The sequence below is a fragment of the Nyctibius grandis genome, chromosome 6, assembly GCF_013368605.1.
Source record: "Nyctibius grandis isolate bNycGra1 chromosome 6, bNycGra1.pri, whole genome shotgun sequence".
Taxonomy (NCBI): Eukaryota; Metazoa; Chordata; class Aves; order Nyctibiiformes; family Nyctibiidae; genus Nyctibius; species Nyctibius grandis.
In genome coordinates, this window is record NC_090663.1 from 70,670,096 (window position 1) to 71,246,811 (window position 576,716).

The 576,716-nt window shown below is 39.7% G+C and overlaps 5 protein-coding genes across 13 annotated transcripts; 2 read left to right on the forward strand and 3 right to left on the reverse strand.

Moving 5' to 3' along the window:
• The first annotated feature begins 39,830 nt into the window (after nt 1-39,830).
• On the forward strand, nt 39,831-258,432 carry NR3C2 (nuclear receptor subfamily 3 group C member 2). 3 transcript variants are annotated; one of them, XM_068402663.1, is made up of 9 exons: nt 39,831-40,013; nt 45,069-46,830; nt 160,380-160,519; nt 197,904-198,020; nt 217,793-218,131; nt 218,552-218,696; nt 238,714-238,844; nt 243,565-243,722; nt 254,694-258,432. In XM_068402663.1, exons 2-9 carry the CDS (start codon nt 45,071-45,073, stop codon nt 254,847-254,849), a joined length of 2,946 nt encoding a protein of 981 aa, XP_068258764.1. In that variant the 5' UTR covers nt 39,831-40,013; nt 45,069-45,070; the 3' UTR covers nt 254,850-258,432. The 3 variants fall into 3 exon arrangements, with proteins under 3 accessions (XP_068258764.1, XP_068258763.1, XP_068258762.1); XM_068402662.1 differs by lacking the exon at nt 39,831-40,013 and adding an exon at nt 41,624-41,712; XM_068402661.1 differs by lacking the exon at nt 39,831-40,013 and having other exon boundaries at nt 45,056-46,830.
• Nucleotides 258,433-263,230: 4,798 nt separating this feature from the next.
• Nucleotides 263,231-416,287, reverse strand: ARHGAP10 (Rho GTPase activating protein 10). 2 transcript variants are annotated; one of them, XM_068402751.1, is made up of 23 exons: nt 415,955-416,287; nt 370,991-371,086; nt 370,844-370,905; nt 357,247-357,318; nt 353,846-353,947; nt 350,537-350,647; nt 348,319-348,423; nt 344,251-344,380; nt 342,455-342,561; nt 340,702-340,796; nt 336,752-336,833; nt 335,589-335,631; nt 334,273-334,338; nt 327,676-327,750; nt 323,367-323,454; nt 321,956-322,014; nt 319,255-319,360; nt 318,473-318,632; nt 303,075-303,225; nt 287,162-287,324; nt 274,321-274,452; nt 272,784-272,875; nt 263,231-263,510 (listed from the first exon to the last, which is right to left on the reverse strand). In XM_068402751.1, exons 1-23 carry the CDS (start codon nt 416,106-416,108, stop codon nt 263,422-263,424), a joined length of 2,340 nt encoding a protein of 779 aa, XP_068258852.1. In that variant the 5' UTR covers nt 416,109-416,287; the 3' UTR covers nt 263,231-263,421. The 2 variants fall into 2 exon arrangements, with proteins under 2 accessions (XP_068258852.1, XP_068258853.1); XM_068402752.1 differs by lacking the exon at nt 287,162-287,324 and having other exon boundaries at nt 303,068-303,225.
• Nucleotides 416,288-416,435: 148 nt separating this feature from the next.
• PRMT9 (protein arginine methyltransferase 9) lies at nt 416,436-444,534 on the forward strand. Of its 5 annotated transcripts, none has more exons than XM_068404031.1 (16): nt 416,436-416,595; nt 419,395-419,478; nt 420,920-421,173; nt 422,799-422,850; nt 423,414-423,626; nt 424,158-424,306; nt 425,618-425,854; nt 426,434-426,601; nt 431,799-431,901; nt 433,074-433,180; nt 434,924-435,116; nt 438,827-439,010; nt 441,076-441,787; nt 443,179-443,332; nt 443,901-444,023; nt 444,205-444,534. In XM_068404031.1, exons 5-16 carry the CDS (start codon nt 423,441-423,443, stop codon nt 444,418-444,420), a joined length of 2,532 nt encoding a protein of 843 aa, XP_068260132.1. In that variant the 5' UTR covers nt 416,436-416,595; nt 419,395-419,478; nt 420,920-421,173; nt 422,799-422,850; nt 423,414-423,440; the 3' UTR covers nt 444,421-444,534. The 5 variants fall into 5 exon arrangements, with proteins under 5 accessions (XP_068260132.1, XP_068260131.1, XP_068260133.1 ...); XM_068404030.1 differs by having other exon boundaries at nt 421,096-421,173; XM_068404032.1 differs by having other exon boundaries at nt 421,101-421,173.
• A 2,340-nt stretch (nt 444,535-446,874) lies between these two features.
• Nucleotides 446,875-458,295, reverse strand: TMEM184C (transmembrane protein 184C). 2 transcript variants are annotated; one of them, XM_068404145.1, is made up of 10 exons: nt 457,957-458,295; nt 456,330-456,460; nt 456,196-456,232; nt 454,039-454,244; nt 453,161-453,235; nt 452,177-452,270; nt 450,634-450,746; nt 449,817-449,916; nt 449,140-449,311; nt 446,875-448,680 (listed from the first exon to the last, which is right to left on the reverse strand). In XM_068404145.1, exons 1-10 carry the CDS (start codon nt 458,071-458,073, stop codon nt 448,388-448,390), a joined length of 1,338 nt encoding a protein of 445 aa, XP_068260246.1. In that variant the 5' UTR covers nt 458,074-458,295; the 3' UTR covers nt 446,875-448,387. The 2 variants fall into 2 exon arrangements, with proteins under 2 accessions (XP_068260246.1, XP_068260247.1); XM_068404146.1 differs by lacking the exon at nt 457,957-458,295 and adding an exon at nt 457,066-457,155.
• Nucleotides 458,296-482,341: 24,046 nt separating this feature from the next.
• On the reverse strand, nt 482,342-518,063 carry EDNRA (endothelin receptor type A). Its single transcript, XM_068402902.1, has 8 exons — nt 517,974-518,063; nt 514,559-515,037; nt 500,438-500,565; nt 492,580-492,778; nt 488,558-488,710; nt 486,259-486,392; nt 485,751-485,859; nt 482,342-484,655 (listed from the first exon to the last, which is right to left on the reverse strand). Exons 2-8 carry the CDS (start codon nt 514,958-514,960, stop codon nt 484,515-484,517), a joined length of 1,266 nt encoding a protein of 421 aa, XP_068259003.1. The 5' UTR covers nt 514,961-515,037; nt 517,974-518,063; the 3' UTR covers nt 482,342-484,514.
• Between the last annotated feature and the right edge of the window lie 58,653 nt (nt 518,064-576,716).

Consider the following 576,716-nt stretch of genomic DNA (forward strand, 5'->3'; position numbering starts at 1 on the left):
AGCTGCCATTCAAGCTTCTCTCTTTTTTGGTCCCCCAAAAATACTTTTGACACCTACAGATTAGTCCATTTTAATTGCATACAATGCTGTATCTGCTGTGATTATTACTGTGATTCATGAAAAACTGTCTCTTATCAGGCTAGGCATATCTTTTGCATAAGAGCATACCTGCTGCAGGAGTGTTATACAGCACCTCTTGTGACCAGTGGAGGAGTCTGACCACTCACTTCCTTACACTGTGAATTAAGTCCTAAGTTGCTCATGTAAGCTCTTTTATATCCTACGGGGTTTTTTTTTAAGGAATCATTCTTATCACGTTACTCAGCTCTTCTTTATCCAGCCACAGTTTCAGCCACTTTTTTACTCCTGGATGTTATGTTCCTACGCCAAGACTTGCCTTGACGCCTTCTGCCATACGCCTCTTCTGTTGCAAAGTTCCCAAAGGGCAGCTGTCATAACCTGACTACTCTAAGGAGTTATGCGTCGGTAAAGGTTCAGGCTGCCGAGGCTGAGTTATCCGCAAGGCTGGATTATCTTCCCATGAAGCAGTTACAACCTCAGTGCAACACCCAGATTCAGCTGCCCTACTTCCGCCAAACTTTTTAAACACCAAACCAATGTCCACAGAATAATGTTTGTAAATAGGAGATAAAAGAAAACTATCCAGAGGGCTCCAGTAGGAAAAGAAGTAAACCAATCAAACATCAGGATTATAAAGGAAAATATATTTTATTCAGTGTCTATATATTCACTAATAGGTGCTACGTTAGATCTAACTTTATTCAAATATTCATTGATAAAGGTGTAGATAGCAACAAGAACAATAAAAACACAGATAAAACTCACGATTGCAATTAAGGCAACTGACAGTGACATACGGTCAAACATCCCTGGCCAGGAGGATATCACCATGCGAGTTATATCAAGTAGCTCTGCCCTAAGATCAGCTTTTGTAGAGAACGGTTGCTTTATCTATGCGCAATTGCTTGTAGCTGTGATACAAAATCAAACCACAGGCTGACTGCTTTGTCAAAATTAAGCACTTCGGCAGCAGATCTGTGCACATCCTGTTAAGAGAAGGAAGGGAGGGGGGTCGGTCAACATAGCAGCCTGAGACACCTTTGGGTAAGACTCACAAAGTGACATTAGTTGCAGCCATCCTCAATGAATTCAGGTGTTGTTCGAGGCTGTTGCAGCTGCGAAGTCTCCTCCACACATGTAAAGTGTTTGCTGAGCATTTGGGGACCCCAAGAGTCCAGACAGATGGATGTGTCACACCCTAACTGCACCCCTCAGTAGCCCCCTTTTCTCTGAAAGGCAGCAAGAACCTGGGGCTCATCCTTCTGCTTTCAAGAGTGGTAGGAAAGGGGACACCAAAAGTTTTGGGGAGCTGAGAAGGGACAAGGCCTGTGAATTACAGGTTAATTATTTCAGGTCCTGCTGCTTAATGCCCTGCTTGTTGTGCTAGCTTTCCATAAACAAACTTTGGGAATCCTTGTTCTAATAGTATCTTTCCATCTTCTTAATGGTTACGTTTTTTCACTCCATATGGCCACTTCATCTGCATTAAGCCTCCTCACTTATAACAAAAAATCCTTCTGTCGTTTCTGTGTTTAGCCAGGTCTGTTGCTCAGATGGTGCAGCCACTGAATGGTTAAACTGAGTCTGTGTAAAATGTTGTTTCTCTAGCTATAGGGAAGGGCAGAAATAAATATCTTTGGTGCCGTATCTATTTAACTGAAAATCTAACTAGACCTCCAAATCTGTGCGCTTTGTCGCATATGTTAGAGACAGATCCTCTATGAATTGATTTGTAATAGCCATTCCTACCACCACCTCCTCCTCCCCAGAAGCCTGACTGCTCTTGATTATGTTCCAATTGTGTCCAAGGAAAATTGTCTGGATTGAGTGAGGCTGAGAGAGAAATTTAATGTTGTTTCAACACCATAACATTTTGGCTGTGCTGGACCAAAGGTCCCATGTTTCCAATACTAGCTGACAAGGGATATAAGGAAAACAGATAAGAGCAGAGGAGCACAGTGAACCTACAATGTTATTTTCCCATGCAATCTCCTCTGCTCCAGGTATCTCTGCCTGTTCTAAGCCATATATAATGTTCTTGCATGATAGGTCTTTTCTTCCAAGAATTTGTCAAATCACTTTTTGAGCACGTTGAAACCTTTAGCATCAGTAGCATCCTATGACAAGTATATTTCAGCTGTATTTTTCATGACAAAGTACTCCCTCTTGTTTCTTTTGTACTTGCTGGATGACAATCTTATATGGCCTACCTTAATTCTTATCATATGACGAACAAGGACCAGTTGTTCCTGATTCACTTTGTCCATTGCCACTGTTAATTTCACAGATCTCTACGGTATTTTTCTTTAGGTCTTACTCTACTGAGTTATTTCTTACAGGACTTATCCCATGCTTTCTTTTGATCAGTGTTGTTCTCTGTTTCTCTTCTAGTTCTGCTTTATCTTTTTTGAGAGGAGGATCAGAACTGTGCATGGTAGCAAGATCACGAATTTAGACAGTGACAGAAAGACATTTCTCTTCTCTTCTCTTCTCTTCTCTTCTCTTCTCTTCTCTTCTCTTCTCTTCCTTTTCTCTTCCACTTCAATTCACTTCAATTCACTTAACTTCTCTGTTCCTTTACTGTTGACTCTAAGGTAACTGTGCTCATTAAAGACCTTATCCAAATCATGTTTTGCTCAAGAAAAAGATTTCCATTAACTTTGAATTTATTCAGGCGTTGGCTTTCCTACTGCCCGAAGATGCAACAACAGGAGTGCCAAAACACGTTCTTGTGGCGATCCAGTTGATCAAGCGTAGTATCACACTTACTCTATTCTGTGTAAAGCTCATTATTAACACCAGATAAAGCCCAATCCATAAATCTAACAAACACCCAAATCTGGATTTTATGATGTTAACAAGAATCATGCCATTGATTTCAGTATGGACAGGCTCTCTCTCCAGGTCTTTGTTTCTCTGTAAGAGCCAGTAGAGTCATCTGGTGCTGCAAAAGCACAATGCTGTACCCAAGACAGCACCCTCGTTGCCTCAGTCCCCAGGTGACTGAACATGTTCTCCATCCCTGTAAAGAAAAACAGAATATTACAAATTCAGGGACAGATTAGTTGCGACCAGACCTGTCATTTTGTTGTGACACTCGAAGACTTTTGCTAGAGGGGATGAGAGGATTTTTTTTTTTTTTTGAGGCGATCATGACAGATTGTCTCTACTGTATAATCTTCCTCTTGGTCTTTTACAATATTGTCTTACATCTTTGTTCCATCCAGCCTTCTTTTTGCCTAAAGTCATGCTTACTCTAGACACCTATGTCTAGAGTGACCTATGGGACCTTCATTAGAAAAGGAAGCTGATTTAATTGGGGACTGAGAAGCTGTGTCAGTAGCTTGGCTGCTTCATGCTCAGAATTACTCTTTCAGTTTCTGGTGATGCATTATTTCTCAATTTCTCCTTGCATGCTTTCTCTTAACAATTCCATTTCCAACATTAACTCACACCTTTATTACCTCAGAGCCGTAAATACGTCTCCAGCAGCCCCTGCGGCAAGGTGCTGCTGTAAGGCACAATGCCTTTTTCACTTTATCACTAGGTGTGTCTTGAAAGTTCACCTTTCCTTTCTACCCTTGCCTCCCCTCCTGTCACAAAACCAGATTTTTCAATCAGAGTATCTGGGCAGCTGGTTCAAAGGTAGGCTAATTCTTCAGTAGCACTATAAATAAGCGTGTGTGTGTCTGCTCCTCTTGTTCAGCAGCTCAGGTCTCCTGGTACCATAAAAGTCTCTGTCATTGGAACCTTTGCTCTGTGACTGCACATTTTTGGACAATAGGGCATGTAACACACTTTTGAGTCTTCATATGCCAAGATGCAGAAAATCAATTTTAATGTCCCTACAAAAAAGAACTAGTGAAGCGAAAGGCTATCAGTACTGCCAGACACCCTCCTGCACTGGAGGAACGAAGAGAAATGCTACAAAAATAAAAAGAGGTCCAGTGCTTTTTTCAGCCAGTTACTGTTGTGACAGTAATTAGCTGTATAACACAGTGCAGGGGAATGGAAATGAAAAAAGTGAGTGTCATCTTCATAATTTTCTTAAGAAATGTTTGTTTCAATAAAATAAAAAATTGAAAGGTTATGCTTTCTTTGCCTGCCTGTTAGTAGATCTTACCCTATTCTTGTCAGCACCAGATCAGAGATCAAATGAAAAAATCAAAAAAGCAGCATCTAGAAACCTACAATACCTGAAGAAAAAGCGTTGGGAAAAATTTCCCAAGATAGATGTAATTAAATAGTAATGGTACTATACAGATCTCCTTGTAGTTTTAATTAAAATCTCTAGTTTGTATCACTCAGCAATAATTGGCTTTATCATGTCTTGCTGCATTTGAGGCACAAAACCACCCATATCTTGATTTTTTAAGCCCTCATACTAGCGTCAAAATTTATAACGGTTGAACTCCACAGATGAGAAAATAGAAAGTGAAAAGAGGAGAGAGAACAAATCAAAACAACCCATTTAAACCAAACTGTTTTTAAAAAGCTGAACATTAAATGTCTTCAGAATGTTTTGTTTCAGGGTTTTGACAGAGGCAAATTCTAAAATCTTGGAATACATGGTAGAAAAGAAGTCAACAGCTTTTGTCAGCAAGTAACACATAAATGGGAATGATTTCAATCATATGAGAATCTTAACCTTTGCAACTGTGCCTTTCTAGGGATATTTTGGGTTGTGCATGAACTGACACTCTTTTGTGTGCACATAACAGGCATGTTCTTGTGCTTCCAGTTTTCTTCGCCGTGTCTGCTGCTGCTAACCTCTTCCATTCCGACTGCATCCTGAAACAGCTTCTCAGTGCACTCTAAGCGTTGCACATGGCTATCTCTTGGTTTTATTTAGCCATAGGGAAGAGTTGTGGTGTGCCAGACTTCTCTGTTAATGTACAAATACTGATACTCACACACAAAATATCAGCACAGCATTTGGCACAGTGAAAATCTTTTCAGGTTGGCTATATGTCAAAAATAAATGAATGTTCAACAGGTGGATTTAGCTGGTGTTTTATTTTCCTTTAAATATCCTCTCAATAACAGCATCACTTAAGCAACTTCAGAAAGAAATAATGCTCAGTGCAAAGAGCCAAATATAATAAAACTGTAAGAAACGTGTTTGTACAGTACATTTAAATGTGTACTGGATTACAAACTAGGTGATTCCCTAGAAGCACCTACAACAACAAAAGTTTGGTGTGAATAGCTCTTTCTATGACGAACCAGATGTTTGCAGAATTATGTAAGCATCACTGTGCGGCCCATTTAAAAAAAGAAGAACATAGATTGAGAAAGATTACAAAAGAACAAGTTTGAGGGATTATATCAGAAAAAAAATACTCAAGCACAAAAAATTAATGTAAGTATGCCAGACAGGGACCTACAGGCACTTAAAACACAGTATCCTGTAGTGTAACAAACATACAGACATGGTATCAGAAAAATAAGTTAGGTGTTTTGGGTGCTGCATATGGTCAAAAATATATAAAGTTGAACATAGATATTCAATATACAATGCAAAAAATTTCTGAATTATTAAATCCATGCTGTTTTTCTCTGAGCAATGCTTGCTCGTAACAGCTACTTCAATGAAGCTTTCTGAAAACACTGAAATAGTCACAGCTTTTACTAGATTATTTTATACTGAAAGAATCATAGCTTAGTGTGTTGTTGTGGCATGTGAAATAATTTTAATATTTGTACCACTGAAAGACATGGTCAGTGTTCTGCTACTACAGATGGTTATATTTTGTTAGAAATTCACTGGTGATAGGATGATTGGTGGGCTGTGAATGCGTAAATAATGAACTCAGAGTGCACAGGGCTGTCAATTTCTGGAAATAAATAGATCATATTCTGAGCTATTTTACTAAATGAAAGTGTGTACATTACTTCTACATATAAAGTAATATTATATTTCTATCTGACATAGAGAAGATTGGCACAATAATGATTTTTTTTTTATATTGTGACATATGCCAATAGCCGTGAAACACATGGAATACACACTCTGAGAAATTTGGGGTAGTTTGGCAAAGATATTTTTCCCAACAGTAGGAAAAATACGTATTCTGAAGATGACGTTTTTAAAAAGAAGATCCTAGGGGGAAAAAAAATTCTGGGAAAATCAGATAGTTTTGGAAGTGAGATAGAGTAGCCATCAACTCTGCCTCCAGAGCGAGAAACACGCAGAGCCTCACTGGCAGCCAGGTGTGCCACTGGTCCCTTGGGCTGGCAGGGCTCCCCCGGAGCAGATCCTGCTGGCCAGGCATCAGGTGTGTGCCAGGACCCCCAGTCCTGCAGGAGGACGGGGGTGCCCAGGAGTGTCCCCAGCACCTGTCTTCAGCAGCACGGCCATCCCTTGGTGGGACCCAGCATCGTGGGGCCGTCACAATGTGCATCCATCCGCTGGAGCTCAGCCTAGGGTCCAGCAAGTGTTTAACCTCTCTGCTTCCCAGATCATCTCCATTTTGACAAACACACATTATTTCCAGAGGAAAGCTATTTTCTTCTAAAATTCCCAGCTGGCTGTAATCAGCAGTTACAGCTATTTCCTTCCAGAGGTTGTTTTCTACAACAAAGCAATACAAGTTGCAAGGCTTGTGACAAATATGTCTTTAAAGTCAATGGCATGACAGGTAACTGCTTTTTACCTGTGTGTGCCAAGCTGCGCAGGACCAGGTGTTCATTCTTCTTCTGCCACATTTTAAAAGCAAGCATGTGAGCTATTACTGCTAAACACACCCCTGTCACAAAATAATATAGCAACAATAAAAAAGTGTCACTGCATTTCGCACAGTGTACTCTGTCATCATTAGGTTTTGCTCATTGATGGAGCCAAACTAGCTTCTGATATGTATTCACAGACTTCCATGGCAGTTTTTTTTTCACATTAGGAAACAATTAATTTCATGGTGTTTATGAACTGTTAAAAATAACTATACCTATTTTTTTCTTTTTTACAGTTTCAATTTTCTGCAGCAGATACCACATGAAAATACAGAGATATAAATCTAGATGAACCTGCAGACACATTTATTCATGATGCATTTTAAAGCTTAAAGCTTTAAAGCACATTGGGCACATTTGAGCTTAAAGCCCAAATGCAATGCAGCTCACTAGCTTTCCTTTCGATGGTCCTGAGGCATATAGCAACAGCCTATTACCCTGATGTACAATACAGTTCACTTTTTGCCAGTTCGCAAAGATCAAGCAAGCCTACATAACCAAAATTTAAATAATTATAACTTTTTGATTAATTTCTCTTTATCTTTCTACATGCAATACATATGTACTGCAACATAGTTGTTCTACTTGCTTGGTATTTATCATCACTGTGAACAGTTCTTATCCAGTTTGTGTATTTGGGTGACTGGCGTAAGCTGTACCTAGTATGTTTTCAGGTGTTCAGTTCAGTTAGAAATTCATCCTGTAGAAATGCCTACCATCACTAATCTCTCAGGGCATGTATGTATGACTATGGGTGTAGGTAGGATTAAGGTTAGCTATTTTTTGACTCAGTGGCATCAGGCAGCTCATTTCTTGCAACTCCAAATACGCCTGCAAGACTAGTTAACATGTTACAAGAACCAGTATCAGTGTGAGATTTTTGTTAGCCTCTATCTTAGCATGTTAGATGTTTCCAGAAGCTTAACCAAAGTTGGAACAAGCTGACTACTTTCATTTAACAAAAAAAAGAATGTTGTGTGTCCTTTATTTTCTGTTTACTCCTCTCTGCTAGATCAAATATTATAATACACCATGAGTGAGAAATAGTTCCCATAATATTGGCCTAAACAAGCAAGGGAAGGATTGGAAGAAGAGACAAGGAGGAAATTTGGAGAGTGCAGAAGACACCAGAGCTCCATCACCACTGGTGCAGTCTCTGCAGGTGTATGAGGAAGGGAATGGATGGAAAATTATTTCAGTCCCAGCTCCCTTTCCTCCCCACTGGCTTTCTTTTCAGTTTAAGAATCAAGAAAGACGTCATGGTGCTTTATTCAAAGCTCTTCAAGTCATCGAGCAGCTGTTTATCCATCAGGAGCCTCAATGCTGTGACAGAGGAGATCAGTGAAAACAGACAACGTCTTTCTATTTCCTTCACAACCTGCGTTTGAGAGCATTCCTGATCAGAGGGGAAAAAAATCCTTCCTAAGTATTCTGAGTCACAAGCCTCCATTCAAATGGCTCCCTCCAAAGGTGTAGCATCTTTTTACACAGCAAAAGACTTTTTTCATTTGGAAGAAACTACTTCGGCTCCAGAAAGTGCTACAGAATACTCATCCCATACTGCTTTCTGAGTGGGAGCATTTCAGCCCCACGGCTGCCACTGAGCCTGCGGGACCTGGGGTTCTGCAGGATGACTGCTGAAGGATGGTAAAAATCAGTCCAGTGCAGGACAGTTACAGCACCCCTCCCTCCCATCCAGCATGGATACCTGTGCATCCTGTCCTGTGGCTTATAATACTAGAAAATAAAAAATGTCTCTAGATAAGCTGTTATTTAGAGAGAGCTTCCCTCCCTGGGTCTCTCTCCAGGTTTCTGCCTCATCCCCTTTCCAGCCACTCCTCCTCCCTGCCCGGACACATCCCTTCCTATCCCCTCCCACACCCCAAGCCAAGGGCTTGAAGCAGGTGAGGCCTGCTGCCTGGATGCCAGCTAGAAGAGCGCCTCGGGCCCCAGCATGGGTCCCAGGATGGCCCTGGTGTCCCGAGAGCCTCCACAGGAGCCTTGGAGCTTCTTGCATGAACAAATGGCTATAATATTCTCAAAAGTGGTGGCTCCCATACACTGAAAACATTTTTCTTTATCCCGGGGAAAATATTATTATTCTGATAAGCCTTCTTTAATGCTTTTAGTGCTCTGTTTCCCACCTTACAAACAACAAATGGAATTAAACTCTCAGACAACTCTTGATGTGGGAGAGGAAGAGCAAACACTGACTTGTACATACACACTTCTTAAGGATCTGCCTCTTATTTTACAAAAAAACCTTCTGTTATTCAACCTTACTAAGTCCTGATGATTTAAATTAAAGTTTTTGAGTGATGCATTGCTCCTTCTTCCCTAGGGGGCACGTGAGGAGAGCAGATGCCTTCCATGCAGCCCCAGACCCCCAGTTAAGGTTTTGTTCATCCTCTCTGACTCAAGAACACAGGGGCAAAGCCTCAAAACTTATTACCAGAACACAGACTTTTCTCGACATTTCCCACAGGGTCCACTAGGTGCGAGAGACTTAGCACCAGAGGGTGACTGCAAAGCAGCACACGGAGGTACCCAGAACCTCGAGGAGACACCACCCTGCAGACACAGGACAGCAAAGAGCCACTCACAAAGGACACAGCCCAGTCACTGCAAAGGCATAAGTTGTCCCCAGACATTCTCGTGCCACCGCCACAGCTGGTATGGTGCAGGAGGACTGCAAGTGTTTCCCTGGGAGAGCCTTCCCCAACCAGGGCAGCTGCCCCAGCAGCACCATGCTAGGTGTCTCCTCTTCCCACAGGTCCTTGCTTCGGAGGGCTGTCCATGGGTGTTGGGTTTTACTTCTGAAGTTGAAACGTTTCCTGAAATGTTGTCAAAACTTGTCATCACTAAATAGGTCAGACTGGCTGGTGCACTGTGTAGGCTCCTCCTGAAACCTTGCCAATGTGTCTTAACCAGTGTCATTTCATTCCTGGTCTTTTTTTGCCATGTCCAAACCGAAGCCATACCAACAAATAAAAGTTAACTCTGAAACTCACTCTAACTTTTGTCGTAATGCAACTTTGAGCCAAAAGCAAAGAGTTAGTGCTTTAATCCACTTCACCATCTATCCCTCTGGGGGTTCATAACTCAGCCATGAATGTTTGTTTAGAGCTGAAACTTGCAGTGCAGGTTCTCCGCCAAAGAGCCGTGGCGGGGCGGCGGGCAGCCGCTCTCCGGCAGGCACCACGGCCGCCGCAGAGCATGTAGTGGGGAAGCAGTGGGGGATGTGGGGGTGAGGAAGGGCAGAGCCACCCTGCAGGGAAAGAGATGGGAGACATGGCAAGGTGCAGTCTGGAAAGGGAGGGAGAGAGGGAGGGAGGGAAAAATTACAAGACATATATACAATAACACCTTCGTATTCAGCTTGCATAATTTTACTCTGTTATGGTTTCGCTGTCTTGATTTTTCACTCTATGAGCTCTTTGCTCACAGACTGGGGCTTTCTCCTGGTCCTGATGAGGCAGTGTTGGTGTCAGTATAATGCTCTGAAACATCATAATCACAATTATAATAGCGTCTGTGTGACTGGTTCTTATTTCTAAAACTGACAATTTTTGTATTTGTGAGCATATATTTTTACATCTTTGCAAGTTTTATGCAGATTTTTATAATGCAGAATAAGATTCAAGCAAATAATGCACTTTATCTGAGGTCCTATCACTGGGTCGCCTGCATGTCTCAGGCTTTAGGGTGCGGGTTTTTTCTTTAGAATGCTCTCGTGAAGAGTGGAAATGCTATCTCCAGCTTACAGAAGAGGAACTGAGGTACAGAGAAACTAAGTGACTTCCCTGAAGCCAGGTAGGATGTCTCAAGCAAAGCAAAGAATGGAAATGTTTCACAGAATCCAGATCGCTGAAGTTCTGTCGTGGATTTCCAAGCATGGGGTCACTGAGATGTGAACTGTGACCTTTACGGGCTGAAAAATAAAATTAGACATCTTCTTATCAGAACACAAAGTACTTTATATATGCCATGTTTACCGACAGTTTTCCTTGGTTTTGATTTCTAGAGTTACATCTTTAATCTCTTTAATGCAAAGCTTGGTGAAATTATATCAATAATGGACCTAATGAAAGATTTTCCATTTCTAAAACCCTTTTTCTGTTCTGACATGCACCTTCAAAACACATCTTATTGAACTGCTCTCTTGTTTTGCTTATGTAGCTACTCCTTTCTTTAGAAATCTTTCCATGGGTAACAGTTAGTTAATCTGAATTTTGAAACTCTAGAAGGAAAACAATCTTTGTAACCTACTATCATCTATATATGGGTATACATACCACTATGCCTGATCAAAGGTACACCATCAAAGATTGTTGCAGCTGTAAGCATGTTAAATAACATTTTCTCTAACATGCTTATATTTAACATGCTTGACATTTATTTAACAGGAGCACAGTCACCCAAGCTGCAAATTTCCTGACAATTTTTTGATTGATCCAAGATGTTTGATTTGCAGCAGGGACCAAGTTTCAGTACAAAAGTGCATGGAAAAAACATATCCTTTATCAATTACTGTCGAGTGAGTATGAGGATAAGCATGATTAAGCAAGTGCATGAACATGAATAGATGAAAAGTTGAGGTGTTCTTGGAAATGCAGCTCTCAGTGCACAATGCTGCACAAAGATCTGCCCACTTAATTCTGTCTGAGAGAGCATTAAATGATCAATCAACAGCTCACCCACACAGTCATTTACCTTCAACAGAAAAAGGGACAGAGCTTGCATGGGAAGAAGAGCCGCTTATTCAGGCAGGCAGTTGCAGAAGCTGGAAAGCTGAAGGATGAACAGTTCTGATGAGAAAAATACATCCCAGTTTCCCATGGTACCTCAGTGTCATCTGCAGTAAGCTTTATCAAACAGGATGACTGGCACAGCCTACGTAATTCTGTGCTTCGTAAAGGAAAATGGCCACAAAAAAGGTGTCAAATAAACACAACAGCCATAATCGACCACCCGCACAGACTCTTGCAACAAAATATAATCACCAGGTTTGCAGTCCTCTTTATTGTAGGTCCGCATCACGCTCCCATCAGTATGCAAATAACAACACTTCATATGTGGTCACACTGATGAGGTATGTCTCTGGGCCATCCAACTGCATCTCTGACTGCCTGACATCACCAAGCCCACTTTAGCCAAATACATTGCACAAGAATGGCTTTTGTCAGATGCCATTTAGCAGATCAAAAACACAAGTGGTCACTCCCACTTCTTGAGTTGCTGAGTCATTAACAGGAAAAATAGACAATGATTCACCATATATGCATGAGATGGGTGCATTGCAGTGGCTGTGGTGTGCTTAGTAACCAGCTGTCATGCCACAAAGAAAAATCTTTGCATACTTTTCAAACAGTATTTCTCTATATGTCAATGACATGAAAAGCTAGAAAGCTTATTGAGATACCACCATTGATAGCTACAGATGACCCACAAGTCTGAGACTTATGGATCCTTATATATAGGTACTTTGCACTGTAGGCACATACACTACTATACCATTGATAAATGTAGGTGTGTAAAGAAGAGATGTAGGAGGATCATCTTAGGAAAATTATATTTCTAGAAAGAAAATCTTACATTTCAAGCACATCTGATACCTGTAAATACAAAATTGATTTCTCTTGTACATCTTACTCTGTCCCATTCATGACATCACAAAAAGTGGCTCAGCTTTGCTCTCTAATGTATGACGCTTCACAACCACCAGTTCAAGTGAGGAACAGATACTGCTGGCGGGCAGAATAAGACATTACTGAAGATTCCCTCTGAGACAGAAAAATGAACAATCATTAAACCTAGTATTAATGTAGGACATCAAAAGATGCTTCAGCAGAGGTCATGCATCTTATCAGTCTTCTCATTTGCAAAGCCAAATTAGCACAAACATTCTTTGAAGTACCAGTGTTTACCCAGGAGTTGTTAAATCATCGCTGGGTCCTGGTAAAGATCTAATGACTAAAGGAAAGCATTTTGCACCTCATTTCAACTGTGCACACTGCTTTGAACAGGTGCTCTAGTCATGGAGCATGCTCTAGTCTGCTAGCACCCAACTGCAGAAAAGGGCTTGTGGCCCACCAAAGAAAAGCCTGTTCTGGGAATGCCTTCAGGCCACAGGATCGCTTGCTGGCAGTCACCACCTGCCTGTCAGCACAGGTAAGGTGTCACCTACCCCCTCTGTCAACTGTGTTTATCTGGTGGTTGATCTGCTTTTCATTAAATGGCACGGGACAAACACCAGTTGACCTCTTTGCACCCAGTTCCTGGAGTCCTCTGTCTAGTCCTTCTCCACACCCATGTTCTCACAAAAGAAGCAGAAAAAAACCCAACCAAACAAACACAAATACTTGAGAGACAGAGACAAGGAGACAGCTACTGGTGAAACATCCTAGCTCTCTGACTCCCGGGAACCTCCCTCTCTGAATGCAGCAGCACTGGCCGACATACAACGGGACTTTGCGCTCTGGCTTTTTTGGTGTTTTTCTCTTTCCTTTGGGTGATTTTTAAACGTGTTTGTTTTTCCGATATTTGTCTCTTCAGTCTAGAAATAGCACAGAAATAATATTTCAGTTGAATGAGAACACACTGACTTCTGATGTTTTCCACAATAGATGGGTTGATGTGAATATGAAAGATGATGTACTTGATTTGCTTCATTTTTGCCAACCTCTAGAGAGTTTAATCTATCCAGAAAAGAAGTGTCTGTCTGCTTTTTTTTCCTGTGTGACTGTCAGTTCATCATCTTGTAAGACAGAGTTATTCTAAAAACAAAATAGTAGAATTCAGAAGGCAACTTGATGAGTTTTACTCATCCTATATGTAGTCAACTTCCTCTATGAGATTATATTGAGATATGTTTAATTGGCCAGCTACCATCAAAAAGGTGACATCTGGATTCAGTGCCCAAACACTGAAAGAAAGGGGTTTTCTGTCTGCTTATCAATATTTACTGAATTGAATCTGTCAGATTCAGCTTCATAAAACTGGCCTAAAGCAGCACATATTTACTTCATGTTTGCTTACAAATGTAAGCTTATTTTGCATACTTCATAATACTTATTTTCACTCATTTTATTTCCCAAGGGAAAGAAGAAAAAAACTCTTCAAACATCACATGACAACAAATAGATTTCTCAGGCCATGCTTTCTTATTTTTAAAAAGGTTTTTTTAAATCCTCACAGTAGGAAAGTTATACACTGAATATTATTAACAAGGATGGTCCTGATTCACTGATCTGTGAGGGCAAGTCTGACCACCACAGAATAAGCTGTAAAACGGTGCAGAACAAGGGGTCTCTTGCTCGATGATCACCAGCAGCCAGACCCCAGAGAACCACGGCACCTCCTTACGCATGAGACCCTGTCCTTTACCTGAGGAAGAACCAGCTGCAACCATTCAGCTTTGAGGTTTTCTGTCGGCCAAAAAAGCTGAAGGAAAATTTAGTTCCCGGTACCTCTAGCTCAAATTCTGGTAAATACGGCCTTTCCCTGCTTTTATCAGACACACAAAGGCCTGAGTGACAGAAAAATTATGTAAGGGCATAAAACAAATGGATGTTGAGCAAGAGCTTCTGCTTTTCTTCCCTAGTCATATGAGGATAAGGTGACATTCAATTACATTAAAAATTGGCAGCTTTGACTAAAGGAGGTCCTTTTTCACATAATTAATGGATGGAAGTCCTGGCCCCAGGATGTCATTGAAAAGAAGTGCTACTCTTTGACTCCGATGAATCTGCAGGGATCTGCATACACTCCAAACCTGGCCCTGGAAATGCAGTCGTCTCCATGGGACTTCACAGAATCACAGAATCACGGAATGGTTAAGGGTTGGAAGGGACCTCCAGAGATCATCTAGTCCAACCCCCTGCCAAAGCAGGTTCACCTAGAGCATCTTGCGCAGGGTTGCATCCAGGCAGGTTTTGAATGTCTCCAGAGAAGGAGACTTCACAAACTCCCTGAGCAGCCTGCTCCAGTGCTCTGCCACCCTCAAAGTAAAGAAGTTCCTCCTCATATTCAGATGGAACTTCCCGTGTTTCTGCTTGTGCCCATTGCCCTTTGTCCTGTCACTGGGCACCACTGAGAAGAGTCTGGTCCCCTCCTCTTGACACCCACCCATAAGGTACTTGTAAGTGTTGATAAGATCCCTTCTCAGTCTTCTCTTCTCCAAGCTGAACAGACCCAGCTCTCTCAGTCTTTCCTCATAAGAGAGGTGCTCCAGTCCTTTGATCATCTTTGTAGCCCTTCACTGTACTCTCTCCAGTAATTCCTTATCTTTCTTGAACTGGGGGACCCAGAACTGGACACAGTACTCCAGATGTGGCCTCACCAGGGCCGTGTAGAGGGGCAGGATAACCTCCCTTGACCTGTTGGCCACACTCTTCCTAATGCATCCCAGGATACCATTGGCCTTCCTGGCCACAAGGGCACATTGCTGGCTCATGGTGAACTTGTCCACCAGAACACCCACGTCCTTCTCTGCAGAGCTGCTCTCCAGTAGATCAGCCACCAACCTGTACCGCTGCATGAGGTTATTCCTCCCAAGGTGCAGGACTTTACACTTGCCTTTGTTGAACTTCATGACGTTCCTCTCCGCCCAGCTCTCCAGCCTGTCTAGGTCTCACTGAATGGCAGCACAGCCTTCTGGTGTATCGGCCACCCCTCCCAGTTTTGTGTCATCCCAGGATCAGGACTTTCCGGGACTTCCCAGGATCAACAGTCTGCAAGATCCAGGGATGACCCTTTGAAGGGATTTTAAAGGAAAAGAACCAGAAAAAAATGCCTTCTTTGATGTGTCATTAAATGTTTGTTACATATGACATCTGTACAGCAATTGTGAAGAATTAATTCACCAGCAAAAACTAATGACGTGCATTTTTTCACAACCAGTAGAGTACTGACAACTCTGCTAGAGCTAGGGCTTCATTGCTAATGATTTAAGAATTTAAGATGATTCATACTTTTAGACAACCTTTATCAGCTACAAAATCTTAAGAAGTTCTACATTTTCATTTCCATCACGGCTTCCATTTTTCCGTTGACTTTGGTGTTTATTTTGATGACTGCATATCAGACCTGACACCCAGTCTGAATAGCACATTGGCAAAATTAATAATAAAATAAACAAACATCTCCTGTCAGGTGGATATTTTTTGAAGAAATACTGAGTATAACTTGTGACTAGGGACAATGGGTAGGTAGTCCTGGTTCCTTAGCAACCGGAAACTTTTTTGCCATGTTTTCTAACAAACTTATTCAGCCACATCTAGTTGCATGATAAAGTAACATCTTCAACAGGTTGGAAGTCACCCATGAAGCTGTCCAATTTGGCTCCTCAAGATCTGGAGTAATTTAAATTGAATATGTTCTACAGTTACACAATAGTCCAGAGAGGTCGTGGAGTCTCCTTCTCTGGAGACATTCAAAACCCGCCTGGACGCGTTCCTGTGTGATATGGTCTAGGTAATCCTGCTCCGGCAGGGGGATTGGACTAGATGATCTTTCGAGGTCCCTTCCAATCCCTAACATTCTGTGATTCTGTGATTTCAAGTTTTATTTATAACAGAAGGAGGTGCGTCAAAGACTGCTTGCACCACCACTCTCCTCACATGAACAGCTCTCCGGGTAATTTTGGGCAGGAGAGAAAACTGCATCCACCAGCGGAGAGGTGCAAGGCACTGCTACCCGCAATGCCAGTGGCGGGCACAGTCACACAAAGCCACTGGGCAGCCCAAAACAAAAGTGGTCTCATGAGCGTCGGCAAGTTGAACACATTTGTCCAAATGGTCAGTGTACTCCACATACCAACTTCTGCAAGAGCCTTCAATCTTTATAAAAATCTTATGCTTGTAATACGGGATGGATTATTTAAGCAGAGAAGCTTTTTATTATTTTAACTGATATTTGCCCTTCATAATGATCCAGCCCAGTGCCTGAAGTGCTAAAATACCAAAACAAAATGCACATGGTGGGCCAAATACACCCGGTCAAGATAAGCACCTGAAAGTTAGGATTTCCATATGAATTAAAGTACTTTATCTTTTGAGGTTAGCATCTCACTATTTATAGCACAGCTAGGTGGGGCCTGGTCTTGCAGGACGTGAATAGTCCCATTCACTACCACTACTCAGGAGAACAAGGACCATAACAGCATCTTTCACTGTCTCACCATTATCAACCACTAGCACCGAGGCTACTGAGCAGATGCCATTATAACCCGCAGCCCGATCCTGATCTCAGCTTACGGTGGCAAATCACGGGTAAATCCACAGCAGTCGCTGGCGTTTCAGTGGGAGTAAAACAGCTGTCAACTAAGTGGGATCAGGATCAGATCATCTGCTTACAGCCTCATATGTTTCCAAAACATTCTCTGATGGGGCTGAAATTTTCCATGATTGATCTCTGGCCCAAGGCAACCCTTCTTTATTTTTTTTTTTTAAGTGCTCCATTTTTTTAAGTACTCTACATTTTCGAGAGGAGACAAGGTGTTGCAAAGAGGGTGGAGCAGCCCTGTGAGGAACAATTCTATATCCCACAGCCTTTTTCTTCGAGGTCTTTGCATCCCCATATTTCAAAATGCGATTTATTACCATAAGACAGCTAATTTGCAAAAAAGGCCAGAAAAGTGCTATTGGACAAAAATACTGGTTTTGTCCCACTTCTTATCCAAACACAACTCCTGCATATATTTTTCCTGTAATTGTATGCATTGTGCAACAGTGGAAATCAGAAAGTAACCACTATACAGATGTTTACAGAATGGGAACAAATAACCCTGACTATAAAACAAGTAAATCTTTCTGTAGTTTCAACAGCATAAAAGCATCCCTCTACTTTGCAGAGTCTGTACAGGGGCCTAACCCACAGGTCCCACATCCAGGAGAAAGAGCAAGCTCAAAGCTACTCATCAGGACAGAACTAAAGAGAGGGCCAGCTCATTTGCACATGAACAGTTTACATAAACACACCAAAAAGCACAGACCTATTTAAAAAATTTGTATGACTGTTAAAAATAATTTTTAAAAAGCTATGAACGTGTCTTCTAGTGTTTGACGCAGACTTTTGGATAAACTACCTCTTTACTAACTCAGAGCAGAAGATGGAGAGAGAGCCTGCTTTAGTTTCTCCAGGTTTTTGTTTTCAGCTCAGTGGTTTCTGCCTGAGCACAGCCCAGATTCCCCGCGAGGTCAGCAGCCATTCAAAATTGCTCCCGCTCCCGAGGACCAGCCAAGCCTCATTATATTTCTGTGCAAACATCCTCCTGAAATCACGGCTCCACTGACAAACTGTTTTGCACAGCAGAAAGCAACAGGGTAAATCACACCAAGGTACAAGTTGACACTTTAGAGTTTCCAGCGAATCTCTAAAAAGCATGTAACAGCGTAAAGGCACAAAATCTTTAAACATAACAAAAGCAAGCAGTGCCAGTCAGGCCTGCGTGTTGGTCTAAGGAGGTGTTCAGGATCCATACAAGGGTCAATTTGTTAAGATGGTCCCACATTTAATGATTTCCAAAGGCACATGGTGAGGGCCCAGCCCTGGCTCAACAGCAGCATGACCTGTTCAGCAAAAACATTGGTCTACAATGGGAAGACCTTCCCCTTCTAACACAGAAGGGGAAAAATAACACCTTACTCCATAATAGGAAGGTATAGAGCTGCTTGAAGGGGAGGTCTCGTTTCATAGAGATAATGGTACACACCACTTCTGCCCCATGCTTCTCATGCCTCCAGCTCTCTCTGCAGGTGCGTCTGGTCCCCAGTCCCCTTCTCACACTGGGAGAAGGATTAATGGATTTTGTTGGATTTTCATTATTTAGCCTGTGTATATCCAAAGGTAGAAATTACATTATGTTCACAGCAAATGTAAGCAGTGCATGGCTGATACCATGACACAAATATTATCATCTGGGAGGTACCAGTGAAGTAGCCTCAAACCTGGAAAGCTACCTTATCAGTCACAGGCTGCCTGTGAAATCCCACAGGCACTCACCTGCCCCACAGGAACAAGGAGCAGGACTGTCTCAGATGCCTGTATCCCAAAATCCCTGCCTCACTCTTTAGGTATTGCTGATGTGTCACTCCTAAACCTCGCACAAGATTTTCCTCAGCTCCCCTGACAGCACAATTAGATAAACTTCACATTTAAAAAGTTATCTGAGAAGAGAGATAAAGCGAAATGAGGATTTCCTTCCCACCCAGGGATGCCATAAACACCAGGCTTCAGAGCCAACCTCACTGATGTTGGCTCTGCAACCAAAGCTTCTGCAACCTTTTCCCAGGGCCTGCTGTAGCTCTGCAGTTGGCAGGCCGGCCTGCCAGTCAAGGCTGAAGATCCTGGCCTCATAAAGCATGGCATGCTCTGAGCCCAAGCCTTCCTCATCAAGGAGGAGGGATACCCAAAGAGACTGGCTTTCTTCCCCTGCTGAAAGGAAAGAGATGACCTCCAAGTGAGGAGCAGGAGTTGGGACTTCTGCCTGCATGGCTCTGAGTGGCAAAGGCTGACGGGGAGCAGGGGGTGGCTGCTTGGCCAACGTGGCTGGTGGCAGAGGTGTGTTGCAAGACAAGCAAGGGTGGCTGCTGCCAGCAGTGAGCGGTGGGGACAGCCAGAGTGAGTGGGGGAAGCGGTGGCTGCTGAGTCTAGGGACGTGGGGGAGATCGGGTGCTGCTCCTGTGGTGTGAGTTGCTGTCAGAGTCCCAAAATCATGCCCAGCCCTTGCCGCAGCAGTGATGCTGGGCAGTCCTGACTCATTTGACTAATGCCAAGAGAGGGCTTTGGTTTATGATTCTGGATTTCATCAAGAGCCCTCCCTCAAGTCCAAATTTAAGCCTCTGCCTTCTGTCAGCAAGCTGGGGAGAGCTGCCTCCTCTGCCGCAGGGACTGTGCGCGTAGAGCGGGTTAAGGCAGAGAGGCACAAAAATAGTGTGGCAATGGCTGACCACAGAAGCAGCATAGTTAGACATGGTTTGTTTAGTGCCAGAAGTATGCAAGTCACTTTGCCAGACAAGAATCTTCCTCCCAGAGAGGCTTCCAAAGAGCCTATCATCAGTTTTTTAAAGTGTTTGCAGTTTGCTGGCTGAAGCTTTCCACTGGAGTTGGTCTTGCCTAGGGGCTGTACACTTGCAGGGTTGGAAAACATAGTACTGATGTATTCTTGCCAAATTCAGCTTGTTCCTTGGATTGTTTCCTTTCTCTAATCACTGTTTATCTTTACATGGGCCAGATTGGCCCATTTCTTCCACTCTTTTGCTAGTTTCTACAACAGATATATGATCTCTGAAATTCATCCTTGGCTGACCATGGTTCTTTCATCGGGGAATAAATTTATCCCTTTATTGGGCAATTAGCAAGCACTCAATGAATTTCCAAAGGCATTTCTAAGATCTCGGCCACCTTGGGTTTCCAGGTGTCACATGAGCAGTACCCTGTGTGTGCCGAGGCTTCTTCTCTTTTAGCAAAGCATCTCCCACCAACAGCCTGCAAAAAGAGCTGTACCTCCAGCTCTTGGAGAGGAGTGAGCTTCGGCAGGCAAGGAAAAAAAAAGCCACCCAAAATCTCCCCTCAGCTGTGTTTCTAAGCAGGGATTTTCACTGAGCCAACTGTGTTTGTGATTTCTACTTTCTTTCACATTATATGTGCTTTGATTCTGTCTATCTGCCTCTGTCGCCTCTTTACTCCCAGACCCATTTGCTTAATGTTCTGTTATTGTTGCTTACATTTCAGTATATATTCTACTCTGAATAGGTAAGACAGATGAATAAAAGATTACCATCCCTTTTTACAGATAGACAAGTGGGAGAGTGGAAAAATTAGGTTATTCCTTCACAGTCTGCAGCACAGTCAGAAGCAGAGCCTGACTGTCTCTCAATTTTGGTACCCCGATCGCAATCCCGTAATTTTCCACCTGAACCCGTTCCAGCTCTTACTGATTGTGAAGGCCTGGATGAATGTGCTTTAGCAGTACCTCTAGCTGCCTCAGATACCAAAAGCGATACTTTTACACTGAAGAGAGGGGAAGTAAGTGGCCACTAAAACACCAGGAGGCAGATTCAGCCCTTATATAAGTGAAAGCAACTCTGTTTTGCCAAGTCTGAATTTGCCTCTGTAGCCACAGCATTGCATTTTTTAAGTTCTTCTGGCCAGAATGAAAAGGGTTTTGGTAACCCAAAGAAACCATAAAGCCCAGCTCCGAACTGGCTATAACACAGCCGGCTGCCATCTATGACAGCTGGAGATCGTTGGGCTGCAGACACAGTGCCAGCATGCAGATCCATCACCCATTGCCCCCTGCGGGGATGCAAGGACCATCGCCAGACTATTCCCATCTTGCAGCCAGAACCGTGGGGCTGAAGCAGCTCTGCTGCCGTTCTCATGCTGTGCTGCTTCTGGCCTGCCTCCGTCGAGAGCCTGCTCTCCACTGGTGGGAGCGGAAGCCGGGGCTGAGCGTGGTGGAGATGCACAGGGCCCCGTGTGCTTCGCCGTGGGAATTTTCACACATTAGCCTCTGCAGAACTCCCACTAGAAATAAAAATCGCAAGTTTTGGGCAAAAAGTATTTGCCAAGGCCCCTTAACTGGATGAGTTTGTATTCTATTTCCCAGTGGCTGTGCAGTATATTTATACATAATTCCTAACTTTTTTTCCTCTCAAGCACATGTTTAACATTTGGGTGTGCAGATCTTTACAGAAGAAAAGTGCTATGATTTTATAAAAGTCTTGTAAATATTGCCTGTGTAAGACACTGCACAGGGTGATGATGTCTAGGCAGCTGGCATTAATGGGTAGATTAACGTCATGGCCAAAGTAATCTCTGTCAGCAGTGAGTTATACTTCATTCAAAATGGTGACATCAGCTCGCAGGCAGTGAAGACAATGAAGTTTGTTTGGGATGTCTGAACACGCTGTCTTGAAATCCTTAAGATACGTTCTGTTACTGTGACCTGTGCTCTCTCATTCTGAATAAAATAATTAAACCTACTTTTTTTAATAATTTTATTGCCCATTTTAAAATAAAAAATAGCTGAGTCTATTTTAAGAGCCTTCATATAGCCCCCCATTCCATTTTCCACAATGAGGCACAAATGCAGCATATACAAACATGACGGCATTTACAAGATACAAAGCTCCAGCAAACACAAGACTGTAATCCAGAATAACTTTGACTCTCCAGAGCAAATGGGAGAAATAAAAAAGAAGGATGCTGGGCCCTGGGATACTGAGGCGAAAAATGCTGAGGCGTCTCACTCTGATGACCACAAGCGAGAAGCAACAAAACCTCTCCACTGACCTCGAGCAAGAAGTCCTTCCCGTCCTCTGCCCTACATCAACATGAGCCAAATTCAAAGAAACCACAGATGGTAACATGTCCCTTGACCACAGTTTGTAACCAAAAGACTACACCCTTTTGTGGTCACGATTTCAGTGGCCAGTGCAATATCCCAATTTGGGCTCTAGAGACCTTGTGAAAATCACGCATGGTGACTGTTGCATGTGGGAGGAGGGTTCCTATGCTCCATTTCCTCCCTAAGACACCTGCACTACAGAGAACTCTATAAAAGGCTGCAGTTTTATGCAAAAAAAAAAACAGTAAACATTTTCAAGAAATGGTCTAATCACGTTCAGTTCCTTCAGTGCTTGCTGGAATAATCATGATGAACTCTGTCAGTGTTAATGGGGGTGTTATAAGTATCTGTGTAGGACTGCCTCTGTAATTCAGCATTAATTAGCTGAATCATTATTTTAGAGTGTTACTGAATTATCTTATAATTACCACCTAACTTGGTGCTTGTAAATGAGGCAACAGAAGGAAATGGCAATTCTTTTAAATGTACTTAAAGTTAAGAAGGCATAATAAACACTCCATTCTGTCCTTTTTAGAAGCTTTTTTATCTTCTGCGAGATGTAAGGCTAGTACAACTGCTTTCATCTATGCCTTGTAGATTTATTACAATCATTATAACAAATGGAAAGGAATATTATTCAGGTTTATTACCCCATAGTATATCTTTATGAGCACGCAGGAAACCATGTTGCTTCTTTATCCACTGCCTATGAAGAGAAAGAGAAATCCTGCCTGGAAAAATGGAGTATTGTGATTAAAAAAGATCATTTGATTCTCCTAATATAACTGTTTTGCTAATAACTTATCTGCTCTGATTCCCAACACAATCAGACCTAATTGTTGCTCACTAAGAAGCCTCATTACAGCTTGACTGGGAAGGTAGTTAGGAAATACCACGTACATTTTGTTGTCACTGATTCTGCTCTGGAAGTGCTAATTCTGCAGTACAATGTCCCTTGCACCGTATCCCCCCGCCTGAAATGTGCAGAAGCAATGGGGAAGAAAGGAAATATGTTTGTTGCAGGGCAAAATCAGAAAAGCTTGTAAAACCTGGCTGGTTTGAGTCCAGACGCTTGGGATCAGCTTTGAATGCTCTGGACAAGACGCTTTGCTCAGATAGTCATATGTTCCCAACAGACTATTCAGTATGACTTTTTTTTTTTGCAGAATTTTCTGACGGCACAGACACATGCTTATAAAACCATAAAGAAGTGCGTTAAGCAAATCTCTCCTTATTCTCAGGCTTTTACTGGAAAGTACTTTTCGTAACTTCTCAGACTGAAAGAGATTGTCCAGGTCAACAGATCTGAGGTCTGCTAGACCAAAGGGGAGTCAATGTTGTGCAACCAGTTGTACTAGCAACCAGACATTTCTTGCGTGCTTTAGTTTTTCAGGGTGTATTCAGAGATTTGCAGCAGGCAGTTACAGTCTGCATTCTCTTAGTTTTACCACATACTCCTCATGCGGGAGTCACAACATACCTATAGCTCCATTTTGTTAGCATTTTGCTGGCAGAGCTGAGGGCATGTTAGTACTTGACTTCTTTAGCAGCTAAGTGATTCTAAATATGACAAAAATCAACATATATATATGAGGAATAGAGATGCTTGAAAAACTTTTGTCGTGAACAGATTTTCAGCCTGACTATTCTCAAATACATTGCTTCCTCAACACTAAATATTATAGTCAGTTTGAAATAATGCAACAGTTTATTGTGGATGATTGCTGGTAGGATGTTACAGATACAATGAAGGTATGAAACACTAAATCACACTTTACTTTTATATCTATGAAAAAAGATGATTTTCATACCCTGGCGTGTTTATTGCTTTGAGACTGAGTTATTTACTAGGATTCACTCTGTAGTTCTTAGATATGGCAGAATATTACTATTGTGATTGCTTTTCTCACTAGAATCATGATGATATTCACTCTTCATACAGAGCAGTTTAAATCATGGGAAGAATTCACAGCACGGTTAAAAAATTTGGTGGCAAACGTAGTCCACAAATAACCACAACCTATGTGTATTTTGGTTTTACAGGTGACAGGAGAACGTTTGTCTTTCCTTAAGTTTCTCAACCCTCTTAGCCAAGGTCAATCGGTTAAAAATGTGTGTCATAGTTGGTCTTCAAAAGCAACTTTCTAAATAGACAGTAGTGGTCCATTATTAGGAAATACAATGGTTCTGAAAACTAGAATATAAAACCATTGGAAGTTTATATGATGAAAATATGAATGATGGAAAATTTTTGGTTGGAAGGGATCTTGGGAGCTGATCTAGCCCAACCTCCTTATCACAGCAGGACTAACTTTAAAGTTATGTCAGGCACCTCAGGATCCCATGTAAGCAAATTTTGCCTACTTCCCAAACTTTCCAAAGCTCCAAGTGACAAAATGCAGCTCTTTGTTCACCTTATATCTAGAACACCCCCAGTTTGGGTACATTTAGATTTGCGACTCCTGCCTGCACTGCTGGTGTCAGCACAGGTAGTAGTTTTACATATTAGTAAGGCTGCCTTGAAGAGCCCATTTCCAATTGTGCATAACATTTCCAAACACTACAAAACATTTCCATACTGAGTTAATTCTTTTCTTTGCTTTTGTTTCAAAAAACAAATTTCAGCTGAATTAGCTCAGGTGTTTCTAAGGAGCAGCCTCAGGAACGAGCTTGCTGCTGAAAAACCTAGTGCCCTCCCATAACTTTGGGGCAAGGACAAGAAGCTGTGTCAAAGAACAGCTTCTCCATGTAGTTTCTGTGCAGGTCAACCCACATTTGATTAAAGGATGAGCCGTATAAAAATTGTGATTGAATCCCCTCAGTGTAGACTTGCTAGCCTTTAACAGATACTGTCTGTGAGGATGCCAGCCCCATGGAGCATGTCTGAACCTCTCTCCACTTTTTTTGGAGAGCAGACTCCAGCTGTGTGCCAGGGCAGGACTTGGGCACAAGCAAGGCACGAGCCGACCTGCACATCAGTCCTTGCTACCAAGGGGACGAAAGTCTGGTCACAGGGAGCAGCTGGGAGGTTGCTGTCACACGCACCATGTTTGCTGCAGGGCATGGACACCAAGTAGAGGGTGGTGCCATGAGGGATGGCAAGGGGTGGGAAGTGGCTGTGGCACAGGAAGGATGGAGTCTGGGACAGAAGCCCAGGGATTGCTCCTGGAGGAATGAGAATGAGAAGACATGCATGGGGAGGCTGGAGAGGGGATAGGAAGTGCTGAACAACAGCCTATGACAGGAAATGGGACCTTGGTATCAAAGCCTTGGACCAGCCAAGTAAGGAGAGAGTGAGGGGCCAACCCTGAGAAAGGGAGCATGAAGACAGGAACGAGTTAGAAAATACAATGAAGGCAGAGTAATTTGCTCATAAATTTCTATGGTGCTCATCATTATGCTTTACAAACATCAATGATTTCATTTTCACATCATGCTGTGAACTGAGGTGATACTATTAACAACACTTTAATATGGCAATCTAAAATCTGGGGAGATGTAAGTCCAAAGTTTCTACTATTCTTGGTTTCTGTTCTGAGTCATATATATGTTTTCCTCAGAGCATTTACCACTACATAATGTTTCAGGCATTCAAAGTTCATGAGAGATGTAGCTGCTCATATGTCTGAAAACCAGACACCATGGCCAAGTGTCCGTAAAATAAGGAACGCTAAATTAAGAATAACCTGTGCAAAAATTGGTTTAAGCAACTCCTCAACATCCTAATGGGATTTTTCAGCAGAGCCAGAATAAGTTTCAACTCCTGCAGTGCAACACTCAGTTGAGGCTTCCTGTGCTCCAGACTTTCTAGTACGCCTTCACTTTCAGTTGGACATCCTAGAAAAAGCCATCATGGGCTGGTTTAGAAGAAGGGATTTGTCAAGATGGAAGGATAATTTTGAAAGTTATGAGAAGGATAAAACGGCAGGAAATATTATTAAAATGTTGATGAACATGCTTAGTTTCCCTGCTACATCATCTCACCATTTGGTCTGACTGGTGCCTCTAACTTACTTCAGGACAGGCACAACCCAGAGAGCTCTTAGGGACATCTTCCCTGCTCCTATAAGCACAGACATTCAGCCGTCCAGAATAAATCTCCTGGGAGGTGTTTTTTTTTCCTCTAGCCCACAATTAAATGACTTCTTCTTTACTGCCTCTTCCTGTTTATGCATTCCTCCTCCCCAGTGATTGGGCTCAGCAGCTGAAGCATCACGTATTTCTGCATGGGATGGCATCCTTCCTTCCCTCCCTCCTTAAAGTTACTTGCTTAACTTTTCTTCTGTGTGTCTTAATTAGCACGTTGCCAGCTTTAGGCATCAGGACACTTTTCCTATTTAAAGCCTCCTTAAAATATGGTCAGGTAACTTTGCACATCATAGAGTATGAAAATGTTTAATGATGAAAGCTCTTCTTAGGGTTTATTCTGTTGAACTTGATGAGATTTTCAATACCCCGCTGCGCTAAATCTCCACGTACATAGACAAATGCAACAAGAGATTTAAGAATGAAATAGTTCAGGCTACGCAGTCAGCATCTCAATCTGTTAGATTAGGGAAACGGCCTTGCACCTGCCCTGATTTTAGCACTGGGAGGTTAACTCCAGTTTCGAGGCATTAGCCTGAATGCAAATAAAATGTGTTTACTCAGTCAGTTTTGAACATGTGTTGCCTCAGTTGCCTGATAGCCTACATGATACCATGACATTTATAACTGTGTTGATACTTACTGTCAGGTTAAATCTTAATACTATAACTTTTGGGGTATTTTTTGTGTGCAAATGTAAAAAAGAAGAAAAAAAATGATGTAAAAGTACAAATTGTTTGAGTTCTCTTAGGTTCGTTCTGAGCTCTGTTAAAATGATCTTATTTACTCTTGGGTTTCCTATTAAGAATCTCGTTTCAGGAAACATTTTACATCGATTTCACACTCTTTCAGGCACGAAACTATTTGCCTATGAGCTGGTGCCATGACTGCAAAATCCTTAATTTCTGATTTTCTGATGATGATTTTGTTGGGATTTACTGGCAGTAGCATAGCCATCACCCACCTCAGCACCCCGCTTCTGTAGAGCACGGGTGCCCTCAGCTCTTTGTAGTCCACCAGAAGCAGGCTCATGAAACAAGACATGCCCAGTATTCACCGTACTCACGTAGCAAAACTCAAAGGCTGGTTCCTCTAAAAAAGTTTGTCTGACAGATCCGCATACGTCATTTCTGGGCATCTATCTGTCAAATTATTTGGCAGGTCTCTCCATATGAATTGTAGCAGTTTAGCTGCAACAATTTCCAGATCAAAGCTGTCAATCACTAGGCAATTCCCACAAGAACATGCAAAAGGACTTGACAGGGAAATTATCTAAAGCTGCAATAATCTGGAAGACGTGATAAAGAAAAAAAGCAGGATTTCCCAAATTATATGGACTGAAGTTCAATTACTGTTTTCCTTAGTACAATTTAAGACAGTGAGCTATCATAGTCACTAGATCTGGAGGCAAAAATCTAGAAAGTGAATTGCAATTCATCTATTTCCTTGGCATTCCCTCCCTTTCCAATTAAATATGCTTTTCTTTTCCTCTCCATTATTCTGAGGAGGCAGTAAACCTCAGTCTAAATGAGCATTTACATGAAAATCAGAGCTCTCCAAGGCATCCACTGAATCTCCTTTAATACAATATTTGCTTTAATTTGATTTTCTTTCTTGCCTGTGGGAGAGTTTCAATCACATTTGGTATGATTTATAATTGTACGCCCCCTCTTCCTGCAGAGGTCATTCCCTTTCCTAAAACTGCATCATTTGACTAGAAAGAATTCCTTTTACAAGTAAACAGCTCAGCAATCAATATTGTTCAAGATTATAGTGAGCACAGTCCAATTTTTAATAGGATCCCTCAAATGTCAAAAAGCTCACTTTAATCTCCACGAAATATAATCTGTTTACATCACCTGCAGCCTCTTGGTTGTCTCCTTCAGAAAGACCGCTTTCTTGGGCTCACTGAATAATCATCTCTTCTACCTTATCTCATGAAGAATCCAGCTTCATCATACATATTTCAAGCAATCTTTACCTTCCTGAATACGAGTGAATCAGGGAATCATATTCTGTGGTTCTCATTTATTTATCTCTCCACTTCACAATATAAAATCACATACAAAGGGTTAGGATGCAAGCATCTTCTTCAAGATATTTAATCCTGCTTTCATGATATCGATCTCACTTTGTTTTATTAAAATAATCTGCCATATGCTATTGAAACTGTCTCTCAAAGAAACAAATACTTCTTTTGAAGAGGGTATATTGAGGAAATGTATTGCTCAAAGTATTAAGAAATAGTATTTAGCATTGTATTTATACATATATACTCAGCCTTTACCAAACATGGAATAATGTGCAACAAAATAAAAGCTAAAGTCAGTAGCAGAAAAGTAAAACTCTAATAGTAATCAAAATAATTATTTTTTCTATCTCTAATCTATGCTATGGCATCCCAAAGCACTACCACACCTTATGGCGTACTAAACCCAAAGTAAAAAAATGTGTTTATCTAAAATACATATGCTGGGTCTGGTTTTCTGTGCCCACATTTATCTCCACACATTTTGTTGCATGTCTGCATGGTATTACATAAACATATAATGAATTCATACATATATACAATAAAGCAAGCATCTAGCCATGTCTGCATGTGTATCTTCTGCTTAGCTATATATGTGTGGCTGTGTGTTTACTGATCAGACTTATAACCGATAGAAAAATTAGAGTCCATATCATTCAGTCTATATATCTGCAGGATCTTGGGGTTTAAATTTTGTGAGATTCCTCTTTCTTTCAATCTGAAGCTCTTAAGTCATTATTTATCTCCTAAACCAACTGATTTCCCCTATTCACCTATCTCAGCTTCAAGACTTAGAGCTGTGGGAAAACCCAGGTGATTTCTGCATAGTTCTTTGGCTTCTTTTGGGGAACTTTGGGTTTTATTTTAGAAACAATGTGAATTACCCAGCCTCAGGTCAGCTATTCCATCTGTGTCCCTGGTTGGCTTAAAAACATTCCCTTCCCTACACTGCAAACGACAGCAGTCTTCCCATTTTTTTTTCTCTTCTTGCTCTTAACAGAATATCTTTACAAGAAAGGTAACAAACTTTGCATGTGTGCATCGCATGATAGAGAGCAGTGCATAGACAGCTAACCTGTCTCCACAAACCAGGTGAGGGACCAAAAGTATAGTACCTCCTGAGTTAACGTGCCCTGTAAAAGAAATTGATATGCATTTCTGTAATGTATGTACTCTAACTTGTTCTACTTGCTTTTATAGTGGCTATAGTCCAGCTGTGCACAAAGAATATATATATTTGCATATGGCTTCGAAGGGCCAGGACGGTTCAGCTGACCGTATTGTTAAAGACAAGGCAGAAAACCACAAAGCAAGCCTGCCAAGCACTGAGACAGTGTAAGAGTTGCAGCCTCTCACACTTGAGAAGCTCACGTGAGCGTACATTCCCAAAGAAGACGCAAACACACCATCAGTCAAAAGATATTCCTAACCAAAAATCCCCCGCACCGCTCAGGAAATCCTGTCAGTCTGCAACAAAACGCCGAGAGCCATTGACAGCCTGAAGGGGTGAGTCAAGCCACTGCACACCATGCCAGAGATGATATCTTACCCCATGGTACTTGGGGAAAGGCTAAAACCGCTCTAGCCCCCTTCCTGGGGCTACGGCTTTTGGCTGGACCGCTCTAGCTGACAGGACTTATCAGTCACGCTACTGGTCAGTAAACCACTTGTTCGTCTCCATAGGTAAAGAGTGAGAGACCCTGAAATACATCATCCCCAAATCGAAGATGATTATCAACAATACCACTATATGTACGTCACTCAGAAAAGACTGCTCACAGGAGATGGTGCCAACTGACTCACTTACACTGATATTGAGGGGAAAATCCAGAGAAGTGGTGTCTCCTAATTCTCTGAGCCACCCATTTGTCTGGTCACTTGCCTGTCCTCATAACGCACCCCAAAACCTATCCTACAAGAGCGGTGGGATTTACCTTAAAACTTCCAGTCTAACTGAAACCCTATCAGTCTGCGCAGTATCACTCCCAAAATGTTCCTTTGTTTTTTCATCATCCTAACAAAGTGAAGCTTCTTGTTTCCAGATGTGTCCACTGCCCTGAAAGCAGAAGGCACCCTAATTGGATCAATGTACAAACTTCGTTGCTCTGTGAACATGCATTGTTGCCTTACAGTAACTTCTGCTGTGCCTTCAATTGCCTTTATTCATGCCTTTGTCATAGAAAGCTTCTCCTGTGATGAGCAGCACTTTGAGCAGAGCTCATTTCAATCTGTAGGCATCAGCTGTGGGACAAATCTGTTTTTTTCTTATGGAAAACCCATTGTCCTTGAAAAGAAGATATCCATTCACCTGAACCAGGGCTGTGTCAGAATATTGTTAACTTTAAATCCAACAAGTAAAAATAGCAGGGATGCGCAGCAGTAACTGGAATCATACTTAATATTACATTCTAGCAAGCCCTGAAGTGACGTAATTGTGTGGCCACTGCTGCATCAAACAAGGAATAACCACTGAACACACTTGAAGGCATATGCTGTCATTTACAGATGCTCTTTGGATAAGATTTGTACCATGTAATTCTGCAGCCTCCCTCTTCCTTTCAGCTACTACAGAGGTGCAGGGAGCTGGGGAAGCAGAGGCAAAGGAGGATGAAGAAGAGCCATTTTTTCTGTTTTTGACAAACTCTTTTATCTGTTGCCTTCAACTTAGGTTTCTTTGAACAGCTCTCCCTACTGGTCCATAGAAAGAGTGGAGTGTCACATCTTATTCCTTACCAAGGTCACTGGGACATAGTGTTGGAGAGCAGTTGGCTGTGAAGTGACCTTATGAGAAACACCTTTCTCACTTCACATCAACCTTATAATGTTACCTTTCCACCTGAGGATCGATACACCTTCACCAATCCTTTCCCACCTTCACAGATATGAACTTTCAACATGAGAGTTGTGAATGTTTGCCCCTCTGTCACAATCCCTAAGGTGATATTCAAAAACTCCTGCCAGTCTCTTCCCACCAAACCATACCCCTGAAGCCCCAGACTCAGACTGAGCTAACAGGAAATTATCAAAGGGATGCTTCAAATGAAGGACATTTCTGCTGCCTCTTTTCTCCCGTTCCACTTCTATCCTATTTTGACCACTACTGTTTTCAACTCTCCGTCTCCCTAGGGCAGTGGTCCTGGGTCACACGCTACAGAAATCTCATCCACCCTGTACTCAGAGCTCGATCTCACCATTGACCCTCTACCTGCTGCAGGGGAAGGGGTCTCATCAGGAGAGGGACCAGCTTGAGACTGCAGAGATCCCCCTACTCTCCCAACCAGGATGCTGAGCCCCCCATATCAATGCTGACACTGGCCCTCTTTCAGTTCAGCGCCCTGTAAAAACAGAGTCTCTCCCCTCCTGAAGGGGTGTTCCAAGGCCCCCATTTAATTGGGCAGATTTCCCAAAGACTTGTGGTACCTCCCCAAGTATTGCTACCCACATTAGTAGATACCACTACTAAAACTTCCACAAAGACACAAATGGAAAGAGAAAATGACAGGCTTTTGTTGGTGTGCTTCAAGTCTTCAATATGGCTGGGATGGACGGATGAGTCTCCCTCTGTGCTGCACCACTATTAATGAGGAGATACCACCATCCTCCATGCCCACATTCGTTGTCTTCTTCATTTTGCCTTTGCAGCCTAAATTGTAGTTATCTTATAATGTCATTACAGGTATGAAAACCATCCTACCAAGTTTCATGTACTCTATAAAGGTCATAGATACCCACTAATTTATACCACATTTGCTTTTTGTTCTTAACTGCCCATTAATTACCCATATACATTCTGCATTTTCTATACATGTTTTCTGGGTTATGTGACACCAAATTATTCTTCTCTCCGTGAAAAGGAAATGCTTTCTTCATATCACCCCACGTATTTGAAGCTCTCGTATCAATCTGGATTACCTGCAACTCCTCCCTCTCACTCTTCAGTTTACAGATTATCAAACTAGATGGGGCAACTTTGAACTAGGTATCTTTTTCATACATAAGGCAGGAGGTTGCATCATCTCTTTTATGAAGCATTCCAGTAACCTCTGGATTCAAAAATTTCTTGCCCATGTCAAAATGCCTCTTTGATTAGTCTTCTTTTTTATTTTAATCAGAACTGGCACGGGGAAGTACCTTAGGCTGTTTTGACCCATTATATCTTTAGTCCTAGAAATCATCTTTTTGGCATGTTTGATTAAAATGGATCAATTAAAGGGGACACTTTGCCATTCCTTGACACAAACTCCTCACTTTTGGTCTCATCCCCTATTTCAGTTCCCAAGAGTCACAGCACGATTAGAAGATTTTTTTCTGTAATCAAACTGATAATTCTTTTTATAATGGTGCAATTATCTACTCGCTTCTGGTTTCACCTTGGCAAGCTCAGTGAGTCATAGACCTTTACATCTAGTGCATCTACGCCCACTGACAATCAACAAGGAGCAACAGTCCGTGGGACTCATTTGCTCTCCACGATGGGTTTACAAGGAATCACCTGCTTAGAACTAGACACCCTTCAGTATAAATTCTGAAATAAAAATGCACACCCAGAGTGTACTGCCTAGTTTATTTATTCATTTGTTTATGATTCCCAGTAAAAGAAGTTCTAATTCTTTCTCCCCTGACAGCGTAAATCACAGAATCACCGAATCACAGAATCACAGAATCAATCAGGTTGGAAGAGACCTCAGGGATCATCGAGTCCAACCATTGCCCTTACACCACCATGTCAACTAGACCATGGCACTAAGTGCCATGTCCAGTCTTTTCTTAAACACATCCAGAGATGGTGACTCCACCACCTCCCTGGGCAGCCCATTCCAATGTCTAATAACCCTTTCTGAAAAGAATTTCTTTCTGATGTCCAACCTGAACCTCCCCTGGCAAAGCTTGAGGCTGGGTCCTCTTGTCCTGTCGCTAGTTGCCCAGGAGAAGAGGCCAACTCCCACTTCACTACAACCTCCCTTCAGGTAGTTGTAGACTGCAATAAGGTCACCTCTGAGCCTCCTCTTCTCCAGGCTAAACAACCCCAGCTCCCTCAGCCGTTCCTCGTAGGTCAGACCCTCCAGACCCTTCACCAGGTTGGTCGCCCTCCTCTGGACTCGCTCCAACACCTCAACATCTTTCTTGAAGTGCGGGGCCCAGAACTGAACACAGTACTCAAGATGCGGCCTCACCAGTGCCGAGTAGAGAGCACATTACAATCACTATTGTTACAATTATATACAAGTAGTGTAAGTACTGAAAATCCAGCTCAGCATCTGTAGTTCCTTAAACAATCCTGTGCTTCCTTTCACTATTCTTACGCATTCCCCTTATGGAGAAAAATAACGTTTAGGACTTGCAAAGTGAATCTCATCTGCAGCACTAGCATCATGGTGACAGGTGTCTTTTCCCTAGAATAGAACCAGAAGAACCAGATTAAAAAGATCAGTACCTCATCTTACATTTAGGAGTAGTCATGTCTTCTGTGCAGCTGTTGAACACAAAAGATTTCCAATAGGCTCATTTTTTCAATTTTAAGTCATGCATAGGGGACATAACTGAACCACGTTGGGAGAAATTCTTGTTTGCTAAACCCTCTATCATTCTTGCCCTGAACCAACTTTGACTCTTAAACAAACAAAATTTCCTTTGAGTCCTGGCTGATCTTCCTTTAGAAATCAAGAGGGGTACATAATTTCTACTCTGTGACTCTCTAGCCAGAGCTGAGAATAGAATGCAAAATAAATAAATAAAGAAAAAACAATTGAAAGTACTTTCATTTGGCCACGTTCCTGCCTCTTTTGTGTTTGCTTTCCATGTATATATGAAGGAATGAATTTTGTTGTCGGAATTACTCATGAAAAGCAGAGTTCAAAGTGGTGAGTGCATGAACAGCATGCACAGAAGCCAAATCATAAATGTGCATGTACAAGAATTCATGCCAGAAATTCTTGCACATTCATGGAATGTGACTCTTCTGACCAGGCTCATGCAGGCAAGGTAACGTCAATTTTCAGTGGTTGTTGCTAATCCATACAGTAAAAAGCCCCAACAATATGGGTTTTCTAAATTCATTTCAATAATGAATCCATTCAAACAGATCAAGGCGTGTTTTCCTTCCCCAGACAACAACCAAATGTATTTTAACTATACATCATTGATGTTCTCGCAGCAGTCTTGGGGAGGCAATGGCTGAAAAGGAAACCTGGTCCTGTGATGAAAGGCAGCGAGCTGGGATTTGGGAAGTACCGAGCTTTGTTGTAGCCTTCTTAGGGGACCTAAGATAAACCCTGCAATCTCTTTGTTCCTCCACTCCCTGCCTAGAAAACGGTGATAACGCTTCTCCTCTTTCCAGAGCTCGGAAAAAATATGTCTGCGTGGTACTTGGATGCTGCAGGCGCCAGGATTGTACAAGCACTGATACCCTGACAGTATCGTTTTTGGAAACCAAGCTGAGTGACGGTCACTTACGCTCACACCGAAAGAGAATAAACCATAGCCAGGCAACTGGGTTGGTAAGGATATCTACTCTCATCTGTGAATCCCTCTGTTTATTTGCACATGTTTGGGGCCATTAGGGACAAGCCCATCCAATGTGTCAAAATTTCTGTCACTCCTGGCTTGTGGGCCAAGTATCGGTGAACAAAGTGGGAAAATTTTGGAATGCTTGACCTTTGGTTACCAGATATTCAGTCTAAGCCAGACAAATTCTGGTGTGACCTCTACCTTCAAAGCCAGGACACTTTCTCAAAACACCAACTTATGGTTCCTTGTGGCAAATGTATTCCTTTCTTACCCAAATCTGTGTAAATCAACATGCATCTGACAAGGACCAACTCTCTGTGTTGTGCAAGATCAACTGCCCAGCTCGGGCCCAGGTGGCACATTGAATGAGCTCCTCAAGCTGGATCATAGCCTATATAAGAAGTGGGTATTTAATATATGGGAAAAAAGTAACGGACTACATCTATTTAGGAAAGCAGTGCAACTTCCACCAAAATCAATAGATTATTTTCCCTTTTCTGTCTTGGCACATGTTAAATTAACACTTTTCTTGAGCAGTCTCTTAACTCAGCTTCATGGCATTGCTCTCTTCAGTCTCTTCTTCACTTTACACTTCAGAGAGAGCCCACCCAAAATCTCTCTTTTCCAGGAATTAAAGATTTTTTAAAATTTAGAAAACAAAGGTCTTTCAAGTCTCAAAATGAACGTGATCATACAGGTTCATACCAAACCGTCTCTCGTTGCATAATATCTGAGAGCAGGTAATTTCAGGATTATAGAAGAATCTAGAAAATAATTACATAAGAATTCTTTTGCTGTAGGAGCTGTAAAGCTGCACATTCATTCAATCAGGAAGGTGATTTCCTCTCTACGGCAAGTTTCAAATTCTACTTACGACCTTGGTGTCATGACAATTTTGGTACTAACTTCTTCCACGCTAAGTATTGCTACTAGAACTGTGAATAATCACCAAAATTAACTAGCCTATAGAGTCATTAAATAATTTCCTCCAATTTGCATTTGATATGTTTATTAAGTGCTGGAGGGTGTTCTTTGCTCTCTTATTTTTACTGCTGTTAAACACTATGTCTGGATTTTTGGCATAGGTGCAGTACTATTACGGTTACTACAAAATTTTAATCAGATTACGGTATGAGTTACCATTTGATACTGTAAAAATGCCAGTAGATAGTAGATAAATATTAAGATACAATTAGCTGCCACTACCTTTTATTGTTTGGAATTCATTAATATCAAGATAAGTCTGCACTCTGTGGCGATGACAAATTTTTTAATGTTCCCTTTTTTTTACAAATTACATTTTCTTACAATAGTGCAAGTAGCAAAACAGAGAGAAGTTGCCTATAAACAATGTAAATAGATATGGCAATATTAAAGCTACAAACAATACAAAGTACTGCTTATGTGTTATTCCTTGTGCTTCGTTTGCCCTACCATTGTCAACGAGACCTATTATTCACAACAAGAAATTCTTTGTGAGACGTTTTCATTTTGAACTATAGTGAAACTATCAGTGCTAACCGTCAATAAAAACTGTAATTTTAAATGTATTGGAAATCTCTGTTTTCAAATGCATGTCTTGGCCCTTTACATAAGCAAGTGGTTGCTAATGCCCATGTGCATTAGAAATGCAATTGTACTATACTTAGATGTGGTTCAACCACAGTTACAACATGGGCCATTAAGGAGCATTTAAAAAAGAAGAAAAAAAAAGACAAAAGAAAGAATCCAGGTTAAAGGGAACATGTTCTGTTGCTCAGCTAAAAGATTTAGCTACAATTAGAAAACAAAATTGTTCGAAATTGGACTGAATAGATAAAATATTGATATCTCAGAGAACATAAGCATACCATATAGAAAATATTCTTACTTACATTTTCCCAAGGCTTGTAAAGAATTCTAAAGACTTTCAGCATGGCTCAGGAAATTAGCTTTAACACAATTAGCTGGCGAGTTGGAGAAGGCTGTGGACTCCTCTCTTGGAGGGCTCGCACCTGTTGGACAGGGAAAGTAAACCCTCATCTGTCATCCCCAACGTTTTTCCAGTGTCTTCCTGAAACGCAGCTCCTCCCAATCAGCTATAAATCTCAAATAATCAAAACCACGTGAGCCAAATGGCATAAAAATTAAATCTATTTTGAATAATATCGGGTAAAAGAATAATATATGTGACCATGTGATCGCCTGCTTTCCTGGGCTGGAGCTGGAGAGAAGTGGGAAATGCCCAGCTGCCTTAGTTGGAACAGACTCAAAACTTCATCCGCTTTGGTTCAGTTCTCAAAATAGGGCACATGACCTCTAAGTAAGACAGTACAGTAGGCTGCTTTTACACTACATCGCTGCTCCCGCAGCCCCTAATACCAATTTTCTCACTTTACCAAGCATGGGAGTAGGTTAAATTTGACGCTTGCCGAGTTTCAGCATTATCTTGTTTGGTAATGCATTATCCATAGCAAATTTACCACTATCTTTAGGAACAGAGATGACATCTGCTACAGAGTGGCTTACACTTGTCTGTCTGCTTCTTTCAGTGTCATGTGTCTGACATGAGTTAACCTCTTATAAAATCAAATGCCCCGGAAGAGACTTGCTCATCGGAGGTGTCCACACTGCTCCTCTTGACCTACTTGGAAAACTACGACTTGACTCTTTGAGGCTTCCCCCATCACAACACCGCTGCAGAAGGCAGCAATGGGACCACTTTTAATGGAATTTGAAGTGTGCTACATATACGTTTGCATGCCTTTAATAGCATTATTTCTAAACCTTGCAAAGCCCATTCGCTATTTTATCAAGCCCACTATAGGTCCTTTTTCCCAGGGAATTGGCATAATGACAAAAGATAGCCTTTTCTCTTCACACATAAAGATCCAAATTGCGTTTTGTAATCTGACAACTACGTAGTTTGATTTTTTTAAAATAAACCAGATAATCTCCCTTCCCCGTTCAAGATGAGATCTTAGTTGTTAGTGACAGCTGTTAAAATGCTGCTAAAAATAGATATAGTGTCAACCACTAAAAAGCTAAGTGCTCCTGTGAACCACAAGCAGAAAACAAATGAGGTTTCTACTGAATGTGTGGAAAATCTGTGAGCATCTTGCATGTACTGGGAAGGGCGCCTTATTCTTCCAGCAGCCATCTCTGTATGTAACACAATGGGGGGGGAAAAAAACTCAAACATTTGGTATTAATACAGAAGATAGATATATTCCCTCAATTTTATTTTCTCTCTTTTTGTTTAAAAAAAAAAAAAAAGATGATGCATCACAAAGACTGAGGCTACCTTCAGGCATTTCAGATGCCTTTTTCATTTACACCTTTGCCCTGCAAAAAAACCCAAAATAGCAGGAAGAGTAAGACAAAAATAGTGCAACAAATCAGCCAAATTCACTGTTACTGTAAATTAACATAAAATAGTTGTGCTCGGTACAGCAGTTATTGATAGACCAGCCAAAGTGCTCGGGTGTTTTTTGCACGACTCTGATTTGCCAGGTGACTCGCAGAGTTGCGTGGAACTTTCCTCTGCCTTGGAACTGCAGCTTCCAACCCATCCGCGGTGGCTCTGCTCAATTAATACATTCGCTGTATTCCAAACCAGATGTACGACACGAAATGAGTAAAAAGAGAGAGAACAGAATTGTTCGCATTCGATGTTATAATACATCTCAGTAGGTTCCTCCTTTTTAGCTACATTATAGCTAAAAATAGAGCGCTAGTGTAGGCACAGTGAAATATGATTTGCTTCCAATAATACAGCAAACTAATTGTGAAATTAAGCTATTGAATGTGCCATTATCTCCAAGTCTGGCCTTACCAGCACTTTATGCTTCCCTGTTTAACATTTATCAAGTTACCCACAAACTTTGACGGATGCAAACAACAGCTGATAAAATACTCGCCTTTTCCAAGGCCCTGATCCTACAGAGCCTTAGGCACAGGTAAAATTCCCTCTCTGTGAGCAGTCCTTTTAACATGTTTAAACCTTCATCGAGGGTATTAAAATAGGGCCAACTTTTTCCTCCTTCCAAATGACTATTTTTTTTTACTTAAGATATTTAAACAGAGAGACATTTAATGCCCCAAACTTAAAAATAATCAGCTTTAAAACATCTTAGCCACAAGTGAAATGTTAATTTAAAACCAGTATCGATGTTAGTGCCGAGGCTTTTTTTTTTAAAGGTCTGAAATCAGGATGGCTTTGCTCCACCGCAGCCGCAGCAGTGCCGGGGGGACGCGCCCCCTCCCCGGCGTTACCCCGGGACGGCGAGGGCAGGCCGGGGGACAGAGCGGGGAGCGGTACGAAGGAAGGCGCAGGCCCAGCGCGGGGGCGCAGCCTCCTCCCGAAATCCCGTCCAGGGGAGCCCCGAGCGGGGCGGTCGGAGCGGGCGGGGAAGGGGGGGGCTCCGCCGCTGCCGCCGCCACGGCCGGGAGAGACGCTCCGCCTGGGGAAGGGCGCGGGGAGACACTCCTCCCCCGCCGTCCGCCCTGCCTCCCCGCCGCCCGCCCTCCTTCCCTTCCTCCGGCGGCTCCGCGAACCAGGAACCGCGGCGGCGGCGGCGGGCTCCGTGCGTGAGAAACCCCGCGGCGCCGCGCCGCCGGGAGCCGCCGGGGCGAGCAGTGCGGGAGGGGGCGGCGGGGGCGGCGCGGCCGCCGGGCGCTGCGAGGGGCCGGGCGGCACCGGGGGGGGGGAGGGCGGAAAAAGTTTACACCCTCGCCACTCTCCTCCCTCCTCTTCCTTGGTGGCGCAGATGGGAGTTTTACCTGGAATGACATAAGTTTTTTTTTTCGGGTTTGGTTTTTTTTTTTGAGGGTGTCTCTCTCCCTCCCCCCCCACTCCCTCTTAGCCCCCCCCAATCCCCTCACACACCCCCCCCCCCCGCTGCCGGTGCTGGATCCACCCCCCGCTCCCCTCCGCCGGCGGGCGAGGGTGTGACCCGCGGGAACACCCACCCACCTAGGCGTCCATGGTGGGAGCTGTCCGCCCAGCCGCGCCGAGCGGAGCCGCGGGCACCCCGCCGCTGCCTGCCGCCGCCGCCGCAGCCCCCTCCCGCCGACCCCGCCACCAGCGCCCTGTCCGCTGCCCGGCCCTGCTCCCGGCGTTTCCTCCGCGTACTTTTTTTTTTTCTTTTTTTTTTTTTTTTGGTGGCGGTGCGGGCTCTCGGATGGTTTGCTGGCAGTAGCCGGGGGCCGTGCCTCCTCCCGCCGCGCCACCATGTCGTAGGGGAGGTGAGTGCAGCCGCGGACCTTTGCGCGGGGCGCGGAGCGGCGCGGGGGGCAGTGGCGGGGCGAGCGGCGGGGACCGGGCGGGTGTCCGCCACACCAGCCGGCGTATCCAGGTCACGGCCAGTCCCGTCCCCATCAGTGAAAACTTCGCGGGAAGGACACGTCCATTGCTCGGCAGCGCCCGCGCCAGCGCCGCGGGGAAGCGCAGCAGCGGCGGCTGCTCCGCGGGTCGCGCCGCTGGAGCTGGGAGCCGCCGCCGCCGCCTCGGCCCGTGAGTGCGGGTCGATATTTGGAAGAATATGAAAATGAGGGGGGCACGTGACACCCCAAATCCTGGGGATGTCGGCGCTGTCGCTGTGACTATTGAATACAAACCCCGCTCCCGCAGCATACGCGGGTCTGTGCGTTTGTGTGCGTGCGTCCGCGCAAGGGACGATTGCGGGCGAAGGTGCGCGGTGCCCCAGAGCGACGCACGGCGCTGCAGCTCCCTGGCGGGCTCAGCCCCCCCGCCCCGCTCCCAGGGGCGCCTCTGTCACCCTGCGGGGACGCGGAGCTGTCCCCGCCGGGCCGGGGGCGCACGTGGGGGTCCGGTCGGCGCCGGGGCGGGGGCCGGGATCACGGCTCGGTGGGGGCCGGGGCCGTTTGGGAGCGTGCGTCAGCGGCTGCCGGGGGCTCCCCGGGAGCTGGGGGCGTTATTTACGGAGCGAGATGGGAGCGCATCGCCTGAAAGTTTGCTCGGCGGCTTTTTTTCTTTTTGGCTTCCCTGGGAAAAGGGTATTCCTGCAACCGGGACGCGGGCACCGGGGTGGGGGCAGCACCCCGGAGCCGGGGGGCCGTCCCCGCGGCCCTTGTCACTGCCCCTGGGTGGGGGGAGGCAGCGGGCAGGGGCGCCCGGCGGGATGCCCGGGTGCCGCGGAGCGGAGCCAGCCTGGGGAGAGCGGACGACGAGTCCTTGAACCCTCCCGCGCTTCCTCCGCCGCCGCTCCGCTCTTGCGTGGATTTTTTTTCCTTTTTTTTTTTTTTTTATTTTTCGGTTAAATCACCGCTGCATCGGTACCGTGCATATTAATGCGCCGCTGAAAGGCGGCAATCCCGGGCCAGCGGAGAGGCGATGCCCGGCTCTACCGCCGGCGCGGGCACCGAGCGGGGGCGGCCGCGCCCCGCGCACCTCACCTGCCCGCGGGGGGCCCCCGCCTGATGCCTCGCGACCCTTCTCCGGCGGGCACCTGCGGGCGGGGCGGCAGGTGGGGGGGACCCCCGGCTCCCCGGCGGGGCGGGCGCCCGGGGGCTGCGCGGCCGCGGCGGCCCCTGCGGCTTTAAGGAGATGCGTTTTCCAGCCTGTGTCGCAGCAACTTTGTATCAGTCATGTCGCCCGGCGGGTGACTGACGGCGCGCCCCAGCCAATGGGGCGGCGGCCTGGCCCCAGCCGCGCGGCGCTCCTCGTCCCGCCTGCCAATGAGGGCGGGCGGCGGGCGGGACGTAAACTTGAACTTTATCTGGGCATGTGACATGTTTTTAAAGGACTTGGCACCTTTTCCCGTCCCCTCCCGGGTGCCGCTCCGTGTCACCGGGCGGCGCGGCGCAGCGCAGCGCGCCTCGGGCGGGCGGGCAGGCGGGGGAGGGGGGTGAGCGCTGCCCGCCCCGCCGCTCCGCGCCGCCCTCCGCGCCGGCGGGGGCTCGGGGACGCGCCCCGCTGCAACAGGTACTGGGCGGCCGAGGCCGACGCAGGGTGCGGCGGGGCTGGGGGCGCCGCTCGGCTCCCCGACCCGCACCGGGAGGTGGGGCTGCCGGGGTGTGGCGGGGCGGTGGAGGGGGCACTTCGGGGCTCGGCACCGGGGGCCCCCCCCCCCCCCCCCCGTGCCCTCCGGCTGTGTGTGGGGGGGTGTCACGGTGATAACCCCGACCCTCCCCGCTGTGGGGAGCGGGGAGCGGCGTTTGTGTGGAAAAACGAGCGTTTGTGCCCCGCTTGGGGATCGGGGCGGCGGGAGGGAGAAGGAGAAGCGGGTTCGGCCGAAAGCGGGTTTGGGCTCTCGGGATTCCCCCCCCCCGCCCGCGCCCCGGGCCGACCCTCGGCGGACGCCTGCGAGAGAGGGAGAGAGCGAGGTCGCTCCCGGGCGCTGCTGGCTTCCCCCACGCGTGAGAATCCGGATTGTACCTGCGGGAAAGCGGAGGGGCGGGGGGGGCGAGGTTAGGGGTGCAAAGCGGTGCCTTTCTGCCCGGGAGCTGCGGTGATGCTCCATATGGCGTAGGGCAGGTGGGGAAATAAGCGTGTGCGCTGCCTGCGTGGTTGTTAACACGCGTGTGTGTGCGAGGACGGAGGGACCGGCCCCCCGCCGCGGGGGCCCGCGTAAGGCTCCGCGTGGCTCCGCGCTCGGGGTCCGCGGGGGCGGCGGGGGCAGCCGCCCTGCCCGTGCTGCCAGCTGTGCCCCGCTGCCCTGGAAAAGGGGGGGGAACCCCAGCCCATCTTTGACGATGAAACTCTGGTCCTCTGGGCAGTTTTGTGTCAGCGGAGCGGCTCGCAGGCGGTGAAACTTAAAGAGAAAATTTCGTTTACGAACCCTAAGAAATAAAAAGTGGGTGGTTGCTTGAGCCATCGGTTTAGGTTTTATGAAACTGGATTTACTTCACATTTTCCCGTATCTAGGTGACCTTTTGGTTGCAGGGATACCAGGTACCATATGATTTTTTATTTGACTGTTGCTGCGAAACTGCTTTCATGCCTGATTGATCGGAGAGTCGTACTGCAGAGGGCTGTGTTTGTTGATATGTTTGGGGTGAAATACATAACTCGCAGTGTCCTAGTACTTCTTGGGGGGGGTTGTCTGGGGAAACTGCTGTGCTCGTAAGCTTTCTTCCACAAAATATCAGATGTAGATGGTCGCAGTTCCGATACATAACACGACTCAGCTTCTGTTGTTATCTTTGGATGTTTTAGCCCACGGTCAAATTCACTTAGTGAAAGTTAGAAAAAAGGCATGTCTGTGCAGTAGGTGAAGTGTGGGTATCGAGGATAAACACGCTAGTCAAGTTGTAATAAGTTCTGCTTAGAAAAACAAAACGAAACCTTTATGCTATCAGCAACCCGTGAGATGATTATTCAGTTCTAGTATCCACCGAGGCGCTCGGAGGTGACAGAAACCAGCACTCCCAAAAAATCTCTTTGCTGCTGCGTTCTTTCTAATTTATGTCTGTCATTTTAAACTGAACTTGTATCAGGCCACAAATAATGTCTCTGCTGCTTTTTGATCCTCTTGGTTATATTTACCAGACAGTGCCTCTCTCTCTGGAAGTGCAGGACCAGGACATTTTCCTTTAATTTTTTTTTTTCTTTGCGTGACCCAGATTTTTGTTTGCTGAAGTTTTAAAGTATGCTTGCCTATTGATAATGTATGAAGTTTGAAATTTACTGCTCTGAGAGAGATCGCTACAAAGCTCGTGCACTAGTGTATTGTTAGGCCTATAACTGAGATTTCCTGGTACACAGTGTTTCTGAGAGTTAAAATTCACTTACATCCTAATTTTAAGCCTTAACTAAGTTTCCTGGTTTTCAGAAATGCTGGTCACTTACATCCTAATTTTAAGCCTTAACTAAGTTTCCTGGTTTTCAGAAATGCTGGTCACTCACAGCTGCAATTGATTTCTCTAGGAATTAGGCTTGCTCAGCACTTAAATTAGGAGTAGGTGCTTATCTGGGAGTGACTTTATGTGGAAGTAGGCACTTCTGTCTGAAAATTTTAGGCTATAGGAATGTGATTTGATACACATGATGATGTTCTAATAAAATTTATGCTTGAGGGGAATGTAGGCATAGGGCCACAGTTCTAAATAAGGGCAAAGAAGTATTTGAGTCATTCATTTTAAGATTTTTTGTTTGTTTGTTTTTATAATTTTGCTTAAAATAGCATTTTTAAGTAGTGTTAAGTAAAGGGATTAAACACTAAATTCAATACTGGAAAATTAATACATTCTGAAAGGAAAAAAATATTTGCATAATACTTATATTGTAACTATTGGCACTTGAGTTTCTACAGTTATAATGATACTAAGAGCCAATTCCTTAAAAAAAAATGTTATACGTTATTTTCAGAATAATGGATGCTAGGTCATGCATTTTGTTTCCTGCACTGAGAGAGTGGCATGTGGGATGGGAGGGTTTTTTTAGGGTCTATTTTAGAACAAGGTTTACTTTTCTTTATATATTCCTCTTGCTGGCTGCCATGGAGGTTTGCAAAATTATGGATCCATTTAATAGCCACGCATCCCCACCTAATCTGATCTCCTTCCTCTGTGGCAGAAATGTTTCCCATTCAACTTTTGCACTCCCCACTCGGCCCGTCCTTTGTGTCTCCTCAGGTGGCTGTACAAGCAGTTTGTATAGCGGTGAAGGGGCAAGTCAGTGCCCGGCCGCTCAGAACTGCTGCTTCCTTCTAAAGCGTCCTATGTTACGCTATATGATGAAGAGAAACCCTCTCAGCACACCAGCCTCCCTTGCTTTGCTGTCCCTGTAGCATGGCAGTGGAAGGTCTTTGGAGGAGGAGAACTGTGATGAGCAATTTCCATGGGGTTTATGTCCTGCCTACCACCAACGTGTCCTCCTTTCAGGACCTCTCTGCTTCCCCTCCTTCCTTGCTGTCCCCTTCCCTTTTTTCCTCGCTGGCCCCTGGGTGCGGGGCAGCCCACAGTGCTGCTGGCACCGGCCACGGGGCTGCGGCCAGCGAGGGTGGGCGGTTGTTGTGCTGACGTTGCCGAGCTGTTCCTTTTGGGGCAGGGCGGGGAGCAATAATTTGGGTCTTTTCTAACTGCTGACCAGTTTTCTCTCAGAAAGCATATGACGGCTGTCATATCTGTGAGACCTTTTCCCTTGGTTCGATTGAAATTGGACAAATGGTTGAGGGATGATGGATGGGGCAGGGAAACGAGACCGGCAGGCAGACAGAGAGGAGGATAGACAGAGTGAGCGGATATGCCTTGTTTCCTTAGGAAATTAGGAAATTTCCTTAGGAAGTCACACTGTCCTGTCATTTATTAATTTTGCTTTTTTGTATATGTCTTTGCTAGTTATGGAGACAAAAGGATACCACAGCTACCCAGAAGGCTTAGATATGGAGAGACGGTGGGGTCAAGGTTCTCAGTCTGTGGAGTATTCTTCTATAGGTGCTGGAGAGCAGACTGATGACAGTAACTATATGGAGATTGTAAATGTAAGCTGCGCTGCCGGCGCTTTTGCCAACAGCAGTGCTCAAGGAAACAGCAAAGAAAAACCTGAGCTACTCTCCTGCCTGCAGCAAGACAGAAGTCAGCCTGGTCTTTTGCCCTCTGACATCAAAACCGAAACAGAGTCAAAGGAGCTGTCGGCAACTGTGGCCGAATCCATGGGTTTATATATGGATTCGATACGAGACGCCGATTACCCCTATGATCAGCAGAACCAGGGGAGCCCGGGAAAGATCTACCAGAACGTGGAGCAGCTGGTGAAACTCTACAAAGAGAATGGCCATTGCTCTTCTCCCCTCCACAGCACCAGCAGGCCCTTGAGGTCTTTGATGTCGGACTCTGCGAGCACTGTGAACGGTGGTGCCATGCATGCTATTGTCAAAAGCCCTATCATGTGTCAAGAGAAAAGCCCTTCGGGCTGTAGCCCTCAGAACATGGCTTCCTCGGTGTGTAGTCCTGCTGGAGTTAACTCTGTGTCCTCAACTACTGCCAACTTTGGGAACTTTGCCGTGCACAGCCCCATCGGCCAGGGAACCCCTTTGTCACGCTCGCCGAACGTTGAAAACCGGGGGTCTATGTTGCACAGTCCTGCGCACGTTAGCAATGTTGGGTCTCCACTTTCTAGCCCGATAAGTAGCATGAAATCACCGATTTCTAGTCCTCCCAGTCATTGCAGCGTGAAATCTCCCGTCTCTAGTCCCAATAATATCACTATGCGATCTTCTGTGTCCAGTCCCGCGAACCTGAACTCGAGGAGCTCCATTGCCAGCCCTTCCAATGCCAATAACAGGTCCACTCGTTCTAGTCCAGCGGTTAGCACTGTGGGATCATCCATCTGTAGCCCTGCAAACAACTCCCTAGGATTCCCAGCTTCCGGCACGCCAGCGGGACCTAGCAGAAGCCAAGATACCGTTCCCAGTCCAGAAACAAAGGACAAGGGTGCTCAAGAACTCACATTTCCTAAGATGGAGGAAATGGAGAACGCCATCTCCAACAACAGTCAGATGAACCTTGTTCAGTTCATAAAATCCGAGCCAGACGGTTCATTTGGTAGCGCGTGCATTGGCGACAGCAGCAAAATAAACTCAGATTCCCCCTTTTCAGTACCAGTGAAGCAAGAGTCAGCCAAGCATCCTTGTTCTGGTGCCTCTTTTAAGGGGAATCAAACAGTAAATCCTTTCCCATTCACAGATGGCTCATATTTTTCTTTTATGGATGACAAAGACTATTACTCTCTTTCTGGGATTTTAGGACCACCTGTTTCTTCATTTGATGGAAGTTGTGAAGGTAGCGGTTTTCCAAATCCAGGCCTACCTGTGGGAATTAAGCAGGAGCCTGACGATGGCAGCTATTACCAAGAAAACAGTATACCATCCTCTGCCATTGTGGGTGTAAATTCAGGTGGACAGTCGTTTCACTACAGGATCGGTGCCCAAGGCACGATATCTTTGTCGCGGCCGGTTGCTCGAGAGCAGGCGTTTCAGCACCTGAGCTCGTTCCCTCCTGTCAGCACGCTAGTGGAGACCTGGAAGTCACATTCGGAGTTGGCATCCAGAAGAAGTGATGGGTATCCGGTTCTAGAGTACATTCCAGAAAACGTGTCCAGGTGAGCAGGCAAATTACTTCTTTTATTTTTCTTTTTTTTTCCTTCTTCCCCTGCATTAAACAAACAAGGCACGAATTGAAATGGGACAAGGGCGGTATTTCTCAAACTGATGCATAATTCTTTGTTTGCATTTCAATTCTTACCATTACATTTGCTGGTTTCTTGCTGTATTTTACTCTGCCTTTAATAAAAACAATGTGCTGGCTTTAATATTTAAAAAGAACATATTATATTCTCTTGTTATTCGATTTGAAAGTGTAGCTTTAGTATGTTTATGAGCTCTTACTACTATAAATGTTGTTTTTCCCATAATGAGCGCTTAGTAAAATTGGTCTTGTGTGTCCTATAATGGTTGTTCTTTCTTAGCTGGTGCTTGAATGTGTTGTACCGCAGATGAAATGTTTAGATGAGGATAAGAAAACGATAGTGTTGGGAATCTGTTTTTGGAAAGATGCATGGTTATAAGTTTGTACCGGCCTTTAACTGGTTAAGTTTAAAAACTAAACCTTACAAGCCTGTGGCAACATATTATTTCTGTATTTTAACTGTAGGAACATTTGGTTTGTATATATAGAAAAATGCCTCCAGAAGGAGGAGGGCTGTTAAAACTTGACGCATTTGAAAGGGATAAATGGATAAACTGATCTCCTCGCTTTTGGTGGAAGAGAAATATGCAAGTGTCATTTAAATTTGTGTTTCTTGGCTGATTCATGGAAGCCCGTACTTAAGCAAACAGGTGTTCATGTATCTGATAAAGGACGCTTACTTTCATAAACTATCTAGTTTCATAGTCAATACTAAAAGTTAAGTGCATCTGACAGCATGACTGAGTTAAAATAGTCACGTAGCTTCTTCGAGTGTCAAACAGGCTCACCAAAGGTTTGTGCTAAAGCTCATCGAAATGGCCAGTAGCAGAATTTGCATTTACCTTTCTCAAGTCTTTTTTTTCTTGTCATGAGATACGCAACTGCCCTTAGTGAATGGAACGTCTGCCTTATTCTTGGAGTGGGCTGAAGAGGATGTGTAGTGTTTGCCGTATTTGTATAACGCTAAATATTTCTGAAAAAACAACAGTGTTGCAGGGAAAAACAGAATACCTAAAGTAATGGTGCTTTTGAGGAGGGAAAACAGCTTATCTACCTAGGAGGAAAAAAAAACAGCCTTCAAATATTTCCATTTTATTCTCAGATCTGTCTAATATCTCTACAATCTCCTTATCATTTTGCAAGCCATACTTCACTTCTTCTTTGGCCATTTCAAATATGGTCTCTAAAGAATGCACTTTTTAGTATGCCCTTCTCGACTTCAAAGGGCTGTATCCCACCTTTATGCTGAACTTTGCATGTGGCTGGATATTTGTTATCATCCAGGCTTGGCTCAAATGTGCTTTCTTGGATCAAGGAAGGGGAAGTTACTGTTTTCTAGTTATTTTACCTGATGAAATTTTCATGTATTGCATTATTTATATAGTGAGAAAAGTTCACCAGAAGACTGATGGGATGCCTGAAAATACTCAATATTTTACTGCCTTTGTGGTTGAGCACTGTTACTTGGGCAAGTAGCTCCTGCCATCCGTGAGAGCTTTTGCGTGAGTAAGTGCTGCTTGTGCTGAGTCAAGGTTGTCATCCGTTGCAGGGACAGGCACAATAAACAGGGACATGCTGGTAGGAGCATCAATAGTTGTGTTTTGAATGACAGTTTCTCATAAGGCTTTTGGAGGAGTCTTCTGATTTGACATTAGTCCATGGTAGCTCTTCTCATCTGTTTACCTCTAGACCAGTAAATGGATGATCTGTGTCATCAGGCTTGATGATGACCCAGGCTTGATACACTTTTCTGTCTTTGTTCTTTAAGCTGATACCTCAGTAAGATATGCAGGCGAGTGTAGCTGTTACTTTGCAGGATTGAAATCCTGAAATTTTTAGCGCTCAGAGCTATTACTGCACGTGTGGAATTCTGTTCAGGTGATGGAGATCTGCAGGGTTGCGACACTTCAGGCATCCTGATCTGTACTTCAGATTAGGACATGTGTCATCATTTCAAATCTCTTAACTCAGCCCCATTATTTAACTAAATGTTGCTCTTAAGCTGCTTGGCAATGTCTTTATGCTAACAGGTGGAGCTGGGAACCTGTGCAAAGCCCTTACAAGTTTCAAGGTAAATTCATGTAGAGGACATTTTAGCAGTACAGATTTGAACACATAGGTGCCTGCTGACGAGACAAGTCATAAAGACTCAACATAGAATGTCACAGATGTAGAAGCTCACTCTTGCTAATGAACCTCGAATTGATCATTACTTTCTCTTAATTTCTGTGCTGTGTTCTAGCTAAAACAGAGGAAATCATGTGCAAGTTTGTTCAGGCTCCAAAGTGTAGTAGTAAAACACACACAGTTTAAAATCACGTCAGGCCCAGCGTCCCAAGGTGGGTTTCAGCTGTCCCATGTCAGCATGGTATGGGGATTGTGAAGTCTCTCTTCCGTCATCATCACAACAGCAGCATTGCACCTCTGCACGCTACATCCAAACCAGATCCTCGTTACTTCCAGTCAGGTTTTTTCCTGATGTGTCAGCCCTATCAGGCATCATACATTTTGCAGACTTCTACAGCATGTGATTAACCTTTCGAAGTCTGCAATATTTTAAAGTATCTGGTATTCCAAGTCTTCACGTTTTTTCAGGTATGGTTACCCTGCAATATAAATTGCCATAAGCAAAGACTAAGATGAAGGGAAAAAATAGACTACATGGTTCTCTAAAGCCAATAGATGACCAGCGTTCAATATATCTTGTTTTGGCAGCATTATTTTATGAACCTCGACATTGTACCCTTTTTAGTCCGCTTCTGACTTGCAGCTTACATGGTGAAAAAGAGTGGGTGACCAGGAATGAAGATGACTTTTCACATTGAGAATATTACTGTAAAAAATTAATGTTTTATTCCTGTTAGAATATCACCTTTCTTGAGTCAGTCATACTTGCTGATAGTGTCTAATAAACATAGTTACAACATTTAAAATGCCTTGCTACCTTATTGACTGTGCCAATTACCCACTGGCAACTAGAACTTTTCTCTTTTTCTCCTTCAGTTACTTTTATTAGATGTCCACATTTAGGGTTCTTTTTAAGTTAGTTGGTGGTAACTTTGTTTATAACATTGCAGCTTGTGGTGTTTGGGGAGCAAAAGCCTCTTCAGCAAAACCAAGTTCCTTTATTCCCTTTTAAATGTTTTTCTTCTGCTAATATGCATGCAGAACATGTCTTTGTCTTTGAAAGATTTTTACATGTTTAATAGAGGGTGAATCATACCTGTCTGTCTGTACAGGTCCCCTCTCCATGAATGACGTTTCTAAGAAATAATGGTTTCTAAACTAAATAATAGCAAAGCGGGCTTGAAAAGGAAGGTACGTGTGATTGTGTGATGTCATTGATGAAAACCTACACTAAGAATCAAGATAAGATTTCACTTTAAGGTGATTGCTCATCTGAATCAGGGTACCAGCCTGAGCCTCATGATCGTGCCAATTATGCAATTTTCCAAATGGCTTAGGAAAATGTCATGGTTGCTTGAAACAACAGTAAAAATTGAGGAGGATGACCTTTCTGCTGCATTAGCTCTTACCTAAAGCTTCTTCTGCAAATGTGCCTTTTCCCTCTAATTTCCATATTAACTCATGTATGTACACATACATACTTGCTTTTCTCAGCAGCTGTGGTAGAAACTAAGGGCTGGTACTCCTACTGTAGTTTCTTCCTGGCAGTTCCACTGGTGTAATCCAGTGTGGGATGAATTCACAAAAGTTTGATGTGTTATTATTAAAAAAAGTTTACTATTTTAACATAAATTGCATATATTTCTCAATAATTATGTTTCAATTGTCATTCAGACAAGGAGATTTCTCTTCAAAACAGTGTTTCCTGATATTTTAGAGTCTAATTTATGTCTGTTAAAACAAGTTGTAAGACTCGTCATGAGGTGACTCTCATTGACTTCTTGGGGCTTATGGTCAAATCTTTGATCAAACATTGACAGTATTTTAGGGACTTCTTATACCTATCTGTTCCTGAGCCATTCACGTGGGTCAGCATTTTTTTCATAGACCCTAATTTTAGCAGCCCAAATAAAACCCACCTAATGCAACCCTAAACAAAAAAACAACCCAATAACATGGTCTTCATTTACGTGTAACCTTCACTGGCTTGAGTGGGTGATTCTGGTTAAAATCTGATTTCAGGCTATTGCAAGTATTTTTGTAAATAAACGTTTATGTTAAATATTATCTAGAATAGTCACTTATCAGAATTATACCTGCCAGAGAGATAAAGGTCTGGTAAATATTATTTTTAGAATTTGTGAATGGCCTTGACCTCTGTTTGCTGACGGACTTTATGGGAGAAAGACCGTGCTGTTAAAATATTCTCCATGCTTGGCAGGACTGTTTTCCTCTTTAGCTTCCCACAAATTTACTGTGCAAACTTTTTTCGCCAATGATTCTTTCATATCGTAGACCATAGCCTTAAATCTCCTGTGCTGTGGCAGGGAGAAGTCCACATTGCTGGAAAATTGTGTTCCATAAATGGGTGGATCTTCCAAATCTGGGGAAATAAGAGCTCTGTTGTCAATCCATATGCCAATATCTAGGAGTTGTTTGTTTCTTTGTGTGTGGGGATAGTAATGTGTATTACTAAAACATTTCTATTGCCAGTTGAATCTGCTGAACTTCACAATACCTGACTGTTGGAAATCAGTTTGCCATAGTTTATTCTGATAATAGTTAATCATTGTTTCCTAGCTTTTATATCACTTTGGTGATACAGAATCTCACTATGGTATCTTCTTTTGATGGCTTTCTGAAAAAGGGGAAGGTGGGATCACCTTCATGCACCGATTTTAGCAAGCAGAAGAAATTTTGGTTATCCGTATTCCGGCAGTATGGATCAGTCTATTTTCATGAGGACTGGAAGACACTGATGTCTGAAATATGTACTGTATAAAAATGTTCCCATCCTAGTTTATGGGATATGCGTTGCTGTTATGCAGGTAAGCGCACACAGGGATTGCTGCAGCGGTATCAATACTCATGCAGTACTCGTCTGCAGAGGGAGTAAGTTGTTAAGTTGGGATTCAATAACCTGTCCTTACTCAACCAACACTTAGCATTAATGGAACTTAAACCTGCTGTGAAGCGCTCTGCTCAGCTGAATCAGATTTCTAGATACATATTGGTGCTTTGCTGAACCCAGGCTTGAGTAGCAGTTGCTGTTGGGTGTCATTTGTAGCTGAACAATGTATTTTTTTGCAGTGGTGAAATATACTGTTGGGCCATGCCTTGTCTGGTCTGACTCTGGCTTTGCCCTTTGAGCGTTGTATGTGAAAGCCAGGTCAGGTTCCTGATCCAGTTCACTCTGCAGCTCTAAAAACCAACAGGTCAGTGCAGCTTGGTGAGCAGCGTGGTATGACATGGACACGAGAACAAACTGAAGGGACAGAAGGGGAAAGGAGCCTATGAAATATCCTAAGTGCACATTTCTGCTAAAAGATAATGTGTTGTTGAGCCATAATCTGGGCACTTGTATTTTCAGGGTATGTTTTTAAAAGGCAGTTTCAGTTTTTTAACTGTATGTATTGAGTCTTCAAACAGAGTTGTAGGAGCTGGAGTTAATAATGGACTGCTTTCAACCAAAACTTCTTGGACAACAGTGGAGTGCTGTGATTTCAGGTTTAAGTTCTCAGAGGTCAGAAAACACCACAGTTTAGGATGAATATAGAACCATAACTTGTTCTCTGGCAAATGTGTCTTACAGTATGGCTGTATGAGTGATAAAAATGGTCCGACGAGGAAACTAAAAAGAGTGTGTGAAAAAGAGGTATTAAATACATCTAAGTTTAGTACTTTTATCAGTTTTCACATGCAGCTGGTTGCTACACAGTGCTGGGTGCTCAGCATAGGAATTACTTCAGCTGCAGCCTCCTCCGTGTGAGAGAGATCTGTGGAGAAAAAGCAAGGAGTATTTCCATTGTGTGCAATTGTCCAAGTCCTTGCAGCATTATTGGGCACGTTTGAATGCACCGTAAATAGACCATGGCATGATTTGACTGCTTGCTGCCCTACTAGTGCGAAATGCAGTGGAAGGTCACCTTCTGTTGGGTCCTCACTGAACGCCCTCTCCTGTTGGAGCCACGTTGGTTTTGCTGCTGGAGGAGACAGGCTGACCTTGGAGGAAGGCATCTTTTTTGATTTATGCTGTAGGGGAAAGGATTGTAGGTCAGGAAGGCCCAGTTTATCCATGCCAGCAGTTCCCAAGGTAGCCTGCTCCAGTACCACTACTAGCAAGAGCTGCAGCAACAGCTCTCAGCTCTGTGTGGGGCTGTGCACGTGCGCGGGAGATGGCACTCCCTTCTCACCCTTGGAAGCAGGGTGCGTGCGCATCCTTTAATAATACTTTCTGTTTAGGAACCCCAGAATTTTACAAAACCTTGAGAGCTGATTTGCTTTCAGGTCAAAGTTTTCAAATAAAGTGTCTCTTTAAATGGGAAGCTTTGACCTTGTTTGTTTGGGTGTTGGTTTTTTTTTCCCCAGCTGAGGTTTATTAACATGGTTTACCAGAGCTTAACAGTGTGTTTTCTGAAAGGATATGATCTGGGTGGTTGTCTTTCTCTACTTTACTGAAATCAATACTGAAGGATTTAAAACACAAAAACCAACCCTCCCACCCCACTAACCCCCCAGAAAACCCCCCAAAACAAACAAAAAGCTACAGAAAACCAAAACCATGCTGTTGATTATTCTGGATTCCTAAAAGGATAAGTAACACTGGTTATATCTATTCAGTATGTGAACAAATATTTTTGCAAGACACTTTCTTTACTGAGTTGTATTATAGCAGAAGTTCCTACTTTGGTGGTAGGTCATGAGAAAATAACCTGAATTTTATTTATTTATCTTAAACTGTGAATTAAGCCCCTGCAATTACATTAGAATGTGCTGTTAGCTAGTTGCTAAACTAAGTTAGTATAAATCTGCAATCTGTAAGCTGCATATTTGCTTTATGAGCCAATTGATAGCCTAAATTTAATATTTGGAGGTGGGGTTAACTTAGGGTTAACATATAAAGGTATTTCTTTAAAAAGAAAAAAAGTAAACTTTGGTTGGAACGTCTGAGCAGAAACAGAATCCAGTATTTATGGATAATATGTAAAATGGCTTATAGGAATTTGTACGCTCTCCTAAGATGCATGGGTACGCTGCTGATTGTGGTTAGTGATAGTTAATAATAGATCAAAGAGTTACAGCCCTGAGGTTAAAAAAGCAAATTTTAGACTAATTGCTGAATGTTTCTAACAATTTTTATACTCATTTCCATTCTGTCTTCTAAACAATACTTTCTACTTGGCATCTGGAGGTGAAATAACTTTCTAGGGCTTTCAGGTTAGAATTTGGACAGGACACACAAATCTTTTCTATTTTGCTTTTCTTTCCTTGTCTGCTTTTGAGAGGTGCTATCTCAAGTTTCTAAAAATGGTAGCTTTATAAACCAATTCCCTAGCAATTAGGTTTCTGAAAAAGAGATTCAAAAAATCTGCCATCTTTAATAATATTTTCTGAATCTTTTGGATTTGGGAGAATATCTTACTCCCATTTTTGTGTGTGTATGACCATTTCGGGTTCGTATTCAGTCTTAAGTCTACAAAACAAACATGTATTTTAGAGGTTTATTTTGAACAGTGTAATCTATCAGTGGTCTGAGAGTTTTTAATCACAGGTCAGAACTGGGAAGTAAGTATTTGTCCTGACTAGGATTTTGGCTGTCCCAGCTGCTGAACTATAGGGTCTTGCTAGCATTTTTGGCAATGTTTTTCTGCATACTGTCTTGTGCTAACATGGTAGCGCAGTCTGGCAAAACCCATCGCTACAGTACTTAATTTCTTTTGTTAGCCAGCTCTTCTGTACCTGCCTCGATGGGTCAGGATGGAGGGTGCATGGAGACTGTCCTGGTCTTGGCTTGGGAGTCCCCTGGGGAGATTGGAGCAGTTCTCTAGGCAAAGCAGTGCTCTGCTTAGGTAATTTTTAAGTTGTGCTTTGCTTCTTCATGGCAGACCCAGGCCATACAGGAAAAGGGGCAGCCGCTGAGTTTTGCTGGTACGAGAATGGACTGAAGCGCCTGCACCGTCTGAGGCACGTTGCCCTGCTGTGGCAGGCAGGTGCCCGCGCCTGTGCATCCCCACAAGCTTGCGCAAGGCGATCGTGTCCGTGTACCCGTGTGAATGCGTCACCCAGCGTGTCCTTACCGAGACCTGTGTTCTCTGAGCCCTTTGGAAACTTGGTTTCATAACCGGCGAGCCCCGGTTTACTCTGGCAATGTCTCACCTTGAAAAATCAATCTTGTTTGCATCTTTAGCTCTTCGTTAGTATTGCTGCAGGTAAGAGAGTGGGGAGTGGGCTCTTTTGCAGGTGGCTCGCCGTATTCCCCATTCGAACATGGCCTCTTGTCTGACTGAAGCAAGGCTGGAGGTGGGACCTGGTCTCCTAGTAAAGTTTCATGTCACTGCCTTCAGGCTAGGAGCAGGAAAGGGATTGCTTCTGGAAGCATGCCTTAAGGTCGGGGCATCAAGACAGCAATCTTTATTTTCCCTCAGGAGGCTTGAGTTCAAATATGAGCTGCTCCAAAAGGTCGGAGATCTCGCTTTTAGCATTGCTGAAGTTTTGTCTCTAGAAACCTGTCATGCACTTCAGCATTTTTTTTGAAGACTGGAGTGCCAGGGACCTTGCAAATGAAGGTGGGTGGGAAATTTGCACTGTTTCCAGGCAGACTATCTGAGCTGTCAGCTTCATTATTTTAAACTAAATTAGATTTGTGCTAGAGTGTGCAGTATGTTAGAGCAGTTAGGGAGCTCTTCCTCTAATGGTAGCTTGCATCTACGTTGCTAGATCTAACTTTGTTAACTTCCAGACTTGTTTGGATAAATTAAAAAAATCCAAAACAACAAAAACCTTGCACAGGTGTTGATCCTAGGATACCCGAAAACTTTCTGGAAAAATTAGAGTCTTATTTGATGACAATATAGTATTATGTTTGCTGTGTCTAAGGATCAAGGTCCATTTTTTTAAAAAAAAATATTGTTTAGTAGAAAATAAACACACGTCATCAGTTCTGGCCCATTGGTCAAGGGATGCAGGCTTCTGGACCATTGCAGGTGTTGCTTTCCATAACTGGCGAGAGGTCTTGTCCCAGAGTTGGGCATGGTCCTTTGTTACGTGCGTGTCCGTGTCCATATATTGGAGCAGTAAACCTGCTCTCTGAAGCTGTGCATGGCAGGGGGCTCCTGCAGCTCTCCAGGCACCCCAAGCCTGGCAGGGAGAGGACGGGGTGCCCTGAGGAGATGCTGCGATGGAGGTCCTCTTCCCCCTTTTCTTGGGGGTTGCCCCTCAGCTGGTAGCCTGTTTGCTTGAGTTTAGGGTGCACCATGTTTTGTTTTTGTTATTTTTGTTTTACATTTGTTTGTTTGTTTTTGAGCAGTAAGGCTTTCTTAAGTTAATAATTAAAAACAAATATTGGCCAATAAATATATTAGAAAAAGTTACTGAATGTGACTGGCTTGTCAAAGTTCTGCATTGAACCTTTGTTGCAGACTGCCCCGCTGTAAAATGCATCAAGTAAAACACATTGCTGCAGGATTAGCTCTACAAACCCTGTATGGCTTTACCATACTCTTCCTTTAGCTATGCGGTGGCAAAACAGAATAATTCCAATTGATTCGATTAGGATTTTTAAATCCTTATTTTAATCTGAATTTGTGTAAAGTAGCTGGAAGATGAACAAAGTGTGTGTGTGGGGGGGTTAGACATGTCAGCTTCTACTCAGTGTATGGAAGTAAATATTGGAAGTGGTCCAGAGCTTTATGGCTGCTGCCAACTAATGACATAAGATAATGTTGCAGTGAAACAATGCACTTGATTTGCGCTTGTTTCCCAACTAACCTTTCTGATTCTTGAGACTGCTTGGAATTTATGTTTTTGAAGATTTGACAGTAAAAAGGAGATTAGGCATTGAAAATTTTGACTGATTAAATATGCGGTAATGACAACTTCAAACTGCACATGCAGATAATGAGATAAAGGACTGTTACTCTCTTTGTATTAAACCCATTTGGTAGAATAAGCAAGGAGGACGAGTGTTTTGGATGGACATGTTATTTTAAAAAGGAAGAAAAAAAAATCAGAGGAGCTAATTTATATAGAAATAGAAGTGAAAAGAGTAAGTTGATGATTATTTTTTTTCTGAGACCAAAACTGCAGCCACTGTGGGTCTGCAAATTGTCCTGCATTTCTTTCCTAACAAAAACAAGAGTTAACTGTGTGCAGAAGGCTACTAACAAACTTGGTAGGTTTGTGTTAACATTTTTATTTGGATCAGAAATGTGCTTTTGAAGTGAATCTTTGAGTTGCCACCATCTTCTGTGCTGCAGTTCACATCACAGGGCTGCTGAGGAGTGAAAAAACAGATACTTCTTAGCCAGCAGTGAATGAAAAAAGCGCTCCAGGAACCACCTAGGGCACTCCAGCCCCTAATGGCTTCTGTCCATGGGATCCTGCTGGAGCTGGGCTGAAGCATAAGGCCTGAAGCATAACCCTTGTGACACCTATAAAGTGGACAGTGGATCCTCAGGACCAACCACTCCACTCTCTAGATCTCCTTCTATTGTACCACACTGCCTGTAATGTAGATACTGCCTGTGTGCTAATTGCATTTTCACATGTTAACTCAAGCATCTGTAGTTGAAAAAAGATTCAGAGTTACAGACAGAGGAAATTATTCCACAGAAAAACTGGAGGCACTGTTTTCAGCAGATGTATTTGTTTATAAGTTGTGTCCAGAATGAGCAGCGTACCTACTTACCCTTCCTTCACAGTGCTCTAGAAATCTTAAAAACAACTGAATTAAATCCTGGAAGTAGGAAATGAAACTGAAGTGACAAATAGGCTGTATCCTGTTTTTTCATTAGTGAATTTCACTTCTTTTCAACTAGCTGAAAGATCTAGATACAGTTTGCAGATATTCTCATATTTATTATAATACTAATCGGTAAAGGAAAACAGAGTTGTTTTGATTATAGGCAGCTGAGTTAAGTATTTACAAGCAGCTGTAACTGAGGCAAACCAATTTAACAACTTAGAATTATCATTTCAGGAAGAAACCTACTTTGTGGATCAATAAATTTCTGTAAAGTAAACCTATTGATTTGCAGATAATTATATATTGCAGATGTCTGATAAATTAATTTTAACATGAGGCTGAGTTGAATAGGTGATGTATTAGTGGCTTGTAAATGACTTACAGCCATTAAGTCTATTTATAAGATATTTACAGGAAAAAAAGACTTATAAACCTATCTTAATTTCTAATGAATCAGCACTGTAATACCAGGATGCAGATGAGGTTTGAGCTCATTCACTTACTTCTTAAGAGGAGCTTCATGTTTTTCTTATTTTCATACCCTCCATACTGTGATGAACAAGGTATTCCATGTCCTCCACCACTGTTCCATGTCCTTCCACCTGTATTAGCCATTTCCATGATCTCAAGATGCTTCAGGTTCTGCTTGCTTCAGCACAAACACCTGATATTGTGCTTATTAAAAGAAAGTTTTACTAAGGTTATAGCAAGGTCCATAAAGCCAACTCTGGTGCAGCACAGGAGCCGAGTGCTCCATCTGCCAAGCTCATGTTCAAAACTGGTGTGCTTAAGGCATGAGGAGGTGCAGCCCCAGCTGTGCTTTTGAGCAGTAGCAGTGGTGGGGTCAGTAGGTGCTCCTGGGGACTTCTCAACGCCAGTGCCGGCAGCGTGGACATTTATAGTTCTTTCCAAATTCTGTTCAAGGTACCTGAGGCTTTGAGCTTGTGCTAGGCCTAACTCCATAGGAGGAGTTACTGCTGATTGGGATATATATATTGGCTTTTTTCCCTCATGCAGCGTACCCCAAACTCAGAGATTATATTGATGTTGGCGAGACTTGAATCAATAAGTCAATAGAAATGAATGCAATTTTCATTGAGCAGAAAAAATGTTCAGGACCAAATAGGAATGAGCTTGAGATCAGGAATGCAGAAGAATAAGAAATATGATTTAATGAAAAAGAAGAGAGAGATTATAGGAGCAAGGAAAATAGCAGATATTGGCACAAGAGGATGTGAATATAGTGTACCAGATCCTAGGATAACTTGTGGTTTTGTCTGACATGACTAAAAATTGAGAATATTCAACATCTCATCAGTTAGGTTTACAAGAAATAGCTTTGACTGATTTTTATAGATGTGTTTCATGTAATCAATTTGAAAGACAGCAGTAAATACACAAATGTTTCCCATTTATTGTTTTTGGTACAGTCTGATGTTTCACATGGGCAGATTAAGGTACCTCTGTACTAGGCATGAGAGTCGGTGATGGAATATGTTAAATCATCCACTGTTCAGAAGACAGAAATGTAAAAAATCACGTGCCATTTGTAGAGGACTTTGCATTAATGTTGTGGCTTTTTTTTTTTAAATTAAGTATACATAAAACCAAGCAAAAGAGTAGAACTTTTTGTTTGTCTCTGTGCTGCCTGCAACATCCAAAATACCCATGCTGTTACAGGTCCCACAAATGTAAGGTAACTACATATCCAACTCTTAATTATATTTCTATATTACGTCAGGTCTGTGGATTAGGAAAGTGAGATGTCAAGAGTAAATTTAGTTTGGGGCTTCTCCGCCAAGTCCTCAATGCTCCCACCAGTAGCTTAGTATGAATTAGTCTGTTTCTTTAAAGGCTTGAAGTAAATATTGAGTAGGGTTTCCTAGCAACATTTGTAAGTTAAGTAAAAATCAGACTTGCCAGGTATTGCTTCTAGAGCGCACTAGTCTTTCTATTTCAAAATTTATACTTTTGGTACATTATCTACAGGGTGAAATGCTCAACAGAATCTGATAGTATTGTAAATAAATAATTTTAGAGAGTTGTATGTCCAAGGACAAGTCAGCTGAATATTATTCTTACTTTGGGACACAGGTTTTCTTTTGCTGTATATTCGTACTGTGCCTAAACTAATGGGGGCTTAACCTTACTTGACTTCTGCAAATATTAGCTGTAAGTATCTGTTGCGTATTTGTAGATATAAAAAATACAGCAAAAATAAACCCAGTGGGTATCTTCTGCTGTTTAAGCCTGCTAAAAAAGTTCTTCTTTATTATTGGTTTTGTCAAAGTAAACGAAGAAATTACGTGCATGTCCAAACTGGTCTCTTGAATTAGCAAAGGTCTGAGATATGGGTGGTAGAATCTCTTACAGAAATCTTGATTTTTCTTCAACTTTGTTTGGTAGTGACAGGAGAGAAGATCAGCATGAATACTTTCTACAGTGATGTAAAAGTAGAAGACTCATGTTCTTTTAGCCTGTTCAGTAAAGTGTGTGCAAGGGTCTTCACAGGTGCTTTGGATGTGTAAGAGGTGTGTGTGCCAGGTTGCCCCTTGAGAAACATAGAAGGCTGGAATTTAGGTTAGCCCAGGACAGACAGATAGATAGATAGCAGAGGGGAGCAAGGAATGGAAAAATTTGGTTGGCTGCTTCCAGTCCTAAGTTTTTGAGTCTATAAATAGAGTCTATCAGAATATTTCTAGTTAGTTCTGGGGAAAGTCAGCTGCTGTGCTGGGGATTGGCTGTGCTCCCAGAATGAGGAGGGGAAGGGAAAAAAAGTATGATAGGAGGCCTATTGAAAATCTACCAACTGACACCAGTGAAATCAAGAAATTGGAAAATCCTGTATTTGGGCTTCAGTTTATTTTTCTGCAGCCTATGTCAGTGCTGGATATTCTGCAGAGCGACTCTCTCTGTAGCTTAGTATGAGCTAACCGGGTGCAGGAAGGAGGTCTGCACCCAGCACCCGGCAGGGTTCATAGTTCAAAAGCCAGGACTAAAGCCTAATATCAAGAATTGAGTGTGGAAGTAGAAGGAAGCAGCATATTACCCTCATTTCATGCTGCAGTGGTTAGCCTGGACAGCGTGCCCTCTTTCTGTGTTAGATGCATTATATAAAGGGAAATGGAAAAATAAAAACAAAAGCTGAATTTTGAGCTAATAAAATTAAGTTATCATGTAAGCTGTGACTTTTTTAAATGAAAAGAGAAAGGTCTTGCTGATAATTTAATGTGCAAACTAGTTGAAGTGTATTATGATACTAGAGACAGACTTTTAAAGGAGTCATGTTGAGCTTTGCAAACAGTTAAGATGCTTTCTAGGAAATAGAAATTACATACTTGAAAAATATTCTGAATTGAGATTTAAACACAATGTACAACTAGAGTATAAATAGCTAGTAAGTTTAAAAATTATAGTCTTTTTAGAAGGTTCTGCTAGTTACAGTAAAAGATAATCTTTCAGCAAAACTCCCTCCCCCACCATGTAACCACAGAACGGTGATCCTTCATACTGTAAGTGGAAAAAGTAGCTTTGATCAAATGAATAGCATTATGCATGTAAGCTGAACCAGACTACTCAGACGAGCATTTATTCACATGTCAGAGTTCATAGGAGCTGAAATTATCTGAACAGTAAATGAGCTTTTTCAGCACTGAACTAATCCCAGAAAAATCTGTGCTCACATTGAAAATAAAAGTGTTCATGACAACTGTTTTGCTGCTCAGGCTTTGCTGGCAACTCGTTTTTTTCACTTAACATTTTTCAGATATTGGGAAAAGTGGTTATATTGAATGTTTGTGGCAGGAGGAGAAGGGATGGGGCAGTGTCAAGTGCTTCTAAGAGGTACATTCTGCCTTTTGATGTCCATCAGTGTCATGTACCGGTAAGATGCTTACTTGCTGCTTCTAGATTTCCATAAACATCAGATAAAAAGTCACACCAGTGTTTAACTTTGTTTTGGTTGTTGTTTGTTTTTTTTTTTTAAATAAATTTAATAACTTTCATTCGTTTTTGTAATAAACCATGAAACTTATAAGGCATTTTTAACTCTATTGCATCAGAAGGTACTTCAGTTTCTTTGTATTAGTTGGAATAAAATCTTGCCCTGATATCCTTGGCTGTCTTATTAAACTTTTTTGATTCTTTAAATATTAATAACAGTAGAACCATTTTAGACATTTCTGAGTGATTTTAAATGAGCTAGTGTAGGTAAAATGTTCTTTGCTCAGCAAAAGGCAAGGATTTTGGTTTTGAGGAAATGATGTTAATAATTACTTTGTTACTGACAGTTCTTGAAGAAAATGGGGTAAAATGGTAAAAAACAAATATTTTATCTCATTAAGATGTGGGAAAACAACTCCTTAAAAAAAACCCCAAACTTCTTATCGTTTGAATTAACAAGGAAGAAAATCTGTCAGGGGCTTGAAATCTGCCCTCATGAGAATCAATGACTGTTTCCACTTGGCATTTCACTGGAGGATGGCTGTGGGAATTAAAACTCTAATTCATTGTAACTGTGTGTATTGCCTTGGAGAAATGCTGAGGAACAGCTCATCGATGGAGGGAGGAGGAGAAAATCAACCTATGTATGGCCGAGGTAGATTTCACTTGAAATGATGCACTACATTTAAAAAAACCTACCAATATCAGCTGTGTCAGAAAGACTCCAGGAATATTTCAGCTTACAATTCCATTTGTTGAAAACTGAGAAATGAGAAACAGAAGATAAACAACTTATTCATATTTTATTTATTTTTCAGATAATTTTCTGTCATGTATTTGGAAACTTTACTGAAATCTTGGTCTTGTTTGAGGAAGCAGCTCAAAATTCATATTAACTATTCATTGTGCCACTTGATAATTTAGATTATGCAAACCAGTGTGATAAACTGATCTTGAATGAGATCAGAATAGAGTTCTAAAATGATGCTTGTAACTAGGTCTTATGACAGTGAATGTTTTACTTCTTTCCAGATCAGTACATTTAGGATGTACATCACATACCTCAAAAAACCTCAAAATCAAACCCCAACCCCCCAGAAAAACTCAAACCAGCTCTGGATTTAACAGTGGTTTATAATCCCCATTTTCTGAAATAGCATCTGCTCCAAGTTTTAGAAGCAGACAGAACTGCGTATTTAGACGGAGGATTTGATCTCACATCAGTTGGAGTCCTGACAGCTTCTCCTGATGCGTTGCTTGATGCGTGGTCTGGCAGCAAGGCTGCTGCATGGAGCTTTTTATCTGCACTAGTGGCCCCATTAAAATCAGTGGGACTGGCCGTATACAAAGGCTTAGCTTAAGCTGCTGCAGGTTGAAACTTTGCAATGTTTCTAACTTAAATCAATTGGTTTATATTATGATTTTTTCCCCGAGTTGTTCTGGCATTTTGATTCTTGTCATGCACAGCATGTATCTTTTCACACTCCCAATCCCTGACTGTGATGGCTTGGATCCTTCATTATTTTGTGATTAATTGTAGAGATACAAACATTATCAAATCAAAATCCCCGAAAGGCCTCTTTTAAAGGATCTGCCTAGCTTTTTGATTTAGCTGCCCCACAAATTACTTATCTGGTGTCTGTGTGGTTTTTAACATCCTGCTAAATTTGGAACGAGTCCATGAAATACTTTCTGCAATATCTGGGGAATAGAAAAGCTTGATAAGTTATTTCATCCATTGCTTGGGTCAAGCCTTTCAAGAGACAGCAGTGCTGAGTGTTGAATCCATTAAGTACGAATGTACCTTGTCCCTGCTCACTGCAGGGGGATTGGACTAGATGACCTTTAAAGGTCCCTTCCAACTCAAACTATTCTATGATTCTATGAATTGGTGGGTGTGCAGGATCATGGTTTGTATTGTCAGTTATTGTATTAGGTAGGGTGTTCAGTGCAAATTTTCAACTGTTAGAAGTCCCATTTTTATCTTTCAGATACGTGTAAACTCATAAACTACAAGTGCAGCTATATAGGAGAAAATTGTGATGCAGGTGAGAAATAGCATGGCAAGGAAAGCACTTTGCATTAGCTCTTTTATGCATTGCTACATGTAGTGTTTTTTTTAAAGCAGATTTTATCCCATGGGATCTAATAAAAGGCTAGAGAGTCATTTGGTTTATAAACCTGTGTGGTATATTTTGTAGATATTGAGAGGGAAAAGGTCGAAGAATGTCTCCTGTGTTATCAGTTCCTCATTGGGAAACTATATTAAAAACCAGGAAATATAATAGTATATAATTTAGAAACACAATATATGATGTGGGTTGAGAGACAATTACTGTGTTTTATTTCTTTGTATTTTCCATTTTACTGAATGCGCTTCAGCGACAATTGGGTTTTGGCTGTAATGCTATTTGTAGCAGTTTCATGAAGCTACACAGCAAATTACTGTGGTGTACCAGATAAAATCAACTCCTCACTTCATTTGTGAAAGTCATATTACAAAAAACTCTTACTCCTGGCTTATGTAGGTAACAGTGGGCTTTGTCCGTACTTATACAGTTTTGTGAAATCCCCATAAGTTTTAAAGCAAATTTAAGATGGACATATTTTACATATCTTGTCTGTTATTTTTCAGAGTTTATTCGTTTAAAACCGTCTAATTTAATTAACGTACAGATACAGAGAACATGTCTGTTTCTCATGAAATCCTGTCGCCTGGGATGCAAATACTGAAGGAACTGGTCTCATGTGTCTAAGTCTTCAGCAGTTAAGCTTGACAAGAAATTAAAAGTATATTGGTTTTAAGTGTTTAACAACAGAAATATATTTACTGTCAATGGCTTTCTTGGCGTTAGTGTTCCTATGTATCTAAGTTGGTAAGTATTTTCCTGGTCTTGATGACCAACCTTGGAGTGCTAAATGGCTCACACTGACATGTTAGAAAAGTTTGGCAGATTGGGTTAAAAAAGGAAGTTTGTGTTGCTATCAGGTGATGGTTTATACCCAGGAGCTTGGGACAGCATACTTAGCACGTCTCCCAGAGAGCTAACATACCGCTGTCCTGGTTTTGCAGGGGTAAAAATTATAGAATTATTTTTCTGTTACATTTTGTTTCAGTTTGTGGCCAGCCATGGTATGGTGATGAAGGCTGTTAGCAGTGAAAGCCAGGGCAGCTGCCCCAGGCTGGCCCACAGGTGTGTTCTGTAACATTTATGTCACGTTCACTATAAATGGGAAAGCTTGCTGGGGATTTGGGGGTCCCTCTTTGTTATCATCTCCCTCTTTCTCCTTCTCGTCTCCTCTCTTACCAACAGTTACTATCCCTGGAGTGACTTGCCACCACTCTATGGGCTAAGTATAATTTTGTGTCTCTTTTATTAGTATTGATATTGGTTTTCTCATTTTATTAAATCTGTTTAAATTTCAACCCATGAGTCTCCCTACTTTTTCCAGTTCCCTTTCTTGGTCGGGAAGGGGAGATTGGGTGATAGAACAACTCGCTATTGTTTAGCTCTGTGTGTGGGCTAAAAGGAGATAACTGCTTACACGTGGTTTGGGACAAAATGGATTGCAGAAGAGGGGGCTAAGAGATGGTGTTAAGACTGACTATTGGTAGAAAGGATTGAGGTTTACTTCAAACAAAGAAGTCAAATGGATCCATTTGGAGAAAGCAGGCAGATGTCTTAAAGACGTATCATAATGGGTGGCAGTTTCCTGCCTCCATTTTAATCTGGCTACTGCTTAACACTATTGCTGAAAAATTTACAAGTAAATTGTGTTTCATTACTAGAAAGTTCATGCTGGGCATTCCCAGTGACGTGCTGAGGGTACTTGTGCAGTAATTCCGACCAGCTGCCCTCATCCTTGGCATCCGTGAGGACATGAGCCCTGCTGATGCGCTTGAGTTAGTGGAGTAGATTTTGCAGTTGGGTGCTGCTCACTTCTGGAAACATGTGAGAAGGTGTCTGCTTCGTCCTTTGGAGACACTTAGAAACTTCTAGAAAGGCTGGAGGTGTTCTTAGTGCTCCCTTCGGGGGAGGCAGAAGTTTTGGAGACAGAGTGTCTGGAAGGTGGGAGTCAGTTTTGGCGTGAGAGATGTCATTTACATCTGGGCAAAATCCCCGTGTTTGTTTTTGATGATGGACTCGAGCACGTTTTGACTCAAGTGGGAAAACCAGATACAGGACGTTGCTAATGACTGCAAGTAACTTGGGATAAAAGGTGCCGAAATGGAGTCCATATTTATTCTGTGATCTGAATCCCAGAATTACCTTCCATTCTGTCTGTGTGTATGGATTTTAGTCTTCCTCCCTCTCCCCGTTCACTGGTGGCTGAGGGCCCTCAGGGAGGAGCCCGTATCCTCCACCACGTCAAGGAGGAATATAAAGGGCCTCTTGGCCAAATACGGCCTTTGTGAATGATGTCCCTTTATCATTGTCTTCAGTAAAGACTGTGTATGTTCCCACATATGTTCCTTCAGGTTTCACTACTGGATCAACATCCTGACGGCCTTTTAAGGAGACCAACAAAGAACAGGTCTGTCCAGATTTTCTGGTCTCATCAGGAAGGCTTTAAAAAGACTTTCTCTGCAGCAAAAGCAAGCATATGTGCACTTACTCGCCTTAGCAGCAGCAGGGGCAGAGCACGCTGATCCATCTGTACAGTCTTCTCTGGTCATTTGCTGGATTTTCAGTCTCCTCTGCATTTTCAAGGTGTCCTACCTACTGTCAGCCTTCAGAAAGGAGGGTGAGAAGCGATGAAGTACTTTTGGCTATCTAGCTATCAGTAATTTCCACATGTGCTGGATCTGAAACACACTGCAGAAGTGTGTTCTCCACCCGATAAAGCAAAATACCTTCACAGAAGTCTCCCGCTAGTCTTGGGTCTGAATTTTCTCTGTCTTTTGTAGTCAACAGGAAATCTTGGATACAAAAATGTGATTATTTACAGAGAGGTTGTACGTTGAAGTGTGTGTATATATTTAAAAGATACTGCTGTGTATCTTCCTGGCAGGGTGGGGTGGGCGTGCAGCCTCTCTGTGCCCCATTCTGCACAAGAGCTTCAGGCAGTGCACCCCCTTTCTGCCACTTTGCTTTCCCGAGCTTGGCAAATGAAGTTTTAAGGCGGGTGCTATACAACTTCTGTTTTCCACCTAAAACAAACTTTGTGATATCATAAAATCAAAATTTATCTCATCTTGGGAATTAGTTTTAATTTAGAGTAGGTTAAGGCTGGTTTGGTTGCCACCTTTATTTATATAAAGCTAATGTAGTAATGCTAGTAAATAATTTTCCCCATTACATAAACAATTCACTTTCCTGGTGATACTGACAGTGTCAGGAAACCAAGCCTGGGTGATAAAGAAGGTTTCTCTTGCACAATAAATTGCAATTCTTCTTGCTGCTCAGAGTATATTTTCACTCTTACCGAGGAGTATCAGAGAACAGTGTTCTCTTTTTCTTTTAGGAGCTGCTGAGTTTAATTAAACCAAGTCAATACTTTTTGAGAGCATTAGGTAGAGTTTGACTATTCATTATATGGAAATACATGCTCATTTTGATTTTTCTTCACGTTACCATATGTGTCATGAAATTCAAAGTACCTTAAAATTAATATGTATTTTTAATACGTAACCTTTTCTTTATTGTCCTGCTGCTCTTTCTCCCCCATAAAGGCAGCCATTTTCAATTTTTATAAACCTTGAATCATAGATGACACATTTTCATTTGTAAGTGAAGTTCAGGAAGTGGGTATATTTTTGCAAGAAAGAGGAGAAAGGTGAAAAAAGGGTTAACATCAATTTTCATGACATTTTCCATTTTTTATTCTACCAAAATGATTTTATCTAAAGCACACATTAAACCATTTCAGATCTGTTGTTCTGCTCTGTTTTATTCCCTTTCTTCCCTCTTTCACCGTTTCAGTACAATACACATACATATTTCTACTAATGAAATTTTAAATGTGGAACCTATCTCAAGTTGTTGACCACAAAACAGTAAACACGATTTTGCTCTCTTACCTCAAAAAACTATTCTAGGTAATTTCCTTTGTGTTTGTTGTGAATCCCCAGCAGGGCATAAATGCGTATGACCGCATTGAAGGATAAATTAAGAACTGCGGATAATACCAATCTACGCCTGCCCTGTTCTTAACAGCTCCTTATTTCTCCAGTAAACCTTGAGAAAGATTTTATTTACTTGCTTGGAAATTCAGGAAGTGTAATTAAATGGCAATTAAAGCACAGAAGTTATTTCACGGCACTATCGCCTTGTTTGAACTTGGTGAGTTTCTTTAAGAAAATACTGTGCTCGAGTGAGCTGCTACTGCAAATGAGACAGGAATAAAAATTACTTCGGCTGGCCAAGGAAGGGATGCAGTTGGTTGAAAACTTTTGTGGTTTTGTAGGAATACTGGAGCAGATGAATGCGGACACTCAAAATATCATCATTGGAGAGATGATGAGTAGGGTCCCAGGTTGAAGCTAGTGTGAACAGAATTAAAAATAGCAAGTATGACAGACCCATTAGTTTGTGAACATAATTTATGTTTTGGAAAATAAAAACAAAAGCTAAAGTTTAAATGAGATTTGTCCTTGAATTGGTAATAGCATTCAAATGGAAATTGTAGCAATGTGAGGTTGCTCTATGGAGCATAAGAGGAGCTCCAATGAATAATTAAACAAGTGATAGCTAATAAAATATACAGCACATTGCTTCGAACTTAGAAATTGTTACTCTGCCTAAGGGATGAATGTTTTTCATTACTTTTTAATTGTTGCCAGTGTTGACCTTCAAGGTCTTTTTCTGGCAGATAATTTGTTATGGTAAGGATGAGATCATTAAGTATTTTAGCACAAGCTGCATGATGCAAATAGTTTCCTAATATTATAGAATGCTGATGTGGTAAGGGTTTGTTTTCTTAGGAATTTGTTCTCCATATTTAGTGATTTTTCAGATCATATCTTAAAAGAGCAGTTCTACTGTAATCCTGCAGGACAGTGGTTGTAGGTAGTACAGTAGCAAATGTCAGCAGTTTCTGCTGTGAGACTTTTTGTGACAGGTTTTGAATTGTAATAAAAAGGTATTACTGTGAAGTCTCGGCATGATTTTTTGGCTCCTGATAATACTTGTATATACCAAGAACAAATAACAACTTTTCTCGTTTGCTCGGTTCATGAAAGTATCTACATAGGAGCCCGCAGGTTTTCCCCACGCTGAAGCGAACCTCTGTGGCGTCTGAGGCTCCAGGGCCTGTATGCAAGGAATTAAGTGTTACTAAATTTTGCTAGTTTTATACTGTAACTCTGTTTTTACTACTTTAGTGTTTGCATAGGTAGGCACTAGAAATATGTATTGGGTAAACACCAAATGCTGTCAGGATTTATGTTTACAAATCTTAGTTTAAATTCTCTACAAGTAAATGTTTTAGTATTCAATTTTTTTTTTTTGTCAGAGAGTAGAGATGCCTGCTCAGAGAGAAATGGCAGTGGGGAGGAGCAAGCCAGCGTATAACCTCTTTTCTTTAAGTTTACTTGCCATTATTTTTCTAGCCTAAGATGCTTGGAACAAACTGAATCAGTTGTTTCCTCAAATGTTTGTTGATGGAAACGTTTATTGCTCTCGTGGTTGCCTACGGAAGATGAACAGAGCCATCATCTTGTGTTCATCTATGCTATGGGCCGTCACTTTCAGGAAGTCTATAAATAGTTATTAGGGTAAAATTTACCTTGCTACTGCTTGTAATCTAAAGAGAACAGCCTGCTGATGCAGGGGGTTGGGGCAGAGAGCTTCAGCTTGCAGCTCGCCCATCTGCCAGCAGCCTGCAGAAAGGAGGCTGGGGTCTGGACTGTCCGTTGCAAAGGAAGGGGTGGAAGGAGGGGAGGAAGAGCTGCCAGCAGAGCCCGTGCTTTGGTGGATAGATAAGGGTGACCAGTACCAGCAGCCACTATGGTGGTGAGAGAGCGGGAGCAGGCTGCAGGCCTGGGAGGCGATGACTGGCAGCCATGGGGCAGGGTCTGAGCCACCACTGGGCCCAGCCTGGCTGAGCAGAGAGGTCCCCGTCAAGGGGAGTGGGATTGGCCTGAGCCGCTGGGACAGAAAAAGGGGCAAATCGCAGAAATGGAGCTCGCTGCCCCTCAGCCCCATCCGAGTGCCCTCCATGTGCCAAGGGGTCCCTGAGAAGCAGGCGGTGTGGCTGGCTCAGCTCTCCTCCCCACCAGACATGGGGGGAAGAGGGGTACCGGCTGCATGGTCAGGTAGAAGTTGAGTGTCTTGCAGTTGCAGCCCCACGTTACTCCAACCTCAGGCACGATGTCCTCAGGTTTTCCTGCAGAAAACACACCGCTGCGTTTTGAGGTGGTTGGTCCTGGTGGGCCTTCCCTGGGCCTGCGTTAGGGTTTGGGTCGTCGTAAATCAGTGAGGAGACCCAGCAGGGAGCACAGCGGACTGGCCCAGCTCATCCAATTTCTTTTTTTTTCTGGTGTGCCCCCTTATTGAGCTGCATGAATAGCTGTTTTGTGGAAGTGATTTGGGTTTTTTAAATCTGCTGCATCCTGTAGATTTAAAAAAAAAAGTAATTTCTGTGAATTTTATTCATTTGTCCTTTACTAATCTGCAGACCCAACAATTTTAATGTAAAAAATATTTTTCTTCTACTCTTTTATGATTGAAATTCCAGCATGTCATTTTCTGTCGTCTTGCAAAGAGATACCAGAATCAGATCTGTCACTTATGCTCGTGAGTAAGCCCCACGCTCTGTAGGGAGCTCCCGGTTCCCAAATCAATAAGGTTGGAATGTTTTTCCACAAATACTAATTCAGGAGAATATTCCACTTAATGTAAGTGGAAACGGAAGCCTTTTGATGGTAACCATCAAATATGTGTTAGCATTATTATTCCAAAGATAATGAGCTAACAAAGCGTCTGAGGTGGCTAAGGGAGCGATGGAGCTGCGATGGTGTGGTCTCTGGGGTGACCTAGGGCAGTTGTCGGTGTGGCTGCAATACGCACAAATACATATAGCTTGCATTGAATGCTGTGAACACGAAGAAGCGAAGCACCCAAACTGGCCGGTTATTTCCCCGGCAGTCAAGAACCTCTTCACTCACTTGATGTTTGAAATAGCAACTCCTAGTCCTGCCCTTTTTTTCATATACTTGGAGCAAAGGGTGTGTTCGTGGATGTAGAGGTTATGAAGCACTTCAAATGAAGGTGGAGTTGTGCAGCGCTCAGAGGTGTACAGCAGTGAAGTAAGTTGATTTGAACATGTAAATTGTGTTTTTTAGTTACCTTCAGCTTACTTTCAGTGATTTCCTGCTTACATGTATCTCAGAAAGGTTAAATAGATATTTTTCTAACTTCTTTATGATCAGAAGGAAGACTAGAATCTGTAGGATCATCAAAGTTACTGACAGCATTAGAAGAGGAGGTAGTGTCAAAATGAGCCCAATTAATTACAGAGCTCTTTGTTGAAGGAGGGATTAACACTTGCAACAATGTCGATATGTTGTATCTGTTGAGAAAGGAAGGCAGTTTAGTCTTGAAAATACATTGTGTATAGTGGAGACTGTACAGTCTCCCTGCTCCTCTAAAGATGTCCCCTCTCCCCAGGGGCTGGGGGTGGGACAAGGTGGGTGAGAGAGCTGCCTCTGGAGTCCAGACCCTTTCCCTCTAGGTTGATTGGAGAGGAAACCAACCCAAAGGGTTGTGTTGGAGTGTACTGGCTGGTCCCACTGGACCTTTTCTAGCACTATCAGCACCGTGGAATCAGTGAAAAAGCAGAGATACAAAGCAGTGATGAAATAGCATTAATAGCTGGCTTTGGCTTGAGGCTGTGGGGAGTTCAGCAGACCATCCATCTGCCCTCGTGCATTTTTGACTTAGCAAGTTGTTACAGCAAACAACAAGAGTAAGAACTGGGAAGTAAAAAGCTGCCTCTGAAGACTTACGTTGCTGTTTGTCTTCTGTGTACATTACTTGTCATGTAATCCAAGGAGGGGGGGGTGTGGGGGGAGTATTTTTCTTCAGCAGGTTTGCATTCATGATCTAAATGTGACATGTATCGTTAAATTCAAACAAGGATGTCTGAGTCCATCAGAAAATGTTCTTTTTGGAACATTCACATCAAAAGAAGACAAATGCTGACTTTAAAGAAACGTGTGATTTTGAACGCAAGTTAATCAAATATTTGAATAACATATTCTGGAAACATACTTTCTCAAGTCAAGTAGGAAAGGTGCTGCGTGGTGCAGCATGCATAATGGCAATGAACTGAAGGAGCTATCAGGAATGCAGTTTCAGAGCATGAGCAAAATTAAGCATCGTCTAACCATGTTATACACCCTGCAAAACAGTAGATTAGAAGTAATGATGATTATTATCAAAGCTATCATTGGATTAAAAATAGTATTAACTCCTTAAGAGGAAGCACTGTTAATCAACTTGTAGTATAACAGGGAATTCAAAAACACTGGTAGATGTTTTATTTTATTACTTGCAGGAAATACACTGCTGTAAAAGTCCAAAAGCATAAAGACAATGATTTGTTATAGATTCTTATGCGGTAGAGAATTTAGATGCCTCTATTTGCTGCTTAACTTGAAGCACACTTCATAGTGATGAAATTCCATGTTGTTGCTGAATTTATTCAGAGGTGAAACTAAAAAGCACTTTAAAAAATCAAACCCAAAATACCATAAATGAGACATGAGATCTGAGACACCTTCAGGAAATAGTCAGCTGTTGTAAAAGTGTCCCTTTTACTTGCAAAATTGTTCAGTTATCCTGTTGATGTATCCTACTCTTTTCACATTTATTTCTCAAACACTGCAAAGAGCGTTGCTAAATCAGAACTGTGATTTAGTGCACTACAATTAATTTGTATTATGGTATTCATATAAAGGGAAGAAATTTGCCAATTGTGTATTTACTGGGCCTGTTAAACAGTACCTGGTTTACTAAATACAGTTTTCTCTGCCTGTGGCATTGCAGAGAGTTATTGCTTGTATTTGTCTTGTGACCTTGGTGCCTCCCTGTCACCCACATTCTTTTAATGATGGACCAACTTAATTTGTGGCTGCAGTCTAACGAGAGACTAGAAACTTGTTAGAGGATGTAACAACGATCCCCTTTTACCAGTCTTTGCAGTTTATAATTTGCGTTCATAAAGAGAAATTAACTACCTTAGTGTTTACTTACATACATACATATCTATCCAGCGTCTCTGAGTGTGTGTATATGTATGTACTGTAGCATTTAGAATTTTTTTCAATAGCTAGAATTACATGTATTTGTTCCCCGTTTGTGTAATCCAATAGCTCTTTCTTCTAATAAATCACAGACAAAATGCTGTGGGACAAGGGAGGGAACTGCTGCCTCTTTGGAGTGCGTAGTGTATGTGCTTGAATAGCCCATACAGCAAAGTCTTCACAATGTCCCGAGTTCCCAGCTGAAGCGATTTTTTGCGTTCCCTGTATTTTGAGCCCTGGGTGTTTGTACAAGATGAATGTGGGGTTTTTTGGTGGTGTGTTTTTCTTTTTTGTTTATATCTGTAAAGTGGGTGTAGGGAGAGCAAATGCCCAGAGTATCAGGAACTGAAACGGGATGTCTTAAGGCTGGCTTAAGGCCAAGATGAAATACATCTCTCTTGGCAGCAGGGGTGCTTGAGACAGCCCTGTGATACTGGATAACTTATTTTTTTAATCGGCTAGGCTCATCCCTACCTCAGCTGACCTCCTTTGTCGGGCAGCGGGCAGGCCTATGCTCAGCTGCTGGGGCCTCACATATCCCTCCAGCTGTGAGGGCAGGAGAAGAGGAGGTGTATGGAGTGAGCAATGCTCTTAGCGTGTTTGATGTTGTGTCCATTGTTCGGTTAGGAGGTCACCTGGGTACCCCAGGAGGAGCCAGCCAGCGCTTGGCTTGGGGAAGCCACATGCAAGTGAAGGACAGAGCAAAACCTGCTGTTGCCCCCCACCTTGGTTGGCATGCTGACTGGAAATGGTGCCTACTGGATTTGTGATGTCTTCCCCAGTCAGCATCCTGGAGGAGATGTGCCCTCATGCCACCGCGCTGTCTCTTGCCCACGTCCCCCGTTGGGCACCGCCGAGCCCTGTGCTCAGCTGGCTTTGGGTGTTTTGGTGTCAGTGACAGGTAGCAGCTGTCAGAGTGTCTCACCCCTCCTTAGGACGAGTGTCCGCTCTACTTGGTCAGGAATGCATTTATAACATGTTTTGCTTTCTGTGCCAGAGACAGTCAGTGAGGAATATGGTTCAGGTCAGTATTTTCTTAGGGGCCTTTCCAGAGAAATGCAACATATGCTGCTGGCCCAGGGGAGCTGTGCAGCCCCTGGGAGCCGTGTAGCTGTGCAGAGCCGTGTCAGGCCCAGGAAGATGCTTCTCTGCAAATTTTGATGAGACAGAAAGGAGAAGCAAGGATTGGTGTCAATAAGTGGCTGCAAACGTTTCTCTGATTTCCCTCCCCTGCCAGCAGTAGAGCTGAGTGTCTGGCCTGTGTGCTTGGCACCCTTCCTCTCCAAGCTGTGGAAGTCTTGCTGGAAGTTGATGCTTCCACTGCTGCTTTCCTTTTTTTTTCTTTTTTTTTTCTTCTGTTTTCTAGTTCTGTGTATGGATGCTGTCAGGGAGTGAGCTGTAGGTGAGAGCAGAAAAGTGTTGCAGAAAGGTTGCTCATTGAGCCATCTCCTAGAGAGAGAAGGGCTGCAGCGACCTGGGGTACCTGGGAACACAGTAGGGTCCTGGTCTGCAGCAAATCCAGAGGTTCCTGCAGCTGCCTGCTTCTGCACTCATTGCTTGCTGACAGGGGCGTGATCATCCAGTCCTTAATTACGACGTGAGTTTCACCTTTCAGTTGTGAAGGGACAGACAATTTAATTTGTGGTTTTAATGGCAAAAAGATGTGGATCAATCAGGGTATTAATCAGCTATTGTATTGAAATGTTGATGACTTACTGATTTTAAATGAGTTTTTAAATACTTCAGAATAGTTGCTGTAGGTACTGTGCAACATAGTCATGCATGTGATAGAACAAATGAGGTAGAGAACCTAGCAAGTATATTTAACCAAAAATGAGGACATTTTTGCTTATAGCAATTTATTGTCTAGGGTGAAATCAATGGTGTTTCATAAATTATCTAATGAACTGAAGCAATTAGCAGTGTAGTTATAGAAGCTTCAATGTTTTTAAAAACTATTCTCATTGTTTTGTAATAGTGTATTTAGAATAATACTACAACTATTGTATAATAGCAAAATACATATAATTGTATAATATGAATTATATAATTCTATAATATAATAATATGCAAGATGCATCATTATTTAAGTTTTTCCACCTCCTATTTTTTAAAATTAACTCTAGTATTTCTGCCTTTATAGAATTCTGCAAACTAAGATTAGCAGGTTGGAGCAACTTCTTGTTTTTCATGAAGTTTTGCAAACACAAATGAGTACAAATAAAATATTTCATGTTTCAGACAGTGTAGGTTGAAAGTTTTTAAGAAGTAAAAGTCTGCTTTCATAGGGAACACAGAGTACTTGAAATCTGACAGAACAAAAACATTCTGGTGTTTCATAGTTTTAAATAATATTTCACTTTTATTTAATTGACAAAAGGCTCAGGCGAAAGAGAGATGCTTAACCTGGTGCAGGGTAATGAAAATTGCACGCTGGCAAGATTAAGTGTGTATTTTGTAGGTCATTTGTATAAACAAGAATGTGTTGTTATAGCTGATGGCATTATAAAGAATCTTAAACCTTGAAAAAAAAACAAGAGTAAAAAAATCCTTGATTTTGTGCATGTCCATGGCTTAACGTAGAGTTCCTTTCTTGAAGTTACCCAGGTCAGTTCTCTGGCAGCCTGGTGGGAGGCATGCTGGAGTTAACTGGAAGTAGGCTGTTAACTTACAATACGTTTTGGATCAGAGCTCCAGTGAATTCCTTTCTTCCTTGTAGGAGACACTTCAGCACTGCGTCAGAATAATTTAAAAAAAAAAAAAAAAAAAGAAGTCTTTACAAGCTTTATTTTTTATTTAAGCAGTGAGGGAAATTTGTAATTGGACACGGTTATCAAAATATGTAAAAATGGTGCCTAGAAATGCGTTCTTATCTCATGTAATTGCTTTATAATTGTTGGGGAGGGGAATCAGATTAGGGAGGATAAATATTTCCAATGTTGAAGTTATTGTATTTTTGCAAATAGTGACTGTAAGCTTGCATTCCTTGAAGTCAGTGGGAGTTTTGGGGTTTTGCAGAACTGGAGCAAGTTTTTGCAAATTCTCAGCTTTACGTAAGCAAGTTTGTGGGTTTTTTTAAGGAATAATCAAAACTTTTAATCAAAGCTTTCATTTGTGTTTAGAATATTTTTTAAAGTAGGAAGTGTTAATCTTGAAGGTGTAATTCTTTTTCTTGACTTCTCTTTCTCTCCTACTCTCCATTATCTCATTTAAAAATAAAATACAGGAACATTTCCATGAAGCTTAAAAATCAGTAAATCAGTGACTGGTTTTCATGCATACATTGAAAACAGTTTGGTTTGGTTTGTTTGTTTTTTTAACTCAAGTATGTTGTTATGAGACTCACCAGAACTTGCTGCATTTTGTACCTGAAGTTAAAATATTTGTGTGGGACATTAGGAAAGCACATTGAGCAGTTTTAGTGAAAATGCTTTTTTTTTTGCCAATTACTACCTTTAAACTAAAATTTTACATGCGTGAAGTTACTGTTTTGATGTCAATAACTCCATGTGGGAGAATAAATCATTCTTTAATGCCAGTAACTTTCCTAAACTTTTCCAAAGATAAAAGGAGTGTGTAAATACATCAAAGCTTGTGCTATAGGTTATGGCGTAGATGAAGATTACAAAGGTAAAAACTGATCTTCTGTGGAAGTTGTGCTTCACAACCATTATGGAACTTCTGAAAAATATGCCCAAAATATTTTGTTTACGTACTACTTCCAGCAAAAATTGTTTCCCTGAATTTGGTACAAGAAGAAGTATTTTTGTTACCGTGGTAGCTGGCTTAATTTTGTTTTCATGCTAACCGAATTTGTGCTTTGCTTGACACTGTATATGGTCCTTGTCTGCTCCCTTGCTACTGAGTAGCTGCAGCAGTTATAATATACGTGTAGTAGATACTGTGTCTACAAAAGCAATACCAGCCTTAGAAACAAAAGAATAATGCCTAAGTCCTGTAAAATCTCATTTAAAGTCCGTGAGAGTTCTTGAACAAAAGGAAATCTTCCTAGTTCTGTGAATGCAGAAATGGAGGCATGGAGAAGTGGTTTTTCTAAAGCCATCCTGGGGTGACCTGCAGGTTGGGGGCAGAAACTAAATTATCAGGCTGTGTACACTAGTGCCTGGCCCCGTGCTGTACCCATTGGCAGTGCTGCTCCCAGTGACCGGTGGATACCTGCCAGCTGAGCTTCCCACCTGCCCCGGGAATGGGAAAGGTGCTGTCGTATCCCACTCTGATCTGCGCCCGTCCCAGGAGGGTGCATAGCAGCCAGACCTCCAAGGAGCACATCGATTTGCTCATCTGTTCAGAAATCCTGTTTGGGGGAAAGCAATGCTCAGGCTTCTTTGTCCCTGTTAGGGATTGTTTGTTCTGGAGTATTTCTGTATTTTTGTTGTCCACTTGTGCGGTCTGGGAGGGAATTGGCCACACGATGTGCAGAATTTATGCACTGTATCAAAGCAGTTTTACTGTTAGCATCTGAGATTTTTGGTGTGGAAAAAAAAAAAGTGAACTTATCCCGTACATTAGACATGCCAAAATCAAATACTTGGCAAAGCAAAATGCATGTCAGACAGTGATTTTTATATCTTTACAAGCTTTACTGGTATCTTTCAAAATAGGGATTTAACATGAGACGTTTAGTAAGATGCAAAGGTCATTTAAACAAGGCTGTTTCTGACTTGCAGTAGTTACTCTGGGCAATTTTACTTCCTTACTTGGGGGTGGAGACAAAGACTGTCAAGAACGTGAAAATCAGTGTTTCCAGCCCTTCCAGGGCCCTTCCAGGGCTGGAAGCAAAAGCTGTCCGTTTGCTGAAAAGCTAGGAATCCCTCCGTTCTCTTCTACGTAAGTTGGAAATTTGTTTTTAGATGAAGAGAGACTGCAAGGTATCAAAGTTTAAGGATTGGATGCTATTAAATGAGGAGTTTAAAAAAGCATTTAATTTTTGGAAATTGGATGTGAAAGTCAAAGAATCGGGTAAAGATGCTGCAGTTTGGGTAAAAGAAAAGAACCCTTTTCTGAAAGTAGAATTTTTTTGGGAAAATGTCATGAAGCTTCTGGGGATATTTAGAATATCTCCAGATATAAAATGAGCAGAGTAGGAGTGAAATAGTCAGAAATTCACAGAAAGTTTCAAGGCTACATAATAAAACAAAACAAAGGCACATCACATGGATGTTCACTTCATGTAGGTTGGAACAGTGTTCCTTTTATTTTTAATAGTGGAAGGAGCACTCAGGCTGCACTTATAATAGTTGATACTTAACTCTCAGCCATATTCTCTGTATTTACACATACGTTCTCTCTCATGATGCAGCACAGCTATTTTCTTTGTCCTTTAACGACCTGTTTCCTCTTTAGTCATGCCTTGATTCACTTCCTTTTGGCTCTTTCTATTAACTCTAGCCTATTCTAATTCCCTCTTGTTGCTGCTTTTTACTCTGTCTTTCCTTTTCTCCCTGGCCCTTAATTCCTCCCATCTTTCTGTTTCTCCTTCCCTCCTGTGTCCTACCACTGGGTCAGATGGTTTTGAGCAACCAAGATGTGGGAATTTTGCGTGATGCGTGTGGAACAGTGGAATAGAGCAGTGCACTGAGAAACTTGTCCTCAGCAGTCAGTACTAATTTCAGATTTTCTCATTGCTGGTAAACAGCTACCTTTATAGACTAGGAAGCCTTAGGAATAAGCCCTCAGAAGATGGGGTTCCCTGTGGCACAGTCCTGTTGAAGCCCTCCTGTAGAAGTGGGTGCTGGCATCTCTACAGCTCTAGAGGGCGTGAAACAGTATGTGCACTTGTGTCATGGGGAAATAGAATTATGAACCAAACTACTTAACCCAGCACCTTATATTTCTGCTGGAGTAACTTGATTTAATAAGTTAAAACGTTAGTGCTGTGGCTGTAGCACTTCCATTTCCTTTCTCTGCTTTCTTTACGACGGTACTCCAGGGTTTCTAAAAACATCCACCAAAAGAAGGAAAGTTCACGAAAAACACACTCCTAATTGCACGCAGCTTTTAATATTCCTGGGATCTGTTTTGAAGGGTACATTTGACAGCGAGAAACCCAGCAGCCCCACACTGAATCCTTTGTCCTTCCTGCGGGGTGAAACAGTAGATAGCTTACTGTAAGTGTGGCTGGCTGCCAACCCGTGGCGCAGATTCTTTTTTTAATACTGTAAACTGGCAAGAAATCAAGAATTGCCGTTCTTCCTTTTATTTACTTTCCCTTCTGTATTAAAGAGCTCAGTAAATAAGAGAAAGTTAAATGTTGAGTGAAGGTTTCGTGCTGATTAATCATTGAATAGCAAAGAGTTATCGGTTTGGGGTTTTTTTGCCCCCTTTTTTTCCATTTATTTTTTTGGTTTAAACTGGAAATATCAGTTGCTTCATCTGGAATAGATTATCACAGGGAAAAGTCTGTGCAGAGTTTGAAATGAGGACAGAGCAGAATGCATCCATCATGCATAGTTTAAAATAATCTGCAAGACTGCTTCTGATTTGATCCTTAGATGTACTTCCTCCCAATTTTCTTCCAAACTTGTCCTAATAATGAGTACTCTGTCTCTAGAAAAGACTTTTTTTGTAAAGTGTACCCCCAGCCTCTGCTTGTAAGTATTTTCTTATTTGTACAACTAAGCTTCCTGAAATAGCTGCTGAGTTTTTTGTTTTGCTGTTATATATAAAAGTGGTAGAGGGGTGTGGAGTTCCTTCTGCTGCTTCTCAAATCCAAGGCATGCCTTGCAAGCTACTTTGCTTTCGCGCTGGAAAGGGAATCGGCGTTACTGCTTTTTTGATGATTGTATCGCTAAATTATTGGCAAAATTATCCCCAGGGAAAATAATTATGTTGATACTGATATTGTGCACATTTTAATGATTTATATGGAGAGAAATACATTTCTACATGAATGATACAGGAGGTCAAATTACATTTAAAAATTACTGTTGCTGTTAAACACAGAGTTAATGTGAAAAACTAGCCCACAACAGGTTGTTTTAAATCCCAAAGCATGTTGTGGTTCATTCAGAGGTCTATCTTACTTAAAACATATTAAGCATTTAGTAATATCAATGTATATCTGTTGCTGACTTGATGAACCTACCATATAGGTCATGTATGTACAGCTCTGTTAAAGGCATTGTTGAAAGAAAACATGGATTCCTGTTTTGTATCTTTTATACTTCTTGGCTAATTGGAATTTAAGGTTTCTGGAAATGATAAGGAATATTTTTGTTTTTAAAGCCGTGGAGCATGACTGAAGAAATCTGGACTTGGTCTGCCAGATTTCTTGAAATAACTCAGTCAAGTCATCGGTTGTGGGGGTTTTTTTTGTATGTTTTTTTTTTTCTCTCTGAGTTCTTAATCTTTAAAATGGAGATAATCCCAGGTAACTGCCCGTTACCAGATGGCACTATGGTATAGATGAATTCATGAATGTTTGTGGAACAATGCAGTAGTACTTAATGGGGTCAGCATAAGTATTGACATTAATGATTCATGTTAAAGAATGATAGAAAAATTGCATTAACTCAAAAGTTGGGAGCATGTTCTCCCAGAAGCAGAGAATGTACGAGGCTTAGTTTCCAATCTGCAATGCCCAAATGAGGGACACAAGAAATATTTATGCAGGATATTTAGTAGTTTACAAGTTTCCTTCCTTTAGTTCCTTCCTTTCTTTAGTTAGAAAGAAAAATTTTTTTCAGACTCTGCCGGACGAGTCTGGATTTCTGAAGTAAATTATTTTCTAATGTAAAAGGAATAGGCACATTTTTGTGGACATTTGCGTAGGTTACTTGGAACAAAAATTAACAAGTAAATAAACTATTTCAAGAGGATTAAATTTGAGAGATGATCCAAAGAACTGAGAGCAACTTTTCTAAGCAAGAATATGGAAAAAAAAACCTTCTGCAAAAGCATGGATCAGAAAATATCCCCGCTCTGAATGATAGCCATCAGAAATCTTACCCTCATTCTCCCCTTTCATTTGTCTTGAAATTGTCTCTTGAGCTCATTCAAGATATGTAGGGAAGATTTCTTGAAAAATGACAGGTAGAACTATCACCAGCTTGTTACCATTTTAAGGGTGTTGGATAAGGTGCATAATTATCTTGAATATAGTTTCGGTTTTGCTGCCTTTTCAGCGTAGCATGTCACAGGGAAAACTCAAATTCTTTCTTCAAAGATCCCTGGTGTTAAAGGGAGAAATAAGTAGGTAGCAACTCTGTTTTCACTAGTGTTCTACAGTCTGTATTTTTGGTAAATGTGGTTGTTTATTTTAAGTGTAAGTGACATTAGTTTCATCCCTATTTTATCACCCACATTAGGGGAAAATAAAAAAATAACTGCACGGAGTCTGAGTTATAGTGTGGCCGTGTGACTTGAGAGGAGTCTACTAATATGTGTTTCTCCTTTGATACTGTGAACAGATTATCTTGAATAGCTAGAAGATTTCAGTATATATTTTTAAGATGCAGGAATAAGTGCTTGATATAAATACTACCGTGACTTTATTTAACGAAGAACAGTGTATTGCAGTAGCATTTCAGAATGACTCTTACCACGTTCAGGTAGCTTTCCTGTGGATCTCAAAAAGCTAGGTTTTTGTGCTCCTTTAGCTACATATTTGGAAGAAACAGAAAATGGTTTTATCACTTGCTTCCTACTGACATCCTCTGTTCTTACAGTAACAGTTTTCCTTGGCTGTTGCAGCATGTTCCAGGAGATTGCAGATCCTGTGTCTGTACATAGACCTGATACCTCAGAAACCATCTTTTATCTGATATACCCGTAAGGCAATTATCATGAGTCAGATGAACCTTCCACCCCAGGTTCCTTGTTATGGGTCAGGCCAGAGCAAGACCTTTTCTGGTCAGGGAGCCAGTCTGTGAATTAATGTCAGTGAGAATTACAGGTAAAATCCCCAGCCATGGCTAGTGTCCAATATCAGTAGCAAGATTGGTAATTTAAATGTCTGCCCCTCCTGTACAAAAATGAGCTGCTTATATCTCGTTCTTTCTCTCATCCTAACAAGGGTGGTTCCTGATTTGTCCAGGTAAAACCAAGAAAATAAGTTGGAGGAGGAGGAAAAAGCATGTCTTTCTCCTTCCCTTCAGTAAGTTCATGTTTGTCCTTACCAGCAGGTCTTCCACTTTTGTTCCCCAGCTCCTTAAACCAGAGGAGGGATGTCCCACTGATCGTCTCTCTCAGCAGGTGACGGCGTAAGCTGCTCTCTGTTTTATCCCCCTGGTGAGGCCATATACCACTCACTGCATTCACTCTTTCCCTTCCTTTGCCAGGTCACGTCTGATATTCTCCTTTTGAACACTGCTTAGACCAACCACAGTCCCGGCCAGCTCCTTACTCCCTTTCCAGAGCCAGGGGCTGCTGGGCAGAGTGATACTCACGGTGCCGGGACCTCCCTTGCCTTCCTGGCCGCCTCCTCTCCACCGCGGCACCCGCGGCGGTATCAGCCACAAAGGGATTTTCTTTATTGCATTAAGCTTGTGAGAGAAGATTTAGTAGGTGTGTCACAGTGCCATTAGCCTCCTGTGACCCAGTGTCTCAGCAAACCCTTTCATAGCTGTGAAGAACTTGTTTTGGTTTGAGCAAATTTGTCTTGAAGTATTAGAGCTGTCATGGGGGAAACTGTTTTCTCTACTCACGGTACCATCTTCTTAATTGTGGGTGACTGGACCTACGGGTGGTATTTGAATCATTACGCCAGTCTTGAGTAACATCCCATCTGACAATGGGAAATATAAAAATACAATTAATTGAGTTTCCTTAAATCATATGGTGGTGAAATCTTTTCTAACAAACTTTTACACAGAAACAGAAATTTTGTGTTTGTGGTAATAATGTTCATAAAAGTTGTTTTGATGTACTTGGTGCAAATTAACATTTCAACTTTGGAGGACAACCGCAAGATCTATTAAAAGAAAGGAAAAAAAAAAAAGTGTTGCCAGATACATAGACAAAAGAAATCTATCAAAGTTTCTTGATGTTTGTCTACAGTGCAAACCAATTAACAAGTTCTTTCCCTACATGAACGAGCAGCATCTCATTACACCACCTTGAAATCTTTAAATAACTTAAAAGGTCTTTTCTTTGATGTGAAGTTCACTTTACGACACCTTGGTGACAGGGATGTTAGTTAATTATTATCTTTATTACAGGTGTGGCCTTGTGTAAATATCTGCAAAAATATCTAATCTGTGGCACACTGCTGCTGCTTGAGCACACGTATCTGTTGTTCTTGAGCTGCCTTCAGATTGGGCATGCTCATAACGAAGAACAGAACATGTTCTGCCATCCTTCAGATCCTAAACGGGGCTCTGCTGAAATGTCGTTGGAAAATATTGAAGAGTTTGAGCATAGCTTGGGAAAAAAGTAAACAAAATAGGATTTTTAGGTGGGATGCAGGTAGGATTTGACTGCGCAAGTACAAAAATGAGTTCTAAAACGGCAGGTTAGCCTCCTGCCAAATTCCAGATGACACAATGACTAGAAGTGACTTGGTCTGAGTCTTTTGATGGGTAAATCCCTGTTTCATCTGTGACTGCAGAGCCTTTTTGCCGGGAATTGCTCAGTCATCAAGCCCAGGGGACTGGATTCCACACAAACGTACAGGAAAGGTTTCTAGTTTATTTGGAAAAAAATCATCGGAGAAGGGATATCAGTGTCTCTATTAGATGGATACACCGCGGAAAGACCTGCTGCCCGGTATTTGGGGTCTGAGGTCCAGTTGCTGCCTTTGCTTTAGGGTGTTCAAACATTTTTTCACATGCGAGTATCTGGGGGCTAGAGTCAATCCAGAGCAAGTGCACGCTCACTCCACCTGACTGAAAAGAATTCCATTTGACCCTATAAATCTTCGTTTATCTCAGGCAGAGACAGGACTCGCTCTGGCCGTGCAATGAGGAAGGTGACTCACGCGTTCCAGCTCCTATTCCAAAGACCTTTGAATAAACTTGACATGCATTAGCTAATGGATAAAATGTGGACCCTAAGTGGAAGGATGTACTGCTAAGATGAATTTTTATTGCCAGATATGGGATTTAAGACCCATTCCCAGCATTTTTTTCTGTTAGCAAATGTAGAAAGCTTTTCACTTAGCATGATAATTTTGGGGGCTTACTCTGAAGTTTTCGTTCTCCTTGTGCATTGCTTAGAAAGAATAAGCACATAACTTTTGGCTATGGATGATTGTTGGTGGAATTTCATGTTGTTTAATTACAATAATCAAAGAGTCAAATAATTTTGTGAATTGCTAAGTATCGTTTCATCTTTAGTACAGTGAATATGGTCCCTGGGGTTGAAGAACAGTGATTGTTACAGTTCTTTTACCATCTGGCACTGTGACAAAAATACCCTATCTTGTGTAGCTCTAGCATGGTGAAAAAATAGATAAATAAATAGGATTTATGAGTTTTTCTTTACAAGACTTTTCCACAGGGCAATTGATTTTATTTTAACCTGTACAAGACAGACCAAGATAAGAAAAAAAAAACAACTGTATTTCTCTCTATCACTTTCCCAGATCCAGTGTAAATGAAACAAGACTGATAGGTAGTTACAGATACTTAAAATACCTTAAGTTTTTATTTGGCTTTCTGAAGAGAAGATTCCGGTCCTGTATTGTTACTTATTTCTGCAGAAGAAAATAGGTTTTTTGGTGATAATTTTGAATGCCCTTGGGCCCCCGTATGCACACCTTTGAACGCTTCATGACAAGCACCTTGCAGAAGGCTTTTTGAGGTGGGAACTTTTCTTTTTAATTAGGTTGCAGATAAAGCAGAGGTTCAGCTCTGTCACATTAATCTGTTGGAAGTTTCTGCAGTGACTTTTCCTATCAATTGTATGTTCTCTGTCAAGGTCAAAAGTATCACTGTTTTTCAAAAATGAACACATAACCTTTTGTTTAAAGAAGTAGTAGTCTGCTTTGGAAGAGACCTATACAAAAGATTAAATTGGTAGAATCAAGAATTCAAGGTAAACCAAAAGGCTTTTTATACACGTGAAGAAGCTCCATTTAATACTCAGCTGAGATTTTCCACATTGCATGTAGACAAATGCAAAATTAAGTAACAGAAGTCAGGATCAGACACATTTTGAGGGTGTTTTGTTTGTTTTTAAGGTGTATTGTTCTTTCTAGGAGAATATGCTTTGAGTAAATACCAGATATGGCTGTAAACTGCAAAATCAGCTTGTCATCTTACTTAAAAGGTGCCCTTGTATTAAAGGCAATATAATATCATTAAAATAGTGCTTGCCACGAAGAGAAATGCAATGGAATGCTATATTTAACTACTTTGTAAAAGTCAAGTTGTTGTGATGAGAAAATTTCAATAAAGTTTCTAATACAAAAATATATTTTGCAAGTCTGTAACCTTCTTCAACATCTATCACTTGGAATTGATGACTGGTTGTTGTCTTGGAAGGAGGCATGAATGTCTTTAATAATTTCAAAAATACTAATAGAATGATAAATTTCTCATTATAAGAAAGGTTCTAGTGGTATTTTTTTAGTGTATAGATGGTTAAAAACTGGTATCAGTATATTAGTCATTACAGCTTATATGAGTATTTGTGAGGTGAAAAGTAGCTGTTTGCTGCATTAATGATATTAAAGTTTAAAAACTGGTTAAAAAAATGTGCAGTAGAAACATGTCCTCATGTCTACAGCTTCATGCTACAGCTTCATGCTAAATTCTATAGTTGTACCCAGAGAGCATTAAGCAGAGTGGGATGTAACCAGGAAGATGTTTCAGGACCGATCCTATAGCAAGACCGGGTTCAGCCTCAGTCACCCTTTGGGGCTTGACACGTTCTGGAGGGCATCTGCTGGATTCAGGAGGATCACTGATTCAGGAGAGCGGTCAAACTCTCAGAGCAAGCATTTCTTTGGTTGAGCACAGGTGTATCTGCATGAACATTTTGCTGTGGAGTCCGCTCATTGTCCTCGCTTCCTGCAGACGTGCGCGCATTGCTGAACAGGCTCAGAGCGCGCAGGCGGGTTTCTCTTCAGGCGCCGCTCAACCAAAAGATGTCTTCACCTTGGTAATACCCAGTCAGTCAGCGGGACCAGACTGGCTCTAGCTGAAAGTGAAACCATCCGAACAAAATGTGGACAATGGGTACTCGGTAGCCTATGTTTTGCCCTCTAGATCAACTCCTATGAAGTTGTGCTACTGGCTGTTGTCATAGCCTGTCCTGTCTTGGCCAGTGACCGATAGCAGATGCCTAGGGAAGACAGTAAAAGGCAAGCACGTAGTAGTGCTTTCCCAGTATATTTTCCCAGCTTTCAGCAATCTACATCTCACAAACTTCCTGAAACAGAGATGGTATCTTGGGTTTAATAGCCCTTGATAGATTTTTCTTCCATTAGTTTGTCTGGTTGTTTTTAAAACCGTGTGCATTTTTATCATCCGCAATATCCTGTGTAGTGAGTTCTATGGTAGAACAATGTATGTGTTAAGAAGTACCTTCTTTTGTTTGTTTTGAATTTGCTACCTGACAATTTCATTTTATGCTCCTTTGTTCTTATCTTGTAAGAGACAAATGATTCCTTATCCACTGCCTTTATGCTGCTCCATTTATCACAGATCTCTTTATAGCACCTTGAGCGTTTGTCTTCCAGGCTGGAAAATCCACGTCTGTTTAGTTCCTTGAACAGAACCCATTTCATACCTTTGATCATCCTTGTTCTTCTCTCTGCCTTTCCTAGTTCTGTTATGTCTTTTTTGAGACTGGAAGACTGCACACAAGCTAGGTAACATATTCAGTGTGCAGTGTCTGTCATTTAAATGCTGGCTTAATGATGTGTTCTGTGGTGGTCTACATTCCTGATGATTTTTAACAGCATTTGATTTTTTTGACTGCTGCTGAAACTAAACCAGCATTTTCTTAAATATGTCCCTAATGAGCACAAGATCTTTCTCTGTAGTGGTGACAGCTCACCCAGACCCTATATTGTATACATAGGGTTGAGGTTGTTTTCCTCCCCACCCATCCTCCCCACCGCTCCCTACAATTCTTTATACCTGTAAACACTGAATTTTGTCTGCCATTTTACTATCTAGGCCTTTGCTCTGTGAGATCATTTGCAGTTCTCTCAGTCAACCTTCGTTTGTATTGCTATGAGTGACTTAGTATCAGTAGGGTACTCTTTCTGCACACAGTTCTTGCCCCTTTTCCAACCCATTTGTTCAGCTGTGTCTTACAAAACTCGTGTGGAACACTGATACTGACCTGTTTTCACAGAGAAACTGAACATTTAATACCATCTTTTATTTCCCATCTTTTAAGAAGTTATTTATTTGTTTGGAGATCAAACTAGTTGATTGATCTGATCATGTTTGTCCTCACATAGGTTGATTCTCTAGCAATGCTAATAGATTTATGAGGCAATTATGCAAACGCCATATTGACTCTTCCCCAGAATACTGTATCTAGTTCTGTGTTCAAAGACTTCTGTTCTTTGTAACAGTTCCTATCAATTTGTTCAATGTGTATGTCAAATAAATTGTTTTGTAGTTTTCTGGATCCCCCTGAGAGCCCTATTAGGAGACTGGCACTGTGTTTGCGCTCTCACATTTTTCTGGTACGGGGATGGATTTAAATAAGATCAACATGAGCAGTAGTAGCTCAGCTATGCATATGTGAGTTCCTGCAGAATTTGAGGGAACACCAGCTCACACTTGTGATCTGTTACCATTCATATTGCCCATATTTCTCCTCTGACCTTTATCTCTGATGCTTAAATTTCAGACTGATTCTAAACCCACCAAAAAAAAAAAAAAATCAGTCAGGGGATCATCTACCTAACCTCTTCAGTAGTGAGCACAGAAACAAAAAAATCATTTAGTTTTGTTGTTGTTTGGGATTTTTTTGTTTGGTTTAGTTCAGTTTCTGCTTCAGCCTTTTCTGCTCTGTACAAATTCATAGGCAGATCCATGCCAGGGTTTCTTTTCAGACAGAGATAGATTAGATTATCTAGAGACAGAATTATAGACTTTGCCTCTTTGGGACAGTCCATCAACTTTCTGTTCCCTTTAACTCCAGGCAGCAAGAAGGGACCAGAGTAGAGCTCAAAGTGAAGTCTGTGAGTGAACCTCCTTCAAGAATGCACTGATGGGTTGAAGGAACTTGAAAAACTTCTGAGTTGTGTGGACTTTTTTTGCTGTTCATTGTTGTTTGGTTTGAGTGAGTTTCTTGGGAGATTTTTGGTAAGATACCTCCCTATAAGCAGTGAAGAGGAGAATAAAGGTGTTTGGATAATGAACGACTCTCCAAGGAGGAGACCTAGAGGTTGGAGAAAGGGGTGATACTGTGAACACCCTGGCAACAAGAGCGTGGGCATGTCCTGAGAGAGGCTGAAACTCTCTGTAAGGAGACAGCAGGTGACTTACAGATACTTATGTGGAGATACCTGGAGGGGACCATGTAAAATGAGTTGCCGTGTTATGAACAAGGTCATTTCAAACTATGCTAATAATTTAGAGATCATATACTACAGGAAAGCAGTATATGAAAGCCTTTAACATGCCCTGTATGTTAAAGCAATAGGCATGAACAAAAAGGGAGGGAAAATAAATAGGTTTGAAGCACATTTTTAGTTTTGTCTTCAGTTAGCTCAGGTAGAGGAGCCTTATTGGGAATCTGCATGATGGAAATTTGAGTTGTATTGCTCTCCACTAACACAGGTGACAGGGCACAAGAACCTGAAAATGGGGAAATTTGTGACAGACCTAGGGCTGAAGAGTGTGTCAGAGGATCAGTTGAAGACTGGCTTCAGGTCTAAAATCTCAAAGTTCAGGAATTATGCAAGAACTAGGGATAACTTCAGCAAAACCTCTAGAATTTGTCAGGACTGGACACAAGAGGCAACAATTTGAGAAAATGAAGTTATAGGTTGCAGACCGGGGGTCTCATGGATACTTGCAAGGACGGTATTAGCGCAATGGGCATGAATTTACTCACCAGCCTTGACAAGAGAAGTTCTGGTCCTTCAGCAGATGCTTGCAGATCTGCACAGCTATTTGAAGTCTCAGAGACTAACTGAACATTTTAATTTTTGTTTAGTTAATAGGTATTTGTAATTTCTGCACTGTATCGATGTTGATTGTTAGTTACTTGTACATTACATTAGGAAAGCAAAATGAGACTGCACCCATAAGGTTCTCGGCATGATCTGATTGGTGTTTGGCAATCAAGCTGTGCAGAAGTCAACATTGCTCGTGAAAAAAATCAGACATTAAATGAAGCCAAAGCCCATATGAGAGTCCTGGGCTTTGAATGATTCTGACCTACTCCGTGCTACCTTTGCCCTCTTCTGTCTTAATATATTGTTTATACTGTATGTGGTTCTGTTGTGGCTGGGATATTCGAATTGCCATGGGATTTTTTTTTTAAAGTTGTCCCTTATTCATAACTCAGCAGTGAGTAAATGATCAGTAGAGCCATTCATCTTCTGTCTTCTGTCATTTTCAAGTAATCTCAAGTGTGACTCCTTTATAATATGAATAGTATATGTTACCAGTTGTGATTTAATGGTTTAGATAGTGGCTAAGGTAATGAGCTCAAGGACTCATGTTGACGATCTCATCTTTCAGCCCACCAGCCTGTCTGAAATTCTTAGTTAATCACTGCTCACACATGAATACTCACTTACCTAGAATATTTTTTGGTACTTCAAAATTTTTCATATCAAACATGGGGTGAATTTAATAATGAATCAGGTGGGACTTCCTTTTATTTGAAAGAATTTGCTTTTAACTTTTTAAGATAAATGAATTCTCTCATTTTTACTGCACTGATAACCTCCCTTGTTCACCTCATAACTTCAGAGGATTTTCGAGCAGTGAAGATCAGGCATAACATTTGATGAAAAAAAAGTTTGTTGATGAGCAGCATTTACATCTGATTATGCAGAGCCTCTCAGTGCACTAAAACTGTTGTATGGCATGTTTCATAAAAGTAATATTTTAGTAAAGGAGGATCTTTTGTGACATGGCTTTTCATCATTGTTGAGAAACAGAGACGTTTCTCTTTGGGCACGAGCCACAGCACACAGATTTGTGGAATGAATGTTTATAAACTCAGAAGAGTTTTCAGGTACTTATGTGTTTTTTTTTTTTTCTTGTCTGTTTTTCCAGAGTTGACTGAGTTGAATTGATTTCACTCTGCACATAACATATAGATGTTTTGGTAGGTATATTAAAGGTCTGCATTCATCCCACGGATGGATTTTTGGACTAAACTGAGGCATCCGAGTTAGCAACGCGGCTGCTGTAGTCTCTATCTGTAATCCGTAGAAGCAGAGAGGTACTGCCAGAGGGTAACTTGCAGGTGCCTTTGTTTCTGTTTTCAATGCACACATGATGAAGAAGAGAGCAAATCCTTTTCCTTCTTTTTAAATTCTGAAGTACTGTCATCTTTTCAGCAGTGGGGTTTGGCATCCTACCTCCGGAGAGGTTTGCTCAGTCACAGCCTAGTCTGTGTAGGATGCTGTTCTCATCCTGTTGTTTTTTCTTGTTAGAGCTTTGATAGTGCGACTGTCAGGTTGGCATCTCGCTCTGTTTTGTATCTACAACCAGCAGAGCTTCATTTTTGCATCCCTGTCATGTACTAATGAACTGAGCCTTGAATTCTGCCGTTCCTCCTTGAAAACTAAGTGCCAAATTTGTTTCCACAAAAAGCTCCTTCACTCAAGATGTGAAGCAGATTCAGATGTGCTAGCATATACACTTTGTAAAGTTTGTCTTTTGCTGCTTTCTGGCTACTGATGGAAAGACTTGATTGCAAGCCACTTTCTGGCAGTGCAATCTTTCTCTGTACAGAGGCTTATAAAAGCAATAGGGTGGCTCTTTATCACCACTAAATATTCTCAGTAGCATATGGCACGTGGAAACTTTAAATACTAATAAAATACAAACTTCAGAAACTTTCCAATATAAAGAGGGATGTTAACTTCCAAATAATTTTGCACTTATATTAGTTCAGAAATAGTAATTTTGAGGAGTAATGTCTCTACTAATCATATGTTACGGATTGCTTTGTTTGCAGTGAGCTTTTCTAACCTGAGCATAAGACATTTGTAATGTGACTGGACTTGTGCAATTTTGCTGCTCTTTCTAAAAATGAAAACTGAAAACACATTAAAGGAGTCTGCAAATAGCCCTGCTGTTATCAAGTGATAAGTCCAGTAGCAGTCTATGATGCTTTTAGAGCTAGCTATGGAGGGGATGACATGGTTTAAGGTCAGTGTTTTGGATGAGTGTTGTTAGAAGCGTTGGGCTACAGAGTATAGGAAGATTTTTTGAGAGTTTGGCAGTTGGAGATCTATTTCAGGGGCTACATCATCAATGCTGCTTCAACACTTCATTGGAAACCTAGTGCTGATCTTTTTTGGATATAGCAGATTGCCCCTTTTTTTGCTTCTTACACATATACTATTTATGTTTGGTTAAGCTAAATTAGCAGGTGAATTTATTCTACTCTTTGTAGTCACCCACCACCTAGACATACTTTCACTTAATCGAGAAATACAAGTGTAGAGTAATGCTCTCCTTATGCTGCCTGTGCTATTTATGATGGCAAACAACCTCGACACTCAGGTTTCTATCTGACTAAGTTTCTGTAATCATTTATAATTTTATGAAAGTGAAACAGTAAGAGGGGGCTAGTCTGGGGTAATATAGTCAGTCCATTGGACAAAGGAACCTGCCATAAGGCAAATTATTCAGCTGTTGGATGGAGAACTGTGGTTTCTCGGAAGACTTCCTAGATCTCGATGCTGAGAGTGGGAATGATTATTGCGTAATGAAAGTGCAAAAATTTGCCTGTTGGCTTGTAACTGATGAGGTTTTAATGTAACCCTTTGATAGGCAGAGAGGCAGAAGGCTTTATAATTTTGAAGATGGAGTTTCATCAACTTTTATAAAAGGGGTGACAGGGCAGGGTTACCTCTAGTAGGAGGGAGCTGGGCTTGATTACCTGAAAGGTCCCACCCAGTCTTATATGTTTCTGGCTAGAGGAGAAAGTTGACCTGCCTGTGTGAAGGAGGGTTTGTATTGTCAACAGAGAGTCATATAACTGGGGAGAGTCTGTGAGAGGAGGGCTTTTCTTTGGGGAGAAAAATGGAAGTTTTCCCACGATTCCCTATCTGCTCTAAATTAATGTACACTTGATATAAGTAAAATAATTTTCATGATTTGATGGGGAAAATGATTTTTCCAAATATACTTAAAGGCCATTTTCCATTCAATTATACAAATAATCTGCCTATGTTAGTTTGTAACTCACAGTCACAGTAAATACCCAGTTGAGAAAGACTTGCCAATGCAGAGAAGGAGCACTTTAGGAAACTAAAAAAGAAATCTGAACCAGGTAATAGCCAGTAGAAATAAAGCTTAACTGCACCTTACTTTACATAATCAAGAGTTTGGGGCTTTAAAAATATATTTTTCTGTCTTACTTATTTTCCAGGGATTTGTGTTTGCTCCTGGCTTCTATTCTGCTGTAGGTCAGTGAAAGATGTGTTGAACTTTGAAAGTTCATTAGAAATGCTGTTGTTAGGTTTGCTGTACTTTATTCAGATGTAAATGTCAGTGGGAAAAATGTTGGTTCCACTATAATAGTGATATTCCCCACAAATGGAAGCTTTGTTACTGACCTTAAGGGGCTTTGATTTTATTCATTAGCTTATTATTCTTCACATATTCATTTTTCATTTCATTTACAGGGACCAGTTAGGAGTTGAATTTTGACTTGAAATTTAAAAAAAAAAATAGATTTTGAGTGCTCTAGGTGAGAGTTTTTTCATTTGGTTTGTTGGGTTTTTTTTGTTATATTATGTGTATCCTTGTATATTCATAGATATTTTATAGTAATTTTAATAATTTCTGCAATAAGACATAAAATGCACATTTCAAATGTTATAAGACAGTAATGCATTTAAGAATAATGAATAAACAGTATGTGTTCATCAAGTAGAAGAAAGAATATATAATGTGATACTACTGTGTTCGTAAAAGATATCTTAAACCTTTAAGCGATATTGCACTATTTTGATTTCAGTGGAAGGTCAGATAAGTTTTAAAAGAAGAAGACCATAATATTTACCAAAATATTGATCTTAATAAAGAAATGCATTTGTGTGGTTTGTAATATCCATTCTTTATCTCATTGAATATTCTACATTTAAAAGTATGAAATACAAAGGCATGAATACAGCGCACAATCAAAATGGTAGGAAATGTTGCTATTCTAAGTAAACTACGAAAATACTTAGATTCTACAGTTGCCAGCCATCACCCTTTTACCAAAAAAGATGAAAAAATATTATTTGAGTCATTGTGCTTTAGTTGCTAATTTAACGTTTTCAATTAAAATAAAAATATGTGACAGTGAATATAAGAACTTTTAAAATTTTTACCAAGGAATGTCACATAACGGTTAATGAGATTATAGATAAAATGTTAGTTCATAGTGCTCTTTATATAATATGATCTCAGATATCCTTTGATAGGAGAAAAAATTAACTACAACCCAATCTTGAATTTCAGTTGAATAAAAATACAGCTCTGCTCCTTATCACTTCAGTAAGAGCTTTTTAACAGTATCTAACTTTTTTTTTTTTTCACATAGCGGAGGGAGCTTAGGATATACTTGGAGACTGATTCATTTTTCATGGGAAAAGCTAAAGTTGAAATAAATATTTTGAAAAATAAAGGACTAACCACCATTCTTGGGTTATGTATGAGTTATTTCAGGGTACATCGGTTTATTTGTAGTTCAGGTTTTGCTGTGTAGTTGAGTCTTGTCTCTTCTAAATCATGTTTGCTCTTACTTACTAGCTGTGATGAAAGCTGTAAAAGTTCAGTATATTTCCACATGAGAACTTGCTGGCAAAGTAATAGCGGTCTTTGGCTGAAGTCTGAGTCCCAGCTGTTAAGTCATATTTAAACTCATCAGAGGAAAAAACTGGAGGTCAGTAATCAAAATACGAAGTTAGTTGTTAGTTACTTGTCTTTTGATCTTTTGAGGTAGGCACGCATTTTTAGAAGGATTGTCATCTTAGGATCTGCTCTTAAAACTTATTCAGCAATAGAAAGATGCAGAAAGACTCTTAGCACATTTTATTTTATGGCTGTATTAAATACTGAACTCACAACAAAAACCATGGAAATAAAATACCATTATGGCGTAACATTTTCACGTCATTCAGTCCCCATATATATGTTAGGCATACAGATACTGCTGGTTTTCTAGCTAATATTTCTAATTTGCTTTTCGAAATGTAATTTAGAGTATTTTCATTTTTCATACTGTTTCCTCTGTCTAATCCCATGGGATACGATGTAGAACCGCTAGCAAAGTTTGTTTGTTTTTGTAGGCTTGGAGGGGGTAGGTGGGGGTTAGTTGCATTTCCTTAGGCATTGTTAACTATGTGTTTAAATGCTGAAACTGGGCCAAGAAATTCCACCTCATAATTACATTTGTGGTTTAGTGGCAGAACATAATACCACTGCCTTTAATAGCAGATATGGGAGAACACACAAAAAAATTTTATAGTAAGTGTTTGTAAAGCACAGACCTCAGGGGTAAAGGCCTGGTTGTGAATATGAAAATCACATTCCTAATTTATTTTCAGTGCTTAAGGGAGATAATAGAACAAATGGTTGATTAATAAAGTAATTCTATAAAAGATTGTTTGAAATATCTGAATTACAAAGTAATATATTAGATTAATAATAATGAGAAGGAGGACTTGTTACAGTAGGTCAAGTTGTTGACTTTCAGATTAGTTCTTTTCTATTTAGACAAAAAAGTAGCATGATTACAAATACTGGAGTATGTGTGTTCAGAGCAGTACGCTTGAAGCCCTGATACTAATACTATATATTGAAACAAGGATTATTTCTTCTTTCTTTCTTTGTATTTAATTTCTGGACATTGTAATCCATTTCATTCTGCTTCTGTAGCATAGCAGCCGTAGGGAACATGAAATGGCAAGCCACCAAAAGGAGGAGTTTTCCTGCATTTAATGTGTAAGCCGCTGCCATGCTGCATTCAGTAGGAGCCCCCTGACTTTGAAATGAAGGGCTGGAGTTTGGGTCTGACAGCAGCCATTGGGAAGGTGCTGTACCAGAGGAGAAGCTCCCAAAGGTGCTGTGATCTGACTCACCTGAGAGTCAGAATTGTTCCCTGGCTTTTTCTGGGGCCAGCAACAATAATACACATACATAATAAAATACAGAGAGCTGAAAAAAAGCAAGAACTTAAATAATCCTCTAGTATACATTACTGGCTGTGCAAGCAGTTCCTTACCACCAGGAAGAGGGAATAAGTAGCTACTCCACTCCTGATTCTGCAGACCAAAACCAGAGGTGCCCTACCTACAAACAAGAAGGGTCTTTTTGTCCCAGCATGTTCCTGTGCCAAGAGTCCAAGATGCTGCAGGAACCCAGTGTTCATGGAAAGAGTGGAAGATCAGTTATGTTCACAGGTTTGTTTTACTGGGCCTGTCTGACGAGTTCATCTTGAGTAGGACAGTTCCCTCTTCTATACTGGGCATTAGAAAGTATCTATTAGATACTTTTAAAGTATCGATTAGAAAATAAGTTTTAATGGGCCCATGCTAATGTTATTTCTGCTAACATGTGATTAAACAAATCATTATTCACGTAAGTCTCTATCAGAATTAATAAAAAAAAGAAGGAACTTAATGCTGTACCAACTTGGTTAATGTTTTTAGGATTATGTTGTTCTGTATTTGTCCACCTCAGGCAGGTGAATGTCTTCACGTTCGTGTTGATTCAGCAGCAGTCTTTATCACCATTGTATCCAAGAGTGAATTCGTAGGATCTAGATTTTCAAGGTAGCCAGACACCTGCAGATGACAACAGTCTCCTGGTCAATTTTTTTAAAAGTATATAAGCAGAGTAGATGGGCTCATTAGTGGTTAGGTATCTAGCCCACTTAGACTTTTTTATTCCCTATGTATGGATTTTGAGGTACTGAAAAAACTTGAAAATCCAGCCCTAGAGGCCCCATAGAAGCACATTAAATTTCCTAACCAGTATTTGTTACATACTTCACTTTCCATAAGAAGTAGCATCAGTCTTTGTACCTCCCAAACTATTTGGCCTTGTTCTGGGAGATGGGCTAGATTAATCTCTCTCCATATGAAATAGATATTTTAATATCAGCATGAATTTAGTTGTGAAAGCACAAGTCGCTGTTGAATTTGAGGCATAGTTTACCCCAGTCTGGGCTTAATTCAGCATGTAATTAAACACATTTATAACTTTAAGCATATGAATAGTTCTAATTAATTTAATGGGTCTCAGTGCAGTTGCGTGATTTTGCCTGCCTGAAACAGACTATAGGACTAGGACCTTAGTTTAAAGATCGTGCTTCACAGAATGCCAGAGTTTGTCTCTGTTCTTATTAGAAACATCAGCCTATGGTACCATCTTAGAATCAATAAATGTTCCTGCTATAGAAAAAGATAAATAGCAGTTTGTTGTAGCTTTTCTGAAGGCTTTTACCTATTTATTTATACAAAGGGTTAGGAAAACAGCACTGAGGAGTAATAATGAATGTATTCTTGTGGTTTCAAGTCTGCCACATCAATGTTCTCCAAATGAATTTGGTTTGCAGTAGACGCTGAATATCATAAACTTTTTCTGAGGCAATATTTAAATGCACTTCCCTGGCAGCATAGAAATATAAACAAACATACCGTGTTAACTTTTAGTATTATTAATCTGAATGAACTTCAAAAGTAGCTTAAAAAAACTGTAGAGTTATTTTTGTTGGATTTCAAAGTAGATGCGCTGTACAGATAGCAATGGTTTATCAATCACACGATGAAAATAAAAGTAGAAACAGCGTTTGCGAAAAGTGTTGTAGAGTTTTGTACTGATGTGCCAATCCATTCAAATTTTCATGTTGACATCTGTACTGAGTGATTGGAAGACTTACTACATTGGGGCCCTTGAGACAACTATTATTTACATTTCTGTAAATGAATTTGATAAATACATTTTAGAATGTAGGGAATTGGGCAGTTAAGCTATTAATAGAAGTAAAATAATATTCAATGTGAGAAGATTATATTAGTGCTAATTATTATTAATATAATATTCCAGATAAACATCACCATGTTGTTTAGCTAGAGCTTCTGCATTTATTAAATGCTAATCATATTTGTAAAGAGCAAGGAAGAGGACATTATAAATTAATGAGCTGATTATGACCTTCCTCCGTTTCAATCAGATGCATAAATTTGCTACCAGAATCGATAAAGGCTGTATCTTTGCTGCTGATACAGTTTTCCTGGTGTATCAGGGAGCTTGCGGCAAACTGTCTTAATGGAATTTCCCTACACGTGGTGGCAGTGTGCAAGATCTCATTACACGGAAACAATACTTGCTCTATTTGCTTTTTGTTGGATAAGCCACAGCATAAAGAAGTGGCCTTTTTTTTGTTGTTGTTGTTGTTTTGCGGTTGTTTTTTTGTGTGTTCGTGCTAGCTGATGAATAAGGTGACTGTTGTCTGTGTGTATTTGTAGCACGCAAATATAACTCTACTGTCACACTTAATAGAGGTTGTTTGTATGTCATCGTGATGCTTCTTGTTAGCAGTGTTACCTGACCAAGTAAGTTAGGCTTAAAGTGATTAACTTCATAAACATTTCAAGTGTGTCTGTGTCTTTTAATGACAAGTGCATGCAATCCTTGAGTCTCTTTAGAAATTACATAGTACTGAAAATCACACACGCTGTGTACAATGCAGGATTTCAACACTATTGTTTTTGCAGATATGGCATTGGGTTAACAACATTTGCAGTGCATTAAAAAAAGTGCTGAATGAAATTAGTTGTAAAAGCTGTCAAAACTCTTCTTTCCACTGAGACCAAATATTTTCCTGTCTTTCTCCACCACTTTTGACTGTCTCAAAGACCTACTTTACTGACATTTTAAAATAAACAAAAGTATCCAGCTAGTATAGAAAATGCTAATTTATGCTACTTATGCTTTATATAGAAAAGGATGTCTCTTTCAGAAAGTTACATTTACCAAAATCCTTAAGACCTCGGGATTTGTCTGTATCGCTGGCCAGGGTAGGGGGACCCCAGGAGGGGGCTGTGCAGCTGTCACCAGCCGTGTGGCTGGGAACGCACCGCATCAGGCAGCGCTGAGACAAGGGGACCTGCACCCCCCTCATCAGTCTCCCTGCCAGTAAAGCTGCATCTGGCCAGAAATAATTGCCTATGACACAACAGCAAGTGATCCAAAAACTAGATGGATTTCCCTGAACTGTTCTAACAGTTACAGCGGTGTTTCTGCATTTTTATTTTTTTTCTGTTACTAAAAGTCTAGCAGTTGATACATATTTAAAAAATAAGCTCTTCAAAGAGAAAATGACCATGGCAAGATTAAAACACTAAGGACTTGTACTGTGATATAAGCTCAGCCTTCCGATTCCAGCTGACTCCTCCCTTTGACAGATGTATTCTAACAAGAGCTATCCAGCCAAGAAATGTTCTGGTTTTTGCAGTATGACTGTTTTTTTTTTAAATTTTTTTAATAGATAAATAAATGTATTTGTGAGTATTTTTATATAAGGATGAGCACACACATGTGCCTTTTCCAGAAGCCTTCATTGTGGCATTGTGAGAGGAATACAGAAATAAAATGTTTTAACAGTGGAGTTTGGTCTCGGTGAGAATATCTACAGACTAGTTGTGTTTTCTGTTGACACTGTATTTCCTGTGCTCTTCTGTTGTTAAATTATGATCTCTGTCACGTCGTTTAGAAGTACCAATTGCTTTCATATGGTAATACGAAAAAGAATCATAGTTAAATAAAATGCTTCTTTGGCGCTTACTTTTGGAAATACGTGATTGTGTAATTACTAAGGAAGTTTGAGGTGTGTTCTTGGGTATTTTAGTTTTTCTCCTTTTCCACACTGTTGAACATCTTGGTAACTTACTGCGCGCACACCCTGCTTTTCAACCCAATAAAGCTGTAGACCCTTTCTCCTTCCAGACACCCTTGCGTTTCAGGCCACTGAATAATTGACTGTTTTGCAAATGTGTTTGCTTCCCATTCTCTTAAAAGTCTTTCAGGCAGAAGCTGGGACAGAAGAGCCCCAGCTTCTGGAGAAACACAAGGAGCCTGGCCTTTTCTCCCTTACCTTCAGCAGATCTGAGAACTGGGCTCTCAATAAGGTTGAGGAGGAGGTCAGTAATCTGAACTTTTCTTCCCTTGCTTTCTTAAAATACATTTTTTTTTTACCCCTTGACTTCTCTTAGATCTGTGCTAACTGACTGTATAGCTGTGGTAGTTATCTTCTTGAAGACTGAGCATCTTGAAAGTAGGGCATACCTTACTTCTGGACAAAACCCTTCGTGTATGTGAAGGAGCAGGGTAACTAAATCCCGCTCGGAGTTTGGTATTGAGAGTTACTGAAATAGCCAGTACCAACTTTGAAAATTAGTTTGTGTCCTAGAATTTTTAGCTGTAGGAGTTCATCAGCCTACTGGTCTTGCCTACTGGTATCTTTTAAATTGTTAGCCCCAAGATCCAACATCTTTGTCCTACTGTAGAAAATTATTCTGTAAGCATTTGATTACTCTCTTCAGAGAGATTGCATGCTTTTTCCATGGTTGAGCAGATATAAATAACATAACAGATACTTAGTTGCCTGAAAGCTTACAGAAGGCTTAATAAACTACCAAATATTCAACAGCGAAATAAATAACTGGAAACATTACACTTTGGTGCACCTGTTTTATTTGAGCATAAAGTTACTGTTTTGAAGAGTTTATGCCTGTAATTTAAATTGCAACATGTAAAACTGTTTTCTATTAAAAACAGTACAGTCTCCCAAGTGGGGCATGCTACACCAGAACTGTGACTAAGCCGTAATTCACAGCTATCCTGAAAACTGTGTCATAAGAAGTCGTAAAAAAGTATCCTACAAAAGTTTCACTTGGCAAGCAGAAATAGCTCAGCTACATTAAAATTTGTTTCCAAGTTGTTACTAAAATGTATGTGTATGCCTGTGTGTTTGTAGCATATGCTGTAGTTCAACTGTATTTTTAATAGCCTCGTAACTGTTTTTCTGTGTACTTTGCCAGATGAATTCTTTTCAGTTTGAAAACTGTTATGCTTGCATTCATCCCAAGAAAGGAATTATTTTGGGAAAGTTGAGAAAAATGTGCTTAAGCATTCTGTGAAAAAAATAATCAATTTGAGTTCTTAATGGTTGCAGTTGAAAGTTTCAAGGAAAAAATGAACAAAGTTTCTGTCCCTCCTGGGATGGGAGGACACCGGGTGAAGCACAGCTATGAATGCAGCAGAGCTTCCATACAGCTAAGGGAAGCTCTCTGGACGCTGTTGTAGGATAGTCCCTCACCACAGCAATCTTGGTTTCCAGTCCTCAGAACAGGCCAGGATTGGGAATAGCATTTTGCTTAGCATGGACTTAAAATGAACTTAGCCTACCTTCTTTTGGGCCGAGAGTTGTGAGGAGAGACCTCTCCTCACCACAAGGATTTCTTGTTTTGTGTGCTGCCATACAAGAATGTGGGAGAAACCTTCAAGAATCCAAGGGAAATCTAGTAGTTCAGTGGTGATGAATACTTAAATCTGTAGCTTTCTGAACCACCTTTGGGTTTCTTAATTTTTTTCTTCTTTTATTTTTTTTTGACATATTTTAAGGGCCCTCTTTTAAGACTCTCTACAGTCAAAAAAAGTGGCATTAATTTCCATGAGATTCATGCACCTCGTTCCTGAAGGTTCCTCTGAAAGCTGATGTCCTTCACAGCATGGCTGGGCACCGCCAGACCCCGTTCATGCCACGAGTACCAGACAGCATGGGAACACGTGGCATGGTTTGGCCACGGTGTTAATTAGGTTTAAGCAGAAAAGCCCATGATAAATATACGGATGAAAGGACTTCTTGTGACATCTGATGGCTTTAGATCAGGTCTGCTGTCAGTCTATTTGTATTTGATGCTTTCAGTGTACTTTGAAGGGGGAAGGGGGTAGAGAAGTGTGGCTAACTGAAAATAGACTGCATAGGAGAGACACTATATTGCAGGATTGGTTGCTTTCTAAATAAAGAATTTCTGTATCTCATGAGAGAAATTAGGAAAAGGACCATAAAGTTTCTGTTGGCCAGCAGAAGAGAACCATCTGCTGGAGTTATGAACAGTTGGCTGTATTTAACAGCCAGTGGTTGATGGTCTCTGCTCTAACCAGGAGGAATTAGTTTACTCAGCGCAGGTGATTGAAGTGAAGAATAACACACCAGAGTTAAGGAAGGGAAAAAAGAAAAGTGGAAAAAAGCTGTTTAAAAACAAAGTTATGGTTCCACAAGGACGGTATTTTTCTATTTCGTTTTTTTTATCGTGAATTTCTCAAATAGTTAAAAGGCACTTGCACATGCTATGTCATGATGTTGGTGAATCATTAGCTTCGTCGACAGAGAGAAATACAACATTTTGGTGCTTCCTTTTCTTTTTCCTTTCTTTCTTTGTGGTTTTCCATTTCTCTTCTGCAAACAGTTAGGATGAACTAAAGCATTCTCTGTTTTCCATTAGGTCTCATTTGCTACAGCTTTCTGCCTTTAAATTACTTCTGAACCACAGAATCTGGCAGGGCTCATTGGAAGGCATTTGAGGACAACTACTTGATCTGGAGTACAGCCATGTACGGTACTTGAAGGCATAGAACAAAGCAGTATAAATTGAGATTATTTTACTAAATGTTTATGGCTCTTCCAGGACAGCCAATAGAATTACTGAAAAAAAATCTTAATTAGGGCGTAGTAAGTAAATATTCACTTTTTATTGCATCAAGGAATGCTTTTACCTTCTCTGTCTTAAAACAAAGGCTTGTTTAATGGCTTTTCCTTAGTAGTGTCCCTGATCTAACATTTCTTGTCTAATTGTTGGAGATCAAGTACATGTAAAGAGTTGCTAACACCAGGGGTATTGAATAAATGATTTAAGGAGGACCGGCTAGGTTAGTAGATTAATCATGCTTCCATAACTTTGCAGCCCAGTTTAAACTCCATCCGGGAGAAAAGTAAATACAAATTTTAATAATACCTAATAGGAGCTAATTTAAACATTTTGGACTGGTTCTATCCTTACATGCACCCGTGGAGCCTCACTAGATCCTGTGAACTCCTGTTATGCACTGCAGGTACATGTACGCAAACCCAGAGTGGATAGTTCCAGTCCACTCGAACGCATCTGAAAAGGAAGTCACTTAGTAAAAGTAATGATGACTTAAGTGGTCTAGCAATACAATAATAGCATCAGAATGGAGAATATTTTACAATGTATTATAAAGGAATGCTATCCTTGGAGAAAGTGAGGCAGTGGGAAGGGAGAAGTGATGCGCTCCAAGTGGCAGAGAGGGTTGGAGTGAGGAGGCATGACTTGTGTTCCCAGCTCCTGCCAGTTCCTCTAGACCATGTCATCCTTCCCTGGCACTGGACCAGTCAGTCACTTCTGGAGGCACTGTGTTCAATGTAATTCTGAATGTGTGGCTGAAAGAGGGAGAAGGAGCACAGTAAGTGGTACAGCATAATGAAAAATAACATTCCTGCTAACTTGTTTAGCTATTGTGCAATAGAAGAATTCAAGCCATGTAAACTGTTTTACAAGGTGTTAGGTCATATTTTTTCCCTCTTGCCCATTATGGTTTATGTTCTTCCTGCAACAAGCTCTGTGTGTATTCAAGAACTTTAAATATATAGAAGCATGTTTTCAAAACTTGGCCAGTTACTTGAATGCAAATGAGGGTGATCAAGGTCTTTTGTACAATTTTCCACCAGCAAAAGAGAGCACCCATGCAAATTATGTAGATCAGGTTATTCCTAGGTGGGTTCTAATTTGCTTGCTTGTTACAAGTTAAAAATCATGAATACGAATGGAGATTGACTTGAACTCTTGGGGAACTTTAATAGACAGACAGTGCCGGGTTTTCTGGGTGTGTTATTTCTCGTAATAAAAGGAGCAAATACAAAGTTAAGGACATTCTAGATGGATGAACCGTCTTTGGTTGCTGGGAATGGTATGTTTGTATTTCAAGCATGCTTTTTAGGTCTTAACTAACAGTGCGGTTATTTAGTGTTTCGAATTCATGATACTCATTCTATAATTTTGTGGCTTCCTTGCCATTGGCAATAATGCAGTAATGAAAATGATATGCAGTGCTTGAAAGGTTAATGTTACTGGTTTGATTAAAATACAATGATTACAGCTTAGAGATGGATGCTGGTCGTTTATTTTGTGTGCTTTCTTTGTCAAGTTTACAGTCCTTCAGCTGAGGAAATGCTGGTTTGTGAAGTGTGCCATCAGTACCTGAATGTCCCACCCTTCTAGTCTTGATGTGTTTTGCGAGCTGATGTTTTTGTATATTTGCCCCAAATTGTATCAAACAGCTTTTGAAGGATCTGAATGCTTTCTCTCATCGTAACTTTAGTACAGACAAAGCAGCATGCAGGAGATGAAGATGCACCCAACAGACTCCCAGGATCATGTCCCAGATCGTAAGAGCACATATTTGGAAGAATGTTGTCTGTGAAATCATGAAGACACTTCCCATATATCCCTGTAGCAATGTTTTCATTTGAGGAAGACCATTAGTGAATGTTTTTCTTTTGTTTTCTTTACATTGTGAGTTCCTGCCAAAGGCAAATGCTGCCCTGATGGAAAACGCTAATGAAAAAAGTATAAAGACATATTGCTGATTTTAATTCACAGCCATGCTTTTCCACTTTAGAAAAGTTGGCATGCCATGTAATTCTGTTGCTCTTATGTATCTTGTTAATGAATAGGATATTCCATGGAGAAGCAGGCTTTAGTTATCTGGTAGCTAAGTAGGCAGAAATTACTGTTGTGTCAGTATTATTTGAGATACAGCGAGGGGTCACAGGGAAGGGAATCTGGTTTTACTTTACTAAAGTCTAGAATGCTGTTTTTCTTACTCTCCAAGAACAGGTTGAAATCTTGCATCTCTTACTTCATTGGGCCAAATGTGGAATTTATTAAGATCTCAGTCAGATACAGTAGTAACACATGCACATTCAGCAGTATGAAATTTCCCAGACTACTTTAAGTGATGCCAGTTAAGCTCACAGCTACATGAGTCACCTAGAATAAAAAGAGAGGAAAATGACCAAAAAAGCACATAGCCATCTTTGTGTGCCAAAGATTTAGGAGGTATGTCTGAATAGAAGAAAGAAGTGCAAATTTTTTAAATTTTATACTCTAAAGTGCCAATTAAATACATGCTGATGAAAAGCTGCTTGATTTTAAAACGTAAATACCAAATCCAGCTATATTCTACCAGTATTAGAGAAAGGACGCTTAATGTGGATCAGACCTGGTTTTATGAAACAGAAGGCAAAACAGCTAAAATGCAAAGTTTTTCAGAGTTGTTTCTTCTTTTGTATGTGCTGTCCAAGAAGCTATATGTAAAAAGAATTCATAATAAGCATGAAAGTTGCCAGGGAAGTTTCACCTCTTACACAAGCACTCTGGAAAAGGTTGTAAATATTACATTCTAAGCAAGTTTAGCATAAAATAACCTCTTCCTTTCTGCCCCGATTCAAAATTCATCATCTGTGCCCCTGGGACTGACTATGAGCTTTTCTTTGTTCAGCTTCATGGCTAACTTCCCCTTTGGCACAGCATGGCATCTTGGTACTTTACAGAAAGTAATTCTGTTTGGAAAAAAAAAGTGTGAAGGTGATTTCTACAAATCCTTTATATTTTCTGTAAAAGCAGAGAGCTGTTTAAGTAGCAAGGAGAAACTTGGCAACGTTCAGTACATTCCTGATTTCAGCTCAGCTGCAGAAGAATGAGAGGGAGATGGAGGAATACAGTGATATTATAAAAGATATTACTGTCCTACCTTGGTAGTGTGATACAGTGTCAGCGTATGACTTAGTGTTAAGGGAATATGGTTGAAATTACTGTATTTGGTAAGTGTACAAGGTGTAGTATACATCCTTGCAAGATGTAGGCACACATTTATGTATACTGGCAAAACGTGGATGTAGGTAGAATGTAACTGTAAAGCTACAAAGAGATGTGTGACGGCTCCCTTGCAGGCAAAAAGGGAACAAAATACATTATGGATGGAATAAAATAAAATACAAACTAAATGCAAAAGTGGAAAAGGCCCAAGTATTTTGTTGTTTGTGATGATCTCAGTGAGGGCAAGATAAAAACCACTATCTCGGAGATAGAAAAACTCCGTGGGATTTAGTGGCAACTGTAAACAAATGCATAGATACAGACATAAAGGTGAGAATCGAGAAGAGGAATCGGGCTGGAGAAAGGGAATTCCAGACGGATGAGGCAGCGTGCGCTGAAGGGCAACCCCAGCTGCGTGGTCATGAGGATGGAATGGGGAGGAATGCATGAGCGGGCAGTAATGGAATGATGGACACAAGATTGGGGAGGCAGGGTGGAGCGGGGCCAAGAAGAGGTTTTGAAAAAAACAGGATGCTAAATATAAATAGGATTCAGACATTAACTGTGTCACAGTGACATAATTATGGCTGTTGTATTGTTTTAGTCTGGAAGGACGCAACCTCAGTCCTTAAGGTTTTAGGTTACAGGGACTGAGGGGCAAAGTTAAAAGAAATAAATAGCATGAATGGAGGCAGGAAATGACAAAACCATGAGTGCTGATGTAGATGGAGCAGGTTGCTAATGAATTAAGTAAATAAATCCAGCTCTATTTATTTAGTTAGTTTTAAATTTAGAGTAATTGGGAAAAATTCCAAAACAAATTTTCAAGCTTTTTTTTTTAAGATAAAACTGAAGACATTGTTTTTTGTTAGTAGATGGTTTTTTAGATCTTTGTATTCACTAATGTGTTTTCAACATATCTGCTAACTTAAATGTGTTATCTCAAAATCCATTAATTCACTTTAAAAAACTGTCATTCACATTCTGTGATGTGAGTGCGTTTTAAATTCCTAGATAGGTTTATTAGGACAAATTGCATTTCAAATCTTGGACAATCATTGTCTTGTATTTATTGGCTGGAGAAAAAAAAATAGTGTTGAAATAGCAGATTACTGCTTGTTGAAAAATGTACCAATCTAATTTTCAGGTAGTAAAAACATACTCGTGATTGAATTTAAACCTAGTTTAGGCTCTTACCAGGTTACTGACTTTTTCATCCACACAGAAAATTGTGCAAGTAATGAAATCACTTATCTCTAACATTTTGTAATTATAGCCTGCGTTCTCCTTCAAATCACTTTTTTTTTCCTGGACCGAATTCACAGGTGTCTTACACTTTTCTGCTTGCTCTCTGCAGCTGGCATGATTTTTGTTTTTTAAACTTTTCCTTTTAACTGGTGGTACTGCAGACAATTTTCTAAATCCTCAGCAGCTGCAAGGCTTCTTTGTACCAGAGTGAAGTGCCCTCTCGAGGGGTGGGCTGGCTCTGGGGATGGAGCGGGTGGGATGACCCGCTCCAGCTGGAAGGCAGGAGGTTTCAAGGGGGTGAGTGGGATCAGTTACGGCAGCTGTGGGATGCAGACTGTGGTTGAGGAGGAAGGGAGATCTCCTGAAGCCTCCTTCTCACATAGGCTGTGGGATTGGGAGCAGCAGTGGGTGCTGATGGTATTCCCGAGCTGTGGAGGTCAGGTTAGTAATGGGCTCTCTGTGGAAGACTTGGGAATGGTTTTTGGCAGTGTGCTGGGGCTCTCTGGGCTGCGACAGGTGGCTGCAGAGCACTCACTTGACAAAGTGGCGGATGCACCATGGTGTGGGGCTAGCCTTGTTCAGGCAACTGTCTGCTAAAACCAATGCCCTAGATTTTGGGGACTTAGGAATTACCACTTTTCTTTGAACTGAGGCTGTGGACATGCTTGCATCTCTTGTGGGTGGTCAGTGCATGCTGCCTCTGCACTTCCAGCCTCTGATGGTCTGTTCCCACTGCCTCTCCCCTCACTCTGGCGAGTAATGCAGAAAGTCAGGAGGATGGTGGATTTTTTCATCAGCTGGCAGCACATTTGGTAACTGCAGTGCCATGTCTTTGGCAGAGCAGCTCTTGAGCCAGGGGAGCAGCCTGGGAGCGACGCCTTCCCTGAGGCGGCTGGGCTGCCATGTTGGTTTCTTGTCCCTGTAAGGGAGCAGGTCCCGTGTGGGCAGGATCAGAATGAAACTTCAGAGCTATATTACCATTTTTTTTGAGCAATTAAAAGTGATTGACTTGGTGAATACTGCTGGGAAGCTAAACAGAAGGTGGTAGGTAAGAAATTACACCTGGGACTGCTGCACTAGATCATGGTATGAGGATTGTTCTTGGACTTGCTGTGCAGCCGTGCTGAGCTGTGTTGTAATTCTCTACTCTCTCTTACATGAACATCATATTTTGGTTGGAAGCTTAAGATAGAGAATGTGTGGTGTTTTATTTTTTTTTATAAGCTCCTGGTAGAAACCCAGAATTGAATGTGACATAATATAACACTGGGTTCACTGGGGGCCTCAGGCTCTACTGTATTACAAATAATACTTGAAAGTCCGTGTATTCTGTTAGCCTGACAAAAAAACTTGATTATTCCATACCAGTCTTCCCACTGACAGAATTTTTAACTTGTAGTTTTGGTTTAGAGGTTTTCTGTTAACCTGCTGAAAACTTAAACTGATAAGAAATGAGCACACTGGACTATTTGCACTGAGTCTGCTCTTTATGTAATGAAGATACTTTCATCTGTCCGTTTAAAACTTTCCCAAATCGCTTCAGGTTGTTTTTTTTTTGTCTGATTAAATAACCAGCGCAACTACAGAAGTTACATCTTGTCTTTGATGGGGGAGGTTATTCATTTTTACTTTGTAATAACAATTGTAATAACAATTCTGTTTTAATCCCACTGCTACTTCACCTCCCAGCTGTGTGAGGGCAGAGTCAAAATGGAGGGAAATAGGGTGAGGGGCTGTGTCCTGCGAGAGGACCATGAGAAGATCGTTGTTACTGACCTTAAAGAAGTGGGTTGCTTGGGTTTGGTTTTTTGGGGGTTTTTTTTGGTTTTGTGTTTTTTTATTGCTACACTGGGTTCTGTTTCATGTCCATGAAAATGCTCTTTCCCCCACCCCTGGGTATCTGCAGCTCACTGTGGTCAGTTCTCCATCTGGCTTCCCAGTAGTGGGGTGCCCTTGCCTGCTGCTGTGCTGCCCTACGCCCCATTGCTGTTTTGTTGCCTCTTTTTTTTCTGTGAGTGACTTGGTTAATACCAGGTTTCTTACAGCCTTTGTAAGCTGTTGTGCTGTTGTTGCTGTCTGATCTCTCGTTTTATTTCTGCTGCCTTAAGGTATGTATTTTAAGTAGCAAAAGGGTGATATGGTTTATAGTATGTGGATGCATCCCTGTGCTAGCTCAGTTTAGCTGCTGTTGGTAACAGAAGTAGCAGATATCCAGGGACATGGGGGTATCAGGCTGGCACCTAGAACGCAAGTGCCCCCAGATCTTGGGGTACGTGTCCTGGCTGCCAGCCTTAGCCGCTGCATCGTTGCCATTGCTGGCAATCCTGCAGAGTCACTCCAGCTCTCAAGTCACTGTATAGACATGCTGCAAGTGTCAGTCTGGCACTCCTTTAAAACCAGGATAAACCTCTACTACTCCTTCTCCTTGTGCGGATGTGACTGCTCTCCTTGCTTATCTCTGTGGTTCTGCCTCCATTTTCTTTTCCCTGCTTTGCACCTGTGTACAGCCACCAACAAGCTGCTGCCCTTCTTCCCCACACCTGTGGTGATACTCCCTTTGCATTTTGATAAAAGACACCCATTGATGCCAAAATAGCGATCTCCACTCATCAACTGGGCCTCACTTTTTCGTTCTGAATTTCTTCGCTTAGGCTGCTCCGTGTGCTGATGGCACTCAGCTCAGTCGTGCATGCCTTGCTGCTAAGAGTCTGCTATGGCCCAATCTACTGCAGGGCTCTGGTGCTAGAGCAAAAAGTGTCTGGGCCTGGTTTCATTTAGAGTAGGTCACTGCAAACTGAGCTGCCTGGGGAGTGCAGGCAGCTTCAGGGCAATACCTCTAGTGACTGAAATTCTTTTTCAAGTCACAGTTTTTACTGAAGCCACTATTGTGTTGCTGGTTTGCAAAACAACCTTTACTTCTCTTTCCTTCTTTCCATCAGTGATGCCAGTTTGGAGATGCTATTTGATTGCATCTTGTGGTTTTTGATTCATGTGCTCTTTGCATGCATCTTCACGCAAAGAAGACGTGAATCAGAAAACACATGGAAATGCATCTTAATACATTGCACCCATTGCTCAGTCTGCTTCTGTCATCGCTGTTTAGCATCTCTTCTACAGTGTCACTTCTTCTGTCACCGAGGCAGCTGTAACTTACATCTGTTAATTATTTTTCTGTACCCTAATATGTTGAAAGAAGGGAGACTGAAAACCCAGAAAAAGCTGCTAAATGGAGATGAATGAGAATGTCTACTCTGTATGTCCAGCACTTAGGATGGAAGCAAATAGAAATAATCTCTTTGGGACGTTATCTGCCTCTCTTTGTATTTCTTACTCAGTGCTGAGGCACCTGATGACATACTTTGAAAAGCGAGAATATGTAAGTGTCTGTAAATCACTGTGGCTTGACATATGAGACTACTCATGTCTTTTGGTTTGTAAATATGATTTATACTATGTTGCAAAGGATCTGAAAAGTTCTCCCTAAGCCAAAAATGAACAAACCGTCGGCATATGCAGCTTTTTGCCTCATCGCTGCACTTAATAATACTCGTAGTTTGGAATATTACGCGTTAATGGTTTCACGTGTATGAAATGCCAGTAAACTTGTTCTACTGCTAGTGTAAAAGACCTCAGTGTTGGGAAGTTAATTAATGGGCTTTTTTTTCTTGTCTGAAGAATGGTACTACTTCTCATGGGTGTAAATTCGTGATCTGTTTGTCTCCCTACAACTTGTGATCCATCCAGTAAATTGCGGCTGGCTCATAGCAGACAGCAGAGCGCGTGAGTCAGCCCATCAAAGTGCTCTCTGCAAGTCCATCTTGTGAAGGCTGACGTGCTGGCACGGTTACTGCCGAGTTGCTGTAGACGGTCTTGAGCTGGAATCGTGAAGTAACGTTTGCCTCTCAACACAGATTATTATAATGGGCTTAAATGTGCATGACACCTATTCGGAGTTTAAAATCACTGCAAATACTTCTAAAAGCAAGTTGGCTAGAGCTGCTGTTATTGCACATGACGTGCCTTATGTCTGGGTGAGTGTTTAGTCCTGTCCTCCTGGCTATAGGTCAGTTCTTAAAGTGGCGAAAGTTTTTTCTCTCGCTGCAGTATTTTTAGAATTGGTAGTGGAAAAATGCGCAGGAGTACTTTGGGGACTATTGGCATTTGTAACTTGTAGTATCTTATTGCTTCAGCCTCTATTTCCAGAAGTACGTTCCTCGTTCAGGCAGCTTCTCTGGGACGAGGGCAGTTTTGGGCCACGTGGCCTGTGCAGCAGGGTGAGAGCGAGCCATGTCTGCTGTGGCTCCTTGGTAGTGCTTTTGGGCTTTTCTCTGAGTGATGGAGCACGTGGAAATAATATAGGTCACAGGACCTTATCACTGCTGCCCAAGAGTGGGGAAAAAACAAGCAGGTATTTCTGCACGGGGTTGAAAAAGTAATTAAGGTGCTTGAGTATGTAATTCTGCATATGATAGGATTTCCAGAAACACCCACCATTTCAGATGCACAAACAAGTTACAGTTCATCAACTATTTATGGTAATTGTATGTGCATTATTAGCCCCTGGCAAAAGCAGGTTCACTTGAGTTAAAGAGTGTGCATGTGCAGTTACCATGTTTGTCACTTGATTGATGGTAACTTGTTATCACACGGTATTTTATTGGGTTTCCTTTTGGTCTTTCCCAACTTTCAGCAGAGGCGGTGGTATTTTAAAATTACAGGTTTTGCACTTGTAGACACCTGTAAGCTGTTGAAAATTTGGCCCAAAGCGAGTGCTGCAGCGAGTGGCTTCCCTGATGCAGGGACAGGCAGCCTCCTCCGCTATGCCGGGGACTGCCTCCATCCCACCAAACTTATTTCTAGCAGAAAAGTCCACAACACTGAAAGCAAAATGAAAACTTCGGCTAAACCAGATTTTATTACTGCATCTATTTTTGGACTGTTGGAAATGGCACTCAAGACATCAAAAATGCTCGCTTGTGACGTTGAGCTGCTGTGATTCCATGGATGGGGGGTCTATGTCAGTTGAAGGGGTGGGAGAGTAGGATGTGTCCCACTTTGCTCTGGGAAGCCATCTGGAATGAGGCCAGCTTTCTTGTGTATGTTTTTGGATTAAAAGCCTCCTTTATTGTTTTCTTTTGGAAAATAGAGGACCCTTTCATGTTTGTGTCTGAAGAAATATCTCTGAACAGTTCAGGATGTCTGAATCGGAGCTTCTGGGTTGCTTTCAGTTTTATACGTGGTGTTTTAAACGCTTCAAAAACAGTGGGAAAAGCAGCTACAGTGAAAGTAAGTTAAACTTTATTAGCACTACTAAGGCTTTTTTTTTTTTTTTAAATTTGGATTTGGGTCATTGCTTTAAGTGGATGTTACAGTACCAAAGACAAGGCTTGAGGGCTTTGTGGTTGTTGTTGTTCAGCAGGGCTGGTGTAGGGCGGTGGGGGGATCCAGAGCTGCTGCTGGACCTGGTTCAGTGTGGGGACCTGGGGCTGCTGCAAAGGGGCTGGGGAGTGAGGGTCAGTAGATACCACTGGCTATCCCTGTGCAAAGCCATGCGGGTACACCTTGTTTTGGAGATGCTGAACCCAGCATTTTCTGTGTCTCTCAACTGCCTCGCTGGATCTGTCCTGTAGCTGAGAGCTCTTGGGGTCCCCTGAGCAGCCACCCTGCGCTATCTCAGTGTTCTGCTGCCCAGAGGGAAACTTTTGCAGGGGTTGTAGGCAAGCAGTATTACCCTTCTTGCTTCCTTCTTCAGCTTCCATTCACAGTAGTCCCCTTGGCATGGGGTGGCTGAAATCTCTGAAAGACCCTGTTGTTCTGCTGAGGGTAGTTAATTCTGTTCTTGATTAATTAATTTCAAAAAAGTTAAGTGAAGGTTTGAGTAACATGCAACGTCCTTCTCTGAGTCTCTCTACCATCCTTAGGGGGACCTCGGTGGAAGTATAGGCAGGAAATCTGGCATGAGGGATGAAGGTATATTACTATAGTTGTGTAATAAAAATGTGTTATTGTGCATACAAGGTGTAGAAACATGTTGCATAGGGATATTTATATAGTGCTTGGGTTGAGAGCCAGGCGTTGCATTATGCTTTTCGGCTGTGTAGAAGGAACATCACTAAGGATGATGAGTCTGAGCATGGCTTTCTCACTGCAGGAGCTGTGCTCAGCTTTGCCCCACCGCTGGAAGGGCAGTCAAGTGCTGGTAAGGGTTAGCACCCAATGCCAGCTGGAGTTGGAGAACTTCTGCATTTGTTTGGTATCACCAAAAGAGTTAAAAACCCATAAACTAAAATATTTAGTTGAAAATTCAGAATTGGATTTTTTTTTTTTACTTGACAGTCCATCAGCAGTCTTCATCAAAGCCAAAACAGAGAGGAGGTTTAAACATAAAAATAAAAGAAAATATTATGTAATTGCATTTCTTTCTCTGTTGAAAGTTGTTTTGTTGTGACATCTCTGAAAGCATTGATATTTTATACCAGCTTTCGTTGGTTGGATAGAAAGCTATAAACCAGGATTTACTAGAGCGATAGATTGGTTTATTAGAAATACTATAACGATACCGTGCTAAAAGTAGTTTGTATTCAGATCAGTATTTGTTACCTACATAATGAACATGACTAACTTCATAAGCGATCTAAGTGAGCTTCTTGAAGTGTAACAATAAATAATAATAAATCAAAATAGAATACATAAAACCACTCGGTATCCATGTGGCTACCACTTGATCTGACAACTCGCCACCGAAACAGTGAACTCGCTCTGCAGCCTCTCAGCTGGCAAGAAGCCCTGGCAAGCAGCCCTCCGTCCCTCTGCATGCTTGGGTGCACCTGAGTAGTTGGGGCAATGCTTTTCTCAAGGGTTTGCCTTCTGTAGAGGTGAGCGCTATCAGCAAAAGGTTATGGAGAGGCGTGGCTGTGAACTTGCTTTTTCCTTCCTTGTACTGAAGGAAAACTGGAGTGTTTGTGCTCCTGAAGGAGCCCCTGCGTGGGTGTTTTTAGTTTGGCTTTAGGTTTTTGTTGGGTGGGTTAGTTGGCTTTTTTTTTTGTCTGAGAGAGGAGAGTTCTTTATTAATCCCAAATTAAAAAGGGGAAGAAAAGGTTAGCTTTACAAACAAATGTTTACCATACAGCTTATATAAGTTCTGTGCTGGGTAACTTATTAATTAATGAATGTTAATTTTTGCATCTTTAGAGAATTTTTACTCTTTGGACTTTGTTACTCCTGTATTTATTCTTTTTCAGTTATTAATGCCCATGTTATTGTTACATTTTTAAATCAGTTTGATTCTGTTTCTGAGGTCGTGCCTTTGCATATCCCAGTCTATTTGGCAGTTACACTTTGCAAATTAATGGAAGGCACAGATAAAGGGATCTTAAAAGGCGCAGTAGCCCATGGAAGAGCGGGGTTTGTAAGATACTTTAAAAGGTAGTAAGAAGTGGTCTTCATCAGGTCACTTAATTTCTTGACTTATTCTTCTTCAAAACTAATTGCCTAGGCAAAATGTGAGGCAAGGAAAAACGGTCAAAAACCAGCACGTCCAGTTTTTCATGACAATCATTTGGGAACTAATCCCAGACCCAAGTGGATCTGGAAGATTGTGTGGCAGTACATGGTATATGCAGTACAAATATTATGAAAATACCTTTAAAGCATTGATGTTTTTATTGTGTATATGTACTGTCTTCGTCTACATTATAGAAACAGCTCATCAGAAGGGACCAAGTCAAGAAATGCCATCTGGCGATGTGACCAGCAGGATTATGGTGATAAAAAGAGGAGTGTGGAGGCACCTGGCTTTGGACACTATTGGCTTGTTGGGGTTTTTTTTGTTTTTTAAGCGACATTCCACATTAGAAGTGGTTACTTAGAAGGAGGGATTCTCTTGCTGCAATTGCCTGAATTTAATTTTGTTTTCTTGTCTCCCTTCTCAGTCTAAATAAGACATCTGTTCATTTTGTGTTAGTAAAATAATATTTTGGTAGCAGAACGTCTCCTTCCGGCTATGTCCTAATTTGTAGGGGCTAGTTTGCAGCCAACCTCTGGCTAAAGGATGTTTACAAAGGACGTTGTAAGGCCTGAATACAGTGAATTTGGGTCATATTTGAGTTGTAATTCTTTTTTTTTTAACTGATATAGTTTCTAATAAGGTTTGTATGTCCAGAGTACCTAGAGCTGCATATTTAAAGAATTTTGTTGGTATCCGTTCTGTTTTCATAATATTTTTGTGAAATACTCTTGCATGAATGTCCTTGTAGATCCATCCACTGTTGCAATGCATTTAACTTTGCAAGTAGAATGGCATCTTTTTGATAACTGTGTTCAACAGTATCCCATCATTTGGTTTACTCCCCTTTCTAGAACTGCAGTAAAGTGGATTTTTTTTGTTGTTGTTGAAACCTGTGCCTAAACATTACTTCAGCTTTTTTCAATTCTGGTAATTTGGATCAAGATTACAGCCATCCAGCAGGCTGACTGTAGAAAACTTTCTGGTTGCTTTGAGACTTTGAGAAACAGAAAAGTGTTTGGTTTTTTTTGTATAAGGTCTGTAGGAGTTGGTAATTTCTTATTTGATAGAGCAACTGATATAGTTTGAAATCAGGGTAGATCCAAAATCCCTTCTTGTGTGGTATGTGGAATTTCCCACATGTGTCCTTAGTGTTTTAGTTATACTCTAAGAGTAGATGAGAAAAGTGTTTTGTTGAAATAGTAATGTCAATAGGTTTCTATAGCACCTGTGTGTTTGCTGAAAGTCTGTGAAATTGTAATTATTTTTGGCATTCTAGTTTAGTTTCGCTTCCACCTTGAAATTGTGAAAAGGTTGAGTAGGCTTCAGTGTATACTGTTCACTGTGTAGGAAAAAAAATAATTAAGCTGATACCTTTTACTTCTGGCAGTAGTTTTCAAGGTGAGTTAAGAGTACTTAACTCCTTTTCCAAGATACCTTTCAGCATTGGAAAAATGTTATAGACAATATTGCTTTAACTGTTACTGGCATGCCTAGAATGCATGTTTTGTATGTGCTAAGAACAATTCTGTTATTTCCAGAGATCTTGAACTTCAAAAATATGCGTAATGAGGAAGCATAATAAAATAAAAGTCTGGGGAGGTTGTATTTTAGTGGGGGTTCTATTATACTGCTTAGACACTGACAATGTATAATTTGCTACTATTTATGTTGGTATTTAGTCACACTTTTGGAATTCAAAGAATGCAGGAGAAAGACAGACATGTACTTATCCACCAGGTAACAAGCATGGAGTTGGAAAACCAGAATATTCAAGCAGTTGCAGAGGGTCTCATTTACTTTGTTTTAACCCCCATGCAGTAGTTTGGCATACAGGTTCCTCAAGCTTCTTTTGAATTTTGCAGTGCAATTTCTGCCTTATTTCTGACTGTTCAGTTTTCCAGTTTGTCTTGGCTTCTCTCCTATCAGTTTTGGTTTTGAGTGTTTAATCTTCTTGCTTAAAAGTCACCGTTTTGCCACTTGAAGATCGCAAGTTAGTTGGAATCCATAAATCCGTTTGAGGCTTTGTTTAGTCTCCAAACCCTCTCTTCCAAGCTGTTAGGTTTGGGATTTTTTTTAATTGAGGAGGAGAGCAGGAAAGGTTTACAGCTAAATGAAGAAATTGTGTCTCTGCTTCTAAACAGAGCAGGGAAGAGAAGGAGGTCTTGCAAATCATTGCAAAAGCAAGATTTTATTATTGTGCCTGTCACTGTATCGAACACTAAACAGTAAGCAACCTTTATCTTTCAGGAAAGTTACTTAGTTTCTTGGTTAAGTAGATGTGAAAACAGTGCAAGACAAGATGCACAAAGATGGAAGCTGCTGGGTTTTTTTTTATTCTGATGAGTTGTTTGGGTATTTAATATTTAATTCAGTCAATATTTTCTTTTGAGGTATGTTTAGAGGATATTGTGAAAATGAGAATGGCAATTACATGCGGTTGCAGAAGCAAAAGGGAATTGCTTTCGCCTTTGGTTTTATTTTCAGCCTTTTTTTTTTTTTGTAAATTGAGTTTTCTGGACAGATGCTTAGCTACTGCACAGTGCTTCAAAATACTAGGGATATATACAGAAAACCCACAAAAGCAAACAGAAACCTGCTGAAGCCATGCTCCAGTGGGTTATGATCTATGCCAGCACATGAGAAGCAACTTTTTGTAAGCTTCTTGAAGGAAAGCAAAACATACTTTAATTTTACTCTGAATTTTTTTCCACCATCCAGACACTGGATTTTTACTGTGCTTGTAAAAGAAGACCTTTCTGTAATCAGATTTTTGCTCCTCACATGGGTGCGTAGAGGCTGGTGAAGCTGCTGTGGGCTGAGTCAGACTGAGCTCTGTGAGTCTCCGTCCTATGGTGTCAATAACCAGCTCTGTAGGGACCCTCTTGAAGCAGACCACCTCAGAGCTGGTCTCTGTTACAGCTTCATTTTCAGGCTTGCCCATCACCTCTCGGTCTGCCTCCCAGTCTGCTTTACTGTTTGCAAATGCTTTTGTTTTAATCTTCCTAGTTTCTTAATCAAGATGTTGTGCGGAACTGAGTCAAGTTCCGTGCGGAAGTACCATATCTCATCAATGCTTGTCTTTGCAGCTAAAAACAAGTCAAAAACTAAAGTTCTGTCAAAAAAAAATAATTAGTTTGACAGGACTTGCTTTCCATGAGCTTGTTTGATATTAATTGCTTTAATTACTTGATGCTTATTAATTAAAGTCTTTATTACTAAAATCAAACTTATCATTATTTTAGATGGGCTCAGTATCCAGATGACAGGCTATCATAAAGTTAATCTCTCCAATTACTCATTTTAAGTATAGCAGCAACCCTAGTTTCTTGCAGGCTTTTGGAACTTCCCTGGTGCTCTAGGACTTTCTGAAAAGGAGCGTTAATAACTCGGATAAATCACTTGGGTGTATTTTGTTACTTCAGACATAAGTTATTTGGACCTAGTGATCTCAAAGAGTTAATCGTTCATAGCTGTTGTCTAACATTGTTTAACTCTTCAGATACAGAACAAAAATATCTGTTGCATGTCTCTTGCTTTTTTTTGCCTTTTTTTTTTTTTTTCTTCACTGTTAGCAGCAGTTCCACAGTTTTGATATGGCTATTGGTATGTCTTTTTGCTTGGTCCAGTAAAGTTAAATGAGCCTTTTTGTTTTATTCATGGTAATGATGATTTGTACTTTGCCTTTCTTATCTTTTAACACTTCTAATTAATAAAACTTGTGTTGGCTTCCATTTTTTCACATATATATCACGGTGAGAAGCATAGTTGGGAGCTGCTTTTCCTGCTACACTTAACTAAGTTGTTTTTCTTGATAATTTTGCAATACAATGTATAGTTTTCTTAAAAGATCCAAGTTACCATTTGCATCTCTATTTCTTCGGTAGTTTTGTCTCAGAACTGTTCTGAGTTTTACCAAACTGCATCTGATAAAGCACTGTGTATGGATTACAGGATTGGCCTTGGTTTTGCTTGCTCGTGTGTGACCCCTAATTCTTATACTGTGAGAATTGGTATCTTAAACAGGGTGGAGTCTGCAATAAATTTTCTGCATATTGAGTATTATATTTATTGAGTTAGAAAATGGGTGCCCAAATATACAGGGGTGTTGAGCAGTGCCATTGCTCATAGCACTTAAATTCTGATTAACAAGTTACTGTGTAAAAAGTTAAAGCAGTAGCTTGGCCTTTTCTCCGTAACATACAGTAACTTGGATCTGAAGGAGATGGTCATACTGGACTGTTACTGTGTATTTCAGGAAGGATGGGGTGGAGGGTATTTGTGACCTTTATCAAATACAACATTTGTCTCGATTGCTTAGATCAAACTAAGCAATGAAATCCTATAAAGGCCCCATACCATCTGCTGCTTCTCTGTGCATCATCTCCTAAGCAATCTACAGCTGTTCATCCTTGGCCATTCCAGTTGTGCCGTCCTTTACAATATATAAGGACTTTGCAGCAGCTTTCCCTGTGCCCTTTTCTGTGTTGAGAACAAGGAGACAATGCTGAAGGAAAGACAGGAATTCAAACCCAGGATGATGGGAGCTGACTTGATCTCCAGCCAGAAAGGACTTTTGGTTATTTTGTCTTGCTTTTTTTCTACAAGCTGTATTTGGATGCATTTTCTGTTGAAAAAATATATCTGGTGGTTTTGTCTTTTTTATGAGCTTCCAGGTAGTTTTCTTTATTTATAATGAGCAGTAAATCCATGGAAAATATTTTTACAGAGATTATTGTTTATTTGTGTGTGGAAAGAGACACTTAAAACAATCCATATAGTGCTCAACATGTTAAAAGTTTTATACCACAAGCAAAGCAAGACTTTGGAATTAGGCCAAAAATGTATTGACTTATTTTAATTCTATTTTTTGATGAGGTTTACCTAATAGAGGAGTTAATTCCACAGAAGTATAGAAACATTTTTCCTGTATGTGTTGGGTACCATTCTTAGCAGAGTGAGACTGTGGTCCAGATTTTGACAAACCCCTGTAAGCTGCTGCAATTCTGCTAGTAAAACTATAAAAGAAACCTAAGACGATGCCACGAAGCAAAAGCTGATATTTGCACAGCGTCCTGCTTCGTCATCCATTATTTGCAAGGTCTCCCTTCTGAAATAGGTTTTTACATATAAAATACCTGCTTGGCTTAAAAGACAGTAGTTGGTGCTTTACCATTGGAGTTGAAGGGCTTTTCAAGGACCAGGTGTTCTGGGGATAGGGGTGGAGCACTGAGGAAAGCTAAGTGAATGGTGCTGTAAGACTTTGGAAATGTTCGTTGCAACTTTGGTTTATTCTAATCTTAAGTATGTTAAACGGATAGAGAGTATATGAATTAACATTGTTGATAGCGTGGAATTGTTTCCTGTTACTGACTGGTATTGGAGCTATGTAACCCACCTGCCAAGCCTAAGAGTGTGCAGAAAATACATAGTGGGCAGCTATTACCCCTGCAGTTTCAGGGTAGTGTTTTGGGATATGCCTGGATCTGCTAAACCTGCATCTCTGAAGCGTATTTGCTGGCACAGTGACACTTAAACTTGTGCCGCTTAAAGATTTTTATAGCTCTGAAGAGAGCATTGCTGCTGTCCTGTGCCTTCTCAGCTTCCCAGGGCTTTTGTAGAAATATCTCTCATGTGGCCATTGCTCACCTCTTTCTTTGTTTTCCTGTGTGTGACTGACTAATGTCAGTCATTAGGCAAAATATCTGTCAGTTGTGTTTCTCATAAATATGTAAATGAATATCCACAGTAAGTGTTCAAGGCTGCTCATATTGTGCAGTAGGGAATAGTTTATGTTGAGGCAGTAGGAATTTTTGTCTAGGTCGCAACAGGAGGATTAAACGAAGTTATTTACAGTATATTCCAAAATAATAATTCTCTCATTTAATGATTCATCTCCTTAAATACTCTTACATTTTTTGAGAGACTCTTTCTCATCGTTCTGATCTTTCCTACAGTAAGTTCTACATACACCATTGAAGTGTATGGAAGTGACCTATATTTCTTTTTATTTCCAAATTTAATGGCTGAAGAAAGCAAATGAAAAGTTGTAGTCTGTCATTTTCCTTTAATGTATATTTTTTTTTTAATAAATAAAAAGCTGAATACTGGAATGCTTACTTTATGGAATACCATCTTTAAATGAGTTCTCCAAACTAAAGCCATCTTGCAAAGGCTTATATATGTTATTTAAAAAAAAAAAAGTGCACACATTCAGACTTACTTTTTCTGTTGCTGCCATCACCTAAGGTGACCTGTCAGCATCGTGACTCAGAGCTCGATGGGGATGCAACTTGCAGATTTTTGAGGGAAGATGTAATTTAATGTGAAGAGCAAGGATTCTTGCTCTTTCAAACCAGAGCTTTTGCGTTTTAAATTCACGGAGCTCTCCTTTCCTGCACTGCAAAGAACTGAGGGTGAGGCTGTTTCCCCACTCAGGCTGTGATGCCATGGCGAGGTACTTTTCGGTGGCGTTGGCCACCTGCCCTGGTGGCAGAGCTGCAGCGCTGGGACATGCTCTCCTCTGCCGAGTGGAAGGAGCATGTTGCAGCAGGCAGGTGTGCATGAGCTCCTCTTATTTCCTAATTTCACTAAACACTTCCCAGATTTCCACCTCTGCCATGTGGAATTGAGGGTTTGCAAAACCAATGGGCAATGGAAGGTTTTGGTATTAAGGAGTTTGTGTTGGGTACGCTTCTGGTGAAGGAGGCGATGCAAGTTCAAGCTGTGGATCACATTCTGTGTTCTCAGAGTGCTTTGCTGTTAGGTTCTAGGCTACCTTTAATACTTAAACATTAAGGATTTTTTTTTTTCAGACTCACTTTATAAATACATGTAAATACTGTGAAAGTTGAATACAATTCCACTTCAAAAATTTCCATAAACCCGAAGTGATGTTAGTTGTTTCTTTCTTTGACTTCTTCTTGCTTCAGCTACTTGGGAGGTATTTTATCTTGCTGCAATCTGATTCTGAGGTCAGAAAGTCAGTTTCCTTCCTGCACTGGGTGCTTCTTCATCAGGAATACAAATTCTTTAGATGAGCCTTTGTCCTGGTTTTGCGGGCATAAAATTTATAGAATCACTTTTCTGTTACGTTTCGTTTCAGTTTGTGGCCAGCCATGGTATGGTGATGAAGGCTGTCAGCAGTGAAAGCCAGGGCAGCTGCCCCAGGCTGGCCCACAGGTGTGTTCTGTAACATTGACGTCAGGTTCGCTATAAAAGAGAAAGCTTGCTGGGGATGAGGGGCTCTTTGCTCTGCTCTCTTCAGCCCTCCCTCTTTCTCCTTCTCAAGGATTGCTATCCCTGGAGGGACTTGCCACCACTCTATGAGCTAAGTATAATTTTGTGTGATTTTTGTATTAGCATCGATATTGGTTTCCTTATTTTATTAAATCTGTTTAAATTTTAACCCACGAGTCTCCCTCCTTTTCCCAATTCCCTTTCTCGGTTGGGGAAGGGACATTGGGTGAGAGAACAACTGGTTATTGTTTAGCCCTGGGCGCAGGCTAAATGAAGATACCCTTGTCCCAAGTCACATCTGGGCAGCTGTCTGGTCTTCAAATTATGCTGACGGAGACCCACTGTGCAAGCCTGTTGACTTCAATATAGATCAGGTACCTGGGACCAGATTAACAGGTTTCTTCATGTGAAAAACAGTATTTCATTTATCCCAGAGTGGCATTGGCCTGCAAGAATAAAAGATAAAGCGTTTCTGGGGTTAACTTTTTTTTTTAATCTACTGGTAAGTGATGTTAATTGTGGTGCCCACAGGAAGCCAAATTGTTGGGTTCAATGTGTTTTTTTCCTAAATGAGACTTTTGAGACTGTACTACAATTGGTGTGTATGTGCTTATTTAATGCATATAGATGTGCTTTATTTTGAGGAAGTGTTAGTTTTAAATTAAAGATTAGCAGTTAAAGATTCCTTCTACAGCGGCAAATACTCACTGGCTGTGAGTTTTACTTGCTGATGCTCTAACACCAACTGATCTCAGCCATGCAGTGGAGGATTTTAACCCACTGTAGCTTGCCAGAGCTGCTGGCAGGCTGAGGAGGAAAAGGTTACTGGTTATTGGGGAACTGGGACATCAGTTTTTGTGAAAAGCTTGTGCACTCTGACTTGGACATCTGTCACTAATGGGTTAATATTTGTATATTGATGCTATTTACTGAAAAGATGTTTACAAACCGAGGATCTGCATATGGGTGTGACAGACATGGCTGCAAGTTGATGATTGCTTTGAGCAAGGCTGTACAAAATGTCGGTTGTTCGGCATCGAGAGCCATAGCATGTACATGAAGCATTTTTCACTGAAACAACTTCCTGTGTGACAGTGCCTTACTTCTCTGAAACATCATTGTGACATCTTGGGGAACCAGGAGAAAATTAGGAGGAGATAGTACAGTGTAAATTTCTAAATATTTACAGATAGATATTTACTATCAATCATATTTTAGGTGTTAGAGAAGGGAGACCTGGTGAGACTTTGAGTTGTTTACAAGTCCAACAAGAAATTGAGGAAATCTGACTTCAAGCTTTTATAGGACATTTCTGTTGTAAATTATGCTTGATAGGCAGGCATAATTTCCTACTTAGCTGGATAGAAAAATAAGTGTCCATTTAAATGAACAATTATGAGAACGATTTCTGCTGCTGGTGATATAAAACTATGTTGTTCTGAATGGAGGATTCACCACAACGCTGCCAGTAATGGGGATTCCACCGTACTCAGAAAGGGGTTTGGTATACACTTCCATTTCTTTTTAGCATTATGAAATACGCTCATTTCTAGTAAGTTTCTTAATGCTGTCTTTGAAAAACTGACTAATAATGAAAGTTGAGCAAAAAAATTCTTCTCTGTATAAATGTTCTGTAATTTACATAGGATCAGTTTTATGAATATTAAATTAACATTAAATGTGGTCCTGTAATATGCTTTCTTCAAGCGTGAGGACTGTGGAAATAGCATTCATTTGGCTTTATTCATCTTGTGGATAGAAATGAAGCAAATAATAAATGAGGAGTCGTCTTTTTTCTTTTTTCTTTTTTCTTTTTTCTTTTTTCTTTTTTCTTTTTTCTTTTTTCTTTTTTCTTTTTTCTTTTTTCTTTTTTCTTTTTTCTTTTTCTTTTTTCTTTTTTCTTTTTTCTTTTTTCTTTTTTCTTTTTTTCTTTTTTTCTTTTTTCTTTTTTCTTTTTTCTTTTTTCTTTTTTCTTTTTTTCTTTTTTCTTTTTTCTTTTTTCTTTTTTCTTTTTTCTTTTTTCTTTTTTCTTTTTTCTTTTTTCTTTTTTCTTTTTTCTTTTTTCTTTTTTCTTTTTTCTTTTTTCTTTTTTCTTTTTTTCTTTTTTCTTTTTTCTTCTTTTTTCTTTTTTCTTTTTTCTTTTTTCTTTTCCTTTTTCCTTTTTCCTTTTTCCTTTTTCCTTTTTCCTTTTTCCTTTTTCCTTTTTCCTTTTTCCTTTTTCCTTTTTCCTTTTTCCTTTTTCCTTTTTCCTTTTTCCTTCCTCCTTCCTCCTTCCTCCTTCCTCCTTCCTCCTTCCTCCTTCCTCCTTCCTCCTTCCTCCTTCCTCCTTCCTCCTTCCTCCTTCCTCCTTCCTCCTTCCTCCTTCCTCTTCTCCTTTTTCCTTTTTCCTTTCTTTTTTCTTTTTTCTTTTTTTTTTTCAAAAGAAGACTAGTTGCTGTATACAGCTTAAGCCAAAGAAAGCTGTTGCCTCCATGATGTTAGCAGATTAAGGTGTGAAATAACTGAGATGGTATCCCAACATTTAAACAAGGCTGTGAACCCAGGAAAAGTCAACCTTCTGAAGGGAGATGGTGAGTTCAAAGCCTAAGCTGCTGGCAGAAGGTGTTTGGGAGCCTGATGGTAGGTGTTCCCATCCCGGCCCCTGAATTTCAGCCCACTGACCCCACCGCTGTGCAGCACTGAACTCAACATCATGTGCTTAACAAAAGCACAACTTCTTTACCTCTCCAAATGAGACCATATGTCTTTTAGAGTATAGTAAAAAATGAAGAATCTATGGCTTCCCTTCCTGGCTTGTTTCTGTGGTTTATTACCCTGCCAGTTGAAAGCTCTTCTCCTGATTCAGTTACAGCTGCTTGTTTAAAAACTCTTTAAAAGTCCTTTTAGTATGCACAGAAGTATGCACGTAAGAAAAGCTAAGTGACCTATTTTTAAATTTTCTTCAGTTATCTTCAGTCCTCAAATCGTTCTTTTCTGCACGTCTCCCACAAATGTATTCGCTTGTGGATGTTTGTGTTGTGTATTGCATGTTAGTTTGCTTTCACTCATTTCATAATTGAGTACTCCAGACAAATTCATCTAAAGATTACCATGGTCTGGTTTACTCTAGCAGTTCATGGTGAGCTCCTGTTGGGTAGCTGTGGCCCATTTTCATATCCCTAAAAAAAGATGGCTGCAAAAAGAGCAGAGAGAGAGAGACAGACGTTATCCCGTGGGTTGCACTCCATTGTAGGTGGGTATCAAAAGGCAAAATTTTAAAGTGTTTGTTGAACGGGCTTACCAGTCCAGAGCACTGCTGTGTTAATGCCATATCCTCTACCAGTCTTTAAATTCATTGCTGATCAAATATCCAGAAAAATATTAGTGATTTGAGAGTAAGTACAGTGCTGTGCCAGGCCTAGACCTCAGTCCTGCAGAGCCAGATGCAGCAGCATGCAGTGATGCTCCTTCACCTGCAGCTGCTTGTGGAGATGGCAGCCTATTATTAGTCTGTTTTCTAATGTGCACTTTCTCCAGTTTATAGACTGATAATCTAAGTTAAAATATCTTTTAAGAGAATGCATTTTGCAGAAATCTTGAGTCCATATCTACGAATGAACTTGTGTCAGTTAATCCATTACTGACGTAGGCTGAATTTGTGTGCGTGCATTTAGAGGCTTGTCTTCCAACTGCCTGAAACTTTTCATTGCATTTCTTTCCTTTTACTGGCTTTTCACAAAACTTCTTTAAAAACTATATTCTTTGGGGCAGATCTCTTATGCAGTCAAACTCCTGAATTACGGGCTTGTTACAACCTACTCAAGCTTGCTAATCTAAATATGCATATCCCTAATAAACGTAAATTAGGAGAATGCTTAAACAACCCATGGACTGGAAATTATTCATTGCCCTCCCATGATGCAAGCTTCTCATTCTGGATCTAAGAAATATGCTGCTTTCTGTTTCGCGTGTCTGTCCTCTGTGCGTAATTATTAACGAAGTTACCTAGCAATGGGTCTGTTCTTTTCAAGTTTTCCTGGGCTTTCTATTCTTCTTGTCAGTTTTGTTCATAAACCATGTTATCTGGGGAAAATTGGCCGTCTTTATTTTTCCTAATGAATTTCCTATACTTTTTTCATTCTGTCATTTGTCACTCCATATTGTATTTTGGTGCAGCCTCTCATTTGCTACTGAACTAGGATGGGCTTTTACCCAAAGTCTGGGGCATTATTTTGCAAAGTAGAGCTGTGGATTGGAGTCCCTGTCCAGCTAATTCAGAGCTGGTTCCCCATCTCTCACAGCTTGACCATTGGGCAGTACAGACGCTATGCTTGCTGGGGCAAGTCTTGCCAGGTCCCAAGAGGCTTACTAGGTTGGGCATGACCCCGCATTAAGCGTTAAGGAGTCCCAGTTGGATTTGGATGACTGAGAGAACTGAACAGCTTGGCGTTGTCTGAGCATGGATAGCCGCAGAAATTTGAGTGCTAGGGGGATATAATCACCAGTGGGCTTACTGGCACCTGTAAAGCCTGGTAACTGTCCGCTTAGTATTTTATTTTAGACAGGCAGCAACAAAGATGGCAGTTTAGCTGAGTGTTGTCTCGTGCGTGTGTGACCAGATGGTGGTGGTTCTCTCTATACAATTGCTGGTTACTAGTGTGGTAGCTTAGTTGCTTAGTTTTTGCACTGGAAAGCAACCCGTGCATTTAGAAACTTGGATGACTTGTTGCAGGCTGTGGGAGGTCTAGAGTGTGTATCTTAAAATCTGAAGACTTCTGTTTCTATAGCATAATTCTTTTCATTTAGTTGATAGCTGCTTAGTTGATGGCATCCATTCTCTAACACAATTTGATCGCAGGCTCCTCTTGGTGAGCCCTGTGCTGCGAAGAGTTGATCTCACAGCTAGACCTGCAGGTTAAATAAGCAACTGAGTCATCTGCATATGTAAAACAGAAAGTGAGGTTTCATGTAAAATGTCATATGTGTCTCATAACCTGTTTAGGAAGGGTAGAACCCGTAGCTTTAGTATTTGGAAGACGTGAATTATCTCACCCTTTTTTCAGTAGTGCTGTTTGTATCAAAACAACTTCTCTAAAGCAAGAGTTTTTGTTTAGTTTTCCCTTTTAGCCAAACTCCTGCCATTGGTGTATAAGAAATTGGGGAGAAGGTGGGAAGAATGTTAATATTTTCATCAGCGTTGCTTTGTGTGTCACAACAGTAGTTTGTTGTATCATAGCTGTTACCTTCAGTATGGTGTCCTTCTGGCTAGTCAGCTTAATCGTCAGCTGGAGAATTTAGCGATACTGGGGATGCAACCAGAAAATGCATGCCGTACTCATTTCGGTGCAAAACAGTTGACTATGGATTTTAGTCAAGAAAAAACAACAGACCTTGCTCCTTCCCTTAGTCTGCGAAATACGAGTGGTTGCATTTGTATTGCTCCTTTCCATGCCCAAACTTCAAGAAGTTATTTAATATCCTCTTTTGCAGTTTTCCTTTTTAAAATTAAAAAGGAAACATTTTAATCACTTCCATACATGTGCTAACTTGAAAGGGTAAAATTATTGCATCATCGTTTTATAGCACTTGGCAGACATACTATTCCTGCTAATTTTATCCCAAATCATATCAACTTAAAGCACTCTTCATACAATCTTTATTTTTTCAGTACCTTTTTTATACTTAACACACAATTCATATGCTCCCTGTAAAGATTCAGAAGTCTAAATGACCTTGTCCCTGTTTGGATGGCCTTCATTTTATCTAGTACAGATTGTCAAATGTAATGTGGTGACTTTTATGATAGAGTAGTCCCAAAAGTGATGGTTCTGTGAGAAAAATACATCAGGGTAACAGTGGCGTATGACAGAGAGAAGGAGCTGATTATAATATTTCATACTAAAAAATGCCAAATGGCCCCATTACAAATCCGGTTGTTAAAAAAAAAAAATGTTGGAGGAGGGGGAACATGCCTCTCCAGGAATTGTTTTGTATTCATGAATTCAGTTTTGATTTGCTGCTTTTTTCTTTCCTTAATATTGCAGAAACTTTCCCAAGGAAACATAAATATTTGCTTTGAATAGTTCAGAAAGCAGCTACTGGTTTGTAGAAAGTAGGACATAACATTTTCTTGCTTGTCTGACTGTGATAAAAACCCCAACGCTTTCAAGGTACAGAGGGCATATATATAAAATCAGTCTCTGCTGTATGGGTTTTTTGTTTGCCTTGAAACTTACCGTGAGCCGTTGTCCTTTCCCTTTCGTAGAAAGGAACTTCCTTAATGTCACTTACTTAAAACCAGCTGTAAAGATGGAGCAGTCTGGATCCTGTGCTGTTTAGACTGTGTGTTACACAGCCAGACCTGGCTGGTTTCTGTCCTTGCAACAAATGATGAAAATCCAAGGCTGAAGTGCACTAAGTTTGCTATGCTGAGAAAGTTGCTTTCTCTCAAATTTATTCTTGCTTTCATTGCTTCTGAGTGAGGTAATGCAGCTTTTTATAAACATCCAATCTATGCGTTTTCTTGGTTTTGATAGAGAAATTAATGACTTTGGGGAAGTTTTGCAGCATATTAGTGCTTCAACAGTATCTTTCTTCCTAGTCAGATGTTGTATTCCTGTTTAATTTTTGCAATGGTTTTATCTAATTTCAAGTATATTTTTAATGTAAACATTTTATCATATGAAGAAGAAAATCCTGTGCCAAAGAGGAAGTGAGAATACTTTCACTTAAAGCAAAAAGGTGTTTCCACCGGTCAGGTTTCCATCCTGCATGAGGAAACTAAAAAACGGTCATTTTGCCATTCATATACTGCACCTCGGGTACTTCCATTATTAAATTTCAATTGTTAATAGTGTTTAAGAGTGCTTACAAACAAATCTCAGGCATGAGTTAATTTAGTCAGTCAAGTGGTAGAATCTTTTACTGCGTCTTTTCCTGAGCATAATGTATATTGCTGCAGATCTCTTAAAAAACATATGAGCACAGCTATTTGTATGAACTAGAAAACCATCTGTTCAGAATTCACTGTCTGAAAACTTGTTTCCTGCAATGGTTTTTCATTCTGATTTCAGACCCTCATTTCAGATATATTTGCATTTATGGAGGGGAGACAGAGAGAAAAAAAGTGTGTCTAACTGGGGAAGTAATTCCTGTGTGATTCACACATCTTCCTTCACTAGAGAGCAGAATTAATAAAACATTGTGTTTCTTGCTCAGGTCAGTAGCAAGTGAAGCTGTTGCATGTGTATGCATTTAGGTAACCTCCAAAGAAGGTCTTTATTATTGAATTTCTTTGGAAGCAGAAGTTCCAGGGGATGAAATTTATATTTGAAGAAGTAATGAAATATAGTTGTGGTAATTCCTAGGACTGCTCTTCCATTTGTGTCCTGCCAAAGTTTTAGGGATCTTTGCTGGCAGAGACCTTCCTGTTGCACCAAATCAGTGGACTCCTTTTTTGATTCAGCCCTGGATTGGAGGCAGAGGTTTCAAATTCCTGTAGAGGCTTATTTCATTAGCAAATATGAGAAACCTTTACCATGAAATATTAAACTTTGAGAAACAGAATACGTTGACCCACATAACTGCAAGCCTACAAACTTGAGATCTGTAGTATGCAAAGCACTAGAATAGCATTTGTCAGAAAAGTAGGTAGATGCAAAGTAATTGAAATAAAATGTTTGCCAAAAGTAATTGTACCAGACTAAGATTAAATTTCAGTGGAGCCTTTGGTAGAGTGGAAAACTGAAAATATATGACTGTAAACTAGAGAGGAATAAAAAAGAGATGTGTTGGGTTAAGACTGTCTCATGGGGAGACACAAATCGGTTGTGCCAGGGAATGCTTATTAGTAGGTAAGAACTGGTTTTTGTCTTCTGTCATTTTCTTATGCCCAAGCTTATGGCAACAACTGAAAGTTGAGAACAACTAAACGCATGATCTTGCATTTCCGATGTTTGAGCCTTGTCCCACTTCTATAATTAGGTATTCAGTGCCTATACATGACTCTGAGCCTTTTGTGTGGTGATGATAATCCTCGACATTGTGCTAAGGGAGCACGTTTTAGTAGAGCAGTACTATTTTTATGAAAATGTGAAGAAGAAAGACTTGGGACACCATTAGACCACATAAAAGTAACATTCTGAAAATAAGTAAGATGATCCATGCAGTAGGAGTTGTGTGATGTTTAATAACAGTGTTCAGCGCTTCAGAGAGCCCATCCTACTTGCAAGCTCAGGAGAAGAGCAGCCCTCTTATGACTTGAGACTAGTAAAGCGGGTAGTACCTCTCTGTGAGAAAGGAAGGCTGAGAGAATATATGGTTATGTGTGTCAGGGGTGTTTTGTTTTTAAATAAGGCTTTTAGAGGGAGTAAGGACTGTTCTAAAAAGTTTTGGGATGGGTGTTGTGTTTTTTTTTTTAAGGTGAAAAAGAATAATGCTGGGACAAGGATGAGTGGATGATAGCTTGGTTGTGTGAATTTAACCTGAAGATTAAAAGACTTCTGTTCATCAAAGGGGTAGTGTTCAGAACCAGCTCTTTGAACAGGAGTAATAAGATCAAAATACTTGATTTGTTTTAAAACAGGGCTTGTGAATTTATGAAAGGGATTACCTTGTAAGGTGGAGAACTGTGCAAACCATGGAGTCTCATCCAGTTTCATAACCAATTCTGCTGAGCACGGAAGAACTTCAGTGCTGTAACAAAAATATCACCTGTCTGCTGGTTTCCTTCATTCTGGTACAAATAGGGAAAAGATGAAGTTCAGACTTGTCATTCATTACAATTCAGTGAGAGAAATATCTGTTTAACTTATTAGGAAAATGGCTCAGAAGGAAGCTACGGTAGCACAGTTTGGACAAATCAGTTTTGGTCAAAAATGTTAGGGTGTGTTTGTATTCCGATTTGTTTAAATACAACTTGCAAACCATGTAATAAAACAGTTCAGACAGTCATACTGGACAACTCTACATCCCCCTCAAATGAATTTAAATAGACTTTTGGAATAGGTTAGTAATTATTCTATAATTATTTTTTCCTAACATCCTACCTAAGGTTAATATTTTTAATCCCAGACTGAACAAGGTAATTTCTGTATCATTTCATAATTGCTTTTAATTTTACAAAGGCTATGTGTGAGCAGACACTTCTTACGCATTGAAGCAGTGTAGCTGAATCTAGTGCTTCAGTTTTGATTTCAGATTTCTTTTCCTGGATTACTGCAATGACCCAGCAGAGATTGGAGGAAAAAAAATGATAGATTCTTTTCATTCATTTTACTTCTGTGTTTTCTGTGGCAGTAAATTCTGTGGTTTTGGCTTGGTGCAGGAACATGCAGAATTGTATTTCTGGGTAGATTATCAACTTATTTTTTTCCAGTAGGAACTTGAATTATAAAGAGGAAACTTTTAAAGACGTTTGAGGAGCAAGGTTGAATGTGTATATATGAGTCTTATTTTTCTGCAATGCAGTTAGAGGGCTGTGCAGAGAATGTGGAAAACCTTTGGCAGTATTTTCAGAGCAGAGCACTCGTGCTGAATAAAAACTAAGCAGTCAAGGAAAAAAAAGAGAACAAGAGAATAAAAAAAAAGCCTTCCAAATAGAGTCTGGAAAGCTAATGAGCATATGACATCATTTAACTAGTTATAAAAAGATTACAGCTCCTCTGATCCAAGCAGCAGACCCTCAAGTTTTGTGATGTTCCCTAGATGAAGGAGGTCTAGCATTGCACTGCTGAATTGTATCCTTGCCAGTAACAGGGCACAAAGCCCCTCGGTGCCTGCAGTGAGGGTTGCTGCTGGTTCTCCTTAGGAGCAGCACCCATTCCTGGGGTTGGCAGCAAAGGGCTGTGGCCCATCTCAGCTGGGACAGGCAACAGCAGCCTGAACCAGCTGGCCAGAAATAGTCTTCTGCTCTTGGAGTGCCTCCATCCGTGCTTGGCGAGCAGGAGTTGCTGGAGATGACCTTGTGTGCTGTTCGCACGTATCCGTGGAGACCCACAAGCCCCTGCAGAGTGGTGTGAGGTGTATGGGGCCAAAAGGGGCACGTCTGCCATGGGTGCAGCACCCACCCCAGGGAGCCTGCACCTCCCTTGGGCTGCAGCTCCTGCCCCTGACCCAGGGTGAGCACGTGGTCCGGAGTGGATCAGCTCCTCTGAAACCAAATGGCCATCAAGCAGACCTTATTCATGTTTGCTGTACCATCACAGTGAGGGAGGCAGGTCCCCAAGACCCTAAGTGAACAGTAATTTCACTTCTGTTTTCGCAGTGTTTCGGATAAAGGACAGAGCACTGGTTTGCATGGTTGTCAGCTCTTGGTACTGTGCATCTTCCTCCATCCTGGTGGCATGCTGCTGCCTGTGTTACCTTCTCACTTCCCGTGAGCAGCTTTCTTGTTAAGGCATCCATGTTCTAGCCTAAGAGCTGGTAAAAACCATGGAAACATCATTTTAATTTTTCAGTCTTAATAATCATATTTCAAGCTAAGAATGTATTTTTAGGAGGGGAATAAAAAGGAGTTATGTAACTCTTGATTTATTGCATTGGCTTAAAGAGCTAGCAAACCTGGGATTTTCCTCTCTTGTCGCTTTGCTGTAAGCATTTCCCTTTATGGCAGCAGGGAGGCCAGCGTATGACTCTGTTCTCAAGAGCAATTCAAACTTTTTATAAATCTGCTGAACATGTTCCTCTCCATCACGCCTAGATTGCATAGCAGGGAACAGCCACTGCGTCAAAGCCAACTCAGAGTGAAGACGTACCTTGACATTGAGGAAGCATCTTGAAAGACAGGGAAAGCATCTCAGCCCTCTTTCTGTGGGCGAAGATAGTTTCAAGGCAGTAGGTAGATTTGCTCCCAATTAGAGAATTTTCAAATTAGTTACATAGGAACAGGGCACTTATCTGTAATGTGCGTATGGAGATAATTAGGAGTAACTCTGCGGAGGTATCCTGAAAGTTGGAAAATGTGGGGGAGCTGAGACAGAGAGAAGTGAATTATGATTCTGCAAAAAACAAAATTACAGGTTAGGAAGTGTATGTGTGTGTGTGTGACTTGTTGGGAATAATTTGCATAATAAAAACAATTTGACAAAAGCAGCGTAGAAGTTAACATGCATTTTGTCTGCTTCATCTGAGATTTGCTTTTATTCTTGTCCAGCAACTACAAAGCAAAGAGAAAACTTTCAGTGTTGAGAGAAGGAACACAGGGGGGGAAAAACTACAAAAGAAAAATAAGTACTGGATATAATTCAGAAAGACACGCAATCAAACTGAACAGATTGCTCAGGAAAAGATCTATTCTGTTGCTGAAATCCAAGAAAATGGGGGAAAAACAGGAAATAGTGAAATCTGTTATCGACCATCTGCTAAGCCTAGGAACTTGAGAACCATTCCCATGACAAAAATACTAGATTGTGAACTTAATTTTATATTTCATAATAAAGTACAGACACAGAAGTCCAATGGAGAGTCTTGTATTACTAAATGTTTAAAAGATATTTAAAATTCTACATATAAATCTGAGCATTAACAAGTTTGAATCTTTTTTCCAAGATCTTTATTGATGGATTTAACATATCGTGCCTTGTAAGGACAAGGCAGCCTTTTCAAACTTTTAAGAGGAGAGGGGGAAATGAGCAAGCTGGATTTTCTTTGGAAGGAGACAGCAGTCTTTATCCTGCAGCTCCCATCGCCCTCCCCCTTCATTTCTTCCTCATGAGCGTTGCCACATCTGTGGAAATGAAGTGAGGACCTCCTAATCGTTACCATCTGACGGTGGGTCATGTGGATGCGCAGCGGGAACTGTTCGTGTGCTCTGATGTTCAGGAGCTGCGTGCTTCCCCTTCCCAGCGCCGCCTTCGTGGTAGATGGCGTGTTTGTTCTGGCCTGCTCTCTTCTTGCCTCTCCTTTTACATACGTGTAAGAGCCGGAGAAAATGTGGTACAAAACAGTTCAAGCAGTTTGGGGTGCTGTAAGCAAGCCATAATTTCTTCTGGTCTCCATGTATTTACAATTACTCCACATGTATAAAGGTGTAAATACTGTTTTCTCCAAGCATTTTTAAAGTATGTAAATGGAGTTTAATTGCAGAAAATTGTAATCAATGTAGCTATTCAAAAGCTACATTGTTCATTAAATTGTCGTTATTAATGAACTTGGTGCACAGTTTGCAAATTACCTTAAATGTGAGCTGTTGGCTGGCTTAGCTTTTTGGAGTCTTTTCATGGTTCAAAGATAAAAGTGAGAGAAATCTTTGGCAAAAGCATGTGTTAGTATGAAAAGTATCTATTATATAGCATATGGAAAAGTTATGATAAACTCACTTCTTCGTGGTGACATTGTACTTCCTTAACTCAGATCAGTCTTGTTCTGTCAAAACTTTCCAGTCTTGTTCAGGTTCCTGAAATGAAGGAGGCACAGTCTCCTTCCTAATGATAAATTTTTTCAGTTATAGAATATGCTTAATTTTGCTCCTCCAAATTTGCTGTCCAGATAATGGTTCATTCATCCTGTGCACAGAGCAGAGTTGTGGTAGATAAGGTTGCATACAGTCACAAAGCTATACAGTCACAAGTACTTCTGGGATCTCTTAAGAAAGTTGATGGAAATAAATTCCATTTCATGGAACAATGTTGGCATCCGTGTGGTTCGTTGAACCTTAAAAATGGACCTTGCTGCTTTTGCTAACAGACTTGCTGTAGAAAGAGGCCATAAGTAGTAAGGCACAGGGAGATGTTCCTGATGTCCTGGAATCTTCACCTCTCTGCCTAATCCCAGACTTGGTCTATATAACTCTATATTTCCACACCCACTGCTGCAGAGCTTTTTGCCACTCTACCCAATGGTCTGTCCCCTCCTTTCTTCTGCTGCTGTCTTCTGTCTCAGCTGGCACATTCTCACCTTGCCCTTCTCCTTGTAATACTGCATTTACATCCACTCATCGCATCTCAGCAGCTTTGAGTAAATATCGTTGCCTGTCCTGGTCCCTTTGTGTTCAGGTTGGGACCTTCCCTTCCTTTCCAGCCTGCATAGCAGCAATGCATTTGCTGAGATGAGGTGAGATTATGTCCTTCATCTCAGTTCAGGTGCAGCAGTTCACAACAGCAAGAATGAGTATCTGTATGGAGGGAGGACGGGAGAAGAATTAACTTTGTTCAGCCCTCACCTACAGCTTGCTCGGTGTAGATAAAATGTGGAGGGAATGCTTCTGCCAAGTACTGTGAACCACTGTTGAGTGCCTGTAAACATTGCTTTTAGGGGGTGGATATGAGTGGATTTTCCCCAGGCTGGAAAAAGCACCACCTCTGACTCCAAAGTGAGCTCGAAGCCTGTACACTAAAACATGGAAATACTGATTTTCAAAGGATCAGTTGTAGGAAACTTGAAAACTATCAAACAGTGTTTTCCCCTGATGCTATAGCATTTTTCCTGAAACACAAATTCTTTCAGCCTGAAACACACCCATGCTGGAAAATGTTAATGCTTAGTTTTAAACAAACAAACAAACAAACTTCTCTTCACTTGCTGATAGAAAGAGAAATGTTGGGCAGTTTTAGTTATAGCTGCTGTTCCACTGGTGTTACTTAACTTTGCCACAAAATTAAAAAATGCAAAACGGGTTGCAGGAGTAATTAATATAGTATCCTTAACAGTTTGTGGTATTTTGTAGTTGTAGCTGTAGAACTTGTAGTGAACCTGTGCACGTACTAGATGTTAGTTTTCATGAGGATTTGTGTGGGTTTGTTTTTTTCCTTTCAAATTCTTTCATTTGACCCTAGTGTATGATATTCTGTCCCCACAGGAGGGCAGGCAACTGCACGGGGGTGACTGCGGGGATTGCCAGTTCAGTAAGGGTGACTGTAATGTGATAACCTTATGGAGAGTTACGTACCAGCATTATACAGTTTGGGTGCAGCAGGGCCCCCGTGCAGCTCCTGCATCTTGGTGAGTTGTGATCAGAGTCTACACTCTGATGGCATTTAGCTTCTGGCTCCCAGCAGTGACAGCCTGTGCCTTCGATGGAGGAATAAACTATGCAGACAGTTTATTTGGTGACATATCTATATATGCGTGTGTGTATATGCATACATACGTATACGTACATATCATTTTAAAAAATAACTCAGATGCAGTTCACGTGCAAACTTTGTCATGCTGCGAGTGCTTGCCTTGCTGCTGTCCTCTAATGCAAGCTGCCATGTCCTTGAGGAGTGTGGAAGAGATGGAATAAAACATCCCCTGGCCTTTATTTATTCTCTGCCACTTCAGCCCACTGCCCAGATGTACAGTTATTACAGTTCTTCTCTGCATAGTGTAAGTTATAATCACTGCTTAACTCTTCCTTAGCTTTGAGTTACACTAAGTTGTGTGTTTTAAAGAAACCTATGTCCTGAAGCAATTTCAGGTTAGGGTTTTTTGGGGGGTTGGGTGTTGGGTTTTTTTTTTCATTCTCCAATTCTAAAACAAAAAAGATTGCAATATGAAAGAGGGAATATAACTGAAATTTCATTTTAAAAAAATACTAATCTACTACTACCTTGGTCTTGAATGTATGGGGAAAAAAAAAAGATATGTGTAGTTTGCTAGTACTTAATATATTTAAGCTTAATTTTGCTGGTCTCTCCTTAATTGCAAAAAAGTGCTCTTCTGTGAGGCTAAAATTTCTGTCAGGAGTATGTGTGCCACCTGGCTGCTTGCTTGAACGTTGGGCAGGTTCTTGCTCTGGCTTTGTGGCCAAAACTTTCTGTGGGTTGGTTTAGTGGAAGGACTTCATAACACAGCTCAGTAGCTGGTCTGGCACATTACATTAATCATGAAGTGAATTTCTGGCCCACCTTAAATTAGGTAGAAATTTTATGTGGAGCTCAGTGAGACTTGAATCTTACTTAAGACTATGAGACCAAGACTTATAAATAAGTGCTCGCAGCTTGCTGAATTCAATGAAATTGATTCTTCGTATTTAGGTTGTATTTTTTCTTCTTGTATCAGATTTTTTTTTTATAACTTTTTGCTTTTTCATTATACTCTTAACTTTGTAGTTTGTCACTCCTGATAGATTGAGAAGTGTGCTCTATAAATACTGTTGTGTAAGCCTCTGAATTTAAGTACTTGCATGTCTTGTTTTGTTTTGTTTTTCAACCTGCCCTGCTTCTTATTCTTTTCAGTTGATGGTAGTTAAACTGGTCTTGCATTCGGGCTGGTCGCAATATAACTCTGCTGAAGAGATTTTCTTCTTGTGATCTTCAGGGTTTGGATATTCGACTAATAATAGGAACTTGGACCTCAGTCTGGGCTCAGAGATTTTCCTACCCATCCAGCTATTGGATTATACATCTGAGCTTATACACATATGGTTATACTGCTCACTTTTGTGATGCCACGGCAGGACCCCTCTGCTGGGAGCAGTGGTTGATCCCACAGGTGAGAGCAATTGCGGAGGCAGAGCCCTGGGTTTACTTGTGCTAACAGTCCCTGTAAAAGTAAAATCATCAGTGTTTAAATTGAATATTCAATTTGGTTATAATAAATAATTTTTTAATTCTGAGGCTCAAAAATCCATGAGTGCCCTAAGCAGAGATAGGGCAAGTTCCCATCACTGTAAACCAGAAATGGAAATGTCCTTGGGGATTTTAATAAAAAGAGCTCGAGACCTATCTGTCAGCTTCTTTAGCTGCTGAATAGAAATAAGAATCCTTGCAGAAAATTTCTAATGTGGTTGTAGAATGGATGACTGGGGATTCTGTTTCTACTTTTAACTAAAGAATAAGATGGCTTATCCCCTCTCAAAGGGCTGATAACAGAAATCATGTCCATTTGGCACAGAGGAGTATTATTCCCTCAGAATTCACAAGGGAAAACTGTTCCCTGAGCTACGGTTTATTTGGCTTTCTGGTCTTACTTTCTGTCTCTCCAGGAACATGTCAATAGGGGATGGCGAATGAGGTGACTTTCTACAGCATCTGGGCTGTATTTGTCATTGAATGCCATCTTTGTTTTATACAAGAAATACAGGGAGACAGAATAATAAGTGATGAAGGTATAAGTGTATGTTTTCAGAAATTTTTTTGTTTTGGGTGTTTTTTTTGTTTCCATCAATCGTGAGAGTTGAGGACAGACACTGCAGCATCTTCTCCTGAACAGGCAATGTCTGCAGCGTTCTCTTGTTGATTTTTTTTTTTTTTTTTCTTTTTTTGTTATGCCATCTTCCTTGAACTGACCAGCATGGGACCCTCTCCTGTATATTTAAGTGTTGATTTTTTTATTTATTTCATATCTGGTGAGGTGGGAGCACCTCACTGTCAGGTTATCTGGTAGCTATCACCTGCCTTGGGAAGATGGATTCTTCTGGGCATGGTTGTTTTCATGTCAGTAGAAGTTCCCTTTGATATTTCATTGTTCTCTCTGTATTTAATATCTTAATGATCTGTCTCAAGACGGAGGTTAAAAAAAAAAGAAGGAAACAGACTCCATATTTCATAGCCACTTAATTTGATGATTATTTATGCAGTAAAATGGCAGCATTAAATTTATAAGTAGAGTAGACTCAAGTTGATTTAAGTGCTTGTGTCCACTATTAATCTTCAAGAAAACCAGTACTAGAAAGGAAATATTGCTGTGTCCCACCTGTCTCCATAACTACTTGTTTTGTATTATATTTTCTTAACTCTGTTGAGATCTAGAAGTAAAATGGTACTGTACAGTAAAAAAAACCCCTGTATGGTACTGTATCTTTTATATATCTACATATTGTTATAATAATAATTTTAGTTAATAACTATGTATATATTAAGTCTGGGCACGATCATCGAACCTGTGACACTAAGGCAAAGCAGCCTTCAGTGTTTGTTCGATAGCTTGGTCACGTAGAACCATTTTACAAGCCCATATGGCCATTGGTGCGAAGAAATCCTGATGATCCTCCATGCAGCCTGGGCACCTTAACTTCTGGACTGGCCTTTTAAGTTGCTATAAGTTACAGCAGCCTTGAGATTACTTTAATTTGTGATTAGAGATTATGTTAAAAATTACCTTGCCTCTCTCGTTGTGTCTAGAAGTCACTTGGAAAATTTGGCTAACCATTCTTCTATGTGTTCTGACGTCACTGCATTATGGGGTAATCTTAAGAGTGGTGTACCTAATAAGCTGTATGTTAGCATGGCTAACTACAAAGTTGTTGTGATGGAATCAAAACTGATTTTTCTAGCTTTCTGAATCTTCAATTACTACTTTTTAGTAAGTGAGTGTGCAGAATTCTGACCTTGATTTGTGTCAGAAAACTGAGCTGCCAGTCTTCATTCCTGAACAAAAGTGTGTGTGACTATCCAAGTTAGATTTCTGAGATCTACATACATAAGTGTAAGTAGTGTATTTGCATTTATCATTTTAAAATGTGAATTGTGAAGAAGTGACGCTGTGTTGAATGTTGCATATTGATAGAAATATTACATAGCTGCTTTCTGTGTGGCTGCCTGAAAAGCAGTGCCCGCCATGGTGACCAGATTAGTTTTAGATGTACTGTACTGGGAATTGAGAAAATGTTTAGAAAGAGGAAAACACAGAGGCAGGGTGGGAGTTGTCTTTCTTTTTTTCACAAAACTGGTATCTTAACTTTTCTAAGCATATCTTTTAATATTTGATTTCTTACAACTTTTAAACATCTTGCCTGGAGATGGTCCTATTCATTATCCCTTTTTTTTTTTTTTTGGAAAGTGAAAGTATTGGCATAGTTTACTGAAACCAGTCTCAGTTTGGTCAGTATAGGATTTGCTAGAAGAAGATATTTTTGCTGACTCTGGCTCCAAAGAGTTTTCTTTACTTAAGTATCAAATTGTTAATACAAACCCAACAGGTGCTGCTTCTGAATTATGGATGATTACAGTCACTTTAGTTTGAATAAAGGTCTAGGATAAAATGCTTGGGGTTATTCACGGAAGGAAGCTTTAGCAGATAACCACAAATGCGAGACAGTATTTTTACTTCAGTGCAGGCATGGAATATATGATTTCTAGCTGAGATGGGAAGAGGAAAAACTAGCTACAAGTTTTGTATTTTGATGAAGAAATCTAGAAGAAACCTGGGGAACTGTATAGAAAAATATATGAATATATAGTGCAGCATAATCAAACTTCATGATGATGCACTTAAGCAAAAAAAAAATTTTTTTAGCCAATGAATACATTTCATATTTCACCATAGCCAAGATATCAAGATGGCATTGGTGATGGAAGAGAATAAATCTCGAAAGGAAAGTTTCTGCCTCAAATACACTTGTCTTTGGAATAGTCTAATATGCCAATTCTGCTCTTAAAGGAAAAATAGTTTACATACCTGACATCTGAGCCCTTTAAATCCTACCCAGAGATGTGTTTAGCATGCAGAAGAGTGGATGAAAATGTCTGAATCTTAAGAGAAAAGCTTGAGGAAATAAGGAACTGAATACAAACTAAGGCAGTCACAAGGGAAAAATTCTTGAAGTGAAAGCTTAGAAGGGAAAAGTATATAGAACTCTTCTAGTCTCCTTAACGTACTGAAGTTAACGCTTGTGTTATGGTATAACGCTGCAGAAGGGATAGTTCAATATAAAGTAATTAACACATATTGACCAAAGACTGGGGAGGGGAAAAGGTTTAAAAGATTTTGTGTATTCATCCCTAGCCATGATAGGGAGATGGAAAGAGAGCAAAGAATTGCTTGCAATCTGTGAACTCTCCTCAAAAAATTTTAAAATTAGCTATAAAAGGAGTAAACGTCCAGTGAAGAGAATGGCTTTCTGGCATGTTTCAATTCATATATAAATTTACAGTGAGAGTTGTACAGCAAAGTTGTACAGCATTACTGTTAGTGCTTGTAACTTTTGCATGGGACAGTCGGTCTCTTTCTCAGTTGAGCAGACACATTCAGCTTATAGCACTTGCAGAAGTGTTCTGCGTATCAAGATAGCATCCTTGTCGATTTATACACAAAGGTCTTCATAGAGCAAACAAGTGATAACTCTCTCTTCTGGGGAACCAGCAGTCCTGTTTGTGCACATATTGACGGGCTTGTTTGGAATTTCACCAAATATATTTAATCCAAACTGAATGGGAGTTTTGCCATAGGCTGTCATGAACTTTTACAGATTTAGTATTTAACATCCTTCCAGATCTGTGAATCTCACTGTTAAGGAGAAAAAAAAAAAAAAAAGAAAAAAGAAAAAGGCGACCGTACAAATTTCATGAAGTATGCATTGTATAAAGGATAAATGATTATAAGCATATGGTACCTTTCCATGAACAGACTTGCATATGCATAAAACTTTCTTTAGAAATAGCTTCGGAAGCATGTAGAGCTTCCAATATATCATTCAGACCAGTAAATTAGACTTTCTTCTTCCCCCTTCCTGTCCATGTTACTGTAAAATGACAAGAGATAGGAGTAAATATACTCCTTTATTCCTTTCTTCCTTATCTTTTCCTTCCCTTCTCCCGAGAGATTTCAGGGAATCATTGTTAAACATTGATACTCATTCTGGCTCTGTGATGCATAAAATGTGAAGAGATTGCCCTCAGCTGAAAAGCAAAAAGCTAGAAGGTTATTGGAAAATACAGGGAGAGAATAACTATGTAAATAAACGATATGGTACTGTGTTAAGGAGTTGATAAAACATCTCAACACTAGTTTTGTCTTACTGGGAAAACCAGGAGAGTGGGTTTTTTTCTTTTAGTGAGTACCTGTATGACCTAGTCTGTATTTCATATACACTTCTTGTAGTGAATTAAGGAGGTTTGGGGTGGGTGGTGAGGGAGGATTATTCTTCTTTACGTGTGTCAGTTGTCCTCTACTCTGTTAGCTCTGCTCTGCGGGCTGAGAGCAAACTATAACAGAACTCTGGAGTAGCTCAGAATTGCATTTCTGTATCTAATCTGAGACGGTTTTGAAGTGGATCGCATTGGCCCTAACAGGATTGGAGTTAGCAGCGTACGGCAGCTGAAAATGCCATACACTTTGGCTCTGTTGCTGGGCTAAGTCTCAATATTGCCCTTTGTTATTCTTGCATGTCGTTTTATTTTTAGGTGGCATTGTTTATGAGGACACAGAGAAGAGGTGTGGGAGACAGAGAGGGCAAGAAAGGTTGTTGGACTAACAGCCTTAATATACAGAAGTAAGCTGGTGAAGAGTTGGATCACTAGAGTCATCCTCAGAGATCTGGACGTGTGGGTGGGTAAATGTTAAGATCAAGCGTGAGCAATAAGTTAACGTCAGAGTATTAGCAATTTATAACAAGGTTGTGCATTTATTACATTTTCGGGTAATGTGTCCTCATGTAGATTATGATTAATTGCGTGCTTTGTTGCATGAAAATGTTGTTCTGATGAACTTGCAGCAGGGGAGGATGCTGCAAAATGAAGTGAGGGCTTGAGACAGGTAAACGTGCCAGACGGTGTTTCAGATGGGCTCCATCACGTTATCTTCCAGGAACAAATGTGTGGGATGCAGTAGTATTTTAGCAACAAGCTCATTTGGACTAACATAACTACCTGTGTTTGAAACAACTGGGTAGACAGTAGTTTAGAAGGTGAAGTTCAGTAACAATTTGACGGGTAGTGCTTTAGTGTCACTCATCAATCTGATAGTTCAGTTATGAAATATTTTTGCAATTTGTCCAAAATATCTCTCTATGGTAGAGCATCAGATGAGATGGCTTCTTGGGTAATTTTAATAAGGAAATTGCAGGAAACTGGGTATGAAGAGGACAACTTCAAGTAGTAGTGATTGTTCTGCATATGTGAATTTCTCAGAACACTGGAGGACTGCAGTAATACAAAAGTGATGTATATGATTTTTCTGTGCTGTCAGTAATAAGCAGAACACCTCAGAGCACTCGAGTTTAGCAACTCTCAGTGGTTGATAAAGTTAGGCCAGGACAAGTTTGCCATCCCCCCCCCCCCCCCACCTTTTTTCCCCCCCATCTACTTAGCATAATGAGAAGATAATCATTTTGCCACTTCTTCACTTAAATAATTTACTGTTTGTTCCATTTGAGAGGGGAGGAATTTCAGATTCAGAGTGCAGAGTTATTCCCAGTAGCATTTTGGATGTTAAGGGAAGCTGTGGCAGAGCTTCTTCCTTACAGGAGGAGGCACCTGGAAGCAGCACCTGGTCCCTGCTTCCCTGTCAGTCTTCAGACAGCACCCACCCTGCTTCTCTGCAGAGAGAGAGTGGAAGCATGTGTGTGCCTAGGGTAAAAGGTCACAGAAATAAGAGATGGAAAAGATCTGCAGGACTATCTTAACTACATTTCTGTCAATGAGACATTGTCTCCTATAATACAGTCTTAAATCCTTTCTTCATTAAAATTTTAAACCGCTGAGCTCCAGAGTAAAATGCTTCTGTTCCTTTTCTCCTTAAAAAATAATGCACATATGTCTACTGAAATTGCATTGTTATATTTAAAAATACCTTAACAGGCTGGTTGCTAATGAGCAATTCTTTTCTGATAGCGGTGCACTTTTTCTAGAGCAGTGGAACAGCTCATAAATAGTTAATTGGAGCGATAGCCATACTGGTGCACTTCAGTAACAGTCTTGGTGGATAACTTCTCCATCAAGCAAACAGCCTCACTGCAGCCTTATCAGGAACAGCAACAATATGTCACATTTTGAAGAGGAATGGGAGTCACGGACAGACTTTTCCATCTAATTCTAATTAAGTATGAAGCTGAAGTGTATTTGCTTAAGACAACAGTATCCAAAGCAAGCCAGGGTTTTTTCTGTAAATGTTTTTTTAGGACATGATAGCCATTAAAATAAATTTGGAGTAAGTTAAAATGTTGAAGTCCTTGCTTTAAATAAAAGATTGTGTGTTTCTTTTATGTTGTCTGTATTTCAGCTGTTCAGCTTATACTTTATCCCTGTCATATCTATCACAGCATCGGAATTTAAATACGTATATCAAGTTTTGTTAATAATATGGCAGCGAATTTAATTACTGTATTTTTAATGAAAGCTCTTCAGGTTTAATGAGTAAAGAAATAATGTAAAATATAATAACCTAAGTCTTAATATTTTCTTGATCACAAGTGAAGCCTTCTATATAATTTATTAAAGTAGCATAATGTCCTTAAATTTGAGGTCAAGATTTTGCAGGCTTAGCAGAGATTTTTATGCATAAGGGAAGGATGAAACTTTAAAAATATTATTTCAGCAGTTTCATAATTTAGGATTGTGACCTCATGCTCTAAGAATAATTATGGCACATCACGATCAGCAGTTTATCAATATTCATTCATAGACTTCTTAGACTCTCTTTGAATCATGGTTGGTTTTGTTTTTTCTTTTCATGCAACAATAGTGACTTTAAGATAGCTAGTAAATGCCTTAAGAAGCACAGCCAATTGCATTATTTATTTTGGGGGGCTCTAACCAGTGTCTACAGTATTCATGAAAGTCCTTTCTAGTCCCTTCTTTTCCTGCATTTCTACTTAGTTGTTATACCTTCTGCTGCCAGTTGGGACCAGTGTTTTTAGGAGCTATCACAGTGACCACAGGCAGCCCCAAGGGCCTGCATTTGTGGCTGCCTGGTAAAATCTTATCAGCTATGCTTTGACTGTGGCCACCAAGAACTTGTTGTGGCTGCACAAGTGGTTCTTGCAAAAACCAGGGGGCTTGCCATTGGTTTAAAGTGTAACTATAATGGCAGAAAAGGCATGAGAACTTATGCGAGCTTCTATGGGTGCTTAAAAGTAGCCTGTGGCTGTAAATTTAGTGATGTTGCGTCAGTCCATGGTCAAGATGGTCAAACACTGAGAGCCAGCTACAAGGAAATCCCAAATCAGTGGCATGAACACTTCACCAGTTTATTAAAATGTCCATCTGGCATCTCTGACGAAGCATTAAATGAAGTTCTCCAGCCTACCCACCCAAGAGCAGCTGGCAGCAAAATAGCACAAACTCTTGCATCTATCTTGTAAGTACTGTAGAGAAGGGTAGCAGGCACTCATGGTACAGATTCTGCTGGAGTAGTTGGTCAGAAGGCATCACCTGGCCTGACAGAAGCACAACTGTTTACAGCCATCAAGGACCAGAAGATGATTCCTTGGAAGTTCAAGGATGCAGAGATTCAACTCTACAAAAATAATAGAGCTCATGCTTTGGAAACTGGTGTAATTGTTCACTTCTTGGAGGAAAAAGAAACTTCTACCTTTGCTGGAATAATGGTCAGCAGACCTGGAGGTTTGGTTTGGTTGAGGAACAGTTAATGCAGTTTTGCAGCCAAGGAAATCTCAGAAAAGCTGAGAATAAAGGCCTGTATATCGTCTTTGTCAAGTAAACTAAAGCCTGTAATACCATTAATCTCAAGGGTTTCTTCAGGCTTCAGCAAAATTCAGCTGTTTGGGCAAGCTCTTCAATTGGTAACTCTGGCGAGTGTTTTCAGTCAAGGCAGAACATTGCAGCTTTTCTCTGTCAGAAGGGCATGAAGCAAGGCTTTGTCCCCATCCTGATCTGCCTTCGTATCTTGTAGGTAGAGCTGCTTCCTGACATGTTTGGAGATTGCAGTAGGGGAAACTGCATGCCATGTTACAGGACTTGGGGGAATTTTCAACTTTCAGCGATTTTTTTTTTTTTTTTTTTTTTTTTTTTTTTCTTTGCACATGTCAAACCTAAGGTCATGCAGCTGATAACCTGCAGCCTGCTCTCTGCCAGCAACTGCAGTTGGTTCCCAAATGCTTGTGAGCCAGAGGAGGGACTGACTCTCCAGGTTATTTTGCCAAACAGCTTGGCCTGAGCGCTCTCATGAGGAAAACTGAGGTCCTGCTTCAGCCTCGCTGTGCTAGAAAACACGCACATTAGCAGCACAGGCCTGATGTTTGTAGGCAATTTCTGCTACTTCTGCAGCAAGTTGTCTGAGCGCTGCGCTTGACAACAGAGTCATGAAAGAGGATAACAAAAGGCAGAGCAGCGGTTGTGAGATTAAAGCAGTGTTTCTGGAATGAAGGAAGTGCTGAAGTTCAAACAAGTGCTTGGTATGCATTTACTTTTATTAACATTCCTCTGTATGACTGTGAAATTTGGATAACAGCCTTGTTTCTTCCAAGCATTAACCAGTTCCTCGTGGATGGTCTTTGAGTCCTTGCTGGTGTAAAAGGCCTGGAAAAGGTTTTAGGTGTTTAGTTCTTACAAGTGTTTTGAAATACTCAGCTTAGAAACACTGTTTCTGTAGATACAGGAGCACAGAGGTTTTCAGAGAAGGTTGGATGGTGTGCTGCCTGAAGCCACTTTCTATGGACTCATTAAAATCAGAATGGCTCTGAGGCAAGTCCAGAAAATATTGCAAGGACGTGTTCAAGGAAAGTCCGCATTTGGAGTCCACAACCACACAAAAGACGATGACACTATCCCATGTGGTCAAGATTCTGCAGATTCAATAACTTGACTTCTGTAGGTATATGTAAAACTAGAATACATTACTCAGGGAAAGCGAGCAAAACAAAAATGCATGAATCAGATGAGTATCTGTAGCTGTTAATGTGCTGCAAAAATGGGGTTAAGTTCTTGCCAGCTTAAGTCAAAAAAGGCAAACTGTTCCTCCACAGAATAGTAGGATTTAATTCATCATCGTAATGGAAACTCTCCTTTCCAGAAGCGTGCAGAAGAGTTTCAGGGATGTGTAGATACAATGGTTAGCATCATGTCTAATGTGCAACGTGACGGATGTGCTGTCTTGTGTGTGCCATTTTTAGGGGAAGTGGATACTTTGCTACAGTCCTTTTGCATTACAAAAAAAAAAGTGTGAAACAAAGCAGTATCTGATCCATTTGGGCCTGAGTCTTCTACTTGCTTTGAACTGAGGAGCAGTGTCTCCCATGTGGGCAGTGTTCATGGTGGGGGCGAAGAGAGGAGTCGTGGGCTGCAGCACAGCTACCTGTGAGCTTAACTCAGATGAGCTGGGGCGAGGGCTGCTAGTAAGATTTATAATTGCTAGTTTCACTGACGATAAATTAGTTTAGATGAACTAAATCAAATATTCACTCCTGTTACAAAGTGGGACTCCCCACCCCTTTCCCTGAAGAGACCTGGAGGGTACAAGGGCGAAGGCAGTGATGCTGTGCCTGTGGCAGCGGGCTGCCCTTGGCGTTGGATGCTGCTCTTCCAGCCCCTCACTCCCTGGGTGCCACTGTGCCAGTGAGGTGGGCGCTGGAGGCAGTGGACCACGAAAGGGAGAGAGGTGGCAACCTGGAGGAATGAGAAGGAGGATCGGAAGGGTTTGTGTCAGCTCACAGGGTGCATTTGGACACGCTCGGTGGGGCGGAGGGCAGGCTGCTCTGAGGGGGTTGCGTGCTTTAATTAAGCAGATGATGCTTTTTAAATACGCGAGTATGTGTGAGGGTCCAAAGCTTTAAAGGAATGATATCTTTTTGAGAACTTTCTCCTATCAGGTTATTAGTTCTGGTAACAAATCCAACAGAACCCTAGACAGAGCCCAAGGAAATTCAGTTCTCTGTAACTGAGCTGTGTCTGTGTTCCCACCTAATAAGTTTTGAATGTCAGCCAACTTCAACTAAATTTGACAGTGGGTAGCTATTACCTCTTTCAGTTTTAGCTGTTATCTCTTACCAGTTCCATTAAAGTAAGTAACTGGAGGGAAGAGAGGCACCCAGCTAGTGCCCCCACTAAAGGAAAGGTGATAAGTTTGCACTTTTTTCCTACTAAACATTGCAAGCGGGAAGGAGGAAGCCTTAGGAAACAAAGTTTCATTATTCCTGCTCTTGAATAACAACTTAGTAATTTTAAAAAAACAATAAAACCATTTTCGTATACTTTGGAGCTCCGCATTTTTTGTTTTGTATACGTTAATTGGGAATACAAAAAGCAGATATGGAAGGAAGAAGTTGTTGCAGGTCTCTTTAACGCTTCGTGACTACAGTGGGCTCCCATGGCCAGGAGCTGCGTGGAGTGAAGTGGTCTGAAGCCTGAAGGGGTGCAAGTGGGGACAGCAGAGGCTTCTTGGATCCTCTGGCCGTGTAATAAAGTTAAATTGCACGGTGATTGCTGCAACGTTTGAAACGGTGAGTCCTCAAAACTTACTCTTTGTTGAGTCATCTTCTTTCTTCCCCAAGTGCTTATTCTGCATACTGCACACCTGTTTATAGCAGAAATAATTTCAGCGGCTACAAGGGGAAAATAAAAAGCAGATTGTTTTAGAATAGGCAGAAATTGCTTAATGGAGCAAAGAATGTGTGTTGTCAGGTTCTTTCTGTTTGGTTTTAATTGCACTCTCTGTGGGACCTGTTGTGTCAGTGAGTGATATTGTGGCTTAACAATGAATGTAAATATTGGGGTCCTTGCTATAGAAAATTGAAAGTCTGTGCCAGAGACAGGCTGCATAAGTGAGATCTGGGTGGTGATGGCTTAGTGAGTCATAATGTTTGCTCACTCTGCTATACACCTTGATTACTATGTAAATTGTGTAAATTTATGCATAAGCACATAATTATGCACACTCAACTGTCAGTTTGCCTCTACGGTAACGTGCTTTTGTGCATAAACAGTTAAACATCCTTTTCCTGAAATGAGAGGGATGGTGGTATTTTTAATTATTGCACCAGCTCTTATTCCCACTGAAGTTAAATGCAAGCTGCCTTCCAAAATCAAGGCCTGCTATACATTGCAAGAGAGTTCTGACAGTATGCAGCAGAGGATTTAGGAGAGGAGCTGGGGCTGTGTTAGTTGCAGAACATAACTTCATTGGTCTGCGTTTTGCTTAAGAGTCCCATTTGCTTTCAGTCTTTGCTATATGGGTTCCAGCTATTCAGCCAGAGTGAGTGGTAGGTACAGTACTGTGTATCATTAGTATGTGAACAGTAGAGTGAATTTCAGCTGAATAAAAATGAATTCTTTGACTTGCAATTGTGAACGTTTCTAGTTTGCCTTGACAATCCTGTCAAGACAAATTTGAACTTTGTCAGCAATTGTGATTGCTTGTGGGAGAATTACCAAAAGCCTTTGCTCTAGGTATCAGTCAGTGATTGCAGCCCTCATCTGCTATTTGACCAAAGTTTTCCATGGCACTCAGCAGGCTATTACTTGTCACTCTAGCATATAATGGAGGGGTATTTTAATTGATTTAAAAGTTAAAATCTATAGTTATTTAATACAGTATAACTGTATTACATGTCAGCGGTTACACTTGCTGTGAAAATAAGGAAAAGAGAGTTGAAAGGACTTGGGGTTTGGAATATTTTAAAAATACACATGCGATTGATTTTACCTTCTACTTCTACAGGCTATCAATAGAATTTTTACTTAGTTAATGGGAGCAGAGATTTCCTATTATGTAGTTATTGTTGATTTTTAAAGGAATTCTTGAATGTTAACCCTGCATCTAGTTTGTAAAACCCGTATCTTCCAAGATGCAATAGTACTTCTGCTCAAAAGTCTTCACTTTTGTGGCAAGGTCTGAACAACTGCATTTCGGATCTGATGCTCTTTTGTTTTATGATCTAAACTGTTCCTCTGTCATGATCTTCTGGCGTCTAAAATAGGTATAATTCTATCCAGATCCAAGGGGTATGTAAAATTAAAAATTGCAAATCACTCTAAGGTTGTACTGCATGAGTGCAGTTGGTGCATTTGCACACACGCAGATGATGTATATGCTGGAGTTTGAGATCAGATGCTGTAGCAATACTGTCTTCCTATTGCTCTTGTAGATGCAAGTATGCAGTGTCTTTCTAACTGGTGATGGTGATGATTAGTTCAAAAGATCTTTATGTGTCCATTTCAAAACAAGCTCTTTTGCAAGAGAGAAAATGAAGAGAGGAAGGCTCTACAAAGATGAGTGGCTCACATCTCCCCCTCAAGTTGTTCAGGTTACGTGGGTTTCTAAGTTAGGAAGAAGGAAGGAAAGAATATCTGCATTCCTTCTACAGTAGTAGGATGAGAAATAGGGCTGTTGAATACTCATTAATGTATCTCTCTTTTGGCCCATATTGCCAAACTACGGGCAAGGGAAAACAAGAGGGACTTGAAGTGTACAAATAAATGTACTTATTTGTACAAATAAGTGTACAAATAAATGTTTGTACCATGTACAAATGTTGGTACAAACAATATCACCAACAGCAGGAGTGACTGTACTTTACCTTAGTGTAAGTAGAAAAGTAAGGATCTCTGCAAATTGTCCCTTCATTTATCAGAGGTGGGAAAAGTGGGAAGTGATGTCCCTGTCCCTATTTGCCATGTCCCCTGCTAATCACAATTTTTACAAGCAGATATGAAGCCTGAGAAGGCTGTTTCACCTGTGACAAAATTCGCAGGTTGGATTGGGATCAGAATACTTTTAAAACTTTGATTTTTTTTCTATAAGGGTATTTTCTGAGCAGTACCACAGAGCCCTTTACCAGCAGCTAGGCATTTTAGACCGTGGAGTTATTCACGTACTGGCTAGAGCTGTGCAGGGTAGATGTTTGCCTCCTGAAGGTAAGGCAGGAGTAGGGTTGCCTAAGTACTTGTTTGCACTGAAGAGAAAACAGGGCTGTTCTTATTTCACCCTGGTTGGTGAATACTCTGTGGAAACATAAGGGAATCCTCTATGGAAAGCTGGCCTATAGGGAAGAGTTTAACAGAGGATGTTCACAGGGTGCTGGTGAAGAAACATAATGTATGGGATATATTTGAAAACCAGGTTACACATGGGATTGCACACCTAGAACTTAAAGCTAGTGTATGATGAGTTTGGGTTTTGTTTTGTGTTTCCAAAGCATGAACTCTTCATCCCCAGCCTTAAGAGTGGCACCTTTATATTAGATACATCACTTGAAGAAATGATGGCTAGAGAACTTGCTATGGTATTGGAGGAAATCCAATTGCAAACTGTTGGGAAGCATCCTGAGAGTCAGAGAGACTGGGAAGTGAGTCCTAGGCTAGGTGACGTTTGCAGACAGGCACAGGCAAAGGCCACTGGAGATGTAATTGTCCAAGCGAAGAAGCCACAGTCAGAAAAATGAGGGATTGTTGGATGAGGGCCAGCTTCACCACTCAAAGAAATAGGCCACATGAAGGTCTGCCTGAATACCTTTTCCTACTCTGTTTTTCCTTCTTTGCTTTTTCTCCTTCTCCCAGAAGCTGACAGGTGTGAATCCTGCATCTGTTTGCCCTGTATTGCCTACTCAGTGCAGGCATATTCTGCTCACCGTAACCCTCGCATGTTCCTCAAACATCAGGACTGTCTTTTTATTATACTGTCAAAAGGTAGCAAAAGTCCATGAAGGCGACAAGAGGGGAACAGTAAAGGAGATAGAAGTGGCAATCAGCCTGGCTTTTCCACCTTCTAGTTTTAGGAAGATGTTTTATTGGGGCTGTGGGACCAGGAAGGTGGAAAAGATGAATCTACAAACTCCCCCAAGGTCTGTGTACTTGCCCAACCTAGAGCTGCAAGAGTCATCTTATTTCTTGTATGAAGTAATAAATGTACACAGTAAAACACCATGAACAGCTTGAATTTCTTAAAATGGAAAAATGTTATTAAAATTAAGCCTTCATTATTTCAAATAGAAGTCACAGAAGGTATTTCAAAATAATGTGACTATTTGCCTTTTAAAATGCCTGTTAATCGGAGATGGTGGTAAAGTTGGAGTTCGGCTTTTTACTGTATCATTTGAGATAAGTGCCAAGCTGGAAACTTCCAGTAAAACGTAAAGCACTGTGCCTAACCTTATTAAGGAATATTACCTTTTGATTAGTAAGATCATCATTGGCGGATTATTTCTTTTCCCAACCTTCCTTTCACAAACGCGCACAGAACTCGCTGCACGTTGCAAGGTACTTAAGTCTGTTCATGTCAGGAATTTCTCTGATACGCTTATGGGCTTGATTCTTATTACTCAGTTCTGCCTTGGTAACTCATACTAAATAATACTGTGAGCTGTCTCTTGCCTTTCATTTTTCTCTACGCCTTGTTTATGAAGTTTAGATTAGTGTGCAGACTTTCCTACTTCTATTTTCTGTTCCTGTGTGGAATTATAATATAGCATACAGTGGTATCGTAGTGCTAATATGCTGTCAACATCCATACTAATTTTGTCTTGTTGGATGTGGGGGGCACAAGGGAGTGGAAAGGGCAAACCCCCCTTCTTTCCCTCCATTAGAGTCTTTTGACTCAAGCTATAATTATACATGTTGCCTTTCGAAGCCTGTGGGATTGCTCTTATGAGTAAAGGTCTGCCATACTGGGGCTTTTATTTGACAAGTTGGAAAACAGCCGTTGTTCCCATGGTAACCTTTTTTTTGTGCTTTGGTGCATTTTTTCCCTATGGCTTCATGGTTGCTCTGGAGGTTTTTCTGTTGTGGTATTTTAATCCCCAGTAGACTGAGGATGGCAGTTCAGTTTACTTTTTGCTATTATGAAATATTTTAATTTAATTCTTTTTTATTTGATTACAGAGCTCTTGTGAACTTTTTCTATTGTGTGGTTAGGGCGTTAATGGTGTGGTGGCTTTCTCTGTAAGCATATCATGCACTCAGAAGATAAAGCAGATAGTTTGTAATAAGCAAGTATGTACAACTGGACCAAGCTGCTTCTGTTATAAACTAATATTTTTGATACAGGTATTATTTCAGGACTTATGGGGCCAAGCCCTTGCCAGATATACCAGGTAGATTTTTGTCTCTGCAACAGAATGACATTCTTAAGGTTGAAAATGGTCATTTTCACGTTGCTGTAATAGGGTTTCATAAAATAAATCTTTCAAGCAAAGGCAGGTATTTTTAGGAGTTGCTTGTTTAGACTCTGAGGGAAGAACTTGAAAAAAGTAGTGAGCTTTATTTTGGAAAGAGGAGGCTTTTTAAAGAGGTGTTCCTATTACTGGTATCATCTCCCTGCGTTTGGCTTCTGTGTATATTTTTCGTTCTTCCTTGCTTGTTCAATTTGTCTTAGAAGTCCTCAATAGCCGAGCAAAATAGTCACACAGTCTTGTCTTGCAGTTCCTCATGGTGATGATTTCCCACTGGTGTCCCCATCAGCAGGTGAATCTCACTTGAATCACTGCATTTTATGCAGTTTTGAAATATTGCTGACCAAGAAGGCAGCAGAGCCACACTGAGTAAATGCTACTATGCTCTTGTACGAGAGCGATCAGGATGCATAATGAGTTTACATATATATCAGTGGTGGAAGATGAGGTGATGCTATGAAAAACTGGATTTTCAAAGCTGTGTTTCTTTGCTTTTAGTTGTGGCAAATGAGCAGGTTCAGGAAAAGAAAGAGTTAAACAAACTCGCTACCCCCTCCCACTTTCAATAATTAACTAGATCATTTTCCAGATAAACTGTTCCTGCCTTATCTTGCTATACAATACATAGCAATTTATAATCAGCAGCACAAATACCAACATTGCATGCATTTAAACTGCACTAATTCTATAGGCAGACCAAATATGAAAAGTTAGAGCAAATGGCCTGTGAGGTTTACTGTTGTTCTCTGGCTTCCAAAGTTGGAGGCGTGCTCCTGATAGGAAGCTCCCTGTCTAGATTAACCATTCCATTTCAATAGATAACTACATTTGTGTACTAAAAAAACTACAGAACAAGTAAATTTTATTTCACTGGGGCAGTTGGATCTTGGTACATCGTGACAGTAGTTAGAGGAGAAAAGTGGATTGCAGAATATTAGGAGGGCATTACACTTCTCGGATCACTAAATAAGTGGGTAAAAAGTAGATTTATTTCCCTAGGAGATAAGTGCTCCTCAGGTTCAGTCCACAAGAACACACGTTTGTTTATGCTTAAGTTTATATTTTTCTGTAGTCGACAGTTTATTTTTGAGGTAAAATTTGGATAGCAAACCGTAGTTGCTACCAAAAGATTTCAGTAGAAAAGGTCAAGGAAAAGTCAAGGCTTACAGTTGGATTGAGGAAAATGCTGGGTCCTGTCAGCATCCACTAAGGTAAATGGAAACTGAAGGAGCTTAGTACACTTGCTTCATTCTGTAAAATCAACATACGCCTTAAGGTTAAACTAAATACAGGAACCTGTTCGCTGGTGACTACAGCACAGGAGAACGCATCAGCTTCTATTTGCAGAATAAACACTGCAATTTAAATGCTTTCTTAAAATCCTGAGTGAATCTTTTTAGATTTGGGGGGGGCTTGGGAGAAAGGATGGAGCCTTTTCTGTTACCAGTGCATGTCAGAGTTTGCTTGTTACCGTAATTAAGATCCAGGTATGAAAGTGTCATATATGACCCTTAGGCATTGCTAAATAAAGTAACTTAACGTGAAAGCTGGAGTTGCTGAGGAAAGAAACCTTCTGATTTCTCAGTTTGCTTCTCTTAACTAAATGCGCTTTCCCATCTGATTTCTACACGTTTCATCGTACTAAGCATTTCTTAAGACAAAAAAAAAGTATAAATACTGGAATAATTTTGTAATCTGTGCATTTGTGTTAGGGTTGTAGTATTTGAAGTTCAAACAATGGAAAGTTTTTTTTGTCTTGGAATAGAATACCTCTGTGCTTGGGAAAAAAAAATTGAGACTAACCACTAAATTAGATGTAGTATCACAGCTACTGAATTTGACTGTTTTGGGTTTTTTTTAAAATTTCTTAAAAATATGCCTTCAAAGTCGTAGGTGGCAAAATGAGTTTATTTTGGTGAGATACTGGTCCATGTAATTTTTTAAATTACAGTGAGTAATAGTGGATTGTATGAGTTCTGCATCATTAGCTGAAACAAAACAAACAAAAGTGAATAAATGGTAATACAAGTAAGAGCTTCAGGATCCTGAAGTTTGGGATGTTTCAAAAATAATTGATTTATAGCACAAGAAGGTAGTATTTTCTAGGTTACTTTTCTTCCTTAATTGAATTTCCTGAATATTTCACATTGAAAATGTATTTTCAATGGACGTTTTTGTTATCTTTGTTATTCTAGTAGAGATAAGACATTAAAGAAAAAAATTAATTCTTTCCTTAACCACTTATATTGCCTATGGACTGATACAATACTCCAGATGTCAGAGTAAGCGTGCACTGCTTCAGGTGTTACGCTTGGTGTCTATCATCCATAATATGCACTAAAGTACACAGGTCTCCTAAAATATTTAACTTTCTTCAAGATTTCTGAGTTTTAAAGGTGTGTTTGGTGGTTTTTTTTTAAGGTTTAGTCTTAAAGAAAAAAAAATCTTAGCCTTTTTTTTTTTTTAAGGCTGCGGGTATAAGGGTTGATAGTGGCCATATGAGTCCTATTGTTTTATCCAAGGAAACATAATAGTTTCTGTAATGTCTGTATTCGTCTCCACAGGAGCAGGATAATACCCCGAGAAACTCAGCCAGCAGAGTTTGCAGATAGGTTATTTAGCAATTTGTATGCCTCTCTGCCAAACATCAGAGCGTAAATGTTGCTCTGCCTGCACGCAGGAGTGTTGCTGCTGAGGCTCAGGGGTGGTTTGGTTTGGTTTGGTTTCAGCGGTCCTTCCTTAGCTCAGTGTTCACGAGGTCCCATGTGACTGCCTTCTACTCCGAAAATCTGATCGTTTCATCTCTGCACCTTTTCACTTCTCTATGCTTTCTTGGTCTGCTGACAAGAAGAATGGTTTATATAGTCTGACATTTAAGAAATATAATTTTCCGGTCTGCTAATCTGCTTTATGCAGGTAGCTACAGGAGAGAGCCAGGGTGCCTTCCTGCAGTGAAACTTTTTAAAAAATGTGGGCTACACAAGGCAAAACTGATATTGGTCAAACATATTAGTATTGACAATTAAAACTAGCAGCATGGAGCAAAATCTGGGAGACTATACATGCCACTGGTGGAGGTTGTGACCAACATCATTGTGTAGTGGTCAAATAATCTGTTGGACAACTTTTGACTAGTATAACGTTTTCTAAATAACTAGTAGAGTTATCTTGGGCAGTGAAATCATTGTTTCTGTGTGAACATGCACAAAAATAATGGAAGTAATGTGAAGAGGAGATGGTTATGCTATCTACTGTGATGGCTGAGTGAACGATGAATTAAAGAAAGGAAGATAGTAGAAGAGCTGCTAGAGAAGTGACAAGTCAAAGGAAGCACTTAGGGATGTAAGTGCTGTGGAAACCAGGAAGAATTCAGGGGGCTCTTTGGGGTGGGGTGGGGGGGAAGAGTTTATTTCCAGGGTAGAATAAACTTGGTAATAGATCTCTTGATTGTAGTGCCAGGTTGCAGTGAGCTGCATTGTCATTCAGTGTGGGAGTTTCTTGTCTCCCTTGGGTGGCAGTGGCTGGCCTGCTGCGTTGAGGTTGGTGAGGGCCAAGCATGCGGGTGTGCTGTGGCAGCAGCACGACTGGGGCCTGGGGCTCTTGGGCGGCTCTTGGTCAACTCTTGGCTGCATCCTGGCTGTCTGAGCTTCCTTGGGTGTGAAAGATGGGCCAAGCTCTGGTCTCCATTCTCAGTCTGCATCATGGTTGTGAAATACCATTGAAATACACAGTTCTTGTTTTGGGCCACACTGAAGTATCTGTGTATGCAAAATTAACTATCATGTTTTCATGTGCCAGTCCCCAGTAGATGACGACTCTTGCTGGAGGTTACACCCCTTCAGACTCTTGCTGGAGGTTACACCCCTTCAGAAATGAGATGAGGTGGTAGAAGGAAGATGCTGGCAGTCTCTGCATCTTGAATCTCCTGATTATTCTTCCTCTTAAAGGTTTTTTTTTTTTCTTTTGGTGAAAATACAATGCTGATCTCAACTTCTTTTTACCTTTGTTTTCACATAACTTTATTTACTGAGGTGTACCCAGGTGCCTTCAGTTTGTTTTACTACCAGAAAATTTCTGTATGAAAAAGAAAATCAATGATGTGGAATTAAAAAAGACTCATCTAGATCTCATAACAATAAAAGCATTTGGAACGAATGAGTTTGGGATTCATGTTGTGGCTTATGCTTCTTTGGAGTGCTTCATTTTATCATCAGAGAGGCATCTTGTTTAAACTGTGCTCCTGTATGACATCTGGTTTGAAAAGCATAATAACCTATATAATCAGCTTTTAAAATGCTGGATTATGTGTGGGTTTATTGACTCTTCTTTACAAAATCTGTTATTTTTAATTAATTCTCCATCTAACTATTACTAAAGCCAACTTGCAAAGACACAAATGAGCTTGATGGCAATGGCTAGTCAAGGTCAGCATTTGACTGCCAGCATTTGCACTGTTGAGGATAATAAATCAGGCTTATTCCTAATCACATACCCTACAACGTGACAAATGTCAGTGGAGCCATCTAAGCAACCGTTTTACAAATCATTTAGAAGATACATTTGGCATTGTTTAACTGCTCCATGCTGCCCTAAGCTGTAAAAGCGTTGTGATAAAATATGTATGCTCTGTTAGATCTCTTGAATTTGAATCCTGCAGAGTGTGTGTGTGTATGGGGAGTGTGTGTGTGGTTTTGGTTTGGTTTTTTTTTTTTAAATTTGTATTGGAAATAGTGAGAGGGGAATGGAAGTAATGACACCTAATCAACCTATGGAAACCACTGGCTTCTGAAAGCAATGATGAGTAGCCAGCTCTGTGGCACTATTTCATATTTCTTGTGTTTTCAGTTAGAAGTTTATATTAAGACTAGGTTGCTGCCCACAAGAAATTTTCTGGATCAACAGTAGTCTATTGTGTGAAAGTTTAAAAAAACCTGTTAAAGATCAGAGCAATACTTGTTAGGCTCTAATTTGGATTCAGGCAAATGTGTAAACACAGTGTTTTCACTTGGTCTAAAGTTTAAGACTCGGTCCTGCTGTGGCCCACAGATGTCTTTAGATTGGGGATGTTATTTAAATAGATATTTGGCAGTAGGCTAATTGCTGTCCAGGGAGTCAACTGTAAAATTCCTGGTCTTTTTTTATGGTATCCATTCTTATTTGGACTAACTCTTGTATTTTTCAAAAGAGAGAACAATGTATTACCTAAATAATCTGGATTATTGTAAGCAAACTTCTCATCTGGCACAAAAAATCACATTGACCTCTAAAAAAAGAGCTAAAGTTAAATTAATGTATATATGTTATAATGAACTGAATTTAACACTTAGTTTTTATCTATTATTACCTGCCTGTAACCTTTTCCCAAATACCAGTTTACATTAGGATTACTTGTTAGAAATTTATGGAATGTTTCTGTGGAAAATTAAATATTTCCCTTTTCATTAATGTGGAGCATGCATGAAAAGCACTTCTAAAGTGGGGTTTTTTTGTGTAACATTTCTCCCTATCTATATTATAGGATATAGAGCTATACTGATTAATTAATTGGTTTAATAAAAGCAATGAATAAATAAAGTGTATTTCTGTGTCATAAACACTGGATATCTGGCCTTGAAATGAGGAAGGAGAGGTAGTTTGCTCACCGGTCAGATCTTGATGCAGATCTTGTTCACCATGGTCAAGTCGCAAAGAAAGGAATGACAGCGTGGACATGAGAGAGATTCAGGAGGAAAAGGTGTAACCGTCCATGTGTGCCTTGTTGAGAAAGAAAAGCTTCCATGGAGAGAATGACTTAATCTGAGGTTTAGCAATATGATTTGAGCATAGTTTTTGGACTCAGCTTTCTATTATTTGCAGATATGTACAAACACCGCTTTACCTTTATATGAGGTAATATAACATTTGGAATTGGAGAATACTTTGGTGTAGCATGTGTGAAAGAGCATAAGAGATTTTAAAAACAAGCTAAATGTTGTTCATTAGAAGACAATCATAGCTTAAGCTTGCACAAGTTGGAGGAAGTTTAAGTACCAACAGCTAATATCAATGTTTCTTTACAACAGAGTATTTGAGAATTGCTTGAAGTTAGATACTCCTATTAAGAATGAAAATACCTCATTTGTGTTTTAACCTATTCCACTTTTAAACTGATTAAAAGGATGTATGGGAGATCATTGAATTTTATTCCAGAATGTTGTTTCCACCTGTGATGCTGTGGCTGAGTAGTTGAATACATGCTTTGTATTCAAGCTCTACCTTCACCTTGCAGCTATATTCAAGCCCTTCGTTTAGAGAAATGCTGTGTAGAATATGCTATAGATTGTGTCTTAGGTAGGCATTTAATCATAGTCGTGGATCAGCTGTTGTCTAAATGTGTCTTTACTGGCTTTTTTTACCCAATAATTCTGTGTAAGTGAAATTTTATAGGGTAGCTTGTATCTTAAAAAAGGCTCTCCCACCTTCTGCAAATCCTACATGACAATTTATTTTCAACTAAAAATAATACATACTTTTATACATATACAGTATGTATAAAGAGAGAGAGAGTGTGTGTATATATATATAAAATTAAAAAAAAACACACACTGCTGTGATACCCTGGAAACCTCCATTTCTCCACAGGAAGAGCTCTCTAACAGAATAACCTTTTCTAGATATTAAAAAAAAAAAAAAAAAAAGGTACACTGACCTTTTTCAGGGTAGAAAGACTAGGAAAATTTTTGCTAGTCTTATGAAGAAATGGGAACATGTAGCATCAAAATTACTAATGCCCCAGGACATTTTGGTGGTATGCCAGGATTGAAATTTCTCCCTTCTCAGACAAAAAATACTGCTGTTTGCAATGAAAAGGGGAAAAAAAAAAAAAGAATTTTCAAGGAGTGATAAATTTCAATAACCAGTGATTTTCCAGGTTATTGACATTTTCTCTAGAAAGCAGACACCTTTTGAAGAATTTTGTTTAACGAGAGGCTTAATTTTTTCATGCAATATGAAACATGCTAGAGGGAGAAAGTCCCGTTTGTTGCCTAAACAAATCCTAGTGCAGAGCTGAATACCAGCACGGTCTTGGCAAATCCTGAAGAAGGGACCTTTCCTTAGGGGGGTCGATTAATGCAGTGTGCATAGGTATGACTGTGACTTGAGCACACAGAACTCATTTTAACATAGATTTGGTGAGGCTTTCCTTTGTCTCTAGCAGATGAGCTAATGCCCACACCTAGCACTTATCAAGTAGTGTGATGTTATGTAATGGAAGTATAGGTAATATGAGGACTAAAACTAGTAAATCTAACAGACCAGCAAGCAGATGAGCAGGAATACTATTTGGAACATTTTGATTAGCATCTGAACGCTGTTATTTAAAAAGACATTTAGATTTGATGTTACAGTAAAGCTGCAGGCCAGGAGAGTTGCGGTCCTTGATCTGGAGTGACATTCATGCTGTGCCCCTGGGTAAATCACTTGGCCTCTGTATACGTCTTTAAAGGAAGACAGAAAATTGGAAAAAGGCAAAGGGTGTATACTTGAAATTTCTTAAGCAACTGGTTATCTTATGTTTGAATTAAGACTACCTGTGAACTTTGTTTCCCAGTCACCGACAAATAGACTGTGACCTACAGATTGAACTATCAGATTATTTCGCCACTGGTGTAAAGTCTTTTAGGGTTGTTTTTGTAGTTGTTTGACAGCAGTCAGAGAGATAATGTGTGAAGAAATGCAAGAGGTCACGTTTACCTGGAGAAGAGAGGCTGTGTGGAAGGAAAGACTCTCCCCAGCCCTCTGGAGGTGTGGGAGGGATCCAAAGCTTTCTCCTTCCATATCTGCATGTTTCTCTGAGCGTGCCGATTACACTAGAGTGGTATTTCCAGTTCCTGGGGGAAGAAGGGAGGGAGGAGACTCACTGCATCATGAAATGTGACTTGTTTTTGAAGAACGCTGTCTTTTAGAATTGCTAGTGGAAAATACTTCCGAAAGATACCTTTGGAGAGTCGTGGTTTAAAAAAAACCCCAATAATAGAAATGCCCTGTCTTTTAAGAAGGTGGTAGGTGGTTGAAGCAGGGTTTGCAAGATGCATCTATCTGCAAAACTTTGGGATGGTTTCTGAACCTTCTATGCTGCTTTTCTGGCACCTACAGTCATATGGAAAGGTCTTCTGCACTTGCAGAATGTGAAGAGGCTTCAAAACTACTTTCGAAGTGAGCTGTTAAATTACAGAAATATTAGATATAAGCGCAAGGACCACTGTAGTGGTAAACTGGAATGTGGACAGGAGACTGCACACCGCTTTGCTGCGCTACTTCATAAACAGTCTTAGTGGTTTTATTACAGGTATTCCTTAGCTGTAAAGGCTTGAAACAAACAAACAGAAAGAAAATTTATAGCTATCAGGTCGCTGCCAGAGCGGTTTGTTTGTTTGTTGTTTATTTTCAGTTTTAATAATCTGCTACCAATGAATTCCACTGCCCTTGTGGTAACTTCTCACATTAACATTGGTACATTAGGGGTGTTTTAAAACAGACAATAAAAATATTGCACTTACTAATTAAAGCAATTCATGTGTGCAGCCAGGCACTGCCAGAAAGAATTGTGGTTTCCTAATTGTTAGGTGCCTTGAGCAATATACCTGTTATAAATTCTTAACTGAACTTTGCATTATGGCCAGTTTGATTTGAAATATTCACAGCTATTTTGTTTTTTTTTTTTTTCTTCCAGCTCTTCACTGAGAAGCGTATCAACTGGATCTTCAAGACCTTCCAAAGTGTGTTTGGTATGCGGAGATGAGGCATCTGGATGTCATTATGGAGTGGTTACATGTGGCAGCTGTAAAGTTTTCTTCAAGAGAGCAGTAGAAGGTAAGGAAACACAAAACAGAAACATCAACAAAAAGAAAAGACAAAATACATGGGGTTTTTAAATAATCTTTTTAATAGAAATATATATACACACACATATATGTTTTCCTATGTTTTCTGCTGTTGAAAAAGTTCTGTGTTGTTAATCTGAAAAAAAAAAAAGCTGAATGAACTTCAGTTATGTGTGGTACAATTTATGTAGAATATGCCAGGGTGTTTTCCAATGTACAGCTTCTAAAGGATGTGTTGTTTTCCTTCATGCCACTGCTGAATCAGGCTTCTCCTTCTCCAGCCCTCCAAGTGGATTTTTGTAATTTTTAATGGACATGGATACAATTGATGTATGTAAACATACTCCTGCTTCTCCTGTAATGGAGGATGAATACTGTTGTCTGATCACGCTTTGGCAGCCTTATATGACAGTCCAATGCACTCAGGTCAGTTATCTCCTTGTGAGTACTTCCAGGGCTTTTGACTCAGTAGTGCATCTGCTTCATCGTTCGGCAAAAGAGAAGTGGCTTTACAGTACTGTGGTAGATTGCTGAGGAAGCAGGAATTGATCATGGTGCATTTCTTAGAGATCGTTTTCTTCCTTAAGGACTAGGACTTTCACGAGGACTACATTTTGATAGCTTTGTCGTCCCAGGAGTGGTTTGCTGATATCTCCCTATTTTTTGTTTAATATATAGAAAAATATATAATTTGTATTAATTGTGGTATAGCTAGTCTTTCCTTGGCATCTCAATAGAAAGAAGTTAGGATCACTCAAAGTGCTGCAGGACCTCTGGTAGATGTTGCCTCTCTGTGACTTAGGTTGTTAGGGTAAAAGAAAATGTTTGAACTTTTGCATACTTTGTAAGCAACTGCTTCAAGTGCTAAAAAAATAAGTTTTTAATATCTGATAAAGAGTTCACGGCATGCAAAGGACATAAATGCTGTATAGGTTCTTTGAAGTCTCTGCTGATGAGTAGGTGTTCGTACAACCACTGATGTATTTTCATGAAAAACCTAGAAGGAAGAAAATAGGCTCTTAATATGGTGTCTAGCTTGTGCAATGAGAAGAGTGAGGCAGTGTGTGATGTGATTAATTTCTTCTGGGGTCATTAAATCTGCTGCTGGTGGCAATAAGGATTTAACTCTCTCTTAAGTAGACCTGGAGGCCTTGTGCGTCATTGAAGTCAAGACTTCATGTAATATCTCTCTATCAATCTATTTGTCTATCTGTCATCAAAAGTGTCAATCTAATTCAAATCAACTTCCCAAAGTTATAAGGACAAAGAAAAGGTTTCCCCCTTCTGAAAGCATTTTCTCATACTCTTGTGCAATAGCTGACCTTGATGTCTTAATTCCCTAACTTCTTGCTGGAGTTTTTAGTCGCTTAATGTAGCACATCAGCCATAAAACCTTACTTATTTTCACTGAGTGCTTTCCTACATGTGCCTTCATGCCACATTGTGGATGGGTATTCAGACATCCATGTCTAATCTGGCCTCTGGATCATGAGGATATTTTTTGTTGTGGTGAGGTTTTGCATAGACATCTGCATACGGTGTGAAGTGACAGCACCTTTTGTTATCTTCCTGCCTGTCACGGTTTAAAGCTGGGCTGGCTATTAAACCTGCAGCAGACGCTCTCTGTTAACCCTCCCTCCCCACCCGAAGGGAAAGGGAAAAGGGAGAGAGACTTATGGGTTGGAAAGTTAAAACAGTTTTAATAAACCTATAAAAATGAACAAGAGTATAATAATAATATTGGAATAATCAAATATATACAAATATATATACAAAACCAAGATCGAGCTCCCCCGATGTCGGCAACGTCCCCACCGGCACTGCAGGGCAGGCTCCGGGAAGGCCCAGGCTGGGCCTAGCGACGGTCGAGAGCTGGATTCAGGGATGCACAGATCAGGATCGGGGGCAGCAGGAAAACAGTCGGAGTCCTCCTTGGACACCGGCCATAGCAGAAAGAGCAAGAGCCCCGTGATCCCCCCGCTTTATACTGAGAATGACATGTGTGGGATGGAATACCCTCGTTGGTCAATTTTGGGTCACCTGCCCTGTCTGCTCCCCCCTGCAGCTGCAACCCCCCTTCGGCTTTTCACTTGTAAGCAGTGAGGAATTCAGCAGTGACCTTGGTTTCTCTAAGACTAAGTACAGCAAGAGCCTTACTGCACAACATCCCTACCGCTGCCTCAGTGATAACTACAAACTTCGAGCGTTATCAGTCCTGGAAGCAGACACTGTCTGCAAAACATGTAGTTAGTTTCAGAAAGTGCAGTTAGTTAGAGGAGACTTAGCTGAAAGTAAAAATCACTGAAAGGAAAATCGGCCTGGTTTAGGCCAAACCAGGACACTGCCTCCTTTCCTGCCTTCCAGGAAAGCTTCCTTCCAGTCTTAAGTCACTGTAATTTCAAGGTACTGTGTATCTGCATTTACCACACCTCTCTCTGATGTCCTTTCTGACATAATCTGATGGATATCCCAATCCTACTTTACAGGAATTTATGAAAAATTAGATTTTAGGAAGAAATTCTTTACTGTGAGGGTGGTGGGACACTGGAACAGGTTGCCCAAAGAAGCTGTGGATGCCTCATCATTGGAAGCATTCAAGGTCAGGTTGGATGGGGCTTTGAGCAGCCTGGTCTAGTGGAAGGTGTCCCTGCCCATGGTAGGAGGGTTGGAACTAGATGATCTTTAAGGTCGCTTCCAACCCAAACCATTCTATGATTCTATGGGAAATTTCCAAGTATTCCCTTTAGGAGTTAACAAAGTAGCAAGACTACATATGCAAAGCTCAGAAGCCAAAATTATTAGGAGAGGATTACTCTGTAATCGCGCATAGAAATACATTTTAAAAATGTAGTTAAAAGTTACCAGTAATTACTGAAAGTTTATGAGTTAAGCAAAAAAAAAGTCAAAAAATGAAAGACAAAACAATCCTGTCTTCCCTAAAGATTGAAGATGGGAGTTTTTAATTAGCTTAAAATGCATTTTTTAGAAGAATTATGTTAACATTCATGTTTCTACTAGTGGTATGTGAATACTGTCTAGACTTCTGCTTGGTATGCACATGACTGAGCTCTTGATGCTACCAGTAGCGCTGTCGTTATAGAAACACTGAAAATGTGGCTTGCACTTTTCTGTGTTTTTTTTAATATATATATATTTATAAAAAAAAAAAATATATATATATGCATAAAAGTACATTGATAGAGTATTAGCCAGAAAAGGACATAGCAAAATCATAATATACAACTTGGCTTCAAACAGCCTGAAACTATCAATGTGAGTAAAAATGTGTGTAGGTAATTTTGTAACACCAAAAATGTTTTGTAGATTCGTCATAAATTTTTCAATGAGGTATGTGACCCCATCTTAAGATTTCCTATTTTAATTGAAATATTTATAATAATTACTCTGGTGTATCGTATGTTCATGAGGAGTTTTTAAAACTACGGTAGTTCAGTGCATGGTATAAATAAAAAATAAATCAAAGTGAAAGAACTACTTTAAATGTAGATCCTGGACATACCTGTCTCGGCTCTGAGCTAAAGCTGTGTTCTTTACTGAAGTGCTTGCATCCTTGTACTTATTGCCAAGAAAACAGTAGCAGTCCCTTTGTGAACATAGAAACAACTTTCTGGGGAATTTATAAATACAGTGGCTAATTTATTTGAGTAAAAATGAGTTTTTCCCTCTCTAAAAGATTGTAGTAAAAGAATAGAAGAGATTCTTCAAGTTCATTCACCATTTCCCTGAAATCACATGCATAGACTTTTTAAAGACTTATGAATATTTTTCCAGTTACATTTTACACGCTTCATCTGCATGCGCGCACACACACGTATTTCTTATTTGATCCACTAAACATTCTTCAGTAGAAAGTGGAATGAGAAATTATATTCTTTCAAAAATGGCCTCCACTACCAGTCATTACTAAAAACGGTAGCTACAGCTGGTGCCATTTTCACAGAACTGCAGAATGGCTGAGATTGGAAGGAACTTCTGGAGGTCATCAGGTCCAACCCCCCTGCTCAAGCAGGGCTACCCAGAGCCTGTTGCCCAGGACGACGTCCAGGTGGCTTTTGAGTATCTCAAAGGATCGAGACTCCACAGCTTCTCTGGGCAACCTCTGTCAGTGGTTGGTCATCCTCACAGTAAAAAAGTACTTCCTGATGTTCAGACGGACCCTCCTGTTTTTCAGTTTGTGCCCTCTTTGAACAGAGTAACTCTTCCACTTGAAGAGGAAGAAGCTTTTTGTCATTGTAGTTTCTACTGATTAAATTAAAGTTTAGTTTAATTTAAGAAGTAACATACTGATAGTCCTTCAAAAGATATGGTGGGATGGAAATCGTGGGAAAGAGCAACTGGTATTGCGGTGGAAGGACAAGAACAAGTGGGGAGACAAACTTGTGTTGAAAAGCATGAAACAGAGGGAAGAAGGATTTGGAGAGAGGGACCGCTGCACCCCACCCGTCTCTTTGGGTCTCAGCTAGAATTGCTGACCTTGTCAGCCCACCTTGAACAGCTTTTGAGTGCCAATTCCTTTGCATTCCTGTGAAATACCATAAAACAGAAGGATTATAACAGAAAAGAATGACTGCGTTGAAATTTAAAAACCAAGAAAGTCCACAACAACAAAGAAACTAAAGCTTGCATTTCCACTTATAAATCTAGTAATTGTATTTCCAATGAACCTTATTTTTGGAGACTTGCAGGAAATGTCTAATGAATTTATGGGAAGGAGAGCTGTAGACCAAAAAAGTATTAAAATGGGTTTATTGGTGAAAGTTCCAAAGTAATTTTGGATGGAATGCATTGCGGGGATGTAAATTATTGAAGTGCAAAATTTTGGTATCAAGTAAGCATGAACTTTTTGCTGACTGACTTGATGAACAGGAGTCTGATATGAAGAAATGTGATTGTGTCGTTAATATAAATTTGATCTGCTTTGCAAACACTAAAATCCTTTAACCATAAAAGTGTTGATAAATGGTGTCACTGTAAAAGTTAAGACATTTGTTATAATACGTTATAATACGTTTTTACCTAGGATAACTATATTGTATGATTTTCTAAATTATGGATATGACCAATCATTAAGTTATTTAAACTTGAATTTATGATCATTGATAGAGTCATATGCTGAAAATACACTGTACTGTGAGGGAACCTACAGCACCTGGCCAGTCTTGTGTTCTCTTCTTCCACTGAACCGGCTTTCTTGAAGGAGAGTAACAGGCTTGAAGTCAGAAATCACAGCGGTTCTTGCGTATGCTTTGCATTTTTAGTCTTCATTTGTTCAAGTTCCAGACAAGTATGAGGTAATCTGTCCTAAATCAAAATCATATAGCTGCTTAAGTTGCTAAAGCTAATCTTTCATTCTTCCTTTGGCTTGAAGGTAAGAAAAAAGGAAGGCATTTTTTCATCTCCAAATGGTGCTAAAGACTACAGTACAAATGACCATCTTCTTCGAGTTATTTTGCATGTTTGCTGGGAGATTTTTGGCTACTTAAAATGGAAGAATTAACAAATTATATTGTATTAGTTATAGAGAAGCTTGTCCTTTTTTAAAATACAAAGATGTGATGTTCAATAAATTTCGGATTTTGCTGTTGATTTCTGCTCCAGGAAGTTCGCCTTAAAGCTAGTTCTTCTATTTTAAGTCAGAAACGTAGATCTCTTTTCACCTCTGAGGTAGAAACAGAACACAGCAACAGAAGTTTCTAGAGTTGCATTTCTTTTTCACCTGAACATTTGCTATTTGCCTATTTAAAGTAGGAGGAAATTTGGCTGAAGGAAATTTTTCAAAGTCTAATCCGATGCCATCTTATTTAAGTGGCCTCCTGGATATAGCAAATGTACTGTGCACCTCAGCGAGCAGCCTAGTAACAAAGAAATCCTACCTCTGCTGGGTGTTTGAACAGCAGGTTATCCAAGACTTTGCTTCAATAGAGGAAGGGATGAAATTTCTTGTGTAGCCATCTGCAGGGTCTTGGCACAGCTGTGGGAACCGAGGTTGCCTCAAAAATAGGTTCACGGAGAAGTGCCATTCTTCATCTCCCTTTGCGCCCGGCTGCTCTGAAAACACAGGAACAAAACAACCTGGGCTGCAAGATCGAGGGTCCAACCCACCAGTCACCTGGGGTGATTCCCAGTCTGCCTTGCCAGGCACTGAAGCTGATCTTTTTGCCATAACCAAAGGGATCCAATAGCCTTCTAGAGACTCATCTTCGCATGAAGGATTGCAAGGTATTGCCAGCCTGAAAATTCAGTGGTAGATAAATTCAGTTCTTTGGCAAGTAAAGGCACTATGCAACTGCAATGGGCTAGATGCATAATAGCCCTTTTTTTTTTTTTTTTTAAAGTCCTCTGTACTCTGCTTCCAGAAGGCCACACAAGAGAGAAAGTGATATGTTATGCCTAACCTGTTTTTTCAGAAACAGGTAATCTTCCTATGGTTTTCCCATGTACTGTGAGTGAAAGAACTTCCCAAGACTCTACACCCCCCAGTGGAAAATAAAGAGAAACTAAAGCCTCTGTGTATGTCTCCTAATTTTTTTCAGGTGGAAAAAAATATTCAAGTATGAGAATTTAAATGCTGGAATACATAGCTCTTGAATAATTTGCTTAGTTAGCATAACTTAAATTTTTATAAAATACTACTGGTGAACAGGAAAGTTTAACTTATCATTTAAAGAAGCAATGTTTTTTTTATGCTGTGGAAACTGAAATTGATACATTATAGAAAGAAAGGCATTTTCCACACCATTTTGCAGTGTGTGCACCCATTAATTTTGTAGTTCTATATTACTAGAATTAATTATACATACAGTTCTTCACTCTCCACTCTTCTGTTCATTCACTGTAATGGAGTCAGTGTTTTTCTATCACAGGCTGCAATTTTCCTTTTATCCACTTTCATAAGGTGAGTGGCCTCTCTAAATTCGACATCACTCAGTATAGATGTCCATATGTTTTCATAGAAATTTCTGTGTGGGATTTGAAGTTCACTCTGTTCCTGACCTGTTGCAAGAATCTGTTTTACAACCTATCAAATAGAAATACTAGGTGAAGAGCAAGCAGATGGGTGATCTGATGAGGGCAAGTGAGCTGGTCAAATTCATGTAGCAGCTGCTACTCGTACTTGATATGCTATGGTTAATAGGTGTAAAATAAAATTTAAATAATTAAGTCATCATAGGTTTCAAACTGCCACCAGCATTCCATGCTTTCATAGATATAAAAAGGACTTCTCCTGGTTTTTGCTCTGGCAGGCAGTATTGCTTAGTGAAATGAAGTCTGCTCCTGGTTGGCTTTAGTTACTGGGAGTTTGGGGTTCAGGAGGCTGGTAGAAGGAAGGAGCTAGAAAGGTTTGTACTGGCACCCCAAAAAGGGGAAAAAAAACAAGCAGCAAGAGGTGTGACCAAAAAAAAAAAAAAAAAAAAAGAAGAAGGATTAATAAAGGATGGAGCATGTATTACAGTTGAATATTTTAAAGCTGGGGAGAGGTGGAATGGGAGGAAGAGCTTTCCTTGTGGCTCTTGGAATATGTGGCCTGCACGAGAAACTCCAACAGACACTCAAGAATAAATGCAGGATGCACGTTAAAAGTGACGCGCAATGCTAATAGAGCAAGCATATTGTGGTAGCATTGCAGAAAGGAGGGGGGTAGGTTTGGGAACCATCTAGGTCATACAGTGTATTGGTTTTAAAACAAGCAAAGCATGGGTGAGTTCAGCAGCTGCAGTGCCACAAAGGACCACAAGTTGGTTAATAGCTGGGAAAATGATTTGAAAAAATAGTTTATATCAAGGAAGCTAAAAGTCCCCATTGATTCCTTTTCAAAAGCATCAATAATTTTTCCCTCCCCCAAGACTTTCCAACATTCACAGGTTTTTTGATTGTTATTTACCGTGTAAGTGGGTGTTGCTGTAGAGAGGGAAAGACGAGTACAAGGATGAGAATTTAAATATGGGCTGCTGTCTAGCCTTGAAAAATGCTTGCACCATGCTAGGAGGTCTGCGTGCAGCTATTCTTCTCCTGCTCTCTTTTGTTTGTCTTTTGGGTTTTGTTTTATGAATACTAATTTCCAGACTGCTTCATCTATCAAATAATATATTCAGTAGGTGATAGCCAGCCTACACAAGCACAATATGCAGCAAACAGAACATATATGCAGTGCTAAGGTTGGTTTATCTTGGGTGTAATGGCCTTCCATCACCACAAATTCAAGTACCACATAGGCTTCCACATGCTTACCTTTTACATCCTTACACAAGAGGGAAAATTTGATGTTCTTATCATGTGACAGGGAACTGAGTTGCAGTATTTTTTTTTTTTTTAGTTATTTTCTTTTTTAACACATCATGAGGTAACATAACATTCCAGTAGATCAGAGTCTTCATAGAGGTGGGATGGCCCTGTGAATGCATGCTGATTTAAGGCAACCACAAGTGTTTTGGCTAACAAAAGTTCAAATGTCACAGCCATTAGGTTAGTGTTTTCTTGAATACTTCATCTGCCTTTTCTTTAAAAAGGAATAGATTTTTTTCCATGTGCCACATGGGGAAGGTAGACGGGGTGTTTCCTGGGAAATTCATCTTTCAGGTAATGGTTCCAAGATGGATGAGCCACTTGTGTAACGTAGTTATACAAAATCTGTATGTTCAGAGGCACCAAGTATTTCAAGCCAACAGGGAAGTATTCACTCCATCATGGTACAAATGATGCTGGGAATGCTTATGTGGAGTATTGTGTATACCTCTGGTCGCCAGCATGTTAAATTCAGAGTCAAATAAACACATTAGGAGAGCTTCTGGAATGATCTGAGGAATAAAAATTCATCTTATGTCAGGTGACTAAATACTTCTAGATTACCCAAAAAGTCAGAGTTGGAATGTGATTGCTGTCTATAAATGTTTCACAGTTGAGGAATAGACAACTGAGAGGGAGGAGAATTTATTTTGAACTAAGAACTGTACTGAAATAAGAGCTAATGGGTAAAATTTACATTAGTGAGTTTGATATTTTGAGAAGGCAGCAAACCATCAAAAGGAAGGACTTTTAGGAGCACTTTAGTGAAAGAAGTCAGAAGGATTTAAGTACCTACTTTGAAATTCAGTGCAAGAGAGGTAACTGATGTATAGTATGATTTGGTTATCTGCAATAGTAAAAGATAAGCCAAAGAGGTCTCTTTTGGTTAATATTGGGTCCTGGTAAGTCTGGAGAGTTCATCTGACTCCAAAAATGAAGGAAGTAGGAATAGTAAAAGAGAGGATGAACCAACTAATACATTTTTAGGATATTCCACTCTTAGTGATGGTGGATGCCCAGATCTTCACAGGGATACAGGAATCCAATTTTTAAAAATTGGTGTAAAGTGCTCAGATCTTGCATAAGGCAGAATTGCTTTGTACTTGTACTAGCAGATGAATGCCTGTCTCCTGCGATGATTTTTCTCGTTTTGAGTTCAGAGAAAAAGCTCAGGAGAGTGGAGTCCTTTTGAAATAACTCCATCCTATCCAGCTAAGCCTCTGCAGATACCCCCAGACCCCATCAGGTGACCTCGTGCTTGGTTACATTTGCTGGTAATCCGCTCAAGTGAGAGCCTGGCTACTGAGAAATCCCCTGTCATTGAAGTAGAATTGGTCTGGCTTCTTGGACACTGTGCTGCTGAGGGTTTTTTGTAATGCCTAGTACAATATACCTGTAAATGGATAACTAAAGCATGAAGGAACATTCAAATTGGAGTTTGCAATTGGACATAAATATATGTACAATATTTTTTATATCAAACAGCATAAAGCATATCAAATATCATAAAACATATTTAGTCAGATGCTTTAGCTCCTTACAGCTACTGTACTGCTTCTTAAGAGATGCTACTTTATAAAATGCTGTTATCTACCTACCTTGGCAGCCTATCGAAGCAGTGTTGTAATTTTCACTTTTAGTAGCAAATAGCCCTTCTCTTCCACAACCCTCAAGGTTCAGAAAATTTTTGAAGTCTGAAGAGGCTCTTCCAGTCTCAGGTTAAGTTGTTAAGAGCCAAAAGGGGATAATCCTGCAAGGTGCCTTCAGTGAAATAACGTTAAGAGATAAGGAATTTTGCACTGTCGTGGCTGAAAGAAATTCTAAATAGATAAAACCTCAAAATAAATCTATAAAAGCCAGAAACAAAACATCTTTTTGTACCTCGTAATCCCATTTTAAATAAGAGGGTGGGAAGACAGTCTCCAGACACAAAAAAAAAAAAAAAAAAAAAAAGAGAGGTAAAATGTGCATACAGATCTGTCTGTTATAGACAGAGGGAACAAGGCATCTGCTAGCATCTCGGCTATAAATAGAGTGGGAAAAGGTAATGGCAAATCTCCCATTGCCTTAAAAGAAGCCAGGATTTCAGCCTTTTTTTTGCAGCACAGTTTTAGGTTGTTGAAGGTTGGGAGTGCCTCTGTTAGGTTTGAAGTCTAGACTTAGACTGAGGCAGTCTTGTCAGGTTTTTTAGAAGCAATAATGGCCCGTGGTCAACTTTGAAGCCCCCAGGTTTTATTGTTCAAGGAGAGAAATTCTGTAAGACAGAATTATTACCTGGTTTTAACCTATAAAATTGTTTAGTGCCATTTCTCATGGCTGAGTTGCCAAATCCAGGATGCTAAGAAAGGGAATGTACGTCAGTCAGTCCATTCCCACCTATTTCAAGAGTGATGATGATGTAGGGCTTTGTATGCACCTTGTCCACACTAAGAAGAAGCAGAAACAAGCAGGCTTCTGTTCAGCCTCCTCAGGTGGCAGGTGAAGGGCTGCCAGGAGCTGCCGAAACTGTAACGGGGAGCTCTGTACTTGCTGCAGAACTGATGCACCGACTTGGGCAGCTGTTGGAGTGGCCAGGACGTGAGCTTTCTCTGTAGCGTGTACGTCACCTGTGGATGTATGATATAGGTGATGTAAAGTCTGTGTTTAGGCTCTGCATGCAGCAGATGAGAGCACGTGCTTGGGATTCGTCCGTGCTATGGTTCCTGCGCTGTAAAACTTGCTCATGTCCTGCTCCTGTTCACGAGCAGCATGGCAGACCCTTTATTCTCCTGTTTCAGAGTTTGGACTGGCAAGGCCGCCTGAGGTGGTTGTGTCCTCTCCTACCCCTTTCTGCTCCTCTGTGTGGGTTCTTCTGTTAAGTGCAATGGTGGGTTTCAGGGGTTTTGAGCTGCTTGTTTTTGTTTTTTTTTTAAGTTTACTTTTTTATAAATATGTTGGGGGGTGCAGGGGAATCAAGTTAGCAAAATCACAATTAAAAGTGAAAACAATGAATGCTAGTGGCCTGCGTGGTCTTTGTTCATCTGCATCGCGTCTAATGATTTCTAATTCAGCCTTAATTACACAATCACATACAACTTTTCTAATTCAGCCTTAATTACACAATCACTTACAACTTTTCCATTAGACCTCTGCCTTGTTCATTGACCAGATTGGATAATGTTCAATTAATGAGCAGCTATTCAATATCTTGTATTCTTCTCATTGCTCAATGTATGGTCCTGTGCCTTCACTGCTGATTACTATTCATCCCTTGCTCAGGAGACATAATTACTCGTTTCTTACAGACCCTTGCTGTGGTGCTCATCACTATAATATCTAAATGCTTCACAAAGACTAGTTAATTTATCCTTGCAATACAAGATCAGATGAGTGATTATCGCCTCTGTTTTACACTCGAGGAGTTAAGACACAGATTAAGCTCAGACATACCTACTGATTTGGGGTTCATGATTTATGATATCTAGGACCTCAGGGGCAGAAGTACTTGGCATTTTATAGCACTTAATATGTCCAGTGTGCAATTCCCATTGATTTTACTTGCAGCTATGATTGTTTAAAGCACTGCAAATCAGACTCTGGATCTCAAGTTGGATATTCAGGAAACAAGGAGGATAATTAGTGATTTTTCTTGCTTATTATTTTAAAGTAAGTTCATGGCAAAGGAGATGCAGTCCAGTTCACCAGGGCACCATTCAACTGCCTCAGGCATTGACTTTTCTCTCTCTCTTTCTTCTTTAAATTTCTATAATCCTTTATGGATTTTGTTTTCAGTAGCAACCGAATGTGGACTCTGAGGACCAGAGTCCCTTTGACTTTGTGGTCCTGATTCATCCTAAATCACCATCCATATTGTCCCCAGGGTAAGCTAGAGGTCTGACAAGGTGGGACCGAGGATGTAGACGTAAGACATAATGTAGTTGGAGACTTCTGTTAATCTGCTGTGGGGATCAGAATTCAGATTTTGAGATGTTGGGAAGTCTGAGACTTCTTACCTGTTCAGGGACAGCAACCGGAGCCAGGTTTCTAGGTGGTGGTCACATTGATGAAACAATTGATGATGGTGGTGCTTCCTGGGAAAGCTACTTGCTGCTAGTAGTGACAAGGTGCCCCAAGGTCTTAGGAGCTATGCCTAAACCATTTGACTGAAGTGAATTTGGGAAGACTGTAATCCAGCTTCTCTAGTACATACTGATACTTGCATTAGAGGGAGTTTATGTTAGGGTTCCACAAATTCATCCCTCCTTGTCTTTGTTCATACAGTACATCCCACCACATTCAATATTTCAGTTTGAACATTTACGCTGTATGAGTTTTCTGCACAGGTTATTGAAACACATTATTATGATGTGGTTAACTTACCATCTTTTCTGAATATGCTGCAGATGTTTCACAATATAATTTTTCTTTTTAGAAGCTATACTTACTGTTTTGTTTCAAAATTCCTTGTGTAACACTTCACCTAATATTTGGTATAGCATTTCTTTAATATGAAAGATATGCCTTAATCACTTTATACCTTTAGGGCTATCAAAGGCTGTGCTAATATGCATAGGTTTATGAAAAGAACACCATTTTGTGTGGATTAACTTTGTCCAGATGATAATTATCATATAATCACAGAATTGCTAAGGTTGGAAGAGACCTCTTGAGATTATCTAATCCAACCCTCCTGCTCAAAGCAGGTTGCTCAGCATTGTGTCCAGTTGGGTTTTCAGTATCCTGGAGGGGTACCTGGGGAGCAGAGCCTCCACAGCCCCTCAGGGCAACCTGTTTGACCATCCTTACCATTTAAAAAAAAAAAAAAATGTAGTCCTGCTTTTCTTGAAGATAAAAGTGACACCAGCATCCTTCTAGTCCTTGGGAGCCTCACTTGATTGCCATGACCTTTCAAAGATAATCAAGGGTGGTCTCTGTGACATGAGCCAGCTCCCTCAGAGCTTGTGGGTGCAGCCCATGATGTCCCATTTGTTATATGGTCCCTAGGCTGATCCTCCTCCTCCCAGGGTAAGTCTTCCTTGCTCCAGACTTTCACTCTGTTGCTTTTCAAAGCAAAAGGATCTGCTTTGGATTTAGTTGATTCTCATCTAGAAAATGTCCTTGACTGAGTGTTTTTTGCTCTATCAAATTGCTTTGCTTTTGATGGGCTTTGCAATCTGTTAGTGGAAAAGTAAATAGCTCAAACCAAAGGAAGTGAGTGCAGGAGAAAAACAGCCAAGAGTTACCCTCTCAGAGCCTGGTCAACTGCTAGAGGAGCTCAGGCTTCTGCCGGGACCTAACAAAGATCTCCCACTGACTCACGCTGCTAATTAATATGTAGTTGCAGATGGTAAAGGCAGACTTAAGCTCTGTCAAGTCTGAATTATATTCTGCCTCTCAAGATTGACTCCCATGCTTCCTAAAAGGTTATTTTTTCTGATGTATTAAATAATAATTTAAAAAAAGGTCAATCTACAGATTTTCTTCAGTGGTACACCAGATGACCAGTAATAAGAGCAAAAAGCTGTAATGGAATTATTTAGGCAGTAGGTTTTTACGTTTATTGAAACTACTCAATGACTCTTACCTGGAAAAGAATATCTGAAGAAATTCAAAAGGACTAAATAAATGCCTCAGAAAATAAATGTGGAAAGGTTATATTTTAGAAATTTATTCTAGAGATTTAGAACATAGACTGACTTTCAGGTCACAGTGTGAGAAAAATACCAAAATGGAAATAGCCTCTGCAATAGAAAGACAGATGCATTATTTTAAAACACAATGTGATGTTCATAAAACAGAAAAACAGTATAACATTGGGTTAGAAGAAAATTGTGTTTCTTTGAAACTTTTGGTACTGTTCTTGCAAGACGCCAACAAAAGGCATTGCCTCTTGTGTGTTACTGACCATTCTGATAAACAGAATATTTTGAATTCTTGTAATGTAATGTTTCACACCTTTTCCAGAACAGGTGTCATTACTGTCAGCATTAATGCAGTTGTATCAGATCTCTACATCTTGCCTCAGTTGCCTTTAATTCTTCTTGATTCTCGCTGAAAACCATATCCAGAATAGTGGAATTTTCTCCACTCATTTCCTGTTCATGGTATATTTGCATTCATTCAAGCTACTACCAGGCATAAGAACTGGAGCACAGTTTTCTCATTTGTACCCACCTATTTATTTTACTTCATCTGGAAATGGGTTTATGTTGCACTCTAATACAGAGAAGGACTGGACTCGATGTTTGGTGCTTACTGTTGCAAAGCCCACTCCTTCACTTCTTTACTTGTAACAAATAACTAATGCGACTCGCGTATTGGAAGTAGACATATGGCAAACAGTTCTTTCAGTGTCGGAACAGTGATGCCTATTACAGAGCAGAGTGATGGATGATCTTAAAAAAAGGTAATGTTACTTTCTTCGGGAGAGACCGTACGATACTGTGTGTGAGAACAGATGAGAACAACCAAGCTGTAACTTTTTCTAACAGAAACAAATTAAACTGCACTTTGAAGGTTTACAAACCTTTTGCGTGCTCTGCACAAGTACTCTGCTAAGCCTTTTCTTCATTAGGCTGGGACAACGTTTTTAATTTAAAGCTAATGCCTGTGGGGAAGAAGTGCAACAGTCCTCTGCTTTCAAAACTTGGGCATTTATGCAAGTTTTATATAAACATTTTAGGAATCTAACTATATTATTCCATCTTTGAAAAGGGCTTTGTTTGTCTAGGGTATTTAGCTCTAGATGAGTAGTATTATATGTATTTCACACACTTGTGCTCTAATTTTTTTTTCTAAGAATAATTATATATTTGGAGCTAAGCATTCCATTATCATTCATCCATTTTACCACGTGGACTTAGCAAATGGACTTGTGTTAGCCTATGCACCATATCATGCATGCAAATTCCATTCTTAACAATGCTGCTTGAAATTATGTAAGTTATAGGTGCTAATTTTCTCTGATACAACAGAATGATAATGATGGACTATTGGGAAAAATAATAAGTACTTCTTAGGTTGTGTGCACTGGCATACTAAACTATTAATAAAATTTTAAAAAGGGAATGAAAAGACACTAACCTATTTAAAAATGATGTCTTTTACTTGCAGTCTTTTTAGTAATAACAGGAAGACAGTATTCCTACAGTGATAGCACCGTATTCCTGAATGAAACTATCAGGGTGTACATTCATTTGTTTGCGGGGAGAGCGGTTGTAAATGACTTCATATGCAAGGTGCACACAGCCAGGCAGTTGAATTCTAGATATTCAAGTGTTTTATGGAGCCCTGAGAACTACAAGTGATATTTCATATTCTCATACTTCTGCAGTGTCATCATGCAGGTACTCTGTGCTGAATGTAGGGCAGCAGGCAGTCTGTCAAGTCCAGTAGATATGTATCTTTCAATACAGCAGCATTGCATACACCTTTGTAAAATAAATTAGGCTGTTGGAAAATAGTGCAAGCACTTGGATACAGTGGTCACACCGAGCTGCATCTTTTCTTGTTTCATTTCTGTTTTGTGAAGGAATCCACTTCCATGTAAGAAGTTTAGAAAGACTACCTACCAATTATTCCGTGTTAATTATTCATTTAAAAGTAGGAAGAGGAAATATGACAAGGATGAGATCCTTTCACTGACTGTTTAATAATAAAAGATCATTCGTGGAAAGCTTATGAAAAAGTGAAGGACATAAAAGCCCAAGCAAAACATATGTATTAGTACATGCTCAAGGAGTTCTGTGGTAAGACAGAGCAGGGTTGAACAGCAGAGGTTTTTTGAACAGTATTTGGGTAAATTTGCTTACTTGAGCATCCCTTTTTCCATGGAGTTAGAAAATGTTCCAGAAATAGAGAACTGAAGGACAGTATCATCTTTCTGACTTTCATTTCAGCCCTTCCTATATTTTCTATTACCGTTCCACTAAGAATGGGAGAAAGTCCTTGTTACTGTCACCATTCTTTCTGTCCTTGAAGCCTTCAATAACAAGCTCACAGTGCAAGAACAATAAACCACCGAGGAAAAAAAAAAAGTGGGAAATGCTATGTGTGCTTCTACAAGCAAAGGTGCCCACTTAGATTCAGCAGGCAAAGACAGATCTAAAGTATTGCCATATAATGCAGGTGGGGGTAATCCAAAATCCATGTGCGTTATGTGGATTATGTAATCCATAATTCAAAATCCGTATGCATGTGAACTGCTTGGAGTCTTCACTTAAAATGAAGATGGTCAACTGAAGAAGTGAGGGAAATCCTTAGAATTAAACTATTTCCATCTAAATGTGGGACAAATTAAGATTTCAGCTGAAATCAGAAACAAAGGTATAGAAAGAGAGAGGAGAAGAGCCTGTGGCATCCAGAAAGCGGCACAGAGCAGGCCACGGTAAAAACATTTCTCCCATTCCAGACATGGAGATAACATCTTAAAAGTGGGACTTGCCAAGATTAATAAAGAAAGATAAAAATTAAAGTGAGAGAAGGATACTTGTTCAGAAAAAACTCCTGGTGCTCAAGCCCGTCCTGTCTTTGTCACAGAATGAGCTAGCACGTGCTCGCGTGCATGTTTAGCTTGTGTATTTCTCCTGTGCTTTTACCATTTGCTCTGTGTGCTTCCTTGGCTCTCTGGGTCTGATAGGAGAAGGATTTACAAACAGCAGGTAATCCCGGCGCCACCAAAATTCAGCCTAAGGGACATAGGGGGCTGTGTGGCTGAGGCTTTAAAAGGGTAAAATAGCAAACCTGTCTGCAGAGGAGGGCCGTCAAAAAGGATTTTGGGGACAGGGGTCTAAACGGGGTCATCTGCAGCAGCACAACAGCTATTCTATAGCGTGTTTTAGTAGACGGCTCATGAACTTGGTGATGGCTGAAGTCAATCTGTTGTTTCCTTTTCTTTAATATGTGGACTTTTTCTCAGTTAATATGTGCAATGCAGGTATTATTTTTATTCACTGTTTGATCAAATTTATCGTATGTATTCATTTTCATTAATCAGACTGTCAGGAGTTTCTGTCTTTTCTTTTTTCCATGGTATGTAAGCATACTGTACCTTTTGTTTGCTGGGAACCCTTGACCCTCAGCAGAACCATGGCTTCTCGGTGCTTGATTAGCTGGGTTAATTTCATTTTGCACAGCTATAACTAATGGCCATTTAAAACTGCCAGAAGCCTGCCGTGGGTTTCTCCTCGTTTCTGACCGTATTTGTGAGCAGCGCATTAATCAGCACTCTCTGTCACGCTTTATTGCTTAATGATGAGGGTTAACTGACCACTTCCTAGTAATAATGAAAAACAGAGGTCAGCAATCACTGACTGAGCAAAGAGAGGATCTCTTCCGGCTTGTACTTTTATTCCTTCGTCCTCGGGCAGCGACAAATGTGTCCGCTCCACCACTTAAACATGAATGCTTATCTTTAAAGTTCATCTTAATTATAGATCAATCCATGTCACGTGTTTACCCAATCGAAACAATCAAAACCACTGAGCCAGTTACCTCATTAAAGTCGATGTAATCGTATGTGTGGGAAAATATTGTTCGATTTAGCAAAGTCTGGTTTAGGAGTGTGTAGTTACCGCCGTAATGTAATGTGTGGATGTGGCACCGGAGCTCCCCAGCCCAAACATTTTTATGGTGGTTCAATAATCCATGTCCTTTCCAAGTGTTGTAGTTTAATTTCTGTGTGTGGATACAGAAACTGCCATAGTTCGCCTTGCTTGCAGGTTTTGACGTTAGTGGTGCACAAATTCATGTTGAAGGATACTTTGAATTTTTTTTTTCTCAGGTTTGTAGTTTTACTACTGTTTTTGGTTTGTGCAAGCTTCACATACATGGGACATCATGCTAGCTGCCATGGTGGGTGGACTTGCTGGCCAGTAGGCACCTGTGCTGAGGTGGGCAGAAGTTACCCCTCGACCTGAACGGGCTGGGCAGGCAGTGTGCACTGAGAGGGGTACAGCCAGCATTCACCTGCCCCCCATCAGCTCTGGGGTGTGCTTGCTTCTGCCCACCAGCCGGACGTGTGGGGGGGGGCTGGACTACCCAGGGGCTGTGGGAGCACAGAGCCTGCTCCTCCAGAGCTGCTCTGCTCAGTGGTTAGGACTTGAAAGCTCCATTTCCTCTTCCTGCAAAGTTTTAGAGAGGCAAAGGACATAAATTATAAAGCCAATGTTGTCAACATTTTCTAAGGTAAATATTTATTTGAACTCCTGAAGCTGAACTCCAGGTTATGAGAGAGATTTTGGAGTCTTCTGTACCAGCATGGCGTATCAGGTGCTGTGGAGCTGCTGTAATGCCTTCTGCTCTTCTTCTCAGGAGCATGCAGGCCAAAGGGGGAGAGGTGAAACGGGATGGTGTGGGACATCCATCTCTTGGTGCAGCGCTCATCTGCTACAGCAGCACCTGATAGACCACTGTCAGGCCGAGTAGCTGTCTGATAGAAGTAACCTGGGAGCCAAACAATGTTTATTGGGGTCTTTCTTGCTTCCATAAGTCTCTGTGGCTGCCACCAGCTGTTTTCCCCATGCCTACAGAGAGCAGCAGAAGTGGCACCAGGCCTGTTTTGAGCTCACCCCCTGAGACAGGCTCGGCAAATGAGGTCCCAGGGGCCATGAAAGCTTGTGGGCAGAGCTGGAGTTGTGTGCAGCAGAGCTGGGAGCAGCAGCACTGGGCTCCAGCTGCCTTACTGGCAGCCACTGCCTTGCATGGAAACTGGTACCCCAACCAGGGGGTTGTCAGCCTCCTTGGAAAGCAGTCTCTCTCAAAAATGCTAAACACTTGGAAAAATCAAGTTGTGGGAGTGACAGGTCAGGCTGAACGCCCTAGTAGACACTGTTAATATTTTTGACCTTACTCTCTTCTGGCTTTGTTTTCCAATCTGTAAAGTAGAGATGGTTGTGCCATCTTCTAGGAGAATTAAGTCTTAGTTTGCCTGCATTCAGCCCTAATGGTGTAGAGATAGATATTCTCTTGACTTTCTGCCCCCAAGTAGTTTTCTTCTGTTTATCCAGTTGCCACCCCTCTGCATCCCTTCCCTCTTCTACTTCTGGCCAGCACTCACTTCAGGACCTTTTCTTTTCTCCTTTAGTCATGGGCTTCTGCACTCTCAGACTCTCCTGACCATTTCCCCCCTTCTCTAGCTTCTCCAGTATCCCACTGCCTACATCTCCTTCCTCCCACCACTGGCTTTGCTTTTTGGAGGACCTTTCTCCTTGCAAGTCTACTACCTCCCCAAACTCCTGTCCTCTCTCCTCATTAAGCTCCTGGTGGTTTCCTTTGCTCTCGCAACCTGTGCCTCATTCCCCTTCCCTCCAAGCTCTTCCCTTGCTGTGTCCCAAGAGTGTGACGGGGATTTTCTGCGTGGAGTCCCCATGCTAATGCATCGCCTGACGCGTAGAAGAGATGGCTGGAGCACAAGCTCAGCTGAGACCCTCTGCCCTGGTCCACGCTCTTTGCAGAATGAGACTTTGGAGGTTGGCAGCCAACCTCCACCAAAACCTTTGCAAATCATATCACGTACAAACTGCAACTTTTCAGTGTTCTACTGTGATCTGTTATAATTTTAAGTGATAATGTATGAGATGGCAAAAGGCACATCTGTGGTATCAGAGCAGTGATGCTTCAAAGGGTCTGTCTCAAAGTGTGAAGGCTCTTGAGCTTCTCAAATACGTTTGCGAAAAGTGTAACACGGGGAAAAAACCAACGTGTTTCTCCCTACTCTTACTCACAAACTTACTTTTGCACTAAGCTTAGTACTTCTAGCTAATATGTTCTTACACTCGCAAAATAAAATTCAGCCTGAGGCAGACATCCAGCATGGAAAATTTCAACCCTAACTGCTAATGTGTGGTAAAGTTATAAGCAATAGATAATGAGGTCTTAAAATGAGAAGTGTCAGGCAACCTTAACTGTATGTAGTCCTACAAGATCAACTGATGATAATGTGGTTTTTGACAGATTTCATCCAATTTGCAGATTCATTTTGACATATACTATACAAAGAAAGGGGAAAAAAGTCCCTAGAGTAGGACTTTCAGGCTTATAGATACCACATTGTAAGTAGTGAAAGCAATGATCAACCCATGCAGTCATTTTACCTTCTGCCAAACCTTTAAAACTGTACTGCAGAAAGTCCATAAAAAAATCGTAATATAAAATCAAGGCACTGATGCACTGAAGCTGAGACCTGTTGACTTTGTGCCAGTTCTTATCTCATTCTCATAAATCTAAATGTAGGTTGCAGGTAAATGTTGAATTATAAAAATATTGCCTAAATTGTAACATAAAGCTTGCATTACTTGCATAACCAAAAGCCTAGGCTGGCATACTATTCAGATATGCATATCCAACACAATTTTAGTAATAAATGCTGACTTTCCAGTAAACAATGCAGACCTTTGTCTTGTTCCAGGTCTCCCTCTCCTGTACTGTTCCCCCTCTCCATTTATGAGCTAAAAATCTGTCCAGGGTATTTCTTCAGGGTGGAACTATGAGCTTTGCTTATTTGGAGCACCAAGAAGTGATTTTAAGCACAAACTAGGTGAAGAGGGCTGGGGTGGGGGAACATGGTTACCTTTAAGATAACATTTCTGGGAGGCCTCGCATATCAGTAGAAGGGGCTCGGGAATCAAACATGGCTATCGGCCTGGAATGTTCTTTGGGGATTATATAGCAAGCTGCATCCCAGCAGGCTTGTTTGCAGGCTGCCTGCAGCTGGGCTTTGCTTTTGTTGTTGTTTTTTTATGTTGTTTTTTTTTTCCCCTTGCCCCAAGATTGCATGCAAAACCTGTGTGAATGGTAATCACCCATCCCCTAGCTGAGACTCTGGCAGTGTCTACATGACTTTGAAAGTGTCTTTCAGTAAAGCCCTGCTGACAGCTCAACTGTTACACAAAGTGCTACCTTCCTAAAAATCACTTCCCAGCAATGTCGGTGCATGAGGAGCTAGGAGAATCCAGTTGGTTTCCTGCTGGGATATAATTTGTCATTTTTCAGAACCATTCCACCTGGCTTACACAGTCCAGGGTAAAAATGCTTGCTTAGTCAGGACCCTTTACCTGGGCAGGACAACTTGGTGCTATATGTTTATGGCAAAGACTGCAAAGACTTGTGTACATGGGTAACACTGTTTATTTTGAATAGTCCTTTTGTCTCATGGAAAATAAACTTTAGATGTGAATAATTCTTTCCATTATCAGCAATAAAATAAGAAATTTCAAGCAATACAGTCTCCATCTTTTATGGTAGCTCAGTTAGTCATAATTCATTGCTGGGAGGATTTCACTGGTACGTAGCCTAATTTTTTTTTCCTTACTTAATCTTACGCTCTTCATCAGGTCAAAATCTTTGTGTACTCTTTATTCTTAAAACTAGGCACATGCTTAAGTGCCCAAGGCGAAAGGGCTTAAGGCACGTGATTGGAGACTTGAACTAGGCCGTTATCATTTCCCGTCTCTAATTATCAGAGAAGTTACAGGCGGGTAAAGGGCTACTTTAAATTTTCTTGGTAAATCACTCCCTCCGGCTTCTAATCATTTCCGTTTCACTTCTCTGGACTTCCTCCAGTTTGTTTATATCTTCCAGTAATGAAGTGCCTGAACTGCATACAATATTCCAGGTGTGGCTGCAAAAGAAATGCATAAAGAGAGCACTGCCATGCCAACCTGCTCTGCTGTGTATTGCTCCTGCAGAAAGAGCCAGAGGTGTTACTGGCGCTTAGTCCTCCTCTGCCGCATTGCCTCTTACATCCAGGTTATCCTCTTATTCCTAGGTGTTTTTCAATGTTGGTGCTTTCCAAATTTTGCTTTGTTGTTTTGCTTTGTTGTTAACTCTTTATTTTGGATTGCTCCCTTGGTGCATGCAGTAGCATTTTTCCAACTGCAATTTTATTGCTTGTTTCCTGTCTTTGCTTCTAATTTCTATCCACCCTTTTGTATTATTTTTCTATCCACACTTATGCTGACAAATCCTCCTCCTTTCTTCCTATTTCCAAAGAAAAGATCAAAATAAACAAGAGTCCCTCTGATACTACACAGGATGTCTTCCTAGTGTGATAAGCTGTCTGTATTTGGCAGTGGCTTATCCTCAGTAGGAATTTGCTGTAGAAATTCTTAATGGCAGAATTGATATAGGGTCTTCTCATCAAGTAAATCTTGCCAAATAATAACAATGAACTGGATTCTAGATTTCTTGCTTAGTGTATAAACTTTTTTTTTCAGGAGAGGAATAGACGGAGAGAGAGGTTAGTGGATGAGAAATGTAGTGAATAAAATGAACCGGGCATTGTGCATCAGTGAATAAATAAAATACATTTCCTGCATGAGTGCATCTTCAACAGTATTTCCATATCTGTGTACTTCACCCTTTAAAGTAAGTATTCCTGATCTGCTGGGTGGCTCAACATCTTCAGGGACCATTACCTTGGAAATACGAGGGGTAAGGATGCTTCTTTGAGACAGAAGGAGTATGCTGTGCCCAGGAGGGAACTGCCAACCAGCGCTATTTTTTTCTGCAGAGAAATAGTGGATTTTTTACACTTACAGCCTGATTTCCCCTTTTACTTGGTGTAGACATCTAAACTTGGATGAAATAGAGGTAAAGCACTGTCATTCCTATCTGCAGAATTTTCTGCTTGCTTTGTACAGGTATAAATGGCTTTGTATTCTTGGACTAGTGTTAGCTTTGCCTTGCCAAAAACAGTACTGCAGGAGAAAGTGTGGACCTTCAAGCAGTCCAAGAAAGCCCGTGGGGATGTTGGTGTGCCTCTTTCAGAGGCCAGAGAAGCTTTGCGGAGGCGTTGTCTGGTCATACGCTCTCCCCACCGTGACCTACGTGCTCTGATTTCCAGCTTTTCTTTGTCCGTCTGAAACCCATGCCTTCCGTGCTTCTACAATATTTTGAGTTTTATTCTCTTACAATTTTTCCTGAGTTATGTAGCTGATGGGTAAGCTCAAGACCAGGGCATAGGTGCCGTCTAGAAAAAACAGTTTCCCCGGTTGCATCAGCGCTAGTGTAGACAGGTCTTCTGTACCAGCTTCTCCAGGCTTAGAGGGGCTGTAATGGGAGGGCAAGTCAGGCTCCAGTTACCTTTTCGTAGCGTCTATACCCTTTCAAAAATTCATTCACTTCCACACTTCATTTTGTGTTAAAACTACTTTAACTTTGGTCTTCTGGTTAACTAAAAGTCAGCCAGTCTCTTTGGAAAATCCCAGAAACCCAACAACGACTGATCTTTCCACATAACTTCTTAATTATTTCTGCATGTGAGTTTTGGCTGTGCTCCAATTTTGAAATCATTATGCTGCTCCAGAGTGTAAATAAGTGGGACTGGATTAATAAATTGTATGAAACATGGTGCCTCACTTCATTATAATCCACTTACCAAAGTGGAAAACCCTTTTAATACATAAAGTGCATCTGCTTTTAGTTTTCATTTTGATCTTTTCTTTGTGTGTTTTCAGACACGAGTGTACCTTTTCAGGGAGGCTTTTAATACTGGTGCCTGGCAGTTTCAAAGTTACTTCTGGAGATGGCAAAACAGAGCTAGGAAATTTGGGATGTATTAGGAAAAGCATAGGTCTGGATTATCCTCTCATAATTATATACTGTGGTGCACTACGTAACACTGAAATCTGGCATAAGTAGAAGGCAGGTCAGGTTTCTGATATTAGTGACCTTAAAATTTCTGTTCTCTTCATTCAAATTTTATCACTTTTACTTACAAAACATGTCTCAGACAAGTGGAATTTTGCCTTATCATTTTTCAAAGATAAAACAATTGCTTTTGATGCCAGTAGTGAAACCCACCACTTACGGAATAAAAAAATACATTGTCAGCCATGTGAAATGGAGGTTAAGCTGGTATGATGGCTTTACACTAAATGACCACCATCCTCAATCATCTGTTTGCTTCACTGACCTGTCTTGCAAGCTTTAGATCTGATAGGTATTGCTGAAGAGATTGGGCTTTGGCAGTGGCTAACTTCTGTCACTTTAACGAGAAAATTGCTGTATTTTGTGAAGGTTAACCCAAAGCATTTTTGTGCTGTTCATACGCTTCTTGTAAGCAATGGCATTTCAGTTCATGTGAGTTTGTATTAAATAGCTGCTTGCAGGAAACTAAAATTAATTCAATCTGCTTAGTACTACTGGAATTTTAATTATGAAAATTGAATTAGAACTGTAAAAAAATCTGTGTTCAGACATGCCCCTTGTGAAGTTAAATGTGAATAGACTGAGGAGTTTATCTTGTTTTTCTTAAATGTATTGAACGCAAGTGGTAAGGATACATACCATGAAGGAGCAGCTACCCTAATCCAGGGGTGAATTCTGGATATTAATTATATAGTAATTGGTCTTTAGTTTTTACTGAGCAAAACAAATTTTGAAACAGCAATTGCATCCATTAGGCAGAATGATCTTTGAAAGTAGAACGGAATAATTCGATTTATGCCTTCGTGATGTTGTATTTGGGCACTGAGATTACTTTTTTGCTGTTGTGTGCTCTCTTTTTACAATTTTTTTTTTCAGTGGCTACCGTAATTTGGGCTGAAATTTGACATATTTGTTTTTACCTAAATATCCACTCCCTTATAATGAAGGGAAGGCCTGGTCCTTTCAAGAGCTTACTCTGGTACATGAATTATGTGTCTGAAAAATTGGGTAACTTTATAGGTGTTGAAAATGCCGGATGCAGATAGAGTCATCCATTGCTTTAGTTGTTCAAGACCTAGGATGATTCCAGCGTGAAAGATCACCACTTGATTTATTTCTATGGCAAAACAAATTGCAATTCCTAGTGAAAAGGTGTGGTAATGAAGGTGTGGGTCCAGCGAAGCTGTTGTTGAAAGACAAGCTTTACTCTCACTTTGAGGTCATCCTGGTGCTGTTGCCATGGCTGGAGATGTCGCATCCGGCACGCATGGCTGACGGGGGCTGCAGGAGTGTCACTTGTGAGATGGTCTCCAATAAAATTTGGGATAATTAGATAAAGCTTCAATTCATCAGTGTTTTTGCTGCTATGTGATACTTTGCTCAGCCTCTTGAGGTCAGATGAGTAAGCACAGGGTGAAGTAGCTGTTTTCAGGGATGCGCAAGGGTTGCCCTGTCCCGTTCAGGGATTTGTGAGCATGGACTGTGGACAGAGCTACCTGGCAAGCCTGATCTGAATTTGGGGAGTGGAGAGGGCTGGGACCTGTGGCATTGCAGCCTGGGAATTCTGCACCTGCTTCAAGGGGGTGCTTGGAAAGACCCACTCGTTCCTTTAAAGATGAAAATAGCAATCGTAATTGGTGTAATACCCTTTCTGCTACTTAATTTACACTTTTTGGTTTAGGTTGTGTTTGTTTTTTTTTTATTTTAACAGTAAATGTACTGTGAAATTTCAGTACAGTTGTCAAATCTTCTGCTATCCTCTCATCCTCTTTCTTCTGACTGTTTCTTCAGATTTAACTGGAACAACAGAGAGCTGAGGTTCCTGATAAAAATGAATAAATGGAGAGAAAAATAAAGAAAAAAAAATAGGCAGACATGTATGTATTTCAAAGGGTAAAACAGACTCCTTTTTAAAAATCCAGCAAACAAATGCAGAAAAGTTTTAAGTTCACTTTGGTGAGCATCTGATATTACTTTGGTCAACATTTCTGTGTTTGGGATCTCAAGAGATTCTGCTAAAAAGTTCTGTTGTGCTGGTATTGCTTGCAGCCTTTAAAAGAAAATTATTACTGACCAGGGTTCCAGAGGAAAAGACCTGTCAATGTATGTGCTGACAGTATTTTAAATTGTTGCTATTGTTCATAATAATATTCATTATTATGAATTTAGCATATTTCCAGTCTGAGCTGTAGTAAAATCTACATGAAAAATGCAAGAGAAAAATATGCTTTGAAGATAATGTGTCATTCACACAGAATAAAATTTATGATCTGCTGAGCATGCTAAATGCAAGAACGTAGCAGGCTTGAACTTCAAAATGTTTGCAAAAACCAAAGGGTAGCTACTTAGGAAAAAAAAAAGTTGACAAAACATATTCACTGAGATCAAGAGTTGGGAAAAGTTTTACTTTGTGAAACAAACTGCCTGTTTTTCTAGTAATGACTTATATAAGTAGCATTGAAGAAGTCAGCCCAGAATTGCAAATTACAAAATGGAGTTGTAAAACACAGAATTAATGCTGTATACCTTGATTTTCTGTCTGTCCTATGAGAATAGAAGTTCTCAGTTTTCCTATTCTATATGATTACTGCAAAGGCAGTTTGATACACGCCTGAATGTATCAGTAGGACAGTGGGGCAGACTAAGCAGTTTGAAATAGTGAATAGAGTATAACAGGCTTCAGCCCCATATACACTTACAAATATGAATATTTTCATGGAGGTGAATATTTTCAGTAGAGTATTCACTGAAGGAGCGTGGCTTAAGGAGCCATGGAGTCAGCTAGAAATCCTTACATTACTAATTAGTGCTCCATATTCGAGAATACACCCAACACACACCCTCTCAAACATTGCCTTACATGAACTTGGTATTTCACACAAATCTTACTTTACACTGTGTACTTCTTGAAATCCAGTTGTAACAGTGAGCTAATTGTAGGATTAACTCATAACGTATGTAAGCGTAGCGGCGCGGTTGACCACTTCTATCGGCAAAAATGGAAGGGCATTTCAGTTGCAGTTTAAGATTTTTGCATGATGCTTATTTAAAAAGCCTTTACGGTCCTTCTAGACCATTTCTTGTACATTGAAATTTTCCACTAAAGTGCATTGAAATTTGTAGTATGTCAAGAATGCCTTATCAGATTTTTAGCATGGGAAAGCAGAAGTAGACATCATGCATGCAACATGATCTCTTATAAATCTATCATATGTACTACTCCGCAGATAACAGCATCTAGAGACTTCAAAATTAGTCTTCAGTTAAAATTTAAACCAAAATGAAAATTTGGAAACTTGCTGTGAAAGAACGTGCTGTAAAATATTAGATGTGTGATTTTTGTCAAAATAACATTGAAGGTGATGGTTGATGAGAAGCTCAACATGAGCCGGCAATGTGCGCTTGCAGCCCAGAAGGCCAACTGAATCCTGGGCTGTATCAAAAGCAGCGTGGCCAGCAAGTCGAGGGAGGTGATTCTGCCCCTCTACTCCACTCTCGTGAGACCCCACCTGGAGTACTGCGTCCAGCTCTGGGGCCCCCAATACAAGAAGGACATGGAGTTGTTGGAGCGAGTCCAGAGAAGGTCCATGAAGGTGATCAGAGGGCTGGAGCACCTTTCCTATGAAGACAGGCTGAGAGTTGGGGCTGTTCAGCCTGGAGAAGAGAAGGCTCTGGGGAGACCTTCTAGCAGCCTTCCAGTACCTGAAGGGGGGCTACAGGAAAGCTGGAGAAGGACTTTTTACAAGGGCATGTAGTGGTAGGATGAGGGGTAACGGTTTTAAACTGAAAGAGGGTAGATTTAGATTAGATATTAGGAAGAAATTCTTTACTGTGAGGGTGGTGAGACACTGGAACAGGTTGCCCAGAGAAGTTGTGGATGCCCCCTCCCTGGCAGTGTTTAAGGCCAGGCTGGATGGGGCTTTGAGCAACCTGTTCTAGAGGAAAAGTGTCCCTGCCCATGGCAGGGGGATTGGAACTAGATGATCTTTAAGGCCCCTTTCAACTGAAACCGTTCTATGATTCTAAAGCTCTAATTCTCACTCTTTGTATTACTGTGTCCATTATAATCTAAAATCAAAAGCAATTGAACTGAAAACCAATTTCAAAACAAACAAAATAATTTAGCTTGATAACAGGATTATTTTGGTGTTTGTAGATATTTTTCCTTCGTTTTCATCCTAAACAGATTTGCAATGCTGTGTGATTTCAGTGAATCAGAAATGCTTTACGAAGATCAGATACTTTTCCTATTCCTGTTCTGTACTAGCTAGTATCATTCAGCATTTCTTTGACCGCATGAAAAAGGAATTACCGCATAGTCAGTCATGTGGCCGTGTTTAGACTTTCAACATGCTGAACCGAAAGCTTTCTTAGCTCCTCTGGATTTCAGGAGGCCCCAGCTGTCTTCTGTGACTGACTGTTGATGTGGCTGGTTGGTACATACTCTGCCTCTTTGTGGAGACAACAGTGCCCTGGGGATGGTGTCAGTACCAATTTGGGGCATATCTTGCCTTGGTGGTTCAGTCCCTCTGGATAACGGGGCGGCTGGAGCACCAGGCACAGGGTTGGAGAGGCTTTCAGAATTCTGCAGCTTGTTTTAAGCATGGCAGAAGAAAATGCACGCATGTACCTGAAACACGAGAAATTTACATGTATTTTCTTGCTCACTGGTCTCAGTGTTGTTAACAGGTTTCATCCCTGCTGGATGGTTTCTCCTGCAGAATATAGTAGCCTCTTTTGGGCTACATCCCATGCTCCCTTGCCAAATTTCCTCTCTCTCCTTGATCCCCTCTCATCGGTGCCCTTTCAGTCTGCTTAAAATAGTGAGAGAGAACCATTTTTATAACTTGTCATCTCTTTTGCCAGGATCACCAGACCATACCAATTGTTTTTGTTAATCTAGTCGCAGCCCACTGTTGAAAGCAAGTTTCCTGGGAAGGTGAAGGAGCAGGAGACGGTCTCCATGTTGAAATTGGCAGAGTATTGGAGTCTGTGCTCTTAGATGTGCATAAGGAGTGCGTAACACTATGGCAATGAGAAAACTTTCACATATAAAGCATCAGGGGACACAGCCCTCCCTGTTCTACTTCCAGAAAAAAAGGGGGAATCAGCTTTATACCTGTAGTCACCATTGGAGGAAGCGCTGGTAGTTCATCTGTGCTTTCAAATGTTGGCTTTCTGGAGGAAAACAGTGCGTAGTTAATGCGCAGAGCATTAAGTCATTGTTCATGATGTAATCGCCACCTAAGGGCAACCTGCAGCTCTTTCTCTGGGATACAAGTAAGAATCAGTAGCGTATTTCATATTCGACAGAGGAAGAAGATTGGGTGATCACAGGTCAGCATGCTGGATTTGAAAATGTTTTTGTCAACACTGTTTAATTATAACATGTTACAATTAAATAGCAGTTAAACACAAGGTTTAAACACACAGAAAATTTAGAAGAATACTGTGCTGCAAAGGTTTGTAGACTATCCTCACTGTTTGAGCACCAACTGATGCACCTGTGCTTTTAGAAGAGCCCTAGCTGGGTTTTGTAGACCCTGCAGAAAGTGATGCTGTTGAGACTATGTTTTCTATACATGTCCCAGGTAATTTTAATATACTTTGCTTGAGTATATGAAATGAGATGTAGCCATACCTTTGACTGCAGTATAAATATGCTCTGTGAAATCACCAGTTACTGGCTGAATGGAGGAAATAATACATTTAGAAGGTAGATGAGAAGACTGAAGAAAGTTGTGGAACAGGAGAGGATTAAAAGACTGAAGATGAAAGTAGGCAAAGGAGAAGGTTAGAAAATAAGTTTTATTGAAGAAAAGAAAAAGGAAGGGGGAGTAGAAAGTAAGGAGACTTACAAAAAATATCATAAAAATTATAGATAAATTAATCCAGTTATAGACAAGGGTAAAGAAACTGAAAGATGTCTTGGGATCTAGAAGTAGCAGAAGGTAATTGAGAATGAGAGCAAGCAGGAAATATCCAAGATGTGGTGAATATTTTGCCAAAATCAAAACAAATTTTAATTAAGTCTCCAATTTATCATAAAGGAGGGAAAGCTCTAAATTCTTGTTTCAGAGAAGGATTTAGACTATACCTATGCTATAAGCACACTCTGTAATAATGTTAATAACAGATCTATATTGTCATCTTGAGCAATAGGCAGATACAGCTTTTGTCTGCAGCCGAAAAGCATATTGTCTGGGAATGATATGGTCAGATGAGTAAAGCTGTGGAGTAATAAGGGAGATAGACCCTGAATTTTGGGAAAGCCTTAGATTAGATATCTAAAATACAAACCCTGTGTGTTCACTATATAAAATAAAGGGGCAATGTTCATATCTAAGTTCTGTACCTTGTCTGTGGCATTTACAAGCGTATTCTGCATTACACATAAATCTCAGTGTGAGGAATCAAGTTTATTAGTTTACCGTGGTCGGACTGGACTGGTTTAAACAGAGCGGAGGAAGTTAATTATCAAATGTCTGAGGTGGGTCTAGCAATAAGTAACTAGTTATGGAGAGAAGGACTTGCCGTGGCCGCAGCCTTTGGAGCTGCGGCGGGTGGACGGGTCCTGCCGTTGCATGCGGATGGCCAGCTGGGAGGGACTGCCCTAATCTGTTTCCCAGGTTGTTCGAACCAGTTCAAGAGCAGTAAAACAAGGTTATGTAATTGACATGTGATGTAGCCTAAAATAGTGACTGCAAACATAGGCTGCTGTTGCTGGGCAGTTGTCAACTGCTAAAAAAAAAAAAAAAAAAGCCCTCAACTATGTAACAAATGGACCTTACAAATGAAAATGCAGTTCTGATTTCCATTGAATAGCAGGCGTTTTCCTTTTTTTTTTTAATTGCAAGAAATAGAGGCTCTGTGAAAACTGAAATTTGGAAAGAGATTCATCATCGTACTTATCGTGCGGATTTATTTGAGAGTACCTACCTACTGCAGAGGTGAAATAAAAAACTCAGGTATATGCAGTTTGTTTCTTGATAGTGTGATACAACTCCTGTCAAACAGAAAATCCTTTTCTGTATGTGGAAAATCATTGTGACAAGTCTTAGCAATAATTTTATTTATATACTGCCCATTAAAAGGTAGAAATAGTTTCTTTTTATTAATTAAAAGAGCTTATATGGATTACAGAGATAACATCCATTTCACAAAATCTGTGAAGGTTTCAGAGCTGGATGAAAGGAACACATCCATAGCTCAGTGAGCACAAACAAGAGGTTAGGAAGTGCAGATTATGTGATTTCTTGCTGTAGGAGGCAAAGCCCTTCTTTAGGTCTATACCAGAAAGCAGAAAAACCTGGTGTTAAATTCTGTTTGCTGACCAGATACTCTTGAGGTGAAAGGCCTCCCTTAGAAAATCCTGATGATTTTCTGCAGCATGTTTTCTTTGTCTTTCCTTCAGCAGGGAAGGTCTGTAGCCCAGGCTGGAAGGGTTGCAGGGGCTGGGCTTGTGCAGTCTGACAGGTTGGTGGGTAAAGGGGAGGGACAGACTTGAGCGGTAACTAACATTTATGGAATTGAGGGAAACTTAGCGTAGAATTGCAGCTATTCAACCCAGTATTTTTTCTCCCCCTCATTCACTAGTGTTATCAGGAGTAACTTCAGTAAAATGGGTGGTTATCCTGGTAACTACTGATAGGAGCAGCAGGAGGATCTTTAGAGGAGCTCCCTGCACTAATGATGCCCAGGTAATAGTGTTTAAGACCTACACACACCTACTGGAGCAGGTGCTGATAAGTACTCCAAGCTGTAAGGCTTTTACACATATTGTTATCGTGGAGATAATCTTCACACTTGGAAAATATGGAGAAATATAAGCCCTTATTCCAGCCCAGAAGCTGCAAAAGGGATCCTAGCTCCAATGTGCAGATCTGCAAGGCAGGGCTGGAGGTGGCTTCCAGCTCCTCTCTGCTCAAACCTTGGAAGACGGCTTGGCTGTTCTGGCAGCCTGCAGGGAGAAGACAACTTTGCCTGCAATTTTATGAGTCAAAGTATTAATTCTCATTGTGGAGGAAGAAGGAAAGTTTGGGCATTCTACGTGCGTTTTGATGTGCTTCAGTGAGATGCTATTTTAAAAGTTGAGGTTTTTTCAAACTACGTCTGCTTGCTTTGGTCCTTAGCTGCCCCTCCTGTTTTCTCACTTTTCCGTCCTTTTGCAAGGCTTCCTCAATCACATCTTTGTCTTGGGACCCAAAGCATGCTCCGGTTTCAGACGTCGTACCCAGAGCGTCTTTTGGACTTTACCTTTCCCAGGGGATGTTGCAGTGGGCGTGTAGCTCTAGCAGAGGAAAAAAAGAGTTGGCTGCCCAGGTAAAAGCAGGAAAGAACACGTGGAAGGCAGCGGTGCCGCAGGAGAGGGGCTGGGCGTTAGTGGCACACAAGCGAGAGTGAGTCAACAACCTAATGCCATTGCCAAAAGCCAGATCTGGTCCAGGATTGCATTAGCAGGGGTGTTGTGTGCAAGATGCAGGAAATAACCATTTTATTGGACTTAGTGGTGGTGAAACTCAGCAAGAAAAATGCACCCACTTTTGGGCACTCTGTTTTATGAAAGAAGCTGGAGGAGAATAAGAGGAATGATGACAGATTTAGGAAACATGACCTATGAGGAAAGATTGAGAGAACTGGATTTGTTTAGTCTAGCAAAGAGATGGGGAACACAAATCTTTTGATAGGCATGAGATTGTTGTAAGAAGGTGGTGATCTATTACCCTGTGTGTCTTAGGGGAAGCCTAACATCTCTTTCAGTTGCAAAATATTCCTGTTTGAGTTAAATGCAAAGGGAAAAAACACAGCTTCAAGGCTAGGTAATCACTAGCCTAATCACATGGCTTGAGGGAAATTGCAGAATACCTTTCCTCAGAAGGTTTTAAGACAAAGTTAGAGAAAGGAAAAAAAAAACCAAAACCTGCCTGAACTGTTAAGCTAGTCTTATCATGCTTCCATGAGTGGGCTTGAATTAAACAGTCTTTGGATCCTCTTCCAGCACTACACTTTTTTTTTCCTTACAAAATTTAACATTTGATGATAGTAGTTGCTATTTTAACAAGAGAGCAGAAATATAGAAGGCTCATTAATGCTTTGCAGTTCCTGACTTAGACTTCAAAAAACTGTGGGGAAAAAAATTTTTAGGAGGAAGATAAAACATGTGGAATATTTCAGAAATTTCTGTAATTTTCTAATTTTGCCTTAGACAGTAACAGAAATATTACTGACAAGAAATATCTGTACCCCGTTCCTATTGCAGCCTTACATGCCTGGAAGTATCACAGCCCCTCGAAGAGCACAGCAGTGCTCTGCACAACGTGCATGAGCTCATCTTAGCGAGTCAGTTTTTGGGACTAGGGGCTCAATCATTGTCCTGGAGTTTTAAAATGGGGAAAGGCACAACTTCTGCTGCAGCCTCATTTTGGCACTAATTCATAGGCCAAATAAGAACAGCTTTTTTTCTCCCCTCCTTTATTGCTGAATTTTGCTTGTTCAAGAAAATGTAGTAAAAGGGAAGGCTGAATTTCATGAATACTTCCTTTTTGTTTTCTTTTGTAGGCCTTTAAAAGCAGGGAATTAAAGAGTCTTTGCAGGTGAGAGAGTTGGAAACATTAAAGTATTTTTGTGCATATATTTGGATGTGTCATTCTGCGGTATGTAGTGACACGATAACCTGGAAAGTGCAAACTCAAATATTGCTCTAGCTCTACTGTGAATAGGACAGATCTCTATTTCTTCTTAGTGTGTAACTGTGTAGTACCTATTAATTATTTATTTTGCACAGGAAATTTTCCTGGCATCTTTTGTAACTCTGTATTTTAGATGGAACAGGAATTAGCTCGTGTAAGTGCACTTAATGGTGGCATATGTAAAAATTACTTTGATCTTAATGCATTTAGCGCATGGGAGATGAGAACTCGATATCTACGCTGTCACTTTCCAGCCCACTTGTGGGTGATTAAACTGGATAAAAAGAACAACTGGATTAAGCTAAACACAAACTACACAAGCAAATCGATACGTGTCTTGAAAGAGTTGGAGATCTAGCACCACAAAAACATCAGCCTGTTTGCAGGATGGCCTCCGTCGCCTCACTGAGATCCTGAAGAGCCCTGGAGGTCTTGGGAGAGCTGCATCAATTTCAGATGTGTAGGTTTTTGTTTTGATTCTGAAGTTGAGGGGCATGAGTGAGGCTTGTGCTACACAAATGGAAGATACTGATTCATTATGGGTATCTTTGCTTTACTTTTATTTTACAAATTTGGTTTTATTTGAAAGATACCATATTTGATTGCGTGGAAATCTGAAGCCATTTTTTTCATCATAGGTGATAAACTTTTTAACTGAAAAACTGTTCGTTGTTATTTCACAGCTGAACTCTACGTGGAGGGTTTGCCTGAATACTGATCCGTGCTGGTTTTTTAAGGGTTTTCAAGTTGCCTCCATTAATGTAAGGTTTAAGATGACTGTGGTTATTAAATTTTTTTTAGAAATTAAAAAGATTGACAAGAAGACACTTGCTTTTTGGAAAGATTTCTGCATTGCTTACTAGAAAAACTACTTACAGATTTTATACCACACGTTAGTATTCAGAGATGCATGATTCAAAAATTGATGAACCTTTACTAAGTTATGTTTTCTGAAATTATTTGGTCTAGAGTACGTAGGCCAAAAAGTAATAATTACAGGCTACCTGAACTATTTGAAGGGAAGTATTCTGCTATTGTGGGAATATTTCTTACGAAGACATAGTGTGACAGTGATTGAATCAAATAAACTTTTCTCACAATATTTAAGAATGTGAAACAAGTAATTATCCTGGAGTACATAAATGTTAACCTCTTTTTCTTAAACCCATTAGCTTTTGAAAGCAGTTGTGAAAAATGTTGACTTAACAGGTGTACAATTTCATAGAGCAAACTGCCTTCAGGGTAATTCTGCAGTGGGGTTCATTTTGCAGCATTAGAGCTGACTTGTCATATTAATAGCCTGCAACCGCCTGTGGAAGCCTAAAAATGGTATTGCAGTGCTCTGTGATGTACAAAGGACATTGTATGAGCACTGAGCAATCGTACTTGCATTCCTAGCAGAAAATAACCATTTTTCCCCTTTCCCCACAAAGAGATAGTTTACCAGTATTTGTAAGGGCATATAAACCATCTTTATACTGTATATCACTATTTTAAACACTTTTATTTTCTAGTTTAATTTTACTTCTGTGCTGTGTGATATTTCTTTAGGAGATGTGCTCAAGTCAGTACAGAGCAGAAATGTAAATAGGAATTAAGTTGGCTTTTCTCTTTTCTATCTGGTTTTTGTATAGATTGCATCATAAAATAAACATTGTGTGATAAGCAGGTTTTAATTTTGTGATTAGCTGAGAATTTTATCTTTTTATTGTTTAGCAGGCCTACTTAAAGACCAGCTGATAGATACTGGTGCTGTCACTATATTGTACAACTTGATTTTATGCCTGACGTAACTTCATGAGCTCATATTCATGAATTATTTTGCCTAAGTTTTATTGTTTTTCATCTGTGTCACAGTGCTAGGTAAGGTCCCTTAATAAAAACCCTTATTTGCCCATCTGCTTGTTGTTTAAACATCTAAAGCATTATCAAAATGATGATACCTTTGTGATATTACAGTAACACTTCGCTTACTCAAATGAGATCGGTTCTCTTTGGGTGAGATGCTCAGCGAAGAGATGCAAGAAACAGCCCAAACTTCAGTTCGCTGTCTGAATAGATAACATTGGGTAAGGGTGAAGGGGGAAGTCAGATGCAGAGATAGAAGATGACTTATGTGAAGTTTTAAGGCAAATTCCTGAAAGAGCCCAAAACAGAAGCCAGGTCTCCTGTGTCCCATGAGTATTCTCTTTGTCTTTCCTGGAGGAAGCATGTGTGTAATGTGGAAAATGTCTTGGCAAATATATTTTGTGCCTCTTGTCCTACAGCAGCTCTGTCCCCTTATCAAGCCTGTATGTTTGCTCCCGCTCCCCGCACACGTCGGCCTCCTGCGCATTTCAGCGCAGCTCTGCTGCTGAGCCCTGCCCGGGCTTCGCCTCCCCACCCATGGCTGGTGCTGACTTTGGTCATTGGCATCAACTTTAACGTTATTTGTACAACTCTTGGGTTTCTGCACATCTTGCCTGCTTCATTCATGACCTGCTTAGGAGTCTCTCTGCTTAGTTGCTGGTTGCTGTTATTGCATTTGCAATCTGATTTTTTTTTCCTCTACCTTGCATTTCAGACATCTTTGTTACGAACTTGTGTTTAGTTTACAGAGTAATGAGTTTCTTACCTTATGTCTAAAATGCCTGTAAGACTCAGTAGGTCTTACAGTGCCCGCTATGTAAGCCTGCAGCACGCTGTTGTATTTTACACAGGCTTGTTTCCTTGAACTTCGCATGCTGGCAAATCCTGCAGTTTGCCTTATGGTCTGTTTTACTTCCGTGTGCTATGTCCTCTCCTTTCATCCTTCCTCTGGAAACTCTCTGCATTGCTTTTTGCTGCATCTGCTGCAAACCGTTTATTCTGGTTGCCCCAAAAACCCGTGTGCCACCTCTGGATCAAGGAAGCTAAAATAATCTCTTCTCTCTTCTCCTGTCGCGCTGCACGAACCCCTCATGGCTTCCTTTATTCTTCCACATCAAATTCAAGCACCTTTGAAAAGTCCACGTGGTAGTGCCCTTGTCTGATACACTGTGTCTGTTTGCTCTACCTATGTTCCTCCCACGAAACAAAAAGCCTTTTGAGTCTCCAAGTTGTTAAATGCCAACCTATTTCCCTCGTTGCCATGTATTTCCCTTCTGCTAAACGTTGTGTGTTAAATACCTGCTGTCTCCTCAGGAGTGCTTCTGTGGGGTTTTACAGAACTGAAATAATGCAGTTGTGATTTAAACCTGTTCTGGTAAACCCTTCAGAAACCTCCTGATGTATGGAAGGTAACTGATTAAATCAGAAATCAAGCACTCAGTGAACTGGTTGAAGAGAGTGGAGTATATTGGGAAAGTTAATCTCTACTTTGCATTTCTGCTATAGATTGTGAACTTCTTTAGCATGAGAATGGCCCCCGGTGTTATACCACAACTGAGAGTTACCAGGCTGCTCTGTGATACGACACGTGTAAGAAGATTTGAAAAAGCTCAAACCAATTGTTTGTTTTTTTGCAAAAAGAAAAGTTCCAGTCCTGCTTAGAAAAAAGTAATGAGATCTCTCTTGTGAGTGGCACACCAAAACTCTTTCCCAAATTAAACAGAAGAGGTGCTCATAGTAAGGCCCATGACAAGTCACCAAGATTATTGGGAAGGCTAAAGAATGGGACTGGGAAGGTCTGCATTAATAAAGAAGCTCAAAATGACTGCAAAACAACAGAGAAGAACAAATTGGAATTATGTAAATACAACCTCTAATAATGTATTATGGTTTTGGTTCATTCAGGACAGCACAATTACCTGTGTGCGGGAAGGAATGACTGCATAATTGATAAGATTCGGAGGAAGAACTGCCCAGCCTGTCGATTACAGAAATGTCTGCAAGCAGGAATGAATTTAGGAGGTAAGCAGAATATTAATAGTTTGATCTCTTAATTTGATTAGTCAAAAACACTGGAAATGCGCAGCCTTTTTATAATGCTGGCAGATGCATAATCTCAAAAGTTTAAGATGGAATTATCCTGAAGAAGTGCTTAATAGCTAATAAACTCTATTGTCATTCTAAATCAGATTTTGGAGATATGTATTTTATGACCCAGAAAAAAGAAAAGTGGGTGTTTTATGATGACAGTAATTTTAGTGGAATCTCACATAGCTAAAAGTGTTAAGGTTTCAAGTATTGCATGCTTTTTTGGGGGGATGAGCATTCTCTCGAATACAGGAAAACATTTTACACCATCATGAAAGCAAATTCACATGTAGTGAAACCTCTCGACGTTTTTTGTAGCTTATTCAACATTTTTGTTGATTTATTTCTACGACTGTTTGGATATGCAGTAATTTTGATGATGTTACTCCGTCATTCATATACCAACAACAAAAAGGCAAAACCTTTTCTTAATAATTACCAGAAGTACTTTGAAAACAGTATGATAGCAAAACTTAAACCAGTTTTTTCTGTTGTTTTAATTCTTCAGTTGCAATGTCTACACAATTCTGGCTGTGCTTCAGCAGGCATCTTGTTTCAAGACATCACCTGAGCAAATTGTATTACAAATTACTTTTTCCCACCACTCTTAGGTTTATTATGTTGTCTGTGAACGGGGGTTTGGATACTGCTGCAGGTCCTTTCCCTGATGCACAGAGTGACCCTTCCCTTAGGGTGTTTTCACTGTTCCAGAAAATTATAACACAGTCACATTAATTCCTCCAAATCATTTTCTATCTCGCAATTTGCTTTGTATCCTCCTGGACCTAGTACCTCAGTTTAGTTCTACAGACAGATTTAGCTGCTTGTCTTTCATAGGTTATATGCAAAATCCTGGTTCCTGCCTGCTGCCTGATACCTCCTAGACTTCTTTTTCCATCTTGTCTCCTGGCAGAAAAAGTCAAGCAAGCCGCTCCTTACTTTTTCGGGAGAGTAGCCCTGTTAAGACCTCTTCCAATCCCTTTACCAATTTTGAGATGCTGTGTTGCCCCCTAGGCCCCTTGTTTCTGCTTCCCAAAGGAAAATGGGGCCAGATTGTAATATATATGCTGGAGGCTGACAACTTTCCCTTGATTTTGGTCTGTGCTATTGAATCTAGCAAGGAAGGTGTGTGGAGCAGGAAGCCCAGCCCCCTGAAGTGCTGGAAATTTTGCAGCAGCCCCCCTGCAGCTGGTGCAGGGCATCCTCCGTCGCTATGCTCTGTGCAGCAGCAGCAGAGCTCCTGCACGCCCGCCTTCCAGGCCCGCATGTGTTCTTAGTACTCTGGCAAAATACAGGGCTGCCATCTGATTTGATAACCTTTTGAAACATCAACACGTGACACTTTGTCTGCAATGTCATGAGTTCATCACTGCGATTTCCTGGTGCGTTTCAAAGTATGTGTTCACGTGTCTGCAAAAAAACAAGGGAGGGGGTAAACTTTGCTTGAGGGGGTTGTTTTGTCTTTTTTTATATATTGGCTGGAATGCATTGAAAATGAGGAATGCATTGAAAAATCTTTCCTTGTGGTGGAGCTCGGTAGTCTGCTGGAAATTGTAATTAGTGATCTGCATTTAATGACCTAGAAGGCCAAGTCTGCCCCTGCAGTGTACAGCTGGCATGCAGTTAAGCTTTGAGGTTTAGCTGGTTTGGTGATTTTCTTCACATAGAGAAACTAAGGTGAAATTCTCATTCCTGATTTGATCCCTTTATGCCACATAAAGGAGCTAAAATGGCATAAAAAGGTTCTTCCATCGCTGCCATGAATGAGATAGTGGGGTAAGGCCATTTGCTGCTTAGGCCATCCTTCTTCTCCGGTGGTGAACTTTGCATTGGGCATCTACAGAGGAGCAACACAGCATCTCACGCTTAATTTTGGGAACTTATGTGTGCTGTTGCAGGGGGTTTCTGATATGGTGGAGATCATCATGAAAAAGGAGGTGGAAATAGCAAGAAGAGATATTAATGTATATTTGAAACCAGTAATTTTTTCGTCATGTAAATTTTCAAGATTTGGTATTGTTTTTCATAATTAGCTTGAATAGATTGAGTATGCTCACATTATTACGAAGATACATCGTAGCTTATAGTTTCATGTGGTCAGCCTAGTTTTGCCAAGAATATACATTACTCCAATAAAAATGGACTTTTACCTGTTTCTAGTTTGGACTTATGTGCAAAATGTGCAAGTATTTTGTTAGGCGGTGTGATCAGTAAGGAGCTGGAGGAAAATGAATTTATAAATGCATTTTAGTTTAAGTCCTATTTGCAGCCTAGTACTCTCTATAGCTGAGTCACACTGCACAGTGCTGTGCTCTTTGTGCAGTAGATCTAATTTAAGCTCTTGCCCTCCAAATGGAAGCAAAGGTAAACACAAAAACCAAACTGTATCAGAGATGTCTATGTGTTTGGTTTGTGAGAAATAGAGTAAGATGATATGAAAAAGGGTCATAAGCATAGCTCAGGGTTGAAATGTGTGCAAGTTGCTGAAGCCATGGACATTTCTTTCCCACTTGTACATAGTTACAATGTTTTATCCCCTCATTTAAAAAAAAAAGCAAAACCAAAACCTCGAGTTGATCTAGAAGTGTTACCTCAGGGAACAAGGCTCTGTCTCCCATGGGCTGGAAAAGAACTTGACTCTCCTTTGCAGCTTTCCCCACCTACAGATGGGAGTTAAAGACCCCAGGCTGCCACCCAGCTCCCTCCAGTTACTGCAGTAGGGGGTTTGTAAAGCAAAGTTTGTAATTTGAAAGTTTGTGATTGTCTTCCTCCTGTTATGGAAGATATTGATCTCTGTAGTGGAAAACTGGAAATGAGAAAGAGAGTTTCCATTTTTCCTGTAGCACATTTTTGCACAATCTCTGATTAATCTACTGATCTTTTTTTCTTCGTGTTTTTTTTTCTTTTGGTTATATTCTTTCTCAATATTTTTAAAATGTTCTTTCTTTTGTTTACTGCATCAAAGTGTTACAGGTTTGTTTTGATGGCATATCATCTACTTCCCAGCATGCTAACATTTTTTTTCTAGAAAAATAATATTTTGATGTGTGGCAGCATGCCATGCTTTAAGCACCTTTTAAAAAGTATGTGTAATTCAGTGATACAAAATATACCTTTTAATGAATGCTCGACCAAATCAATTTGGCAGTTTTATTGTTTACCTCCTCCTTTTGTTTGTTGAAAAATTGGAGCGTTTTCCAAGCTCTTATATCTTCTAATAATCTTTAGAAAATTATTCATCAAGTCAGCAAATAATTTACCTAATTATGTTCTTTTCTCAGTTTTTGTTTTGATTTTATAAGAAGCATCTGCAACCTGTAATTTCTGCAAAGCTGAAATTGCCAAATATCACGTTAATTCATCTTCCTCATTTCTAGGAAATATATGTGCACTGCGGACAGACATATCCCTTTGACAAGTAGAACTCCAAAACTTTTTTGGGAATCATAGTTTGTTTGTTGTTTTGTTTTTCTTTTCTTTTAACTCCAGTGCCATATGCTAGACTTAATTATTGGAACAGATTCAGAGTGAGCAACTGCACCATGAAGGTATGCTGGCCCATTTTTGGTTTATGCTCTTTTCAAGATTCTGTAATTAATTTTCAGTTAATTATGGACCAGAATGACTTCATGAATTGTGAAGTTTCTTCCAGCATATGCTGTGATCAGATTTGTCGAGTCTCTCACTTCCACACGAGACATTTTCATTTGACTCCCACCTCCATGCTGCTATCCCTTAGTCGTGTCTGTCCCCACGACAGCACCGGAGGGGGTCATGGTGAGACCCTCCAGTCCCACACTGATGCTGAGCATGGTTTCTTATGCCACCATCAGCTGCATCCAGCAAGGCAGCTGGTGGCTCACAGCAGCACCTGGGATGCTGCATTGCAACCAGGGTGGCACAGAGCCTCCTGTTTTCACTGCTGCTGTGTGCCACGCTTTGTGCTGAAGCCTGGAGAAGGGAAATATTTTATATGGTGTGACTTGAGGGCACCCCCACGCCCTTCCCCTGTCATTGGCAGGTTAGTCCTTGCCGCTCTGATGTGACCTAGTGACCAGGCATCCCTCCCTCTTCTGCTGCATGATCAGAGAAGATCCCTCTTCTGCCATGTGAACTGCCATACATGCTTAGGGGACAACAAAGTGTCGAGAGGTCTGTACCGCGTAGGACTGCAATCCTTTCCTGCCTTGGCTCCCATATAAAACACTGCTGAGACTTACTTGGTACTGGTCTCTCACAACAGTGAGAAGCAGCTTGCTGAAGTACCCTTTGGATATTGAAGGGAAATAAAATAGATCTCACCTTGCAAATTACATAGTTCATTGCTCTGTCTGCAGAGACTGCCTGTGAAATTTGAGTCTTGGGTTTGCATACATTTACATATGTAAGACATGCCATGCACAAGGTGCTGTGCATGATTTGTAGTCTTCACTTGCAGATATCCTTATTTTTAATACATTAAAATATTTCAATAATCTGAAAAATAGATTAAATGAGAGAATCGGTAATAAGATACAGTACTTCACCTTTTTGCCCAGCTTTCCATTTTCTGTTTAATAACTCATACTAGTAGGGATTTAAAACTGCAGTATTATTTTCAGTTACTGCAGCTTATGTGGTTTATATTATCATTGTTCCTATCTTTTTGAGAAAAAGGAAGCAATAGGGAGAAAAGGAAGGGGAAAACCCCACAAGTATTGGAAAACTGAAAACTAAGAAAAACTTAAATACAGCAAAAATGTATCCTGTTAGTTTTCTTTAAAAACTTCTACCAACTTTCTACTAACCAAGGTTTCATGAATTTGAAGGAAAAAAAAAAACTCGTGTGTAAGAAACTAAAGGAATTTTGGGTACATGTATGGTTAACTTTTATTTTTCATTTAAACTTTAACTGCAGGGTATTTTGAAATGCACATTAACTTTAACTGCATTTTTATTTGCATTTATAATATAGCATTTTCTTCTGAGGGAATCTAGTCAATTTTTTTTATGTGAACATTCAGCTGGGTTTGTGTCAGTTCTTCCAAGAGACTCTTACCAATATACAGCAGGATATTAAAGTTATTTGTGGGTTTTGTGTAGCAAAACCTCACGTTGTCAATTTTTCTCGCATTTTAGCTGGACAACTTAGTTGTGGTACCTACCAGTGTCTACTTTACCATTAGTATTGTTTCAAGGAACATTTGTATTTTTCTAGGTGTGACGATTTCAGAAAACGTTTGTGTTGGAAATCCATCAAGTTAGGAGATTGTGTTAAAATCTGTGCTCTCTCTTAGCAGAGAAGTGAAGCGCTGATTTACCTGCTTTTCTTTGCATGTATGGTGTATTGAGCCCAAGCGAGTAATGTACCCTTAAGGTGTAGCCTGCAGCCATGCTACCTGATGCTGTGATTTTGTTAGGTCTCCTGAGTTGTCTCATGGGTGTACGCGTAAGAGGGATCAGGAGGGAAATTCATGTTGCTGCATGGAGTCTGTGTTGGTGACTCTTCAGAAGAGGTCATCATTCTGCCCGAGTAAGGGTCAGTTGTTCTTAAGGTGCTGCTGTTTCTGCACCACCACCCCACACCTCATGCATATATATTTTTTTAAAAAAATAAAAAAGTCAGTCCTGCTGTTTTGGATCTTTTAGGAACCAATTTGTTCAGCAGTGAACTTTTCCTACTTTTGAGTGCTACTTCCTCCATGTTACAAGACACTGCTCTTGCACTGCTCTCGATGTGACCCTCTAACTTTTCAACTTGAACCATCCTCAAGAATATTGGAGATAACTATGAGAACAGTCACTTGCCACAACTATTAAGAAACCATTTGGGAATGATGTTTAAAAATGCAGAATTTTGAAGAGGGCTGGTAATGTCGGAGTAGTCTCTTAGGCATCGATTAAAAAACAGTATCGAAAGTGTGTCCTTGAGTGAGACAGCTCAAGAAGACTCACTGCAGTAGTCCAAAAGCACACACCTTGCATCCAGCAATCGTTGATCAAACTCCTAATCAGGTTCATGTTCTTAGTCCTCCTTTGTTTTTTTAAGTTTTGCTGGTTTCAGCTCTGCCTTCTGACAAGCACCCAGCTGCCAGCAGCATTTGTCTTTCCTCCAGGAACAGCCTTTCAGGCTTTTGGCATGGGTCTGCTGAACTCCAGACTTCCCTGTTTTATCTGTTGGACGCTCCATCGTACCATTCACGGCATAACACCCTTGGTTGCCAGCCTCACAAAGGAGCTGCAACTTCTCTGGGCTCCTGCTGGGAGTATATGTCCCAGCCTGCCTTGTGTCACATGCTGGCACTGTGCACACAGTCTTTATTAGGGTTTTGTCTGATTCCAGCAGTATACAGCACTCACTGTACAGGCTCAGATATTGCTCTTTCCTGAGCGGTTCATATTGTATACGTGGTGTCTTGCTTTGGTTCAAAACACAAAATGGAGAGAGGTGATCACAGCTTTCTGAGAGGAAGGTTTAGGTCCTCCCAGAAGAGGTGCAGAAAAATCTCCCACCGTTGGGCTGTTGTTATGCGATACGACTGAAGCACAGCAGTGGCTCTTGCTTGTGTTACCTCCTGCCAGGCATTCGCTGGCTGGCTTGTGTGGATCCCTGTGCAGTGTCCATGAGCTTTTAAGGTTTTCTGTCTGTTGTCAGGGCTCCAGCTTTCACCTCCAGGATGCTCCCAGGGTAGATTACATTTGTGGCCTCTTGACTCCCCAGGACCAAGGCTGACCCCCCTTTTGCCCCTGTGCCCTGGTGCACCACTTCTCTGTCTTGTAGGTCATTTAAATTTAACAACCTCTTTTCCTGAGGATCCTGAAATGAATTGCTGTTTATCTTTGTTGCTCATACAGATGCATAAAAGCAAGCAAACCTGTAACAGCTCTGTTTGTTGCTTTGTCTCATCATTCTTCAGCATTTCTGAAATTCGTTACATGCAGGTCTTGGTGATGTTTTGTTTTTTCCTGAATCACCAAGTTATCATGCTTCCTTCCGCAGTGCTCTAAGTCCATATCCTTTTCACTCTTCCCCACAGTAAAAGTGTAGTCCCTGCTATGAAAGCATGCCTATCCCCTGTTCCTCTTTCCAGAGCTGCTGGTTATTGCCAGAGCCCTTCTGAAACCTCTGTCTGTGGTCTGTGGTGGTGTGTTTCCATTACTCACTTCCCCATCGCTGCGAGAAGCTGTAGGAGCAGGAGGAACTTGTCCTTTTAGCTTCTGCCGAGCCATTGCTTCAGAGAGTTTCCACCTGAGTAAGAGTCCATGAAGATTTAACTTACCATGTCTGACACAACCTTGGCCAAAGTATGGTGGCCTCACTATGCTGGATAGTGGTTTTTGTTAAAACCCTTGTTAGTTGCCTACAAGTGTGCTGTGGACCAATTTGGAAGAGCCTGGAGTAGAGCAGTGAGAGTGATCAGCAGTCTTTAAAACTTGACTGGTGGGGACAGATTGAATTACTTGGTATTGTTTAGTCCACAAAAAGGCTGGAGGGAAGGTTGAAGAGAGGGGCGAGAAGTATTGCTTTAGCAACAAGCGTTGGTGAAGAGAAAATTCTCTTTTCCATATACAAAAAGACTGTCTAGATTTTGACATCACTGATCTTCATTGAATGAGCTATTCTGTATCTCTGTCCTCTGTGTGACAGTATGTTTTGAAGACGCAACGGTGCTAAGACTATGCAAGTCGTGCTCTTTCTTCTGACATTGTGTTGTTTTTTTTGATTGCCTGCTACTTTGCCACTTCACAGGTTTTAAATTGACCCAAGAGCTGTGGTTTAATCCAGTAATGTCACAAGGAAAATTTATTCAATCACAGATTTTGCCTTAGCACGTGAATCTGTTGTTCTTTCCCCTTGTCCTCTCATATGTATTTCACTTCAGAATTACCTTAGTAACTTGTATTTTGTTTTGAATCTTGTTTCCTGCTGTTTTCCCCACCAATTCCCAAGTGCATGCCTTTCCATTTTTAGTATCTGTGTTTTGCTAAAATAAGTGTGAGAAGTGGCAAGGATACCTGGCTCAAAAAAACAGACTTTGGGGTCCAATGTTAGTAGAAAGAACAATCCACAGCAGGTCATGAAGGAAACACTGAGCACATTTAAGCCTTAGAAATCCGCAACAGGCAAGAAGGTGGTGGTTGACAAAGAGAAGGGCAAGGTGAAGGCAGCAGTTGGAGCGTTCCTGAGCCACCCAGTACCACAAAGCTTCCTGCAAATTGGTGCTGATGATTTGTGTGTTTTTGTGGTTCCCTGCCATCGGTTTTCCATTTCCCCCAATGCTGTAATGTTTTAGTAATGGAAGCCGTCTTCCCTGTATAATACCCCTGTAGAAGGTGCAAGAGGAGTAAGACTGTAGCACCTGAGCTTACAAGACCAGTCCACCCCAAATGGACAGTGAGGGGATTTGTCAGTAGGGAGTAGAGAAGATACTGATGTGGGGCAACTCTCCTGCTCTCAGAACCGTGCAGTTGTCGTACAGGAAAGAAGGAGCTGAAGAAACTCGCGTGTGGCTTCTGGGTCTGTCTGCACATGGACCAGGCACATTCAGGCATGTCATTCAGACATCCTCTTAAAGAGACGTGTGTCATTTTAGTCATTACTGGCATTTCATACACAGCTACTTCAGCTTCAGGAGAATTTAGAAATGTGCCACACTGTCAGTTGCAAAGAGATACTTGGTTTCATGATTCTGATCATATACATGGGTAATATTGCAGAGTTGCATTTTCCCTGGAAAGGTGGTTAATAGCACATACAGGGTGTTTCACTGATGTTCAGGGTGATTTATTAAAGCAGGATATTAACATGGTTATGTTCTTTTATTTTTTTTTAATGACTAATCATGAACTGCATGGTGAAAAATATGGCTGAGACGACTCCAGAAGATAAACAGCCAGCTTGTATTTCACAGGTAGCGTTGCTGTTCCGGGAAGTGGGGTAGACGACTTCTAGAAGGTGAGGGACAGAGCAGCAGCATTGAGTGTATTAGAAATAAGGTAATTTGAGAGAATCTGAGTTGATAAAAACTGGGGATATAGAAATCATACAGGTGAGGAGAAGTATCTCAAAATTTTTGTTACTTGGGAAAAATACAAGTGGGGATGTGGTGCATTGTGATGTAACCAGAAAGACTGCAAAGGGAAATGTAGCACTTACCAAGCTGAGTTCTAGTAATAGTAGTGCAAGAACAAAAATGAAGCATTTAAAGCATGGCACACTCTTTATCATGGAGTGGAAGCGTGAGCACTCAAGGTACAGGATGAGAGGTGCTGCGGCAGAATTTGCTTATCGACGCTTTTGAAAAACTCTGAAAAGCTTGTTGAGTACCTGTGTCTCCAGCGTAAATATGAAGAGGAAGTTTCACACGCAGTAAATGTCTACAGGACTCTATCAGGGCCAATTGAGATGGCTTAGTGTTGTGATCAGGGTGAAGGGTGCATAAATCATGGAACAGACTTAGCACTGGTATCAACCCAAATAAAAGCAAGAGAGAAGACTTGGATGAGGAACGCCTGCAGAAGGTTGGATAGGAATGGGTGTCTTGGGAGGAAGGTTGTTGCTTGGCACAAGGCAGAAACCAGTGATCATAGCCAAAAACATTCAGTCTGGTACAGTGGAAGATTTCAAAATCTGTTTTCCAAAATTTCCCTAACTTTATTTTTAACCAAATTATTACCAATCCTAGCAGTTCAAGCTACTGATGTTTCATTGCTGCAGGTGTCTTAGAGTTGTAGGCGACAAATACTGGAATTGTAGGCAATCTACTCTTCGTGTTCGTTGCTGGTATTTTGCTGCTAGTCTTTAAATCTATTTGATGAATAGTCAAAACTACTGATGCATTTAGTAGACAACGCTTAGCTCAAAAATGATTGAATTTGCCAGACGTTTGAAGAATGAATAAAAAATCAGTAAAATATGAGTTTTGGGAGAATCTGAAAAGGACTGATGAAGATTAGCTTTCATAAACATTATAATTTTCTTTTGTAAGCTTTTTTTTAAGGCTTTGTTTATTGGATGATTTAAATATTTAGTAAATACATTTCTTTTGAAGTTAATGAAGAAGTACAAGAGGGAGTTTTATACACCAAAAATGTTAGCTGTGAGACTGTATTATGTCAGTTTGGGATTTTATATGAAATATATGTGGGGGAAATTTTCATACTTCAGCCATTTCTCATTAAAAAGCTTTATCAAAAACAGCTTGATTTGATTTTAACAGGAAACCACTAATTGGCATTTGGTAAAAGTTGTTCCCACACAGGGAGGAGTACCCCTATGAAACTGTTATTTTTCAATTAATTATCACTTGGAGGATTGCTGAGAAACGAGCAAATGTGTTAGACATTTTCCCTGACAACCTAAATATTCCTGCAAAATGCACTTTGGAACTCAGCTTTCTTTTGTCACTTTCCTCCGCTATCTCTTCACGAATGCGTAGCCTGAAGCTCGGCATGGCTAAAACAGGGATTAATTCTGTCTGTCTCTTACCCAGACCCTCCCCAGTACCTTTCCTTCTTGATTGCTGTGGACATCACTGCCCCGCTCATCAGACAAGTAGGTAACCTGAGCTTCATCATTGAGTCAGACCTCAAAATATGCAAGATTTGATCTGGGCTTTCATCTTAGTTTTTCTGAGGCAACTGTGATGGTTTCTGTGCCATCTTTGTAAGACTGTTGCTTTTATCCATGCTACAAAGACCATCCCTGCGAGCAGATCTCCATGACTGTGGATCCACAGTCCTGAATCCTGCATCCAAAAGCCAGAGCACTGCAGAGGAACCGTGTCTGTTCCATGAGATGTGTGCAAGAGCTGTAGTGAGGTGCCATCTCCCTGTAGGTGTTTGTATTTCACTGCTCAATGTCTCTAGCCATAAGTATAATCAGAAGGAAATGCAGAATTCTCATTAAAATATGATAAGATTTCTCATTAAGTGGGTATGTAATTACTTGAAATAGCATTCTTCAGAAGTAGCTGTGAGTGCTTTGCTGTCACACTGGAAGGGCATCTGAAGTAGAGTCCTGTTGAGGGTCAGTTCTGGGTCTACAGTTTTACTAATTACTTGCAAAACAAAGTAGAGAGTAAATACTTAAGTCTACAGATTTGGAAGTTCTCCTCTGTGGCTAGAATCAGAATTCAAAAGCATCTTCAGTTCTAGCGTCTGAAACCAACACGATGGCATTTTCAGTAAAGTGCAGAGGGTTATGTTGAGGTGTGCAAGAATGAAATACCCAAGAGCAGCTGTTTAGAGACTGCAGTGAAGAAAGAAGCACGGTTGCATGATGATTGTATGTTAAATTTAGAGTCAGCATATAAAATTGTTTCAGAAATAGGCAAGTCTGGTTTGATACTAAGGCATTATTCTGTTCTTGTCAGAGCTGGCAAGAGTGTGCCTGATGATTGTGTCTGGTTTTCAGCACTGCTGGTCAGGGTGGTGGGGATGGGGCAAGCTTATGAAATCGTTACATACGTTCCTGTGCTGGTTGGTAGGATGAGCAGTACCTGTGTTGTTCCTGATGGACATGTCTCTCATGTCTTCTGGGAGATCTCCAGTGTGGAAGTCTCTGCTATGTCCCTTGGTAACCTAGTCCAGTTTTTCACAGACCTTTACATTTAGAAATGTTTTCTTAACATCTAAACTGAATCTTCCTTCCTGAAATTTCATATCGTGTGCCTGAAGAAAGGTGTATACAGACTAGAGACTATCCAAGGAAGACCAAGGATAATAAGCTTAGAAAAACCCATAAATCCATAAGGAAGAATTGAAGAAACTCAATTTATTTTAGTGTAGAAGAGAAAACCATATTAAGAAGGCCATGATACCAGTCTTTAAATACAAAAAGTGGTGTAAAAGAGGGGACAGGAATGGTAAGTTGTCCTTTATGGCCACTGGGTGAGTGATGAAGGGAAATCAACAGTGAAAAAATGATGCGACATTAGAGATGTTGGGGAAAAACTATTAGGTGTTTGAGGAAGATGGGGGATATTGTGGAACTCCCTTTACTGGAGATTAATAACGTACTGGGTTGGGCAAAGTATAGTTGATCCTGCTCAAAGCAAGAGGATAAACTGCTGCACATATATTGTTTCTGTGCTTTACAGTGCTGTACTGGAGCAGCACTGCACTGCATTGTATATTAGAATCTGTTCCAAAGAAAAGAAAATGCAAACGCTTCTGAAATTGTCATATAAGTAAGCAAAGTAATAAGCAGGAAATATTTACCTAGTTACAGTCAGGTTTATTAGTAGTTTAAATCCAATTAGTATAAAGAACCAAAATATGTTTAAATGAACACAACGAAAATAGTGTACAATTACGTAGATTAAAATGTGCATTAGAAGCTCTTTCTTTCACCTGTGCTGTACCTCCCTTTTTGGTATACTGAATGTGAACCAAGAACAAGAATTACATTTATGGATGTGCCTGGAGCTTTGCAGGGTCTGACCGAAGGCACATAAAATGTGACATACCCATAGATCAGACTTCATGCACTTTTGTTCCTTGTCTTCCAGCTGTCCCATCCTGTCAGATTAAAGTGTTACTTATTAATTGGTAAGCAGTTGTGAATGATGTTGGCAATGCCAAAGTATATCGTTGTTTCAGTTATGCCTGCCATTTCATTCTACTGAATTCAACCATTGACTTTGAGTGTGTTCTCCAGTAAAAGCTTGCTTCTGGTGGTGGAGGATAAGAAATTAGGAAGTTTTCAATGCTTTGTTAATTAAACTATACTGATTCATCAGGCTCACAGCAAGTGATACCATTTTCTATCACTTTCTATCTCCTCTGGGTCACAGCTGTCAGATTTTAAAATTTACTTTGCTATGTGAAGGTGGGACCTTTATTTTCTTCCTCACCAGCTGCAGTCTTCCTTTCTTTGTATATTTAGACAAACTACATGGTCTCTTCAGCATACCCCAAATGCCACTGCAGAAATCGCCCTTGAAAGGCCACTGCTTTGCAAGAGCAAAGTCCTTTTGGTAGTGTGTCTTACATGATAAAGTAATCTTGTGCTGTCCTTTTAAATCCCTGTACAACTTGTCCCCTGCTTCAGTAGTTGCTTTTCATTTTCTTCCTCCCCTTGGTCTGTCCGGTCAGACCAGTGACTCATCCACTTGTCTGTGTGTCTCCCCAGTTTGTACCTGGCCCTTCCTGTTACCCGTGGGACGATGCTCAGGGTCACGTTTAGAGGTTCTTCATCTACCTCAGCTCTACCTGGAAAGCAGTGGTTTGCTTCCAAAGTGGGTAGCTGGTTTCTGGAAGCTTTAGGATCCTGTCTTGATTGTTCCCTTCTTTGTTTCCTGAAGAATAGAGGGTGCATACCTGAATACACTTTGGAGAGCGGATGGGATGATGCTGTAAGATCTCGTTTGCGTTACTGCTTTTCACTTTATTCCATGCATTTGCATGCATATCTATGTGTGTGTATATATATAAAATGAAATTTCTCATCAAAATCTCATACCCATTGTGCTAGACACTTAAGTGAAAAAATGTCTGTACCAAGATAGCTCAAAATTTTCATATATGTCAAGATACAACAGATTTGGGGGAAGGGAAACACTATTTGTGGTAGCAGTAAAATAGCTAATGAGAACAGATGTCAGCTCACTGATGTGAGGCAAAGGCACCAGGCAAACATGACGAAAAGATTCAGAGGAGGAAAAAATGGCATCTTGATGGAGCATTTATCTATACAAAGGTGGAAGCAAGTGACAGAGCATATATGCTTGGTGAGGGCTCAGAGGAGACTCTACCCAAAGGCTGTTGTGGCTGACTCAAGGGGAGAATTGGGAGCTTGAGCCTTTGGTGAGGCTGGTGCAGCAAGGTGCCGTAGGTTGCTTTTGGAGAGCAGAGGCAGGCGGCAGTGGAGGGGTGTGCGGGAAAGCCCTCAAGCATTTGGCGTGGGGTGGAAGGGAGAAAGCTGACAACTGTTGAGGTTGGGAAGGAGGTGATGGTTGTAGCTCAGGTGCAGAGCTCGAGCCGTGAGGTTGGGTCCTGGATGGAGGAGCTCAAGTATCTGAAATGCAGGTGTACACTGGCATGGCGTACAGAGACGGCACAGTTCAAGGTCTGTTTGTTTTGCAGCATATTGTCTACCCTCAGGCTGCCTACATCACTGGTAGTACTGTACATACTTTGAAATAATCCCAAATTACACCTTGTTTGAAGTGCATATCATTATTTTTTTCCCTTTGTCTTTTACATGTATTTACTCAAATTGCAGCTTTCGCTTCTCCTTTACCTCTTTCTTAAACCTCCATCGCTTTGTGTTCTGTGGTGTGTTCATTTTGGTTTCCCCTTTCCTTCCACTGCTGTTCTGTGCTTTGCACTAGAGGTAGCACATGTTCTTCAATGTGCTTTTGATATCACTGATTCAAATATGTTCTGCAACATGGATAGAATAAAGATCTGTTGGGTCAGGATCAGTTTGGTCCTGATTCTGTCTGGTCCTGGCAGAGCTTTACATGTGCAATGAATAAAGCTCTTGGTAATCTGTGTCATGTCTTTAGCTATGCAAATAATAATTGGGTTTTGATAGGCAGCAAGGCAAGCTCTGAATATCATCTTTTTTTAAAAAAAAATCTGATTCCAGGGGATTATTATTGCAAGTCTTGTAATTCACTCTATGTAGAATTATGGATGATTTTCTAAACTTCAGATTTTGCTTTAGAGCACTGGATGCCAGCATGAATTTGCAGAGCATTTTATATCCTTCATTTGCTAAATTTCAACACTGATACAATTCTGCAAACAAGATACTACTCTGTTATAAAACTGCTGAGTTAAATCATAATATTTATGGATTATTTTATCTACTATTGATAACGTTTTGTTCTTTGGCATTTTTGGATCCCATTTTTTTTAACAATAATGCTGATGAAAATTATTAATTTTGAGCCTATGAAAAATAGTTATCAGATGTGTGGCTGTATGGAGTCCATAACATCATTTGTGTCTGTTCACTGGGGACAAAGGGAGTCTAGATTAGCTCCCTCTAGACCCAACTTGTATAGCATGTCTAACTTTACTATGGTATTTTTAAAAAGAGCGACCTGGAGTCACAGGCCTCCCTGTTTCAGCTTTGTGACAGGAGTCTTACAGATGAAGGGTCAATACTAAGGAACCAGTTGTCCAAATCTGAATTCATCCCAGTCTCCTGCCAATAGCTGTTTTCAAATGATTAAGTCTTGTCTTTTTGCTAGATCATAAGACTGAGGCTGTAGTAAGGGAGGGGGAAGAGATTAATTCGCCCTACAGTCTTAACAATGCTCAAGACTGTGCTAAACTGATTTTAATACGCATCTCAGCCTTCCTCAGTGCCTCTGCAGCAATACCATCATCCCTTTCAGGTTGGACTGGTATTGAGGGCGATAAACAAGCAAGCTGGTGTTTGTGGGCTGCTCTCATTGAGGTCTTCCAAGCACGTGGAGCAACGTGTGGTTTTGCAGAATTTGCAGGCTTTTCTTTGAACGTACTGGACACAAGCATGCTCATATTAAATCCAGGTCAAACTTTGCCTGTTGCTTCCAGAGGAAAAAGGACTGCTCTTTGTGGTCAGACTTGTAGCTTATTTATTCCTCTGTTATACTGTAATTTATTGTTAGAGCTGCAGAGGAGGTCTGTTGGACCTGCCTTTTTAAAGTCAACTTTATGTGACATTTCAGATGCTTCACCTTATTTTTCATTGTTTTTATTGCAACATACATACCTTCTAAAATACTCAACAAAAGTCATGTCAGATATTTGAGGTGTTAACCTCAGTTATATCTGCAGTGTGTCTTTCGCTATTGTTTGTTTTTCTTCAACTATTACTCTATCTCAGATGATTTGAAAATACAAGGATTATAATACGGTATCCTGGCTGCAATAGAGCTGAACAGGAGAGACAAGAAGTCCTGCAATTAGAGATAATATGCAGTCACTGGCTGTGCAGCCATTTGGATGAAAGCCTTGTCCTATTCCCAAATGGGCTTCAGACTTCAGCTTTGCCATGTGAAATGCCCCCTGTGTGCCCCATCGCCTGGTCTGCCTGGTCTGCCTGGAGAGCCTGTGACTTCTTGAACATTTCCACACGGCAGTCCTGACGAGCAGGGCTTTTACCTACCGATTCAGAGGTGGTTTTGTGTCAGCTTTATTGTTGGTATTGCAGTTAGAGAGCAAATGTGAAAAACAGCTTTGAAAGATCTACTTGGAGTACGTATTGCTCAGAGTTTGTGTTTAATCTGTAGTTGTTGGTTTCTGTGGGAGTTACCAAACCAGTTGAGCTACAGCGCTGGCATGAAGCCAAATGAAAAATACAGTTTTCTTCACTGTAAACATGACTGTCAAGCAGTAATGTTTTTCTCAGCTTCATTTTAAAGGCATTATAATGGAAGAAAATGAAACTAAAACATGTTTTTATGCCAGTATTATACATGGAAGAATGTTACTTCGTTTTTCTTTTAATGAAAAACTCTTAGAGAATAGAACATACAAAATTATGTCTTAATAAATATGTAATCAGTTATCTGTGTTGCTAGATACTTGATGGAGTTGGTAAACCAATATATTTCTTCTTCTGGTGTAGTTATGGTGAGAATGCATGTTTTTTGCCTCTGCAAACATGAAAGATATGTAAAGTTCTTTATTTTTAGTCCTGTTTTGATAACAGAAAAAAAAACAGTGCCTGATAAAACTTAATGAATAATAACAGCAAACATTAATCTCTATCTGCTCCTTCAGGCTTATTTTTAAACTCTCCTTTCAGTGGCCAAAAGCTCTGTTAACTCATCAGATGAAAAATGTGTAAGTTCAGTTTTGCCTTTCTAAGGTAAATGCAAACTATATTTAATGCTCACAGTGATTTCACCAGGACGTCGTCATGTCGGTGCGACTGTACCAAATGGGGAACAACAGCATTTTCACTTGCTTTTCAGAATTAAATTTATCAGAGTTCTCTGCTTTGCCTGTAACTCCCTCTGTTTTATTTTGCAGAGGGAGGAAGAAGCTTGTTTAACAAAATGTCTGATCAGCTGCTGCTTTGTAAAATGGCTTTTTGGGTACTAGGAATGGAAGTTGCATCTTGAAGAATGGATGTCAGCATCCATGTAACTTGATGCACCAGAGGATGAAAAATCCTTCAAGTGTGCTTCTTTGTTTGAATGAGCTTTTTAAAGAGTTTCGTAATAGAATAGTAAGAAAAAGGATTGGAAGGGACTTTTATAAGAGTCTTCTCATCTGTCCTGTCTCTTGAGACAGAATCAGCTGCAGTGAAACCTTTCCTGACAGATACGTGTCTCGCCTCTCCTTATGACCTCAAATGACAGCAATTCCCGTATTTCTTTATGTAACCTGTGCTAATGCTTCAGGTAGTTAGGAAGTTTTTGTTAAGTATGTGTGGACAGTTGAACAACAGAATTTTAAACTAAATTTTATTAGGACCAGCACATTTTTATTTGTATATCTAATCCTTTTATTAAAAAATTCAACCTGCCTCACTTGGTCTGGATGTCTGAAGGCATAGAGAAATTAAGAAGTTGTTGAAAGCAGACATACATGATGTAGGTGAATTAATGAAATGGTGCCCAGCTCTCTAAAGGAAAAGTGATGAAAGTTACACAAAGATCTTTCATGTTCTCTGTAGATCTGAGCAACGTTGATGCTGATACCATCCAGGAAGATCCTTCTTTCATTGTGTGTTGGAAACAACACCAAAATGACGTTCATATTTTGCACTTACTGCTCAGTGCAGTACGTGCTGCAGTAGTAATGAATTGTATGCGAGTTTTGAAGATGATAGTCAAGAAGCAGCTGTTTATGCACCTTCAGGATCTTGTGTATGAGTGGTAACATCGTTGTTTTCTGTAGCAATGTCCCATGTTTACCCTAACAAATCAGCTTTTCTTTTGGATCTTGGGATGAGCCAGCTCCTTAGAGTTCAAGGTACTGGCCCAGCAAGGAAGTGGTGAAAACAACAGGCTATTGTTGCACTTGGGCGTGCGTTGTCCTGGACCCTGGGCGTCTGTATCCTGCCTCACAGGCGCTACGAGCTCAGTTGCAGCTGCTGACTCTGGGCACGCAGCCCCAATTTCAAGGAAACAGTAAAACACTAATGGCTGCTGTCACCGGCAGTGGTCTCAGGGCAACAGCAGCTCTGCTGTTGAGGAGGGTTTTCTTAAAACGAGTGGTTTAAGGAGTTTGTAGAAGAGTAATGAGGTAGTTCTGCGGTTCTTTGTGGGGAGTTTTCTGCACTGTAATAAGAGGAGTAGGAAGAAGCACACAGAGCAAGCTTTGAAGACCTCCCAGGAGGCAGTGGCATGGCCTGCTGAGCTGGAATGGAAGCGAACGTTTTGGTAATGGAGAAGAGAGGAGGGGTGAGATGGAGTTTGGCCAGAAAGGATCCTGAAACTGCAGAAAAGGTGCTATATTCAAGGAAAGATAGGGAGGGAAATTGATGACAGGGGAAAAAACTCAAGGAGATAGACTTGGGACAGGGCATGGACTAAGAAGGGTGTTTGCAGTAATATTCTAAGTAGGAGTGAGATAGGCTTATATTTACTGATGCCAGTAAAAGGGATGTTGCAATAATCAAGAGACGGAAAGATAAAAGTCCAGACAAGGGTTTTAGCTGTGTACAGAGAGATAAGACAGACTGTATTTGAGAGAAGTTGCTCTGAAAGAGCTGCAAATGTTTAAAAATAGTTCATTATTTATTGATTTTAAAGATTATTTTAGTTATGTTTTCCTATCATGAGAAGAGGGGTGATGGGCTTTAGGTTTGGGTTTTTTGTGTGTGTTTTTTTAACTTAATTGTCTTGCTTTTTATTTCCCATTCTTTCCTCACGCTACAAGATCATTTTGCATGGGGTGGGAGCAGGGCTTTCTGCCTGCTTACCTATCGGTGCTTCACATGGCAACGTTGGGAAGGCAACCCACAGAAAAAGGCTGGCTTCTCTGCAGAGAATGGAAGCACGCTCTAGTGTTGCTGTCTTCTAAGAATACTTAGTAAAGAAAAGTAGGGAGGGTAGCATTAAAGAAAAAAAGAAAAGGAAAAAAAAAGGGAAGGCAAATCATTAGAGAAATGTTGATAGCAGTGAGAAAGGTGTTACACGAGGCTCAGTGTTTTTTCTTTAACTGGGTAAATATTTTTAGCATTATTTCAGAACTACTCAAGAGAAGGGGAGGAAGCTCTTATGGAAGTATCAAAGCAGCAAAAGCAAAGGGATTTGACTAGCTTAGGCTGTTCAAAATGGATTGACTGCATTTCATGTTGAGGCGCAGCCATGGTGGGCACTAGAGCGCAGAAGCTTAGGAGGGCTCTGGGTCTGCTAATTTTAGGCATTGTCAGGGAGATTTCTTTTGATGACCAAATGCAATGGAGAACATGCATTGCAGACTTCTAGGTGATAAGTGATTCATTTAAGCTACAAACAAATAAACTTCTGAAATGTTTAGTCGGCACCAACCACAGTAAGTAGGATGTTTTATGTGTGTCTGTATGGAGGCAGATACTGGACTTTGTCACTTACATAAAACATCCAGTAAAGCAATGAAAATGAGTTTATTTGTATCTCTTGGTCCTTTTTCCAGTGTAAGGATGCTGCAGGCAGTGAGGTATTTCTTAAGGTCCTGCACCTGTTTCACTTGAGAACTTTGAGATGATATTTTTGTTTCCATTTTCTATCAAGCCAGGGTTACGCTGGCTTTCTGTATTGACTTGGTTCTTGTGCTGCTCACCTTCACAGCCCGGAAGTCCAAAAAGTTGGGGAAATTGAAAGGGATGCACGAGGAGCAGCCACAGCAGCGGCAGCAGCCACCACCCCAGAGCCCCGAGGAAGGGACGACGTACATCGCGCCCGTGACTGAGCCCTCTGTAAACACAGCACTTGTCCCCCACATGTCTGCTATCTCACCAGCACTTACTCCCTCTCCTGTTAAGATCCTTGAAAGCATTGAACCAGAGATAGTGTATGCAGGATACGACAGTTCGAAGCCAGACACAGCGGAGTACCTGCTTTCCACCTTAAACCGCCTGGCCGGCAAGCAGATGATTCAGGTGGTGAAGTGGGCAAAGATACTTCCAGGTAGGACCACAAGGCATTTGGTGAAATTTCTCGTCACTGTTTCTTTTAGCTTAATGAACTATTTGCTTGACAAATTGCATCTTTAATCTGTGGGCTGTGTTGAAAACCCTCACGGGGGGGTGTGAGATGAACATCTGAGAGAAGATTGTTGGGTTTTTTGATTTATGGAATGTTTGTTTCGTATGTCTGTGATCGATATTTAAAAAGCTTTCATTCTGAATAATAGCCTCTTAAGAAGAAAAGATGCTTTGTCACTGGAATGAAAAATTACAGTTCTGTTTTTTCAGAAGTATACTTTGTGGGAGTGTTGCTCTTGTTCGTTAATACTAGAAAAATAATGAGCAATGTACTCAGTGCTAGTTTGGTCAACCCTTGTAGAGCACAGTGTAGTTCATGGATATTTTCTGGTTTGATCTCTAGGATTTAGAAACTTGCCTCTCGAGGACCAAATTACTTTAATTCAGTATTCATGGATGTGTCTGTCATCGTTTGCCTTGAGTTGGAGATCATACAAACATACAAACAGCCAGTTCCTCTATTTTGCTCCAGACCTGATCTTCGATGAGTAAGTATTCCTTAATGGTCTTTTCAGTGCATGCTGGAAGGATTACTCTGTCTTAAATTGGTTTTCAGGCATACCTGCAGTCTAAGAAAATTTCAGCTAATTCAGGATTAAAAAGTAGCTTATTTTTTTTTTCGGTGACTCATTTTTCAATTGGCAAAGCTTTAATACTGCCATCCACTACTACTTATGTATGTGGATGTGTTCTCAAACTAGGACCATCCTGCTTGAAATATGACTGATACACGACCAAGATTTATAGGAAAAAAAAAACACAACATTTTTTGGTATCTACTGGAGCTTGGAAAAATACTGTAACTTCTAGGAAATGTGAATGTTTAAATTGCCAGGTTTTTTCAGAGCAGTCATATAATGGTGCTTTTGTTAACAATATACAGCTGTTCAATGTGTTTTCTTGACAGTCTTAATTATCCTTCTTTGCAACCATGAAAGAAGCCAAAATGTTTTTCAGTAATGAAACATAACTTCTTTTATGATGCACTCAGACAAAAAGAAGGATCAACCAAGGAACTATTCCTTCTGAGTATGTGTGTTCCTTCATATTTTAAGTTTGTGTTTTAGTGCTTTGCTTTTGATGAGTATAATTTAATTTCTGTTCCATTTGCCTAGTGTGTATTCTAAAACAGTAAAGTCAAAATTTAAGCGAACACACAGGCAGCCAAACTGGGGTCGCATCATATGCTTATCCCAGAAGGTGTGTTTTGTTTTCTTTTTTTTTCTAGAGGTAAAAATGAGACATAATCAATAGGTTATGGGTGCTCTTGAAGAAAAAAAAAAAAAACAAACAAAAAAAAACAGGAAAAGAATGAACAAAAAATAACTTACCGCTTAATCTCCTGAAGCATTCTCAAAAGTTTTTCTTGGAGAAGATGCTTTGTGGCTGTCCATCTTAATAGTCTATCTTTGATTTAGGAATTCCTAAATAATTAATGTGTCTGAGATTAGTTCCAAAGGAGTGAGCAATATCAAAGGAGGATCATTTGGTTTGGTTTTTATTTTAAGAGGAGGAACTGATGATTCACTCTATGTGGTTGAAAATATAGTGTCAGCCATTTTCCTTGTTGAAGGCACCTCTACTGTGACTTGGACATTAGAGAATCATCACAGAAGAAGTATCTATTGCTGAAGCTAAGTGAAAATGTGAACTTTGAAGAGTTTAGTTCTCCTGAGGAAATGTAGACTAAAAGTTCAAACGCAGAAGTAGCTTTCCCTCATCTGAAGAAAGTCAGTCAGGGCGGTCAAAATTTATTGGACAGGGAAATCAATCCCGCTTGCAAATAAAACTGTATGTGCATTGCTAGCATTCTTGATAACTGCAACTAGAAGCAGCTTCCAGAAGTCGAGATAATTGTGAGTTTTATGCTGCGAGCCCTGAAGGTAGGTGCCTGCAGAATTATACTGAGGTTGAGGTTGGGATCCAGTCGGGAAAATGAGTGCAATGTCATGGAGTGCAAATTAAAAACATCCAAAACCAGATATGCATGTAAGATAGTGGTCTGGTCTTCTACATATTTAACAATGTACTTATTGCAGAGCTACCAAGGTAGCAGAAGGCAGATGTTTCTAAAGAGAAGAAAAATAAATTATCAGGAGCTGTACTGAGCTGTGAGATGTGGGACAGGGGCTTTTGAAGTAGCTAATCAGGACAAGAAACTTCCTTGGAGGTAAAAGGGTAGGAGTTCAGTGCTTACTCCAGAACAGTAATGGACACATCTCTGGAACAAGAGGGTTTTTCTCACTTCGCTCATGTTTCATACTCAGCGGGAATTGTGGGAGACATTCGTTCCAAGTTTCTCACGTTGCTGCCCAGGGTGGTAGTTGTGAGACTGCATTTGGACTCTGAGTTTTGGTCTCCCTGGCGCTGAAAAGTTGGTGAGAAACTGCAGAGAGCCCTGTGGAGGTTGGCCAAGGTGATCGGGGGCTGGCTGGGACAGTGAGGGAGCTGGGCTCATGCAGCCAGGAGAAGACTGTGCTGGGTACAGTGGGAATTTAATTGTAGCCTTCAGCTTTCTGATGAGTTGTTGTAGAAAACAGTCAGACTTTTCATGGAGGTGCACAGTGGAAGGATGAGAGGCTATGATCGCAAGTCTAGGACAGCAAATTCCCTCCTAGGCAGTGGGAGAAGAAATTTTGTAATGAGATGGTGAAATAGCAGGGCAGGTGCCCAGAGAGACCCTGGAGTCTCTGTCTTTGAAGATGTCCAAGCCTTGACTAGGCAAAGCCCAAGCAGCCTGCTCCAACTTTGACATTAGCCCTGCTGCGAACAGGGGGTCGGACTTGAGACCTGCAGAGGTCCCTCCCAAACTAAATTATTTTGTGATTCCAAGTTCAAGAGATGCAGTGCTTTCCTCAGTCTTGACATAAGGTCAGAGGTGAATTACTGGAATTGTGCAAGTCAGCCAGTACAGTTTGGTGTAGAAAGCATTCAGATAAGCACAAAACATAACATATATTCCTGTTTGTGAAAATACACTGCTTAGAAGCTTTGCTCTGGAGTTGCTGAAGGCTGGTCTTACCTTTACTTTTTGAGTACCATGAACTTGGAAATATGGTGTATAGTTATAAACACAGGCCATCATTTCTGTGCCACGAGGTTTATCAGACCTCCCTAAGGTTCACTTGGTGCAACTTTTTGAGTGTTTTACTGTCCTTGGCATTTTAGGACGTGTATTAGTTGATACAGAATGAAAGGGAGATGCTTTAAAATTACTTTTCCTTCTGCTGGCTTGAGAGAATTATGTTCCTGTTATCACCTGGCTTTAAAATTACTTTTCCTTCTGCTGGCTTGAGAGAATTACGTTCCTGTTATCACCTGGCCAAGATTTTCTTGGTATTTCTTCATATTGTGTCTGGAGAGGTCATTTCCCGTCTCTATGCAAAAAGTAAGTAGGAAGGTCCCTGGCCAGTAGCATGCACTCAGTACCCCAGAGGGTTTGGCATTTTCTTCAATGAACAGTTAAAAAAGAGTGAAAGCAGAGGTTGGCATTAGCAGGATTATGTTGCTTTGTTTCACGTTAAATGAATTTTCCGTTTGCTCTTAACTACTGTGAATAAAAGGAAGTCGTAATGGTTCTGGAAGGCCATGAAATATGATCTTGTTTTCTTTCTTATTCTGAAGGCCTGTAAACAAGGTGAATAACAAATTAGGATCTATGTTGTTAATAGCTGTTAAATGTACCTTTGATTGTATGAATACAGTGCAAAATGCCTCCTTATATGTGGTTTGATTTCCTGTTAGGCTTATGGAAGGCTGGAAATATTTGTCCGCCTTCATTTAGTCATGTTACCTATCTAATTAAGTGTACTGTTTGTCTTTATGGATCATGCGTATATTCCATTGCTTTAATTGGGCTTGAGTAAACGCGAAGATGTGAACTGAGGGATAAGAAAATGGCCGCTCAGCCTGTTACACAAATGCCTAAGAACAGCCTGAAAAGAGGCATAAAATAGACCAGTGTATTTTGTGTTGTGTGTGTAAGTTACAGTATGTGGGTTTTTTAATCCCTTTCTTCTGTAGTAGTTGCAATCCAAACTAATATTCTATGTATTGCTTTAGTTTTAATCCACAGTAAATCTTTAAAAGACCATCATATATGTGACACCACATAATTCCTATTGCAGGTGAAGACTCTTAAATTAAGAGGGACTGTTGCATATGTTAGTAACACTCAAAAGATGTTGCAGTAATGTTCTTAAGGCTGCAAGCTCAAATCCGAGAAGTTGCAAATTTCCAAAATTAAGGTGGTCTGTGGAATTGTAGTTTAAGCCCTTTGGGTACGTGCTTTGAAGACTGTATCCATAACCAAAACTTTTAAGTTATGCTATCCCATAATCTTTTTCCCATGTGACTCCTTCCTTTTTGTATTGATCAGGTTGGATGAGTTGTAGGGATGATAGGGGATTATATAGTGAGAGACTGTTGGATTTTTGCTTCATTTATTGCTGGCGAAGAAGCCTTACCTTGAATGGATGTAGGGATTTGGGAGAACAGAGAGATATTAATGGGGAGGACATGGCAAAAGACTATCCCTGATTCAAGACCTAAGCTCTCAGACATTTCAGGTTCCTACTGCAAAGTAACAGAAATCCCACAGAAAAAAAAAATGGATGTTGTTTATTTAACTTGAGGGAGGGAGAAAATTTTCTCTTAAGACTTAACCAAAGACTTCAGCTGAAATTTTCTAATCTAATTCAACCTGAGGCAGGAATACTCATGGACAATTTAAGTCCAAAGCATTAAATTTGTAAAATTATACACAATTGAAAGCAGGAAACTGAGTGATGCTGCTTGGAATGGGTGCAAGAACAGAGCAAGGGATGTAGCAAAATACAATGTTTTTTAACGCTAGCTTATTTTTAGGGATTCTGTCTGAAGCTATGCAAAATGAACTGTTTGCTACAGGGAACAGCCTAAAACATGATTTTTAAGACATGGTCCTGGAAGGTAAGGAAGTTAGTTTCAAATTCCCTTGGTCTCTCCCTTACTGGATGAATTAATCATTGAACTTAGAGCTAAAATGACTCTCTGGCTGTGGCCTTTTGAAGGAAAAGTCCCCAATATTTTTGAAAAGAGGCAGCATGACTGTTCAGGTCCTAGAAGAAATCTGATTATCTGAATCTTTCAGTAGTAGGAGTTTATGTGTTTGAAGTGCAGAAGTCAGATGCGTAAATCCCAGAGGAAGGCAAGGGATGCTCCTTCTTGCTCACGTTTCTGTGATGGGCTTGGGCACTTGCTGTCCCGCTGGCTAGTGGTATCTGCTTCCACCCATACATTAGGTCAGGGCATTGGCTGGCAACCTTTCAGAGGCTCAGGAAGGGATAAAAAGCATTTACGAGTGCAGCACTGCCAACAGAAACCCATCAGGAGCCAAGATGTGGCACAGTGGGGATCCTCACTCCCCCAATGTGGGAAACCAGCAGGAGCGGTGGGACATGGGCTGCCTTTAGGGCTATGGCTTGTGCTCCCAGCACGTATCCCTCTCCCAGCTGGAGGCCAGAAACCATCCCTCATGGCAAGCTGCCCTGCTTATCCATCCCTTCCTCTAAGGAAGAGGGCTGGTGGCTTTTCATCTCTCCATAGGGCAAAAACCCAGCTGATGCCATTGCTGACGAATATATAAAAAATCAAGCTGTGCATCCTCTTTGGCATGTGTTGGTTTCTGCTGGCATAAAGAAACCAGAGGGCCAGCCCAATGCTGGAGTTCCCGTACAGGTCTTGATTTTTCTTTTGATTTTAGGTTTTACACAGTCTCTTTGCAGACTTCTAAATCCCTGGGGACTTTCAAATAAGAGACTAAAATTCCATTTACTATTTTTGGAAAATTTACCCAATTATCTTATTTACCATTCCAGCCTTATCTAGCTGTAAAATAGCAATGATGTGGGATACTGAGAGAGTTCAGTAATGCTGAGACACCGTGTTCAGACACTTAAGTACATTAAAGTATAGCATCAGTGTTTCAACAGTATTTTGCAAATGCACCAAATGACTAATGTGCTGTGTGTTTTCTTGCTCCTTTGCTTTTTCTTGGTTTGCCATCTGCAGGATAAAGAATAAATCATAGGTGCATAAGTGTGCAGGTTCTGAATTTCCTGGCCATTGTACTTTCTTCTGACTGCCATCAGATTTTTAGAGATCTTTGCCCTGGCCAAGGACTTGAGGGTTTGCCTGATAAAAACAGCAGTAGGCATTGCACGAGGTTCCCAAAATTATTAAAGTGAACTTGAAAAACCAAGTGTATAAACTGGGGATAGTTTTCAAAAGCATTTGGATCAGCAGTGTCTTTTTTCTGTCTCTGAAATTATTGTATTACATGGTATGCAGCTCAGTCCTTAGAGTAAAAAGGTTTCAGTAGAAGCTGCAGTTTATTGAGTATTACGTACAAAACATTAAGAGCAGAATATGCCAATTGATGTATTGGTGCTTTTGACTGATAAGGCGAAGCTTCAGGCTGTGGATTTTGAGCTACGAAGTGGCTGTCCTTTCATTATTGCCATTTGGGGCAATTGTGATATTAGTGGCCACTTTTCTAGTTTGTAGCTCAGTATGGATGGTTTTTTCATTATAAAATTCAATCATCTACTCCACATATTTTAAAATCGTAGAATCGTTTTGGTTGGAAAGGACCTTTAAGATCATCAAGTTTAACCGTTAACCCAGCACTGCCAAGTCCACCACTAAACCATGTCCCTAAGCACCACATCTACACGTCTTTTAAATACCTCCAGGAATGGTGACTCCACCACTTCCCTGGGTAGCCTGTTCCAATGCTTGACAACCCTGTTTGTGAAGAAATGTTTCCTGATATCCAATCTAAACCTCCCCGGCGCAACTTGAGGCCATTTTCTCTTGTCCTATTGCTTGTTACCTGGGAGAAGAGACCGACATCTGCCTCACTACAACCTCCTTTCAGGTAGTTGTAGAGAGTGATAAAGTCTCCCCTCAGCCTCCTTTTCTCCAGACAAAACACCCCAGTTCCTTCAGCCGCTCCTCATCAGACTTGTGCTCTAGAGCCTTCACCAGCTTTGTTTCTCTTCTCTCAACTCGCTCCAGCACCTCAATGTCTTCCTTGTAGTGAGGGGCCCAAAACTGAACACAGTATTCGAGGTGTGGCCTCACCAGTGCCAAGTACAGGGGGACAATCACTCTCCTAGTGCTGCTGGCCACAGTATTTCTGATACAAGCCAGGATGCTGTTGGCCGCCTTGGCCACCTGGGCACACTGCTGGCTCATGTTCAGCTGGCTGTCGACCAACACCCCCAGGTTCTTTTCTGCTAGGCAGCTTTCCAACCACTCTTCCCCAAGCCTGCAGCATTGCATGAGGTTGTTGTGACCCACGTGCAGGACCTGACACTTCGCTTTGTTGAACCTCATACAATTGGCCTAAGCCCATTGATCCAGCCTGTCCAGATCGCTCTGCAGAGCCTTCCTATCCTCAAGCAGATCAGCACTCTCACCCAACCTGGTGTCATCTGCGAACTTACTGAGGGTGCACTTGATCCCCTCATCCAGATCATTGATAAAGAAATTAAAGAGAACTGGCCCCAACACTGAGCCCAGGGGAACACCACTTGTGACCGGCCGCTGACTGGATTTAACTCTTTTCACCACAACTCTTTGGGCTCAGCCATCCAGCCAGTTAATCCAATAATACTATGTATGTAATGTAGTTTAACAACTAACAAAGGTTACTACAAATTCATATAAATCCTTCCTTTAAAGTGCAATATTTAACTTACAGTAAAATAAAAATGTGGTGTTGCAATGATTTTTCATGCTATGCCTTTGGTAATTGCCCCAAGTGTGAAGTTTTAAAATTTAAAAGCAGACAGAGGTTGATATTAGCAATAGAGGAAAAACAGAGAATAAGTTTTTAAAATGAGAAAGTTGGTGTACAGCAAATGAGGTAGAGAGAGGTGGAAAAACAGCTTCAGTACCTGGGGATTTCTGTGAAGTTTCTGTGCTAATGTCGTCATGGGATGTGAATGGGCAGAGGATTTTGTAACATTGAGGAAAGTTGTAAAATTAAATTAAGAATTAAGATGTAGCACGGCTGAATAGTGAAGATTTTATTTTAAATTGGCATTTATTAATTATGTGTATTTTATTAGTAAATAGCACGTTCATTGTCTTTTCATTATGTTCCTAATATCCTCTCATAATATAATTGTGGAAGCTGGGACCATTAGGATTTGGTGTTGCGTAAGGCAGTGCAAGGATGCAGCTGCCTCTCTGTGCCCTTTCGGTGCTGAAGCCTGTAAGTCTTTCTGGTATTCTGATTTCTATAGTAACAGCAGGAAGATAAATGTAATAAAATAAACTGAATAGTTAAGAACAGCAGATTTTTTTTTTAACCTTGTATACTGGCGGGTTGGGCGGGGGGATGGTTTCTTAGATCATCTGTGAGTGGTGATAAAGCCAATAAGTAACTTCTTTTATTGTTTAAAAGATTACTTTCTCCCCGTTTACATTTTGCAGGATGATGGCTGTTAACCCTTTTGGTTTCTTTTGCAATCCGTTAATCCTGTAGTGTCTAAATTTAGGTACATTTTTGTAATCTCTTTCATCTGGCAGTCTCCAGATCCCTCATTTTTAATTAGTATTGCCGCAATGATTGTTGATAGGAGTTGTCAATGTTCATTCTTCGCTAATAAATTGTGTGTGTGATCGCTGACCTTGTTAAAAGGTCAGCAAGCACTCCTTGATATTCCTCCCTGCATGATTTTTGCTTGCACATACTATTTTGACGAGGAGTACTGCATCCATGCAATCTAAACTGTCAGTGCAGTGAGAAGGGGATATCTTTATCAGTAATTTTTTTATATACGTTGTTACTATCATTTACTTTTTCATAACGTGCAGCTAAGTTCCCCTCCAGAGAAGTATGTGAAAGGATTTTGTTACATACCCACCCCAAAATAGTGTGGATACAGAAAGACATTTTGAAGAACTACTGTCATACCTGTACATTATAGATGTAATATGCTTCAGCTAGATATTCCAAGTCTTATTTTGCTTTTTCTTTGTAAACAGGTCAATGGTTGGGCAAAGCAATAGATTCAGCTTCTTTGCATAAATTTCTAAAGTCTTTGCTTTTTAATGCCTTTATCTCTAAACACTATTTAAATTTCTAGGGTGTTTTAGTTAAAACTATGAAACTGTAAAGGAAAACAGGAGATAAGTAGTTTAAAGAGATCAGTAAGAATGTGAAAACTGTCAGATGAAAAGTCTAGCAGTTTCTCATCATTTAAGCCGGCCAGTTGCAAAGAAAGCGTAAGATCAGGGCAAGGGTAAAATGATACTTCTTCATTTGCCCGTTCCAGCAGTCAGTGATTTAGGTACTTTCTGAACGGGAGATTACATTCAGACAGTTGTGCTTAATAATCCTTCTGTGTCTTTCTTCTGTGAATTTGCCTAATACGTTTTTGAATACATTTATAATCTTGACTTCTAAAGTCTTCTGTGGCAGTCGCTTCTGCAATTTAATTATGCATATTTGTTTGTTGGAGATGTATCTAAAGCAGGTAGCTGATAATTTAATGGAGTGCTACTTCATTCTTGTGTTTGTAGTAATAGTGGATATGTTCCTTTTCATCCCGTGTATGCCATTTATCACTTATAGATCTCTGTCAAGTCCCGTCATTTCTTCTATGAGCTGAAGAATCAGCTAGTCTATTTAATCTCCCCTCGTATATCAGTTGTTTGCTACCTCTGACCGTCCTCATCTCCTCCCTCAATGTTTTTGCTTGCCCATTGTATTAATTTTGGGAGGAGACCAGACTGACATGCTGCGTTCAGAGCGTAGTGCGTTTATGCAGTAGCAAAATTACAATTTCTGTCTTGATCTTGACTCTTCTCCTCTCACCTTTTGCTTTTTTTGACCATTATTGAACACTAAGCAAGCATTTTCAAAAGGCAGAAACCTCTCAAACCGGTTCCAAATTATACTTAGATCTCTCTATTGTGTGGTGTTTGTTAATTTGAGCCAGTTATTTTGTATATGTGGTGGAAGATGATTATACTGTCTGCATTGTCTTGCAATCAGTGATTTTCACCTTCCATTTTGTCAGCCAGCCACACAGTTTTGCAAGATTTTTCAGCAGTTTTTTTACAGACAGCTCTTGATTTCATCATCTGGAGTCATCAGCAAGCTTTCTCACTTCCATAGGTCTGATTTTTTTCAGGTGATGTATGAGTACAGTTTTCAGCCCAGGCTCCAGTGCAGAGCTCTGTGAGACTTCCCCGGTAACCTCCATTACTTGTGAGAGATGTCCATTTGTTATTACTCTTGGTCTCCTATTTTTAAGCTGCTAATAATCCATGAAGAGCCCTCCTGCTTATCCCTAAGCTCTCTTTAAGAGATTTCAGAAGATCTTTTTAATAGCTTTAAAATCCAACTTTGCCATGATTGCATCCCCGCATACCTCCTGATGTAAAGCAGTGTGCAGGTCCTAGACCAGTAATTACCCGTGCTGGCACGCTGACAGACGGTATTGCAGCCCATACCCAAGCTGCATGCCCCAGTTTCCTTTATGTGGAAACCAGGGCAGAGGAGGAGAGGGTTGGTGTTTGCTTAGGTCTCACCCCATACGGCTGTGGGATTCAGCTAGACCTGGCATGTGCAAAGCATGTACAGATATTGCCTGTATCGACCAGAACATCCTTGTGCTGTTGTCAGAGCGCTTTTACAAATTTGTGAGACATGACCTCTCTTTGCCAGAGCTGTGCTGACTTTCTTCCCTTATAGCATATTTATTTATCAATTAATGTGACTCTTTTAATCGTTTTGCTACACATAGAAATGAGACTTACTAGCCTCTGGTCTCATGAGTGCTCCCTCCCCACTCCCAGACCCATCTTAAGAAATCAGTCCCGTTTGTCACCTTCCACACCTTTCATGAGGGCAATTTAAGCAATAACCTGCACAGCACAGTTCGTAGTTCAGCATTTCCATATTTAAGTTACTTTACAGCTCATGGATGGATGCCATCTGGTCTTGGTGATTCATTTTATTGTTTTTTTTTTTTTCTTTCTAGACCTTCTTCTACTCACACATTAATCTGAAACTAGTTCTCACAGTCGCTTACTGAAAAAGGAGGCTGGTGCAGAGCCTTCCTGGACCCCTTTACAGAGAGCGCTGATGCAAAGATTGTAGTTAACTTTTCTGTTATGGCCTGATCTTTCTCAAATACTTCTTTTTCATCCTAATCATCTGTTGACCTAGTGGATGTTCTGGCAGGTTTCCAGCTTGTGATGGTTTGAAAGGGTCTGACTGTTAGTTTTTATGACTTTAGCGTGAAGATTTGCCCAATGATTTTACATTTAACTTGGCATAATTATGCTCTCTAATATTGTCTCAGCATGACTTTGGGACATCCACAAGCCTTTTGGAGTGGTGTCTTTTCACTTCTCTTGAGGTCCTTGGCAGGAAGGGCTGGGATAGAGAAGACGTTTGTTCCTTTCAAGTGTCTGTCTGAACGTGGTGCTGCTTTAATCTTTTTGCACATCGATGAGCTGTTTGTTGGCATCTCCAAATGCCTTTCATATGCATAGTGCTTCCTTTCACTGCTTCCCCTATAGAGTTAAATATTAATCTTCCAGATTAAAAGAAAAACTAGGAAGTAGTTTCTCTAAACTGGTATGAGGGGAAGGCATGCCTCGGTTGACTTCAGAAAATGCCAGACTTTTCATGACAGCGTGAGCAAAGTCTTGATTTCTGAGGCGTCGTTGGCACAAGAGGAGAATTGCTGCTGCCTGTGGAATATCGCAGTAATTTTGCTGATGAACCACTGCAAATGACAGTGAGCCCTGGCATAATGGATTATAAAACAATACCTAATGGGCACCTTTCTGGCTGGTGATATCTTTCTCTGATAAACTTTAAAAGAGTATTTATTGTCATGTGTATATTATCATCACTTATTATTGAATGTGGTATTGAAAAAGCATTTTGGTAAAGGCATAATTATGTATTTTCTCATTTAAACTGTGAGTTGTCTCTTTTGGAATGCAGATGCAAACCAAAAGAGACTATTTGGTATCAGCATTCTGCTAACTGCATAATTAACTGTTAATTCCAGCAGATACTTGGGGTTTTTTGCTATTGATGTGCTTGGGATTTTAGAGTTACATAACTGGATGATTATTAAGTTGGATTTTAGCACAAGTTCTCTGTTACTGATTGGGAGCTGAAACTCTCCTTTGGCAATCATTATCCACGAGCTGTTGCCAGTTCCTTTGATAGGCATATAACAGGAGGGCACTTAGCTGAAACTTTAAAGCAGCTCTAAACTTCTTAGTATCAGTTACCTGCCATTGTATTCTCTAGGATCACTAGGAGGACTTTCTTGGGAGAAAACTGACTTTCAGAATTGACTCCTTTAAGTTCAGTGTAAAAATTGCCAAGTTTGTATGTGTGGGTGGCTAAAGCCCTGAAAATCCCAGCTGTGTCTGTAGATCTGTTTTAATGCGAAATGACCTTCCTTGTCTCATTATCAGAGTTCAGTATTGGTGGTCCTCAATCTAATCCCTGTTTTGTTGTGGGTTCAGCAGCTTCTTCTGGTCAAGGTCATTGCTGTAGTGTCAGTGCTCCTAGCTACGCACCCCTCAGTCTGCAGCATCCCAGTCACCTGGGGAGAAGGTTGTGGGGTTAAATGTTTTACTTTGGTAATGGTGGGTTTACACATTCTTGTGGCAGGGTTGGTGGAGGGAGATCACTACTGAGGTACTTCTCCTTCAGCAACTTTTACAGCAGGAAATCTCTCTTTTTTTTGCATACTGTGCTTCCTTGCAGGGAGCAGCTTTCTGCTGTTGCATGTCAGATTCCTGCAGGAGCACAGCAGCAGGAGGCATCTCCAGGACCCTCGAGCCAATTCCCTGCTGCTGCAGGAGGATCTCGCCATAAAACCTCCTTATTTTCAAAGTATAAGGTAGTGCCAAGGCCTTGCTGCTGTGTCAGATTAATAGGACACGTTTTTTTTCTCCCCACCTTCTAGGCAGAGAGAAGTGCTGACTGTCCGTAGTGGCTAAAGTCAGGTAGGACAGGACAGAGGGATTTGGGGGCAGCAGGAGGAGCTGAGGTGACATTTGGTGGCAGGTCTTGCAGCTTTGCTTTAACCGTTGGCACTTGCCTGCTTCTGTATGAAGGAGCGCTTACATGGGCAATAGCTGCATCAAGCAGTTCAGTGGTATCAGCCAAAATGGCCCAGGTCTGTAGGAGTATGCTGAAAACCCAGACTGTCACTGGGGGCTGAGGCAATGCCACTTTGTGGTTTGGTTTGGTTTAGTTTTTTCCCTGGGCCTGCTATGAGGACAGTGTTTTCCAGCAGCACGATAGAGCTGGCAGCCAGGGGCTGCGATGTTGTAACCTGGCTGAGATCCACCATCGCTTGTATAGGCAGCAGGGTGGTCGTCTGAGGCTGTCACCTTTATGCTGCCTCTAGACTAACACTTCCCCGGATAAAACACCTAATTCCCAGCCTATGTTTATCTATGGCAGTTTAACCAACTGCAGGGTAGTAGTTGAATTCTCTATTCCTTACTGCTTAGGGAGAGCATCTGCTGCCTTATCAGTAGGAGGAGGAGGTCACTGGTGGTGCCAAAGATGCAGTATTTATTTCTGCTGGCTTACTGACAAGTTAAAGGAAAACTGAGCATGACCCAAATTTCTTTCCAGTAGAAACTGATGACAAAACGCCATTAATTTCAACAGGATTGAGTGCCCGCATTTGCCACTGATGCAAGGTAACACGTATTTTTTCCTTCCTGGAAGGAGATGGCTCTAAAGCTTTAAGAGTTGAAGGCAGTGTGTTGAAGGGAGTATGTTTTTGTCTCTTTCTGCTGTGGCTTGCAGAGTGAGCAGAGATTAGAAAGTGCTGAATAAGAAATAAGCGCTGAATGAAAAGTGATAATTGAATTTTACCTGAATTCCGCATGTATTTTGGCTTGGATTTTGATCAGTGCAATAACTTCATGATGCTGCTCCAGTACTACTGACTTTGGTTGCGTTTATAATGGCTTCAAGGTGGGAAACAAGTGTCTGGGTATGGTCCATTGAGCAGAATGATGCTCAGTGTTTCCCAGTGCCGCTGCACACAAAGCAGTGCAGTGATTGCCCCTTTGCGTGGAAGAATAGGTTCAGTTTCGTGCCAGGTAGTGTCGTTCTGTTCCCACCATTCTTCATGATGGAGCTGTTGAAGCAGAATACTCCCTCAAGAAAGAGTAAATTGTTGTTGCAATAATATGTTTATTTTTTTCTTTCCCCAAGAACCTCAAAACTTTTTCCAGACAAGTGAACCCCTCCTAAGGCAGGTGAGATAATTCAGGCCAAGGGCTGTTCTGATTAGATGGTTGGAGCAGCTGAACAAGGGACTCTGCGATCCCATATCCCTGGTCTTTTTCCCCCTTTATCCACAGCTTGCCTGCCTTGCCCTAAAGGCATCTGGTGGTGTTTCTCTCCTCTATCTGCCAAGTTCAAACTGACCCCTTCTTGCATGGTGGAAAACATACCTTGCTTTCTGAGGTTTCCAAACTGGCTTTGACCTTCAGGTCTTTGTCAAGTTTTCTTGTTAGGTTGCATTTTTTTGTTTATTTGTTTTGGTTTTGTTACAGTGTAATGTGCTTTCTGAATTTCCCTGAAATAATTTTAAATGATTGACAGGCTTCATATGGATGAAGTCTAGGAAAGGAAAGGCTCTTGATTATAAAATTGGAAACAGTTCTTACAGGGGGAAAAAATGTAAAACCAGGAAAAACAAATAATATCTTTGACATCAGACTTTTTCTACGAGTGTTGTTTGGTCTTTTCCCAAGTCTTGTCTGAGCCACAGAGGCCAAGGGACTAACTCAGCTGCGCATTTGTTCTGTGCTGTGAAAGGGGATGCCTTTGCCCAGTTTTTCTTGGGATTATCAGCAAGCCACTTGAGTACTGATGAAACTTCAAAATACCCACTACAACTTTCCCTTTCTTCGCTTCCCTGTCTAATTTAGGAAGATGCCTTGTGCTGCAGCTTTGAATAGTATCCATGAGAAAGTAAATAAAGCATGGTATCAGGTTTAGTTTGGGGCTGAATTTCGCCTGTGAGTGAATATTCCTTGATGCGTGGGTTCCTCTTTTTGGTTACGGTCAGTTGAGTTGCAGTTTCCATCCTCAACAAGGAGATTTACGATACTAGACTTCATGATGACTTCATACATTACAAGTTACTTATTCATAACAAGTTGTTTCTGTACAGCGTGCCTGCAGTTTCACAATTTTTGATGTGGCTGTTCGGTTTCTGTGGAGGTCACATAAGGATATTAATGAGATGTATGACTGGTTTAGTACTTAGGATGCCTTGTCTTAAACAGTTTCCTTAAACCACCTCTCCTCCCCCAATGTGACTGCTCAAATCCTACATCTCTGTTGTAGTTGCGTGGCTCATCCCTTGGTGATTTGGGGCATCAGTCCTGTTTTGGCTGGCTGCTCGAGCCATTTGCCTTGTTGCGGGCCCCTGTGTAAAAGGATGGCTACTTCCAACAGAGCAAGGGCATGGGAAGAGCTGGGTTGGATTGCCACTTTCTCATCCGCGTATTCAGCTCTCCGTGGGTAGATGTTGAGGGTGAAACAGGCTGAGTTTCATCCTCATGGGTTAGTGGATGTGGTTTAGTGGTGGACTTGGCAGTGTTAGGTTAATGGGTGGACTCGATGATCTTAAAGGTCCTTTCCAACCTATGATTCTATGAGATGTTGGGCCAGTACCGCAGAGCTGGTCTCCCTGCAGCCTATCCGTGGAAGGAAGATAGGAGATGTGGAGTTAGTTTGGGAATAAAGGTGGCAGAGATGAGAGAGGTGAGGGCATAGCGATTGCATGACGTTAGAGGGAGATCGCAGATCAAGTGGGGAGAAGGTGGAGACTAACTCAGGAAAGTACCAGGGAGTGTCTCAACAAGGCTCATATTTTTTGTGGTTCATTGGGAGAAACCCAACAGCGGGAACAAAACACCTCGTCCCACTGAGGCTGTTGAAGTGCCTTGGAGGGCTTTGCCAGCGGAGGTACCCACGTCCTCTTCCTCCTGGGGGAAAGGAGGGAAAAGCAGCAGCAGTTCAGTTCCAGTGGGGATGTGGTGAGCGACTCAGTGACCAGTTAACACAAGGTACTTGTGGCCAAAGAAGCTCTGTAGGAGCAGATAGAAATTGGGCAGAGCAGTAGCTGGGAGGAATGGGCTGGTTGCGGCCACTCTACCTGCCTGCGTGGCTGCAGGAAAGGTCAGGCAGAACATGAGCTGGACGTTAAATTAAGCCTGTAAGGAGACAGTCGAGGAACTTAAGATGGATTAATTTAAGGTGTAAAGTTTGAAGCATATTGTTATGAAGGAGGATTAAGCTAAACTGAGCTAATGACATGACTTTTGAATGCATATCCACACAGCGGATTCAGAGCTTTGGCACCACGCCTTTTATTACTTAAATGTACTTACCTTCTTAAATGTCCCCATAAGGATACATGCCCTTACATTCCAGGTCTTCACATTCTCCATTTTCCATGTCGAGAAGTTTAGATGCTGTGTCAGAGGTAGAACTGGTTTTGGTTGGTTGGTTTTTGCTTCCCCTCCCTGCTTTTAAAAGAAAAAAAAAAGGCGGAGGAAGGCAACAAAGAAGTTTGGTTTAATTTTTCCCAGTGGTGGTAATGGCATTCGTGATGACTTGATTGTTTATTCTTACATGAGGCATTTGGTAAGGAAGAAATAACTTTGTTCCTGTTATGTTGACATACCCTAATTTCTGTGTGTCCCATCTCTTTTAATATATGAGCCATTTCTATGGCTTTATTTTTTTGTTGCTCTCATGGTATTGGGGTATCTACGATGTCAGCATCTGAATTTTCCAAAAGCTCTGTACCCGCTTATATATTGCACTGTGTGGGTTAAAAAGTCAAATGCAAAGTTGAATACTGTACACTCCCACAAAATACTTATCTTACATTAAACAGTCATGATTAACTAACATAATTTGTAGTTAGTAATAATTTGTAAATAAGTAATAAATCAGCTAAATTCATTTTCAGGAAGGAAACTGATTCGAAATTACAGGTTTGCTGTATGTTAAATAAACTACTTAGTAACTAGTTCTGTGTATAATTTTATCTCGCTACAAACAATGCCATCAGTTTTTCCTTGAGGGTAAACGGGAGACCAATATTTGTAAGTAGATAAAGGACTAAATATTTAAAAGATAGAAAAAAAAAAAACTTACTAAAATTCTTCTATGTAGGCAGTGATATGAGAGCAAAACAATTACAAATAAAAAGATAAGAGATAAGAAATAAAATGTCACAAAAAAGTGCAATGCAATGTAAAAAAAAAAGGGGGGTGAGTCAGGATGCTTTTAGGTGAGCTGTCAGAGGGTGTTTTGCCACGCTGTTTAGTGAAAGCGTAAGAAACTTGAGACAAAACCTCAAAATGTTTCGTTTTATTTGCTGTGTGGCTTGTGGTATCGGATGAAAGGTCTGGTGCTTCTCGTGCCTGCGGAGGTCAAACGCAGGCAGGGATGGTGGCAGCTGCTTTGTGTTCTGACACTGGAGAAACTGACTTTGGTGTCTTGCAAAAGTAATAATGGGCATAATAGACTGTTCTTGTTATGAATCCTGCTAGTCTTTAGCAGTCTGAGATATACCTTAAAATGTATTTTGTTAAATACAAATGTCCCTTATTAATCATTTGCATTTCAACTTCAGTACGTATCCCTCTGAGCCTCCTGGGAGAGGTCCATTAGGAGCCACCATTATCTGTGTCGTGGATCTGGATTTGGTAATTTTGGGAAGAGGGAGGGGAGCAGGAGCAGAGACAAGGGAGGTCACTGTCTGGGGTTTCAGGGTCTTTTTCCCCATCTGTCTCTGGGTCAGCTCAGAGGTGTCTGCAGCCGTTTAGTCTCTCGGCAATAACAGCCTGTCAGGCAGGAGGATTTTGGGCTGGTTTACAGTGATGTCCCCAAAGGGTGGTAGGCAGAGTCATGCAGTGGCCAAACGTGAAGGAGCCCCATCCCTGGCACACTCGCTCATCCATGCTAAGGGCACGTCCAAACGTCGAGGAGATCCAGGTGCTGCTGTGCTGGGTTGGCCGCAAGCCATGGACGGTGGCCACCAGCCTCAGGCAGACCCGGGGCTGCAGCAGGACCCCAGGCACAGCAGCTTCAGAAATGACTGTTTGCGTGCATCTGGCGTCTTTTAATTCTGCAGATCCTTTTCTGTTTCACCCGATCCTAGTTGCTCAGGGTCACTCTGTGAGCGTTCATAGCACAAGACCGGCGTTGAGCGTGCAAGTGGCGTCTGTAAGTCCTCTGCAGCGCGCGACGGGGCTGGTGTGCCTGTGCCTGTGTGCATCCAGCAGCGGAGGCTGCTCTTCTCAAACAGAGGGCCAAGTGGTATTTCAGTCACTGTCCAAAGCATTCAAAGACTATTTTCCTCTATTTGTTTTCTTCCCTGCAGTCCACGACGCATAACAAAAATAAATAAACATGGCATTACTACTACTATTAAATTAAAAAAAAAAAAAGAAGAAAAAAGAAAGAAACTGGAAGTTCTTAGTCTCAAGAAGAGGGTGGAGCAGGGGAAAAGTGCAGAGCCCATATAACAATGGGGAGTCTGCTTTATTAGTATTAAGGAGGAAAATAAAATCTGCTCTGGCAGTAGTGAAATAAAACACCAGGAAGATTACGTCAGTCTTTGTTTGCACACAGTATGATTCTCCTCTTTCACCAGCCAATTTGTATATTTGAAAAGGCAGTTGCTTGGTTAAAATAATTAGCTGTACTTCATCCAATTCCCCAATTATGTGAAAAAAAAAATTTGAAGAAATACAGACAATTGTTGTTGAGCAATTTAAAAAAAAAAAAAAAGTAGTGGTCACTGAACAATTATAGCACCTCGTCTAAATACCCGCATGTACATCGTAGTTTCAAAACGAGCCAGGCAATTCTCAGTGACTCTTCGCTGTAGCTTTTGTGGTTTGAGACAGCGGCTTTGGAAGTGTAGTAAAGTCCTGACTAATTCTGCCTGAAACTTGTGCAGGACAGGTTAGCCTGGGGTTGCCTAAGAGAAAAGAAATAGGGTCTGAAGGGAAATGTATCGAAGTATATTTAAAGAAAAAAAAAAAAAAAAGAGTAAACTGGATACAAGTCATGTATCCTTACTATTTTATGATTTAGCAGGCAAAAATCTGTATTAATGAACAAGATCATCTTATTATATACTCCTTTATTCCAGACTATTTTAGGTTATTATTTCGGGGAAAAAAAATACAGAATTTTTGAATGTTACAGTGTTTGAATAAGAGAATTGTTGCAACAATTTCACTAATAATTCCTCGTAGGAGGTCCAATGTAGTATATTAACAAGAACTTCAGCGAGTGGGAAATCATTTCTCCTTATTGTTCCTACACGTTCATCCTCGGAGCTAGACCTGTTGCATTTCAGGAAAAGTAGTAATCAGAGATTTTGAAATGGAGGTTACTTGGGAAGGACGCAGAAGTGCTTCTGGCTGAGGCAGCGGTCATCCCAATTGTTTCTTAACTTCAGACTCCTCAGTAGACATAAAGGCAGTAACACAGAGTCATGCATTTTATTTTATTTTTGTTAAACCACTTCCCCGTTTTCCAGAGCTGCCAGCCGTATTTTCACGGGACTGTGTTACTCAGGATGAGAAAAGTCAAGATGTCTGCTGGCACGGTGGAAATCCCTGATCCCAGGGCCATGCTGGCTTGTGGAACTGACTGGGCACAGTGGGCAGCAGAGCTCTTTGCCATGGGTTTTCCCGTTGTTGGAGGCTGCTGGGCTGGGGCCAGGGTGGTGTGGGCTACAGGTGTGAGGCTGTCAGTCCTCCTTGGCCGTCCTTTCCCCCAGCTCCAGACATTTCTGAAACCTGTTTCCACCTGTACGTCAACTGCTGGGGGATGTGTCATTTTAAATGTGTATGCAATGGGTGTAGGTTCCCCTGTTGCACCGGTTCTGACCCCTTCGGCATGCTCATTTCTGTCAGCCAAGGCAGAGTTGAATGAACGCTGACAATTCAAAGACATTTTAAAATATTTTTGCCGTTCATTAACATCGTCAGTGTAAAAAACTCAAATTACATTTGTTTCTGTTCCTTTTAGGGGGGTAGATATTAACGCTGCCTGTGGTCTGCCAGGTAGTGAAGTGAACTCAGCCACCCATTGCAGCTAGTGCAGGAGCTGAGCAAGGGGATGCCCAGGTCCCCCAGAGCTCACAGGCGGTGGCTTTTTCTGCCAGCCCGGGAGCATGGGGACCAAGAAGCCCTCTGGGGCTGGCAGGGCTCCGGCTTCATCTCCGTGGTCCCCAGCTCACCTACCTAACCTGAACTTTGCAGCTGCGGGGTGTCTTACTGACCTCTGCAACCAGCGCTCGGTCTCCAGGTTGCACCCTGCTTTCCTTACGCGTGGGCTGCCCCGTGCACGTTGCGCTCTCCCGTATTTACCCTCTGGATTTTGTTTCTTTCTCTTTGCAGGGAACGGATGCGCCAGTCTGCTATGTTTGAACTTTGCCAGGGGATGCACCAGATCAGTCTGCAGTTTGTTCGCTTGCAGCTTAGCTTTGAGGAGTACACTATAATGAAAGTTTTGCTGCTGTTAAGCACAGGTAAGTTAGATTCATGGTTACATGGGAATACTTGAAAATATTCCAGTTCACAAAGAGGTGCAGTGATTTTAACTAATGTGACAGAAGACCCAAATTGTTTCCAGCAGGGCCGCAGGCATAAGCCTGGTTTTATGTCTTAGGGTTTATAAGACACATCTCACTCTCCGTTAGCACAGGAAGTGTCTTTGCAGTTTGAATGTGTCATGTGCATTGGAAGGACAGGAGTGGCCGGACAAGGGGCTTTGGCCCCCCTCTCTGTATGGGAAACTCTTGAGTCGGCCAGGCGTGCCAAGAAGCTGCAACAGCTGCAGGGACTGAGGAGAAATCCCCACTCAACACTCAAAGCCACTAGTCTGGGTGACTTAACGTCACCTTCAAGATCAGAAGATGTATCTTGTCTGTACTGCAAAATGGGTTATTTTCCAATGCCACGTGAATTGGGAATGGTAAGCCCTTTTACAGGGCTCTGAAAGTTTAATAAATCAGTGCACACTTTATTTTTCTCTAGTGTGTCATCCTTTGAGTGTTTCTAAGATACAAAATTACATCTTGGTGTTTGTTACAGCACTGTGTAGTAATTAGCAGATCTCTTGATCTTATCTTACTGAAAATATTGAAAAACTCCCATCCCAGTACAACTGTATAAATACAACAGGCAGTTTGTACATTGCTTTTCCACCAGTCTTGATGAAAAAGCCCATTACCTGTAAACAAACTTTCTTCTATATAATCATGCCGCTTTTTGTGGGATCCACTCGGTGACATCATGATGAGATAACGCATCAGCTCGATTGGTGGGCGTTCGTGATGTCACTTCAGTGAACTCACCGGGCAAGAATTCCCCCGGCAGAAGGAGGCTGGATGTGGGGGCATTGCACGGGGAGAGGAGGAGCGGGAGATCAAAGGGGCTGCTGTGCTTATTCTGGCTTTCATTTGCAAGCTGTCGGCGGCAGGACCCATGCCCGAGGCTGCAGGGGCCGGGAGCTGCCTGGGCTCGTGCTGCACCGAGCGTCTCCCCATGTGGTGGCGAGCAGAGCCCAGCGTGCCCTTTGAGATCTTGCTGTCTTCTCCCATCACCCCATCTTCTGCCCCAGCAAGCTGAGAGAAGAAACAGATGGCAAGCGACAGGCGTTAGTTGTGCAGCACTGGAAGGCACTTATTGCCGAAACCACTAAAGGACCTAGACTGGGCTGATGCAGTGGCAGATTTAGACACCCAGGAGCCTCCCAGGTCCCCAGTCATGGCGCGGGCACGTTGGCTGCAGGCAGAGTTAGGTGCTTACGCAGGGATTTGCAGCATTCAGCAAAGCCAAGCGGCAACCCCTTCAGGCAAGGTGGTGGGATGGGCACTTTCTCCCCATCTGCGGTGCCTTTCGTTCAGACCTCGCCCGTCCCACCCAACCGGGAGCTCTGTGGTTAAAGTACTTGCCCTTGAAGGAGGACGTGAAGCTGCAGTTCCGGGCTCAGCTATCTCCCTCCCATTGAAGCTGTTCCAGCTCCCCGGGACAGGGAGAGGCGACGCTGGTTGGGGAGTGCTTTGTGTCCCTGCCTGTGGGGTCTGACCCCATGTCCTGCTCCACAGAGGGTTCGAGGAGATGATCTGCTGGTGAAACTGGGACTGTGGGGAGCTGATAGCTTCAGGGTAGCCCTGGCGGGTAAATGGGCTTTCTTGAAGGTTGTCATTCCTGGTCTTTCCAGAAGCAACTAGCAGCGCTTAACGTGGATGTGCTCGGAGGGGGTGGGTCTAGCTCCCAATATGTTCTTGAGAGTGTCTGGGCTGGAGATCTGGCTCTGGTACTTTTTAATCAGCCCTAAAGGGGGAGAATCTTTAGAAAAAGAGCCTAAAGGCATTCTAAAAACATAGCAAAATTTCTTTAAGCTAGGTATTTATTATTCTGCTCTCTTGAGAGTGTTAACTAATTACTTTGAGTTATTGCAAGAACCTGTTAGGCAAGATCAGCCTGGACAATTAACTTCACCTAGCTGGGTCCCTTTGAAACGCACACCATGGTCACTAGAAAACCTACTAAAAATAGTTTATTTGGGGAGAATCAGGGTATTTATGTTAGAGAGAGAGGGGAGAGTGAAATGGAAATTAGGACAGTGATAAAACCCAGAAGGTGTCACGTGAAGGGCAGCAAACCTGGTTTCGAATGATTGCACCTTGATACAACCTAATGACAGAAAACACCAGGTTTGTTTTCATTTATTTTTTTTTATCGAATTGTGTGATGAGCAGAGTACAAGTTATTCTGAAACTTTCATGATGACCACATCAAGGAAGTTTCACTCCATTTACATGTGGAAGAAACCACACATTACAACTCAATTGTTTTCCTGCTTTCCACAGACCATAGATTTTGGGAGCTTGCCAAAAGCATTGCTGCATTTAATAAGTAAAATCAGAAACACTGGGCAAACCTCCAGAATTTCATGTTTTGCTTGAGTTCTTTTTATTTGTGGTCTTTCTTTCTTAATAATCTGGCTGGGGTGATGGTATAATAATTTTGAGACAGAAGTAAAATACATAGTAGTGGACAAAGAAAGAGTGGCTCTAACAGTCCTTAAGCAGCATGTAGGAATAAAGGCCTGTAAATGTTAAAGGAACTGTACAGCCCATGCATTTTGTGTAAGGGCCACAGTACACTCTGATGGCTTTATTCGTCTTGATTGGTGTCTCTGTATTCATTCAGCTTGAACTGAATTTGTACATCTGTTCCACATAGTTTCTTCTATCTGTCAGCTGACTGACTGAGAGATTTGGCAGCTAGAATTTAAAAATCAAATATTATGTTTATATAATAGAAATATATAACATTTACCAAATGGTAGGCAGGTTGGTGTGTTACCTCACAGGCTTTTTCTAAAGATTCCTCCTTGTGCCCCCTTCCAGCACCTGATGGTCACAAGTCCTTGCTGCTCATGTGGTGGTAGAGCTCCTCCTTGTTTTCCATTGCTAAATTGCTCTGGTAGATACTGGTGATAGATAGATGCTGGTGCTTTTTCTTAAAGCTTCTATTCTGGAGCCATTTGGGCAGTTGTTAGATGGTTAAGATGTGATTGCAGTGGGATAGAAGGCAGTTCACAGGATTTCAAAGAGGAGGGAATGGATGAACAAGACATTTCTGTCAAGATGTTAAGTCAGGGTAAGTTAAATTGGAAGATCACCTCTCTTTTCCTTTTTTAATAAGCAACTTCCCATTTAGCTTATTCTGACATAGCTTTCTGGCTTGCTTGGGAAATACTACACTGCACAGGAGTGAGTTTATTTTATTTTCCTTCTGTGGACTAGCATTAAGAGATGCAGAGTAGAAAAATATTTGACAGTTAAACAGCGTCCCGGTTTTGCAGGGGTAAAATTTATAGAATCGATTTTCTGTTATATTTTATTTCAGTTTGTGGCCAGCCATGGTATGGTGATCAAGGCCGTTGGCAGTGAAAGCCAGGGGAGCTGCCCCAGGCTGGCCCACAGGTGTTTTCTGTAACATTAACATCAGGTTCACTATAAATGGGAAAGCTGCTGGGGATGGGAGAGGTTTTTTGCTCTGCTCTCCTCTCCCTCTTTCTCCTTCTCCTCTCCTCTCTTCTCTTCTCAATGGTTACTATCTCTGGAGGGACTTGCCACCACTCTATGAGCTAAGTATAACTTTGTGTCTTTCATATTAGTATTGATATTGGTTCTATTATTTTATTAAATCTCTTTAAATTTCAACCCATGAGTCTCCCTCCTTTTCCCAATTCCCTTTCTCAGTTGGGAAGGGGTCTTGGGTGATAGAACAACTGGTTATTGTTTAGCCCTGGGTGCGGGCTAAACAGAGACAAACAGTATTCAACCAATCCAGGTATTAAAACACCAGAACATTTTGTGTAATGTTGTTAATAACTTCTTTGGGGTTTTCCTTGAGGTCTGATCCTATAAGCCATTCCTGTTTGGGGCAGAACCTTCTGGAGTGCAAGGGTATTTGCAGTCTGTAAAGAAACAGTGTATTTGCTTTTGTAATCAGCCTTGCTGATACCAGTCACAGTAAAAAGAATCAGAAAACTCTACTCTTAGCCCATTTGTGAAGTGATCCCTCTGGCAGATGGGAACTTTGATAGGACACTAGAAATGCTTGCAACTATATGTCGTGGTCAAACACTGGGTCAGGGTGCCTGCTTGGAAAACAGCCTTCTGTTTCATGCAGAATAATGGCTCTGTTTGTTCTAGGTGTTATGCAGATGCTTACTAACATTCAAAGAAATTTAAGATGTTACTTGATGGCATAAAAACGTGTCACTTGATCTAGCATTTCTGCACATAACAGCTGTAATTCTGTACGTTCCCCTTCTCTGCCAAGTGTGAGGAATCATTCAAGAATGATAAATCATGTCTTCAACTTCTAAAAAAATATATTTGATCCATCTGCCTTTTCTTTTTTGTCTGTGTGTGTGGTTTGGTTGTATTAAAAACAGTTTCAGAATGAGGCTAGCATGTGTCGTATTTCTGAGATGTTATCTTGTCCTCTGCCACGGCTTCTGCCATCCCAGATCTGGAGAGGATGCTTGAATCACTTGAAAATCTGTGTGATGTTGTTGATTCCTTACCAATGTCTGTAAAGTTATGGACTTTGCTTAAAAATTTAATTCTTTCATCCATTAACTAGTGTGACTTTTTAAGTATGCACATCAAAAGAATAAGCAATACAGTTAATATTAATGTAAGACTGTCTTTTCAATGACAGTTCCCAAGGATGGTCTCAAAAGCCAAGCTGCATTTGAAGAAATGAGGGCAAATTACATTAAAGAACTAAAGAAGATGGTAACTAAGTGTCCAAGTAACTCTGGGCAAAGCTGGCAGAGATTCTACCAACTGACTAAACTTCTTGACTCCATGCATGATGTAAGTATAACTCCTCAGGGAGTGCAGACAAGTTAAGCAAAAATTTCTCCATTAAGGTAAACCAGCAGTCTTTAATTGTGTTAACTAACAGGGAGAAAAAAAAATTTAAATTCTTTTTAAAGGAACATCTGAGAGAAGTTATTAGATTAATTTAAGGACAACTGCCAAGTAAAACAAGAAAATATAAGTCATTAAGGGCTGGGTCCTGCTGCCTTTCTCCTATGTTAAATGGTAGTGTGTTCCTCCAATGATTCGCTTAAGGTCAGTAGAGCTATTAGTGGGGTCAGAGGCTCTTCAGCAGGAGAGGTGATGTTAGCTGTGACCCTAAGTTAGACACAGCGTGAGTGTGCCATGCAGAGTATCCCGCAAGTTGCTTCTCAATGAAGGGTGCCAGTTTAGTGTGTCATGAATCTCACGTGCCTGATGTGCTAATAAATGTTGAATTAATTTGGTGATTTTTTACAGTTGGGATTGTAATAATGATGACTTTTAAAAGATGTATTAAGATCTCGGAGCCATCTTGGGTATTTGAAGCTTTATTTGAGCTTTTCAAGTATCAGGTTCACAGTATTGTTAGGTTATTTCTACCGCCCTGTCTCATTCCAGTGCGAAGTGTTTGTTTTACACGTATCAGGTGTGAGATGTGATGAATGACATGGAAAACTAAAAGTTTAGTCCCAAAACACCTAAGCTGTTGGTGCCTCAGCCTAGAGTAACTCCGAAGGGTTGTGGTAGGTGCCTAGTGCATGGGACCAGCTCATGATTTCAGAAGGTGTATCTGTAACGTTGAACTGTTGAGTTGGGAGCAACCTGGTTCTAGCCAGTAAAATAGTAAGTGCAGAGATTTACCTCTCCAGATGCTTTGAGCAGCAGCAGGGGTGTATGTCCGTGCTCTCTGTAATGGAGCTTGGAGTCCCCACAGAGGAAGCCAGTGACCCAGCTGTAATGGTCTCCTCAAGCTGAGGGGTCTTCCCCAGTGCCCCGAGAGTGCCCTGGGCACCAGCCCCTTGCCCGGGGCCAGCAGGGCTGGTGCCCGACCTCTCTGAAGCTGCGCCACGATGCAGCAACGGGAGACTCGTGTGGCCAGTGAGAGCAACCTTTAGTCATGTTTGGGTACAGGAGTGGAGGGGTCTGCGAGCAGAGGCTGAAGCCCAGCAGCACCAGCACACGCTGGTCGCCTCCCAGTAAAAACTGGTAAGCTGCAGCAAAGGAGAAAACTGTCCTACTCCACCCTGGGTGGGCAGGGAAGTAACTTTGCTGCATGAAGAACCTACAGCACTTGCTTTCAGAGCCTGCATATAAATGTTCTTCTTTGTACTCAACTTACATCTCATTTTTGTAGACACAGTACAGTACAGTGCACTTCAGGTCAGAGCTGTATAAGAGCCTGAGGTCTGTTTACAGAATGTACATATGGAATTATTTTTCAAATATTGTTCTGTTGTTCATTAAAACATTGCAAATCTTAGTGGGAGGCAGGGAGAGTATTATTAGTACTGCAGTAATAGCTCATTCTTCAGAGATCAGGTTTCACTTGCTCCGTGCCAGCAAAGGAAGTTGTAGTGTTTCAGTGGAAAGAAAAGGGGATGGGTGATAAAATCATTTGCAAGATACTCACATCTGAAGCTCAGGGCAGCATAACAAACCCCTGCATTTATGGAGTTCTCGAATCCTCTTCAGAATAGGCAGCGTCTATGATTTGTTATTTAAATGGCTGTGTTTGTGTGATTAAGGTGACTGGATGATAGACTCACGCTTACTGAGAACGCTACCGTGTCCTACAGACATTTTCCAAGACACAGTATTAAATATTGGGAGCTGAACTAACCAAAGGAAGCAGACTGCTCTTGCATTTTATTTTAATTTTTAATTAAGCTATTTTTACATCACTTTTGTTTTAACAGAGCACTTTCTTACAAAGGACTTTTTAATGAAAGTCCCATTGTCAGCATTCTCCATCAGAAAGGTCAGTTGTCTGCACAACAGTGCTGCCTTTCAGAGACAATATTGGAGACTTGTTCAACAAAGGCACTTGTTTATTTTTTCTCTTTAAAACTGACTTTTTTTGCTTTTTAGTTTTTGAAATCCATCAGAACAAATTTAGAGTGGTGATAATATTAATGAGAAGTGAGAATTACTCTTCTCCCCCCACTGCCTGTTAGTGCAGAATTTCTCCGTTCTATCGACGTAAATGCAAATTTTCTGCTCGATTCCTTAGTGTAGAAGGCACACTTTTTCAGCTGTCACCTCTGTATTTTTAACTGACTCCATTATAATTTTGGAGGGTCAGAATACATTTGGTGCTGAGCAGTCTAACTGGAGCTGAGGCCCCACGTTCACATGCTGTAGCCACAGCGTTGGCATTTGCAGCGCAAGCCCGAAGGGGCTGGTGCAGAATTCATGCTTATGCAGCCCTCCTGCTGCCTCCAGCTTTTCCATCAGAGCAAAGCAGCATCTCGTCATTTGTGGAGTTTGCTTCACCTGAGTGTAGAGATGAACAATAAAAAAAACACTGCTCCTTTGCACCTTCACACTCGCTTTCATCGACCTCATTTTTAAGCAGTCTTTCTGAGGACTATGTGAAATAAAGCACATGGGAATCTCAAATTACAGTCTGCTTGGCTTATATAATATGAGGAAGAAAATAAAAACCCAAACAAGATGGTTTTACATTGCTCAGTATGCTAAATCATTCATCCACACAGTGAGCATATGGGCAGGTAGAAAAGTGCCGAGGTGAGGAAAAAAAGAAATTTTCAAGAAGGCCAGGTAGGCACTTACGTATTTGAAAATATCAGCAGCTTTATTTAATGATCCATAAAGCCTCAAAGCACCAAAAGTGCAACCGAAAAATAGGGGATCGAAATCCATCCCGAGAAGACAAGATAAAAACAGTTTTACGCCGGTGCGTGCGCACACCTGCCCTCGGCCTTCGGAGCGTGCCCGCAGGCTGCCGCGTAGTTTGCGTTGCTGCTGCCATGCACCGAAATGCTCTTTATTTGCATGATGCCGGGTGGAAGCAGCGGTTGCTGATAGAGAAGGCGCTGGCCGACAACGTCAGTCTGGTTACAGAGCGCGCCCGTCCTCTCCCTCAGTGCAAGACTGTGGAGAGGAGTAGGTGGTGGCCATTTACTGGCTATTGTGCTATGGCTCAGCCTTGCTCGTGTGGATGGACCCCAGCATGGGTATCTTCTGGGAGCGTTGAGGGCAGCACCGTAACCTACATATTTGCGAATCCAAAGAAGGGCAACGAAGCTGGTGAAGGGTCTAGAGAACAAGTCTGATGAGGGGTGGCTGAGGGAGCTGGGGTTGTTTAGTCTGGAGAAAAGGAGGCTGAGGGGAGACCTTATTGCTCTCTACAACTACCTGAAAGGAGGTTGTAGCGAGGTGGGGGTTTGTCTCTTCTCCCAGGTAACACGCAATAAGACAAGAGGAAATGGCCTCAAGTTGCACCAGGGGAGGTTTAGATTGGTTATCAGGAAACATTTCTTTACCAAAAGGGTTGTCAAGCATTGAAACAGGCTGCCCAGGGAAGTGGTGGAGTCACCATCCCTGGAGGTATTTAAAAGACATGCAAATGTGGTGCTTAGGGACATGGTTTAGTGGTGGACTTGGCAGTGCTGGGTTAATGGTTGGACTTGATGATCTTAAAGGTCCTTTCCAACCAAAATGATTCTGTGATTCTGTTTCCTTCCTGTAGGGATTGTATTTCTAGTGTTGTGGCTGGCCTGCGTGCATCATTTCACAAAGCAGCGTGACTTGTTGAGAACCATAGCGTAGCAAGGACAAGCAACCTATCTACGCAGGATGTAAAGATTTCGGTCTTGTGCCCAGGAATGGCCATGGGCATTTCAGGGAGAGATGCATATGTAGCACTTGGATGTAGGTGAACTGCATTATGTGATCAGACAAATGGCATGCAGGAACATTAGAAACAGATGCACTGCACATGGTATCAAAAACTTCATTTGGATCCTCCTCAACATCTCCTGTTGGCTTTGGCAGGGAGGGTTGCGTCTTGCATGGCAAGCCTCATTGCATATGGAGAGTGTAGTGTATGGTTAGGCGGTTTGCAGAACAAAAGCCGAATTTGGTTTCAATCTGTCTGATACTAAACAGACGTTGAGTTAAGAGGGCTTTTGTCTTGATGCCATGACATTAAACCCTAATGTGAACCTTCCCCTTGTCTTGGCAAGGTAGAGCACTGCACTGTCATTTGCTTGTTGATATTTTCTGCCAAACAAAAATAAATTCTTTAAGGCTCGTGCTGCTGAATAATTAATTTTTTATGGTTCCTGAAGGGAATACTTTATAGCTGAGGTGGATCTTTCCATAGGCTGAGAGCGCCAGGATTACACTTACTGAAAAAGCTGACAGCGGGGAAGAGGGCACGGATCCTCGAGGGGCAGGTTTGCAGGGCGTGCTGCGGTGGATGCAAATGTGCCTCTGCAGGTGCTTAATCCCACAAATGCGAAGCCGCAGATGAGCCCCTCAGCTCTTACCAACACCTTTGGGTGCACTTACTCTCTTGCTCCTAATCTTCCAAAGTTGTGTCCCACAGTTGATGAGCTGTTTGAAGCTTTATTTTAGTCCCAGTGCCTGAATTCTCAGACTAGGCATTTCCTCTGTTTACTCAGAGGCTAGATCCCGTCCCTGCTCCTGGTGTGGCCCTACAAAAGTAGCAGCGATGTAAGAGTGCGCATGGGTACATGTTGCAGCAGCTAATATGCGTCTGTCCAGTGAGAAATTGATTCCCAGCTTCTTAATGTAGACAGGGGTTACTCTGAGGGTCGTCTTGCTCAGTTTGTGATGGTTGATCTCTTCTGCTTCACGTTAGTAGGTGTTTGTTGAAGGAGGGCAGAACCCTGCTACTGTTGACAGAAGAGCAAGGGAGACTTGGCTCAAAATTTACCCTGGCCAAGGGCTGAGGATGCTTCATTGGTGTGTGATACCGTGGGTTTGCATGAATCCTCCAAGCATACAAAATGAGCTCAACTCAGGTTCCTCCATGTCACGTCCAGGTGTCAAGTGCTGTGGTTTCGGTGCGCACGTGTTTATGAAGAAAACCCGAAGAAATGAGTGCATTTCCTAAATCAGATAAATGCACCTGTGCAGGCAGAACTAGGTTCCACATTTGCTCTGGTCAGATACTGTTAGTGCCTAATCCATACGCATTTTATCCACCTTTTACCCCCTGCATAGATGTAATCAGAGGCTTTATCCTTGGTCTCACCTCGTTTTCCCCATGTTTTTGGGAGGTTTTGCTCTTTGGGTTTAGAGTTGAAGATTTCATGAGCAGCTTGGAATTAGCCACTGTGGCACCAAGGACATCTGTACCTCTGAGAATCAGCCTGTGAGCCATCCCGGGGGGGAATAATTTATTTCCTGAGCCCTCAGAGTAATAATTAATTTATATCATGGGATTTTCATAGGACTGGGAGCAAAAGGGAATATAATGGTAATGGAATAATCAAGACCTGGCTGGCAATGGTTTTCCTTAACCTTACCAGTTGTGAAGCAGGAGCTTTGTATCCACTGTGTGAAAGGGAAAAAGCAGGAGGTTGCAATAGTCCCAAACTCACCCAGGGCTCTTTGCTGCCCGGGGGAAAGGAGGCTGCTGGCCTCTGCTGCTGCGTCCTACTTTAGCAGGGCAGCAGGCTCCTGACTCCTGCCCAGTTTGAAACACGCGAGTTTTGAAAGCAAGAAGCGAAATACCACTACTCAGCTGCTGGGCAGCAGCTCGTTCCTTCAGGGAGCCTGGCTCGGTGCAGGTAGTCACTGAGGCTGCGCAGTCGCATCGTGTAGAGTTGCAAAGTTGCCTCCTCCCAACACACACCTGCTCTGTGCTCTGTAGGAAATGGGCAGAGACCCATTCCTGAAAGGGACAGAGAAAGTTTTTGGAGTGTCATTATTATATGAGAATACTGAGGTTTCTGACAGTAATAGCTGTAGCTAATAATAGGAAGAAATTACTCAGCATTGTGTTGTTACCCTACTGCTGTCTTAATTGCTGTATCAGTAGGCTTAATCGCAAAGATGCTCCTGATAGAGAAGTGACTGTGGGCTTTAGTACCACACTTGAAGACTGAGAGAGATTTTGAAGTCAGAAAACTAAGTGAGCATAGAAACGTGCACCCTTGTGAATCAGACAGTTCTTACCGTTTCTGGAAACACGGGGGCATCACGAGATTGCCAAACTAAAATAAATTCTTTTTGCTGTAAAAATTCTGCAAGTGCTCGAAGGTCAGTGTAACTGTATTAACTTCAGGGACTTCATTAAAAGATTAATTTCTTTAATTATGAAGAAGAGTATGGGTGAAAAAGTCCATTTTATGGAAACCCCACCCTAATAACAGAAAATGATGTTTGATTAATATTCCTGTTTCTGAGGTGGTTAATGCAGCATACAAATACAAAGATTGATTAGGTAAAAATCTCAGAATTACTAAGACTGCTGTAGCCTTGAAGATGTTTAAACGCAGCACACACTCTGTAGGGTAGTGGTGAGAGAAAGCTTTGTTAATGACTGAAGGGTGAGGGGTTATAGCTTACAGCTGATCCACTTGCCGGCAGAAGAGCTGCCGTGTCTTACAGGGGTCTGGGTGACGTGGGCATGATAATTCTGACCTGTGTGTCTGCATCCCTGAAACCCAGCTCATACTATTTAACTTAGTCATATTTGTCCGGGTATCAGCCCGGAGAGGCTGCAGTCTCCATTCTGGGAGATGCCCAGGACCCAGCTGGGCAAAGCCCGGCACTGCCCGCCGGGAGCAGGCGGTACCCAAGCTCCTGTCCCCCAGCACTGGCCCGATGCCACCACATGCAGAGGGAGTCTTGCAGTGCCGTCAAAGGTGCCGAGACGTGTTTTATTGCCAGCTCCAAAGAGAGCTGAACAAGTACCTACTAAAGCGGTAAGAAGGATGTCCTGGTTGCATCCAGAGGAAATGGGAATGACTTTAGTTGTGGCCTTAACTGCGCTGTCTGCGCTCTGCTAAGCTGTAACTCTTCAGAAGGGTGCTCCGGTAGCTGAAATAATTGGAGATTGTAAAAGTAAATACGTTTCTAGTCACTGTTGCACCGCTTGTGAAAACAGCAGTGCTTTCATTAACGCTGCTTCATTAGAGTTGCCTTTCGCCCTGCTGTGCTGGAGGAGGTGTCAGCATTTCCAATATAAACTACCAGAAATAGAGGGTAAAAGCAGTCAGGTAAAACGTAGTCGGGAGTTCTTAGAGCACAGGGATTTTACAAGCCTTTGAAGAACAATCCAAAGTCGATTTGATCTAGAAAATTCATAAGCCAAATCTACAAGTGCTGGATAGCTTGTGTTACCTCACTTGTAACCTGTGGTGTATCAGGCACTGTCACTGCAGTGACAGAGCTTGGGTGTCACAGAAGAAAGCAAACTTTTTCATTTCCTTACTGGAGAGGGAACTTCTCTTTTAAAGCAACAGACTAGCTAAATTATTTACCTGTTATAAATCAAAACTCTATCAGACGAATGTTGCTTGGGATGCAGAGGCCGGTACTCAAATTTCAGCATTAACGTTGCCTGTGGAACCTGAATTTTTCATCCCTTCAGTGCATCTTCATGCCAAGGCTGCTGGGCTGGCGGGGGAGGATGGTACCTTTGAAAACGTATGAGAACGTCTGCAGAAAAGAGCACTGCTCGTGGCTCAGTTCTCGGTCTCGCAGCCTTCTCTAGCTGACCTTACCATAGTGTTTACATTTTAGTACCTCTGAGTTGGCCTTTGATTCTCCCACATTCATTCCTCTTTGTTTTAAATTAGTGCTAGAACTACTTCCCCAGCCCCAAAAGCCACACAGCTTTTAAGGCTGCAGTTAAAAAAGATCCTGACCACAGTCCTGTGTTCCTTGTGACACACGTGGTGTGCTTCCTAATACTCTTGTTTTCTTAAAGTGGTTGATTATTGTCATGTATGTTAAAGTTGATGACTTTGCTTACGAAAGAGAGGAACAGCAGTTTAAGCAGACTAAATAGATATAGAATATATATTATCCTTAAGGCTCCAAACCCAAGTGTTATGTGATAGGGGGAATTTTCTTTTAAATTGCTGTGTAAACTTAACCTTTCTCCTCTGTGGCGAGACTCATGATGTGCTGTGTTATGGTAGTATGCATGATCACATCCCATTTTACCCCCATGGGATTGCCGACTCATTTATTGTATAGAATAGATTGCGCTCTCTTCATGAATGTTATTATTTTTCATTTCCCCTTTTGTCCACATATTCACCAGACATACCTGTGTACTTGATGCTACTAAAAGCTTGCTAAGGCGGCAGAATTAATATTTTTTACCTATCTCACTGCATTCAGACACTTCACATGGGGGTGATGGGGCAGGAATTAGCTTGAGCTGCACAGAAGGTGAGCCATCAGCACAGCGAGGATGGGTGGCAGGGTGAGAGAGGTGACCCCCCCCCCCCAACCCCCTCACTCACATCCAGTGACGTGAAACTACTTGTGTTCAAGTCTAGGAAAAGCAGTACATTCATCAGGTCATGATCAAGGTTGTGTTGGGGTGCAAGGCTTAGTGCTGGTATTTGATGACACAGGCAGGGAGGAGGTAGCGGCGATTATACCAAGAGATGGTTCCCATCACTTCGGTTTTGTGTTATGTTTGGAATATTTTCGACACACAGTATATGCAGAAACAACATCCTCCTAATGGGTAAAGTAAACCTTTGAACATCACCATTTTCTCCCCTGAAAACCAAATTATGTCTATGCTAGTTCTTTAGCATGCATCTGTTTAATTAATTATCATTGCCTCATGACATGCCTGATCATTGGGAATGAACTAAGCAACAGCAAACAGCCTGGTGTAGTGCTTGATAGCAGAAAGTCATGTGTTTGAGTGATCTCAGCACGTCTCTGTGGTATCCATAAATTGCTTATACGTTTGCAAGAACAGTTGTGAAAGTCCTGAAAATCACTAAGATCTGGTGCTACAGGATGGAAGTCTGCTGCTCCATGTATTTTATTTCCTTTTCTGCCTTCCAGAAGCCCACTTTCATTTATTCTGTTTTTAACAACAGTGGCTTTACTGCAGAGTGCAACTCTACCTGTTAAGAATTGAGACAACAAACTTGTGTTTGATAAACTACACAAGAATAAGTGGTTTAAGTAAGTCCTTTGCAAGGACGTAAGGCACCAAAACTAAGCTGTGCATAACTTTTGAATTTCTATAAACAGCAGAGGCTCTAGTTTTTCTTCAGTTGTACAACACAGTAATTTGGTGAACTCCAATGGAAATTAATACGCTAACTGAAACCTAGACGCGCTTCATTGACGGCTGCCTCAGAAGCTGACCTGCCTCCACCTCTTGACTGACTTGTGCTGTGTTTTTCTTAAGGTTTGCAGAGGGTCCAACATACTATAAGGCTTTAGGAGATTCATTTAGATCACAGCAACCAAAAAAACTAGTTTTGAAATAACATTCTCTTGCTACTAAAGGTCATGAACAAGTATTCCTTGATTGTATCAAAGAAGTACTACGTAAAACTAATGCAGCAAAAGCCTGCATGCATGTAGGTTGAGCCATGAGATTGCTTTGCCATGGTTTTATCATTAAAATAGAAGTAATTTTGTGAGAAGTGATGTTGGAAGAGGTGGTCTTGTCATCACAGTCCTCTCGCTCTAATGGCGTGTTGTTTTATAGCAAAGCTAAGCTGCAGTTTGCAATTTTGTGTGAAGAAAATGGCACAAAACGAGACAGAACAAATTAAAATGCTCAGAAGCCAAAATTAATGTTCATTCTTGTAGTGTGATTAAGTTTCCTGTAACATGTAGACCGAAACAAAGCTCTGTAGCTGACAAATGAGAACACAACTTGAGACAAGGTAGAAGTCAGACTAAATTTATTGGTGCTTTGAAGACACACAGTATTTTTTTCCAAACACAAAAAGCTCCTGGTACCTGTATGCCATTTAATACTTCAGCTCGCATTCCTGTTATGGCTGGAGACCTCCTTCATTAGGGTTATGAAATGGCTGTCAGGTGCCATTTGGGAGCACTGTGGTATGGTTTCACCTTTGCCACCCAAAGAAGCACCACGGCGCAGTGTAAGGTGCAGTTTTGTTCTGCTGGTGGAGGTGGTCCTGCGCTAACAGATCACTTGGTGTTTGTGGTGTTACAGAACAAAGCTTCCTTCTCTGTTGCTGAAGAGCTAATTAGAAATTTTTATATTTAAAATTGTCAGCTTTATGCTTAATCCACTGAGGGAAAGCAAAAGTGTGCTGTTAGCCACCACTACAAAAATAGAGAACTTGGGTTTTTTGTTGTGGTTTTTTTTTCCAAAATACTTTCCTAAATATTGCCTCTATAGTTCTATGAGTAGTAAGCAGGAAAAAAAAAGCTTGGGGTGTGTGTATTAAAAAATGCATTTATGTATAAATAACAATGCTTTACCAGATGAACAGTTTCATGTGGCCTGTGATGCTATAAAACCCGAAATGCTACAGTGTGACAAAGCATTTGTGGTGTTGAGCTGAGAACATCAGCTGCTCTGGCAGTTGTAGGTTGCGGCCCCTGGAGCGTGCACTGAAGTTAACCAAATAATCTGATTTAACGAACGGGTATGCAGTTGAAATTGAGAGATACAAGCATTTATGGCTCATCTTTTCCCTCTGGGCTTTATTTTCATAGCCATTGAGTACCTAGAGTTTTCATGGTGGCCAGTTGCCTGTTTGTTAGTGAAATGAAAAGTGCAGTTACGCTGAAAAATCCAAGCTGTGGTACCTTGGTTTTTCCTAGTTAGCTGAGTTTGAATGAGTTAAGTGGCACTTTGGGATTTGAGTTCTTTTATTTGCCTTTAACCCCTGCAAATGGACTGCCAAGTCAGAGTAAGATGCCATTTCTTGGTAATAATCCATTATCAATAAGCTGTTGTTTGCATGCAGAATTCTCTGTGTTTTTTTTTCCTAAAAAGTGTTTCTTTCTGTATTTCAGCTTGTTAGTGACTTATTGGAATTCTGTTTCTACACCTTCCGAGAGTCTCAGGCACTGAAAGTAGAGTTTCCAGCCATGCTGGTGGAAATCATCAGTGACCAGCTACCAAAGGTGGAATCGGGGAATGCCAAGCCCCTGTACTTTCACAGGAAGTGATAGAAAATGTCTTAAATGGAAGAACTTTGCCTTAAGTTTCCCTGTGTTATTCCACACCCATGAAGGACCCAAGAAACCATATTTTAAACATGCTATTTACACTTGGTCAGCAGTCTCTGAATAGGCTAAAATCATACGAAGGGTTTGGGGAATGGAAAGCAGTTGACTTGGATTGGGCAAGACCTAGATGTTTGGAAATTACCCCATTAACCCTAAAACACTTAGAAAATGTTCCTGTTCCTCTGGATGAAAAGCCATATCTAGTCAATAACTCTTTGATTTTGATATTTTAACAGATGGAGTTTTAAATATGCCATGTAGTTTCTGGTATTGTTTGCTTGTTTTAAAAGGGTTCGAGAACTAATGAGAACTTTTTAAAGCTTACCCTTGGTTTGCACATAAAAAAGTCAATATGGGGCATTAATATTCTTTTCTTGTAAAAAAAAAAAACAACAAACAAAAGCTATATATATACACACACATATATACACACACACACAGACACACAAACCCTAATGTGTAAAGTAATAACAGAACATTTGGTGTGGAATACTCTGTTATCCCCACCTGTGGCATTTGTTATCCCATCCTATCCCATCCTATATGATATACACTGTGTCAAGTGTCCATTTACTATTTAATTAAAAAAAGGATAAGACGTGAAAACAAATGCCCTGGTATCAATTTATAGTATCTATTGTGCTGGCTTTACAAATAATTTTTTGCAGTCTTTTGCTGTACTGTACATTGCTGTATGTATAAATTGTGAAGGACCTGAAATAAGGTGTAAGGAACTTTTGTAAATGAGACAAAAAAAATCTTTAATGGTTAATAGGATGAATGGGAAAGTATTTTTGAAAGAACTCTATTTTGCTGGAGACTATTTAAGTACTATCTTTGTCTAAACAAACAAGGTAATTTTTTTGTAAAGTGAAATGTTCTGCATGCATAATGAACCGTTTACAGTGTATTTAAGAAAGGGAAAGCTGTGCCTTTTTTAGCATCATATCTAATTTACCATCCTACAGTATCTGTTGTAAATAACCACACTTAACCTTTTCAGTTGTATTTAAGCCTTTCTCTTTGCCTCTCTTTTTCTCCCTCTTGTCTCGCTTGCAAGCGTGTATGTGACTTGAGCACATCTTAGAAATCCTGCTTCGTATTTCTGTAGGAACCTACACTATGTTGTGTTTGCCACTTTACGAAGGTTTCATTTAACAAGACAAATTACGGTCTCTCCAAAGCTTTTGCCAGCTTAATGATATAGTGAGTTCTTGCCCTCTCTTCCCTTTCTCTCTCAGGGGAACAGGGGTGAATAAGATGTTGAATGATATTTCTTTTTTTTTATTAAGGTTTCCCAGATTGTTTGTTTTCCCTTTGAATACTGGATACATAAAACATCTTAAAAGGTCAGATTATTATTTCAGATGAGGGAGAACGATTTCTGATTATGATGAAGGGAACATGCAGATCATTACAGTAAGTATACGGAACAGATTTGTACTGGTGAGAGGGATGGTAAGGTACTGGTGAGGGCAGATGAGCTGAGTAGGATTTTTAGTGACAAACTCAAACCGTATGTAATTTTGTAAGCATTTTTGTAAGAATCAGAATAGAGCTGAGAAGACAAACGTTCACACTACAGGTTCAACTCAGTTGGTCTGATTTTTGTCTCAAAAATGTTTTCTCTAGAATAAGACTGCAAAGAAAAACTTTTTGTGGTGATTTTCACTATTTCACAATTTATAAGCAAAATACAAAATTTTGGAGTAGAATAGAGGACAGGTGAACTTTTCTGAGGCTCAACTGTTGCTGCCATATGCTCATGTTTAAATAGAATAGTTTTTCAGAGTCCTAATCTGTAGTGTTCTCTCTGGGTGCCACTGGTATTTTTGAGCTCCAGTTTGTCCCTTGGCCGGTCGGAATGTAGCATTTCTTCTAAATGGCGGTCGAATTAGGAATTCTACCCCCTTTCTGAGTCCCAGTTTTGAGGTGCACTTTGGTGCACTGAAGACAGTCAGTGCTACTTGTCTTTTTAAATGACACCTGCCTTATGCAATGGGTAATCTGTAAAGACTGTATTCAGAGAGGGTTTTTTATATATAAATATATACATACATATATTATTTGCATTTTGGAAGTCTAATTCATAGGCAGATCTTTCAATACTGACCTGCACAGCAATATGAAAGCCAAACTTCCAATGTGAGATACACAGCATGCAGACTGGTTGTTTACAGTAAAGACACAGTCATACATCCATCTCTTCATTTACTTTTTTTTAAAAAAAAAAAAAGTCTAAAATAGAAAATTTCAAAGCCAGGTTCTGGGTGAATACAGTCTGCAGCAGCTTTTTATATTAACAAAGTTACTGCCTCCTTTTCTGTCTCAGAGTAACTTTGCTTGATTAAAATAGCAAAGCCATATTCTACACTTCACTGTTAAAATGCCTGTCCCAGTCCAAATTGTTGTCTGTTTGCTCCTATTTTTGTACCTTATTACTTTTAATCTTGGTTTGGTACAAGTCATAATTCACAGAAACTTCATATAATTAAACACACTAAATTAGTTTTAAAAAGCAATTTATATCTTTATGCAAAAACGTATGTCTGTCTTTGCAAACAACTGTAAGCAGATTATAATAAATCCTTTACTTTAATCACCTGTTGTTTATGAAACCATTCATTGATTATTATTTTTTTGCTAGAGATCATTGAAGTAATAATAGATACAATTGGATATAGATGTTGTAAGAGGCAGTATTCTCTTATCAAGGACACTTACGCAGAATAGCCATCACTTTTTTTAATCTAAACCTGTGTACAGCAAAAAAAAAAAAAAAAAAAAAACAAACAAACCACCAAACAAGCTTAGTTTTTAGCTACTGAGAAGTTACGTTCTTTTGAATTTGTTTAGAATGAAATAGGCGTTTGTCTCCTGCAAAATACAAGCCAAACTCAAACACCTTTTAGAAGTGGGCTTCTGTTCATGGAGCTAAATTATTTTGTTGTAAGAAGGAACGGGGATATACAGCAAGAGCATTGTATACACAGTTAAAAATGTAAAATAGCGTTCATGTACTGCAGTGGGTATTTCAGGAATTACTACACATCGCGCGACTGAACGGTTGCGCGAAATAAAATAGAAAAGACTAAAGTTTGCAATATCAGAATCTTATTAAAAAAAGATACTTTACAATCAATAATGCAAAAAGCTAATTCACAGGGTGGTGTTTTTCACTGACTTGTTTAAACATTTATGAAATTAAACAATTCTACAGTTAATGCACTTTTAATTGTTTATTAAAGATTTGACTTTTTCTTTTTTTAGAGCAATGTTTTCAGCTGGAGGTCAATGACTTGATAAGATAGACAGCAGTTCTGAGGCCAGGAAGCTCAGAGGAATGTTTTAAGAATTCTTGGAGTTTAAATAGATTCCTGAATGAAAAATAAAAGCAGCCAGCAGTATGGTGTAAACAGTAAAATCTATGCATAATGATGCATTTATAATTAGGGATTTGCTTCTGTATGTTTAAAGCTTTTTAAATAAATAGAAAATATTGTTTGGTCTTTATGTTAATGTCTGCAAGTACCTATTTTTCTTTATTTTTTTTCTTTTTTTTATACAAATTGTACAAATATACATGAATTAAACTGGTTTGATTGCAAGTATTTCTTGCATTTTCATCTGAGATAGGTGGTGGTGCAGTGATATCCTTAGAGACAAGCTTCTGCGCATCTGGAAAGGATATTAAACAACATAAAGTAACAATGCAATATAACATCTTTCTTCATACATCTAGCAATTTGGTTTTATCAAGCTCTATTAATTTGGATGATGCAGCACGTACGATGGCTTCAGCCAGAGAGCAGCTACTCACGCTGTAGAATGAGGAGTGCCCAACGGTGAGGAATGTGGTTCACTTAACCTGGATAACGGTGCTTGCCAGATGTGCTGACACTGTTACACGCACAAGCTACATCCCACTCAAAGGAACAAACCCTGCACCCTTCAAGAGCCAGACAGGCCTGGCTGCCAGTCTCAGTTAACCTGGAGCTGCTGTACACATTGACTGAGGTTAGTTTCTCTCATGGAAATAGAGATTCACTATTTTATATATACACGATTTCCCCCGTGACTACATCAAACTGCCTTCTCTGCGTCAGGTCTTTTTCCAGTTACAGTAAGATAGTTAGAAGGGGAAATAAAACTCTTTGTTCCATGCACTATCTAGCTCAAAAATTCACCGCTAAGTTCTGCATGAAGTAAGGTGTGTGGTATAAGACCACCATTTAATTCCATTTTGGTTTTTTAGTAACAAGGTACACAACCTTTTTATTGCCAAAAATCCTTGCACCTGCCTTCTGTTTGCTGAACTGTCAAAAGGAAAGAATAGTAGAGGATCAGCAGTGTTAAGAAAACTTTCCCGGATGTTTACAAGCAGATGTATCTGTCATATGCTGTTCTAGAAATAAGGAAACGCTATCACGACTTAAAAACATAATGAAACTTGTAATCTGACCTCAAGCTGGGACACTGCTTTCTTTCAGGCATCTACAGAGACTGGGAGTTTATGAGTAGTACAATATTACTGAGATAGAAAGGAGTGAAAAAATTTCATTTCAAAGATTTTGCTAGGTAAAACAGGCCGTGCCATAGGGGTTTTAAAAGAACACTTTAATTGTAGATGTTGATAGGACAAAGTTTATTTGGTGGTTACTGCAAGCACAGCTGAGGGCACGCGGTTAAACTCTGATGTAGAAAACAGTGTCCAAGGCACATTCAGCTTAAAAGGTGAAAACTCCAGTGAAGGCTTTCAGTTAAACCGTGTTCAGCACTGCTGTATTTACAGCCTACGTAAACCCACTGTCAGCAACAGATGGACTTTTCTCTTTAAATTGCAAAGCAGGTAAGAATCATGAAATGGGTTAAGAGAAAAACAAGGAACAGAGCATTGAGAAAGGCAAGTTTCTCCCTGAGTCTTTTCCGTGATACAATTACAGAAGCTCAGCTAGTAAGCTGTAAGCTTACAGAAGCTGTAAGCAATGTAGCAGCAACACTTATTTTCATTACAGGGCAGATGAATCAGCCAATGAGATTTTTCTTTTGTCCCTAATGAAAGACAGCATCAGAAGGAAACCTGCCATGAAGATCAGCTGGGACAATGATTAACAACATTCAGCAGCCTGAAAACCCCGGGGTTTTTCACCCAGCAGAGTGAAAACACTGCCCAGCCAAGGCGCAGAGCTGCGCACTGTGCAGTGACTAACAGACTGTAAATTCCTACTGATCCCAGCTAGGAAAGAGTCTCAGCTTTTCCATTAATTATTCAGCAAACCCACATTCAACCTTCATCCTCAGGCTGAGGGATTCAATCTCTAGCCCCACAGTGACGGCAAGGCAAACGTCATTTTGCATAAAAAGCACAAAATGGAGTGGTTTTGTTCCCCCCACCTAATTCACCTTCTCTAATTTTCAGCCTGTGTCATGCATTCGCTACCAGGAGTCTCAGCCTTTGAAAACTGCCAAGCACATGCCCCTACACACAGTAAGCAGTGCATGGCAAGGGAGAGGGAACACAACTTGAGGATTAAGCTGAACCTGTAACCCACAGCTGTGACACACGAGCAGTTCCCCATGAGAGGACAGTCAGGCCAGACCCATGGAGAATGACCACTCCTGCTGCCAGGCCAAAAGAGAAGAGCCCTTTGACCAGCTTTCTCCACAACCGCTTACCTGTCCTCCTTCCTGCCTCAAGTTAACACTGTGTTGCTCTGCTCTTCCCAAATCTACCAAACCATGGAAAAGGCAGACAAGAGGCATACCCTAAGGCCCAGCTTCAGGAAAGCAAACAAACTCAAAGGATGGGAAAGGGGCCTAAAACTTTATGTGATTTTTAATTTTTAGTATCCTTTAATCTCTACTTCCCAACAGTCATTCCGGGGGCATCATTTACAGCGCTGTTCAGCAGTAAGGATGAAGAATTGAGATGTGCCACAGCTACTCGGCTGTACAAGTCTGTACTCGGCATTAGTATGACCAGGCTGATGTGGAAACCCATATGGTGGGTAAGAGTTACCACAACTAAATTCATAAGAGGCAGAGTGGTTAGCCTGAAAGCCAGATCTGATCTGGCCCAGCTCACACCACTGCCTTCAGACAACATCTAGGACGTGAGAAAGTTTGGATTATTATTACCTCTGCTCAGTGTATCATTTCTCAGTAGAGAAGGTTTCTTCTTGTTTAGGTTCTGCATGGCTCCAGAAGTAACAGGAGTCTTGAAGCATCTCATCTAAAGGCAAATAGGGTCACAGGACTGGATGGAAGAGATGCTAAGTCTTTTCTTCTCTACATATCAGCCTTTTTAAACCACCTCAGTTAAAAGGGAAAAAAAAAAACAAAAAACACCAAAACAGAGAGCTAGAGCTGAGAAATACATTGAGAATTTTGGAAGACAACAGGTAGAACAAGATCAAACATGCACGGCACATTTAAAATGACAACAAAACAAATGGAAGGAACTTAGAAAGCTTGTAAGCTTCAAGTTATCACAGCTTCGCTACCTGAGAAGCCAGCATACCTAGCTGCCACGCCTACTATGCCAATACCAAGGAAGATTTACATTCTTCCTCTTCTTTCAACATTTTCCACCAACTGGTAGCCATGAAAGCTGAAGCTGGCCACACAAACACCATCCTGCCTCCAGAATGACTCTAAGGCCACAAATTAGTTGACAGAGCTGTGGGCCCAGGCAACACGATACCCAGCCAGAACAGCACTTTGCCATGTGAACAAATCTGAGTAAGGGAACCTGCACTCTGGTGCTGTATGTACTGGTGCAACTATTTCCTTAATACTGAGTCAAGAAGCAAATGAAAGAACCTGATCTCCTTCACAGAAGTCCAAAAGTCATCTTCAGTGCTTGGGTTACTTAGCCACTATGCCAAGACAAGAATTGCCTAAAAGTTGTATGGCAGAGAGTCACTGCTCACATACCACGAGAATACACCAAATGAAACTCCTCCAAGCCATGAGGTTTAGCGCTGGAGAGCTGTACTGACCTGGCCCACTATTGCTCCATCTGGAAATGATTTGTGCGTACTCCAATGGTCTTTGCAGTCTGGGCAAAGGAATAAAATAATGGCACGGAGTTAAATCTTAAGGGGGAAAAAAGCCATCCCAACCTTAAGGCAGTATTAAACATTAACTGGTTTACTAATCACATTAGTTAGAAAAACTTGCAAGCTAAGTATATTTGCAGTAAATGACTCAAAATCCACAGAGTCCAATTTAACAAATAAGTGAGCCTGTATTAGCATGTCATCCTGTCATATTTTCCTTCATCCTCTCCACTGCCTCCCAGAGGGTCTTACTTGAAGGAGAGAAAAATACAAACATCAATGATAAACTGCACGTAACTTTTTTTTTTCCCCCCCAATTACCAGGCACAGATTTATACACCACAAGATTTCTGGAAACTTTTTCTATGACCACAGGTAACTCTCTTACTACTCAAATAGTTCTACAAGTTATGAAGCAGCTACTTGAGGATTCTGATACTGTGAAGTATCATTAAGACCTTACAACTGACAATTACAGGGGAGGAAGGGAAGCCTAGACAGACAGACAACAGATAAAATGCCAGATGCCTCCAGGCTGCACAAGGATCATAGCCAGAGATTCTCTTTTTCTTTTGGCTTGAGCTTAGAGTTGCCTATTTCAAGTGAGGAACGTTCCCCATCCATTTTGGAGCCTGCTTGAGGCTGACTGCACACAGCTGCCAATAATTATTTCACATCATAACTTACTTACAGAACCACAGCAAAATATTCTCCAACATAGGAATGACTTAGGTCAAATAGCAAATAACATTTTATTTCATTTACAGTGATATTTTTGAGTAGCAAAGGAACCATGACATATAGGAGCCTGTAATAAAAGTTCATGTGTCTTATCTTTATAAAATAAATGAAATCATACGCACAACATAAACGAATGTGTTCTTTGAAGACATTTGAAAAATGTCATGTCTTGATACCTATTTTTTTACTTACTCGTGTCTGTTCCGTACTGTCTCTTCCACTTTGAAATATAATTTAAATGTCAGTAGAATAGGTTTTTTAAATGCAACAGCATTTTCCAAACCCAAATAATATTCTGTTAAAAAGGCTGGTTATCGACACGTAATCTCCAGGACACTAAATTTATAAAAATCTTCTTCAACTGATAGTTGAGTCACAAATCAACCAAATATTTGACTTAAAATGCTAGTGATCTTGCAAACAAACATACCACTACAGCTCTTTACAACTGAAAAAAAAAGCACCCTATTAAAAAATTAACCTACCCCTCCCCATCCCCCTTTTCTTGTCCCCCCCACTCATTCCAACTCTTAAAGAATCTTTTTTTATAATTCATATTTGGCAACACTTAATGTCCTTATATAGTTTAGGATCTTCAACCCATAGTCAGGCTCTTCGTTGATTAAAAGCAGTCACAAAAGTAGAGAGAAGTGACTATAACAAAAATCCATGGATACCATGTACACCTTCGTGGCGTTCAATGCACAAAGCTATAAAAACTGAACGTAATTTTGTGGAATAAGTCCTCTCTTGCCATTTAGCGTGCCTTCTAGCCATCCTGGTTCTCTGGAAAATTGCACTGCAAAAGAAAAGGAAAAAAAATAACTGCATCCTTCTATGCTTAAATTAGTACTTTCAAGCTTTCGCTCCCTGACACCAGGCAAAGCATCCATAAAAACATCAAGTCTTCTGCAATGACGAGTTTCAGAATCTGGCTAGGAAAGATGAGGATGATTAACTTAGCTTAAATACTTGCATAATATAGGTGCTTGAACTATCTTCTGCAAATTATACATGGTGAAGTAGCTTTTAAGTGCAGGAGACTTCATTAAGGAAACAGTTAATGGAACTTAGGTTTATAAAATAAAAAATCTAGATGCCTTTGGGGAGAAGTTAGAATTCATATCAAACAGTGGGAAACAATGTCAGTAGCTGGGGGCAAAGCAAGACCAAAAGCCTGTCTTGAGCAGAGGTGATGAATCTGGAAGCTCAGAGCCACAGAAAAATGGCACAGGACCTTACTCTGCATTAAAAGTAAGGATGTGAAGGATTACAGGGGAAATCGAAATGAGCCAGATCTCACTCCGACTATCATCTCTTCACAGAGTAGAGCTGCTATTGGAAGAAACCAGTGGACAAAATCTGAATCATTCTTCTGGTTAAATCCTCTCTCTGAAATTCAACTACGTAGTGCTAGTCACCAAACTTGAAGGAAAGGCTCGAACGATATGCCTTGATCCTTTATTGCCATCCTAAGTGTTTACCGCTGCTGATCCCAGAGTTTATGCGAGAGTATCCGTGAATCTAAAATAAGAAAAATTTCAGCTTAGCCTCTAAGTGCCCCACAAGTTATTCTGTGAACAACAGAACTAATGAAATCCAGTTTCCTATATATATTTTGATCACATTTGACAGGAAGTTAAAAAAGAAGCATAAGCTACATTTCTCTGGAAAACAGACTAAAAAGTCCTCAAATTTCTTATAAGAATATGATGCAGGTACCTACTTACCTATGTAACTGTAAAATCCCACTTTCAAAAGCATCGTCAGGCTCTAAATTCGAGCACTTCAAACATACTTTCCCCTATTTTTTTCCTTGTGTCCTGTTACTGTCAGACAGCAAAGCTCAAAGCTGTGCTCAGAAACCACAGTTTAAACAACAGGTAAACCTCCAAGGAATCCAGAAAACAAAACTGCTTTCAAACAATACTGACAGTTTAGACTCAGATCAAAAGTCTGGGCTTATATTTATAATGAATGTTTGACAGAAAGATTCTAAAGGAAAAAAATACATCGAAAATTACTTTTTAGGATCTCTGCGCACACAGTAACTTACATTACTATTAGTAATTAGCAGGCCCTCCTCTCCCTTTGTCATTTTTATTCCACAATTACAGAGTACACATGCATTTGAAAGTGCATAGCTGACACCACCACAAACCTCCCTCCAGAAGCTCCACCGCAGCGGCTGTAATTCTACCCTCTCCAGCAAATACGCCAGCAGCTGTAGCAGGCAGACAAACCTCTCCCTGAGATCTCCCATGCCTACAGAGCACATCTGTGTTACAGGAAACAAAACTCCAAAAAATGACAAATTAGGAAGAAAAACAACTAGAAAACCTGGAAGGAGGAAATTTCTACTTGTCCTCCGGAGCTCAACCTCAATTTGCATTAGAGAGAGGATAGATGTTACCAGCATGTGAGTGTCTATAAATCAAAGGCCTGTTCAAAATGAGGGTAGCCCTCATCTGAGAGGATCACACCGAAATTTAAGTTTACCTAAAATTTACCCAGGGGAGGAAATGCTCCAACTGTGCTGAATCACTTGGCTCAACACAACAGCAAATTTCAGAAGTACTTTCTAAAGAGGTTTGATAACATAATACTGAACTCTGCACACTGCAGCACGCTCAAAGATAATGCACAATAGCCGAGCAATTGGACTTGAATGACAAATATCATTTTCAGCCCACAAGACTAGACATGGATGGTACAACTGACCTCTGTGCTTGGGAAATTAAATATCATACACGTATGTTACACAGCTCAGGGCCTCGTCATTTGGTATTAAAGTTTCTTGTAGACTCTGTGAAGACTGAAGAAGGAATTAGCACTCGGATAACACGGAAGATCACCATCTCTAGAGATCAGCTGTCTTTTAAAAACTGTACCAAGAATTAGTTCTTAATATTCAGCAGTGGCGGCAACCGTCATGTCGGGTAAGACTTCTGCCCCCATTCAAATCACCTTACATGAGAAGGGTTAAGATACCCACGTACATCACTGACTTCTTTTGTGGGCAAATGATATTAATGTGGAAGCTATCCAAATGTAAAGCTGCTTTAAGCTCCAATGATCCTGTTTTCTTTGCTAACTCATTTCCAAAGTTTCGTGTACAACAGCATTCATTGAAAATACTAAAAAAACACTTTATCACACAAAAGACATTTTGCTATCATGCACAGCTCTTCTTAAACCTAGCACAAAGGCTATTTCAGAAAAAATACCCTGCTCAAGAGAAGATGTTCCATAGTGTCCCCTTTCTGTCATTTCTTTTCCATCAACAATGATCACAGTTCTTAGCACTTTCTCGGGCCTGCCCCATTTAAAAATACCTTGCTGCAGAAACCACACATTTGGCCTTAAAACTACAACTTGTTATTGGACCAAGTATCACATAGGACTAAGTTTTATGTTGGCTAGGGACAGGAGGAGAAAATATTTGTATTGTAAAAGATATAGATCAGAGAACTAAAAATTACATGTTTTCAGCAGGGTTTAACAGGTGTACAGCAAGACTGCACAACAAGATCAACCAAAGAACCACCACCAAAAGCCATCACCCTCTTAGGATGGTGGAAATAGCAGCAAAGCTAAGAGCCCAGAGTGCAATGGCAGCTTCCTCAACACCTGCTGCAAAGCCATTTCAACAGTCTAACTCTGGTGGAGGCAAAGCGTAGAGGAGAATGTCTGACCATCAGTACAGATGGCAAGCGCTACGGAACAATCACGCCAACTCAAATGGACAAACTTAGATCTCTAAGTAAAAGCTTTCCTGATTTCATCTAATCAAGAAACACAATAAGGTCAACTTGGCATTTGCAGCCAAGTTCTTCTTACTTTTCTGTATTCTCCCTAGGAAACAGCTTCAATATTGCCAATGTTATGATTATCTAACTGCAAATACATAGAATCTGCAAGCAGCTCTTCCCAGAGACCCAGTGCTATAAGCAGACCTTGTTCTGCTCTGGCAGCTCAAATGTTTCACAGGTCTCGACTACAAATGAGACCAAGACTCCTTTCCACAGTGGTATTAGTTCATTGCCTAGGTGCCACTAACTTTAGCAGGACTGAATCAGACACTGATTCACACTGATTTCCACACCTTTGTGGAAACTAGCTGTTTCTGGAGGAAACAGAAACAGGGGAGGCAATTTAACATGCATGGTGCCTGGCACAAGATGGCCTCCCTTTTTGATGGACTACTTTACCAAAAAAGTAATGACCCCAACGAGCTACATAAATGAGGACTGACTGCATTTTGTGAGCAACAGCAATCTCCCTGCTAAAACCACAACACCAGAATACACTTCCATAGAACTCAATCACGCTGGCCGCTTTTCCACCAAGAAATTAAATTAAGCAACAAAATGTGCTTGCAAGCCCTCCATGTTTAGAAATCCCTGTGGGTTTTTGAAACGATCCCTACGGGTAAAGTTGACTGCAGAAATACACAAACATTTAGCATGCTGAGGGTTAGCATGGAATTTGAAATTTAAACCCTTGCTGTTTCCCTTAAGTCTGTTGTGAGAAGCAGAATTATCTTGTGGACAGGACACAGGGCTAGGAGTCAAGGGGTCTACTTGTGACTCTACTAAAGATTTACTGTGTGACCACAAATAAAAGAGCCTGCCTGTAAGGGCTCAGGCTTGTGAACGAAAGCAAGCACACTGATACACCACGACAAATTAGTGAAGGTGGGATTCAGCTTGCAGATTGAGACCTCTCTATACAGAAGGGTCTAAGCTCCTGTTAACAGCTGGTGGAGATCTAGTCAATATAATGAATAGAGAGAGCACCCAAAGAATAATTTGGCTCATTCTAAAATAGAGGCAAGTGGTTGGTCAGCTGAGTTCCTGCCAAGTTCCCTGGTGCTATAACTTGGCGACCTGTGTGTACACACTGAGACTTCCCACCCCACCTGACAGCTGAACATCTCTGACAGTCCCACACACACACACCAGCTACAAGGTAAAATGCATCAGTTTAAACATAGAATCATAGAATCATAGAATGGTTTGTGTTCCAACCCCCCTGCCATGGGCAGGGACACCTTCCACTAGACCAGGTTGCTCAAAGTCTCATCCAATCTGGCCTTAAACACTGCAAGGGAGGGGGCATCCACAGCTTCTCTGGGCAACCTGTTCCATTCTAATATTTCTCTTCTGGAGACCACTGCTTACACAACACTATTGGCAGGAGCAAAGTCAGACTGGTTAAGGTCAAACTACCTTCAGTGACTTTTTAAAACTTCTAGCAAAGTCAGTAGGAATTTGGTAGTGCTCATCTGGTACTTTTTATTGGTGAAGTGATTGTAACTTTCAGCAGCAGTTTGAGGTAACTACCTGCAAATGGCATGGAGGTATCTGAAAAGGAGAACATCTGTCCACAGCCTGTACACTGAGTTTCTCCAGGTGTAAAATAGAGATAATTAACGCACATGAATGTTTCCAAGTGCTTTGAAATCCACAGACGAAAAGTGCACAAAGAAGTAGCTTTATCCTCATTTTTACCTCAATAAAATAATTATTTGCATATACAGTGCATATAGTATTTTGGGAGTACTACTTCTCTTTGATGTAAATGCTTCATTTGTCAGTACCATAAAGACAGACAGTCCAGAAGCCACAGCATGAGTAAGAGGGAAGAGAGTGCCTTGGAGTCAAAACCAGGGACGTTAACTAAGGCTGGCACTTTGTTACACCAGGAAAGATAGAGAGGGATGACAACGGCTGTGTGAACACAGCTTTTTGTGTTCCTACTGTGATTGGTAGGGACGACCGGTGCCCCACCATTCCTGTGGAAAATTACTGTAACAAAATACCTACTCAGTTTTCCCCGTATTTTCTCTTCCCTAAAACCTGATTTTAAAAATTGTAAAAAGCTTTGATGAGAGCTATCTTGACAAGTTTTCACGAAGCCTTCCTGCTAGCAATACTGCCAAAGAATTTTGTTGTGTAAACACCATTTACCCTGTATCTAAAACACTTCTCCCTAGTGAAATTTCCATGTACTGACTTCTAAGCAGTCTCTTTCAAGAACCAGAAATTTAATAACACTTGGATCCAAGGCTGGCAAGGTTTCAATGCCAGGCAGCCTGATTATTCTTTCCATGATCATTGGGAATATCTGCTTCAACAACAATAACAACAAAAATCTACAGCCAGCATATGGCTCTCACAATCTCAGATCATACTCTGCTTCTTCCCATATGTGCCCTTATCCAGCTGCAAGCTCTTCAAGCTTTGCCTCTAACCACTTGAATTATATGGTTATATGCTGTCAATAATATAGCCTGTAGCAACTGGGAAATAAAAATACTGGCACAGCCTAAGGTAAATTGAATTGAAGATTTTAAAAAAAATCCAGTGGATATTAGTCCGATTACATTATTCATTTTCTTACTCAATTCAATTAAATAGAAAACTTTGCCTTTTCTTTTTGACTTACCAGATGGTACCTTGGCATTTATATTCTATGACACTTTAATGGAAAGACTGCGGGCTTCAGGGTAGCACAATGCACATGCAATACTGAAAACACCTGAATATGCAAATATTCAGATTCTATACAGATTCCTATCAGGTGAACCTAGTAAATCAAACCTTGTCAGCCTGAGACACAAACAGATTTTTTTTTTCCCCATTTAGAAACAGGCAATGGAGACAGGAGTAAAGGTTAAACTCTTACCTTCTTGCACCAATATTACATTTAGCAGCTATGACAGGTGCAAGACTGTACTTCACTAAATGCCATTATCCTGTCTCAGGCTAGAGCAGCCAGAAAGATTCATCCAGGATGATGGGTAAGAAAGAACTGCTGCAATCAACATCTATGGACCAAGAGAGATGAAACAGAAGAACAGGGAAGGGAAATGAAAAAGAGAAGGAAACAAAGCTGAAAAGGAAGGGAAAATAAAGGGAAAAACTACACAAACAGAGGTGAAAGAGGATTAGAAAAGTGAGAGAGGCAGAGTGGGGAAAGGAGAGACAGATAAAACCTTCACTAATGGAAGCAGCACTTTTTAGTAGACATTAATTTAACAGTTGCTTTAATGGCTGATACTAGCTGTATGTCAACTTGATTGATGCGTTGTCACTTTGATAGTTAAGGTTATTGGTGGAGCTGCAGAATTGATGTATTATTACTTTAATTCTTCATTTGGGGGCTTTATTAGGGCATATGGGAATTTAAATCGAGTAACTAAAGGACCTGAATTGATTCACTGGAATCTGATCCCAGCATAGTCACAAGGGTGCCTAGTGTAAAAAGAAAAGGCCTACGTGAAGGCATTTCAGGTTTCAAGTATGGAGACTGGTCTGCACTTTTAATGAGAACACCTTTCTATAGTGACAGAGCCATCCATGACAGAACCTACTGGGAACCCTTATGGAATGTCCATTAAGTTATTATGTACGTCCAGTTACTGCCTTATTAGTTGCATGCTCTCCTCTTTTCTGCCAATCCACAGCCTACCTTAGGCTGAAAGCCCTGCAAGGCAAGGACGATGCCTACAAAATAACCAGGATACAGTAGAATAAATCAAAACAAATGCATTTAAGGAAATGTGATCTTTCCCATTGGAAATCTGCAATTAGGTTCTCAAAATGCAATCCACGTAACCTTTCCCCAAGCTTCCAACCTTATTTGTATGATGATATGGAAAAAGAGTCTTACAGTTGAAACATTTCTCCACAGCTGCTAAAGAGTCGAATTCCGTACTTGTTCTTGGACAATCCAACTCTCTAGTTGAAAAACTCAGCTGAGGCTGTAATGCACCCAAACCACGGTAGCTTTGCCATAACTTCTAGCGATCTCTTTGCACAAGAAAAGAATCTTAACATTGCTCTCACGCAAACGCGCGACACAGAAGCAACTGTTTCTTGAAAGATTTCTTATCCATGCCAACACAACAGGTGTGCAACCCTTGCTGTTCTGCGTTAGAAATGCTGCTCTTCTATGCATCAGATCTTTTCCCCGACGCACTATATTTTTTTCCTGTATACAGTTTTATGTCTGCTGAGGATCCCTATCAGTCATGTTTTAAAAAACTTAAATTAAAATAACTGGTGTTAGAGACTTTGGAAAGAGCAATCATTTAGTTAATTCATCTTTAAAAGGTTTCCCACCTAACCTGGTTCAGACGTGACTTGCCTGCAAGGCAGCTCTAATAGGAAACATCAAGCATGATTTTGTAAAGTGGGTGCTAGCAGGGAAGAACCTAGTGGGGACCCCAGACCACCTTATGCTGCAAAAAAAGCAAAACTGAAGTCTGAACCAGGCTTACTATTTACTTGTTTGGGAGGAGGCAGAGGACAGGAATGCCCTATGCTCTGTCTACTTTAAAATAAGCATCACAAAGAAGGGGAAGGAGATGTCTATGTCTGTGCGATTTTGTTGTTGTTGTTGTACATGCTAAAAAGAAAATAAGGTTCTGCTGAGCTTCCCATTTGTTTCAGCTCATTAAACAAATTAGGAATGTTCTACTGAGGCTGGGGAGGACAGGACAAAAGGATTTTCATTCGTAAGAAAAAACTTTCTCACACACACTTTTGATCCAGTGCTAACAGAGTTAACAAGGTGCATTTTGGGAAATATAAGACATATTTAGTTAGCTTTTTAATGCCTGCAGGTTGATGTTTCCCAGCTGTTTCAGACTGTGTACTTTTCTCTTTTTACTGCTGGATGTAAACTGGGAATTTGGAATACTCCTCCTTTATTAGACATCCAACCAAAGATTCTCACGTGTGGTATTTGAATGACTGGTCAGTACCTCCCTTAGGTGCGTTTGGTCATGCAGAATTAAATACCACTTTCCGTCTGGAAAGCACATATTAGATTACTGACCTGGGAGCAAGCTAAAAGCTGACAATGGATGAGAAGAAAACAGGCATCACTGCAGAATTTCCAGATTCTTTAGAGGCCAGTATGCTTCTTACTACCCGCCTGCCTCTAGACAGACTGAAAGACTGAAATACTGGTCTCAGTACTCACAAGGTTCTTAGGGATGTAATTCTCATCTTTGAATCTCCCAGTCTGCACAAAATTTGGATGAAGATTTGGCCAAACTTAAGTGTCTTCTGTTTTTTAGTACGAATGTGATTTTTTATCAAGGTCTTGTAAGAAAAAACAGTCTTACCATGCTGCTGCTATGAATTAATTTCTGCTTAGAATTAATAATAATAATAATAATATAATTAATAATTATTATTATTATTTGCATTCAATTAAATTGCTGAATTTGTCCAGGCCCTGTTGAGCCATTCCATACTGTCTCTTTCTCATAATAGGAATTTCCTTGCAATAGGAAGATGCTACACTCTAATGTCACCTTCTGCATCTTCCGAGTTTGTATTACAATAGTCATTGGCATAAGGTTTAAAAACTAAAACCATTCCTGTCAGTTTGAAGTCCCTGTGCAGTTGCTGAAGAGCAGTAGAGCCATGAAAGCTCACTGAGGAGCAACATAGCCTTGAGCACAAGAATCACCTTCTGGATGTTCATATGTAATGCTCGATTTGGGTCCATAAAAATCTTTAAATACCCGCCTTCATTCTGCACCTCAGTGAACATTCCTTTTTCTACAGGTACATACACACACAAAGGCACCCCTTGATCCAAAAAGTAAACACTCCCTTTTCTCTCCAGTGATCACTTGATTTACCTGGAGCTCTGCTTGCTTGAAAAATCCTTAAACAGTTTTTTTTTAATTTAAATGAAAGCCCATATGTTACTTTACAACGATAATTCACATTTAAAAAAATACAATTTCATAGACCAAGACATTTTTCTCTATTGCCCAATAACCTTTTTTGGTACTACAACACATTCAAATGCTGCTGAAAAATTAGACCAATTGAAAGTGTCTACTCACCAGAAATCAAAGGCATTGCCTTACAGTGCTAAGTATATGCTAAGCAGCTTCTGTGTACCAGAAATCTTCTACGTCACCAACTGTGTGCCATCAGCAATGTTGGCAGAAGAGCAGTTCGGCTGTATTTTTATCCAAAGCCATTTTAGCAGTTTGTAGATTTGTTTTTCATTGCTTTATATTTACTTAAGCAGTACTTACCATCTTCAAAAATTGCTCCTATCTGAAATGATAATTCAGAGCTATGTTCTGCTTCACATGGATAAACTGCTCTTGCTTTTCGGTGGGCAATGCTGAAAAATGAAATTATGAATTACAGTCATTTGTTACTATTATGAAGACACTCTCCTTTCTCAACCGTTCTCTCTCCATTCTCATTTGGAGATTACTGAAACTTTAAACACAACCTCACATGTATCATTACAGGCTTCATACACACAAATTCCAAAGCTGAAGCTTCACAGCTTACTGTTGGCATTTCTGAATATCATACTCCCAACTTCATGCGTGCTTATTTTTATGATTGTTAAACTCGACTTTCAACTACAGTTAAAATATTGCCAAGTGCTAATCAGGAATTAAATCAATAGTAGGCAAAGCATACTATACTTAATTTATAGACTAATCATCATTGTATCTTCTGAAACATTTCTTCATGAATCTTGCAACTCAGCTTTTCACTATCACTGTACAGAATTCACTTTTTATATTTGTTTACAATACAACACAGTTGAAGATGCTGTTTTGTCCTAAATGTAGTAAGTTTTCTAACATTTCAGGCAGACTTTTAGAGGTGTTCTAAGGATGCTCAGTAATAAGCCATCAATATAGATTTGTCCGAAGTATTCATTTCTCCAAGTATCATAAGCAGAGATCTTGGAATATGTAAGTATTTTTGGCATGTATTATTTAATCACACCTTTGTGAACTGACAGTTTGCTGCTACCCAATGATGCTTTGTTTAGACACAGCACCCACATCATTAAGTTATCTTTCGTGGAGCCCAAGCAACAACTACACAGAAAACATTGGGAAAGATTCTCCCCATCCCAAGGAACTTGCAGTCAAACAGACAATGCAGTTCTGGTGCAAAATTAGACCAGTAATGAGAAATGGAATTTTGTCACCAAGTGTTGGAAAGAATTTATGAATATACCCAACTCCTTTAATTAGAAAAGAAAATATTATAAAACTTGAAGGAAAAAGCTAAGATGGTGAAGACCTTCAAAGGAAAAAATGAGAATACTTCAAAAGATGGACAACAACATGGAAGGAACCAGAAACAGGATGGAAGGAAAGCAGGCCAAAAGAGTGAAAGAAAAGAATGAAACCACAGGTAAAGACATGGGAAAGTCCTTCAGAGGCAAGAAGGCTAAGTTGAGAAACTTAAATTTAACATGGGTGGCTACAAAAAAGGAAGAATCTGTATTTTAAAAGACACTGTAAGAAAATCACTGCAGTAGAGAGACACTATGAATTGACCACCCAAATCAAAGTCTGCTTCTATTAACGAACAAGCCACTGGCTCAATCTAGGTGCCTTCGACAAGGAAGGTGTTCAAATGCAGAATAAGATAAAGTAGACAGTTACTTTATTCTGTCAAAAGCGCTAAGGTTCATTTCTTGATTTGAGATAATCTTTCACATACTGCAGAAGACACGAACTAGCTATTTTTAAAAAGATATAGAAGAAGGGCAAGCAAATAAATAATGAGCATAAGTTGAAGCTTACATCATACCTTTCCACTGCTCTGTCACTCCCAGTGGCAGGGTTAGGGAAGAAGAAAGCGGATGGTGCAGTGTTTGTGACGGCTGGGTTAGCAGATGGAGTATTCATCCATGAGACCATCGATGGGCGGCTTTGACCAGGACTAAGAGGAAATATATTCAAGGCAGAATTAACAAGGTGAATAAAATTCCTTTTCATACCAAAATGTTTGAATCTTTATAACCAGATAACTAGTTAAATCCTCAAATTCAAAACCAATAATAATGTCAAGCTGATTTTGCAGACATGGCCATCGTATGATTCTGCATTTCCTCCTTGAAAGTATTTCTCCTACATGCCCTACATCCCAAGCTAAGACGAATTACCTGAGATGTATGACACAACCAATAAAAAGACAAAATTCCACATTCCTTATCTAATGAAGACAGATACAATGAAACTGCATATAGCAGGCTATTATTTGAGCTGCCACTTTGCCTTTACAAGTTTTGATGAATCTATTTAAAAATCTTCTCGGTGCTGTACTAAGGCATGTACGACTGGGAAGATTTCTAAAGAGGCTGAAGCTATTACAACATTGGGATCACGATGCTGGCTCTGGATTGAGATCTCATTCGCATAACTGCGTAGATAACTGCCTCAGTGGCTGCCCTCATGAATATGCTGTTCAAATACGTATTAAATTAATAGCTGAACACATAGTTGCCACAAGAGGAGAAGAAATAGCAGCCAAAGTTAAAACTTTTATTAGTCATTGAAAAACATACAAAGTCCTCCCCAACATAAAGGATGTTCCTAATTTTACACCTTAAAGAACTAAAGCGTTCCAGCACTGTGAGGCTTTCTTTCACTGGATGGACAAAACAACAAACAGTCCAAACATTTAATGTCAGCATATCTTTGGAACAAAGAGCTGGAATTCAAGCAGTTTCTAAACAGAAACAGAATTAAAATCATCCGCATACAGCTTTCACACAGGAATCATCACTCCGAAGTACAGACTTCACAATACAGCATTTATCACTTCGTCTTATTCCAAGATTAACCTCTTAGCATAAATCTGCAAAGTACCATCAAAATCTAGGAATCCAGTTAAGGAGGTTTTTGTAGGGTGTGGGAGTGTAAATGCACACCTAATCAAGGTGGACTGACCAAAAGCAAAAAAGGGATCAACAATCACCCCAGTTATAACTGTAAATGAATAAAAGAAAGCAGGAAACCTGACTTATATAGCTGATTTTAATCTTCTTGTGCACTGGGATATTCAAATTTCTAGAAGAAAGGATCACTACTGCTGGTTTGCATAACATAGTTTACAACCAAATTCAGCTTTTACAGACTGATTCTCCTAGCCAATATATCTCATAATCATTCTAGCAATTACATAGTTAAGCAGACATTTATTTTGATTATTAATTTTTAACTTTAGTACATTACAAAATGGTGAATGGCACATTCCTTATTTAACAAGACAATAGGTTTTCCTTTGGACCTGTGTCAGGCAGCATTTGGATGAAAACTGGAATTCACAGTGTATGAAAACAGCATTCTACAGTTAATTCCACTAATAAAAATGAAACTTAAATGTGCTGGAATCATAACCAGAAGGGTTTATCAAAACATGCTCTGCTTTTAAAACTATCAGATTTACCAAATAAAGGAAGGAATCATATGTAGTAAACTGAATGAAAAGCTGGATTGTGCTGACTGGAAACATATTTCATGCTTAACTTTGGGAAGAGGACATCTAGCCTGCTTCTTCGCTTCTGAATCTTCCACTACACAATTATCTGCATCTTCCAATAATTACATACCTTTGAAGACCAGCATCTACATAATTTTGGGTTTTACTTTTACTTGAACTTGTCCTCTTCCTCACATTTTTATCTAATCATTGAAAAATTTTCCTCAGGTAAAACAAAAAGTTTCAGCTAAAAATTACTTCATTCAGAGAAGAAAAACAAAAAGTGAATAGCAGCATTTGTATTATTTTCTCTAAATACCGAGGATAAAAAATTTCTCAATGGCACTGTGAAGTTTATAAAGGTTGCTAGAAGGTAGATTCTTTGTCCCTCATTCTGCACATAATGTACATAATTAATTTTGACTCAGTAACATAGAAGGTGAACCTAAGACAAAAGTTTTTCAAAAGTGAATTAAAAAAAAGTATCCTACTTCAATAGACTAAACTATTATGGTTAAAACAATCTTGATATTTAAAGAAAAAAAAAAAAACAAACATTTTCCTTGTGCTCTTATTTATTCAATTCATATCAATTCCAGCATTAAGATTGGTGTCATGCTCATTTCTGAAATCTGTAAAACTACAGAAAACAGAATATTCCGAGTATATTGCCAGGAGAGTATTGAAATGTCTCTAATGCAAACTAATCACGATCCAAGAATATTCTACCAATTGGTCTTCTCTAGTGCACACCTCAGATGTGTGTTGTTTGGTTTTCAACAAGTGAATAACAAAATCTTCCACGTGTTAACTATTTAATTGAAACATGCATCATATTAACCTGTGCAACTTACTTGATCAGCTCCAGAACAACACATATCGCCTGCATGTAAGATACAGGATTAATGATTTCGAAACAATACTCAGAACAGAGAAGTCACAAAAGATACCCTCCAACCCAGGAAAGCAACAGTCATTTATAAGAACACTTGGAATAAATACCAGATGGTTTCTTGCTGAGAGGAAAGAAAAGGAAAAAAAAAAGAGGAAAGGTGTGCAAATAAAGGAGCAGAAATGAAATAAAATGTTCAGATCCACATCAAGGCATGTTTATTTCTCAAGGTACAGACACTCAACAAGAAGGGTAATCTATCAACTAGTAAGAGCCACACTGTCTTTACCAGGTAGCATTATATAAAAGCATGTAAAAACTGGCAGGTTTTCTATGAATTCTGAGCGACTTCAACAGTTCTAGTGGAAAAACGCTCCAGAAGTGCAGGTACATGGAGAGCTGGGCTGTTCCCCCCCCCACTTTTTGATGAATTCCCTTAATACATTTCAGCTGTAGAGAAAGCACTGCAGCACAGCTCCTGAATGCGCCTGTCACTTCCCGCTCCTGAGTACCCAGCAAGAGATCATGCTCTAGGACCCAGCAAGGGGGAAAACCATTTTTCAATAGCAACAGTTTCACCATAGTACAAAGAAGAAGAAGAAAATTTAATCACTTTAAATATTAAGCACATTCTAGAATTTCAGTTTGTTTTTTTTTTTATTTACTTGGCTATCTCAGGAACCACTTAATTCTATTATTAAACCAGAAGGTTTTACTCAATAGGAAAAATCAGTTCCAATGTTGTGGTGTGTAAGCAACAAACTGCTGGGTTTTAGGTTTTTTTCTTGAACAGACCCTTCTGATAGCAAAGGTACCTTGCTATAAAGCTTTACACGCCTTGTTTATCAAGATGGTGATATATTAGAAAGTATTGCATATCTTATCATAGAGCACCTCAACTTTAAGAAGGTATGTTGAAGAAATCCTTTCTCCTAAGGGCTAAAGCGAAGGCAATGCATTTCCTGTGGGGAGAAAAAAAAAACCAAAAGCCTGATATAACCATCTCTGAGGAAAAAAATGCTATTGTCTGGCATAGCGAACGTTGGGAGAAGGGAGGAGGGGGAAATAGCCTTACTGAAAATAAGCTAGAGATTTTGTACTGATATTCAGAAACAAACTCCTGGAGACAAGATTTTATTGGATGTTTATCTGGCTGGTTCCTAAGGTAACACAGCTAAAGAGCAGCCTCTTATCTTGAGAGCGAGGAAGAGACTGTGAAAAGAATCTACAGTGCAACTCTTGAGAAAAAAAGGGTTGTTTCATAGATGAGTTTGGCAGCCCCATGGCTGTCGTATCACAGCGTCTAGCTGACAAACTCAATGAAAGTGTTCTTAAAAGGTTTCATTATAAGACAACATAGTCTATCAAAAGGTGTCGGCTATTTCTGATTTGATATGCAATCCAATACTCTCCACCACGAGCCAACGATCTTCCTGCATGTTAAAACCCCTATGCCTTGGTGAGGCTGGGGAGCAGGAAAATACACAGACACAATTCTAGACATTGTCATAGTTGCAGCAAAGCTGGAGACAAAAGAGAAGGACGGAATTTCCTCATCCATGTTCCCTTTGAAAACAAACTCCACCCCCAAAATTTAAGTATGTAATATGCACACAACATTCCTGAACCCCCATTTATACAGAACACATCAGCCAGCACTGAAATAGAGGTTTTGTTAAACTTGGATTGTAAAGTCTCAGTGAAGCAGCTACCACATTAGTGAAATGATCTTTCACACCAGTCTAGTTAAATCTGAAGCTAATGTCTACAGCAGCTGTCCTAAGTTAAAGCATTTTTAAAATCTTATAGCATACTGTTGTTGCTTTTAGAAAAAAAATGAGGGGGCTGTGTTCTCTGGAATCCTGCAACGAAAAGAAAAAAAGAAAAGAAAAGGAGGAGGGAATAATAAAAAAGAAACTTTAGCTCATCACAGTGGTTGCATCCGCATCTCTCCCTGCTCTGAGCACACATACTGCTTACCCCGTGCTCACCCAGCGGTGCTGCTGTCAAGCCCAGCTGCCTAGCCCACTGGAAGACACAGAGATGGCAAAGTCTATTTTGTATGAACCACATGACTAAGTTATATTATGCCTGTTTCAAAGGAGCTGCAAAATGAGGGTTATTGCTCTGCTTGCATAACAAAAGGGCACAAAAAGAAGTGCCTGCTCCACTAAATCCAGCTCTCAAATTGCTGAATCACCAAAGAGGTGGCAGCTGAAACAAAAACAAACTGCAAAATAAGCACAAGGAGCAAAGAGCACTGCTACATACCTGGACTGTGCCTTCTGCAGCTGTTAAAGCATCTTCTTTTATTAAAGTAAGATGATGACATTAGATACTATAAAAAGTTTTCAAGACACTGAAACTGATGTCACTCCTCATTTATGTAAAATTGCAAATGCACACCACTGCCAGAAGGTACCAAAAGAAACTATTCCAATTTTAAGGAGACTATAGATGCAGTCTAGTGATGTAGATAAAACAAGGCTGACGGGAATTCATTCAGCAGTCAAACAAAATTAATAACTACCTCCAAGGCTTCTGTTACATGCAGAACACCACTATGGCTGCCCTCTCTTGCCATCTGATGGCTCTTTTAACATCAGTTTGCTCACCGGGAATTTGAACAGCCTGAGATTTCATGAAGAACGATTAGTTTCTTCCCAGTCTGGTCAAAAAGACCCTGAAAGCACTCAGGATGCTGCGCAGCATGGCTCTCATCACCATTTTGAAAGTCTCTGTGGATATTAAAAACCCAAAAATGATGCCCATAGTGTGGCACATATACACCACTGAGCTGGGTAACAGAACATTTTAGTGTCAGGAGAACCAATAAAGAACTACAAAAGAAATGAAAGAAACACTGGATTATTTCCTCTGCCACTGGTCCCTTGCATATTCCTGAAAAGCCATTTACATCAGTGCTTCTATTTCTGCTCTGGGTTTTGAGTACCTTCAGTATTTGCACTGTCAGGACTGTATCTTACATGCTCCTACAGCAGCATCCAAGGTGAGATTCAGTTTAAAAACTATGAATCTTACTATTCTGAGCCCAGAAATGTAACTGCTTTAACAAGCCATGCATCCCCACTCATTTACACACTCAGTGAAGAGGTCTGAGGGACAGGATGCTTTCCATCCCCTCCAGCTGCAAAATCCCAAAAGCTTGGAGAGGGAAAGAGGTGGGGGCAAGGTAAACAGATACTCAGACAGTACCATCATCTTGAGGAAGGTCATCCCACATCCTGCACCATGACTCCATCCACAACAACCACCAGAAGTCACCAAATTCCAGCTCCCTAGGAAACCCAGAGGCCCTGCAGTCACAGATCCCAAAAACGAACTCTCCAGCTGAGGAACAAGTCATTAGGTTTTCACGATCTGAATGAAGAAGATATCACACCGATAATGCAGGAGACTTCCAAACAAAAAAAGATGACTCTTGACTCAATTCTGAAAACTCAGCACTGTGAGGACTAAGTCTGTAAGCTTTGTAGATAAGCTCTGGCATAGGTCATTGTACTGTAAGTTCAAATAGATCTCGTGACAACAATGGGCCAGTTACAGTAACAAATCTTTTCTTATCAGAAAAGGATCCTCACAAAGATTAATTACAACACATACCTCATCCAGGGAATACCAAGTGTTCAGCTTTTTTGGTTCATTCCAAGGTCAAGTGAAAACAGACATAAAGCAGTCCAGAGTGTTTTAGGACATGACTTGTCATCCACCTTTCAATGAATCAGTCATCATAAGGGAAACCTACACTCATCCATTGGAGGTGAGCTGCCATTACAGACAGCATTCCGGGAAAGGCTGAATAAGACAGACCTCGTATCAATAAATGGTTCTGGTCCCCTGGGAAGTCAGTGAAGAGCTTGATGAACACCACCATCCTGATTACTGAAGGTCAAGATGAGCAAAACTAGTCCTTACTCTGAAATTCTGGAATTACTGCAGGTAGCCTGAGTTTGTAAATTAAGACAACTCAATATTCTCAAGACCAGTATTAGTCACAATCTCCTTTCCCTCTAAGGTAAGAGGAAGTAGCTGCCTCACAGCCCCTTCTGTGAGGATTAGAGGAAATAGGCTCTACAGCTGCAGGGAAGGATCTCTTGTCAAAGCAGCACCTCAGAAAAAAAGAATGGTTAGTGATGCAAGCATGCAGAAAATCTGTTGCAGGACCTGGAACTTCAGATGGATTCAAATACAAGGTCTTATAGTTTAAGATATGATATGCTTCTATTTCTCAAAGAAAAGACATTAGTTGCCACAATTACCTGTTTTGGCATAGAGTAAGTTAGTTATACATGTTAAAAAGCCCAAAGCTATGCACAAACGTAATAATTTCTAATACATAATAAAACAGAACCAGGAAAAAAGTGTTTCAATAGTACCTAAACAATATAAAACAGGCTGAAGATTGAAAACAATTTTGATATAGGTAACCAAAGCCATGTAGTAAGTTCTATAATCAAACCACAACAGCTGCAAAAAAGTTCCCCTCACCCCTTTTTTAATTGAATTATATTATTTCATGTCTGATATTCCACCTTTTGTACTATCACCTACTTCACCAAGAGTAGACTAATGAAAAAATTTGTTCTCTTTTATGGACTCTAACTTACACTGTACTTCACTTGTTTATATATATTTATTGGAAACAGATGTATATGCCTAGTTTAGCTATCACTGTATCTATATATTGCTTGCATGTGTAAGCCATAATATAATCAGGTGAAAGCTAAACCATGTATCACTGGCTTTCTACTGCACGTAAAAGTGAAGATCAACTATTGTTCCATAGTTCAATTGCACTTTAAGAGCTATCCATAACTCCTTCTAATACGTATCTCCAAAACCAAGACCATCACTATTATCCAAACAGCTTGGGGACTAGCTTAGAAAAGCCAGTCAGCTGCTCAGTATCTGAAATCCTGAACTCCCCTTTGGAAATTATGTATTTTGAATCATTAAAAATTTGAGTTTTGTACACCATAGGAGTAAAAATCTGAGTATTTTTCAGCGCCAATCAGGAAGGCAGACAGTAATGTCAGGGTCACATCCTCCAGCAAAGAGCTATCAAGTCTCTTGCAAAAAAGATATGGCAGATTTATTTACTTTTTGGGCAAATGCAATAGGGAAACCAGAATCTGCACAGGGCAGAGAAATTAAGCCAGAGGATGAATTTCACTACATTACATGCTTCACACTAATATCATGTGGACTCTTCTACACAGTGATGTGACACTATAAGGTATTTCACAGAAACACTGGCATAACTCTTTGTGTGGCTTGACTATGAGCTGGATAAAGGGAACTAAGCTGGTTTACAGTCTTCATCAAAAAGTGTTAGAAATAAATACCACCACCCCACAAACCAGAGCCACATGCGCTACGTGAGAAAGAGCATCAAGTAGCAACATCAATACCTGAAGCAAAAATTGCCGAACAATTTGCAACACCCCTATAAAACTCACACTGCATTAAGTGCATCCTTACACAAAAGTTCAGGCTTCCTCCAATTTAATGCAGACACAGCACTAAGCATTCACTCAAGGAGTGTGCAGGGTCTTATAAACTCACACTATAGCTTACTGAGCACCCACTTTCCTTTATAAGCAAATCCTATTCCCAACCTTTTCTTCTTGTTAAACCTGTCCTTTCCTACTGCTTTTTTCCTCCTCCTCCATGAAATTTGGAATTTCCCTTTTACTACTACTAGTATGGGCCACAATATGTTTGTATTTTCATACTTGGTTTTCACTCTTGGTTTGATGCCTCAATTTTGCATGTCAACTCATTTTATTTCCTGAATTTCCAACATGGTGTTTTTCTTTACTCACCCTTCCCCTTTCCACTCTATGTCTTCCCCTCGTCTATTGTCAGATTCCTCGTGCTTCTGGTGACACTTTTACATGAATACTTTTCTTTACCAACACTGCCAACTGACTGCCTGTTGCCACAGAATTTGCAGGAAGCAGCAACCTGCAGCAGCTTCCAGAACAGAAGAAATAGCAAAAATATTACTAGGAAAGAAAGAGAGAGGAAGAAAACACAAATTCATTCGCCATGAGAGATTAGTAATAACCCTTCCTCAGATCAAGCAGGGTTTGAAGCAACTCTGAAAGGAGGAGTGAAGGGTGGATTGTGGGGTCTACACTCCCCGGGCAATTTGCAGTTGTAGGGTAGACAAAAGTTGGGGGGAAACTGATACTACGGATAAAAGATGGTTGGAAGTTTGCTTGGTTAGGGTTGGGGGTTTTTGTTTAAATCCAGGTCAGAATAATATTATGAGCAACGCACAAAATGTATCTATTCTGTATGGAGGAAAGAAAATGTTACAATACATGACCTACTTGTTAAACCCAAGGCACAACATGGCAAATATCACTGTATTTGTACATTCTACTTTACAAACTTTTATATTGGCAAATTCCAAAACAGGGAATATTGCCTATTTTCCAGTGTCTCAAATAGCAGAAGATACAGATCAAAGAAAGCTGATGAAACCACATTTCATCTAGAAGATACAGATAAAAGAAAGCTGATGAAACCACATTTCATGTAGAAGACACAGCTTACCTTCAGAACGCTGGCTATGGTGGCAATCTGAATTAGAAGGAACGTGCAAGAAACTGGGTGCATCTAACATGGAAACGCTTTTTTTTTCCCCCAGAACCAGCTGTAGCTTTGAGGGAAATAATGAGCATTTTGAGAATGTACTACTGGTGAAACTATACCAACATCAGTCAGAGAACACTGAAACATGCTCTCCTTACAGAAACAGTAACCATCTGGAGCTCTGTCAGAGCAAAGTGGACTTTGACAGTGGTTCCAGTGGAACTTGAGGAAGATAGATGGCTGTACATGTTAATTCTGCAGCTTGAGGGCAAGTGTGTGTGGACACTTGAAGAGAAGAAAAAAAGAATGCAAATGCTTTGGTTAACATTAAACTGAGATTGCCATTGCTGCTCTGCCTTAAAGGGAAAAAAATGCCCATACCAGTGGAGAGCGCTACAAGGGAGGAATACTCTATCCAGCTCACTACCATAATTACCAGTTTATGTCTGAGATTAGCTTGTGCTAAGCATCCTTGGATAGAAGGGATTTTCAAACAATACATGTTTATGACATGGTGCTCCATCAAGTAGAAAAGGTAATTAGCCCTATTTAGAGTTTGAATCCTGTGTCTACATAAACTACTCTGTAACTTTGTGATTGACAGGGGAAAAGAGCTCTCTGTGTTCTACCACAGAGTGTATGTAAAAAGAAAATGTATTTATTTTTAGTATTTGGCTCTAGATGGAAGTGTGAAGTTAAAAATATCTTCAGCAAAAAGGTTGAAAAAGTTTAGGGTGCGAGATAATCTTAGAACAGCAAACCTGGGTCTCCACTGAGAACCACCCCTGCCGTGGGCAGTAAGAGCCAACCATCACCCAACTCTACTCACCCCTACAGCAGTACATGATAACACAGGGCATATGTCTGATCCACACAGAGCTTTCAAAGAAAATCTAGCATCAGGCAGACACATACTTATAGACATGACAACCAACAGCTTAGCAGGGCTTCAAAATGGCACATATGTGAAATATCACCTGCCAGTTACACTGTATGCATAGTACATCTTTAAATACTGACATGACAATTGAGCAGTCAGGGCTTTGTGAGACGTTTCGAATCGGTGGTATAGCCCTTGCTCTCTTAGCTTCTTTGACCGCTCTGGCCATGCAGTCCCCTGCTAGTGCCAGCCAGGAGGTGAGGGTGTATTTGCCTTCATTTGGTGCTCCTCTCACCATGCTGGAAGCCATCGCTCCTTTTGTTTTTAAAGGTGGGACAAGGAAAGGGCATGCATCAGAAAACACTCTGCCAGGAAACATCATGGTGACAACAGCTATCATTCAGGAAAAAACAAGCTTTTCCTTTCTTGAAAACAAATACCACAAAAAGTATTCTTGCTATCCATCACATGTTATTGCTTGAAGCAAACTACTGATATAAACCAATCTTGGAATATCTGACATCTCTTGACCCACAACGCAACATCCCTCTCCCCTGGGAAACAATGCAAGCATCTCGTCTCTACCACAAATAAGTCACCATCACGTTGTTGACTACATAACTCCATAGTGATTGATCTCTTACAAGTAACACCCATGTGTTATAAACATCAGCAGAAACTTGAGAAACCAGATCCTCTTGTATTTCCATCTCCCCTAGACTCAGTATGGTATTTACTGTAGCTCAGTGAAGACCTGCAATACCATTTTAGAGAGAATACCAAGACTTTAAGAATTGGTTTTGTTCCCATTTGGCACAAAATGCAAACCATTTTGAAATCCTGCGCAAACAGAAAGGATTGTTCTCCACCTAATTCTGGGATAGTCCAATTTATGAGATCAGTCTATGATCAAAGCAGAGTTCAACAGCCAATGCTACATTTCCTGGAGCTGAGAGCTACCACAGCTATGCAATGGCAAGTCATCCACCACCTTTCCCTGCCCACAGGACCCCATGATGCACAACGACTGCTGAAGTCCACCAAGTACATTCTCCATTGTTGACATCTACCTCTGCCATTAATACAGTGGGGCTGGTTTGGGGTTTGGTTTTTTTTGTTAAGGCAAGGCCCTCTGAGTCATCAGAACTAGAAGGGGAAGAGAAGCCAAATTGGTGAGAAAACAGAGGAAAGAAAGAATGTACCGTTCACAGACTACTCTCTGTCACTGTCCAGGCTTGTTACAGAGGTAGATCTTAAGCAAACTTCACAGACACGTGAGTGGAAGAAAGAAACTGCTTTTGAGAAATAATCTAGATGTACATACCATGCACTTTTTTTTCCCCTTCCAAACAGAACTGTTTAAGTATCGTTTCCAACTGAGCACAAAACCTCAAGCCATCAAAGTTTCCAAAACAGCACTACATTATAATTTTCAATGAAAACTAACAAATGCAAAAAATGCAATGTTCCTTCAAACACCTGAAGTTCCTGAACACTCTGGATAAAACTAACACTTTCTTCTTTTATTCTCTGGAGTGACATTATCAATGTTCTGCTAACCCAGTGTTCCTTAATTAGCTATGCTTGCTTTCATAGACATTCCAGTTCTACACCATATACAGCATGTTTTCCATACACGCACGTCTTTTCATCAAATACAACTTATTGTTAATCCTACCCACTAACTAGTGGACAGTATAAGATGATAAGGAAAGAGTAACTTCAGTCTTCTACTGAAGAAATTATATTTATGTAAAATACCTATAAATGTGGAATTCTTTCAATACATACGAGAAATATTGTTCTAGCTAATAAGTACTCTAATCAGCAGTTCATTATTTGTGTGTGCATACAGAAATATAAACCCATCGTATGGCTATCTATATATTCTCATGTGCTACATACACCTACACATATATTTTACACACTTGCTTCATCACCAGAATAGGCTACTCAGAATGCCATTATGGAAAATTTTTGTAACAAATCTTTTCTCCAGACCTGCTCCTTCCATCTTCTTGGCACTGAAGGCTGGAAAACTTTGTCTTGATATGTTAAAGTTTGTATGAATAGCAAACCAGAGATTTCAATTCAAGTTCAACTTCTGATTTAGAAAACAAGTTATGTTCAGCTTTTGGTGTATCAAACCTGAATATGTATTACAGACTACATTGTAATGGGCTACATTACGGACTAACATTGTAATGTCAATTTTTGCTAAACTGAAGCCACACTCAAAAACTGAACATTTACAGAGTCTATTTAAAGTGACAGGCTGCACTTTCATTGGAAAACAGGCATTTAATTTGTTAAGAAGAGATTAACAACTATAATATTCTTGGACAACAGCATCTGAGCACACACTTGATACAATGTATTTAACCAAACCCAAAATTTGGCCCTAAATCTTAATAGCCCTGCATCTAAGTGTAGCTTAACGCTGTCTTGAAATAAAACTAGGGTGATACACCATACAGAGGATAACATATATTCATTGCCTAAATAAAAAAACATTTAAAATTTTATAACAGGTTGTGGGGTAAAATGCACTAGGTTTCTGTAGAAAAAGAACATTTCTTTCCCGCAAACATTCAAGTAGCCTCTAAGCTCCACCACAACATATAAACACATACCTTATTGTAGCTGAAGAAAACAAACACAATTACATGTAATTTCTAAAAGTCACTCGCCACCAAACTGAAAAGGGAAATGTGCTTCATGTGCACAATCATACTAGTGGAAAATAGTTACTTAATATTCAGGTTACTTACAGATTTGTTGTCCAGCCTGCAAGATCTCCACTGTCCATAATAAGGTGATTTTCGTCCAGGAGCCCAGGAGGGCTACTAGAGAAGGCAGGTGTTGGAGACTGGGAAGAAAGAGAATCCATGCTCCCAGTTGGGGTGTCTTCTCTGGGAGAGCTGTGACTGTCAGCTAGAAAAGAGAGCACAAGGCAGGAGGATTCTAAAAGAACCTTGTCATGAGCCAAAGAAGCTGCTTTGGTAACAATGTCCTGAAATACATACTAGAAGGAACCTTACTGTCCCATCTTCACAGGATATTTTGGAGGACAAGCAATCCCACAGCATTTCCCCAAAAGGCATCATTGCACAATTTCCCCCATCGTTATCTATCTTCACAACACAATGTATTCCCAGCCCCCTTTCCACATGTGTTTTATGTGGATGAAATGCTAGATTTGGGGGGGGTGTTTTTAGACAAATGCATCACTTCAGATAACAAAATAGTTTAGGCCATACACATTTGCGCGTCTCTGAAAACAGCCTCTAAAAATCATTTAATACGTATTTGAGGAAATGATTGCTCTCAAGCACCATAAGCACAATCCTATCAAATGTGAAACAATGAAATTTAAAAAGGTCAGAATAAGCAGGAGATCTCTAACTAACATGCAATACCCAAGAATGTTACTTTTATTACTCCTTTTTAGCAGTTACTTTTTAGAGAACCCATTGTATTCTGGTCTACTATTTGTTTTCATAGGCTACTCTTAGAATACCACTCAGGAGGCAACACATTCAGAAATGATTGCTTAAGAAAGCATTAAAGAAACCCCATTCCTATCCCATGGACAGTAAGAAAAAGTTCCCAGTGTGCCACAGCACTCACTGCAAACCATGCTGACACATCTAGCCAATCAGCACGTTCTTCACTGAAAAGCTAACCTTCACCTACATAGTTTTTCCTTTTTAAATTTTTATTTAAACATCAGCTGTACATTTTATAAATTCTAAAGGAGGAGTATGAAACGAGGATGATTGCAAACATTAAAGTGTCCAGCACAGCTAAGCCCACAGTCTCAAATGGGGCCTGTTGCTGTTTTCAGAATATCATTATTTAACAGTAATAAGGGTCACTTCCAGCCACCCTTTACAAGGCTCACTGCATCCTTTCCTTTCCTCCTCTGTCCACCCTACTCCCACTAGCACCCATAAACGTGGACCACAGCCCTGATAAATAACAACATCACAAAAGTCCCTCTAGAGTGGATTGGATACTGCTGATCCCACAGTCTTGGTAAAAGAGTTCTGCTCCTTCGAGACCAAAAGCTTTGTGGGGAAATAAATGAACAACCAAGTCCTAACACAGCATCACAATATTTTAACAGTTTTTCATCACGTTATTGTGATGAAAGTCCTGATGAAATATTGTGATGAAAGTCTTGTACAATATTACTTTCTAATTCTAAATTAATTAGATCTGCACAGCGAACAACTGAGCTTAATTCTACTCCATCAGGCTAAGCAGTACTGTTGCAATGATTTCTTTCATTTATTATTTTTTTCTTAAATGATTAAAAATGCAACAACAATGAAACATGGACAATGAAAAGCCACCTTTACTGGATAAAATCCTCCTTCTAACTTTATTACTGCCTCAACCAGTTCAATTCCTTCTGCTTCAAAAGCAGAAAGTTAACAAAGCACTCGCCTGCTTCCCCAGCCATCAGGTCCTCACTCCCTGCCAGCAGCTCTCAGAGAACAACTTCCCTAGAGAGTCAAATGACATATAACTAAAAACACTGAAATGATAAAAGTCATCATCTGGAAATTTCTCCCTAAAGCAGCTGCTAATTTAAGGATCTAAATTAGCCCGAAGTAACAAAGTATGACAAGCTTTGAGGAGGAGAACGTTAACCTGGGAAAGTGAGTCACTCACACTCCAGCCCAATACTGCTCATTTCGCACCTCCTCGCTGCACCCTGGCCACGATGCTGCTGCTCATGCTCATGCTCATGACATGAGAACCGGAGGAGTGTCAGGTAAAAACTAATTAATTACATCTCATTTGCAGATGTATGTGTCACAATGATAAACATCTGAGAGATTAGACAGTAATATTGTAATTTTACTTTATAAAGAAACTGAATTCTTTAAAACTAGACTTAAGTCCTTTTAATTCATCACAATTTCTTTTCAAAGTAGTAGTATTAATGCAACCCAGATTAGTAACACTACTGAAACAGCAGCAGAAAGGAATATTAATCTCTTCTTTAATATTATGAATATGACCAACTCACCGCACCTCTCTACAGAAAGCAGAAGTTTTTCTGATTAATTGTTTCTCAGAGCACATAGAAAAAGTAAAAAATACTAAACACTTCAGTCATGCACAATAGAGTCTACACTGGAGACTGCAGGCAACTGCAGTTATCATAAACGAAACTGTGTGTTAAATCTTTCCTCAAATTTTACTTTTTCCTTCCTTCCTGAGCCAGTGTTTTCTCATGGTCAATACTGCATTGCACTCTCAAGAATAAGATCAGGTTTTGAACACAAAAAACAAACCAGGTGTTTAAACAGGAAAATGCCTGCTAAATTCTATGGGATTAAGTGAACACTCTCTAAAAACACATTTAAAGATACGTTACATTTCTGATGTTTTGAATTATCCATTTTTGTAAAGTAAAACAATGCCTTTAATCAGGAAAAGGCATTTCTATATAACTGCAAAAACAGATAACTAATGATCATCTAGCACAGTCTCCCACAGCATCCTCGCAGCTAAACTGAGGAAGTGTGGTCTGGATGATCGGATAGTGAGGTGGATTGTGAACTGGCTGAAGGAAAGAAGCCAGAGAGTGGTGGTCAATGGGACAGAGTCCAGTTGGAGGCCTATGTCTAGCAGAGTCCCGCAAGGGTCGGTACTGGGACCAGTTCTATTCAATATATTCATTAATGACTTGGATGAGGGAATAGAGTGCACTGTCGGCAAGTTTGCTGATGGCAAAACTGGGAGGAGTGGCTGACACACCGGAAGGCTGCGCAGCCATTCAGAGAGACCTGGACAGGCTGGAGAGTTGGGTGGGGAGAAACTTAATGAAATATAACAAGGGCAAGTGTAGAGTCCTGCATCTGGGCAAGAACAACCCCATGTATGAGTATAAGTTGGGGACAGACCTGTTGGAGAGCAGCGTAGGGGAAAGGGACCTGGGGGTCCTAGTGGACAACAGGATGACCATGAGCCAGCAGTGTGCCCTTGTGGCCAAGAAGGCCAATGGCATCCTGGGGTGTATTAGAAGGGCTGTGGTTAGCAGGTCAAGAGAGGTTCTCCTCCCCCTCTACTCTGCCCTGGTGAGGCCGCATCTGGAATATTGTGTCCAGTTCTGGGCCCCTCAGTTCAAGAAGGACAGGGAACTGCTAGAGAGAGTCCAGCGCAGAGCCACGAAGATGATTAAGGGGGTGGAACATCTCCCTTACGAGGAGAGGCTGAGGGAGCTGGGTCTCTTTAGCTTGGAGAAGAGGAGACTGAGGGGTGACCTCATTAATGTTTATAAATATGTAAAGGGCAAGTGTCATGAGGATGGAGCCAGGCTCTTCTCAGTGACATCCCTTGACAGGACAAGGGGCAACGGGTGCAAGCTGGAACACAGGAGGTTCCACATGAATATGAGGAAAAACTACTTTACAGTGAGGGTAACTGCACTGGAACAGGCTGCCCAGAGAGGTTGTGGAGTCTCCTTCTCTGGAGACATTCAAAACCCACTTGGACGCGTTCCTGTGTGACATGATCTAGGTAATCCTGCTCCGGCAGGGGGATTGGACTAGATGATCTTTTGAGGTCCCCTCCAATCCCTAACATTCTGTGATTCTGTGATATTTTCATGATTAAAAACAATATATGCTCAAACACTAAGTCTTCAAAATATAGCATCATTGCTCTCACTGCAGTATACAAAGATTTCATCCCATGTGTCAGTGACAAAAAGTTCTGCTAACTTCAAAAATTATAGTAACTCCTGTACATGGCAGAGGCTATAGAATTGTATCTAGTTATCTCTCTATTAAGTTTAATAACCTGCTTTTGATTCATGCCCATCTCATGTTGGGCCAAACTGCATCATCCACAGTCTTTCTCTGAAGACATCAGCAGATGATAAAGGTAATGGCAAATCAACTGGCTGCTAATTAACATACTCACTGACTAATGCACATACCTTCACTTTGTCAGGCTTTATTTTCCAGGCATGACCCATGTAATATGCATTGCTAATAATTATAGTATCTCTCATATCTGTTTTTTGTGCTGTGTGAAGGTATTTAAACTATCTCCTTTATAAGTTTAACACTAAATCTCTTACTGTAAGGGATTTTGCAGTTTTGGAATCATGCACCTGTTTTATAAACCTGTTTCAATTGAAGAGCACAGATCAGATCTGAATTCGTGATTTTTTTGTTGTGGTCCCACGAGTGCCACATTGAGCATTAATTCCACCACTTACTCCTACTCATCAATCCTCTCTTCACACAGCCTCAGAATTCAGGGGCTCCCTAATATTGATAGTTTAATATTTTTACTGTTTCTCTCCTCTCACTCCTCTTTACCTCCAACATTGTTCTCCAGTGAGCAGCATTGTCAGGTTTCTCACTTCTGTGAAAAGGCTGACTGCCACATTGGACTGACAGGTCCTTTCAAAGGGGAGCTCCAGAAACTTCCTATTCTTCTTTTCTACCACTTGAATTCTAATAAGCTCTTACACTATAAAATAGGGAAGACGTGATTTCTTTTAAAGCTCATTTATATCATTCTTTGAGCATACAGTTTGGTGTTCTTGGTGCCTTCATTTTCTCTCCCTAAAACTGTCAATCCCCCTCCCTTTTCTCTCCTATTACACTGTTATCTTTGGGTGCCAAAGAATGCCAAAACAGATGAAGGAGATGAGGGTTCTCAGTATAAAAGCAGTAAGTCTGTATGATGTCTCACAAATTCTTGTCAACACTCCAGCCATCAACTCCTCATCTTTTCTTTATATTTGTGAGAAGCCTCTGAGTGCCTTTGGCCTTCAGCTTGGCCATCTTCCTAGAGTTGCCACCAAGCTGCTTCTACAATTCACCTCCTCATCCTATATGAATAGGTATAAGATCCAATTTTACTCTCAACAGAGCTAAAACTTGTTTCACATTCTTACCACCTTTTCCATACTATTTAAAATTTTTGACTGCTCAGATCCTTTTAAACTGTCATCTCAATTATCTTCTCATTTCACTGTTCTAATCACAACACTCATCCAAGCCTTAGAGCTTTCACTGCACCTCTGTGAAAGATACTCATGCTTTGTCTTTATGGCTGTTCATAGTTCAGACCAGCTCTGTCTAGAAAATACAACAGCTTAGGTTGATCCTTCCTCCTTCTGCACCTCCCTGCTTCATGTTGCCCTTTCTCACAAAAATCCCCACAAGGTAAGAAAGTACCTATATAGGACTTACCTTATTTAGCTTCTCTCTAGCAAATATGTAACCCTCAATTCCTTTTCCCTTTTGTCTGTATAAGCCTCAGATAGTAAAGGCTCTCAGACCCTCCATACCAGAAATATGAGCTTAGCTTCTACCTAACTGAGTATGACTTGCCTCCCAGTTGCCTTTTTTCCTCCTTTTTCCATCTGGCTAGTCTAAGAATATTTTGGCATCCAAAGTTGAAAGAAACTGAAATACTTTGGCAGTGTCAATAATCAGATCCTTACTTTACTCCAAGAATTCTAAATAAGAAAAAACATTTGTAATAAAAACTATGAAAACCAGAGAGCTAACACTATCAGTTACTTGCTTGAGTGACAGTTTTCTTCCAACTTCAGATTAAGTAAACTAAAGAATTATATACTTTACTATTAAAAGAAAAACTAATCTCTAATATCAACATTACAACCAACATCTATAGTTGAAGGGTAGCCAGAGGATGAAAGCATTTTATGAAAGTGAATGTTTCTGGAATAAATGAGGAATATACGACCCTTTCTATGGAGATACACAGACTGGGCAGAACAGAACCATTGTATATGTTTTAAGTGCTCATTGGATACACAAATCATGGCAAATAAGAGGATAAAAGACATGTCTTATTCCACTTTAATACAGTCACACAGGTCTAGTCGTAGACAAGGGTGGATGAGGAGAATTAATGAGTAAATTAAAGGTACTGCAAAATCCCTATTGCCAGCTTCCAGTCTGACATTTTCTACATCACAAGATGGGGAAGCAGCAGCTGCACTGCCATGCAGCCACCCATCCTCCCCCATCAGCATCACAGCTGCATCCAGCTCTGAGATAACAAACTTCCATTCACCATAAATAGCTAACTTCCCACAATAATACAGAAGTTTAACCAAGCAGAAAGTAGCTTTGCTCTTATGTTAATTTCTGGGTTAATAACGTGGGTATGTACTATGTTTTCATTTTAATAGGAATTCTCATATATCAGGGATAAAAAAGAAATACAAGTACCATAAATATCCTCTGCCAAGTGAGAACTTAGTTCCATGTGCTAGAGCTTCAGCACCCACAGAAAACAGGCATGAAAAACGTAACCGAAGATTAGTTGTCTCATACAGTTAACAAAACCTAAAGTGATCCCATGATACAAAGTACCAATCATGCCGGAAAGGATTCAGCCATTCCTGGAAAGCTAGAAGTAACTCTAGTGGAGAAAACTGCATGTGACAGGCACATTCTGCAGTCAGGACTCTGCAGTCAGGGACGGCCTTTTCTAGATGCAGGGCTGCATCCTTTGTTCACTATTTATAGGACATGTCATCCTGTCGTAATCATGCCAAGCACCAGGTGAACTCAAGACATTCTTCTACTTTTTCAAATTTTTAAAGTGTACTGAATTAATGAAGTCAAGTCATCTGTTTCTGAGTAAATTAAGAAACTGTGTAATTTTGTTTATCACACCAGTGAAACTGGTCAACAGAATTGTTTATTACTCACCTCCAGACTACAGAAGTTGTGCTATTTAAACACATCAGTTTCCAAACTAAGGTGAAATAAAAGCAAGCTAATAATGATCTATTGTTTGGCTAAAAAATAATCATAGAGAATGCTAAAACTAAACAAGAGAATTATTTCACTGTTCCCGAATAATGGGTACTTTGGAGGTCAGATTCCCGTAAACGCTCAGAAAAATAGCTTTATATTACTGCATTTCATTATCAAAAAGTATCCATTATACTCATTGTGTAGCAAATCCTACACACTGCAGTACTGTCTTAGTATGCAGTTAGCTCTTACATAAATTTAGACATCATAGACTCATACACCCTAAAACCAATAGAGCTTTCATGGAGCAAATGGACAGCACACAGCCCACTTATCCATCAGTTTCATGCTATCTTTCAAAACACACACAGTAAGAATTAGATCTCTACGCCAGCTATTTTTTTCTCTCAGACAAAATAATTAACACAACTATTAGAGATTACTGCAGGTTTTCCTAGATAAAGACCAACTTTGATATATTTTTCAAACGTGTGCATGTACAAGCATGTGTATCTCGGGCACAAAGTAGCTTGCCTGTAGAAAGATTGTTTTTCCCAACTCCATAATGATTCAGATTATGTCAGAAAAAGGAGGAAGCTGCACTAGACAGAATTTGCCTCAAGACTGGCTGATGCAACTCAAGAATTGTAGCCAGAAAGGCCGTGTCTGAGCTGGGGCTAGGAAAGGGAAAGAAATGTGCTCATCTGCAAGTTACACAGGGGCAGGTGGGATTTTGGGACCACTCCTTTGTCCTCCTCCTTTTTGAGATGTTTTTGTTTATTTCTAAAATGCAAAGTTTCGTTTTAAACAAGCACCTTTCTAGACATACACTTAAGCTGTAATAGCAAGCAATTATTTCAATAAATATCTCCCTCACTGCAGGTCCTCTCAAAGTCGTGGATGCCCCCTCCCTGGAAGTGTTGAAGGCCAGGTTGGATGAGGCTTTGAGCAACCTGGTCTAGCAGAAGGTGTCCCTGCCCATGGCAGGGGGGTTGGAACTAGACAATCTTTAAGGTCCCTTCCAACCCAAATCATTCTATGATTCTACAAAAATTCAGGAGGAATATCGCTTGGATTATTTCTTTACGTCAATTAAATCCCAAAGATACATAGAATTGTAGGTAAGCCTTTTGCTGAGCAAGCTAAAACTAAAATGCATGAAGTATTCTAATTTTTTCCTCAAGCTGTGGAAAAACAGTTCCAGACAGAGTCATGGATACAAGGCTGAGGTGTTAATTTACTTCACATAATTAAATTTTGAAACACAACAGAAATCAGATACAAGTATGCAGAGGGGTTCCTCTTTTGATTTGTGTATACTATGATAACAAGAGCAGTATCTAAACTCAGAGATTACTCATTTTGTACCAGAGCTTGGTTGGCAGGAAACCACACACAACCTCCAGCCTTACCAGGCTGGCCAGATGCCACACATTAATTTCATGGTTGAAAAATGCAGTGATGAACTGAAGCTACTTCCTGAAAACTGACAAACAGTAAGATGAATGGATTGTCCCACAGCTTTCATAGTACTTTGGTAGCACTGAGTGTTTCGGATTTCCATAAGTCCAAGCAACATTTACCTATGGTCCAGACCTGTATTGAAACCTACCAACAGAACAGCTCTAGTCTAATCAATGAGAATGAGAACTGTGAAAAACCAAAGCAGATCAAAAAGGGGTACAAAGCTTTAATCAGGGCTAAAAGTTCCCTAATTCAGCAGCACTTCTTAAACTGCATCAAAACCTCCAAAGTCCATGAAAATATTCTTCCATGTTTCCTTTTCTTTTCTGTTGTGTTGGCAATTCAGCCACTGATCAGCTGGAAAATGTGTCTGTAAGGGTCCTTCCACCCCCCAGGTGTTCAAAAACTCTTTTCCTGAGCTGTCAAACAGAGATAATATCATGCTGTTGTCTCCTCTTCTCTTGCTATTTAGTTTACTTCACTTGCAATTACTTCCCATGACTTATTAAGAGAAGTTTCTTACCAATAATTCCACAACCCACAGTGGTACTTGGATAATGACAAAGACTAACTTCTCTCACGTTGTATATGTGATGGGTCTCTCATAAGAAAGCCACTTTGAAACATTTTCAGTATGCTGCTGACACTTGGCTATGCCGCCTTCGTCATTTTGTTCACCTCTCTCCTTTTGCCATAACAGGGACTTCAAAGGAGGGATGAAGCAGGATGTCTATGGCTTATTAGAAACACAACTGAAAACAAGCTAAGCAGCCCTTAGGGAAGTTTTATCAGCTGTTTTAACTGAACATCCAGGTGACATGTTTGTTGAGGAACCTCCTGATCTCCCAGCTGATGATTTAAAAGGCAGCAATCAGGAAGACAGATTTTGCTACCTCAATGTAGGTAACTCAACATTTTCTTCCATGCCTGGAATCTTCTACCACTACGCATGCCTCTGACACTCCAGGGTTCGATGTCTGCAAGTGCAATTTTTTTTTTTAATACATCTGGCAAGGGCTCAGAGTTGGACTCAGCTGCACTGTGGAAGGCAGGCTGTGGTGATGGACCAAGGAGGCTGTGCAGCACACAGGCAGCACCAAGCAGTGTTAATGGCCAGGGAGACAGAAGAAATGAATGCACTCATCATCAGTGAATTTGCACTCGTTACAGAAAAGAAACCCCCTTGCTCAGTGGGATAACCATACTTGCAGGCATCATGCATCTTCTTGCTTGTAGATTCCCACTAACATGGTCTCTGAGGCTAATTCGCTTGGCCTCAGTCAAGTAGTCTTAGATGAGACTGCAATCCTAGCCAAGCTAATCCCACCACTATTACTTCCCCATGATATCCCCTAAGTACTCATTCACTCTCCCTGTTCATTCAAGCAAGTTGCAAGTACAGCTGGGAAGGAAAGGAGTGATAGTAATGTAATTCACCTTGCCCTAAGTGTAACTTTCAAAAGAAGAAAATAGAAATTAAAAAAGAAGAGCAAATAGGTCAAAGACTTCCAGAAGCTAATGGAAAAACAAGAATATATTTTTTTCTGATTGAATGAAAAACACTGACAGAGTGGGAGCAAATAAGGAAGAGGAATCATATTTTCTAACTTGCATATCAGCCTTTCAAAAAGTTCATCACCTCCCCTCTCCAAGATCTTCTCTCCTATCCTTGTCAGCAGTGAAGAGAGCACCCCATGTGAGGAAACACCTTATTCAATGAAATGTACACTCTCATCCACAGGACTGAAGAGCTGAACAGCTTCAAGTCTTCATTCTGCTTACACTCTTGTCTGCTGGGTGAGACCATTTACTTTCAACCAACAGAGGTTGCCCAGGGCACAGCTGGCATGTAGCAAAGATATATCAGTGACTTCCATGCCTGGAATTAATGGCTTTTAGCATGACAAATGGCCTTCTTACAGTATTATGGGCCCTTGCATGTGTGTGTGTGTGCAGAAGGCAGAGAATTAAAGAGATGAAGGATTATTACAGAAGATCAGAGATTTTTAATAATGCCTGGCCTCAAGGAAAGACTGACCCTTTCTTCTGAACTCCCCATTCCTTCTTTAAATTCAGATTTTCATTCTAAGTCTGTTTATATCCCTTTTCCCTACACCTCTGACTCCTGTTCTGTGCGTGTGTGTGCACATGTGGATGTGTTTATTTTGAACATTTCTACAGGCTCTAAATTTCATATACTGAAAGCGGACAAGCACTGGCGATGATACTAAGGCAATTCTCACACTAACCACAAAGATTTGACACACATCATTTGAAAAGAAGTAAAAATTAGGAGATGTTTACTACATTATGACAGCTAAATTTGATTTCAGATAACTGTGCAACAAGTAGGTTATAGCAAGTAGATTACTCACAGGTATAACAGTGGCAAGACAATGTATATTGTGTATATAAAGCATAAACCAAAATTATTCTGTACTTCCAAGAAAACAGGTACCTTCTATGGACCCAAAGTTTTCCAAGCAGAAGTTTTTTATCCGATATAAAACTGGGACCCTATACATAACCACTATTTCCTAAGAAAAAGCTTCACCTTTACCAGCAGTAGCTCAAAAAGAGTTTTACTTTGTATAGCACTCATGCTACTCAGAGCCATCAGGTGGAAAAAGCTGTGATAGATCGCATAGAATTGCAGGAACTATTCTTGCAGCAAGGTGAAATACAAACTATCTTAAATTCTACATGGCAAACAGCAATCATCCTGATCTTCCCCTCACAACTAATACTGGTGCACCTATTTTGTAACAGCATAGCTGTGGGTCTGCTCAGCTGTTAACAATAGCTTTGTAAGCAAGTGTTGCAAGCCCTTACGGCTTTTTGATATGCTTATGTAGCTGCTTTTCTTTCCATTTCCCCTCCTATGTGCCAGGTTACAGAAACACTTCCAAGCAGCAGATTCAGAAATAGAAAGAGTTCAAGGCCAGGTTTCACACCTGCAACCTTGCAGCTCTGAGCTGTTCCAGCCCTGAAGACCAGTCTCCTTATTATAAATCCAAGGCTTCCTCTTAACATTCAGGTTTTATGTTCAGTAATTCCAAATTAAGTTTATGGTTTTTTACTTATTTGTTTGTGGAAGGAAGGGATGGGAGGAGGAAGGAGAGGGAATACTGCATGAAAGCTATGTAACCATTACATATATCACATTTTACTTTGATGAAGTAATTTAATTGAATGCCATAGTAGTTCATGCAAATTAATTTATCACCCAATATAAGACACTGTCTCACTCCATTTCCCGCAAAAAAAAAAATCAAAAAGAGCTACACCTGTCAACACTAGCATACCACTCATACTTTGGCTTCCCTAAGTACTTCAGAGTGCAATACAAGTTAGCACAAAGTTTTAAAGGGTTAAGTAGCAGTTCTAATTTTGATTTGTTTTGGAATTCTACACAAGAATCTGTTTTCTAAAGCACTATAAATATAATATTTAGTTTACAGCAGCAGCAGAAAGCTATCACAAATACTCCATATGCCTACCGAGTTCCAGAATGGGGGGACAGGAGAAAAATGCCTTAAAAACAAAACAAAGCAGCCCCCCATATGATACTAGGGTGCTATGTCCATGTATGTGCCCATGAAATATTTTGACACCTAGAGGGTATTCAAATAGAATAAGGCATCAGCAAGCACTGTGGCTTGAGAAGTGTATTTTGGTTTGTTTAGAAAACAAGTTGTTCTGTAGTTGGACAAATTGCCACACAAGACCCATTTCTTGACTCCAGGTGTGATTTATGCAACTCATGCTAACTCTCTGTTCATCCTGGATGGACTGCATTATGCTGCCTACCTTACAGGACTTTTCTTGCCATGTTGCTCTAGTAGCCCTACAAAATAGTTTAATAATCTCTAAGTCTTTGGCACACAAAAAGATTAAACAAAACAAAAACTATTTTCCTACAAGATGATTAAAACATATAAAAATTAAAATAAATTTGGGAGGGAACAAAACTACAACTCTGAATTGCCCTCTAGAAGAAATATAAACAAAGCTCTCTTCTGATATATACTGACTGTCTAAACGGAAAATAAAGACGCAATGACTTTTTTAGAGGAACAGGATAAACAACTCCCTGTTCTAGCTAACAGTCCTTCTCTCTCTGCATAGAGAAACAGAGAGAGAACGCAAAGCTGGTTGTACATAGCTGAGACTCTAAGCCATAGGAGTTTCTGCACCGCCGCTTAATTCACTCTAAAATTCATTGTGGGGCAGGGGGGCTATTTCCAGAAAAAGGAAAAAAAACCACCAAAACAAACCACAAAACAAAACACAAGTCCCACGTCTTCATTTTGAAGGCAAGAAAACTCTGGAAATGATCCTAATGTAAATCTCAGACAAATCTGCATTTTGCTGAAACAAGAACTTCGGGTTTAGGCCATGTATGAAAGTAGCTCAGAGTTCCCCATTAAGTCTAGTTCTGCTTGAGACACTGAGATGTCAAAAAACTTCAGAGTGAAAATTTAGTAACTGGCTTACCACAGAGGAAAGAAGTTGAAAGAAAAACAGACAGTATCATCTGTGACTTAAGTTTGTCTTTCAGGAAATGAAGACCCTTATAGCAGTAAATATAATACTTGAATTGTTTGCAAATAGGTTTAATCATCTAATTGCCAAGCACAAGGAAAATCTATGCGCTATCAGAACTCAGTACAGCCAATTACTAGAAGGCAAAATAAAGATTTTTATCAAACATAGCATGTGTTCTGCAACTATTATATCTATGTCACTTACAGCCCTTTCTGGGTGGTTGCTGCATACATTTTGTGTGCAGTCAAGAAGCTTCCTGACTGCAAACGTGCTTTTAAAAAGAAAAGCTGGCCCAGACCCTACATTTCCAATTCAAGCAGTGGATTCTGAAGCCTGTTAACTCCCTGGAGCAGCTGAAAGTTAAAGACTTGTTTCCGCTTTTCTAACAATTTCCTGGTTTGCATAACAATCCTAAAAGAAACACACTCAAGAAGTTTTCCAGCACAGAGAGATTGTGTCTCCAACATACTTCTAGTTTCAAAGCATAGAAAATATTCATATATAATTACAATAACTTTAGAGATATATTTGTTTACAAATATATTTACATATAAATACATATCACCTACTTTGTTTAAAACAAGATTATGATAATTTTGCCATATCCAGGAAATACAAAACACTGGCTTATGCCTGGTGCTTAACTCATGCCATTGTGAATAAAGAGGGGGGAGGGAAGGGGTTTAATGTTTAATTTCCTGTTAAAAACACACACAGGATAAAATCTTCCAAAGAGCAGTTATAAAACATGCATTTGTTAGCCAAGAAACTAGGTAAATATGGAACGAAGCCCAGGCTCACTTTTATTCCTTCCCCCCCGCTTCCAAAGAACAAAGTAACTGAAGGCCACGGCGCATATTTGGAGGCACTGAGCTCTACTGAGTGACTAGATAATTAATCAGCCTGGTGATTTATGCACCCTGTATCCATTGGAGTAGTTCCTCAGATAACCCAATGACGCAGTTGGGCTCACAGTACCATATTGCCATGTATACTGGGCACGTGCCAACCAACCATTGTACCAACTACTGACTGCCTTACTGACACAACTATCTGACTAAACACAAAGAAAATAAGCATTAAGCATGTAGTCAGGACCTACCAACAGCCCGTTTCTAGCAACAACAGATTGAGAATACCACTACCTTCAGTAGCAGCTGGAGACACTACAGAGAATATTATTTTAGAAGTTACAAGGGGAAATACTATTTTCAGATCCCACTGAAACTCAGTGCCATTCATCCTGGAACTGTGACTTCACCTGCAGCAATTCAGCCTTCATCACAGTTGTACCATGCATAATGACATATTAGGTTATTCTGCAATTCACCCTACTAGAACTCCCAGACAAGTACCAAATTTCTGTATGATAGATAACAATTACAGCCTTTAACAATCCCAGTTCTTCTCTTTGTTGTGATGCCCAAATTAGACAAAAATATGGGCTTTATTTAGGAGAAATTGAACATTTATAACAGTTTTCAACACTAACACTGTATTTTTGCATCTTACAATAAAAATAATGCATCAAATACTTTCTGTCTACTGTCTTAGGGTCAAAGTCAGGTCCCCAGTGCACACCTTGCAGCACGGAATTGGAGAAGTTGTGGTACTTCTTGCAACCTGCTGGGATTCACATCCAAAATTAGTTGTAAACAACCCTGAGCGGCTTCAATTTCGTTTTGTTTTTCAAATGAGGATAAATTTATTATTGCAGATATAGCTCAAGAGCTTTCTTAGCTTTTGGTAGCATATTATTCAAATTAACACAGCTTAAGCTTTTTAAGCAGATGCACCTTAAATACCTTCTAGTCAAGGCATTTAGTTTCACATTCGATGCAAGAAAAGAAAGGCACAGAGATTATTCATGTCTCTGGTGAATTAAACCTGATGGCAGGCATGCTGAATTTCTTGCAGGCTCTTTGTAAAACTGGCTTTGAGACAATAAACAGTCCTAAGTTTACTTCTAAAACCTGCTCTTAACAGCTGTTGTAGGTATCTGTGCTCTTTCCTTAAGAAACCAACCACTGTTGACCACTGATTTAATGACAGTTCATCCATGAATCTCATACTACTGAATGAATTCAAAAATCTTCCTGTTTATTTTCACTTGCTGATAACTGGACTTTGTGCCCTGATCCCACGATTCTTCATATGAAAAGACAATTGACTAACAACATTAGGAGGGAGAAAGGGAATAGGGTGGAGCAAATCTGTAACACAAAATGAGCCCTGACTTGCCTTCTCAGTACTGTATGTACCCCCAAGCAATGAAATTTCAGGAAAATTATTATGTTTCTGGCCAACAGTCAGAACATGTAAGATGTTATACACCCTTTGCCTCACTGTATGTTACTACTGCAGACTCCATGCAAAACCAAGATTTTTTTTGCTTTGCTTCTCAACAGTAAGGCACGTTTACAAGTATTTACTGCTAGTTACATCAAGGTATTAAAGATTCAAGTGCAGTAGTAGGATTCTCTAGTGCAGTGGTGACCTGAGCCTTTAATCCAGATGAATTTAATTGTAGAGTGCATTAGCTCTTCTCATAGAAGATTTGCTTTAATTTTAGTTCTCTCTCCATTTATCTTATAGCTGTGTAATCTTCAGTAGAGGTCAAAGAGATTTCCCCAAAGAAACAGGAACGGCTTCTTTTTTAGAGGGGAAAAGCATATTTAAGACAGTTCGTCCTACTTTCAAACATATGTTGCCAACAGTACTCTCTATACTATTCTTTCGCTGTACTCTCCTTGCTTCTTTACGTGCTCCAAAGCAATTAAACAAGCATGCATGTGCATGCACACACATATACAAATGAAACTCGAAATGAAAACACCTACTGAAGACAGGATACACAGCCCATCTGCTGCAAAGACTGAAATTATTACTAACATCTTACCATCATCCAGCTCAAGACAGAGATTGTAAACAGCCAGAGGCCTCTTGATACGTTGTCCTTGTCTTCTTGATTGCCTTGGTGGGGCATTTGGAGGAGATACTGACATAGAGATTGGCTCAGGGACAGTGGCATCAGGCAGGGTTTTGAAAATCTGCAATCAAGAATGCAAAGGGTGTTAATTATTTATCACGAAGAGCAACCTGTGTAATGCAACTGTAAACCATTATCAAACAACATTTGTTTTGGATTTCATTCAAAGCAGGCAGGAGCCAAAAATCCATTCCTTCAAGTTTGGGAGTATGCCGTGGGTCTTTAATGAGTGCTTTTAAAATAAATAAATTAATTAATATAATATGAAAATAAGCAAAAGCACTGTCTACACATTAACCAAGCTGCAAATCACTTAAGCCAAAGACAAAATATTTGCAGCCACGCTTGCCAGCTAGGATGGAGTGGAAGGGGAGAAAGGAGGATGCTAACTTCATGAACTAGTCACCAAAAAGCTTTATAGCTTTAGCTAGGACCTACAATTTTGCCAGAATATCCATTTTAATTTTCAAAACTTGTGATATCATTATAATATCAGCCATTTTAATTAAAAAAAAAATAAAACATACTCTTGAAGAGAGCAAGGGGAAAATTTTGAGAGGAGGGGTTTTCAGTGCGAGATACCATTGAGAATTTTTTCAGTTAACTATTGCATATTGAGTCATATTTATATTAAATGATGATATTCACAAAGACACATAGAAAAAGGATTGCATTTCCTGTCATCATTTTATCTTTTGATCATGACCATTAGCATATCACCACTCCATACAAAATACCATGTCACTTCTCTCTGGAATAACCAGCAATGCAGATTTGCTCAACCTGAGAGCATTCCTACTTTAACTGTCACATACAGGGTACAGTCTAATGATGCCAGTGTATTTCTAGAAAATTATCAGTATGTGGATGTACAATTTAACAGCAGCTTTTTACAAGTGATCGTGGCAGATTCACATGAACAAGTTAGCTTGATACGTATTTCATCAAAGACAAACCAGAAAAACCCTGTGTCTGTATGGCACCTTACAACAATGCAACAAGGCAATATAACAAGCTATAACGAAACAATATATGATGTTCTTTTACTCTGCAACTTCTCATTGCCACGTATGTGCAGAGGAAATATTATAAAGAGGAGACTCATAACGAATCTTTGAAGGAGCAGCTTTTTATGAAGTAGAAATTCATGCAGAAGGTATAAAGAGACACCACAGATAACACATTTTTGTATTATTAAGCATGTCAGGTGCAGCATGAAGCTAAAAGCCAGACAGGCTACTCTACAAGTGAGATAAATGTCATAAGCATCCTGTGGGGTAAGGCACTCAAGACATCACGTTAAAAGAAACTCTACATGCCATCATATCCTGGCCTGTTAACCCTGAATATTAACACATGTAGGAATAAGATGACCCAAGAACCCACATACACACTGGCTTATAGCTGCTTAACCATCACTCTCATACTGGCAGGTAGAAAACCCTGCTGGTACAAAATAATCAGAAACATCATTTTCCATGAAAACTGTGGAAGAACGATCATATTGCTGAAACTGGGCAGCAGTGGGCTGGAAGCCTATATATGGTGTGCAAAGGGAAGCTCCAGTGGAAATATTACCTACCTTCCCAATAAGTGAATGTCTTTGTGGGGGAGGTAAAATGATGTAATTTGAACTTCCCCATACCAGTGTTAAGAAAACTGGCTCCCACTCCCTCACATGCCTATGAACAAGGGATTACGAAAGAGCGCCAAAACAGTGCAAGGAACTCTAAACCCAAAATGTTTATAAAGAAGAAAAGAAACAGTCCAACCTGGTTCTCCCCAGTACAGACACAGCAGCACTCTCAGACAGTGACAAAGCTCTAATTGTGCTCAGAGTGCTAAAGCCATTTCTTAAAACACGATGCAATATATAATAATGAAATCTAATGTGCACCTACATGGCACTTGGCTAACAGTACCACACTGCCCCCTTATGTGTAAATACAAGGCTAGATTGAGCAGGTTTAGGGATAAATATTTGCTTCGAAAAAATTCAAAAGTACCAAAACTTTAAATGCCATCTTTTCCATGGACTAAGTGTTGCATTTGGGCTCTCTGGTAAATAACTCTCTGCCAAGAGGTTTCAGCATGTTATTATGTCACATTCCGCAGCTGTGTTTACTTGTACAGCCTTATCCATGCATCTCCACTGAAATTATTGATGGTGAGAAGAACAAGTATTCCCCAGGAGTACTTCGTAAGAGATGAATGTTCTTGTATGCATTTAGGTGAACTGCACAGGTTGCAGTAAAGTTCTTAAGGGTTTTTTCCTCGTCTCTCACAAATATTTCAATATACTCTTCTAAAACTATTAGCATGAGAAACTCTGAGAGTCACAAAAGCAAAACACAATCAAGAAAACCATAAAGGCAATCCTTACTCAATGATACTCAGTGCCAGACAGGCAATAGGATAACAAATTGGGAGACAGGTAATGAATCCAAGCAGATTCCTAACTGTAAGTAGTTATGTGGTGAAAAAAGAAGTTGGTGGTTTGTTCTGTTTTATGGGGGGAAAACCCCTATACAATAAAAAGGAGAAATAACAAGAAAGCAGTGAAGTCCCACCTCAAATAGTAACAATCCAGCACACACTAGCTAACTTCACAGTAGTACCGGTGACAGTCATAAGCTTTACAGTATAGTTCTCCCTCTCCTAATACAACAAAAGTTAGGGGTACTGAGTCCTCTCTTTCACTATCAGGATAAGTGTATCACCTCTACTTCCAATTTTTTAGTGGCAAAGCTGAGCCCCAATGTTTCGCAACAGTGCTGCGAAACAGTCACACCGCTGGGCTGATGGCAGGCAGGTGAAGCTCCCTTCTGCAGACAAGACACTCAGGTGGGCATCAGGCCCAGCCCCTGTTTTACCCTCATTCTGCTTTCGACTTCTTGTTGTAACAGATTGGTAGGGAAGTTTCATTTCTGGGATAAGGACAGTAAGTAGTATATTGCTTTCTAGGGAGCAGAGATCACCTCCCAAGAGCTCCTGGGTAGCAAAAGGCCACCTATTCTCCACACTCACAGGGCCCAGGGCAATGGTCCACATAAATTCCATCCTCTCACTCCTGCGTTTCTCTGATGCAATGTTACAAGCCGTAGCACTTTTTTCTTTCTGCTCACATTCAATACGTCTCCACAGAGAAGAACGAGATTCCTGAAAGAAATATTTAGATACAAACTGGAGAATGCAACCTCTTGACTATCTGCAGAGCAAATTTACCCATGCAGAGCAAATTGAGACTGTCATACAAATTGAGACTGGACGCGTTCCTGTGTGATATGATCTAGGTAATCCTGCTCCGGCAGGGGGATTGGACTAGATGATCTTCCGAGGTCCCTTCCAATCCCTAACATTCTGTGATTCTGTGTGATTCTGTGATACTCCGCAATGAAATGAAATCACCGAATATCACAAGCTGTCCTGCAGGATTCTGAGACACACAAAAACAAACAAAAAAACCCCAAAACCACACACACCCCCACCCACTAGAAAAATCACTGGGTGGTTTTTTTTTTTAAAATAAAAGAAACAGGAAACATCCTGCCCTCATGTATTGCACAAAAAAGTATATTTGGGATAATTTTTGATCTTTCAAGCAGCTTGTATTTGAGTTCATACCTACTTTGGTATTTTCTTTTTGTCTGTTCAGTAGGAAAACAAAATCCAGTACAGCCTATCCATAACTAGATCTGCTTTTTCGGCAGCAGAAATCTCTTTCTGTTGCAGGCCAAAGCTACAGCTTGTACTGCAGTTTAGCAAAGGTGAGCATCTGAAAAGCAAGCAGAAGGTCAACCTCTGCCCTAAGAAGTGCACATACAGCATTCAGCTTCTCTTTCTTGCTTTATTTTCACTTAAATAGACAAGTACTTCCATCATGCCATAACAGATATTTGTCTGCTGCACTGACAGAAGCATTGCAACGTCTGCCTGAGAATGGTGGGATGGATGCATGCTTTAGTTCAGTTGTGGGGAGAAAAGTTTTTTGGTTTTATTCAATTTTTCTTCTAGCCTTATTAATGATTTAAACGCCATCAAAGTAGAAATGTTTCACAGCTAATAAAAGATGCCTGCTGTGAGTGACCTGTTGTCAGAAGCACACTGTGTATGCACAGAAGACGGAATTCAAAAATCATACACACACAACGTGAGCACCTTAAATGGTACTAACATTCTTGTGGTTTGACTGACTTGCACAAGAGCATAGGACCACACCTGACTAAGTTTCAGAATATCTTCTTGCACTGCAAGCTGTTACTATCAGATGCATGGCAAGGCAACCACACATATCCAGTCGGATGGAAACTCTCCCATAGAACAACAGGATCGGAACATGATACTTAATAGAAGATCTCTTTGCTACTCCAAAAAAAGCCTCCCTTCAAGTAAAAGTCAGATCTACCACCATCACTCATCTGGATTGCAGAAGTCACCACAGCTTAGACTAATGCCTCTATATAAAGACAAGAATGAAGTCCGCTCATTGAATTACCTCATTCAAGAAGCAATAAAAATATACTAAGCCAACCTCAAAGTTTAAGGACTTCACAGTCACATCCAGGGTTACACAGCTTTTGAGACTGTTGCCAAACTGCGTTAGATTTACAGAATATCCGTTCTCTACAATTTAGTTCTCAAAAGCACTGGCATCCTGCTGTCGACCTGCTTGGGGGTAAACTCGAAAATGATACAATTTATATTTAGGAGAACACTAACATACGTAAGCACTCAAAATTTTATCAGGCAACAAATCCAACTGTTGGTCCCTCCTATCCCAGTCAGACCAGTATTTTAAGCAGTTGTTTAGGTCTGATCTTACATGAAAGCAGAGTTTAAAAGTGCACACTGACTTAAGTGGTGGATCAGTCTTCAAGCTTGCAGCGGAAAAGTTACAACAAAAAAGATGACTGTTGTCAAGCAATTTAAAACACTGGTATGTTTGACCTATTTCTCTCTATGCAATAGTACAAAATGGATACTTTACAAGGCTAAACAAACCACAAACCATCTTGAATATACACTGCTAATAACAGCTCTGTCTAGAGCTGTGAGCCCAAGACCATCCCTACATACAACCATTCCAATTCCTAAACCTGTGTCCTATAAAGTCTATGGAAGCATTTCTTGAGAGTAATGAGCCAAATGCAACATACTATCATACTGTATTCTACCAGCAGATCCACATGGCAGCAGCCCAAGGACTTCTGCCAGATTCCCCTTAATCTGCAACAGCAGTGTTGGACTCTGGATCCTGAGCTCTTACTACAGACGATTTTAGAAATTCAAAAAACCCATGGCTGGGAGGATTTAACTTGGCCTATTCCATGAGTTCATGACTAGATGTATAGTTGGACATGCAAATGTAGATTAGATTCTGCTACTACAAAAGAATACTGATCTGTTCTTTCTGGTCTCAAGCAGAACTAATTAATGAATTTCAGTATGTTTGCCAAGAATCGCTTTAGGAAAAGACCCAGACATCAGGTCATCTCTGTCTGCTTTGTATCACTGGGGTAATTAAAATTTCCTCTAAAAATCAGTGGGAGGCAAACAGCAAGGACAGAATGGGATGAAAAAGAGGGGAAAAAAAACCTGGAGGCTTAGTAATAGAGCTAATGAGGATAAACTTATAAAAAATCATTCACAGCTTAAAGCTGTGACGTGATTTTTGTTGCAAGACAAAACCCCCATTCACTCTCATAACACCTAGCACATAGGATATGCACCTATTTCCTTTGAATACATGACCAATAAATCAGAGCACTGGAAGTTGCTGTCTAATGCAAAGGAGGCTAGAACCTGCAAGGTCATTCTGAATTCTTTGAAATTCAGCTAGTGGTATAACCTCCACTACTACAATCATAGTTTTTAGAGAACAATATTTCTCAAGACAAGAAGAACATGAGTACAAGTTTTTATTTGGGTAATTTCCCACCAATACATACTTGATTTGCAGTTAGTAAATAAAATACACACAGACACATCAACTACTGTTTATTGGACAATATAAAACTATCCATCTAGGCCACATATACTGCTCTGCCCTTATACATTTTATGGCTATGGTGCTCCTTGCATTTATATGACACTGGCTATAATATATGCTGATCAAAGAATATTTTATAAATTAGCAGCTAATGGGATAGTGCAAGAGAAACTTATCATCATCATGGTCTTTTCTTGACTTAGCTTCTTTTCAATGTAATGCAAACCCAACTTAGGTTAGATCCAGTAATCCATACAAAACTAAAAAAACATATATTTATATTAGAGACAAAAATGCTCAAAAAAAAAGAGGCCAACTGTCTTAGTGGTTCACAGTGTGCTCTTACCCCGAAAGACTTTCTAAGTTTTTTTTTCTCTTAAGATAATGAAGACAGGGGTTGTGCCATTCTTTTGGCCATTTTCTGCAAACATAAAGCAACAATGACTTTTATATCAAGCTATAATTTTACTGTTAGATATAAGCATTTCAGGAAGTGCAAGGTGAAAATAAGCATCTTAAAATACATTGTGGTAGCTCAGCCACTAATTGTAACCACTAGCCACTAATTGTACACTACTTGTAATCCATTGTTTAACAGTAAAAAACACGTTCAATAAGATGAACAGTTCTAGATTTTTTTTCCTATTTGAATGGATTGCAGAAGCTAATTGGGGCTATTAAAAGTTTAATTATAATAGAAATTACAAAAGATCAACTTCTGGAGAGCTAGGACAAAAGTTTTATTTTAAAACTGATTTATGCACCAATTCTAAGAAATTTATAAAATTTCTAGTGTACTAAAATCTTTAAAAAATCCTTTGTTACTGTAGTTTCTTACTTTTTTGCATTTTACTTTACTATGGACAATGTTAGATCAACCTGTTTCATTTCTGGTTTTAGTCAACATGATCCATTTCTTCTTCTGGTTCTCAAACACGTGATTCAATAAATATAAAATACATGCACTAGAAATTCTTGACATCTAAACAGAATGTGTGTTCATTGTACAAAATGCAATAAAGCTGATTATTTCTAAAAGTCATATTAAATATTTTTGAAAAAGGTTTACAAAATCTTCAATAAAAATTATCAACAACGTAAGTAGAATGCCTAAGTAACTTACCTCCCCAAGGTTACCATTGTGTCCACTCCGACACAGGTGTGCCTGCCTCAAAGTAGTTATCCTGACTTTTGTGCTTCAGCATCTATACACTGTAAAATATTATTTGCTGTGCACTGGCTTCTGTGAGATTGCACAGGATGCAGATTTTCTGAGGCTTTGGATTTTGAGGCTTGAATTCCACTACAAACCACAAAACATGTTGATACAATATTCACTACTATTACATTTGAGGGGGGAAAAAAAAAATATCAGATCAAGAGTTGAAAGATACCTGAAGCTAAGCCTCTAGAGGGCCACCAACCAGAAAGCATCAATAATGCTCTTGATGTTGCCTGGCACACTCTATTTAATAGTTACAGTGCAACAGAGGATGCAGCCTGAAAAGTAAACGGGTATAAGTCAAAACTAGAAACAGGAAACATCCTTGGCTGTGAGCCAAACCACAAAGCTCTATAAATCAATCAATCAATCCATCCATCCAAGACAGCCTTTTCTTCATTGCAAAGATATCATTTGCTGAGACCATCTGCCTAACAGCCTGACTACCCGTAACCAAATGAACACTGCTTTTAGGGATTTGTGGACACCATGAGTCTCAAATCTCACACTAAAATTGGAATATCTGTTCCTCTTAATACAAAAGCTCTAGACAAACTGCAAACTATGAGAGTGACAAAAGAACCGAGGGAATTTTCAGACAAACCTGATCTATCTGTAGACCCTAACAGTCACTCATTTGGCCTGACTATCTTGAACCATGTAGTTCATGGTTGAGCTTTAATGAAGAAACTAAACATAGCCTGTAAAACACGGCATAACAGTCTGGAGGACAGCTGTGAAAAGATGAAAGAAAAAAAAACATACCAAGGTTAAAAATGTGTGTCCTTTGATCACTTGCGAATTATGAGTTTGCTGACTCAGCCTTTCTAAAAGTAGCACTCCTGATACAAAGACTGCAGCTTCCACTGTATCACATCTCGCTCCACCTTTTAACAATTCATGAGAAGAACGCTCCTGAGAGCAGCCCATTCACTGCTATCAACCAATCCACTTTATTCATTGAAGGAAATGAGAGAGTTAACCGTACACCAGGCTTGAAGTATCTACACATTTGTCCACCAGCAGAAACACAGATTCACCTTCTCTTCTATGCTCACCTACTGTAACTCACACCAAGGAGAGTATTTTAAAAAGGTTGTCTTTCCCTATTACAGCTACACATAATAGCTTTGTCTATGTTGTTTAGTTACAGGAAATACTTAAAATAACAACCAAAAAAAGCCTTCAAATTAAAAGATTAAATACTCAACCTAATTACCTAGCTTTCTAAAACATAACACACTCCTAGTTCTGAAATGGAAAATAATGCAGAAGGAGAATGTTTGCATGTATTTTCTCTTGCAGAGTGTGAGAAGTACCGAGAAGGTAAAAGGCGGCACTTAAAAACTTGTCAGAAGCCAGCAAAAGCAACCACCATGGCCAAACTCACCGCAGGTAAACATGGTCTCCCCTTCCTTTGTAATAAATATTCATATATAAACATTTATATACACACACAAATACAAATAAATATAAATATGTCACACTTAGTTTTCTACAAAATTTATGAACAGAAATATAAATAATTATATACTAAGAATAAAAACCTACATTCGACCCCCCAGCACATTGTCATTGTACAAAGCATCAGAATGAAATGTCAAGATCTTTGCAAATGACACTGTTTCAACTGTAGCCAACCACGCAGCCTCACCAGTATTTTCTTCTCCACAGATTTTCTTCTCCCTGCTGCCATTACAAGGATTTATATCATCATTGCTTTGTACAATATTTTCTGCTCTTTTTTTTTGCTAAAATACGTTTTTTTTTTATCTTACATTATGACTGAGAGGCTTTGGAGGCAAAGAACATATTTTTCATTTGTATGTCCAGCACCCTCTGCAGTGAAGTACTGATGCTTCATCAGTGTCAATGGCAGGCACATGAAAATACTGGAAATAAAGTATTATCAGCTGCCACATCTGGTTTATTAAAAAATCTGTTAAATGTTTTGAAATACACTAACCTCTCTGGTACAGCAAAAGCTTACTAGAATTCTGAAGAGTACATACAAAAACACAAACACATATTGCACTATTATCCATTAGCAATGATCAGGCAGGATGGCATTCGGGTCAGTTTAGCCAATATAAAGAAAAAAAAAATTTAAATTCAGTACTTGACTTACCATTGAAAGCTGCAATAAAGTATAATTCTTATGTCACAGCCTCTGTATAAGAATTTACTTTTTAAATTCTTCAGGAGTGCAACAATTTTTCCCCTCTCCATGTTCCCTGCAGCACTTCACAGAATATCATCTTCGACTAACACAATTTTATTTAAGAACATCCATTTTAGCATTCTTTATAAGGACTTCTCCTTTGCCTCCTCCTCCACACACGCAAGCAGAGCACCCTGACCATCGGGACTGAAGCAAATACTAGTGAACTGAATTCCACTCCCTTATCATCATTTGTGTTTATTTACTTAGGAACATTGCCTGTGGGCAGTGAAAGATGAGATCTGTATCACTTGGAAATTTCATATAAGGTTGAGGGAAGTTTCCCAGAATTAACTGGAAATAACGTAGGCAAATCAAGAAGGCAGAAGTCTGTGTCCATATTATTTGTACATGCCACGTATTTGCTGTGCAGCACCTCAGCAGACCACTTCTATCTCTGCGAACATGACTTCTGTTTTGATTTTCTTTTTTAATCTAATATGGTTACTCCCAGTACATGCTTTGTTTCTTTGGGAGCAGTTTAGCAGCATACCAATCCAGGTATTGATCCAGACTCAGTTCCTTTTAATGTCATCAACTGCAGTCAGAAACGTGAGCAGAGATTTGATATACAGTCTTCTTACTATGCATAAACTACACTAAGATTTAGAAAACAGTAGTCTTTTAAAAAAACAAACAAACAAAAAGATTTGCAGTCAATTTACCACACCATGTGTGCATGCCTCCCATGGAAGGGCTTTCTACTATCCACAAGGCAGAGAAAGGGTTTAGAGTTTGCACACACCATAGTGGAATGAAAGAGCTGCTGTGACTTCCACCAGAAACCATGATGAATTTCTTTGTTGTGCCTGCTGCCCTTTCTGCTTTAGACTCAGCCAATCACTAAGGCATGTAATTTGAATTAAATACAGGAATAGTTTCAATGATACTTCTGATTAGTTAAGTCCTTAAAGGTAAGCACATGCTGAATACCTTCCTGAACTGAAGCTCATGTGTTTCTTCGCAAAGTCTGCCCTAATGGAGATTCCTTAATGTAATTTTTCCCCCCTTTAGGTCAAATGCTTGTTGACTTGAGAAACATTCAGCTTGAGGAGGTTTCAAATTGCCATACCACAGCAAACCACCACAATTACAATGCATTGCTTCTTGGTCCTCTGTTGCAGCCAAAGGCAAAGCAACATGAAAGCTGAAACAAGCCCTCTTTAGTATTTCTTGTATGTCCCTTCACCAGGACTTCAAAAGATCTGCTGTGTTGTCAAAAAATAGTCTTAGTTTAGATGACGGCAGTGCCACTGTACCCCAAAGCATTTACCTGCAACAGAACTGCTTCAAACATGCAGTGATTCCTAAGTGGAGACACATACCACACCTGACTGTGCCGCTCCTACTCTCAAACGAACAACTGGCTTCACCTGCTTCCGTTTTTTCTGTCTCATCAATATTGCATGTATTATGCACCATAACATTTTAAGACTAAAGATTTTCCAAGTATTACTACATGAAGTTGATGTTGACTTAAGAGCTCAGTAGTACTAAATTCTAAATTATAAAGTGCCTAAAGTAAGAAAAATTAGAACATTTATATTTCATAAAAAATATTCTTCCATAAAACTGTTTTGAACAAAACAAAGCTAAACCAAAGGCATATGTTGTCTAAAGTATGTCAAATCTTTGCCCTTTATAAAAAGACTAATACAGAAAACAAGTGAAAACAGCATCTGCCTTATATATAGGAACTACTGAGTTTTTCAGAATGAACGTCTTTGAGATAATTTTGCCCACAGGCAAATGCCTATTCCCTTTCAGCAGACTCTGGCTTCCCATTTTCCATAAGGACTTCTGTCTAGCCTCTCTCTTTTTTTCCTTCAAATTTTCTTTCACTGTAATTTTCAACTTCTTTCTGTTTTTGCAATCTTGCTATTTGTACTCACTATTCTTTCCTCCCCCATATGCTGGTTTAAATATTCCAGTCCACTGAGATTTTTATTCCAACCTCCTCCCTCATCTTCTTTCATTGCTTAGACTTCTTTTTTTATCCTGGGTTTTTTTTTTTTCCCTCTTAAAATAATGTTCAGGGAATTGAGAAACCAAAATGGCTCACATTACCACTGAGGCATCCCTAAATGGCAAATAAATAAGCCCTTTGAATAGTTACATTCATTCCAACGAGATGCCAAAACATTATAACTAACAGCAAGACGAACATGTGCATGCTCTTCGTGCTGCCATGAAGCAGACTGTCCTTCCTCACCACAAGTCAGAAAGACCGACCAGAAGAGCTGAGATGACCAAGATTTACAGTCTGTGAAATTCTTGGGAAGAAAAATTAATTTATACCCTTGAAACTCATTTGGGGGAGGAGGAGAAGTGAAATTAAAACCTTTTTTTTGGATGCAAGTTCACTACCACTTTTCATCAGAGGATTACCTAAAGGCCAAGCAAAGATTGTTCCAGGCATTGTATAAGCACAGCTGCAGTCAGCTCCTGAGTTCGTTACCTCAAGAGAAGGAGCATCAAGGAAAGGTATAGCTTCAAAGCAAAATAAACACAATGATGAGACACAAACATGAATTTCTTGATGCTTTTTTAGTGAAGGGAAGGATATGGGACATGGAAATCAAGGGAGAACCAGACATATGGCAAGGGAGAAGGGGACAAGACAGCTAAGTATGAAATGACACCGACCTTAAAGACCTGCAAAGCAAAGGGAAACAAGAGTGCTGGTGCACACAACACAGTCAGCACAAAACACGGCAATTCAAGGCAAAACTACAAAGAGGTCATTTAATTTCTAACTTGAACATGCTCCTACTTTGCCTGACATATCTGGCTGGCCTTCCCCTGCAGCCATGACAGAAGCAATCAAGAGAATTCACAGGTCTCATTTTCCTCTGGACTGGCCTCCCTTCCACAGCACGTGGTTCTGAGGATCCTGGGTAAAATACTATCTCAGCTTGGATTTAGTTTTTGCTTTTTCTTTCAAAGTAGAGATCTGCTTCTACAGCTCATCTTCTGACTGGACACTGAGAAACACTCTGCCTGGAAGAGACTTACCCATAACTGACAAGAACAAAAGCTAAACAATTATTTCCCTAATGCTCTTCTATCTCTCTTCTAGTCTTAATCATTGTGCAATTCTAACGCCAGTTATTCAACACATCAGGCTGCACAGTCTAGTTCCAGCATTCAAGTCTCAGGATTGGTCTGATTTTGCAAAAGATGCCCTCCTCAACCTACTATAGTTGGTTCACAGACATGGTTTGGAAGCACGTATGCAGCCTGCAAACAAGGTGAAAATGGTACTGACTGGTTTCTAGCTAGCAGGAAATAAACACACATATCAACAAAGCTTTTTTAAAAAAAAAAAGCCTATGCACTAAGCATGATATTCTTATCTCACGGCAAGTCCCCACATTCAGGTTTCCACACATAAATTGCATAGAAATTCTCTAATTAGGATTCAGTAGAGGGATGATAGTGGAATGACTGCACCAGGACTGCAAAGCTAGCAACCAAATTATGTCCCCTCCTAAAAAGGAATTGTGGATCTCCTTCATAAAGCTATCCACACAAGATATAATGAACGTTGATGGAATTTAAAAATATTTGAGGAATCATAAAAATTTTTTACCCTTTTACCTACCAAGTTACTGTATTTAAACCAGAAATGTTGATGGTTATTGCTTCTACAGTTTGGAAGTTTATTAGTCATTTCATCTGCTACAGGGGAAAAGAAATGCCTTCCTGCAGTCTGCCAGAGCCATAAATTACATATGCACGAAGTGTGAAGTGTTGCTTCAAGTTTGTTTGTGTCAGTATACCTCCATCTTGACTCCATCACTCTTCTACAATTCCAGACTTTGCTTCTATTAGCAGAGGCTGCTAAAAATTAGCAGAGGCGGAACAGTGCCTGAATGAAATATCTGAAAGTATTTTAATCCACAGCTGGTGACTTTTCCTAGGACTTCACCAGGGCTATAAGTAAAAATACCTAATGCAAGACTCTTAGAAAGTCTGAAATGCATAGAAATTCAAAACAACAATATAAAATGAACATTAGACTGACAATAAGCCTGCTTGTCATTAAGAAGTAGGTCCTTAGTCCGCCCTAAATGAAGAAGGCTCACTTGTAAAAGCAACATGTTCAATTTGATTATAAAATTTTTGTAATGCCTTAACACACACCTCTCCATTGCCTTTGCTATAAATACACAGAGGTCACACTTGGGGCTTCCTTCCATCTTCGAAGCAGCTCTAGCGTGGGAGAGGTTGCTGCAGGCAGACCACTGATGGCAAGTTCACTGTTAGAAATGACAGTGAAATGACAGAAATCCCTTAAAAAAATTATAGCCTTCTAGTTCTAAAAAAGGCATAAAACCAAGGAATTATGGAAAATTATGTACTTTCCACTCCCTGCTTCTCTACATTTTCAGGGGACCAATAAAGGCTGCTACAACTAATGTTTGAAACGTGAAATTGATGTCCAGTTTTCAAAGACATGTCACTGAGCTGGCATAAGAATAAGATGGTGATAATCTGTGATGATCTAGTGATTTGAATAAGCATAACTCAACCTCAACCTCCACATGTTATTAAAGCACCCTGGCTCTGCTCACTCTCTCTCTTCACTTTCTTAAATTTGTGTGGTCACTGCACTAGCTTCAAAATCATGAGACTACCGCAAGGTTTACCTTCATTTATAAGGTCCAAAATGAATAGCATGGCTTGCAACTCTTGGCATATTTATTACTTAGAACTTGAGCCACATCTGCAGCACAGTATTTTTCCAACAGAACAATACCATATCTGCTCAACCTGTGCGTGAGGGCAGCATTACACCCTAAGTCAACTAAGCCAACAAAACCCACCATGTGGATACAGCTATGCCAACAGAAGCTTTGCTCAGCCTGTATCACTCAGGGAGGCAGCGTAATTACATTGTCAGAAAAACTTGAGACAGATATTATTCAGAGTAGATAAGACTTGACTTAGATAGCCAGTTTCAACACTGTTAACCTTTAAAAGAAATAACTATTTCAATGCTCAGAGTGCTTAAGAAAGAAGAGAGGAAAAAGCATATCCTGGAATTGTTCCAAAGCACTTTTTTTGACAAAAAGAGCAAGGGAGATACTGCCCATCCTCCCAGTACAAGCAAAGTACCTCAAACATCCAGTTCCAGAAGTCAACTTAGACACGAAGGACTCCCAAAGGAGCACCCAAACAGAGAGACTAGTAAAGGACCTTTCCCCCCAATGACCTTCTTTTTTTTTTTTAAATTCCAGATCCCAGATTACATGCAGTGATATCCTGGACAGTACCTTGTACGTGTAAGGCACATTAGTAATTGGCAGCTGCCACAGCAGCAGCAACAAGTTCTATTTTCAGTATTACCTCAAATGCAAAGGCTTAAAATAGCACACATTCAGCTGAAAACAAAGGAAATGTTAATACCTGGCTCTCTCATAATGCTTTTTACCCATAAAATTCAGAGCATAATAAAGTCATCTTCTTACTCTGTGAACTCTGAGAAAAATGAAGACATAGAACAATTAATTCAGACTGGTCAAAGTATTTAAGGGAAGAGCTAAAAACTGAGCCTGGGCTTTCTCTTTCCCAGTCTTGTATCACTTTTGCACAGAAAAAAACTTATGCAAATATCATAATGAAAATCTATTTGTGTACTATACACACAGAAGCACTGCTACTGCCAGGAAATATGTATGCATTCTGAAATGTCTGTTCACCCGTGAACAGGAATACTTATTGAGTATAAATAGCCAAAAGCGTACAGTGTATAGAGGATATTCTTTAGAATTAAGCTATTTGTAACATCATACTTAACTCCACACTACCCATTAAGCCTAGCAGATCATTTTAGACAACACTCAGAAACCCAGAGATGTATCAAAGTTTACCTTCTCGTGATTTTCTATCAAGATTTCAACGACGATATTCTGAAACTTCAGGTCCATGATGGCTGCTACAGTTTCTTCCTGTGGCCTCATTAAGGTTGGTCCAAATACTACCCCTAAATTTGCCACAGTCATTAGATTCCTCTTGGCATGCTTTGAAACACTTTTTGAAAAGAATTGAAGGAAAAAACAGGAAATAGGTTATGAAAAATTTCCATTACTGTTGGAAACTGCAGTCTACAAATGAAAACATTACATTTCCTTAATCTATGTTTTAGAAGTTTGTTTTGTGCAAAGTTTCTTCAAATAAAGTCTTATTGAATTCTGGAAAACAGAAAAGCCATTCTTCCACTGGCAATTTAAAAACAAAAGCAGTCTCTTATTGAACTTAAATATATAAAATGCACTTAGCCTTGGACCAGGGCAAGTGTGAAACCAACTTAAATTTGCTAACAGATCTCCACTATTCACTTTGCCAGAATTTGCAAAAAGAAAGTATAATGTTCCCTTTCTCACTTCAATCAAACCCTCAACTCCTGGCAGGACTGCTAAAGCAAATACTTATACGGCTTCATTAACGGATTAGATTTCTGCCTTTCCCGCCAAAACATACACAGCGTGAGTCAAACATCTTGTCTGCTTTTGCACTTTTGGTTCTTGGTATTGTGTATGACAGCATCGAGATGGGCTTCAGCTCCAGCCCCACTTAACTAAGGCCCTTTGTAGTTAAAGGAAGGTAAGGACAAGAGTTCTGACAAGGTAGGAAAGCAGATCATAACACTTACTTCGCTAAATGTTTCACCAAAATGTCCAACATCTCTTTGTTCTTTTCTGGGAGTTTATGGACCAAGAAGTGAACAGCATTAACTCGGGATTCAGGACTTCCACTTTCTGTGGGACACAGAAATAAATAACTATCTCAAAAAATAAAAATGAAATAAAATCCACAGAAACACAAAGTTTCTCCCACCCCTGCACGGAAACATACTGCACACACTTTGCTTCAACACTTATGTATCTCCAAACATAGCAATACTGAACATATGCACTTTGTTTTCACAAGTAATCTTGTTCTAGAATTATCAACTTATTTATTTTGTGAACTCATCTTTCAATCCACCTGCAAAAGGAAGTCTTTGTTCATCTATTTTTAAAAACCAACAGATGTAGTTACTATTTTGCTGAATTGGACTCATCTGCTTACGAATATACTGCAAGGTGAGGAGTAATGCTACTGGGTGCCACAGAGTGGAACTGTACTACTTTACACTTTAGCATCATTAATTGATTGTTCTCATCATTAGAATTCAGTTTTGTTGTTACTATGCAGCTAATGATACTGCATTTATTCTGCCTTGCATTGGAAACCACATAAGACAACGTGTGCAGAAGATTCATATGCTCAGAAAGAGAAAATGTAATGACCTCTCAAGACAGAAGAATAATCATGCAAAAAACCTACTGAATGTGATTGCTACAATAAAGGGCCCTGGATGACAATGGCATCCCTCTCTAGTACAGTACAGAAATAAAGTAAAAATAAGCAAGGGGTTTTTATTGTTGCGTGTTGAATCGAATAATTTTGGTCCCTACAGGTTTCACTAGTACACAGATGAAAACAATAATCAGTAAAAAATGAAAATAATCCCTCTTCCTATTTCTCAAAGTTGTATTAAATCACAAAATTTCATCTCAGCAGTGGTTACAATGAGAGGAGCGGAAGTATTTCTCTTGTATATAATAAGACTTAGTACAAGGTACATAAAGAGAAAAATTTGAACCTACTCTGAATGCAAGAAGTTTTGACACCAGGATGACTCATCAGGTCCCATTTTACTCTAAGGCAACTTTGATTGTTAAGTGTATTTCATATAAAATACCACCATATTTCTTCAGTGCATATTGCTACAGATTTTTCTTTTTCTTTTTTTTTTTTTGTCTTTGCATATTGCTACAGATTTTAGGGTTGGTTTTTTTATTCTTTTGCAGTGAACACCCCTGCACAGATTCCAAGAAAAAAGGCTACCAAAATGCAAAACGTTTAGCTTCTAGTCAGCTAATCTAAATTCAGACAGAAAAACATAAACTTTTTTTAAAGCAAGACTATTTTATATGTATGTGAAATCACAAACCCTACTTAAAGAATGGCTAAGCAACTTAATCACAACATACAGTCAAGGCTTACATAGCTTCAATCTACACTGATATGTATAAAGAAAAGAAAACTGAAAGGAGAAACTTTTAATTTTGGCTTCCCGCCCAGCTAGTTTCAGAGAAAAGGATATTCCTTACTATTCCAGGTGTTGTTGGTTTTTTCATAGCTAACGTCGGAAACAACACTGATTACCTATTTTTAAGTATACCGTAACTCAGACCTGCAATGTCGATTAGATTTCCCTCCCCACTACATAGAATCAATCCCTCCACAAAATTGTTTACTATTTGTGAACACAGTAGTATTTAAAACATGTAACTTCAACTGAATTCCTTTATTGAAAGAGACTATAAAGAAAAATAAAGTGAGAAACTGCTGGCAAAACTTCATACGTCAAGAAATTATTTTAACACTTTCCAATGCAAACGGGCAGGCTCACCATCTAGGTAAGTATGTTGAATTTTGTTTAAGTACTTGGCCTCTAAGATGTGCTTTGGCAATGAATTTCATGGGCTAATTCTCATTTTGAATTAAGGACCACAAGTGAACACGTTCTGCAGTCCTGGAAAGTCATTACAGCAATCCAAAGAAGATAAAGCAATTCTCTCAAAGCTTATTTTAATTTTGCTTTCCACAGTTTGCCAGAAGCGCTACAGGCTGGAAAGAAAATCAGCTAAATATCTGTTTGATACTTTGCCAAAAATTTTCTTACACAGTTTCCCTCCATACTCTTCCAAAAAAAAAAAAATCTATGTACATTAGATACCATACAGCTGAACTACAAATGCTTTTGTGTCTTCTCCAAGTCTGTATTTGAACTGCCATAGTGTAATCAGGTCTGCTCTTTGCTTGTATGAGGAACATTGAAGCCAGTCTGGATACAGAGCTAACAAGGCACTGAAAACAAGGGTCAGGCAGCTGTGCTTTAAGGATTCAAATGGGCCTGAATTAGTGTCTTTTCTTTTACTAAGCTCCCTACTCTTCATAAATGGAAGAAAAAAAAAAATCACAATCTAAGTAGATGTTTATCCTCATACAATTAAGTTAATAAGAATGAACATTTGCAATGTCTATCCAAAGGTCTTTCCATAGAAGTAAAAATTGCACTATGCTGTCACAAGCTTGTCTGTCAATAGATAACATCGTATGTGACACATACTAGAACTGAACACTAGTTACAACCTACATATTTTTAAAACATTTATTATTTCTTATTCCTATATCTTTAATGGGTAGAAGAATTTTTCTGAAATTGCATTTGCACCATGCTCCTAAGGCCACAACAGTACTATAAGAAAAGATTTCTATTTGAACTACAGTCATATATTTACTGGCAGGTACGATGAATTCTCCATGCAACTCGTATGTCATCAGTGGCTCTGGAAGGCTTCTGCAAAACAAGGATGACATAATAAATTTAGCTATATTTTTCTCTATCTGTACTTAGTCTAAGCAGGAAACCTTTTTAACATTCAGTAGTATAAACCTTGCACTGGAGGCAACCACTGTACGGTGGCCCTTGAATTTAATGATTTCCAGTGTGAATAGAAAACTTGGTATTATCACGAAAATAAGACTAAATACATCCATTCACCTTTCACAAGCCGAAGTGATGCTTCCAATCTGTCATAAGGCACCTTTCCAAATTACAACACTGAGACTGTTTCTCAGATGAAGATTGTACAAATATACTATGTAATTTATTCTTCATTAGGTTTTTAAAATACAAAGAATCACAAGTCAATGCCTTACTGGAAAGAAATAAAGGTCCTAAAACAGTTAAGTTTGCTGAACAGCAGCCATCCACAAATAAAACTTCTAAAGCATTTCAAATGGAAAATTTGAAATTGAAAACCTCAGTCATCAAAGAAAAATGTACTGAATAACGGAAATCGGAGTTAAAACATCAGAGTTAAAGCCTTCATTTATTAAGTTGACTTTACTGATGCTTATAAAATATTGGAGTAAACACTCAGATGGGAACTGCTGTAGGCGGGAAATACTTCATCATGTGCACCTTTTTTTTTCTTTCCTTATTTTTTTTTTAAATTCTTTCCTACACTCCATAAGAGACACTTTATCTTCATAACAGTTCTTCAGCATTCTTTGATAGTGGTTGCAGTAATACTTTATTTAATAAAAGCAGCAAATTAAAAATACTGTATTTACGTCACACTACAAGAGATACACAGAAGTTCTATGTTCTTAGGAAATTTAGTAAAATATCTTGATCCGGAATTGGGCAAGCCATTTCAACAGAGAACACATCTAAAAGTCTTACTTTTAAGACTCAAAATACTATTACTATTGCACCTAGAACGTCAGAGCAAGGGCCAGAAGGAAAAGAGGAAAATATTAACCATTTCATAACCTTTTCCCTTTTCATTCTACCACATTAAAACACAAAAAGGCAAAAAACGCTTTTAACAATCTTAGCTGACTTTCAGTAATGACTCTCAGCAAGTTTACTAACAATTCAGGTTTCTGAACCATCAGTGAAATGCTTACGTATCTAACACAAAAATGTTTTGGGGCTTGTCTCATAGAGACATGAGTATTAGTGTTGCTAAATTATTTTGCTTCCCCTAAGACAAATAACAAATATGGTATTTGCACAAAATGAACATCTATTCAAAAATATAGGAAAAGTCAGTAATGTAGCTTAACACACTGCATAGGAGAATTAGAATATAGAATTCCTAGTCTACAAAAGAAATAAATAAACGAGAGGGACAGACTTACCGCAGATACTGCTTCATAGCACTAGTAATTGTCTTCACTTCCCAATCTACAGAGTTCTCCAGGTCAACTTCATTGCAGGTTTTTGCATCTAGAAAATAATCAGAAAGGGAAGAGGGACATGAAAAAAGGGAATTCTAATTCAGTATGCCCTACATGAACAGCAACACATTGAATTTGATGATTAAATATTTGCTTACATGAACATAGAAGTACTATGTCCTTCTTACTATTAGTTAATACTAAGACAACTTAATATCTAAATCTCTCTATAAATTTTATTTCCATATTTTGTTTTAAGAAGTATTTTTTCTTTAATGGATTAAAAATCACTTTCATGTAAAAAGACCTCTATAGCAATTGATATTTTCATACCTTTAATTAAACAGAAAGATGTACACACACAGAGAAATATGTACAAAAAGAGTTTAGAAAAAAGACCCACTAAGCATAACTTATCTTTTCCTCTTTTCTTTCGTTATTTAAAATGCAAGTACACTGAGAAATCTTTTTGAATCCTTTCTATAGTTTTGCTTGTAAACTGTTATTTTGGACTATTGATGAAAATAGCCAACAAAGTGCAGTATGACCCTCCTTACTGTGTGAAAACCTTTAAGTGGTGCTTCAAAAGTAGAAAAAGGACTCTTCTCAGTAAGTTTCCTCTACAAGATGGCCTGAATGCTTCTCTTACTTCATCAGTTTTAGCCAAAGGGAAAAAATGCTTGCTTGACCTTTTGTCAGGTTCACAGAACTCCTCTCATCTTTTACCAGGTTAGCTGGTAGAGTCTTGTAACAAGACAGGTCAAATTGAACGGTCATATATCTGAATGACCCATCAGGTGAAAGATTTTTTGACAGAACATAGAAAACAACATAGCACACTGGAATGTTTTGCAATCAAAAAAAACCCTTTTGGCCTCAAAACAGGAAGCAATAGCTGGTTGATGCAAGAAGACCACATATATATGGCCAAACTAGCCCCATGTATTTGGTAACTTCAAGTGCTTGAGCATCTGTTATTATTACAGCTACATGTTTCCGTCAGTCACTACAGTAAACTACAGCAGTAGCTGACACAGATTATGTGTTGACCAGTTCATACAGTTCAGAATTCATTTGTTACTTTGCTTGTCAGAAAAACGACAGACACATTTAAAAAATCAAATTAGGATCCCTGATTAAAGGTGCAGTCCTTTTACTGGGGCTAAATAATTCTGTTCTAAAGGCTGTGCCAAGCAATTATTTCTGTAACTGAATATTCTCCCTCATTATATCAATTATTTAAATCTCATTTTAAAATACAAGTCAGATCACATTTTCTACTGAATTGTTACTAGCCAACCACCACCCAAAATACTCAAGCTTATCTCAGGGAAAAGTTTCCTTTTTCCTCTTTTTAGCATGCTAGCTCTTTCTGTGTTCAAATTCTCTCTTTTGAGAAGAAAATCTTTCTACTGAATTAACTAAATAAAACTGCCATCACATCAGAAACTAGTGAAACCTAAGGGGATTTTGTTAATAAATCATTATGTAATATCCAGTTTTTAAATAACTGCTTCACAATCATCAACCTCCTTTACAGTCAAAGGATGCACCCAGTTATGTGAAATTTGTTGATGACGTATTTTAAGAACTGAGCCTCCTGACGCTTGACAATGCACTCTGAATTGCTTGTTACAGATTCCCATAACATTGGAAGTCCTAACTCTGTATCCCTGTTTACAAAGAGATACCAGATTAATTTCACATTTTCCCTTGAAATGTAATGAGTGTTTTCCTTACCAAATGCCTCACTTAAATTTAGACAAGATTATTGCTGCAAAATAGATCACCATAGCACAATGCTAGTTACAAGTAACAAGGACTAAGTTAATTGCAAAATTAACTTTTTTTTTAAAAAAGCAGAATTGTATATTTAATTGCTGAGCCTCATTTTACAGAAGACTTAGTTTCACTAGATTTTTACATTAAAGATTAAAATCTGCGCATTCATAGTATTAGGAAAGCAGATATTGGTCTTCTCATACTCTCCTGACTCTCAATGTACTTTTCCAAATTTTATAGAAAATCTTCTGAAAAAGAGACAAAACTACATGCTGTTATCTCCCTGGTTACCACTTGGAAGACTTTTTTTGCACTTTGGGCCTTTCAGACTGTGAACCTCATGGTCAATGATAGGTAGCTTAAAATACTTTGAAATGTTATCAAACATTTTAAAATACAGAAAGTTAATATGAGGTTTTTATGATTCTGAAAAGATCTTTCATATAAAAGGGTATCTAAGAGTACACCCAGAGACAAAGGATTAAAGATTAATCAGTCATTTAAAATTCTCTGTACCACTGTATATCAAAAAGAAGCCTTCTTTATTCTTTTCTGAGGACAGACAGATAAAGAGCACAGATAGGATCACTTTCAACAAATCATCAGAAAAAGAGCACCTGCTTGCACCCTAACTTTTTTCTGTCCAGTATTTTGCCTCGTCTTGATACCACTGTATTCTTCCTGCTTCAAATAAATATATGAATCTTGGTAATGACAAAAAATGTTTCTAATTTTAAAAAATAACTAAAAGCAGATGCTGGAATCCCCAGTAAACTCTTCCAGCTGCTACTGAACCACTGGCAACCTGAGTCTATTTAATTTGGATACCACTAATGGCAAAGAGGAAAATTTGCCTGCCAGACCTGCATGCCCAAGCTAAGCCAATAAGTACAAAACTGAAAAATATCTTACAGTATCAAATGTATTTAACCAAGACTCTGAGTGATAACACATCATTCTTGCTATGGTCAATGGCTAAAGATGGTTAGTTTATTGCGGCTGGCTCCAACACAGATAAACAACCATGAGAATCTGTTATAGATCAGTAATTTTTATTAATCTCAGTTCGTATTTCCAAAAAAAGTCTTTTGCTACAATACTATAAAGATACAGGCAGGTTTATGTGCACTAATGGAGAACTTCAGTGTGCTGTTAATATTGATTAAAGTAAGATATCATGAATTAATATTTAGCAAGGTCATTATGACAGATTGATATGACATGCAGGTTCTTAAGTCTGATGTCTTATCATTTCTGAAGAGACAGCCTGTTTGAAAAAATAAAGGAAGGAAAAGAAAAAGTCTTACAGGTGGCACTGAACTGACAGCAGCATATAATATAAAAGCGCTTTGTCATTCACATAATGTCTGGGGTAATGAAATGAATTCACTTTCTGGCTTCCTCCAGTTTGCAGTGCCAAAGAACACTGTGTTATCAGCACAGATGGAGCATGCATGGTTCTGGAGAAGAGCCTGGTGCAAACTGCAAACAAGCTTCTTTGCATACCAATGAATCCCTGAGAATCAGACCTTTGCTGTCAAGTGACAGGTTTGGAAGCTCTATAAAAATGAACTAATCCCAGTGGTCTTGTCTGACTGCATGTACTGTCAGTGCTCAGGACAAGAAACTGGGAAACACGGCACATCTTGCAGTCCTGGCTACTACTTTGGTGAGAGTTATCAGGCAGATGAGGGATTTCATCCAGGTGCTAACACTTCTTTTTTTTTTTTTTCCCTGCCCCTAGGGACAGCAAAGTGTCAAGAGAACTACAGTCACTGGGATTAAAGATGCATCAAAATTTCCAGAAAGAAAAGGGGGGGAGAAGTTTCTGAGAATGATTTTATGAATCAAAAAATCTTAAAAGCTACATGTGGCTAACTAGGTATAGGAGAGTCTAAGAAGTTACCCACATATGAGAGCTATACTACTAAGTTTATAAAAACAAATTCTTTCTCCATCTGTCTCCTGCCTTGGCACAGTTATTATTAATATGTATATCACATTCCTCCTCTTAAATCAAAGAGCTCTTTGCCAGTAGGCTTACACTAAATGTCTTATTTTGCACAGTGACTAAAGACACGCATGGGCGTGCAAACCTGTATATCTTAGACAAAGGAGAAGAAAGGTGGAAACCTCAAACAATGAAGCAATAAGCTTCAAACTTTCTTGAATTTGGCATTTTGAATTTTCTGATCAGACCCTTCAACTTAGGCTGCTTTAATCCCACTTACATCAACCTTGCACAAAGCCCATGATTTTCTCCTACATGTCCTCTAGCAGTTCTCTTAGTTTATTCCTACCATCTAATCTTGGTCTTGCTAAACCAGGGGAACTTACAATGATACGGGGATTATTTCCATGGACTAAGGCAAACTAGATTTGGCCCATATAAAGAACAACTACAGGCATATGCTTTTAAAACTAAATATTGACAGTAAAACAACATGAAATAAAATATTGAAAAAATTATTGTAAAATAGAGGCATACCCATCAACAAACTCAGAAGTCTCTGGACCTTTGAACTCACCCCCACAACTCTGTACAATCCTTGGTCATTTATACCTATCATGCAAAAGAAGAAAAGAAAAGGCAGAAGATCAACCACAGTCAAATTTAGCATTAAACTTTTACCCAGGCAACAAATTCTCCTCAAAGACAGACAGACTACACAGTATTAACATAGTCGTGAGAACAACATTATAAATAAAGTATTGCAAGAATCCTTTCGTTCTTCTGTGTTTTTAAGATAAGTTCATGTTATGTTTTGATAAAGGTTTCATGTACCTCAATTCCACTTCAGAAACTGGCAGTAAAAGCAAATAGGGACAAAGCTTTGCTTGAAAAAAAATCACTGGCTGTTTTCAGATTTTTTTAAATGATATTTTGGATACATCAGCATCCACATTCTAATAATGCAAGAACTGAATTGACAACTGCTAAATTAAAATTTCTTTGGAAAAAAGCAAAATTACATTTATTAAATACGTGGCTGACAAAAAGAGTTTGGATAAAAATAAAGAAAACCTTGAGCCTACTCCCAGTCCTCAAAACCAATAGTTTTTCAAGTTTGTAAATGCTTTTCATTTAATATATGAGGCCTTATTCCAACCCACTATGGTCCACATACTAGTTACATCCAGAGGCACCATCACAGGTTACGGAAATCGGTACTTCTGGTTTTGCTTGGGATGAATAGAGTAGCCATAACCAGCATGATATTTTCAGTCCCCTACTCTCATTTCATGTGGACACTGGACCCCTTTTCTGTCATTCCTCTGTGCCCTTCCACCCTCTTGCACACATTCACTACTTTACCTCTTTTCTTCCCCTGCTTTTGCCTTCCTTTACCACACCCACTTTTATCCCTAGGGAAGTAAAACTATGAATATAAATTCAAGGAAAAGATGAGGGAGAGAAGGGACAGGGAAGGAAAAGGGCAAAATAAGTTATGTCTTTGTCTGCTGCATTGTTTCAATGCCCATATAGTGGGAGGTAAAATATTACAGTCCTGAAGCTGACACAGATGTTTGAGAGGCCACATAACAAGCAGCCATCTACAAACAGCACCATACTCTACCTCTATATTCACATTGGCCTGGAAGAGTAGAAATGCCACAAAATACCTGTGTTTCTACTCCAAGGAAATCTTTTCAAATAACAGATTATGTGATATTCTTATTCAAAATATCCTTCAACAAAGGAAGACTTGTGGAGAATTCCAGTTTCAACACCAGACCGTTCCAACCCAGAGAAGGAAAATTAAAACCAGTCATATGAGAAAAAGTTTCTTCCCAAATAAATATTAGATGAAGTACGTAAAAATCATTAGCCTTTTAATGAATTACTGTCAGACACAACCATAATACACAGCAATAATTCTCTATAGAGTTCAGAGAACTTTGCATTTTCTACCCTTGCCTTTTGCCTAGCCTTGCTACATCTTTTCCTTCTTTGCTCACCCCCTCCTCTCTCTCACACAGTCTGCAGCCTCCTCAGCCATCCCAGATCTTTGAGAGCCTGCTGAACACCTCCCTGTTAGCACTGCTCCATCTTCTGTCCCAGTAGGGAGCTCAGAGGCTACAGCAGCAGCTGCTACTTCTCTCGGTTGCTCCACCTGGACAAAACCAGCCCTTTCCCCAGGATGCAGGCACCACTGTAACTATGCTGAGCCTTAAGCTAGAGGTCATGTTCAGAGCCAGCTCAAACTAACAGAATAAGCCAGATCTCCAGTATTTCATCTGTGGTCATCAAAAAACAGAACTCTAGAGTATGCTCACAGTTTAGCTGTGTGCAAAAGAAAGAACTGCAAAAAAAAAAAAACAGCTATGTGGCTACAATACTATTCTTCTCAAAATATGAAGTTATCAACCCAACCAAGTAAGTTTTCCAACAATCCCCAGAACAACAGCGTGATAGCATACTACACACCACTTAAAGACTGCCAACACTAAAAAAAACCCACACAACACAGTCCTTGATTCACTCTAAACAAGGATGTACTAGGAATCTGTCCTGAGAGCAGCAATTAATTTTACTTCAAATTTCTCAGAGGTGTCCAGGAAAATTCTGGTACAAAAGTAACACCAAGCTTTTTAATGCTCTGCCAAAATGCATCACATTTTTTTTATTCAATGTCCTCCACTACTTAGCACCACAGAACAAGCCTTCTGTATCATATGCAAGAAGCTAAAAAGCTGAAGAAATACTGTCACAGTCAAACACAGCTCAGCTTTTGCTTATCTCAGAAGCTGTTTTGTGACTTCCTGTGCTTCTAACATTAAAACTAGGGGGAACCAAACTGTGCTGACCCCAAACATACATTTACGGGCTTAAAAATAATTAAGGTCAAACCACAGAAACTTCTGCTCAATATTAAAACAGACGTGATATGCAAAAGTCCCTGAAATTATGGCAGTATTGAAACTAAGGCAATTCTCCAGCAATAATCATGAGTCTGTGATGGTAATTATCAGATAATTGATCAGTTTCAAATTCATCAACCTGAAAAAAAGCACAGCTAATTGCTAGCAGTCACCAAGAAGTGCAAAGAGGAATTAATATTTCAACATAGTTTTAAATGATACCTTTAAACATATCTTTAAATGATGTTTTATTTAAAATATACAAACCCGGCTTGAAACAGTACTATTTCTGATTTAATCTGCACATTTCAGATCTTCAGCACATCCCAAACTGATAAAGCTTGGCATTTACAGAACACAATTGACAAGATGACTCATTGCAAGGAATACCTTACCACTGACTAAAATGTTGAAGGGTTCAGTCGCTGTGTCTGCCGGCTCAACCAGCCACTATTGGCAACTTTGAGCGGCAAAGCCCCGCAGCGTAATTTCCTTCATATTTACATTATCTCAAGAAGCTTGGCTGTCTGATGCTAGAATTTGGCACAGGTACACAATTGGTGAAACATGCTTAGAAAAATAAGATATTGTAAGAAAAATAGTAATTTATACTATTGTAAGCAAGGTACGTAGGCAAGTTTATTTTGTGGCTGGCATTGTACATGTGACTGACACAGACTAGTAATATCACTGCAAATACAACTTTTGATATCAAACTCCATAGTACAGAAACAGACACACAAGTGACACTCTAAATTCAAGGTAATGCCAGACTTTTTTTGGTACATGAAAAGGTTTTCTACTTCCTCCTCACCATCCTTCTTTGTCCTGAGCAGACTGGACAGACAGCTCAATGCTGCCATCTCTCTCTGCAGTGCAGATTAACAGCTCCTGTAGTTCTAAAATCAAGACAAACCCTGTTCTGGCAAACACTTACCTACCACATCCTCACAGAAGGTACCACCCAACTACTTTCACACAAACATGTGCACAGAGTCTTTACTACCAGAGCAAAGAGCGCTCTGATGTTTCTATAAACTTTTATCCTGTTGTATTATTCTCAGTACAGAACTATAAATAAAATACTCCAAACAGAATCCCGAAGTGTCCTATCAGAGACAAAACACAGGTGCACATCCGATCAGCATTGTGCTCAGTATGTGAGAGACAGGCTGCATATCTTGATGCCTCAGCATCTCCTACCAGGTAAAGCACAGCTGATGTGGCAATGCTGAATCAGAAGCTTACATGCATTTTAACCAAGACACTGCCTTTGATTCTTCTATTCATTCAGAGCAAATAATTTCCTTCTTGGCTTTATAAAAAGGAATGTAACTGAGAAAATATTATCCAGCCATTGACAAGTTTATGTTCAATATCTCTGCTATGCTCTTCTCTCTCTGAATTCCAGACTTTTTCTGCTATGACATGACAAGACTATTCTCAGTTTCCACCCACACTAGACTGTCCTCTCTTTCCACCCACGCCAACCTCACACCCATTATGATTAAAAGAGATAAAAACATGGCACACAAGCACAGTCTCTGAAGAGGCATCTGTCCTGTTTCCTTCTGTCGAACATAACTTGCCTTTGATGTGTTATCATTAAAGTAAAATAATCAAGTAAAAACTGCTTTAAGAATAAGTATACATATAAAATCTGCAGCCTGAAAGACAGATTTTCTTCATCATACAACTATTTGGCCAAACTCTTCTGAGGCAAACAACTGACTGTTCTCCTGGCCCTCCGTTTGTTTAGCCCGGCAGACATCAGCAGAAGGTCCTGCTGGTTCTGCAGAAAACGGAAACTGATCCTTTAGGAATGCTTCAGTTAGTCTCATGGATGAAGTCAGGATTTTTGTTTGTTAGGCTTTTTTTTTTTTTAAACACAGTTGATGTTAGGTTCAGTATTGATAAACAGAAAATCGTCAACAACTGCTTGAAATGCAATGGACAAATCAAGTTCATTGAAAGAGAGCTAGGTAGATTGCTGAGCTCCTAGAAGGTCATACCTCACCTAAACCCATTCTTGAAACCCTAGGAAAAGAAACATTTATTAAATACTGATTTTTTTCAAGTACTCCCCAAAACAAAATTAATAAATAAAAGTAATTTTCATTGGTAGTAATTACCACAAAGCACTCTATTGACTGCAGGTCTTACAAAGACTGTGTACAAATAATAGTGAAGCTGCAAGGTCTCCAAAGACAGGAAATACTGCAGCTAACTTTGGTAACTTTAATTCTCTTCCAAGTGTGCTTCAGGGCAGATCCCACTACAGGGATACATGCTTCTAATCTATGTAAGCTTATCATCTGTCTTGAACAACAATATTAGGTGGGGTTACACATATTATTTTGCACCTTCTTACACGCCCCTAAATCAAGGCATAAAGAAGAGAGTGGACTTGAACCACCAGTTTAACCTATCCACTCACAGACATGAGAAGAAACGCCATATCTAACCCATTTTTCCAAATAGCCACTTCATGAAGAAACTGTTCACATTTTTTCCACAGTTATGTTCTTGTTTCACTTTCCTTGCAGAGCATCAAAGAAAGAAAAAAAAGACTACTTGAAGAAAACTATTTGAATGCACCTATAGATAATAAATCAAAATACCGTGTACTCCACAGTGTTTACGTAAGCATGATTCATAAAGTATTATAATGTAACCAGTCACTGTGCTGTAGATCAAAACCAGCCTTTCATTACATGACCACATGCTACCCTTTTCATAAAATCTGCCTCATCCAGTGCAAAGAGAAGATCCATTCTATATCGAAGCAGGGGTTTGCAGTGAAGGCAACTTAATCTGTTGGATGCCAGCTTTATTTGCAGTGTTTCCCAGCTGAAATATTCAGACTGTAAATGCCAGTAACTGAAATTTTTAAAGCGATGAGATAGGTAAACCTTATTCAAAAGAACAGAACGAACAAAAATAACACCAGATAGAATATGGTCTAATCTGGAATAACATCTTTAATACATCAGAGAGGACTGACACAAAAAAGTCCAAGAGAAAAAAGATTTCAGATACTTCTTGCTGTTTAAATGCTAAATTCTCAATATCACAAAGGCTGCTCGGTCTTACTAATAATATTGTATAGTAAGTGCACACACGGAAGACACTGCTTTTAAGTAAGACCCTGCATTAACAGGAAGTGTGACCAACCCATTCTTCTGCACAGCTATCTTACTCAAGCTGGACTATGATACAAAGAAAGATATAAATATTCTGTGCAATGCTAAATCTCTAGGAAAAGATACAATTCCTGAAAAATCATAAACCTCCCCTTTGGGAGTGAGAATGAAAGTCAACAATTTAGGAGAACAAAATTTACACAGAGAAATTTCAACATCTCTTTTAACAAACTAAGAAATACACTGTAACCAACTACCTATTTTAACCTCTTCACTTCTTTTTTAAGAAAAAACACAACCAAACAAGCAGATTCTCCACACAATACCATATACAATGCAGTGAGCTTCAGAGCGGTTGGTCACCTGACATATCAGCATGTCCATACAAGGACTGTCCTCTCCTCACATGGCAGCAATACCAAAAGCTGATATTATCCAGTGCCCAAGTTAGACAGGGTCTGTGACACAGAACCTCTCCACAATCATAATCCCAGCTACCTCTCCAATACTGTCTGCAGACTGACCCTTCTCTTGTGTCTCCAACTTTGGAAGTACAACAATAAGTACATGCAACAGTAAGCCTGACAGCATCCGAGTCTCTGGTGTGAGACTAACTCCACCATAAGTACTTTAATACTTTTTGATACTGACTGGCCTGCTCAGCTCCTGTTCTTCTGTCTTAAGTGACTAAACAGAAAACCTCCATTCAAAGTCCACAAATGGAATACTAAAATTAATTAGTCTGTTCCAACAGCAAAGCAAAGGTTCAGGAATTGCCTACAAGATGCAGGGTTTTTTTCTCAGCTGTTGTGCACAGACATTGGCTTCCTTTGTCAAGACAGGTGCTATTACCCCCTTTCTGAGCACTTCTTGAAAACACATTTCTTGAGAGAAAGCCATACATAAAAAGGCTGGGACTGGATGGAAGGAAGCTCCTGCCCTGGTCAGTGTAATCAGTGTAATATCTACCATGTTAAGTCTTTCCCAGAGATCTACAGGAGACTAGATCACACGGGCCTTCTTTAAGAAGCAGACCAGCTGCTCCACCCCCTCCACAAACAGGCTTCGTTGATCATTACCTCGTGTTTCAACAGCACTGATGCACTTTTTGATGACGGTGAACCCTATCTTATCCAATTGCGCACCTACAAGGAAAAAAAAAGTTTCAAAAATTTTAAAGCGTCGTTACAATTATGTCTTTCACTGAAAAATAAGGCTGGACATAGATCACATAGCTAGTACTTCTCAGGCAAACCTGTAAATATTCTGGAACAGGAATACTTCATCGCTTTTTCTAGAGAAATTTCCCTTTTTTCCTTCACAACCCTGCCTAGGCCAAGTAAAGGCTTATTCTGGCGGTAGTGGCTTCACTGAATCTGTTCACAGCAGCAGCCTTTGAAGAATGGGATCTCTGATTAGGTACATATGTTGGCAGATGCAAAATGGAATGTAACAGTACTTACTACAACATCGACAATATCTGAGAGAGCTAACCAAATGGGACAAGGAAGTACTTATGATGAAAAAACATAATCATCAACAGCAGGGCTTTTACCAAGTCCTACCCTAAGCCAAAGAAATTCTCACACTAAAGATAAAAGACACATGTATATCATTTCAAAGCAGTTAACGATCTGACTACACAAAAGCAGATGCATTACTTTGTTGCTCCTATCTTATTCTTTTTTCTTCACATCAAAACTTCATTTAAAAGCATATATTGCAAAATTGCCCTTCCCCCAAACACCTGGCCTTTTTGCTCCTGGGGACCTGGTCTCGTACCACGAATATAAAAATCTGTGGAAAACTTCTATTAATAACACCAGGATCCAGCTTTAACCAACGATTTAATAAAAAAACAAGGCAAGAATAAATTGCCTGATAATGCAAGAGGAGTAACTGTTTTCACTCATATACTTTGTTAACAGAAGAAAGCTAATGTCATTTAAAGAAGGCCATCTCTTCTACTTCCATATTATGGTTTACATTTAAATACATGCATTCAGTTTTTTTGCTGACCTTTATGTTCAACTGTGATTGCTTTTAAAAACATACTTAGGCATCCTAACAGATGTGTACTCACAATCTGGATTAAGAAATTGTAATGCATTTACATACAAATTAAACCATATTTGAGTCAATTTCAAGCATAAAGTCAATTGGCAAAAACAGCCTGTTTCTCTAGCTTATGTCCAGTCCTACAACTCTTATGTATGTACTAAACTGCGTTACTGGGAAAACCCATTAATTACAAAATCCACAAAGTATATTCAGAACTCGAGATTAAAAATTAAATATTTAATTACGTTGGATCCACAGAAAAAAATTTACCCTTGCCTTTCTCAATTCTAAAATGTTAACAAAAATCAGCTTTAATAGTAATTGAAATACTTACTTCCCTCTCGTTTTGCATTTGCTTTATTCAAACTGATGAACAGCTAAGGCAAAAAAAGTAAAAAGACACAAATTACTTTAAAGAATTTTCTGAAACCAGAAACAAGACACCCCCAATCTTAATGCCCAGTAGGCACAAATACAGCTGTTTACAGCTAGAACATATCTACAACAGCTCTAACAGTAGGACCAGAGGTCCATGCCCCCTCAGAAAGTAGGCAATTGCACTTTTTAAGGAGTGACATTTTTAAAAAATTCTCAACAAATACAGTTCCTTGGGGAGCAGCACAATGCTAGTTATAGCCATTGAAATTAACCGTGATTTACGTGCTCCATGTTCCTATGTTCCTCTGCAGGTTAATTTCCCACAGTTCAAGTTCACTTAAATTGTTATGAACTGGTTTGATGAATCCTGGGAGTTACTTCCCAGCTCAGCACTCCCAGAAGTTGTAACCTTACTGGGGAGTCCAGCTCAGACAACATGTGATGGTAATAAACACCTCTGCAGACAAAACAAGATTTTTACAACATTGATGTCAATAAAATCTACTGCTAAAATCACCAGTAGCCAACTACTGCAGACAGACACGATTGTGTCATTGACTAGAAAACTGCATTATTTTTGGTCCACAAGACCAATATAATATTTATGATTGTAAGAATAATCTGCAGTGTATTTCAATTCTGCAATACAGACCCATTTCTTGATGTGAACCAGAAATTAAGCAAATTCAAATACAACCTCATTCCCATTGACAAGGATTTTTTTGATCTAGTTTTTAAACAATATAACAATACCACATAACTAACTCATGCACGTCTTGCCACTGGAATGCAGTATGTCAGCATAAGGCTAAATGGACATGCTTATACTAGACATTTTCTAGAATACCAATAACATCACTGTGATGGGAAACCATTTATAAAAATCAATGCTATCGTTACAAGAAAAAATATTTCATATCAGCATTAGCAGTTCTCTACGCTGAGCTTTACCGAGTTACTCATCTCTCCTGAGTTTTATTTCACTTTTATCCTTTCTTCACTGAATCTATCATTTTGCAAACTACATAATCCCAGTTTATTAAAAGGGATCAGGAAGTAGGGGGTGACAGAATTTCTCCATTACACTATATATTGATTTTTTTTAAAAAAGACGCTTACGGCTTCTTTTCCATCCAAGGCTTCCATCCACAGCTTCCTGTCTTCCTCAGAAAATGCCTGCATGGTCACAGGAACTCCAGGTCTGCAAATGTACCAACGATACAGAGTAACTGCATTCACCAGCGACTAAAAGAGTCTTGTCAAATTCTACTTCCAACTACAAGCAAAAGCCCACTATGCTAAAAGTCAGGGTTGGGTATTTTGCTTAATTACTGAACACTGCTCATCTTTAAAATAAAACGTATAGAACTGAGACACACAGTAGGAAATAGGGAGGGGACAGGGAGGAAAAAGGAAAGTGAATGCAATCTGCAAACTACTTCTTTCAAACAGCTCATTGTTGATAGCTTGTTGGTTCCAACACTTGCTGAGAGTTACTAAGTCTTCTGAATTCTAAATAAACTTGCTCTTGCATTGCTGTGCTGTTACATAAAAAATGGCTTTTGTCAACTTATTCAATGTGTAGTTTTCAGCTTTAGAGCAGCAACAATGATTAGTTTTCCAGTAAATATCTTATAAAAAATAAATTCTTAATACAGTATCTCATTACAAAACTCCCCTATCATAACTTTCCTTGCTGGGACATAGGGATTAGTGAACAGAGATCAACATAAAACTACTATTGTGTTTATATAATAGGAAACTAAAAAGGGTAATTGTGTGGTTCAGCATAGTGTACAAAGCAAGGAGAGTTAAAAGCAGAACAGGTTATTTGTGTAATTATTTTTCTGCCAATTAAAACAAATAATTATATTCAGCCTGCCAATACTTTTGGCAAATTTGTAAATCTTATTATATAGAGATGGATAGAAATACAGAACTAATTAATAGCATTCTCTCTCTCCCAAATCTATCTTCAAGTAGCAAAACAGCTGTAGGGGAAAATGTTATCTAAAAACAACAACACAGAGAAAACCAGCACAAATCCCACTTTTACTTAAAAGTGTAACAGTCTACACACCACGGGCATATTTTTACAACTAGAGACATTTCTAGTCCGTTTTCACCTTGCCATAAATTGTATCAAACCACATAATTTAATAGCAGCGTAAAACCCTATAGGTACAAATACCTCCTGCTCAAAATCTCTTTTCAGATAACACATGAGGATAAGGCACGCACACATCCTCTAGCTAACCAATCTAAACTCAGGAGACCCAACGATAACTTTGGAAAATGGCAGCAATCAAGCAAGTCATTCTCTTTTGATTCATTAAAGCGTGTGGACTATTAAGTCACAAAAATGGAATCTCTTACTATTCTCAGTGATAGACATTGAGCTCTTAGAGTGGGTGAGGGAAGCCTTGACTTAATTTCTGCGACTAAACAAGCTAATACTGGTATTAGTAATAACAGTAAGCAAAGTGGCTTCTCAAGCCATACCAGCTTTTTTCAATGCAAACTGGTCTGCTAGTAGTGCAGAACTGCAACCATCATAAACACACAAACTTCATCACTCAGTAGAAAAAAATACCCTAAGTAAATAGCTAAATTAACTTAAAAAAAACACATGCTGATTTTTTTTTTCTCGTCTACTTTCTTTTACTAGTTAAAACTAAAACCAAACATGTTACTTTTGTGCAGGGCAAACTTTCCTTCTTTTCACTAAAATTATAAGTGTCAAGGTATCAAAGAGTATCACCTAGAGGCAATACACCACACTCAGTATATGCTGCATGAAACATTATTTATTTGTCTTCAAATTGAAGTCAAGAGTCAAAGCCTTCCTTCCACCTTGTCCTGTATTGGTAAAATTAAAATCTAAGTAGTATTTCAGAAGGATAATACTATTTATCAATAGAAAGTCTTTTTCCTACCCCAAAAGACCTCTCCCTTTTTCCTACCCCAAAAGACCTCTCCTTAAGATTCGAATTTCTCTACATTTACCACTAGTCACCTCCAAATAAACATGATGGAGTACTACAAACAGAAAAAACATCACTTTCCAGAGATTTAGCCAGGATCCTAGCACCCTCAGAGCTTACAGTCAGAACCCAAAGAAAAAAAAAAAATCTCGTCTTTTTAAAAGAAAAATCTGTTAATACTCAGCCAGTTCCAAACTATGCTGAAGTCACGCACAAGGCTGAATGTTTGCTACTGAAAAGTCCTTCCTAAAATTTTACAATCTTGCCTCCTCCCACGGCACAGGAACAAAGAAAACCCCATGGCCAGCCGTCACTCTGTATGTTATTTTTTAACTTGGAGAAGCCGAGGGATAAGTGTGCCCTGAACTGATACCAAGGAAACAAGCTAATGGCCTGCAGCACAGAACTAATCTCCATGGGAACATCTCAGTACTACATACATATATTATTAAAAGAAAAATGTCTGATATCAAGGTCACAGTGGACCAGTTGTGTCTGTTATATCTGGAGAGAAAGACGGATTACATTTTTCCCACTTTTACCAGAGAAGAGAATGAAAAAATGTTTTGCATGATCAAGGAAATGCTGCTCTCCATCCACCTCTGTTCAAACTCCAGATACCCTATTGAGAAGAGATGACACACAGAGGGCGGTAGACTGATGTTTCTCACAGTAATTTTTCAGTAGCTTTATCAGACTCAGTTTGAAATCTCTTATTCATACTGACCCATACACTGACCCAAGAGGAGCTATGTCAAGAGTTTAAATCTTTACTCCCTTTCCTACTTTTGGGACACAGTGTTAGAATAGTTCAGCCACATCCTCCTCAAATCAAAAACACAAGTTCAAACCATGCTGTAGACATGTGACTAAAGCCACCTGAGCTGTAAATGAGTATCTTGTCGTCCACCATATGAGCTGGAAGTTTTCAGAAGCAGTGGTAGTTTTGCATTCCTTTACCCATTACTTGTTACAGAAACAGGCATGCCTCAGGCAGGCCAGTCTGACTGGCCACGCAAGCTAGGCATAGCCTCTGACCAAAGACTGTGCACGTGCATATGATCCTTATCACAGACATAATTGCACACCTCTAGCAATCACAGGACAGAGCGGCCTGACAGCATTGGCCACACTGCATTTAAAGTGAAGGGCACTATGAATTTGATCGGAGAAACACAAAAACCTATAAAACTTGAAGACCTGCTATATGATAAATTAGAATGGAATTAGTTGATATAAGTAAGGAGCAAATGTATTGGTTAAAAACAGCTCAGAAGGCGTGGATGCAAAAACTCAGCAACAGTCCACTAATTTATATATAGCATTTAATGCTAGATATGATCCTGTTCTGCACAGATACAATCTGTGCCAAAAGAACATGGCACTACCACAGCCATATTTATTTGCAGTACCCTATTAAGTTGGATTTTCTCACCTTCATGAATGAAGGAAGACTACAACACTGACGAAAAGCAATATTTATCATATTTTAAGACCCTTTTAGCAAAATAAATAAGCAGTTCTTCTCTTTTGAAATAAAGCAACAAAACAGTAGTTTTTCAAAAAGGCAGTGGCAACAATGTTCAAGATGCACTGGATGATTACACCAGGCACAAAAAGCTTCAAAATCCCAATGATCTTATTTTCAATCTGAGAATCCAGCATAAACCCTCAGCAACATGTCATTTTGGAAAGCAGGCTTGTGATACAATATGGTCATGACTGTATGAATTATTACTGTGATCGTAGTCTTTCACTATGGCTGTATGTACTTCAATTTAAGCCACATTTCTTCACTATGATAACAGCAATCCATAATAATTTCTCTAACTTTTTCTCTGCTTTCCTTTTACGTGAGCTCAGACAATGTCTATATTTCAGTTTAGATCCTCCCTGCTTCTGCTACACACAACTGAGGTAATATCCAGTGATCCATGGCAGTGCTTGCCTGCTCCTCCAGTGGCTATTTCCAATTGGCAGTCTGAACGAGCATTGGAAAAAATAAGAAAACACAAGAGTAATGTTACAGTAATGTTAACTACTGCTTAGAAAGAGTCCTTTTTCTAGTGTGTTTCATGAGCTTACCTGTCTGAAGCTTCTAAGTCAAAACAGAATCGCCTGTCTATAGTGTCTGTATTTCTTTTGGTACAATATGTAAGGATGAAGAGTTCTTCATCACCCTGTGAAAAGAAAGTTTTTATATGCTTGACCCAGTAACTGGAAGCTTCAGTAAGCCAGCTATACAAACCAAGTAAGGTAAATTTACATTAAATAATGGCAAAAGCTATACTGAAAACTGATACTTGTAAAAGAATTTGCTCATGGTTGCCATTCAGGTCTCTGCACAACAGCACATAAATTCCATGGTCATTTACAAGACATAAATGCAAAAGTATTGAGTCCATTTTAGCTAGTACTTTACAGCATGACACAGTACCACAGTAATTTAAACCAATAAAAATATTTTGCTATAAAGATTTTGCATGTTACAATAAAAGCACATGAGTGTAAGAGAGAGACTTCTCCCATTTTATGTCAGAGATTTCTGTAGTAAAGGCTATTGCTACAGTAACTAGAACAAAGCAAATGTTCTTTACTGTCTGTAATCTATCTTACAGAACCAGTCCTTTCTCCAAGACCAACCAACGCTAGGTTCATATTTTATCCTTAAGTATTCAGAAATTAAACACACTCATCTATAAATGCTACATAAGTTGTACCAGATTTAATCAACTGTACATTTTAATTATTTCTTGTCTTACTCAGCATCTCCAGACACAGGAGGTTGTTACTGAAGGAGTAACTGCATTGTGGGTTTCAAAATGAGAGATCTTTTAATACAGCAAAAATGGTTTCATAAGTATTTTAGAATGCCGAATGCTTACACACATACTATATTAACTAAAATGGCTTATTACAATTAGAGTAAATCAGGATAAAAAATTCACAGAAGTGCTGAAATGATTAAGGAAGCCAAATGCCACTAATTTTCAGCATGGCAGGTTTTCCAGACCTTTTGAAAGATCCTTCCAAATTCAATATATTTGTAAATATACACAGCCCTCAAAATGATGAAAGCCATCTCCCCTCTGCTCAAACTAATGGGATATAATACCCTGATAAAATTCCAACAACGTGATTCTCTAACCAAATTTGAAGATAGGGCAGGGTGCTGCATTTACAGGAGTATTCACTCAAGCATTATTTTCCAGCTTCAGATATCCTTTTTCCTTGTAACAAAATGCATTTCATCCATATTAATGCATTCATTTAATGCGTCATCTCTGAAGGTGCTGAGTGCCCTCAATTCCCAACTATTTCAAGAGGAATTAAAGCCATTTAAAGATCAACAGTCTTGAATATTTCAGATGCTATCAAAGATATCTGAAATTAAATTCAGTTGTCAGTACAAATTATATTCCTATTAAAATCCTCTTTTCTAGCCCCTCTTCTGGTACTTACATCTCTGAAAGAAAAATCCAACTGGAGCATGTAAGAAAGAAATTTCTAAGTCTATTATATTTTCCTGATTTACACTTTAACAAGTTAAATGCCTCACGGATAAACCAGATTCTAAACGGTGAAACACTGCATGATATCTGTACCATGTTCTCTGGTCTTCCAAAAGGAAGCAACTGAAAAGTTTGCAGAATTCTTATCTATTAATTCATCCGTTACTTTAGGTTAACGTCCTTAAATGGCAAACTGAATTGCACGAAGAAAAAAAAAAAAGAGGGCAAGGAGGTAGAGAGGGAAAGTACTTGATACATCTTACCTGATGCATCCTCTGATCTTGATACAAGGCAAGTATAAGAGTAGAATATAAAAATATACTTACAACTTTCCCTCCTGATCTGTGTTCAAACGGGATCATGGTGAACTTCTTTGTCTCTTTCCTATACGTGCAATAGTGCTTCACCCAGCTGGAACCAAAGGGAGCAGGCCCTACATAAAGTGGAAGCATTAAATAGTATGCACTTTTTCTAGTTTGTGTGTTTTCTTCTCTTGCTTTCCAAAATGATATTTGAGTCCTACTTAATTCCTAATAATGCAGTATTTAAAACAAAGGTATGAATTAAGAACATTATACAAAGTAATACAAATGTTTACCAGTGCTTACTATTCTAAAAATGGATATATGAAGCATTTCACATTTATGATTAATAACAAATGGAAAGTATCATTAATGTATCTTTGTCTTACCTCTACAGACAAAATAATTTTTCCCTATAAAATAAATATCCCTTGGGAACTTTATTTAAGCAGAACATGGAAACCTAGTTTTACACTTGGTCACCTGAAGCTAAATAACTGCAGATTAACACACCTGTGTTGCAAGCTCTACATTATCTACTGATAAAGGTCTGATCACATTTTCTGACACCAAAACTCACTCCTAACTACTCATCAGTGCATACCCTACACAGAATATACTTAACTAAGAGCCCAGCCTACTGCATACAGTATTATTGAGATCTGCACAATAATGTTAACTGTTAAAACTTGGATTCTGACCCTCTGTATCTCCTCACTTCTATTAATTTACTGTTTTTTAAAAAAAAAAGGTCTGCAAAGAAATCTTCTCTTTTGAAGGACTCTGCCCCAGAGTATCAGGGAAGCCCTTAATGAGTGGCTCAAGCCGACAGAGGATTTCACGGCTCCTAACTTGGAAGGTCTCACTGCGCTGCTCCTCCCCAACTCAGCTTCAGGCACACCTGCCTCTTCTGAATTCTTTCAGCTGATTCTAAAGCTCATGATGACCAAGACCAGTGAACTGATCCCACAGAATAACGACTCTTCTCATTTTCTACTGCTAGTTCTCTTAAAACTTATTTCTGAACACTGTAATACAGATGGTTGCATCAAGAATGTTGTAGAGTCTTCAGTTTGTGAAACACTTTACAGAAGTCTTTACTTAAACAATAATCAATTAAATGTGATAAAAGTAAAATCTCTCATCAGAATAAGCAAATAAACTTTCTGTAAGGGCACACATCTAAAAAAATATGATGAATGCAAAATATCAAAAAAAAAAATTACTTTGTGGTCATTCCTTGAGCAGTAAGAGCTCTGCATCTTATTTGTCATTTTTACTAGAGTAAGAAAGATTTATAATTGTTCAAAGCATTGACAGGATATGATTTTTGTGGCATGCACCTTCACAGCAAGATTTTCAACACTAGCTACCTAGCATATAGCCTGCTTTATCTGACCCTATGATCACAATTAGGTAAAGAAAATATATCACTGAACCAAGGAAATGACAGTCAATTTCATCATACTAAACTAGTGCAATTCTCAGAGGCTACTTTGACAACTCATGTTGTTATCCGACAACAAATGTTTGACAGTTCTAGGGAAGGTCATTAGTAAGGGATTAAAAATAACATGAAATACATCCTTTGGTCAAATAAAACTTCCCTGAATTCAGTCACCTTTGCTAAGAACTGTCACACTTTCAGCACCATGCTCTTTTTATGAGCCACAGTACCACTGCCATCAGAGACTTTGAACGTTTACTCAGATGACTGTTTAATAACCTGTAAAATCTTTGCATCTTCATGTTACCTGTAGAAATAAGACTTGCCTGTATGCACAATATGGGCACTACATGAATACAAAAATAAACCTTACTTTTTTCCTGTACATAGAGATAGCCCTCCATCGTGAAGTGATTTGCTCTTTTATGTTCCTGAGGATTTCTTCTGATCTTGTTCATGAGCTCCTCTACCTCTGACCTTGTTCCTTCAAAACGATTTCGTGTCTAAAACAAGATGATAAAAAAACATTAATAGAGAGAGTGGAAGAAAGACTTACTCTTCCTGGCAGATAGGACTTATAACAATTATCTATAAAACGAGAGAATGATTCAGGCCATTTTAGGACGGTCAGTGCACGTTTTCCATATATGTTTACTCTTCATGTTTTATGATATTCTTCAAAATTAAAACGTGGTTTAGATACTAGCTGTTGTAACTGTGGAAAGCGCACAAAGATTGCCGGAGTAGATTTCTAACAATGCACTGACCTGTTCAGGAAAGTGAAATAACGAGTGCAAAATTACTTCGGATTTGAATATTCAAGTTTCCTTAAGAAAATATTACTACAGATGTTGGCTTAATTCATTAGATTCTTACTAGTTGTCAGGAAAGGACAGGATTTTATGTGGTTATTGGGAAAAAAGTGACAGGAAGGTCACCAACAACGTATACATGTTGAGACTATACACATGACAAATGTTTTGATCACACACAAGCAGAAGCATAAAAAAAAAAAAAGTCCAGTTGATTATTATTCCTGAATGTAATTTATTCCAAAGTTTGAAAACAGCCACAAGAGAAATATTTATTAGAATATTAGTAAAAACAATCAGAAAGTAACCACACCATTCACAAATCATACAATAGGACTACATGAAATAACAGAGCAGCTCACACCTGACAGAACAAACTCTTCAGTTTGGTCTGAAAAACGCTGGCAATTGGCCAATGAGCAAATAACAAAACCAAACCAATCATGGTCATACCTAGTTTTCTCTACATACCCACTTGTCCAAATTGCACAAACTGAAAACATACATTTAAATTCCAAGATGGTATTTTCCCCAGTTGGTACGTGTGTTTTGAGGAAAACACATACTTCCAGATGCATGCTTATGTGTCTTGTTGCTTTTTGAGAGCACCTTTCTTTTTCTAAAAACAGATTGAGTTTCTGAAAATGCTGCCTCACCTGTTTTATTTTTTCCCCAGGACAAGCATACAGTTGCATACACTGACAAATACAGCATTAATATAAACAAGTATCCATTCTTCTACATAGACAGTTAACACTATGCTCCTGACTGGCCATCTGTACATGCAAATTCCAGATTTATGCTTGGAAGGAGTTTATTCATGGGCACAAACACAGTTCATGCAAGCTGGCCAGAGCAGCCACCCACACCCATGTGTTTTATAGAGGAAAGCTGAAGATATTCTTTAGGTGATGACTAAGAACAACCACTGCCTTACCTCCAGGCAAAACAACTGCACTGAACCCTCCCCATATCTATCATCTCAATTTCAGGTCACATCTGCTTGCAAATTCTGGAGTTAGACCCTGAACATAAACTCATTTCCAAGGCTCTAAACAATTTTCTAAGCTCCTTTTCATAATTTCCTAGAAGCCTTGCATTAAAAAATATACCCTGTACTTGGGACAAAGGCAAAAAAATGGAAAGTGACAGACTGCTCACACCTAAACCTTCCTGTCTGAACACTGATCACTTCAAGGTTAGATACTTTAAATGATCCTGCCAGGATCTTTGTCTTAGCTGTGCAGTGATCACAACTCCCAAGTGTGTGAAATGTACCCTGGGAACGGTGGGATGAACCATCATGGGCTCGAAAACCCTCAAGAAAATTTCTATCTCACTTTGTGCTGTGACAAAGCTGAGCTTAACCAGGGGTCGACCACAGCTGCTGCATTAGCATGGCTATGCCTCCTCTTCACAGGGAAGCCCAGGTTTGCTTGCAGGGTAGGAGAGCATGGTCAAGGCTGCAAGGATCCTCGTATGAGGTTGGGCACAGAACTGAGGTAACAAGAGAAAAGTCCTGGGAGTGTGAGGGAATCTAGTTGGAGACACGGGATTTTTACAAGGTAAGATGACTTTTGGAAGAATCAGCTTACTGGAGCTTGGGCTACAAGGCTGGGTTGGTGGTTTGTGGGTTTTTTTTTTTTCTTTCTTTTGTTTTAGAGGGAAGTGAGGGGAAGGCAGGGTCTGGGGCAGGGTGTGGAGAGGAAATCCATAGCATAATTCTCAAAGTAAAGACGACCCGAATTAAAAGGAAGGCAATTACTAGAGCTATTCTCGCAACTCTCAAATCACCCTCCATATCCAGCTAGGCTCTCTGTACTGAATCTTGTACCCTTCAATTTCTAACATGTCAATCCAGTGTTCTGACAGCAGCTCAGCTGTACCACAGCCAAGTCCTAAATCATTTTTCCTTTGGGATGTTTTGTTCAGCTTCAACACAGTGGAGAATGTGTCATGCCCTCCCCATGATCTTTTCAGATGCTTCCTTCTATTCTCCTCTTACAACAGGTAGTTGTTAAGCCTTGCCTCCTTTTTCTCTACAGCTTTTTGATATCCACGTCGTTCTTTCTATCTATTCATAAAGCTTGAGCTGTAATGCTCAATCTCTCTTGGATTTCCTAGGGCACACTATAATACCATTCAGTCAATTGAAAATGCAGCTGTTGAGATTAGCTTGCTTTCTTACTGCTCATCACTTCTTCAGACCACTTCACTGGCGTTTTTCCATCTGTAATCTGAAATCCAGCTCTTCAAAACTGTATCACAGCTTCCCTCCCACGTTTCATTTCTTGCTCGTCTTGCATCAGCTCCCCTCTATCCATTATGGCTCCGTGCTGCTCCTCATTCTGTTAGGCTAAGCACACAGAAGAAGCAAGTCTGTCCTGAGGCTTCCTTGAGAAGCACTGATTTCTGCCATGGAAGTCTACTTATGAAGCTACCACTACTCAGTTCCCCTACCCAAACCAAACAACAGCTCAAGAAGAAACTTGAGACTTAAACATATGGGAAGAAAATTAAAGGAATGGTATCATGACACTCGAATCATGTCACTGTGTATTACATCAACCATAATCCTCTTTTCCACCTTTCCGTCTCCTTGCTACTGCCTGCTAGTTAAGCCATTTCTAAAAACAGATTGCAACCTCTGAGAAGTAGTTTCTGTGTCTTAATTCCAGGTGCCCTTAGAGGTCAACAAAACAGACACACCACCATGAATTGCTTGTTTGCAGTAAGGTACATGGTTTGTTCCCTACCAACAGGCCTCTGGCACATCACAGTTCCTCTGAGCAAGTTTTATTATTTAATAAATGTCAAGGAAGCAAATAGACCATCTGACCAGTGACTCCGTCAGCCCCATTGCTTCAGCCTGTCACCCTTGTTTGCTGCTCGCTCAGTCCTGAGCAGGTCACACTGGTCAATTTGATGTGAGAATACAGTAACTAGTGGTGGGCCCCGGTTAGCCTACCCTTGAGGGAACACACTGTTTTGTCAAATACGCTGTGAGTGCTAACACCAAGTTTCCTTACACAGTTCTGCATCCCAAACCAACAGGGATGTTCTTGCCTGAAAGGGCTGCTTCGAGACAAACAGAAACTTCAAGTCACACTGCTGGCAGAGATGCCAAAAACAATGCTGATAAAGCCCAGCTGGTTTTCCTTCCTTTTCTTAGTTATGGATAATATAGCCCTATCAAGCAATGACCCTCAGACATGACCACCACATACTCGTTTTCAAGCACTGAGAACCTTGGCATCCATTACCCTTCCTCTGGATTCTCCAGTGTTGTATGCATTTTAACAGACTTCGTTCGTTTTCAAACTCTTTCATTATAATCCTTGTGTTATGTCGCTATAAAAAACTGGAAAAAGGAGTGTGAGCCTTTTACCTGGTGTTTGTTCTTTAAAGGAGTATTAGAAATGACAAAGTAAGAACTCAGGGGAATTAGCAATGATTTGTTCCGAGACGCAGTTGGTTAGCCAGGAGATGGCACTATATCCCCAAAGTTCATAGGCAATGCTCTAACACCGAGGAAAGTATTGGCAATACAGATACTGTATATACAGTAACTTAAGTGTGCGATATTATTTTAAAAAATAGAAAAGGCATAGATATCAATCTCAACTTACATTTTGTATATTTATCTGCAGGGCCATTTTGTAATGATTGAAGTCTTTAGCAAGTTCATATCCCTGATGATAGAAAGTGAACAAACCCTGAAAAAACGACAGCACCTGAAATACAAACAAAAGACTTGTTAGAATGAAAGACTCTATTTACCAGAATACGATTGCTGCACACAGCCCCTTTGGGAAAGACCAGAGATGACAAAATTATTATTTTTAAACAAATTTCCACTAATGCCTACAATTTACGAATAACTATTTAGATCCAAATTACCAGCTATGTATATAGACATTTTTGGGTGGTCCCATCTCTGGAATTTCACAACTGATCTCTACTTTACGTTTGACCATAGGCAATCTGTATTGCCCTTCTCCTAAACTTTCCTATGTAATGTTTTCCTACAGCTGTTCTGATAGCAATGATGTCTGGAATTTGTGCACAAGGAGATAATGATCATTCTGTCTTTTAGTCACCATTTCCCTGGTCATTCCCCTCCCTGCTAATGACCACACTGAGATGACTTTCATAACAGAGTCAATGGGTTTGTTCAAAGAAGGAAGCTCTCCCTCCAGTAGCTTTACCCATCACTGCTTTTAGCATGCAGATCTGACCCCCTAGCAGAACCAGAAAATAAATGATCCACATTGCAGTTTCCGACTTCAGTGTTTCAATTTATAAGACCGAACAAGTTATACTATATTGGAAACACGGTAAGGTGCAGTACTGCCTAACTCTCCTGTTTGGTTCAGGTAGCTGGAAAGAAGCAACACAGAAGAGAACAACTCTCTTTATTAAAGAGAGCAAACCAAAGAATGTATTTAATAGCCTGAAGTCATAAGCAAATAAACTATTTTCAAAAATTCAAAAACCACATAAATGTAAAGTATTGAAATGGAAAAGGGATAAGAATTTGATACTAAATAATTTCAGTTTACTACCCTAGTGAAAACTTCAAATACAAATTGAGCAAAGTTCAGTCCATCCAGAGGGAGCTTTCAGAAAAGAGAAAGGGACATGTTTCAAAAACATAACTTGAAGATTCATTAAACTAGTTTGGCTCTGAGGAAACTTCAAATGGTTTGAAACACAAGAACTGAATTCAAGACTATTTAGGATTAACAAAAAAAAACAAAACTAAAAAAAACCCTAGAAAATTAAAAAAAAAAACAAACAAACCCAGAACAAACAAAAACCACCAACACATCAACAACAAAACAATCCCACACAACCATTTTTCACAACATTTTCCCATTCCTTGAACACTGCTAATATATTTAAAGCAATTTATTCCCACTTAAGGATTTTAGCAATTTTTTTTTTATACAGGAACAAGCTATATTAAAATATACAGCTGTCATTAACTCCATAATGACCAACTGCTTTGATTACGGTCATTTGGGACCTTTTTTCATTATTACATTAAAATAATAGTATCAGAATAAAAAGACAGACTTGGCCCAAAACCACAGACTTCAGAGCGTGAGTGAATGGAATTCACTTCCACAATCCATCCTCCCTTTATCTCGGTATGACGCTTACTGTTCTCTTGTTGTTTCATGAAGTTCCATTATACTACAAAGCTAATGCACCTTTCAGAAAATTTTAGAAACAGCTCTTCTCAGAGATTTATGTAGGCCTGGTCAGCACATGTATGATTTTCACTAAAATTCAATGGAACCCCTTGATTTCTGCAGATTCAATTGCAATTGAAATCAAACATATCAGACTATCTGATAACAAGCTTTTTAGCCAGCAGCACCCTCTTAATTAATTTATATCTGCACTTCTTCACTAACAGGCCTCTAAGTGCAACCTTCATAATGAAAACAAAATTCCTTACATTAGTCAGGAATAACATGTCAGTGGTTAAAAAACACAAGTGCAAAAAGTCTGACCCTAACATCATCTTCTTGAATCCCCTATTCTGACTCACACCATAAATTAAGGTTTTTGCAGTACAGCACAAGGTTTCACACATTTTCTGAAAATCGACATCAGTTGATCCAAATCAACAGTAACTACTGAGGTAAACTTTGAGATTCCTGGTTAAGTGTACCCATGCCAGGAATTTGCACGGATGTAAGAAAGAGTGCTTTAAACTCTGTTGTCACACAACTGCATACATTTTCCCAGAAAACAGAGCTCCTTGGCTCTCATCCAATTGCATTCCTTCTCCATCCCTTATGAATGACAGGGTAGGCTGAATTCACTGGTACTTACAGGTTCCACACACTCAAATTTCTTCCGCTCCTGTATCTCTTGCAACTTGCATACATACTCGAGGGACAGCTCATAGAAGTGTTTTCTGTTCTGCTCCACTTGGTTATCTGCCTGCACACAGAATACAGCTAATGAAGTTTCAAAGATGTTTTGCAGACAGCTTCAAAATGACATACATATAGCATACAAGTGGCAAGCGGTAAGATAATTTTCTCCAGACTGGGATTTATTCCTTTACAACACAGCTCGTTCATTTACTTTTAAATGGCAGCAACAATTCCCTTTTACTAGATAACGTACATTGTTTTGAATCACGAGGCTAAATTTTTAGAAACGTTCCAATAACACCACTTCAAGCTTCTTTTCTGTGGAATCCAAGCCAAATACTTCGGAACAGGTACTTGTGCACTGCTTTAATAGCATTGAAAAGGCGCCTGCCCAAGCAGATAGAGGGGGCTAGGAGCATCTTCCATTAGAAAAGGGGGAAATCATCTCTCCAGTCAAACTAAGGAAGAAAATGTTATTGTTAAAAGCCACACTGCTGGTACTGTAAGCTTTACTCTATAACCCAAATAACTGCTGTAAATAGCCAGAATGCTATTGTTCCCATCCCACACCCATGCTCTCTCTGACTGGCAAGAAAAGCAATCTAAGAAGTTCACTTATTGGTAAGACACTTCACAAGTTTCCACAGAGCATCAAATATTTAAAAATGCAGCCTTATTAGCTGCAGCTGATTTTTAGCTCAGCTTTGCTGAAATATCAACATCATATTGATGGTGAACAGTTATATTTCAGCTGCCATTCATTTGTACATAAATATTTAACTTTCTGGCATGTATGTATTATTTCATTATGTTATTTTTTAAGGTACATGTGCCCTCATTAAACGATAAAACTTCAAGAACTAGGTAACAGAAACCTTTACTAAAGTACATTAAAGAAAGGCTACAAAGAGATACTCTAAGTAATTAACAGTTAGTCTTTGCCCATGTGATAATACCAAATGCTTCTACAGTAAATCACAAAAGGGAATGGAGAAAGGGTTAGGTGAAAGGACCTGACTTAGTATCACACACTCTCTCTTAAATACTGAGACTATATCCTTCAGGCAGAACAGGGACTGCTATGCTTTAAGAGGATAAGTCAAATTAGCTTTAAGACAGTTTTGCCTTAAGACATGCTTCGCTTTGCTGCTCTGTGCTAGAAATCTGTCAGCAGCTAAAGGGGCATAACAAAAAGCGCCATTAAAAAAATAAAGCACTGACATGCACATCAGTAAGAAAACGTGTTTCAAAAAGCCAAGCCATTTCGATGCATCCTGTAAACCACGCAACACAGGAATTGTTTGAGTTGTCAGCAAAGCTTCTAATGATATGTACATGTACTGAATGGTAGCCATAGAAAAAGACTATGAAGTGGGTCTACTAGGACATCTGGCTAATCAATAGCAAGACTGACCTATATACACCAAAGCCCCACATAAGCCTGTTTCTATCTCTCTTCTTGGTTGTTTCCCCTCCCCCAAGAATACAACACCCAACACGGCCATTTTATTAATTCCTCTCAATTCCCCCGTAAATAAAATTATCACACCTTTCCTCAGTTTTTGAGGCGTGAGCCTCCCTGTGTACCCAGCAAGTTCACTCACTGTTGCATTGTACTTTGTGTACTGCTGAAGAAATACAGAAGACAGACACCATGCCTCAGTGAAATTTCAGGAATATCTCTTCACTAAGAGAGCCAAAGGCTGTGTAAATGTAGGACACATTCCGCAACACGGCACGTTGTTCATCAGATTTTTGTCAAATTTATACCTGTATCCTTTATTTAGTCCAGTCAGCAACTGACACAACTAGCCACGCATAATACTAAATTAGGAAGCTCCCGTGCAATTATATACATCTAATTTCTAAGCTTGTGCAAAAAAGTTTTTCATATTTAGCACTCTGACAACACGCTGCAAGTCTTTTTTTTTAATTGCCGATACATTTATACTCCAAAATTAAATGCACAAATGAAAGAGCTTGACTGAAGAATTTCAGAGGTTTTGTTCATGAAACTGTGAAGGACATCTAAAACAAATGTAATTGCTCATTCTAGTCTTCACACATGCTTTAAAACTTCACACTATATTTGATACCGCTTCAAAATGCCTCTTGCAGACATTTTGTATTTTTCCATTGAGATTAGGTCTCACTTCAGACTTTGAAATATGGTTCTCGATATCATCAAGTGATAATTAATACTTTTTCATTTTTTCTGCATCAAGTTCTTCGGCAGCTGATCAATTTGATAAAAGCACAGGTCCTGACACATGAGCAATGCTCATTAACTTCACCAGGACAACTCCACTCCCCAAAAGACACTTGTTTATGCATATGAGGGCCTACGTTGCAAACACAGTAGGGAGAAGTAACATCCTAGCGAAGCTCGAGAACAATCTGAGTTCTCACGTTCCTACCTAACTTGCCAGTTATATTAACCATTTTTTATGAAAGATGGCATAGACTATTTGGGGTGGGGTAAAGAGCAGGGAGAAGAGTTATCACTGAGCAAAACATTAAGTGTTTAATGATACAAGGCATTCATAGACTAAGCATTAATAATTCTGACATAATTACATTTCTCTGAAAAAAAAAAAAATCCTTCTGCCTACAGCAAGTTTCTGCAAGATTCCTCAGCTATCTTCTCACGTACTGTTTGCTGTTGCTCCAGAAGTAAAAGCTATTACAAATAAGGATGATGATGATAATAAACCCACAGGGACAGAAGGAATGCTAGGCAAAACAATAGATCTGGTTTTAAGTTATAAATTGTCAACAAACTTTTTTTATAGCATAGCTTGGGAGGGAAGAGAAAAAAAAAAAAAAAAAGATCTTCAAAACATGAGAAGGAAAAAAGGCACAAAAAACCCTTCTTTCAGGAATGTGTGCCTTGCTGTACTTTGCATTAAGCATTAACACAGGGCACTTAGTTAATACATACAATGCAATGCAAATTACATATACGGTAAAGTCTTAGAAGAAACACAGTTTTTTTTCACAATTTACTTGTACTTTGCTATTCCCTTAACTATATACAATTTAACACAATCTTCAGTACCTCATACACACGTCAAGTTACGTCCTCGATTCAGAAAACAGTAGGGGTACACCACTAAGTTCAGCAAATGCTGATTTTCTCACCAACCTTTCCAGTTGACAGAAATTTTCCTTTTACCACTGTGAATGCTTGGCTTGCATTTGCATAAAATATATTTACCTATTCAAAAGCCTGTAGCTTGCATAAAAAAAGAGGCAACAGTACCTCTTGTAATTGTAGCTCTTTCTTCTTAGCTGATAAATTCAAATGCTTTTCTAACAAACTGTAGTTCTTCTCTGTCTCTTTATCAAACTTCTTCTTTTCCTCCTAGACACAGAAACAACGTAACATTCATTCATATATAAATATGTAAGAAAAGCCTCCATCTTTCTTCTTTTAAAATTCTACTTAATCATAAACAAAGAGAAACTATCATAGCTCAAATAACTAAGGAAAAGTACGTTTCCAACTCATTTTTAAAATTAATTTAAAGGCTAACTTGAAATGAAATCCCATTGCATCATTATGGTGAAATTTATCACATGAATGCTTACATCTTCTAAGTAAAAAAAGTCAAAAAAAAAAACCTCTTCTTGATTTATTACATTTTTCATTATTTTCAGGGATCATCCACATCATCTTGGTTTTGAATAGAGGACTTCAAGGGAATACCAGTCTCACAGAAAGTTCTTTTTTTTCAATAATTGACAGAGGAAAAGTGTAAAAACATCATTTAAGTTCTAACAGTTTCACAGTTGAAAAGCCAAAGCAAATACAGCTCCATATTCCTTAGGATTTCTTGATTTTAAAACCATTCAAAGACCTCTGTGCTGAATTCCTGCCAGGCTGTTGTCGCACCCATGAAGAAAAAAGACTTTTTAAAATAAAGAAAAATCTCCATAAAATATAAAATCATGTTAGCAAGAGAGAATCTCTCATAGAGACATATGAATATCTTTTGCACGTGCAAATCTATTTCTCTGACCATCAAAAGCAATGTATTGGAAGAGGGACAGTCATTAAATGTTTCTAGGAAATGTAAGTTCTTAGATCTAATTTAGTAGAAGACATTGTAAAACAACCCTTTCGCTTCCTCAGTTCTAGTTTCCTAACTCTGTATATTAAGACAGAAATGAGAATCAATGAAATCAACCAACCAGTTTTGAAGCTATTTTTAGTATAACTAATTGCAGTTGAAAATAATCAAAGTAAGTAAAATCAAATATTAAATTACATATTCAAGAACTGACAGATTCACTCATCAGAAAGAAAACAGTTCAATTAAAATATTTTTCCATCATCTGTTAATTTGGAATTTAATTTAAATGCATTCTACGCAACATACTGGTTAGACTCTATAGAAATACTTGCTCATTTTTTTCTCTTAACCTTTTGTTTTTAATAAGTAATACTATATATAATGTGATACATGTTTTTGTTCTCTGAACGACTGGTTTCTGAAAATGGCATTCTATTAAAGAGGGGGTCTACACTGTTTAGGATTGCTTCTCAGCAAGGAATTTTACCAAAAATGCTAGGTTTTTTCTCCATTATGAGTCTAAGGACTTATTTTAAAAAAGCAGCCACAATATTCCTTACCACCTGAGAAACATCAAGATACACATATGGTATTACGAGTGATTAGAGATAACACATTAGCATACGGGAAATTAGGAAGGAAGCCGGGGGGGGGGCTTTGCATTTATATTAGCAAAATTTCCATTGATCTGGTCAACATTTGAGTGCTGCCAGAAAACGAAAGAACTATTGACTTCTAAATAGGCAAAGCCAGAAACTTTACACATGTAGTTTGGGATTAGAGCAGCAACATCTTTTACTAAGGAGTAATTCAATAAGAGCCTCAGCTTCCAGCACTATGGAGTTAAGCTTTTTTTCTTTTCTTTTTCTTCTTAAGCCCAGCTCAGACCATTTTATCAGCAGGGGATGTAAGACACAGGAAAATCTGAGGTAGCAGATTCAACTCTCATTCTGTAATGGTAGAGCATAAATTTTTCCTAAAGCAAATGCTACACAATGTTCCAGATATATTTCACTACTAGATGCCATAACTTGATTTTTCCAAGCAAGCAGTCTTGTATTTCCAGTGTCAGTACTTTGATTATATTGAATAAATATTCAGTTATGAATATTCAAAGAGTTAAATATTTTTAGAGGATTTTTATTTAAATGTTACACAGTTATGCAAGAGTGCTCTAATTAAGGTCACCGAGAATTCTGTCCAAAAAGAATGGCTAAATCACAAATAAGAGCTTCAACTTCACAGAAACAGTATGCAGGGAGATACAAGGGAAGAAACATCCACACAACAAAATGTGAGATGTAGACTGTGTGAATGTGACTTGTCAAGTCAGAAACATTGAGGACAGAATTCTGACTAGTAAATGCATGAAGATCATGAGACAGTTTAAAGCATTAGGAGTTCTTACCTCAAAAATGGCATGTTCTTTAACATCAAAAAACTATTGCTCTAATCCATTCATTACAGCTGCTTCTACGACAATAGGTTACATTTAGAATTAATTCTCTTTTTCCTTAGAAGACTCCCTGTATTACAGACCAAGTTTTTATTGTTTATTGGTTGGGATGTCTGATGTACTTCTGAGAAGTCCATAAAATTACACAAAGCTCACTGTACTATTGAACTGTAATGACTTATGATCAACAGAGCACTTTCCACTTACGAACGCTGAAATCGTATTCAGAACATGTTAACAATTCCTGCTAAAGTCAAAACATAGAGCGTTCTCGTAATTGAAACGTTACCTTAGCTATTAAATATCACTGCTGATGAAATCATGAAATTATAAAATAAAACATCTGCAGAGTGGTAGTTTAAAAATTTATTAATTGAGCTTTGCAACAGAAAACTGTGTTAAACAGCTGTGGGCTTTTTTTTTTTTGAGTAAGCATTTAGATTTCTCACTGGAAGAAGAAAGGTAGACAGGTACAAAGAGATAAAAACTTGTCCTTGTTACTTTCATCCAAAGCGAGTGTGTACTTAATATAAAAATTTTAATTTGCCCTTTATTTTAAAATAATATACACAACGTAGTGACAATCTTAAAAAAAATTACTGAATGCTTTCACCAAAAAAAACAACCACTTTGAGAACCTGTCTTTAGCCTCTCCATCTCTATTTTCTTCCACTCATACAGAGGGAATGAGTTATTTATTTAAAACAAAAAGTAAAACTAAGGCAATTTTCACTTTGCAAGTTGTAAAAATACGGTTAAAAGCACATGGATGAGCTCCTTTGGGTAGTTAATATTTTTCAGCCTTTGATTGTGCAACTGCAAGCAAATACAAAGCAGAACAGGGTTACCCATTAGGAAGGGGGGGCAGGCTGTTAGCAGGACTGCTCCTATTCCAGACACGAGATAAGGGAAGGGGAGGAGAGAGGGAAGGGAAAGGACACATTCTTCTCTTCTTGAAACATACTTTCCATTTGTTTCTGAAGCAAGTTCTCAAAGTAGAAAAGGGAAAAAAAAAAGTCAATACATGAAATATAAACAACAGTATCTCTCTGCCAAATACATGTCATTACTGCAACGCAATCCAAGTAGAGAAATTAAACAAACTTATCATAAAGGCAATGAGGGACAAACCTTTACAGCTCCTAGCTGTTCTTTTCTAAATCTTTCCAAAGGTTTGATCAGAGTTTCAGTAACACTGAGTGCCTAAAGAAAAAAAAAAGCATGGGTTAGGTTTCCATAGCCAGACTGACAAGTCACTTTAGCATCAGCAATAAAAACAAAAAAAAGCAAGCAAGCTCTGGGATAAAACAAAGGAGAAGCATGCAAGTTAAGAGTCTTAAATCCTAAATCGAAAAAATCACATCTCTGAGTTCATTCAAGCTTTCAAATCTTCTATCCCTTATTTCAATCCACTGTCAGGAAAATTAAATCTAAAACAAATGCAGACATTTCAGAAATTTACAGGCTGCAGCCAAACTGCAACTGCTTTACTTGTGCCAGTCTGGCAGATCAGGTTGACAGTCTCAATGACTGAACACCAGAATGAGACACAGGACAAACGATTTTCATTTGGGGACACAAATTTCTGCAACAAGAAACACTACAAGCAACTGCAGAATGGACTACTGAGTAGCAAATAATAAGCTTTTAACACACAGCTAAAGCCATTAGGCATTGATACATATATTTCCAAATATTTACATTTAACTACATTAAGAAAGCCTTAAGTTAACATAAGTTGTAAAATCAAGAAGTGTAAAGTTAAGAAACAAGAGGTTTAGTTCACTGGGTGAGCAGCCACCAGTGTGCTTACGATAAACAGCCTCATAGCCATACTAGAGAGAAACAAAAAGGACACAATATGCCATTATGACACAGAAAACTGTAGCTTATTAGATCTGGTCAGCAAACACAGTTTCTATTTCACATTAAATTTCACTGGAGATGGAGCTGAGTCGGGTTTGGTTTTGGTGCAAACACGACTTAAAATTTAAAAAAAGGTTCAAAATTTTAGCAAAGGTTGGAACTTCTTGAACACAACAGCAGCACGGAAAAGATGGCAAGAGAGTCAGAGGTGTGGAGGAGCAGGTGGGATCCTTTTGGTCTCAGTCCTAAGGCAGACCCACAGAGTAAATCGTGCCGAGGACTGGGCTTATCACAGCCTCGGGGCTGAGCTGCCAGGAGCCCAGGCAGAGCTCCCTGGAAGACCACCTTAGATACAACAGAAGGCTTTTTCTCTCTTCTCCCCCACCATCCCCCTTCAAATGTGAAAAGTTTCAGATAAAACACTGCAGGCTTAAACCAGCCTTCTGGAACACTTCTGGAAAGCTCTTATCATAAAACACAAGAGGGATGTATTAGAGATCTGGCACAAAACAAATCTCAATAGCACTGTCTGCTCCCACCCACCCCCGGAGCGATGCAGAGATTACTGTGGGAGTCATCCTGCCAATTCACTGTAACCAGAGCAGCCCAGATTTTTAAACAGCCATGGCAGCATGCTAGAAACCCAAATATCTGGCAAGTCTGGGCCAAACTGCATGTTGCACAGTCATCCATACAATAGATACTTCCTGACTTCAGAGCACTTGGTCTCCTGGCCCAAACTTTTTCTTTCTGCATCTATTTCCTGATTTTGTCAAAAACACTTAAGGCACCCGTCCGTGCACCCTTGGCAGGAGCAAGAGAAAAATAAATCTGACCATTTTGCCTTCCAAAAGCACACAACAGCACCGGGCTAACCACGACACCAGAGACCCTTGCATCGAGCTGGAGGGTAGAGGAAGGACAAGAGAGAAACTTCTGCCACATCTCCAGCCCAGCAAAGAGATATTCTGAAGAGTTCATCCCAGGGCTCTGGGAATGTTCTTAGCGGCTGGAGCACCATTCGTTCCCTGAGCTGCCTCCACTCCCACTGAAAGAGAGCCAGGGTAGTCAAATGCCCCAAACAGGAGCTGAACTGTGGTTTTAGCAAGGATTTAGCCCACCTGCCAGCCTATGCACATATATCCTAACTACTCGAGCAGTTACCAGGAGTCTCCAGGGCAGTTTTTAGGATACTCAGGTTTTCCAAATTTTGTCAGGCTCCCAAAACTTTCCTGGAAATTCTTTGGGGCTGAAAAGAAACAGTAATTTAGATTTATAATTTGATCAAGCACCAGAAACAGTTTCTTGGGACACAGCAGAAGCACCTGAGGACTGAAGGATCTCTCCTTGCTGACCGCAAGCACTCTCAAAAGTCAGTGTGGAGAACCACTTACAGAAATCACAGAACAGTCCTTCTATATTAGAAATTTTTAAGAAATTTAAATTGTTTCTGCCAGCTTCCTCTATACTGACAAAGTGAGGGAGAAAGCTATGAGGCCTCCTCAGAGCAAAACTCAGAGAGGATGATGCTAGCTGCCAGGATGTCAGAGCACCATGGTTAGTGGAATCACTTAAAAGCATTTAAAGGCAGCAACTGAGCACTTAAATGGTCAGAAGGTTAAAAATAAATACTAATGACAAGTTGCTTATTCGTTGTTTGAACTTTTACACCAAAAACGTGAAATGCAAGATCAACAGGCAGTAAATGTATACTGAACATGAAGTCTGAGTCAAAGAAAACCATAGCACCTTGATGCAACAGAAAAGAAAAAAGAAAAAAAAAACCCACACGACATGCAGAAAAGGCTGTGGTTTATAAACCAGCAGGGCTGGCTGCAAATCACATGGTCTGCTACACTCCTGTGTAGCATTAACCATGGGAACCACTACAGGAATTTGTTTGAAGCAGAAAATAATCTTTAAATCAAAACGGGATGTTCCCTCAGCGACTGCCAACAGAGATTCCACTGCTGCCAGTGGTATGATACACCAGTAACTCTTTCGTTAAAAGAAAAACCAACCTCCCCTCCTTCCAAAAAAGATGTTTCTCATTCTGCGTGACTTAAACTTTTGTTAACAGATGCCTCTCCTGCAGAACTTCTCCTGCCATACAGGGAGTTAAGATTTGTCTCCCCCTTTGCTTTCTGTGTCTGGATTAAACAGCGGGGCTCTTGAGTATTTCTAGGTGAAGCGGAATTTTGTAGATCTTTTGTTGTTCTCATGGAGCTTCACACCAGACCCACATATAAAAATATAAGAGGATATTTCATCCTCACTCAAATGAGCACGTATGTGAGTTTATATGCATATAAACAGAAACTGTCAACAAAGATGTGACCGGTAAATTTAACAGTGAATTACAGAGCTGTTGGTCTGACTGGCAGAAATAAAAATGAAGTTCATAATTAAAATATGCACAATACTAGATTAAGTAGGGAGGCATTTGCAGTGTTTTCCAGTACTTAGAATCCAGTGCTTGTCATGAGAAGCTACAAAAAGATGTGTATTTATTTCTAGAACAAAAACATTATTTACACTGCTTTTCATTGTTAACTTAGTTTACATAACTTGGGAACTCAAAACAACACTTTTTTTTTTTAAACCATGAATAACAGATCAGTATACAAAATAAGTAAAGTTCTCACAGTATAAGGAAATAAGCTAATGATCGCTGGAACGTATTTGTCATTATCACATCCACCTTCCTTAAGAAGGAGGATCATGTTAAAATGTAAAATTTCCAAGAAAAGTTCTATTAGGCATTTAAGTTAAATATTCATTAATATAAAATTACATGTTCCTTCCTCTTTCAACTTCTGTCTTGACTCTTAAATTAGTTTTCACCTCTCTGCTCCTCTAATCCTGGCAGATTACGATGACAGGAATGTACTATTTAAAGGGCACCAAAAAAATCCTTTTTTTCCTTTATATCTCCAACCTATCCAAACCTACCTGAAAGGAATATATACGCAATTTTAAAATCTGGCAGGCAAACTATGATAAGTGTAAGTCACACGTTAATCAATATAAAGAGGTCACGTCTCAAGCAACAGTATCTTAACCAGCTTTATGAATGTCAAAGTCTCAAGAATGCTTTAAGAAATGTTTAACCCGATGAGCACACGTGCCTCAGGCAGACAGTCCTAAACTGCTCATGCCACTCCTGTTCCATTTGCTGCACGTATGTAAAGGTCAAAGAATTAACTTAACTCGAACATAAACCTGGCAATAGCAGTAAAAAAAAAAAATCATCCTTGCCATCATCATCTCGGAAGATCACTGCGTCCAACATTTTCAACAACGTCTTAAAGCAGGCTTTCAGCTTTGCGCATACCTCCTAATTTCTGATGCCTTTACAAAACTCCACCTGCTCAGGCAGAGAAGTTGTACAGAATGGTGATAATCCTGACTTTTCCAGCTCCATACTTTTGGAAAGAAATAAGTAACAAGTTGTAGATTAAGGGGCCTAAACCAACATTTCCTAGAGCAGCACACAAAGGCACAAACTAAATCCATTAGCAAGTGCATTTACAGCTGCTTGCTACTTCATCAGTCAAGTCAACAAGATCCAACAGGTAAGTCAGCAGTCCATGACAGTCCACGAAATAACTCTCTTTAGCCTGTCACTTCTTCCCTTCTCAGAGAAGGTGGGAGCACAGCTGTTTAGGGAGAAACTGCTTCCCCTCCTATGCACTGTAACCTGACAGACAGCACCATCCACCACCATTCAATGCTCCTCATGCTTCCTCACCCTCCTGCAGTAGGCAGGAGCAGTCTAAGTTCCCTTGCAGGCACAACCAGGTTTGTCTTGCACAGGAGGAAGGTTGCTTGTGAGGGCTGGAAAGAAGTATCCCACAAGAGCTGTCCCAAAAGCTCAGTCCAGCCCCTGTGGCTACAAAGGCTAGACCAACTTAAGTTAATCAAAATTTGTTTTGTTTATTAGACAAATGCAGCAGTGGCCTCCCAGCTTTCATCCTAAAAATGTCCTTAGACCTCAGCCTTTACTGGAAAAACTGGAAATTACACATTGCTCATCAATAACTCTGGTGGTGAGTTAAGTATATGTGCTGACTCTGCTCCATTCTGAAGCAAAGCATTCTCCCAGACAAGACAGGTTTGCTGAGAAAGGAAAAAAACAAACAAAAAAAAAAGCCATAAACCTACACCTTGCTGCAGGCTGCTCAGCAACACAGGAGTGCCAACTTCCCAATTCTCATCCCAGGACCTGGAATGCAGATTAGAAGCCAAACAGAAAAGAGTGTTGTAAGTTTCCCAGTGCATCAACTGGAAAGATTTATTTGTAGACAGGGGCAGGACTGTTTCTCCCCTCGACAAAGCAAAGACAGAGGCTGCCAAGCAGTAGGGCAGAGCTCATAAAACTGGGCAAGTGTCAATGAAACCAGATCTGGGAAGGAAGTTTTGCCCTACTCAGTGCAACAGCGAACACAGAAAGGAAGACATACCTAGCAGTGATTCAAGAACAAAGTAGTTAACACTGCTGCTAAATGAAGAAATTTACTTTCTAATAAAGAAATTTACTACCTACAGCTGCACTTCTGCTTACAGAGGATATAGCTCTTCCATGTTCCTCCTAAGAAACTGCAACATTCAGCCTAATAAAAAACCTTCTATGTTGGAGGAGAGGGGAATATATAAAAATTGTGTTTTCCTCCAAAAAGCTTTCCTGCTTCACATAGTGATTTGTTACTGAAATTTCTCAAAGCATTAAGATCTATGCCTGAAACCCTGCATTATGTGACTGTGCAGTTACAGTTCCACTGCTGAGGACATCAGATGTTACTTGTGAAGTCTTAATGTCTATTCTTTCTTTTCCCATGAGAACGTGATGTGCTCTTACAGTTACATGAATGTGTTCTCAGTTAGTTGCACAGCCAGCTCTCCTGCCAGTACGCCCTGCAGACACAGTGGCATATCTCTCTCACCACTTCTCAGCACTGGTTTTGTATTTAACTGGAGCACTGATAACTGCAGTCAGTGCAGTCCACACCCAAAACTCGTTTGTTTGTTTTCAAATGCAAGTTTTCTTCTTGTAAAAGTGTCTGGATTTTCTCACTGCTCTGGAACTTTCCCGTAGCTTTACAATCTTAAATAATGAAAGGCCCTCAGCCACACATCAGGACTACAAATGCGAGTGTTTGAGTTTTTTGGTTTTTAGAAGGACTGGAGTCTATAATTTAAAGGATTTTTAGGGGGTCTCATAGCACATTAATACTTATGTGTCTCTGCATGTGTGCAGAAGCTACAAAAAAAAAAAGTGACATCCGTTCTTCTGGGTTCATTGGCTGTGGAGGAAACCATCTGGTAACAAAAGAGTCAGGCAGACAGATATATGCCTTGGATACAATCTATTTTGTACATTTCTGAGATGCTAGGAGACACCTATAACAAAACAAATCACCTTCCTCTTAAGTGTTCCAGAAAACTACTCCTGGGGTTTAGTAAGACAAGAAAAATTTTCTCAAATTGTTCTGGGGAATTTCCCAGACCAACCACTGCCCCACAAGCCACGATACAGGCAGGCTCCTGTGCTTTGCACTTTCTAGCTCTTTTAAAAGCAGCAGCCTTGGCTTCCAGAGAATATACTAGCAGGACTCTCAGGTCTCCCCTCCTAGCCAAAGGTGTTTCCTGTTCAGTGGAAGTTCATGACTGATCTAAAGGACAGACAGCTAAAATGCCTCTTATGACCTATCTGCTATGCTGTGCTCTGCAAGACTGTTTGCATTGATTCACTTGCCATGAAACTGCTGGCCTCAAAAATTGAATTGGTATCATAAGCAAACAACAATAAACTATTTTGTTTAAATAAAAAAAAGAGAATTAAATTAAGACAGCAGTTTTTATTAAAGATTACTTACTAAAAGTTATTTAATAGTCCTGGCTTTTTAATAAGTTTATTCTTACAAAATACATTCCACTATAAAGAGAAAATACTACGAAGACATAAACATAACAGGAAAAGAAATAAAGACAGTTTCACAAACAGCAACAAACCAGCTTTTCCGCATCTGAAGTGGACAAAAGCCGTGGGTAACTCCTCCAAAGAAACACCTTCCCTTCACAAACCCAATACACAAGGGCTGAACAGAGTGACACACCAGAACATTGGTTTGGCTCTTGTATGAGCAGAGAATCACTTCCAGTCCACGCTTTGAAATCAGCGGTCATATAAAGGTCTTGACAAACCAAAAAGGCTGCTCAGGAAAGGAAATAGTGTAATGCTTATTTTCTTCATTCATGGCAAAGCTTATCGCTGAGCAAAAAGATGCCACTAAAAGGCAAGGAATCCAACCACGAACAACAGCTTCAGTGTTCAGTCAAGAATGAACTGTTCCATTATTGTCAGCGCTGTCCTCCACGAGAAACAGTGGTGTTATTAACAACCAGCAAAATCCAAACTGGTGAGAGTTTTACAATGCAAATTCCAAACATTTCCCATTGATGAAATAACAGAATGAAAATTCTCTAGTGAGTTATGTTGATGCATGTGAGACCACAAAATTATCTGGAAGAGGAAGCTAGTGGTAACAGAACTTTTCAGCCACATTCACTCAGAGGTGGGACGAACACACCCAGAAGTGGCTTTGCATTTTTTTCCTATTGTATAGACAATAGTCATCTTTCTTTTATAGATTAATGTGCACAAGTTCATATGTAACTCACAAAACAATTTCAGAAGGCTGTATATAACATTAAAAAATAAACATATATAAATCAAACATTCAATGTCGTGAATCACCAGAACATGAGAGGTGTGCCTGAAGTAGTCTTAATTCCACATTCATGTTCTATATTCCAATAATTATATGATTGTCATCTGGCCTCATGCCACGCAGACGAAAAGTGAAGGCTGGGCAGTGAGATATGGCAGCAATTGTCTGCTTGTTTCTAAAACCAGAAAATGTTTTATTAAACTGGACAATTTGCAGTAAAAAAAAACAAAAGGATCTAGGAACTGTGATTAAGGTAGTCAAATGCTGTTCCTGAGACATTACGTTTTATTTGTGCCTCTGTCTCTGCATCTGAGATGTTCAATATGCTGTCGGCAGCCTAATTTTTCAGAAGCGGTCACCAATTATGTCTGTTCCACTGTCTTGGCAGATATACTTTGCAGTCTGCACTGTCAGTGGACTTAACAGGATCTGAACATATAGAGTAGATCTATTGCACAAACTCTTATTTAACAGATCTTGAATGCATCTTACATCCAAAACTATTGGATATTTTTGTTCACCCTAAATCAGTGAGCAAACTGATTGCTCCTTCACACAGTTTTTTTTTCAGACTACTGTGAAGACCGATTAAGACTTATGAACCCTTAAACAGTCATGTGCTGAGCACCAAACCTTATAAAAATTAATACCACTATCTCCAGAAGAGGAGGAACAGTGTAAACTAAATGCAAAGAGTCACTGAACAAAAGGTGAGAGTAAGCTATCCATGAACACTATGTGTTAAGTGAGCACTTAACCTGTGAAATGAATAATCATGCACTTAAATACTTCATCATAAGAGGTAAGTATAAGTACATATTTGCACAGATCATTTAAATTATACCTCTAACCTTTTGAGTACATGCCTTTGAACCTTAACTTCTTTGAACTTGGGAAACCACAACTGGGAAACCTCTCCCTCTTTCTCTCTTTTTTTTTTTTTTTTTTTTTTTGAGAGAGAGAGAGAAGAAGAAGAGGAAAGAATAAAATAGTGACTTAACTGAGATATTTCTTTAAAAATCCATAGAGAAACAGTTTCTCATGTTCCTGATATATGCTAGGAATAATTCTGCTTTCAAAAAAATGCATTGGGAGAGGTGCTATTTTGAATTTGATTCTGACAACCTGGTAAAACCAACAAAGAATGCAAAAGGATTTCTGCGAGGCTGGGACTGCAAAGGTACCTATGGCATAACAACAACAGTCTTTCTTTTTCGAAAAAAAAGTAAAAAAAAAAGTTCAAAAATAACTAGGTGGCATCTTTCCTCCAAAGATATCGGAAGGAACAGAAGCGTGCCAGAACTGTAGCAGGAAACAGAAGAGATCGTATCAAAGTAAAACAGTGAGTTTATATTGCCTTGGGGAAATGACAGGAAACATAGTAAGGTGAAGATATTTGTACAAGAAATCCTACACAAAGAGAAATGTGATGGAGTAAAAAGGAAAAATACAAGTGCTTAGTGACAAAGTTAGAAAGGCTAAGGCAAAAACTATGTTTTATTTGGTAAGGGGCCAAGTAAACCCTAAAGAAAGGGGGTTCTTCATATGTATTTCAGAAAACAGAGAGAAAGGAAGCTGTTAAAACCATTATTTAACTGGAAAGAGAGTTAAATCAACGATTCACTGTAAGATAACAGCAGATTATTATCTTCACAGAGGAAAAAAACTCTCAATTAATTATAGCAAAACATTTAACAAAGAGGGGAAAAAAATGGATGTTAAGAAGAGTAAGGATTTCTTAAGAACAATTAGATGTATTCTTACATTATGCAACTGAAGAATTAACTGCGTTCAAGTCAGAAGGGGCTTTGCTTTAGAGTAGTTGAGGAACTCAGCAAAGCAAACTAAAGGGAGAGGCAGAAAGGTCCCAGAGGATGGTAGAAGAGCAAACACAGCAGCAACTTAAAAGTGAGAAGAGGAGGAGAAAGCAGGAACTGAGAAAGTTACAGACCAGACGTAGCAACTCATATACTCAACAGTCCTGGAACACACTATAGAAGGTTAAAAGCTACTTTGAATTTAAGAACAACATCTACTTTCCTTTTTGAGATCAGTACAGTAACCGATCTCCTCAATTAAGTCTTCAGTGCTGACCCACACGACATTCTCAAAAGCAAACAAACCACTGGAAGAATGAGAAAACAACATCCTGGTTGCAAAACTACCCTGAAAAATACCTGTTTATCTAAAAGGACATTTCAAGCATCATATAGGAAACTACAACCAAGTTGCATGATCTAATTTTCAGTAGCAATTAAATGGAGTGACTTACCAATAACTCCATGAGACTAACATACATGTGGAGTGACATAAATCCAAGAGAAAACGTCAGTGCTTTCAGAAAGCAGGATTAAACTAATTTTGACATAAAAGAGAGATGGTCTAAACTCAGTGTAATTAAATTGAATAAGGAAAAATACAGATGTAAAAACACCACTTTGAAAGGGTAACAGTGAAAATACTACTATGGAGGAAAAGTGATCAGTTTTACTCCATGACTACAGCAGAAAAGTACCCAAAAGTTCCCAGTTTAATTTGCAGTAAAGGAGACTTAGGATGGATATCAGGTGAAAAAATGGAAGAATAAACACTGGAGTAAAACTAGAGAAACCCCCGTCCCTGGAACATTTTTAAAGAATAGGTTAGACCAGCACTCATCACGGATTACCTAGGTATACATGATCCTGCCATCAGTCACACCTCTGGCAGGGCTGCAGGCAAATGCAGCCAACTCGCTCAGTCCTGGCGTGGAGTACGCTAACTAAATAGGGCATGAGAAACTAATAGACAGGATCCGAGAGATCGCTGGACATGGCCCATAACTGTGAGAGAAGCTGACAAAAGTTACTGACAGCGCCGTGAGGGGTGACTGGACTTCCAGTGTGGTTAAGGGAGAGTTATATGAGAAACAGCTGAACTCCAGAAGCAGCTGAAGGGCAGGACAGAGGACCTCCAGGGAGTGGAAGCACGCACAGCCAGCACATAGGGTGACCGCACCGGTAGTGCCAAGTACTGCTGAGATTACTGAGGGAACAGTACAAGCGCTATCAAATGTGGTTATGATTTAGCAAGAATGGAATCAAGAGGGAAAACTAATTATGGCAGGCTGGTCATTTGGAAGAAGACTGGGATGGAAGAACGAGGTATGAAGGTGGTAAAAAGGAAGGTGAAGAAGGAAGAAAAGGGATAACAACCACAGGCGATCAGTACCTACCAGGTACCCTGTGCTGCCCATCACTGCAGCTTAAATGAGGGCAGACAGCGAAGCCTGTTGTTCTGAGCCCACCACAAGAAACAAACCTGCTTCTGCTGTCAGGAGAACTGGTACTGGGAGGGAGGTTTGGTGCCCGCCCTGGCACGCAGCAGAACAGCTAGGTAGTGGGACAGAGCATCTTAGCATTGCCATGTTGGTGGCTTGATCATCCCCAATCTTTTCCCACTAGCTCTGTGAAGTTCCCTTTCAGCCCTGCACTTCCATGACACTTTTATAACGTCAAAGGAGCAGAATGTAAGTCCTACGACTCCATTCATGCTTAACACGTAAAAATTATTTCCAGAATATCCTCAGGGACAAAGTGACCTATTTCCTATCTACCCTGGAGAACATCACCAAGCTACGGTACTATGGAAAAATGTAATTTGTTTTTGTATTGGCCAGTCTGTAGTAATCCCAATGAAACATTTGGATTAATGCCATCTTCCCTTTTCACAAGCAACTAAATCCTTTGACAGTTGGGATATAATTTCAGCAGCCTTTGAAGGACATGGGAGAAATGGTAAAACCATGAAGTGCAAGACTCCAAGATCTGAATGAAATTAAATATTCACCAGACAAATGACAACCAAACAAGTAAACTTATGGTAAACACTAATAGAAAGTTTTACGGACTCTGGATTCACCACAAACAATACTCTCAGAAAACCATGAGAAGTGTAAGTGATGAGTATTTAACTCCAGTTTAGAATGTATTTTAAGGGCACATTTGTTTTATTTACCATATGGTTGTGAAAAAATAACCCCTTTTCTCAAATATCTAAAAATTAAAATGCATAGCAATATCTGAAATGTCCTTAGTTCTACAATTATTCATTGATTTCTTACATTTTATTTTACATGACTGAAATTTATCTGCAGTTCTGCACTGAAACAGAAACCTTCTGGCCAACTTCAAAATGGTAAGGGGAAAAATAAGAGCATTCTTAACAAAGAAGACTAAACACTTTTAAAAAAAATCCTGCTATATGCTTTGCATCTTAATGGAAAGTCTTTGGATCCCTGACCTGATTCCAAACATCTGTGAGTGCAACGTGCCCTAATATTCTCCATGGGAGTATCCCTACAGCTCATGCCACTGTAAAACATCTATTGAGAAGTCAAAGAAAAAAAAAACAAGTCAGAGCAGCAGCTGCTGAAAATGATCTTAACCAGTCACTGCACAATCACTTTCTCAGCGACTTAGTGCCACTGTTAGTATACTAACTCCCTCTAGAAGCGATACATAACATTTACTAGACTACAGATGCAATGAAAAGGCCACGTACCTGTTAACTCAGAGAATATACTCTGTTTCTGTTTGGAATTAAATATTTGCCCCATAATATTTTATACTCCCCAGTTTTTCATCAAACTGTCGCTGTTCTAACAGATAACTGCATTTCACACATTTCTTATCGAGAGACTGATTAATTAGCTTTTAGTGTGGTAATGCCTTCCGTGTAAGCATGGGCAGTATACCAAAAAATAAGTAATACTGTTATGTGGCATTCAGTCTGAAAAACAGAAGTGTTTTATTGTACAGACAGCACTGGATTCTACACAGCCTACTATGTTGGTAATCTATTACTGCTGAAGATCTACTGATACGGTCGCTGAAACGTGCCACATAATTCTGAAGTCCTGAAGGTGACATCTCTCAAAACCTGGTATCAAATAAGTGTGGAAAATAATGTGATGCACTATAAAGTGGTTTTCATCATAAAACTTCCTAAAGACTTTCACTAATTAGATGTATGCAACTTTATTAAAATAAAATACAGCTCTGGATAGCAGGCAAGAAAAAGCAGAGTAAAGACTGTACTTCAGAATTATGAAAAACGAAAGATGCATTCAATCATACTTCAGCAAATCCCTACAACTTGGCAAAACAACTCAAGATACTGAAAGACTGTTTCTACTATGTAAAAACAGTATTCTTCAGGAATGTGAAAGGAACCACACAGACCCTAATTCTGACATAATACGGCACACTCAAGGAACCATAACTATTACTGGGCTCAGGACCGCCAGAGAGAGAAGTGTTAAAAAAAATAAAATTGTTCACGAGTTCTTTTCTCACTTATCTACATACTCCTCCACAGCAGGCAGAGCTTCTGGCAGAGAGGAGAACAGAACACAGATTAGTCTCAGCTTCCTCTCGGCAATGCCAAGTTGTCACTGACTTCCAGGAAGATAAAGATATAATCACATGGCAAATCCTGAGGAATATAATTGCTATCTAGGCAGATCTAAGAACATTTCCTAGATGCAGAGTCGAACCACACTCAGAAGAATACATCATCTGCTCCACGAATCCCCGCTCTGAAATAAAAGCTGGGCATGCAACTACAGAGGAGAACCATGGTACCGTCCAGAAAGAAACCCTCCATCTTCTGGACAACTTAGGAAATTAAGATAGTAAGGTGTATTGCAGAGCGCTCAGCCCACAGTCTATGTGTAGCCAACCTGACCCATATTACACTAAAACCCTAAGCAATCACAGGCACATGAATGAAGAACACTCCCTCATACACAACAGAGGAACTAAATGTTTGCAGATGCAACCCTCCACCAGAAAGCTCACCTACAAAGAAAAGGTTTGCAAGTCTGCTACTGCATCCAGCCAACAGATTGCATCCCAAATCCACGTAAGCGTTGAAGGTGGAGCCACAGCGGTCCTTGATCCAAATTTGGCCAACTTCCCAGCCTGGGGTGTCCTGCTGCAGTATTAAGTCTTTCACCTTGCTTTTTACTTTCCCTGTAAGTTACTGATATCAGCATCTTGGTGGTTAACAAAGCAGTAAGAAACTTTATCTGACTTTCATCTTACTCTTTTCTATACGTACAGCTTTTTAAAATGTTTATTGCAACTCACCAAAATTTCTCTTTGTTCTTCCAGATTTTTTAAAAAGTTTGAAAACTCATGAAGTGATGCATCTGTAATACAAAACCAGAAAAAAGTTTAAACATGTTGCAGGATGGCATGGCAAAATATAGCCACTTATAGTCACTTCTTACCTACCTATGTATCTTTCATCATCTGTCTCTGCATCACCAATGAATTCAAATTTAAAGTCTCTGAGAGAATGGGCAAATTTTCTCTGGGCTGCTGAAAGGTCTGCAAGGAAAAAAAGCACAGATTGAAGGTTAGGGAATCAAATTTTAAGAAGGCTAGAAGATCTCCCTACCCCTAGAATAATCAACTTTTACAAGAAACTCTTAACACGGATCTGCCTAAGAACATTACAAGACATCCAGTGTTGTCTAACCCTCTTCTGATCTCATCTGGGAATTTGTCACACAGATTTTTTATACAAGGCTATATAGTAGAAAGCAAGTATGATCGTGTGTGCAGTATTAGACCTATTCTTATGCTTCACTATACCACAATTTAGGGCACAGGCCATACAAACAGATCTGTAACTATAGAAGTTTAAGGCACAACACCCAGACTAAGTTGTGCCAGTTGTCTTACCCTGATAACCCAAATTCACTAGTATGTTTGTCAGCAAAAATACGCATCTGTGGATTTTCTATACACTTTACATAGATAGCTCTGCTACTGAAATGCATAAACCAAATGTAAAAGAATTGTTGCACTGGAAGTAGAAATTCCATGGAGTTAAATTATGCCAAAAGTTAGTTAAGTTAATGCACAGCTTTAAAATTAATTTTGTATAATAACTGCTTTGTCATATTCCTAAAACATTTACTTCAACCCAATTTTTATCTATTAGTATTTGACAATTTGGGGTCAGAGAGCTGCACTCTTACATCCCTCAGGAAGTAACCAGACTCTACATTTCTTCACAGTATCATCATTATAAACCCTTATTAAGATTTATAAAGCTGTAAATAAGCAGTATACACACACTTTTCTGTTGTGCTGATACATGCAGGTAGGGAATGTCATGAGTTCTGGAAGGATGGAATTGCTCAATGGAAAAAAAAGGATGCATGTCCTGGTACACTCCCAGCCAGTAGTAAAGGTTTTACACACATTTTTGTTGTCAGCCAAGGTTAAGGACAATTTGAAATATTTAGTTAACCTATAATCTTTTCCTTATCACATGCAGTTCTGAAGGGCTGAGAACAACTCTTTTAACGGACCAGCTCAGCATTTTGTTCTTTAATATTAACTGGAGCTAAAAGACTACAAACTTGGACTTTTTTTGCTGTTCTTGGTTTGGTTTTGGTTTGGTTTTTAAAAAAAACACAACTTTATGATAGGTCCTGCATCCAACACATCACATGTTTTATCATGTGTCAGTCAAGTACTACTTTGACATACAATTCTGCACTGAAAGTTCAGTTCAACCACTTAAAAGGATAAGTCACAAAGACTCTACAAACAGCAAGACACAACCTAAAATGATAAAACTGCTTTCTGTTCCTTGCCATTCCACATTCCTTTCTTTTCATCCATTTCTCATTAGTCCTTTCCTCACCTATTGTGTAACAACGCCGTTCCCTGTGATGCCATACAGGTACTCACCTCCCTCTTGCAACTGCTTCTAAAGCCTGTACGTGTACCGTTCAACCCATGAAGCAGCAGGATGCTGCGCAGGGTTGAAGGAAGAAGGATAAGAAGGTTGAAGGAAAAAGCAATGTAATTCCCATGTGAAAGGAAACATGAGTATTTTAACTCAAATGGCTTGTGTGCTAAAAGGCAGTTCATAAAGCAGACAGCAAAAGAAACAAGTTCTGCCAGCTGTGAAAGGCTTAAATACAGAAAATAACAAGTTTCTTAAACATCTAATGTTATGCTTCCTTGTGAGCCAGATCACAACACAAGGCTGAAAAGATTGTACTTATGGGAGAACGGGTCCAACAACACACACACTCCCAAACTTATTTAATTTTCTTGAATCTGATAATCCCCGACCAAAGCCCTGTCATGAGAGCTAGCCCCATGCAAGAGGAAGGAATTGTTTATTATGTTTTCTCTCACTTGTAGAGCTGAAGTATTCAAATAATGTTGAGCAATATACGTGTTAAGAGAAGGCACGCAGCACCACGTGCACGCATCACCGCCCTTTCCCCTTCACAGACTGAAAGGGTACTAAAATACTGAAGTGGGCTAAAGGCTTTGATGAGCCTTTCTAGAGCAGTGCGAAACAGTCTCCTGCATGGCTGCATATCCAACCTCTCCACCAAAAGCCACCTCTTTGGTGACAGTAACAGCACACAGAACCTGGGCCCACGCCGCACTCTTTCAGTGCAAAGTCCAACATCTTCAGTCAAGTTGAGAAGGAGCTGAACCAAAACACTGATCTCACAGGATCAGAAAGCCACATTCATGCATTTCTCTTTATTGAATCTGCTAAGGGATTGGAAATTACTGACCAAAGGGCTGAGTAGGTGGTTGGAAACAGTAACCTTTTAACACACCAAAACTAGATTTGCAGAGTTCCTGTATTAAAGCCATGAAGGCACATTAAATTTTTGCAATGTCTTTCCACAAATCATCTCTGAAACATTTAAGAACTGTTCCAGAAAATTTTGGGAAGCATCAAGGGGCAAGGGGAGGTTGGAGGTTTGGGATGCAGAAGAATGACCTGACGGGTCAAGAAAAGCCAGAGATACCTGGCTATTGAACTAACACCTAGAAGAAAAGACAATGAAATAGGACGAGACTTTCTGATGGAATTTAAGAACTTGGTACTTTCAACAAAGGTGAGAAGTCACTGGAGCAAAATAAAAACCAATCACATCGTATAAGATGTAACTGGGAAGAAACAAACCTCCTGGCTGTGGGAAGAACACTCCAATCATTTGGTTCAATAGACTGCTGCAATGAGCAGAGTCCTAACTGTTGCCAAAATAAAGGCTTTTAATCCTGCTTAGTCAGCAGGTGTTAACTACCAGATTCATCCTTCAATGTTTATATATCATCCATCAGGCTTGTTTCATTTCAGCTAAATTTACATTTAAGGTCACATTCTGTTTTCATTCCCTATGCCAAAATAGCACTGGTCTAACACAAAACTAGCACCTTTCTGAGCAGAACCACTGGTACCCAGCTATTCACAGGAATGGAAGAGTCTCTGGTCTGCCTCTTGCTGAACTGTAAGAAACAAAACAGAGTATCAAGTAGAGACGGAGGAAAACTTTCTCAAAAGCTCAGAGCAAGAGTACTGAACTCGTTCTGCTACAGCACAGGAAAAATTACAAGGATGGTGGCTAGACTCACAAAGATAACGTAGCCCTGTGTTGGATTTCTTGCCATCTTGACAAACCATGGCCAGAGGGAGAAACTTGAGACCGTCTGCAGTCAAACCTTCCACTGTGGGGCAAACAGCATGAAAGTGCTGCAGCTTTTACCCTGATAAATTCCACATATCCCACAGTACATACACAGATGTTCATATGCACTTATAAAACTCTATAAAAACAAACTGGATGCTGATATCATCATAAGTACTATACTCTCCTACTATTGTGTTACAATTTAAAATGCTGAGCGTTGTTGCTTAAGTTAGAAATTCCAGTAATATAACTTGGCTCTCTTCCATCCTGTGACAGAAGACCTTTACTACAGCAAAATTATTTGGCTGGCACTGACAGATACATCCCAGTATTGTTCCACATCAGCATTAGAGCTTGCAAGACCAGTATGTGCTATATAACAGACCATAAATATATATGGATTCCAGCCACATACATTAGAATAAGACAGTACATGAGTATAGTATGTATCAAACAGCATGGCCAGTTACGCTGATTATCCAAATAATGCTGCAGCCTACTGAAAAAACACAGTGAGAATTTAGGGGGCCTGAAAGTAATTGTTTTATCCCCTTTAATCTCCACATTCTACACAGTAACACCAAACAGAAAGACAGGAAGCAGTAATAGGGTTGTTGCTTGTTGAAAGCTGCTGCTACCATTTAAAGGGAGGAATAGGGCATTCACAATCAAAGAGTGTTTAAATATCAACCAAACACTAACACTCTTTCCTGAATGAAATGTAATCCTGACAAACCCATAAGGCACAGTCATTTCAAAGACTCACTTTCTTAAAAGACTAAAAGAAACTGAGCATCTGCTAAATGTTTTGACCAAAAAACTGAAGAGAGACAGACACATTTCCAAAGAGAGAAGGGAGGGACATAAGGACACCAGGGCGTTTAATTTTCTCTCTTTGTTAATACTCACGTCAGTACAATGTATTTTTTTCATGTCTGAATGTAACTATTTAAAAAAACACACCAGAACAAACAGGAGCAGCCACCAGCTCCCCGACCTTGCCCTGAAACGCTTCGGTAACAAGCGCTCCCGTCAGCTCGTCCTGCGTCAGACAAGTGCCCCACACAAATACCTCTGTATTTTCCATTTGGATTTGGAGGAAAATATTTTTGTTCCTTATCTGAGTTGAGCCAAGCCAACACGACACCATTAGTTGCTAGGCAGTGGCCAGCCATCACAGCACCAGACTCCAATCACTTCCTTCACTCTAAGATCAGTACTAACTTCAGTGTTAGCCACCTAAACTAAAACTCTTGCACAAAGCAAGACAATACTGTTTCCTAAGGCTATCCTAGATCTCTTTTACATGGCAGGAGAATTATCTGCTTGCAACAGCCCTTTGTATTAGTGTTAACATTTTTCTACAGCAAAATACAGATATCTACATCAAGCTTCACTTTTACTGTCTCACAATGATTCTTTAAGAACTGGAATTAGATTGCCGTTCCTCATCCTTAACTACAAATCTCACTGACACGAATAGATACGCTCCAGGAACGACAGATTTCTACAGACTTTATTTAACAGGAGTTAAAAATGCTCTGGTCTTTTTCCATAACACTCTCCTCAAAAAGCTAAAAGGTTAACAAATACTTAGATTTAACTACCATGCTCGCCTTCAAGCTATGTTACTACATTAAGGACTCAGATTAGACTTCTTAATCTATTTTCCTCACAGCAGGCCAAGATCAAGCAAGCTACACACTGTCGTGAAACAGGCAAGGACAAGCTGAGTGAACGTCGGCCTCTCCCCTTCTGCCCAGGCATCAATCTCACTTGCAAGATCCAACGAAGTAGCTTCAGAGGAACAGAGTACTTAAAATAGTTTGCCCAAGAGCTGTAATACGGACTTGTATGACCTTTTGTACAAAACGTGACATCTCAACGCTTACAAAAGCAACTCCATGTTTCTCTTCTGTGTCCCCTTTAGCAAGGTGAACAATGAATCTAATATAATCCATAACACTGAGACACGAACAGGATTTAGTTATTACCTTAGTAAGGTGGATAAACAGGATTTACTTATCAGCTTAGCAGATGTAAGCCATGTAGCAGATTGTTAAAGAGCAGTAACATGTTCCAACTGCATAAAACCAAAAAAACTTCTTACTATTCATTTTTATCTAATAACTATATTGAAAGAATCATCAAAACAAAAATGAAAATAAAGCTAAAATACTAAGTTATTCATTCCCCTCCAAAACCAGAATGGAAATCAAGTTCAAAGACTAAAAGGTTTCTGGAGTCCAGTTTTGACAATGTCACATAACCCACAGCAACTCATGAGTTTCTGAAAGCTTAGAAAATTCATGTGTGAGGATTAAAAAATCAACTCATCACTGACTTGTCAAGTAGCTCTTAACTTTTTATTTCCCCCCCCTCAGCATAATACAGTGTTAAGCGTATGTGGACCATCCCACACCTTTAAAACAAATAAGAAAAACCGCAACGCCTCTCCGTTTCAGTTGAATTCAACTGGTGACACAGCATTCCGCTCCCGCTGGCCCAAAGGCACCTTTCCAGCCGCAGCTCCCAAGCATCCAGCAGCTTCACACCCTCCGCATTCACACACTCAGGCCTGAGACAAATCTACATCAATTGTACCAAAGTTACAAAGTGTTTTATTATTTACGAAAAACCCTCAGAAATTTGGTGTCAGAATGAAATTACTCTAGATCAAGTCTACACGCACACGTGCACACACAAATAAGAGTTTAAATTTTCCAAGTATAACGAAAAAGAGGAAGAGCCAGCAAACAGCAGTAGTAATATTTTAGGAAAAGTCTTTCAAATTTTAACATGGAAGGGTTTTTCTTAGCAAATTAAAAAATAAAGGTTTGCATTTCAGTATCAAACAGAAAAAAGGAAATCGCAGGAATAAAATGAAAAAAAAATAACCAACCCTAAGGTAATTTATATGTAAACACAAGAAACGAATAACAATTTTAGGAATCTTATTCTCTAATGGAATTTTTCTTTTTAACTCCTCAGAGACAGGAATTGATGTTGTTCTTCTGTTACACTAAAAGTCCAAATTTTTTCACGACTCTCCCAACTAATGACAACAGGAAGCAAACATCTAGAAGCCAAAAAAGAAAAGCGTATATTTATTGTCCAATCTAAGAAAAAGAGAGAAAACTGAATATTGGGTAAATTAATATCATTTTTCAGAACAGTGCCTTTGTTAGGAACTGACTAGTTTTAGATGTTCCTTCCAGTGTCTGACATTCCCTATTACCCATTTTAGCACATGCTGGGGTCATTAATTGTGGCATAATTATGTGACAAGTAAAACCAGGCTATTTAGGCCTGAACAAGCCATGTGTATGTGGCATGGCAGAGTCATACTAACCTTCTCCTCACTTCTTAAGAGACAGAACCACCCAATTTTTGCAAGATTTCTATTCCATGGGTTAATTCTATCATATTTTATGATCTTTTTTTTCAAAAGCATAATCCCATAGTCTAAGTGCCACTATTCTCCAGGTTGATCAAAACAGGCAAGTTAAGAAAGCTTTCAGATTTTAGCAGAGTACACCCTTATTTTCATAGATATGCAAAATGTTTTAGACAGCATAACCTCCAACCACTGTTTTCTCCTATAGAAACTATGCAGCATAGTAACATAAAACACCTGTCATCTTATCTACCTTCTCTAGTTCTCCAACTTTTATCAGTGAAAAGAGACTTAACTCATTTCTCCTCTTTCTACCCTTGCAAGTACAAGTGTACAAACTCCACCTTCCCTTACATCAGGAAACAACTAATTAACATGTTAATTAGCCTATATGAAATACCACAAAGTAGCATCTTATGTGGGTATGGGCAAACTGCCAAATCATGCTGGCACTGTCCCTCAGCTGCACCACACCTTCTGGGGCTCTGGTTATTTACCTTTTTAGCTAGATCTTTGAAATGAGCAAGCCAGTCCTACTCCACCCTGCCAAGGGCATTTTCCTCTTTGCATCGCAGGCATTAGGCAAAACTGCACACTTAGTTATCTCAGCAGAGATTAAGGTCTCCCAGAGCATCTCCAACAGCTCTTACAAAAAAGTGCATCCCTCTGCCAGCTCAGATGGTGACTAAATTTTTCAGTTCTGGTCTTCAGGAACACAGCATAAGTGACAATTCATTGCAGAGAAAGACAAGCTACAACCCTGCCAAAAAATTCACTGCTTCAGGGGTGGAGAAACATTCCTGCAACCACCCTGATGCAAGACCTGTATCCTAAAGACTCTGCTGAAGGGTCAGGCAACTGTGATGGAAGTTACTACGGAGTATCACAAAGACAATTTGCCTTCAAAGGAATCATAACCATCTTCCTGATCCTTACAGCCTTCATGTCTCTGACAACAGAACAGACCCAAAGAAATAGTAAATTGGAAAGCAAGAACTAAGAAAAACAAATCTGCAATGCAGAAAACTACGAGACAGTTCCACCAAATTCACACGGTTCCCAAAGATAAAAACTAGCAGTTCAAGGATTTGCTGCAAAGGTTTCCCTGTATCATACTGCACCAAATGGTAGCAAGATGGACACCAATGTTATGTATATTATCTGTTCCTAAAAGAAAACCCTGTATCAGTCCCGAAGCAACAGTTTGAATACACAATACCAAAATGGTTGTACCATCAAGCTTTCACCGGTAAAACTTTCTACAATTCCTTCAGCTCTGTAAGTAGCACAGACCTGGAGACTCCTGTTCCAAAAGTGACTGAATTAGAAAACATAAGACAAAAACATTCCTTACCAGAGATTAGGGTTTTACTGCTATGAATGTAAAGATGTATGAATTCAGAAGGTGAGACCACACTTCCAGTAGTGAATTTTCTAGCAGAAATTTAAAACTGACTTAAGTCTTTTATAAGACTAGATCACTAAACGGAACATAAATTTCTTCAATTCAAATTCTTGTCAAACACCACAGATTTGAAGGCCCTCTTGCATTTATTCATGGTTTCTTTATTCATATTTATTCTATAGGATGACTATGTTCCTGTTTCACAAACCATTTATATTCTAAACTAAGCTACTGATGTCTCAAGGACAATTTGCAAACAAGCAAGAGTGTTCCGTAGTAAGTAAATCAGAAGACCATACTGCTTAAGGATGAAAAATTGTGCTAGGTAACTGAAACATTCTCCTCAACTGGGAAACTCTATAAAAGAAATAAAGTAGTTACAGAAAAAAATGTGTTTATTGTACAGATACTTATCCAACATCAGCATTCTGACTATTTTAATTCTGGAGTATTGCTTTCTTTCCCAGACTTATTTCCCACACAATAATGATAACGTTTACATAAAACAGAATATATTATGTTGAAATATTATTTTGATTGCAAAAGAAAAGACCAATTCACTGCTGGGTAGAAGCTCAATTTTGCCATTATATTCTCCAACTTGTAAAAGAGTTTTGTGGTTGGGAAGCAACCCCACATTATCAAATCTATACTCCAAATATGGACAATGAAGCATTAACCCCTCACAGCTCAACTTAAATATTCTCTGAATTCAGAGTACTCTACTTTTGAAAATCCAAACAACTAACAGGACATGTCTACCTAATTTCTTCAGTCATCAAAATTCACTCGTGGCAGTCAGGTAAAGTTGTTATATCAACACAGCAGGAGGACTTGACAAGGGGCACAGAGATTTCCCCCTTCCAAGAAACAGGACTGACTTCATTATTTGAAGCCTATTGTCTTAGAAAGTACACGTACAAGTGAAACTTGATGTGGTTGAGAAAGTCAGAGTGGGAGCACAGCTCAGACTGGGATGGGAAGGTCAAGGCAAACATGCCAGGTTGCAGGTTTGTCACATGTCGCATCTGCTGCCGTTGAGCATGAACATAATCTCAGAGAGTTCACATCCAATAAATAGTTTCAGCAAGATCTCTTTTTCCTCCGCAGCAGCAAGCGAGGAAAAAAAAAAAACCACAACCACAACCTTTCCCCGCAGTTTGTAGCTAAACGAATCCTGAACAGGATTTCACGCAATAAAGGCCTTTTCCAGAGCACTCTGCCTTCTTAGTTCCAGCCATCTGCAAACAATGCAAGTGTTAGTGCTTTTCACGAGAAGTCAGAAAACAACTCTATAATAGGAAGTGGGCAGCCAAAACACAAGGAGAGCTGGTAGCCACCTCCCTAATGAATGACTAGAGCAAGTATTTTTATCATCTTTAAAAGCACATGCTGTTCAACTGACATTTTAAAATATTTTATGAAGCTACATATCAAGTCTGCAGAAATAGCAACATCAAACACGAAAAAAAATGTCATTCACAACATTTTCTCTCTTCAAAATGGCAGATATCTCAAAACACTGTCACTTGTACAGAATTACTGCCTGTCTGAACATTTGCATGTGTAGACAAAAACCCACAAGGAGATCAGAGTTGCAAGATACTGTGATTTCTCCACAACAAAACATGCCTGAACATGCACTCAGCACACCTATACACATATAATTAGTGTTATATGAAATGGCTACCAAATACTTTGTCATCAGTAAGATCATAAAAGGTTCAGAAAATAAAGTTACATTTTCATCAGTTCCTCTGCTCATGAGTCATGAAAATTAAGCAAAATTCTTCCAGTAGGCTGAGAAAGACCTTAGATAGCACAGCTCTATTTTCCCAAGTGCAGCAGGATTCAAGTGGCAGAGGATAGAGGAAAACAAAATGAGAAATCAGATAAATGAGCAGCTGAGATCTGTAATTCAACAAGTAATGGCCAAGTGCCCAACCTTTGGGCTATTTATTTACTTATTTGTCTATTAACAGGTGAGAATATGAGTGCATTTTGGAAAATACTTGACAATTTAGTGAATTTCTACACAAAAAAAACCCACCTTAAAATTCAAATTCAAAATGCAGAGGTAGGAATTCTGGTAAGATTTGCATTAAACTCCTTCTACTGAGGTATAGACTTTTTTGATTCAGCCAGGCTGAACCTTCAGTATCAAGGAGGATGGGATGACCACAACAGGCCCCCGAAGAAGGAAGAGTTCAAGAATAACTTTGCTGTAGCTAGACACAAAAGTGAAATGAATCCAAGTTTTGACAGAGAAAACAGCTGGCAGCAACTGTGGTGCAGAGGACAGCCTGTACTTACGTCATATTTAGTTTCCAGAAACAGCACCGGACAACATAGCAGCGGGTAGCTAAACTAGATGCCCAAATTAAAAAAAAAAGGTTTTACTACACACTTTTCCAAAACTGTCAAATGGGGATATTATGTGTAAAGCAACACAACAGTTGTGTGTCAAAAGGAAATTTTTCTGATAGCTCTCACATGAGCTGTATTGGGCTAAACCATATTAAAACTGAAGCTTCTAATTAGGCCAGACCAAAACCACATACATACACCACAGAACTGTATTTCAACATCCGTATACTGAATACAAGATTCCTTTAAATAAATAAAAACGGCAGAAAGCATGGAAATAAATGAAACATGAAAGTAAAGGATGAGCCTCCCACACTCCCCTTGCACTGCTCTCACTGTTGCTCTTTTAAAGTTGCTGGAGGAAGTCCTTATGCTCCAGCATCATTTCACTAGCCAGCTTCTCTGATTATTATTTGCCTGGGCAGAAGAGTAAAGTTATTGCTCCTGCCATCAATAACCACTAACAGAGTTTGCCAGGAAATATTTATTTAAATATTCAACTATGTAGTATGGTATATGTCAAAACAGAAACTTTACTCGTCTCTGGTCTGGATAGTTGTGCAATATTTTAACTCTATGTGCAAAGAAATCCCATAATCCTTCCATAATCCTTCTATCCGTTTCAGATTAGAAATTTTCCAAGAGGCCAAGGAATCAATTGTAGGATATTACTATGTATGTAAGAGACACACAGTCAAACTTACTAACTCTGATTAGGAAAAAACCTTTCACCATAAAGTTACTGGCACACAAGCATGTGAAAGCCTCACTGCTCTGGGATTTCAGTACATTTCTCCAAAATGAGTTTCCAATCTGGGTATCACTAGCAACTGGTTTCCAAATCAAAGATCACTAAATGATTAAAAAAAACCCAGAACAAAACAACTGAGCAAAAGCAATTTAGGATAGTCAAGAGCAACCACCATACCCTCATGAGAAGCACAAGGCATGAAAGAAACATCTTGCAATCCTACACAGCTATACCAATATAACTTATTAGCAGGAAAGCCCTTTGTTTAGTCTTCCAATGCAACTTTCATATTTTATTCTGTTTTCAAAAAAAAGGAAGACTTACAGTATTTAACACAGTAAGAATCTTTTTTAGATTATTTACATCCTTTATGCTTTGACACAAGCATTAGGTTGAATTTACTGTCCCTCTTTTAGAGAAAAGTCAAGCTGGTTTTGTTTCTAAACGGGAGTAACGTATAATTTTAGAGTGAAAGTACTAGCCTATGTAACTTTTTTGATTTTTCCATAACTTAACCGTTTCAGCTGCATGAATATGCACTGTGCATTTCTGACATGTGCTGTTCTCATGAAAGAGAAGACAACGCAGTTTCTTGCGTAAGTTGAGCAATACCGCAGAAGTGTTCACAACCTCCCTTAGAAACTACTATGTATTTCCTGCATTGGAAGTGACTATTCTCACCACTTTGATGGTATGATACAATATATAACTTTATATAATAGAGTAGGAGCACAGAAGTTCAGTAGTGTTTGAGTTTCACTGCTGGAAGCTGAGAAAAAAAAGAGTGAGCCAGCATTTCCAAAGATAAAGCTGTTTTATAAAAAATGTTTGGATTTGTGAAGTTTCTATACCATTTCTGGGGTTGAGGCGTTACTAAGCTTCGGAGAATTTGTTTACAAAACTGCAAGTATTGATTTATGCTTTGCCTCTCTTCCCTGGACCTACCCCAACAACAGTTTATACTGAAGTACCATCCCTGCTTATCATCAGCCAAAGGACCCACACTCTTCCTTGCTAGCCCAGACACATTCAGCACACTCAGAGCTTTAACTGCATGTGTCAGAGTAAGAGAGAAGTGGACAAAATGGGAGCAGAAGACTAAAGCCGACCCATGACTGACCATAAAAGTTGTCAAATTAAAAATCTAAGCATGGGTTCCCTCCTCTAGAACAAGACAAAATGAAAACAACCCATTCTACCAGCCTAACAGCTCAAACGAGGAGCTGTTTGGACAGTGACAATCTACATTATATGCACAATACTCACAGAAGAACCCCAAATTTCAAGGATGTTGCCAAAATTACTACAATACAAATAAGGGATGATAAATTATGCAATCTGAAGGAAATGCTTCAGTTTTCACCAGTGAACATACTGTATCCATACAACACAGGGAGTTATGCACAGCATGTACACCTACATCCACAGAATTGTTCTATGGAGAAAAAAAACCCAAATCACTTAAAATCCGCTTAAAAGAAAAAAGAAGGTATGCCACACCTTCTATGACAGTTATCTTGCAATAGGATCATGCAAGAGCACTAACAACAAATCTACCAGGAGAAATGCTAGTTAGAAACAAATCAAAACCACAAGACACTTAAGGATTATTCTCAATAGCCAGAAGACAGACCTCAGGTTTGACAACTGTGAAAAACTCTTAAACTCAAAACAGCGCTGAGAATAAGCAGGACACTAGTCATCAACACTTCCTAACACCGCAACCTCTGCGGTGCAGAACAAGCCCCTTTACAGGGTAGCTGTGGCTTGCCAGGGAGGTGGGCTCTGAGAAGAAACATCACCTCCAGCTCCACCTGGTACCCAGCATAAAGCCTAGCATCTCACACCCCGCTGAAGGGAAAGGGCACTCGCCACCCTCCCATGAGACCTTACCACACATACGTTGTACTTTAACAGTTTCTTTAAAGCGGCATAGGCAGAGAACCACCACGACACGTCACCCACCCGGATACTCAGTTCCTGTGCTGCTCAGAGCAGTGACCGAACTGATGCCACAGCTGCTGGGCCAATGAAGAGCAGCAGGAAAACAGCTGCTGCCATTTATTAGAGGGAGCATAACCGCACCATTGCAAAGCCAGTCTGCAGCACTTTGTCTGAAGGGTCTGTACAAGCAGCTACTCTTAGGCCCTATCACACTGAAGAATTTATAGGCTAAAACTATCTACTCCTTTTCTTCAAATTCCCAGCCCCACGGAGACCAAATTTGTTCTGGAGAGGTATGAAGTAAGAAATATTACTTTATTTACCAAAACTCATCACTTGAAACCTTAGGCTGAAATTACCTATGAAGAGATTACTGCTACTGTACTCCACACAGCTAGCAGTATAGGCTTTAGTACTTCAGATGTACCATTTATTTTGGTTATCAAGGAAACAATAAAATACCCCATGCTGAACATAATTTGCAGCACTATACTACTACAGCATTTAGTGCAGCCGCACTGTGAAGTTTGGGGACGAAAACCAGGAGAATTTACAATTCCTTCTCTCTGACATCTTAGGAAAATTCACAGAACCTGGGCTCAGACAGCATCGGGGATAAAAGAGTGGTCTGTCTGACTGCAGGCTGACCGCTGAATATTCAGCAGCAGCATATGTTAATTGTTCAGTTTGAGACTGTAGGATACACACTGCATGTCTATCATTCTGCACTCCAGCTGTACTGGCTTTATAGCTCGAGCTTTAGCACTCACTGGTACAAACTGTCCTGGCTGCTCACAAATCTTTAAATATGCACACCTTTTAAATCAGATTATTTATTCATACATCAAGCTTGGAAGCAAGCAGAAAATAACCAAGAAGATGGAAGAAAGGAAAGTAATTAACTAACAATCCCTGACACTAAACAAAACTAAAATCTGAATATTTCACATTTGGTGCCTTTTTTTATGACAGCTGTGGGGTATAATTACCTGACCAGGTCTAAATTTTATCAGTCTAACAGGGAAGACTAAGGAGTTGTCCTCTGTTTGTCCCACCCTCTGTCCCCCCCAACATTACCAAAAAAATAGAAAATGTTACCAGTTAAAATCATCATTCAACTTACCCAACCGCCATGTGGTTCACCTCAGTTTATACATTTAGAGTACAAAATCAACAAGCAAGCTATTTGTTTGGCAGAGATTTCAGTGAAAGGGGCTCTTGTGTAAACTGTCTTAAAAATAATAACCAGATTTATATAGTTATTTTTTTATGGATCCCACTAAAGAGATGGTGCTTAAATACTCTCCGATGGCTGGTTTGAGCCAGATCAACAGACTTTCAGTCTCAAGTGACCAGCTCGTGTCTTTTGAAACGGAAATGTAGGTGACAAGACTGCTACATGGAAACTGTTGATCTCTGCAAAAGAAAAAAATCATAAGCTGTTAAGGAAAAATACGCACTTAAGTGTTTTTTTTAAAAACCTTTTTTCAGTATAACACAGGCCTTTAAAAAATAAACTCTTTGTTTTTGAAAGCAAAGTCACTTTGAGTCACAGATTCTCAAGTCTCTAGAGGAAAAAAGATTAGCAGGGTAAACTGACCGTATACCAGGAACCTACAATCCAGAAATCTTGGTATAACAGCAGTAGTATCCTGGGCTCTCTGTGCAAAAGCCAGGAGCAGCAGAAAACCCTAACCTAGCAAAGCCACATTTAAGACTAACTCAGGGAGTTGAATCACAACATCCATGCTGGCACACTCTGGTTATTGCATGCTTCTGTAACAATTGGCAGCCTCTCTATTTTAGGGAGATTGATTTTATTTCTCTATTTTTAGTACTTTCTTTCAAGGAAAAAAAATTAGACGGGAGAACATAATTTAAAATAAACTAGGAATTAGCCTGGATGGTAGAAGAAACCCCTTTCTCCTTTTTTAAAGCTTTCTAATTAGCATAAGTGACAAGAATGGTCATAGAGGCCGAGCAGGATATGTATTCCTGAAAGCATGTAGAAGTACATAAGGAAGACTGATTAACATTGCTACAGAGTTACTTACAAACATTAAAAATAATCTGATCCTGGTGATGGGGTGGGGGGGTTGTATTTTTTTTTAATTTTTATTTTTTAGTCCTTTCCCTTCTCTTTGACTTTTTCTTTTAAATGAAAACACCTGTCTTTCCTGTTGCAACAACCCTTGGTTTCTCATAAGTTTTATATTACACTGATTCCAGCTGCAGAACCAAAGCTTTTAACAAATACTTATCAAAGTTCCTTATCAAAACACACAAATTAACTATGAGATAAGAGTCATCTGAGCAATGAAGAACACTCGAAAATTAACCCCACATTTCAACAGACATGGGAGTGGCAGAGTTATTGGACAATGTAAGATACATATTTCCCTAAATTAGGCCTTTCAATCTGGCTCCTTCAGTAGCCTGTTCCTTCCCACACTCAAGGGAAAAAGAAAACGTACAACTCAGAGTAACATGAAAGAGGCACAGACTTTCCATATATTCAAAGTCATAAGCTGAAAGCAAGAGGGCAAAAGACAGACTGACTGCAAGCACAGTGATTACTCAGCTAAGTCAAGTCACAGGATAGCACGGGTTTTAGCTACAATGCAATATTTCCCTCCTTCTTGAAGTATCTAACATAGTATTAAAAAATATGCAATATCAAAAGTTACTTTTCCAATGGAAAACACATTCCTTGTCCTAGAGAACCGAAATAATGGTATTTGCCTCCTCTCCTCCCTCAGAAAGGTAAAACCTAAAAGCAATCATTACTAGAACTATTCAAACAAGTTCTGTAGCTAGAGAAACAGCAATCATTAACATCAGGCATAAAGGTGTTCCCTCAAGTTTTGGTCTCCTGTCTCACCACAACCATGCCCAATCTTGCTCAGCAGACAACAGTTATCAAGGTGACCATCTGGGCCTCAGAATACAAAGCAGGGATTTAATCCCACCACGTCTTTCCAAGTGTCACTGTAATCTAAACACCTTTATTTTAAATACACACACAAGAGAGGCATGCATTGTATGTACACCTACACAGTTATTCTGGTTGGACATCCTGCTATGCATTCTACATTAAAAAACAAAACCAAAATGAAACAACAAGAAAAGAAAAATCCACCAGGAGACTCTGCAAACATTTCACAGCTGGTCCCCTTAACACAAGACAACCATCTTTTAGCGTACTTGAAATGTCTGTTCTTTCCCCTGAAGAAAGACTGTGAATGAATGCAGTATCCTCAATCCAGACACAGCTCACAGCAGCCTCCACTCTTCAACTGACAAAGCCTGTGCCCAAAATTCTGCTAGTATTTCTCACAGGCAGTTTCAGACAGACAGCTGGAAGAATCTGTGGGGAACATTTTTTAGCTTTGGGAACAGTTTACTTTGTGTGTCTGGAGCACCACCTTGATGAGAAAACTTCCAAGCACTTGGATCAGCAGCTATACATTGTTATTACAGAGCAGTAACACGGATGCTCTGCCATGTCAAGTTCAGTCCTGCAGCAACAGCCTGCTCAAGAGCTACTCACACGCATGTATTTAAAAACCAAATATAATCAGTAGAATATTGCAAAGCAGGTATCCCACGGCAAGCTTCTGAAAAGCTGGAAGTACTTTTCTGATGAAAGAGAAGAGTCTATCACAAGACAAATCACGTACTCTTTCATTTGCTCAAACCTTATTTCGGATAATTCACAGCTCGTTTGCCACAAAAGGCGATTCAGCCCGAAAGGGAGAAGTCAGGAATCCCAGTTTTGTATCTCACTTGTGCTGCACTGCTGCTTTGTAGTTGTGGGACTACGCTACCAACAAAATGTCCATAAAAACAGATAAAAGTCAATAAAAAGTCTGTACAACAAATGAGCTAACCTCATTCAATCTACCACATATGGAAAACGGGCAGCAAAATACCGGAAACCCTAAAGTGTTCAGTGAATGCATTTGCCAATGATAGCTGAAAAAAATATTTGTTGATTTCTGTAGTAAGCAGGAGCTTCTGACCTAGTCCTAATGATGTAAATAAGAACAGTTTCTAACAAATTGCGGTCCATGAACTGCTTGCAGATCGCAAAGACAGAAAAGGTCCGCAGCTGGTCCTCAGAACCACAGTGAACAACCTAATGCACTGTACTGGTACTAGCAACTACCCTACTAGGTCACATCACCTAATACAACATTTTTATATTAGGATGAATGAATGAGAGGTGCATTCAGAAGTCAAGCATGCTTAGCTCCCCTGAAGAAATAAAAATTGAAGACAAGGTGGCAGTTCGTAGCTTCTTGCTTTTTCTCCTGCTCCTCACAAACAAAAGCTCTTTATGAAAGCTGCAACATGTGTGAAAGATCCCATGGCCAACTAACACATCTGCTTTAAAATTCCTTGTTAATCTCATTTTCTAGTCTCAGCACCACAAAATAATTCCTACACTGAAAGGTCCTCAATGCATTTCTTCCTTCATTTACTAATGTTTCTTCTCATGTCTAGGTTTTATATTAAAATTATTCCTGAAGCAGGGGTAAAGAACTCCCATTTCAACACATAAGCTATGATTCTTAAGCAGCATTAGGCTCTACATTCATTAGTCAAACTCAGATTACCCTTTTCTACTCTGCCCATTTAAACTGGCACTTTTCCGTGACTTACAAGAACAAGGAGCAATACATGTACACAATCTACAAACACAACTCAATGAAAAGCACTCATTCAAGGTCTAGGCTGTTCCAACCTGTTCCATTGCAGTTCTGAGTATGTCCAGTACAAAATGGTATCAAGAGTCACAGACCACAGCACCTTGCCTGCTTCACAGATCATCTACGTACAGCACCTCTGCTTTTCTTAGACACTTTGCTGGAGAAAGTTTGCAGGTAGGCAAAAGAGAACCTCTTATAGCTGGACGGGAGAGCAGTTGCACAAGTAGCACCTTCCATGCTCTGGAGAGGGAGAAGAGAGGCAGATGAAGCAGCTCAGTGGGGCTCAGCCACACAGGCCAGGCCACTAATGTAGCCAGCGTAGGTTTATACTTGCTCTTACTAATATCACAATGATTTAGGGTTTCCTGCATTTAAAAAATATTACAATATCATGGCAGTATTGTTTCTCACTGTCCTGCACAGATGAAGGCCATAGTGGCACAAAAATCTCAGGCAGGATCGGTCAGAAGCTACGTAACAAAGAACATTAAGCCTTTAATGATTATTAGCTTCAGCAACTAAGGCTGCTTTACTTTTGAATTGGCACTTTTGGTCAGGATTCACTCTGTTGATAACACTTTAGAGCTGTAGGCCTACCCTATGCTTGTGTTTCTCCAACTGCAGTCTACCAGGCCTCTAATAACCTGCAAAACCTGTCAGATGTGGTTCATTGCGACTCCATAAAACTAAAGGCTCCCCTACCTTTCTCTCCAAAAGACCAAGGTCCATGAGAAATTTTGAGGGCTGACACCAGCCAAAACAAATGTGGGGGTTTTTTTTGAGTAGTTGCATACAGTACAAACTCCATGGGGAAAAAAAAAAAAAATCCTATGCACAGACATGTAACTGCCACTTCATTTCATCTTATGACAGACGTGTTCTGCAATGCTATTTCAAGAGCAGGAGTGTCCAACTAAGAGAAATGTAACAACCCCGGTTCTACACAGACTCACTGACTCCCATTTACCTTTTTTCTTATTTCTGTTGACCGAGAGCAAGATGAGAAAATACACTGATGACTGCTGGAAAATAGGTATTGAGGATCTTTGCCAGTCAATAATAAAACTCTCCATACCAGCATTACGACTCCAGCTGTCCAGAAGCAAGAGGTCTACTGAGAAAACTGACTGTAAATTGTTATGTTGGGGTTTTTTTTCCAAATTAATTCCACCAAAGTGAGGATATTTGCAGCTATACCAGCAATAATTAGTAAAATGCATAGCTAAGACACAGGTGTTTTGTGTGAATCTTCTAGCTTACATGTCTACAAGCATTTTTTAGTTATCAAGAAAGGTAGAGTCAGGACCAGAGCATTTCACCAATGAGAAAAATAGCCCTGTCTGTTTTGACTACCAGAAGAAATTTCAAAATTAATATATGGGAAATAGGAGAGAATAAAGAAAAACAAAGGCACAAATTTGGAGAGTATCTGCCTGACTCAACATATATATGGCTAGTTTTAATTATATATAAAAATGTATTGCTGAATACACAGTGCAATCTATTCATTATATAAACATACTTAAAGCAGACGTTTATGACCCAAATTGGAACGATCAATGCATAGTTCAAGACTGGAATGAGATTATCGTAGAACATTTAGTAACCTCCCTTTTTCCAATTCTGTAATCTCTTTGTTTCATTATGCACTCTAGAGTTTCAGGATGAGTTACACTTGATGTCACTATCACAGCATCATACTTCAATCATAAGCATGCAGCCCAACCAAGTACTTGTGGGCTAAAGAATTTAAACTTTTTTTTTTTAATTTTATTTTCATGACACTGGAAGACACCACCTATTTGGAGAGATACTGCACACAAGCGTTGCACTAAAAGGCATCTTGAACTACACTTGCACCACAAAACATGAAAGGCCATGTAGTCCCCCCTCTTTCTCCACCACTTTCAGGTGGAAGCAGGCTAGCAGCTCTGAAGAGCAGCACACACAAGTCCAGCCAGCTCCCTTGCTTCCACACTATGAAGTAACATGAAATACATCTTGCCTCGCACAGTGAGTTTCCACTTCAAAACTAAACACCCATGACCTGTACTTTCATTAACTGCTGTCTTCTTGAGCCTGGAGCATTTAACACATTCAAAAGCCAGAACAAAGTTCAAACCAGGATGATAACCCCTGCACATGTGACTGCTCAGTATCTGAGCTGAGGAAAGGCCTACACACAGAAAGAAAACCTCTCTGCCCTAGTTCACCAAGTATTTCCAAAAGTAGATCAGGGAAAACATGTTTGCATTTAGTGCAAACAAAAAAGCAGTTTGAAACACAGAATTCACTTCTCAAAGGGTATAAGTGGCAGAAATACAAGCAGAAAAGCTGTTATTCTGTTAGCACCTGTCTCCTTTTAGCCTGCACCCAGGGCTAAACAATAACCAGCTGTTCTATCACCCAAGACCCCCTCCAGCTGAGAAAGGGAATTGGGAAAAGGAGGAAGACTCATGGGTTGAAATTTAAACAGATTTAATAAAATAAGAAAAACAATATCAATACTAATACAAAAGACACAAAGTTATACTCAGCCCATAGAGTGGTGGCAAGTCCCTCCAGGTATCATAACTGTTGAGAGGAGAAAGAGAGAAGAGAGCAGAGCAAAGAGCCCCCCATCCCCAGCAGCTTCCCCATTTATAGTGAACCTGACATTAACGTTACAGAATACACCTGTGGGCCAGCCTGGGGCAGCTGCCCTGGCTTTCACTGCTAATGGCCTTGATCACCATACCATGGCTGGCCACAAACTGAAACAAAATGTAACAGAAAAGTGATGCTATAAATTTTATCCCCATGAAACCAGGACAGCACCCCAAATCAATATTTCTTAAGGCATCTCTAAAAGTCTTTGTATCCATTACTCCCATTCCCACTAGTAATGTTAGGAGATGATGTGTGCAAACAGATTTTTTTAAAAAAAAAAAAAAAAGTTTTTCTTTTTTCTTTAAACACCAACAGCACTGAGACACTATTTTGTGACATAAAGCATGTACACATACCACCAATAGGATTTATTTTAAAAAAAAGACTGTGTGCTAGAAATAGTGAGTTGGAAATTTAAGCAAAACAGCACGTTCAATGGACATACCTGAAATCCCTGATCAATGTGCAGCACTGCCTTTGTTTCTGCTACTTTCCCCACGTGCAAACGTGACTCCACAACTAAACACGGGACCAAGATGTGAATGACCATCTCTGGGCTTGTGCAAATCCTGCACCCATGTGAAAAAGGCCGCCGAGGACACACGGCACACATGGAGGAAGCGACCCACTGCTCACGTTCTTTTAAAAACCACAAGAGCAAACTGATGCAGCTGTATTGCAAGGAAAACTGGATTCAAACATGAAGCAAGTCTAACCTGCTGTTAGTTAAAGGTAAGTCATGAACCCACAGGAAGACATACACAAAGCATGACTCCGCTGACACCATTTATAGCAGCTCAGCAGCTGGCAAATGCCACGCACATCGGTGTCCGGTGCACACACCACATGGCTGAGACTCCCTTGGCTGGCCGCAGCCTTGCCCATACCTTCTTCCCAAAGCAAAACGGTATCTGCACACTGCACATCACAAAGGTCTCTCAGCATACTCCTAGCTGCAAACTACCTGCCCAGCTTCCATATGCGTGTCATGGTTTGAGAATCCCAAGCTCGAAACAGCTGTGGTTAGGCAGGAATTCTGAAGGAGCACAGAGCAACGATTTCATGCTGGTGAAACGCCCTGAGAAAATTAAAAAAAATGAAAGCAATGCAGGTCTACCAGTACTCAAGTACCTCAATATAAATTGTGTTTAAAAGTAGAAATAAATACATTGAATTAGGAAAGCTGGCTTCATGCACAAAGCAAAAGAACAGGACTCAAGAGCCTTTGTTTTACGTTCCAGCCCATGTATAGACTTCAGCAAAGTCACTGACTCACACTGTGCCCATCTATTACAGGGGAAGGTATCTCAGTCTCGAGGGTACCAGCAGGCTAAAACCTATTGCTGAACAACATACTTGGCTATTCAGTTCGTTAAGTGTTACTCTCACCACTTCTGTTACAGGTACATTGGTAATGAAACAGTGTACAGCTATTGCACTGGAGCATACCTATGAATCTTAAATACCTGGTTTTTAAAACAGTGGGTAGAATTTACACTGTTTATATGTTAAACAGAGCATTAGTTATTCTTCAGGAAAACAGATACACAAAACCACAGTTAAAATCTTTGAAAAAGACATCTATATTATAAAAAATAACACTTTCAGGACTGAGAGATCTATCTTTTCAGGCAAATCAGTCTACAGGCACTGGCATAACCCCAACATGACCTGGAGGCAGAACTGTAACAAATATTTAATCTGATCTTCCATTATAAGAAATAGATAGCCACTATAGATCTTAACCTTGATGACTCAATATGTAGCAAGGTTAAAGAACAAGTAGCTTCAACTACATACAAAAAAAATTAGTAACTTCATCACTACTCTTCATTCATTTTAAACGTCAAACTTAGAACATAACCTCCTATTAAGGCAAGTGTCTTCATGTATAATTTTGTTTCATTTCCTTGCTGTGTTTTGCAATAACATTTTTCAAGAATTTTGTTAAAAAGTTACTTTTAATACTACAATAGCACAAAACCAGATGATGCTGCAACTCTACATTCATTTCTACATAACGTTAGACAAATGCACTAAGCTGTAATTTACAGTGAAGGTCTACTGCGTGGTAACTGCCAACAATTTTGGGGTTTATCATCCAGATCACCAGACTCATATCTGACCTAGATCATAAGCAACTAAGCAGATGTTTAATCCTCCAGCTGCCAAATTCTTCTTCACGCTATGAAGGCATGCCCATCAAGTCACATTCACATTGTGCAAATATGTGAGATTAGCAAGTCAATATTTATTAAAAACTTTAAAAAGTTAGCAATTAAGGGGCTTACTTTAGTAACTTAGGACTCATGAAAGCTGCAAACAGTTTAATTTGCTCATGGTTGCACCTGAAGTTTCTGCAGCATTTTCTAAGTATTAGCTTTTAATTACAGAAAGAACTTGTCACAGTTTCCACTCTTGCATACCATGCTGTGTCACTGGTTCACTATATCCTCTTTGACAGTTAAACTACATATGGAACTTTTACAAATGTTGGCATCCTCTTCTGCAGTACTGATACGACTCAGCTAACTGAAGGGAGGGAAATTTCACTAGGCATCAGTCAATATGCTTCCCTATCCATTCTGCTCACCCTCTTCATAGTGCACAGATTAGCTGGATACGAACTCACAAAACCAGAAGGCATTATAGCACTTTCCAGGATACCCAGCCACCTTCAGGAAAAAAAGTGTTGATGCTTGTATAAATAATATTCTAACGTTTTTATAGCACTAATTCTTTCATGGATCATTTCTTCATTTCTGTACCTAGTATTTACATACTAGTAAGAAATTGCCTTTCGCTGACAAGTTTGATTTATACTTGGTTTCAAAAAAAAAAAAGTCTAACAACATCACAGAAATCAGATAGAAACAAAAAGACAATGAAAGGAAAAAACAGAAGAGCTAGCAATATACTAGGGGGAAAAAAAAAAACACCAGTACCAATTCCTGTGATGCAACTGAAATAATATGCTGTGACACAGCCAAACAGACCAAATAAGAATAAGATGCAAACATTTGTTCCAGTTTATCTTCTTTTTATTTGAAGCAGCAATGGAGTTGATGACTCAATAAACCAGAATTAACACTTCTTCAGCAAAGCTTGACTAACCTCCTACCAGCTGGACCAAAGGAACCTGTGGCTGCTCATAGCACAGCACCGCACCGAAGCAATATAGCAGCCCAGTCTGTATAATGAAGAACAGGGTGTGAGAGAGCCAGAGCTGGAAGTTGCTTTAGACAGCTGCAAATCTAGCTTTTCTTTGGCATTCTTTGTGCTTTCAAAGGGGGTTCAGTCACAGGCATTCAAGTTCTCTTTGTGTCCAAGGCTTGAAAGACTTTGGGAAAACTGGAAATACCAAAGAATAAAAGGAAACAGCATATAAAGCAAGCCACAAGCTCACCACATTTTTGTATTATTTGTGTTTTCTATGTTTGAAGTTTCATTCGACTACAGGAATTTAATAATCCATTCTGTGGCTCCAAGCAAAACATTAATAGGCAAAGTTGTTTTGCTCAACTTGTGTGACTCCTGCAACCTGCCGGAATGTCTAATTCAGAAAAATGCCAAAGACTGTCCCAATCCCTTCTTTCCCTGAATTGTAAACTTTTGTTTGAGCTAGAAAAGACAAGATGACATGGCCAACCAAATCAAAAAGCAGAGGAAAGAATCATGAAGACAATTAAGCAAATGGCCACATTTGCTTGAAAGCAGCCACAACTGTTTCTGACTATATCCACTCAGCCTTTTTGCCACAGTAATGCACAAAGAGTTTTTCTCTGATAGTGGGAAATTAAACTTAAAAAAGTCTTAAAGCTAGAAAGCAACAAAACACACTCATGCAAAGCTCTTCTAAAGGAAAGGAGAAAAGACTTCACTCCCGATTGCATCATATACTTATCTTCCCAGCATGTCTCAGGAATTTGCTTACAATATGAACAATTTCCACCTGAATTGCTTTAAAGAAGCTCTCCCTCATTTATCAGCAAGCTAAATATATTTTTATTGCTTAATATAAATGAGAAAATTTTGACATACAGAACACAGGAAGGCAATAAGGGAACAGAAAATACTACTTTGTGCTTTTTCTTAAACTTAGAAGCCAGCATTTGCACATTGTGTATTTCTTCTGCAGAAACAATGTCAGTAGGAATCACAGGTTGCTAGAGAATTATTTTATCTAACGCAACAGTTAAATGCTGTTGGTCATGTTATCTGCAGTTTCAGCTATCAAGCACAGGGACATTTCTGCACACTCATGCTTTAGTTGCTTTCTTTTTCTAAATTGCTTCCTTTGCCATATAAGAAAGCAACGGCAGTACCTGATACACCGCACAAAAGTGTTACTTAATATAACATTATAATCCATTAAAAAAAAAAAAAAGGGAATCACTGGAGTATGGGATCCAGTGATCCCATAAAAAAAAAAAGGGTTTCAATAGTAAATAAAAAAAGATACATGGTTAAATGTTTCTGTGCCTGAATTCCCTCACCACTAGGAAGCATTGACAATACAGATACTTCCTGTGACTATCACATACTCAAAATCAACCTGTTTGCAGTATTTGACAATGTCTGCACATCAACCAATCTCATCCTATCAAACAAGAAACACACTTATACTCTAATTAAATATATAAATAACTGTTTGGCATAGAAGAACTATAATCTTTCATTTCAGACAGAATGGACAAAGTACCTACAAAACTTTCCTAGATGTTCTTTATGCAATGCTCCTTCCCAAAAACAACACAGGCAACTCAACACAAACACATTCACTGCTGACATGCCATGATTTGGGCACATGACTGTCCTGCCTGTATTTCAGGTATTAGCTATGTCAGACCTAATTATCAGAGACAGCTTGACAAGGTCTTTCACATTATTCAGAAAAGGTGCACTTGCCAAAGCCCTAGCAGAGGCTACGGTGTATAACAAATCTCACCCAGCTCAGCTAAGGCTTGTAGTTTTGCTGACAGTTTTTCTCCATAAATTACTCTATATAAATAATTACTGGCTAGCAAGCCTCTAATAGTCCCGTCATGAATTCAGTGACCCACAATGTGTAAGAAATACTGTTCATCATGTTGTCTACATTTAGCCCGCACCCAGGGCGAAACAATAACCAGTTGTTCTACCACCCAATCTCCCCTCCTCAACCAAGAAAGGGAACTGGGAAAAGGAGGGAGACTCATGGGTTAAAATTTAAACAGATTTAATGAAATAAGAAAACCAATATCAATACTAATACGAAAGACACAAAATTATACTTAGCTCATAGAGTGGTGGCAAGTCCCTCCAGGGACAGTAACCACTGAGAAGAGAGGAGAAGAAAAGAGAGATAGTGATAGGAGAGCAGAGCAAAAAGCTCCCCCTCCCCAGCAGCTTCCCCATTTATATTGAACCTGATGTTAATGTTACAGAACACACCTGTGGGCCAGCCTGGGGCAGCTGCCCTGGCTTTCACTGCTGATGGCCTTGATCACCATCCCACAGCTGGCCACAAACTGAAATAAAATGTAACAGAAAAGTGATTCTATAAATTTTATCCCTGCAAAACTGGGATACATGTTTAAAATAAAATGTATGGGGTTCTCTTTCTACATGATGACTGCTACAGAAATTATACTGGTTTTAATTGTACCAGTCGTGAAGGTTTCTCTGTTAGTTTGACAAAGAGTGCTTCAGGCTATTCTGCCCTCAACTTTAAATCCTGCAATTCAAATAATAACCCTGTCTAGGAAAGGTATATGGACTGAATTACAAGTTTTTCTGGTTAGTAAATTTTTCTTCCCTTTGTTTCCTGTCATGGATGAGGGGTACACAGATAGCAGGATACAACACATAAGCACATATACAAATGCCAGTGGGAGCTCATAGGATCACAATATGAACATTACTTGTATTACCAGTTTTCAGGCAGAAATACCCATCCAAAGCGATTAAATGTTCAGGCAATGCTTCAAGCATAAGTGTCTAACTTAAGAGTACAAAGAAAATTATCCAAGTGGAAGCATACTGGCACATCTGATTAAGCAAGAGTCCAGTGTAGCGGACACACGCTGCAGCCTCATATGTGCAAGCTAGGAAAGCACAATATCCACTTTCCCCAGAGACCTTAAAATAAAAGTTCTGCTACAATGTATACGTCAACTCCTTTGCTTCAGTGCACAGAAAGGAGAGGTTATACAAATAATTGTTTAAATAGAAATGACAGCTACACCTTCCAGGAGAGGAGAGGCAGAGCAGGCAGGGAAAGCAAACGTTCTGCAAGGACGTGCAAGAGCAAACACTGGGAAGCACGGCTCTGCAACCGTTAGTCACATACAGGTTGTGTGAGACACCCCCACATCCGGGGTCTAATAGCAAACCAATCTGTGCTAACAGGTGACATACCAACAGCATGGTAACGCTGAAATTCAAATGTATACAGTATGAAAGCCATTTAAGCATAAAAACTACCATCACACCCAAGATACTATGTCACTAAACCACAGACAAAAGTCCTGAAAGCCAAGGGGGGGATGGGAATGGAAAAAAGGTCGAGAAGGAGGCAGGAGTTCCAGTGTCTGCCACCTTGCACTGACACCTTCAGCACAGGACTGAGTCTCTCTCACGGACAGGCTCTGGCCCTTACAGAAGTTGTATCACAGAATCACAGAATGTTAGGGATTGGAAGGGACCTCGAAAGATCATCTAGTCCAATCCCCCTGCCGGGGCAGGATTGCCTAGACCATATCACACAGGAACGCGTCCAGGCGGGTTTTGAATGTCTCCAGAGAAGGAGACTCCACAACCTCTCTGGGCAGCCTGTTCCAGTGTTCGGTCACCCTCACCGTAAAGAAGTTTTTCCTCAAATTTAAGTGGAACCTCCTGTGCTCCAGCTTGCACCCATTGCCCCTTGTCCTGTCAAGGGATGTCACTGAGAAGAGCCTGGCTCCATCCTCTTGACACTTGCCCTTTACATATTTATAAACATTAATGAGGTCACCCCTCAGTCTCCTCTTCTCCAAGCTAAAGAGACCCAGCTCCCTCAGCCTCTCCTCATAAGGGAGATGTTCCACTCCCTTAATCATCTTCGTGGCTCTGCGCTGGACTCTCTCTAGCAGTTCCCTGTCCTTCTTGAACTGAGGGGCCCAGAACTGGACACAATACTCCAGATGCAGCCTCACCAGGGCAGAGTAGAGGGGGAGGAGAACCTCTCTCGACCTGCTGACCACAGCCCTTCTAATACACCCCAGGATGCCATTGGCCTTCTTGGCCACAAGGGCACACTGCTGACTCATGGTCATCCTGTTGTCCACTAGGACCCCCAGGTCCCTTTCCCCTACGCTGCTCTCCAACAGCTCTGCCCCCAACTTGTACTGGTACATGGGGTTGTTCTTGCCCAGATGCAGGACTCTACACTTGCCCTTGTTATATTTCATTAAATTTCTCCCCGCCCAACTCTCCAGCCTGTCCAGGTCTCTCTGAATGGCTGCGCAGCCTTCCGGTGTGTCAGCCACTCCTCCCAGTTTTGTGTCATAAGCAAACTTGCTGACAGCGCACTCTAATCCCTCATCCAAGTCATTAATGAATATATTGAATAGAACTGGTCCCAGAACCGACCCTTGCGGGACTCCGCTAGGCACAGACCTCCAACTGGACTCTGTCCCGCTGACCACTACTCTCTGGCTTCTTTCCTTCAGCCAGTTCACAATCCACCTCACTACCCGATCATCCAGACCACACTTCCCCAGTTTAGCTGCGAGGATGTTGTGGGAGACCGTGTCAAATGCTTTACTGAAATCGAGATAGACCACATCAACCAAGGACTTGGGAGTTTGCATTGACAGCAAGAGATAACCTCTAACCCCAGGCACAGTGCTGCAAAGCATCATTAGCTTTCCCTCTGGAGGGAACCCTCCAGCAGGGTTGTTCTACCTTCTGCCATCAGTTTTGCACCTAGCGTGTGCAAGGCTCAGAATGCAAATGTGCGTCTAGGTGAACGTTGGCTCTCGGTATATCTCAAATATTTGTTCATTTTTTCATCTTTACTTCTTTAGAGGCACATTTAAAGCTGAAAGTGCAACTTGTACTAACACATGTTACTGACCACAAGAATGCTCACAAAAGTACTGTATAACTGTGGGGTGATGCAAAAGAAAGAAGAGATGCACTGGGACGTCAAAAAGAGACAGAAGTTCAAAGGGAAAGAAACCTCTAAAGAAAAATAGAAAGAAGGTCACATTCATTCCTTTGCAAAGACCTCTCTGTTCCTGTGGCCAAAATCCAAAGCACAACATTACGGCTTTTCTCCAGCATAGCCCACTCTTTCAAAACAAGTGATTTGATCTCATATTTATTTAGAGTATAGTTAGCAATAACAGAAGCAAATTAAAAACAAAGCCGAGTATCATAAGCTGATCCCTCCTATTTCTACATCACAGCAACCTATACCAAAACAAGGCAAAACATACCAAATACCAGCCTGGGAACCTTGGACAAAGGTAGTAAGGTTAAGTTTTGAACAACGTTCACAGTTGCATAGATTATATAGAACTGAGGGCAGAAAACAGATGGTGATTTCCTAATTACAGTCTGGTAAATGAACAGTTTTCCCCACATAAATTAATTTCTCTCAGTAAAAGATACAAAAAATCATTACTTACTCCTTCTGTATTTAAAACTTTAAACAAAGTGCCATCAAGACAGGTGAAACAAACCGTTCACATACAATTAGCTATATGGATACAAAAGGAAAGGAAAAGCACTCCTGTTTTCCTTCTCATATAAGGTTAGCGAGAGGCGGGGAAGTCTTCCCCAGCTATCCGTCTCAATTCAGAGACCAAATCCCAAAGCAGGAATCTGCAAATAAGAACCTCTGCCTAAACAGTCCTCTTGCATTCTTGGTCTGATGTCAACTCAGAGCACAACCATCCTCTTCTCCTTATTAGTAACAGAGATTTTAAAAGTGCTTTATAAGGCAAGTGATGTTGCTAATACCAAATTACCTTAAAAAATTAAAACTTTGTGACTATTGGCAACTCCTGCAGACTGTCGCTCATGAAAAACACCAACTCGCTTCTGATTCTCATTTTGTCGTCATCTTTCCCATTGGCATAAACAAAAGCCACATTGGTTTTACATACAATTTATAATCTTCACTCCTGGCTTCCGGAGATTCATGCTACTCTAATTTAAGAAATTTGTCCATAATTAATCTATGTAAAACACTGGAACTAAACAAGTACGATTTAGATTTCAGTTCAGTGGGAGCCACCTGTTTTGTGTTAGGGCAAGACTTGAGTTAGAATTCACTTGCAGGGTTTTCAGATAATTTTTATTTGTTATTAGTTACAACTGTCAAGACACACAAAGATCCAAAAATTCAGTCAATTACTTTTAGGGCTGGGTAGCAGCCAGCAGGAATACTCATTGCTGGGTTCAGCGAGGGTTTGCCAAATGATGAGAGATGTTAGCATCGGCAGAGAAAATTTCCTTTCTTGGCCTGTATCTGCTAAAGGCTGCAGTCACCAAATTAGGACTAAGGACGGGTCCAGAAGGAACAATTTAGGGCTAAATTTAGGACTGGTCTCAGTACTAATTGCCCATTAGGAGAAAGACTAAGTTGGTAGGGTCACTGGGATAGGAAAAGGAGAAAAGTGAGCCAAAACTGGCAGTGAGCTTGGAAGGGTGCAGCTGGCTATGCCAGCGTCTGAAGCAGACTGAAGCAAGTACGAGCAGGGAGACAGGACTAAGTCGGGGACCACCGCCAGCAGCAGGGTTAGCATGTGCACAGGGTGGGACAGCGACCTGCACCTTCAGCCAGAAAGCACTGCTAGGCACAAGGCGAGGTTTGGATAAGCCAAAGCCACCGTACTATGACTAGTAGAGTGTCTGTAGATTATTGCCTGACTAGATGTAGTTCTGGAATTGACTGCTGGATTTGGGGTACACTTCCAGCCAGCAGAAGACCACACATTCACAGTTCTAACAGGGCACTAAGGTAAGCACAGTCCCAGGTCCTTCATATTCCAGAGAGTAAAAAGAATCAAACAGACGCAGTCACCGCCTCACTGGAACATTTAATGTGACTATGTGCTAAAACCAAGCATTTAAAATCCAACACATCATCTGCAAATCTGCAAGCACCTACACCAAAGAACTTCTGATCACTGCTTCGGGAATTGAATGGGTAGTCTGAAACTGTCATACAATTCACACTACAATCCCAACGTCTGCAAGCTGCCTTACAAAACATAATATTCTAATGCACGGGTAATAAGGTTAAATGTCAGGGCCTCCTAATTACTAACTCCATCTCCAATAAAGACTTGACACGCAATCTTATCTAATCACTTGGCCTCTCACTTAACCCATCTGTAAACAGAACTAGCAGCCCAACCTACTTCACAGGATGTTGAAAGGCTAGCATCTAAAATGCTTCACGCACTTCAGATGTTGTTTTTAACTGCTATGTAGGTTAAGAGGTTTGTTTGTTTATTTTTAAGACTAATCTCATAATTATGCATTTTAATTTGTACATACTTTACATGACAGAAAAAACAATGGTACAGATAGAACACCGGAAACCATTACCAAGAATTTAAAATGGGTTGTGACTGGGTTGATCATAAGTAAGCAAGCTCATCTTTAATTTTCCTGATGACATTTCCTGTACATAGTTCCTTCTACTGGGTTTTTCTAGTGGCAACTCTAAATAAGGAACTTCTTGATATCAAGAATCCCCACCACACCAAGCTGTCCACTGCATGATTATAGGGTAAATCAGGAATTCACATAGAAGGGAAATCCCTTAATTATTTCATATCACTAACAGTATGCAGAATGATTAGTCATTGCCAGATAGACACACTTCATTGTACTTAGACACAACAGAGGGCACGTATATAAAAGCAGTAATTTTCAGTTCTCACCATCACATTCATTACCCACTTAAAATGATAACTATGTATCTTATTGGAATCTAAACCATTCCAGAAACATTAAACCACCTCACGGACAAACACCATCATAACTTAAAAAAAAAAAAACAAATAAAAAAAAAAAATCAATTAAACCGTTTACCGACAGCAAGGAATTCTCCACTCCCTATACTACACGTACCACTAAAATGTTCCTGAGGGCTTTGATCCAGAAAGGAGCAATAGTCCATAAAGCATCAAAAGACAATTTGCGAAGTGACTGCCAGAAGCCAAACCCAACAGGTTTAAGCAAACAAAAAACATAGGAGAAAAGAAAATAAACGCACAAATTCACTCAAGAATGCTCAATAAATGAAAGCTATCACAGTAATATCACAATGTTGTACAAAATAGTAGGGATTTTTTTTTCCTGGAAAAGGTTAGAGAATCCTGCAACTGAAAAGGCTGAATAAAACTGCACTAGAGAGCATTATAATGGGTCCCTCTCTGGAAGCAAAGTGACTGTGGACAAGCAAGTAACTTCAAAAAACGAGCAAGCAAGAAACCCCACCACACCCCTCCTAAGAAGAGAACTGACATGCTGTCTTTCTCTGACATTACTAATTATTGACATCAATGTATTCCATCTGCTATTTTTTAGGGCTACAAAAGCCCTGTTTTTCCCCCTCCAATTGTTCTCCTGTGAGAAAAAATTCAATTGACACTGGCAACATTGGAGGTTTCATAAGGGAGGGTTGCAGCTAGCAGAGATGGCAGTTTACTCTGAGGGAAGAAAAAAGCCTAGGAATAACATTCCTATTGGTTTTATCATTAACTTACCAGCTGAGATCCCTCTCCTCTGTAACATCAGTGGCCTGTGGCAATGCCATCACCAGAAAGCATTCGTTCTGTTCTTGCTTTTTGAGTAAATTACTCCCACTCGATAAATTACTACTGAGTAGGAAAGAGCAATGGCAGATGCATGGAAGCAAAAGAAAATTATTTTTAAAAATCTAAACCATACCTCTTCCAAAGCCTAGCAAGGGATTAGAGGTACATACTTCAGATAGGACTTGATTTAGCCTTTATTCTGTCCTAGTAGCTCTATCCCAAACTCTCTTAGGAACCCTGAGCGTGTCACCATGCTAGCATGTGCTAAAAACCATGCTGTTGGACCTTTCCTGCTCTTCCTTAATATTCAAACTAGAACATTCACATAAGTTTGCTCTGTAAACTTTCAACCACAACAGGCAGCTAAAGACATTAAATGAGGTGAGGGAGGCAGCAATCTCTGGCAGGCTATGGCAAGAGTCACCTAAAAAGTCACACTATTAAGACTTCTCAGAAGGGAGATGGAGAGAGAAGAGACAGAAGCACAAACCACTGAGCTAACGTCAACTATTTTCCAAGCAAAATTCCTTCCTGGCATCCCCCAGCGCCTCTGCTTGTCACTCTGGGAATGCTACCCCAACCCACCCATCCAGGCACTCAGAATGAAACTCAGCAGCTGCTCATATCTCTCTCAGCTATTACACTAATAATAGTGTCCAGGAAGCAATGTTCCAATAAGGCCATTCAATAACGTCCTCCTGAAATGTGAGATCTGCTCCTGGCCACTATTAAAATACAGGAATTTTCCATATTTAAAAGAGAAACTGAAGGAGAGGGCCTCAGGAAAAAAAATTATATGATGAAGAACAGCATCCTTTCTCAAAAGGTAACTCTACACTTAAAGACACAAATTCTCTTCATAAGGATTTACTTTCAAATCTGAGACATCAAAAGCATATGACCCCTTTTGTCTGCTCACAAGCCTTCAAGATCCTAAACGCAAGCAAATCATAGCTATTACAACAGGAACAGAAAGCATATACAGAAAGCTTTATTTATAAAAGGACTGAAATTGAAACAAATGTTGATAGAATTATTTGGGTTTTGTTTGATGCTTTTGGGATGTTAGATGATTTTGTTTCAGGAGGGCTTTGCTTGTTTGTTTCTGCTACATGTTGCTTACAAACACTGTCAAGTTCCGTTTAGAGAAGTTTTTCTCTGTACTAGAGAGAAGTTGGGGGAGGGAGAAGCTATCAGATTAATTGCTAATGTGGTCCAGTTGCTCGCTCCATCCAAAACGAGACTGCTGCTTTTCTTGATTGACATCTTAATTCCCAATTTTATTTTAAAATGCGTCAATAGTAAAAGTGCCAAACTAATTTTCAAGAAGGTATCAAAGCCATCTTCCTTGTAAACAATTTAAACAACTACAAACAAAAGGAACAACAAGGAAAAAAAATTTCTCAATGAAGCAAGCTTCGCAATAACTTTACAAATCTGAAGTGCATTTCAGTCTGCCCACGGAGCATTATAACAAGGTTGGCATACTAAGTTTTTCTTCACATATGGATACTTTCTATAAAAAAGTGAATGATGATATGCTATAAACCTTAGAAAAGCCAAACTGCTGACTTAAATTTCCACTTGAATAATCTGCACAGCAAGGGCAGAACAGCTGCTTTCTGAGTTCATACTGCCATGCCCTCCATATTGAGATGTCTAAAACATGACTATAGGAGAATACGGCCCATGCTCCTATCAGATTCCATATTAAGCTAATTTACTTGAAGAGGATAAAAAAAGTTTATAACGACTGTTCAAATAATGACTACAGAAAAAGAGCAGTGGGTGCAGTCTCACATAATGCAGAAGGGACCGATACGCACAACTTCTCTATGACATTTCAACATTTGTGAAACGCTTTATTGATAAATGTCCCCAAGTTTGAGGCAAGAGCTTGAACAGTGGCGGAAAGAAAGATAAAAAGCTGAAGGGCTTGCCCAATGCTGCTCCCAGAGTCACTTCTCTAGACACAGCTTGCTCTTTAGCTCATACCATAAAATTATCCATGTATATGAAAACACAAAACATTTTTGGCTTTGAGGGAAGAATCTTGGGATGAAAGGATGAAGACATGTCATTCCATTAACTTAACTCACTTGTTTGCTGCTTAGTGTCTGGTCACAGCTGTGCAAATAAAAAGCTCTATCACTACATGTACTTTTTTTTCATGTTATATTATGAAAGACTCAGATCAGTTACAAGAGGAGTGAGTAGTGACCTATACAGGCAAGATGTGGAGGGGAAATGTAAACTGTATTGTGCTTGCCTCCAGATAAAAATCTAGCTGTATAAAAGATTAAAATTTCACCCCTCTAATTTCACTAACCTTGCAGACATGAACCATGTCCACTATAGAAAGATCCTCAGGACTGACAGCAACCTATAGCAGTGATTTAAAAAAAAGCTCTATAAATAATACAAATTATGTTGCACCAAAATATAAGGTATTTTTGTAACTAAAAAAGAGGAATTCATACCTAAGACACATTCCAATTACAGACATACGAAAGTGGTTAATGGAGGCAGGAAGGGAAATATAATTTGCAGATAAGTGAACACAAAGAATCATTTCTGTTGAGTCTCAAAGCTACATTTTCAAAATAATATTTGCATCTAGGACAGCAGCTTGAAGGACTTCTGCTTCTTAAATATACACATCAAAACTAATTTTCTGCTAGGTCAATCATCATGATTACTAGGCCAGATACAGATACAACCTTTCCCATGGGTCTTCCAAGCTGCTAGTCATTAGATCTCAAGCCTCCAGGAGGGCATTTCCAGTCATCAATTCCCTCAGAGCAGGTTACACTACATGAGCGCTACCTAGAGATAAGGGCCACCAGTCCTCAGGTGCTTGGGCTCTACAACAGATGGATGAGTCCTTCCAAGACACAGAACACATTTCAGCTCTTCTTAAAGCATAGTATGCTGTCTTATCTAGGTTCAAATCTCCTTCAGTTTTACTCTAAGTCCTCAGCAAAGTCCATCTGAACAGAGGAACAAGTTCCTACACATGAGATTCAAGGGTGTAATGCAGACACTTCCTTAGTTCATTATATTAACTACACAAAAACTTGAGCTGAATGTTTGGAGCTTAGCCCCATTCCTCCATAAAACATAGCTAAAGACTACAGTAAGAGGAGAGAAAACAATAAATTTTCATGCTTGACGAGCTAGTTCCCTGCCCCTCAAGGAGGGCAGCCTTGCCCCTCAGGTGCAACCCTACTGAACCCCACGGGAAGAACAGTAACAGTGTCAGTAGATACACAAATGTGTTTTGTAAAAAAAAAAAAAAAAAAAAAAAAGGCCATAGAACAGAGGGGTGTTCACAGATTCTTTTCAACATTAGATTCTTTTCCTTCTAGAAGTAAAAGAAATAACAAAGGATGCAATACATCCAGGTAGTTTTATTTCTTTCAGCAAAGGTGCTGAATCTGCTGGAACAGGGGAACAGCTAGGCAAGAGGCACAACAGAAATTTGACACTGTGCACTTTGAAACGACTGCAAGCATAAAGTGAGGCACAATAGAAGTACAGTTATATTACTACAATGCAAGAACGTTTAAGAGTACACTGGAAGAAAGTCAGCCTCGTTCCAGAAAAGCTTGCAGGCTGAAGAGCTGAACAGACAAAAACTTTGGAGAAACAGTCATTCAGCTTGTAGTTGAACTTGTCAATAGGACCAGGCCTTTTCAACAGAAAGAGCATACAACCTGATATTTTAACCTTTTCCCTTTTTAAGGAAAAAAGTACTAACAATGTAAATTATACAGGTTTGTTCTCAGAGCACTGATGTGTTTCAAAGGCCGAAAATATGCCGTGTTCATAGTCTGTTAATCCACATAAGTTACAAACTCAGCCCCATGACTGATTTCTAAGAACAGTGACCCACTGCCAAAATGCTATTTTGAAAAGTTTTTCTGAAGTCATCAGTGACCTGGCAGCACACTCCCTCCACCTGTTTTCAAGATGGAGGGACTTTTTAATAAAGAAACATTTTCTAAGCAATCATTTTTTTTTAAATCTGCTACAAGTTTTCTTATCAAATTTTTTTTGTTCCATCATACCTACATTTAAATATTATTAATATTTTTCAAAGCATGAGACTCTTTCTAATGACTGACAAAATCACAGAATAAGACAAATGAGCAACAATAAGGTGTTCTCCCTCTGCTTGGGAAGAGTGCTCACCTTTTAAGATTTAATACATTACAGTCTAATTTTTCTTAACGCTGAAATGCTGCAAGTGCAATACAAGCTTCAGACTCTTCACCATTAATTCATTCGTCACTTCTAAGCTCGCATGCATCAGCCTAATGGAGGAAATGGACAAATTTCAAAGCTAAAAAACCCTCACCAGCAACAAAGTGGCTGAGAACCTACTCCAGGACACCACACACAGTAGAACATCCTCCAAGGCCCAGGTCTGAGACACAGTCCTGATCATTTTCATCCTGGATACTCAATTTTCCTTGCCAAATTAAACAAAACTTTTTTTTTTTCCTCTTCAAGAACATGCAGTCCAAACCAGCCAGGTGTATGCACAAAAGCTGGAGAGAACTAAGGGAAGCTGTAACAACCAGATCTATTGAGAGACAAAGCCTTCTCTCTGACCTACCTAATGAGCTGATAACCCCCACCTGCCCCGTCCTCTCAACTAAAGAGGCAATAACAGGACGTTTACTCAAAGGTGTGGGCAGCAGTAAAACCACAATCCATTTAATAACACTGTGATTTTCCATCTCTGTAGATTATTTTTCCCTCCCATTGTTCCTTTACCCACAGAGGACAACCCCAGCATGAATGATTTACAGGAACTTCTGATTTGGCCTTGGCCTCCGATGGCCACATTGCTTCTGAGGGCCTGGATGTTTTCTCTCTATTTTTATCCTGAAAGATGAGCAAACACACAGGAAGGGAAAAAAAACAACAAGGGGAGGAAACAAAAACAGAGCAGGAGTAAAAGGCATTCCCAGAGAACAGGGTGGCTGCAAGAAGCTCCATCCATAGGTGCAAATAGGTATGGAAAAACGACAACATGATATTGAGGTTGTCTGCTGAAAACTGACAAATATCTGTTTAGAAAAAGAATTTGAAGACAGCATAAACACTGCCACAGACTGTGTATCTTCCTTTCCAGTGAGATACCTGAACGTGCACTTTGGATAGCAGGCATATATCTATCTCAGACGTATAATACAGAGCATTTCAAATTGCAGCCACTATAGCTGCCCTCTCTTCTATCAAAGTTACACCCAGAGGGCACAATCTCCACAGGAGCTGTTGGGATGGAGCACATGTGCCTACCTCAACTCATTGCAAAATGGGATGGCTTAATTTAAACTTGGCAAAGAAGATGTGTTTGACTTAGCAACAAGACAGATTTTGGGTGCTGATTAAAACTGACAAGTACAGTGGGTGGCAGCAACCACCAGCAGACAGAGATGTTAAAATTCCCGGAACAGTAATTTCTTAAACTATTCTGCCTATACGTGCCCAAGCTCATTTGATCATATACTTTACACTCATTAGATATTCCAGAAAGCATTTAAGTGCTCAAAATATTTTAATTTGCCAACTCAAAAACATGAAAACTTTTAAAAAATAATCAAAACACTGAGCATGTCATAACATCTCAAGAACAACTGTCATAGAACAGCAGCAAATCTGGTCTGGAAACTCAGAAAAGTGGCATTAGACCCAAAAGGAAACCTCACCAAACATAAGCAAGTCATAAAAATTATCTCAAAAAGCCACAACCCACCCTATCAAAACATTAAGCATATTGCCAAGATTCACACGCTGTGGACTATCTCCCTCAAACAGCCAAGCCTGTTTTTTAAGTTAACATGTTAAATGCTGCAATAGTAACTGAAGTTGGTATTGTAAAACAAAAGCACTAAAGTCAATGTAACTACATACATTAATTATGTGATGTTAAAAAAGAGCCGGGGAGGAGGAGAAGTACCAGGATGCAGCTCTTCTGTGCTATTCCAAAACATGTTTCCAAGCGCTCCCTGTGCAAAGTGAGGGCAGAGCACCCGGCCTGTACGCTAGTCCCCTTGCTGTACATCAGGAAAAAAAAACACCATAGCACTCTGGAGCAGGTTGTCTCCCCTCCCCCTTACAAAAAAAAGCTGTACCAATCAGAAAGAGAAGTTCTGCCTCACTAAAGACTATGACATTGATTTTAGACTGCCTTGAGAACTGGTATCAGTGCCATAAGCTCTGTGTGCTAAAATTTGCAACATTTTTGCAACGCAGAGCTGGCAAGCATAAGGTGATTTTAGGAACAGCATACACCTGCAGCCTTAGCAGTGGGTCTATTTTCCTTTATCTAGTTGCAAGCAGGTGTTTGCACTTTACAGACTATAGGGCAAATCCATCTTTTTTTCCAACTCCTTAAGATGGATTCAGATTCCATAAAATTCAATATTACGTTTCTAAAAGGTTTGTCATCAAAAAAGAAAAATATCAGGAAAAAAAACTTGCCAACATGATCTACCAGACAACTTCTCAAAAAATTACAAACCACTCTACTTATTTCTATTGGTTTTGTCCTGAAGACTGACAATGACACTAATCACTGATGTCCTCTTTAATGACCGCTTACACAGTTTATCTAAAGCTGAAAAATGACATATTTCCCACAAACGATTAAGACAGAATCGCTTCATTTAACAACACCCTGTCACGTCTCTTATCACTGAGAAAATCCATGTAAATTCATGAAAATTCGCATTTTCTGAAATCACATCTAGTTCACTAGCACAATGCTCTACTTTTAACACAGAAAAAAAATGAACAGTGGAACATCTACGGGACAAAGAAGGTAATGGAGCTAGTTAGCAGTCCAAGCTGAAAAGACATGATTCAAGATGACAAACTGGCATCCTCCACAGAATGAGCTTGACACTTTTTATAGCTACTGACACAGTAATGAATGCTTCACTTGGGGTGGAGCGAAACACAATGTTCTGCAGAGTATTTTCTTAAAAGAAAGCACTTCCCCAATCCTTATACAGAAGCAGCTTTATCTACAAGCAGAAAAAAAAAAAGGTACTGCCTTAGTTAATTAGGCCCTAGCTGTGGCAATTATCTTGAAGGGAAGGGAAAAGCAACATTCTATTATGTTATTATAAGCAGTTCTTTCATAAGGGAAAGCTCTATCAGATGGGCCCCAAAGTACCTGTTTGCCTTAGTTTTCTAATGTTTCCATTATTGAGCCGAATTCCAATAGAAAGAGTTTTTTTAAAAGGTACATACTGCTCAGTAGCCTTTGTGCTACAGGATCTGGTGCTGCCCTAGCAGTAATTTTTATCTAACTGTATCCTAGCAGAGCATATTTCAAATTTCAATCTCATAGTGTTCACTTAGAGCATTTATTTGCTTACCGTTACCACACCGAAAGCATGCCTTATAACAGAAATAAAGCTCACTTTTGAGGTACTAACTGAAAACTAGAAGGGCTTTCGAAAATGCTAAACGTGAAGATTTATTAATTCACAGCTCTCACTAAATACAAGGTGAATTAATCAGAGATAGAGTCCTAACTAATCTCTGCTGATTTAGGAAACTGCACCCAAGTTCAACTAAGGCCCTCTCACAGTATTCCCCGCTCTCTCCTCCCTTGTTAAGTAAGAATGACATTAGTTTTCGCTCGGTCTTCAGATTCTAGATCTTAGTGAATGTCCATTTCTTTTCTAGAAGTTACTAATGAGTCCTATATTAACTGTTTTATTTTACTTCTTTGACATGTACTGGAGTGTCAGTAAAACATTTCTGTCGCAGAAAATTCCTACAACTTTGAGAGCTGGCACACGGCATACATTCAGCTAAGTGGTTTCTTAAGTGCAGATTATACTAAGGAAAGCTTTAAAAATGGCCAATTAGTGCTTAAGGAAAAAAAGCACCATGGGTCAACTGATAGGAGTGGCTTTTATTCTGTGTTATTATGTGGATTACAACAGCCTTTACAGTTACATAATATCATCCATACCAGGTCAGACCAAAAGCCTACCTAGGCCAGTATCTGAGAGGTCAACCACCACCACACACACCAAGAGAACTGGCCACGAAAAAGAAAATGGGTTTGGCCAACTCAGACTTCAGATTGAGTCTTGGGTTTGGATTAGGTTCTTCAGTCAACTTTGTTAAAAGAAAGACTCAGCCTATTCTACTAGGTCAGAGATGGGATTGGGAATAGCTTTATTCCCATTGCCAACAAGATTTCCAGTCTGCTTAACTTCTTGATGGCAAACTTGTAAATGACCAGTGACTAATAACACCTCAGAGGAAAGGAAAGAGGATTCACTATTTTTTTTTCTCATGAATGCAGAAATATTCCCTGGAGTAAACCAGCATTCTTCAGTAACTATTACCAGTAACTCTTTATATTCCAACAAAATCTTGCAACAGATAAAAGAAATTTGGTTCTTGTTTTGTATTGTCTTGTAGAGTGCAAGGAATAACTCTTCTGTAAAAAACATAAAACAAAAACAGCAATAAAAAATAGACACCGGAAGCCTGAACACACTGAGCTGCCTGTAGAGACCAGCACTGGGTAGCAAAGGTGTCTGGTTTCCTCCTCTGCTGCACCAAATACAATGGCCAAGACCTCACAGAACAGAGATCACAACCCAAAACCTCAGGGTATAGGAGGAATTATCCTGCTCTCAGCTGAAGCAGAGACAGCAACGTAATGAGGGACAACCCCACCCCAGTGAAAAGCACACAATGGGGCCACTGGGTAGCAACTTTCTCAGGGTGCAAGTGGAGGAAGGCGTCTGCTCTGCATTCTAGCACAAGTGATAAGAGTATTTGAATACTGTGATGCCCACATAGCAGTAGATGATCTCGACTTGATTAAAGGTTCTATGATGCATTTTAGCTGAGAGGCCCATGTGGGGCACCCTTCCTTATCAAACTTTGTCTAGGCTTGCCTTAGATGGGCACTGCATAAGGATCACCCCTTGAAAGCTTCATAGGGAACTCAACTTCTGTGTTTTCCTGGCTTCTCCATCTTCTGTCTTCATTAGACCATGACAAAGTCACTGCAGTTGACCCAAACGGAATTCTGCTCTGATCTGAGACTAAATCCAAGAATGGAGCGGCTCTACTTTCAGGCATGTGGAATACCTGTGAGCACGCACTCACAAGTATCCTTTGCAAACCCCCTGTGAGATGCCCAGGGCCAAAACCTACGCGCACGCTGACTCTTCCTACTCCATCCTGAGGTCTCATAAAAAGTGACAGCTCCTGCTGTACATTTATGGAAAAGTTTCACCTCAAAAAAAAAAATCTTCAAAAACCCCAAACAAATACGTAGTATTTATCCAGTGTATTCTTTAGCTTCCGACAATTTTCACCTCAGAGATTTTAAGAGCTCAGGACTAAACCTCTCAAGTTCCTTTCACGTTTCAGAATAAGGATTCTCCAATCAGGCACCTTTAAATTCAGTTTCTCTCAACAGAAGAACAACTAACTCCATCCAGAAGTTATTTATAAACTATTTTGATCCTCACTTGTTTAACTAAACTGGAATCCCCTGAGAAATACTGCATTTCTATTTTAAAAGGCATATGTGACTACTGCCTCTATTTACTGATCACTAACAGTGGAAAAAAATTGTCTTTCTGTACTTCTTTTAAACATATTTAATCGTCATAAGAAATGAAAGAGCCACCTACTGTTTATTCATTCTTCCAATATTTAGCTTGAACTTGACAACTCAGTGATTCAAACCATTACACAGGAAACGAGACAGCATTGAGTCAGTCTTGTTTATCTTTCTATCAGATTCTTGAAACAACTGAAACTTAAAATTGTGAAGATACACTTGAAGTATGCTTCATACTGGAAACTCAACAATTTAAGAATGCAAAAGACCCTTCTTTTCTTCTTCTTTTTTTTTTTAAGCAGTATAGTCCTGTACTAACAAAAATAAATTCTCCTGAGTTTTAGGTGGAAAATATGCCCCCATACAACTAAGGAGACAAATGGAAAGGAGCCAAAGAGAGGACCCACATCATGTTACTGGTTTGTCCTGCGAGACACTGATGACTCCTGTGATTAGAGGGAGTGGTAGCAGGACCTGCTTACCGCCTCTCAAGATGTAACCCAGTGCAGGCAGCATCAAAATCATTTACAAGGCTGTCTGTCAAGCAGGAAGTGGGATCTATTCAATCACATCAGTTATTTACACCTAAAGAATCCTCGCGACGTTTCTTGGAAGCCGCTGCTTTACAAGTGAAATACGGAAAGCGCAAAGGGAGGGAAACGCAGGCAGTCTCTATTGCAGTCACTTCATTTCCCACCAATTTAAGAACAATAGTGCACCTACTACCTTATATATTTTATAGCCCATTCAGAGATGCTTATTATGCTCACATATCAATTAAAACAGATGCAAATTTTGTAATTTACTTGGTTCTAGAAACAGAGAAATACTTTAGCTATTTTTAATATGACATTTTGTTCAAAAGACTGAAACAATCTTCCAAAAATTGTAATCAACTGTTGTCTAAGAGGTAGTCATCTAAGCTCTCGAAATGCCCTGCTTTATTATCACACTCTCTAGATTGCGGCAAGCCAGTCTTTGTGCAGAAAATGCAGTTCTGACAGAGGTGAATAGATAGCTCTGTGTCTAGACCACTTGTCGAGCTTGGTTTTTGGAACAAATATTAAACCCATTTGGTTTCCTGAGAGCAAATAAATTGTGTTCCTCAAAGAATTTAGATGCTGATGTTTTCTTCTGAAAACATAAGGAGGACCAATACCCTAACCACTGAGGTTTTAATGGGTTTTAACTCCTCCTTGTGTTTCCTGTGGTTCAATTTGTCTTTTAATGTCTGTTGAACAGTGGCACTGCTTCACCAGCAGCAGAGGAAGACTACTCAGCTTCAAACCTGTCATGCCCAGCACTCTAAAGGGGAGAGACAACTGGAGAAACCTGAAATGTGTAAGGAAGGATCTGACCTCTGCTTCCACTTCTCAAACAAGTATGCCAAAGCACAGGTGTTTGCTAGAATAAGGTACAGCACCTAAACTCAAGAACAGAATTTCTGACTGTTGTCTCAGAAAGGAAGGAACTGCTTAGACCTGAACACCGGGCAAGATCTCAGAGAGCTTCTCTAAATATTTCTCGTGGGCTAGCCCTAAGTATTTCACCAAGCACCCTCATGAGGCCAGGTGGCTCTGCTTGGCACGCTGACTCCCTTGGCTCCCATCACACACAGCTAAGTGTGCCATGCACTGCATACCAAGACAGAGTTACCAGCACAGGATCCTGCTGTGGATAGGAGGTCCATACAAGTTAGGGCTTTTCTCACCACCATCAGCTCCACACTTTCAAATTAAGGTCTGTATATGTAACCACATATGAGAAACTGAGGGTTTGGGGCTGTTGCCAAAATACTGTCTAGATGCTTGACGAAAGTGGAATATTTCCCTCTACTGTTCTTACCCAAGTTTAGGGACACTTTTTTACTTTGTACTCCGAGTTAAGATGTTTTATACTGATGCTTCAAGACAGACTTCAAACAATCCTCAAGGAACACAACTTGCAATAACTGAATATTAACTGGTCAAAGAATGAGCATTACGAACAAGTGAAATTTGATATGGCATTTTCTACCTTTTTTTACCCAGGCACATCAAACAGAGAGAAAATCAGGAAAGAATGTTTCTTTATTTACACAAAATGAGCCATCTCAGTTTTTAAAACCCTCACCATACCCAGGCAGCTACACTGCTCCAACCATTGGCAAATCCCTCCCAGTTTAAGGGAAATATCTTGAAAGCCTGGTTCCCTGTCTTTAGAAGTTTTCCACGATACCAAAGATCCAGTACACTTTGGAGAACACAGTGCCAGAGTGCTGCACTAGTGTTTTGAATAATTGGTATAGACATCCTACTAGACACTTAGGAGACAACACTACTATATCTTAAGTTAAATGGAAGAAATGGTATTACCACAATACTACATTAAGAATATGCATTAACATGGCCATTCAAGGAAAATAACAATTCCCACATAAACCACAGCATAGCTAATCATAAATATAGAAATACATCTATATTCAACGAGTAAAATGCAAAATTAAAACACACCATCACATTTTAGGAGGCGAAAGGCATAGAACTGGTAACTCGTGCTGTCTCCACAGAACTGTAAGTCTGGTAATTCTCAAACATACTTAAAATTTTGACAAAGGGGTATTTTCAGCAGCCGCTTCACAGACTACAAATACATATACACGTACATCGTTATGCTAAGAGATGCAATTCACAGACACTCAGCTTGCAACGCGCACCGGTAAAACTAGAAACCCAGTTCCAAGCGGATTTAACATCGCGGCTCACTCGGGCTCGGCACCGCCAAAGACATAAGCCAGGCCCGGCCAAGACACCGGGCAGATGCAACAGGCGTTACAAGAAGCGGAGTTACCCGGCGCTACCGCCGCTATCCCTTATCCCCTCTCCACGGCGAAGGGCTGGAGAGCACCTACGTCCCCAAGGCGGCTGGTGGCGGACACAAGGGGGAGGGCTGGAGAAAGCCAGTGCAAAACACTGCTACAAAAGCAAGCGCCGCCGGCTCAGAGGCGAAACCTCTCGGCGCCGGGCGAGCGGCTGCAAGTGCCGGGCCCCGAGCCGCCGGCAGCCACCCCCGCAGCGACCCGGCGTCTCCCCCCACACCCCTCCACTCACTTTTGGTCGCGGCGATCAGGTTTTTCCCATCCTTGAGCAACTCCTTAATAAACTTATTGGTCTTCTCCAGCTCGGCCTCATGGGCTCTTACCCGCTCCCTGAACCAGGGGCTGTCCAGGTAGCAGTCACTGAACTCCAGGGGCTGCAGCCCCATGGCTGCCGCTCCGCCGGGACTCGCCTCCCCGCGAACCTCTCCCGGTTACGCCACCGCAGCAGCGACCTCCTGGGCAGTCGAGGCGCAGCGGGCGGAGGCGCAGCGGGCGTCCCCACGGCCGGCGTCCCCGCAGCAGTGAGCCGGAAGCCGTGGCCACAAAGAGAGCAGCAGCGGCGGCGGCGGCTCCCTCCGCACAGGGCTGGGCGCGGGCAAAGCCAAGGCGGAGCGGAGAGGAGAGGAGCGGAGCTGCCCTCCCCGCTACAAGGGGCGGGGCGGCAGGAGGGCGCCTCGCTCCCGGCAGCCCCGCCGCCACCACCGGGCCGGGCCGGGGCGGCCTGGCCGCGCCGGGGCCCGCCTCCCGCCCGCCTTTCCTCCCCTCCCCGCCGCGGCGCTTACACAAGGCTGGGCGCCGGGGCTCGGTTGTGCTCGCAGTCCCTGTGAGGGGGACGCGAGCTGGTACTGTTCTATCAGCCGCCGGGTCCCCCAGGTAGAGTGCCCCGTTTGTTCGGAGGGGGCTGTGGGGGGGCCCGGCAGAGCAGAGGCCCAGCAGGGCCTGTGCGGGCGCGGCGCCACGGCGGGGTGGGAGAGCCCGCACCGCAAACGCAGCGGCTTGTCACGGCAGGCCGCGGGTTGCCTGTCCCCGTCTGGCTGGGTGGGGAGGCCGCCGGGTGCGAGCTGCCGCGGGTGGGTGATTCACCCCGCGGAAAGGTCCGTGGGAAGGGGCAGAGCAGGCAGGCGGTCGGGGGAAGGATGCACAGAGCAGCACATGGGCCGCTGGATCCTTGTAAGTCGTCGTGTCGGTGGTCTGCCGGCAGAGAAGGCTGGCGTTGCTCCTCTGTCCCTGTCCTGCTCGTGAAATACCGAGTAAAGCAGAGACAGCCTCACTTTGTCTTCATTTAATAAAGTAGCACGTTAACAAGTACTGTAGCAAGAGCAAGACCTTGAGAAGACCACTCAATGCTGAATTGTTTAAGAATGTTAGGAAATTCATGAAGAAAACAGAAAAGGCTTATAATCATACTTGTATTTATAAATCAGTTATAATTTAATGGTTGTAGTGGTTTAACAGTAGTGCAATTCATAGTGATTTGGTGGGACTTTTTTAGATGATTGAGGGTATATATTTTAGTCATTAATATACGTCTATATGTCTTCTTGGGGAGTAACTTCAATCTATTTAATTTTCTGTATTTTGGCAAATTGAGTTTTAGTTCCTGCTCCTCTTGAAGCAATGAGCTTTGGTATTAATTTAAATGCATTATTTGTTGGGCCCACAGTTAAGCCTAGTCTTGCCTTGGCCAAAGAAACAAAATAGAGCCGCCTTTTTTGAATATAATTTACATTTTGAAGACTCGTGCTAAAAAAAAAAAAAGCTACTTTTATCTTTCTTTTTAAAAGTAGCACCTAAGATTTGTAGAAATGACTGAGATGAAGATAGCTGGTAGTGTTACTATCTACCTTCCTCTGTATGACCCCAGGCAGTGGCCTGCAGAAGTCATGAGTGGAAACAGGTGAGCGCTTCAGGAATCTCATTTAAAATTACTCCTGTTTGTACAATCAGTGTATCAGGTAGGATTCAATTTTGCAAACATTTAGGTTTTTTAATAATTATCCACTTGAGAGCCTGCTTCAGAAATCAGGTGACAGCGTGAGTAAGCACAGAATTTCGTGATCAAAGGCAAAGATAATGTCCTCATTGTCCACATAGATGAGGAAAATAAGAAAACACAATTGTGTAAAGAAAGGGGCAGGGAGAGGGGGCTTGACATGGACGCTCACAAGTAATTGTAGTTCCTGAAAGTAGTCTTAAATATGAGTGTGGCCCTTCAGAGTCAGCTGCTACTTAAAAGTGCAGGTGATTTGTCTGAAATCACAGCAGGCCAGGAGGTTCTATTGAGAGCAGACTCCAAACATTCAGCCTTTCAGCCAGGTGTCCCACCTGCTAGATCGCGTTATCTGCTGTGATACTTATTTTCTACTATTATTTAACTGAGAAGTTACTATGCTACTCAAAACTATGTTTAATAATAATTAAAAAAAACTTAAAGAAATAACAAACAAATCTGTTTAGATTACCGGAGCAGCATTTCATGAGTAAGTATGCCTTCCATGAATAGTTTGTTTAATTTGTCCTGTAGTTATCTTCAGGATTAAAATTAGAATAATATTTTCATGCTTGTTTATAGTTACTGTAATTTCCCTATCATAATTCCACTTATGTGTTGTAAAGTAATTGGGTTGCATGCATTGTGTGGAGCTGCTTGCATTCAAATTATTTAAAAAAAGAAGAAAAAACTTGTGAATGTTCAGCTTAGCCCTGAGGGTTTTAGCTCGCAAAAAAACACCAGGTTTAAAATTTATATTTGTCCTACCATGACAAGCCCATTAGGGGAAATTGATCCTGCTACCTCAATCATGTGAATTAAAAATGTATTCCATTGTAATTGCAGCTAAAAGGAGCAGCGGTAGTCCAACAGAAATACATACATACACATAACACGTTTTTCCCAGAATAAAAAGAGTTAATTTGTATTCACATAACAAAGCAAGGAATCAAATTCACTATTATGTTGATATTCTACACTGTTTATCCAGTATTGTTATCCAGACAACATACTGGATTCCTACCACCAAATTTATTAAATATATCTTTTCCTAAACCTGACCCACCAGTTTAAACATTGTCAGATCCTGAAAGGCAGAACTATGATGTAAAAAAAAAACCATAAAAAATTCTGAGATGGAAGACTGAGGAGCAATAATAACCCATTAATTTAAATGGAGAAAATTTACGTATCTAATGAGTAATAAAAGGAGTTCCACTTTATTCACTAATTAAGGCTAGAAGTGGTTTTATATTAGTAGTTTAGAAAATTCTCCTCTTTTCTGCCATTCCCTACTCAAGGTCATCAAATTTTACAGCTGCTTTGTAGCCTGTTTTAAGAGACTATGACATAGATTGACTATGTGGAGCTCTGGCAAAAGCCTGTCCATATATTGTGTATTTATCTTTGCTGTGGTTATTTTCCCTCGACATTCGTTGCAAGCACGGCTTCAGGAAATACCTTCTTCAAGTCATTTTATATAATAGGCATACACCAGCATGGCATATGTTTTGTTCCATCTTACCATCCTTAAGTTCTTGTCTGATCACTTCAACATCCTGATTTTCATGAAAGACAATGTTCTGATCTGTGGCTGGTTGTGTCTCCAATCTGTATGTTATGGAGAGATGGGTTAGAAATTAGTGAACTTAACTTGGAGTTTTATTGACATTTTATTACAGAGCATTGATATCGGCTGCCCCCATTTGCAACACGCAGCTATGTTGAGTTGTTGAAAACATCATTAGCAACAACATCCTTCCAAGGTATTGTAGTTTCTTCTCTTGTCTAAGTACTTTTACCTCCGTTAGGAGAAAGGTCCTGTCACGGTTTTATAGAAGGTTTATAGAGTTTCCTTCTAACTCCCATCTTGCTCATAACTGTGTCATCACTGTTGGCTTGCAAGATGTGAGGGGCGTTATGCATATGTGAGGTACCGCTAGGCTGCATGCTGCCTCTCCTCTCATCCATCAAGAGTGCAAATAGAAAGGGACTAATCTCTGACCACCCATGATGCAGACCAAGGTCATTTATTCTACTGTCAACCAACTTGATGATTATTATGGCAATCATAATAATCGATCATATCTATCTGATAAGATGGGCATTCCTTTCTGGCACTCCTTTACAGCACGAGCTTTACCCAACAAGTTATTTTAGTATGCACCTGTTTCAGTGTTGCAAACATTATATTCTGTGGCCATTTTTTTTAAATTCATGAAATAAATCCATTCATGAAATCCATTAAACAGTTGTGAATATGGGATTAACAAATATCCTCCCCAGCCTTTGAACTGAACCGACTCTTGCAAATTGCAAGGATTTTACACTGACACTTTTTAGTAATCTTCTCCTGCAAAACTTGCACTGTGAAATGTCCATTTAAATTGGGTCAAATTAGCACAAAATACTACTTAATTTATGCTTAAAAATAGGCACTATGAAGCATTTATGCTATTCATCTGGCACTTGTGCTGACCAGAAAAAAAAAATACAGCTCAACAAGTTTGGAGAATCGTGGAGCTACAGAGATACTGGCTCATTGCAGTATTTGGTACAGTCCACCTCCTGTTACACCTCACTGTCCACAGGTGATAATAGCCTGTACTTTTTTTTTTTCCTCTTTCTCAACATCCCACAGGTGCTAATACTTCTTTTTTTCCCCTTGATACTATCATCCTCTAGCTGTGAAGTATAATTAAGCTAAATTTAGAGAAGCTGGTTCCCCATCTGTAACTAATTTAAAGTTCATAGCTTTTCTTTCAAAACTGAAGGCAGGCTTGGGAGCTTTGTGATACCAGTTGATGTAATAAGATATTACATCCTCCTGTAGAGCTGAATTCACATACAAAATATTTGATACTTTCTGATACTAATATTTGCACATCGCCATGGACTTCACCCAGCCCAAGTGCTTTACCAGTTCTTATTTTATGTTTTTCTAGCATGTCTTTCCTCTATCAGAAGTTTATTCTAGTGTCATTCAGGTTGCCTGCCCTCAGTCTTTTCCTTTGGGTCCCTTCTCTCAAAATGTTTGTGGACTTTTCCTCTTTTATAATGTTATAGGGTAGTAATTAACTTTGCTGTAGATTCCAGTTTAACTGTCACTGTTTCTTTTAGACTTGCGTTCCCCCTCCATATGTGCTATTTTCATCTTGATCAAAATGTTGGCCTGACATTTTTAAGTGGTAATCATTTGTTTCTCAGAAGTGAAGGCATATACAATATGCACAGCTGTAAAAGCCTGGAAGAGATGCATTCATGCATTAGAGAAGGAAAGTGAAGATGAACAGCTTCCAAACATTTCATGATTAGTAAACAATGCCATGGCCTGTTCTTGTCCCAGAAGTAGGACAAGACCAAATGAACTCTGCCTTTTTTAGAAAAGATCTGCACTCCAGGGCCCTGCATGCGGTTGTTCCCAGAGCAGGCAGCCTGCCAAGACTCCACAGAGAAAGAAGGTAAGTGGTGTCATAGGCATGGAGGGAGCGAGGTAAGGGACTGGAGATTTGGAGCAAAGCTCTGGATTTTGCTACTCACAATCTCTGTTGCTGCAGGGTTGAGTTGTTAGTCAAAGGCCCAAGACTTTGGACTTGTTTATGATTTAAAACTAGGTGGTGGGAACATTCTCCTTAAATGTCATTCTTGGGACTTGCCAACCATGGAATTAAAATTAAATTTTAGGAACACCATAACTACAGGACAATCATAGGCAGTGCCTGCACAGCACGCAGTTCATACACTGCATGGGTAAACATTTAAGGTGGTAGGTCTTATCTGCAAAGCAGGTCTGAACAGCATTGAATAGTAAGGGATTGCATTTAGCTGTGCTGTGGGTCACTTCTAGTCCTGTGTTCATAAGAGCTGATTTACCAGCTTAAAAAGATTGGACACGGATGGAGAATGAACATGGACAATTAAAATACCTTTATTCCATATATATATATGGAGAAATGGTAAGACAGTTTCTAGTCAATCCAGCATGTTTGACCTGAAAAGTAACAAGCTAAACTAGAATGAAAAAAAAAATTGTTTAGAGAGTTTTGTTTGTATTTTTCTCAAACTTTTTACTTACCAATGAAGGTATGAATTTTCTTTTTGTTGCATAGTGCCTCCTTCTTGTCACCTTTCAAAGCATTAGCTTTTCTGTAATACTAATTTCTGGCATTCTATTTTTTTCTTTGTTCTTAAAAACATGTAAATATCAGCTGATCCTTTAGGCAAATAAAAGGTGAATGTCTACACCTTGAAACTGTAGAGAAAAGCTTGGGGGCGGAGGGGGGAACCTCTTGTCACAAATGGAACAGAAATAAAGATGAAGCAAAGGTTTTTTAACCTTGCTGTGCGCAGTCCCGCGTGAGGCCTTACGGTCCTTCAGCGCGTCCCCTGAGGAGACGCGCAGCTCCCGCCCCTGGGGCGGAGGCGAGCGGGGCGCGGACCTGCCGGCAGCAGCTTGCGGGAGCGGGCAGCGGGCTCTGTGCCTGGGGCGCTGACCGCCCCCGAGGCCAGCGGGCAGCTGGCCGGGCTGCGCACCGCCCCCTCAGGGGCCGCCCGCCCGCAGCGCGGGAAGGCACCGGCGGGTCTCGCTCCCGCCCGGCTCCGCGCCTGCCGCCCTGCGCATGCGCGATGGCTTCTGCCCGGCGCTGAGATGGCGGCGGCCGGCGGCGTGCGTGGCGGCTGGCAGGGAGCCCCGTTCCGCGCCGAGCAGGTGATGGCCCCGGCAGCGCCCGGCCGCAGCAGAACCCCCCCGCCCTACCCCGCTGCTTTCCCTGCGCCAGGGAAGCGGCCCTGGGGCTCGCCCCGCCAGTGGGGCGGTGTCCGGAGGTAGCGCGGCCTGCCGGGCTTTCCGGCGGCCCCGCCGCTCGGAGCTGGCCCCCTCGTCCTCTCTGCTTGCAGCCCCTGAATCCCTACGGCAGGCGCGTTTGCGCGGCCCTCCCTGGTTCTGCGTGCCCCTGTGTGAATTACTGGTGCTCGCTGGAGACGTGCTGGTGTTTGTTTGTTTTTTTTTTTGTTTTTAAGAAGAGCCTAGTCGTGACGGTGCTGGGTTTCTTGCAGTGCCTTTCCATGTAACGTTCACTCTCTTTAGCTTTAGGATACCTCTGAAAATCCTGAAGGCGGTATTAGGCCCTCTTACGTAGGTAAGTGTTAAAATATTGTGGTAACCAAGGCAGTTATAAAAATGTGCATATTGATTCTGATAACTAACGTTTTCTTTAGGGGAAAAATAGTCGTGTAAAATAAACCGTGTGAGCTCGTTAGCTCTTTTTCTGGGAGTCTTTGTTTTATGAAGATACTATTGTTGAAGTGGAAAAGTTTTAATGTGCAGATTTTGTGGTTAATTATAAAACTTATGAGCACATGAACTTCCAGTGTGAAAAACTATTTGGTCAGACACAAACTAAAATATATATTACAAAAAAAATAATTTAAAAAGCGAAGAAGTTTAACCTGTTTCTAGGACCTGATCTAACATAAACGTGACGTGTGCTTGACTTTCGAATGCTGAACACTCATTTTAAAGTTGATGGATTTATCAGTGGCATAAAGATAAGCATGTTTTTGAATGCTTAGGATTTGGGAGGAGGGAGGATGTCTTTACTAATGCCAGTGAAAATTAAAATATTGTTTGATCTGTCAGCTTTGTGTGCAACCTATTTGGCCTACAGTATACACAATTTTTTTAAAATTTTTTTTTTTTTAGGAAGAGCGAGTATTTACGTCTTTCAGAATGCCCAACTCCAACGCTAAACTTAATTGTAACCGTAGAGGTGGTCAGGAAGCCGGCAGGCGGGAGCTGGTTTCCAGGTCTTTGCAGAGTGCTCAGCATTGCCTGGAGGACCAGGATTTTGGAACTGCCTATGCTCACTATCTCCTGGTACTAAATCTAGCTCCTGAGTTAAAAACTGCTGTCAAAGTAAGTGCTCTTTGAATTACCTGAAACAATTTTATTTACTGTATTTCTCTTGAGGCTTTGTGACATATTTTGTGCTTGTGATTTGTTGTACATAAATAATTTTCCTATTCAGTCGTCAAAATAAAAGTAGAAAACAGTAATAATGGAGACTGCCAGTAACTTGTTTATTAAGCCGTGTGTGCCTAAGGGAAGGGAATTGATACAATTTTCTTTTAATCTATGTGTGTCAACTAAGTTTCATAAAAATAGGGCCTTGTTAGTATTGGCTTGTAGTATAGCATGCATTAATATACATGTAGGCTCTTAGTATACACTACTGGGTGATGATACTCTGTGTGGGTATCTGAGCGCTTATTTCTGCTGCTTCAGGTGAGCCAGCTAACTTGGGATGATAGCAAACAATTGTATGCAGCTGTTTAGGGAAATGAGGGTGTTCAGGTGCATGTCAGGATACTTCTAGATGTTTTCAGGGCTCAGTTGCCTGCTTCTGGTAACTGCCAGCAACTCAGTGGTATATGTTTTATTTTCTAGGAAACATTTCAGTTTACTCTCTTTAAATGGGCAGAAGAGCTAGATTCTCTGGCACGGATTCAAGATCTGTTTAACTGTTATGAACAAGCACTTGAACTGTATCCGAATGATGAAGTGATATGTAATAGTATGGGAGAACATCTTTTCAGGTTTGTAGTAATGTATATTCGGTTTTTGTAAGTTTCACATTTAGTATTGTATGTTAATAAACGATGTCCAGTTCAGCAGAGCACGTAAAATGTGCTCAAAAAAAGTAAATGCAAGCGTATGCTTAATGCTGTATAGTGTGTACTGTTGAGCTTCAGATCTCTCTGTCAACTTAGAGTAGCCAATGCTAAAATAAACATTGATTGTCACAGCAAAAGTAAAAAAAAAAAAAAAGTAAAAGCACTTTTAGTAAAGTAAAAAAAGTAAAAGCACTGCCTTCAAATATTTTCTAACAATTTATTAAGGAATTGCTAAACAAAAAAGAGACCAAAATTGTTCAGAGTCACTATGTTAACTATTGTGGTTAACCTATAATTTTTGAGGTTCTTCCTTTCTTTCATGTTAGATTCCTGAAAACTACTGCCTTTGAATACTGTCTTTTAATTCTGGTCCTTCTTGAGGTCACATATAGAGAAGCAGCTGATCATGTATACTGTACTGCGTAGGGCTGTTCTTAAATGGTTTGAGCTTATTATTTTGTTTATTAGTGTAAAGCATTCTTTTCCAGCTTTCTCCAAATAATGCAAAACGTAGTGCTTTGCTGTTGCTAAGGGTTCTAAGGTCTTCTGAGACTGGAATTTTAAGATTGAAATCATAGGCTGTGGATCCAGATAGTTTTAATTAGGTTTGCTTTTTGTGATTATTTTGTTTGTTTGTTTGTTTGTTTTAAGGAACAACTCTTCCAGCATTGTATTAAAATATACGTGTTTCTTGCATTTCACAGATTTTGAGGTTTTTTCAGTGCTGTCTGATTAGGGAATATGCTATAGGTATCATAAAACTTGCTTTAAGTTCACAGTTTTTTCAAAATTGCCACTTAGTGCAAGCGCTGGCAACTCAAAATTTGATTGGTTTACAGTGTGTTCCAATTAAATAAGGTAAAACTGTTTTGGGGCTTGTAGCATGCTCTTGACTTGAAAATCTGTGAAACTGGATTGCAGAGTTGCTGCTGTCATATTGTTGCAGCAAGTTCTTGTAAAACCTGTTTTAGTCTGTCAAAGGATGCAGTAGTGGATGGATGAAGACCGGTGCACACAGTGTTATTTTTTGGACTACCTTTGCATTTTAAAGTGATTTGATGTAGAGCTGTAAATCATTCTTTTTCATAAGGTAATATCAATGTTTCTAAAGATAGTCTTTCTAACTAATGCAAAACATTTACATTGTCTTTTAACTGATAGAAGACCTCTTTACAGACCCACAGATACTTGGCAGCTGAATGCATGCTTTCTATTTGTCATTTTTACTATTAGAATGGGCTTTAGGGATGAAGCAGCTGGATATTTTCATAAAGCAGTGAAGCTTAACCCAGACTTTGCTGATGCAAAGGAGAATTTTTACCGTGTTGCAAACTGGCTTGTGGAACGCTGGCACTTCATCATGCTCAACGATGCCAAGAGGAACCTTACTTATCTGAAAGCAATTGAGAATGCTGTCCGCTCAGGGTGCAAATCTGTCCTTGATATTGGAACAGGAACAGGAATTTTGAGGTGTGTCATAAGTGCATATTTAACATCAACTTCATAGAAACATATTTGTTGTGTAACAAAATTTAATTGCTAGTGGAAAAAAATAATTTACTTTCATGCCTTTGTTGAGAGAAAATTTAAGAAAGGACACAAAGCTTTCAGAAGTTGGTGAGTCTGGAGATTAGTGTCTAGTAGTATATTTTTGGAACTCTTATTACTTGTTGCAGATGCTTTTTGTGCCAATAACTGCTGTATAAATTGAATTACTTATGTTGGTTTTGGAGTTGTAATATCATGTGTCCTGTCTTTAAGTATTGAGTCTAGTATAATGAGTGGGTTTAGCATAGCTAGGGGGAGTATCCTTATGCTGCCTGTATTTATTTTTTTGGTGATAGCATATCAAAAGGATATCAGTTTGTGCGGTATCGGTGTTCACACAAGAGATACTAGTTCACTTAATGATCATTTTTAGACTTGGTCTGTTTTCTTAGAAATATGAAGCAGATGTGGAAATAGAACTTAAGAAAACGCAGTATCTTGTCATGCTTTACCTAAAAAGATTTAAACTGGAGGGGAAAAGCCCTGATTCTTGTTTTTCAGTATGTTTGCAAAAAAGGCTGGAGCCTCTTTTGTCTATGCCTGTGAATTATCAAAAACTATGTATGAACTGGCCCGTGATGTGGTGGCAGCAAATAACATGGAAAGAGAGATCAAACTCCTGCATTTGAAGTCACTCGATATAGAAATTCCAAAGCACATACCTGAAAGGTACGTTGTTGCGCTCTGTTGTGATATTATTTTTAATTTGCTCTTAATTTCAAGAAAATAGAAAATACTCTGTGACCTAAACATGAAATAACTTTGCCTATGATATTACCCATAATGTGAGAAGGTTCTCTGTATGTTTTATGTTTTTGTAGAGCAGTGCAGAAATGATAACGTGTTCTTTAGATCATACTAATTTCTATGGTAGATCAACAATGTCATAAATTAAGGAGTTTAATTCTTTGATGGTGAGAGCTTTGGGGCATATGCAATTATATTGCAGCAATAGGAAAAGAGAAATTGGATTACTACATCATAAAAGTCATTTTAACACACTTGTATACTTAACTTCTGGCTCACTTCAGCCCATGAATAGGATGGAGGTATGTAATAGGGCCTGCAAAGGAAGACTGTTTCTGGGACATACCACACCCCTGCCACTCCATGTCAACTGCTGTGTTTGTCAGAGAGATCATAAATTGCAGATTGTCTGCCTCTTCTGATGAGGGAGTGGGGAAATCCTCCCCTCTGTCCCCTAAGGAGAGTGCTACTGTGTTTGGAGGCGAGAAGGTGCCATGTGATGTGCATGGGTTCCTGTTTTTTTGCATCTGGAAGGGTGGTGGTGGCTGGGCTGACTCTAGCTGTGAATGGCAGCACCCTGCCATGGCAGGGATCCGTATGGCTTTCAGTGTGGCTTTGGATATTGGAGTAAAATTCAGTGGAAGAGTGTTGTGGTTTGTCCTGTGAGAATAGGTTTTTGTGTTTGTATTGAGCTTTTTATTTGTACGTACACATCTGCCCACCTGTCTGTATAGCAGAGATGCATGTGTGTTAGAAAATGAAGTAGCTTCTTTTTGCAATAGTAAGTAATGTCTTTTAAAGCACAGTAAGAGCTACTGGGACAAATCAGTAGCTTGGAATTGCTTGTGTGAAATTAGAATTTGATTACAGCTTTCAGTATATGTGATCTAAGCTTTTTGTGCTACCCTGCTCTGCCTTGCTCACTGTCCCTTTCTGCAGGGGTTTTTCAGGAGGATCTGTAAATTTTTAGCAGGTAGAAACCTGAGGGGATTTTTGTTTTGGTATATGCGAAGGACTGGTTTATCAGCTCAGCTCACCGCTACTAGGGATGCAGATTAAACGTGGGAATGAAATAATCCATTTTACTTTGAATTAGTAACATTTAATAAAGTGTCTGGTGATGGTACAGGCTCATAATCTGAAATGATGAAGCTCCCATGGTTTAGTGTGCTAGTCAAGCCTTGTAATTGTGTCAGCTGAGCTACAGTAACTGATCATATATATCCTTTTAGTGTATATGATGAGTTATTAGATGTCACCTGTCAGGAACAAATTGTTACTGTTCTGGAAATGTCTTACCATGCTGTATGTTTTTTGGTTTAAATCCAAAAGATTTAGGATTTTAGGGTCTGTTAGTCTACATAGTAACTTTATTGTGCTTTGATTTGCGATCACGAAATGACAGTTTTTGATTCTTGGAACAGTAAGGAGGGGGGCCAGCAGAACCGCTACCTTGGAGTTCCAGAGGGCAGACTTTGGCCTGTTTTGGAGCCTGGTTGACACGAGTCCCTTGGGAGGCAATCCTGAAGGGCAAAGAAGTCCAGGAAGGCCAGACAGTCTTCAAGAAGGCAATCTTAAAGGCGTGGGAGCAGGTAGTCCCCATGTGCTGAAAGATGAGCTGGAGGGAAAGAAGAACCCTGGCCTGGCTGAATAGAGAGCTTTGGCTGGAACTCAGGAAAAAAAAGGAGAGTTTATGACCTTTGGAAGAAGGGTCAGGCAACTCAGGAGGACTACAAAGATGTCATGAGGTTTTGCAGGGAGAAAATTAGAAGGGCCAAAGCCCAACTAGAACTTAATCTGACTACTGCCATAAAAGACAATAAAAAATGTTTCTGTAAACACTTTAGCAATAAAAGGAGAGCTAAGGAGAATCTCCGTCCTTTATTGGATGTGGGGGGAAACATGGTGACAAAGGATGAGGAAAAGGCTGAGGTACTTAATGCCATCTTTGCCTCAGCCTTTAGTAGTAAGACCAGTTTTTCTCTGGGTACCCAGCCCCTTGAGCTGGAAGACAGGGACAGGGAACAGAATGAAGCTCCCATAATCCAAGGGGAAATGGTTAGCAACCTGCTATGCCAGTTAGACACACACTTCTATGGGGCCAAATGGGATCCATCCAAGGGTGCTGAGGGAGCTGGCAGAAGTGTTAACCAAGCCACTTCCAATCATTTATCAGCAAGCCTGGCTAACTGGGGAGGTCCCAGTTGACTGGGTGCTCAACACTTTTTTCCCCCTCTGTCTTTACCAGCACCATTGGGCCCCAAGGTCTTGGGAACAAAAATCCAGGTTGATGCAAACACAGACCTGCCATCAGTGAAGGAAGAGTTGGTATGAAAACTATTACAGGAGCTTGACCCCTACAAAACACCTGAGGGTGTTGAAAGCTGACTGACGTCATTGCAAGGCCGCTCTCCATAATCTTTGAGGTCGTGGAGAATGGGGGATGTTCCAGAAGACTGGAAGAAGGCTAATGTCACCCCCATCTACAAGGAGGGCTTAAAGGAGGATCCAGGAAATTATAGGTCCAGTCTTACTTCAGTCCCTGGGAAAGTTATGGAATGAATCCTCCTGGGGGCTATTACAAGTCACGTGAAGCATGTGATTGGGAAAAGCCAGCACGGATTCACGAAGGGCAAATTGTGCTTGACAAACCTGATCGCCTTTTACAACAAAGTTACCTGCTTGGTTGATGTGGGGTGAGTGGTGGACATTGTTTACCTGGATTTTTCCAAGGCTTTCAATACAGTTCCCCACAGCCTTCTAGAGAAACTGATGCACTACAGTCTAGACAAGTGGTCCATGCGGTGGATGGGAAACTGGCTGACAGGCTGCATGCAGAGGGTGGTGGTAAATAGCTCTCTTTTTCAAACTGGCTACCTGTCACAAGTGGGGTCCCCCAGGGATTGATATTGGGCCCAACGCTGTTTTGTATCTTTATAAGTCATCTGGATGGTGGGATCAAGTGTACCCTGATGAAATTTGCTGATGATACCAAACTGAGTGGGGAAGTGGACACTTCGGAAGGGAGAGCCATCCTGCAGGAAGACCTGGATAGGCTGGAAGAGTGGGCTAACAAGAACCTTATGAAGTTCAACAAGGACAAGTGTAAGGTCTTGCACCTGGGAAAACATAATCCAAGAGTGCTGCACAGGCTGGGATCTACCCGGCTGGGGAGCAGCTCTGTGGAAAGGGACCTGGGGGTCCTGGTGGACAAGAAGCTCAATATGAGAGAACAGTGTGCTGCAGCAGCAAAGAAAGCCAACAGGATGCTGGGTTGCATCAACAAGGGAAGAGAGAAAGAAGTCATTATCCCACTCTCTTCAGCACTTGTTAGGCCACACCTGAAATACTGTGTTCAGTTTTGGTCCCCACTATACAAAAAAAGATGTGGACAGGCTGGAGAGGGTCCAGAGAAGAGCCACAAAGATGACTGGCAAGCCCACCATATCAGGAAAGGCTGAGAGAAATGGGTTTGTTCAGCCTTGAGAAAATAAGGTGCGTACAGGACAACTTAGGTGATCAGGCCCAGTTAGCATGAGTTTATGAAAGGCAGGTTCTGCTTGACTAACCTGATCTCCTTCTATGACAAGGTGACCCGCTTAGTGGATGAGGGAAAGGCTGTGGATGTTGTCTACCTGGACTTCAGTAAAGCCTTTGACACCGCTTCCCACAGCATTTTCCTGGAGAAACTGGCTGCTCATGGCTTGGACAATCATACGCTTTGCTGGGTAAAAAAACTGGCTGGATGGCCGGGCCCAAAGAGTTGTGGTGAATGGAGTTCAATCCAGTTGGTGGCTGGTCACAAGCGGTGTTCCCCAGGGCTCAGTATTGGGGCAGTTCTCTTTAATATCTTTATCAATGATCTGGACAAGGGGATGGAGTGCAGCCTCAGTAAGTTCACAGACAACACCAAGTTGGGCGGGAGTGTTGATCTGCTTGAGGGTAGGAAGGCTCTGCAGAGGCATCTGGACAGGCTGGATTGATGGGCCGAGGCCAAATGTCTGAGGTTCAATAAGGCCAAGTGTTGGGTTCTGCTTTTGGGTCACAACAACCCCATGCAATGCTACAGGCTTTGTGAAGAGTGACTGGAAAGCTGCCTGGCGGAAAAGGACAAGGGGGTGTTGGTTGACAGCCGGCTGAATATGAACCAGCAGTGTGCCCAGGTGGCCAAGGCAGCCAACAGCATCCTGGCTTGTATCAGAAATAGTGAGGCCAGCAGCACTAGGGGAGTGATTGTCCCCCTGTACTCGGCACTGGTGAGGCTGCACCTTGAATACTGTGTTCAGTTTTGGGCCCCTCGCTACAAGAAAGACATTGAGGTGCTGGAGCGAGTCCAGAGAAGGGCAACAAAGCTGGTGAAGGGTCTATTGCTGTCTACAACTACCTGAAAGGAGGTTGTAGGGAGGTGGGTGTCGGTCTCTTCTCCCAGGGAGTGATAGGATGAGAGGAAATGGCCTCAGGTTGTGCCAGGGGAGGTTTAGATTGGGTATTAGGAAAAATTCCTTCACCAAAAGGGTTGTTAAGCATTGGAGCAGGCTACCCAGGGAAGTGGTGGAGTCACCATCCCTGGAGGTATTTAAAAGATGTGTAGATGTGGCGCTTAGGGACATGGTTTAGTGGTGGACTTATCAGTGCCAGGTTAATGGTTGGACTTGATGATCTTAAAGGTCCTTTCCAACCAAAACGTTTCTATGATTCTAGGGTTTTTTTTTAATTACTTTTAAACACACATGCATATGGATACTCTTGCACAAGATTCAGACAAAATACATATTCTGCAGTATCATTGGCTGTGTGCCCAGGCTGAAACATCTTCCTGTTTTGGGTAGATTCTTCCCACACAATTTATTTATAAACGCTGAACAAGAAGCTTTATGGTAAACTCTTTCTCAATGTTTATTCTCTTTTATCTGTGTCTTGAATAACTTCCAACAACAATTCAAAACATGTCATTTGTTGTGAGAATTAAGTTGCCCATCTGTATTGAAACTTCAGAACTCTGGTAGAAGTTTCGCTCTGAGCTCACGTTGGTATGGTGGTTTATTTTCTTTAAAAGAATGATTGTTAACAGGAATGTGTGTTATACATTATATTTCATGGCGTTCTTTTTCTTATCTAGAGTTTCCTTGGTTGTCACAGAAACAGTTGATGCTGGTTTATTTGGAGAAGGAATTGTGGAGAGCTTGATACATGCTTGGGAGCATCTACTTTTACAACCAAAGGTAGGTGATGTGGGTATGTATGTGTAAATGGGATTCCTGTTTTGTTTGCTGCATATTCATGCGTGTGTGTGTATGTACGCACATTCACAGACATACGTGAATGAGGAACCACTGTCTTGTAAATATTTCATACCTATTGATATCTTAAAAATGAGTGATCTGGATTTGTTCCATGAAACAATATTTTGTTTTATTTTGGTGAAGGGCAATGAGGCAGCTGCATACATTGTACTTCTGTGAGCTTGTGTTCTGAGTAGGCAGGTACTTGCAATGCATGTTTCCCTGATGTAACCTTCCGTCATACAGAGATGGTTCACTCTTGATCACTGTTCATTCCTTTTTTTTTCCCCTCCTTTTTTTTCCCCCCACTTTGTAAGTAACACCAAAGGGCTTTGTCTGTGTTTTAAAAGCCTTGTTTTCCTGTGAGTTTGATTACAAGCTGGTCATTTTGAGATGCCAACTAGTAGCAGGAAGTCTTGTGAGTCTAAGCAGAAAATGCTGAATTATGGTAGAATTATTTTTCACCATAACACTAGGGGACAGTCCATTATAATTTGGTAAATATGCCATGTGCTTGTGCTTTTAATTTATTTTTGCTAACTTTGCACTTTTTTGGAAGACTGAACAATTCCACCGGGTTTCAGATTGTACTTTGTATCGTGCATTTTAGCTAGCATACATTGAGCAAAGTAGTACGACAAGGGGTTTTATATGGGTTAACCTCTGTTAGGTCTTATGAAATACAAGGACTTCTCTTTTATTTTGATGTTGCCTTGATTCTGACTCATTTAAAAAAAGTCTTATCTGGCTGAAAGCTTTTTCTATTGTATTGAACTGAAACTGATGACCTCTAGTGTAAAGTATAGGAATGATGCATAAAGGAAAGGTCCTCAAACGTTTCAATATATTCTAACAGAATACAAATTAAAAAGCACTTTTAGAATTAGTAGACTGAAAAGTAAAGCTGATGCATGGATATATTGAAACACAGTATTTAAAAAACTCCTTTAATGGTCAACTGGAATGACAATGACCAGAAGCTTTACTAGTCACTGAGAACTTACTGATGTTTTGACTGTAATCTTAAATGGCTCGTTAATATGTAACCTAGGCTTTGTAGTAATGGTAGAAATAGGTCACTGTTTCATTGCATGTTGTTCATGTTTTCACAGCCTAAAAATCAAGATGTCAGTACTGGAGATTATGGCAGAGTTATTCCTGCAAGTGCTACAATATTTGGGATGGCAGTGGAATGCAGAGAGATACGTAGACATCACAGGTATGTTTAAACTCTGGCACAGTTTGAATCCATGTTTGTTATTTGGGAAGAGAAACTGGTGGTTTTCAATAAGGGTTTTTCATTTACTGTTCTCTTTATTTTTTGAATGACTGATTATCTGTTCACTAAACAGATTTCTGCTCTCGCCCTCCCCACACCTTTTCCAGGCTCTTTTTCTTATTTTTTTTTTCCTTCCCCTTTTGTGGGTTGGACTTTCTGCACCACTTTATCAGAAACTCTTGATTTTCAGTTATGCTGAAATACATGCCATTAACACACGTTAAAGAAATTTAATTCCTTAAGAGTAAAATTACTTCTCAATTTCTGTATTGAAGATTCTTGGATTAACACTTGGCCTTTCTCCTTGTTTACCCTCTTTATAATCTGCTCCATACCTCACTGCTGGATCTAACCCTTTCAGAAGATGAGAACAGGATTTTCTAAAGCCTACGTGTTAATAACCCCACCTAACATTATCTTTCCGAATATGTGCCTTGCTTAATTCTGACCTAGCATACGGTAGTTTCTTTGCTGAGACCAGTTCTGACTGTGTATCAATTATTTTCATATTCATTTTTATTCTCATCGTCTAGAACAGTATCACTGTATGGAGATGATCTCTGTCTGAGAGGTTTGGACTTGATCTGTGTTGTTCAGGACTAATCTTGTTGAGGATTAAAGAAAACACTAACTTTTACAGGAGCTTCAGTGTACTGGATGAAAACTAGCCAGGCTGCATCAGTGATTTTTCTAATGCAGTAGACCTGGACAGCTGCAAGAAGAGACAGAAGTTCCTGTAGTAGATGGTCATAGAAGAACTTTATTTTGGGAGAAGTTAATTATTCATCAATTAGAAGATAGGTTTTTGCCTTGAAACATGGCATTGACTGTTCCTTACAAAATTTCAACAGGAAGAAAGTTTAATGCTCTGTAACTTTATATGGTTGAATTAACAATCCATTCTAATAGTATAGCTTAAGGTCAGGTGGCTAGCAGGACTGAAATGATTGCCACAAATTAATTAAATGCTGTAGGAAGAAGAAAAATGTTACTTTTAAGTTTCCTGCCTTTGTAGTTTGAGATCCCTTTTTGCTCCACTAAGAATACCTGTCTTAAGTCTATTTTGACAAGTGCTGTTAAACTTTTTCCACCAAGAAATCAACGCTGAGACTTTCTTTGCAGCTATGTAACTATGAAAAATGCCTTATTCTGCATAGATTGTGCTTGATAAATATATAAAGGTACTGCAAAATGAAAGTTTTATGTCAAAGAGACTCCAAAAATGTATTTTCCTGTTGTATATCTATTTATCTTTCTCTGACTGTTCTGTTCACCTGAAAGAAACATCTTTGTTGCCTGTCTAATGCAACAGCAGAAGAAAAGCTTTATTTGTTCTTATTATCACAGGGTACATTCTTCTTTCTAGTTCCCTATCAAGACTCGTGGAGTTGTACTTAAGGGGGCAAAAGTCTGTGGCCTTTGAGAAAGGACATATTGGGCTTTTTCTCAGTTTCTAGTGACAGTGTTCAGTTCTGATTCTTGAAAGTGATGTGCATTTTCTGTGCTTTAGAGCTGCTCCGAACATTACAAAAAGCCCACAGAATTGTTTTGTATTTCTTAGTTTTTCTATTCTTACACTCTGTGCATTTAAAAATACTTAGCTAGCCTAGGAAGAATTTCCTTTGGGTTTTTTGGTCAAATTATTTGGAGTTTAATTTCATCCCTTTTTTCCTTAACTCCCAGAGTGGGAACGCAAGAAGTTGCTGGTGTGCGCTTGTCAAATTCGGTGCGGTTCTTTAGTCCAACATACGCTTCTGCTGGTTCAGAGGAAACTGTTGAACCTTACACCACCGAGAAGCTCAGTCGTATTCCTGGAGGTTACGTACCTCTGACAGAACCCTGTCAAGTAATGACAGTAGATTTCAACAATCTGCAGGTAATGATTTTTTTTTTTTTTTTTACGTCCTTTATAAGTAATCTATGAATAACGAGAGCTCCGTATCTTATTTGCTTTCCGGGTTCAATTTCAGAACAGTTCACGAGTACAGAATTGGCAGGGCTGCACTGAAATCCTCTGTTGGTTTTGATACTTGCCTGGTTGTCTGGTGACATGATTCATCAGACGACAGTCTATGAGTTTTTGAAGGTGGAGTTTTTTGTTTGTTTGGCGCAGTTCAGGGAACTAAACTAGCTCACCATAGGATCAGGCTGCCAGCCTCAGTACAGGGAGGGGGAGGAAGAATGCAATAGACCCATCTTAAATGATTTATGCAGTTGTGGAACTGACTTAGCTTATTCCTCTAAAGTTAGAGTCTTCAAGGAACTCTTGAAAAGACAACAGAGAAAACATGTATTTTACATCTGGCATAAAAACGTCCGTAAGTGTTGATGGGTAAGTGTAAAAGAGAAGGGAGATGAAGAAATTACCTTACCCTATTCAACCAGTTTGATTCCACCCTTCAGCTCCTTTGGTATCTTATGGTATTTCTGTAATATGAGATTCTAAAATACGGTAGCATTATTTTGTGTATTTTGCACAAAATACGTTTGTGTGCATATACTAATAGGCCTGAACTGTAAGGCAAGGACCTCAGCCGCTTGCAGCTGAGCATGCTAAAAAGATAATACATCTGATCTCTGATGTGTTTCTTGCTCATTGACCTGTGGTGAAGAGTTAGCATTGAGTCAGAGCTTAAAATAGATTCTGTTATATAAATGAAATTATTCTTGGCTACTCCTTGGCCAGGAATTGCTGTGTTTCTGAATCAATAGCTTCTCCTAGTTGGTTTGTCTGACATCCTGAGATGAAAAATGAAATAGGACAAGGCTCTTCAGTGTACTACTGGGAGCGAACTCTCTGTGACCTAATGTTATTTCTGCTTCTACCATCAATAAGAAACTATTACTCTCTTCTGAGAGATGCCTACTCTTTAAGCATCTTGCCTGCTGGCAGACAAATAAAGATAATTTTAAAGAGTACAGAACAGTGTTACTCTTTAAACTGTGTTTCAGAACTGCTCCTTTGAAGTTTCAGTTAGACTAGTGGAGTGTTCCTGTCATGAATTGGTAAGGTATCATAAGTAAAGGTAAAGGGAAGAAATGCAATTAATTTATTTGGAATCATTGGTTACTGTTTGTTGTTACCTTTGTCACTGAGCAAATATGACAGTTCCAAACACTGGCAGGTTACTTTCAATTTCAATCTGGGGATTTTTTTGTTTGTTTTTGTTTTTGTCATGGCCACACCTGGATGTTCAGTCAGTGCAACTAAAAAATAAAAAAGAAAAATTGTCTGTGCTCCTATTGGAATAAAAAAAAACCTGCTATGCTTACAAACAGTAGCAGAATTACCTACTAAAGATTGAAATTCAGATATGAAATCACTTAGCACTATAAGGTAATTTCAAAGATCCGTTTTCTGAATGTGTATTTCAAAGAATGAGAGGGATGTTGCATTTATTCTGCTTGTACTATCTGTCCACACCTAAATTGACAGAACTGAGAAAAAGACTTAAAATGTGGTAAAACAGTGTTTCTCAAACTGAGTTGTAGGAGGCTTTAAAGATGTCAGTGCAGATCAGAGAAATAATGACAATAAGTCAAAACTAAAACAAAGCAGCTGAGTTATGCTGATTACTTTATTACTGCTATTATTAGCAGCAGCAGCAGCTCAGTTCCTCCCAGGCAGGGGAACAAGATGTGGCTGTAATTACAGGCTGCAGACACTTGTGCCTAGCCAGGTACTACCTGTGTGCATGTTTGCTGGCAGCAGATCAGTGCCACTGGGAGTGGAAGTGTTTACCTCAGCAGCCAGTAATTAAAGCTCAGTCTCACTTTCAGGCCCTAAAGGAACTGAGCTAATGCCAACAATTACAGATACTGGCTCTTTCTGATTTTCATGAGAAGTTACTTATGTGGAATATTTGAGAAATTCTGGATAAAGACATAGGAAACTTGATAACTGCATTCTTTCTGTAGTTTTTCCTTCTGTTTATAGTCCCCTTTAGTTTTTTTTTTAATGCAAGTTATCTTTTTCTCATTCAGAGGATATATGTGGCATTTTGTTTTTTTTACTGCCTGTTCCTGCATTGTTGCTTTATTTTCTTTGCTGTCTCTTTAACTACACTAGTTGATGAATTGCCATCCTGATGTGTTAGAGCTGTTTGAGTCTGTAATTGCCATAAATAATAGAAAAAGATTTATGCAGTGGACAAATGTGAAGAATAAATACAGGATAAGCAGCATGGTAGAGAGCAGGGAAAGCTGAAATAACTGCCTTCAAGTGGGTTTTGAAGTGGTGTGTGCCACAAGATAGGGATGTAACAGTACAGTTACTAGAATCAGTGGATAAGAACCTTGGGCCTGCTGCTTTTGAGGAATAATCAGGAAGAATATTTTTAATATCAAATAGACTTCTAAACAGCTATAACTTCCCAGAAACTGAAAAAAAACAGATGTATGCTTGTGCTTTTGCTGTCTTGCTTCAAGGGGCTTACTGCCAGCAAACCTTCAACTTATTACTCTTTTCCTCTCCAATTGAGGGTGTACAGAAAAAATGACTAGCAGCAAAGCACTTTTAGTGAAGAGCAGTGAGATCTTATTATGAACTTTATTAGCATCCAGAAATTTTAACACATGCATTGTTCAGCCATCTCTCAATTGTGAGAAGAGAGGTAGACCAACTCTTGGAGAACACAGAATGAGAATAAAGAGGGAAAAATAAAAAACGCAGCCGTGAGAGCTACTCATCTTCTTAGAGTGGAACTTCTTGTTTGCCCTGTGTGTTTTAAGACAAATGTTGACATAAGCAGATCAGGAAGCTGATACATGTTTAGTAAAGGCTATTACTAAGTAGAATGGTTGTGACTAAGAGAATCTTTGGTCCCTTGTGCTTGACCTCCTGTTAGTCAGTTTATGCCAGAACTGTCCAAGACGTTAGAGCTGGGTCCTTTATGTTTGTAAATGTTGGTAGCAGAAGGTAATTGCTGAGGAAAATAAATTGTACATGGGAGAAGACTTAATTCCTGTTACATATTCAGAACTTTTCAGGAGTATTGGAGAACTTATAACTTGATCCCTTTAGGGAAGATCTTAGTTCTTCCCAGTGGTGAAATTGTATATGCCTGACCTTCTACGCAAAGCCTGTAGCGCAGGTAGCAGAGAAAATATCCTCAAAGATGTTTGACTTAGTGTTTTTGTAATGATTTTGCTGAACCTCTGTTCGAGCAAATTCAGTGCTTTACGTACAGTATTTCTAGAACTGATTGAACACAGAGAAGCGTGTGCCTAAAATCCAGCCCAAAAGATTGGCTCTGTTTTTATTACTTCTCATAAGGCAAGCCTTGCCAGTCTAAAGCCTTTCTTGCAGTTTTCAGTGTTTTTAAGTATGTACGTATGTTTGCTTTAATGGCTGATGGATGCAGGTTGGTTGTGTGCATAACTGCGCTTCCATGTGGGAAAACAGTTCCTATGCTTAATGAATACTAATGATAATTGGTATTGTAGCAGCTTGTTAACTTCAGGTTTCTGTTGGGTACCCTCATGGATTGGTGCAGAGATTTGAGTGACTTAGTGAATGTAATAAAAAACATCTTTTATTTATGGAAAGAAACTGTCTCACACTTTTTCTCTTTCCACTTTGGTCAGGAGCTGAAAAGCCTTGCAGCTAGAAAGCCCTGGAAGCTCAGCCTGCCAGTCACTGAAGGAGGAATACTAGATGCTATTGTGGTGTGGTTTGTACTACAGCTTGACGATGAGCACACTCTATCTACAAGTCCCAGTGAGGAAACCTGCTGGGAACAGGCAGTCTATCCTGTGCAGGGTCTCTTTGGTACGACCTGTGGATTTTCTTGTTGTGGTACATTAACTTGGTTTCATTTCGGTTTTGAGCTAGTCAGGTTATCTTGGAGATTACGAAGTGACAGCAAATAGGTTTAAGAGAAGTTCAACAGCAAGTAGCTGTGATGTGGTTATTGATCATGTTTCTGGACTGTAGTGCACAATCCCTGCATCAGGGCTTGTTCGTGGGACTCTGCTATGAAGCAGATAAGGCATCTGCTTAAGATCTGGGAGAATGCTTTTCATTAAGTTGGTTTTTTTTCTCTACTGAATTAAATGCATTGTGGAGCAACTCCCAAGAAGTGGGGCTACTAACTGGCTCTACTTAGTCAAGATGTGACTTGTGAAAGGGAAGTGAGGTAGGAATTGCTAGCTGCTACTGCCAAAAAACAAAACTGAACATTCCTGCTTACCCCTCACCTCCATTTTGGACTGAACTTGAATACTGTTCCCACACACACACAGTGGCAGTGTCATTTCCAGCAGCCTCTACTCTCCATTTACCCATTTTCCATTCTCCTGTTTCATAGAATCTTAGAATATCTAGAGTTGGAAGGGACCCATAAGGCTCATGAAGTCCAACTCTCTGCTCCTTGCAGGACACCTGAAGCTAAATCACATGACTAAGAGCATTGTCCAAACACTTCTTGACCTCTGAAAGGCTTGGTGGTGTGATCACTTCCTTGGGGAGCCTGTTCCAGTGACCGACCACCCTCTCAGTGAAGAACCTTTTCCCAGTGTCCAATCTGAACTTCCCCTCATGCAGCTTCATCCTGTTTCCTCATGTCCTGTTGCTAGTCACCAGAGAGAGGAGATCAGTACCTGCTACTCTGCTGCCCACCTTGAGGAAGTTGTAGACTGCGATGAGGTCACCCCACAACTTCTCCAATCTGAAGAAGCCGAGTGAGCTCAGCTGCTCCTCATAAGTCTTGCCCTCAAGGCCCTTTTACCATCTTGGTCACCCTCCTCTGGACATACTCTAATAGTTTGGTGTCCTCCTTATATTGAGGTGCCCAAAACTGCACACAGTACTCAAGGTGGGGTCACACCAGTGCAGTGTAGAGTGGGACAATCACTTCCCTTGACTGGCTAGCTATGCTGTGCTTGATGCACCCCAACCACACAGTTGGCCCTTTTGGCTGCCAGGGCATGCTGTTGACTCATCCAATTTGCCATCCACCCAAACCCCCAGATCCCTTTCTGTGGGGCTGCTCTCCAGCCTCTCATTCCCCAAATTGTACATATAACCAGGATTACCCTGTCCCAGGTGGAGAATCCAGCACTTACTCTTGTTAAATTTCATACTGGTGAATTGCCCAGCTCTGTAGTCTATCCAGATCTCTCTGTAAAGCCTCTCTACCCTCGAGGGAGTCCACAGCTCCTCCTAATTTAGTATTGATAGACAGTAGGGGCAGCTGTGCCATAGACTGGTTCAACTGAAAGTGTAGGAGAGGGAAGAGACTCTTTTAGCCTGTGTTGCCATTGAAAGAAATGTTTGTCAAACTGTAGCCTGTTTGTTTTGAAATTCTGGTCTGGATCAATGGATTTACTTTCTGAGAACATACACAGAGAGTATCCAAAGACCGTCTCGAGCTGTACACTATAAATGTTCCAGTAAAACTTATTCTGAATAAATTACGCTTTCTAAACAGTAGCTATTGTTTTCCATGTAACTGCAAACTTACCTTTGTCTACAGCAGGTATGAAAATGTAAATAATTAATATTTAGCATTTTAAAGCAAAAGCAATTTCTTTACCAGTGTGTTTTTGTTCTGCTTTGCTGTTGACAGAACACAAAGTAATATCTACTTATCATAGGCTTATTTTGAGAATGAATGGATTTTGCCTAGTGTGGGACAGTTTAAGGCAAATGTTAGCACACAGTCACAGATTTAAGCTTATGGGCTAGAGGCTGGAACAATTCTTTCATACACATTAGTAACAACTAATGAAGAAATGAGAGAATGCTTGTGTTTGTTTTTTAAGCACTGTATAGCTGTTTCAGTGATGTTTGCTGTAAAGTAACTGACATGACTTTTTCGTGCTGTTTTGCCAAGATTATTCTGTGAAGACTGGAGATACCGTGATGATGGAAGTTTGCTGCCAAGACTGCTACTTGAAGATCCAGAAGATTTCTTCTTTGACTTCAGAGTGTGGGATGGATGTCAGTGACAAAGACGACACGCTGAGTTTGGGCAATGAGGCTGAATTATGTAATGCTCTGGCTGGTCTTCAGACAACTAGCAAACAGGATGACAGTGGTCAAGTATGCGTGTTGGAATCCACAGAAATAGCCCTGCTCAACAATGTACCGTACCACGAATGCTTTAAAGCTGTCATGGGCAAAGTGCTGTTGTCATTAAATCCAAGTAAGGACTTGCAGTCCATGGATGTTGATATACATGGCAGTGGGATGAACCTCCAAGAGGGTCAAAACAAGAGCTCTCTAGATGTGGCTCCTGATCCTTTGTACATTTTAGATGTATCTGAAGGCTTCTCCATCCTGCCAATTATAGCTGGCAAACTTGGACCAGTTAGAGCCTACAGTTCCATTGAGAAAGAACAGCATCAGGCAGCACTTAGTGTGATTTCAGAAGCTAACCATTTCCCTAAGGAAACACTAGAGTTTTGGCTCAGCCACTTAGAAGATGAAAGTGTGGTGCTACAGAGACCCAAATCAGACAAGTTGTGGAGCATTATCATCTTGGATGTTATAGAGACATCAGGTTTAATCCAGCAGGAGGTGATGGAAAAGGCTGCAATATCCAGGTACAGTATAAATCGACAAAAAGTATTCCTAGGAATCTATAATTATCTGAAAACTTTTGAAAAATATTCCTTCTAACTACAAAATTACTGTCCTGTTGGTTTTGTAGAGCAGGAAAAGCTTGTTTTCTGAATGGATTGAACCTCCCAGAGTGTTTCTGGTGGGACCATTGTATACACGTATCTTTTAAAAAAAAGTGTCAAGATTTCACTTTCATAGACTTTTTTATATTTTGTATGTAAGAATATGAATGGAAGATCTTACTGCTTGGTCTGTCAGAAGTTCCCAGGATAAGCCAGCATCTCAGTGACAACTGAGGTAGCTTTTAGTACAGGGTTAGAAAAGCCTGGATTCATGTACATGTCAAACTGTTGTTGGAACAAACTGGTACTGCTAAAAGACAAACATGCGGTGGTAGAACAGCCAGGGAGGCAGCAATAAAGCTAGCTGTTACCCATGGCAGGAGGGGTGGGAAGGAGAAATAAAATATTAGAAATGGGTAGCAAAAAAAGTAAATGTGAAATGAGTTTATCCCCTTTTGTGGTGCTAGGGAATCTTCTCTGTTCATCCTCAGGCTTAGTGGTGGCAGAATATTCAAGATTATTTGTGTTCATTACCTTTTCTAAGTTTTGAATAAATCTTTGGATGACTTGAAAGATCTTTAAAACTAATGGGAAATTACTCTGACTTTTGTCGTATGCAGAATCAAATCTGTGGCATGAAAATACATCCAATAGCACACTACTTAGCTACCCAATTCCTATGAAAAGAGGCCTGCTATAGGAAAAGGAAACCTAAAACAATCTGTATTGAATTGGAGGTGTTTGATACTATGCTGAGTGAAAGCTTCTATGGTGTTGCTGCTCTCAGCAGTGTGATATTCTGTAGCAAGAGACTGGTCAAGGCTCAGGTGTTTTTTCAGGAAAAAATGCTGTGTCCTGTACTGCTGTCAACTTCAGTTAAACACTTAAAGAAGGGTGATTTGAATTCCTGCCAGGTTTTGTTTCCCTGTGGGTATGCTGCCTCCTTAACCAGTGTATGCTGCCCCCAAACAGTATGTACTTCCTGACTTCCAGTTTTATTAAGTATTTCTGCCAGTCCTTCAGTATTAGATGCTGGTGCTATGAGTAAATTCCACTGTCTTCATCTTGAAATATCACTGTTTCGAATACTGATGCTGAGGAAAGATTACTTAGTTCCACAGTTTTAGTATGATGTGACAAGTTTTCCTTTTTTGTATGACACAGCTGTCTGGTCAAATGAGATCAAACTCAAATGCTTACGAGCACTTGACTTCAGAGGAAGAACTACTGTGCCTTTCTTAAATGTAGTTATGTTCTTTCATTATTCTTGAATGATATGCTTTAGAGTTGAAATCTCTCTCATTTTACAGATGTTTGCTTCACAGTGGAGGGAAGATTTTCCCACAGTATGTGCTGGTATATGGGATGCTTGTAGAATCAGAATCTCTGTTACTGGAGAGTGCTGTTCAGGGAACAGAACCAACTCTTGGGTTTAATATAGCCCCTTTTATCAACCAGTTCAAGGTATGAAGTTGGTGGGTGTCTTCCAGGCACAGTTCCAAAGCCTGCAGCTGTCTAGCTGTTTAGTTTTGGTGTAAACTGCAAGAAAACTGAAGAGCTGAGATTTTTTCGTATTGTTGAAGTTATGGAGACGTTTATGGTGTGGGAGAAGTTCTGTCTGAGTAATAAAAGATGCACTTTCTGAAACTAACTGCATGTTTTGCAGACAGTGTCTGCTTCCAGAACTGATAACGCTTGAAGTTTGTAGTTATCACTGAGGCACCGGTAGGGATGTTATGCAGAAAGGCTCTTGTTGTACTTAGTCTTAGAGAAACCAAGGTCACTGCTAAATTTCTCACTGCTTATGAGTGAAGAGCCAAAGGGGGGTGTGACTGTGCTGTTGCTATCTCCTTCATCACCTTGTATCCCAACAGTCACATTTCAAAAGGGATTAGAAGGGTTTATTTTGTATTTTGTCTGTCTCTTACAGGCGTTACAGTAACTCCTAGAAACTCTTGCATTATGATTAAGTCTTTTAACTTTTCACTTTTTAATGGCTATTGATGCCTGAAGTTATGGTATATACTCTTAGGTACCTGTTCGTGTGTATTTGGATCTCTCTACGTTACCGTGTCAACCCTTGAGCAAGCCAGCAGAGCTTTTAAGGCTAGATCTCATGAACCCTCTGTTGAACAGCTCCAGCAGAGAAGTGAAGGTGAGTTGCGTATACATAAAAGTTAGAAGTGCGCTTAACTGCTGTCCTGCAGAGCTGCTCATTAATTGCTCACCTTGGCTGAAAACTTGAATATAGAACTTATTTGTCTGCATTTATCTCTGAAATGGAACTTCTTTGAAAAGGCTGTAACTGATTAAACTAATATTTTAAATATTTTTAGGTACAAATTTGTAAGTCTGGCCAAGTCACTGCAATTCCCTTCTGGTATCACATACATCTAGATGAAGACCATAGCTTGAATACATCTGATGAGTTCTCGCACTGGAAACAAGCTGCAGTTGTTCTTGATGAGCCCATCCAAGTTCAGGTTGGAGATGAACTTGTGCTTGATGTTCAACACCATAAAAGCAATATTAGCATTACAGTTAAACGGTGAAGAATGTCATGTGTAAACTGATTTGTGGTTAATTACCTATGCATAAATTGACTGTTCATAACATCACTGATGTTAATTTATATTAAAGTCTAAATTTCATCTGCTGATCAAAAAGGCTATTTTGTTGCTTTAATAGTAGATATTTACATTCCACTGATGGACTGAACCTTGCATGGTAAGGGTATCTGACCAAGCTGTTAGGGGCGGTGGTGTCTTCACTGCAGGAAAAACCTGATTGCTAACTATTGCAGTGACTGCAACAGTGGGACAGACTTCTCTTGCTACTGTATCATCTCGTAAGAAAAACAGCATCCAGATGCCTGTACCAGAAATAAACAGCTGTGGCTCTTCAGGATAGAGTCCTTGTTTCACAAACTGTAGTTCCACTTCTCAGTTGCCAAAGCATCCTACTTTAAGTGTATTGAGAAGTTAGCCTTGTAGTAGGGACCACAAGTTAGTGTTGCACATAGACAATTATAAAAAGTTGTAAAGGAGTGCTGTATGGTGGAAGGTAAAGCTAGTAAACTTTTTAGAATCCCTCAGGGAATCATTTCTTGTAATATAACAGGCCTGAACTTGTCTCTGATTCAAAGTTGTGTAAAATATTACATCAGTCACCACAGTACTCCTGCATCTCTTCTACAGTGTGACATTTTGGTATAATGTAGGTAATAAGTTCCTTGGATTAAATTTATACCCAAATGGAAGATTAATGAAAGCTTCTACCTCAGCATTGATTCTGCCCCTGTAGAGATACGAGCAAGACGCTTAGCAAGATAGATACTTCTGTAGCTAAGTTTCTGTATAGTGTCAGTGCTGTCTGTCCAATGTAGAAGAGGCATTTCTGTGATCTTCCCTGAACAGGAGCCTGTGTAAAGAGCCACCCACAAATAATTTTTCTAGAATCTCACTGCATGGAAGATCCATCTGTACTCTTCATTAGGTCAAATGTTTCAGATAGGTGCTCTCAGTTTAACTTCAGGGGAGTGTTGGAGCTGTGGTTGTCCCAGCCTGCAGCTGAACCTGCACCTGATAGATTGCTGTAATAATTCCTCCTCCTAGAAGGGTGGAGGAAAGGTCTCCAATTTATTTTATGACTAAGTCAAGTTTTCTGAAGACAATCTAACTGGATACCATCCTTTATCCAAGGGGTACAATGCATTACAAAATGTAAGTGAATCAGAGTAGGAGAGAGGCTTTTCATACTACGCAGAAAACAGCTTTTCTTAAAAAACACATGCAAACCACCCAAACAAAACCATGATCCATAAAATCTGAGTTACTGTCTGACACAACTAACGGGTGCAGGATATTTCCCCCAAAGTGCAGTTTTATAGAGAAGTGTTTAGGCTTCCCATGCTGAAAGACCTCTGATAAAAGCAAAAAACATTAAATAGTAGTGGTTAGGCATATTTATTAAGCTTTTTAGCAATTAATAAGAAAGCAAAATGAGTTAAAGAAAAATTAAGGACATATTCTACCCTTACTCAATGAGACTAAGTAAAAGGCTGAAAATGACCATTACTGAGTTTTCAAGCAGTGTGTTAAGTAAGGCAAGAGCAATCTTTAAGACTACTGGTTAAAAGGTGGGAGAAGATATAGCATAAAACAATGGAGGAACAAAGATGGTTAATATAAAGATGGACTATTTGCACATGAACTTTATATATAAGCTTGATAGGTCACGCTGTGGAACACTGCTGTAGTAGTAGTTTTCAAAAGACAGGGTAGGTGTCATTGAAAGAGTTCTATTTTGGAAATTTAGTAGCAATCTTTAATGGAAAGGTATGATCCTGTAAGCTACTGCTATAATGAAAAAATAACTTTTCTCCCACAAAAACCAAAAATGCAGGAATACTGTGCACATGGAATAACTGAGTAATAATAAAGTAATTTGTAGCTTTCTAGAAATTCTGTGAAAGAAGCAACCAAGACACTTAACTAGCTGTTTTCCTATCAAAGTCCCCTTTCTGTACCTTACCTAAGTTTTACACTAAACAGACATAACTTCAAGTATGAAAAAAAAATCTTCAGTGTGACATTTTTGAAAAGCTAGAGTGCAGCAGCTTCCAGCATCTCTGATCCTTCGGATATTACTTCTACCAATGCCCCTTTTTACCTGTATACGTGCAGGAAATCAGATTATTTCTAATAGTGGCTACAGTGGGCACTAAGTCCCCGGGTGTTGTGAGCTTTTACAAGTTGTTTCCTTTTAGAATATGGCTATTACATGGATAAAAAGATACCTGTAATCAAGCATAAGTAAGTAGATTCTGATTCTTCATAAGCTCAGATAAGAATTCCCTTTTCAGTACAAGCCTTAAAATCCTGAAAGCACAAACTCTTGTACTAGTTATACTTAAGATCCCCTTCTTGCATGAAGAGGACAGTTGTATTCATGTGTCATTCACATTCTTAAATTACTGTAGCAGTAAATCAAATTGAAAGAAGGTGTACAGTTTAAATAAAATCTTTAATTGCTTAATTTACAAAAAAGGCAATGACTTGGCAAAATGAAAATTATGATTTGCACTTTCCCACTAACTTCAGATACAGCAAGTACATAGTCAACTATGAAATATGCAGCCTAGTGAGTAAGGCGCAATATTTACATCACACTAGTACTGCAAAAAAAAGCACTTAAGATGAATTTAGTGTGACAGCCAGAAGTTAACCATTTATCCTGTAAATGCTAACAATGATGAAAAAGAAACTTCAGATGTCAATTAAAAGGTCAGTGCTCTAGGGTTTGGGTTTTTTTTTGTCAGATTGCAAACATGCAATAGTACTAAAAATCTGGTAATGGGATAAAAACAATACCCCTCTGATTCTGTCAGTTTTTGCAAAATAACATTTTGATACAAGTGTACTTCTTGGTCTGAAATCTAATGCTAGTAACACCAGTATTAGACTAGTGATTACTTTTACCTTAGCAAAGATCTTTTCTGGGGTCATAGAGGGGAAAAAAAATCAACTATCACATTTGAATCCAGGCTATACTAGAAGCATAATACAATAATCACACACACAAATTTATGAATACAATTTACTACAGACACATTGTCAAGATATCCTGCTTTAACAGCTTAAAAAAAACTTAAGTGTTAAAGAATTTATTGCAGCCCAAAATAAAGAAATCAGTTTTGTTTTTTGCTTCCTTTCTGACATCCTTTATTCCCTTCCCCCTGTTTATTTTAAGGGGGTAACCATTATTATTTTAGAAGGATAGGAAAAAAGTAGTCAAGTGTAAGGTATTAATCCAAAACCTATCATCCTGGCTGTCTCTTCTGAATGTAAAAGACTTACGAATTATGAGCTACAAGGACAACAGATATGCAAACCATATATTCTGGGCATGGAATTTTATAGCAAGGCCTTTAGGGAATGCTTTCTTTGTATAGATTCTTTACTGATGCTCTGTAACAATTATCTTCATGAAGGGGTTTTATTTAGCTATGCAGGAAAGGGAAGAAGATGGCATCTGTACAGAAGTTACCATTTCGTCCACACTCCTTTCAGCATTGGGGTATGGAAGTTACCACCATTAGGAGGACAGGCAAAGCTAACACAAACACTTTTTGCTACTGCCAGTCCTTAAATTACATTCTTGAAATTAAGTTTTCCCATTGCTAGTAGTACTTACACTTCATCTTTAGAAGAGCAGAGTATTTTTTCAAATGTTTCTTTTGTATTAATAAAAGTCTGGTATTTTTAAGTGTTAAGCAGTTTAAGGAGTTGATTCTTAAATTTATGCAGAAACCTTTACAGTGTGCGTGTTTTATATTCATGGGGTACTCACAGATACTCACATCCATTATCGATTCAGAATTCAGAGGTCAGTTACAGCCCTATCCTCTTCCTGTCTGCGCAGTAGCTTTTCAACTTTCAGCATTAATAGTACATGTTAGCAGAACATGTGTGGCAAGCATGTAACAGACTCCTTGACACATTCGAAGAACAGGTGAGTTTAACTTTTATCCAAAGCTTTCTCTGATAAATTGTGCTCTCGTCCAGGTGACTCCTCAGCATCTCGAATAGCAGAAGGGTTATAAATACCATCAATTGCAGGGGCTGTTGTCGGTGTTGTGAGAGGTGTCACAGTGTGTCCAAACCCCTGATAATGACCCATGGGTGAAGATGGCATTGAAGAAGCATCAGAAATTGGGTCTTGAGTAGATGAAGACAGTAAACTTGTATGCTCGTTTTGTTCCTGATCTTCAGCAAAAAACATTTTCCTTGGCTGGCCCAAAACTGTCCTTCCTAGAATTATGCCAAATGAAAATACTTTTTAATACTTGCAGCACTATACCAAGGTCTTTGAACACATCAACTCTAAAATAGGCATGTTAAATTAGAAGATGAGCCTCTGTTTTGTAACAGTTTTACATGGGCATTGTTAGCTTTAATAAATAAAAGGATGTCTTTCCATTTCAAAAAAACAACAACAGAAAAATCACAGCAAAAAGTACATCCCTCTCTTCTACCTAACACACCTGAAACTTACCCTGACATCCATCTATTTAAAAGAAAAATTAAAAACTAGATTCCAAATCAGTCAGGAGCAAAGTGCCAGACAAACCATGAAATCCTCTAGGGATGCAGCTGCCACTAATTGGGTATGGAATGTTCTCAAGGTACTAGAGAGATGGGTAATAGTGTAAAATGAAGCTAGAAATACATATGCTGTTAACAGATCATACAAATCTGTCTGTTACTTACCAACATTTCGAACCTGTTCCGATATATCTGCCCTTATATCAGAGATATCCCACATGGCAAGAAAAGAGTCAAAGCACGACCCTTCTTCAGCTTCTTGAACATAAGGTTTATAGGAAAAACTGTAGTGATGCGCAATAGCAGCCAGGAACATCTCAACACAAATGATAAAATCCTGCAATGAGAGAAATGATTGACGTAATCATTCATAACTGGAGAAAAATAGTTCCTGGGTTCCTTCTACAACTGAAAGACTGCAATTGCCTTGGGATACTGGCATCAGCTACTTTTCCACCAGAGGTAGGATATCCTTGGCAGGCTTCAGAGAGCCATGCGTACTACATACATATTGGAAACAGTCCTTGCCTGATGGACTGACTTGCTGGAAGCAGATATTCAACAAGCAGCATCTCTACAATGAATTATTGCAAGAAGAAATGCAAGGATATCCAACAGAAGTAATTAACTGGGGCACATTCCTTCTGCTCAACACATGGCTATACTCGTGTTGAGCATAAAACTCACCTGGGGTGACTGGCTGAAACTTAGCCCAACTTACAAGAAATTCAGTACTAATCTAGCCTGTGTTAATTTAAGTGAGTATGACAATATTTGCTTGAGATCAGGTATGCCATCTTACTTATAGCCATTCCTCCTAAGAAGTAACCGTCTGCTCCTACCTGTAGGCCGGTAGCCACAGCTTCCACACTTTGCCATTCCCAGGTGTGTTTCTCAGAAATAACGCCAACTTTCACCAACAATGCAATCAGCACAGCTTGCCTATAAAGATTATTTTTTATTATTATTATTATTACAGTAGTGCCAAAAAAACTCCAAGCAAATCTGGTAAACAAGGCCTGTTCGTATGTATACATATGTATGTACATAGGAAGAATCTTTCAAAAAACTTACTGTCTACATAATTAGATTTTAAGAGGAGGAAAGCAAAACAAGAAGTGTCATTCACCCATGGTCCTAAAGACCAACAGAGAACACAATGAAAGAAGAGTTTGTTGTTCCAGTTAGTTATTAGAACAAGTTGCTTCTCTTTCAGGGTATTACTGCAGCCCACAGAGTAATGTTCAGATAGTCAAATGCACTCACTCATTAGCAGCTAAGTGTGAGCAATGCTTAAAATAGTAATTTATCGTTAACTTATAGTAACTTATTCTGAAAAAGTTAAAGTAATTCTTTTACTTTAAAAAAGTAAAAACAAAAAACCACAACTCATTTTTTGTTTTGAAATACCTGCCAGTGAAGAATCTAATAAATTATGTTCTTGAGAATCACCTTACAAAATAGCAAGTCTAAAAAATAATCTCAAGTGAACAAGACTGCTCTGTCCAACATACTAGTCCCTTTTCCCCCTTACAGCACTTCACTAAGATTATGGGTAGATTTTTTTGAGGCCTCTAACCTCAGTAACAAATCCAGCCTTTTTAGCTCTTTCATGATCCACCCTGAGAGCAAGAAGCAATAAGTAAATAATTCACTTACCAGAAAGAAACAAAAACTACCATCTTCACACAAAGGAACTTGCCAACAGGTTGGATAGGGTTCAGTTCTTCACGTAGTACTTTATAAAACAGCACCAGACAATACATAGCAAACTAACAAAAGAAAATGAAGAAAAGCTTTCAAATCCTTATTTATTTTGTGAGGGAGGTGTTTTACAGCATCTCTTCAGTTAAAAAATATATCACAGTACAATACAAACTTAAAAAGCTATCTATTCTAGAAAAGAGGCTCTGGGTTTATGGAATCTTTGCCTTACTGTTTTAAAGCAGACTTTTTTTTTTGCCTGAAAGTGTGTTTCTGAAATGCACGGTATTGGCAGAGAGAGACTGAGGTCATCTATCTACACACTAAAGCAAAGCATAGGAAGGTCCCATAAAATCTTTTCAATGCCAAGCACATCTCTAGGGAAAATGGCATAAAAAGCACATGTTCTTTCAGGCTCCTGTTAATAACACCTCAAATGTTGCCTCTTTATGAGAGATGAGGCAGTGAATGCAATCTTCACTGCAAATCTGAACAAGTTTCCTATTAATGACAACTACCAGCAACTGAACTAATGTATAGTTAAACCTAAGGAACTGATCTCCCCTTTTCACACACATTCTCCCAACCTCTTACTACTAAGTTTCTTTAAGCAGTCATGACAACCAGGACATGCGGAAGTTGTGCTGCTGCTGGGACTGCTGTCACAGCAGAAAGCAGTTACAGCTCCTTCCATAACAGTCACCCATCAAACACAGTGGTGGCAGTAGGAGGATGCCCTTTCCAGATGGGATGTCGTGCTGTTCCGACTCCTGCTGCTGTTGCCAAGAGAAGCAAGAAGCTAGAAGGCTAAGCAGCAAGCAGCCAGAGCTGCCACTCTCTCCTCTTGCAATAGCTCCTGTGTAATGCGCCCTAGGTGAAGCAGAAAATGATTCCTTTGCATTCCCAGCAAGCCACTAGATGCAATCCCTGACCTCCAGAATGAAACTTTCAAGTCCAGGGGCTGACATCTTACTCTTACCCTAACATCATCTGGCAGCTGAACCAACAAGACAAGGTGTGAGGTAGGCCAGAATCTCAGCACTGCATGCACAGTTTCCATTTTTTCCTGTCAACGTTGTTACCACCAGCTTTGTAACGCAGTATTTTTAACGTAGCAACTACTGATTCTCTGTAGGTGTGCTGGGAGGAAGCTACAGGGGGAGACTGAAGGCATCTCTTCTGCAGAGGGGCAAGTCTGCAGCTCTAACATGCCTGGGCCATAGCACTTCACCCATCAAATAGTTTGGGGTAGAGAGGTAGGACACTTTATTGCTTTATGGAGCTTCATAGAAAAAATAATAGAAGTTTTAGATTATCTGTTTTCCTAGTGTTTTGCATATATAGTATTTAACAGTAACTTTGACTTACAGTGGGAAATATTCTGCCCATAAGAACTACCAGACATTAACACAATTACTGTCAATAGTTCACATAGAAGATTCACATAATACCAACACAATGACTTAGAAGAGCAGAAAGATGTAGTCTTGATACTCACTAGCTGTGACATGTTGTTAAGTATAACCAAGTAAGTCCAAGCATTGTTGAAGCTGAAGTTTCCTTCATCATACACTCCCACGAGTTCGCAAATTCTGAAAGAATGTTTAATCATTGTGTAGTAAAAGGTTGCTTTCTTGAAGTGCTAAATCTTCATTACATCCATCAACCGTTAGAATCCAAAATCTCTTTTGGTACTCAAATATGGGCACTGGGGGGTCTGCACAAGAATCAGTTTCTGACAGCATATGGCATAGGAAGTTCATATTGTATTTTCCATAAAAGAAATAGTGTTTGAATGCAGGGTTAACATATCCCATTGTTGAATGAATGCAACAATTAAACATCAAATTTTTTTAGCTGTTTTGTTTTTAACTGTTAGAACACATACAGCTAATATTTATATGGATATTCTTTGTGAGTAGCAGCTTCTTCCGCAGTCCCACAGAGTTAACAGTAATGACCATCAATACAAAGTTCATGAAATTAAGTTTTCAGCATCAACATGCATAACTGCCTGCTATTCCTTTACAACAACAGGTTATATGATATGTATGAAGGCACACAGTCAGGCTTGTCACATGCAAAGTTTAATAAAATTTTAAAAGTTACATGAAACCTGACTTTAAAAATACCCAATTGTTGAAGCCAATAAGAAAAGGGAGAAGGAGGGAAAAGAAGACTCTAAAAATTAGAGATCATAAAAAATGTCTTTCCCACATAAACTACTTCACATTCTCTCCCACTGCTTTCAGCAGCAGGTATTAAATATTTATTACTTCAATTCTGCAAATAGTCATTCGCTATAGAGAAGTCATAAAGGGATCATAGATTGATTCAAATTGCTAAGACCCATTTAGCATGTAAAACGATGAGTCTGCTTTCAAACTGCCTTGATTCAACACAAAGGGCATGAAAATTCTTTCCAGTGTAACTCAAAATTACATCTTGAAGATCAATATTAATTATTTATGAGCATACTTACAAAGCAATAATGGTAGTAAACGGTCTGACAACAGTGTACTGCAAAACACCCAGTTTACATCTAAATAATAAAACTCTGCAAGAGAAACACAAAATTCACTGTACAAGAATTCAAAGACAATTCACTTATGGAAGTTTCCTGTTCTCAGTAGTTTCACTAAACTGAATTTTTATTTCATGGTGATTTCAACTTCTGCTTCTAGGACTTCAGATGCTACAGTGTCTACTGTGTATATAAGCAATACACAAAAGACCTAGACTTTTACAGATACGTAACAGGAAATACTCAAATGATTCACTTCTTTTAGCCATGGAAAGCTTCTGGCTGGGCTAAACAAAGAGAATGCAATTTTCACTGTGTTTGAAGATGTTTAAGAATGACTTAGATTCAAAGTTTGTCTTTAACATTTTAAAGAGCTTTATTAAAATCTCTTAAGAGAGATGCTTATGAGATTAAGCATGGAGAAACAAGCAGTTCAGGGGCATATGGCCTTTCGTCCTTCACCACTGCAAGTAAAAGCAACAGGCTATCTGCTCTACCAGCGATTCTACATGAGGTTTTTGGCAAATGTTATACGATAGCAAAGGAAGCAAATTCAAGGAGACCTTTTTCCAGTATTTTTCAAAAATAATGAAGTTTCCCTCAGCACCACCTGAGTCAAGGCATGTTAGTAACTAAGTGTGATTTATAGGATGTTTTACAGCTAGATGAAAACGTGTTCACAGCTGCTCAGTAGGGGTTCATAGTTGATGAACAGAATGTGTGCAAACCATAAACTGACTCTACCAAACAACAACAGTTATACTACTAAACATGAAAACAAAATTTTTGCATCTGATTACGCATCTTAAAATTTTAAGATGTCGTCATATACTCACTCTCCCATAGCCCACGACGGACAACAACATAGAGGTGGCAGATGTCTCTGCTGATCTTTCGCTTCTATTATTAATACGAGGTTTGGGTACCGGTTGGTTAGATAATTTGAAAGAAAAACCATAAAATTATAGATGACATAAGCTTCATAGCATTCTCGACATGTATCCACATATATTGCAATGTTGGGGTATTTCAAAGCTATCCACTGTAAGAAGAGAGGTACACAAAAAGTTACATGCAAGAAAGACAAAAGTGATTCCAATGACAATGCTGGCCGGCTACTTCAGCAAGCAATACTTCATTAGACAGCAGGCACTAATTAAACAGGGCTTGAAGCATTTGACTAATGAGAGTGTGATTCTACAGCTAGAAAATAACGTTCTGTAAAAATACAAGTCGAACTTCAGATTGCATCTCTGCTGCTTCAAACGGAAGCATGCTTAAAGCACGGCTCAAGAGATGCTCTGTATATTTGACCACACAATTCAGTCTTTCATTTAAAAGTAACTGAGGAGATGGTTCCCTACACATAACCTACTCCTGTTAGGAGGAGACAAGATAGAACTGTTTCCTGAAATCCACACATTCATTGTCAATATGGGTTTAAGAACTAAGTTTTTAGTCCGTCAGCATAAAGTTGATTTCTTTTGGTATCCAATGTGTAGATGTTTGCTCTGGCATGTTTGCAAAATATAGAAGAAAGCAGCAGATTCGCCTTAAAGCAGCAGTCATCCTTCTAAACCAGAATTTAAGACAGAAAAGTGATTTTTTTGCAAAACTGTGATTATGGGTCAGCTATGAGAGCTTTCAATTTTTAATTTTGAGTATCACACTACTGTTACACTGTTCAGTACAACCTGCACTACAGGTTTGTTTTTTGTTTTCGTTTCTTTTTTTGGCCAGGGAGGTGTAGTTAAATAGAGGGAGGTCTTTTGAGTTTACTGTGCTTCCCTAGGTTGTAGTAGAGCGAATTTTGTGCCTTCTCTGACCTTCTTACTAGAACTACAGGAAGATGCTTCACATCCTCATCACAGTTAAGAAATACTACAGATGACAGATGCTGCAACACCTTTGTGGAAGGTGTAATACTGCATCTGGTAAACTGAGAATACAGTACTTGAATCTGAAAAGAGAACTTCATGTTCAGCTCAGATTAAGCACTCTAGGAGGATACCATATATGCAACAAAGGCCATAAGACCCAGGAGTCTGAGGAAAGGTTTCAGTATATCAGAAATGTCCCTGAATTCCTGGCTAAAGCTCATTTAATTAGCAGATAATTTTCTTCCAAAGGAAAATTCTATAGTTGAAATTGAAATATCAACCTGAGGTAGCTGACATTCCCCACAGGAAACAGACAATGTTGTTTTCCTCCACACTCTCCTTCACTCTCAGATACTCTAAATCCCAGTCTTTAAAAAATGGAGAACATACATAAGGGTGACACTTCATAAACACTCAAGAGATGGGAGGAAAATCAAAGGAAAAGTTCCTGGAAAGCTGTCTTTTATGGGGGAAACAGAAGCATTTGCAATATCAAGAGGTGATGACAACATGTAAACACACATCCTGTACAGTCCACAGATGTAGTATGTTGCTTAGCTCTGGCTGAAATCATCTCCACAGGTGACGTATTTACATGAACCATATCTATCTGGCATGGCCAATAGAATCGATCACATAAAAGTATTCAGCAGTGGATTTTTTGTGGGATCTTACCCTTTGCCCCCTGAAGCAAAAAGGAATAATTTTAGCACTAAGCATAACTTGGGAAAGAATTTTAGTATTAAATCTAACTTGGGAAAGAAAGGTAAGGCGCTGAATTTTGAGACAGTACTTGTATCAGTCTGGTTTCCAGTTCAGCTGTTACTGAAGATGGAAGGACCAAAAGCAGGCTTTTGTTGTACCCCTTTCCACATCTGTCCCAAACGATACTCCAGGACAGCGTTAAGAAGGGTTAGCAAAAGCGATCCCACATGCAGGTCATACTACCACTAGAACTACGCTCCTGATGCACTCCATAAAGAGGAATGCCCAGAGGTTTCTAGGACTACGACTCTCCATGCAGCACAGTTTCTGCTAACAGTGACACTGTTTTCCCTCACTCCCACAGCAAACAGAATTTTATTGAGCTGTTAACAGTAAGAGAACACTTACACTGTCTAAACTGTAAATCGGCACCATCCATAGAATCCTGTTACAATAACAAAAGAACATTTAATATTACTAGTAGTATTTTTAGTCTGAATTAAAGTCAACATTTGTAGCACAGGTAAAATGTGAAATGTTACCTTATTATTGGTTTCTGTAATTCAGGTTGAGTATAATGGACTAAGTGTTGTAGTATTCCCCAGAGAGATATTGGTATAGTCATTAGTAGAAATATCCCAGCAATAAACCATGCCTTGGTATGAATTCCAACCTTGCAAAGAAAAAGAGGAACACAAGATCAAAGTTTCAGTATTAACACTTTAAAGTTTTACTAGTATAGCAAGAAAAATTATTCACAGTATAAAAAGATAAATTAAGTTTTAAGATGGACATAAAGTACATATCCCAACATTAAGTTTAGTTTTTCTAACTCTCCTTTTCAAAGACACAAAATCCCAAAGTCTCCCTTGCAATCTGTTGATGTGGCTTAAGAGTAAAACTTAAAAACTCAAAAGAAAAGATGAGAAATCTTGCAAAACCAAAGAAAAACATCACCAATAAACACAAAACATTCTACAAAACCATAATAATGCTCACTATTTAATTTACAGAAAGCCACAATGGATTACTTGCTTTAGGTCTGGAACTTGTCTCAGTTCAGTGCTTCACTGTAAAGGTTGTGAAAGCTTGTGGGTTTAAAGTATTTTTAGCTTTAAAGTCAAGTTCCAACCAGTAATCAATTTCAACTAGTTTCACTTAACAATCTGAAATAGATATGCATGTATATACATAAATATATAATGTCTGCTAAAACACAGGGCTATGATTTTAAACCAAAGCTCTCTGAAAAATAGCTATATTAATAATCCTAAGTACCAAAAACTGAGAAACATAGTAGACTCTTCTCAAGCAGGTTTTTTTTGAGAATATCTTCTCTGATCCCCTACTGTACATGAACATCCCACGTCTTCTGTTGCTTTCCAGTTCAAAGGTCGCTTTTGAGTACTTTGTCTACCAGAATCAGATTTAGTGTTTTTGAAATTTCAGATACCACTTTGATATAAACATCCATTATGCTGAACACATGAAGGCATCAGAACAGGGTTTCAAAATCTGAAATTTAAAATACACTGAAGATAGATTTTACTGTCATTAAGTGCTTAAAATTATACCATGAAAAAGCTTACCTCCAGAGGAACAAGCCAAATTGGACAATATATATTTTAAGGTTAAAACTTTTTGTTAGAAAAGTAACACTGTCACCTGTGTGCGTAATTCATATGCTGCATTCATGACATGCTACGGTATCACCAGCATGAAAGAGAAGCTTGCTTTGCCTATTCTCTCAACTCTCCCTGATCAGACAGAATTACCCACGATAAGGGGTTATGAACACCAGTACTACCACGGAGTGTCAACACCCAAGTCCTGGGCAGGGCAGCGGCAGGGCTCCAGCCGTGCTCCTACAGAGGCCGACTCCAGTTTCTTGAGCATCGCATCAACTGCTCGAACACCAACTGTTATTGAACCGGAAGGAGACAGAAGCCCTGTCCTGTTCCATCTCGCTTCGTTTGTGCTGTAACAGCAGGACGAGCGCACGCAGCAGCGCCGCGGAACTTCTCCCGCTCCGGGGGTCTCCACCCGGGGCCGCAGGACGCTGCCAACTACCCCTGAGGAGCGGAGCCGCCCGGGCTGACACCCTCCCCCCACCCCGCCCCCAGGCCCAGCCGCGGGGCTCCCGCCGCGCCCCCCCCAACGGCCCCTCACCTCCAGCTTCTGCAGCTCCCAGACGCAGAGCGGCACCACCACCAGCAGCCCCACGATGTACAGCAGCACCACGAGCGGCCGGATCCACCGCCGCCAGTTCCCGCAGGTGCACGGCATGGCCGCACCGACACCCGCGCTCCTCACACCGACCCGCGGCGCCTCAGCGGGCTGGCGCCGGGGCCGGCAGCCCCCGCGGGGCGCTCATCACCGGCAGGGCCGCCCGCACGCCCCGCCAGCTCACATCAGCCGCCGGCTCGCCTCCGCTCCGCGCCTCACCGCCCTCCTCAGCCCGGCTGGTCCCGGCCCGCCGCGGGGCGCCCGGCGCTGCCCTGGCCCGGCCCGGCCCGGCCCGGCGCAGCACCGCCCCCCGCGCCCGCGGCACTTCCGCCCGGCAGCCCTTCCGCCTGCCCCGCCCTAACCTCACCGGCCGCGCCGATTGGCTTCTCGCCCTGCCTATCGCAGGGGCTGCTCTGCCCACCGCGGGCGGCTGAGAGCGCGGCCAGCACCTGGGTCAAGGGCCGGTAGCGGGTTGGCCATGTCCTCCCCGGAAGGATGGTCTCTTCCGCCTGCCCCCCCCCCCCCCCCCTCCCCCGGCAATGGTCTCTCCCGCGCGGAGGAGTTGTGGCGGGAGGGCAGCTGGGCGCGGGCTCGCGCGACGTGCGCGTGGCTGACGGGCGGCGGGGCCCGTCATTCCGGCTGACGTGAAGGCTCCAGCGGGCAGATGAATAATGAAAATGTGTATTAAATTTTTATATTAAATTTCAAGTACTTGCTGGACAGTTATTTTTTTGCTTTAGAAGTGGCTTATAAAAGCTGCTAAAATGCGAGTTAACGCCATAGTAGTCGCTGACGAAGCCCAGGGCGTCAGGCGCTGAGCTAAATCAGGACCCTTGGTGACAGTCTGCCCAATGCCCGAGGATCTGCAGCCCTAAGGTGCTGAAGGAGGCAAATGCAGATTTTAGATTGAGGCGTGACTGCGAAGTGTATGCTGGAAGAAACCGCGTGGAGTAAGAGGTACTAAGGAACAGTGACGGGGTCTCGCTCCTTTTTCTCTCTCTAGCTAAATTCCTGACTTTTTTTTTCCATTTTTTCCCCTGCATTGAAGTTGTTTGCCCAGGCTTCCCACTATTAAGTTACCGATGGTGCAGACCCTTATTCAAATAATGAAGCTACATGTTTTTTTCAGTAGTTGTCTCTATTGTTGAAATGAATGGAAACATGTTTTTATTGGATGTATGCACAGTGAAAGAACATTTCCTACTCAGCAAACTGCAAAACCCCCAAACTTGTCAAACGGTTTATCCCAGAGTTGACATAACCAGCAGTGTGAGGCCAGATTCCTGTTTGGGAGATCTCTTTTGCCCTTCACATGCTGCATTGATGTGGCATCTAACAGGTCACAGGGCTACGTGTGTGGATGAGGCAGCAGCTCATCTCGGAAGGAAGTGTTCAGTGGTTTGGCTACTATGAGCTGCCAAAGCAACTCTTCCCTGTCTCCTCCAAGGAAATGTCAAGGAGGCCGAACTCAGCCCACAAGCCAACAGTTGAACTATGCTGGCTTAGCCAGAAATTGAGATTGTGATGACGGCTGTTAAAGTTTCCTTCTCCATCCAATGTCTTAGGAGGCAAAGCAACCCAAGGTGTTATGGATATCCTCAGTAACTTGTAGGTTCCTCTGCAAGTGAGGGGGAGTTATGAGAACCTTTCTTTTCCACCTGGATATCATCTATTTTATTTAGTCTAGTACTTCCCTTGCCCACCTGCGGCGGGCGGCAAGGAAGGCACAGACTCTGAGATCGAGGATGCAAGGGCCTAAAGCCGAAAGGCCTAAGGCTTTTTATTGTTATGCTACTACTCTATTTAACTGCTACAATGCAGGAGCCAGACTAGGCAGTTCAAGATAACATCAACATTCACACGCTAAGCACTCATCACCCATTCTGGGAAGAGCCAGTGTTCTGGACTCAAAACATCAACAACCATTCCTTGTTTTCAGCTCAGTGTTCAGAACTGACCTTCCACACATGTTTACTTCTTTCATGCCTCAAAAAGCCCTGTGAACTGGTCTCGGCTCCTTTATCTTAGAAGCAAGCAAAAACTATTCTCAGTGCAGTGTTCCCAAGCAAATCTTATGTTCCCCAAGTAAAGCACAGCTGTTTGCAGACTGAGGGTCTTCCACACCCACCATTACCTAGCGCTTAGAATAGTGGTCTGAATTAGTCATCTCAGCAGCAGCTGAGAGTAAAAAGTCTGATATTCCAATTGCCATTTCTACCGTTTTCTACCAGCCAGTGAATTAACTATAAATTTAATTTAAGCTTAAGGATAAGAAACATTTTACGGGAACTGAAAGATCATCCCTGTGTTACAGATATAATAAAAATTCAGTGGAGGTAAGCGATTTGTTTGAGGTTATGTCAGACTTGTGAACAGAATCTTGTTCACTGATACTGACACTAAAGAAGAGTTCTTCCTATACTGTTTTGAGCTGAAATACTACATTTCTGTATTTTATTACCAAACCAGTATTAAGGTGTCTATTCTGTTCACCTTTGCTCTTTGTACATAACCCTTTCTTGGCAAGATGGTACAAGAAGTAGGTCAGTGAGAAGCTAACAAGCTGAGTCATACTGAATAATAAAAAGAAGAATGTAAATATAAATACTTTTCTCAAACATGTAACAGACACAAAAGCAAATATTTCCAACATTTCCAGAAAAGCAGACAACACAAATGCATGAGTACTAGAAATAAATATGATGGTAACTTCTCCATAATTAATATATCCAAAATGACAGATAACATTACATCATTAATGAATAAACACTTTTTTTTTTTGAAGTTCAGGATTTTTTTTTAATTCCCCCTGTACTTTAGTTCATTGAAGGTCAAGCACTGGTTTGGTTTTTGGTTTTTGTGGTTTTTTTTTTTGCTTCCCTAAGAATATCAAGCTGAGAGCTGGGTTCTTAGTGATGTTCTTGGTACAAGTTCTTGCATCGTTTGTAGGACTCGTAGGGTTTTTTCAGCACTCACTGCCCTAAAAAATCCTTGGGGAGAACTTAAACGCTTCACAGACTTAAAATCACTGTTTTGAATCTATCCAATCTTTTTCTGTCTACTGGTGTTTTGTGTGCTTGCCTCAGGTTCCAAAGTAGGCATCACTGCCAGAACAAGTCTCATCTTTTTATAGTTAGATTTCTTAGAAAGCAAAGCTTGCCACAGTTGTGTCATACGGTTACTGGCCTGACCTCCCCCTTTAGTGAACTCGAACCTTTTGGTCAGTTTCAGCCAAATCTGAGTCAAGGGTCAAAGTCCCAAACTCCAAAATACTTTCCTGTAAGTTTTGTGAAGGTTGTTAAAGGGGAAACAGCCAAACTAATGCTTGTCTCTACCATCCTGAAGGAAAGGAACCTCACTTTATTCATCCTGCTTATCACAAGCATACTCACTGGCCAGTCACTGTAGATTAATTTTAATTAATATGAACAACATTGAACTAAAACCCCTAATAAATGTTTTAAACCCTGCTGGCTTTGATTTCCTGTGATGCCCTAGGGGTTGATATACTAGTCTGAATCTATGCAAGAGAGGTAATACGGTTATTAAATTGGATACCTTTGTCCAGTGGCAGTTGTGATGTAAAGCCATATTGTAAACATGTAAGTAGATATAAATCCTGAAAAAAGATTAAAGGAATGCATCTCTGCAAGTCGATTGTTTTGAATACTTTCAGAAAATTTTTCTACAAAACAAATTGAAAGTAGATTGCTTTTTTACCATAAATCCGAGGCTTTAGGGTATTTTAACAGTCTAGAGGGAAAGCAGATTTTCCACCAATTCAACTCAAAATACGTGAGCAAGTAATGCTCAAACAACTTTGGAAAATGCCAATATTAGAATATGTAAATAAAAGTACCTTTCATAGGAGAGGTGAAACAATTGTTCTGTTCTACTTAGCATTGGTAAGGACTTAACTGGAAAATTGTGCATGATGTTAAAAAAAAAAAGGAAAGATGTGTCTGCTGAGAACAACCAGCATGATCAGAAGTTAAAAATGCAGACACTTTCAGGAAAAACTAAAATAACTGTGTTTAGAGAAGACTTAAAAGAAACATGATAAATGTGTGCTACAAAAATAAGAATTATATTCTGTTATTTTTGATGTAGGTAGCACAAGTGCGCTGAAACTGTGGCAAGAGGAATTTTGTATATTTAAGCACTGAAACAGATTCGTTTCAGTGATCTCCACCATTGAAGGTTCTTATTGGAAATCTTCGACTTCCATGTCCCAGAAATTATTCTGGGGTTTAATCAGAAGAGGAACTGTTCTGATCTGTGAGGTTCTAGTCTTTGGTTAGGAAATTCCCTTTTTCACTGCTCTTGTCATTTAAGAGAACTGAGGGCGTATTCTGTCTTTGTTGTGCCAAGCTTCCATTGTCAAGAATCAATTCTGCTTCTAAACAACATGGCCCTCAAGATGTAGCATTCTTGTGAGCTGATAGTTATATTCTTGTTCCTTAGTCATGTTTGAGTAACAGAGAAAGCAACTGTATGAAATCTCATCCTCACACATAGATTCATGTTCATGAATTTATAATTTTTCAAAGTATTGTGCAGTGAAAAAGTTGTAATTGACACATAAGAGAAGGGATCACTTCCCCAAGTGGTGTATGGGTTGTCAGTGAACTAGCACCACTGTGTGGGACTAATTCTATCTCCAGAACACACACAAGCACCCTTGTTTTCAGCAAGATACTGCGTGTGAAATATTGCTAAAAAACAAACCAACAGAGTTCATCTTCACTAACTATTAAGGCTTCTAATATTAAAGAAAAGAGTAACAAAGCTACTCCCCAGAACTTGGAGATAACAGCTGTAGTAGCATCATTCTCCACTACTGGAAAGACTGATGTGAATTATTGTTGATGTCAATCATTATGTACATTCTGCTCTCATGAATTTCAAATTTATTTAAAAGAGAGTTATGTCAAAACATAATAAACTGGGATTATTCCTTAGTATATGGAACCCTATAAATAATTTACTAAATTAAAATGGCAAAGAAATAGACTATTTTATAATTGCAGTTGGAAAAATATGTGGTATATATTATTCATGAATTATATTTTTATTTATATACCATTAGTTTCATAGGTTTCCTGATTTTTCCTTCTTACTTTGTATTATGCAAATGCAGACCCTTAGTGATAACTGAGCTGTTCATCTTGCCTGATCAGAATTTCACTGTGGGGTGGACAATAAGGATTAAATTCAAATTCTCATGCAGTGAAAAACAGAGATTTCCCCTCTTGTATTATGGTGGTGTTACTGTCAGCTATTTGAGGTGTGCATCCAATAGCATACAGCTGATTAGTTCACACTCCACTCTGGTGCTTACTCACACCAGCAACCTTTCTAGTGCATTTTTATTTAATTTTATTAAAACTTAATGAGAGTTAAAAACTCAATTTAATTTATTTTTTTTCTTTCCATCATCAATTTTCTGTCACAGGGCTGTCACCAGTTCTAAGAAATTGATCTTTGTTATGGAAATGCTGCCATCACATCCTGATTACTTCCTTGTTTCTTTTGTGGATGATCATTGAAGGGAATGGCTGTTGTTAGGATCCAGAAGCATCTGTAACCAGCAGTTTGGGTGGTAGCTTAAGATGCGGCTTCATTGTTTTCATGGTTACTCAGATTTTTGCGTGTTAGCTAGCTGGGGACTTGTTAGCTACCTACTAGCGCTAGGCTGGTTGGCATTTTAAAACACGAGCTCCTGTTGCAGTGAACGGAGTTAATGGACATCTGTCTGTGCTTGGCAAAGCACTGATAGAGTTGTATTCATTTATTTTATGTATGATGCCTCAAAATAAATTAAGCACTGTAACAGTAGGTGCTGTGTAAAAGGAAGCAGTGAACATGAAATAATTAAGTGTAAATAACCCTCATACCCAGCTCCTCAGAAGGGCACATTTATCATTCCTGTGAAAGAATGGAAAGAATGCATGCCAAAGGTTTGGAAATTCAGCAAGATTATTATGAAGTCTTCATGCCACTTGGTTCTCAAAGGAAGAATCTCCCTGTAGAATTCTGTAATAAAAAAACCTTTCCAAAATTTTATCAGATATTACTTGCAGTAAAGAACAAACATTTAGATTCTGTTTTAACTGAGCCAGTATACCTCTTTGCTAAAAGTCCATGCTCCAGATGAAGGACAAATTAAAATTCACAGATTTTTGGGATGTTTTCTGTAACAAAGAGGACTATTTGGTATGATTTGTTAAGGAAGCTCTTATTTAATGTGAGAGTGACTGAGCACTGGAACAGGTTGCCCAGAGAGATTGTGGAGTCTCCATCTTTGGAGGTACTCAAGACTTAACTGGACATGGTCCCGGGCAACCAGCTCTAGGTAGCCTTGCTTGAGCAGGGGGTTGGACAAGGTGACCTCCATAGGTCCCTTCCAACCTCAACCATTCTCATTATGGCATTCATAGGAATAAAATATATGCCAGAATAATATGGTGGCATAATATGGTGGAAAAGATGCTGCTTAACACCTTCTCTACAACAAATTTTTTCAACTCTGACAAAGATCATACAAAAAAATAACTCCCATACCCCATCACCCATGAAGAAAGAAAACTGTGGTGTGGACCATGACCAGAGGTTCCTTCCAACCACAACTTTTTTCATTAAGCTTAAAAATATATTAATTTATTGTAAATAGCATTAGCTGCAAATCATCTTTTCTCCTGTATCTGTTACGTGCCTTTCTGTTGAGAAGTTAGCAGATTTTTACTGAGAACTCTTTTCGTTACTGCTGAGGTTTTGTTTATGACCAGGATTCCTGAACTTTGGTATGTAAGTTTTTCCAGGACATGATCTGGCCTGGTAGAGAAGCAGACAGTGCTGTTGCTTAGGTTGTACCTGCTGTTACAGCCACTGTCAGTGCTCATTCAGAAAATGTTTGTGAACTGTGATAAAAAAACCACGCTCCGTCATCTCTTACCTTGCAGCTACAGCTTTAAAACACAGTATACATACCCATCTGGGATTGTTAACAGAGTTTCAACTGCTGGAACCTCTCTCTTCTTTCACTCCCCTTCTTAGGAGAGAATATGTGGGACCTGCATAAGTTCCTCAGCATTATAGGCAAGGATGGACTCGCCTGTAGGTGGGGCACAGGGACTATTTCTGGGCAAGTTTTCATCTCAGCCAAATTGAGACATTAGCATTGCCGGTATCGTATTGAACGTGAGCCAGGCAGCAGACGACTGTGAAGCTAAACTAAAAACTGGGGATCCTTTTAACTGAGTTCTGGTTTTTGAGCCTTTGATATATCAGGCAATAAAATTACCCTAGAATAACTGAAACTGATCCAAGAAGGGGAAAGAAATATGTGAACCCAAATATGAGGGAAGAACAATACAGAAGGGTCAACTCCATGATCACCACCTTCCGTTCTTCATGGTATCAGCTTCTGCTGCAAAAGTGTGCTTCCTTCTGATTAATACTGCCACAGCAAGAAGCAGATATTAGCTGGCAACTGGTTAGAATAGAATAGAATAGAATAGAATAGAATAGAATAGAATAGAATAGAATAGAATAGAATAGAATATTTCAGTTGGAAGGGACCTACAACGATCATCTAGTCCAACTGCCTGACCATTTTAGGGATGACCAAAAGTTAAAGCACGGTATTAAGGGCATTGTTTGAATGCTTCTTAAACACTGACAGGCTTGGGGCATCGACCACCTCTCTGGGAAGCCTGTGCCAGTGTTTGACTGCCCTCTCGGTAAAGAAATGCTTCCTAATGTCCAGTCTAAACCTCCCCTGCTTCAGCTTTGAACCATTCCCACGCGTGCTGTCACTGGATAGCAGGGAGAAGAGATCAGCACCTCCCTCTCCACTTTCCCTTCTCAGGAAGCTGTAGAGAGCAATGGTGTCACCCCTCAGCCTCCTTTTCTCCAAACTAGACATCCCAAAGTCCTTAGCCACTCCTCATACGACATTCGTTCCAGCCCTTTCACCATCAGTTCAGCCTATACAGCCTGTCAGGGAAACAGTGCTCCATATACAGGTCTGTTCCTTTAAGAGACAAACATATTACCTGGTATTTCCTACTGAGAAGATATACATTATAAATGTGATAATATCAGAGAGTGAGGAATACACTGAAAGGTTTTGCAGCTATGCAAAATTGTGAACTTACCTGGGGAAAAATATCTTCAGGATTTTCCATACAGGCATCCCATATTTCACAGCCTTCCACATAAGAAGTCATTTAAAAATCTCTGAGGCTGTTACAAAATGTTGTTTTACCACAGTTAAGCAGCATTTTATTTCCATTTTCTCTTGATTGCTGCCTGCTTCAACAGACAGCTATCTGATTGTGCTGCATACTTGACTGGCAAAAAAACACATTAAAATACTGCAATAGATGCATTTATGATGACTAAATTTATAGTTTTCTTGACTAGCTAAGCACTTCGTAACGTGTATAGCCCTTTACTCGTATTTCCCAGGTAAAGCTGCTCAGATGAAACAAGTAAAAACAGAGATGTGTTTTCCTATTGCAAAATCAAAACAAGGGGACAAACTGCACTACTGTTCATTGTATGTTCTGCCTAAAAATAACTAAAATGATATGTATTCAGAAGCATGGTTTTGCTTAAAAGATGTATAGAGCCTATTTTAAAATGTTCCATGTTCCTGAATTATCTCAGTTTTATTAATTGATACTTTCTTCCAAAATCCCAACTTCATTCTTAGTTGTTTCATAAAGGGAAAGAAGAAAAGTGCATACCCTGAAGGATACTGGAAGAGTATTTATGCAGCTATGACTGAGGTATTGTGTAAACCAAATACCATAGTATAGCGTGAGTAACCACTAGGATGTGCTCTCGGCCTAAAATTGAAGCCCTGGTACTTAAGAGACTGAAGTTTCAAAATTCTGGTGTCATGTAAACATAAAACCCTAGTATTCTCATTTGGAGGTTACAGAAAATAAGTACAAATTGAGGTTTTTGTAAGGAAAGAAATGAGGTATTTCAATGACAGGAAAATTTTCCTATCATGCAAGTATCCTTAGCAGGCATATTTGAAGTGAGAGTTTACTAAAGGAGTGTCACAGCCGTGACCATACTCAGTTTATTGAATATCTAACATTAGAACAGAACTTTTATTGCTGGAAATTATGCGTATTGTTGCAAGGTGTGGTCTCTGCACATAGGATACGCACCTGAGGTCCTACCACAATACATGCAACATCTTTACACAAAAAAAATTAAATGTGTTCTATAACAAAATACTTGCGCTCTTGGTCTTCTGTTGCTTGTTGTGTCAAACAGTGCTCAACTAAGATTTGTGGATTTAAACTGATATACGGAATTACTGATTGTAAAACAATGTATGTTTATCAAGATGTAGAGTTCTGAAAATTGTTATGATGGAAACATTGGAAGCACAGCTGTTGAAGTTTGCAATTTGTCATTTCAGTAATACTGACATGTTTTGTCAGTTTTGATACCTTAGCCTAGAAATCGTTTCATATGTTAGGATTTTCCAGCACTTGCCACTTTATAGTGGCTAACATGCTCTTAAGTTGTGTATGTAAAAAGTAGATTGATAAACCATGCAAGAGAACTTATGGAAGGACCTGTTTTAACTGTTCAAGCCAAGAATATGATGTGGAGGGGTTGGGAGCTGGCAATCCTTTCAAGCCAGCAACAGTTCTTACAGGCATACAGAATTACAGAATTCCTTCAGCAAGGAAGGGAGGAAGCATCCTACTTTTGGAGTTTTTTGTTTTCTCTTTTGGATTTTCCATCTTAAAAAACATAGCAAGAGCATAAAAATGTTAAAGATTCCTAAAATACTTTGATGTTTATGTAGTATGGACAATGCTGTTACTGGTAGTGATTGAGTGATCTGATAAGCCTTTTCTTTAATTTGAGTGATTGTCTAACTGATGCATCAAGCTTGCATAATATTAAATATAATATTTCCAATCATTCCTTCTAACACCCCTCAAAAACTGAGGTTTACTAAAGGTGAGTTTTGATCATGCTTTCTCAGTTATTTACCTATCAGTGTTGCTACCCGAATTGAAAGGTAGCACTGCAAAGTTTTGTGTATTCTTTGAAAAAAACCCCCACAATGTAAAACACTTTAAAAGAAGTCATCCTTGGTCAGTTAAAACATGTCAGCATAACAACTCTTTCTTCTGAAGAATAAGATTTTCTCTCTTTTCTTTCTTCTGAGAGTCATGAACTGAGTTGTAGTCTGAGAGCCAGGAATTTCTCCATTCTAATTCTGATACCGACTCAGCTGTAGCCTATGGCAATTTATCACAATTTTTAATATATGTAAAATGGAAATATTTGTCCAGGGGGGATATGAAGATTAATTACTTAATATTTATAAATTGTTCTGAAAATCAGCTTTATGCAGATATTATGATTATTTCTGAGCAATTGATTCTAATCTAGGATGAGGCCTAGAAAAGGACTTAAACACCTGATGCTCAAGTCAGGTGAAATTTAGATGCCCTGGGTCAAAATTGCAGTCCTAAAATTGTTTACAGTCTGCCACGTAACCCTGGAGGTACCTAAGTTTTATTGGAAGCTCCAGCGTTTTTTATTATGAGGTGCATAAAGTACTCCAGCAGTGCTCATTCCTGCTCTCAAAGGTACTTAAGCCTTAACAGGACTGAGCAGCCTAGTAATTAACTCAGGCTAATGCCCAGTAGGTGTCCAGAAATGAAGCATTCCTCTGCATGTCTCCCTGGAGAGTTAAATGCAGTAGGTGAGCTCTAACAATGCGTACTAGGCCAGCACCCTGCAGCAACAGCTGGCCCCACAGTGTAAAAATCTGTTTCTCTTCAGACTTCTGAGCTCAGTGCTCAGAACAGACAGAAATGTGGATGAGATCCAGGTTCAATTCCCTTGTCTGTCTTCTGAAAGGACTCAATCCCTCATTTGGACCATGCTTTAGTCAGCTGGCAGACGGCTCTTTAGAATGTAGGAAGGATCCTCCCATCTTTGATTTCACTTTCCAAAGAAGATACTCACTCTTCACTGTCAGCATTTAAGTCTTGCAGTTATGGCACATTGGTGAGAAAGAGGAAATGTTGTCAAATTTTACAGAAAATAGAGAAATATTCAATCCTGGATAAGTACAAAATAGTTGTAGGAGTTGGGACTAGAACCTAGGATAGAGTGCTCTTCAGTGAGTGCCTGCTTGTATTAGTCTGCTCCCTGTACAACATGATGACTTTTGTGGCTGTAGCAAATGCTAAAACTCCTTCATGCACTGTATAAAGACTCTAAACTCTGGATTCAGTTCTGCAGGCCAGGAAGATGAAAATCAGATGGTGTGATACTGAGGAGTGCAGTGCTTTGTCTGTTTCTAGATCTGTCCTAAGTTCAGCAATAGGGATCTGTCAGATACGATAGTACAGAATCTCCTTCCCCTTCTCTCTTGCTTGCTTTCTCTATTTCTCTCCATGCTCGTGGTCAGTTCTTAAAATAACCAGCTAAGAAACATAATCTGAGCCTGATCTTTTTCTTTGGAAGCCAAAGGGAAAAATCCTTGTGATGTTAATGAAATCAGAATTGGGCTCCAAGTATTAATGGAAGAAGAAATTTTTGGAGAAGTTTCCTGCATAGTACCTATTATACCTAAAACTCCTGCATTTCAGCTGTGACTTGTCAAAGCTGCTGTTTCTGCCAAATCAGTACCTGTCTCAATACTTTAAAACAAATTAGATAAAAGGAATTTTATAGTGGTTTAAATTCAAATGCTCTGAGATGTGGTCTGTTAAGTGACTGAAAAGACCGCTAAAAAGGAGAAAAAGAAAAGTAAATAGGCTTTTCTTTCCAGAATACATGCATGATTTTGCTTCTATCCTTGCATGGGTATGTTTAGCTAAAATACTTGTAACAGCTTGTGCATATGACTAGGTAGTCATCATGGAACAAAATCACAAAGTTTTCACTTTTTGAGGAATGTTGGTATAAAGAAACGTGAAGAGTTGTGAAGATGAAAATAGACTTTGATCCCTGCCAACGCGTAAACAGTAATGTGACGGGAAGATAATCTTCACACTAAATACATTTCTACATATCTAGAAATAGATACCTATTAGTGGAAAAAGAAAAAGAGTTTTTCAATAGCCATGAAAAACCATAAAACCAAAATCTTTCCTTCTAAAGCAGCACTATTGTTTAAACATGATAATATTAGAGGCTTTTTGGCTGCCTGTAACAAATTGCTTGCTTTTGTGCTGCAGCTTAGAAAAAAATCCGTGAAACAGACTGAAACCCCCTGAACTGGGCCTCCAGGAAATAAAAAAAAAAAAAAAAAAGCTTTTCCATATTTTAAAGTGGCTTTTTAGGCCTCCCGAGTCTTTCTGGCACATCATTCTCAGACCCTTATGGACTGGGATGCTGCCAAACAGCTTTTTTCCCACAAAACTTTAATAAACTTTGAGTGCTGGACAGAAGAGTAGTGCAATTCCCAAAGAGAGATTTCACTACAGGATTCCAAAATACCTACAATATAGAAACTAGCCTCTGAATGAACCAGCATTTTTTTTCCTTGGTTTTCTTACAAATACAAGAAAATCAGTTCTGTGTCTTACGCTGGTTTAGCACTTTGCTTTTCTCTGTTTAAGGAATTGTTGTCTTTTACCAGCAATATGGTTCCTAATATTGTTTTATAAATTAGATGTGCTTATTCTAATGCAAGTATACTTTGATTTTGCCAGACGTTAGACCATACTTACATTTCCTTACAACCACATCAAAATATTTTGTAACTACAAAGTATTTAGATGCATATTGTCCAGAAGAAGAAACATACTGGAGGAGTCATGGGCCAAATTCAGATCTTGGTTACCATGGCTAGAGGAAGTGAATCCAAGAGAGTCTGTAGAATTTCTTTGGACTGTTATCCACGGCTAGACCTTGTCAAACCTTAGCATTCTCTAACTTCCATTAGAAACAAGAATATCAGCTGCCATTGAAAATGGAGCTTTTCTATATAATTGCTTTTCTTCTCCTATGCTTGACTCCAACGCCTGTGCTACTTGGAGTTTGGCGTAAGCTCATTTCATGTTCCAGGTAGGAATATTGGTTGTTCTGTGTATGCTTGAAGTAGTTCAAAGCTAAAGTAACAGGAAATTTCTTCTCATGTATTTTGAAGGAAGTCCATAGGAGGTGGCAAAGAGAACTACAGCAAAAAGGTTCACCTTAGTCATCTCAGACTCCTAGTCAGTGTGCGACAGCTGGTATTCCAGTCATGGGTCAGGAATACTGAACTTGATTGTTTCAGTTAATTTTTAGAGTGTTTATACATCAGTAAACAGAGCATTTATACATCAGGGGATCATTATCACAACAGGCTTGGTCCTATTCTCTGAGCCAGCACTCCCAGGTGCATGTGAGCATTCCTGTGGATTTGGCTGGGAGTTGCTTTCACATAATCCAGAACAGAATTTTGAGTCAAATGGTTAATTCAGTTCTGAGAGACACTCAGACAATATCTGAAAGAAGATATTGCATCACCTCTTAAGTTTCTGGTCCTTACCCTGCTTACTCAGGCAAAGCTTCCACTGACTTGCAAGAATCCAGTTTAGCATGTAAAACAGCAGTTAAGTCTGTTTCAGTGTGAGTTTTGCTAAAGTGAAGAGTACATAATTATCTTCAAAATTACCTACTTCCCTTGCAAAACCCTGTTTTTACTTCTATGATTCTGCAGTAATAGATTTTGTAGACGAAACTTTCCGAGCTTTGTCATCCCCAAGCTGATTCCTTTTGGAAAGCTTAAAGGCAAATTTATTCAGCTACAGCTACAGATATAGTTAAAGAAAAAATATATAATCAGCTTCAAAAATGTACATTTATATGGTTTTGCTGTATTCAGAAACCAGACACCTATAACACATCTAAGTACACTTCATAAATTGAATTAAGCAAGGAGAAATATCTTTGTTATGTGGGAGAAAGATGCAAAGTCCCAAATAAATACAGTTTATGTGAATCCATGTGCAATCGTGGAGCATATAGAGGCAGTTGTGAACACTGTACGTATATGTTCAAGTACATATATACTGTAATACGCTTGAAACAGGATGGCATGACAAATAGGACTGGACCATTGATACTACTTTTTGAAAAATGCTGTCTTTCACTTAGCGAAATACAAAGTAGACAGATTTTAGCCTTGCTGGTTGTGAACAAATCCTCCCAAACATAACTGTCCATAGAAAACATAAAAGAACAAATCTTTACCTATTACTTTGAGTGTCATCTGTGATTATGAACACCAAACTTAAAAAGGAGTTATAGTGAAAAAAAAACCCAAGAATAAACAGTGAAAAATTAAAGCTGCAAAGTATATTTTTTAAAGAAAATTTAAAAAAGAAATCTGTGAGAGATTCAGTGGAAATGGTGTCTTGGGGATTCTGGCCCCTAAAACCAAAGACATTACTGATGACTTATATTGATGATTTTCCAGGTAATTGTACTTTGACCTGCTTTGGAGTTCCACAAGGCAATGAAAGTTGCATCCCAGAGACACCATGCTACTTTTAAGTACCTGCTTCTAAGTATCTGAGCAAGAACATTTCAAGTGAAAGGGTGATAGGACCTATAGACTTGTTTTTGGAAGGGAATGAGTGATTGTTGATATTTTCTTGTAAGAAAACACATCTTTCGCATGAAGAAGATGACCAGCATGAAAATTTTGACCCGAACAATTAGTATGCAAGTTTCAAGCAATGAAAAACTAAGTCTTATAATAACTGAACATAAGAATCATAGAATTATAGAATCATAGTATCGTTTGGGTTGGAAAAGACCTTTAAGATCATCGAGTCCAACTGTAAACCTAACACTGCCAAGTCCACCACTAAACCATGTCACTAAGTGCTACGTCTACCCATAAGGTATTGTACATGGGTGCTCTGGAATAGGAATCAGAGAACCCACAAGAGGAGAAGTCTGAGCTTGATTGTGGCAGTTCATAGGACTTGGATAAAATACTGCTATCAAAAAAAAATTGAGGAACAACCTAATGAAGAATAATAAATACTTTTTCAAGCACATCAAGACCAGACAGACAGCAAAGACTGACAGATGTCGAAGGAAGCTTAGAGAAGATAAAGTCATAGCAGATTAGCTAAATCCATTGCAGCCATACTCACTGTATTGGAGCATAAGTAGCTTCCCATAACAAAACTGTCTTGATAGTGGTTCTAAAGATCTGATTTAAACCAAGGAACAGCTTATAGGTCAAATCAACAAAACAGTAACAAGTCACTGGTCAAAATGGCATTTACATAAGAACTCCAAAGAAATTCACATGAGCTTATAGCTGTAGGTGGAACGATGCATTGCAAACATATGCTCAAGGAAGCAGGGGGACAGAGAGAGAGAGATATTTATGCATGAAACTGCAGATCAGTAAGCTAAAGTCTGTATTCAGGAAACCAGTGGAACCTATAACGAAGAATAGAATTAATGTCTGCATTGCTAAACATTACATATTTAGAAGAATCAACATGACTTTTGTAAAGGGAACATATAGCTCACAAAATTATGTTCTGTGAGAGTGCCATTGAACATATTCACAAGGGTTGTCATGTTGATGTAATCTATTTGGATTTCCAGAAGTCTTTTTACAAGGTCCATCTTCAAAGACTTAACTAAGTTTTGATGGTACTAATACAGTGTTAGGAATTATTACAGAGGAATAAAGAACAAAATAGATCATGACTATGCTGCTGCATCTAGGTCATGTTGGTCTCTCTTTCATCCTGTCCATCTTGAAAATAGCATAGTAGAACTCAGAAAAATACAGAAATGGGCAAAAGATTATCAGTGGTAGAGAACACCTTTCATACAACATATGAGTAAACAGTCTAGTCAGCCTGGAAAAGACATCTGAGTCTATAAAGTCAGAGTAGCAAGGTAAACAGAGCAATTGCTGACTGCCTCTTAATACAAGAACTAGGAGATACTGAAGGATTATCAAAAGGCAAGTTCATAGCATAGCCTCACACAACGTAAGTTAAATCACTGGATTCATTGCCTCAAGATGCTATGAATACCGAAGGATTACATGGGGTCAAAAAGATAAATTCATGGAGAAATACCCATCATTTACCCAAAATGTACTGATTCTTACCTCAGTTTGGTGAAGGCTTGGGCTTCTACCAGTGAAGTGTTACTGTATGCTTATACTGTCCTTACACCCGTCCCTACGTGTCTACTATTGATGGTCATGGGTGACAAGAAGGTCTGACTCAGTAGAACTGCTTTAGGTTTTTAGATTCTTATGATCATTGAAACAAAGAGATACTGCTCATACATATACAAAATAGAGCTGGCTCTTGTGCTGGACAGGAAGGTGTTCATTTTACATAGAAAGTGCTAAACTAAGCTATTTTTATAGCATTGGGGTTTTTTGTACCTTTTTTTTAAAATTACTTTTACTTTTGAAGGACCTCTCAAGAAATTGGCTTGTCTATTCCCTAAACTATATCCTACCAAAACTGAATAAATCAAATTGTATATTCTGAATGAAATTATTCCACATATAATCGCACTGTTTCCATGATTCCATCTTTCCATTAGAGAGCAGCTTCTGATTACCTTCTTTAGATGTATTCTTTTCCTTTTCCACAAATTGATGCCATTTATCTTCTGTCTATGTTTGTCTCCTTTTAAGGTTTAATACATTCTATGATGTTATTATAAAATTAAATTGATTTACTTCCTTGTTCATAGTAAATCCTTCATCTTCTAAATCCTTTTTCTTTTTAAAGTAATACTTGTGAAAGGTGTCAGGCTGATTGTCCTAAAACGTAAATTCTCTAGCTATGCTGGGATCATAAACCATGCAGCAAGAGCTGTAAACTCCCACACTGTTAAATCCCACACATTGCTGTGTTCATGCACTTCAGGTCTGATCTGAAAGGGCTTTTTCTAGGCAGTGTTTATATTGGTGAAATTTCTAATGCAACATTCCTGCAACTCCACAGATAGAAGCCAATATTTTGGGTTTGGTTTTTCTTTTTCTTGTAAACATGCAATTCTGGAACAAGAAGTTAGTTTATGTTAGATTCTTCTTTGAGGATAAATTCTGTAATTAGAGTCCTGAAGAGATTTTGGATTCTGGACCTTTGTTTCTTTGCTAAAATTCATAACAAAAATAATGACTGCCAAAGCTACGCTTGATCTATTCTAAATCAATTCATTTGGGTACGGGTAACCATTAATTGCAGTAGCACTTTGTATCATTTGCTGTGCCGCTGAGTTAAGTTTAGGCTGTCTAGGCTGAGCTTTTTGTCTGTGTAGTGAGATTACAAACACCAAAACTAGACCAAGTTAACTTGGTATCTGTTAATATCTGTAGTTTCACAGCACTGGAACTGTTCATAATAAAAATATTAATCCATTGCAAATTAGACTTCAGAATCTTCTATACTATGAATATCTAAAAGTTAAAAATTTCATTTATTGTTCTTAGCTCAGTATAAGAATTGCATAAAACCTTTTGCTTCCTTGATGTGAGACAGAAGCATTCACCTTTTTATTGATTGTGATTCTGAAGAGGCTTTGAGAGAAAAGTTGCGGAAAATTCCTAGAGATGGAAAACTCATTTCAATACCAATATTTAATTTTTTTTTCCCTATTTATTTTATTCTGTTTCCTATAATCACCTGCCCTACAAGTGTTACATTTTAATTACTTTGTCTTCAGGAACTACCCTAACAATTCAAGGTATGTTCACATTAGAACTTTTGGTATAGGGCAGTAATACCTAAGGCCAGCTTTGTGCCTGGGTAACATTAACGTTTGAAGTAGTGGAAGCAGTCAAGGGTTCAGCATAAATTAATTCATCCTGTTCATTGGCAGTAATAAGTCAAGGATAAGAAAGGATCTCAGGGAGAAGGACAAGATAATAAGAGAGATGTCAAGGACAAACTATAAGCACCGAGTCAGAGAAACTGGAATTCAACACACAACTTCCAATTCCTCTAACTTGTGTATAGACGATTTAGAGAAAGTTTCTGTTATCTTTTGAATTTGCAGAGTTCTTAGGGTTCTGCAGAGTTTGGATAATGAGAAATAGTCAACACTAAAAATTTCTTGCAGATCGCTACTCATCATCAAACCTTTAGTATTAAACATTATAAAGTTTCATTTTTAACACTTTATAGAATTGTTACACAGCCTATGTTGCCATGGGCTTGAAGAGCATAGTTTTGGAAAAAATTGATAGAGTATTTATACAACACGTAGTTGAAGCAGCATTTGGAATAGATTTTCAGCTCCCTGGTGAGCTCAAAATTGTTCTTGAGTTGCATTGTTTGTTTATTTGGGTTGGTCAATCTGTTCCATTTTCCATCCTGGCACCCACTGTAACAAATTGTTGCTAACACGTCTGGAACTGTTAACCTGTTCTAGGCATAGCATAGCAATTCGGGTTACAAAGTAGTGGTGAAGTAATCTTACTTGAACTAAAACATAAACAGTATATTAAATTAATTATCTGTATGCAATTTTGAGACTTGACAGGGAAAAAGTTAACCAATTATCCAATAAATAAAGCATTGTGTGGCATTCTTATTTTCAATTCAAGAGAAGGATTATTGAAATATACTAGCAGATTAGCTAAAAAGTAATCTACTATTACCATGTGGAGCTTGATAAGAAGTATGTCAGGTTTGTTCAGTTATAGAGAGCTCCTTTTCTTGTGACATCTAATTCTCTTTCATGTAATACATTTTCCATATTATTTTACTTGATGATTTTATTTGCATCCAGAACAACATTTATGAAATCACATACCCACGGCAAAAACGGCAAAGTGGGAATGACTGTACATGACAGTTCTCATGCAGTGTTTAGTTAGTGCAAACTGTTTTCCCAAAGCCTCGAAAATACATCTTTAGAATAGCTAAATATGTAATCAGCTACAGAAGATGAAATTTTCTGAAAGGAGGCAGATCCTAGAGGTCTGTATATCAGGAGAATTGTGAGGGTTTTCAGCAGGGTGAGCCCCCGCAGAGATTCTTTTGTATGTATGAGCTTCTTCAGGAATACAGCGTACTGCATCCCCTGCAGTAATACATATTGATCCTGTGATTCCTCTGACATAGGATTGCTATATTTCTGAGAGATATGTGCTCACACTATAATATGTCCACATTGATTTCAGTGTAGGCCAGAATGGTTTCAGTAAAACTGATCTGCATAATTGCAGTAGGCATGTCAGGGATACGTAATGTTAGGGTATTCCAGCCAACTGTACATTTCTAATATCTGCCTGAACAGTGAAGAGGACACATGCAGTAAGTGCATTGACATAGATCCTTCTATTGGTATCTGTGCGATAACTTGTATAAGTAAGAGTTACATCTTGGAGTAAGGACAGGATGAGGACAATACTCTGGATTTTCAGAATATCAGTATTCTATAGTGAGGATTGTTCCCTGCCAGTAGACAATCTTCCTGTTCTCCCATTCCGATCACCTGTCTCTGTTGGTGGAGTGGTGTGAGAGGATAACGCTGTTACCCCTGACTTCTTTTATTAAGCTGACTTTATGGGGGGAAAAGGGTGCCAAAGCACAATTATTCATGCAAGCCCCACAGTCTTTTACTTCTTTGGTCCTGCTTAGCTGTAATGGGCTTAGTCACATTGCCATAGTTACCATGCTGATGGGGCTCCATCATACTTTCTGACTGAAATCCCCATCCTACTGAAGTCAGTGGCAACTTTATAATTTACTTCAGTGAGTTCATAATTTTCTCCCAAGTTACCACATGAAACTTGAAATTACTTTAATGGCTGGTTTTAACTTTGATTGAGGTAATATCTTCAGCTGGAGAATAAAATAACATCCTTCTTTATTTTCTTATTATTTCAATCAGTGTAGATGCAGTCAATTCTTGCATGAGCAAATAGTAATCTTGCGTAAGTAAAGCTGGACTGACTAAGTCTTGATGCCATTTTCATATTTTCCAAGCAGATTATAAAAATAAAAGAAAACAAAATTGATAAAATGTATAAAAGTCCTTATTTGGAAATATAAATTAGTTACAAAACACAGAACTGGGATACAGTTCAAATGTACAACCACTTCTAGTCTGAAAAATTTGGAAATCTTAGAAGTGAGTTTGACCTTTCTTTAGCTGCTTTTTTACACTGAAGTTGTAGCCAATAATTTTTGTTGTAGATTAACCTCATGCCTTTATCCCAGTGGTATTTCAAACATAAGCTTAACCATATTTGGGTGTCCAGGCCAAATTCTTGTATTTCTAATCAAGTGAATGTACCCAATTTTCAAATTTACTACTATGCTAGTCTGTTTTCTAGAATATTGAAACAAACTTTGCTTGTTACGAATGTATTCATTCTTTTCTGTTTCTCAACCAGCACTTTTATGTTAAAACATTTCAGTATTTGATTGTCCAATGGGCTATTCACATCTTCCTTTATCATAGTGTACAGTTATATGTGGTATGGAAGTGCTCATAGTTAAATTACACAGTATTTTTATTCTCCTTTCTCTCTAAATGGCTCAAACGTTTTAAGTAAATGGAAAAGATCCCATTTTTATATATATAAATGCACTTTATATGGAAGTACAAACACTGGTTAGAGTTCTGCGCAAGCAAATTCTCACATATACAAATGATCATAAAAAGGAAATAATTCAACATTTTATTCTTTGATTTTGGAGAAGTCCTTGTCATTGGAGTTGTTGCAGTTCATTTGTGACACAGGGAACCCAGAAGATGCTGGATATTACAAAAAATATTAGCCAAAGGCTTTTTTTGCAGTGCAGGAAGGCAATGTTAATTAACACTCAGTAAGGCATCTCTCTTTCTTCACAGTTATCCATGAAGTTCAGATGTCTCTTGGAGCTAATACTTTAGAGAAACATTGCAGGGAAATCACAGAATCTTGCATCGGATAGTTATGTCGTCTTAATCCCCAGAATTTAGACCTGTATTATATACTGGAGCATAAAGATTTATAGCCCTTACAGTGTTTTACTCCAGCTCATGTAACTGTGGACATTCTCATTATTCATGTAAACATCTACTCTTTTGTTATTTTAATTCTGGTTGAATTAACAAAAGTTATATATTTTCATTTTTTTCTGTTAAAAAATCAATATATTTTCCACTAGTAGTACTGAACTGTAGTATCCATTTGTCCCAAGAGTAGCCTGTTAATTTTCTGTTTAAAACCCGACCCTAAATATTTGTTGCTTTTCTGGTAGTGTGGTTTAATTGTGCTTCTGTATTGGAATATACCATGTATCTGGAGATGGATGCTTTATTAATACTTTGCAGATATTTGAAAGAAAGCTAATCCAAATGTATACTTTATTCAGAGGCAATACCAAGGAGGCCACCGTACAACAGTTTTGGAGGGGAAAAGACAAAATACTTTATAGACACAGAGATTTCAATAAATATGAAGCATGGCTACAGGATGGCACAGTGGTGTCTAGTAGTGATGGATTTCTAATCTTCCCTTGTGTTCTCTTGGATGGCTTAGAAATGCTTCTCATGAATCATTTTGGATGCTTGATTCAGTACCTTGTAGACTCAGTGTTTTACCCCCAAAGACTAACACAGCATGAGATTAAAGTAAAGGCCTTATTCTGAGATGCACCAAGTATTTCCAAATCATGGATTTCAGAGCAGTTTGCAGATACTCAGTTACTCTCAGAAACGTGGGCAGAGTGCTGCTGAAGAAAGGAATACATTGTTTTTTCTTATCAGTTGTAACACTCTGTTGAGCTTAGTTGTAATAATAAGCTACTGTAACTAATGAGACTGCAAAACTGGGACTCAAGCAATAGTTCATTTCAGAAGCAGTGGTATCTGTACAGGGAAAAAGCTGATTCTACATGAGATACTACAGGTCAATTAATTTCGTCTTCCTTTAGAGAAACTGGAGATGACCTACATTTTTTTATTTAGTTCTTATCTTCCTTTCCCACACTTGGACTAATGATAATCTGTGTTTCTTTCAGAGTCACATTGTAAACATGCCTAGTTTTGTTAGGTTTTTTTTCCTATGCAACTTGGGAATTGTTTCTGTTCTGTGAACTTTTTATGTGTCTTCCCTTACTCTGATGTTGGAGATAATTGCCCTTTTTTAGTCTTTGAAAGGGTGGGGAGTGTAAATTAGGAATACTTCGCTGAGCCAAGCTTTGCACAACTGATTGTCTGGAAGAAATTTTGGAAGGCAATGTTAGCATGCAGTCTGAGCGTGCTTTTTCTAATGAAAATGCATGCTTTGCCTCAGGGACATTTGAGCAGAAATCTGTTCATACAAATGCAGAATTTGAATTTGTACCATGTCTTCTCACGAACTGAAGCCCATAAGGCTTCACAGAATCAAATGATATAGTAACAGGATTGTGGTAAATATGTAACTGATGAGAGAGAAACGGCAAAAAGGCAAGTAATTCCGCAAGCAATGGAACTTATGAATACTGGTTTCCAAGAGTTTGTGTGTTGTGGTTTGATTCTCATATGTCTTACAGGTTGCAAGCTCTGATCAAAGCTTTTTCTCTGCATTTGTAATGTTCATAATATGTCTCTATCATGTGAATTTGTTGAGTACATATAAACTCCATTTCAGCATTTTTCTGCGTAGAGCACGAGTAGGATCTTGTTCTTCTACCCATCCTGCAGTTTTTGTGAGACTCTCTGTAACTTCATAATGATGCTAACTCTGTTCTGTAAAATTTATTGAAATTGGGTAGGGGGTTCATAGTTGTTTTTGAAAGATGGAGGAACTGAAACTGACTGTATTAAAAGCAAAAATAGACATATTCAGATATGAGAGTTGCATAAGCCGCCTTTCAAGGTATCAAGCTAACAGTTCTATCAGGTGAGATTTATGATGAACTACTATATAGGCACTTTTTTGCAAAGCACAGGAACCAGCTAGGTGAGGTCTGAATCACAGAGTTTCATACGTAAATAAATAAATACAAACATAAATATAAGTGGAAAAGTAAGTATGCTGTATCTTTCAAACAAATAAGTATAAAATATATCAAAGAGGAAACGTTTAATGGTTTGAAATAAATGCATATTGAAAACAAGGAGAATAACTGGATTCTAAAATTCAAGTCTGCCAAGTGTTTGAAGTTCAGATGTGAGACTGTATGTAAGAGAAAACCGTCAATAAAATTTTACAGTGACTGGAACTGAAAAGAGTTGGGAGTTGTGAAGTCCACAAAAAAAGATGATTGTGATAGTTAAATGGATTTTGATTATGATGAACAAATGTTATAAAAAGTGTAAGAAATGAATCTGAAACTTGTGGAATAGAGATTCTGGCAACTGCAGAAAAATGCTCGTCTTGGTTCAGCTGAAGGGAATGCAAAGAGCAGACATAAAAACATCTATAAAATAAGAGGAGGATGGAAGGTTACTTGTTGTGGAAAGTTGTTTTGGTGTAAAAGAGAAAGCAGCTTCTGTGCAACAGCAGAGCAAAATCCCAACTCAACCTACACTGGTTTTGAGGCACAAAGAGAATTGCCAGAGCACCTTTTTGCAGAACTTGGCAGAAAAAGGAAAGGTAAAAATTAAATATGGTCGAATTTCAGAATTGTGGAAGACTTTTGTCGGTTCTTTTGGAAAGGTAGCTTTTTCAGAATTAAGGGTAGATACACTACTAGGACGAATATTTACCTTTATCAGTGGGAAAAATAGGAGAGAATTTAAAAAGTAAGTACCTTAGTAAGTTTTTCAGAAATGGTTCCCTGCTCACCATAATTGACACATTGTCACACCCTTTGACCTTATGATTGGTTTGTGAGTGGGAACAGCAGCTGCCAGTGAAAATACAAAAAAGCTTGTATGGCAAAACGGAGTCTGAGACCTCTGAGACCTCACTTGTCACTGTTATTTAGGCTCTATCTGTCCTTCCACTGGCAGGAGGAGATGGAATGAGAATCACCAATTAGTTTTTGCATTTGCCTTGATCCCTAAGTAAGCTTCCAAAAATCATTCTAAAGCATCCTAAAAACCAGCTCTCACATCAGTTAGATCTTTACCCTCTTTTTTTCTTTAGTTAAAAAGTTTTGTATTTTATAATGCTGCCACTAAGGTCAGTCAGCTCTTTGGGGAGTAGGAACATGTTTTTTTCCATCTAGGCTGAGCTGGCTTAAAGTACGCTTTGTGTGTGCACATGCATATATCTTTGCCACATAATAGAGCCAGCTATTGGTTTAAAAGCAATAAATATTTGAAGTGTTAATGCTGGAAGGAAAACTGTTAGCTTTTCATGACTTGTGGTTGGTATCAGTGCTGGTAAAGCCTAAAAATGGTCCGTTTCAGGGTCTGAAACTTTTGCAGGTAGATGCTTTTTTTGTAGAAGTTAAGAGTCCTGAAGTTTGTCCTGGATTGTCTCTACTGCACACTGTCTTATGTAGACAGGTAGAAAAGATTGTCGGTGAACAATCGGATTAATGGTTTGCTGGTATAGTATGAATTCTTTGGTTCATCTAACCATCAGATAAATAACAGAAGAGGGGAATGCACACAAAGCTTTTTCCTGCCTTGAAATAAAGAAGGGGCAATTTACAACTTAAATCCATTCCTCATGACTGTTTTCTGTTTACCTTTATCATCTGCTCAATACATCTGTCAAAGGAGCAGTGAAGCTGTCAGGATGTAAAGAGACTCAGTAATTCAACCTTCTCAAAGGAAAGCGTTGTCACTCATTTACTATGATTTTTGATACAGTTTGAGGATTAAATGTTTTGAATAAAATTCAGCCAAGTCTCATTCAATACCATGCTCTTAAGCACTACTACAGAGCACTGTCAGAAGACTGTATTTACGCTTATAACATATGAACATAGATTTGTATGTACTTATACACGCATATATGTCACAGAATCAAAAGCACACAAAACTACATAAACCAATTTAAAGAACTTTTTTTAATATATTTTAGAAGATTTGTGTGAATGTAAACATTTGGGAAACTTGTGCAGCAGGAGTCACTGTAGGCACTAGCATTTTGACCTCGTAAATAAAAATATGCAGGATTATATCTTTCACTGGAAATGTAATGGATGTTTAAAAATGTGTGGAATTTTAATTACTGCTTCTTAGCCTGGCACAACAGTTGCTATAAATTTCCTAGAGGATTTGTACATGAGGCATATTATATATGACACCACACTATTTAATTCCACTATGTAATGAAAGGCTACCTATTAAAAATTTTTGTAGCCAAACAAGGAATCTCTTGCCATGTAACCGTAATGGATGGAAATAATAAGTAAATCACCAGTTTACATGTATGCAAGCAGTATTTTCTATATATTATATTCATAGCATTTGTATTGTTAACAGTTCTAATAAACTATCAAACCCCATTAAAATCCTTGAACATTGTGAGAGTAAGACGAAGAACTCTGTAAGCATAAGGCACAAAATATCCTTGTGCATCTGTTACAGACTTCCACAGTTCTGCATTCACTGTGACTATAACCTCATGTTCACAATGTGTAAGTTGTGTTGTGCATAGTTGCTGTGATAATCATATTCTCAGAACTCTTTGGACAGCTTTAATAATGATTCACTGTATTCCACTGACCCTCATTTTGACTTAGATTTAACGCAGCTATAATCTAAATAGATTAATGAGTTCATATAGTTTAAGAATTAACATGGCAGGTTAATGAAAAACACATTCTAAGGTGCCCCTCTGTGGGCATCTTTCATTCTCTTTGCTGATATAGATTATGTTTATTACATTTATTTTGTACAGAGCATTAGAATAAATAACACAGTATAGTACTGTATTATTAATACCTCTTTTTTTGGTATTAATCTGTGCTTAAGTGCCAAATGTTGATGCTACTTTAAATGGTCTCTTCCTATTTTTGAGTACTGAAGTGCTACAGATGTGAACTGCCCAGCTAATGTCCTGAACCATTGTAACATAGGTAAATAAAATACTGGTGTGGACCAAAACATTTTCCAACATAAACCTGAAAAACAACAACAATAACAACATGCAAAACATACTGGTGCATAGAATATATCCACCACACAAATGAGAGTTACAAGGCAAGTGGGCAGAGAGAAAATATAGTCACAGACAGATTCCGTTTTGATACCTTCTGAAAAATTCTGGAGTGGTTAATTCTAGGTGATAATCAGGTAAAAAGATGGTATTGTACCAGTCACAGACACCGGACAGTTCCTGCTTGGTTCAGAAGAGCAAACCACCTGTGTAGTTCAAGTCAGTTTTTTGGTGTCGTAATCACATGAATATCATTTTCAGAGACAGAATTACCATCCAGTGGATCTCAGTTCACAGAGCATCACAGTTATAGTCAGTCAGTCTACTCAGTCACCTCTGGAATTAGGTACAAGGGTGCACATGTCTGAATTGATTATGGCACAGTCACTGGGCTTCCTGTTGAAATAGCTTTGTTGTGACTTTTTTTTCCTGTTTGATTCTGAAGTGGTATCAAAGTCCTTAATTTTCAGTTTATGCTGTCTTTATGGCTGCTTCGATCTGTATTGTGATTGTTTAGTTCTTGATTTTTCCACTGAATGCTTGTTCCATTCATGGGCACTGAAGTCACTAGACTCTTGGATTGGGAGCAGCAACAGCAAAGACATGACTGGGGGGTAAAAAAGTTAACAGAAATCTATCAACTCTGTGCAGATGCCAGCCATATTTTTCATTCAGAAATGAACAGATGATTCTAGCTGAAGGGAGTTTTTTATCTTAGGATGCAAACTGTTCTTGTGATTAAACTTCACAAACGCAGCAAATCAGGCCCAGCCTGTGCCTCTTACTTAAGAAAAACTTCCACAGTATCAAAAGGGATATTATCCTCTCCACAGTTCCCAAGTGAAGTAGGGGAGTGTAAAAATGAAAGGTGGCTTCTTATTTATCAAGTGAAAATACTCCCTTAAACTAGTTTGTAAGTCTGAGCAGGCTACAGACAAACAGTAGTCCCTATTCTAATAATTTATTACATTTTTTTCAGTACCTTGAGTTGCCTATTTGCAGACTTCAAGTTTAGTGGTACAGTCCTGTCATCTTTTGTTTAGCATTGCAGATAAAGCTATTTCAGTCTTCCTTTTCCATTTCATTACTTTCTTTACCACTATATGCTCTCATTTTCTTTCTTCCTGTATTGCCTATATTAGGTGAATGGGGACTTGCAGTATCACAAGGAAATTATTTTAGCTTTAAAATATGTTTTCATGTGTAGAAAGTGGAAAAATGCAGGTAAAAGCCATAATGTGTATTTAATTGCCAAAGTCAACTCAAGTGCCTGCTTTGGTATTGAAGCCTTAAAATTTTCATCATTAATGGGATTGGGCAGCTGCAGGCAGCTTGGTGTCCTATGTATGTGTTCTTTGTTTTCATCTAGAGTGGGAAATATGTTATCAACCAAATTCTATTTCATGTACATGTCACGTGCAGATAAATAGTACGTACAAGATCGTGTCTATCTCCGTTTACATGTTTACATATGAGGACTATGTCAAACTTATTTACTGATTTAGCGTTTCAGATAAAGTGGATAGTTCCACTTTCAGTTTGGTATGTGTGCTATGTGAGCTGCTAGCTGGTAAACTAGACCATTTATAACCTTTCATGCCTTTGCATGCCTCTTCTCCCAACTGCTAAATATAGATAATAATTAAGTGGTTTAATACAGTTCATTAACTGGACATAAAATCTTATCAAGATCTTATCTTACCTGGAAACAATTTTTAAACTTCTTGCTCACAAAATACAGAGCTATTGGGTTTATACAAGAGTTCATGGTGGCCAGGTTGATGCTGATATAATCCAATGGTAGCAAGAAACTAGGCAACAAAAGAGAAAGCAAAACATTTAAACTGTTCATATACTGTAGAAGCATCCGTGCTTTTTGTGGTTACAATCTCTTCTGTCACAGAAAGTAATTCTCTCTTACCTAACTCCCTCATCTAGTCTTGTACTATGCCAGGTCTAGAATAACCTGTCTCACAGAAGTTCACAAAAGCCAGAGGAAATTGATTGCAATGGTTGCATTTATTGAAATTATGCTACCCCATTAAAACTGAAACCCCTGAAAATGGATGCAGCTGAAAAGTCATAAAATAAAGTGTTTGCTCTTCTAACACCACAGGTGCATGCACAATGACATTCCTCACATCAGCTCCAAGTGTGCAGCATTATATTTATTCAGTATAAACAACTGATTGACATAGAAAATGAAGTACCTGAGCAGTTCACATCTGCCGGGGTCTCTTTCATTGTATACCATTTTCTTCAAAATTCGGCTCAAATGGAGAGGGAACCAGCAAAGAGCAAAAATCACTACTAAACAGAAAACTGTCTTTGCAACTTCTCGACGCTAGAAAAAGAAGTAAAGATAACTATGACTGAGTGTGTAATTCATATTGGTAGGTGATTGTAGTGTAGTGATGTTGGCAGCAAAGTAAGTAATCTGGATAAAGCATGCAAGGATTCCCAAAGTGTGGCTTCCAGACTACCTGACATCCCTGAACTGTTTTTTATGGGGCTTGTCATGTTCTTGATTCTGGCCATCCTCAACAGAACCTGCTCGTCACTGAGACTGGAGCAGCTGGAGACCACATCATTGCCAGGACATTGTAGATGTTAGCCAAGGAAAATCCACTGCTGGGCTTTCCTGGACCTGATTGCTTTCCCAGCCCCTCTTACTCCTCTACACTGGATTAGTTTTCTGGCAATCCCTCAGATAAACCTCTTTCTTCAGAAATATGCACAAACTGCAAGAAAACTTTTTCATGTATGAGGGAAACTGGGATCACACCTGCTTGATAAACCACTTGTACCTAATCCTTGATGTGGGGCAATCTGTAAATCCAAGGCACCTAAATCAACTGGAAATGAAAGTTCCAGTCAACCACATAGCTTGTCAGGATGTCAAATTCTATCTATCTAATGTATTATTTTACATTTAGTATGCATCACGTTACATAAAGGGATACTGCACAGTATATTAATTTTGCCGTGTGATCCTTGCTATGTGATCTTGATGTTCTTAAGTAAATAGTTCCTCTACAAACAAAATTTTAGAAATGCCTGTATTACAGCTTAATCTCATAATACTTAGTCAGGAAATAATTTAAATTTAATGGCTACTTTATGTGGCTCTAGAGATTTACAAATGTTTTAGTGGATTTTTGACAATGCATACCCGTGGTGTTTGGTAGGCATGGATTTGATCAAGAGAAGCATATGAAGGGGTAAGAATACCACTTCTGAAACTGCCACTGCAGTGTAACAATAACAAGCATTGCAAGGTTCTGTCATTAAAAAAACTTAGTTGAATGAGTGATTGCAGTAAGTCTTGTTAGGCTTTGAATATAACTATTATTGTTTCTTCTTTCTTACAATAGCAGTTTTTACCAAAACACGAAAAGGATCGTGACTAGACATTAATGTGGATGAGGCTGTAGGGAAGGTAGGAAGAAAGGGGGCCAAATGATGATAGTTAAAAAGACAAGCGTTTGTATATCGTGGCATGAAGTCATCCTCCAGCAACCAGTCCGAGTAGCTTGCTGGGTGCTGCTCGTCAGGATGGGAAAGCTGGAGGCTGGGTTCCCCCACCCTGTACATACCATTCTAGTTCTAACGGGTGGAGCAGCTTGGGTGCAGCCCTAGGACAGGCTGCGTTGCAGGCCCTGGGGCGTGCTGAGGGGAAAATGTGGAGGATCTGCACAAGGGGAGGATTTTCCAGTCCACCCTGATCTGGAATGAACCAGCAGAGGAGGAACCTCTGAGAGAACTCACTCCCACGCAGAGGGGACTGCTTTAGGGATTCACATCTGTGAATGTGGAGTTGGAAAGAAAGAGCGCAATTTGAGGGGCTGAAGTTTTCAGGGGAAAAGCTACAGATTGTTTTTAAAATTTCAGCTTGGAATTAAACATCAGACAGTGCTGCAAAAACAGCAAAGTGAGATCTGATGGTTCTGTGAGTGACTTTACTCTATGATCATTTGTTTGTACTATTCTCCTGTTGCTCTTTTCAAAGCAGCTACAGTAGCGGTACTGCAACAGTGCCATAACCCTGAAAAAATAAATCCACTCTATTCTAAACCAGGTTATTCTACAATTGCTTTTTATATGAAACTAAAGTTGCATATCAAAGTGTGCCAAAAGTAGGGAGGACCTAGGGAGAAATGTCTTTATGAATAAAATGAAACATTTTTTTGGCAAATCTTTGTAGTTAAATTTCAAAGCATTTAGCCAGGAGTGATTTGAGGTTAAAGAGCAAAGAGCACAACTGTCATACACACTTAAGAAAAGAAAGAAACTGGCTTGTTTCCTGAGCGTGCTGTCTTCAATACCTCCTTATACTATGATTTAGTCCTGTGTTCTGGGTTTAAATGAATACCTTAACGTCATAAATAACCTATATCCTCACTTTCTATTTCTGCAATTTACTGTATTCAAGTACACTTTGAAACATTTCTAAGCTAACCCAAAGAGAGAAGAACAGTGTTTTCAGACATTGGTGTTCCTAGTATTTACCTGCTTAAGGTGTTCACTGAGAGCAATTCTCAAGTTGCTGTTTCTTCTGTTTAACATTTCACAAGTCATTAGCGTATAAAAGATGGCAGTACACGCCAGTGGCATGCAGAAATAGAAACCAAACAGCCACCAATCCTTTGCATCTTTGTAAAACTGTAGGTAAGGTAAAGAAAAGAGAAGATATTTTCTTATGATTGAATGGAAAGTACCACAGAAAGGTCTTGGAAAGTGTGACAGTTGGTACGCTGGTATCTGTCTGTTGGTAAACAGCACAAATTATGTAAACTTTCTTACTGTTGATCTGTTTTGGACCAAGGTCAAAATGGGAATTGTGGCAGTGTAAACATTTATTTTACCTTATGGATAGCCTGCCTGTACCTTTGTTGCAATCTGTCTTGGGTTGGAATGAATTTTTTTTGTTTGTGTTTTCTGAACATTTACACTCATTCATGAAAACTGGAATCCAGTTTCACAAAAAAGACGTGCCAAAATGTAGACAATGTCAGTGTGAGATAACAGAACTTACTAAAAGCCTGTCTCAGGAAATGCCATTTACTTCTACGGCTTATGTCCTGATTCCAAAAAAGGACAATTCAAAATGTCTTGTAGGTTTAATCACCTTTTGTTATCAGTGACAAGATTGGCAGTTGGTTTGCTTATGTACTGGGCAGATAGGAGCCACTTCATAAGTGTTTGTCTGATATATGCAAAGCTTAGGACGGGTGGCTTCTGGTGGTATGGTTACTTTTATCCCTTTGCCTGCCATTCATACCTTTTGCCTTTTGTGACAGAACACTGAGGGGCTTGATAGAGTAGCAGTACTTTGCTGTGTAATTTTAAGCGTTAGCTGTGATTTGAGCTGTGGTTTAAGTTAACAAATTTATGTATTATGGGAAATACTACATTTGACAAAACATTTAAAATTACTGTTTTCTGTAGACGTTTATATTTTCAGACTTGAGAAAATATTGTATCTTGGTTTTTAACTTTTATGCTCAGCCAAAAGTGTGCACTGAAATATGACAGTTTATATACTTCCTGTCTCAATGTTATTAGTCACTGAGATGGATGTGTGTAAAAGGGAACCTTCTTTCTCATAATCTTTCCCCTAGCTTGTTTATTCCTAGCGGATGTGCTCTTGTAACATCACAGTTCCCACACCAAAAGTCAAAATGCTAATAACTGAGGATTATATGAATCCTCTTTGAAAAAGTCAAACTTTTGACATCTTGTGTACATTTAAAACTGAATGGTACTAAACTTTGAAATATTAAAAAAATGGATGCAATTAATAGACCAGTATTTAATAATGTTCTTTTTTAAATCTGCTTTAGTTACACTAGAAAGTTGATTTACTAAGAAAAAGGGAATGCTTTTGATTTTTCTCCCTCTGTCCCAACACAGTCAGCTGCTTACAGAGCTTGCTAATTTTGAGTATGCTGCTGGTATCTAGGCCACAACCGCACCTCACAGGACATTTTGAATTGTGTGGATTAGCTTGTTTCCTCCTCCTCATTAGCCTCATCCCTGCGTGAGGAGGGGCTACAGTCTGCTGCATAGTTGCACTCTCCTTGGGGGCAGAATTTCCCCCACTGGGAACAGAGCTTCTGCCAGCAGAAAACCAGAAAACAATATGACTCATATTTGAAGAGTTTGTACTGAGGGGAAATCTAATTACCACTCCTTCTGCAGAGAAAAGGATTACAAATACATGGAGACAATTATCTTTTCCGTGGCAAATTCCTCCAGGTCCAACTAGAGTCATACTGGTTGGGCAGCACAACAAAATGTGTACTGTGTGAATCCATGCTATGTTTACAAGGAAAACTTTCTGTCATATCAGTTTACCAGCTTTCGTGAGCATTGCCTGACAGTCAAGAAAACACACATGTAGAGTTCTATGTCACAGCCCTCACCAACGCATAAAATCTGTATGAGGACCTGGCTTTGTGAAGTTCTAAAGCCTACGTGAAAATGTCTGTAAATGATTAATTATGGAATCTGAGTTTCACAAAGCTTACATCAAAGCAGAAAATTGGGTTGATTTAAGAGAAGTAGACATTCTTTTGTTTTGTCTTGAAAGCCCACATGGAACTGGTTTTCTACAGGAAATGTGCATTTTAAACAAGTTTCCTAGTGCTCTCAGCCTCTTGGGAGTCATGGTCTAGCATGAATCTTTTAAGTCTTTCAAGGATAGCTTTAAACATGAAAAAAGCTCCTATTAAAAAAAAAAAGTTAATCATAAATCCTTCCCAAAGTTTAGTAATTGTTTATTGTGGTGTTTGTGGTAATAAATACTATAGTTAAGGTTAAAATGGTATTTCCATTTTAATCTCATGTTTGTACTTGCTTGCAACACATTGAAACACAACACTCTCCATTCTGACTGACACGTCCAACATTTACTCTCAGCTTGGACGTAAATGCTCGTTTGTTTCCTTGAAAATCAAACTGGCGTGGGGAGATTTGGAGCTTCTGAATCATGCTGAGCAAGCAAAGGATACTAATTCCTGCTAATAAACAAAACAAGATATTCCACTTACCACAATAAGAACAGAACAATAATCATTAAAGTTAGCATGCCTATGGAAGACCTGAACTGTAGTGTTTTTGAGAAGAGGGAAGAGAAAACTATTCTTTTTCTTAGGGAGAGAAGAAGTGAAGATTGTGCAGGCACATTTGTGGGGAAAAACAGCCCTTACAAAAGGGAAATTTGCTGCCGTGTGCATTTCATAAATCATATTCTTATAACTACAGTATCTGCAGTCATATAGTCTATAGAGTTTAGAAACAAAGATATAATAAGACCTGGGCAATTCCACTCCATCTTCACCTGCATTACTTATTTCCATTAGGGAATTCTTTTTGTCTTCTCTTGCAACTGTCTCTTGCTCTTTCTGCCATCCCTGCAGTCTGTTGCAACATCCCCAGCTGCAACCAAAGCTGGGGATGTTCCTCTGAAAAATACTAATAATCCACACTTTTTATTTTCTAAATTTTCTAGCTCCATTTTGCCCTATCCTTCCCAATTCCAGCCCAAGCCATGTTCTGATCCAATAAAAGGAGAAGTGCCAGACATTCAAAAAAGAGAAACTGCCACTCTATCATGAAAAACTCTAGTCCAGAAAAAAACATGGAGTTTCCTTCAGGACTTGAGACCTTCTACTATCTGTCTTCTCTGAGACAAAACAGAATATTACTCTTTTGCTATTACAGGGTGAGTGGTGGCTGGCCCTTCTTTGGGTTCACAAAGAAAAAATTAAGATATCACTTTCACATTTTCTCAGTGTAAGGCCAAGTAGAAAATCACTATCCCCCTATGCAATAAAGATCTATTAATTCTGTAGTGACTACTCACCTGACTTGCTTTGAACAAGCTGATGTAGGTATTGGCAACTGTTAAGCTGCAGTAGCACAGAGGATAATGAAACATGCCCAAGAAGCCTGGTGTGTCTCAGGCACTTTTCTTGCTCTTGAGTTGCTGTATCTAGATGAAAGCCAACAGTGCCCAAGCTACCTCGGTTGGAGATGTGAGTCTGTCAGATTTGTAATCATGATTTCTTTTAAATGAAGGGATTATTCTCCCTTCATGGGAGCATGGCCCCACCCTTTCCTTTATCTGCCAAAGGAGCTGGCCGCTGCATGCAAAATGATGACTAATCATGGTAAAACATGGTTTTTGACAGTTACAAGCTCCAAGGCGCTATACCTAGAAACACAATACCTTCCAAGGCTCTGGCTACCCTGATACATCTCTTGATTGTACTTTAAGCAGGCTCGAATTGCAAATTTCTGTATTAAGAACCCTCAGTAGTGAAGAAATGTAAATGTAAAGTCCTGTTTAGTATCTCTGGCTGAAAGTAGAGGCAGGTCACTGTAAATGAAGGATCCTCTTTGCACCAGTATACATTAGGATACATTTTGCACTTTAATGGGTGAATAAAGCATATTATAATCCACTATCTTAATTGTCTAACCTATATACTGTGGATTCCAAAAAGAGAGGAAAGGGTGTTACTTACCAACATAAACTTATTTGTAGGATTGAGCATGCAGGTAACATAACCTTCATCCTTGTATCTGAAAGGTACCACAGCAAAACCAATTGCTTCTGGAATAGCCAGTATGAAGGACAGAAGCCAAATGGAGAAAATTTCAATAGCAGTGATCATAGGGATTCCAATTCCCTGAACACGGCTCCAGGAGGCAACTGCTCTATACCTGAAAGAGACAGGCATTAGTTTCCAACCTTCAGTTTCTTCCTTAAATTCAAACATCTTCGTTCAATTTTATATACTAAATAAAATCCTAAAGTTGACATCTTAGACTTGTATTGCTTGTTTTTTCTGCCTGTTCCAGGGGCTCTGCCAGCTATCAAGCCACCTAGGACACAGCAGAGCGCATCAAGGGGTGGATAGCAGAGAGCTGGCTGCAACTGTTCTGCTTAGGTACAGGATGGCATGGAATTCTGCTATGTATGTGGACTACACTAATGATTTCTAATTAAAGTAGGCAAGGTTTGTGAGGACAGACCATATCTTTCTGTAGATCAACTGACATAACAGAAGAAAAAAAGCTTCCAGGCACACAAGTCATCCTAATAGATACAAAACAGCTGTCTCCTTCAGCCGCCTCAGCTGTAACAGCAGTGCTATCTGAAGTTGTCAGCTTCCATGCAATGAAGTACTGTGAAAATACTCTTCAGGAAATGAAAATGTATTTGTTATATTTACACTATTCAATGTTAAAAATACTGGCTTTGTGTGGCATATTCTATATTTGCCTGAGACTACAACTCAGTGCCAGTTAGGACTGTCTACAGCTATCTCAGCCCCTGCACCACCTTTCTGATAAGAAACTGGGATTGGACTAGATGATCTTTCGAGGTCCCTTCCAATCCCTAACATTCTGTGATTCTGTGATTATGTGAAACTGAAGTGCGTGGCTAAGAAGTCTGTACATGCCAAAACCAACCTATTTTCCCAATACTTTATCCCTTAGATAGCAAGTTTCTCTGTAAAAAGTGGAATTATTGAAACCTGCTTTCCTATGTTTGTGTGTCTCATAACTGTAATCTTGGTAAAAGGTGAGAACTCTTAGAAGTTTCAAATGCAGGCCATGCATTTCTCCCTTTTCCTCTTCCTCTCTTTATCTTCTATGTCCCTCCAATGCTGGAGGATTCTTGTTACCAGGCTGCAGCCTTTCCCCCAGCTGAGGAACTGAGAGGGGACCGGGTAACTATAGACCGGTCAGCCTCACCTCCATCCCCGGAAAGGTGATGGAACAACTTGTCCTTGGTGCTGTCTCTAGGCACATCAAGGATAGGGGGATCATTAGGGGCACTCAGCATGGCTTCACCAAGGGGAAGTCATGCTTAAACAACTTGATAGCCTTTTATGAGGACATAACCCGGTGGACAGATGATGGTAAAGCTGTGGATGTGGTCTATCTTGATTTAAGTAAAGCGTTTGACACGGTCTCCCACAGCATCCTCACAGCTAAACTGAGGAAGTGTGGTCTGGATGATCGGGTAGTGAGGTAGATTGTGAACTGGCTGAAGGAAAGAAGCCAGAGAGTGGTGGTCAATGGGACAGAGTCCAGTTGGAGGCCTGTGTCTAGCGGAGTCCCTCAAGGGTCGGTACTGGGACCAGTTCTATTCAATATATTCATTAATGACTTGGATGAGGGAATAGAGTGCGCTGTCAGCAAGTTCGCTGATGACACAAAACTGGGAGGAGTGGCTGACACACCGGAAGGCTGCGCAGCCATTCAGAGGGACCGAGACAGGCTGGAGAGTTGAGTGGGAGAAATTTAATGAAATAGAACAAGGGCAAGTGTAGAGTCCTGCATCTGGGCAAGAACAACCCCATGTACCAGTACAAGTTGGGGACAGAGCTGTTGGAGAGCAGCGTAGGGGAAAGGGACCTGGGGGTCCTAGTGGACAGCAGGATGACCATGAGCCAGCAGTGTGCCCTTGTGGCCAAGAAGGCCAATGGCATCCTGGGGTGTATTAGAAGGGGTGTGGTTAGCAGGTCGAGAGAAGTTCTCCTCCCCCTCTACTCTGCCCTGGTGAGGCCGCATCTGGAATATTGTGTCCAGTTCTGGGCCCCTCAGTTCAAGAAGGACAGGGAACTGCTAGAGAGAGTCCAGCGCAGAGCCACGAAGATGATTAAGGGAGTGGAACATCTCCCTTATGAGGAGAGGCTGAGGGAGCTGGGTCTCTTTAGCTTGGAGAAGAGGAGACTGAGGGGTGACCTCATTAATGTTTATAAATATGTAAAGGGGAAGTGTCATGAGGATGGAGCCAGGCTCTTCTCAGTGACATCCCTTGACAGGACAAGGGGCAATGGGTGCAAGCTGGAACACAGGAGGTTCCACATAAATATGAGGAAAAACTTCTTTACGGTGAGGGTGACCGAACACTGGAACAGGCTGCCCAGAGAGGTTGTGGAGTCTCCTTCTCTGGAGACATTCAAAACCCGCCTGGACGCGTTCCTGTGTGATATGATCCAGGTAATCCTGCTCCGGCAGGGGGATTGGACTAGATGATCTTTCGAGGTCCCTTCCAATCCCTAACATTCTGTGATTCTGTGATTCTCTACTTGTGTGCCAGTTTTCAAGGAACTTGTAGAAATTTATTAGCTTTGAGACCTCAACCTCTCTGTCAACTCTGGTCAAAAAGTTCAAAAATTGTTTAGAGAAAACTGACAGGCATACAATACAGAGCACAAACCAGTCCATAAATAAAAATGTCAGTAGCAGACTTAACTCTTGTCTAGCAATAACTGCAGTAAATGAGTGACTTAGCATTTCCAACAATTTAGCAAAGACAGTGCTATCTAAAAATTATGGAAAGAACAAATATTATTTTTGATCTTGTAATCATCTGAAATGTATGCTGGAGAGATTTCTGGCATCGGTGATGTGACAGTTTCTAAACTGCTTATTTTACTTCCCCAAAATAATAGCACCTTCCCATTTGGAATTACAGTACTACATGGATATATCATGGCATCCACTGATAAAATAGCCTTCTTTAGTCGCGAAGAAAAAAAGTCAAGAAAGGTTGTTCATCTGCTTTAAAAAATGTCAGAATAAGAAGTCACTGAAGCAGAGTATAAATTGTAAGGTGCTGTGTCATTTTACTGTCCTGACTACGGCAAGTATTCTTTTCTTCCTCAGACATGCCCTCATTTTCTGCCCTCTTGAGTCCTGGAAGATACATTTGGATATGTGCAGCTGCCACCTCTATTCTTAACACCTTTCCAAGGCACGAGCCAAGATTAAGCTTTTCAGAGAAAAGCAAATGCGGTGGTGATTTTAGCTGATGACAGCAGCTAACTGGAGTACAGAAGGGCATACCAGCAAGCACAAGGCAGGTGAAGGGTACGGGGAAGGGAGATGCCCTCAATAGGGCAGGAGGATACAATTTGTAAGTACATAGGCTCCAAGTTGCAGGGGTGGGTGAGCTTTGGCAAGGGAAGGAAAGAACAGGGGAATTTAGATCAGAAAGCTTTAGGCTGGAGGATTAGGTTGTGGAAAGATTAGGGTGGGATGGTAGAGAGGTGATTGGAATTTTGTCATGGGCTTGAAGGCTCAGGGATAACAAGGGTTTGAGGAAAAGAGTAGCTGAGAACTCTGTGTTAGAATGCTTTGAGTGTACTGGGAAGTATTGGATTTTGAATTTCTGAGATGGAAGGAATGAAGAGCTTCATATGGGAAAAAACATTAGTTAAGGGATATAGGACTTACGCTACAGAGGTTAGTAAAATTTAGAGTTATTAAAAGGCATCCTCACCCCTCCTCTAAGAAAGACACTAAGTGGGATTCACACACACAGCATTTCTTCTGATTTCCTATATCACACCCCCTTCTTCATTTGGAAGTGTTTTTATTAACAGGATAGAAGACTTGTGAATTAAATCCCCTGTAGCCTCGATGTTAGGGGAAGGAAGATGCTTGAATGCGAGATCAGGCCGTAAGCCCCTCACAAGAACTTCAGAAAGCATTATTACAGAACATCACTGGGAGGTGTTAGAGCCTTGTATGCCATCATTCGTGCAGTAAACAGACTAGAAACTTTTGCTTTGATATCTGTAGCAATATCCTACACAACATAGTCACAGGTGTGCTATGGACAGGTTCTCATTTTAACAGAAATGTATGTATGTATTTTGAACATACTAAAGCAAACTACGATTTGGACTTGCAGATTAAAAATAAAAAAATCTTCTAAAGGCATCCTTGTCTTCAAAGAATATCAGAAAGGAGGGAGGCAATGGTTCATTCATGGGGAGGAGGTCTATGAGATTGGAATTCTGAGAGCATCGAAACAAACTATGCTGAGATAATTGAGAAAGTAACATTCAGCATCATATCTTCTCACACATATTTATTCATACTAAAATTCAAATTTAATTTTAAATAATTTGTAATCCTCTCATATTTCATTTTACTAAATATCAAATTTTGGCTTTAATGACTGAATGGATTATTCATAAAATGTAACCTTTCACACAAATACTCAAATATTTGTGAACTTTGGAAATTTAATAATCAATTCGAAGTTTATTTTCTACTGACTGGCAATTTTACAATTGGTCCTATCAGTTGCACAAGGTACATGATACTATCTCATCCTTGACTGAATGATGTTCTTAGCAAACAGGGGCCTGTAGACTGTACATATTTTTCAAGTAAGAAACGTGAAGTTTGTGTTGTACACCTGTGTAACTATGTAAGTGACAACAAGTTGATTGTAAATTGTGAATCCAATTCTTTCCTTTCTTGCGTTTTGTACCTGTTCTGAGTTACATCTGTTTTGCACGAGAAGATCAGTATGCACAGCAGTAAGGATTTGGGTCCTGTATGTATTTTATTAGCAATTTTTTTTTCAGTTCACAATTCAAATAACTCTCAGATAAGGAATTACTGGCTGAAGAATTTTATGAATGGTTTCAGCTAAAGCATAAAAAGCTCAGTAATTATATCAAAATTTACTGAATGCATATTAACCTGAAATTACTTGGTCTCTTTACTCACTGCTGTAAGAGTGATTTGAAAAATAGTGGTAGTATAATTTTTTGAGTGGGTGTTCTGAGAGTTATGTAATATATAGGATCTTTGTCTAGCCACAAACCTCCCATAATTAGGAGTGGGAAAATACTGCAGGGTTTATTTCCCTCATAGTTAGAAAATATAGGATGTCTGCCAGGGAACTGGCATAAAATACATGCATCATGCATTACATTTAATTCCTCAATCTAAAATCTCTATGCGTGTGTTCTGTCTTAGTTTTCTTTTTTCTGTTTTTTTTTTCCCTTTTGTCTCCAGCCTTGTCTAAAATATTTACTTCTTTTCCAGCTCTCTGTTTCCTTTTCTCTGTTTAATGTTGTGACTCCTCTTCCCTCTCCCCTTTTCATTTTCTACTGCTCGTGCATGCACTGTCAAATTTAGTATATTGTGCCCTTCAGTTTTTCCTCTGTTTACTTCTCCTTCCTCTTCTCCCATTCTTAGCTATTTACTCCAACTTGCTTGTCATGGACTCTGTGGTCCCTCCTGCTGCTTATATTTGGAGATGCACAGTATTTAAGGACAAGGAATCATTACATCCTGAAGTATACATACATACAATTGAATATTTTGCACTCCTATCTAGTTGTAACTTGCTTAACGCATTTCTTTCAGAAGGACATCCTGTCTTGATCTGAGAACATTAAGAGCAGGACACATTCACCTTTCCCTGGTGGTTTCTTCTTGTAGTAAATCACCCTCATTTGTTTTACTGGTAAAATCTTGACTTATCTAAGACACTTACTGGAAGTTTGGCCAGATGAAAGTACCTACCCTGAGATTACTGTTCTATGCAATTTGGCGTGCAGAGGAGACAAGAAGAGGGTGTATACATGTTAAATGAGATCCATATCTTCACTCTTCTTCTTAAAACCATTTCTTCATCAAAATCATTATGCCCAAGACATAAGCAAGAGTAAAAGCTCAGGAAGGGAAATATCCTTCCTCTTAGTCACAGTCAGACACTGTTTAGAAAGAGTCAGACTGTCGTCACCATCATGACCTAGAGTTTAAAAATGCCTGCGAGGCATCTGAAACAAATGTGAGCTTCCTCTGAGGGTGAATGGCTGGTTTGGTGTTTTCTGCCAGCCTCTTAAAACCCTCTCCACATGTGAGTGGACATTGTTCCCCTTGGGCATGCACAGTTAAACCTTAATACACTGTCAGTGCAAGTCAGTTTGTTTGAGAGGCAGTAGTAATGAGTGGAGTTTCACAATAGGATGTAGTTAGCACAGAGAATGGTCCTTGAAGGAAAAAAAAATAATCTTGTTCCAAATTAAGGCTGTAGTCTGCAAGAGGGACAGAGAATCAACAATTATCAAAGCTATGGAGCTCTGAATTCATTATACCAATTGACTATCTTTTTCTGCCTTGTAGAATGCAATTCCATATATAGACACCCAAAATAACTATATATGAGATACTTTTCAGGAGCTATTTTAAGAAAAAAGTAACTTGCCTGTAGACCAGAAACACTCCAGCTGTAACAGCACGCAATTCCATATTTACTCATTTTCCATACTAAAAAGCAAACGTTAGCTGATGTGGAATTTTGTATTAATGTAACTACGCCATTTCCAGTGCCCGACCTAACTTGTTGAAGGTGCTCTCAGATCCTGATTTCATGGCGATTTAACCTAGATTCACTTCATGTTAGCCAATATCAGAATCTAGCTGTCTACATCTGTTTTCTAACACACATCCTCTGCAACCATTTACTAGAATAGCACCAGATGATAAAGAATATGTCCTTGGCAAAGCATGTAAATTGGGGGAGGAAATTATGAGTCTGATCGCATACAAGACTTTATACTCAAATGGAAACAGCCTTTGGTTGTTATGAGGATTAGCAAATCAGTGCTTGTAAAAATATATATATGCATATATAAAGAGGTACCTTCAGCTGAGTTACTTCCAATCTAGGAAAATGTATGTAACAGTAGGACTAAATCTAGTGAAACTGCATTGGTCAGAGCTTATCTAACAAATTCTGTTTCATATGTGCTTGATCTATTATTTATTCCTTAGAGCAGTCCATGGGATTGTATTTTATGCTGGGCAGATATTGTTTGAGAAACAGGATTCTTTTTATAGTTCTCAGACTCAAAAATGGAAATAGAACATTTTCCTGTGTTACATTTTTTTTGTTTTTGGCTTCAGCTAGTAAGATAATAATGCAATAAGGAATTGTATTTTGGGTATGGATACTACTAAGTTACTCATCTGCTGCAAAGCATAAGAGAATAATGTTCAAAAGCATCTTAGCTGTTGTTGTATCAAAAAGTTTATGTATCTTTTTGAGCACTATTAGCAGAGGCATTAATTTTCAAACTATCAAAGCAAGTTTCCAATGTGTTTTTCAATAAAACTCAATTAGTTATAAAAGTTATCAAAATAAACACTGTAATTATGGTCCATGGGCAGCAAGTTGAAAAAAATATTTTTTAAGTCTAAAGATTGTGATCCTGCTCAAATACAAACCAAACATGAGGTCATATGAAGGAAAGAAGTCCGAATACTGAGTCAAATCCCAATAAATTTTTGTCTGGAAAGGAAATTGAAATAATGCTTTACTAGAGTTTTTAAATACCTTTAAAAAAACTGTAAAGTTAATTAGTCCAATGGCTTCATATTATACTTTGAGCCATAGATTTGGTGCTTTGTTACAGCCAGGATATCAAAAAACAGGATGTAAGTTACATCTGTACTGTAGCCTGCCTGCTAAGAAGACCATACTAAGTGCTCCCAGTTTTAGGAAAACTTCAAGGGCAAGAACAGTGTCTGTCAAAAGAGTAAATCATACTGTACCTGTCCACACTAAGGGCACAGAGGTTAAGGACTGTGATTCCCACTGACGCCTTCTGTATAAAGGGAAGGAATTTGCAAAGAAACTGTCCAAATTCAGAATCTCCAAAAGGCCACTTCTGAGCAAGGAGCTAAAGAGAAGATATAAAATAATCAGAATATTCAAACAGTAACTTAGCAAGTATGTAAAAATTGTAATTATTTCTTGTCTTAGACACAGCCATTGTAACCTTGAATTCTCCATACCTGAAGGACATCCTTAGTACTGAGTGAATCTGGGAAGTAACTGCTACTATAGAAGCACAGCGGGTGAAAGTTTAAACTTAGGTGTTGACCTTGTACTGTTGTAATAAGTACAAGCTACTAAGCTTGCATTGTTGAAACATTTTTTATTGTGCTTCAGCCACCAGTACTGAATAATGAAAATCTAACTCAACCTTGTCATAAATGGTTACAATTACCGTGTCCCAGAACCAAGCAGTCAAAGCATAACTCACAGTTTATAATGAAATACCTCGGAGCTAAATCCTCATGCTGCACACAAGTAGGTTCTTGTCATTCTAAATGCACCACTATGTAACTCAGGACAATATACACTGCCAGATTCTTAAGTGTGCGAAGAAAATATTGTAGTTACATAATTTGTTCCATATTGTGATTTAAAGTACTAGCATCATACATACATGTGGGCTGTACTACAAGGCAACAGAAAAGCAGCTATTTGGAAAGACATGAATGAGTGGCTGGAGTTTACATTAATGTCTCCAAGGAGGCATTTACATAACAAATATGAATACATTGATTCATGTGAATAGCTGTGAATAGTTAGCATGCAAATAGCAATCTTTCTAGCTGTAACTGTTAAAGCTTTGAACAAGTATATATAAAAATACAGGATACAAAATTATTCAGGATAGTCAAATCTACAACTGACTGCAGAGTCACAGAAGATCTCCCTTCCTTGTGTGCCTGGTAGTAAAATGGTAGATTACATTAAATGTAAGTAAATGTAATAAGTGAAAAATTATTAAATCTATACAAAGTACTGAGCTCTAACTTAGCTAAGTCCACTCAAGAAGAGGATCTTACAGTCACCATAAATAGTTCTTTGAAAAATGAACTCACTAAACCTTCTTACCAGAAGGGGAAGAGTCACTCTTGCGCTACCATTTTTTTTATCTTCTTCCCTAAGTCTCTGCTAGTGAGCCTTTGTCAGGGGTAGGATACTGAAATAGAGGTAAGACAAGTTCTTTGCGTAATATAGCCCAGCAGTTTTTATGCTCTTACCAACTTCTGTTAAAGTGGGCGTGTAATAGAAAGATTAGATTTGAAGTTAAAATATCAAGTGCTTGAGCCAGATATGTAACTTCGTCAACATCCTAGTGGATGTAGTATCCCCTATATAAACAGGGGGCACATTTTCAAAGGCAATAATAATAATTCTTACTGGATAATTAACTAATTATTTCTACTGTGCAGTCACTGGATTTATATTAAGCTTTACTGAACAAAGGCTAGAATACAATATTTTGATGGTACCATCTAGATTTGGAGATGGTTTTGCTTCAGAGGAAGACAGCAAATGATACACTTGTTGCTATGGACTAACAATTATAAGCCAAACGCAAGCTTCTGAAAGCTTCTAAAACCTGATTTTGCTGAATATTTTAAGACAGTCATATCCAGACCTGGGACTGTTTTATGGAACTAAAATAGATTTAAACTTCACAACAGTTTTATTTTCAAGTGCATAAGATGGAGATAAACTGGTGGCACAACAAGCATTTCCAATAAATACAGTATGTGTGATGTGCCACAGTCTAGCTGTCCCTGGGCGAGAGTGCAAAATGCAAAAGAGAGAGCAAGGAACCATACTTCCATTTGCACAAATGTGCAAGGACTGACGCCATTGTATTCTCCATGGAAAAATTAGTTGTGTTCTTTCAGCGATAAACACAACCTATGAATCATATATTTGTAGCATTTTTACAGTTAAAACTGAACAAAGATTATACTGTTTGGAATATAATTAAATCAATAGAAATTTGAATTGTTGTTTTCAGAGTTTACTTTCATGCAGACCTGTTCTGCCAGGCCATCTTCGTACTTGGACAGACTTCTTTGCTTACAGTCAGTTCATGTTTTGAGAGTTATCTTTGCAACCACAAGGACTAGAACATTTTTTCAGTAGAAGCTTAGACTCTGGAACACACTCATCTAGTAAGAGTGGGTGGATTCTGTCTGCAGAATTAGAAAAACAAGTTTTGGTTGTAGCTCAGGACTGTAGTATTCAAAGTAAACATTTTATTTCTATTTAAATTACTGTTAAATTGAAACATACTGATAATCAGTACCTTTAGCAATATAAATGTTAACTATGGGGAGTTAAAATTCACATCTTTCTTTATCTCAGTTAAGGTAGCAGTTACCTTTCTGTTTTTTCACATTATGAGTTTTTCAGATCACTTTCCTGTAGAGTACAGGATGTTTATCACTGAGTGCCAGATTTGTAGGAATTCATCTTCTCTTTATAGTCAGCTCTGATCTGGCTTTTTCACATCCCCTCTTTTTTATAACCATTCACCACAATGCTAAATTACTTGTGCATTTTTTCCCAAATAATACCTCAAGAATGCTGGAAGCAGCTGTGTACTACATGCTGCATATATCTCTCTAGGACCATATTCATATTGTCATTTCATTACTTGTATTTCAAGACAGATTTTAGCAATTCATAGCTTTCAGTCAACTGGGTGTTAATACTGTGAAGCAAATGTGTATGACTGCTCATTAAATAGGAAAGGCATTATTCATTAGGCATTATATGTTTTACAGGACTATTTTTTTCTTCAGCTGAATATTAAAATGAGACTTCTCAACATAAGGTATAGGGTCAGTCCAAGTCTATCTACTCCCTATATCTTGAGAGTGTTAGAATATCATATAAATGTGGTTCCATTTGCTCTTGTTCTGTTATTGTATATTGCTGTGTGTTTTCTGGCATATTAAGAACTCTTGACTTCTTCAAGGAGAGACGAGTATCTTATTTACCATTAAGACCACAGCAGAGAAAATGCAAGCACCTTTGCAATGATATTCCAGTTTAGGACAATCATATTTGATGAAAGCAAATCCTCCTTGTGCCAGTAGGCTGGGGAATGGATCACTAGGACTGGTGATTTAGCTATTGTCAGTACCTTCAGTAACAAGGTAATGACATTATGCTTGCAAGCTGTTGATTAGTTTCTCTGATTTCATCTGTATTTATAGATTGAATGAAGTACATTGAAAGCTCCAGCAGAATTCTTTTCTAGATAGATTCGCCATATTATAACAAATGTTTGCAGGGCGTATTTTTCCCTTCTGCCTAGAACTCTTGCATGAGGCTTTAGTTTATGTCAGGACTGCAGAAAAATGTTGAAAAAGAAGAGGTGATTTGAATCCATGGTAATTCTCCAACCAGTTGTAGTCACATGGAATTTCGGCTCCAGACTCTTGTCTGGGGGTAAAATCAGAATAGTTTTCAGGCATCACTGAGTGAAGGCTAAATTATAAATGGCACTGTCAGGGACAAGAGGCCCTAGCAGACTTCTGCCAATCCTCTGTGCCAGCCAGAGACCCAAAACTGATTTATCGTTATAGATCACACTTTAAAAGGCAACTGAAAGATAGCCACCTGTTCATTCATGTGCACTGACTCTGGCTGTAGTGTATATCTAGCAACAGAAATGAAGAAGCACTTTGTAGTGACTGTGAAACTCTGTTACTACAAGGCAAATATTAGCTTCAAAAAGAGAAGTGTTGTACTTGAAAAAGGTTCACTAACTCATTACTCCTCACAGGGAAGCTTTATCATGGTTCCAGCATGTACACATCTTCCCCACACCCCAGGAAGCTCTCCTTTTTTAAGATTAAAAGTATTTTATTCCTTTTGTTTCTTACACTTTTCCACTAATTGAAGTAACATCAGTACCAAATCATTAGACATTCTTTTCAAGTTGATTTTAATCAAAATCACTGGGATAAGAATTAAGTTATTTGATTTTTAAGATTAACTTTGTAATCATTTCTGTGGGTATACTCCATTATCATTCTGCATGAGCTATGCATTCATTATTTCCCCTTGGATCAGGTGCCAGTTTTTTCTTCTGTAGATATTTTTAGTTGGCAAATCTGATCCTGTCTTTGGTTTTACTAATTTTACACCAAAACAAGTCCATTGCCCTCTGTTCTGCCCTAGCAGGGTACACAAACTTCAGGGGGAAATAACACATTTATTTTGTATAAAAAATGGGCCCAGGAATTTAGTTGAATTAGTCCTGATTTACTTAGGTACAATATAAGAACTGGGACTACTGCCTCTGCTCTTCCAGTGCTTTTGCATGTTTTAATATCCAAACAAAATGAGTACAAAATTTTACCAGATCACATTTTCTCTCAAGGCAAGGGTAGGAGGAATCGGGCTGATTATCCCAACTTTTATCCCAGTTCTCCATAAGTTGGTCAAATGGATTGTGCTTTTGCAAACCCACTCACAAAATCTCTGAGATTTCAAAATAAGACATGCAGCAAAGGAAATGCACTTTTCCCCTTGTGCAGTTTGCAACTTAGGAGTGTTTCATACAGTTCAACTGTGGTGCAATTCCTGAGCGAGAAAAGAGTGTAGTCAACAGCATATTTTTACACTGAAATCAGAAATAAAGATTTCAAGGTTCTACTGTTGGTCTTTAAAAACCTCAGCAAAGTGACCAGACAGCCACAGCTTCCTTGAGCATCCCCTCTTCTCTGCTGCTTTATATGGCCTCTCTGCCCTGACGCTGCAGCTTGAAACAAACAAGACGGCGGCGCTGAGAACATTCCTTTGCAATGATTTTTAAATGTCACTCAGTTGATTTTATTGTACTGCTGCTGCTATTTCCTAACCCCCATTAGTATGCTAGCCGATGTACAAAACATGAAGTCCCACTGTACATCCCAAGCAATTTATATGTAGTCTAAAAGAGAGACTGTTATAATCCAACCACATGAGTATTCACCAGTATATGCTCATGTGCATCCACAGTGTTTATCTAATACTGGGCTGATACTGTGTGTTTACAGGCAGATAATGACCCTGGAGCTCAGCCCAAGACAGATGGACTGGGTTAGGTGCTGGATATGAACTGTCTCTGAGCTACTCTATAAAAACTGCTTCAGTTCGACAACTACATGTCAGGAGGTCCTCTCTCTCTGCCACGTGGCATTGAGGATGAAAGCAAAGGTTTCATACCTGCCCTTTCCTGCTCTGATTTCATCCTAGTGCTCTAGAGCCTTTCTCTTCCTATATCCACTTGGGACCATTGTTGTGCTGACACACAAGATCTGTTTCACAGAAACTGAACTGTGTTTCATACAGACAGTGCTTGCCCCTCATGCTGCCCCCACGCAGGATACTTTCCTGAGTTTTATGGCATTTAAGTGTTCGATGATACTGATGGAACAGCTCTGGCACAACCCTGGCAGCCCGAGTTTCTGCTCTGTCTTCAGCAGGACAAATAGAAATATCTTCTTTATTCCATGACTTCTGTTACACTTGTGCAGTAATGGAGAAAGGGACCAAACCAGCAGATTTCTGTTTGTATAGATAGTGTCTAGTTGTATAAGTGACCAGCATTTCCTAGCTGTGGAGTAGGAGTTACAAAACCAGTGTATTCCAGGGTGATTTCCTTTCCTTGCAACATAGCCCAGAATGAAAGATGAGAAGTTCCTGGTTTTGTCAGATCAGCACATTGAGGGGGTTTTTCTTTGTTTTTAAAGGCTAGTTTCCACTAGGAGACATTGAGCTGTCTTGGTAAATCTCTGTCTTAAACTGTGTTCTACAATTATGTATGCCCTTGTCTGCTTCAAGGCATGGGCCAAATATAGTACCTGGTGTTTTGGTGGGAATCCAGGTGAAATCTGACTGAACACAGAAGTGTCTAAAGTCTGTGCCACTGAGCTGACTGCATTAAGTGACAAAAGATGATGATTCTGAATGAAGTGATCTTCCTGTCTTTGATCTATAAGTCTGGTTAGTTAGGAAGAAGGGTGGATTGAGTCTCCTGCTTGTGGTATTTTGATTGTGGTGTTTTGATTCAGTGACTCAACTGGGACCCTTCTGTCCCCATGAAACTTCATAGGACAAGAATTCACTGCATGTTCTCAAGCCTTTCTCCTCTTCCTACAACCTATACATCCAAGAGAGAATTCCATTGCATGATAATCCTCATCCATTTCTTGCTTTGGACTCACAGGCTGTTGCTCACCCCACATATGTAACTCTGCTGTGCTCCACCGCTTTGGTGGAAAGAGGGAGAGCTGTAAGGGTAAAGGACAGAGAACACAGCCTGTCTCTAGGTATTCTTTCCCTTCCCACTCCTGGAGTGAAAAGCCTCAACTTTGGTAAGGACAGTGAGTAGAGGAAAAGTAGAGGAAAACAAAGAACAAGGCTAACCTTTATAACGCAGGGCACAAGACCAATATTGAGTATCATGGTGACGTGATAGTTTGGGCTTCTGCTAACTTTGGTATCACTTGTTTTTTTCCTTATACTTAGATTCATGATACTGCCACGGTAGAGAAAGCACACTGCATCTCTTCAGCTGTTCTTTGCAGGAAATACATTCCTCATTTTGCTACAACCACGAACCGTCTTTTTTCCACTTTGGGTGGATAAAAGACTGACTCCGTTTTTTTTCTGGAAGGAAGAAAGGTTACATGGGGATGCATGAGAACCATCAAAAGCATTTTTTCCTCTGGATTGCCCTACCACAGCTTTTTCAGCTATTTTGCTCATCTTTGCCCAGCTGAGTAAAGGTGGAGGTAGCAGAGGGTCTCATGCAATTTCATGAATGCCTACAGTCTTTTTCTCCTGCTTAGGCAGCTATGGAAGGGAATGTATCGTTTTTACACAAGAGAAAATAGATTATACTTCAAGAGAAAGGTAAGAAAACAAACGCCCTGTTTTTGAAGCAGAACGTTCTGTCTCAACTAACTGGTAAAAAAATAAACCCTAAGTTTTACATTCTTGTTAAAATGTTTGTATTTATTACAAAAATCTACTTAGTGGTAAAGCATTCCTAACAACTCTAGACATCTTCCCTGTGGTATTTTTGCTGTTTACAAAGTAGGATTTGTTTCTTGTTGTTCCATGGTATTGGCTAACTTCCCATCCTTTTAGATAGACTGCTTCTAAAGCTGTGCTGCTCTTCTTCAGGGAAATGAGCTGCAAGGTGTGCTTATGTGCATGGTGATTTGTTCAAAAGAATTTTTTCAATCCCTGGGCAAAATATTGCTTTTGTTATTCTTCCAGCTGTGTTGTCTTTGTGTGTTGCTAAAGATAGTGACAGGATTGCTAAGAAATTACTGCAGAACTGGTAAACCCTGGATATGCACAATCAAAACAATTCCTTGTTATCTGTAGAGTTCAGCTGATTGAAAAATAGAAAGAGCAAACATCCTAAAGTATTCTGTTAAACCTCGAGTCTCTGGGTGCTGTACAGTATTACAAATCCACAGAACAGCAAGGTAGGCATGAGATGTGAAACTGAAGATGAGGGAGGAGCTGCCTGTGCATTGAAGGGAACATATATCCCATCCTCCAGAGTACAGCCATTAGTTAAAGGCAGAGTGGTTCTTGAACTAAGACCTAGAATATAAAATCTCTTCCTTAACTCCTACCTTGGTATGCACATTAAACACTTTCTGCTAGGAAGCTGTAGTCTGTCAATGGAGTCTGTCAACAGATTCCTGATTGACTTCCCTTCCCTGTTCCATTTTGGGTAACTTCTGCCTTCAGGACTTAGCAATCAATTCTTGTGCTATCTCTAGATTTCTTTTATGTATGATCACTACATGGAGACATACACCCAAATAACAGGTCATGTTCTGAGCAAGTTATATGGATTTCTGCGTCACACTGGGCTACCAACGTGTTGCTTCCTGGAATCATAGAATCATAGAATTGTTTTGGTTGGAAAGGACCTTTAAGATCATCGAGCCCAACCATTAACGCAGCACTGCCAAGTCCACCGCTAAACCATGTCCCTAAGAACCACATCTACATGGCTTTTCAATCCCTCCAGGGATGGTGACTCAACCGCTTCCCTGGGCAGCCTGTTACAATGTTTGACAAACCTTTTGGTGAAGAAATTTTTCCTAATATCCAATCCAAACTTCCCCTGGCACAAATTGAGGCTGTTTCATCCTGTCACGTGTTACTTGGGAGAAGGGACCGACACCCACCTCGCTACAAACTTCCTTCAGGTAGTTGTAGGGAGCGATAAAGTCTCCCCTCAGCCTCCTTTTTTCCAGGCTAAACAACCCCAGTTCCCTCAGCCGCTCCTCATCAGACTTGTGCTCTAGACCCTTCACCAGCTTTGTTGCCCTTCTTTGGACCCACTCCAGCACCTCAATGTCTTTCTTGTAGGGAGGGGCCCATAACTGAAAACAGTATTCGATGTGTGGCCTCACCAGTGCCGAGTACAGGGGGACAATCACTTCCCTAGTCCTGCTGGCCACACGGTTTCTGATACCAGGATGCTATTGGCCTTCTTGGCCACCTGGGCACACTGCTGGCTCATATTCAGCTGGCTGTCGACCAACACCCCCAGGTCCTTTTCCGCCAGGCAGCTTTCCAGTCACTCTTCACAAAGCCTGTTGTGTTGCATGGGGTTGTTGTGACCCAAGTGCAGGACCCAGCACTCAGCCTTGTTGAACCTCATACAGTTGGCCTCGGCCCATCAATCCAGCCTGTCCAGATCCCTCTGCAGAGCCTTCCTACCCTCAAGCAGATCAACACTCCCACCCAACTTGGTGTTATCTGAGAACTTACTGAGGGTGCACTCGATTCCCTCATCCAGATCATTGATAAAGACATTAGAGGGTACTGGCCCCAATACTGAGCCCTGGGGAACACCACTTGTGACCGGCCACCAACTGGATTGAACTCCATTCACCACAACTCTTTGGGCCCGGCCCTCCAGACAGTTTTTTACCCAGCAAAGAGTGTGCCTGCCCAAGCCATGAGCAGCCAGTTTCTCCAAGAGAATGCTGTGGGAAGCGGTGTCAAAGGCTTTACTGAAGTCTAGGTAGACAACATCTACAGCCTTTCCCTCATCCACTAAGTGGGTCACCTTGTCATAGAAGGAGATCAGGTTAGTCAAGGACCTGCCTTTCATAAACCCATGCTGGCTGGGCCTGATCATCTGGTTGTCCTGTACATGCTGTGTGGTGGCACTCAAGATTATCTGCTCCATAACCTTCCCTGGCACCCAGGTCAGACTGACAGGCCTGTAGTTCCCCAGATCCTCCTTCCGGCCCTTCCTGTAGAGGGGCATCACATTTGCTAACTTCCAGTCAACTGAGACCTCCCTGGTTAGCCAGGACTGCTGATAAATGATTGAAAGTTCAATGAAAGGCAGAATGCAGTTGTTAGCTGGTGGCCTCTGAATTTCCTACTGATGTTGGTACTTCATTGAGAAATACACGCTGCACAAATTTTGCTTTTAAAGGGGAGTTACTTTTTTAAGTACACTTAACTTTACGTGTGCTGTGGGCTTGGCCTTATACTCCTTTGGCAGAAAACTATAACTACTGTGGATGCCACTTGCTCTATTAGCCTACAGGATCAGTCACAATGTGTTTAATTATCATCCCTGTTACGTATAATATTAATTCTGTCACCAAAGGTAATCAGATATGCCAAATAATTTGTGATTAAGAAGGGATTGGTCTAACACTTATGCATTTGCTCTGATGCTGAAAAACATCCATGACTAGAAATGCCTCAGTTAAGTCTTCCTTTACTGAAGACAAAATGGCTGAAGATGTTTGCTTACTGCCAGCTACCTTTTAGATTTAGACTCATAATGTTCTAGGTGGACTACGCAGATTTAGATGCTATTGCAACTAACGTAAGCATGAATACCAATTTACTAATAAAAAAGCTTAGTTTATTACAGAAAATGTCATCTTCTTGAGCTGTTTGAGCAGTGGACACTCTGCTTGTTTTCTGGGTAGATGTCTTTCACTTTATACCAGTAAAATAATTAGGAAAATGTTTGTTATTCACATTTGAAGAAACAGGTTAAAAGCTGGCTAATTATCTTCATCTACTTCTTTATAAACTAATGGTTTAAAGAGTTAAGCATATTAAGATGTAAGGCAATATAATTTATGTCAATCCTATGTAGGTCAGTTTTCAATAAATAGAACTCATTTAAACATTCCTCTCAGAAGCAGAGACAGCTCAGGACTTCCCAAAAACATAGTTAAAACTGAATTTTGCCATTCCAAAGGTGAGAGCCTTGGCCTAGAGTGTTTCTAGATCCATAAGCTCAGGGAAGAGCTATGGACGGCTTTTTCTGTGGAGAGCACCAGTTGTTCTTGCTGTTGCTCTGCTAAACTTTATAGATGGTGACAACAGCAGCAACAGCAGCCATAAGGGCTTTCCAGAGCTTTAGCGCAGCCAAGGCAATAGTGGTGCTATGGATATCCTGCTGCTGCCTATCTATAGCCTTAGAAAACTGTCTAGTTTCTTTACAGAAAGCAGTCCTCTAAAGAAGTTTTTGTGCATTGCATCCAAACTTAGCTTATTTGCTACAAGTACACATGGCAATGATGGGTAATGCAGCAGCTTTCAGCTATGTGCTATGCCACCTGATACTAGAAAAGGAGATATGAAACCTGTCTCTTCTTCAGTGCCTTAACCCTACCTCTACAGCAGCATAAAACATAAAAGTTGTATTTCCCCATCTTCTTTTCATGGCAAAGAAGTAATTCTTACTGTTTTGGAGGCTTTAGTCTTTGACATCTTGAATGTCTGAGATGGGTATGTCTTGAGTAAAGAGGAAACTATTTGGGTCCAGGTGCTATAAACATGTGATTGAAAATGAAATTGTCTATATTTGGTCTTTTAAGGCTGGATTTATAACGGGCACTCTTCCTGTAAAACTCCATTTGTTACAATTTTTAATATTGATTTGATACTACAAGTGGATATACTTGCAGTAATTAAGTGTAATGGGGGTTTAATATATCCAGAATACCTTCAAAGGAGGCTAGTGAATATTACTCACATCTCAATCCATTTAACAAATTGCTAAGGGGAATCCACTATATAATTACACTAATTGGAGAAAGTAAGGGGGAACTTTTGAGCCTACTGTACCATGAAGAAAGGATAAAAATATCAAACACCTGTGACCATATCTTTAGCTGACATAAATTACATAACCTTTTTTTTTTCCAGCATCACATCTTCATTAATTATGTAAATACATAACAGAATGATGGACTCAATTCTCCTGGGACCTTACATTTTCAATTACTGTAATCTTATAGCCACTTCTTTCTAAGGATTTGTAAAATGGATTTGAATATCAGTAACATTACCTACTTCTCTTTTGAAAGTAGTTTCAAAACAGTTAAGGCTACCTTATGTTTCAGGAAAGTGATTATACTTATTTCTGATATTATAATTACATCACAATTACATAGTATTACACATTTTCTTCTCTATGATGTGCCCATCTTAATACTGTACTATTGGTTATTTTAGTATGCAGACGAATGCTTGTTTACTCTAATTCTGATTTCAGAGCTGGTTTGTCCTCCTAAAAATGAAGATCTGACCTGTAAGGTATTAAGTGTTTGACACCATTTGTTTATATAGGATACTAATACATGGTTCAACACCAGGCTGATTCTGAAGCTAAAAGAATCTTTAAAATAAAGTTCAGAACTAAGTGTATAAAATACTTTATAATTTAAACTTCAAAACAATAATAAAAGCAGTTAAATTTTTTTCCTTAAAAGAATGTCAATTCCACTTTCAAACTGTGATATTTCCAGTGGCCACCCTTCATACTGTCACTCAACAAGAGGAGCTAAATGGTGCCACAGATTTTGGGATACTTAGTGATACAAACAGGAATGCCATTTAACAAACTTTAAAATCAAATCCTAATGTAAGCAGACATATTACTGAATGGTTGATATGAAAAATTGACTATAAATAATAGAATTTCTTATTAGAAGTACTAGAGCTCCCTTATAAATGCTCTAAATGCTTCCCTGTATCAGAATACATGCAGCTAACCTTACACAACAAGATGGTCGTATATGGTAATTTTAAAGTAATTTTTTTTAGAGGTTCAAGCATTCAAAAAATTACTAAAATCTAGAATTACGCTTATAAATGCAATTTTAATTCCGCCCTCTTACATGTGGGAATTGACATATATTGATGTCAAGGGGCTGCAGTTTCATTCACAGCCTTTGTTCATCAAATTTTTCTCTGCAGTACAGAAATAAATTTTCATATAGGCTAAGGTAATTTCATTTGTACAGAGATATTCAGGACCACAGTTCAGCTCATCATATAAGATATAGCAAGGCAAGTGAGCCTATAGAATGACAAAGAGGTGTCAATTAATAGAAAAAAACGTACTGCAAAGTAATAAAGGGAATGTAAAAAATAGTTTGTTACTTGTAACTAAAATTCTAAAGAATTTTCAGAAGACCATCAAAAGGCAGTTCTGAAAGGCAAAATTAATTCCAGATTTCCATTCCTCTTTGTCAATAAGCAGCAGAGCTCTTGAAAGGTTAGAAAAAACTGTAATAAAAATACCTGTTTTTTCCCAAACTCAGCTCTGAAAAAAACACATGCCATTTTTCCTTAAAATTTCTTATATCAGAGATACCACGAGAAGTAAGAACACTGCCTTTGCGATTATGCATATAGACATCAGGATAATTTGCCAGGGAGGACGTTGTAATGCATCATGGGACATGCAGTCCGGGCTACAAATCCAGTTGCCTAAGAATAACAAAAACGTGCAGAACCCCAATCCCCTGTTCCATTAGGCATCCGCACAGCTATGGAAAACAGGTGAATCTCAAATCAGGCAGAGGCTAATGTTTCTCATCAACCTGTTAATCCAAAATACCTACAGATATCTGCTATCTTATCAAGAAATTGATTACTTAATTTTCCAGGTGGCAGATTGAAAAATGGAAACTAGAATTTCCATTAAATCACGTGCATTATTATTAACAGTCTTTATCCTAGTTTCAAATTCATATTGTATTAAAACCAGATAAAGTTAAAAGACTTATCTGTAATTTATACTACTGGAAGATCAGAACCAGGTACTGCATTTTAACCTTAGATAATATGCCTCTGCACAAATGTATGCACATAAGTTATTACTGAGAAAAGAAAGAAAAATTATAATATCCTATCAGCTATGCACCTGTATATAATCCACAAAGATACAGATAGAAGCTTGCAAAATTCTTTAACAATTTTCTAAGATAGGTTAATGTCAGTGAGATATATTAAAAACACACTGTTCATTCAAGCCTGGAATCATGCAAGTTACATTAGTAAATACATACTGCATCAGAAAAAGCACTGCTTTATGGCTTTGTTTAATTAAAATGGAAAATAAAAAAACTGGGACAGGATAACTTTATGCCAGATTAAAGAATTGCTGAGGATTATTTTTATACTTCGACAAATCCAGATGAAATTTAGTATTTCAAAAATGTTCTGTGATATAATTGATTTTACTAACTCTGGAATAATTTTGAGACTCTGCTCTTAATGACTATTAAATTAAAACTTTAATGCTCAACTGACATAATCTCTGTCCACAGAGTCATAACATGAAGCCTACAGATCAGAGAGTATTTTCTGTACAAACATAAAGTAAGGAAAGGATATTCCAAAAATAGCAACTAGTCCAATGCTGTATGTCCATCAAGGAGGAGAAAGGTTTATAAAAAGTCTTCCCTCATCGATTCTTTTGCTAGCTATAGTAGCTGTAATAACTGAAGAGTTCCTGTGAAATGCCCAAGGCCACACTTTGGTTAAGAGCTCTGAGCTACATCAGCTTTAAAAGGAGATAGATACACTTTTTCTTTATGGAGGTGCGACCTGAGAGCAAGGGTTTTGTTGTAGAACAAAAAGGAGTCATATTTTTTCTTAAGCAGACTATTCACTGACAAAAGAGCACTACTGAGACAAAGAAGTAACCATAGAGAACAGACAGCGTACTTGTAAGGAAACTGCAATTAGAACGTCGTGTTTTTCCATCCTACCTTGTACACAATGATAGGAATATCAATGACAATATAGATAAGGTCTCCTAGTGCCAGACTGGCTATCAGTGCATTCGGGCCATTCCTCATACACTTGTTCTGGTAAATGATCCTCAGCAGAGTTGCGTTCCCAACCATTCCAACGATGAAAATAGCACAAGATACCACCGTGTTAATGTATTTAAAAGTTTCAGCAATCTTAGTCTGCTGGGAGCATTTGACAGTTTGGTTGGACACCAGGGGCCGTCTGGTGGTGAGGAGTATGCTGGATTCGATCCCTGAGAAAGTGGAAAGGTAGTTTCCCAAGTCACTCTGATTGGCAGCGTATCTGTCAGAGCTGTCACTGAGGACAAATCCTGGAACCAGCAGCAGCAAGGAAACTCTTAAACACAAGGCATCCATCCTGAAGTCCCAAAAGAGCAAATTCAGCGAGACAGGGTTTTTTCTGTATTTCAGTGAGAGACTTCTCACTTCTTCACCTGCAGAGAGAAACAATAAGCAAAACCAAAAAAGAAGAAAGAAACACAGAATCAATACAACAGGTAGACTAACACACCCTGTTTCTTGCTTAGGAAGGGTATTTGCTACAGCACATATGTATAAACACCTGCTTATAATCACTGTGCTACTTTAAAATTTAGATTACCCACATTAACTGTCTGACAAAAGGCAAACACAAAACATTCCATAAGAAACTGATAGCTTATACAAATGACATCCTGCAAAACCCTTTTAGTTTGAGACAGAATTTATATATGAATGGAAAAAATATAGTGGATGAAGTTCTGTTTTAAAATATAGTCTTGCAAGAAAAGCATACCAGCAAAGAGAGGCCTTGGAAACTGCTGAATGATATTTTAGCTAAAGTAAAAAGTTATTACTTTTTCTTTGAAAAAGTAAGGTAACAACACTGCATTAATAATTAAAGGTAAGTAAATTTGTTAATTTTTCTGAGTATTTTTGATATATTGCAACAATGAGGCTTTGTATTGTTTTCCTCTGACTTTATAATTACCTGGATTTTAAATGAAGACTGAAAATACATGTATTTCAAATCAAATTTTGGACCAGATCCAAAGTCCCTAAATATTAGGAGGAAGACTTTTACAGTCTCAGGGTAGACCTGTGTCCAGGAAAAGCCCTTCAAACTTTATGTGTTGTTTGATTCCTGAATGTCATTGCAACTCATGTTCAGTACTTAGCCACAGCAAAGCTAATTATAAAAATCTAAGCTCTTTTAAAGAGAAAAAATACTTGGTTTAGTATTCTAAGCAACAGCTCATTAAGTTTCCAGATAGGAAAGGAAGCATCACAGCACTCTGTCCCAGTGAGTACGACTGCCTATATGTAACCACCAGAGCTGGCTCCCTGCTGCAGGCGGTGTAGATACTACACCTCCAGTGAAACCAAGAGGCCACTCAAGTCCATTTCCTTGAAGCCGCAGTTTAATTTAAGATAAAGGTTTTTTTTACATGGCTCGTATCTGCAAAACAAGACAATGTGCTGCAGTGTTGCCAGAAGAGTAGAAAGTAAAGTATTTATAACTTTCCGATTTCTAGGGACTCACATGAAGGATTTGGGAGGATCCTTTTAAATAAATGAATCCTAATTTCATTCCCTATGGGGTTATTAAGTCAGAGTTTCTAGCAAGAAATTTACCAGAGAAAGAATGTGGGAGACAATTTACTGATAGGACTTCTGGATGCAGCCACAGTATAAATATTTACTACTATTACCGTCTTCTGTTTGTGGTCTGTAGAAGTGTGTGTGTACCTACATACAGCAGCAAATGCAATGTTAACCTGAGTATTCCTGCCTGGCATGTAAAGTGCTATCCCTCACAGACCAGGGATCCACGTTTACAGTCTTTTATATTGGTGTATTTGAGATGAGGATCTGACAACTGTGAGTTCCTATGCACTCGATTTTAAAGTTTAATATACTAAATAGTAAATCCTTCTTTATTAAATGCTGGTTACGATGGTATCTCAGGGCAGTTAGCAACAGTTTGCATGATGTAAGTGCTTTAGGTTTCTAAATCATATCAGAAAAAACAGACATGTGACTGTAACTCTTTTCAGGCAAGTATTAATACTTTTATTATTTACTATGACTATGGCTCCCCAATTTACAAATGGAAAAACTGAATCACTAATGATTTAAATGACTTTCCCAAGTTCATACTTGCTCAAGTAAATGTGATACAGCTATGGACAGAACCCACAGCCCTATGCTTTAGTGGTTATGTTAGTATCCTCCGTGTTTAATGAGGTTTTCTTGTGAAAATTTTATCTATATATCGTATGAACATGGTGGTAGCCTGGCAATCATGCAGCCAGCATGCAAAGCTAGGAACAGCATTGCCAATTACCATCTCTTCCCTCTCCCAGGAGAAACTTTTCCATAAGAGGCAAAACTAGAAAATTTTTAATATAATCATTTCTAAGGCTATTTTCTTATGGATTCCTGACAGTCCTTCATTCCTCTGTGCATATTTTGAAAGTATCTGTATTGTTAAGGAATATAACAAGCAAGTTGCCTCATATAAGTAACGTACTAGCATCTGCAATAACTTTTTGTAATAACGTAACCTAGTGTTCTCCTTCACATGTCAACTGAACACCTGGAGCATGGGAGGTGGTTTTGTGCATCTGGAGGCCACATGCATGTGCCCTGCCTGCCCTCGGACAGCACTGCGGAAGCAGCCGCAGATGCAGAGAACAAACCTCCTAACTTGCCTGGGGTGTCAAGCCAGAAAAATTCCCATGCCGAGATTGCCAGCAAGAGACCGTACTATTGGAAATTAAATTGTTCAAGGTATCAAAGGCGAGCTAAAACGTTAGCAGTGATTAATCTTCCCAAAAGGCAGCTGAGATATAAACAGGAGCAAATAAACTTAATCAGGGCACGAAAGCGCTGAAAGAAAAACTGCCGACACGGCGGATTTCTCTCGGTTGTCTCCCACCCCACCCCGGCACAGACACAGACAGCGAGCGCTCTTTGCTGGGGGGAGCATTGCCTTATGTTTCTGCCTCTGACACAAAAGAAAACGTTCTTCGCTTGTAACACTATCAAAAGATCAATTCCAACGTGCACTTGGCAAATCAGTGCTGCCTCCCCTGCAGCCTATATAGAACATCTGACAAGATCAAGATACTGTGAAACTTCATTTAATAATCGTTATCCCAAGCTGCCTTGTGCCTGTCTCCTGTTCTCTCTCTCCCTCTTCCCCCCCCCCCCCCGCCTCCTCTCTCACACTCACACACACACACAGAGAGGTGCACCATCGTCACCTAATCATTATCTAGAGCGTTATCGAGAAGTGCTGAAAGTGTCCCGCGGCTCCGGGCCGGGCTCTCCCCGGGAGCGGGCAGCGGCTCCTGCCCGGCCGCGCCCGCGGGGACCCCGCACTCACCCCCGCCGGGCGTCCTCCGCCGGCCTCGCCCGCACGCTCATGCTGCGCCTGCTGTCGCTGCTGCTCAGAGTAGTTTCCTCCGAGTGGCTTTTCCTGGAATAGTTTTACCAGATCCTCCTGCCTGCGTCTGACTGGGTGGGATTGAAAATCTCCACCTCCGCTAAATCGGTAAAAGAAAGAGACAGACTGAAGAAGTCGGAGCGTCCCCTCTTTTCTGCCCCCTCCCCCAATTAAAACAAACCTCCAGCCCAAACTGAGCCCCTGCCAATGTTAAACACAAAGGCTGCCTCCCGGGCACAGGGGAACACTGAGCTCTTTAACTGTTTCCTCGCTGAAATTGAGCTGAACTACTTTGCTGGACTCATCTAAGCAACAGCCTTGGGAATCCACTACTGTCGCTGCCTGCTGATAGCACGTAGGGTTCTCGGAAAGGTTGTGTGTCTGATCGAACCAGCGACATCGGAGCCATGAGCAGGGCAGGGAATAAATCTCACGATGAAATATACAGCTTTTGCTTTGCTGTTTCCCTGGGTTTGGCCAGGATTATAGTATGTTTCCAAGACAATCAGTAAAACTTGGATGAGTAAGAGTTTCAAAAATGATGGATCTGTAAACAGTGACTGTTCCTGGGTGAAAATTTCTGTGGTCTGTCCAGGACACACCTTGCTAATACCTCTTGGTTTTCAAGACCAAAAATGCATTCACAAAGGTAATAGAAGTGTAGCATTTTGTGGCATTCCTATGTTTCCCAATACTGTTCTTCTGTGGAAGTAGCAGTACAAAAAAACTTGTGCATAAAAAGTGGGAAGTTTTCTTATAGCTAATAACCTTTCTCATGATCAAAAAATACCAGTGTATCAGAGGGAGCAGCTTGTAGTGGCAACAGTTTCAAAATCCCTTCATGCTAGCAAGTTCAAGAAATTTTGAGTCCCTTGTTGAATCATTTCAGGATCCTCATTTAATGGCAAGTTTCCATCTGGCCATACCACAGAAATTATTTTCTGAACATATATGGGCTTCTTTTGAATACAAAAAGGCAATCTTCCTAAATATGATATAAAAATACGTGGTCCTAAAAGAATAAAAACAGACTGAAAAGAACAATAGAAAATGTGATGCTAGTGGCTTGCAGAATTAAAATATCTGGCACTAAATAACGTAAGAAATTGTTTTGAACTTTATGAGTTTTGCATAGTTAAAAGAATGCATCTGTAGACATTATTTTAAATTATCTGATAAATCTTGAACAGGAAAAACCAGCATCTGGATCAACTGGAATAGCAATACTTTATTTCTTCTAGAAAGTTATCTCAGTTAAATGATGTGTCAAAACACAAGATCTTTGAAGGAACATAAGTGTTCAGGCTGAGAACCACAAGACACCTACTGTTTGCAAATCAGGCAGAAAAGTTTAATTTAAAATCTCAAGTTGCCCTGAAGTTGAATAAATGCTGATAAGCCACTAAATTGTCCATATATTAGTAAAAGTTATTTTAAATTCTTTACAGTTTTGTCATAGATGCGTAGTATTGATGATTTGCTTTGTCAAGAATCACCTGTATGATAACTTATTGGGAAAACTATTGAAGCGCTGGAAAGGGTGAACTTAAAAGATCATGTGCACTTTATGGAGTGCTTTATCAAATGCAATTCTTTAATCTCTTATATGTTCTCTAAACATTCTTAACACTCTATTCCTTTCCTAGGATCATTTGAGCTTTATATCTAAACAACTAGAGTTGTTAAAAAAAAAGAAATTTGTATTTCTGATCTCATTCAAACACACATTTATCGTTCCAATTCCTAATTCCATTAGTTTGGAAGGCTTACATCATATATTTGGACACTGCCATGCATAACTATATTTACTATTAAATGAAATAATAAATTTTACTAATACTGTTAAAGATCTATTTCAAAATATGAAAAAAGAGCTCTTTATTACCATTGTGAATGCTTCTATTATTGCCAACCCACATAAGTAGTATTAATTATTAGAAATTACTGAATTGCTCAGCTCTGTGTTCTCTGTTATTATTGTTGCTTATTTATTAATTGGACCTTTGTTCTGTCTTTAAACCTTTAGGTGTCTAAAACTGAGTTGAATTCTTGTCTTAAACTAAGTTAAATTCAAAAGTTATATTTAATTGTTCCTGCTAGGTTTTTTTTACTGTGTTCAGGAAAGTAACATGGAAGAGGAAGTTACCATATATGAATTATCCAAAAACTGCAGTTGAAAATGCAGTTGACCTCAGTTACTAAGAAAAGTGATAAAATACAGTTCTTTATACCAAGATATTTTCAGCTATTAGAGCTACTTTCACCATCATTGTAGGACTGCTGTCCTGTGCATGCATTCTTTTATGGAAGAGTTCTTGACCGAGGACTCTCTCTTCCAGATTCTGCGCAGTGAAAGTGTTTCCTCTGACCTCTTCTGTTTTGTGTCTTCCACAAACTACTTATCTTGTCTTGCACAACTTCAGAGATTCAGAGTAAGGGTAACATTAGTCTCGTTACAAAATAACCCATTATACTTTAGTTTTAAGCATACCTGGGTTTTGCAGCTGGAGTCATGCTTCAAGAAGACTCTCTACATTTTGTAAAGCTATTATTTTTCCTGAAGCCTTCAGGTATTAGAAAGGAGTACTTTATTGCAAGTGTTACTAGCCTAATAAAACTAAAGCTGCGGTGCCTTTTATACAACTACCTCAGAGGCACTAAAGAGGATCTTTAGTTATGTTTGGAGGAGTTCATTTTGTTTGCTTGAAATGAATGTTTAGCCAATGTATTACCTGTTAAGCCACTTATCTCCTCAGACTTGGTATGAAATAGGAATATATGTTTATCAGCTCATGGAGTCCTAAATTGCATTCCTGAGGTTCAAAAGACCAAAATAAAAACCAGATATTGACTATAATTGGCATTTTCATAAGCAGTCAGTTGATGTGTTTATAATCTGTAGCATTTTCAGAAAACCAGAAGAGTTATTCATGGCAAAGTATGTAATTATCTAATTTTTTGCTTTCTTCCACTTGATTTCTGATATAATTTTTGTTCCCTCAAGAAACAATACAAAATATTATGTTAGGAGCCCCTTGGATAATGTGGAACCTAGATACTTTGGTTAAAATACTGGATAACTGTTTCACTTCAAATTCAATATGTAGATCTAGTGAATAATTTTGCTTTGTATTTTTGAAATGAAAAGGAACTCAGGAAATCCAAAACTGTTCATAGAAACATGCTAGTTTGAAAAATATTTGGTGGGCAGGTTTCTCAACTTTTACTAACCATGGTTCAGTCAGAAGTTGTGCCTCACTGAAAAAAAAAAAGGAATCCAAACCATAGAGAGTATTTCTATCTTGTGTAGGTTTTCTGTTCTTTGACAAGAGATGCAGTTATGCAGCAGCTTTAGAATAAATTCAGTTAAAAAGAAAACGTAAATTCATTGAAAGTCGGGGCCCATTATTTCTAGTGGTCGTTGAGCTATTTATTTGCTTCTATTACATAACATTTCTGTTTCCCAGTAGCTGCTTTATTTAAATTGTATCTCTAGTAATGACATATCTATAACTCTCTTTATGTGCTTAGCACAAATAAATCCTCTTTCTGGCAAGAGTATCTTGCTCCTCCCTCCCTCCTTCCTCTCTTCCCTCCTCCCTCCATCTCTCTTCCCCCCTTCTCTGTCTCTCTTTTGTTTCCTTCATGTTGCTAGAAATTTTTGGCAATTTACAATATGAATTTATAATTCAAAGAGAATTATAGGGATAATACTTTTATATTAGTTTATTCCAATAATTGGAAAGGTATTTGTATTAGAACCACTGAAATATTCCTGCCCTTCGACTATGGGAAACCGTGATGGAATAAAAAGGGAAAAAGGATTGAAGTTTAAAGGACAAAATAGACCACAGTGACAAACAATATAGGAACAGCTGCAGGAGCTGTTGCACTCCAAGTGGGAATATTAGTCAGGAACTGTGGATTGGGTGTATATAAATTTTACAGAATCATGATAGAAAAGTTTTAGTAAGAAAGAGGGTAGATTTAAATTAGATATTCGGAAGAAATTGTTTCCTGTGAGGGTGGTGAGACACTGGAACAGGTTGCCCAGAGAAGCTGTGGATGCCCCCTCCCTGGCAGTGTTCAAGGCCAGGTTGGATGGGACTTTGAGCAACCTGGTCTAGTGGAAGGTGTCCCTGCCTGTGGCAGGGGGGTTGGAACTAGATGATCTTTAAGGTCCCTTCCAACCCAAACCATTCTATGATTCTATGATTCTATGTTTCTATGTGAGGTTACTCAACCTTTAGTGTGCAGATTGGAGAAGTATTAACATGTATTGTTAATTCCCTTCAACTACTGATCGTTTTAGCTTCTTCTGGGGAGCATTTTTCTACTATGTTAAATGCAATAGACTAAGAACATTTCAGGAAAGATTTACCGGGAAAGGTAATGTTGGTCTCCATTTCCATAGGTGGAAACTCTAATTTTCAAGCTCTTGTTCCGTAGAACCTGATGGGAATGCACCCATGAGTGCTGAGGGAGTTGGCCAATGTCATTGCAAGGCTACTCATGAAAAGGCTGCTCATAGAAAGGAGTTGGCAGAGAAGGACCTGGGTTTCCTGCTGGACAACAAATTGCCCATGTGCCAGCAATGTGTCCTGGCAGCAAAGGAGGCCAATGGGATCTGCAGCTGCATTAAGCCAGCAGGTCAAGGAAGGTGAACGTACACCTCTACTGAGCACTGATGAGACACATCTGGAGTGCTATGTCAAGACAGACATGGACCTACTGGAGCAAGTAGAGCAAGGGGCTACAAAGATGATTAAGGGACTGGAGCATCTGTCATATGAGGAAAGGCTGAGAGAGCTGGGACTGTTCAGCTTCGAGAAGAGAAGGTGCAGGCAGGATCTTATCAATGTGTATAAATACCTGGTGGAAGGCAGTAAAGAAGACAGAAGCAGTGGTGCTCAGTGACAGAACAGGAGGCAATTGGTGCAAACTGAAATACAAGAAATTCGGCTTAAACATAGGAAAAAACATTTTCACTATAAGTATGATCAAACAGTGGAACAGGCTGCCCAGAGAGGATGGAAAGTCTCCATCCTTGGAGATGTTCAAAACCCAACTGGACACAGTCCTGAGCAACATGCTCTAGGTGACCCTGCTCTGAGCAGGGTTGTGGGCTAGATGTTTTCCAAAGGTCCCTTCCAATCTCAGTGGCTCTGCAATTCTGGGATTCTGTGATTCAGATGAAATTTCCATTATGTCAAGAGTGTTTTGACTTGAGCTTTAGAATTATAGTGTTCAAAATACTTCGAGTTATACTGTTTTTATTGGAAAATGATATGGTATTGAATCGAGCATGAACTACACTAAAAAGAGTACTTGTAAATTAATATTCTGTGGCAAGTTGGATATTGTCCAAAAGAATAATGTGTGATGTTTATTGAAATATTTAGCAAAGACTGTATTTTTTAAACATTAGCTCTATAAAGAAATTTTTTTCTTCTTCTTCTCTTCTGAGGCCAAGACATCAGAGTGATTGACTGTAGAGAGCATTTGAGGATTTTCAGCTGTTCTCATTCTTCGTCCCCATTGTTTCAGGCAACCCTGAAACTAGCTGTGAGCTAGGGAGTTCAAGGAACCTGCTCCAAAAAGACCAGTCTTTAATGTTAATAGATAAAAAGATTTTTACATAAAACCTTAAATATGCAGTAAAAATGTATACATAAAGAACAATGAAATAGAGATATGTCACAGAAGATGCCTGTTATGTAATTGTGCAATGAGTGAAATTATGCATGCAATGAGTGGTTATATGCATACTAAAGAAAAAAATGGAAGAAGGAATAACAGATATAAAGACAAATTAAAATCTGATTTAAAGAACACTAAGAGGAAGACACTGTATTAGATTAGAAAATCTTTCATAACTTATGTTAGTTCACAAAAGTAAGTTTCAATCTGCATTTGCAGATGGGAACCTGTGCAGAACACATGTTCTGTGATAGAGTAATGCTGTTCTGCTGCCAGATGCTTCTTTTATTATCTTAAGCACTAATAAAATTACCTAGATAAGATAGTGAGATATTAGAATGCCATTTTATCTTAATTTAAATAAGGTTAAAATTATTTCTATTGGCTACTCTGCAGTGAAGCTGTTTTTTGTGGAAAACCCTGACTCATCTCACTTATTTCTAACGCTTCTAAGTTATCTAATTTTTTGTTAGCCTGACTAAAACTAAGTTGAAATAAGCTGCTTGTACATTTACTTTGATACAGTAAACTCCCATTCTTATATTATTCGATGTCTAATGATTAGCATATACTATTCCACATATTATCTTACTGTAAGTGATACATATAGGCCTTTTTACAGACTTATCATTAAATGATAGATCTACAAACTTGTGCATGTTTTTACAGATGTAAGGAATGCTCTGCAACTCAATTTTAGTATAAAGACTTTTCGAACGATCAAGGTTTCTGGAAAAGGTTGCACCATTCCTTTCTGCTACCTAGAAAAACATTCTTTATTGGAAACCAAAGCACACATTTAGGTAGCTAGGACAGCATTAAGACAGCGTCAATAGAAAAATCTAGGTTTGAGAAAGAAGGGGCAGACAGCTCTTTAGATTTTGGTGATAAAACTCTTCCAACCATCCAAGAATGATCCTTCTATTTTTATGTTTATGCATGTGGAGTATTCTGTTCGTTTGTTTTTAACAGTACAGCTGGCCCTATCCCATGTTTAGAGGGCTGGGTTAAGATATGATTGGACTCATGGGTATAGGATAGGTATGATGTGCTATCATGTATTGTCATGGCCTTTGTATGAGGCAAATGAGCATCCAAATTGTGATACTTAAAACTGATTAGAGATAGCGATAGTGTTTGTTACCTTAATTACTGTGCTATGATAAGAACTTCCATTGCGATGACTTTCACCCTCTTTTACATAGATGAGAAAAACCAAGCATGAATGTTATTATGTCAAGAGATGAATGAAAGTCCTTATGCTAAGGCCTCAAGTTAGTTCCTTGCAGTTGGTATCTAAATTCATGTTTTGTGGTTGTTTTTTTTTACTTCATTCAGTAAAGAAATATCAGTAATCTCTTGAAAAACATCCAGGATAATATCATACTAAACTTTTTTATTAGACCAAATCCAGCATTTTCTGCATGACTGATATAAAACTACTAGGAACTTCTTAACAGTCATATACAGATCCACAATGAATAATAACATATTGATGTTAAGGATCTATTTTGAAATCCCGCGTTTTGATCAGAGACATGATTCAGATTTATATTTTGGGTGTTTTCCATAAAAATAACATAGATTGATTCAACAGAATCCAATCTCACAAAACTCTCTCTTACAATGAAAGTGCTATGGGACCCATTTTATCACTGGGAACTGTTCTGTGTTTCCTGAAGTTAGACACTCTGTGGAAGAAGTGCTTTTACTGGTACTTGGCTGTGTTAATACAATTCAGTCATACTAAGTTTCAGAATTGTCAAGAAATCTGAACTTGTCTTGAGGATTCAGAGGGTTGGGAGCCAACTAACCTTGGCTCCTTTCATTCCTCTTCCATCCCAGCTTGTTCATAGAGAGCCTTATCTCTTCTGCTGTATTCTTTCTAATGAGAACTGCTCATATCTTCTGCATGTGCCTGGTAGGCATCGAACACTGACAGCAGTGTTCATCACCCATCTTCCTGCTACCAGTCCTTGTCCTACCCACCGCTGATGATCTGCTGTACTTTCTCACACAGTTGGTAGTGTGCCCATTTCTTCATATATTAAACACTAAATGGATGAATTTTCCTGGTTTACCCTTAATCCCAGTCACAGTGGTGTGGTTTGGTGTGAAGAGGAAAGACAGACAAGCAAACGGGGTGAATGTCAAGCCTCTGGCTGGCCCCCACCTTGCTGTCAATGGTATCCTCCTTGACTGCTTCATCCCCAGCTCTAAGGGAGCAGCCGGCCCTTGCTGCTCCCTGACAGAGGGATGGCACGGTAGAAAGAAAACAGGGAGTGATTTTATTTGTCTTTGTCTAGTCCAAGTATCCTAGACAAAAGATCCAACTCAGTTCTGCTGTTTTCAGACAGAAATATTTCTATCTCTGGTGATAGTAAACTTACTTTGCCTTATAAAATAACTTGAAACTGAGCTGATTTCTGTGTGTCAAGCCACTGTGAATTAAGCTGTCCTCTCAAATAAAGGGAAATTATGGAAAGATAAATTAATAATGCTGTTAAAATACACAGGCATATTAATACTATGTGTGTATTATTTTGTTTTCATTCTTGTCACAGTTAGTACTTTCAGATTTTTCAGAATGTGAAATGAAAATGAACAAGAGAAATTTTGGCAGTCTCCCTTTCCTGTCTGATATTCCACTACAGTTATAAGGACTTTCATTTTATAATGTTGGACTTCTGTCATGTTAAAATCCAGTGTAATAAGGACATGAATAACATACAGAAGAAAGTCCTACAACCAGTTCTTTGTATCAAGCTGTAACACAAGACTATTCTGTTTGTGTAGATAAAAAAATTAAAATCTGAGACCTATGCAATTCCTGGGCACAGTAGGGTAAATTATTATATTAGCTTTCTGTGGTCGTTCTTATGAATATAGCCAAAAGCAAACAATTGTTAGTAATTAAATAAAATAATTTATTTTATGTAACAAGAATCAGTATAGCTCAGTTTTTAAATTTTTAACTACTACTTATCCTAGTCACAAACTTTCGTCAACTCTTAATTGATTTAATGTGCTATTCAATTTAACTATGTATGTTAAAATATACAACCAATAAATACATGCAGATATAAGTTTATGTATTCTCTGAACTAGTGGGTTTAGAATTTGCATCATACTTTTCTAGGGAAGAACATCTGGAAAAACACTTTCCACTTCCTTATGGATGTAAAACTCATATTTTGTAATCCATAAGTAAATGATATAATGCTAAATATTAATTAGGTCAGATTTAAGATGGTGGGAATGTAATGTTCTCTTTTGCATGATGAAAGCTCTGTAGTTATTTAGAATAGTGTATTATGAATATACTAAAAAACATGTGTATTGTTGTGAAACAGATGCTGCAAACATACATATCAATATTGTGATCAAATGTTACTTACTTCAGACCCACTGAAATCAAAGATATATTGTGGGATTTTTACAACGCTGTTAGATCAGCTTCTCAGCTGGCATAAGTGAGTGTGAATCTCTTGACGGAAATGGAAGTACATTTATTTGTATTGTCAGGGAGTGATCATAAATGATGTAATTCCTTCTGACTCATATTAATATACTTTGTAGGGAATCATGCCATCATGTACATGTATCTCAAAAAACATCTGAAACTGCACAGTTGCTGCAATTTTTTGCAAAAGCTATTTCTGCTTGTTAAGAATTTTGATTCATTTTTGTAACTTTTTTTAGTACTTCCTGACTTTTTTAATGATTATTAATTCACTAGTGACTATATCAGTACATTTACAATAAGTGTTGAAAAATAGTTGAAAATCAAATTTTGATTCTGAAATAATCTGTAATCCAAAACATTCTTACTGGAAATGAGGTTCCTGAGAGTTAAAATATTTAAGGAAATCTGCATCCAAACAAGCTTTAAACTGAAATAAAAACCCTATGTATTGACTCTGTGAATGGGCCTTACTCAAAGCTTGAGTGAGGCTAATTTTTTTTAAATACTTACAAATAATGTATATGTATGACATTATATTGTTCGCATGAAGTTTATAATCAAAGAAAAAGTTATTTTAAAAATTTAAACAAGTTATGTGGCCACATGAAGATCAAACAAGTGGGCAAAGCTCGATTCTTGTAAATTAAATAGTTTAGCTGTTTGGCATATGCTCATAGCAAAATATCTGGATCAAAGCATCAGCAACTGCCTGTGATTGATTTATAATATACAAGTAGCTATCTCCTATTTTTTTTTTCAGTTGGTGCTATTTAAATCTCATCTGTACTATTACTTCTGAAATAATGGCCAAGAACAATAGAAGCTTTACAAGAATCGTGAACAATATGGGAAAGAAATGCCTTTTGGATTTAGATTTAGAATACTGTAACAGTCTACCAAAATGCAAGATGAACTAAAAAACTGCTTCCATCTTTGCTTAGAACCTGTACTTTATACCTTAGACTGAACTTTATTTGAGTCAGGATCTGCATGCTGATTTTTTCTCCTCAATTTATGTTAAAAAGTGGAAAAATGGGGAAAGCCATACCAAAAGCCTCAATATTATTTTCCAAAATTTTGTAATGCTTTCTTGGAATTTTGCAATATACTGAAATACTTGAAGGAGTTGCTTGTGAAAAACTTCTGCTGAGATATTTTGGTCTCTGCAACCTTTTTTAGTTCAAGTTAAAAACCAAATCTATTAAAACTGTCCTACCTCTGAGGAATGTTTGTTAGCTCCACTAACTGCACCTTTATTCCTAGATAAATGTCCTCAGATTAAAGAAATTTACCCACTTTTGCAGTTCTTTGAATACACATGCCTGTACATATATATCAGATACAGAACACTAGAAGATCTTGTTTATTGTCAAAATTCATATATGCAAAAAAGTCTTTCAAGTTATGTAGAAGTAGGAGAAAAGTCTGTATGATTTTCGCTGCTAGCATTTGGCGAGACTAAAGGGAAATGAAACAAACAGATGTCCTATAAGCTGTCAAGACCTAATAAGTCTGGTATTAATAGACATGCCTGGGCCAAGTACTCTCCAGAGATAGTAACAATAATTGTTGCCTCCAGATAGTCACATGCCTAGTCTCTGCAATTTTCTAAAGGGTTCAAATTCTCAGTTGTTGTGTTTTTCAAAATTTTTAATTAATCATTACTTATTATAATGCTGTCTGTAGATTTAAGTACCCACCCCTAATGAGGTGTCTCAACATGAAACAAAGTTTAAGGGTTTTTTTAGTGTGAATAGGAACTGATAGTTTAATTCCTTCTGCCCTGAAGGGCTGGTATGACTTGGCATATTAAGAGATGCTAGTTTGAACAGATATGCTTGGCAACTTATATCAAAATGATGACACTCAGATTCAGGCTGTTTCCTTGTATAAGGTGGTTCTATTATAGTACACCTTGCCCTCCATTGTCACCTGATGGTTCTGCCAACTAACACTATACTTGACTGAGCATCTCAAATGCTCAGGAAGGCAGATGAATAATACTTCCAGAGACAGCCTCCTTTTCACTTAGGACTTTGGGTATGAAATGATATTAACTAATAAGTTTTCTATTTCTTCTGGTAGAGTACAGCAATTTTTGATCTCTCATTTAACCACCATCAAACCATTTATGTGAAAACCCATAGGCCTAGTGGGGGACAAGTTTCTTATAGAAATCACAATAGTCCTTTATGGAAAACATGCCTGGAACAGTTGTAAACAGAGGTAAATAGAGGGAGTGACACAGAGCATTATTCTGTTCTAATATTTACCCTAGCTGAGGTTAACACCATTTGGCTTGCTAAACAAGCCATCACATCAATCAGTTACCATCTTAGGAAGGATATTCTTCAAAGAAAGCAGCTCTCTCTTCCGCTTTCTTATTCTCTAATTTGCTTGTGCATATTTATGCTTATAATATTTTCCTTACTTCACTTGGTTATATACCCTATCATGAATTACAGTATTCTACAGGCTAGACACTATATTTTAAGATTTGTACTTAAGTATGTATTACTTTACCCTGTTTGCTGAGGTATTGCTGCAAAAGGTACTGTTGTAGTGTATTATTGCTTGCTTTGATTAAGTCTATGCTTCTTAGAGGTCATGCACTTCTGAAAAAAATGTTATGTTATTGTATTCCTTACAGACAGTCCTTGTGACTTACAGTATCTTCTTTAGGTCACCTATTCCTAGAGCACTATACTTATTGCTAAGGTTTTAAGCTTCATTGTTCCTGCTAGAGTTTCAGAAAACTAAATTCTTAAGATTAACTTTGAATAATAAACAGCTGAGATCAGTCCAAAATTCTAATGAAAGCCACTGTTCTGTTTGGAAGACAACACATATCATGATATGCATGCACGTATCTGAAGGGTTGAGGGTCCTTTGCTATTTTCTTTATTTATGCATATGTGATAACCCATACTCAGAGAAATACTCATGGGCTGTGTTTTTTCTGGAAAACATTCAAAAGACTGAGTTGTCAGTTTAACCAGATCTTTCATTAAACATTTATATTTTCAGATATATTGGATATCTATTTCTCTCCTCTGTGTACTCACAAACATCCAGAGGAATTAAAACTATCAATATTTAAAAAAATACACTCTTTGTATGTAACATCAGCGTAGATGCATATGAAATTCTCAGTGGCAGTACTGTGGCTTTTTTAAAGAAAGAAAAGGTTTTAGGGTTATTTGCTTTCAAAATGGTTGAATCAAATGTTTTCAACCACTTAATAAAAACAAGCTGGTACTAAGCTTTTAAAATAAGACTCAAAATGGCTGGCACTAGAAAAAAAAATCTTTGCGCAGAAGCTGGAGCATTTCTGCAAGTTTGTGGTATTCTTTTGAGTTTTCAGTAGGAGGAACTGGTATACAGAATCTGCTCTCTGATTGCTTTGAAGTAAAATAGCTCTTCTCTCCTAGTTCAAAGTAGGCCACAAACAGGCATCTTCTGAATTTAGTTGCCCAAATTTAAGATGGTGCTACTCATCCATTGCTTGTCACCAATCAGAAGCTGAACATATCCCTCCCCTAAAGCTCTGTTAGAAGAAGAAATACTGTATGTATTTCTAATTCACCTCATGCCAAGGCCACCTGATAATAATAGCCACTTGCACTTATGCATTAAACTAGGGCAGCTGAGTTGGTTTGAAACAAATAAAGGGATCCTTGGGCAGGCCTCCTTTGTAGAGAGAAGTTGTCAGTGATAAACAGGTAAGGGCATAGTAGTCTTCAAAAGCACAGTTTCTTGCAAAACAGGTATCAGTTGGTGGCTATGACTCTAAGAGTGCTATAAAGCTCAGGAAAGTTTTCAATTCTTCTTATGTCAAAACTATGGAGTACTTCTGATTTGTTAATTTGTGAGTGTTTTATCTTCCTGTTTTGTACAGTTTGAATTTTCCTTATATTTTTCTTTCTAATTCCCTTGTCTGAGTATTGTTCTGATTAGCATAAAGTCCAAGCAGTGTGCGCTTTGCTGAAGAGTATGTGAAAATGCTGCTGAGTTCTCAGATGGTCATTTTACATTGTAATCAATTGATTGAAAAAGTTCTTCAACTGAGTTCTTCTAAACAGAGGAAGAAGGTTTAGCTTTTCCTTGTGCTATTTTTTATTTCTTGTTATTTATATTTGTTATTATGTTATAGTATTATGCTTTTTTATGCTTTTCTTATTTTTTCTTAATTCCTTCAATATGCTTTCTGAATGGACACTGAAGTGGAATCACCGATTCCTGCCTAATCAACATGCCTGACTTCCAGCTGTTAAGTCTGGCTGTAAAGTACCACATTTATTTTTTTTATGACTGTGGAGTATATGACTCTCTGGTGAGAGGCAAGTTTTGTTCAAAGTGTATTCCTTGAAAGGAACACTCTATTTGCTCAGCCAAAATCCATTAGTAGAAAGCTATCCAACAAATATGAAAAAAATTACCCCAACCTCAAATTGCACAGTTTATAAAAACAACTTCAGAAATTGCAGGTTTAAAGCCTGCCTAGACTAAAATGTCTAAGTGGTTTAAATAACTACTGAGGAGCAAAGAGATAATCTTTCACTCTTTGCATGTGTGTTTTATGAAGTAAAACCTATTTTGAATCAGGTTGGAAAGATTTTTCTCTTTCCACCGGTCTGTGCCAGAATCCAATTATAGAACACATCCCAGTAATGGCAATAAATAATAGTTATAAGAGGAGAATGAGGAATGGGAAGGCATGCTACAATTTGTTGTTGCCAAATAAGACCCTTTAAAAAGAAGCCTGCTTATTCTCTTTAAAGTGACATTTCAAAGGTTTTCTTCCCCATTTATGACTTAAGAATTGGTATACTTCCAGCATCTGGGTGCATTTGAAAATTAACTAAATGAAGCATATTTTTTAAACTTCAACAGCTTATTCTTCCTCTGAATAAAATATCTGAAGCATATAAGGAATGAAATTCTGACCACTTTGAAGTCATTTGGAAAATTGTTTTTGTCTTGGTGAAACTAGAATTTCACCCCAAATGACTCAAATCTTACACTATTCTGAATTGCATTTTAGAGACCAATATTTTTGTGGAGGAAGTCAGATTGCCATTTTATATTATCGTGTTTTAAACTTTAAAATTCATTCCAACTGGCATCTTCTTCGAACGCATTAAAGAACAGCTGCTTCTCTTCGGCTTTTCTACCTAGTCACGGAGGCCTGAGAGCCACTACAGAGTTTCAAAATTTTCACACTGAAAGACAGAAGGCCACATAAGGGTCCATGCTCCTGTGATTGTATAGTAAAGACTATATACAGAAGGACTTTTTCTGTGAAGAATTAAGAATGCTGGCTGCATCAACAGAAAAACAGCAAGTCTACTAGTCATTATTTCTAGAGAGTCATAGTGGCTATTTCACTGACATTACATTAGAAGCATTAGGGTTTCTCACTGCTGATCACAACCCTGTTGCAGAATAGGGATGGGGCACATTAAGATTATTTCTTTGTGCATTTCCAGTGCTGATTAGTTTCCCTCCACTTATTTGCTACCAATTCATTTTAAATCAAGAAAATATCTGTGCTTGCTTTCTGATGGTAATCACACACAGCATCCATGATTTGTGGGGCTTGACGCTAACTCTACAGACGTAATGAGCTCAGCGTTGGAAAAGATGTGTAGTGAAGTCACAGCCATCAAAGTGATGACTTTAGAGACCTGCTGTCAGTAGGACTTAAAAATCTCAGCAATTTTCATGGAGCTTTTGGTGTGTTTTAGATTACTTAGTTCTAAACCTCTTCCCCATTCCTGTGCCTGACTGACATCAAATATACTGTGGATACGAACTGGGAGCTTGTCTTGGACAGATGTACGGGCATCCAGCCCATGTCAATGTTACAAATAAGTTTTTTTTTTTTTCTTGCCATGAAAGTAAATTGTAGCACTTTTGAAAGTGCACAGGATAAAATACTGGACTGAATACAGATGTTAAGACAAAAGATAGCAGAGCCCCCGAGAAAGAGGGTGAAAAACACAGGATATATATTGCCAAGAAAAATTATTTATATTTCCAGAACTACAAGAAGGAAAAAATGTTCTTTATTACAAATTCAGTCCAAATTCTGTTCAACAGAGAGACATATTGTAGAGTGTATCTAATAATATAGTCCACAAATAAGTATGACTAGAGTAAGTAAAACTGGTAGATAATAAATGATAGCTTTCAATCTATAGAACAAGTTTATATTTGAATGTTTATATGGCATCAGAAATATGTAATCCCTGTGGAGGTGAACACATTTTTTTTTTTTTTATCCCTGTACCTGGATTATTGTACAAAGTGTATGCTTCTTCAGTAGAAGATGCCAGGCTCGCAGCCAATATATATTTTCCTTTGCTTCTTGTCACCTTGTTTATAGGAAGGAAGCAGATAATGTAATTAAATTGCTAATGTGTATTTTTACAATATATAGTAAAACAGTCCGAAAGGTGAGTTGAGAAAGACGTGTGTACATCATAGGAGGCAATTGACCTTTTTCTGGTTGATGATTTCACATTTCAACTCAACATGAAGGCTGAATCTTTCAGTGTCTGTCATTATGGATTTGTATCATCAGTACTGGGCTGTAACTTAAACTTAAATTCTCCATAGCCTACTATTAAAAACCTGCATCATCACTGGGCAAATTGCTGTGCCATCATACAACATAAGTTCAAACTCCAGTAAAGTACTGGTTTATATATATGCCCTTACATAAGCAGCTTGCATCTTGTAAATTTTATACTTTTGTTCTTGTCTGTCACAGAAAGATAACTAACACAGCACACAACCAATAAGAAACAAATTTCCTAATGCAAAAAAGCAAAAATTGTGTGTTGCTGTATTGGTACTAACACTTCGTGGAGCCAGAGATGTAACCATGGAATGATTAAATTTGGTCCACAAATATAAACCCCAAACTTCTGCAGTTCTAAAGCTATTCTGTCTTAGGTAGTGCTGTTTTGCCATGCTAGTTCTGCCATTGCTGGTAGGAGTTACAGTGTCATTTTCTTTTATTAACATCAGCCAGTCTCTGACTTATAAACAAATAAGCAAAGGTAGCTGAATGTATATGGTGGGATGACAGAAGAATGGAAAAAGCTTCTAGGAGTGCTTCCATGTGAGTAGCATCACATGTTAGCATTGTCACTGAGAGATTATGTTCAGACCTTTATTAAAAGTAGCACTCAAGTCCAGCATCTCAGAACTGTGCTAAGTATACAACTGGTGATCCTCAAACTAATTTGAAGTGATCAGCTGCCACCTGCCTTTGTAGCAATGAGTTAGTGTAAGGCCAATTGATCTGCTCTGGATTGTGATGATAGGCTTGGAAATGCAACAAATTAAAGCAAAGGGACATGAAGAAGCTCATGAGCAGCAATTTATATTCCCATTCCCACCTGATGTGCTTCTACCTTGGCTCATGCTGCTATTGAGGAATTTTTAATGAGCTGCGTTAGGATTGCTTCATGTAAATAAACAGATGGAATTTAATGGGGAAGCTGTCATGCAAATCCTGAATAAAGCAGCTTCATAGCTCATGGATCACAAAGCTTTTCTTTCTCTCCTGGGAAGAGTGGAATTTACCGAAAGTTATTTACATCTTAGTAACATTAACAATGGGCAATGTGTGTGGTCAGCAAAGCCTCTGCTTTGTACTGAACAAAATGAACTCTTCTCCTCAGTGTGCTTAGAGTTGAGTTTGACCTGTAGGATGTTTTCATCTCATCTGTTTGAGTTTTATTGCATTTGGTTTGGGGAAGTATGTTATGTGCAACATATCTGCCCAAAATATACAGTGCTTTTTTTTCCAATATTTCCTTTATTATTGTTGATATTGATAAGACCATCCCTAACTGCTTGGTCTAACTACTCCATGCCCTGATAGCCAATACTATATTGCATCTCAGAAGAGGATTGCTTTTTCTACAGTGTTTTGAAATATTACTTTACTGTATTAGAGATAATATATATAATGACTATATCACTGCACATACCCCATATGTGTAAAGTTTCCCTAACTGGATTTTTTTTTTTAAAAAAAAAAAGAAAAAAAGGAATTTTCTTATAAACCATAGAAACAGTATCATGTAAAGTCAGTTTGAACCAATGATTAGAAAGTTTTCAATGGTCTAGATTCATCTCTCCGGTTAGTCCAGTGTGCAGTGGCATTGCCCTGGATGTAGAGATAAGATGGTACTGTGTGACTTGTAAGAAAAATTGGTAGCGATGACCTCAAGTCACAAAATTCTGCCTTGCACATCACATTCATACCAGGACACATCTGTTTTTTTTTTACCCTGGTAAATTCCATTGATTTCAATTAAACTGATTGTCTGATTTTGCAGATATGTTCACGATTCTGTCAACATTGACACTAATAGACTTACTGTAGACTTTCACAGGGATAGCAGATGGAAGATTCTGGTTTGGTCCCTTTCTTAAAAAAATGGTTGACTTTGCCTTTGAAAACCTTGTTCTGCATAACTTTCTGTTACCAGCCAGATTCCAATTCAACAAAAGGTTTAGTGGCAGTCGTGCACATTTTGGGGGTATGTCAACACTGAAATATACAGAGTGGATTGAGTTGAAATGTAGCATATGTAGTCTGAAAACATGGGAAGCCATTTCAGACTGATCTTTACTGTTATTTAAGTTTTAGATTTGAAACAACATAAAGTGATCTTACTGAAAACCTACAAAGAAAATAGTAAAAAGAAAATCTTTACCAGAACCAGTATTGACTGAAAAGCTTCTTAATGCTTCTCTGCTAGCTTTTTTTTTTTTTTCTTCATCTTTTCTGCCTGTCCCAGTTTACAACAAATTCCTGTCCGCAGTTTCCATTACTCATAGTCAGGAAAGAGTCAGTCAGGCAGAAAGAGGTAAAGAAGAATGATAGGTTCCTATTTAACCTATTGTAAGAACAACATATAAGGCAACCTAGTTTGCTAGCCAAGCAAAATAAAGTCTGCAAGAGGAATTTCTTCCTCAGTGTTGTTTAGAAAGAGAGAAGTAAAGTGACCGAGGTTAAATAAAATGTTAGTGTAAGAGAAATTTTCTTCAATGAAACCCTAAATAAATTTAAGCCAAAAATTGGAAGAGTTTATTTTAGAACACCCTTTAATAAGGAATTAGGATGGGCAAGAAAGCTAACGGGTTTCAAGCAGGACCACTGTTAAATTCTTGTAATGCACTAAAAGATACTCTTGTCAGTGACAGCAGAGCCTGATCCCAGTCATCTGGAGATTCTGGATCCTAGATTTCCAGTTGGTTTGTGTGACTGCTGTCCTAAAATGAGTAAAAGCTATGTTAATGAGAATAACTATAACTCGCATTAAAAGTAATAATAAATTCACCACAAAATTAATGAGTAGACAGGAGTTTCTGTTGTAAACCGGGACAGGCAGAAAAGACAAAAAAAACCCCCCAAATCTAGCAGTATTTAGTCATCAATTTGACACAAATCATCACCTCATAGAATAGTTTGGGTTGGAAGGGACCTTTAAAAAAATCAGTGCAGAAAATGCAGTGTTAAGATGCAGTGGCAGGAAGGAGTGTATCCCAAGGGTACAGGGAAGTTCTAATGCCATTGCACAAAGCAGTAGTGAAATCCTCTGTGTTCTATTTCAGAATGCATGTTCTTGCTGTCCATATTACATTTAAACCTTATTTGTTTGTCTCTGTATTGAAAGGTTATCTGTTCTCCTTCTGAGATGATCTCTATGGTGGCATAGCTAATGTCCTGATTTGTGTGATCAAGAAAAGTGTTTTCACAACGTTTAAATGTAAGCAATGAATGAATAGAGGTGTTGGTATTTCAGCTCACCTAATTGATGTACCTAAACTAGAAGGGTCATCTGTCTAGAATCTTTCCTAGTCACTGGGGAGAGAGATCTCTTTTCATCTACTGTAAAGGCAAATCATCCTCCTAACTTAGGCACCTAAACGTGATGATTTGAATACCTTCCTTTCCGCCTTCAGCCATCTTTATTAACATGTTCCTACTTTGAATAAGAATTTATTTGTTCAGTGTCCAACTTGGTGTGAAAAGGCATTTTGCTAGGCGTGTCTACTAACTCATAAAAAGCCCTGATCCTAGCTCCAAAAGACTTAGAGCCTTTAAGGAGTGGAGAAGAGGGATACAAAATGATACATGCATGATGTTATCTACTTATACATAGTGTCAGTTTTAAAAGTGCCTCAGTCTTGCAGTGGTTAGGGAGTTGACCTTTAAAGTCCTTGTGATTGTGTAGCTGAAATTAGGCATGTGCAGATATTAATAAAAATATGTGCATAGATGAATGCTTGCCTCTTAATTTACGAGAATATTTTTCGTATAGGTACCATGGTAGGACTGCATCTTGATAAGAGACTGAGAGAGTTCGAGAGAGAGAGAAGTCTGAATATAGAGAAATATGATAACTGATCCAATTGATATACTCTCTTATGTCATGATATTTTTTTGAGAAACAAACGTTGGTATATATACTTTAGAGGTTTTATTAGCAATAATTTGCATCTCTGTGCAAAACATGTAACTTTCCCTTTGCCACTCCTTATGCAGTATTTTAATAATGCATGGTTTTCACATTCTGCCTGTCATCTGAATGTTCTTAATGTATTGAAAGTCCCTTTATGTCTTTAATATTTGGACTCTCAAAGAGGGACTTCTTCAAGATGTTAAATTCCCAAACAAAATAGGTACTTGTATATCCACTTCTGTGTATATAGATTCACACTATTACAGAATCACAGAATGGTGGAGGTTGGAAAGCAACTCTGAAGGTCATCTGGTCCAGCCCTCTGCTCAAGCAGGGCCACCTGGAGCTCGTTGCTCAGGACCATGTCCAGACAGTCATAGGTTGTCTCAGATGTATTTCCTGACAATTAATAGCATTTATATTTCAAACTATTTGTTGTGAATAGTGTTCGGAACTTTAAACAGCAGGTTATTATTGCGAAACCTTTGTATTTTGAATCTCTAAGTGTCTGTGAAAGAACCACATAACCACACTTAGGAATATTAATAATATCTCATTCTCAGTTATTTACTAGATTTTAATTTAATTGATCTAGAACAAATGTGGTTGAAGTATTCAACTCTCAAACACAAGCTGAAAGGACTAGAAAAAACAGCTGGAAATACTTATTAAACAACCAGTTTCATCTCTCTGCTGGTGTTAGTATAATAGTTTCTGTAAGATGCCCCCAGCTCAAGTTTAAACAACTGCGATAACTTAGATCCTGTCACTTTCTTCAGGAGTCAGCTCACAGTTGGCTGTCCCATGGAAACATTCCAGGACATCCTTTTGCCCCCACAGCACCATTAACAAATGCTTCTATTCTCTGAAAAGGGGACACAGCAAAGAAATCAAAGTGTAGGTATGCTGTGCATAGCACTAATAATAAAGTTAAAAGGGATATTGTGAATTTTGTATTGATTCCCTCTGTGGCTTCTTTTTTTCCAGAGAAATATGTGAGTAAAAGGTGCAAATAGAAAACAAAAAGCTTTGTGAACTCAAATTGGCATGTGTCCCCAAGGTTGTGTTCTTTCTCACTTTGGCAGTTTTAAATTCGGCAACCAAAATGTGCTCAATTGATGTTGTGTGTAAGCCAGAGGGAAACCCAGGGTATGCTTGTCCTAAAAGTTTCATGGTAACATGAACAAAGCTTACCAGTAAGAAGAACTGGCTTTCTCTGTGCTCCATGCTTTGTTCACAGTTTATGTAGAGTTAAGTGTGCTTGGAAGAGGGTTGCACTTTAGGTATAACTCTCCAAGATAGTCTCAGTTATTCTAGCTCACCCACGGTAGCTTTAAGTAGTAAAAACTCTTGGAGTCTTCAATGTAAGCATACCAGTCAATACGTGTGCAAACTCCTGGCTATGTAATTGTTGCTTTCCCAGTATATGAAAAGTTAGTTGGAAGCTAGCCAAACAGCCTGATCCTTCTGAAACTAAACTGTTTCTAGTCACTGACGTAAACTTTGGATGATGCTGTATCATTTTCTACCTTCAGTAGTCTTTGGTCTTCCATTGTATTTATAAGGTCACTTAGGTGCTATGTGAAAATTTTGCTATAATTCGTTGCTTTCTCACTTTCCTTCCTTATTCAATAAATCCAATGTTAGAAAAGTTCATAGCTGTATGAGACGCAGCAAATACAAATGTGTAAATAATACATAGTAGTGTGTGTGTCTTTATGGCTAAAGAGTGGAAACTGAAGTAATATTTGAAAAACAACAGTACATGTCTAAATGCAATCCAGGTGTTAGATTCTGGTTGCAATCTCATTGGCACAGATTGTGTGAAGTAGCACTATTTCTGGATTTACAGTGATATCAAATAGATTTTAATTGAAGCTGAAATGAATTAGGTCAAAATTTCACAGATAGTCAATTAAAATTGAACTTGAAAGTTAATATTAGGTATCTTGATTAAATGACCTAATATCAGATGGGATGAACTTTTCAGAATGACATTGGAGGTGAAAATTATCCATGCTCAGCATCTCTAAAACTTAGGCCATACTATCCTGATTCTTAGACTGACTTGGAGAACATAATGTGAGGGATAACTATGAAAACTTCAGCTCACTGCTTTAAGGGTCAGAGCAAAATATGACTATGCTGACCAATAGCATGAAATCAAGAACTGTGAGTACATTTGATTTACTAACTTAAAATGCACCAGGGGTTCTATAATAGTTCTACCAAAGTAATACTTTCTTTAGTTAATTTCTTTTATTCTGTGTTAGTACTGCAGGTAGAATGGGACTTTTTCCACAATAAAAGCTCATAGGTATTATAGTAATACAACTGCATATATCAGATGCTGTTAAGACATTTTTTTAGCTCCATGTCTTTTAAATCGTAAACACAGGTATATATGGAACATATATTTACCTTCTTGATTTTATTATAAAATCAAAAGAGGCTTGGCATGTGTAAAGTATAATTAGTCAGTTGAGGCACGTTACAAACACTCCATGTGTGCACTTCTGAAATTCCTACCTCCTACATCCTCTTCTCCAGGCAATGTTGATTTTTGCTTTGTAGCTTTCCTTGGTTTGAGTCATATCACATTTCTCACTTTCATTTGTATGACAAAAATCCTACTTTTAAAAATTGCCTATGTTTATTGATAATAACTGACAGTTCTAATAGAGAGAGTGCAAGGCAAACACTGTGTAGAGCGTGCATGCAGAGATATATAAATAATATATGTTAATATATGTATAAATAAAACTATAAATAATAAATAATAATAATTATAATAATAAAAAAATAAATAAAACTATGTGTTTATTACAAATGGTAAGGTTTTAACTCTTCCTGTATTGGGTTGGGTGGGGAATTTTTTTTTGGTTGGTTAGTTTTGTATCCAGGGTTGTTCTAGGTTTTGGTTTTCATCCCATTCCACTCTGATGAGGCTACACCAAAATCCACTGGGAAATGTATGCATTTCTGTGAATGCTTCACAATACGTTTGGTTACAAAGAAATAGGGCACTTGGGATCAAAATGTGTCAAGGTTGAATCAGCTTTGGATAGATATCCAGACGTTTTTGTCCTGGAAATTGAGCAAGAACAGGCTTCTTATGAATTTTTATTACCTCTCTGTGTCAGACAGATCAAAAGTGCTATGAGAGTAACCTCTCTCACGATCTTTCTGTCTCACATTCTTTTTTCTCATGTTTCTTTCACTTCATCTTTTGCATATTCCTTAAAGGGGAAGGTTCAGAGAGAACAATATATTATTTTGAAATGTGTATAATGTATGCTTTCGGCTTTAGTTCTCAAGGAGAGCTTGTATGAAGTAATTTTCCTGTTTATGAAATCCTTTTCTACTGTCACAACATGGACTTGAGTCAAAACTATATAACTGATCTTTTCTGGCATCCTTCAGAAGCCATATCTTGAGCAACTGATTTTTGCAGAAGGTTCTGAGGACCATTAAAGATGACAATGGGTTCCTAATGACCTCTGTGGAAGCATGTAGGTGTCTGAATTCCTTCGAGATGTAGGCATCTCGCCTGCTTGTCTTTCTGAAAACTGAACTCGTTTTCCTGCTGCAGCTCCTCTTTTTTTATTGCTCTTATTGTGCAGTACTATATTGCTATGAACTGTAGTGAGAAACTAGTGTCAGCTTGTGCTGTGCAGTATACAAATTACAGAGAGCGGAAAGCTAATTTAAAGGTGCTAATGTCAGTATATAAAGAGGCAAAGTAGGTAATAAGAGATAAGGAGCCTAAAAGAGCAATAAAACAGTATTGGCTAACATGATACTTGGTGGTAGCAGGGCAGGAGAGCTTAATAGTTAGCAGCACTAATAATTTTACGGGCAGCATAGCAAAAGAGAGCCTTGGAGATGTTTGTGAGAACTTTATGGCTATTTATGGGGAGCTCTACCCAAGTGTGAAGGGCAGCATGAGAAAAAGCCCAGTGATGATTTTTTTAGTATGTAAAGGTATCAGAAGATATCCATGGCTGATCAGAAGTGGAAGATGACATTTGGATAATGAACAAGGGATAATCAGTATGGAATAGGTCACAAACAGCAGAGTCATAAAAAGTGAAGGATCTGATTGTTGGTGAAGAATAAGGACAGTGCTGATTCTAAGATTTTTCTAAGATTTGCACCAGGAGTCACTAGGCATTTTAATGACTGCAGACTCTGGTGATCCAGAGGCAGGAGCAAGATATGGTGCATATTGAAGAAGGACAGCTTGAAACAGCAGCTTTAGGTAGTGAGACTAGTGATAAAAGGGAGAACAGATACACAGACATTGTTGAAAGGCAAGTAAAGGTGAGGTCTTTTGTGTTTGCTTTTAAAGCAGTAGATACTAAGGAGCATTTGTGTTGTGAAAGATAGAGCTGGAAAGCACTAGCAAAACTAAAGAAAAGAGGAATAGCTTTTATAAAACTTCAAACTAGAAAATTAATTGTTCTGCAGAGGCTGAAAGAACTTTTAAAAATGTTCTTGTAAAAATGAGTTCTTCCTGAAATCAGCACACTTTGAAATATTTGGGGTTTTTTAGTTGGTGTTTTTCCAGTGAATAAAAACTTTATCGGAATTTTCTTACCAGGTCTATCTCAAGCATAATTTTTGAATACAGAGGAATTTTCCCTTATACACTGACATCAGCTAAGTTGCCACTTCTTCAATCTCTTTATATTTATACCTTCTGGATGAAGGACGATATCATTCATGATAACTGCTTTTAGTTCAGAAAGTGTTCACTGAATTCTCAACTCCTAAAAAAGTGATGCCAGACTTCTTGTTGACTACTAATTTCAGCTCATCCTGGTGATTAAAAGCTTATTTAAGTGCCCAGTTAAAGCTGTTTTAAACTTCCTGTTACTCATGGTAACTTTAGCTCTGCACTTCTGATGAAGAAACATGAATTATGTTTCCCAACTTCCAGATGAGGTTTATCCTCTTGTATTACAGTAGTTTTGAACTGATGTTATATAAAGTCTACTGTTAGGCAATAATATAAAGGAATTCTTGAGAAATGTCTGAATCTATAAACCAAAAATCCTACATCATTAACTGAAGTTCTGGTTCTCCAGTCTTACGTATTTTTCTCTCCCTTCCTCCTTATGCTTTATAAAAAACTTCATATTGAGTATTCATTTAGAAACAGTAACTAATTTCTCTTTCGGGAAAAGTAGAACAGGGTGAGTGAGTAATTAGTTCCTTGCAGATATATGTTAGTCTTAAAAACATCTCTTTGAAACTGTAGTTTTAAGACAGCTGTATTTGTGATCAAGAAAAAATTAACTGCATTTTACTGGAAAGATCACTGCCAGTTTCCAAACATTATTACTTTTTTATTTTTATTATGACTTTGCCAACACAAACATCTTCATACCTACTGGGATATTCCTAAGAATGGAATTCTGTCATCTCCTTTTCTGATGGATACTGGGCAAAGGCTTCCAAGAATCAGTGAATCGTGAGACTTAGCTGATTTACTCTTGATGCTCTCATGAAGAGCAGTGTCCAGAACCAGGCACAGTTTTTTGCAGTTCAGGAAGCTCTTACATTGTAAATAAGTTATTAGAGTTAAAAGACTTTGCTTCTTTTCTTACTAAATGACTACATTCAGATGCACTTTCCTCTTCCATGCAACTGCTTGTGAATTTAATGAAGAAAAATAACACCAGTGCAAATTAAATCATAGTTTTTCAACAGCATTTCCAAACTGTCATTTGTTCTTGTCCTCTGCTACAATACCCACAATGTTCTCTTAAGAGCTGGGTTCAAACCTTCCTTGAAATAAGTACCCCAATAAGTTATTAGCAACTCTGTATGCAAAAGCAAGCAGGGACATTGTGCCTGCTATTGCTCATTACAAGAATGTAGGATGTGGTTGTGTTCCAAGTGCAATGCCATTTTGAAAGAGGTGCCATGTGGGCAGTGTGTGTGGTTACACAGAAGGCCAGATACTGGAAGGGTCAATTTTCCTGTGGAGATGCTCACATAGTAGTTATTGCTGCAATAGTGTGCTGTGATTAGCCATCAGTGAGTCACACTGCAATTGCTCCTCGTGTAGAAAAGTTATTTGGCTGGTTTGTAAACATACAGGTCATGGGAGTCATTTGACTAGCGTTTTCCTGCCCTGATGTGTAGGTGGTACAGAACATGGAGAAAAGCACAGGGAAGAGGAGAACCCATGTTCTCCCCTCATTTTCCACAAACATGTTTGAACAAATAAAGACAAATATCAAGGTTCCTGCCTACGCTTGAGAAAGAGGGTACTTTTGATGCCTCAGGGAAAAAGGGTAAAGATTGGTGGTGTTCTGGGCTGGTAGGAAGGCCTTTTCTATTGATTCTGTGCTGTCTTTATAACTAAAGACGCTGAAAAAGAAATGAGGCCTCAGTCTCTGTAGAGACATTTGAGAGTTTCCAATAAAAAGGTAGGATGAGGGCTGTGCTGTGGTTTCTCGGTCAAAAACTCTGTGCGTAATCTGAGCATGTGTGGAACTGAACCATGGCAGTGATCCAGGATATGGGCTTTTGACTACGCTGCTTTCAGCTTTATAAACTCGTAAGAGTGGTGCTTGCTGCTATGGCTTGTTGTCAGATCACTTCCTCACACTTGCCATGGTACTCTGCCAGCAGCAAAACCACGTGTGCAGGCTATCACTAGGAGAAACCCCCAAGTTTCCCATATCAGGGAAGGAAGAGAAGCAGAAACTAAAGTGGGAGGACGGCTTTTGGTCTGTCAGATTTGTGCTTTTGCTTTGTTATATCAAAGTAGTGGTCTGGGAGCCATAAGGCATGAGAAGCCTGATGGTTTATCTTGGAACAACTGTGTTGGGAGACACATTTGGTATACCTCATGCCCGTGTTGTCTACATAGTGTGTACTCTTGTGCAGTTTAGCTTCTGGGCCTTGCCTGTTACAAAGTTCAGTTCAATTCAGAGTGAATGTAATTATGAACCTGTATTAGTATTAATGACTGGGAAATAGGGCCCCGGAATGAAACAGAGAACAAAGTAAACGCAGATGCACCTTAAATACGTTGAGATTCCTCATCTTAGACACTTTCTTTCTCCCTTCCTTCAGCCACCTTTAATTTCCTAGAAGCTCATCAGTATGTGTGCAGACCATTTAAGCCTTTCCAAAGATTCTAAATTAAGGAGCACTTTAAGGAATAGTCAGCTACAGTTCACCTTGTAATGCTGGCAGGTCCTGGGAGAACTGTGTGCTGCTGCTGACAATGTGCAGGAGAGTGATTGTTCATTTTTAGATCAGGTAAACTGAAGGAGTTTATTTCTTATGTCACTTACAGCAGAAGCCCAAGAAAATGAAAAACAAAATATACACAGAAATGACTTTCTCATGTTTTCAGCCAAGTCACTTCAATAACATTAGAAAATGTAGGACAAAGTGGATGAAGTGTCTGACCACATAATACAGTCCCATCATCAAGAATGAGAAGTATCACATATTTTACAGGAATGCAGAAATGAGGGAATCATCCATCAGAGTGGAAGAAAGTGACTTCAGCCTGCCTCTCCTCACACTTCTGCCTTGTTATCTGGGTCTTCCTATTTGTATATCCTGCTGAAATCTGTGACACCCTTCAGCCTTGATGATGCGACTGCCTTGCGTGCTCAGTGTTGGGTAGAGTTTCATGCTCTGTGTGTGAGCCTAGAAATGCACGCTGGACTTTTATTTCATTCATTATAGGTCCATGACCTCGTGGATTTTTTAAGCTGTACTGTCCACTTCTGTTTTTTCCTTCAGATTTCTGACTTGCTTTGCTTTAACTTCAGATTTCAGTAGTTTGGGTTTCCTTTTTTTATAGATTCATCATGGTTTTGTCAGAAAGTTTTTAAAATGTCTTTGAGGAATTACATAAGCTATAGTTCATTCTTTGTACATTGCCACTTGTGGTTGTTTTCTTTCAGAAGAATATGGCTTTTAAGTTGGTTTTTAGAATTACTTTTCTCTTATTTTTCTTATGATAAAAACAGAGTGCCAAATTTTGCTCCCTTGCATCCACAACTCTCCAGAAATCAGTCAGATATTACAAATGTAACTGAAAGCAGAATTTGGCCTATGTTGCGTAAAGCCCCAGGGAAATCCTATAGCTGTGTGGGAAACATCTAACTTTTCTGTGTTTTCCCATTAATTGCTCCTCCTCTTTCCTGTTTGGCTTCTGGGACTCTCCCCAAAGAAACCCAAGACACGTCTCTTAATACAAGTGTACAGAAGCATAGACGCAATGTTGGATTTTATGCCTCTTGAAAGAACAAATGAGCGTAAGTTCAAATTACTTCCCGTACACATACTGGTATTAGCTGGGCTGCCTGTGTTTGTGAACAGTAAAGGAAAAATCATTCAAACGGATTATGATTTAGCAACTATAACTTTCAGTTGGGTAAAAGATCCAAAATAAGATGATGCAGGTTTTGATATAAACCAGAAAATTAAATACCAAATTTTATTCTTTTAGTCATCAAGAAGGACATTGTAAGTGGCAAATTTTCCCAGACAAAAGTCAATGTTATAGCTCAAATGAATGCTTTGCTCTCTGCTCTTACTTGGATTACTTGAACACTGCTGTACTTCATGTTATTAAACTGTTTTGACTTACGATCAAAGTTCATGCTACCACAAATCACCAGATGGCTGGCTGAAAGGATATATACAGTCGTTGTGGGATCTGCAGGCTGCAGCCCACATACATTTCCTACAGACTTTTGAAATTCCTTTCTCTCAGTGTTCTGGAAATACAGAGGGTGTAGCAAAGAGTCACATTCCATGTTTCTAATACCCATATAGAAGATACAAGCATTTTATCATCTGATGCTGGACACATAAGAATGAAGTAAGCTTTAAAGTGCATAGTTACCTTCAAATCTGCTGGTTTCTCCCTGTGTTCTGCTCTCATGCTCCATTGTTTTAGTTTGCAGTGTTAAGGCAGGAGTGCATTTAGTTCACTGTCTAGAAGAGAAATGAAAACACATGCATAGTAGCTTCAAATACTACAATTTAAGTGACCGGTGTCTGATGCATGTATTCCAAATTATGGTATTTCTGACCCTGCTACAATAAAGTAGCTTTTGTTTTGATTTAGGGGCTTTGTGTCTTCTTTACAGAGATACTGAATTCTTGTTCAAATGCTGATTTTTTTTTTTTTCCTACATTTTCAGTCAACTATTTCTTTCCCTTCTCTGCTGTATCCACTCTGATCAAATTACCATATGCACAAAATTCAGCTGCAAGACTTCTGACTTGCCCTGGGTCCTGGGAACATACCACCCTCATTTTGATCTCTCTAAATTAGCTTCCTGTACAATTTCCTGTCAAACATGAGTTTCATGAGATTTGTCCTTGAATGTGTGTGTGATCATCCCTTCTCACTGCAATGAAATCTTGGCCGCCTAACTAGCTGGAACATTTTCATCAAGCCTGCTTTTATAGGAGTGAATACTAATGAGATTTATTTTAGTTTTTAAGTACTAACTCTTGGAAATGGATCTGCAGAGATAATTCAGGTTAACTTTTAAGTGAGAATTTGAAGCAGGGGTTTCTGATAGTCATGTGTTTGTGTGAAGGTATCTTCCCCCCCCACCCAGCCCCCGGCATCTTGTAAATTACTTTTCATATTATTTATTATGATCTCAACTTCGTGAATCTTCTTACATCTAGATAACATAAAATGAAATTGCAGGAAGAAAGCAGTGTCTGCTAGTTAACAGGAATAGTTTTTATTGCAACTTGATGTGTGACTAAGGAGAAGACTTTAATAAGCATTCCCAAATGCAAATATTATTTCCTGAGGGATGAATCCTGAGAATGCTCTGTGTCTCACTGAGAGGGCTTCTGCTGCAGGATATGTGTATCTCATCTGAAAAATCGGGTAAATGTGGTTTCCAGTGAGTCTAAAATCAGTAGCTACTTCCAAAACTTTTTCTCAGACTTGTTCTTTACTGCTTTCTTTTGGGTATTATGAGATTTAATTCTGTGAGTGGAGCAGGATTAAAAGAGTAGATACAAACATCTGAAAATCTAGTTCCTCACTTCACAATGTATTTCTAAACTGAATTATCTAAGGACTATGTTCTCAAATCGAAGATTTGCAGGGCACGAGGCTAATTATAGGTCTGCTTCTGGCATGGGGCACTTTCTATTGACTGCCAGACATAAGCTAAGGAGCAAAAAAGTTCAAAGAACTATCTCCAGGGAAACAAAGTAAAAAGAATACCTGATTTTTAATGGTTTGCTGAAAACACTGATGAGAGGAAGCAGCAAATAAGTATGTTTTTCTTTCATGCAATAATTGTAGGATAACTTTCCAAAACTCAAACAAAAAATTCTTAACACTGAAATTTTCATGAAATTATATAATGCTAAGAAATGGTGACTGGTGCCCAGTGGTTTAGGGATAAATTTTGCTCTGACTTCATTTGTTAAGTTGCAAGAATACTTTGCACCCACAGCTGGGAAACCTCAGAACAAACATGAGCTAAAGGGACAGCTCCTAATAGCAGAGCACTTCTTTTTGTAATCTGATTATTGATGTTGCATGATTACATATATTGCAAGCAAGTGTACCCAATTTGTCACTTTCTTGGCTTATTGGATCTAAGCTTTAGCGTAGGGATACCATGTGACTGATTGAAGAAGTCTGTTCTTATCCCTCCATCAGCTCTAGCTGAGGTGAAAACAGTCTTTGTTTTCATAGCTGCTTGCTTGTGACCATTCCTTTTGATTATTTTTCTTCCCTTGACATCTCTTTTTGATCTAACTTATGACAAAAACATTTCTATGGACTTCTTCACAGGTGTTAGGAATAAAAGCACAGAAGAATTATGATGGCTTTTTTGATATGCACTTTCTGCTAGCTTTTTGGGTCAGGAGCAGCTTTTTTTCTCTGTAGAACAGCTGGTATACTGGGGTCTTGATCTTGCAAACTTTAGTTTTAGAGACACCAGGAGTCATGAAGCCAGGGTTAGGGGTGAGATAAGAATTGTCTTTCAAGTTTGTGTTCAGATACGTAGTGGCTGATAATGTATGCTGACTTCTGAATTTGGATGTAGCTTGGCACAGGCAGGACGTGCCTGGCTATGCGTAAACGTGGATCTGCCAGGATGGGAGACAAGGCGCTGTTTCCTGGGATTGATCCCAGTGCCAGAGATTAGGTCCCTGACAATTTAACACAACCTTGATTGTAAAGCAGGGCTCCTTCCAGCCCCTTGTGGGGAAATAGCAGGGAAATGGCTACGAAACCTGTGGAGGTGCTGACTGCACCTACCCTGACAGATCTTTTTGATCTTACCACCCATTCCGTAATGATTTGACATCTATACTCAGTCTAAGCCCAAACCAATGTGCAGCCCTATATTTCAGGCACGCAATCAACTACTGACTAGGAAATAGTAAGAAGTCTTGTTCTTATGCCACTACTCCCCCATTCCTTCCTCTGCCAAAATCTAATCAATCCTCGCAGCCTGTACTAGCCTGAGCCCTATGCCTAATACTTAAAAACCCCTAATTCTAAAAGCAAGAAATAGCCAGAGGAGCTGTTGCTAACTCTTTTAAATACAGCTTAGCAACTTTCAGGAAGCCGTGTTGTACCAGAGCAGTGGCAGGGAAGTCGAGGGTGAATGAATGCTTCCTGGTTTTCTCAAATATTGATGAGAATCTGAAGTCTGGCTCAGGGATTATGGGTTGGGTTTCACCTAAAAATAATTGGACATTGTTTCAACCTTCTTTCCCTTAACAGTACAACCTGCCACATGTCTGTAGGCTGGATGGGACCTTTTTTAGTTCCAGGTCATGAAAAGATCATACAGTCATGGCTTGTGGAGGGATAGAGCATGGCATAAGTAGATTGTAAAGTCTGGTGTGCAGGCTGGTTGTGGATAATAGTGTATGAAGTACACGAGGGGTTGTAAACAGGTTTTTCATGTGACTTCTTGACCACATCGGGGGAGGGTACTACACTTCATGTAAGAAGTAAGAGAAGGTAGGTCTAAATATGGAATTTAGCCTTTTTTTTATGAAGATGCATCTTTGGAGAGGTCTGTGAGGCATCTATGTCTGGATAGGGCTGCTAGTCAAGAAGTGCATTTGAAGTAATTAAGTAGTTTCTGACTATTTTGTTGACCAGTTCTGGGAGGTTCTCCAGACTGCTTGGGGAACTTGGCTGGGGCATTTGGTCTAGTTGAGTGGTATTTGGACTTTCAAAATGGGTGGCAGACTAAGTCAATGGCTGATGCCAGGATGGGTCAGCTGAGAAAGCTTTTGGCTAAGACCTTCAGGTGTGACCTGAAAGTAGAAGCTTCTTTTATGGCAGTTAGAAAAAGGATAATGTAAGGTACAAGAATTAGAAGTTCTGCCTGGTAATGAACTGTGATCCACAAGAACTGAAGAACTGAGGAGTGGGTTCACTTCATTGGCACCTCCTGTGTAAGTATCCACAGGCCTTGCTAATGTCTTAGAGTAGTGCTGTGGGGTAGAGAACTGCTAAACAGGTTTCCCTCGATGCTGGTTGGCTGTGAATAAGGGTGTCAATAAAATCAGAGGGCTTAAAAGCAGTCTGTCTTCACTGAAGATGCTGTTAGGGTAGTTTAACAGTTGACACCTGGATAGAGAATAGAAGGAAGGAAGGGATGTGTACCAGGTTGGGTCAGTCATAGACTGTCCCAAAGAACAGACATAGTAATTGGCTGCATAAGGCAGCAGTTTGTAGGGACTAGCAAACAACCTAGCTTACTTATGTGTAAGGAAACAAGACTTTCAGATGGTAAAACTCATCTCTACCTCTTGCCATTGCTACTGACATAAAGGTTGAATGTATGGGTTATGGCTGTTCAGATAACCTCTTTTAGAAGAAATAATCACAGCTCCTGTATTCTCTCCTGTCCATGGCTTTTTCAGGAACAGAAAGGCTTGCAATGTGAGATTTTCCTTATACCATCTTCACTCCCTGACCCCTTTCCCCTCTCTGTGCCTCAAACAGCAAGCTGAAATTTACATCTTTTGTAGTAGAGGAAGAAATAGGAGCAGCCTTGGAGGTAGAGGGGTTCAGTAGGTATCAAGAACAGAAAAAAGCAAGGAAAGGATGAGGAAGAAAGTGAGCACAAAATATTTTCCAACAGTAGTTAATTTTCTGAAGGCAGATGGAAGGAATTGTGCCCAGTTAGATATGGAAAATACCAACATGCATTTTGAGAGAGCAGTTACAGCTTTACCCTCTTATCTTTTCTCTTTGAACTATCCTTTTGTCCCACTCTATATTTAGCAGATGCAATGTGGCAAATGCTAGAAGAGGAGCTGTTACTTATCACATAAACCCAGAATATGCTTCAGCCCTGTTATGGATATGTGACCAAGTACCTAGAAGTGTATCACACAGATCCCTTCCCACTTATTCCTGCCTATTCATAGAGGAGAGAAATTTGCCTCAGAGATTATCATTCATTAGTGATTTACAAATAATGAAATCTGATTTTTTTTTTTTTAAGACTAATTATAGCTGCAATATGACACTCCTGCATTCTGAGTAGCGTATCACTGTAATATCTGGTAATTTTGGGCAAATGTTGAATGTTTAATGACCGCTATTCCAGAGTTTGTGGACAAAGCAAATACACTTTTATGGCCTAATTCTCTTCTAATTTGTCTGTATGTAGCTGGGAATTTAGTCCTGATTTACCTCCACTTTACCGATTGCATTCAGACTGGAGAGGTGGAGTCTGGCCAAATATTGTATAGGGTATTTGTGTGATACTGAAAATAGTTCTTGCCCACCTTTTTATTACTTCCAAGTTGTAACAAGAAAAAATTTGTTTCTTTTACCATGGCTGGTGGAAGCCTTATCAGAAAACATTTTTCTGGAGACTAATACATCATTTAGCATAGGAAATTGGTTCAAATATATTGAAGTTGTTTATCAGCACAAATATTCCAGGAAAGAATTATCACTTAGGGAACACTTTCCTCACTGACTTGCAGAACAGTCACTTCCCAAGTATATCCTACTCAAGAAGCACTACCAGGTAGCTCAAATGAATTTGTTTCACTTGAAGGAAAAAGCAAATGATTCAAAGCAAACCTGATCAATCTCATGTATTTACAGTCAATCATTTAGAATCCATTTTAGAAGAAAGGAAAGGGCAGATAGCAATAGTAGTGAGGTTATTGACTTGGAAAAGTGAATGCTAATGTTAAGCAAGTGATGGCTTTTATTTGCTATATGAACATCAATACATGATAATTTTCTTTAGTTCTTTATTCTGCCTTGGTTTTCTCTTTCTTTCTTCCTCTGCTTCAGAAAGGAACTTAAATACAAATTTTAGTTGAAAAAATGTTTCTTTTAAATCCAAGATTGTAATTATGAGCAAATAAAACAATGAGATTTTGTTCTGATGTAGTAAAGGGGTAGACAATGAGCAAGGAAAGCAAAATTATTTTTCTGAGAACTGGAACATAAAATTCATATGAGCTCATGATGGATAGGCCTCTAATCTCAGGAGATGTTCTGTGCTTTAGTGGGAACCTATGACCACTTTTCTAAGGGTTGGCCAAGTGCCCAGTAAGAAAACCAACTTTTTAACTGTTACATGCTGTATTCATTTACAAGCCATCAAAATATTTAATTTTAAATTTAGGGTAAGAGAACATCTGCTGCAAATAGTCCTGCAGGTGGAGACTTCACAGTTCTCCATTACCTTACACATCTTTAAGACAAATCATGTTCAACTATTATTTTTCCACACCATCATTGTAATTAAAGCTTCTTGCAAAAGAAAAACGGGAAGAATGTTTTGTGAGAAAATACAGTTGTCGGAAAATCCAGAGAAACCCTGGAAGTTCCTACTGAAAATTAGCCAGCTATATGAAATGATCTTTCTATAAGACAGTTGGATTTCAAAAATTGTAAAAAGATATCGTCCTTCTTTCTAAAGTCTACTTTGTCATTTTGTTCCTTTTAAATGGTCAGCACCAGCTTGCAAAGCACAAGCTTTAATTGTTGCTCAAGAAAATACATCCAATGGCTCTAATGAGTTGCTTCAGCGACCCTTCAGTAATGTGGTCTGATTTGATCTCAAAGATCAAAAAGCTTTATTTCTTCCAAAAGACTGAAAACCCTTTGCTCATACAGAGCAAGCCCTCCACGCAACTTTCAGCAAGCTCATTTGACTTTAGCCTCAGGTCTGCCACTTCAGAGTCCCCATTCCTTGACATCGTGGTGGCATGTTGCTCTGGCCAAACTCCAGCTCCCTTCTTAGCGGGCTTTCACGACAGCAGCTGCTTAGACCGTGCCATCTACCTACCAGCTGTTCTCCCCGATTCTCTTTCTGCCTATGTTGTCTCTTTCCTCCGTTCTTCTTTCAACCCGTTCCTTAACCTTCATTTAACTGATCCTAGTTTTATAACTGCAAAGTTAAGATCAGTCCTGTTATCCTTTGCTGTGCATGTTTGTAGTTAAGCCTGGAGAAAATAATTTTCTAAAGTGACACTGCAGAAAACACAAAGCTGTTGTGCTTACTAGACTATTATCACTTGTTTAATCTTTCATTGTTTTTTAAATAGTAAAGCCATCTGTGCCTCTGATCTATGAGCATGTTTTGATACAAGTGAGATTCCCCCCCACACTCCAGAATGCCCTTTCTCCTACAGTGCAATGCAAGGCAAGGTGGATAAAAACCTTGACTTGAGCATTAGTGTACTTGCATTTATGTGATGTCATCATTCATTTTGAATATCTACCTCTCTTAAACTACATAAAGAATGAATTTGTGGACATAAAACTTCCTGTTGAAATAATTTATTTTAAAACAATAGCCACTTCATCTTTGGATTGATATAAGTCTAGAGGAAAAGAGGAAAGAGATGGCAGAAGCATTTTATATTGGCCAGAGATGCCCTGCAGAGTGGAACAGACTGTCCTGTAACACAGTTCTCCAAGAACCAATCACCATTTTTAGTTCCACATTGTTCCCAACTCAGTTTGGGCTGTCATCTGGATCTAAATCTAATCCTGTCCTTTAAATTCCCCTAAGTTTTGAAATAAGGGGGAATTTTTGGCAAGAGCCACACTTGGCAATTTAACAACAGTGCAGCAATAGCATATAGTCAGTTTTTTATCTGCTGGGCTATGCAGAAGGGCACAGTCAGACCTGCTCTGAGAATTTTCAGATGCGTCCTTTAAGACATTTTTTTCAAACTTCACTTAAGCACAGTCAAATGCTGGCCATTGCACCTACATTATGATTCACATAGCTATACCCTATGAAAATATTCAGTGAAGTCATTACTTGACGTACTTCTGAAATCAGTGGGGAAAGGGAAGAGATTTTTCTCCTTACCGTTTTCCTTGTCTGATGCAGAAATGGAGTCTAGCTGCCAATACTGAGGCCTGGGCACATCTGCTTAAAAGATAGCGATCATTTTTCAGAAGGGCAAATTTCCCCAGTACCCAGAAGGCTAAGGCTCCTCCTCTGTCTTACGTTTGTAAGGAGTTTGTTTGTGTTCTGGTACTTTTCACATTGCTGAGTGCTTCAGGTTAATAGAAACTATCTCCATGTTGAAACAGAGCATGTCTTTTAGAAAACAATCTATGTTTGATTTTTTAAAATAAAAAAGTAAGTTATTCCAACAGGAGCCTATCCCGAGTGTTTAATAAACAACCAAACGAAGCACGCTTTGTTTCTGGCTTGAAATTGTCTGTTTTGAGTACTATTCATAGTATCTCCTTATAACTTTGAGGCTGAAATACTTTCTATCATATTTCTATTTCCTGGCCAGTACTCACAGGATGGACCAAGTTGCCCCTTTAACTGGTTTTGGTTAGGCTAGACAGGTTGTACTCCTAGGATTTAACATTATTGCCCATAGTTGTTCTGATCATCAGTTACTCCTATTCCCTTTTTCAAAACTGTATTCGTGTTGTTAGGACCCTCCTTAGAGTCTGGACATCAGGTCTGGACATGGTACTCTGTTAGTGTGATACCTCTGCCGAATGCTGGCATATAATCATTTCCTGTTGGTGCTCTAGATTCCCTTGCATAGGTATCCATTGATTACATTTGTCCTTTTTAGGACTTTCTAGTCCTATCCAGTGTCATGGTTTTCCAAGGCAACAGTTTGCTTTGTATATTTATCCTTTTTTTTTTTCTTAGATATATGACTTAACATATGACTTCAAAAAAGTCACATGCTGCTTGCAGATAGCCAGATTACTGAGCAGTCCTGAGAATTCCAAATCAGCAAACTGTCTTCTTTCCCAATCCTCCACTCTTCCTATAATCAGCAAACTAAATAATCATTTTATGTATCCCTGATCAGCAAAAGTATCGATAGATTAATATTATAGCATCAAGCAATGCCTTTATGATATTGTGTATGCTGTGGAACACAGAGAAGATGGGTACATATGCAAGTTGTGGCCACATCCTTACCCCAGCACATGCACCACTTCTTCCCACACACTAGTTTATGCAAAGCTGGTGTGGAGGCTGGGGGCTGTGTTACACTCAGGGTTGTTTCCAAATGTGGTGAAAGCATAGGACTGCACAATGAATTTTGAAGCACACTGGCTGCACAGTTGCACACAGCCTCATTGATTCCCTGGAAATGGGTCTGTTCAGTTAGGATTTCTGTTTACAGTTCTATTTTGACAGCAACCTCTAGTAATTTTGAGTCATTTAAATGTGTGCCATATTGGGTTTATGTTGTTCTGGTTTTTAAATAAAAATGGCTACATTCACACCAACCTGAGCTTGCTTTGTTATTCTCCAAAGAGCCTGAAGCTGCTTTCTCTCCAAATACAGAATTATCCAACTCTCTCGGGTCTGTGTTCAGTCTCTGATTCGCTCTGATTATTAGGCAGCACTCAATAGCAAAGGCATTGTAGATAAAAGAATGAGTAGGACTTGGGAGTTCAAGCTGAAGCTTTTCCTACTCACACATAGCTGCATTGAAAGAATTAGGCACACTACAGCTATCTTCCTAACCACTTTTGAAGATAACCACCATGCTTTTTGCCCCTGCTTTTGTCAGAACAAAGAACTGGAAAGTTAGCTGGAACATTAAGAAACACTCCCATATTCACCTGCAGAAGATGTCTGTTTCAGAGTGGTCTGCAGAACATTTGCTCCATGTGCTACCACTTACCCCAGGCCATAGCATTATTCTTACTGTTTTCACTTGTTTCTTGTAGTGTCTTTTTAAAAAATATTGTTGCCTTTAAAGCAAATGAGTTTACTGAACTGCTGAGGATCTCAGTGTTTTTCCATTACTCTTTCAAAGCAAAATTCTCCCTTGCTATTTTTTTTAATAAGCAGACTTCTGTCTTGCTGTGTTCTTCCCCTACTCCTTCCTGTCTTTGGCACGACTCGATGTGTGAATTGTGATACTTGCCACTATATGACCAAAATTCCCTGAACTGCACTCCACGAAAGCAGCAGTGAACTTGACAGAGAAAAACATGAACCTCTTCATAAGGCAGAAACAACAAGAACTTCACACTTTGTGTTTCTGATGTTTGTTTATTCTTTATCTGCTGTGCAAATTCATTTGGTTTTGATTAGAAGCCACTGGGGTATGTTTGTTTGCTTGCTTTTTTAAACAAAATTTATGCAAAATATTACACAAGAAAAACTCAATCTTCCATTGCATATGGAGCTTTTCAATGGGAGCCAGAATAGAACAGGGTCCCTAAAACTGACTTTCTGTTACCCAGACTAATGGTGAAATAGAATAACCTTGATTAAGCAAAGCTCAGTTGTTGCAAAATGTAGGCTTTTGGAGCTTAAATATATGATAAGGAAAATGCAATGAGGAAAGGATAGCGGGAGCTACTCCAACTACTGAATACAAGAGCATGTTATACAAGTGTAGTTCTGTCTCATGTAGGTTTTAGCTGCCTCATATGAAGACAGCTGGGGTTTCATTTTCAAGTAGTTTGAGAATGTTCTGATAAGCATCCAAACTTAGAGAATAAGTTAAACTACATTTTCAGGATTTATCCATCACAGATTATTTCTGTATATACCCAATATTTACAAAAGCTTAGTGAAAAGGAGGTACTGATAACTATGGCTGTTGTATAATACCAATTAGGTATTCCTGGTACTGTATTTTAACAGATTATTATTATTCGTTATACTAGACTGAAATACAGGGACAATATTCTTCTTCAAGAACTTACAGTTGAAACCAATATATTGACAAGTAATAGCTGATATGAAACTAAAGTGAAAGGGCCTTTTATTTTCGCTGTCATTACATGCCACTTTTGGTTTTACATACGTTTAATGTTCATTTCTCTTCTAACTTGATGCTTAACTCACCTACTCTTTAGAAAGACATGAGTGGAAAAGTAGGCTTTGTGTTTCTGATGGCTTTGGAAAGAGAACAGAGGGAGCAAAACTTTACCCCAAAATATATTCTCCCTTCCAGAAGTTTTGCTTTTAATTGCCTTTTTCTTCCCTCCACAGCTGTGCTCTTTTTTGAATCTACATCCGTCAAAATATTTCTAAAACAGCTTAAGACATTGTATAAAACAATTCTTGAATATCGAGCTTTATTAGTTGATTTTCCAAGATGCTGATCGAAACCTTTATTTTTCACTCACTCTACATGTGGCTTTCCTCTATTTCTGCATATGTGTCTCTTGCCACTTTTTCCTCAACAGGCAGCTTATGATTTGCAAGCTGCTTGTACAGATGCTGTGCAAGCCCAAAGAGACAGTTCAACAGGAGAAGTAGCCAAGGATTATTTTGCCAACGCGTCTATCCATGTGACATATACATTCAGGTTACTCACGTGCATATTTCCAAAATCTTTTCCCAGGATACTGTAGGAAAAAACTACAAATTCTCTGACTGCACTTTTATTTTACCAGTGAGTTTGTTTTGCTTTTGTTTGTTTGTAGTTTCTGGGAGTCATATGATAACTATTCATTTTTCTTTTTTTTCTTTTGCTTGTCTCTGATCTACTTACAACTCTGTATTCTTGCAAAATGTATATGTATTTCTTGTTTCTGAGTAGTAAGATACACATCACAAAGAAAGAATTTTAAAGACCTAAAGGGGAATAAAAGTATGTATGTGCTTGTGTAAAGTGGATGCTGATCTTGTTAGCCATATCTCAAGCAACTGCAATTATCTTGGTCATTTCTGTAGATTTTCTGGTTGGTTTTCTTTGATTAGCAAGATATTTATGTGAAAACAGGTGTAACCTAAATAAAGTCATTAATTATTAAGGAAAAGAGTGCATTTTTTTCAAAGATATTTTAAATATGAACTCTAGCTGTTATTTGGTTCTGTGATATATTTTAAATTCTTCTCTTCCAGTTTTTGAAGTATTTGTATTTAAGACAAAATGATTATTCAGGTAGTCAGGGAGACTGAGCAGGATTGATGTGATTAAAATGTTGCAATATTTCAAAATACTTGTTTGCTCTAATAGAATATTTCTGGAGCGAACTAACAGTAGTGTAAGAGCTTCAGTGAAAGACAAACTCAAATCCAAGGACTTAATGTTGATTCATGTATTCAGTTGAACTGAAGCTAAACCATTTGCCTTAACTATAGCCACGTTCTTCATCTTGCCTGAATTAGTAATATTAATCTCCTTTCCAATATCTTCCTAGGGAATGTGACATTTAATTCTTTATGCCAGGCCATTTGAGGTTGAAATGCCTTGGATCTTTTTCATAACTTCTGAGGAGAAGTAGTTGTCACAGACATGGATGCTGCCTTGAGATAAAAATGCACACAACCGTTTGAGCAGAAACAAAACATCAACCGAAGTGAAGGAGCATTCTGGATTCTCTACTATGAATCAAACACATCATGTGCAGTGTGGTTATATACAGCCTCAAATACCTACAGACTTCAATTTCCACTGGTATGATTCGCAGCCCCAGCTGACTCACTGTATCAATCCCAACCAGGATGTTTTTGCTTCTGGTGGTGGTCTGTTCTTGGGTACAACACTTGCAAATCTCGGTCTCTGCTGCTTTGATCAGTGACTGGCCGCGTGGTTACAGTCCTGGTCAGAGCATTTTTGCTGAACTAGGCTATTCCTTTAGTACAGCTGTGTCCTCTTTGTTACCTCGGCTGATTTCAGTCTCAGGCTCAGTTTTTTGCTTTCTTTTCAGTTCCACCTTTTTGCTAGGATTGGCCAAAACCAAAGGGCTGGAACTGTGACCCAACTCAAATTGAGTGTGGCAGAGCTCCTCTTGAGGGCCATTCCTCTACTGTCAACTAGCAACAAGAAATCTGGTGTAATATTTCCTCCCATCCATCTGACAAGCACAACCCTGGACCAGTTGCCCATTGTGCACAGAAATCATGGAGAGAAATGCTGTCCTTTTAATATTGTTGCATGTAGAGAGCTGGGGTTCCAGATGTTTCCTGCTTTCTCTTTCAGCTCTCTTTTCCCATGCTATTAAACATTTTTAGTAGGCATTTGGGAGAAAAGAAAGGGGTATGGTAACAGAAGAAAAAGTGCTAAAAGTACATGGCTAAATCCCATCTTCTGCACACACAGCTTAAACAGCAGCATGTCCCCCATGTTCTTCTGGAGCTGCTAAAATGCAGCTGGTGAAAGCAGAGCCCAGGCAAATCTGAAATGATGGTGTAGAAGAAAGTGCTTTTTGCAGCTTGCTTGTTCTGTATTTTCTTCCCCTGTTTATGACTGCTGCTTTCAGACTATCACTCTGGACAATAGATTTTAATTTTTGGAAACTTCTCAGTGGTTCTGGAAGCACAATAGCTTCAGTGGTGGTACATGCTAGTTCCATCCATGATGAGTGAGAGGAAGGTTCTTAGTTCAGTGAAACACATCTAGCAACAATGATCCACACATGACCCTCAGGTTTAGCTAACGCAGCAGGAATTTTTACTGAATGCTTGTATGTATGTGAACAAATGTATCAGTAAGTGACCACGTGCATTTCAAATGCTGGGTAGCTTTATGACCACCGACAGTCTCCTGTTTATTTAGGAGGGAAAGGGAGAATGTTGTTTTAAAAGTCTGAAATGGAAATATCTACACCCATTTCAGTTGCTGAATTACTGATATTGTTGTTGAAGACTCTCATTAATAATAGCAAGGATATATTGTCATAAGTAAACACAGATCATCTAATCTTCCATTTCTGTGATTTTGAATGAGGTAATTTAACTGCATTTCTTAAGTGGGATTTTATTTGGTTTATTTGTTTAGTACCTTGAAGAACCTTGCAAAAGCTGTGAGTTAAGCATGAAGGTATATGGCATAGTTTCAGAAAAGTCAGGAACGTGATATAGTGATCCTTTTGTGGTGGTCAAATGATATGAGTAGTTCTTTTGACACACCAGAAAGGTATATGTACTAGGTCTCAAGGAACTTTTTAGCTAGATTCAACTGGCTTTCAAAGGTTTCACATTTGTTTTTCTGTGCCAAGTGTGTATGGGAGAAGCCTACAAGGTCAAGAGAAAATAAGCAAAAGTCAAAGACAGACTTGTAAGACAAATAGTAACATCTGGTAAATGACTTCCTTCTACATTTGTAGAGCTCTTGTTTACTGCAGTGAATGTGAAATGTTTTTCTTGGCAAGATTATAGGATTAAAGTCCATCAGTCTGGGAATAAAGTTCATACAGGTTTATATTACTAATACACAGTAACAAATTGCAAATGTAGTTGCATTTAAAACCTGTATGCAGTAAAAAAAATCAACAAACAGTAATGCTAAATGGTTAGAAAATAAGTAGGTTTTATTCTCTTTTTTTGTAGTTTTTGAGAGGCATTTCAAATATTTCTGCTGGTTTATACTAGTATATGAAGTGCTGTAATTGTGCCTTCTGTCAATTTACTATCATGTAAATCTGTTTTTGTGCTAATTAAAGGCCCCTGTTCTCAGTCAGAGAAACAATGGAGCAAGGTAACTAAACACTGCTAGTGATCTAGGCTGAGGACATTTCACAAATGAAGTGTTGTGTATCCCTTATGGCACTGAAAGCTCAAAAAGGGAAAAATCCGCTAAAGAAAAGTGGGTAAAAGAGACAGAGCTGATCTGGTTTGGTGAATTTCTGTGATAGCTTCCAGCTGATCCCACACTGCCATCCCTCCTGACAGAATATTTGGGGAGAAATGGTCATGCAGACAGCTTGATTTCTATGGGAACTGTCTTCCCAGATGAATGTTTTTCTTCTATGGGAAAAAGAGTAGAGATTGTATAATTTTGATAGTATGGGTATAGCAAACAAAGAACTTGCCCCTTCTGCCGCTCCCCATCTTCTTTCCTCTTAGAATTCAAATTCTGCAGAGGTTAAAAAAAGTGAGGGACAGCTGGGCTCCTTAAACAGAAGTTGCAAAGGTTTATTCAGTTGTAGGAGTACCTCAGTGAGTTCATGTAATCATTTAAAGTTTTATTCTCTGGTAATTAATGTTCCTGTGGTATTTTGCATTGCTTGGACTTCATTCAATGCTAAGTAGTTTAACTGGAACAACAGAAGCGATTCCCTCTGAGACCAGGACACTTGGATCAAATGGAAACTGAAAAAAGTCCATGGGACTAGCTGATTCATAGACTAACATCAGTGTTGTAGTTTAGTCTCAAATGCATTGTGGAAACTTCTTTGTAGCTTTTAAAAGTTTTAGCTGTGATATTAACTGAAGTCTCTAAGGCTAGGCAAATGAAGATTTCTTCATGCTTGCAGGAAACAGAAAAGAGGGTTGAAAGAGAAGAGAGGTGTTCATGTAAAGCTCTTTCTGTAGAATTGTGTATAGATACATTTCTAGAACAGTTCCAAAAACAGTGATTGTAATTTAGCAAGAGGTGTGTATCTGGTATCAAATCCTGCTTGCATTACTTGAAAAATCAGGCCAGTTTCTAGAGAACAAAATGTGGCCATGTTGTCAAAATTCTTGTTCATTGCCTACAGATTATTTGCTAGTTAGTTTTCATGCCAATATACCAGCTTGGCTGCATTGACTTGAATGCAGTCTCTCCTGATTTAAACTTGTGTTGTGGAACCTGAACCTTCGCATTTCTATTTATAATGAAGTCTGTTTATTGTCTTTGTTAAAAGCAGGAGAACCCAGTCTGCTTGAAAATCAGGGTGAATTGTTCAGTTGTCCTTGTTGTACAAAGGACAGTTGTATTTTGCTATTATCATTGATTAATGTGCTCTTCACCACTATATGGCTTCCCTACAGATTTCACCAGCCACATGTCAGCAAGTGTAAGAGCCAATTTCTTGCCCTTTGTAAGTCAGGCCAAGGGGAGGTCTTGGGAGCAGAGAGCCATAATGGACCATGAAAGTCTGAGAGCAATTATTTCTTGCTAATCAAACACAATAAATAGCAGGAAGCAAGATTTATTTATGGAAGAGATATCTACTAAGAAACCTGGCGTTTTTATTTATTACTTCCAAAGAAGACTGCTAGAAAATGAGCAAAATAAAAACCCTGTCATATTTGAAAATAAGGACAATTTAAAAATCAGTCAGAGGGGAGAAAAATTTCTCATGTATTTAAAAGATGAAAGCTCATTGTTTCATATCTGGTTTCTAAATAACATGATATCTTTTTATGTTTTAAGGTGATCATGTTATGAAAATGATTAGGATGACAGAAAGTGGCTATTTCAAGGTAAGTCAAGCTTAATTTATTTTGAAAGGTCATAGTTAATGAAGTTTTAAGGTGTAGGCTAAGGCAAATTATTTATTGTCTGGATTCAGGCCAGTGCAGTGCTATATCAGCCCCTGGGTAGCTTAGGGGGAAATTTCACCTTAAGCAGGAAAGACCTTTATTTCTCTGCATAGTAGAAAGCTGCCCAAAGCTACCCCACTTCAGGGAATATAGAGTATTAACTTCCCAGTTACTCTTATTCTTTCCCACCGTGCTACCATCTTTTTCTCTTTGGGGATGCTGGAGGGGACAATTTCTCCCTGATGTTGCAGCAGAAAAAGTGTCCCATCCATTTGTGTAACTGCTTGGTCCCTGAGTAGAATTTGTGTGGATTGTTCTCGGTATCCACCTGTCCATTACCACTGTCGCACTCTGGCTCTGCATCTGGCATGCGCTGTAATCAAATGTAGGCTACTTAGCTTGTCAGCAAAATTGAAGCTCAGACTTCTATTACAAAGAGCAAAACACTGCTAATTTGGTTGTGAAAATCATGTCTTATATTTCTTCATGATATATTTGCTGTGTATTATGTATTTATTTGGTGGGCTACATTAGTGATGTTTCCCCTCTACTCAGCACTGGTGAGGCCACACCTGGAGTGCTGTGTGCAGTTCTCTAGTACAAGAGAGAGGTGGAACTACTGGAGAGAGTCCAGCGAAGGGCCACGAAGATGACTGAGGGACTCTCATACGACGAAAGGCTGAGACAGCTGGGACTCTTCAGCTCAGAGAAGAGAAGGCTCAGAGGGGATCTTATCAACGTATATAAATACCTGAAAGGACGGTGCAAAGAAGATGGAGCCAGGCTCTTTTCAGTGGTGCGCAGTGCCAGGACAAGAAGCAGTGGCACAAACTGAAACACAGCAGATGCTCTCTGAACAGCAAAAAACACATTTTACTGTGAGGGTGACTGAGCACTGGCACTTATTGCCCAGCAAGGTTGTGGACTCTCCCACCTTGGAGATACTCAAAAGCCATCTGGACATGGTAATGGGCAACTGGCTCTAGATGGCCTTGCTTGAGCAGGAGGATTGGAGCAGATGACCTCCAAAGGCCCCTTCCAACCCCAACCATTCTGTGATTCTGCAAAGGGTGAGTATTTAAGCTACATACATTAAATAGCATGTTTCCAAGCTCCTTGGAGCTCAGTGCTTCTTAGAAATTTAGATGGAGCCACAGTCCATAGAATAGGAAAGAAAGTCTCCCCTGTAAATCAAAAGAACTCTCTTTCTCATCTCTCCTATTACCATCTGTTCACACTAGACAATCCATATTAATAAAGACTTAGCTCTGAAAATATTTGACAAAAATCTCTACCAACCAGTCAATCATAGCCTGAAATAAATATTGAAGAGCACTAGAATGTGTTGGCCCAACTATCAGACATATCTGGATGCACTGAACTATTATTCAAAGTTCATTGTGCATAACTGTGATTCTGGCATATGAACACTGGCTGCCCAGATTATTAAAGAAAATAAAAATAAAGCCATGTGTTTATTATACTTGCAGGTCACTTCCTGCTTATGCAATTCTTGGAGATAAATGCAGTAAAGTATGGAATGGTGCCTCTTGTATTTTAAACTAATTCAAGAAGGTATACTGGTATTTATGACACTGTAATTGCATACAAAGGAAAAGAGAGAAATCATGCCTTTCGGTGAAAAAAGCTAACCAAGAAAAAATTGTGTGTGAGCAATTGAAATGGGCTTATAAATAAATAAAAAAATATTTTATTAACAACTAAGTAGGGCTTCAGAAAAACATGTATTTTCTAAATCAAAACCTTTTTTTTTTTCCCCCCTCATGTACAGCAGATGAATGGAAAGAACCTGAGCCTTTTCTGCGTATCTGTTTGGTAAGGTTTCTGTTATGCTTTGAGTGTGGATTTCCGTGATAAATGCATCATGGATTCCCACCATCACTGGTGATATGCTGGAAAAGTTAAAGTAATCTTTTAATTGCTCTTTGGTGGCAAACTATGTTCTACATCTGTCTATGTTAGATGAAAGTATGCTGCTCTGGTGACAGTAAATGCTGTGTGTTTATACTTGAGATGTTTCCTGTGAGCTTGTGGAAGATATTGGACTAGAACTTCAGAAAACATGAACAATTACAGTTATATTGGATTTGGATTATGAGAAGACATTTTACCTGCATTTACAGCTATGAAGGGTTAACACGTGCATTTCACTTTGATTTAAACAGAGCTTCAGCAAAATCTTTTTTTCAAGAACTGTCTCTATAAGCTGCAAGGGAAAGCAACCTATGTAAGTCTACTCTTATCTGGACACTGGCTTACTTCCTTACAGTGTAGCAAAGAATGTATCTGTAAAAAAGTAATTGCACTAATAATCCAAAAGAGGTATCTGCAACATGTCACTGCTTTTCCAGAGAAATAGTATGTAAGAGTCTTAGTGTTGTCTAACATTAAGAAAGGACAATGTCTTTTTTGGAAGCTGTTGAATAAGAAATTGCACTGGACCCTAAATAACCTTGACGCTCTCCAGCCATAATAATTGCAATTTGTAGCCCTTGGAAATAGAATTACGGAGAGTTTCTCTACTCTCTCCCTCACTTGCACAGGCATGCAGAGGTGGGGCAGAGTTTTGCCAATTGGTTCTTTTGTTGCTGGCAGACAAAAAGATAAATTAGTGTTGCAATTTGTCTTTCCATTTCCTTTTTTAAAAGTTTGCTTAAAAGACTAAGACTAATATCAAGAGCTTTGCAGATGTATAAAGAATTAATGACCCTTGTGCAAGTCACACATCCCATGCCAAACAATCTACATCCCAGCTAAGGTGATGAGTACAGAGACAAACTCTGACAGGGAGTATGTCATGGGAATAGCAACTGTACAGGAACAAGTATTGGGAATGACTTCTTACAGGGAAAACAAAAGAAGATTAGGGATTCAGAAAAAGACGTGACCAAGATGTCCATAAAAATGAAAGTTGACTAGTCTGACAAGTCTTGGATTTCAAAGTTTTGTTGGATGTATATCTAGACCCTAATGGGTCTGATTTTTTTTTTCTTGCTGTCTTTTTGGCTTTCCTTTGTGTTAGTATGAGACAGAGGTATCCTCTTATGCAGTGATTCCCTTGAGCTTTTCCTACTTATCTGTCTTTTAATCATAGTGAAGAATCCAGGCCTTTTGATATGAACCCCTATTGCAGATGAGGATTAGCTAGGATGAGGGGAATTACCCATTCCATGCTAGGCAAGGTGAGGTATAGTTAAGGGAAAAACATATGCATGGAGCTTTGCTTTTCTCTGTGCTATAGACCTTTCAAGGAGAGAACAAATAACGCTTTCTTCTGGGGAAGCCATTTTGAGTTACTATTCAGTCAGTGTCAAATTCAGTTTGGCCTCATTAGGAACGAGGGGAGTTGCAGCCCGTAGAGAGACTCAAAGAATGTCTGGGCCATGACAGATGGAGTCATCACAAGGGAGGGGGGAATTAAACCCTGATTTAGTGTGTAAAGTCTTCATGGTCCATGCCAGAAATGATTCAAAAGTCTTATATTTTTGTCTGTGTGGAAGAGTCAGGACAGGTCAAAATCCTGTGCCTAGATCTTTACTGTGGAAACTTCTGCATTAGGCCTTAAATCAAAACTGTGTAGGTCACATCTGTCTATGCCCTTGAGTAAGAGCAACCAGTGCTACAGTATAATAGGGTCTTTGATAACGCAATTAGAATATCTAGGAAATAAAAGACAAGATGTGAGTTATATAGTTATAAGGCAGCCCCTGCAAATAATGAAATGTTGGGCATCATCAGGAATAGTACCAAGAAAAAGACAGAGGACATTGCTTTGCTGCTATATAAAAATTGGGCTTTACCCACATATTAAATACTGTATGTGGTAATTGTCTCGCCATCTCTGAAAGGACAGGCTGGAGTTAAGAGGTGCAGAGAAAGGAAACTAAAACGGTTAAGAGGATGGCACTGTAGCATAACAAGGAGAGACTGAAATGTCTGTGACTCTCAAGTATGGGGAGGAAAAGGCTGAGAGAGATGGAGTTGATTTTTACAAAGCTACGAAGAAGATAGACCAAATGCAGTCCGTTTTTCGCCAAACCCTGTATTAGAAGAACTAGTGACTACATAACTTCGTTGGTTTTAAATCAATCCTCTACTAGTTTCCTTACTTTGCACACTGCATAGTTAACTTCTGGTATGTGCTGCCACAGCAGGCAGTGGAAGCAGACAATGTCAACAGATTAAAAAATTAGATGAAACCATGGATTTGAGGTCCATAGATACTGAAGGGATTAGGCAGGAGGATTCTCTAACAACCCCAGTACAGCTCTTGAAAAGGAGAGAGAATACTTGGCTAGATGATCCCCCAGTAGGGTGTTTCTTATGTTTTTGTGTTTTTAAGGTTGTCATATATGGTGTCTGGTGAAACCAAAAGCTAAAGATTTAGATTAATTTTTTTCAGCAGAATTCAAAGATTTTTTTCTTATCTGTGGGGTTAACTATTCCAACTTATACACTGTAAAACATTGGTCTGTAGGAGAGTATTTTCTTCTTTCTTTTATCTATAAATCAACCATTTCAGCCTCATGGAACAGAAAGTTATAGTTTATTCGTTGTTTGGTTGGTTGTTTTGGGTTTGGTGTTTTGTTTTTAAATAAGACTTCAACCAATGCTTGGAGTTACGTACAATTACATATAGAGTGGAATTATATTGTGCAATTATTTTATTTTTGGAAAATAGTTTGCAGCTACTTGTGATTATACTTAATATTGAAAATAATCTATAAAACAATACTGGGAAAATGTATTTTCACAACTTAATATAATTGTGTGGTATTCAGTAATGGCTTAGTTTTGTTAACTTTGCTGTTCTCAACTAGTACAGTTTATTTTTGACATCTTGATGGGATGAGCTCCTAGGTCTGACTAAAATTGGCAGAGTTGACCACTTTTTGGGATCAGCTTAAGTCACTTCATTCTAGATTTGAGTCCTTTATACTCTGATTTGAGGAAGGTTCTAATTATTTCTTTTTTTGAGAAATAGAAGACTACTTCTCCCTCTTCCTCTTTTTCCTTCATTTGAGTAGTATGTTACTGTCAGGCTTGAGAGCATGGAGTTTATTTCTTTGCAAGCCCGCTGACATGAAACTATCAATGCAATTATGTTAAGCAGCCTTTTGAATCCATCTTTTGGCTTTGGACAGTCATGCCTTCACTATGCTTTCTGCTGTGAGATGACTTAAGAGAATGATAAATTATTTATACACTCCATGAAGAGTTTTCAGGAAAATAATTATTCTGCTAAAATTTGTGAGTTTGGGGAGTCAATAAACACTTTCTTGGCCTTCTAAATACCAGCTTAAAACCAATATGGCAAACGAATAATAGCACGAAGAACCTGGGAATATTTCTGCACCAAAATGTCCATGATTGTATTTTTGTACTATTTCTTTCAGCACGAATTACAAGACTGGGCACAGTCTAAATGACATACCCTGGAGTGGCCAGTTTCATTCTGCTGTTTCCTGCTTCTCTGCCTCTCTTATCCTCCCCTGGAAGCAGGACAGGCCTTTCCACACCAGCCTGGGAGAGGAATAGGCAGGAGGAAGGCTGTACTCCTCCTTCCTTCAGACTCAAACATCAGCTCTCCACCTTTTGCCCAGTAAAATGCCAGAATAGTTTGTCTGAGGTAAGCAGGTCCCAAGCAAGGAGTGAGCAATGAGCCTGTGCTGAGGTGGAGGATCTGGCAGCATGGGAGAAGACAAAAAGGAGTGGGTCCCTGTATCCCAGGGATGCTTCGTGTAACCTCCCCAGTGAAGCAAGATCAAATTCTCTCAGCAGGAGACTTGTGAAGAGAAGGAGAAGCCCTATACCTATCTCCAGATACCTAAATCCTATTGCACTTACTGTTTTTGCAAATATCACAATAGTTGGCATTATCACGAGACAAAGTCATATTTTGTGTCAGTAACAAAAGATTCCAGCGCTGTCACCTATTGCTATCACAGTCATTATCACTAAGGCAGTTACCCAGCTTCCCAGCCAAACTTAGCTCACTCTTTGGGAGTTTGGGGGGAGGTGGGGAAAGCAGAGCTGGTGTTTGACAGCCTGCACCTGGGAATGTACATGCACCCTTTTATGCCTTATCACACAGCTATACAAGCCAAATACTTTCTTTGTGTGTCAGGAAAAGGTGCAGTGACAGGAGCTGGCTGCCAGTATTTGGCAAGAGTATTTGTTCAGGGAGAGAACTGGATGGTTAGTTGAAGCTGAGATGCCAAAAGATGTATACCTACGAGACTGATATTTGATGTGGCTATGATGAAAGAATCAGTGACCTTTGCAGTGCTGCTAATAGATCACAGAGTCAGGTCTCGGGCAAAGTTTTACAAAGCCTAGGTTGTAGTGTTTCTTACCATTGAAAAGACTTTTGAAGATTAACATTTGGAAGGGAGAAAATTATAGGAAAGTATTTGCAAAATTCCTGTGTTTTTTTTTTTTTTTTCCTCTAGTTCTCAAAGACAGCTTTTAGACTGAGTAGCAACCTGTTTTTCTTGACTTTCACTGATGATGTCTGACTTAGCAAATGACCCTGCAGGCCTTTAGTCTACTCTTGTGCTCACTGATGGCCAAGACATCTCACTCTTACAAAGACTTGTGTGGCTTGACATGACTTAAGGCTCCTTCAGTTATGAGCTTCACAAACAAGTTAGCTTTGCTATAGCTTCAATGCCAGAAAGTAAACACACATACACTTCAAATCCAATGAAAGTCAGGCAAAGACTTTCTAGGGTTTTTAGTTCAATCACTACAGCCCTACTCAACTAGGGAGCCTAGAGAACAAGTAAAGAGTAGAAGGAAGAGTCCTGCTTGCCTTTCATGTAGAAAAACCTGACTTCTTCATCCCTTTCAAGGCAACAGAATGTCAAGTCAGGTTGTGTTGCCTAAGGCTGCTATGCAGTGAGGGGATTTAAATGTAACCTCTGCACACAGAAAAAGGAAGTCCCTTAATTCATTCAATATTTTATTAGAAATCTCTTAATGCTGGTCTTATTCCTAAAGGTAAACATCTCAGAGGCTTTTCAAAGCCTGTATTTCATTATTTAATAATCTGTTTTCAGTAACACAATTCCCTAGGTCTGAGATTGTAACTAAGTCCACAGGCTGGAATATCAGCAGTCCAGGAACTGTTAAATAATTAAGCCATTGGTGCCTGTAAGTGTTAGGGCTTGAATCACTCATATTTTATTTTCACAAACTGCTGGGAAAAAAAAAGTACAGTGAAAAAAGATTACTTACTAGCTCTTTTTAAGGACAATATGACTTTTGTCTACAATGGCATGGCTTGAAACTGTATGAATTTTTGTTTAGAAAGTAGTGTTTATGGGAGAATATTTATCAATGAGCCTGTACATAGCTAGTACTTCGTGTAGAGCAGTTTCACCTGTATGTAATGGAGTTCTCCCATCTTCTGGACTCACTGGAAATTCCTACCTTCATTCAGAGGCCATTTTTATAGGACTTCTGTACGGCAACTTTTTTTAAAGAATTTCTGGGATTTCTAGTGTTTGGCTGTGGAACAGCACAGCCCTATACTAGGTGTGTGTGCGTAAGTGCTTGTTCTCCTGCTTATGAGTGTATATGTTCATATATGTGTGCACAAGCACACATATATGCACATATCCTGTCTCTCAAATGGGGGAAATGTCTCTGAAGGAAACAGAAGGCCAAATACTCAGACTGATTTTGACATCTCAGACACTGAGGTGGAAGTGGGATCATTTTGAACACATAGGATATGACATAGACTGCTCTCTAATTTCAAGCAGATGGAGGCAGGTCAGTCCACTGAGGGAGTTTCTCATCCATGAATGATATATGTCATGATTTTTCTTCATCAGTGAAAGAAGATGAGATTGGTTTTATCATAGTACCATTTACCCTGGAGGAGGACAAAGTAGTACAATCATGGATATAGTGTAAGAGAATAGGAGTTCAAGGAGGGATAACAGAGGGCTTTTGTGAGCACTAACAGCGTGCACTCCCTAATTTAGTCCAGACAGAAAACAATTGAGTGAGTGCCATAATTTAGTACAGAACCAGATTACTTTCTTCTGTAGACAATTTCAAGTCAGTTGCTATGTGGAGTTAAATGGTTGGATAGAAATGGGGAGGGGGGAGGGGAAGAAAATGTGATTTTGATGAAATGTTGTAGGACATGAGAATATTTCCCTTGTACTGCTAAATGGAATTCTGCACTTAGCAGTGCAAAAAGTGAATTAGTACAAGCCAGAAAATACATACGGATTGTTTCATACTGTTTTTTGTTCTGTTGCATATGATAGTATGGCAATGCTAACTTTCTGTATCCATCATCAAACATACTTATTAAGCTAAGATCTGGAAATAAGTGGTTAGAATTAATCTATTTTTTTCATTGCACCCATTTGTTTACTTTGGCTTTTTGAAATACTTTGGGGCTCTTGTGATCTGTAATGGGAAATCTGTCTGCATTCCCTTCAGAGTTTATTTGCTGTGTTTACAAGCTTAGACTATATTGACATCGTTACTAAGGAGAAACTAGCTTTTGGTGATGCAGGAAGCTTTATCAACTTCATATATACATACAAAATTTAAACATACGAGCATTAGAGTAAAAAACAAATTTTAAATTCTTTGCTTTCAAACCACTCAAATTATGAAATACTAGAATTAGGCTCACCTCTACAACCTCTTTTAGACCCCTGTCTTCTGCATGTTCGTTATAAAGTAGTTGGTAATTTTGGCTGTCACCATGAAAATATTTTTCTGGTAACTTTGAGGAGAATGAATTGCCTCAAACATCTACAAAAAATCACAAAAACATGAGGCTTTCTTTTCACCAAATATTTTAAAATAACTTTCCTATTGGCTAGGGTTGCCTGGACTTATTTGCTGCCTTGATTTAAACATCATATTGACATCTTGTTGTGATTAGCTGTGAAAAGAATGTGGAGATATTCATGATTAGTCAATATCCTGTGAATTAAGCAGCCTGTGACTATTTTCTGCAATTGAGTAATGGTGAACAGCAGACTTAACATTCGTAAACAGCTTTTTGACTTTTACAAGTCAATCAAAAAGTTTGTTATGAAGACATCCCATTTCTTTAATAGCTATAGTTTAATTATAAAGGATTTTTTCCAAACTTTTAGCAATAATCGAAAATATGAGTACTAAAACTAAAGAACTTGCTTTCATGGTATCCTCTTGATTCTTTTCTAAAAAGCAAAGCTCTACCTTATGGTTTATTTTATGAAAGTTGAGAATTATTATTTCAGCAAGTAAAAATTATTTATGCAAAATTATGTTTTCACCAAACACCCCCTTATATTTCTGGTTGTTTTCCAGGATATGGTATGTCTTATCCAGTGGTCCTACTTACCTTTTCTGTGCTGGAAAGGGAGAAAAATGAAGCTTTTAAAATGTGGCTTACATCTCAAACTAACATTTTCATACACAAACTAATAGAGACAATGTCTTCTGCCATCACTTCTATCTTGTGGCCCAAGACTTTTCTTCTAGCTCTTGATGTTTCTCATAGAATAGATCTTTTTTTTAATCTTTGCCACTAGGATTTCAGAAAATTACTGTAATATAGTTGTACTCTGTTCCAGTTCAGTGTCACTATTGTGTTGAGTCGCTATACTTGCTGAAGTGGGCAGGTTTCTTTTCAGCAGTTAGCAGTCTAAACGTGGTTGGTTTGGGGGTTTTTTTGTTTTGTTTTGTTTTGTTTTTTTCCCAGCAAAAGCTGCTTATTGGAGGCCGTTCATTTGTCCAGTGATCCTTTCAGTGCTAAAACAAGCTGATTTGTCGTAGTGAAGTAATTCAATACTGTAGCAGCAATAGAGGATAAAATCAACTGCCAAGACCATAGCAAGTAACTTTTGGTTCTGAAGGACCTAATTTTAATATGAATGTACATGTATGATATTTACTTCAAACCAAGACGATTCTGGATCTAATAGAATGTGGTGTTGTATTAAATGGGTTTTAGAGTGCAGGAATGTTTTATCCTAAGTCCTTTTAGCCTGATGCAATGACAGTATATCCATTAGTTCTTCAGATGACCTCTCTGAACTTAAAGTGCATATCTTAAAACACCAACCAGACAAATGACAGGATGGAAGCTTATGACATAGTGATTTTATTTGAGACTAGTGCTTCGACATTTTGCAGTTTAACACATTTTCTGTTTTGTTTTTTTTTTTTTATAATTGCCAAAGACTTGTGTCCCCAGCCACCTCACTAAAATAAATCAAAACAGTTCCTTGTATGCATTGTATTATAATCACAGCAATGACTTATTTTAATGACACTTTATCCTTTGTTGAGAGGAGCAGAAGCATTATTGTGAAGGATGAAAGATTATTTAAAATTGTAATAAGATATTTAATCAGTTCCAGGTAAGCAACCTCAAATCACCTCAGATTTGTGACAGGGAAAGCACATATACAGGTAGTTATCATAGAGCTGCTAAACTGAGGTAGCTTGTCAAATTTTCTGCCCTGTTCTTGCTCACTCTGTGGCAAATGTGATGCAACTCGCCTCCCTTTTTGTCTTCACTGTGGGGATAAAAGGACATTCATAGAAGCAATGTAAGAGGCTTCTGCCAGTTTTCCATCAATAGGTAAAGTCAGTATTATTTGGGGAATGCATGCATGTCCCTGAAGAACAGAAGGAAGAAATAAATAGCTCATCTTGAATGAGTATTCTTAAAATAAACACATGTGTAAATATGAATGATGAAATGCACGTTATTCTTTAGAATTAAGATTTCCCTTTGGAGTTAGCAGGCAATTAAATGTCAAATTTGAGGCAGAAATTGAACCAAGATGCTAATTGATTATTTTTCCCCTGTTGCAACAACTCTTATTTCCTCTTTAAAAATCCGGCTTATTAAGCTGTTTTAGATGTCATAAAAGGGCTTGGACAAATAGCTGTCAGGTCCCTGCATTAATCTTGATGACTTTGGTATTGTTGGCTTACTGTAAACCACAGAAAGTCATACTGTCGTGTCTGTCCACAAAATTAATCTTAACACCACACCGCAGCTTGCTTCAGAGGCCACTCCTAACATAAAGAAGTTTAAAGATTCCATTAGTTGCACCTAGAATTTCACTGTATCTCTGAAGAAATGGGAATGAAAGTCAAATGCCGTTTTTTAATGCTTCTTAAATTCAAAGCTTACTGAATTTCATTGCTTAGGTCCTTGTTGTTTTAAACCAGTTATTAATGAATTGATTAATTTATAATTATTTAGTTTCCCATCTATTGTTTAATTACGTAATTATGTGATTTAATTAATATTTTTATAATTCATTTTATATACTTCAATTAATTGCCAATTAATATTAATTATTTCTTATTAATATATGAATTATTCATCTGCTGATCATCAACTTTCAACATACTATGAACTTCCAACAACAGCTGTGCATTTTCAATACACTGTTTATTGGGAACAGATCTGGTATTTCCTTCAACAATGCTATTTTATCCCACTCAGGGATTTTTATTGTTTATTCATAACAAAGTTTTACTACTGTACAAATTTTAAACTTTTTCTCTACTACGGTTTCAATGCTTCAGCTCTTGCTACCATTAATGCTGCTATATTTGCAGCTTTTCTCTGAAACCGAAGTGATGGTCCAATGAATAATTGTAGGAAAGCTTTACCCCTTGCTCAAAATAACCATGTGTTGGGAAAGGACATTAAGAAATGAAAAATTTGTTTGTATATGTATCTCTTCTTAAACCTTTTGCTTTTCCAGTTTTGTTAAGGAGCAGAGTTCATTTTAAACTTATTATTCCAAAGGCAGATCATTGAAAGAAGATTCAAAGAGATCTAATTAAATTGTCCTTTACAAAAACATCTTTATAGAAAATGTGACCTTTCGTTTTTATGCTATGGATGACCAAATTCCATTCTAAGATTTCAAAGAAGGACACAACAATTGATTGTATTGCCTGTTTTCTAGGTCTTCAGCTCTCTTGCATCTTGGCCAGGTCAATAGATTCCAGTTGTTAAGCTTTCTTTCATTTTTTCCTTGTTGTCCAGAATAACCAGTAAATGGCTAGAACACATTTGAATGCATAGTGTCTGAAGATCAGAGGGAAAATAATGGATTTATGAAAGGAAAGAAATAAGCGGATGATATAAACAGGAAAGAAAGGGGAAGTAGAAGGTTTAGCACATGACTATTTTTCTAAGACATACAGAATGTATGTTGCAGGCACTGAGACTGCAGCCAGAGACTATTGGGCAGGGATGGGACACCAGTAGTGTACATTTTGTACATGGTGCTGCTGACCTACAGCTCTTCAAGGTGACACTCTGCTGGCCAGATTCTCTTCTCATGTGGGCTTGTGCAGATCACCTCTGCTGGAACGGCTCAGGTGGAAGGTACAGCACTTCTGAAAACTCTCAACCATCTTAGCATGCCAATTCTGGCAATTTAAAACGCAATTAACATAAACATTTGACTGAAGTATTTAAATCTAGACCAGTACCCTCTCCTCTAAACATAATAGTGTTGTGAGGAGAACAACTGCTTTGGGCCAACACTGTGCTTCAGGTACTGCAAGAAATTCTCCAGTATAGGTGGTAAGGGAGCAGTGAAGGTATATTGTGTCTTAAACAAGGTACATTGTCCTAAACTGAGTGCAAGTATATTCTGAACCTGGTCCTCCATTTGCAATTTTTGGAGCCTGTCCTGATTATGTCTAAGCAATCTAATTGGATTATTGTGTTAGAAATGTGGCATTGGAGACTTTTTTATTGTTAGGCATTTTAGCTCTGTTAACCCATACCATGATAAACACCAGATACTGTCAGCATCTCTATGGCACATCTACTTCTGTTCGGTTGACATTTTTGCATATTCTGGAAAAGAAACCAAATTATAAATGACAGCCTACAGCATTCCCCTTTGCATTAGTTTGAATGAATTAAGCAGGTTATAGAACTATGTTTTCTTATGGCTTTTAGGTTGAGAGAAAATTATTGGTTTTGCCAGATCCTTGACTTCTTTTGTGTGAGGCACAGGGTCTCTGCAAATCCACATGACCTCAGGGAGACTTTAAAGAATTCACCAGTTCCTAGGGGGTCCATTGCTGGATCAGGCCAATGGTAGACATAATAGAAATGCAAATTACTTCCATTATACAATTTTAATAAATGTGATTCAAAGACAACTGTTCCTTCAGCTTGTCCAACAGGAAAAAAATATAAGCCCAAGCTAAATGCTGAACAAAAATGCCAGTAACTGTGATGAATTATAATTCATTTTGGACAGGGAACAATAAATATATGACCTAAAGAAAAAGAAAACTTTAGGCAATGTAATTAGGGGGAAAAAGACCATTAGTATTATGAACTATGGGCTGAGCAGGAAACTCCCAAGTGTAAGAAATGAGGCTCCAAATGTGCAATTGTTCAAAAACGAGCTAGAAATGCATACAGGAATGATACAGAAAGTCTTGCAAAAGGTGAAGATCTGCAATAAAAGACGATTTCTGTGATTCTAAATGCTTGTCCAGAGAAAATTCAAAAAAAGTATTTGATTTCACATACAGAAAAGCCTTAACAGTAAGACAGTCACTTCACTGTTACAGTAATGTTCTTGCCTACAGAAGATGGTTAAACAGATTTCTCTTTCCCATGCTTGAAGAACATCTTCACTTTGAGAGCTATTCATTTGTGTTTCTGGGCCAAACCCCAAGCTCAGGGTGATTTTAATAGCCTTCTGCCTTTTCCTGTGCCTCATCTTCTCTCTCTTCTTCCTCTACTTTTATAATGTAATTCCTTTTCTTGTTTTCCTTCTTACAAGATTTTTCTCACCCTTTAAGTCCACGTGAAATGGTCACTAGCATGCTCTTCATTGTCTTATTTCTGCTATAGGAGAGACCCTGTGTCTATGACATGAAACTTAAACTTCCTGTCATCAAGTACAAATCTTAAATCACCCATCAGTTTCTATCTATCCATTCACTGAGCCATCCCTTCTTCAGCACCACCATATATTTTCTTTTTTTCTTCCCATGCCGCTTTCCATGGGCTTAAGGCTGGCTCTGGGTCACTGTTTTAGTGCTTCAATTTGTAGCTGCAGTGCTGTGCAAGGAAGCGTAGCGTGCTTGCCATTATTCTGCTAGCCTCAGATCATAGGATGGAAAGTAGTATTCAAAGATGAATCCCTGAGTGTCAGAGGTAACAATGCTTTAAAGTTAATTTGGGCATTTGCCATTTCACTATTCCTAATCTCATAAGATTTTATTGTTTTGGGGTTTTTTTAAATTATGGAAGATAACAGTCACATTATCATCACTGGAT

What these genes read in the sequence shown, in the direction of transcription:
- NR3C2 (XM_068402661.1), top strand. Translation starts at nt 45,056, where the DNA reads ATGTCTTTGCTAGTTATGGAGACAAAAGGATACCACAGCTACCCAGAA. An exon ending in ATTCCAGAAAACGTGTCCAG is followed by an intron (nt 46,831 to 160,379) that starts GTGAGCAGGCAA and finishes TTTTTCTTCCAG; the next exon opens with CTCTTCACTGAGAAGCGTAT. An exon ending in CTTCAAGAGAGCAGTAGAAG is followed by an intron (nt 160,520 to 197,903) that starts GTAAGGAAACAC and finishes TGGTTCATTCAG; the next exon opens with GACAGCACAATTACCTGTGT.
- ARHGAP10 (XM_068402751.1), bottom strand. Translation starts at nt 416,108, where the DNA reads ATGGGGCTGCAGCCCCTGGAGTTCAGTGACTGCTACCTGGACAGCCCC. An exon ending in AAGAACAAAGAGAAATTTTG is followed by an intron (nt 357,319 to 370,843) that starts GTGAGTTGCAAT and finishes TTTTTTCTTTAG; the next exon opens with GCACTCAGTGTTACTGAAAC. An exon ending in CAGTGCTGTTGAAACACGAG is followed by an intron (nt 327,751 to 334,272) that starts GTAATGATCAAC and finishes TTTGCATGATAG; the next exon opens with GTATAAATGACCAAGGATTG.
- PRMT9 (XM_068404031.1), top strand. Translation starts at nt 423,441, where the DNA reads ATGCCCAACTCCAACGCTAAACTTAATTGTAACCGTAGAGGTGGTCAG. An exon ending in GAAAAGGCTGCAATATCCAG is followed by an intron (nt 441,788 to 443,178) that starts GTACAGTATAAA and finishes CTCATTTTACAG; the next exon opens with ATGTTTGCTTCACAGTGGAG. An exon ending in GCTCCAGCAGAGAAGTGAAG is followed by an intron (nt 444,024 to 444,204) that starts GTGAGTTGCGTA and finishes AAATATTTTTAG; the next exon opens with GTACAAATTTGTAAGTCTGG.
- TMEM184C (XM_068404145.1), bottom strand. Translation starts at nt 458,073, where the DNA reads ATGCCGTGCACCTGCGGGAACTGGCGGCGGTGGATCCGGCCGCTCGTG. An exon ending in GGGAGCTGCAGAAGCTGGAG is followed by an intron (nt 456,461 to 457,956) that starts GTGAGGGGCCGT and finishes TTTCTTTGCAAG; the next exon opens with GTTGGAATTCATACCAAGGC. An exon ending in TTAACAACATGTCACAGCTA is followed by an intron (nt 450,747 to 452,176) that starts GTGAGTATCAAG and finishes TTCTTTTGTTAG; the next exon opens with TTTGCTATGTATTGTCTGGT.
- EDNRA (XM_068402902.1), bottom strand. Translation starts at nt 514,960, where the DNA reads ATGGATGCCTTGTGTTTAAGAGTTTCCTTGCTGCTGCTGGTTCCAGGA. An exon ending in TTCCTATCATTGTGTACAAG is followed by an intron (nt 500,566 to 514,558) that starts GTAGGATGGAAA and finishes TCTTCTCTTTAG; the next exon opens with CTCCTTGCTCAGAAGTGGCC. An exon ending in TCAGTGAACACCTTAAGCAG is followed by an intron (nt 486,393 to 488,557) that starts GTAAATACTAGG and finishes TTCTTTTTCTAG; the next exon opens with CGTCGAGAAGTTGCAAAGAC.